Source organism: Lepisosteus platostomus, chromosome 14, assembly GCF_059453375.1.
Source record: "Lepisosteus platostomus isolate fLepPlt1 chromosome 14, fLepPlt1.hap1, whole genome shotgun sequence".
Lineage (NCBI taxonomy): Eukaryota > Metazoa > Chordata > Actinopteri > Semionotiformes > Lepisosteidae > Lepisosteus > Lepisosteus platostomus.
The window spans coordinates 16,773,329-17,234,389 of NC_142624.1; the positions used below are offsets into that span (position 1 = coordinate 16,773,329).

General features: G+C 38.0%; 9 protein-coding genes and 1 pseudogene across 20 annotated transcripts; 7 read left to right on the top strand and 3 right to left on the bottom strand.

Moving 5' to 3' along the window:
- The first annotated feature begins 281 nt into the window (after positions 1 to 281).
- Positions 282 to 156,385, top strand: LOC148648898 (hyccin 2-like). 2 transcript variants are annotated; one of them, XM_088607246.1, is made up of 12 exons: positions 282 to 577; positions 58,319 to 58,404; positions 69,590 to 69,821; positions 70,860 to 70,961; positions 79,234 to 79,413; positions 89,768 to 89,848; positions 104,996 to 105,111; positions 110,767 to 110,862; positions 115,303 to 115,419; positions 121,986 to 122,073; positions 124,729 to 124,885; positions 146,059 to 156,385. In XM_088607246.1, the coding sequence occupies exons 3-12, from the start codon at positions 69,771 to 69,773 to the stop codon at positions 146,691 to 146,693; spliced, it is 1,623 nt and encodes a 540-aa protein (XP_088463372.1). In that variant the 5' UTR covers positions 282 to 577; positions 58,319 to 58,404; positions 69,590 to 69,770; the 3' UTR covers positions 146,694 to 156,385. The 2 variants fall into 2 exon arrangements, with proteins under 2 accessions (XP_088463372.1, XP_088463371.1); XM_088607245.1 differs by lacking the exon at positions 58,319 to 58,404.
- Positions 156,386 to 160,807: 4,422 nt separating this feature from the next.
- On the top strand, positions 160,808 to 185,303 carry orc2 (origin recognition complex, subunit 2). Of its 3 annotated transcripts, none has more exons than XM_088607247.1 (17): positions 160,808 to 160,976; positions 161,262 to 161,364; positions 161,964 to 162,101; positions 163,570 to 163,659; positions 171,587 to 171,679; positions 172,124 to 172,155; positions 172,244 to 172,301; positions 172,382 to 172,560; positions 174,097 to 174,195; positions 174,893 to 175,002; positions 179,163 to 179,295; positions 179,610 to 179,727; positions 180,339 to 180,485; positions 181,403 to 181,574; positions 182,211 to 182,272; positions 183,002 to 183,120; positions 184,607 to 185,303. In XM_088607247.1, the coding sequence occupies exons 1-17, from the start codon at positions 160,971 to 160,973 to the stop codon at positions 184,688 to 184,690; spliced, it is 1,743 nt and encodes a 580-aa protein (XP_088463373.1). In that variant the 5' UTR covers positions 160,808 to 160,970; the 3' UTR covers positions 184,691 to 185,303. The 3 variants fall into 3 exon arrangements, with proteins under 3 accessions (XP_088463373.1, XP_088463375.1, XP_088463374.1); XM_088607249.1 differs by having other exon boundaries at positions 179,610 to 179,715; XM_088607248.1 differs by having other exon boundaries at positions 160,808 to 160,964.
- Positions 185,304 to 188,601: 3,298 nt separating this feature from the next.
- cfap410 (cilia and flagella associated protein 410) lies at positions 188,602 to 199,344 on the bottom strand. Of its 2 annotated transcripts, none has more exons than XM_088607252.1 (7): positions 199,158 to 199,344; positions 196,910 to 196,928; positions 196,746 to 196,792; positions 196,199 to 196,428; positions 193,747 to 193,918; positions 190,676 to 190,772; positions 188,602 to 190,082 (listed from the first exon to the last, which is right to left on the bottom strand). In XM_088607252.1, the coding sequence occupies exons 1-7, from the start codon at positions 199,232 to 199,234 to the stop codon at positions 189,936 to 189,938; spliced, it is 789 nt and encodes a 262-aa protein (XP_088463378.1). In that variant the 5' UTR covers positions 199,235 to 199,344; the 3' UTR covers positions 188,602 to 189,935. The 2 variants fall into 2 exon arrangements, with proteins under 2 accessions (XP_088463378.1, XP_088463377.1); XM_088607251.1 differs by having other exon boundaries at positions 193,747 to 193,921.
- Positions 199,345 to 202,251: 2,907 nt separating this feature from the next.
- Positions 202,252 to 287,975, top strand: trpm2 (transient receptor potential cation channel, subfamily M, member 2). 2 transcript variants are annotated; one of them, XM_088607254.1, is made up of 34 exons: positions 202,252 to 203,060; positions 207,315 to 207,470; positions 212,248 to 212,321; positions 213,509 to 213,677; positions 214,960 to 215,140; positions 216,042 to 216,208; positions 219,663 to 219,843; positions 220,005 to 220,066; positions 220,754 to 220,954; positions 221,929 to 222,031; positions 228,172 to 228,293; positions 229,208 to 229,558; positions 235,349 to 235,498; positions 248,200 to 248,326; positions 252,018 to 252,163; positions 253,031 to 253,143; positions 253,760 to 253,864; positions 254,453 to 254,678; positions 256,129 to 256,247; positions 256,665 to 256,797; positions 259,892 to 260,063; positions 261,127 to 261,307; positions 262,164 to 262,345; positions 263,327 to 263,459; positions 264,450 to 264,537; positions 266,058 to 266,145; positions 278,622 to 278,776; positions 279,452 to 279,537; positions 280,982 to 281,011; positions 281,104 to 281,190; positions 282,405 to 282,486; positions 283,892 to 283,993; positions 284,869 to 284,988; positions 285,796 to 287,975. In XM_088607254.1, exons 2-34 carry the CDS (start codon positions 207,396 to 207,398, stop codon positions 285,919 to 285,921), a joined length of 4,437 nt encoding a protein of 1,478 aa, XP_088463380.1. In that variant the 5' UTR covers positions 202,252 to 203,060; positions 207,315 to 207,395; the 3' UTR covers positions 285,922 to 287,975. The 2 variants fall into 2 exon arrangements, with proteins under 2 accessions (XP_088463380.1, XP_088463379.1); XM_088607253.1 differs by lacking the exons at positions 202,252 to 203,060; positions 207,315 to 207,470 and having other exon boundaries at positions 211,751 to 212,321.
- On the bottom strand, positions 204,583 to 206,756 carry LOC148648902 (uncharacterized; annotated as a pseudogene).
- A 2,887-nt stretch (positions 287,976 to 290,862) lies between the features above and the next one.
- On the top strand, positions 290,863 to 381,192 carry map3k13 (mitogen-activated protein kinase kinase kinase 13). 5 transcript variants are annotated; one of them, XM_088607257.1, is made up of 16 exons: positions 290,864 to 291,190; positions 293,161 to 293,274; positions 319,898 to 319,998; positions 343,368 to 344,001; positions 344,803 to 344,986; positions 346,094 to 346,285; positions 362,049 to 362,207; positions 362,885 to 363,043; positions 364,137 to 364,245; positions 365,853 to 365,962; positions 368,498 to 368,614; positions 369,635 to 369,778; positions 371,995 to 372,679; positions 373,371 to 373,441; positions 374,246 to 374,537; positions 376,835 to 381,192. In XM_088607257.1, exons 4-16 carry the CDS (start codon positions 343,443 to 343,445, stop codon positions 376,934 to 376,936), a joined length of 2,883 nt encoding a protein of 960 aa, XP_088463383.1. In that variant the 5' UTR covers positions 290,864 to 291,190; positions 293,161 to 293,274; positions 319,898 to 319,998; positions 343,368 to 343,442; the 3' UTR covers positions 376,937 to 381,192. The 5 variants fall into 5 exon arrangements, with proteins under 5 accessions (XP_088463385.1, XP_088463383.1, XP_088463382.1 ...); XM_088607256.1 differs by lacking the exon at positions 293,161 to 293,274 and adding an exon at positions 323,614 to 323,841; XM_088607255.1 differs by lacking the exon at positions 293,161 to 293,274.
- Positions 381,193 to 387,881: 6,689 nt separating this feature from the next.
- On the top strand, positions 387,882 to 418,944 carry pfklb (phosphofructokinase, liver b). The gene is made up of 22 exons (XM_088607261.1): positions 387,882 to 388,145; positions 390,936 to 391,009; positions 391,686 to 391,763; positions 396,894 to 397,083; positions 398,592 to 398,757; positions 400,091 to 400,135; positions 402,131 to 402,239; positions 404,256 to 404,351; positions 405,181 to 405,273; positions 408,148 to 408,273; positions 408,744 to 408,808; positions 410,142 to 410,205; positions 410,475 to 410,621; positions 411,095 to 411,165; positions 411,734 to 411,821; positions 412,485 to 412,637; positions 413,661 to 413,825; positions 414,406 to 414,467; positions 415,758 to 415,869; positions 416,818 to 416,917; positions 417,017 to 417,122; positions 417,832 to 418,944. Exons 1-22 carry the CDS (start codon positions 388,070 to 388,072, stop codon positions 417,977 to 417,979), a joined length of 2,334 nt encoding a protein of 777 aa, XP_088463387.1. The 5' UTR covers positions 387,882 to 388,069; the 3' UTR covers positions 417,980 to 418,944.
- A 723-nt stretch (positions 418,945 to 419,667) lies between these two features.
- On the bottom strand, positions 419,668 to 434,617 carry LOC148648905 (uncharacterized). 3 transcript variants are annotated; one of them, XM_088607262.1, is made up of 16 exons: positions 434,324 to 434,617; positions 433,219 to 433,281; positions 432,809 to 432,865; positions 432,333 to 432,459; positions 432,122 to 432,211; positions 431,289 to 431,476; positions 431,067 to 431,109; positions 429,516 to 429,624; positions 428,965 to 429,062; positions 428,507 to 428,580; positions 427,407 to 427,456; positions 427,027 to 427,208; positions 424,997 to 425,132; positions 424,759 to 424,800; positions 424,625 to 424,664; positions 419,668 to 420,458 (listed from the first exon to the last, which is right to left on the bottom strand). In XM_088607262.1, the coding sequence occupies exons 1-16, from the start codon at positions 434,328 to 434,330 to the stop codon at positions 420,331 to 420,333; spliced, it is 1,434 nt and encodes a 477-aa protein (XP_088463388.1). In that variant the 5' UTR covers positions 434,331 to 434,617; the 3' UTR covers positions 419,668 to 420,330. The 3 variants fall into 3 exon arrangements, with proteins under 3 accessions (XP_088463388.1, XP_088463389.1, XP_088463390.1); XM_088607263.1 differs by having other exon boundaries at positions 434,248 to 434,616; XM_088607264.1 differs by lacking the exons at positions 431,067 to 431,109; positions 431,289 to 431,476.
- A 5,047-nt stretch (positions 434,618 to 439,664) lies between these two features.
- rpl37a (ribosomal protein L37a) lies at positions 439,665 to 442,181 on the top strand. The gene is made up of 4 exons (XM_088607265.1): positions 439,665 to 439,735; positions 440,674 to 440,802; positions 441,225 to 441,307; positions 441,981 to 442,181. The coding sequence occupies exons 1-4, from the start codon at positions 439,733 to 439,735 to the stop codon at positions 442,042 to 442,044; spliced, it is 279 nt and encodes a 92-aa protein (XP_088463391.1). The 5' UTR covers positions 439,665 to 439,732; the 3' UTR covers positions 442,045 to 442,181.
- Positions 442,182 to 447,889: 5,708 nt separating this feature from the next.
- Positions 447,890 to 459,806, top strand: pecr (peroxisomal trans-2-enoyl-CoA reductase). Its single transcript, XM_088607266.1, has 8 exons — positions 447,890 to 448,110; positions 450,804 to 450,937; positions 452,828 to 452,993; positions 455,853 to 455,934; positions 456,667 to 456,763; positions 457,203 to 457,313; positions 457,931 to 458,042; positions 459,538 to 459,806. The coding sequence occupies exons 1-8, from the start codon at positions 447,999 to 448,001 to the stop codon at positions 459,618 to 459,620; spliced, it is 897 nt and encodes a 298-aa protein (XP_088463392.1). The 5' UTR covers positions 447,890 to 447,998; the 3' UTR covers positions 459,621 to 459,806.
- The last annotated feature ends 1,255 nt before the right edge of the window (positions 459,807 to 461,061 follow it).

The window sequence follows — 461,061 nt, forward strand, 5'->3', positions numbered from 1 at the left end:
TAAACAGCGCCTCGGTATAGATAAAATGTAAGAATGCAAAAGAATGACTAAAACTCTTTATTATCTCGTCTGTCATCCATCCCATTTCTCACTGAAAATAAATCAGTAATGTAGGGAATTCCAAATAGCATTTCGGCTAAATAAAGTACACGTAACAGATTACTTTACAGCAATTGCGTTATGCCCCTAGACAAACTGCAATACTTTTAGTCACGCTAAAATACTGTCCAATTGAGTAGCTTGTTAAAGCTCTAGTAGTGGTTGTCCAATGGCTGGACACGTTAGTGAGAAGCCGCAAGCTGGCAGGAAGGAGAAGATGTTATTGTAGAGTCAATGAGACAGAAAGCGCAGACTGAAGGGGGAGCAGATGTTACAGAGCTATCATGAAATAGTAACACATGCACAGGATTGTACTTTGGGGGGTTTGTTGATGTTTTTCTGTGGCATTTTATCTTTACGCACAGTTGGCATTTGTTTTGCTGTGATCACGTAGCGCTGATTGCTCAAGGACTTGTTTCCCATTACCAGGACAAACAGCACAGGCTGGACCGTGTTAAGACCAGTAATTCTGATACAGGTAGGTTTACCTTCATTACATATCACACTGGCTGCTGAAGAAATCCATCGTAGGTTCGTGATCTTTATTTACTGTAATGCCACCAATGCATATATTACGTGATGTTATACATGGGCTGCTTTGCTGTTGTGAGCAATTGCCTGATACGTGTAAGCCTCGTAGTGCATTAATGTATGGGCAGCTACCTTCGCTGCAATGGACAAACAGACCATGATGTGTGTGCTGTTCGTAATGCATTTCAAAGCCATGTATTTTAGTGAATTCTAGGGTGTTTAATTTAATCGCTTGGGTCAGTACAAGGATTATCGTTTGATTTCAAGACTGGAATTACAATTTTACATATGAAGAAAAACCTTCAAACCCAATAATGCTTTCTCAAGTAATTTTTTATTAAGTCGTATTATTTCCCCACAAAAGTAAAGGAAATAGTATTTTTTAGAACTCGGGGTTACTATTAACAACAAATGTACCCTAATTCTTTTTGAAGCACGAATATGTATGTACCTTTATATATATGCGTGTAATTGGGGGGGGGGATCATCCACTTCCTGCCAAGTTATTGGCCGAAGTGTGCAGTATATTACCATTTGACATGTCTGTGATGTGGGAGGGTAAAGGGATGAGTAGTTACGTTTCCTGGGATACTGCCACATATACAGTCAGAGAGATGCAGATCACTAGCTTTCACATGCTTAACATAGCAGCCAGAAAACACGGAAATGCACAAGATGAACTCCGTTGAACTTCCTAGAGATCATAGTTTTTTTTTAAATGTTGGTTTTTATCTAAGATACTTCTGTTTACCTCCTATGTGTGACTGAAATGCTAAATTCAATAATTCAGCATTCTCAGAATTTGAACTGATTCAATGCTCGAAAACCGATATCTTGGGAATCTTGAAAATATGAGAATGATTCTTAGCATTTTGCATCTTAATGCAAGTAGTTGAAACTTTATAGCTTACGTTGATTCAGATTGCGGTATCTCTTTTGTTGCATGCTAGATTTTGAAGTTCAATGTCATGTTATCTTTGGATTCCAACTGCGAGAGCTGTTTTACGAGTTAAATATTGGTATACTAATTATTACATTTGCTCAAGGCATCTTTGGCGAATTTGTAAAATGACTTTTTTTGTAAAAGTAAGCATGACTTATAAATAACACCTGGTAAGTTAGGAGGACCAAGAATTTGCTGAGTGCTATTAATGAAAATAGCAATACGCCTGTAGTCAATAAATACAACATTGATTAATTCCTTTTCATTGTTCTTGGTCCAATAAGCAACATTATTCATGGTTTTAATTTTAAACAGTGTACTTTGTATTTTAGAGAGAGGTGGATTTTATGTATAATTTTTGTTTCAGTTCAAGCCATGAATTCCTCACGTCTTGGCAAACAATGGGTTCTGTCATTTTTTAATATATTTGTCTCCTTTTTAATATTTGCTAAAGGTTGTCAATTTGAAAAAATGCACTTAAAGAGTATAAATCAGAAGTGAAAATTCCTGGCCTTGGAGAGCCACAGTCCAGTATGTTTTATGGGTCACTCTTAAACTGTCAATATTAATTGTCATTTCATCATTTCTTAAACCTGAGTAGGTGATTTGTGCAATTTAGAGAAGTTTATTTGTTAAATTGCAATTCTCAATTTTAGAGATTAAACCTGTAGCTTCCTAGTACCAGAGTCACATTCTGTGACTATATTGAATAAATTAATTTGCTGAATTGACCATAGCTTGCATGCGTTTCATGTTTTTGCAAATTGATTGCTTATGGATGACATATGTAAAAGGCTTTAAAATGAGAACTTTCAGCATATCTAGATTGTTTGGTTCTAGTTTATGTGGTTTCAAGAGCTCATCCAGTGGATGTTAGTTTTGAAAGAAGGCTTTGTATCTGCTTCAAGATTCCCAACACCCTTTATTTAAAATGGTACCTCCTGATCTGAATTCAGAAGTACACGTTTCTGAAGTATCTACTTGTGTTCTCTGACTCGTGGTTCATTGGTGGGTCTGAAGAAGTTCAGTGGTGTTCACGTAAGGCCTGCTGAATTGTGGCTTTCCAAGACCAGGGTCTTACACTTCTGATTTACAGGATTAGACACTTCTAGTTTAGGTATATTTAATATCCATGCAAATCTTTTTCTTCATTGTTATTCTAGCTGTTTAAGAAGGTTATCAATGAATAGTTACATTGACAAGAACAGCTTTTTGTTAGCTTTTTCTTGCTTGTATTTTATTATTTTTATAAATATAAAGCTATTATCAGAATTAAGTTTCCAGTTGCCAGTAATCCCAAAACATCAAGCATTATAAATATGAATGAGTGTAAAGTCTGCTAATTAACATTTCCAGTTTGACAGGGGGTATAGTGCTAGGGAGAAAGGAGGGTGGAAGAAAAAAGAACATACAGTTCAAAAAAATAAAATCAATATTATTACTAGGAAGTAAAAATAATACACCTTTACCAATATCTCTCAAAGACCCCCTTCTGGGGTATTAACTGATAGACAGATTTTTACCATCTCATAAATCTGTGAAACAATAACAATTCAGTTTTCTTTGTTTGAGGTATCACTTTGGAACCATTTACATGACATAGCTTTTTTGCTTGCTGCAAAACATGCTTTAAGCAGGCATTTATCTATACCTTCAACCTCATCAGGCAGATTACCCAGATACAGAGCTGAACAAAATTTTGGTATTTCTAAACATAATATATCTTGGATCAAAAACTACACTTCTTTGCACTAGGACTGAATTCTGAGACCCTGTCAATATATGTGAGGATGACCTGCTTCCCCATTACCACAATCTCTCCAACATGGTTGTGGCAAACTATTTTTGAGGTTATAAATAGCCGAATTTGTACTTCAAAAAAAGGTCTTATTGCCAGTAGGTTTACAAAAGAAACAAATGTAACACCACTCGTGCCACTGTTCCATATGGTAAGGTTTTTTTGTGCAACTCTGATACAGTAGATAGCAAGCTTTAATAGTGAGATTTCAAAAACAACAACAATTTCATTCATAAAGCACTTTTCATCCAAAGGAGCACATGCACTTTTTTTAATTTAATGCACTTAATTCATCCACCACTCAAGTGCTGTATTCACCTTGGTGACACGTGGTAGGATTGTGTACGTCCAGAGTGGAATTTACACAGGGCAGTAGGTTTAACACCCATGCTCTTATATGCTGTGCCATATTATCTTTAATGATGAAGTAGTGACGTTTTCAGATTGAAGGGACCTCTTCCATCACACTTTTTCCAGTAATCATTCTGGGAAATTTGTTTGAAAATTCTGGACTTCGGGGAATTGTGCCAGTCATTGGTCCACCAACAAAACTTAACAGACTGTTTTTGCTTTGAGAGATATTTTAAGTATATTCACTTAGTCTTGGGGTTCAAGGTTAATGACATTCCATTTTACTATTAATTGTTTATTACTTTCATATGTTGAATTATAATTCTTGTGGTTGGCCATGGATGAGTATAATACAGACTGTGAGAAATTAACCCCTTGTTTCCCTTATACTTACGTATTTACCAACCATGGTTTTGCTAACCAGTTTTCAGTGGTTAGTGACAGAAACCTGTATTTAATATAAGATATTTCTTATACAGTAATAGTCATGACTGTGAAACATGTATACTGCATCTGTATGTACAATGAAAAACATTTTTAATTAGTGCATATAGAAGGAAGTACTTCCCCACGCTCACCAACCTTGAAAAATATATATTCTCTTGCTGTTAATGGTCCCTGCGTTTTGAGCACTGCTGGTTTACATCCTGGCTCAGCTGTGCAGCATATCTTGGATCTAAAGTAGTGTTTACAGTTGTTGTGGACCATGTTCATATTTTATATGTCTCCATATAATTGTGAACAGTGCTGTACTGGTGTAACAATGGGAAATGAGACATTTATAGTACATGAGGTTTGGGAGAGAAAACTAGATGTGGCCATTTTACCTCTTCCGAGCAAGCAGTAGATACATTCATGTAGAGATTGGTTGGGAAGTGCAGATGTCCTGTCAAAATTTGTTTATTAGGGCTTTTTAGGCCACAAAAGTGGATTAGCTTTCATAGTGAACTTGATGAACTTGTTTTGAAATTTACAAATTGAAGTCCAAACCAGAAAACACAATGCATTGGTGATTACCAGATATAAAAGTTACCTCTGTACTTGCATTTCAGTTCGTCAGTCCTGGAAAATGAAGAATTCACCCGTTTTATATCAGATTGTGCTGTGATGATTTGGTGGATGTAGCAGATAGCTTAAAGCAATTTTCTCTTTTAAGGTTTTGCTGCACAATAACCAAAAGTAAATTGGAAGGTGAAGCCTTGTTTTGTAATTCCACCATATTTACATATACATTATAATTGCAGTCAGCTTTTCCTTGAATAGGCGTCCATAGAATTTGAGTTTTTACTGCTCAGCTGAATAAGGCAAAAATCTGAAACTATATGATGATCAAAGTGTCTTCTAACATTTTTTTCCCTTGTAATGAGATTAAACAGGCAATGGAGTTATGATATAGATTAAAGGGAGTAGTAATTATTAGTTGGAGTTAAGGTACTTTACGGTCAGCCACATATCAGTAGTAGACATGCTTGTGACCTATTTTACCATAACTCAACTATCACTGCGATGTTTCCTGAGCTCTTCTGTAATGCTACTTGACTTGACTGACAGTATAATTCTGAGACTAGAGGACATACTGTATTTTCTCCTAGTTATCACAAATGCTTAAAAGTGTGTTACATAATATGTTATTTTTACTGTTATATATTATTCACATTAGTTTTTTGTGAAACTGCCATAACTGTCCACTTTTTCAGTTTGAGCTCTGCAGAAATGATGCAACCCTACTAGACAAGTTGTAGGATTCAGTGTGAAGTATTATCTGAAGGATGACCCTATCCATTCTATACTACTGTTCCCTCAGTGGTGGAGCTATGGGAGGTGCAGTTGTACGGGAGTACAACTATACATAGGCCCACTTTTAATATATGATAGAACACCAGGAGTTAAACACTATTTTTTTTAAAGTATGACACTATTATGTTTGTTGTGATTCACTTGCAATTATTACACTAAGACTGAAGGCTACTGGTCCAGCTGAAAAAGATATTAGAATTTACAGGAGGGAGAATATTGTAGTAGAGGCATAAATAATGCGAAGCATTTTTTTCAGTGTGAAAACAGTAAAAGTGAGTTTGCCAAATTAATGGGGGATTAATAATGGAAGACAATGAAGATAAAGTTAACATACTTTTTCAGGCGGGCAGTGTGGTGGCTCTGTGGCTAAGGATCTGCGGCTGTGGCTGGAAGGTTGCTGGATCATATCCTGCGGCTGGCAGAGGAATCCTCCTCCGTTGGGCCCTTAACCCCAGCTGCTTAACGGGCGCTGTATAAATGGCTGACCCTGCGCTCTGACGCCAAGTTTCTCTCTCCCTGTCTGTGTGTCTCATGGAGAGCAAGTTGGGGTATGCGAAAAGATAAATTCCTAATACAAGAAAATGTATATGGCCAATAAAGTGATCTTCTTATCTTATAAATTAATTAGTAAATGATCTATTGCAAACAATAGAATATATCTTTAACATGCCCCCATATTATAGATCAGGCATCTATACCCGACATTACTGGGTAAATTTGACTAACTTGTGCTGAGTTTTTGGGGGGCTGAATGGTATGTTCTCAGACATAATTAAGTAAATTAGTTTTTTAACAGACCCCTAGCTAGAATATTTCAACTTAGAATGGAAACAGTACCCACAGTTTGGGGAATTACAAGTTAACATCAATCCACAAAAGGGGGAACAAAATTAAACCAGGAAACTACAGACCAATCAGTCTTACTTCTGTTGCCAGTAAAGTAATGGAATAGATAGAGGAGGAAGGAAGTAAGAAATTGATCGTTAGAGCTAAATTAAAGAATTCTTAGAACTCTTTATTGGTAGAGGTCTTTGAAGAAGTACATTAGATGACACTAAAACACAATATATATTTGGATTTCCTGAAAGCTTTTAATAAGATCTTTACCAAACATTGATTCTCTAATTAAAAGCTATAGGAATCCCAGGTAATGTAAAGTGCCAGTATAAGGTCTTTACACCCTTTCCAGAGTAACACATTTTGTGGCCTAACTCAAATCAAGACGCATTAAATAAGAATGTATTTTTCCTTTATTTACATATTACACATCTTAATTGTAGGCTGTTAGGCCACATAATGTGTTACTTTCTATGTGTTATTCTCCTATGTCTTCGTGATTGTACAAAGGCCTGTAGGAAATGCAGTATATTGATTGTAGCAATTAAATTTGCTAATTATGAAATGCATTTTGTGTATTTCATAAGTAAATGAAATTAAGCCATACCATATTACATACCTGCCAAAAACATAAAAGCTGGGTTCTCAAAACATTGGAAGAGAGCAGGGGCTACACTTCTGGGGAGGAGAAGTTGAACCACCTATTGATGACCAGGAATTCCAACAAGTGCCTGGGCAGTGAACTTGAGCCTGGTTCACTGAAGAGAAGCCAACTACTGTCTCAAATTGGCTTACAGCATTAGCGATGATTAAATTGCAGTAATGTCACCTTATGGTCAGTTGGAGAATACTAATCTAAGGAACAGCATACAATCTACTTAAAATATAACGTATACACAAATAAAGCTTTACATTGTATAAAAAAGCTCTTGTACGCCCGCTGTTCCTTTCCTGAGAGACATTACTCAAGATGTTGATTTTCAGCTCGGAAGATTCATTTAAAATAATTGAGTTGGCTCTTTTTTATTTTATTGTGGTGCTGCTAATGTCTGATGTCAGAAGACAGGGAGGGAGGTCCGTAACAATATGTGCACGTGATGGTGAAGGTCTGCCACTGCGATCCCTTTTCAATTCTATATCACCTTGTATTTTTAATACTTGCATATTACGCATAGTGCTGTGCTCCTGTTTGCCAAAGCTCTTTCTGCTCCAGTGTGGTATTTTATAATAATTTGCTAAATTTAATATTACTGGTATTGGAACAGGTAAAGGTCTATTCCATGCTGAATGTCTTGAATGTCTTTCAGATGCCCTGTGCAGATGAAGATGTAGAGATCAGAAAGATTGTGGCTGTTAGAAATGAAGAACTTTAATGAATTTATGGTTTATATTAAGTTTTTTGTTCAAGGCTACTAATACTGAGAAACTGAAAAAGGTGTGTAATTTTTGTTGTTTCCCTCCACTTGGAGCATGATCATGTGAAAATACCTTCATTTTAAATGAACCCCAAAAATGTTAGACGGAATGAGTGCTAAACTCAGAGTGGCTCGCTCTGTTCAGATTATAGTTGTGGATGCATGAGACATTGCAAAGAAAATGGAGAACCTAGACCTTATAGCTAGTGCTCAAAAATATCTTTCCTTCAGTTGGTTGCGCTTCTGAACGATGAAATAATGCGGATGTTAGTGAACACCATTTCATTGAAACTCTAGTTGTATTACAATACCAACATAAGATCCAGAACTTCCGAATGAGTATTGATCATTCCATCGTGATGGATATTAAATTAGACAACACAGTATCATGAAGTCTCAAGGGCTGTGAAATGTATTATTTTATGCTTCTTGCTATTTTCTAAGATCGTCATGTAACTTTTACTGCCATTTAGATGGCATTTTTATTGAGTAAAACATGTAGCAGTTTTTGGACAGCTAAACGTCTCCCTGTTTTGGCTAAACAGACGCCATGGCATTTGCCCAGTATGATGGCAGGAAAAATGTAGTACAGTGGAGGGAACCCTTTTAGTTGCGTTTAAAGATAGAAACAATGCATTTATTTAAATGGTTTAATAAACACACCAACCTCATTTTGACATGGTTTTCAGGTTGCCTCTTCTCACATAGTAGATGAACTGCATATTCATGGGGACAAAAACAGCCCAACCTCCCATTAGGGAGTAAATAGCAAGGATTGAATGACTATATTAGTTTTATATGCAGCCATAAATATTACAGCCCTTTATGTTATTTATTTCTCTATACTTTAACACCCAAGGCAGCACCTTATGAAAGTGAGCGAAATCCAACATTGGTAAAGGGTTAGGGGCCCTGTTTCCCTTCCCATGATTTTTTTGGTGGGGAGTGCGTTTCTCCTACACTGACTTTTTTCCGTAATTCATAATTATTCATGTTTCAAATTCAAAATAGCATGGGATAATGAGGCTAATGTCAGAATATGGGGTCATCCATTCATTTTAAGTTTCTCTTCCTATGTCACTTGAGGGGTGGTTCAAGGGTTAGGGGAAGAGAGTAGTTACTTATTGCCTCACTTCCACAAATTATTTTTTCGTCTAAGAAATAGTTAAGAGTTTTTGGATCTTTCTAAGATAAATTGTTTGTTAAGTAATCTCAATTGTAAAAGAAGAATCATTCACATTCATGCAAACCATATAAACATAACTTTGGAAACAATGTTACATTGAATAAGTGAGTAACTATCCTTGTTTCAGAATGCTTGCACTAATGTCTGCTACTGGATCTACTTAATTTGACAGTTGAGATTAAAATTGTGTTAAAAGAGAGATAAATTCAAGTATTCTAAATTCAATAAGTAAAGAAAAAAAGTAAATGCACAATATGTCTATACTGCCTCCTTAATGTCTATCATGACATAGTCTCCATAAGTAACTACTGTACTACTTTGTAGTTTACCAGTGTGATGAGAATGACGTATTCTGCCACTGAAAACAGAGACCGACTGGTGTTTTAAGATTTTGTTTCATAATCCATTTTATCCCTTAGAGAATTTAAGCATTGTTTCTGCAAAAACATGCAATTGGGAGACTTGTTCAGTAAAAACCAACATATGACAAAATTTCTGTTTGCCTTTAATTTGTAATTTAATTTAAAACATCCATAAAGAAGCTTCTTCGAAAAAGGCTGAGGCTCCTCAATGCATAGGATGAATTGTGTAGGTATTCACAATGACTGTCGCAGACACAAGAGCACACCCCTACGACTTGCGACTCACAACCAGTTTGATTTTGTCTTAGTGAGACGCAAGTCGTAGGGGTGGGCTCTTGTGTCTGTGACAGTAAACAGCCAATGAGCGAATGAGCGCTCAACAATGCCCACAAACAGTGAAGAACAATGGCAGCTGCAAATAAAGAAGGAAAACAAGTGTTTTGGACTGTGCAAATGGAGGAGAGGCTCATCAAATTTTGGAGCCAATACAGATGTCTCTTTGATGGTTCGTGTTTGTCGTTTGTTTACTTTCGTGCGGTGCTCCTCCTCTTATTCCGGTGTGCTCCATGTTGATTGGCGGCCAAAATGAGGCAACCTCACGGTACTTTTGCGGTGCAATACAAGATTTGGAACCGTGATGAAAAGATGTGAGAGAATCTTGTAATTTGTCACCCCCTGCGATTCATAGTTGTATAATTTGAAACCCTCTAGAACAGAAAAGGCAGCGAGATTCAGGAACTGCAGTTGTTAAAGTTGACATGCTCTCCGACTAGAAGTCATGTCGATGTCATGTAGTGTGACACCGTCTTAATTCATCAAGAACTGTGATTATGGGATATGGGCGAGTCTCCTATGAGAAATTAAGCCAGAACTTACCTTGTTACCTCCAGGTATGTAAGTCCTGCATTGACAATACCCTTTGCTCACTCATGGGTTTTTTTCCATCTTGAGTCCAGCATCCTTTGTTCTTTTTGAAAAATGCCCTGGTTTTGAATCTCGAATGTTTTTGACTATGGCTTTTGGATCTCCCCTGTGTTTTGTTTGCGCTCTCCTGTTGCATTGACCCTGCTTGTTTAAACATATATTGGACTGATTCTAGTGCCATGGAACTCTGCCTGTTTTTCGACTCTACTTCGGACACTCCGTTGTACTTAAATCAGTTCCTCTCAGCTCATCTGCTTGCCTGTTGGACCATGGCTTCGGATTCTGAAAGAAACCCTTAGTTCCCTTTTTGTCTGCCTGCTTGTTTTCTTCCAGCAGAGGCTGCGTGTGGACTCTTTCTCTTGTATTCTGGCCAGCACAGCCTTCACTTCAGTGAAGTGGATTTGTCAATCTCCTAATGGACTATAACATGTCGGGTTTTTGACCCATACCAGTATACTTGTATACTTAATATAGTAAATGATCCTGCTAAAAGAGTGCTTCACATGTGAGTTAGAATTTAGACAAAGACCTGAGACAAATTGAGTTCTGCTTGCACTGCAGTTTTCTGGTGGTGTATATGTAGAGAAAGAACATATGTATTTAGGCTTGTCCTTTTTTAGGTGGTTTTATTGGGAAGAGTTTAGCTTTGTTCACACTGTGATACATTTCACGTTTATTTTGAAACTCTTAGAATACCTTTCCGACAGTATTTGCAGTCATAATGAGGGGAGCCCCTCTATCGACACAGTATGAGAGCATTTTCTTAGTTCTCTTTTATTAAAAATGGCTATTTAAGAAACAGTTTCCTGTTGTGCATGCTGTAACAAAGTGAATTAAACTAAAGAGACTCGCTAAGTTTGTTAGAATAGGGTGGAGTATTGTACTTTAGGTCTAAAGATAAGTCATGACCTGCTAAAAGTTTCTCTGTTGTTGTACAATAATAGCTGGCACTAACTCCACAGCTCTGTATTCAGTGGCTTATCAAGCATAACTAATCCTTACAATATCCTGAGATTGTTCAGTTTTAGAACAGAATGCTCTTCTAGTGCATCTTTTTTCTTTTTTCAGTTTAGTAAGAGGTCAAATAAGGGGTGTGCAAACTTACACTGAACCTCAGTAATATATTTTTAAATAACTTAGCATTTAAATTCCATATTGAAATGTGTTATTTTCAGTATATATATTCATATAAATGATATGTAAAAGAAATGGTATTGGTGGGTTGAAACTTTTTATATAATGTTTCTAATTTTCAGTTTTGGAATGTAATGCAATCTCAGTTTAGTAGTGTTGCAGTGTCTAATATGTTTCATTCTTAGCTGAAGAAGATATATTTTTCTTTTCTGTTGGAGTTGAGCAATTTTGTTGCTTTTACATCTGCCTACTTTAGGTTATGGATGCCTGTGTGACATCACTAACAGAGAAGAAAAAAATCTTGAAAAGTAACCTTTATTTCCAGCCTTCTATAAATTCATACCATTGTCATAAACTAAATCTTAATAAAGATTAAATGAATGAATTAAGTGAATAAAAGGATATGTCCAAATATCCCTAAATTTGTGTGTGTAGGGGGCTTGTTGTGTTATTATTGGTGGGAGAATCTAAATATTGTATCCGTGCAGGATAGAAAATAAAGAAAATGGTAAAAAAATATCTTAAGTTGCTAAATCACATTCTGTCTCAACGTATCGGGAAAAGGTTTTGATTAATTTTCTTGCAAAACTGGCTGATGTCGAATGCCTTGCATGTGAAGGTTCACAGACCTCCAGGGGAATTCTCTTGCAAAGAGATTCTTCCAGGAGAAGGGATACTTGCATTTTTGGCTTGTGAAAGGGTCATTGGTCCTCAGTTGACTCTACATGCTTCAACAGAGATCATTCTGGCAGTGACATACTTAGCAGAGACTGCATTTAATGCACTTGTGTCCATCAAAACAAAGGCACGCAACAGACTTCATTTTCTCAGTGATTTCTGACTGGCAGTCACCAATCTGACACCAAATATTCCATTATTATTATTAAAGGAAGTCATTAAGAGCGATTCTTAACAGTGGGACTGAGGTAAGACTGCTTAAATGTTGCTTTTTATTTAATATAAGAAAAAGGCCTACTAAACATTATTGTTTGGGTTGGAAGGTACTGTGCATTTTTACAGGGGGAAGAGGTTGCATTTTTTGGCGTGCGTGTTCAAAGGGGCTGTTACTTTAAAAAGGTTGGGAACCCCTGATCTAATTCATTTTCGGAGGGGAGCTGGAACCTATTGGCAAGCAACGGATACAAAGCAGTGTACACCCTGGAAGAGACTCCGTTACGTTGCAGGGAACACACAGACATGCACACACTCGCACCAGGGCCAATTTTCCCAGAAGCCAATTACCATACCAGTGAGTATCTGGACTGTGGGAAGATACCAGAGCAGTCAGAGGAAACCCACACAATCATAGGGAGAATATACAATATACTTGTGTCCCAGCATTGTGAGGCAGTGATGCTAACCACTGTCCCTAGGATCATTGTCAGTCCTGTTACTGAAAAGAAATTCCCCAATAAGTAACAATGGTTTACACCAAAAAATGAATTCTCCTGGATATAGTATCATCTCATAGGAAGAAGAAAGAAAGCAGGCCCCTGGTTAAGACTAATTTTAATATGATTATTTCAAAACAAATATTTTAATGAGTAATATTAAAATAGGTGTCAGAATTATTGAATCTCCTGTTTCTAGTACTTAGTCCAGTCTCCTCTGGCATATTTAACAGAACAAAGCCTTTTACTGTAATATTTAATAGAACTAGGGAACACATTGTGAGGTATCTTGGACCATTGCTCTAATGCAGAAATTTTCCAGATCCTTGATGATCCTTAATGTGCTTATGGGCTGCCCTCTTCAATTCAGACCACGGTTTGTCTGGAGATTAAGATGGCTGTTTCAAAACAAAAATAAACAAACTGATTTTGTTTTAAGTCAAACATTCCTTTGTTAATATTGAGGTGTGTTTAGGGTCATTGTCATGCTGAAAGGTCCAAACAGGTTTTTGGCCAGAATATGCTGATAATTAGTAGAGTTTGTGATGCCATTGATCTTAACAAGGGCTTCAGGGCCAGTGGCAGCAAAACAGCCCCACAAAATCAATAATCCATTGCCATATTGCACAGTGGGTATGAGGTTCTTTTCTTTGTATGTACTCCTCTTCTAACACCAGACGTACTGATGGTGTGCATGACCAAAAGTTTAATTTTGGTTTCATCTTACCATTGCATGCAGTTCCAATCAAAGTCCAGTGGTATTGCGCAAACCAGCTTTTTTCTGGCAGCCCTTCCAAATAGCCTGTTAGCATGGATGTACCGTCTAGCTGTTGATTAGGAGACTTGATGAACCCAAGATGCAACCAGACATTGCAGTTCTCTAGCTGTGACCTTTGGATTCTTTTTTACCTCCCTCACCATTTTTCCCTACTGTGTGTGGGGCCAAGAAGCGCTTGTGTCCTCTTTCTGGTAAGTTAACTGTTTTAGTGGTTTTGAACTTCCTGAATATTGCCCTAATACTGTTAAGTGCTATATTTAACTCTATATTATATAGCTATATTTTTAAATATTCATTACCTGATTTGTAAAGACCAACAACTGTTTTTCTCTTGTAAATTTGTCACTTTGCTTTTCCCCATGGCAATGGATTACATAAGGTTTTTTAAATGTGTGTTACCTCTTTTCTCATACCATGGGAAAACATTTATACCAAGTCCAAAAAAAACGTTCCTTGGGACTTAATACCCATCGTGGGCATAAAATATAGCTCATTATCTGTGCTGTTTATTTTATAAAGCTTTTTTTGTTCTTTAACAAGGGTGCCAATAATTCTTGAGCCCACTGAAAATGACATCTGAATTTTTGGAACATGGGGGATTAGCTACAATACATCTAATTGTATAGATCAATGACTTAATATTACACGGTAACCCTTGGCAGCCCCAGAACTCAGAAATTCTTTTGTTTTTAATCATACTCCACTGAAAGCTGTCTTAGGTGCAGGAACTAAACTTTTGTGTGAGGCTGCAGTAAGGGATGTGTTTTTTACTGTCATGGAGGTGGGTGTTGTTTCTGGCATATTTGGAGCTGAATGATTCTCACTGATAATTCTGTTTCTCCCCTGGGTGAAAATATTTTTTCTGCTAAATACTCCCAACTCTACTGCTGTACCTGTGCCTCTCAATTCGAGGTTCTGTCAACCAATGATGAAGATATTCAGGCAAGTAAAGCAGAGGCAGTTATCTTTCTTCTATCAGAGAGACTGAGCATATGAATAGACCCATTAAGCTTAGATTCGGTTAATGTATTTAAAACCACAGGATGGTTGCAGTACTCTTTGCATATGGTGCATTTTAATTGTTCAGAGTTCCTGTAAACATGAATTTAGTTTCTTTGCTCGGGTTTATTTATTTTTTTGTATCTGAAGTTGAATCTGTACTGTTACTCTGCTGCAGATACAGTATGTAGTCACTACTGGGAGACTGATAGCTATTCTATCCATCCATTTTCTAACTGCTTTATCTAGTATATGGTCACTAGTCATACCTACCAGTATGTCTTGGTACTGTGGAAGGATACCAGTGCAGCCAGAAGAAAGCCAGACAATCTCGAGGAGAACATACAAACTCCAGGCAGCCCAGGCCCGGAGGTTAACAACACCCATTTTTTAATAACTTTTACAACATGTTTTTATTTTTCATTGTGGTTAGAATTCTGGGAAAGACATTGTAGCTGTGCTGTTCAGTTCTAAATGTTTGGGCATCTACTATCAATAGTTGACTACTATTTACTGTGTCAACAGATACAAATTTATTTAGTCATTTTTTTGTGTGTGTGAAACATTAAAAATATCCTTGACCTCAAATGACAGTTTTCTGATTTACATGGGAGTGTGGAGTGTAGTTATAATGATAAATGTAGTTTTTTGAGACTTGGATTTTGGGTGGGTGGGGGTGATTGAAAACTGACTTGGACTGAGAGTGAGAGCAATAATGATCAGATTAAAATGAGACACTTCATGTCACTAAATTAGGACTCAGTGAAGTGCAGTGAAGTTTGTTTTTTGTTAGCGACTAGCTGCCTCTGTATAAAATAAGCAAAGAAGAAGTGGCCACATAGGAAAACTCATTGGCTGCCCGTTTTTTAAAAGTTGGTTTTAGTAATAACACCATAAGATACTTGCTGTTTTATAATTAAAGCTTTTAAGAATTTTGGCAGCACAATTAATATGTCACCAAACTGAAACATGAACATCTTCTGAATGTGCCTGACTTTCAGACTACTGTTGTGCCTTCTTTATCCATCTGCCTTCAGTGGATGGTTTATTTATTTCTAGAATAAATACATTGTAGCCGTGTTCTGTACATTATGAGCGTCTTAAATGAAATTTTACAGAACGACTTTGAAGAGGGACCCAAAAGAGACAGTTCTACTTGAGTTATCTAGTGTACTGTTTCATTTGTTGTTGGTAAGATTTGTGTAGATAATAGAAATGCAAGTATAGACAAATATCAGACCTTTTAAAGGAATTGCACTGATTCTTTAAAACAATCTGTGTGATTCATGTTTCTGGTTTCCCTGTTATAGTGTAGCCTAATTTAATTTCCCTTGATCCTTGTCAAGAGAACCAAGCATGATGTGAAAGGATCAATTGCACAGAAAACAACAAATGAAAAGTCTGCATCAAGGCTTTATGGTTCAGCTTCAGTACTGCTTATATGCAGTCCCTTAGGGAAATGGTCATTCTTTAAGAGAATAGTGGCATCAAATATTAAAGAGCTGAAAACCCAGGTTTGCATAACTATAAAACATAATAGAGTCAGAGCTGTATAAATTCAAAAATTGTTCATCACTGACCTCTTGGAATTATGGGATTAAACTGTGTGTAAAATGCGTTCAAATAAAGAGCAAAATTAATTTAGTACTGTGTGTACTATTTTTCATTTGAAATGTTGGCATAGAATTCAAAAGCCTAAAACTATTCCAATTTTAGAAATGGCAGGAGACAACTAAAGGAAACTTCAGCATACTATTTAAAATGATTATCTTGGTATACAATATGAATGTCCCTCTACGTTTTAATGAAGGGATAACTGGCTATAATAACCGTGGCTCTTTTGTATCACAATGACTTAATCGAATGGAAATCTGGTGTGAAAAAATCTGAAACATGAACTTAACCAAACTGCCATTCAGGTTGTATTCGCTCATTTTATAATGTCCTCAAAGCCAATGAGAACTTAAACACAGCAGATTTCTTCCGAATGAACAATGAAGCATAAACAAGAGGACACACATTAGGAACTATGTGGAAGTGCATTTAAAAGAGGGACCAGGAGGCACTCCTTTACTCAAGGAGTTGTAAGAGTGTCGATATACTGGCTTTTTCAAGAACTGGCTTTAGGATCAATTAAACTTACTACCAGACATGATAGATGGACTGAATGGCCTCCTCTTGTCTGTAATCTTACTTTTGTTACAGTGTAAAAACTGCAAAACATCAGCAGAATTCAACACTGCCAGTCTCAAGAAATGTTTTTCACAGTGCAGCTTCCTGTGAGTCCTTCCGTAAATACGAGCTCCTGTACTGATGCTTGTCCGCTGTCATGCCAGTGGCATCACTTAATATCTCCATGGAAACATCCGATTTTTGCTATGAACAACACAGGGCAAAGGAGTCACAAGGCACATTTTTTATCCACTTTTGTACTTACATTTGTAGATAAAATGCTGCTGTGCAGCTGACTGGATATCCTTATTGGTGGAAGCTGTTTGGAAATGTGTATAAAGAATAGAAAGGAATACTGTATTTATAAAGAATATTCAACAAGCTGGCAGTGTTTCTTGACAAGATAACTGATTATTAATGTTTATATTATAAATATAATATTTATAAATGTTGGCTGCAGGCCAGCTGTTTTTAAAGGATACAAAGGAATACTGTATTTATAAAGGATATTCACTCAACTGCTGATCAGTATTATAAAATATTGATTTGTAGTTGAGTAAAATATTGACATACATTAAAAGCTATTCCAACAGTTAGGAACATCTGTCATATAAAATGTTTACAACCATTCCAGTTAAATGTTGTACAAAACATTGTATACATGTATAAAAAAAGTGGAATAGTTGCTTCAACTTCTGTACTTAATATAGTAATTGCAAGTCCGTCGTTTCAAGCTGTTGTATCCAATGTATCACAACTTTCAATCAAAAGCACAGAGGACTTGGAAAAGAAACGTAAATTTTTTAAGGAAATTTTACAAAGTTGCAAACTTTTTTTTTAGGAACTCCATAATGAATTAGCTACTACAAAAAATAACAGTTATATATTCAACCAAATCAGACTAAATTAGATACAGATAATCCCAAAAATCTAACATCAAGAATAATTATTAAATGACAGTCTAATCTATTTAAATGTAAAAATATATGAAAATAATATTTGTAAGACATGATCTGATAATGCTGGTAGCACAGTGGTGCAGTAGTGAGCATTCCTGTCTTGCAGTGCTGGGGTCATGGGTAGGGCACACATACTGTATGTGGATTCACTCACACTTCCAGGAGGCATTTCAGCCATGTTATCGAGAAAGCAGGTTTTTGGACTGTGGGAGGAAACTGTAGTGAAAACTCACAGGGCCTCTGAGAGCATGTGCAAATTCTACACATAAGGTGTGCCAGGGTGAAATTAAACTTAAGAGCTATGAGATGGCAACAATATCCACCATGTTGTCGTGTAATATTATTTTACAATTATAAAATATATTAAAAAAACATTTTTTAATGGTTAGTCTGAAGTTGAAACAAAGTCTGCTGACATCCTGTAATGCAGGACATGGCAAACTCAGCAATTAAATCTTGGCCAGTGTGTCTTTGGATTTTCAACTCCACTGGATAAATGGTACCAGTTTAACTGCTTCTCTGAGTTCTTCTTGTGCTGATTCTTTAAAAAGACCTTAAAAACCTACAGATCCAGTGGGCCTCCGGGAAAAGGCCCCTGCTGTAATGTATGCTTGGGCTGAAACTGATTTTTTGAGTGTGTGCACTTGTAGGTACACAGTACCTGTAGCGATGACTGAAAGAGCTTTCCGAAGTCTGCCCAACCAGCTTAACTAGAGCCTCATCTAAAATGACTAAGAAATCATAAGGAAGGTTTATTATATTTCTGAGATGAGCGAAAGAAATATAACTTTTTCTCTCCCTTCTACATATTTTCCTCCTTGATCCTACGGCATTCCCTTTGGATTCTTTAGTCTCTAAACTTTGTCAATTTGAACATGTAAAAGGTAATCATAGCAATTGTTTGGTTTCGAAGTCCCATCATAAAGACAACACTTTCTAGACCAGTAGTGTTAACTCATCTGCTATGGTGGGCCACGTTTGACTTAAAGTAAATGTACTTCTAGTGAGCTGTGCTTACCACTAATATTTGATCATACATAGTATTATAGGTAGTGTTTTATTTTTCTGGTGTTTATTAATAAGCACTCATTCTGTCTTCACCAGATGCCAGTTTAGCAAAACATTATTCATTACGCCATGGGATGGTGTTTAGATTTCTTAAACTAATTATTTAAAATCTTTTTGATTATTGTTCACTACATAAATGTTTTGAAATAAATTCTTCACAATTCAATTCAAGCTTTATTGTCCCATAGGGGAAATTTGTTTTACGGCACAGTCAAACACAGCACAGTGACTAACACACATCATCAAAAGGGAAGAGAATACAGCAGTGTTACAGGAGAAAAGAAACAAGAGACAAGGTAGTTACTTTGTATTGTTTAAGAGTGTGATTGCAGTGGGGATGAAAGATTTTCGGAGTCTGTTGGTTTTACACCTGGGGGCACCGAGGCGTCTCCCAGATGGGAAAGGTGTGAATTCACAATGGAGGGGGTGAGACACACACTCCCTGATGTTTTTGGCTTTCTTAGTCACCCTCTGTTTGTAAAGGATGCTTAAGTTGATTTGATTATTCGCAATTATTCTGACACTTATATTCACTAATTTACCCAGCCTATTACAGTTAATGGTACTTATGTTATCCTGGAGTCCTTGCACTGGCTTCCGGTCAAATTCCGCGTAGACTTTAAAATCCTCATGCTCACCTACAAGGCTTTACATGGCTTGGCACCTCAATACCTGTCTGAACTTTTATCGCCCTACTCCCCACCTCGCAACCTCCGCTCTTCAAATTCTGCCCTCCTTACTGTCCCCCAAGCCCGTCTACATTGTATGGGCGACAGGGCCTTCTCCTGCTATGCCCCCAAGCTCTGGAACTCCTTGCCCAAGGATATTAGAGAGTCACCTTCTCTAAACTCCTTCAAATCCAGACTCAAAACCCTCCTTTTCAGAAAAGCCTTTACTTAACTGGTTCCATTCTTCACCCCTCTGCTCTTCTTAATACCATCTTCCACGGTCTCCTCTATTGTTATTGTTGTATTGCTGTAATTATAATTGTGTCCTGTCTTGTGAAATTTTTCTTATTTATTGTTGTAGTCTTCTTATTTATTGTTATTGTCATCCTGTAAAGCGCTTTGAGAAGCCACCTTTAAAGGCGCTATATAAAATAAAGTTTATTATTATTATTATTATTATGTTGCCAAACCAACAAGTGAAGCAGTATGTTAAGACACTTTCAATTAATGATTTGTAGAAAAGTAATTTTTATCTACCTTAAAGAAGCTGAGTTTTCTAAGAAAGAAGAGTCTCTGTTGGCCTTTTTATAGATCGTGTCACAACATTTGTTCCATTTTGGGTTTTTGTCAATGACCAGTCCCAAGTACTTATAGTTATCGACAATTTCAACAGGCTGACCATCAATAGTAGTGGGTTGAGGGGGTATGGTATTTTTCTTAAAATCAATAACCAGTACCTTTGTTTTTGAAACATTTAACTTTAGGGAGAGCTCGTTGCACCAGTTAGTAAAATCATTTAGAATGGGCCCGTGACGGTATTCTGTGACCTTTAATAAACTGACCAGGGCTGTGTCATCAGCAAACTTAATGAGATGTCTATCTGTGTGTTTGCTTATGCAACCATTGGTGTACAAAATGTACAGCAGAGGGGACAAGACAGAGCCCTGTGGTGATTCAATTGATGTTTAGCGAATGTCAGATAAGCACTTCCCCAGTTTGACCTGTTGAGACCTATTAGTTAGGAAGTCTAGCGCCCACCTCATCAAGTTCTTATTCAGATTGAAGTACTTTGATTTCAGTTTTTAAGAACTTTATTTTCTTTTCACAAATAAATACAATGAATCACAAAATAGAAAGCTTTACATTAAAATACATACTTAAAACAGTACATATGATCACATCTCATTACGTTTTGACATAGTAACAGTTACATAGCAACAATTTATCTTGTTCCGGTGCAAATCCCATTCTTTACTTTAACATGATAATGTTTTTCACAGCTTCTTGAGATACTGTCCTATGCCCTCTATTTCCCGTAGATTTTCTGCTTCCTGCCACCCTTCTCTCCACAGATCTCTGAGGTAATAGTTCTCTCGGGTAATGGACAGGGCCAGGCTACCTGCTGCCTTGACTGGGACCTCGATGCCTTTGAACACCCCCATTTTCCTCACTCTCCACAGGGCGTCTTTCCCACTGTTCACCACGGCCCAGATCCTGTCAAACACGTCAGAAGGAAGTTTGACAGGAGAGATGCCGTATATAACGAAAGCAGCGGTCAGGGAAAAGGGGGGTGAAAGGGCTTGCAACCAGTCTTCAAACTGGGCCCAGGAAGCCTTAGCAAAAAAGCAGGACCACAGGAGATGGGTCGCAGTCTCCTCCTCACCGCAGCCAACCCTAACACAACGAGGGCTGGGGGTCCCAGCAGCACATGAAGGTTTGCACCGGTAAGCACTGGTGGACGACACTCCAGGCTAAGTCTCTGTGAACGTTGCACAGTTTCCACACCTTCCTTCTTTGAGCTGATGTCTGCTTATTGTTCTGAGGTGCAACAAAGTCTTCCAGTTTTGGGACGCTGACATCTCGGAAGGGAATGTGGCCAATTGGGTGAGATCTTAGAAAACTTTTAACTGTCCCATAAATTGCAGGGCATGTGTCAGAGAGTGGGACATCCAGCTTGGGTCTGATACTCCACACTCTGAACACCCCCCTACCCAAAGCGTGGCAAAATAAGTCAAGGTGCTGTTGCAAAGCCTCTCAGAACAGAGGCCAGGAAAATGCACAGCAGCTTTGTAGCAATATATGGGACAGACTCCCCCCCCCAAGGGGAGCGGCCTGTACATTATTTCCCTCCTGAATCTTTCCTACGGTGTGGGATTGGGAAGGTAGAAGCCAGAAAATTCAAGACGGGCAAGAGCTCGACAATGATGACCAGCACCTTCCCTGTCATGGTGAGGTCTCGGTCCTTCCATTGGATCAGTTTTTTTATTTAAGATTGGCAGTTTGTTCTACCAATTCACTGTTTCCATCTCTTCTCCAAAATACACCCCCAGGACCTTATTTCTCTTCTCTTGCAGCCTGAGATAATGTTCTTCTTTTGGCTCCCTCCAGTTCTGATAAAATATTTCACTCTTTGATTTATTAGTTTTTCCAGAGGAAGCCAAAGAGAACCGATCACAGCACTGCAAAGCTCTGCTAGAGGAAGGGAGGGGTCCTCTGAGTACAGACAGACATCCCTCAACAAGGCCAGGTTGTCACTCATCAGGCGTCCTGCTATCCCACAAGTCTGTTCTTTCCCTACTGGTGAGGCCACTACATTTTGTAGGCGCAGGAAAAGGGCTTTAGACAGGATCTTAGTGTCCACGCCTAACAGGCTGAGGTGTCTCCAATTCTTTATATAATTTTCCCCCCTTTCTTAAACAAGAAAGAAATAGTGCCTTCTCTTAAGGAGTCAGGAGCAATCCTGTCTTGAAGCTTTCCTCGTATAGGTGCAGTAGCGGATCCTTAAGCAGATCCCAAAAGGTGCAATAAAATTATTTTGGGAGCCTGCCAGCACCCTGAGTTTTTCCCCTTCTGTAAGCTTTCCATAGCCTGTCTCAGCTCTTCTACTGTCAAATCCCTTTCAAGTACTTCCCTATCTTCTTCGCTCAAAAACGTTTTCTACCTTTGAGGTAAAAAAATGAATTTCTTCATCCTTTACCTCTGTAGAGCTGTACAGTCTTGAGTAGAAGGCCTCGATGCAGGAGAGAATAGCACTAGGGTCTGTTCTCTCTCTTACCTCCTCATCAGCTACATTTTCCATGACAGACTTGGAGCCTATATGTATGTATACATATGTATGTAGAGTATGTTCATCACTCCGGTTCCGGTCGAGAGGGAACGCTGGCGCATTTGGCTGCCGCTCCTCTTACCAGTTTTTTTTCATTTTTATCTACTTATTTATTTATTTTTTCCCTTTTCTCCTCGATTACACTTATTTCTAATTTATCTATTTTCATCCGCTTCACGCTATCCGCTCCACGTTACAAATTCACAAATGCGACTTCCACTGCATTGTGAACTTACTCAACTGAAGACTTTCACCACTTGCTACCGCCTTCTCTGGATTTCCTTCCCGTCTCGATTCATCGATCATGTCTCTGAGGTACACTACACTGCAACTTCTTCAGCTAAAACAAAGCTACTTCCTGGTCAAAGACACATTCGATTACTGCTGTTTTACTGGGATTTTACGACCGACTCGCTAAATCCATCGCAGCACAGGACGCCGTTTTTTTTTCGTTCGTCTGCCTGCGGAGTCTCTATCCCTGCCTTTTAGATCACGTACCGCACCTGGACCGCACTCCGCTTCCCCCTGCATCCCCGAGACTGGCCAGATCAGCGCTTCTAAACACCCACTCCGTTAACAGCAAGGCTCTTCTTTTATGTGACATTATCAAAGAAAAACAACTGGACCTTCTGTGTTTAACCGAAACATGGCACAAACAAAACGATGGACTCCTGTTCAACCAACTAGTTCCTCCTGGATATGGTTTGTTTGACCTTCCGCGTCTTTCAGGCAGAGGCGGGGGCATCATTGTTATTTACAACCTTTTTTACAGTCTAAGTCCTATAACTATACCTCCTCCCTCTTCTTTTGAGTGTCTTGTTTTAAATGTTTCTATCCCCCAATCTACTTTTATTGCCACAGTTTACAGACCACCCAAACCCAGTGGAGTCTTCTTAGGTGAGTTTGCTGATTTTCTCTCATTCTTATCCCTTAAATTTAAAAGGATCCTTATTCTAGGGGACTTTAATATACACATTGATTCAACCTCTTCCAGTCTGGCTAAAGACTTCCTTTCTCTTTTGGGATGCTTTGACCTTACCCCTACACATAACAAAGGACACACCTTGGATCTAATTATTGCAAATGACTCCTTTGTCTCCCACTGCTCTCCCCTTGATCTAGGCCTCTCTGACCACTAAGCCATTCTCTTCAATCTGGAATTACCTGTTTCTAACACTTCCCCCTCACGCTCTGTAAATTTCCGCAACTGGCGATCAATTGATCACCCAAGGTTTGCAAATTCTGTTCTGTCCTCCTTATCCTGTTTCTCTTCCTCTGACCCTCTAGAGGACAAAATACAGTTACTTGACAATGCTCTTTTATCTACCCTCGACACCTTTGCTCCTTTAAAAACTCGAACCATCTCCTTCTCTTGCCCTGCCCCCTGGTACAATGACCATCTGGGATTCATGAAAGCAGCCTCTCGCAAACTTGAGCGTAGGTGGCGTCTTTCCGGCCTAAATGTACATTATCAGGCCTGGAGAGATTACTTATCTGATTATAAGGTTACTATAGAGTCTGCTAGATCCACCTACTTCTCTCACATCATTGAAAATCACTAAAACAACCCCAGACATCTTTTCTCCACCATCAACAGACTGCTCAAGCCAAACTGCCCTCCCACATTACCTGCCTCATCACAACTTTGCAACACATTCTTAGATTTCTTTAATTCTAAGATTGAAAACATCCGGCATCACATTCTCTCCACTACTGATATAATTTATACCTCCTCCCTCTTCATCCAACTTCTCTGGTTCCCGTCCCAGCTTCGCTCTTCTTGACTCAGCATCCCTAAACAAACTAGTTACGTGCATGAAACCCACCACATCTATTTTAGATCCCATTCCCACCACTTTATTCCAGTCCTGTTTCTCTTCTCTCTGTCCCATTGTCCTCAATATAATACATGAATCCTTGAGCACCGACCGGCATTGTACCAACGGTCCTCAAAACTGCTGCTATTACCCCCGTGCCAAAGAAGCCTAACATGGCTCTCAACAATCTTAACAACTTCCGCCCCATCTCCAACTTACCCTTTCTCTCTAAAATTCTAGAACGTGCTGTCACACTTCAGTTACATAACCACCTCATGACAAACAACCTTTTCGAACCCCTCCAATCTGGCTTCCGTCAACTTCACAGCACAGAAACCGCCCTAGTCAAAGTCACCAACAATCTCCTAATAGCTTCTGATTCTGGTTCTCTTTCCATACTCATCCTTCTTGATCTCAGTGCTGCCTTTGACACTGTTGACCATAACATCTTACTTTCTCGTCTCGAGACTGTGTTTGGAGTCTCTGACACTGCCCTCAAATGGTTTAAGTCTTACCTCACTGATCGCTGTCACTTTGTCTCTCTCAATGGGTACAGGTCTGAAATTGGTCTTGTCAAGTCTGGTGTCCCCCAGGGCTCAATACTGGGCCCCTTGCTCTTCAGCATTTACATGTTCCCACTTGGTCAGCTTTTAAGATCACATGGCCCCAGCTTTCATTTTTACGCTGATGATACTCAAATATACATCCATACCAAACCCGACACTGATGTGGCTGTCTCTATTCTATCTAATTGCATCTCTGACATAAAAATTTGGATGACTCAAAACTTCCTTCATCTTAACTGTGACAAGACTGATGTCATGCTTATTGGTACCCCCCATCAACTTCGTAAAGCCACTCCTGTAACCCTGTCTGTAGATGGCTCTGTACTTGAGCTTCAATCAAAATTGAAAAACCTTGGGGTTATATTCGATTCTGGCTTAACATTCAACCCACATGTACAGCATACTGTCAAAACATCTTTTTTTCACCTTAGAAATATCGCAAGACTACGCCCTATGCTATCATTAACTGTGGCTGAAAAGCTGATCAACATATTTGTATTCTCTTGAATTGACTACTGCAATGCTCTACTCCCTAGGGTATCTAAATCTACTCTGAACAAGCTGCAGTATGTCCAAAATTCAGCAGCCAGAATCCTGACCAGGTCTAGTGCAAGTGTTCACATTACTCCTATCCTGGAGTCCTTGCACTGGCTTCCGGTCACATTCCGCATAGACTTTAAAATCCTCATGCTCACCTATAAGGCTTTACATGGCTTGGCACCTCAATACCTTTCTGAACTTTTATCGCCCTACTCCCCACCTCACAACCTCCGCTCTTCAAATTCTGCCCTCCTTACTGTCCCCCAAGCCCGTCTCCATTGTATGGGCGACAGGGCCTTCTCCTGCTATGCCCCCAAGCTCTGGAACTCTTTGCCCAAGGATATTAGAGAGTCACCTTCTCTAAACTCCTTCAAATCCAGACTCAAAACCTTCTTCTTCAGAAAAGCCTTTACTTAACTGGTTCCATTCTTCACCCCTCTGCTCTTCTTAATACCACCTTCAACGGTCTCCTCTATTGTTATTGTTGTATTGTTGTAATTATAATTGTGTCCTATCTTGTGAAATCTTCTTATTGATTGTTGTAGTCTTCTTATTTATTATTGTCATCCTGTAAAGCGCTTTGAGAAGCCACCTTTAAAGGCGCTATATAAAATAAAGTTTATTATTATAATGTTGACTGTTTCAAGGGAGGGGTAGAGGGGTTCTAGCTGTCCCCATCACCCTGCTCTCCCTCCTTGCTCGGGGAGAAAAACAGTCATTTTTCCTTTTCCTCAAGTCCAAATCCTGAGAGCACTGAGGGGTAAGGGGTGCAGTCGACGCACCAGTCTCCCCTTCCTCCTCACACACCAGCTGCTGCAGATCCTCCGTGATGGGGTGGATAAAGGAGAGGAGGGCATCTGTAGCACTTGCAGAGTCTAAGAATAGCAGCTCTGCTGAATCCTGGGCCTCCTCGCTGGACCCGCTCCATCGGGGAACCCCACACTGGGCCTCGTTCTGAGGAACAGGAGTGGGGGAGGGGTCCTCACTTTTCTAACCGCTTTTTTAAACCCTCGTGCTTGTCTGATGCAGACTATGGTTGTGGGCTCGTGGTGGATTTCTCTTCCACTGGCCCCGGAGCCACAGCAGGACTGATCCTGGCTGGAGGCTGAGAGTCTTTGTCCAACAAGTGTTCTTTGTTTGATTTGTCTTTTGCTTTGGCTTTTTGGGCTGGTTTGGCAGAAATGAGCACTGCCTCATTCTTTTTCATTTTGAGTTTATTGGCGTAGGCGTGAGGGCAGTCCTTAAAAACGTGTCCTTCCGAGCCACATAAATTGGACTTTGGAGGCATTAAACAGTCAGAGGCTAAATGTCCCTGTTTGCCACAGGTCTTCCAGCATTTCACAGTGCAGGACGATGCCAGGTGTCCCACAGCACTACACCGCTGACACACGTTTGGCTGTCCCACATAAAAAACATAGCCATTGCAGTTGCCCAGCCGGATTGTAGAGGGCAGGTGCCTTAAGCCTCCATTTACATTGTCCAGTAGCAAGCGAACCTCGAATTTCCTTGCTCCTGTTTTTATACCGTCAACATCTCTAACCTCAATTCCATGATGGACTGTGCAGTTCTGGTTAAGCCAGGTGCGAATGTCCTCCATCTTTGCCAGTTCCCGAGAACATAACAACATCCACTGTTTTCCTCTCTCTCTGTGTCAGAGGCTGTAAGTCTGTCAAGGGCAGGAACTTTCCCTCTTTTTGCCTCAAACACCTCCACACATTGTTCAAATAGAGGGTAGGTAGCAAATACAGTCTCAAATATTTTCTGACCTGGGAGAGTGAAGATGAAATCAGAGTGCCGAGGTTTAAAGCCCAGTTCCTTCTGCAACACTTTTCTGCTGAACTGCATACAGTCCATGAAGAGGTCATCCAAAAGCTCAAAACATACAGCATTCTTGCGGGATCCAAAGGCAGCCATTTCCTGGCCCTAGATGGCCCTCTGATTGATGCAAGTGAATGCACAACACTGCCTATGCAAAGACATTTGCATTTCCATGTGGTATGAATGTGATTCACAGTGACCTGTATTTTAAGGGGAATTAAACTACATTGTTATTTGCATGTATGATAGAAACTCAGTATGTACTGTTTGCTAAAGCTCCTTTTAAGCAAATTATATTTTTGGGGATGTGCAAGTGGTATTACTTTTAACAGATCAGGTGGGTAGCTGTGTCAGCATGCGTAGGCTGCAAAGGAACAAGTAACAGGTTTATTCCATGCTGAAAAAAAGAAGAAAGAAAACACAACGTTTCAGCCATGGAGCTTTCTTCAGGTGTAACCTGACACCAGGTGACACCTGAAGAAGACTCCACGGCCGAAACGTGTTTTCTTTCTTCTTTTTTTCAGCATGGAATAAACCTATTACGTGATCCTTTACTTTTAACAGATAGCAACAGTCTACTTTTCATGCACTGATGAAGTACAATTTTATAAGCTCTCCTTGTGTAAAATAGAATCACAGACATTAGCATAGAAATATGGTTTTGAACTGATAAGTTTTTGCAGGATTAAAACAATATGAACATAGTCAATATGGGAGGACATTTAGTTCCCATTTTATGTATGTCATGCATTTATGTATTTCTCTTATTCTTGACACTGTAAGACAAAGCATTACTTCCCATTTTTATGGCTTAGAACAAAAAAAAAGTATTGGTGCAAACATTTGTAGGATGTAGGTTGTTAGCAACAAGGAACATATGAACAATATGTTAAAAATTGTATGGAGTTTTTAATCTGAGAGATTTAACTTTGCCACTGAAATACATAGTGGTAACACTTTAGTTTATGGGTTGCAAATTTCCTAAATGTATAACAAGCTATTAAAACTTAATTGGCAATTAATAAAACGCTTTTACAGGGAAATATCGACTTAAGGAGACTGGAAGGGTTTGTAAGTAGAATGAATTTTTCCTATTAAAAAAAGTTTAGTTCCTTACTACATTCCTAGATGAGCTCCTTAAAATTATTTTACCTCTGACAAAGCCAGTACACCAACACATTCAGTAACAATCAAAATGCACAGCATATTGCAAAATATTAGAAAAATTCCAATCATTACAGAGATTAAAATTACAGTCATCCACTGCAATTTTAAACTTAAGTTTCAGTAAAAATTTATATAAAAAATTGTACTTTGACATTCCAAGCACACAGGCTCACAAAGACAGAGATGTGTTTCGTTTGCACAGAGATCATTTACCATTTGGTTATAGAGACTGTTAATCTTTTACAATGGTTCAGGTTACAAAGTATTTCTCAGTGGAATTTGCAGTCCCTAATCTAAAGTAAAACCTGCATACTCTAGGTTTTACCTGCCATGCAGTTTATCCAGCAGCTATTGCTTTTATAATTGAGTATAGAAGGCCCAAACTGAAAAGTGAAAAGGATAGATCAGTGGTTCTCAAACTGTGGTACACTTACCGGTAGTGGTACGTGGCATGCCGCCAGGTGGTACGCCAAATGACCCTGGAACTGTGTTGTGTGCGCTGAAAAAATCGGGACGGGTTTTCATATTTTGTATTTTTATGCGTGTCGAATATGCAGCCTACGTACTACGATACAGTGCGCGCTAATACTTCAGTGGACACAAGAGATACTCTGTAATTCTATACCACTCTATAGGAATGCGTGCTACGGACGCAAGTGACCAATTGTATTTAAAAACAGCTACTGTATCTCCAGCAAACAGGGAGAAAGGAGAATGTGCGTGATTTTGGAACAATGCCAACGTTGTAAACACAGGAATGCATAATCTTGCAGGTAATCTTGTGAGCACACGAAAGCGTGAAAAATATTTAAGAACTGTTCTAAGTTAATTTGAGAAAAATACACCGAGCGTCTTTGTGTTTCTCTCCCATGCGCATGAAATAAATACTTAAAATAAACACTGAAATAAAAACGGGAAACGTGGAAAATGCAAGCTTGCGGATTGCTAAAGCAGGTAAGCCCCACACTATTATGTGTGGAGAAAAAGCTGCTGAACAGCCCGACCTGCTGCCCCCCCGAAAGACACAGTCATTCATAGAATTATTGAAATGAAGGATTATATAAAAAGTAAGCTGACAGAGCGCGTTAAGATGAGCAGATGTTTTTCACTGCAATTAGATGAGTCTGTAGTCGATTTGGCCAATTTGCTCGTTTACGTTAGATACGAGTTTGAGGGTACGTCCCGTGAGGACTTTCTGTTCTGTAAGCCGCTACCAACAGGAACTACAGGAGAGCACGTATTTCAGCTTCTGAATGAATTTATCGAAGAGAATGGCATCGACTGGATAAAATGTGTCGGAGTTTGTACAGACGGTGCTAGAGCAATGAAAAGCCGACACAGCGGTGTAGTTGCACGAATTAGAGAGGTTGCTCCAGAAATTAATGGTTTCATTGCAACATCCACCGCGAGACCTTTGCCGTCAAGAAAATGCCTGACGATTTAAAATCTGTTAGACTGTTGTGAATTGTATCAGGGCTCGAAAAATTAATTCACATCTGCTTTGCTCGACTAAACAGGCTCACCCCTCTCACTGAAATAGTGCTTTTTTATTTTTATATGTTATTTTTTTTCTGTAAAACACTTTGAGAAGCCACATTTTAATATATCAAACAAAGTTTATTATTATAATATTTATTATATGTATGTGTGAGTGTGTGTGCACATGCGCTCATGTTGGTCATTGATAATTTCTGGGGTTCCTATGAGATGATGACTTGTAGGTGGTACTTGGATACTTTGGTTGGATTAGGGGTGGTACTTGGTCCAAAAAGTTTGAGAACCACTGGGATAGATCATTTCCTTCTTTTATGAACTGCTTCCGCACTCTGCCTCTTCCAGTTGGTTCTAGACACCTGTTGTTTTAATGAGGTTTAGTACCTCTTTCCATTATTGACTTAATAATATTCCAAGATAAGGCACCTGTGGAACTAAGATATTTCTAAATGGTCAATTCTTGCAAATGACACAGCCAGTCATGCATATTCTCAGACTACAGGCTACAGGCACCTGCTAATATTTTAAAAGCATTTTAAAATGTTAACTCTCATTTGCAGAAAATGGACATTCATGCATGCTAGAAAATGAAGACTTTTCTTCTCCTAGACCACACATTGCTGTTGTTTTGGGACATCAATTGCAATCACTGCTTGTTTGAGCAGCATCTGTCAAGAATAAATCTTAGGAGAAATATCTTTCCTGGTTGTGTTAAACATATATGGTCTTACCCTAGTAACCCTGACTTAGCCATAGCTTAAGACAAGCCATTTTGAATAGTACAGGTGTTGTGAACAAAATTCCATATGTATGTAGAGCTTGTTGAATGTTGTATTTTAATACTTTATCACCATTTTGAAGGTGTATTTTGATATTTTAATATGCGTCAATTTTTTAACTGCTTTATACAGTAGAAGGTCACAGGGGAGCCAGAGCCTAACCTAGTAAGCAGTGAGTGCAAGGCAGGATACACCCTGTAAGGGACACCAGTCCATTGCAGGGCATTTTTATTAACTACTGAATTAAAACAAAAGTGTTCTCGCAAAAAGTGTTCTGGCTAATTAATTTTACACGGGATAAGAGAAGCTGAAGTAAGGAGGGAGTCTGGAAACATAGAGATAGTTCTCAGTTCTTAGAAAACTAATAAAATTAGTTTAAATTTTAAGTAGAAGAAAAAATGCACATTGTAATTAAGGACATAAAAAGTGCTACAGTGATCATAAACAACAAATATACTCAAAATAAATTTGAAAGAAAAGACAACATAGCATATGTTTTAGATGTTGTACTGATCAGAAAACAGGAGACACTCCAAACTGACTGCTTTAGAGCAACATGCAACTGCAGTTTCATGACTACTGAAACTAAATACTTGAAGCAGTCAAGTGCAGGTGTTGTAGATTGAAAGTCTTGTCTTAAACACCAGCAGCTGGCATTCGTGGGATCGGGATAGAATAATTCCAAACAAAAATTGTTATATGCTGGCACTTACAGATTAATAAAAACCTGGAACCTTGGAACAGTAGAGTACGTATGGATGTTGCAATTATCAAGTACAGTTTTCACAGACTTGTACCAAAATAGCTTTCGCGAAAATGAAGAATGTAAGTGCATTTTTTATGAATAATGAATCCATATTGAGGTAAGCTTCCCAATGTTTATATATTGTACTTCTGTTATTTGTCGGGTGTTTTCTCTAAACAAAGTTAAATTAGGTGTTAAACTAGTTGGAATAAGATGTGATATAATGGAATTGTCAGTTAAAAAGGACAGATAATTAGAATAGTGAAACAGGATAGTGACCTAGATGTGAACATAAGTAGTTCAATTCATTACTCACAACCTGGCAAACAAGAATTAAAAAGATTTGATAAGAATATTTGGAAACCACTCTTATTTACTATAATAAAACTAACTTATAGGACTGGATTAATGTAATGAAAGGCATTCTAAAGAAGGAAATGGTGAATCTGTGACTCTCTTCCCAAAGTGAATTAGTTAAAACTAACAAGAAAAGGGTGGGCTCACAATGTTAGCCATGTGGGTGTCAGGAATAAGATGAAAACAAATTGAGGGACATATTCCATCATGTATCCTGTTTTGGAAAACTACTCTAATTACTCAAGGGGGGATTCTAACCTGAAAGTGCTTCTTATGTGCACTTGCTGGAATGTGTGTGAGGGGATAGCAAGGTGGGTGGTTATTTAAAGTCTTAAAGGCTCTTCAGTAATCAATGGAAATGAAACATCTGTTCTTCCTCTGAGACCCATCAATAGATTGTATTTTGGAATTTTAATGTATGTAAGCTTAGAAGTTAATAACATGTATGCTGTAAACACATATGTCAATAATACAGTGATTTTCTTCAGTTAAAGTAGTAATTTGTTTACTTGTCAGTAGCACTTGGTCACACTTGGTCTGCAAAAGATGACTAAAGGTAGTCCTCTGTTCTTTTTTCTGCTGAAAAGAGAAGCACGTGTAGGTGCCAGGGGCAGAAAATAACATCAATCTGCTAAAGTTCAGTGCTCTGTGAAAGAAGGTAGGTTAATTTATTAGCTGTATTTCATGTACTACATCATGGTAAAGTTTAACCAAAATACAGAGATCGTTTCTGACTTTTAGAACATTGGAGCACAGACACAGATTTTACAAAAACAATAAACATTGACAATTGTCTTAAGCCTACCAGGGTTTTGATTAGGCACTTGTGTGATTATCATGTCTCAGCACATAGCTACAGTATGTTGTGAGGAAGTGTAGGCTGACTCCTCTGACCTGCCTACCTTCAAGCCACTTGACTTTTAACATAATTTCTTTTCAGAATGTCTGAGCATTTTTTACTTGGAGGCTGTGTGCTACGATGTGTAAATAAAGGTCAAATAAATCTTAGTTTAATGTGTCATGATTTTAGGCTACACAATTTATTACTTTGAAAAGGGTGTGTAGCCTTTCTATAGACAGAGTACATGTACAGTTTGTATAAATTATTTGAATAACACGATCTGTAATTGGTTCATAACACAGTCTAACTTGCTGTGTACAGTTTGTTCCCTGGCAAAGTAGTTAGAGGGATTTCTCAGCTCTCTTAGCACACCAGATGGTCTGTCACACCAGGCTTATAGAGCATAAGGGCTAAAGGGTTCTACTGATGGGAAGAAACAGTGTAAATGAACTTATGAAAGTGCTACAAGTTACTGAGATCTGATCTGTTTACATTTGTCTTGTGTGCACAAATTGATAGTTGCCCAAAATTTCAATCTCATTTGAGAAGCATTTTAAAAATCTTAAAACAACCTTATATCTAATAAAATCATATAATTTAGCAAGAGACATATGTAATGTGTGTAGACACTATTTACTTTGTGATGTGGCTCTGAAGGGTGTACAGAGAATGTTAATTTCAAAGTAGATGTGTAATGTAGTCACAGAACAAAATTAGTCATTTGTGAAACTAATTTCAAATAAGCAAGATTAAGAACGTGAAAGTTGGAGTCTGTTCAAGAGTCTGTTATTTAATACAATAATAGCTCTTAAGCTGACTTATTTTTAAAAAATCTTAATTGACATAACCTGGCACTTAGACAGGATACTTTTAAAAACAGGTTGCAAATTTAACAACTAGGCCCAAACCCATTTCAGCGGGGAGGATGGTGACAGAGAATAGACAGGAGGCAAGTTTGCAGCTTCATAAAGACATAGAGTTTATTGCCCTTGTAGTTACAGAGGTGTGTTAATCATCATGGAGAGATAAGGAGAGAGAGGGGGAGCGCAGTTTCTCATAGCTTGCCATAATGTGCTAAGGGGGCAGCCCTTTTACAGCTGTGAGCTGTGACTCAAGTGTTGCTTGATTAGGGCAACGGCACAGTCCATAACTTGAGGAAGAGCAGAACACTACAGTATATGTTTTAATTCTAGTATGTAAAGGTCAACAGTACTGACATCCTCAGTCTACTCAGGTATTATATGCCTTTTCAGTCTTACATAGTAATAGGGAGAATGCACAAAGGACTCATAAACCTGCATTATGCAAGCAGGTTTTTTGACGGTTCTGTGGCAGGCAGAGGTTATGTACTTGATCTTTGTGCTTTCTACAGACATGGTTTCCTTTTTCTCACTTATAGATCAAGGGCCCTCCTTACTCACTTCCAAAAGAGGTGTTGAAATCTTGAAAGATCTCAACACTATGCATGGTCACAAGTTTGATTTAAGGTGTTACAAGGATTTGAAGGTGATAAATTTGATTAAACAAGGCTGTTTTACATTACAAACTAAATAAAACATGTGGACAGTAGCTGTTAGAAGTGTGCCAGTCTTCCCTACAACCAAAAACTGAACAAATTAACAAAAACTTAATTTTGTCCTGCATCCTGTTTTCACAAACTTGCGTTCAACCAAAGCCTTCCAAAAGAGATCAAATATCAGGAGATAAAAACAAAATAAAAATAAATAATTTGGATTTTTAGAGTAAGGCTCCACAATTATCACAACGGTTTGCACACAGGAATAAAAAAACTACTTTACATGAACAATGAAAGGATTAACACCATCTGTAGACTCTCGCCTTTGAAAATTCAGTCTTCATCGTCTCCTTTTTTCACAATCACTTCTCAGGCATTGTGGTGCGGTTAGCAACAAACTAAAAACAGGTTCCTCATTAACTAGGACATTGAACAGGATAATTTCCATCTGAAACTCTTCTGTAAAGCGGTAAGACGTGATATTTCAAATTATTTGTGCATTATAGCGCTGAACCTCTATTCTTTTGAATGCTCATTTAGATGTATACATACCGATTTAACTTGTCATAAAAAACAGCTCCAAGATCATCCTTTTTTGCACCTTCTGGGAATAATCGTAAGATGGATTCTGAAGTATCTAAAGTAATACTTCTTGCATCCAGTTAAGAGTTCTTCATTTCAAGTTTGTGATTATTTTAATCATGCAAAAAGTAACACTTGGAAAGCTTTTGCATCCTTTCACGTTCATTAGCTGGGGGTCTCAGTCCAAACAAACCTTAGCTTATCCTCTGTACTGACCATTGATCCCCAGTATGCTGGCACAATATGTCTCCCTCACTGAAGCACAGAAAAAATGTGCATCCTCCCAGTTAAATGTAAAGTCCTCTAAATTGTCCTGCTTACGATTTAATACTGTTAATTCATTATACCACTGAAGTATGGGAATCTGAAACTAAGGAAAAAGAGAACTGTTTTTAATGCTAAAGACAGTAGCTGAGGTTGATTGACTTATAATCAGTCCAGTCAAGCATAGATCAGAACCAGGCCAAGGGCTTCACTCACTTGAACATGCCTAATGATGGGAAATTGTATGCTTTTCCCAGAGAAACTGTTTTCTAAATCTACAATGAACAAAGCAGAATCATGACCAGGTCACATTCAAGCACTTGGAGTCCTTGCACTGGATTCCTCTCAGGTTTCAAGTTGATTTCAAAATCCTCATGCTCACCTATAAGGATATGGCTTGGCACCTCAGTAACTGACTTAACTGTCTGTCTACTCCCCACCTCACAACTTTTGTTGGTCAAACTTTCCCCCCTGCCCAGCCCTAGACATACTGTAAAACCTTTCTTTTTAGTGTCTGTCTGCTCCAGTTTATTATGACTATGTATTTTCTGCTGCACCTCTAACTGCTCTTGTTCCTTATGTGCTTATTTTGTAATTTGCTATCCTTATAACTGTTTTTCACACCTACTGTAAAATGCTTTGAAATGTAAAATGCTTTAATGAGAGAAAATGTTGTATCTGCCCATTTCTTTGCCAAACAGAAATGAATCACAATCTTGTGATATTCAAGCAATTTCACAACTTGATTTTATTAAAACCCTATCAATAAATTAATATAGGTTTTATAACATTTTGTTGTAATATCATAATATCTGCCACTGGGATCTGGTTTTGTTCGACCTGTGGCAGTTAAGAATGAATGGACTACATCTTTACAGAAAACTTCATCATAACAGATAGCCTTATTGTTTATTTTGCTCTGAGAAACTCCATTAATTTTTTTCAGTTGGTTTAAACCTCTACATCCATTGTTTCATTAAGATATTATGTCAACAGCACCATTAACAATGTTTGGAGTATGCTACAGACGACCAAATTCAGATGTTAATTAGAATTAAGCATTGTATAGCAAAATCAGGAACATGTAAAAGTGTAAGGAAAAACACTTTATAAAATTATTCGTAAGAACAAGATCTAGTAAAAGAAAATAATAAATCAAAGTGCAAGTACATGTTAAAAATATCAGACCAAGAGATAAAAATTGTGAGTGTTTGCACTAATTCAACAGCAAAAGAACAGTAAAGAATGAATTATTAAATATTAGCATAAGCTGTAGTTTTACAGGTACTTCACACATTAAAAATAGTTAAATATCCCCTCTAAGACATGCTTGTCAGAATGAAGAGTATGTTCAGTAACAGGCTGATCCAACCACGGTGTGACGGGGAGCGCTACAGAAGGTAATTCTTGCCTTCTGCCATAAGACTTTAAAACCCATCCACTATGTGTCTGGACAGGGGCAACATTGACATGTAAATGCATCTCCAGGACCTGAGGAATCTCTACCTGTTGTACTTACTCTTTTACAAGGAGATGTTATTCATAGACTGTCAACAAAACATTTATAACAGTCAGTCAAGACAGGAGCCACACCCATTGAATGGAAATTTGCTAATGAAATACTATAAAAAGGGGAACAAACATGAGCTAAGTAATTATAGAGTATTCTGACGATAACCAGAACCATAAAACAATGCTGTTATCAGTATGCTTTAACAGTATATAGATTGAGTGGCCTGCTATGGCAGTGCAGTGTCTCTGTGGCTAAGGATCTGCGCCTGTGGATGGAAGGTTGCCGGTTTGTATCCCGTGGCCGGCAGAGGAATTCTCCTCCATTGAGCCCCCAAGGCCCTTAACCCCAGCTGCTCTAGGGGAGCTGTATAAATGGCTGACCCTGTGCTCTGACCCCAAGCTTCTCTCACTGTCTGTGTGTCTCATGGAGAGCAAGTCGGGGTATGCGAAAAGACAAATTCCTAATACAAGAAATTGTATATGGCCAATTAAGTGATCTTATCTTATCTTATGTTGGGTTTATGTGTGATGTAATGCTTTGAGATTAGATCAAACATTTCCAGTTTTGTCTCGTCTGACCATATATTTGCAGTATCGCTAAGGTGATAATTTTCCTTCTGTCTTTTGTTGCAAACCCCATCCCGGATATGAGATGATTTTTTTCAGTTCAAACTGCCTTTGTGGAGAGACTGTGATATTGTTAAACCATTAATATTTTCTCCTGTTCAGCCACAGATCTCACTCTTTTCAAAGTTGCCATTGGCTTCTTCATAGTGGCACCCCTAACAAGTTTCTCCTTTGCCTTGGTGCTCAGTTTGTAGGGACACCTTGATCTCTTGGCAGTGTTTGAGTGCCTTTAATCTCTAATGAATCACTTCACCACACTCAAAGAGATATTAAGGGTCTTTGAAATGCCTTTATACAGTATGTTTGCCCTGAGCACTTTCTCTCTACAACATCCATCCATGCATTTTTGTAAGTTTCCTTCAGCCTGGTAGTGAATTCCATGCAGAGATAGGTATATTTATTCTAAAGTAATATAAACTGTTATTTAACATCGATATAGGAACAAGTTCAAGGCACTTTAATTCCAGACTTGGCAAATACCTGACATTTAATCAAATTAAATAATGTAATACTTTACATTTAGACAAATGTAAAGCATTATGTGCATGTCGATTCAGGATGAATGCTTTTAGTGTTCCTACTAGATTTTATTTTGTATCTTATTTTTCAGTAAATCCTGCAGCTGAAGGGTTTTTGTTAAGTTTCATTTGTTAGTTTTTGTACTTTCATAACGCCTTCTTGTAGCTATGACCTTGTTTTAAGAAATAAAGTACATTCTTTCACAATGGGATCACATTTCTATGGGATAATCAGTAATACCAAATATTTAACAAAGCAGGGAAGAGTGACAGAGTAACAGTATTTGTATTTATTTTTTAATATTGGGAGTGTTTTTACTATTCTTCAGGTATACTGAGTATGCTGCAGTTCAGTGGAGGGTGTGATGTGTGTAGAAACTGAACACAGCTGAAACAGGATGTGACTGGTTTTCTAGGCTCACAAACAGTAGCCTTCACTTGTTGGTTTCAAGCCTCTCTCCAGAATGTCAGAAATAACTTCCACAGAGTGGGTACATTTGTAATTTCTTTGTTTTGGAAGTGCCCCTTTTCTCATTTCTGCAAACCCTTGACCTTTTCTCAGAAGTCATTGAAGTTTAAAATTGTGTCCCGCTGATCAAGCATATTATAGATAATGTACTGTACTAATAACTGGTAGGGCTTTCAACTTGAGGACAGAATGTCTTGATTTTTCTCTATAATTGAGCTCCAAATTAAGTATGTTTATACACACTTCGGAAATAAAATGAAGCCTACTGGCAGGATTCTCCCAACTGAATCAACAAGCATTCACAGGTGCTATTGCCTGAGCACAGATTGAACTGCACGCTCACAGGTTTGAGCCTGGGCCATTTTACTACCCCACTGTGACTTGGGATCCATAACATCTGATTGCTGTGTAGAGCAAGGGTGGGCAAACCTTTTTGTCCCAAGGGCCACATAAAATTTTGAAACTGTATAGCGGGCCACTTCAGGCTGCTGTTACAGAGAGCCTATGCTCTTTATAAGTTTAGAATCCAACATAGACTTATTAGTTCATGGTTAACGATAACCTGAGAAAATTTTTTTTTAATAAAACTTGATCTTCAACTCACAAGCCAAGTCTTCACCTCGACCCAACGAGATAAACTTATTTTCTCAGATTTGTTCTTGCTCTCTGGACAAAGAATATCTACGTTTTCTGTCATACACTCCTTCAAAAGCTCCCCTTGCCTTGTTTAGCAATTTTATATGCAGGCAGGTAGCTTGCCTTTGTGCTGGCCTCTTGGATGGTAGAAGGGTGGAAAAATACATTTTGCTGAGCCTGTAAACTAGCGGCTAGTTTGGAAGCTCTATTAGCCCACTCTTCGCCTGACCGATTGCTAGCATAGTTAGTATGTTTGATAGAAAAATGCCAACTGAGATTGTATTCTTTCAACACTGTGACACTTTCCTTACAAATTAAATTATAGCCTTTGTTCCAAACTCTGTGAAAAAGTATTTTGCAGTCCATTCTTTGTTGAACACTCTGCATTCACTGTCAACTTTCTGCTTCTTTAATCCACTCATTTAAGCACAGGTTCCCTCACAGTACGATGGACCCACTCTAACTGGTGAATCAAATTGGTAAAGCAGGGGTTCCCAAACCTTTTGGGTCCTGTCAAATTTTCCACATGGCTTCCCTGTGTCAAAAATAAGTTCTATGGCAGTTCTTTGATATTTTACAAAAGATTATAAATTTTAAAAGGAAATGATAGGTCAAAATAAAAACAAAGTTGATCCAATTTTCTAAACCAGTAGGCTTGATCAAAATAGTAAAAATACTTGACAACACATTTTATTGAAATGATTTGAATGTGCAAACAATATGAAAAAAAGTCAACATCTTGCATCAAAATGCAAATAAAATAACTAAATAAAAATGTAAAAATCAAACATCAATGATTTTTAGAAAAGGGGGAGAAATACAATGTCTTTTTGTTTTAACCTCTTAATGGGTAGGTGGGCTTATTTAATAAATTGTTAACATAATTCACAAACAATACTGGGTAGTATTTTTGAAATGGTAACGTGCATCTCCTTCTCAACATTTTCTTGATCTGAACTTGGATTTGATAACCGCAAGGGCTGAAAACCCAGCTTCACAAAGGCAGGATATTGCAAAGGGAAGCAGAATTCACAGAGCGCTGTTGCTTATTCCTTGGTACTCCAATAGTATGAGGTTTTTTGCATTGTGCTACTCGTTATGCTACTTTGTATGAGGAAAAAAACTTTGCTGGGGAATGAAGTTTGTTTAGAAAAGCAGCTTCCTGTTCATTTATTAAACTTGCACGTGAAATACTCACAAGGGTTACTTATCAAACTACTGTGAAGTTTCCAAATGACGTTTCAATTTATTGGGGACCATGCTCTCAGCAGCCAACACTTTTAAGGCAGACACCACACTGGGGACATTCTTCAGTGTCCACAAGTGTGCATGTGAAACCGAATTTCAAGAAACTGTCGTCATATTTTCTGTGTTTGCGTTTCCGTTTCTCTTTAGAACTATGCTCCATGTCCTTCACGTTTTTTACTCATATTTAAATTCAATTGCGATCGTGTGACAAAAAACGCACAAAATGACCACTTTTCATAGAAACATGAAACACCGAAGCCGCGGTCAACTGGTACACTGCTTACAGACTGCCGACTCTTGTGGCCAGTGTCGTGTGACACTAGCTAGATAGCGTACGGCTCGTACATTGTGAGTGCACGAACAGCGAGTTTTGCCCGTATTAACATTTCTGACTGGCGATAGGTGGCGCGATGCACAGTTTGGAATCACTGTGGTAAAACATTCGTGTGCTATCTAACGGCACGAATAATGAGATGTAAGAAAAAACGGCACCAAAGTGGAATATGGCGAATATTGACTTAATTTATGTTTTACCTCAAGGGCGTAGTTTGCGCACAGGTGCTGTAGAGAGTAATTTGTCCATTTAATTAGTCAGAAGCCTAGACTCTCAGTGAACCTTCCAGCCATCCATGTGCTTAAAGGGATGTTTGCTGTCAGTGAGAAACAAAGTTCTCTCCAATTGGCTATGTGAGGCTGAGCTCCCTGTGATGTGTTAAAAGCTAAGTAGATCAAAGAAGAAGTCTGCCTAAAACTCCTTATTCTCCCCTGTTAGCAGTTTCAGACTTCATAATGGGGGGCTGAGATGAGAAACACATATTTATTCCGAATCAGGTGGGTATAACAAAAATGACAGATCTATTTAAAATGGAGCTTATTTTCATGTTTTTTTAAAGTTTACATATATGTTTGGAGTAGCTCATATGTTTTAGAGATGGTTTATAGAATGTTAGCAGAGAGCATTCTTATTTTCCACTTATTCTTATTTAGTTTGGTATCACGGTATGGTATACCAGTGTGAGTATTAAGAGTAAAAGGAAATTGGCCAGAATTGTTAATATTGCTTGTAAAATAATTGGTCAACCACACAAACAGCTTAAAGATCTCTCTTTTACTAGTTGAAAAGAAAACTCAGCTCATTGTTAAAGACCCCTCCAACCTGCTTCATTACCATTTCCAACTGCTACCTTCAGGGAGGTGTTTTAGAATGCCTGTGGCCACGAAAAATGTCTCCAAGAAATCCTTTGTTCCCTGTGCCATCAGTATATTAAACACAGCTAAGTGACTTTCCAGTATGGCGCTATTGTAATGGTAATGAAACATGGGGGAGATGCACGTATACAGTATGTATTGTTGCATGTCTAGGATTGCTACTTGTTTTAAATTTGTACTTATCTTATGTTGAGTGTTGTTTTTTTGTAGTTTTGAATGCCAAAGACATGATACCAAAGACAAACTTCCACCCTTTAGATGGACAATAAAGCATATCTTATCTTATGTTAAAATAAGGAGGCAATAGGCCATTTTTCCTTCACTAATCCTTAGCAGGAGCATTTTGCTTTTTCTGTGGCTTATCAGTAAAAGATGCGAAGCACACTGTGTATAGCTTTGGTAATGAGTTAAGTTGAGCAGCACCAGTAGAGTTTGGTAAACCATATGTAGTTATGTTACTGGAGGCATTGTAAAAGATAGAATGGTGAATGTCGCAAATTATTTAACAGCGGATGAGTGTTTACAGTTTTTATTTTCCAAATATGTTCACAGTATACATGCAGTAGCCTTGTTCTTATACTTATGCTTGGTGTATGGGTAATTGTTTGATCTGACTGTTGGCATTAAGAGTGCAGTTTTATCAAAGTTGTTTTCTGCCAGTGCATTTTTGCACTATTGTAGGCTGTTGGTCAAGTCATTAATACTCCGCCTGCAGTGAAAGCCGGCTTTGCTCACTCTCCTAGGAGATAGGTTAATGTAGTGATTAAAATAATTGTTCTGTGGGTTGCAGAACACAGAGAGCAGTCACAGTATGTGTCTTAATGCATCAGCATGAACATGCTTACACAGCTAATACAAAGTGAAACTCTTATATCACTACGGCCAGCAGCCATATCACTCTGCAACTCACAACTGGCAAACCACTGACGCTAAGCAGGTGTGAGCCTGGTCAGTACCTGGATAGGAGACCTCCTGGGAAAAACTAAGGTTGCTGCTGGAAGAGGTGTTAGTGGGGCAAGCAGAGAGCGCTCACCCTGCGGTCCATGTGGGTCCTGATGTCCAAGTATAGTGACGGGGACACTATTATGTAAACAGGTCCCGTCCTTCGGATGAGACCTAAGACCGAGGTCCTGACTCTCTGTGGTCATTAAAAATCCCAGGGCATTTCTCGAAAAGAGTAGGGGTGTAACCCCAACGTCCTGGCCAAATTTCCCATTGGCCCTTAACAATCATGGCCTCCTAATAATCTCAAACTATGAATTGGCTTCATGACTCTGTTCTCCTCTTCTCCAATAGCTGATGTGTGGTGTAGCGTTCTGGCGCACTATGGCTGCCGTCGCATCATCCAGGTGGATGCTGCACATTGGTGGTGGTGGAGGAGAGTCCCAATTACCTGTAAAGTGCTTTTGGTGGAGTGTACAGAAAAGCACTATATAAGTGTAAGCAATTATTATTATTATTATTATTATTACATGCTTGAAGTCTGACCGTTCCTTGCAGTAATAATGTCTAAACTATGCTTCCAAGCTAGATTGTAATATATTATTATCTCTGCTAATAAAGTTAAATATGATAAAAATGACTCAATGTGATGTTAAAATTTTAAAATATTCATTTTTATATGACTTATAAGAATATGTGTTTTAAGAATATGTGCAACAGATGGGGTTCCTGGTTCTCTGTAGGTATGTAGTTGGCAGTTGAGTCAGTCGGTGATTGTGCAGGAACTAGGTTATTTTGACATGCTTTGCCCAAGGGAAAAAAGATGTTATTTAATGTACGTGACCCTGCTTTATGTTTTTTTTACTTTTCAGAGACCTACTTGACCATCTTTCATGCTATGTTTATGAGAGATTTTTTAAGGTGACTATATTAGGACATTCAGATCAAACTTTTGAGTTTGTTTTATGCCACTGTATTCCACACATGCAAAAAATTTAAATGTCTCTAGGTCTGCTGTTTTCAGCCATTTAAGGCAATTTTGCTATCCTCCCAGTTTAAATTGCTCATTGAATAATTCCCATTCACATGCTTTTATTCCAGTATTGTAGTTTTTCTATTCAGTAAGTCTGTATTATTATTTAGTTTGTATTACTTTAATTGTTTTTTGTGTTGAGCTATTTTGGATTTTGTACAGTTAATAGAGTTTTGTTGTTGAACATTAGTCATCTTCAATAATAGGATCAGCAAAATAAATTAATAAATAATTTAAATCACCCTCAAGTGAAAATGAACAGTTCTATGTCAAATATGCACTGTTTGAAAATATTTCTTTTTCTTTAGGTCTTTCTTTAGATGAAAGTTGAAACATGAAACTTGAAAGTGCATGAAAGTACAGTGGACATCACTATACGTACTATGACATGCTGGTTGGTTAATTGACTTCTGGGCAAACTGGCCCTGGTGTGAGTGTTTGTGTCTGTGCCTGCTCTGAGATAGACTTGTGTCCTGACCAGCGGATTGGCAGAAAATGGATGGATAGAAACAAAAAAACAAAGAAATTGTTAAGTGATCTTTTATTCTTAAAGAGTCAAGTAGTCTCTCCAAAAGATTCCAGTAGCCTGGGTTCAGGTAGTCTTTAAAAAAGGTGAATAAAAGGTGAATAAAACTGTGGGTTGAGTTAAGTTGTATCTGATAATGCAAAAAAAAACCTTTACATGTGTTTATCACACTGTATTATTTTAAGTAGAGCATAACAGAAATTCCTATGCTCGTTACAGTTGCTTAAATGCAGCCTGTTAGTGATCAGTGCTGTGAGGGGAGCATTCAATATTGTGAGCACTATACAGACAATATTCTGTCTTAGACATCTGGACTGGAGTCTTTTTCAAGCAGTGCTATATTTTATATTTTTTAGGTGTGGCACAATTATTTTAAAACAGATCAGATAAAATACAAAAAAGATATGGGTCGTTAACATATGTGTGATAGACCAATGGTCCAGAACTCCAGTTTATTGAACTTATTGGCTTAAGTGGACATATTTACCCCTTTTAGCAAACTTTATGTGCTAAAATGGTTATCTAAAGTGCTTGCGTGTCATTGACATGCATTTCTATTGCAAAACATTGTAAATGTGTATACATTAACTTTCCTATTGACTAGACATATGAAGGGGAAGTGCAATGCTATTTTTACATTTTTGGGTTATAATGAATTGACAATGATGAGTGCATTTCAAACCACAATGAAACTACTAAATACTTGGTAATGTGTATAACCTCCAATTTATATCCCAAAAGAGCAAAAAATGTCCAGGTATGCATAGTGCTATATTGCCGTCATTGTCTGCGATTCAGAACAATGTTTTTAGGTACTTTAAGTATTGCAAACAAGGAACAACCTGCTAATCAACTAAAGTACACTCATATTTATTTTCAGGTTTTGAAAAAGTGCTTTATAATTTACATTGGTAGTTATTTTATGTTAAATCACACATAAAAGACAAATTTTAGCAGGACTTATTTTTTTGGAGGACGTGCTGCTCCACAGCCTGTGCTGTCATCTGAACAGCTTATTTGAATGAGTGCAATTGAATTCAACATATCGACTCAGATAGTTTTGCCAACTAATACTACTTATTTTTTAACTTGGCATGGAGATCATGTTCAAACATTTCTGGGATGAACTGTCTGTGAACAGTTTGAATTTTTGCTGATCCAATCTTCTGTTTTGTGTGCAACCACTATGTTAGGAGACCATCTTTCAATGACTAGTGAGCAGGAGGGGATGCTTTCACATCACAATTTGCACAAACTCTCACAATTGCCCATGGCGACACAATCAGTGTCTTGTCTTCCTGTTACAACGTGGTGACAAAACTGTGCTTTCACGAAGTTCATGATTTTATACTAAATTTTAAATTTGTAAAATTTTGAAGTACCATCAATTAATTGATTTTTTTACCAAGATTTAATTATGGGTCTGAGAAATTGGGACTGCAGGTCTCTTTTAAGGAACCAGGAGTGCTACATTTCAAGCCTGGATTAAGCACCATACCTGAGGCCTTATTCAAAAGCTTCATTCAACATATGATTAAAAAAAGTTTCAATATCATCTTAATTATTCCCTTTTTGGTGGGATATCATTTAAATGCTCCAGATGTCTTTATAATTTTCTCCCTTTTGAATGAATGTGATGGAAAGTTTGTGCCCTGAGACAATTCCATCTGTTTTCTAGAACTGTAGAAGCTGTGGACCTGGTGAATGTTTTTAAAACAAAAAGGTTAAAAGACAAAGCAGGCATTTTACCTACTCTTTGCTATTTGAGTCTATGGTAGTTTATCATTAAAAGTGCCTCCAGATAGTGTCAATGATTTGAGATTTTGTTCCACACATCCGCCCCCATTGTCTTACCAGCTGCTGTTTGTTCTTGTGGAGGTTATTATTTGTTTGCATGTTGTCATAGTTTCATTAGATGCCTTCTTGGACTGTTGGGCTTTAAGAAGCTTTTGTTTTGGGCAAGGTGGAGGTTTTTGTTCCATTTGCCTTTAGAGGGTCCCAGAATCAATTATATAAATTGAATGTCATTATCAGGAGTGCAAACTGAGCTCTAGAATTTCGGGATAGCAGGTGAAGCACAAAGGTTTAGCACCACTGCACAACAAATATGACACTGAATTGCCACAGATAACACTAAGTTGTTTTGAGAATCAATTGCTGGGGTCTGTTTAGTCGCCAACAGAACTTTGTATTGTCACAAGATAGTGTTAGTCCTTTCCTTTTGAAATAGTCACATTCTTGTGTGCTTTGTAAAACTGTGTTGCTGTAAGGTCTTGAAATACACTTTGTACTGTAGTTTGAAAAGCTAAAATGACAAAGTCCAAAGAAAACACCTGAACTCCTGTTTATTGTACCGCTTTCCTAAGGGAGTATTAACTACAGTTGGTTAACAAGTGACCAACCAAATCAAACTGGATACTGGACTTTCAACCAAACAGGTTAGATGGGACAAATTGCACCAACTCATTTGTAACCTTTTTTGGTGTTCTTAAATATGAGCGCTGCTTAAACTGAACAGGATTCAGTTTCATGGAACACATCTTATCAAAGTTGGCATTCTCAGAAAAAGTAATGATTACCTGTCTTAGATCTAAGCATGACGTTAAACACTGAAATAAACTCAATGAGTGAGTTGTAAGTAGGTAAGCAATGTTTGCTCTTGACAATGCTGTTTCATTGGGAGATTAATTGTTTGAAGACAAAGAGATACTACTTTTTCTAAAATACGTACGTTCCCTCTTGTGAGAACAGGAAGCTTTTTAGGTAGTTCAACATGCAGTTCTACATGCATACATAATTCTGCATGCATACAGTTGTCCATTGGAATATTATTAACACTTCAGCACATGGTGTACTCAGCAGTTTGCAAGATTAAAAAATAGCAAGGAAATATTGTTTCTGTGGCAACATACCGATTTTGCAGTGGCAGTTTAATAGTCTAAATGCTCACAGGAGCTGTACTGCATTTTTATTGTGGGTGGAAATTTGAGAAGAGTAAATATTGAAGAGGAAAAAAACTATTTCCAACTGTGGTTAATTCTTTACCTTGCCAAGTTGAGTATTTAGTAAATTCTTTAGTTGAAAGGTGAGAAAAAGTCTGAATTGTTATTCTTGGAAAGTATTAAACAGTCAACGATTTGTGGTTTTCTACCTGTGACATTTGTCACAAAGTTTGTTTTTCCATTGTGATATCTGCATTTCCATCAACATTGTTTTAATTTATTTTGTTTTTTAAACAGTGTTTTTTAAAAAATAATTAATTTTTAAAATACAAGTAGTTGATAAAAAATGGAAACTAGATAAATGAGGGACACCAAATATATTGAAATCAAGAACTCATTTGGTACTCATTCAAATAACATCCCAGCATTCATTTATAAAAAATGCTGGGCAGGTCTTTCTGCCTACTGTATAATTATGGTAAGCATAGTTGCAATAGGAAACCTCAATGACTTGAAAAGAGGGGTGATTGTTGGGGTGTGTTTAGCAGGAGCTTCCGAGAAGAAAGCTCAACTTGCTAATATTTCATGGCAATTTGGTCTAAGGTGATATCAGTATGGAACTCTAAGAGAAAGACCTCATCAGCAAAGGGTAACAGAGGGCGAAAGTGCATTTCTTCAGGATCCTGATATGAAGTGCAAACAAGTAAGCACAAAGGTCAATAGACTGTGAATTTCAAAATGGGTCTTGAATAGCCAGTTTAATCAAAAATGGTTTACCAAGAACACCACTAAACGGGATACCATAACTAGAGTGAAGGGCCCAAACCACTTATTACACCACCTACACGTTTGCAAGTCCAATGGTGCAAAGAGCACAGGCAATGGACTACTAGGCAGTAGAAAATAGCGATGTGGTCAGGTGAAACATTCTCCACTATGTTCTTGACAAACGAAAAGTGCACGTGTGGTGCAAGCCTAAAGGACTCTGCAGTCATGATTGCTTGATTCTAGCAGTGAAACCAGTAAAGGCTTCTGATGATTCTATAATGTTGATAGGTGTAGTTTCCTCGCATGGTTTTTGTGCACTCAGGAAAGGTTGCACTATTTCTTTTATTCGAGGGGTGTCTTCCAGGATTACAGTGCCCCCATCTAAGAGCGTGTGTGGTCATACAATGGTTTAATGAGGATGATGCAGATATGTGGTCACCAGATCTAAACTTAATTAATGGAGTATTTATGGGATTTCCTTGAATGGTGATTTTCCTTTTTTATTTCCTGAATGACTTAATTGACTTTCACTTTCATGACAGAATGGTACTATGTGGCTCTTGCAGAATTCCAGGCGTTGATAGATTATTCCATGGCACATAAAGGCTGCACTGGCTGCCTTTGGTGGACCAATGCCCTATTAACTGACTTTACATTTCCATTTTTTGTCCATTACCGTTTATTGTCTGATTATAACTTATAGATGTTAATTCTGAAATCGAATGGATTGGATAGTAAATTAAATATTACTCATATTCACATAGTCATATTATTACTTACAGTGCCTATGGTCTACACCCCCCTTGGACATCTTCATATTTTATTGTGTTACAGCATGGCACCATGATGTATTTAACTGAGCATTTTTGTCACGCATTAGCACAAAGTACTCTATAATGTCAAAGTGAAAACAATTTTTATTTTCCAGACATTTTACTAAATTAATTAAAAATAAAAAACACAAAATAATTGAATGCATAAGTATTCACCCTGCCAGAGTTAATACTTCGTAAGACCACCTTTGGCAGCAATTACAGCTATGAGTCTCTTTGGGTAAGTCTATATCAGTGTTGACATCTTGACACTGGACTTTTTGCTCATTTGTTTTGGCAAAATTGCTCAAGCTCCATCAAGTTGGATGGTGACTGTTTGTGAACAGCGATTTTTAAGTCATTCCACAGATGCTCAATTGGATTGAGGTCTGGGCTTTGACTGGGCCACTCCAAGACGTTAACATGTTTTGTTTTAAGCCACACCAGTGTGGCTTTTTCTGTATGTTTCGGGTCATTGTCCTGTTGGAAGATGAATCATCTCCCATGTCCCAGTGCTCTTGAGGATTGCAACACGTTTTCCTCCAGGGTTTTTCTGTACTTCGCTCCATCCATTTTTCCTCCTATCTTTATGAGTTTTCCAGTCCCTGCCGCAGAGAAGCATCCCCAAAGCATGATGCTGCCACCACCACTGTAGGGATGGTGTTCTCAGTGTGATAAGCTGTGTTAGGTTTGCACCAAACATAAAGTTCAATTTTGGTCTCATCAGACAATAGAATCTTCCTCCAAATTGTTGAGTCTCTCACATGCCTTTGGGCAAACTCCAGCTGAGATGTGATATGAGTTTTTTTTAACACAATAAAATGTGAAAAAGTCCAAGGGGGGTGTAGACTTTCTATAGGCACTGTAGTAATTTGCAGACTTGAATCTCATTCAGCACCTTTGAACGGCTGTACATTATGATTCAGAGTTCAATTTCAACCATGTTAAATCTAAAAAAGTTCCACATAAGGTACAATCAGACAGAGATGACCTTTCTGAGGAAAATAGTGGATACATGTTAAAGAAAATGAAACATTTCACAAACAAGTCATTCCCCCTTCGTTACTCATTACATTGTGTTGTGTTTCATTTCATTATCCTGCTGAAAATCTGCAGACCTCTTATGCTTTTCAAGGACAATAAGAATAAATGGTTAGTAAAGAATTACGAAATTTCAGCTGTACTACTATTTATTCAATTAGCTATACCTTGTTTTTACTATAGTGCTGAACATGCAGTATAGATATCTTCAGGTCATCAAACCCGACAGCCATATTACCCTGCAACTCAAAACTTGCAGCCTGCTGAAGGTATGCAGGTGTGAGCCTGGTCAGTACCCAGATGGGAGACCTCCTGGGAAAAAACTAAGGTTGCTGCTAGAAGAGGTGTTAGTGGGGCCAGCAGGGGCACTCACCCTGCGGTAAGTATGGGTCCTAATGCCCCAGTATAATGACAGGGACCCTATGCTGTAAGAAAGGCACTGTCCTTTGGATGAGACGTAAAAACTGAGGACATGACTCACTGTGGTCATTAAAAATCCCAGGGTGTTTCTCTGAAAGATTAGGGGTGTTACCCCAGCGTCCTGTCCAAATTTCCCCATGGCCTTTACCAGTGTAGCGGCGAGGCTTATTAATAAGAAAGAATTAAGTGTTTCTGAGCTTTCCCAAATTAGGCCTCATCTCTCTGTTCATCTCTGTGCTGCAGCCACAGAGAAACTATTCATGCAGGCTGATTTAAGGTTTCCTTTGATAAGGTTTCCTAGGACAGCTCCCAAAGGGGGATGCACTTAGCTAAGCCTGGCTATCATGATCAATGGTCATCCATTGGCACCTATCTGTCTCGGGAGTGCCAGATGGACATCTGGACTGCATTCCTAAGTGTCAGGAGTAGGTGACTCATATCTCACCTTGATCAACCAATCAGGGACTGGTAGTGCCGAGTAACCCACGTGGGACTCTGATGCCCATGGAACTTTCAGCCAATCAACGAGCTGAATTTCCTCCAGGTAAAAACAGGCAACACAGAGAGCCTGAAAGATTCAGTAAGATTCAGGAGAGAATTCTGTGGACTTTTCTAAAGGGAATTCAAAGGAGAATTCCAGGGCAGGACGGCCCAGGAGCAGAAGGCTCCCAAGGGCAGGACATTCTCGCAGTGCGCCTCCTGACCATCCTGAGACTCAGGCCAGTGTGTCCGAGTGCCAGAACTTTCCTTTGTTCTAAGAGTCTAGAGCGGAGGTTGCCAGAGAGTAACCAGAAGATCCACCCGAGGTTAGCACCAGCAGCAGGCCTCGTGAACAGGTCGGAACTGTGGACAGCTGAATCACTATTCAGAACTAGCTCTTCATCAGGAACGAACCGGTCCTCTTCCTGACTTGCTGGGACCCACAGTCATCTTTTCTCCTGTGCACAAACTGTGCTAGTTAAAGCCAACACTAACTAGCCGGTCAGTGAGCATCTGCAGCGCAGTCGCAAGCCGCACAGCACAGCCTGGCACCGAGCCAGAGAGCGCGGATTGGACAGAAACAAGCCTGCAACTGTTTCTTTGTGCCCGCAGGAGATCTGAATCCCCAAAGATTGGATGAGTATTCAACTTCAATGCATTACAGCTCGAGAATTCAATTGTTATCCCAACTAGTTGATATCAATTTAATTCCTAAGAGTTATGTACTTGTTTTGAGTATCTAATGTAGAAGTTATAACCAAGTTCATTTATGAAACGGTCTTAATGAATGATATACTGAACGTATGTCCTCTTGATATGTGTAACACTTTGTAACTGATTGAATATATACCTTTTGTATTCTGATAACCCTCTCGATAAGATCTGTTAGGTTTATATGCATATTTTATGTATTAATAAATGTATCCTCGTGTATTAGTACCTGTGTGTGCGTTGTTTAAGTTATATCTCATGGTTGGATTCTAAAGCCATCCAAAGAATCAATTTTGTGATTTACTGCTACAATTAATTATTGTCCCAGTAAATGCCCAAACCCTATAGAACTGGTGCCTTCAGAGAGCACACTACATTACACCAGTCATGGCCTCCTTTTAATCCCCGTCTATGAATTTACTTCATTACTCTGCTCTCCTCCCCACTAATAGCTGATGTGTGGTGAGCGTTCTGGCGCACTATGGCTGCCGTTGTATCATCCAGGTGGATGCTGCACATTGGTGGTGGTGGGGGGGAGTCCCCATTACCTGTAAAGTGCTTTGAGTGGAGTGTCCAGAAAAAAGCTATATAAGTGTAAGTATTATTATTATAAAACCTCAAGTGCTGGCATGTTGGCTTATTTTTTTAGCAAAGATTGGGATTAGCAAGATATTTTCTATTGTACAACCTTCATTTTGAAATATGCAATTGTTAGTGAGCACAGCTCACTGTTGAAGCATCTGCATCAGTGCTGGGGTCAGAAAACTGATTTGCCTACATCTGAACCAGATGCAACGTGACACAGTTTCTCATTGACTGTATTTGAAGCTCTTAGGTCCCTGCAGTTTTTGTCTCAGTGAAACATGCAGATAGTGTCTGACTCAAGGTCACGCAACTATCACTCAGTGAATTGGCTTTCACAATGTACTGATGAACATAACGCAGCCTAAAATTAGCAACATTTAGAATGATGATTTATTTTGACCACTTGAAGATCAGAGTGCCAGTTATGCTCAAGTAAAACCAATTCTTTTTCAAGTTATTCTCCAATGATTTTCTCTTGGGTTAGTATTATTTTCATGCTCATCTGCCTCATGATTTAAAGAACTGTGTAAACACCTTTAGTTAATTAGTCATTGCCATTATAAGGACAAGAAGTATGTAGTTGTGGTTATTTGCAGTATGTTTGAAAGCGTGGCTTAAGTATCTGTGCAACATTAACAAAATGCTGTTGTACATTAGAGGGAAAAGATCTCTTGTATGTCACTAAATACATTGTTACTGTGCATTTACAGTAATAGAAAGTAAAATGAACTGTATACAAATGTATGTGTCATTACAAACAATGTGGCTCAATTTGCTATAGTTTGCTAGCTGGGCTAAAGCTGCTGTATGGGTTATCTATTTCTGTATGTTTAGATAAAGCGAATTCTATATTGTATTTGTATTACGTTGCTAATGTACTCAGTGACATACTGGTTAGCACTGGCAGTGTTGGGGCCCTGCTTTAATTCTGCACCCCAAGGCAGTATGCCAGACGACCCTGGAAATTTGTTGTGTGATCAACTAAAAGATCGGGACAGGTTTTCATATTTTCTATTTTAATAAAATTAGTTTGTGTCAAATACACAGCCTACGTACTTAGCTATGATGATACAGCGCGCACTAATACGTGATTGGACACAAGAGCTACTATGTAATTCTATACCATCATATAGGAATGCATGCTACGAACCTAAGAGAGGTAGGAGAATGTGCGTGATTTTGGAACACTGCCAATCTTGTAAACACAGGAAAGCGTGATAGATAACAGAAAAATATTTAATGACTGTTCTAGGTTAATTTTAGAAAAATACACTGGACATCTCTGTGTTTCGCTCCCATGTCCATTAAAAAAAAACTTATTTTAACTTCTGAGACCGACTCCTGACTGTCTTTTAAGGGGAAATGGGGGAAAATGTATCCAACGAAAATGAATACCTCACAAAAAAGTATTATGTCAGGCTGAAAGGAATACACATCAAGAGTACTGAACTTTGTTTTGTAAGCCACTACCAACAAGAACTACAGGAGAGCACATATTTCAGCTTCTAGATGAATTTATCGAAGAGAATGGCATCGACTGGATAAAATGCGTCGGAGTTTGTAGAGACGGTGCTAGAGCTGACAGGCCGTCACAGCGGTGTAGTTGCATGAATTAGAGAGGTTGCTCCAGATATGAAGTGGATGTACTGCAGCATCCACCGCGAGGCCTTGGCAGTCAAGAAAATGCCTGAGGATTTCAAATCTGTTAAACTCTGCTGTCAAAGTTATGAATTGTATCAAGGCTCAACCAATGAATTCATGTCTGTTCAGTGTGCTTTGTAATCAAATGGGCAGCGAACATGTGCAGTTTCTGCTACATACTGAAGTGAGATGGTTATCAAGGGGGAAAGTGCTTAAGAGGCTCTTTGAACTGCACTCCAAGGTACAGATGTTTTTGCATGACCAGCAATCTCCCTTGACAAGTCTATTTGATGATCCAGGGTACCTGGCTGATATAGTCTCACATTTGAATGAGCTGAATATGGGGCTGCAGGGGGACAATTTTTGACATGTCTTACAAGAGCACTATGAAGAAAAAGCTGCAGCTTTTTGTTAATAAAATCAACGCAGGTGATGTCCCTGCTCTTCCAACTTTGGAGAACTATCTGCACACATATGGTGTGGCACTTGATGCTGCTGTTTGTGATGTGATTGCAGTGCACCTCTTGTTTTTGGAAGAACAGTTCTCAGAGTATTTTCCAGTTGAGGCCACACCAGAGTGGATCAGGAACCCCTTTACTGTTGATCTCGTAGGAATGCTGAAGGATCTGACCTGTGCTGAAAAAGTTGCTCGAGTTATCATCTGATGCGACTTTGATGTCGGATTTGAAACACCAGTCACTGTTGGATTTCTGGATCCAAAGACTGAGTGAATACCCAGCCCTCTTATTAAAGGCTCTGCAGTTTTTGATGCCTTTTGCTACTACCTGCCTTTGTGAGAAAGGCTTCTCTGCTTTCACTGCAATCAAGACAAAGTACCTCAACAAAATGGATGCTGAGCCAGATCTGCGTTTGAAGCTCACTGCCCTCGTCCCTGACATTGCAAGGCTTTATTAGACTAAACAGGCTCACCCCTCTCACTGAAATGGTAATTGCTCAGTGCTATTTTAATTATTTGTGTGCGTGCAGGCGCTCATATTGGTCATTGAGGTTTTCTGTGGTTCCCATGGGAAGATTACTTGTAGGTGGTACTTGGATACTTTGGTTTGATCAGGGGTGGTATTTGGTCCAAAAGTTTGAGAACCACTGTACTAGATCAATATGTACACTTGCTGAGCTGGATGAGGTTGCTTCTACACTTGGTGAGTAGAATATAATTTTTATAGACAAAATAAATACTCTTTGTAATATCAATGCCACAGTGCAAGCATTAATACTAGGTAATGGAAGATACTCAGAATGAAATTGTTTTGAACTTGTTTATTGAAAAAGTATACATGTGTCGTTTAACCTTTTTTGATTTATTAATAGGTTTGACATTGTCATAATTGCCCCAGCATGTCTCTGAAGTTTCTTTTCTATCTGAAGTTTTATATAAAGTATCACTTCCAAATTACACTTGTGTCTATTAAGGTACATGGTTTGTTTCTCTGAAATGATTAATGGGTTTTAAAAACCTCTTTTTTTAAATTAAAATCTCTTTACTACTTTCTGAAGAATGCATTTCTTGTATTGAGCCTGGACATCAACTTAACACATCTCTATCTGTAGATTAGGTGTGATTTAGAGAATAGTGAGAGCTGTGAAGTGACATCTCATGAGCTGATCCGTCAAGAAACTGCAGTGCTAACAAAGTACCTTTCATGTTATAGTGTGTCAGAAAATGTGTTTGTTTGTATGTATGTGTATGTATGTGATGCCAAATCCCATTAAGAATAATAGTGGGCAATACCCCATGGACACTAAGATTACATCTTATTTAAAATGAGTAAAAAATTAGTTCAGTCAGATTCTTGAACAATTTTATATCTTTTCTGTTAAGGATTATCTTATCTGTTTAAGGTGTAGACGTCCAGGGCACCCAACAGCCCTATAGCTATGGACATGAACAAATGAGGAATTGCTTTCTGTGTATTTCAGTTGTTTTGTATCCCATCTCCTTCAAATTATAGATGTTTAAAACCATTGGTTTTTATAACCATGGGAATATAAAACTTTGGGTTTTATATTCAAGTTTATTTTTGTTTTTGTCACAGATGTTGTACCAACTGATGTTGGTTTTATGATTTCATGTTATTAATATGATTAATAAATATTAAACAGCTACTTCAATTAACAAAGTTTTTTGTACATTATTGAAATCAGCTACAGCTTGTTTGTTAATTTATTTATAAATGGCAGACGAAATCTTTGTTTCCATAATATTTTTAATGTAGTTAACAACTCGTAGCAGGCAGATTCTTTGCAAAATTGTTAGTGTTCTTTGCCTAAGGTGTGGCTGACATAATTGAATCCCTTTTCCCTATAATGGATACTTCTGCTTTAAGTCCTGTATGTGAGGATTCCACGTGGCATTCTGCCTGGCTGTTCCCTGAGGCTCAGCCTTCACACAGATACACTTCATTCATTGTTAATGGGTATTGCAGCCTTGGGGGTGAGTAAATGTTGCTTTTTTTATTTTTTCTGTTGGGTGGAAGAAACCATTTCTTGCTTTATTTGTTTTCCATGTCCAATGAGATTTTTCAGCATAATTGTACTGTTGCCCAAATGGAAAGTGGCGTTAATAATTTAATGAAAAGGTAGAAGAAGATAGGAATGTTTTATTTGCTACAAACATTTTAAACCACCAACTGCACATTATATAACAGTAATGTATGATTGGGGTAAATAAAATCAAACCCAGTTCAGTTTATTGTCATATGCACAAGTGCAATAAAATGCTTATTTGCATGTATGCTCCAATACAAAGACATTAAGGAAACACCAAAAACATAAACTCATAACAGTGGCAGCAACAGCAACAAGTTAAATAACATACATTTTAGAAAAACATCAGTGTGAGCTAGTGGTGGGGGTAGAGTCCAGTAATCTGACAGCTTGTGGGAAGAAACTGTCTCTGAACCTGGAAGTTTGTGCCTCTATGCTCCTATAAAGCTTACCAGAGGGGAGTGGGGAGAAAAATGAGAAACCAGGATGACTGGTATCCTTTGCAATACTTTTAGCCTTCCTGAGACAGTAAGTTGTAAAAATGTCTGAAATACAGGAGAGATGTACTCCAATGATAGACTGGACTGACCTGATCACCCCATGTAATGCCTTCCAGTTAGACACCGAGCTGCTGCCAAACCAGACTGTAATATCACACGTGAGCACACTCTGAATAGCGCACCTGTAAAATGTGGTAAGTACAGTTGAACATAGACCAAATTTGTTCAACTGTCTGAGGAAGTAAAGGTGCTGTTGTGCCTTCTTTGTAGCTCCAGTTACATGCTGGGACCATGTTAAATTATTTGTGATGAAGGTACCCAGGAAATTGAAGCTGCTAAGGATCTCAACAGCCACCCTAATGATGTGAATAGGGGTGTGGACCCCATCCTGCATTGACCAGCTCTTTAGTTTTGCTGACATTGAGGGAGAGATTATTGTCAGTGCACCACTCCACCAGGTTCCTGACCTCATCATTAGGCTGTCTCATCATTAGCAGTGATTCGGCTAATGATGGTAGTGTCATGAGCATATTTGTAGATGGAATTAAAGCTGTGTCTGGCCACCCGATCTTGGGTAAACAAGGAAAACAGCAGGGGCCTAAGCACACAGCCCCGAGGGGCACGTACTGTATATTGATGGTCAGCTTGGAAGAAAGCTTTCCATCGACCCCCGAGCCCAGGTCATTAAGCTTCCTGACTAGTCTGGAAGAAAATATTGTGTTAAATGCAAAGCTGTAATCAATGAATAGCATTCTGACGTATGTGTCTTTATCATACAAATGAGCCAGGGCAGTGTGAAGAGCCAGGGAGATAGTCATCAGTGGACCTGTTTTGCAGGTATGCAAACTGCAGGGGTCTTAGCACTCAGGTAACATTGTGTTAATGTGCCTCATGACAGGCCTTTCAAAGCATTTCATTATGGTGGATGTGAGCGCTACTGGTCTGTAATCATTAAAACAGATAGCAGTATTTTTCTTTGGCACTGGAATAAGGCTAGTTTTCTTAAAACACATGGGAACACAAAATTGTAAAAGTGAAAGATTAAAAATATCTGTAAAAACCATGGACAACTGGTCTGCACAGGACTTAAGGACCCGCCCAGGAACGCCGTGCGGGCCGGTCACCTTCCGTGTGTTCATCCATCTAAAGGTTGGCCTGACTTCAGCCTCTGTGACGGACACGGCTGTGTCAGCAGCAGCCGGGACGGTTCTGTGATTCCGTTCTCAAACTGAGCGTAATAGGCGTTCAGCTCATCCAGGAGAGAGCAATCGCTTTCAGTGGATGTAGCGCTGCTTATTTTGGCTTTATGGTTTGCTACTGTCTGAATATCTCACCACATTTGGCGCACATCGGCAGAGGCAGCTTGTATTTCTATCTTGTTACGGTACTGCCTTTTAGCATTCCTGATAGCTCTCAACAGGTCATACCTTGCCTTCTTATAAAGGTTCAGATTGCAAGAGTAAAAGGCCTTCGATTGTACCCACAGCTTATTTTGGATACTGTTCTTAAATCATGGTTTCTGGTTGGGGAAAAAGTGAACTGTCTTTGTGGGCACACAGTCATCCACGCATTTCTTAATAAAATCGGTGACAAACTCGTGCAGGTTCGCTGATGAACTTTAAAACACAGCCCAGTTCACAGATTCAAGGCAGTCCCGCAGCACTTCATCTGTCTCCTCTATCCAATGTTGTGCTGTTATTGTGGATACATTCTCCCGCATAAGCTTCTGCTTGTAAGCCGGCAGGAGAAGCACCGACAAATCAGATCAGACTGTCCGAAATGCCGGTGAGGGATGGAGCAATGGGCATCTTTGATAGCAGTGTAGCAGTGATCAAGAGTTTTCGCAACCCTTGTTGGGCAGGAGACATGCTGGTAATAATTTGGAAGAACTTTCTGTAGGTTGACCTGATGAAAATCCCCTGCAACAGCAGATACAGCATCAGGGTAAGCAGTTTCATAGCTGTTAATGGTGGCGTATAATTCAGTGAGTGCTGTTTTCATGTCCGACTGGGTTGGAATATACACCGCAGACATAATGACAGATGAAAGTTCTCTAGGTAGGTAGAAAGGACAACATTTTACAGTAAGATATTCCAGGTCTGAAGAGCAAAATCTCTTCAGAATTTTAATGGCTTAACACCAAGAGTTGTTTATTATTAGACATATACCACTGCCTTTTTTCTTAACAGCTGAACCAGACCAATCCGTGCGATAGGTGGAGAATCCGTCAAGCTGAACGGCTGAGTCAGATGTACTGGGGATCAGCCAGGTCCCGGTGAGACAGAATACAGCAATTTCTGATGTCCGCCTGATGGCTTAACTTTCCCCTTAGCTCATCCATCTTGTGAAGTCCGGTAGCCAAGGCACTTCACTTTCGCTTGAAGTCCTCCCTGTCTACAGCACTTCCATGTCCGTCACGTTCGCCGGCTCTGTTCAGAGTCAGGTGGGGGGTCTGTACGCAAAGGCACCCAAGATAGTTAATTTAGATTCAAATAGGATATATCTATGTTTAAATCAATGATTCTTGATCCAATGTCCACAAGCACTTAATAATAAATAATTGATGAAAAAACAGACTGGATACAAAAAAACAAAGCTCACAATACGAAAACGACAAAGATGTACAGACGAGGAGTAACACGCAGCATGTTGGCACTCTCCGGCCCATGCAGGGTAAATAATAAAACTGAACAGCGGAAGAGCAGTATAAATGTCAGTGTAAGTAAATAGTCACATTGGAGTTTTTGGGATGCTTAACCAGTAAAGACAATCACTCAAAGGGCACATTGAATAGCCTTTCATGTCACTAGCCATTTGTTATCAGGGCTTCTGTGGTGTGTATTGGCTTAGTGCCAGTGTGGTTAGGTCGGCTTTTGTTAGCCAAGGTTCACTTGGCACAACAACTCCTGGGAGCTGCTTGATACACTGCAAGATTATAGTGATGTCAGCTCAATACATGGCACTCAACACAAATTCTCCTGTAGTGCACTGCGGAGCCTGCAGCCTATCAGATGAAGAACAGCTCGCATTTCCACTGGTCCTATTTGTAAATTAGTAAATAAGTTGCAGTTTTTAAGCCTGTCCATGTATAATTACCCCAAACCTAGTAGGCATGAAATAGAATCAAATTGACAATTGTTTTTTTAAATATTCCTTAATTTAAGATGTAACAGCACAGCTGAAAAAATTGTAGTGGTGCAGCAGAAAATCTGACTATTATGAGAAGAGGAAAAAATAAAGGTGTCAGGGGTAAATAAAACTGTTTTTTTTTTACTTCAAATATGTATAGAATCAGGAGGACAGAGGCTTTTATTTAATCTACTGTGAAGGGTCAAATCCAGCTGGTCAGACCTAATTTCAGTCACTGTAATTTGAGTATGACTCAAATAATCAAGCAGCACCACACAGCTAAAACGGAATTATTACAGTTTATTTAAAGATAAAAGTACCTATGTGTTTTACTGCTTTCTTCATATGCCTTGTACATGTTTGTAAGGAAAAGGAACAGTCACTTACCTTTTATTACAGAAACTGTACTGTTCTGCTAGGTAACAAGTTGAAGATTCCAGTCTGAAGTGCTGGAGAAGTTTGTCTTGTGAAAGGCCTTCAAACCCTTCATCTACCTGTTAATGATTTTATCTCACTGGAAGTCATGCTGAAACCTTACTTACTGTCTGTTTGTCAATTACAACCTGGCTGTCAGTAAGATCAGTAGTTTCTCTGTGTGATATTCCTGAATAAAGTATGTTGGCTACAGGAACTAGTGTTATAAGAGAAAGCCAAGGTCTGTTCAGTCAATGCCTTTGTTATTGGGAAAATTACAGCAGAAGTAAATCATTCATCCTGAAATGAAACTGGTATGTGTTGGCACACAGATAATTCTGTCTAGGACAACTCAACATTCCTCCTTGAGAATTTGGAGTTTTTTATCATTACTAATCCTATTCCCATTACATAGACCACATACCAACAGCTGAAATCTTTGATTCGTTTGGGAAAACTGTGCCTTTCCATTATTTAATTCATTCACCGGTATACCTCTTTTACATGTAATTCTAATTACGTTAATGTGGAAGTCAACAACACTGGCTGCTATGGAGAAATTTAGTAATGAACTTTTAGTAAATCATGATTAATTTGTGCTCTTGCTAGAGACCCACAGTAATGGAGGTTTTATAGAATTTTATATTGTTTAATTCTTTTGATACAGCAGTAACAATGGCTTAATCTCAGTTAGTAATTTACTCTTTTCTTCAGACAATTCATTTATTAAGGGATACAACTAGACTAGGAGATCTTGCAGCTTTCTAGAACTTGGGTTGGAAGCCCTTGGATGTACTAAACAAGTCTTAAATAAATAGGAGAAGGGTGTGCATTTCTGTAAACAAGGATTTGTACTCCAGTGTACCCAGGTTACTCAACAGCCCAGTCTCATGTTGTTTAACACTATGTAAATTCAGACAGGCTGCTATTTACTCAACACACCTTTCTAACAGCAAAGCTTCCTATTTATTCATATTTCCTAACTTTGCTCCCTAATGATCCCCATCAGTAACAAGCTGGCTTGTCTTTAATTCAGTTTTGCAAAATGCTTTGGCCTTCACTGCCACAGCAAGCTGGCATTTGCATCTGATCTGCTGTGTTAACTAAGAAATAACCTTAAAAGTGGACATGGGTAGTGGAGAAAATATGGCCACTCAGAGGAGGTTTGTATTATTGAAAGCCCCCAGACACATTTTGTGTGTGTACTGCAAAAGCCAGTGACTGCTCTGTTAAACACTGTTTATATAAGAGGCTCTCTCTACTTCACTGTCTAGACAAAACATTACTAACATTACTGAAGCACACAGTGTTTGACTCCTGGTCTGGTGCTGTTGTTGTAACAAGTGTATGTTGCCTAGGTTTGTATTACTCTATCACATTTGATGTGTCTTATGGGAACTTACCTGTTTGCTTTTTTAGGAACCAGCACTTCTGTTCACTAGTTACAATCACTGCATGGCTCAAGCTCAAGTTGTCTGCGGAGATTGTAGGATCTACTTTAATTGTTCTAGTCTAGTAAAACTACAGCTCCTTTGCCAAATATGCTTAAATACATTAAGCATACTTTAAATGACCTTAAAACACCTTTAAAAATACAACTAAAAGTTCCTAATTTAGTTAATATTTTGCTATGAATATGTTTTTGAACAAGAACCAGAATACCTAGATGCCCTCCAGGTACTGAGTCTATTGTACAGACTTTTAATGATATCCTTGGCTTTGAAATGTTTCTTCTTTTCAATATGACTGGAAGGACACATAAGCATAGTTTTACAATTTACTCTCATACAATCTGTAGGTAAAGCTTTTTGCAGAAAAATGACTAATCTTTGATTTCCAAATAACAGTAATTCATTCTATGGTATAAGCAATTTTAAAACAAACTTTTATTTTACTGTACCCTTGCAAAATGTGCTAGGTTGCAGCTAGACTCGGGGTATATATAATACGAAATATTTTTAAATGCCTTCAAATGCAGATTGTGCGTAATCTGAATTACATGTGAAAACTTCAAAACCAATTTTAAATAAGTTTTAATGTTTAGAAAAGGTTGTATTCACCACTAAAGAAACCCTTGTTTGTCAAGATGAGATCTCATAACGTTTTATCAGTTGCTTGCATTTAACTTGATCAAACTTACCTGTTCATGATCTTCTTAACCAGTGAGATGAATAAATGAAAGTTTGGCAAATAAGGACAGATAATTTCATTGTAGTACCAGTTTCTAACTATTGTAGCTATTTCTATATTACATATTATTACATTATTATTAACTATATGACAAAATGTTTGTGTATAAACTGTACTCCTTGTATCTCACCTTGGATAAATGCCTCTGCTAATTTAATGATATATTAATTTGTACTAATGTTTGTATATATCAATTAATGCCTTTTCTGTGGAAGTGTATTTGAAGAACATTTGGGTTAGGAAACCATTTAGCATTTAGTTATTTAGCTTTCGGACTGAATTTGTCACATTTGAATTTGAAATTAATGCTTGGATTGTGCCACAAATTAAGAATTAGACCAGTATATGAAAATACAGGTTTTATATTTGATACAAGAAATATCTAATTATCAAGTATTTCAGAATAATGATGTTTAAATATCTTCAGCATTTATTTTATATTATGAATTTACCAGCCAGTAAACAAAAAAAAACATCCAAGAATAATCTGCCTTTCAGATTGTCCAAGCCGAGAACTGTTTCACTAAAGAACCTGGAATTGAACCTTGTTTTTGTTAATTTGATGAATTTCTACAGAAACGTTTTTTTAGTATTGCACAGAACATCTAGCCCATCTCCTCAACATCCTTCATCTCAAAGAATTGTGTGGACATGTTTACATACATTTCATGTATGTCAGAGAATATGGATTCATCTGGCTGTAGTACTTTAGCCTGCAATATTTCAACCTGCTGATAAACTGAAAGAGTATTTGTTGTGTTGTAAATTCTGTACTTAATAAAAAGTACTTAGTAAAGCAGTAAACAGCACTTGATGAAATCAATAGTTTGCTTTTATTAGGCTTTGTTTTCCCCACCTTCATACAGTCCTTGGGTTCACCCAAACGTGTGTGTTTGCTTAAAGAGTGTAAAAAAGGAATTTAATAACTTTTTTGTCTTCTTCATACTTAATTGTGGTAGATTGTATTTAGACAAATGTTTTTATTGTAAAATACTGTACCACAGACCTAGTACTTATAACATTTTATTTTGTTCTGATTAAACCCACAAATATATTAATGGTCAGTTCAATTCATTCAGTGACATTGGGAGGAAACAACTCTGGATTAATTTATCTTTTGTTTGTGCTGTTGTAGTTTCAAAAGTTATTTTTTTAGGTTTCAATCATAGTGTTAATAACATCTTCACATTAAGATCATGGATGTGTTGGTCTTTTTTGTGTTTTTAAGTTTTCAAATTGAAGCCATTCAGCGTAAAGTCACTTTTTCCCAGAATGAAATAATATTTATTTTAAAACAAAAATGGAAATTACAGTACATTAACTTTTGCTTTTCAGTTTAGTAGTTGGTAAGTATTTCTGCACACTTCAGGTTCTTAGCTGGTATTATAACTAATACTAATTTATCTGTCATGCTTAAGTTTACTGGGCAATGGCTAGCATTGCTGCCTCACAGTGCTGAAGCCCTGGGTTCAATTCCTGGGATGCTATCTGTGTGGAGTTTGTTTGTTCTCCCTGTGTTTGCACAGGCTTTCTCTGGGTACTCCGGTTTCTTACCACAGTCCAAAGACATACTGGTATGTTAATTGGCTTCTCGGAAAACTACCCTGGGAGTTGAGTGTCCTTTGATGGACTGGTGTCCTGTACAGGCTGTAGGATGCCTTGTGCCCACTGCTTGCTAGGTTAGGGGTCAGCTCGCCTGTGACCCTGTATTTGACTAAGCTGGTAAAAAATAGATGGATGGATGTTAAAGTTAATTACTTTAAGTTGCATATGTATTATATTTATGTGGACTTTATGTCCACATAAATTTGAGTTTGAATTCCCAGTGTTGACAGGATTTGTTTAATACATGGAATTTGGACCCCCATGACTTTGATACTAGGTGAAGGTTATGGTTGATCTTATGATGATGATGTGAGAGGTTTGCTGGAATAATCTGTGAAAAATTTGTCTGGATTCATAGGGAGATGCCCACAATTTTGTATCATGCTCATGGACAGCTTTCCCATGAGCAACAGTGTAAAACCATATTAAAGGTGCTTACTCTGTAGGTACTATTTGAAATGTTAATAATATTCATTTTATAGTACACATTTGTCTCTGTTTATTCACAAAAAAAAAGTGTTGCAAAATTTATAACCAGCTCATGGCTGGAATTCAGCTCTAACATCTGATGGGATAATGTAATTACTGGAGTACCGCATGGATCCATACTAGAACTACTGCTATTCCATATTTCTGTATTTTATTAATCTAGATTCCAGTAGAGTTTATAAACTAGTCATATTTACAGATGATACCAAATAAGGAGAATTGGTAAGCATTATAGAAGCTGCAAATGAAATTAAAACAGATTTAAATAATTCAAAACTGGGCACACACATGACAGATGTTTTTTAATCTATACAAATGTATGATTTTGCATGCAGGTAGCAAAAACATAAACTATAAATTCAATTTGTTATTATTAATTATTTTGCCGAGGAAAGGAAAGGCCCTGAGAGGCTGATGGGAAAGGAAATCTTGTCTTTGGGTCGTGGCTAGTCTGGGGGATCCGGGGTCAGAAACAGACTCCACCCAGTTTTTTGGGGATCATATGACTTTTGGGGAGTCTTCGAGATTTATCTTGAGATTCTTATGTTTGATAATGTGTCTGTATGAAAGGTGATCGTTGTTTTTATACATAGCAATTCAAAAAACTATAAATGCAAAATGGAAAGTGCTGAACTAGAAGAGGCTACTTAAAAAAAGGTTTTATTTTCATATATAATTGACATTTTCTAGATAATGTGGGAAAGCAATTAAAAAGACAAACAATATGTTAAGATCTCTAAGTAAAATTTGCTAATACTTAAATGAAGAAAAAATTGTATAATTGTATAATGTCCTAGTAAGGCCTTCTGAACATTGTGTACAATTTTAGCCACCAGGTTATAGATATTCCTGCACAGAAATGAGCTCAGAGAAGAGCAATTGGATATATTCCAGGGCATAATGGAATTTCCTAAACTTACAGACCGAAGGAACAGAACATTCCCTCAAACAAAGAAGATTGCAAGGGAACTTGATACAAGTATTCAAAATCCTCAAGGGCACTGACAAAGTCAAGTCGGTAGTACTCTTCAGATTAAACTATGAAGCATAAACCAGAGGAAAGAGGAAAGGAAGAGCTGCCTCTTTACTTAAAGAGCTGTGGGAGTATACTCAGCCCGTTTGTTGAAGCCTGGCTACCAAAACAGCTGGATGAGATGCTTGCATCAATTACTGCTACTAACAAATGGACTAGATGGGCAGCGTGATCTCCTCTCATTTGTAACTGTTATTAAAAGTTCTTATGAATCTGGATCTCACAGCTTCAAGGGACTCAAATAAGCACTGAACATGTATAGAAATCTAATATGACCTACATTTCAAGTCTTCAGACTTATTGGCATGGCCTAATTGGACAAAGAAAATAATAAACCATAGTTTATTCTATGCTGCATATAATTCCCGTTTTTATGGAACTACTGTATAAAGTAATGGAGCTTTGTAAATATTCCTCCATGCAACACTGAAAGGATGTGTTTTTTCACCTTTTTCTCTAATCAGCATCCATTCTGGGTAGATGGCGTGCATTCTCACCCAGAACTAATAAATGATCAAAATCAGACATTTTTCCTATTAAATAAAAAACCAAAAGGGGCTAATATTAGCACTTCATGTACTTAAAACATTTCCATAGAGCAAATGTTACTACACACATTGAGCCCTGCCCTGCATGTACTGATCACTTTATGATCACACTAGGAAAATGAGGTGACAAGATAAGACTTTATGCAAGTCCTAAAGAATAGCTCAAAGCCATGAAAAGGGAAATGTTTTTATTTCATGGCTCTAAGCGATGAAAAGAGAAATGTCTGAGTCTGATCATTTATTTTAATTCTAGGTGTCACTGAGGTTGTTAAAACTAGTAGATTGGTTATTGCTCTTCCAAGACAATTTTGACATTGTAGAAAATCTAACTGTCAGCACTCTAGGGCAGATAAGCCTCTTACTAAAATAATGAGAATTTGTGACTGCGTTTCCAAATCTTGGAGAACAAAGGCTGACTAGTTTATGGATTAAGCTCATTGTGAGGACAACAGGCTCAGGCAAGATGGCACCTCTGGCCTAAACTACATTACCCTAAAAAACTGTAGGGAATATCCTGCTGCCCTCAGTCACCTGTCCAGTTGGTCAGGTAATGATTGAAAGCCAGGAAGAAGGGGCTTCCAAGAGAGAAGAAAGCAAGGTGTGTGGGAAGGGAGCAGAAGAGAAAGAATCCTGTGTGGGAAGAAAGCGATTCTGAGGAAGATATTCCCGGAACTGAAGGATTCTGTGTGGAACTGAATATGTTTGATATGAGTTTGGGAAAGATAATAATAATAATAATAATAATTGCTTACATTTATATAGCGCTTTTCTGGACTCTCCACTCAAAGCGCTTTACAGGTAATGGGGACTCCCCTCCACCACCACCACCAATGTGCAGCATCCACCTGGATGATGCGATGGCAGCCATAGTGCGCCAGAACGCTCACCACACATCAGCTATCAGTGGGGAGGAGAGCAGAGTAATGAAACCTATTCATAGATGGGGATTATTAGGAGGCCATGATTGGTAAGGGCCAATGGGAAATTTGGCCAGGACGCCGGGGTTACACCCCTACTCTTTACGAGAAACGCCCTGGGATTTTTAATGACCACAGAGAGTCAGGACCTCGGTTTTACGTCTCATCCGAAGGACGGCGCCTGTTTACAGTATAGTGTCCCCGTCACTATACTGGGACATCAGGACCCACATGGACCGCAGGGTGAGCGCCGCCTGCTGGCCCCACTAATACCTCTTCCAGCAGCAACCTTAGTTTAAGATAGTGGTTTTAGGCCAGTATGTAGTTTAGGCTGATTGGTAATTATAGAGAGAGTTGTAGAAGTTTAGTTAAATGTCAAAAAGAAGATAGTGTTTTGTTTATATAATTTTCCTGCAATGCAAATAAAACACTTTTTTGTACCTTATGGTTACATTTGTGTATGTCCTGAAACCCACCTATTATAAAGATCCCCTTGGTTGTGTTGCAATATTTAAGAATTTTTAATAAGTGTCTACAGTCAGATATAATAGTTTCACAAGACTGCAATTCTATTTATAATCATTAAAATGAGCACGCACTTCATAGTCCTTTATCTCTTGAATGGGATATGGAATATATGCGGTTAATGACCAACCAATCTTAGAAGGGCATTTCAAAAGTACTACATTATCCCCATGAATCTTTGCACACTTTTTTTTAATTTGACTAAAATTGCTTCCACTTACACTGTATCCAATGAAGAATGCTGTCATTTCATTTAAAAATATTCTTTCCTTGTTTGACCAGTCAAGGGTTATTTAATGTTTCTTTTGTAAAGTTATGAAAATATCACTTCTTTTTTATCCATTTTAATCCCTCCCTAATCAATCCTTTAATCCCAATACAATGGGTCCTTGAGACTTGGTCCTTGAACTGGTTCCCATAAGAAATAATATGAATTCCATTTGTGGAAAGCGAAGTCCTCAGTACAGAAAAATAAACTGAGGCTCACTTGTTAGTATCGTGGGACATGTTGCTTAAGGCTACTAGATGCAGTGAGTGTGGTTTTGTTTATATTAACATCCAACTATTTCTCTGTAATTTTGTGGCTTTTTTGTTAGAGACCTTTAAATGGTTGAGAAAGGAATAGTGACAAAGACTTATAAATTCTTTAAAAAGAGGGCCGTAAACTTTGAAATGAAAGTGAATATCGCTTTCAGTGAAATGGTGTTGACTTAGAATGTTTTGAGTTGAGAAGTAGAACATAACATTTATAACACTCGAAGAAGGCTCCACAGCCATAAATGTTGTTTCTCTTCTTCTTTTTAGCATGGACGTGTTCCACAATAGCATTCGTAAGGACAGAGTGTATTTAGCTGTTTCCTTAAGTAAAATTAAAAAAATCCTGAAAGATATGTGAGATTCAGTAAAGCGATTTGCCATGAACTGTAAATCATTGCCAATAGCAGCTTTGTCAAAACCATGTTGTATTGCAACTTTTAATCAAATGAAAGCAAAGTCAAAAATAAGGTCAGTTATGTGATGTGTATAAAAACAGTGAACTCTTGGAAGACACATGTTTGTGTAACTACAGTATGATGATGCAAGCAACACTTCACAAAGAAAAGGGGATGTTAGTTATTCAAACAGTTTTAAGAGAATGTTGTCCTGTCTCCTTGTACTACAGCATACTTCAATGCCAAAACTTAATGGATTATAGATAGATAGATAATACTTTATTAATCCCGTAGGGAAATTGATGTATAGAACTTTTATATTCAAGCCCTCTGTTAGGCACATGACATTTTACTTAATCCATTTATCATTGGGTCTGAATCTGAAAACACTGCAAAAGACTGAAGATGAGAAAAACAGGTTTAGGAATTACAGAAAAGTTTGTCATTTGTAATTTTCAATAGCAAGTGTTCATATGATCATGTGAACTTTTGGTGTCACCACAAAAGATATTTGTCGTTAGTTTAAAACGAGGTAAAAATCTGTTTTCAAAATCAAAACCACAAGACTTCAGTAAAGGATCAAAATGAATGAGGATGGCTGTTTGTTGTCAAATCATACCCAGTATTTTTATCATGTTTTCAAGTTGAAAATTAAACTGTAGTCAGTGCATCAGGTTGCTTGTACCTGAGAGGGAAAATAAATTGAGTTGTGGTATAAACAGCTACCTAGAAATGGAAGCCTCAAGAACATGATACTTCACACCAACTCTTGAATGAGGTTGGTGTAAAATATTCTTTGCCAGATATAAAGATCATTTATATTGCCATTGTCTTTCAAGGACATTTCAGTACATATGAGTCACCAAGTAGTCATTCTTGTGCATTGCTTTTTGTGTTGTTAAATCATTTGAAGCTGAATTATAAAGAATGCTTGAAATGAAGAAAATTATTCTGATTTTACAGAAAATTTTCATCTTGCATTTGTGGTTGGCTGTAGTTCTTGTCAAACAAAACAAATTGTCATCAAAGGTTTGCCAGAGACTAAGATACGCTTAGACTGCATTTATTTGCAGAATTTCTTCTCTTGAACAAAGTAGCTTGCAATTTTGTGGAAGCTGTGACACCATGGTCTTTTGCCTTTTCCCCTCTTAAGAATTTAATGCCTCTTTTTTCTTTAATCCATGAGCCCCCATTCCTTGCATTCTTAAGTTACTTTTTTGGAAGGTAATTAAAATGCTCTTTACCGAGCTAGTTGTGCCACGATTCTGCAGTGGGATTAGAATGGAGAGTCTACCTGCAAAAGTTAAAGTTCCTTAGAATATTTCTAAGAAGTATTATGACTATGAGGGAGTCTTTTGTTAATTTAGCAGAAAAAAAACAAGGCACTTGTTCTTGTGCCTTGTTACTTAACAGCATTTCCGAGCAAAGTAAAGGAAACAGAATTTGATTATTAAAGTATTTCCAAAGTGACATAATATGATATTGCATGAATGTGTACCACTTTCGTTTTAAAGATGTTTTATGTATTTACAGATTCAATTTGCAGTCTTGCAAGTAGACATGGAAAGGGTGTGTTCACATTCCCTTACTGCTGCGAAACCAACCACTGTAGTGGCCTTTGTATGTAAGTTGCTTCATGCTTTTTTCTAGGGGGTTGAATGAGTTTCCTTTCTTGCAGGTTTCCCATTTGGTATAAATAGTGACCATCCTTCCTGGTTCCTGAAAGTTAGCCACATCATGTTAGAAAGTCGTCTTCAGCGAGTTCAGAACAGTAACAGCTCCAACAGCTGAAGTATAACGCCTCTTGTCATCGTCTCTGCCCATCCCACTCAACACAGGATAGTGGGTTCTGTGGCAAGATGCTGGGGTCTGAAAGAGGTGTGGTAGAGGAATGGCTTTCAGAATTCAAGGTAAGTCTCATTCATTTTTCATGACTATATGTTAAATAGCAATGATTTATAACCATAAAGATAGCTGATGCGGTAGTATCCATTCTTAATTAATTCATACTTCTTACTCATAAGTCAAGTTCTTTCATTCATCACTAAAAATAAAAGTATTAAAATGCAGTTTAGGTTGGAATGGGGAGCTGTGTCAGCATGTGATGGCTGCAAAGGAACAAGTAAAAATCATTTTCTTGTAGGAAACTAGAAGAAGAAATAACATTTTGGCTGTTGAGTCTTCAACCTAAACTTCAAAAAAGTTTGGGTTGATATTCATCATTTTAAAGACCGCAAAATATTTACTTATTAGGTTAATGACTCCACAGGATGTGTATTCCAACTTGCCTTACAGTTGGGTATATGGTCACTAACTTAGACGAGGACTTCATAAGTGCTGAAACCAAAATGTTCTAGAGCCAAGATTACAGAATCTAAGTTGTATTATTTGTATTATTTCTTCAAAAGCAATGCTGAGGTTAGGTTACGTTTGTAGATTGGATCCTCATCTAGATAAATAATGTATCATTTGGTTAACCAAGAAATTTGTCTAAGTGCATTTGTGAGTGATCTATTTTTTCCCAATGTGCATTTCTAACATACATTCCTTGACTCAAGAAACATTCAACCAGAGTAACTCAAGTAGGACTGCACTAGCAAGACACATTTTCTATCTCTTTAGTCTTTTGTAAACTTCAGAATACTGGTTTGCAAAACTAAATCTAAATTACTTAAAGTAATTAATATTCATATGAGTATCATATGAGTAATTTATATTAATATAAGATATGAGTGATTGATATGAATATAGATAGATACTTTATTGATCTTTAGTGAGGGAATTGCTGTGCAACAGCAGCTCAACACAGTTAACACAGCACAACATAATAATACAATACATACAATACAATATCATATATTCATATCAATTACTCATATAAAAGTTGCATGTTATCTTGAGATAATTTGTGTGCAGTACCAATCTGTTTTTCTCCTATTGTGTTATAGGCTTTACCTGAAAACCAGATACCTAGTTATGCAGCAACACTTCATCGAAAGAAAACGCTAGTCCCTGCTCTCTATAGAGTTATCCAGGATTCCCATAATGAGGTAAGTGGGGAGTACTTGAACTGATTTAATAAAAATAATGTAGATGACAGAATTCCACAGAACCTTTATAATGCTGCAAGCATATTGTTTGCATTTTTCAAAATGGTATCATACCCATATGCTTAAACTTGCCATTTGAAGTTTAAATTGTGGGTTACATGATTACAAAAGTACAGATAACACTTAAAAAAAGCTTATGATTTGTGATGTGAGGTGTCTAAATAGGGCACCAGCTTTTCTCTCAACAACAGTATAGGAAGATGCATCTACTGAGATGGGAATCTCTAGGCTAGATGATTTAGGATCAATTTTATAAATGCAGATTTTAAAACAAAATTAGAGGTTCTGGTTTCTTGGCTATATGGTTCACAAGTTGCAAAGTTGACCTTGGGTTACATCACTAACTTAGACGAGGACTTCTTAATTGCTGGAACCAAAATGTTGGGATGAAATAGCTAGGATTCTCACACCTTCCTGCAAAAAACTAATCCAACATTTTTTTGATCACCTGCAATTAGCTGAACTATTTGCCTCTCCACAAGTCTGCATTAAATCCTTCAGTACATTTCAGCAGATCTCCTTACATCTCAAGATGAATAACTTGATGGGTGAGAAGGTTGGAGAAGCATCTTTGAACTCCTGCATTCACCCTCTTTAGGTACAGGGGTACCTATAGGGTTCCCTGTGAGCCAACCATACATACATTGGGTGATGCTGAATTTATCATGTAAATTGTGATCGCTAATACTCTTTTGAAATATATAATGGTTATTATTGTGGCCTCTACCAATTATTTATTCAGTAGCACTGAGGATTGCAAAAGCTGTACTCTGAATCAGCCTTTTCCAATTGATGTGCCTTAAACTAGTTACTGCCATTTGGAGAACCAGCACATTTCTTACTGAGTGAGTACTTGGGCACCTGGTAAATCCCAGGGATTTCTGGTCTATTGACAGGGCAGCAATTCTAATGATTAGGCAGAAATTACTTGGCCAGCTGTGTACTACTGCAATGCAACTGTACTCACAGTTGTATATTTCCAGACCTGAACCAAGAAAAACTGGGCTGCAGGGTTGAAAACTGCTGAGTATTTTAACTGGTTGTGCGGATTCAAATAAATATTGAATGCAGATTGTAAGGAAATGTTAAAATATCTAAGAATTGTAAAAAGTATTATTTAATTAGTTCATGTATTCAATAAGACATCATATTATTTAATATAATAACAGTAATAATAATAGTATTAATAATAATATAAAAACAATGATAGTATCAGGTTATTATTAATAAATATTAAGAATTGCAAAGGATACAGCAGTTAGAAAATGGATGGATGTTTTCACTGGTGCTGCTCATTTCATATTTTAGTTGTAATGTTTAGTTTAAAATAAAGGGCAATTAAGACCTTTTCTTATCATCATTTAAACATCAAGACAGTTTTATATTATTATATTATATTTAAATTGTGAGAGGGAGCTAGCATTGTTTTGTTGGGCTTAAATGTATATAATTGATATGATTTCATTTAGCTTTTTAATTAGCTCCAGTTGTACTGAAGTTTAAAAATGAATCTCAAGTTAATAATCATAATCTGTCAGATACTTTTTTTTTAAAGGGCTAAAAGAGGCTAATGGGTGAACAGTGTACAAACAATTTTCCTCTAGAGTCACCATATTCCTTTTGGGTAAAAATATTGACTTTCACAGTCAATAATCATTTAACAGATACTTATATTCGGTTATTTGGAGAGACTAATTGTCATTTCAGCCAATGAAGGAAATAAATAGGGCATCACAATGTGTTAGACCAGTGGTTCTCAAACTTTTTGGACCAAGTACCACCCCTAATCCAACCAAAGCATCCAAGTACCACCTACAAGTCACCATCTCATAGGAACCCCAGAAATTATCAATGACCAACATGAGCGCATGTGCACACACACACACATATAATAAATATTTTAATAATAAACTTTTTGATATATTAAAATGTGGCTTCTCAAAGTGTTTAACAGAAAAAAAAACAACACATAAAAATAAAAAAGCACCATTTCAGTGAGAGGGGTGAGCCTCTTTAGTCGAGCAAAGCAGATGTGAATTAATTTTTCGAGCCTTGATACAATTCACAAGTCTAACAGATTTTAAATCGTCAGGCATTTTATTGACGGCAAAGGTTTCGCGGTGGATGTTGCAATGAAACCATTAATTTCTGGAGCAACCTCTCTAATTCGTGCAACTACACCCCTGTGGCGGCTTGTCATTGCTCTAGCACCGTCTGTACAAACTCCGACACATTTTATCCAGTCGATGCCATTCTCTCCGATAAATTAATTCAGAAGCTGAAATACGTGCTCTCCTGTAGTTCCTGTTGGTAGCGGCTTACAGAACAGAAAGTCCTCACGGGACGTACCCTCAAACTCGTATCTAACGTAAACGAGCAAATTGGCCAAATCGACTACAGACTCATCTAATTGCAGTTAAAAACATCTGCTTTAGCAATCCGCAAGCTTGCATTTTTCCACGTTTCCGTTTTTATTTCAGTCTTTATTTTAAGTATTTATTTCATGCGCATGGGAGAGAAACACAGAGACGCTCGGTGTATTTTTCTCAAATTAACTTAGAACAGTTCTTAAATATTTTTCTGTTATTTTTCACGCTTTCCTGTGCTCACAAGATCACCAGCGTTCATAGCACGCATTTCTATGCATTCCTGTGTTTGCAACGTTGGCATTGTTCCAAAATTACGCACATTCTCCTTTCTCCCTATTTGCTGGAGATACTGTAGCTTTTTTTAAATACAATTGGTCACTTGCGTCCGTAGCACGCATTCCTATAGAGTGGTATAGAATTACAGAGTATCTCTTGTGTCCACTGAAGTATTAGCGCGCACTGTATCGTAGTACGTAGGCTGCGTATTCGACACGTATAAAAATACAAAATATGAAAACCCGTCCCGATTTTTTCAGCGCACACAACACAGTTCCAGGGTCATTTGGAGTACCACCTGGCGGCATGCCACGTACCACTGCCGGTACGCGTACCACAGTTTGAGAACCACTGTGTTAGACTAAATCACAAAAAGGGGGCCTGTTTAGAAAAGTAAGCTCTGTATTCCAGTATATATCAAGTTCATAGACACTGATTAGTGCCAGTATTTTGACCTCAGAGATGATCTGTTAAGGACTCAGTTTTGAAATTCACATTAGGCAAGATTCAAACTGCAAAGATTATATATTATTGACTTGGTTGTACCCTCATACATATCAAAACCACAAGATTGTGGTTATATATCTCATTTGACTGATGTAATCATAAGTGCGTTTAAGCAACAAAAGCAATGCAAAGCCTTACCATTTAGATTTTCTTGTTTACACAACTGCTTCTTTACTTGAACACTAGTGTCGCTGCAGAAAAATAATTCCAAGACAAGCCATTAATGATCTTTACCTGTACACCTCTCGTGATGTGTGTATAGCACTGCCAGCTCTTAACTCATTGTCTGCCCCCCTAACAACAATCAAGTTTCTTCTTAAATTGTTGCTTTCATCCAAAGCTGTTCCAATCCAATCCACCCAATCCAAATCTCAAAAGTAGCAGTTTTTTCACACAGCTTTAATTTTAAAATTAAAAATTCTACAAAAGTTTTCCAAGTGATTATCCCTCAAGACAGGCTTGCAGATTAAAGTTTTTCAAGACCCATGCCTTTCATCATCACATTCACTCAGTTATGAATTCAGCATCAGAAAATACCTTGCAGTCAGTCCCCACAAACTGAGTAACACGACAGCTTGCCTTCACAGCCTGTGTATTTTCTTCCTGTCTTCTTTTACATATATGCTGTAAACTTCAGACTAATTTTCAAACATGATCTTGAAAGAGCTTCCCTGTATTGATTATATTTGTATCTGTGATTTACGATATTATATTCATTGTAAACAGCAGTTTTTTTGTAAATGAGACTTAATGATTTTTCCTTGACGAGGCATAAAAAAATTGCTTAGTCCATTTTTCTGGAAAAATGTGTAACTTTACAGCATTCAATGTGTAATTTTCATTTTTCTGCTGATGACTGATAATACAGTTTAATGACTTTGTCCATAACTGTCCAGTTCTTTTGATATTTTTCCTTGGGAACACTGATGTAGAAATTTAAATACTAAAAATACCAAGGAAGTTATGGGAACTTGACTGGAAATTTTAATATTGTTCTTGATTGAAAACAGTGACTCAGTACTATTAATAATACTGTATATCTAGTATTGATTTACTTTATGCATACCTTCTGTGCTGATTATGAGCCTTGACATATGAAGTTGTAATGTAATTATTTAATAAAAAATGAAAATTACCCTAGTCTGTCTGCCTACAGTACAAAGGAAAGAAAGCTTGTTGTAGCGCCCTCGTCGGGTGACGAGGAGGAGGTGTACCCGGGTCCTGCATGCACAGCAATGCAGGCTGGGCCTTATAGCTATGGGATGGGGTGTGAGAGTGCAGAGGGACCACTAGGTCACTCTGCTAACATAAATAATCTAATCCCATTTGTGTAAACAGCTGTTTAGTTTTTACCTGTGTATTTTTCTGTTATCCCTTAATGTGTAATCATCCTGAATCTGCGTACGTGTCCCGTTTACCTCCCTAGTGTATGTGCCAACCTTGAGTTTGACTTTGTCTCTGTTGCCCATAGCTGGGTGACTGAGGTGTAATAAAAGGTGTCTGCGGGCCAAACAAGAGCATTGCCTTGTTTCTTTTCCTGCCCGAACCCGAATTCACAGCATACGGTATATACTGATATACTGGTATGAAATAGCCAAGGTGGGTACTATGAAGGTATAATTAATGTTGTTTTGTAATGGGAATTAACAGCAGGAAAACTATCTACCATTTGAATGCACTCTTGCTATGACCAGCATGAAGCATTCAATGTCTTTCCTATTTTTTCCTATTTTTCTACTTAGAGTTAACATGGTTCTCTAAACTAAAGATTTTTATCATTCTGAGCAGTGAAATTAAATAAATATCAGACTTAAGCATGGAGTTGTAATCTTCAGGGACAAAAAAAAATGCTGTTATTATGTAAGGCAGTGTACAGCAGAGTACATTCTGTTGAATTGCAGGGAAGCAAATGAACAAACTGTTCTTGCATTTAATCTGGCTCTGGGTTGGTGGTGGGTGTTTGCATAGGATTGCCTTAGGAGCTGAGTTTTTTTAGCAACTGTGTGGCAAAGTTATTACAACACTTGATTTTAAAGCACTTGGGAAATGGATTGATTACTGTGAAGTGTTACTAACTTTGTTCTGGATACCATTACAATATCTAAGATTTATTAGGAACGTACTGCACTGTATAATTAATGGAGTTGATACAAAAGTTCAGGAGGGATGAAAACAACAAAGTTCAATCTGCCCCATCCATCAGTAATTGTAATCAATCCTGATGTCATGTACTTACATATTATAGGTACTATACATAATTTCTTCTCTCCCTCACATACATCTTTTGCATGGACTGTGCTTTGAATCTGCATCCTACCTATTTCACCACTGCTATTGTTTCACCTGCAATTGATTTTGAAATCTGAAACTCTGATGAAGAGCTTTTTGGTCTTGGCCAGGAATCCCTGGGTCCTCACACTGAGCTTATATCTGTACGTTTTCCATCTGCTGCTATTCCCTCTAGGTCTGTCAATTCTAAACCCCTAATGTTTTAGTACCTGGTTCTTTGTATCAAGCTTCCATGTCTCACTGTAGATCGATATGTGGAGTTGTCAAACCATTATTTGCAAAACATCAATCCTGTTGACTGTCTCCAGCTAATTCCTCTATAGATCCCAGCTGCTCTGGACAAACACAATCTCACAGTAAAATCTGCAAATTGTCTCCTCTCCATTCTGAAAGCTCTCCTGCCATCACCAATTGAACTGTAACAAAACTTCAACAAATTTTTCACAAATGTGGAATTGCATTTTAAAGAAATACTTCAAAGAAAGAACGGGTTCTTTATATTTTTCCAAGAATCAAGTCCCAGTCCTCCAACAAACCTCCATGCCTTCTCATGATGTTACTTGAGATGCTATAGTCCGGTCAGGTGCAAAGACCTCCGAGCTGCCATTGCTTCCACCTGCTTAGTCTCTCCTTGTGTCTCACACATCTACCTTTGTTACCTTTTCCATTTGTGTTTTCTTCTTCTTCTTAAAACTAGCCCCTGTATTTTCTTCTCATTTTTGCCCTGTTTGGACTTTTTCAAATTCTCAATCCTCTAAGTCTGAGGCCCCAGGTTTGCTTCCTTCCTCCATGTGACTAAACTCAATTTCCATTCTTTCTTCTAGCTCTGTCGACACTGTCCTATTCAGCCCGAAACCATCACTTTTAGTGTCTATGGTTTTGTGTCTTTTGGTCATACTCACCCCAGCCTTTTGTTGTTTCATAATACTCTGATCCAATGTCCTCGACACAGCAATTTTCCAAGACCATCTTCATAGGCTTTCTGTTGCAGCTAACCCCAGTAATGATTTCTCTAACTTTACAGCCATTTCCCTTCCTACTTCTCGATTCTTTGATGTTTACTCCTGTTGCCGTCTCCCTCAGGTAGCAAATCTGACAAGGTGCAGATGTTATTCTTGTCCATCTTCTATCTTACTCCACTGACTACTTCCAAGGCAGAACTGTTGCCTCTGGTGCTTTTTCTGTCACGCTTAAATCTGCCTACCAGCATTTCTTTACTAGTATCACATTTTCTGAGTTTGGTCTCACTTTTATTTTTTTCCAGAGATATGTGTTTTGTATTTCCTGACCATCTCCAAGAACTGTATGCATATTTTATTGGATCAATCTGTATGTTTTAGGGCTCACTTTTTTTTTAAAAGAAAACCACAAACAATTTTTGTGACAAAGTTGCTGCCCGTTAACTCCAGAGGAACCAAAGTTTTTACGCATGCAAAAACTGATTTGAGGCCTTTGCTCTACAATAAGAAAATTTAAGTGGGTTTCTATGATCAGTTATATCTGTCAGCCTCCTTTTTTATTCCTACCATTTTTACTGACCTTTAAATATTTCAGTATATTAATGACATCAGTTGAACAACAGCAAAATTGGTTTCTACAAACCTTGTCCTTGAGTGCTTAGCTGATTGATTTCAGTGCACCACCTGGATTCATTATTATTAACTAATCCAACTGTATGCTGTCTTTGCACCTGCAGCATAATTCAAGTGAAGAATAGTTGGCAACTACACATTAACATTTGAATAAAGGGGAAAAAATTCAAATTCAAAATGAAAAAGGTAGTCTTTCTCTGTACATCATTTTTATTAAATGAATTTATTGTAGTAGAGCACCTGATAACTCTTAACATACGTAACGTTTTGGGAAGTAGTTTGAAACTGGACAATGCTTTGCAGAAAGCCTTTTGAGATGAGAGGAATTTGATGATTGGATAATTTTCTTATTGTTATAGGTTTGCAGCACCCAACAGTGTACAGCTTTTATGACAGTGACCATTTTTTAATATTGTATTTCTTTACTAATTCCTTTGTTTTAATTGGGCATTTCTAGCTCTGAATTTGACAGAAAGCCAAAATGTATCATATTTCCATTAACAATGCTGTATACTTGTGTTTCTGAAATCACATTTTTATTTGTTGAATCTTAATCAGTCTTAGTGCTCTACATCTATAGTGCTCAAATCTTGTAAAAAATATTTTACAGTTCCCAGTACAAACTTTGCATTATAAGCATGAAAAGGCTTACTTGCTTTGATTTGTGTCTTTCAAGGGCTTATAAATGCAGTATGTCTCTTCCTTGGTCTGGAATCTAGCTCCCAAGTCGTACTTAACTCCTACTTACTGTCTTGATGTGAAGGTTCCTGAAGATGCTGTTTGACTGTTTAATTCAATAAATGGATTTCCTTCCACAGAAACATAACTATTTTGAAAATTAACCCCTCATTCTGCATTAACGTCCAGGTTTCTGTAGTTTTTTAAATCAAATCCATATGACAGAGTGACTTCAGTGGTTAATATGATGAACATCTTATTTTGCCAAGATAATACTGGTATGTAACCATAAAGTTAGAAAGCAGGCTATGAATCTGACTTGAACCATTAGTTTTGGGTTTCCCAACCACAGTATTAAGGTTTTGGTAGTTGAAACTGAAGTTTTCAGTTAAATACTGCTAAATAAAATGCTGTTATAGCTAATTATTGTTAAGTCTAAGTAAGCAAATTGGTTTCTGCCATTTTTATGCTTTTTGAAATTGTGTGCATTTTCTTCTCTAGCTGTTGGAGCCTGTGTGTCACCAACTGTTTGAGCTCTACCGCAGTTCTGAGGACAAGCTAAAGAGGTTCACGCTACAGTTCCTGCCTGAGTTGGTGTGGGTTTATCTCCGAGTCACTGCCAGCCGAGACAGACAGAGCAACGGCTGCATTGAGGCCCTGCTGCTCGGCATCTACAACCTGGTAGGCACCTTGCTCTTTTGGGGGATAAGAGAGAAGTGGCCTATTTATGTTGATGCATTAGGGCTTCATTGACACTGAGAAGCAAAGGAGGTGAATGAGACTGAAGTTGAATTCGCAAAGAAATAAAAGCACTATGACAGGGGGTTCTCCTAGCATGCTCTCTCCAATGAGAGTTAAAACGCCTTTCTCTGAGTAAACAGATTTAGTGCTTAACTTTAAATCTATAAAAATCCTGAAGCTACTTTTTAGTAACTCATTTGCCTTATTTCCTTAAATTAAATTTTATCATATAGTTAATCTTCTGTTTTCATTCTTTACAGAAATTTCCTGAAACTGTGAATAAAGAAGAGAAAACATCACTTTTCTCTCTAATTAAATCTTTAGGTCTTAGTGTTGTTGCATTTGTTTTCACAGGTGGAAATATCAGCAGGGTTTCTAACATGAGTAATAACATAACTCATGAACTAGTATGCTGTGGATCTTGTTGCTTTGTGTGGGATGTTCAAGGTTAAACAAGGACACTTAGAATATATAGCAGCATGCCTTGTTCTCTTTTAGCACAGATGAGGTCTTGAACTATGCGTCCATGCTGATATGTTTCCAAGGAAATAAATTTCCCACTAAGGAATATTCCCACATTGTAGAATTTTCTCTAATAGATCGAGTTGAACTGAGGTTTACTTCAGCCGACCAGGAAGCATTTTACTTGTGCAGTTCAATGTTTGCATTGTCAGGACTAGGTCAACTAATGGATTAAAGACTTAGTAAAACTCATTTTTTTGTAACTGGGGCTTGTACAACTTTTGTGTAGAATTCTTGTTTTTTTTTTAGTTTGTAGAATTTGAAAAGCAAAGGAAAATTCCAAAAGGTTGTGGTGTAGAACTAGATTTATCGAAAACATTTTCTCAAAATACGTTTGCTCTGCAACAAATCCAGATAAAATCCAGATAAATTTTGCAAGGGAAAACATGCCAACTCAGAAGTGTGAAAAGGCCATGTTGAGCTTAACTGTTGGGCTACTATTTCATTAACAATGTATCAAGTCTACTTTCAGCCTGCAGCTTACACAATGGGCTCTGCTTGGCTGCCTCTGGTGTGTGCTCAAAATTACTGCTAATGTGACCAGCCAGCTTGAAATGGATACATACACATGAACTTCATTGTAAAACATTTGTGTTTAATGGTATTCTTACATCTCATGGCATCTAAGTAATTGCTGTAGTAAATTTAGGCATTTCAAGATTTTATTCTACTCCTGGTGACTTCCAGCTCATTATTAGAATAGCCACCATTGGCGTACTGTTTATTTGATACTGAAAACGGTGGTTTAGGTGAAAAACGAAAAAACTAAATGTAGTAACTCATCATGGACTCGTCAGACTTTTTAGGGTCTTTTAATACTCTGTCTTCTTTTTATAGAGATGAATTGTTTTACGTAGCATCTCTTCATGAAGTAATTGTTGTATCTTGGAACAAGTAATAGGTTTATTCCATGCTGAAAAAAAGAAGAAAGAGAACACAACGTTTCGGCCGTGGAGCCTTCTTGAGCCTTCTATTGTTGTATCTTGTTAATCATATTAACATTGGCCTTGGAGTAAGCCTTTGTTGTTCTTAGGCATTTTGTAGACAGACATTTTGTGTTCGCTGCAAGGACACTGTAGAAACCACTCAGACAAAAATCAAACCACAAAATTAAAATATTGAAGGAATCATTTTCCATAAATTGTAAAAAGAGCTATTTGTTCCGCTTTTCATTTTTCATCAGGTTAGTTATAAGGAATGGAATACTACAGGATTCTCACGTTTCCATTGTAGCAAAATATATAATTGTCCTTAATTCAACAATCCCAAGGTCCTTTTAAAGAAAAGTACCCTTAAAAAAAGGCCATTCATTTTGAGAGCACAAAAAGAAAAAGTGTATTTTCCTATTTTGCTGTGCATTCAATCATTCTCAAAGGATTTTTAGAATCTGAGTACAGCCTCAGTCAGTCTCTTGTCTTACATGTCATGTTTAAGAGAGAGAGACCCTTTCATTTTGTATTTAGAACCCACATAAAGATTGCTATACTGTATATAGTAAAACAGTATTTTTTAAAAGGTTTATCCCTTTTTTTCCCTTAAAACAACTTTGCTGTCCACCAGCATAAGTCAATTCAAATGGCTAACTAGAGATGTTGAAGGTTTTTATTAAGGAAATGAGGTCAACAACCTGAGATGTGAGTGTACATTTATTACCTTCAATACATACAGAATACAGCAAGCTGCACTTGACCTTCAGCTTGGTTTTATCCTGCTCTGGATGGATATACCTACTAAAGTGTCATCTTATGAGGCATGTACACAGTTATTGTTCTGATCTTGAAACAAGAAGGATTTGTTTTGAATTAAGGGCATGAATCATTTTACAGAAAGGCTTCTTTCACACCCATGTTTCTTGACAAAGATACTGTATTTCCATGGATTTCTTTATTAAAGCATTTAGATTAAAATATCGCTATATGATACTACATATGCTGTGGTAGCTAGCTGTGTTTAATGATTTATTTAAGATCATGTTATAAGGTACAAAATTATACAGCAGGAGACCTCTCCTCTCAGCTCATCTTAGCTCCTCTCATACTATTACTGTACTGTCCAGTACTGTAGAATGCGACACTTGGATGCTCCCACCTTAAGGCCCAGCTGCTGAGGTTGATAAGAGAGAGCTGAGTTGGTCCTGTACAGCCTTCAGCAGCTGTTGTTTTCTCACTGAAAACACACAACACGCAGAAGCCAGCAGCAGGCCAACCTAGAGATCCCATCTGGCCTTGTAGTTCTAGGATGCTATGAGGTGCCTTTAAATTTATCAATGAAACATAAGAACAAAGTTATGTTTTCTAAACAGTTGGAAACAAGTATTTATATGATATCCAAAAAAGGCATTAAAATTATTTTCTTGTTGTTTCAAATTTGCTAAGCTTCTTGATTAAAAAATGCCACAATTTACAATTAACTTTTCTTGAGCATATTAAATGATATTGATCATCACCAAACAGTGCATGAAGGCTGGTAACTACCCACCACTTTTTCACTATTAGCTAATGTTTTTTGTGAATTTAGTCCTTTAAAATGTTTGGCCTAATTGACACCACTTTATAGGGCAAATTCGGTCTAAACAAAAATGGAATGTAAATCATAACAGTTCTGAACAGATCAGAATATTGTATAATATTATGCATATTCTTAATACATCTCTGTAATGCTGTAATGTACAGTATAACTGCCAATTTTAACAGTCTCCTAAGCTTGAAAGGAGGCCTTTCTCTGTTAAGGTGATGTATTTCTGCGAGTGATACACTACAAATTCTATGAGTAAACAAAGCTTTTGGCTTCAACCAATACACAGGGCAAAAATAAGTCACAAGCAATACAGTATTTAGCAAATTTCCACAATAATCAATATGATCTATAAATATGTCAAAATGTGTTCTTGTTATATGTCAGATTGTAGATCTGCTGGCTGAAAAAAAATGAATAACAAAATTTAACTGTCTGTAATTAAGTTCAGTAAACACGGGAAATATGTTATTTCAAAAGACAATTTAAGCTTTCTTTCTCTATGTTGAAGATAGTGTTCTGTTACCATAGACATGAGAACATCAGCATTTTTTCTTCATTAATTACAGTTTAATAGGATTTGTTGACGCTAGACTGACACTTTCCCTTATTTGTCAGAGTCAGAACTGTGTACTAAGAAAATTCCTGTGACATATAAATTAGATCTCAGTCTGCCCAAACACAAACTGTACACTGTAGAGCTGTAAATTATAGTCTGTGCAAACATGTAATAAATATGTACAGTTTTAAAGACTGATTTGAAAAGGACTCAGTGTGCTATGCTCAATAAACGTTTAAGTGCATTACATGTTGCTTGTGGCACAATTCTAAAAGGTTGAACATTTCAATATTCAAGGTGGCAGGGTGGTTAGGGTTGCTGCCTCACAGTGCTGGGGCCCTGGGCTCAATTCCTGGAGTGCTATTTGCGTGGACTTTGCATGTTTTCCCCATATTTATGTGGGCTTCCTCCGGGTGCTAGTTCTCTCCAACAGTCCAAAGACTGGTATGTAATATATACTGTATGCTGGTATGTAGATTGGCCCTGGTGTGAGTGCGTCTGTCTACGTATGTTTGTGATGGGCTGCCGTCCCATCCAGAGAGTATCCCACCTTGTGCCCAGTGCTTCCTCAGATAGGCTCCGGGCTATCTTGACCCTGACTTGGATAAGCAGTTTTCAGTGGGACATATCCAGCATTGCAATATTACCACTTAACCACATTGTTGAAGGTGTTGCTGGGGTCTGTTAATTTAGCTTCCAACAAAAGTTATGCTATATAAGCATTGGGAGCCCCTTGCAGTGTGTCTGTTCTGTGGGGCAGACACAGCGCGCTTTGCTGTCCTTATTGAGCTCATTAAAACTGCACGAGACTTTGTTCTGCTCCTCTGATGAAGAATTTCCCACAATAGCAGTTATTGAAAATGATCTAGTGCTGTTTCAGTATTCGGCAATTTTAATCAATATGAAAGGAATTAATATTGATTCATTTAGAGAAAGTTCAGTTGTTATTGTGTGGTGTCTCAGTACTAGGTATTGTCTTGTGAAATAAACTAAACTATCTGAATTGTCTACCGTAAATACATTTCTAAACAATAATCGAAGTAATTGGTTTTATATCCAACACATTGTGTTATTCTCTAAAAATTGGGTGCTGCGGAACTCCTAACATTAGTCCTCCTGTAAAACACAATTCTCTAAATTTCCTACAAATCTTTCATTCATCTGATCTGTTTATTCATCTGATTATTACATGAGCTGACATAATTAAACGCAGTGCAATGTAGTTTTATTTTCAAGGGAAAATCAACAAACCAGTCCAAACCCTGTCTGATCACAAAACTAGAAAAGCAAGCCCAGGCTCTATTTTTCTCAAGTTGCAGACCAACTTGTCATCCGGTTTCCCACTTTCACATCCATTTTCACTCTCTCTTACCTTTGCTTGTTAAGTCTTGCTCATTCTCTTGCTCGGCTCCTTCTGTCCCTGGAGCATGGCTTCGGGTGAATCTATCCTCTGTCACATATGGAACCCTTTCTCTGATCTCCAAACTCACCAAAATCCTCCAAATCCACCCTGCCTCCTATATGATTTGTTTTCGCTCACTGTTGCTCTGTCTCACTCATTCACTATTGGCTCACTATATTATTGGCTCTTTCTTCCACTGGTGCAAAGCATGCTAGAGGGTCTGCCCACCTTCTCCAGATGGCAAATGCCAGATGTGGAACCCTGGAAGTCTCCTTTCTTGACTTTAAATCAGTACCTGACAAGATGTCTTCCCCAGATAGTCAGGTGACAGGGGATGGCAAGACAATCACTACAGCTTCTCTGGGGAATTTAATTTATACTGTATTTTATGTACACAAATACATTTGGTAGGGAATTGGCAGTTCTGGACTTGGAAAGCCGGTATTTTTACAGGTATACTAGGGCTTTTTAAACACCAACACCCACAGAGCAGGGAGAGGTTGTTAAATTTGTCCCATTAAACCAATAATTAGTTATTTTATGTTGTTAGGAAACTGAGTTGGTATTTAATCCTGTAGACAAACTGGCCCTTTTTATTATAAAATGGAATTAGCAATGTTTTGCTCCTAACCAAGCTCAAGTAGCCTGCGTCTATTTCATATCTTGGATCAGAGCTATAATACCACAACCATAGGCAGGGAAGAATGAGGAACTATGATCCTCCCACCTTCAGGCCACTTGTCTTTTGACATCTCGCAGGCTATGTACTGTAGCCCTGTCCCAGTTGTTCAGAGCTGATTAGAGTAGAGGTATGTCCCTTGCTGACAACACCACATGACTGCAAGTACCCAGGAGGCTATAGGGGTTGCTATGTCACTCTGACAGACTAACCCCACCTCACTTTTGGCTGCTCTCAACCAGTTGTGCTCTGTGCCTCTTGAGGAATCCCACTCAGTTTGGTGATATGATCCAGGTTCAAACCTTGTATCAGTCTGCTCAGTCTGAGTGAATTCCTTTACCAGAAGAGCCACTTAGAAGGCACCATTGATTGATTAGAATGACGTCAATGCAGTGGTACCGGTCAATCCCTAGGAAACAGTGTACAGTAGTTTATTTTTTCTATTACCCATAGGCATTCTTATGGAAATGTAAAGAATGTTAATTTTTAAGTAGTGCTTGTACATTAATACTGTTTAACACTACTTTTACGTGTGCTGCCTACACGAGTGTCCCTCACCTTCACTGCATGTGACTGTATAATGCTGTGATAATTCCATAGCTTGCCTCAGTGAAGAACATTACTGTAAGAAGACGGGGGGTTGAGACAAGATGGACATCCTTGTTTGAACCTGTTTTTACGGAAAACTTTGGGAAATGAGTTGCTGTCTTCCAGTCTCCTGACCAATATAGGGAAGACAGGTGGTCTGCCTTAGATTACTGCAGTCTATCATATTGTACTTTATCACAATCAAAAGCTTTCTAAAAGATTAAATATATCACATTATAACGCCATAGAGTTATATATTGCTGTTGTTTCTTGCTCAATGGTTAGTAAGGAACAGTGTACCTGTTCTAAATCTATACTTTCTGTTTCTTAGAGTACATTTTTTAATTAGATGCTCTTCTGATTTTGCTCTTGTATTTAACGTTGGATGTAATTGAGGTATTCCTGAATGGCTTATGATTACCTGGTTCTGTTCCCTGTTTGTGAATGGGTCTTACACTTGGAACTTTTTAGTCAGTAGGCACATCTAAGTCAGATGAGGTCCTCATCTAAGTCACTTGAAATGACTAGTGAGTAGTTGTTTGAAGTTACCTTAGACCCTTCATTCACTTAATTCTCTAATAAAATAATTTAGAACTGACAGGATTGTCTTTTTACTAGTGGTATGTTACTTGTCGCATTTCCTCCTTTATGAGTAATATACACCATTTTTTACACATCTTCTGGAATTAGACCCATTTGTATCCCTTGGATACTTTATACAAAAATAGAATAATATTAAAATTCATCTTCCATCTTTTTATGAATGCCAAGTCTCTGTAACTTCTACGTTATAATAATGTAATAAAGTAATACAACCAAAAGTGTTAGGAACGACTACATCCATCCGTAATCAGAAAGTCTCTAATTCCTAATAGGCCTAGTGTTGCAGCTCCCCAGAGCCTGTCTGGAAAGCATGGGGCAGTCTGGACTGGACACCAGAACAGAAATTCTATTCCCTAACAAGTAATACATTTGGAGCTAAGATATGAAAAAGAACTGTAGCAGTATCCCATTGTACACACTGCAGTAGACAGACTATAATGAATGGCTTGGTAGTTGCAATATGGAGTGGGGTAATACATTCAACAAAGTAGTACATGAATGCTGAAGTGATAAAAGCACCACATTTAACTTTGCCAGTTGTTAAATAGTTATTTACAATGTTAACTTTTAATTACAATGCTTTGTACGTTATATCAATTGCACTTTGGTGTAATTATGTTTATGTTTGTGTTTATTGTTTTAGGTCATTTCAGCTTATTTATTTTTTATTTCTCTTTAGTATACTCACGATGTGTTTCATATGCTCTGAAGATGCAAAGTGTATGATTCTCTCATCATACACATTTGTGCAGAATCATATTTTGTGGTTGCTCTACGCATGTTCAAAAGAAGGGCTTGTCTCATTTTGGCATTGCCAATAGATATGTGAAATTTCAGAGTTTTGGAGCAAAATCTTGAAATACAATTTTTAAGTTTTGACCTTTTGTTCATATAAAGTGCAATTTGCAGGGAAACATTGTAATTGATAGTAATTGCTTACACATATATAGCACTTTTCTGGACACTCCTCCACCACCACCAATGTGCAGCCCCACCTGGATGATGCAACAGCAGTCATAGTGCACTAGTATGCTCCCCATACATTGGCTATCAGTGCGTAGGAGAACAGAGTGATGAAGCCAATTAATAGATGGAGGAGATAGGAGGCCATGATTGATAAAGGCCAATGGGAAATTTAGCCAGGATGCTCGGGTTACACCCTAACTCTTTTTGAGAAACACCCTGGGATTTTTAATGACCGCAGAGAGTCAGGATCTTGGTTTGACGTTGCATCCGAAGGACAGCGCCTTTTTACAATATAGTGTCCCTGTCACTATAGTGGGGCATTAGCTCCCGCACCAACCGCAGGGTGAGCACCCCCTGCTGGCCTCACTAACACCTCTTTCAGTAGCAACCTTAGTTTTTCCCAGGAGGTCTCCCATCAAGGTACTGACCAGGTTCATAGTGCTTAGCTTCAGTGGTTTGCCAGTTGTGATCTGCAGGTTGATACACCTGCTGGTACCCCTGTTTCAAACAGTTTGATGTGTGGGGTTTAACTAGCTCAGACTTAAGAACAAACTGTACTAAAGAGACAACTAACATTTATTATTATTTTAACATATTCTCTCGGAATGAAGTGACCACCTTAATATATCAACAATCAGGTGTTATAGTACACCCTACATCTTGTAAATTCTGAAGGCTAAGCAAATCCTGTCTCCTATTGTCAAATCCTGAATTACACAGTTTCAACTATAATGTGTAGTGGGATTCTTGCTTCTCTGGTTTTGAACTTTAGGATGTTCTGTGTGATATCTCTAGCATTAGCACAATCCCCTGCGAGACCCATACCTGTGATTAATAACAGCTCTCGTTAAGACAAAGAAAGCTTTGTTACCAATCATTTTAATGGTGTATATGGAACTTTACTGTAATCCCATTAAGGCCACTTCCACTTGCACAATGTTGAAAGGACACAGTTCACTAAATACAGGGTAGTGCAAAGGATTAGTGTATTGGGACAGAGTGTCTTAAAGAGAGATGTGTTTTCGGTATGTGTGTTAATGCTTTTTCAAACCATCTGAGAACACTGTCATTGGCAGAATGCCAACAAAGTGCCAATACAGCAAACTGCATTTTATGTTTTTAAATCTGAAATTACCAGTGGTTTTTAATTTATAGCCACCTAGCTTGGAATCGCCAGTTGTTAATCAATTGTGCATGTCTGCCTGTCCCAAATGTTTGTCACTTGCGTACTGCCTCTTGGGAGAAATTAGCACCGATTGAAGGAGTGGTAAGAAAAATTCAGTGTTCACATTATATGCAAGCCCATGAAGTTGCTGCTTTATCCCATTTTTGATGCTGTGAGAGGCAGAGCTCTTAAGGAGCGGTATGTCCTCAAAGCATCATACCATTTATGTAATGTTTCCCCCCTACCCTTATTAGCAAGATCGACTATTGGGGCTATTGGCTGCAGAGTGGCAGCTGCATCAATTACCAAAGCAAAAGGCAGCTGTGTGCTCGTCAGTAGAACATATAAGCCAGACAGAGTGGGAAAAATACAAAGTACTATGGAGAAGCCTGAAACCTGAACTCATGCCTATGCTGGTCAGCTGACAAGGAAGTCGGCAGGACAGAGATAGGTACTGTATATGAAGCACAGAGTGTTTGTGAGATTGGTCCAGTTCCGTGAGGTGCTGTGAAGACTTTGCCTGTGAGCCCTGTAAAAGCTGCATCCATGTGATATTGTGAAGACAGCATCTGTGAGCCCTGTGAAGATTGCACCTTTTAGCCCAGTAAAAGCTGCGTCCAAATGATATTGTGAAAACTGCACCTTTTAGCCCGGTAAAAGCTGTATCCTTGTGATACTGTGAAGACTACACCTGTGAGCCGGAAGGCTGCATCTGTGCAATGCGCCATTTTGCATCCGTAAAACTCTGTGAAGGCTGCACTTGTGAGCCCTGCTGTGAGTCACAGCAGACACCCCACATGGCATCACACAAACTAAAGTTATTTGAGTATCAAGACAAGATGTCATTGTAAAATAATCACTTTTTCAGACGGTGATAAATATAAATTTTCCTAGTGAGATTCTGTGTTAAGCCATGCAGGATGTACAAGGTCAAGCTACTAGGTATAATACTCTTGGTTTTGTCTGCATTTTGTGTTTGTGTAATGTGTACGACTCTGCTTCTGCCAGAATTTGCTAAACAGCTTCACTCTCTGAACAGCAACTAACTCCACTACACCAAAATGCCAGTTATCTGCAGTCCTGTTACACTTGGAGTTACTGTACACATTATGATGATGTCAAGGCTCTGAAGTTTAATATAACAAATATACAGAACATTAAGAAGAATCCAGGAAGGAAAAAAAAATACCTTTAAGTAGATTTTGGGATTTATGGAAATGGAGTTCTTTCACACAGTAATTTAGAAGAATATATATTTTATTTTGAGACTGACATCTCTCTTTTTCCCCTCTGCAGGAAATTGTGGACAAAGATGGAAATAGTAAACTGTTGTCATTCACCATACCTTCGCTATCAAAACCATCGATATATCATGAGGTGAGTCTATGCCTGTTTCTTATCATAGTTAAGGTTTTGGGGATTGGGGATTATACTGTATCATTTGTCTTTGGAAGTGGTGATAGGAACAACATATTGCCAGCTGAGCAATAACAGTACCACAGTACTTTAGCAAGTTTTGACATTTTGTGTCTCATATTGGCAGTCTCAGACTGCATTGCTCAGTTTATCCCTACAGTTTCCAATTTTCTGTATATGTTGACCACATACCCAACTTGTTTGCACACTGCAGTCAAGCTAACAAACACAGCGAGCAGCAGAGCGGATGACGAACCTGATCTTAGCCAAACATGCCTATTATCCAGTGTGTTGTCGGTACATGATGTTGCACTAAGCAGATGTGGAGAGGAACTGGAGAGAAAGATACGGAGAGCACCATTTTACATCTTACAGGGGATACACCACAGCAGCGTTACCTCTTTTTTACCATAATCTTGTTAAATTTCAGTTGTCAAGGAAGGCTGAATCTCGCAGTAGAGATCGTCAACAAAATCCAGGTTGCTGCTCCCTCTTGAGCAGAAATCCCAAAGCAATACCCCAATTTTGTGACTGGGGGACCATGTATTGTAAGATGTTTGTTATTTTGAATGAGATTTTAAACTGAGGTCCTAACTATTTTGATTACAGAGTAGGGAAGTTAACCATGGTGTCTTGAATTAGTTTCTCCCTGGGCTTGTGCTTTCTGCTCTATTTAAGCTTCCCTCTTTATTCAACTGAAGCAATTTCTCACTCTTCTGTCTGATGTGCTGTGTAGTTGTGCTGTTACCACAATGGCTACTATGCATCACCCACATGGGTGCTGCACACTGGTGTTGAAGGAAGTGGGTCTACTAAAATATGTGAAGAGCTCTGGGTCCTTTGGGATAAAAAGTGCTATATAAATACAGTAGACCATTGTCCAATGTGGAAGTTACATTCATCCAAAGCAATGTATTAGGCACATTCATGTTGAAGAAATGTAACATCTTATAGTATATAATAATAATGTGAATGCAGCCAGATAAAGTCACTTAATAATACCAATACATATGGACTTTACATTGTATGTTATAGCCAAATCACCCTATCTTTATATTATTGACAATCACCCTAACTTTACTGAACAATGAATGAAATGCAAATATAATTTCCCCTCCATTGTTAGGAGGCAGTGGGTAGAGCTGCACCATCTTCACCCCAGCGACACTCTCCCCTATCAGTGGATACTATAGGGAGGGCAGTTACTTCAGCCCTGTGTAGAGTAAAAATCCACTGGAGACCTTTTTGTCGAGCAGAAGAAGAGTTTATTGCATATTTGGCCTAAGAGAAGCACTTTCCTTGAAATTAGGAAGATGGTTCTGAAAAGAAAATTTACAACTGACCTTTTATACACTTAATTGATAAGGAAGTCAAACAACTTAAGTCTCAAAAAGGAAAACTTCAATTGTATTTGATTTCTATTGGTTAAGCAAACTTCTACGACAATTGCTCAAAAGATTTCCGCTTGCCTGCAATCATAAGATGTCTACATAACTGAGTTATGTCAGTGTTTTCTGATGGCAGGTACAGTTGTGATTGGTCTTCAACACAAAAACAATTCTTTGGAATTGTTAAAACAGTTATTCTTTGTGTCTGTAGGCTCCTAGTCTTATCAACAGCAGATACATTAATGTTGAAGCCTGTGTTTTGCTGAACGGGGTGTACAGATAAAGAATTTAACCCTTCACCTGTGACACACTCTCTCCCCCCACCCTGGTGAAACTCTCTCACTTGGACGGAGGCTTCCCTGCTGGCATCCCAGGTGCAAAACCCAAAACCTGTGCACCATCACCACCCTCCTTCTCTGGAGCTTCCAGTTAGAATGGAAATAGCATCCCTTTGTCATCTGCAGCTTGATCTGCCTTGCCTCCTGGGACTTGAGCACTGTTATTTCCTATTCCTTCTCCTTCAGAGACAGGGAAGTCCTTTATTGAGCTCCCTCAGTGGTTGCTGGCTTCTCAGGGAATATGTCAACTTTTCTCTCTGATCGAGATTGCAAATGGCAAACTCCCTCTGGACAATGCATGCCGATGACTGTTTGGGCCTCCTCAGACTCCCGTTGTTTTTTTATCATATAGGACCCATCATTACTGCTCACACTCTGCTCGCAAAGTTAGTTAAGCCTCCTCTGCCAGTTTTAATTACTCCTCCAGACTTAGAGTCTCCATGAGAATCTGACTGAAAAATTATTGTGAACTTGGTCTGAACTATTGTGACCAGTGTTCTACATCTGTGGGCAGGATAATATGAACAACAGTGACTCTCCGTGCAGTGACTAGCACACCCCTCACTAGAACAGTAAACAGGAAAGACACTTTCTCCAGCCTGTCTTTTCCTGTTGGCAGGATAATCTGATGGACAAGCAACCTCAGGGTTTCCCCCATACTCGTCAGCCACTAAGGCACTAGATTAACTGCTGCTTTGTTACTTAATATGCAGCCTTAACAGAGTTCAGCTTCTCCACATTCTTTGCAAAGACATAAAGGTTGTTGCTATTCTCTTGCTCTGTTACATCTCTTAGTTGGAGTATGTCTCTCCGTCTTCCCTGTTCTTCCCTGTGACTATTTTGCAGCAGGGTTTTGGTAGAGAGAACCCTCTTCTCCAACTGTTTTTTTCTCAGCAAGTAAATGCTTCATCTGGGCTTGCAAAGTGGTCATTTGGACCCCCAGTCCTTCACTTCTGCCTCTGCACTAACTATCCTGGAAAGGAGTCCAAGGAGGGTGGGTATCTCCTGGTTGGCTTTTTTTAGCTGTGTTTTAAGGCTGTGGACACAGCTGCTAGACTGTTCCAGCTCACTGCCCAACTCCTTCAGTTGGCTTTCCAGTGAACCTCAGGCTCATTGGTGAGAAGCTGGCTGGGCTGCATCTTGGAGACTGATGACCCTGGACTCCAGACAGCTGTTCATTGTCCAGAAAAGCTTAACTGTTTACTCAACTAACAATATATAAGTGTTTGATAATCGTAGTTTCATTGAGAATGAACGGTTGATTTCTATAAGTAAGTTCACTTACTGATGACACTGAAGCTCTGTCAAGGAAAATGACCTTCTTATGTAGGTATAACTCAGGAATAATTGTCTTATATGTGCAGACTGATATTGATACAAAACAACAAAGATAAAAGGTCCTATTCTTAACTAAATTGTGTAAACTAGCTATGATTGTTCATATTTACCTATTCTTTTTGTATGTTTTATTTTCCTGCACCAGCTGGTGAAGTGTTCCTGTTAAATTAACCTTGTAGAGTAATATTCCTATCTTTTTTTGTTTATTCTTGACTCATTTTAATTTTGATTTTTTTAACTACAAATCACTTTCAACCAATTTTAAATAAAAAAAGTTATTTATTGTTTAAAATAATACAAGTAATATGAAAAATAACAGAAAAGATACAATAAATACATTGCGTAGTTTAATATATACTATATGCTTAACTGAATTAATTACTCATTAGTGGTATTACAATTTTTGTCTCCAGCTGAATGTTTGATCTTGCTATGTTTATTTTTTTTCAATATGGGTAGGAAATCCGTTCGGGATCAAAAGCTTAGGAAATGAAAATTGTTTTTTCTACCTAGGTTCATAAAAATTCCTGTCACATTGCAAAGACGCACAGATAAGAAAAGGTGTCCCCTATGCCTTCTGTTTAGGTTTCAACATTAAGGGATCTGAGCATCAAATACTGTATCTCTTACTGTGACAATTAGTGATTGTACCTTTAACTGTTTAAACTTTTGGAGTCCTTGTCGCTACATTCAGTTCAAAGTTTTTCAAACATAGTCTCTAACAACTCCAGCATATAGAGGTTTATGCAGTCTTTCCTCTTATCACAGCTAGATCTAACCTTAAAGGCTGTTGATGGATGAGGAATAAACTCCAGTAGTGAAGGGGCATTCCCTCACTTGAAGCTGAAATATTACCTGACAAACTGAGAATCTGCTGCATTAGTACCTCAGCCTCACCTAAGATTGTCAGGTTCAACCAAGAGGTTTATTGCATTCTGATGACTTGAATATTGCATGCAGCCAACACAAAGATGAGTAATTAATTTGAACTTGAATTGTCTGAATATTGTGTCATTTCTCTTATTGCTTTCAGACAGGTGACCACATTATTGTAAGTGTACAAGCCTGCTCTCTAAAGTATGACACATGCTCATGTTTTTTTCCTAATTGCTTTTAAGACAGAATAAATAAGAAGCTACTGTAGTACTTGTATGGCATTTGTGATTCTGTACTTGGTGATACTAGTGGAAACTGCAGACACTTAATTCATGATTCTAGCTATCATTCGTCTAAATAATCGGCCTCTGTAGGAATTACTCCAATTTTTAACATTCTCTGAAGAGAGACAGAATGAAAAGAGTTTAGAACTATTACATCAGGTGAGGAATTAAATAAAAGCTCTTAAACAGTACTGAAACACTTTAAACATGCAACACATTGATTTTGATGTTCACAATGCAAAAGTGACTGATTTACTCATTATAGTATTTTTGCAGATTTAAAAGGTCCACAGATTCACCAGTTTAAATCAAATATTTTGAGGGAAACTTTGCTTAGGGAAAAAATGTGCTGGCAGGAACTTTGCAACATAAATTCTGACTAATTACTGGACTCCAGTACTGCTGCCAGCTGATAGAACTTATCCTTGTTTTAGAACCTGTCATCCACCACAAACTGGAGTACTGGCCAACCAAGAATGATAAGTTTACCAATAACCTGGATAATTTCCCCAAGACCAAAACTATTTACAATGTTTTCAGCAAGTTCTGGCTGCAGTGGGTCATAAACGACAAAGGCTGCAGCGAGGAGATTGACACGAACAACACATCCCTGCCTGATGAGCTGAACCATTTCTAGGCCGCTTTGATGCTCTGAACACAGACACTGCTGAGAAGACCCCAGGTGTACAGGGCGAGTTTGTTCTGAAACTCTCAGAGCAGGATGTGCAGAAAACTCTGAGCAGGGTGAAACTCCGTAAGGCTGCATGGCCTGATGGGATACCACCCCGCGTCCTTAGGACGTGTGCAGCCCAGCTGAACACAGTGTTTACGGACATCTTTAACTCCTCCCTGTCACAGTCCATTGTCCCCACCTGCTTAAAAAACACTTGTTGTTCCACTCCCCAAAAATAATAATAAGAATAATAATTGCTTACACTTATATAGCGCTTTTCTGGAAACTCCACTCAAAGCGCTTTACAGGTAATGGGGACCCTCCACCACCACCACCAATGTTCAGCATCCACCTGGATGAAAAAGGCAAAAGTGACATGCCTGAATGATTACCGCCCAGTAGCATTAACATCTGTGGTGAAGAAATGCCTGGAGAAGCTGGTGTTGTCACACATCAACTCCTCCATCACAGAGTCCTGGACCCCTTGCAGTTCACCTACCAGGACAACAGATCAGTGGATGATGCTGTCTCCCTAGCTCTACATAAGATAAGATTTTTAATTGTCCCCTGAGAGATTTTTTTTAAGGACACACAGCACTCCTGTACATTTAAATAGAATGCAAACAAAAAAAAGAAGAAAAGAAAAACATTGCACATTATTCTATTACTAAAAATAAGAAAAACATTGCACATCACTCAACATGTAACATTTATAACACATCACAAAACATATTGCACTCAAGTGGGTTGTAAAAGTCAAAATTGTGTTTATCCTTGACAGCTTTAATGGATAGTTGAACAAAGGAATGTTTGTATCTGTTTGACTTACATTTGGGAACCCTAAAACGTTTGCCAGAAGGAAGAAGTTGATATTCAGAATTGAGGATGTGAGAAGGATCTGATATAATTTTTCCTGCCTGTTTGATTATGAATTTTTCAAAGATTGTCTGCTGTCTGATTGAGGTGGGTAATTTGCAATTTTAAATGAACTGATAGATTACCAAACCACACTGTAATACCATATCTGATAATGCTCTCGATTACAGCATGGTAAAAGAGTAGCATTACTTCCTGTCGAACCCCAAACACTCTTAGTCTTTGCAGGAAATATAAGCGCTGCTGAACTTTGGAGTTCAACATGAGTAGTTCAGCACAGGTTATTGTCTATGTGTACACCTAAGTACTTACATGAATCAACCTGAGTGATAAGTTTGTTGTGGTGAGTCATCACCAACTGCTCTGGGATCAAAAGCTATTTCTTTTGTTTTTTTAGCATTCAGAATTAGGCTAATGTCATCACACCATTGCACAAACCCTTGGATTTCTGACATGCAAACAGATGAGCTGCTACCTCTATGCATTATGCCAAGCACAACTGTATCATTTGAGAATTTGAAACTGAAGTTCTTTTGGCTACTGCTTGTACAGTCATTTCTATAAAGTTTGCACAGAACTGAAGAGCTCACACTGCCCTGAGGGGCACCTGTGCTAATAGATTGTGACTCGGAAAGAGTTTTGTTGACCCTGTGTACGATTTGTTAAAAATGAATGGTACCATCTTATAACGTTATGGTTAACGGACATTTGCTTTAACTTGCTTATCAATAGATGGGGCTGCAGCATATTAAATGCAGAGCTGAAGTCCACAAACGGCATCCGAGCATAGGCATTGGGGTCCTCTAGGTGTTTTAGAACAAGATGCATAATGCTGTTAATCAGTGCCCTGTCGTGTTTATATGAAAATTGATATGGATCCAGTACAGTGTTCACTTCTGAGCACAGCATGGATACCATAGTCCTTTCAAAGCATTTCATAACAGACGTCAGTGCTACCAGCCTGTAGTCATTGTTATCTGAAGGACAGCGCTTTTTGGGTATTGGCACGATTATTGCGTTTTTCCACAGTGCTGGAAGACAGTGAGAGTCAACGGGCTTCTGAAAAATGGGGCACCATGCTGGTGTTAATTCCTCTGCGCAGTTTTTTAAAAGAAAGGCAGTGATGCCATAGGGGCCTGTTGCCTTTTTCGCACATATGCGTTTGAAAGATTGTGTGGTCATCTGTGGACTTATTACAAACCTACCAGAACCACTGTCAGCTGTAATAGTATCTAATATGCTATCACATGCACCAGAGAAGTCATGTTTTATCTGAGTCTCACACCTCAGATAGAAGTCGTTCAGCTCGTTTGCTTTAGCCAGCTCATCCATTGTATGGAATTCATGTTTGTAACTGTTTTCATTGTTTGCCACAACCTCCTGGAGTTCATTGTTTCAAATTCACTCTCTATTGTCTCCTTGTGTTGATTCCTTGCATTCCTGAGTTTTAGTTTAAGCTCTTTTTGCAGTAATTTCAGTTGCATTTGGTTTTTAAAAGCAAGTCTTTTACGGTTGATGCAGTCTATCACATCCTTAGTTATATATGGTTTATTATTCGGGGTCCACTGTTATGCTTTGCTTGGGTATGACACTGTCCACACAGAAGTTATTGTAGTCTGTAAAAGTCTCTGTTGCCTCATTAACCTCCAGACTATGAAATATCTCCCAGTCTGTGCAAAGAAAACACCCTTTCAGCATCTCTATACTATCATCAGTCCATACATTTACAGTCTTACTTACAGGTTTGCTGCTCTTGAGAGCTGTCCGGTAAGTGGGGATTAGGTGAACAGTATCAAATCAAATCAAATCAAAGTTTATTTATCAAATGCACAACAATACGACGTGCAGCAGTAGTTGCTGGCAATGAAATGTCTTTTTCTGTGAGCTCACAAAAATTACAAGAATAAAACAAATCACAAAAACACAAAAATCACAAAATTGAGGTTACATTTTTGAAATTGAATAAAACTCAATGTGAGTAGAGCTGTTATGTGTCCATGGTGTGTGCAATATATACATGTAGTGCAGTTATGCTGAATATAGTAAGAATTGTGTGTCCATGTAGCCATTCCAGGTGATTTGCTAAGGAGCTACAGGTTGGCTATTTAGCAGTCTTATTGCCTGGAGGTAGAAGCTGTTCCGTAGTCTGTTGGACTTGGACCGAATGCTTTGGTACCGTTTACCGGACGGTAGGAGGGAAAACAGTTTGTGACTGGGATGACTGGGGTCCTTGAGAATGGACCTGGCCTTCTTCAGACATCTAGCTGAGTAGATCTCCTGGATGCTTGGTAGCTCACAGCTGGTGATAAGCTGCGCTGACTTCACCACCCTCTGCAATACTTTGCGATCCCGTGCGGAGCAGCTCCCATACCAGGCAGTGATGCAACCAGTCAGGATGCTCTCAATAGTGCACCTGTAGAACTTGGCCTAGATATGTGATGGCATGCCGAACTTCTTTAGCCTGCGGAGAAAGAACAGGCACTGCCGTGCTGTCTTGACCACGGTGTTGGTGTGGTGGGTCCAGGTTAAATCCTCTAAGATGTTAACTCCCAGGAACTTAAAGATGCTGACCCTCTCCACTGCAGTCCCATTGATGTGAATAGGTGTGTGGTCTCCACCCTGATGTTTCCTATAGTCCACAATCATCTCCTTAGTCTTACTGATGTTCAGAGAGAGGTTGTTCTCCTGGCACCATACTGCCAGGGTTTCAACCTCCTCCCTGTATGCAGACTCCTCACCATCTGTGATCAGGCCAATGACTGTTGTATTGTCTGCAAACTTGATGATGGAGTTTGAGTTGACAAGTTGACAGAGAGTTAGATAGAGGTGGTTTGGCTTGGCGGTATAGGCTTGTTTAATATTACCGTAGCATTTGTCTAGAACTCTGTTCTCTCTCGTCCCACATTTGATATACTGTTCAAACCCAGGCAATGCCATCTCCAGTTTGCAGTGGTTAAAATCACCCAAAATAAATGCTTCCGAAGTCTGCTTGAGTTGCTCGTGTACACAATTGGCTACCTGAGAAGCGGCAGCTGCTGCATTTCAACTGGGAGGAACGTAAACAGTGCATATAATAATGTTACCGAATTCAGGTAAATCAACTGAGGTGTTGTCATAGCAATAACCTGGACTTGAATGTGACTAAAATAAGAGCTAATAGTGGACTTTCGGAGACACAGGCTGCACACTCATAGCTCACTCAGTATTGAACAGAAGTGGGAACAGTCACCAGCTTTAGGTTTTTGGGAATTCACATTTCTAATGACCTAACCTGGACTGTGAACACGGACTCTGCCTTGAAGAAGGCTCAGCAGAGCCTCCATTTCCTGAGGTGCCTCAAATGATGGGGGATGCAAGTACCTGTGTTGGTGAACTTCTTCCGCTGTATCATCCAGAGACCCTCACCAACAGGATCACTGTCTGGTACAGAAACACCTCTTTTTGAGAGAGAAAGGCACTGGAGAGAATGGTGAATGTGGCCCAGAAGATCATCGGCTGTGGCCTCACCAAGATTAAACAGCTCTATGAGAATTTTGGCCATCACAGAGGACAGTCACCACCTTGGGCATGAGCTCTTCACCCCACTGCCCTCAGGCAAGAGATACAAGAGCATACGGACACCTATGATAATATTATTAATACTATTAAAAACTTATATAGCTATTTTTAGACACTCCACTTTAAAGTGCTTTACAGGTAATGGGGACTCCCCACCATCACCACCAATGTGCAGCACTCCCCTACTGGCCACAGCAGCCATAGTGTACCAGTATGCTCACCACACATCAGCAACCACTGGGGAGGAGAACAGACTGATGAAGCCAATCCATAGATGGAGATTATTAGGAGGCCATGATTGGTAAAGGCTCATGGGAAATTTGGCCAGGACACATGGGTAACACCCCTACTCTTTTCAAGAAATGCCCTGGGATTTTTAATGACCACAGAGAGTCAGGACCTCGGTTTTTACATCTCATCTAAAGGACGTTGCCTTTTTATAGTATAGTGTCCCTGTCACTATACTGGGCATTAGGACTCACATGGACCATAGGATGAGCGCCCCCCTACTGACCCCACTAGCACCTCTTCCAGCAGCAACCTTACCTTTCCAAGGTCTCCCATCCAGCTACTGACCAGGCTCGCACCTGCTGAGCTTTAGTGGGTCGCCAGTTGTAAGTTGCAAGGTGATATGGTAGGTTGCATAGGTAGGTTGCTTTAAATAACTAGTGTATACCAGGCAAAGTGTTTAAGGGTCATCACACCCTGAACCCTCTCCTTGAAACATAGGGAACGACGGTGGGCTACACCACTCCATCTCAGGATACAAGCACGCCAACCCACCAATAAGCTGGCATGTGTTTGAAGATGGGAAGAAACTTGAGCAACCGGAAAAAAACAGGTTAAGACAGAGAGAAGATTGAAACTCCACATAAAAAGCATGCTAGTCAGTAATTCAACTTGGGACCCAAGGCCTGTGAGATCACAGATGCTACCATACTGCTGTTTAACTTTAATAAGGACTGGATTCATGTGTAAAATGGAACTAGTTTAAATTTTCAGCTTTCCATTGATGTGCAGACTCTATCAGCAGCTGTGTGTGAGTCTGTAATAGTTAAAACTACAATTTTGTTTTTTACTGTGTCATCAATCTTGCAAATGCAAGCTGATGTTGGAGCTATGGCAATTTATTGGCTTAATTGCAAGCTTGGGAGCATTCCCTGTGAAACATCGGGGGGGTGGAGGTGCATAGAATTTTTCTCAGACTTTGGCTCAGCTCCAGGTTGGAAGTTTTATCATAAGATTGCATTAGCACACACTTGAATTCTCCTTCCTAAATTAGTTCCACCTTTTTACAGCCTTTCAATATTGCTTGAAGACCTCTGATCTCTAAGTAAATTAACCAAGACCCCTAAAAAAACATGGCAACCAATTATGAAAACAACATAGCAGGTTCCTTTACCTGCTGTGGTGTGCTCCCAAGTTTTCTCGTGCACCAGTGCATGTGACTACTGCAAATTAATTTGCACTATAGTGGTGTGATGACAAAAGTGAAAGTGCCTGCCTTTTGTGCCTTACCTTAAACTTAAAAGCGCCTTACCAGCACTACAGAACCAATCGACTTGGCATCATGCCCAGACATTCCTCAGAATTGCTGCTTGATGTCACAGAGTGGAGATGCTGACCCATAATGGCTGATTATACATGCCATCCAATTTACTGATGAATGAAATAGATTCCCATCTACTGTATATGTAAAGTGCTTTGAGATTCTTTTGGATAAATGGGTTTTAGTAAATGCAAGAAATTAATTATTGAATGATATAGGGTCATTATCTGCTTGGCGAAATGTAATCCCTACCTGTGACTGCTCAATGTGATGAAATTTTAAATCCACAAAATAGGGTTTGTAACTCAGGATGGTCACTTGATCACTGTTTTTTTTCCTCGTCACCATGAATCCTGTACCAGAAAACCAAGTGAAAATATAATTACAGATAACAAATGGAGGAAACCTGCTTAAAGCAAGATGGGTTCCTGACTGTCATTTTGTTATCAGACTTATCATTATCTCTGTGTTAGGAAATGCTGTGGTGTTTACACAATTAATGTAAAATTTACCATGAAAACACCATGAAACCTTCTGCAGACTTGCACTTCAAATTGCAGCCTTTGTATTACATGCTTCACAAAATGCAGCAGCCAATAGTGCAAACTCTTCTCGATACTGTTTGTGCAGTGAACTCCACTCCTGGTGGAGATTCTACATTCCCCCATAGTTTATTTGTATTTCACTTACAAATGTGAGTATGTAGGGATTTGCTTGGAAGGCTTCAAAATTGATTGCAGTTTTTTTAATTAGTGTTTAGTTTTATTATCGTGAGGTAATGTTACCTATGTGGGTCCTCACATTCTCCCTCTCCAGAAGTAAAACAAAAATGGCTCAACCACAAAGCACTTTAGTGCAAGATGATTCTGGACACTACAAAACTAGTACTGTATATAGTTTTCTTTTTACTATTCACAACGACAACATAACTCTCTTTCTCTAATCTGTGCTGGTGGGACTCATTTTCTATTAGAAGCTCCCCCCCTTAACTATACCAAAAAGAGGTTACAACAATTAACACACCTGTACATAATAAACATACTGAGGCACACAGTTCAAAAACATGGATATTAACAATATGCCCTCCTTACATTTTACTAGTAAACTTCTAAACAGAGTTAATTTTTAAGTTTTTAAAACAATGTATGATTTAACCCTATTTCTTTTGTGGTTTCTACCATACGTGTGGATAATGCACATGTGCGCTCTGACATTATAAAGCCAAGCTGAATGCCTGCGGCTCAGCTTGGGTTCTTTACAAGAAAGACGGAAGCAGCTCTGCACTCCCAGACCCATCTGACAAACAAATACAAGATACAGCACCCCACATACAAACACATAAGTAAAATAAAAAAATGTTTAAGTTTTGTCTATGGGAGTGTTTTGTTTGCTAAGAAGTTTAAACAGGTAGGGAATGAATATGAAGGTGAATGCATGTAATGTATACAATCGTCCATGAATGCATACTAGCTTATGTGTGTTCACCCACAGTACGTTGGCTAATAATACTGGGGAATTTAATGGATATATGTAGTGAATTGTATGTGTTAGTCCTGCCTGGAATAAGTGACAGAGCACTATGTCACAATTACATACTTAAATTTTTTAAACCATTTTAAACTTATATGACTTCGGATCAAGGATGGTTTAGAGATTAGAGATGGTTTACTATTGCTCTTGGAAAAGTACCTTTTAATGTCCACAGACAGGAGCTAGATTCGGTAGATTATCTACAATATTTTACAATAATAATAATAATAATTGCTTACACTTATATAGTGCTTTTCTGGACACTCCACTCAAAGCGCTTTACAGGTAATGGGGACTCCCCTCCACCACCACCAATGTGCAGCATCCACCTGGATGATGCAACGACAGCCATAGTGCGCCAGAACGCTCACCACACATCAGCTATCAGTGGGGAGGAGAGCAGAGTAATGAAGCCAATTCATAGATGGGGATTATTAGGAAGCCATGATTGGTAAGGGCCAGTGGAAAATTTGGCCAGGACACCAGGGCTACACCCCTACTCTTTTCGAGAGACACCCTGGGATTTTTAATGACCACAGAGAGTCAGGACCTCGGTTTTACGTCTCATCCGAAGGACAGCACCTGTTTACAGTATAGTGTCCCCGTCACTATACTGGGGTATTAGGACCCACATGAGCTGCAGGATGAGCACCCCCTGCTGGCCCCACTAACACCTCTTCCAGCAGCAACCTTAGTTTTTCCCAGGAGGTCTCCCATCCAGGTACTGACCAGGCTCACACCTGCTTAGCTTCAGTGGGTTGCCAGTTGTGAGTTGCAGAGTGATATGGCTGCTGGCCATATCAATACAGCACCTCTACCTCTGAATGGGATCAAACAACCACCACTGATTTTATGTGATTTTTCATTAATTTCTACACCTCACGTTTACTAGAAAGTAATTTGTGGGACCTATACTACAGGTGTGGGATTGACATAGTGCCTAGTCCACTTTTTCTACACTTGTAAATGTTTGAGGAAGGGACATCTTTGCTGCCAACAGTGCTATAAAAGAATGCATGCATTTTTGAAGAAAATTTAATTTATTTGTTGCTTTATGTACCCAAGAAATATGTGCACTAGATAAATGTGTATTATTTCAGAGAATGAATCTTGAAGGTAAATTGTCATTTTGAGTGATTACATTGCTTTATCTCTCCTCTGCAGCTGGTGATGCAGATTTTATAATCATTTTTCTCTACAGATTTTCCATGGGGCAGGTAGTCACTTTGGAAGTTAGACTCCCCTTTTTAAGTACCCAACCAGCTTGTGCATTGAAATGTATTACTGTAAGCTGCAATAACAGTCTTTTCAGTCATCTGGCAGTAGTCATGAGTGATCTGTTCTGTAGTCAACCTGCAGCCGTTTGAAGTCATTTCATTTCTCAAGAACTGATGCTATTTGCATTTGGTATGTCTGTCAAAGAGATAAGTACTGAAAGAAACATGAAATTAGCCACTGTTTCTGGCACTTGCATACCTCTTTTCTTCTTCTTTGTGTTTCTGTAATCTCTCAGTTATATCTGTATTTATCTTGTTATATATATTCAGCTCAGCATAGCATTGCACTTAAATCCCATGTGTCTGTGATTTATGACAGTGAAATCGTGATGAAAATATAGTCAAAAATAGAGTGGTATGTACAGTATTGTATTTGATTCAAAAAGCCAACATTTCAAAGCACATTCATTTTAGCAGCTTTGATTTCTCTCGTCAGCTACACACAAAAAAGCTGCTTTGTTGTATGCACAGTTCCTTAATGTACCTTAAACATAACGTTTTAAAAAATGTTGTGATGTGTGGATGAAAATACTCATCCATGGTAAATGTATTCAGTATACATGGAATGAGAGATGAGAAAATATTAGGGTTGGGGGCTTGAAGGCCATCTTGGACTCTGCTTTATATAACAGAAATAGGAGTAAGCTCTGTCTGCTTGAGCGACAGGCTTGTGAAGGACTTCTGCAGAGAGGTATTGGCACACATGTGAAACAGTTTCAGTTTTTAAAAAGAGAAATCCAGTCAGATTTTTATTTACAAGCTACAGCATGTTTTAAAAGTTTTGCATTGATTATCATGTTTTGTGATTATTAAGCTTTTCTTGAGATAGTTTTACAGTAACAGTAACTCATAGCAGACGAGTGGGTATTTGTGGGTATTTTTGTGAATAAGCAACATTTGAAAGGCTGATTTATAGATTTCACCACTAGAGGCCATGCTTCCCTTAAAATGTTTTTGAAGATCCTTTACATACTGTATGTTACTGATATTGGTATAAGTTATACACCAATCTGTATCACTTAAAATCGCTCAATTACAGCACCACTTAAACGTCTAGTGTCCTACAGGCTGTGTCAGTGCATGCTGTGCTGGACATGTAGTGTTGTATTGAATGTAATGGGCTAAATTATTTGAATAACTTTAGGCACTTGCACATTCAGTACCTTAGACTTTTAACAATATAAATGCCTCTCAGTTTATCATATCTAAAATACATCCTTACCATTAATCTAAATTCTATATGTGATTTATCTCAAAGTGGAATGGAGTAGATAGGGATCTCTAGCTGTGTCAGATATTGGCAACTATGGCATCATATATGACAAAGCACTGTAATGTGCCATAAAAAAGAAATGTCAGTGTTGGGCCTGTGCTGACGCCTGCTCTGAGCTGTTGTGTTGTGTGTTTCTGTGTCTCACCAGCCCTCCAGTCTGGGATCGATGGCTTTAACAGAGGGGGCCCTGAGCCAGCATGACCTCATCAGGGTGGTTTACAGTGACCTCCACCCCCAGAGAGAGACCTTCACTGCACAGAACAGGTATGAGTGTGTCTCAAGCTTTCTTTAGCTGTCTTTTCACGTCTTGAAACTGTTTACACTCCATACTAAAGGATTTTAAAATTATCAACATGAATATTACAAGATATAACATTGATTTGTAACTGACTACAATTGTAATGAGAAATAACTGTGTTTAATTTTTAACCAAGATTTGAATGTGAAATATGAGTTTTTTTCTAATAAACATAACTGTTTCTGGTTTACAATTTTTAAATCTAATCTAGTTTGATTCTCTGGCACATACACTAAAAACTATTTTAATTTGATAATTTCTTGTTTTGCATTTATGTTTTGCTTAATCTGGTTTAAAATTGACATTTTATTTTAAACAATATTTTGAACTTGTTCCCCTTTCCCCCCTTTTTAGATGTTAATTGTGTATAGGAATAAATATTCTAATCTCTGACTTTCTAATAAATACTTTTAATCAGAAATTGTAATTCAAAATGTTACCTTAATGAAAAGGTTTAACATCATTTTCATGGTGGTTCTTCTATCTTAAACATCGTTAGTATGACAGTAGGTGCATTATTATACTGTAGATTTATAACTCTTGTGAAATTTTGTGATATTTAATGATTTAATTAATCAAGTCTAAATATTGATCTATAGTTTTCTTATTTAGGAAAGGATCTGACAGTTATCAAAATTGTGTGTATTCTTTTTTTCAATGTAAATCAATGAGAAGGAGGTTTGTACCAGAAATGATCAAGTATAAAGGAAGGCTGAAGTAATTTTTCTTTTAATTTTCTAGCAATATCTATTTTTTTCATTATGCTAAGGCTGTTTATGAAATTTAATTATACTGGTACTCTTCATAGCTTATTTACAAATACCATTTTGTAACAATCAGTCATTGGCTGAAAGGAACAATATAATTTTTTTGCTTACTATTTATGATACGGTCACTTCATTGTTCTATGGAGAATTGTATGTTCATGAACTTCAACACTTAACTGTAATTTAATAAACAGTTAGCAACAACTTCTCAACTGGCAGCACAGTCCTTGCTTGTACTCACTTCACTAGGAGATCTGGTTCCAGGGTCAAACAACCTTTGACATTTAGGTTCCGATAACCTACATCAACTATAACAATCATATTAAGTTAAATGTTTTTAACCACCTGTTTTGGCCTATCTGTTTTTATTTTCTAAATTGTCATGGTGACTTGCTGTTGTCAGTTTGTGAACCTTACAAGAATAGATGTTTAACGTCTACTGTTTTGTGGTATGATACATTTGAAATTTATATATTTAACTAGGAATATTAGCGAAAGAAAACTTCTTTTATGTAATTTATATAATTAGGGCATTTAGGTTTTTTCTACTGCCGGACCAGTGATGCACAATTCCAGTCCTAGAGGGCCAGAAAGTTTATTGTTTTATTTCCACTTGATATTTCAGTTACCGAATTGAACACTCTTTTTTAATTAGACCAGCTGAAGCCGTTGCTTATTTAGAAGCTTAATTTTTAAAAAGACTTATAAAACATCCTGGACAGCATCCTTTGAGGCCCCTGATGTTGGCACTTTAACTCTTATAATCATTAGGTTATCAGCATAATGTATGTGATAAATTTGATGATTTTATTGGTGCAGATCAAGAAAAGGATACAATTAAAGTGTAAAAATAAACAAATTAACTTAAGTGAAGCAATATCAACCTGATGTACTGGACACCGGAGACCGACTTTAAGTTATTTAACTTAATTTGCAAAACCTCCAGATTATCATTTGTCATAATACAGTTGTTTAAGAGTCATTAAGTTAAGAGTCCATGGAACACGCAAAAAGATTGAGGACTTTATAAATGAATTTCCATCACCGGTCCAGCGAATGCACAGCACAGTATGATTCAAACAGATCATAAATTTCTCAGGCAGTCTCAAGGGCTTTGAAGACGAACATAAATCCAAAGTGGATAAACACAAATGCTGTGCTAAACAAAACAGCAATAGTTTCCAATCCAATTTGATTGGATGGGTTTTGGAATTAAGCCGATAACTTACTTTTCAGTGTAACGTAAAGGCTTAGCAATGTGTATCTGTTGTTTCCAGTTCCATGGAAGCTGAATATTTAAGAATTTGTTCATATGGGCAGGTTTTAACACAGCAACATAAATCCATAAGATGTGTCTTAAATTCAAATGGCATTTATGTGTACCTTACAAACTGCTTTTTCTTATTTTCTTGCTTTATACTGTTCTTATTTAGATTACTGCAGCTTAATTAATACGTTAATTACTTGTTTCTGATTTTCAGTATTTGTCATTTCTTCTGAGACACTTCTTATGTTCCTCATGATAATTTTAATTTATTGCTGTTTGATGTATTTGATACTATTGAACAATATTTATATTTTTTGAACTATTTAATGATTCTATTTAATGATGGACATGAATTGAAATTGCTGACTCCGGGGAATAGAATGCAAGGAGCACAAAGTAAAAGAACCGTGTGATTGTTTCAATAGACATATACTGTTATTACTGTTAATTTACATACGTATCCACATGTAAGCTAATTGTATAATAATTAAATAGTAGTAATTAAATGACTAATTGAGATGATTAACATACTGTAATGGATTTATCGTTTAATAGGCAGCTTTAGAAATGATTAGAAATGTTCTTTGCTCTGGAGGACAGAAATACAGGTACAGTGTATCTGGATTTCAACATAAAGTGGGATATTGAGTTTTCATTGATCACCATCATTATTTTTTTAACAGCTAGACAAAACAGTAATGAAACCAATGATATTAACGAGGTTGACATGGGTATGAGCTGTAGTGGTTTATACTGTAAGTCCCTGAAACTGATTAGCAAAGAATTTCCTATGCTACCTCTTACAAGCAATAATATTGACGTACCATCAATAACTAAATATCCAAACTTCTCAAATGGTTAAAATTCACACCACTGTTTACTAACTTTGTAAAAGTTAAAACATTCATCTATGCATTATATTGCTACTAAAACACAGATTTTTGAGTGAATATTCTTGGGTTGTTTGAAGCCCTGACATTTTGTATGTAAAACCCATGTTTTTGGAAGACTTTAACCTGTCCATTTGAAACCATTCTTTATAAATCTGTGTACATATTCATATATTTATGCACTTAGAGAGACCTCCACATCACAGAATATTTCTTATACATTTTGCATTTGGTATAGTGAATGGGTAGCTATTACTTTTCAATGCATTCATTACAGGAAAGTAGAATTTAAGTGCTATACTTACAGTGAAAATAGTAAAGATTGAGACAGTGAAGTGAAATTTGTAAGTCTTGCTGTGTACTAATAACATTTGTATTAAAGATCCAAAAATTAATAAGCGCCAAAAGTATACAATTTCTTTTCTTTTAGAATTAAATGAGTAATTACTCACATAACACTTACTTGCTGTAACTTCTTCAAGGCTGCAACCCATCAACATCACCAGACTCTTAATATGTTAGCTTTAAATGCTTTGCCAAGCCTTAACTTCAGCCATTTTCAGCTGTTACTTGTTTGTGAGGTTTTCTGACTAAGTCTCCTCTTCAACAAATAAAAGGAAACATCAATAGGGTTCAGATCAGGAGATTGACTACTACCTCTTCTTCCCGATGAACTTGGTTAAGCGTTTAGCATGTTTTGGGTTGTTGCATTGCTGCAGGGTGAATTTCTGCCAATTGAGTTTGGAGGCATTTTTTGGACATTGGCAGATGAGGTATTTTTGTACACTTCAAAATTAAACATGTTTCTGCCATCATCAGTAAAGACCGCTGAGCTAGCTGCAGAGGCAGCCATGCATGTCCAAGTCATGACACTACCTCCACCATACTTGACAGATGAGGTGGTATGCTTAGTATCATTTGCAGTTCATCTCTTTCTCCACGCTTTTGCCTTTCCATTACCTTGATAAAGGTTTATCTTTGTCATGTCTGTCCATAAAGCTTTGTTCCAGAACTATTGCGGCTCATCTTTATACTGTACATTTTTGTAAATTCTAATGTGGCCTTTCTGTTTTATAGTGCTGATGAGAGGTTTGCATCTTGCAGTGTAGCCCTTGTAATTCTCGTGTCAAAGTCTTCTACGCACAGTAAATTGAGATACTGTCACCCTTGCACTCTGGAGATTGTCTGCCTGCAGTTAATTTTAGAAGTACTATACTTGATGTTAAAAAGGTACCACTGTATGAGAGGGAAATCTGTTTGAACAGATGTTTGAAGACATGAAAATAAATATATTTGTCTTTTATTTTTTAGTATTTTAACATACATATATACACATCTACAGACATATTCAGAAGTATGAATACATAATTTTTTTAAAATTTGATATAAATAGTTTTTCTTAAAGTATTGGATGTCGATGAAGGTTCTGATTTCCAAAAGTGACTTTGGTTTGGATTGAATTTTTTAACTTGTAAGATATTGTAAGAAACATTATCATGTTTCTGAATTTGTTTCTGAATGAGATCAGTTCATTGTTTTAAAAAATATGTCTAGGTGAGCAATTCTGTTCAATTTCCATTACTCAAGCAAGAAAGTCTTTTGTAAGATTTTTTGTTAACTTTATTTAATTTTAAAATCTGGGTTTCGCCAAATGTGTGCAACTCATATGGCTTTTATTAAAAAAATATTCAAAGCTCTAATGATTATTCTGTATTCAACTGCTGTCATCTTCCTTGGACGACCTGGTTTTAGTTCATTGCTTACTTTCTTTTTCAAGACATTCCATATTGTTGATTTTGTGATAGCCTATTTCTTTGCAATGGTTCTAGTATAATTTTCTTTGCTCTCATCTTCACACTTGCTTGCTTTTCCATCATAGACAACTCTCTAAACTTTATCTTGGTTTATACAGTACACAAGATATATTATACAGTACACGCAGTATATAGAGTCACAGCTCTTTTATGTTTTCACAGTTAATGCAAAATGGACCACCTGAGCAGTAAAAAACAACTATCACCCATTTGCCCCGACCAAAAAATCAGCTGAAGTGGGGGATTGAACATAAAAAATGACATTGTTCTAAACTGGGTAAACATACTGTATATGCAAAATAGTACCGAAATTCTAATATTTTGATCTTATATACAAATTTTATTTATGTAGAGCAAAATGACAAATTTTACTTCGCTGACCCAATTTGTGGTATGGATGTGTGCAATCCCACACATTGCAACTTGGCGCCATTGGCTCCTCCGTCAATCACATAGTCCAAATGTCTGAACCTGTGGTTCCTCTCTTCCTAAATGAAATCACTACTGAAGCAACACTTAATCACAATACTTCATTTCACAATAACAAGTAGAGCTTGCTTAGAGGGATCAAAAAAGAAACTTTGCCATAAACACTTGGCCACCACAGGCCAGTTATCTGACACCTTAAAACCCCCAAGGATTGAAACCAGTAGGTAATTTGTCTTTCCAATGCAGACAGCTACTGTTTTTACAGGTTTTTCCAACAGTTTATGAGCTGTTTAATTCTGTTATATCAAAACACTTAAAGGAATTCATGAAGTTCAGATTCAAAAGTAAGATCTGAATGCAAAAATGTTTAACAGTTGATCAAATGAAATGTGTAATATTTCAAAACATTAACTTGCAAACAGTGTTGAATTCTTGTTTTATTTGACTCTTGTAGATTTGAAGTGTTGTGTTTCCTGATGTTGTGCTACAACTCTGCAGCAGTTTATATGCCTTGCTCTTCCTACCAGTCTGCTTGCAGGATGTGTTCACGGTAAGACTCATGTCTCATTTAAGGCATCCTATATTATCTATCATCTAAGATAACCCCAGGAGAAATCCAAGCATGACATGAAGGTACACTATATGTAGATTTTCTAAATCATTTGATTCTGTTGTAAAATTAAGATGCACTCACTTTTGTGTTTTGTTTATAGCACTTTCAGTATGCTCTTTTACCAACAAATTTATTACAGATGTGGAAAACATTTGTTTTATTCCTAAGCTAACGAGAAACTTCACCAAAATAGTATTCTCTCAAAATGTATCATACAAATGTTATTTTTAAAAAATCTGTCACTATCAATGTCAAGTGGGTTGGAATACCTCATTCTTTTGATGGTCTAAGTAACAAATAATGTGTCAATATCTATTTGATGTGTATTACAAAACAATCAAGGTTAAGATTTAAATGTTTTTTAAATCTTGTGAATCTTGCTCCTCCTTCCCGTGTTGTTGTTCTCTGATTCTGACAAACAAGGCTTGAATTCCATGAAGCCTGCAGTTTTAATTATAATAATTTTACAGAATACAGTACATGAGCTCAATGAGGCCATGGTACCATTTAATATGATTTCCTAATGGGCATTTGTACCTTTTATTGATGGGCTTTGGATAAGGAGTTAAAACAGTGGAACATTTTCAAGAGCACAGAAACATACATTTGATGGTCGCCTCTCATATGTGTTTAAAAGTCAATTCTATTACAACAACTCATGTATATTTTAAACCACTGTGAATCTGACCTGGCACTGACTGCCGTGATCTCATGTTCTGAATCAGATTGTATCCTTCTTGGTGAAAAAGTATGATCTGAATGGAAAGTGTAACTGAAGATTAAACATCCAACAGTGGTGTATTAAAAATATTCGAGCAACATTTTCTAATACAGTTTTTTTGCAGGAAACAGTTTTATTTCTGTTTCAACCTGTTGCCTTGTGGCCAGTAGTATGTTCCTAGGGGACAATGGGAAAAAATAAAAAGTAGAATATTTATAAGTCATCATGTTGTTAGAGTTTAAATTACATTATATTAATAAATAATAAATAAATAATAAATTAAGTAATAATTCTCAAACTGGGTGCAAATACATGCATATCTCATAGCATTCACACTGATTTGTATTGCTTTTTTTAGTTATTTATCTTCTAGTGAGTCTCTCATTTGAAAAGTTTAGAGAAGAGTAATTCATTTTTTGTAAAAGAACACTGAATTAACCTTGAAATACTCACAGCCTGGAGAGGAAAAATCATCTGGAGATCAGCCTCGCCTCATTCTCACCTTAGGGAGACTTTGAACTGTAGTCATTTCCTAAAAACTCTGTTCTCTTCTAATGAACACTTCCACTATAACTGAAGGAAGTGCAGTGTGGAAACCAGACATCTTTGAAACTTCAACATTGAGTAAATTATAGGAAACTGGCCCTTCAGAATATTATTTTAGATATAATTTTTATAAAGAGGGAAATTCAGCCTACTGGATCTCTAGATTTATCTAATGGATCTGTACTATTAAGAGAAAATCAGGGGCATTCTATTTTTTGGAAAACCAAGCAGGTACATACTGTATATCTAGATTAAACTGTTATGTCGTACACAGCGTCCATTTGGGATTTCCGACACTGTTGCACTTTGGGTTTAATAAAGAGGGTTACCTCTTTATGTCACTTGGGTGCTTTTGCGGGTTTTTGCCATTCTATGTCAGTTATGAGTTATGTACAATAAAAAGCAGACGTCTGTGAAATCTGTCCATCTCCATCTGGTCCATCTGGTTTTCCGCGGTGTAACATAAACCATGATAAAATTGTACACTTCAAAATTAAAACCATGATAAAATTTTTCGAGGTCAAGAAATATGAAAGGAAACAATTAGCTTCGGTGGATTTCCAAACTTAATCTCTTATCTGACTTTGAATATTTATCCTATAGATAAGCATGTTCTCTTTTTTAAACTAATCCATCAGGAATTGCTTCTGTTTTAAGTTCTTAATTTCTGTTTTATTTTTTAAAATGAAAGTGCAGTGCTTTGGTATTGTAGCTGCTTTATCACACCAAGGTGGGCTTCAATTATACAGCTGCAGTTAATCCAATTACCTGCTTGCATCTAGCAGATATGGTGTTCAGCTCAAGTGATACAGATATAAAAAAAGAGGACCACATCTGGCAGAGTGTTTGGTTTTTCGGTTCTTCAAGTTCTTCAAGTTCTTAAATATTTTAATTAAGTTTGAGTTTTGAACTTGGGCAAGGTGAGCTTATGAACTGATTTCTTTTAAGTCCATTTTATTTAATATCTTTTTGGTACAAACCATATAAACTTTGTACCACACTTTGAGGTGTAAGCCCTATGGAGGCCTTCCATTTACATGATGTTACTTCCGTGTAAAACTATGGAATGTGCCTTGTATTATTAATTGAATGCAGGAGGGTGCAAAAAAGAAAGCAAAGATTCATAACAAGTGAGCTAACTTGTCTTGTTTGTTGTCATCTTTGGTTCACAACAGATTAAGATAAACACAATAATGTAACCTGTTGTTTTTTTTGCTTTATTGTGATAGCCAAAGACAGCCGTGTGCTGCCAGGTCAATTAAGTAATTAAGTACAGATGTAGACATCTAGAATGTGTAACATGTCTTCTGGTACTGTATACTTTTGAAAGCACTTCAGTATCACGGACAGCACCACGTCACAACATTTTTATTTTATCAGATAATCTGATGCAGAACTGCACTACTTTTTTAACACCTCTGGGTGCAATGTGTCTAATATACTGTACAGTAAATCTTATTTTAATAATAAATATTTTAGTATTTTACAGTAAATGGTTAGTGTTGCTGTACAGTATTTTCCTGAGCTAGTCATACTGTACGGAAACATTTACAATTTTTACTCACAATATGTTAAATACTGTATTAACTCATGCTTGTGATAAATTAACTCATTTTAGTAAGGGTCTCACAGAAGAAATGTTCAGCACAATATATTAAATAAGGAAAAACCTGTTGATAAATTTGGGAAATTAACTGTTAGTCTAGTAACAACAACTAACCTAATTCACATGACTAACCTAATCTTTTACTGGAAAAAGGTTGAGATTAATGCTTCATTACGTTCGTAAATCTGGAGTTGTGCAGCTGGAGTGCATTCATACAGTTACATTTGAAAAATATAAAAATAACGTATTACAGTTAATAACTGTAAATTCTAAGAGTGACCTTTAAAACCTCTGTATGACCATTCATATTCCTTTCGTATTTTTGTGGATACTGTTATCAATTAAATCTAATTAAAATATCTACAGGTTAATACAGGATGTCAGAAATATTATAAAAATATATTTAAATGAGAAACTTTGAAGTGGTGGTCAGTATGTCACAAAAAGATTTTGGGGACTGGTCACTTTTGTGTTGAAACAAAAAAAACTTTTACAGTACCATATAATTAATTCAAGAGCCTGTTTGTTAAACAACACTGAATTAGTACTTTGTGCATTAAGCCTAGAATGCTTTAGTCTAAACTCACTTGGAATGTTATGTTGGGATCTCTATACCACAAAGATATTGCTGCACTGGATGTTGTACAAAAGGCCAATTCCAGGTCTGAAGAGCGTGTCATACATGGATGAAGAGGACTGTACCTTTTTAGTAGCATTGAACAATGAAGATTGGAATTGGATTCAAGCTTCAGAATCCTGCAAGTCTTCGATCAAGTTAATTCAGTTTAGCATTAAAGAAAGAAGAGACTTCAGAAGAGAAGGACTTCTGAAGAATGGAACCACATTTTTGAAGCTGACTCCACAGGATCCTGTTTTAAACAGCTTGATAGAGACTTCGGTAACTTTGTAAGCTCTATTAATTCTACATATCTCTCTAATTCTCAATGGGAATTGTGATTTACTGACACAATATGTACATGATCATGTAAATTTGGATGCTTTGTATGTGGAAAAAATAAACATTGTTATTGCATTGTCTTTTTCCTTCATTGTTTTTTGTGAGAAAATCATTAATAAACATAATGTAAACAAACAGCTTGATGGGATTCTTGTATTATTAATCTGCTAGCAATAAAATGAACAAGATGGTCCAAATGGCTTCATTTTGCTTGTAATCTTTATGTCCTTCTAATGTTCTCAAACAGGCCTACTCAAATTGTGGCCTTTAGAGTTCAGTCAATTGTATGATGTTGTTTATCCATATTAGCAATTATTGAATTGATTGTCAGCAGAATCAATGTACCAGTTGCTGGATGGAACTGGTAACAAGTAACAGTGCTGTTGGAGCAAAGTGATACCTTGAAATGGCTACTAGGACACAGGCTATGTAACACTGTAAAAAATGTAACTGTGTTTCTGTAATCTTCTCTCCTGACACAAACACCAACCTTGCCTAGCTTTTACACTGCAATGTATTCCTGAATAGTTTTTTTTTTCCTACTAGGTTATGTGTATGTGGGTTTCCAAGACAACACCAAAAGCAGTGGAAGGAGCCCTGTGGTCGGGTTGTTCTGGACCCTGAATTTATGGTGCAAATGCTGACGTCAGTATATCATGCCATGTAAGTGCCTGCAGTCTATATTTAAGTTTCTGATGACTGTCCAATGTATAAATGTGCAAGTCGCTCCATGGTCGAGTTTTTACAAGGACAATAATAATGCTGTTATGGGACTTGGTGCACTGGCCTTCATGGTCCATAACAATATTGTTTTCCAATGCAAATTACAGATAACTGTGTTCTTTTCCTAGAGGGGGTTCACATGGCTCACATGTAAAGCAATTCTAGTTACTGTTTCCAGTTGGATAACTTGGAGTCATTAATTCAGACATAAACCAGATACTCTTGTGTAGTTTGCTTACCTCTGTTGTGAAAGTAAAGAGATAAAAGTGATTGAAAATCTTTTGTGCTGGATTTGTGAGGTAAGTTAGGAATGATTGTAAGTATTATGATGTCAAATTCTTAGTAGTATATCTCAGAATGAGGCAGATCTAGTATAAGGTTACAAAAATAGCTGTGTTGCTTTTTGGTTGCTCTCAGTCTATAATAGCACTAAAAGTAAATTTGGTTTGTGTGGTTAGCTATGCATTAGGTTTAAACCAGTGGTACCCCATCCTGGTCTTGGGTGACCAGAGAAATGTTTTCAATTTTCAATCTGGGACACACAGAGATACATTTTTAAATTCTCTTTCAACTCTTAAACCAACAAATGAGATTTGTAACTGATGTCAATCCTCCACCAACACATCCCTGCCTGATGAGCTGACCATTTCTATGCCCGCTTTGATGCTCTAAACACAGACACTGCTGAGAAGACCCCAAGTATACATGGCGAGTTTGTTCTGAAACTCTCAGAGCAGGACATGCAGAAAACTCTAAGTAGGGTAAAAATCCTGATTTGATACCACCCTGCGTCCTCAGGATATGTGCAGCCCAGCTGACCACAGTGTTTACGGACATCTTTAACTCCTTCCTGTCACAGTCCATTGTCCCCACCTGCTTAAAAAAAAAAAAACTATTGTTCAACTTCCCAAAAAGGCAGAAGTTACTTGCATTTGAGTAGCATTAACATATGTGGTAATGAAATACCTGGAGAAGCTGGTGTTGTCACACATCAACTCCTCCATCACAGAGTCCCTGGACCCCTTGCAGTTCGCCTACCAGGACAACAGATCAGTTGATGATGCTGTCTCCCTAGCTCTACATACAGCCTTCTACCACCTAGACACTAAGAACTCATATGTGAGAATGCTGTTTGTGGACTACAGTTCAGCATTCAATTCCATCATACCCAGCGAACTGGTGACAATGCTCAGGGGATTAGGTCTGTGCAACTCTGACTGGACTTTCTAATCGAGAGACCACAGGTGATGCGGATAGGTAATAAAACATCAACACCACTCACCCTAAGCACTAGAACCCCACAAGGCTGCTGTCTGAGTCCAAGGTTGTACTCCCTGTTCACTCACGACTGCACAGCAAGACTGAGCAACAACCGCATCATTAAATTTGCGGACAACACCACCATAATAGGCCTGATCAGCGATGATGACGGGTCTACTTACAGGGATTAAGTTGTACAGCTGCTGAGGAGGTGGTGCCATAGCAGTAACCTGGACTTGAACGTGAGTAAAGCAAAATAACTAATAGTGGACTTTTGGAGACATGGGCCGCACGGCCCACTCAGTATTGATGGAACGGAAGTGGAAACAGTCACCAGCTTAAGGTTTTTGGGAATTCACATTTCTAATGACCTAACCTGGACTGTGAACACGGACTCTATCTTGAAGAAGGCTCAGCAACATCTATTTCCTGAGGTGCCTCAAGCGATGGAGGATGCCAGTACCTGTGTTGGTGAACTTCTACCGCTGTACCATCAAGAGCGTCCTCACCAATGGGATCACTGTGTGGTATGGAAACACCTCTTCTTGAGAGAGAAAGGCACTGCAGAAAATGGTGAATGTGGCCCAGAAGATCATCAGCCGTGGTCTCACAGAGGTTAAACAGCTCTATGAGGACCTCTACCATGGTAGAATTCTGGCCATCACAGAGGCCATCACCACCCCGGGCATGAGCTCTTCACCCCACTGCCCTCAAGCAAGAGATACAAGAGCATACATACACTTGCCTTATTCTTCAATAGCTTCTACCCAGAAGCAAGTAAAACAGGGGTAAAGCATTTTTGAAGTATCTTTGTTAGCATGTGTTGGGTTTTGATCTTCAAATTCCCAGCTTTAGAAAGAACCTTATATATCTTGTCCACATCATGTAACATTCACACTTTAGAATAGCGGTTAGATACAGATTTCTGGGGAGAGTAAGCCTCTGGATCAGTCACACTTTGATTATTTAAGGATTAAGCTAGATCACTTAGATCTGAATGTTTTGATTTGATCATTCATTATTCAGTGAATGAATGGCATTATTAATTAATTCCAAATTCATAAAATTGACAGTCGTCTGTAACACGTCCAGTCATGTAGTAATGTAATTAGCTGCATTTTTGGTGTCATAAACTATTCATACAGTTCTGACTTTTATATAATAACCTCTCTTACCTTTAAAGGTTAAACCAATCTACTGTGTGTTTTCTTTCAGTCTGTATTTTTTTAAGCTTTTCTTTTGATTGTTGTTATTTTGTATTTTTGAAGGTATTGAAACAGATTACATTTTTGTTTTAATCCCAGTTTTCAGTCTGGAGCTTTATTAATGTTCAGAAGTAAAGTACAATACATTTTTATCTTGTAATCATTTATTGCCGTGAGAGGCTATTTTTGAGGGAAATCTAAAATGACCATCGTTACTATGTTTTTCTTTTGTGATTGATTTTTTAATTAAAATTCGTATCCCATTATTATGTAGCTGCGGAAGATCAGAGCAACAGTTATGCAAAATAATTTTGTGATTGTGATTGTGATTGCATCCTGAAATTCATTTTCACTTATACAGTAAGTAAGGAAAGTTATTCCAATTGTCCAGTGAAAATAGGTAACCCAGCATATTTGGCTGTAATGAAATGCTCATCAAAAGTCGAACTCATCAAAAGCCAAGAAGGTGGGAACCATTCATTATAATTATTTTGAATTGATTTAATTTTTCTTGGCAACAGGGGTGTGAATATAGTGGTACAACAGCTCAAGCAGTGCGAGGCAGCAATGGTAACCACTACAGCTGCCCTTTTAATTACATTATATTATTATATACATTATATTATTATTACATTTTATGTAACAGATTATAGGTATAAATAAATACTGTATAGTGGAAGAACATTTATAGTCTCCTCTTCATTCCTTTATTATGAGAAAATATTTGTTCATATATGCAAAATGTATATTCAATTTATTTTTATATAGCGCCTTTCACAACAAGGTTGCCCCAGGGCACTTAACAAAGCTGTGTGAAAATACATGACATTACAATACAGAAAGAGAAAAAGAAAAAGCCAGAAGACAATGGAGGAGAGGAACCAAAAACCCCTCTGTAAGAACTGCGAGAGGTCAACTGGCTTCCCGACCCCTCTGGGCATGCTAAGATTATACGATTCTTAAAAATCTGTTTTTTATTAATATGTGGAATAAGCAGAAGACCTGCATTCTGTGATCTAATTATGAAGTCTGTCCTGTACCTAACAGGAAGCCAATGGAGAGAGCTATTTATAGGCATTATGTGGTCATATTTTCTACTGCTGGTAACATTTCTAGCTGCCGCGTTTTGAATTAGCTGTAAGGTGTTGAAGGTGCTATAGGTGCTCCCTGATAGTAGGGCATTATAGAAATCTGTATGCAAAACCATTTATTCGTTTCTCTGTGTCTTGAGTGGAAAGAAAATACCTTAGTTTTGCAATGTTTCTTAACTGTAGGAAGCACAGTTTCGATACTGCATTAACATGAGAGTTAAATGAGAGCCTTGTGTCTAAGATAACACCTAAGTTATGTGCCGAATCTTTGAGGCAAAATTTTTAACCCTCAGAGTTGAGTGATGAGGTTATAGCAGTCCTATCCACACTGTTGCCTCCAAACAACAGAACTTCAGTTTTATCAGAGTTGAGTGACAAAAAGTTTTCACACATACAAGACTTTACTTCATTAATGCAATTAGCTAAAGTGACAATTGACGAGGTGTCAATAGGTGTAAATGAAATGTATAATTAAGTGTCATCCGCATAGGAATGAAAGTTAATATTATGCTTTCATATAATCATACCTACAGTAGCGGCAACATGTACAGAGAGAACAATACTGGTCCAAGCACTGATCCCTGTGATACCCCAAATTTGACTGGTGACAGTGACGAAGCAGTACAAATATTAGATGTTTGAACATAGTGAAAACGGTTAATTAAATAGGAGGTAAACCACAGGCCAACCTGAGACTCAAGCCTGTGTAGCAATATACAATGGTCAACTGTGTCAAAGGCAGCACTACGATCTAGGAGCACAAGACTAGCAAGACTGTTACATTCCCTGCATCAGTTGCTAACAGAATATAATTTACAATTCTTGTTAATGCAGTTTCAGTGCATTATATCAGTGCAAGTATATTATTTGAATCCAGATAAGACTGAAGTTGGGTCACAACTATTCTCTCAAATATTTTAGATAAAATGGAACATTTGAGATAGTTCTGTAGTTTTTAAGTACTTGTGGATCCAAGTTTGGTTTCTTAAGCAGTGGTCTAACAACTGCTACCTTAAATTGGTCAAGTACAAAGCCTGATGCGAGGGACGTGTTCATCATACTAATTATAGGTCTCGCCAATACTTCAAGGGAATCTTTAACTAGATGGGTGCGGATGGGATCTAGCAGACAGGTGGCTGATTTTGTCTTAATAATTAATATCTTTAGTTCATGTTCATAAACTAATTGAAAAACACTGAAAATGTGCGCACACTGTTTTTGTACTAGACTTCTTTGCGGCCTGTTTGATTGTGTTTGAAGTCTGATTTGTAAATTGTATTGGTAAAGAAGTCCATGAAAATATCACTACCAAAGTTAGGAATTCTATATATAGAATTACATAACAAGTGATATATTTCAGTGAAGCTATTACATTTTAGCAGGCATTTCCATTTTCAACCTTTTCAATAAAAACCAATAGAATTTTATTTGTACTTAATTTGATGACACATGAGTATTTAGTATTAATTTTCCTCGGCGACTAAAATTTGTAGTAGCAAATTTCTGAAACAGAAAATTCACATACAATTTAATGGTGCGAGTAAATGTCAGCTGAAAAATCTGGAGTGCTTAATGGTTGATGGCTTCCCCATTCACGCATCAGCCATAGTCAGGAATTTGGAATTTGTACCCTCTCCCTTCCTTTGAGAAAATTAAGACTTTTTTCATCTTACAAATGATGCCCATGTTAGGCAATTTCTATCAATCTCCGCTGGCGAGTGCATGATTCGTGTATTTATAACATTGAGGCTTGAGGTTTTGCAACTCTTTACTCTATGGACCACCTAACAGTCTTCTTTGTAAGGTGCAGTGTGTCCAATACTCTGCACCCAGATGTTTAACTCACACCAGACCCTGGCAGCATATCTCTCCTATGCCTTAGTCTCCACATTGGTCGCCTATAAAGTCACGTATTCAATATAATATCCCATTACTGACTTTTAAGACTGTTAATAATATGTATAAATAAATCATGATTCCACTCCCTCCTGTAGACTCCGTTCGGTTGTGCCTGGTCCTTTGCTCACTGTACCTAGGACTTAATCTCTGACTTTTGTTGACCATGCATCTTCTGTTGCTGCTCCTTTGTAATGAAATGCCCTTCTTCCAACTCTTCAAAAGACACATTCTTTAACTCCCTTCAGATGTTAATTGAAAACTCAATTTTTCTAACTCACTTCTTGTTTTTGTTAATTTTTTTTTAGTTATTATTGAAAATGTTTAGTCTTTTTCTTTTTCACTATGTACAATGTCCTCGGGATGGATGTACGAACCTCCTTTAGAAAGGAGCTTGATAAGGAAAGTAATTTATTGCTAATAATAATGTTGAATTTTAATTTTTGTGTAATCTTACTCTGTTAATGATCTTTCTTAGAAGAAGAAAAGTAAAAAAGAAGGAAGTGTAAAGTGTAGGCTCATCAATAACCTAGCTTCTAACATTATCTTTTTGTATTTTCATTTATTGTATTTTCTTTTATAGGTTCAAAAACATTGCTGTCTGACAACAGTTTTTAAATTCCAATAGATTGATCTTCAGGTTAAAATAATTTATCAAGGAAGAAGTAACTTAGCAGCAACCTTTAATGGTCAACACTCCATTTTAACTTTTGCTTTGCTCAACTTTGTTAAGCTAAAACATGTAATCTAATTTTGTTCTACTAAGAAGTAAATATGTCACATAGAATGTGAAGCACTACTTAGTGTTTTGCAGTGTTGTCTCTCCAATGTGGGATTTATTCTCCATTAGCTGTGATGTGAGTACTGTTCCCAAGTGCCTTCTGTTCCATCTCATTTCTCAGAGCCACAAAAAAGTAGATCTGATGCCATCAAACAGATATTACATTCTTCCTCCTGTGTTGGTAGCCTCTTACCTTTGGTTTTACTCACTATTCAGGCAGCCGGTTAGCACTGTAGATTACACTGACCGAGGTTACACCTTTTCTTATTTCAGTTACAATGGAGAATGGGATCTGGGGAGAGAGGCGTTGGATGACATCATCTACAGGGCACAACTGGAACTTTACTCTCAGCCTCTCTTGGTAAGAAGCCTCTGCTGTTGAGGCTTATGATACTGTCCCTACCTCACCTTTAACAAGGTTAAAGTATTTTACAAACCTAAGTGACCTAGAGGGCTGGGTCTTATTCTGGATTCCCCCAGGAAGGGCACTTGTTTGATGCAGATTAATCCCCCATTTGATCCCATTAACTCATTTAAATGATGATCTCAACATCATCATCATTCATCCAAAGAAATGAAGTCGCTGTCATCTACAATTACTTTACCATTTCAATCACTGTTTAAATGCAAATTGTCTGCCTAAAATACCAAGAACCAGAAGAATAAAGTGTGAGATTGGCAGTGACAAAAGGGCATGGTTAGCAAAATGCACATGCTGACAGTCCTTGTCTATAATCGAAGGAGAGAAGCAATCAAAGCAGGAGCAGCTGGCACCACTAGCAATTAAACTGCTTGGAAGTCTGTTGAAGTGCCTCAAAGCAAGAGAATCTGTTAAAGTTATATATGGGTGTGATGATGTGGGGTAATCTTATTGAGTGGGGAAGAAATGTCTGACACAGTGATAAACATACACACATACACAAGAGCTCCACGAGTTGAGTTTCTTTTAATTGTTGCAACTGATCAGAGAAACATTTCCTTCAAATAATAAGCCACATGAGCTAATAATAGACCATTTAAGTTTGGTTTAACCACAAGATCCTTTTCCTTTCCATTCCTTTATCAAGCAGAAATTGTGGTGGATGGCTGTGAAATGTCCCAGCCATTGGTTCCTCTTTAGTAATTGAAGCCTCCTGCTGTTTCCTATTAGGAAATTGTTGCCTTGTGGTTACCTTGCTATATACAGTAGGTGTCTTAGAGACATTCTGACCACTGCTATCACCGTATTAAATGGAAAACTGAACTTTCCATTTTTCCTCCTTCACTGTTAAGAAAAGTACAGTAAAGAGAAACCCATTTAATTTTCTGAACCGTAACTGATTTTTTTATAAGGGATATAGGGGTTGTGTTGTTGCCAGGCACCTTTGGGATTATAGTTTTGTCAATAATCTGTAATAGACTGTGGAACTTGTAATGTGCCTTCTGGTGAGCTCTTAAAACCATGGGTAGCGCCGGCCTTAGCTTTTTCGGGGCCCAAGGCAAGACCATGGAAAGGGGCCCCTCTAGATCACGATTTGCGTATACGCTACTATTATCAACTCCCAAGACAACCTTATTTTACTATTTGGAACAATAATTTAAATTAATTAAATAACTAGAAAACTGTTATTAACCAGCTTTGAATAACACATAATACATAACTTATAAACAAGAACATGAGGCACACATTTTACATTGATGACATATTTAAACGGGATCTCTGTTACTTTCAAAGTTTAGCAAATCATAACTTAGGAATTATTGCATTGAAACCTTTGTAGAAAGGAATTGCAGAAATAAATGTGAAATTAAGAAAAAAACAAGTGCTCTCAATAACAAAGGGAGGAGATATCACTTAAGTTGGGCTGATGGGAAAGTTTTATAAAAATCGTTCTATAAATCATTTGCCTGTAATTTTGACCTCAGGATTGTGTTAACTAACTTGAGCTCTGAAAATCTCCTCTCTGCTCCTGTTGCTGTCACTGGGAGAGAGATTTCAATCCGAAGGGCTAAAGGTTAAGTTCACAATACCTGTATTTAATGAAATGCAGGAAAAACCGATAGGAAAAAAAATGTTTTAATGCCGATTATGTACAGTATTATTGCTGAACAGTCTTTGGTTCTGTACATTTGCTTTCACGTTTTTGTTTGGCTAGGTGACCCACACGCCACGTGTACAGTTTTGGAAAACTTAAATCTGTTAGCTTCTAGTAAAAACAACTCAAAAGTAGTCTAAGTCTGTAGTTTGAAAATGCAACATCTACTGTTCGCTAGGTAGATGGATGTGACAGACTCAAAACCAAATTAAATACACTGTTACATTATTACGTACATAGTGCATTATTACAATGACTTGACTTGGCGTACCTCTCTTTTGAGGTAACTTATTTCGCTCTTCTTTTCTGGGCTTTATGTACTCGATTATGATTGGTCATTTTCCTTGACTGGGCTTTCATTGGGATAAGCAGGAACAGACAGAGCCGCTACAGGTTCACATTTCAATGTGCCGATTAAAAATGTTGTGTTGCACATTGAGAGGGCCCCCTGGTGGCCTTGGGCTCTAGGTGGTTGCTGCCTAGTTCACCCATGCCTAGTGGCAACCCTGACCATGAGTTTGTCATAGGAGTGTGTACACAGTCCTGCTTCCACCTGTGCTGGTGAATAATGTTAACCAGTAATTGTTGATTCCAGGCTGAGTGGGAGGATAGAATAGAAAAATAATTGCCAGTTGCATTTTTTTTAAAAAAGCATTATTTTCCAGTTTCTTCTGCTTTGTACTTAGAAGCTTTATTGTGGAATTACATTAGCGAGGAAAACATGCCAGCTTGCTAAAGGCCATGAGTTAACCTAAATAACCACACAACCACACAAGCAGTTTAGAGTGTGGCTCAGGATGTTTTTAATGAATGTGCCTGATGTTTCATGCTTGCTTATTGTTAGTGCCCCATATACTCAATCATCTTATCTCATGCAATTAGATGGAATGAACGGCCCAATATTTTGATGGCCTTTGCTCTGACCTATCTTCTGTCTTCAGGTGGCCAACGCAATGAAGAGTTCCTTGCCTGCCACTGCGCCTGATGTTTCCCAGGGCCGCAAGGTCCTGCAGGTGGAGGTGACACCCACCGTGACACGAATATCCCGCACCGCCATCACCACGGCCTCTATCCGCCGGCACCGCTGGAAGAGAGAGGGTAAGACCTTCCCATGGAGTTCCCGGGGTGCAACCCTATACCTCTCAGATTGGCTTTTCTGCTTGTTTTTAGTTTACTGGATGGGACAACCATAAAGGTGAACTAAACCAGTGATGTTGTCCTCAGTCCTATCTACAGTGTTGTAGGAAACTGTGAGAGTAAAGTATTCCATGATGTGCTTTCAGAAAATGCCTACAGAATATGACACAACCACAATATTCTTTCAATGAAGAAATACAAATAAAATATGAGTAAATTCATTTGCTCCACAGTTGTTTCTAGATGTTCACAATTTCAATATGGAAATAGGGTCTGCGTGGTTCAGAATTTTCCTTTTTGTTTCCAATAACTACTCAAACTACAGTATGAGATCTGTTCTAGAATACAATGATTTTGATCTAATTTCTAGAATTAGACTAAGGAAACCATATCTTTAACAATATATACTAGATATAAAATACAACAATTCTAGCATTTTCTCGTCTAGACAGCAAGTAGTGGATTCCCTATTCAAATAACGAGACCAATTAAGTTTAGGCCTATTTGTATTCAAAGCCGAGTCCAGCAGCCTTCCAGGAATTCAGTTTGACTCCCCTATACGAGATTTGCAATTTGTCAACAGGATCATGTAGTGTTTGTACAGCATAAACACCATTACTGGCTAAGCGCATGATGTTTTAGTTTTACATGTGTCTTCTGTACACTTCAGTGTCTTTGGGAATTCAGATGTCCTTTCTTCTGTAATCAGAAAAAAGAAACCTATAAAAGTGACCTTAAAACACGGTTTCAATAGTATTGTGTGATTTATGTTCATTTCTGCCAGTTGCCAGTTTTTATCATCAGATTTTTTGTTTCTGCCTTCAATCTTTGATCTTTATTCTACAGTTGCAAGAACCTGGATTACCTAGATTTATGCATGAATTACTCATAAAAATGTGGTCTGATCTTCAACTAAGGCACAGTAATAGACAAACAAGTCTGCTTAAACTAATAACACACAAACAATTGTACTTCTTCTTGTCAATATTAAACATTTTTTAAACATTCACGGTCCGGGCTGGAAAAAGTATGTGAACCTTTTCATTTAGTAACTGGTAGAACCTCCTTTAGCAGCAATAACTCCACCAAACGTTTCCTGTAGTTGCTGACGAGACTTGCACAATGGTTAAGAGGAATTTTAGACCATACCTCCTTACAAAACTGTTTCAGTTCATTGATATTTCTGGGATTCTTTGCTTGAACAGCTCTCTTCAGATCAGGCCAAACCATCTCAATTGGGTTGAGGTCTGGACTCTGACTTGGCCATTCCAGAACACAAATTTTCTTCTGTTTAAGCCATTCTGTTGTTGATTTACTCCTGTGTTTTGGGTCATTGTCTTGTTGCATCATCCAACTTCTGTTAAGCTTCAGTTGACAGACCGCTATCCTGACATTCTCCTGAGATTTCTTTATACAATTTTGAATTCATTGTTCCCTCTATGATAGCAAGCTGTCCAGGCCCTGAGGCAGCAAAGCAGCCCCAAACCATGATGCTCCCTCCACCATGCTTAACGGCTGGGATGAGGTTTTGGTGTTGGTGTGCAGTGCTTTTTTTCCTCTAAACATAGTATTGCACGTTTCTACCAAAGAATTCAACTTTTCTCTCACCCATCCACAGAACATTGTGCCAGAAGCATTGTAGAACATCCAGGTGGTCTTTTGCAAACCTGAGACCTACAGCAATGTTTTTTTGGAGAGCAGTTGTTTCCTCCATGGTGTCCTTCCATTTACACCATTCAACAGTACTGAATTTCCTCCATTTGTAGACAGTTTGTCTTACTGTGGATTGATGAACACACAGGCCTTTAGAAATGCTTTTGTAGCCTTTTCCAGCTTTATGTATCTCTACAATTCTTCTTCTAAGCTCCTCTGATATTTCTTTTGATCAGGGTACGGTTTACACAAACAGCTCTTTCTTGAGAAGACCAGTCTCTGTCAGTAACCAACCTTTATGTGCCTTTTTATAGAGCAGGGCACCTCTTACCCACACCTCCAATCTCATCTCATTGATTGGAACACCTGACTTCAATTAGCTTTTGGAGAAGTCATTAGCCTAGAGGTTCACATACTTTTTCCAACCTAGACTGTGAATGTTTAAACAATGTGTTCAGTACTGACAAGAAGAAGTACAATTGTTTGTGTGTTATTAGTTTAAGCAGATTGTATTTGTCTATTATTGTGACTTAGTTGAAGATTAGACCACATTTTTATGCATAATTAATGCAGAAATCCAAAGGATTCAGAAACTTTTTCTTGCAACTGATGTTCAAAGCTAAGGAAATAAAAAACTTCAATTTTCCAAGTTTGCTCTTAAACTAGAAGCTTTTCCTGATTTCTGTAATATTGTACCAGAAGACCTACATATCCATGAACACAACATATTTCAATCTCTTTCATCCACAAAGATTTACTTTTAAATTAAAAATCACTATATATGAATAGATTAATTAACAACTTAATAGGGCTGAAAAAATCAAATATACCAGTATACCCCATTGATCAATTATTTTAATTGGCATTAAATACTTGAATACTAAAAGTAGTAAATATTTTAACTTAATAAAGTTGTTGTCTGAAGGTAAGCGAGGCTAGACTTGGTCTGAGTGAGCTCTTAGGAAAGCTGATTTTCAATACTCCTGTCATTGGTTTTGGTGAGCCATTCCCTCTGGATCACAACTTCGAAACCAGTGCCCCAGTATGATGACAATAATGTTATGCTGTAGGAGGAACTACCCTTTGAATTAAATGTTAAACTGAGGATCAGAGTAAGTGACCGTTAAAAACCCATTGCACTGTTTGTAAGAATTTGTATACGGGTATTAACCCTGGTCTCCTTGCTTAATTACCCTGGGCTTGCACAATCTGGTTTACCTAAACATCCATCTTAATATGATTAATGAAGCAGTTTCTCACTTCCCACCTGATCTGCTGTGTAGTGGGGCTGCGTAATTGCAGCCATGCCACCCATCCAGATGCTATACTTAAGTATTAGACAAAGGAGTCTTCCCACCTGTATATGAAGTGCTTTAGGATTCTTTGGAATAAAAAGCTCTATAGAAATGCAAACAATTGCTTTTATTATAATTAAGTTGGAAAAAAAATAAAAAGACAAAGGCCTGTGACCACTGCCTCTTTGCCCACCTCCCTACAACCACCCAGAAACACAGGATCCCAGGAATTAGAAGTGTCAATCCTGTTTCAGTATGTTACTGTGTATTGTACAATTCATTTCAGCACTATAAAAAAATCAATTAAAATCTGAATTTACTACTTTCTACTGTAAAGACCATTGTGATGACATTTAAGGGTATTGGTGTAGTGACCAACCTTCCGTGAATAGGATGCAAGTATGGTACAGTATATCATCACCACGTGCTCTGAAACAAGTGTTTTGAGAAGTACTCTGTAAATCCAAAGGCAACAGTTAAGAGATCTCCAGTACACACTGATATCCTTAGTTGTCGAAAACTACCATTTGATGTCATCTTTTCTGAGGGCTTACCACAAAAAAGTGCCAAACATAATTTTGAATGTTTCTCGAAACAATCCCTTATGCTCAGATTAAATAAAATGTTTGGACATGCTTATCAACATGGTAAAAGATATCAGTATTGTGAAAATCCTAATGTTCATGTAATGTGATGTAAGGGGGGGGGGGGGGGTCTGTTATGTTTTGGTGTAGTTTTAAAGAAGCTCAAGCTTGGTTGAAAATGGGCATTACAGCCTAACAGTGATGCAAAGCATACATCCGAACTGACAAAGGAATGATTAAATGCACACCAAATTAATGATCTTTAATGGCCACCTCAGTCATTTGACCTCAATCCAGTTGAACATTTGTGATTATAACTTATGAAATACAGCTCACTAACAGAAACCGAAGTATCTAAAAGTCTGAAGGAAAGAGGAATTAGGAGTGTTCATAAATCTCCTCTCTGATGTTGCAGAACCATATAGAACACTACGGGAGCCACCTAGTCAATGTAATCGCTGCCAAATGGGAATTTACAAAATACGAACTAACTACTACATTAAAATTATTATATAACATTTCTTTAAAATTTAAGAAACATTATTAAATTACTAAAATTTATGTATATTGTTCTTGTTTCACTTCGGATATGAATACATTTGAAGCCCATTGTATAAAGATTTAGGGGATGTGTATGTGGTATGTGTGGTATAAACATCAGCCCCAGGAAGGTAGGATGAATTGTTCAGTTGTGGTGCCATGGGGGTAGTTGATACCACATTGGGCGTGGAAAGGCTCTCAATCTCCCCTGTCACGCCCCTTTATAAGCTCTTTTGTGTTCCTTTACTTTCTTACACACGCACTCTCCTCCGATAGTGGTGATCACACTGACCCCCTCATCGGGGTAACAGGACATGTGACTCCACATTCTGTTACTTCTGGGCCCTTTACCTTCGGAGTTCGGTGAACCTTCTCAAGTTCACCAAGTTAATCCTGTTTTCCTCACTGCTAGGAACCTCCTGCTCCCAGACCCCGACACAGAGCCTCCTGCTCCTACTCCATTAGGTCACTGTTTCACACACAACCAGTGCCTCAGACTCCCAGGTCCACCTCCAGCCCTGGCATCCTCTCCTGATGCCACCAGATTGGGTTACACAAACGCACGCTACCTACATCACCGAGTCTCTTCCGCACTACACACCGTGCCAAAACACACTGTCCCTCTCTTACACACACAACCTTTCTGGTGTCTCACTCTCATGCCCTTAGGCTGTGAACTCACAGCTGCCAAGTACACCTCACTCTGTGCCCAGCCACCACTGCAGAGGTGATAGATAGACCCCACTCGCTTCCCAGATACCAATGTATTGCCAGGGGGAGGGTCCCTCTACCACACAACCCGCTCTGGTCCACACACACTAACTCACTAATCAAATCACAACTCACTCATACAGCAGACATGACAGCCCTGCTCTCACACCCTAGCAGGATGTTGTCCCTTTAAATATTTCAATGATCTCATAAAGCTCCCTTTCTTCTGTCAGTCTCCTCGCAGACTGACGTTTTCACTCTTTTCCTCGCAGGCTATTCCTCTCACAATCCCCTCCGCAACTGTCGTTCTTCTCCACCCCCCTCCCCGGGGTTACTACAGCGGCTAATCAAGTCTTTGCTCACTCATTCTGTACATGGCGGCACAACCTTCTAACACCTCCCCGACTAGTAGCGCCTCACACCTGCTACTGTCATGCTTCAAGCAGGGTCTCTCACAGCAGAGCCTCTGCATTTGACTCTCAACACTGCAGCCACAGCAAGGCGGAGGTTCTACTGAATCTTGCCCCTTTTAAACCACTTCTACACCTGCTGTTCATTCACTTAATCACGTCAGGTGTGGTTTCCACGGCAACACGTTTTCCTTAAACTCTGCCTCCCACCAGACACTCCCTGCATTGTACCACACAGTCTAGAGAAGATCTTCAGATCCCAGTTGGAGTAAATTATCGAGTACTACAGTACTACAGTTACCTCCAACATTATTGGCACCCGTAATAAAGATAAGCAATAAGACTGTGTAAAATACACAATACAGGAAATGAGCTAATTTGTAATTTACCAACATGGAATATGCTTTACTAATGATTCAATGGAATCAACCAAAATTACACATTTCTCAGATTTATTATTTTATTTATTAATTTATTCAATTTATTTCCACAAAATTAAGTGGCACAGTTATTGGCAACCCTGTTTTTACTTTTGCACCCTCTCCTTTAAGGATAGCACTGAGCCTTTTTCTATAATGTTGTATGAGATCACATTGGGAGGAATATTATACAGTACTATTCCTCTGTAAAGAATCTTTCCAGATCCTTGAAATCCTTCAGTCTGCATTTATGGACTGCCATCTTCAATTTAACCCACAGCTTTTCAATGGAGTTCAAGTCTGGAGACTAAGAAGGCTATCGCAAAATATTGATTTTGTGGTCAGTTAACCATTTCTTTGTCCATTTTGATGTGTGCTTGGGGTCAGAGCCAACCAGGTTTTTGAAATGCCCTGGTGCTTGACAAAGTTCATGATGATGATCACCTTAGCAAGGGTCCCATAACCACTGGATTCAAAACAACCTCATAACATCAAAGATCCACCAACTTTTTACAGTAGATATGATGTTCTTTTCTGTATATGCCTTGTTCTTTCAACACCAAACCCACCAGTGGTATGTGTGGCCAAAGAGCTCTGTTTTCGTCCCATCAGACCATAGATGGTTCCAATCCAAGTGTCAATGCCATTTAGCAAACTCCAGGCACTGACAGTACATTTATTGGTTGCTCTCAACAAAACATTTTTTTTTCTGGCAGTCCTTCCAAATCACCTAATGACTTGGAGGTAGTAGCCTTTTATTGTAGATTTGAAGACTTGGTGACCAAAGATGAACCAAGTTCGGTAATTCTCTGATTGGAGCCATTGAATATTCTTTGCCTCCTGATCCATTCTCCTCATTGTGCATGAGGCAAGATACACTTGCGTCCTCTAACAGGGATGTTTACTACTGTTCCAGTTTTTAAACTTCTTAATTATTGCTCTAATAGTGCTAAGTGTTTTTTTTATTTTTGTACCCATTGCCTGATTTATGGAGGTCAACAACTTGGTGATTACCTTACTTTTATACCCCACTGAAACACGAAGCTGTGAAAGGCCACAATGTAGTTCCTTAGGGTTGAGATCAAAATAAAAAGCAGAATGTTTGCAGTATATCAAACAGATATCAATTTATATGTAAGAATCCATAGGGGTGGCAATAATTTGAAGACCTATCCTTTTGAGGAATAAACATTTTTCATAGCCAAAACCTTTTTCCCTTAGCAATTTCATTAGAATGCAAGAATATAGTTTTGCAATATTTGTTAGCATAAAACATAGCTCATTACATGAATTATTTTGCCAATGTTTATCAAGGCAAATAATTTTGGAGGTGACTATATTTATAGTAGAATGTTTGCTTCAAGCATCAAAACAGGGTTGGAAAAGCTCAGTGTCATGATGTTATTAGTGTTTTTAGAGAAACATTCCAATTTAAGCTACAGCAAAGAAGATTTTTTAACATAGTAAGCATTTTGGAGTTTAATGTATAAAGATTAGCTTTTTGTGTTTTTAATATTTTGCATGTACGGTGAAGATTGTTCAGCATCCAGGTTGTGTACAATTGAGTTAGTTGTTTATGAGTTGTTAAAGTGCATTTTATAGTTTGTATTTTGTAATTCGTAGTTATTATAGTTCACTGCAATGTCTGAGTTAAAAAATGTCCCTTCTTTTTATTGATAATTACTTCATTTTTCCACCTTTAGAGTGACAATTTATTACAGTTTATCTAAAACCTATACCTTTTGTTTGATAAAAAAAATATGTGCCTGATTCTAAGAACATTAATTGGAAAAGTGACTGTGCATAACTGGTGCAAGTGTGTATCCTCTCATATTTTCCAACTCAGACATATTGTAAGTGACAAGCTGCAATAAGTGTTATACATAGCAGGTCAGATTCACCATTTACCAGCATCTTTTCTTTTCACTCAGTCTCTTACTGTGTCCACATTGTTTTTGTCATTGTGCATTGTTGTGTTCTCTCTTTGTCTCTTTCTCTTTCACTGGTTTTACGTTGCCTAACCCTGTCTTTCCTTGGTCTAAGCTGCAGTGGACATGAGTGGCTGGAAAACTGATAAAAGCTAAATCGAAAAACACAAATAGCTCAAGCACTAAGAATGCCCTATTTTTTCCGGTTCTATGTGTTGACTCCCAGATTGTTTTGACTTCTCAAATGAAGCAGACATGAGCAACTCCACCAACCCCGTCCGCCACGCTTCCTTGGAACCAAGAGCCAATCAAGAGCAAGGGAGGGAGGGGCCAGCGGTGCAGTGCGGCACTCCCCCGGTCACGCCTGAGGGTAGGCCAGAACTGAGGAGGCAGAGATCAGAGAGGGAGTTGAAGGAGGACGGGCCTTCCCCTTCCAGGGACTCTCAAAGCCTCCCTAGGGTCTCCTTGCACTCTCCCAGAGTGTACTAACTCATCCAATAGCCAACCAAAATTAACAATGCAGCCCCCCCTCCCCCAGGTCCCCATGTCCCTAGCGCCAGGTCAGGTAGTATGAAATTGTTTATTTTGTGGGCAGGGGTGGGGCTGGCTGCACTTGGGAGGGGCCTGAAAATGCATGGCCCTGCATCCACTGATAAAGTACTCTCCCAGCTTAAATGGCATGCCCTTTTTTTTTTACAAAGAGCTCTGTGAATTGCTTGGCAGAGGTGTCTGCATTCACTGAGCATGACCTCCTTGAAAGATTGAACTCAACAGAACAGGTTTTCAAAGGGTTGCACAGCTTCCACAGCTAAATTTTGAACTCCCTTTTTACAAAACTGTCCTTGCTTCATTTTCTCAACACATTTTTAAGGAGTTGGAACTTTTAAGTAAGGAACTGCTATTTAGTATTCCTGCTTGCTTGTCAGTTTTAATAAATTTAGAAGCTAACATGTTAATAGTGACAGTCATATTTTTATCCTGAGAAGTTCAACCAGTATAGGTACCGTCTCTTATCACAGGTTGAGCTCTGTGATGTAGTTGTTGAGCCTGTGTCACATTACTAGCCAGCTATGACCAGGATTTCCTGCTGCTGTGTTAGGGCTGAGTTCAGTCAGCCAGGACTAGCCCAATGTCAATAAGTGATCAGGCTTGCAGTGATGTCAGAAAGGGATATGTTGTTCAGTCATTGCTGTCAAAAGATGAATGACAGGTGGGTAGGAAGAGCTTGACTGCCCCTCCTCATTCCTCCTGTGTGTGGGTTTGAGAGTTTTTGTTGTGAGCACTGAGACAGTTTAAGGACACATATGATTGCATATTAGATGGGTATATTATATAAAGCAATTGGCAATTATAAATTGAAACAAATGCCTAATCAAAGGTATTGAAACAAAGGTAGTTCAGGTGGGTAGCTGCGTCAGCATGCGTAGGCTGCAAAGGAACAAGTAATAGGTTTATTCCATGCTGAAAAAAAGAAGAAAGAGAACACAACGTTTCGGCCGTGGAGCCTTCTTCAGGTGTGAGAGAGACAGGGCAGTAGGCAAAGGTAAAGTAGCGGGAGAACAAAGGTTGAGAGGGAGGAGGAGTGAGAGGCGGGAGCAGGGGACCGAAAGAGAGGCCAATCAAGAGGTGTGAAGTCAGAATGGGTGCAGAGAGGTGTGAAATGAAACTTCCAATGAATGGAGAAAATTTAAAAGAACAGTAATCTGTCGTTAAGGGAAGGGAGAATGTGTGATCCTAGCTGCAGAATTAATTTTAGTTTCGGTGGTCTTTCTGATGTATGAGTTTGGAAAACCGTCTTTGAGAACACAGACGGAGAGATTAGAGTGGTCGTCGTGGCCGTCAGAGGTGAAATGAGAAACAATGGGCTTGGAGAGATCTTTAATCTTCACAGCCCTGACGTGTTCTCTGAAGCGGTCTCCGAGTCTCCTTCCTGTTTCCCCAATGTAGATGGCTGGGCATTTACTGCAAGAGATACAGTAAATAAGGTTGCTGGAGGTACAAGATGCTGTCTGGGTGATCCGGAATTGTCCTGAGGGGCCTTGAATGAGTGTGGTGGTGGCTGTGTACTTGCAGGTGATACAGCGAGCTCTGTTGCAAGGGAAAGTGCCTGGTGTGGATGGTTGCTGAGGGCGGTCAAGGGAGCTGTGAACAAGGAGGTTACGCAGATTAGGTGGTCGGCGATATGAGATGATAGGGCGATCAGAAAAGAGGGCCCCAATGGAGGGATCATCCTGTAGGATGGAAAAGTTCTGGTTAATGGTCCTGGGGATAGGAAGTGTGTTAGGGTGGTAAGGAAGCACCAAAGGAATGCGGTTGTTACGGCGGGAGTTCTTGATCAGGTTGATGGTCCGGGGGGTGTTTTTGGCTCGGGCAAGGGCCCTGTCAATCACACTGCTGGGGTATCCTCTGTTGATGAAAAATGAGTACATTTCGAGGGCTTGGTTTTCGAAGTCGATGTCGTCGCTGCATAATCGTCGTAACCTAAGGAACTGTGAAAAGGGAAGAGAGTTTTTAGTGTGGTTGGGGTGAAATGAGCTGTACAGGAGGTAGCTGTGTGAATCCGTGGGTTTGTAATAAACTGAAGTGGACAGTCGGGGGTAGTTGATAGAAAAGTGGATGTCTAGAAACGGAAGGGTGGTGGAAGATATGTTAACCGTATATTTGAGGGACGGGTGGAAGTTGGTGAAATGGTGCAGGAAGAATTCAAGCTGATCGTTGGAGCATGTGGCGGCACCGACGCAGTCATCAATATATCGTTTGTAGAGGTCAGGGACATAGCCAGTGTAGGAAGCGAAGAAGCGTTCTTCTACCCAGCCGACAAAAATGTTGGCATAGCTGGGTCCCATTCTGGTGCCCATGGCAACTCCACTGACCTGTTGGTAAAAAAGATTATTGAAAGAGAATGCGTTCAGTGTGAGGACCAATTCTGCAAGGCGTACCAGGGTGTGGGTGGGTGGATCAAGCACTGTGCGTTTGTCCAGCGTGTGCTTGAGGGCTGTAAGGCCGTCATTATGGGGAATGACGGTGTACAGAGATGTGATGTCCATGGTAAAAATGTGGCATTCGGTACCCTGAAATTGGAAATCATTGAAAAGTTGGAGCACGTGGTTGGTGTCTTTGATGTATGAGGGAAGATCTTCAACCAGCGGTCTCATGAGGCTGTCAAGAAAGGCTGAGATGTAAGTAGTTGGACAGTTACATGCTGATACGATGGGGCGTCCAGGGGTGTCCGGTTTGTGGATTTTTGGGAGGAGGTAAAATTGAGATACCTGTGGATGTTCCATGATGAGCCGGTTCGCTTCCTGGGGGAGCTCGTTACTGCAGATAAGAAGGGAAATGGTGGATACCACTCCCTTGACCGCCCTCAGCAACCATCCACACCAGGCACTTTCCCTTGCAACAGAGCTCGCTGTATCACCTGCAAGTACACAGCCACCACCACACTCATTCAAGGCCCCTCAGGACAATTCCGGATCACCCAGACAGCATCTTGTACCTCCAGCAACCTTATTTACTGTATCTCTTGCAGTAAATGCCCAGCCATCTACATTGGGGAAACAGGAAGGAGACTCGGAGACCGCTTCAGAGAACACGTCAGGGCTGTGAAGATTAAAGATCTCTCCAAGCCCATTGTTTCTCATTTCACCTCTGACGGCCACGACCACTCTAATCTCTCCGTCTGTGTTCTCAAAGACGGTTTTCCAAACTCATACATCAGAAAGACCACCGAAACTAAAATTATTCTGCAGCTAGGATCACACATTCTCCCTTCCCTTAACGACAGATTACTGTTCTTTTAAATTTTCTCCATTCATTGGAAGTTTCATTTCACACCTCTCTGCACCCATTCTGACTTCACAACTCTTGATTGGCCTCTCTTTCGGTCCCCTGCTCCCGCCTCTCACTCCTCCTCCCTCTCAACCTTTGTTCTCCCGCTACTTTACCTTTGCCTACTGCCCTGTCTCTCTCACACCTGAAGAAGGCTCCACGGCCGAAACGTTGTGTTCTCTTTCTTCTTTTTTTCAGCATGGAATAAACCTATTACTTGTTCCTTTGAAACAAAGGTGCTTAGCAGGCAAATAAACACTTACAAGATAAAATAACTGTTCAAGCCCAGATGTCTTCCAAGCTTATCATATAGTCCAAAACACCAAATTGTTGTTAATAAATATATAATTGCAGCTCTTGACCTCTCTCTAAGTAAAAGAACTGAACACATGACATATAGGCTTTTTATTTTCATAATTTCCCATAATTTCATGTTTAGCAAATGTGATATATCATTCAGAATAGTTTTTTGTCATATTAATTAGCTAATACATTTAATATATTAAGCATGTCTTTAAAGGGAGCACCATGTCTGATAATGTCACAAACTCAGGCAATGGCGGATTGCAATAACTGAAATTAATAAAATTAGTGTAGATTAATTAATTAGATTGCTTTGTGTCAGAGCCTTGATAGATAGAACTAATTTTCTCACACAGTGGACAGGATGTAAGATAGTGTGGTATTTCTGTGAAAGTACAGTATGTACAGAGGTACATGGTTTTAACTCACTGGTTTGATCTTAGTCAATCAGGCTTTATTTGATTTTCAAGGATTTTTGCCTCTCAGTTAAATTTCCCTCTACCATGTGAGCCCTGAGCAAAGATAAATATTTTCTATTTTCATTCACTTCAGATTTGATAACTTAATGGTGTTAAAAAAGTTACAGAAATAGATTCCTTATGAGATATTTAACAGTTTCCCAGGGTATAATGAAAGGGTTTCACCATCACAACTCATAAATGTGCATCAAATGACATCAGCTATTCAAAAGCAATTTTCAGTTGTCTGCAATATTAAGTCATTGTTTGAAGTAAAGGCTCTGAACACCTAATTTTTTGTAACATACATCTGTTTTTTCATGGACATATCCTCCTTTCTGGTCCTTAAATCTCCGTCCAGGAGGAATTTTCATATCTCTTAAAACATGTGGGATTTTTTCCTTATTCTGCTTCACCAAAGATTTTCAATTGTAAAATGGTTCTTGAGTGTAAGAGAGTGTATAAGCATTCAAGAGAGAGATTGTGTGTTGATTGTAGTCATAGACATGTCTAGTTAACTGCCCCATTTGAACTGGTTTTATTTTTCCAAAGCCAGTGTCTCAGTGTCTTAACAGATCCCTTATACTGTAAGTCCACAAAATAATTTCTTTAAGAGACCATTATTTGAATTTTTCATATCACAAAACAAAAGTGCAAATTTACAGCATAACTAAAAACAAACTTCCTGAGTTTTTCAAGTGGTAGAGAATGAGAAATATGAATAAAATAAACCATATAATTATATTATTTTGCAGATATCAATGTAGAAATATAAATGAAATGTAGTACACAGCATACAGTATATGCATAGCATAACATAGCATTAATACTCCATATTTTAATAGATACTAGTATAAATACCACTTTCCTCCATCTCGACAGATTGTTCATATAACCCTACCTTATTAATCGCTTATTAAAAACTGTGTGCAGATTAGAATTTGTCTTTACACACAACACACAACATATGCTAAATCTTTGTGTCCTAAATCAAGCAAATCAAGCAAAATGGATGTGAGTTACTGCATTTTTGGTGGTCAGATGGTAATGATGACGGCTCAGCTGATTGTATCAAAAGTTGAGATTTCTGTTCCCACACAGAGCTCACCATTGGGAAAATGTTTGGCTAATTACTGGAGTAGCATCTCATTCCACCTTGTTCTCACAATTTCTGCAACAGTTTTTCAACTGAGCATGAAATTGTTTTAGCTACTCATGGTGTTGTTTATCAGTCTTTTTGGAGAAGGGGGACATGCTCAGTGAGTAAAAATGACCCTTATTCCACTGCAGTGGAATAAGTGATTGCAAGAATGCATGTGCATGTGCATGTATAAGAGAAAAACCATAGAATTTCAGCATGAATTAACTAAAATGATTTAGCTGCTCCCAAACTTGTATGTGATTTTTGTCTACTAGCATTTTTATTTTAAAACACAAAAATCAACGTTTTTTTTGTTTGTTTGTTGCATTCCTCAATTTGCTCAGCAGTGAAGTAAAATTGTGTGTATAGCATTTCTCACATATTATTTTTTTAGCATGATATTTTAGATTAGTATAAAATTCTACCTGAAGTTACTTACCCCCCCCCCCCCCGTGATATTTCTGTAGCATTTAGTTAATTTAGTTACAGTATTTAAACATTAGATGCCAGAATAGAAATTCTACATGCTAAAGAATAAGTTGACCAAATATTTCAACATAGAATTTAAGTTGATAGTTGAAAATAATTTTTAATGCACTGCCATTGAAAACACTGTCTATAGGTATCCATAGCATTACTTTTTTTGGGGGGTGATGCTTTTATCCAAAGTGACTTACATTTCCACCCATTTATAGAGTGGAGTATTTTGCTGGTGCAATTCAGGTAAGGTATTTTGCTCAAGGTACAACAGTAGTGTCTTACTTGGGATTTAAACTCACAACCTTCCAGTTACAAGTAAAGAACTAGTACTACACACTGCTCCCTGAGCTACTATCTAATCTGTGGCAGGTAGTGTAACCATATGCCTGAACTGTAGCATCAGAAAGACAACAAAGTTTGTGCAAAACCACTCTTTTATTTTTTGTAAAAATTTTGAATGTCTACTGCTTGGACCTGTGCACCTTTCTATCTGAGGCAAATCTATTTGACTGAGGTCTCGGACTTCAGTGTTTTTACAGTTTGGTCATCGTAAGTCTCAAAGTGATTTGACTGTTCCTTAAAGTCCATAGGGTGATATGTTCCCCATGGTCCCATTTGTATTTGTGTCAAATTTCATTGATCCATGCTTCTTCATGTTTTGCCGATGAAGTTTTTGAATTGGCCACATAACTTTAAATAATTTTTCTAATGATCAACTGCATAGGAGCATTGAATACTGCTGCTCTTTAATCCAGTTCTTTCCACATGTTTGTTGCAACCATATATTTAAAATAAATCTCACACACTGACTTTGACACAAATCAGTTATATTTATGGTTCTTTCTGAGAAAGAAATATTAAAGTTTCTTTCTTTCTGCGTTTTTCTAATACTCCGCATCTAGGCCTGAATTATCACTAAGTATCAGTAATTCTTTGAAAACCTTAGGTCCTCTGCATAAACCCTGAAAAAAATTGCTATTGAATTGCTACTGCATTTATGGATAATATTTTTATTTTTTATAAAATAAAAACTAAATAGTGTTTTACATTTTTGTTATAAAGAATCGTGGTGGCTTTAATGAAAGAAATAAGGCCTGTATAATATATATATATATTCCACTGCACTTTACACAGTCCACGTAAAGGCTCACATTTTTGTGTAGGAGGAACATTCAGAGGAAATGATTTGGTATTCCCCCTTGGGGAGATGATTTTGGTACAAGGTTGACCCCTTGGAAGTCTTATTTGGTACTGGGTTTACAAGGATTTACAGGGCTCTCTGTGTGTCCATGTACACCAAACCTTATGCATCAGCAGAATATAAGGCCCTGGTGAAGACATGTCCGAATTTGGCAGATGTGGTCACAGAGCCTTGAGGTTGAACCTTCAAATCAATCAAATGCACAACAATACAGCGTGCAGCAGTAGTTGCTGGCAATGAAATGTATTTTCTGCGAGCTCACAAAAATCACAAAAACACAAAAATCACAAAATTAAGGTTACAAAAAATAAGGTTACATAATAATAGATCTAAAAGAAATTGAATAAAACTCAATATGAATAGAGCTGCTATGTGTCCATGGTGTATGCAATATATACAAGTAGTGCAGTATACTGAATACAGTGAAAACTGTGTGTCCATGTAGCCATTACAGGTGATTTGCTAAAGGAGCTGCAGGTTGGCTAATTAGCAGTCTTATTGCCTGGAGGTAGAAGCTGTTCCGTAGTCTGTTGGACTTGGACCGAATGCTTCAGTACCGTTTACCAGACGGTTGGAGGAAAAACAGTTTGTGATGACTGGGGTCCTTGAGAATAGACCTGGCCTTCTTCAGAGATCTAGATGAGTAGATCTCCTGAATATTTGGTATCTCACAGCTGGTAATGAGCTGCGCTGACTTCACCACCCTCTGCAGTACTTTGCGATCCCGGGCGGAGCAGTTCCCATACCAGGCAGTGATGCAACCAGTCAGGATGCTCTCAATAGTGCACCTGTAGAAGTTGGCCTGGATATGTGATGGCATGCCAAACGTCTTTAGCCTATGGAGAAAGAATAGTTGCTGCCATGCTGTTTTGACCACAGTGTTGGTGTGGTGGGTCCAGGTTAAGTCCTCTGAGATGTTAACTCCTAGGAACTTAAAACTGCTGCAGTTATGCCTGGCGACACAATCATGGGTAAATAAGGAGTAGAGGACACGGCTAAGCACACAGTCTTGGGAGGCTCCAGTGTTTAGAGTCAGGGTAGAGGATATGTTGGTGCCCACCCTCTCCACCTGCGGACATTCCGTCAAGAAGTCCAGGATCCAATTACAGAGGGAGGTGTTCAGTCCCAGGTCCTGGAGCTTGATGACAAGCTTTGAGGGCACTTTGGTATTGAATGCTGAGCTGTAATCTATAAACAGCATTCTCACATATTTGGTATAGAGTTCAACCCTCTGGGACATTTTTGTGTGACACTCATAACATGACCCTCCACCTCACAACAGTTTTGCAAAATGACACACTGGTCTAAAATACAGCTATTTCTATTGCCAAATGTAGTGTGTTTGTAGTGGGAAGTGCTGACTAAATAAGCTTTGCATCGTAAAAACAGCAGCAAATATTTACCTCACTGCAGTGTACCATTGTAACTACACTGTCACCTATGGAACCAAATGAGAAAAGCCAACAGTCTTCCAAGCTTCTTAGTTGAATTTGGGGTTGCACCTATTAATAAGAAATTTAATTTGGCTATTTGTAACATAAGGAAGAAAAAAAGAGGAGACAGGGTTATCTTTTCTGTGTAGGTTTTCCTAACTGTTTGACAGGAGAGTGTGGTGCTACAGGAGTTTCAGAGGTTTTGATTGTGCACAGGCCTAAACTATCTGACATATACAGTCACCTCCAAAATTACTAGCACCCTTTAAAAATGTCCTCATAGAATAAACATCACAGGTAATGAGCTATAATTCAGTTCTTCCACATTTGGAATATACAAAATAATGGAAATAAAAAGTACTCATATTTTGAAGTTACTAAAATATTTAAAAGAATTATACATGTTATTAATTTCAATACTAAATACCTATATGTTTCAAATATAAACAATGTTTCAAAATCAAAACTTTAATATTTAAGTTTCTAAAGCAACATCAGAGATCTAACATATTTAACATATTTTGAAAGATAGTTGGTGCCTGAATTGCAAGTGCAGAAGTGCATGCAGTGCAAGAAACTAAAAATTATTTAATGTGACAAGGAGAACTGTGTCCAAAATCATGACAGCATACATCAACCAAGGTAAAAACAGCAGAACATACACTTAATGTCACGAGCACGGACTGAAATCCCTGTCAGGTCTTGTAGTAGACCCTATGCGATGTGGTAAGAGCTGGAGAAAACAGGAGGCGTGGTAAAAGGAAACACACAGGGGTTTAATAGTGCACAAAATAATAGTGACAGTTCGTGAGACAGTGAACGGGGAAGACAAAGAACGGCATCCAAATCCAAATGGGTCCAAAGGCAGGTCAGGGCACAGTCTGAGAGTCCATCAGCAAGTAATCCATCCTGGGACGTGACAAGGTCCCTGGGAGGGGGGAACACACGGAGAGACAAAACATGGAGGTCGAAGGGTGATGGGGCGAGATCCTCCAGACCCCGGGCTCAGGAAGCGGGAGGTGTCAGGGATGAGGCCTATGCCCTCAGGAGACGGACGTAGGGTTTCCTGGTGCTAGGCGGGCCTCGCGGCATCTTACCCTAATGATGAGCCCCGAGGACTGGAGGAGCTGGTCTTTAAATAATAAACCTAAAAGGGTACACCTGGGGACCTTAACAATCACAAGGACAATAATGGGAGCAGTGGAGCGCCCTCTAGGGAGGGATGTCGGGCATGACACTTAACAGCTGTCTAATAGTTAATTGCTACAACCCACAAAACAGTGGCCTCAAAAAATACCACAGATCTGAATCTACATTTCAGTGACCTAGTCTCGACAAAAACTGTATGTCTTCTCTACATTGGCGTTGATAGTATTAGTGATACTATGATATGGGAACCCCTCTTATTTTTCAAATTATTTTTGTTTATTTCCAAAAAAACTGCCATGAATTTACACCATACCTGTAATGTACAATAGGTATTATGTTTTTTTCTGGATACACATTGTTCTTTCAATGCCAAACCCCAAGTGCCAATTATTAAACTGCATGTGCTTACTGTATGTTTGATGGCTGTTCTCAATAAAGGTTTTTTTTCTGGCAGCTCTTCCAAATACCTGCACCATGAGTCTCTAAGAGGAACCTCATTAAACTTCTTAATAGTTAATAAGTAAGAAATTAATCAATGTTAGTTGTTTTTAATGGAATGAGCTGAATCAACTGAACAAAAGCCATTCTACCCATCTAAGGCAACATGAACTAAAAAAGTTGAATATTTTTTTCATGCTGTTCTGCCCTCTAGGCTATACCATTTATAACATTGAACATTCTTATCATGCCTTTTACAACAACCTTTTGATAGCAATGAGTGTGAAAGACTCTTGTAGGATACAGCAAAAATTATTGTTTTTCTATAAATTACCAGCTTAAACCAAAATATAAACTGAAAGCCACACAAAAAAGGGGAAGGGGTTTTTCTCTGTCATTGTTTGTTTATCTCCCTCAAGATACAGTTAGGCTGCAATAACAATAAGTAACAAAAATCACATACAAAAGCTGTAACTGATTGAATTACATACTGAAGAACAGGGATACACCCTGGATGAGATGCCAGTCCATCGCAGGGCACACAGACACACTCACACCATCAATATGTCTTTGGACCTTGGGAGAAAATCAGAGCTCCTAGGAAACATGGGGAGAGTGTACAAACTCTACAGACATACAGTACTAGAGCACCCCAGGTCCAGAAATGAATCCCAATGTTAACCATCGCCCTGCTGAGTGAGAATCTAGGACAAATTAGTAGATCATTTTTAAAAAGAGCTATTTCTGACAAGGCAGTGCCAGTGATTAATTTACGCTCAGCAATTCACATACAGTACACTTAAGTTAATTTAATGCAACATTTACTAAGTAAATGCTAAGTAAATAGTCATTAGTGAATAAACAAACTGCAGTTCAACACAAAAAAGCTTTACCCATGTGTTATGAACTGCAATGACCTGTTCTTAATCACCTACAGTGCAGGTAATGGTGCAAACCGTTTCTTTTCCTTTTGTTTGCATTCCATGGATGCCTCCTAAAGATCTTTTTGGCTTAGCAAGGCAGAACTCTGCTTGGAGAGCTACTGCAAAGGAGTCCTCAGAGCACTACTGACTGGAATGATTCACCTATATCCAAAACCTCTGAGAGTAGAGTTAACAGTCTATTGTCACAACAATATTGTCTGTTTATCACAATGAAGTAGGAGAAGTCCTAACAGATACCATATAGTGTTCCATCAGAGGATATGCACATTATGGTGGTGATAGCATTATGTTATGGGGAACATTCCTCTTTTTAGGAGGACTATTCAAAGCAGAAAGCATCTGTAGAGGAATGCCATAACAAGAAGAAAATTAATATCCTTGAGAGACACAGCCAATGTCCTGACAGGAATCCAATAGAAAGTCTGTGTTAAGATTTTAAAAATTGCTGGCCATCAATGATCCCCAATCAACTTGACAGAATTTGAGCAAGTCTTCAAAGACAAATGAGTTAATATTACACAGTTCTGATGTACAAAGGTGGTAGAGACTTATTCAAAACTACTCTCAAATGTAATTATTGCCAAGTATTTAATAATGGAAGGTGAATACTTAATGCAACCCACATATTATACTTTTTTCTATTTAACTTTCACCCAGAAGAGTATTCAGTATTCAAGTATTCAAGAGCATTGACCTTTTGAATAAAGTTATTCACCATACTATATCTTGTGTACCTTATTTGTAATTTAACAAAACAGGATGTCATTGAAAGGGGGTGAATACTTTTGCAAGGCACAGTATATGTCATTATGGAGTCTGCTCAATGCAGGTGATTAACTGTATGATCTGTGTCAGTATATCCAGGGAGTTCCGCCTATGGATTATTTTACTTTTCTTCTATAATTGCACAGTGTTATTCCAGGATTAAACACACCCTTTTCCAAATGGATGTCAAATAGTTCAATTAACGTTGATTGTTGATACATTCATATATCAGGTGAACAGCATTCATTATGGATGATATGATATGATAATATGGTAAATGGACCACTTGAACGTACCAAAATCTAAAATCAACAACAATTAACTCACGTCACTGTAAAGTCTTTTCACATGTGCTTGAGAGTAAAATGAACCCAAGGACAGTGTCCTGAAATATATACTAAAGCACATAATATTCTATGTGATCTGAATTATAATTAATGCTTGTTTTTAAGCAAGCAAACCCAATTTTATTTTTGGTACCTGAAAGCTTTACTTCATTTCAAAAGCTACAAAACAAGATAATCCAAAGAAATGAAATAACACAATTATTGATCAGACTAATGTAATTAAGCCCCATTTCTAATAGAAAGAGGGTGATAAGCCATCATTCTGGGACAATTGCCTGTAATCTTTTATGGTTTTAGTGTAATAAAGAGCTAAGTTTACTGGGCCTGATTCACAGCTTCAGAATTCACAGTGAAGCCAGTAGGTGTGTTTTTTTTAAACTTCCCATACTAATCATTTGTATTGTATTATAATGTGTTAATTACAAATATATTAGTCATCCTGATTGTAAGTCTTCAACAGTCTTCGAAGTTTCTGGAAATAATTTGACTGAGTACTGAGTACTGAGACTGATTTGTGACCCTAAATGTTTTTCCATTGGTAGTTTCAAAAAAGTGCATATCTCCTTGGAGTTTGTATGTTCTCCTTTATTCATGTGAGTTTCTTCTGGGTGCTCCAGTTTCCTCCCACAGTCCAAAGACATACTGGTAGGTTAATAGGTCTCTGGGAAAAGTGGACCTGTTGTGAGTGTGTGTCTGTGTATGTGTGTGCCCTGTTGTGAACTGTCCTCCTTCCAACATGTACCCTGCCTTGCACTCTTTGCTTGCCTGGAATGGCTCTTGCTCCCCCATGACCCCGCATTGGAAAAATGCATCTATGGTCAGCATTGCTCAGAATGTTGGCTTGCCAGCAAATTGAAATTTATCGGTATGTGCTTTTTCCATCAGCTAGAAAACCTCTTCTGCCTGGCCTTGCTCTGATTGTATTCTGTCATGAAAGAGATTCCCAGTCAAGTCGGCTACCAGTAGACCTCAGTTCTGGATCTCAGGGAGATGAGTCTAGAACTAAGATCAGCTAAGCAAGCTGTCTCTTTGGCTGTGGTTTGCTAACTGAATGGATGATAATTTTTTTAACTGTTTGCCTCTCCTGTCTTTTCTTTTCTTCATTAGATGCAGAGGGCATGAGTGGGGGCGAGGATTCTATCAACCTAAATGACCCGGACGAAGGCTTCTCTTCAGGGGCTTCCAACAGCAGCCAGCCTAGTGGCACCAAGCAGGTGGCTGTGGGCTCCGGGGGCTGGCCACCAATCCAGAGGAACAGCACAAAAAAGGGGATGGTGGGGCGAATGACCAGGGAGAGAGAGATGGTAGGAGCAGCCTCCTCCATCAAGCATGGGGATCTCTCAGTTGAGCCTCAGGTGGTCCTTCGGAGACATCACCAGAGGCAACAGTCCCCTCCTCCAGCTTCCCCTCCTGCGGTTTCCATAGATGCCATTGAGCTGAGCCCCATGAAGAAGCATCTCAGTCTCCCAGCCAGCCAGAGTTTGGTCAGGACTGCCAGTGCCACCTCTAGCAAGTCCTTTGACTACATGAATGGAAGCCGGGTGACAAGAGGTGGCAATGTGCTAGAGGGCATGGGTAACCTCACAGCTGGCAGCACTCACCGCTACTCCACAATAAGCTTGCAGGAGGAGAGGCTGGTAGGCCGGGGAGAGGATACCAAGGAGCTACTATCCCCTGGCGCCCCCCTCACCAAGCAGTCACGCTCCCCTAGCTTCAATATGCAAATTATATCACAGGTTTAAGTGGGGTGGAGACCATCGAGTCATCAAACCTCCACTCCAGCTCACATTAACCATCCTACTTTTTACAGTTACCTAGCAACAACTCCTCAAGAGAAATCACCTGTCACCCAGCCACCCACACCAGTGGCTCTTCCATTGCTAATAACTAAAAAATATATTTCTCAAGATATACTGGGATGTCTGGAATATGTTTTAAATATTCATCGGGAATAAGAAAATATTAAGCAGTTATGTGCACAATCATAAGAAACGGGTTGGTGAAAGACTAATCATTGTGGTGGTTGTATATAGAACTTCATAGGCATGTCCCTTAGCCAATGAAATAAATGGAGATGGAAAAAGTCAGACCAGTCATGAGAATGCCCTCTCCACCTCATGTACCCTTTGACCAAATGGTGCATTCCATGTATATTTTGCAGACAAAAGCAAAGACAGATCTATTGTTAACCATGTGAAATATTTCATTGTTGTTGGTCTGACGTAATTTATTCCTGAGATTCATTATAGTATATATTTTGTATTGAATCAGCAATAAGACTTCCATTGTATGTTGACAATGAAGTGATTCACTGTAGTTGCCCGTGTGCAGACTTCCTCATGCCTTCCTTTTTATCCTTGGGGTGACGTGCAATTTTTACTTTGAAATGATTATTTATAGGGGTATTGTAGGCCAGTGTGTCTCGTAATCTCACTTCCCAAAGACAGTGCTGTGAATATGATCATTAAGAAATAGATTAAGATGATCAAAAATCAGACCAAGGAGAGACACTGGTTTTTCGTTACTCACTAAGAATGTGATTATTCTTTGTATATATAAATGTGTTTTACTAGTTTGTGATTTTTTAAGGGTTGTTACTATAATCAAAAACAGATTCAACAAAAGAACCTGGAAATGCAACTGGAGTTTTTGGCCTGCTATAATATCTGGAATCATTGAAATGTGTTAATACAATAAGTGCTTCAAAGAGAAGTCCAGTTCAGTATGCACCAAAATGATGTGTAGGTTTCCTGTAATTTAGCAAAACAGAGAGCTTTAGACAGTGCGGCCCCAAGGACACAAAATTAAATAAGGGATAAATAAATCAAATTCCTCAATTAGTATTCAGTTTTTGCTGCTAATAAAATACGAGTATAGTGCAGGTGTGGGATGAAGCAAAGTACTGTAAAGAGTAATTATGCAATGCAATCAAAGGGAAACACAAAAGCAGCCAAATGAAATGTGAAAAAGCTTACCAGCCTTGCCATTTGAGATGAGATATTAAGTGCGCAGATCCATGTATCTGATGGGGAACTGAAATACAGGGTATCAATTTATAATTATCTTCCCATTATCTATAAATTAAAAAGTAATGAATACCAGAATGGTGTCCATTCTGTTCTCTATATCTGCCTATTTGCCTCATTACTTTACTATTGTGTGACTGGCTGGTGTAAAATGTCAATGTGTTCCTTCAGAGAGGTGTATGTATCCCATAGTACAAACTTAGGTTCAAACTGCAGGTAACTGCTTGTATATTGTTATTGGAGACAATAAGCACAATCCTAAATTATCAGTGGTACTAAGCAAACATGTCCAATTACACAACTGGACCAAAGCTGAGTATAAACATTTCCTTTAGTCTATCGGTTCAGCTACTGTATATTATCCCTTTCACATCCTGTATTTTGAGGTCAGCACTAGTTAGTAACAGATATTAATTTCTTATTTCTTTACATGGCAAATTTCTATTGCTTTGAATTAAATCATAACCTGACTCATCTACCATTATTTATAGGTTCCTTTTCTCAGATAAATGAAACACATCCAATTTATCTGAGATAAATTTTACCATCCAATTGTTTTCATAACATTGCTGTCAAAATTCAATTCTTTGCTAAAGTTACTGCAGTAAGTCAAATAATTGCGACAATTGAGACAAATATCTTGTACTTTTAATGTTATAAATGATTGCAACAATCTCAGGAATTGATCAGAGATTCTGCATTTCTGCATCCAAAAAGTATTAATTAATAGATTAATAGCTAATTTGGCTAATGTTTGCGACTTTGATGAAATTTACAAATTTCTTTGGGAAAGGTTTTACAGGAAACCATGTTCTTGGAATATTAATTTTAAAGCTAAAAATAGTGCTTTGGCAGATAGCAAGGGTGAAACGTTAAAAAAAATGCCATGCATTTGCACTGTATGACTATATTTTCCCTTCTGTTTTATTTTAAATTTATTTCACTAAAGTTATCAATCCATAATTTTGTTATTGTTTCAATATTCTGTGATTTTTTAGTTACAGCAGTTTGATGTAAGTTTATATGGTGAACAAATCTAAATGGCAGAAGGAAATGGTATTTTTGTACATTTGCACATTACAGGTTAATTATTTTGCTATTTCAAGACGGTTATCATTTTTGTTTTAAGGTAATCAGACCAGCAGCTTCTCTTTTGCAATAGGTGATCAAGAGTTTTAGAAAGGCATTTTTGTAAATTCCACTGTGTAAAAGGCTGTAGTTGAGTGTCTACAGGCATTGTGCAATAACTGTGCAGTATTTGAAATGCAATTTGTCCATTCATCTACACATACCGTCTACCTCATTACACATATTCTAGAATTATATATGATTTTACCTCACAAGCTCCCAACATTTTCTGTATGATTTTAAACATTAAGAAAATATTTTTCCCCTTTTCTCATTTTTAAAATAATTAATATGGAAACTATAAGGTTTACCTATGGGAATGTGCTGACTGTCCTAAATTAAACAAATGAAATATCACTTTGGTGCATGTCTGCTTGGAAAATAAATTCTGAATACATATATTAATCTATAACGTGAACTGCCAGCTTAAAAAAAGTAAAAATTGTTAAAAAAGTAAAAAAAGTCTGGAATACTGGAAAAATTAAAATATGCAAAACATATGTTATCATAAGCTACTAGTCATGTGAGCAGTTATTTCTTTGAAATTCTATTCCGCTAATAGGTTGGTTCTGTGTTAATTGTATTACAGGGCATGTTCTTTATTTTCAGTTTCTACTGAAATGCCTGGGGGACCTCCAACTGGAAAACAGGTTGGGCTGTATACTAAATAAACTTCTGGTTCAAATTTGGGCTGTAACATTAGCTGAGGATTTCCCAGGTAGCAACATAAAATTTACTAAATACTGCCCATTGTGGGCAATCATGTAAAGCCTTTAAAGTTTCAAATCTTGGCTTGGTTGTGGCACGGTGACACTGTTATTAGCACATAAAATTGACTGAGTACTCCCCATTGTGGACCTGTGTGGGTTTCCATTGGTAACTCCACAACATTGCCTATTTTTGGAGGTGTTTGCATCTCTCCCATGCTAGTTTGCAGTATTCCATGCTGAATAAAAATGAATAAATGAAAACTAAGGGTATGAAAAAAGGCTGGCACGGTTGTGCTGTTGTTACAGTTGCTGCCTTGTGCTGAGGCCCTGGGTTCAATTCCTGCAGTGCTATCTGAGTGGAGTTTGTATGTTCCCCTCTTGTTTGTGTGGGCACCCTCCGGATGCTCAGGTTTCCTCACACAGTGCGGTGGCCCTGTGGCTAAGGATCTGTGCCTGCAGTTTGCAGAGGAATCTTACTCCATTGGGCCCCTGAACTAGGCCCTTAACCCCAGCTGCTCCAGGTGTGCTGTATAAATGGCTGACCCTGCGCTCTGACCCCAAGCTTCTCTCCCTGTCTGCGTGTTTCATGGAGAGCAAGTTGGGGTATGCGAAAAGACAAATTCCTATCACAAGAAAATGTATATGGCCAATAAAGTGATCTTATCTTCTCTACAATCCAAAGACATACTGGTAGGTTAATTGGCTTCTAGGAAAATTGCCCGTATTGTGTGAGTGTGTTGGTGTTTTTTTCTGTGTGTGTGCCCTGTGATGGATTGGTGTCCTGTCCAGGGTGTATCCCACCTTGCTCCATTGAATGCCAGGAAAGACTCCAACTCCACCATAACCCTGGATAAAGTGGTTGGAAAATGGATAGATGGATTTTGAAAAGAAAAATAATGCCCAAACTAAATTGAAACTGTCATATGGAATGTGTCACATAACATATATATTAATCCTTTAAGTGTCATTCACGAGAATAGGATTTAAACATAAAAATAACTGAATTGTTCAGCTGACACTTCAATGATCTAAATAAATATTTTCCCAAGAACATGGCTCACAAACCCATTTGAGTACACAGGCATAGGATTTAAGAGACGTTGTTCATTGTGAAAACCACAATGTACCATTGTCTTCCTAAGATCAACAAGTTCATGACTGTTATTGTACACCTGGTTGTTTGATAGAAAAGCAAGTCCATGCAGAAGTTTCTATTGTTTATATTGTTTATATAGTTTATATTGAAGCCCTGGCTTGTCAACAGAGTGACAAACATGAGTCAGGCTTTCTTTCAGAAAACACAGAAACACGGGAAATTCTAGTTATAATGGAAGTCATAAATGTTTAAACATTAAAGTCTTGGAGGTTTTTTAATGCAAGAGAAGATATGTAGACCAACATACGAAAAATTATATTTTAAAATTAAATTGTACTCATATAAAATTAGATAATTGTATTTGCAGATTTAAAGTGACCCTCATTGTAATTTAACCCTCTAATTGTAATAAAAATCCTCAGAATTTAATTTATATGTTCCCACATTCTAAATTGTGAATGATGGTATGGTAAAATGTTAAATTTAAGGTCTTGCCCAAAGCAATTCTTTGATGCATGCTCTTTCCTGTTCACTGGCTAGCTCTTTAATTTTCTACCAATGGATGTCAGCTAAAAGGACATAAATAAATCGAATTTACCCAGCTGGTGGTTTTAGTCTGAATGGCCTTTTCCTTTCTTTACCTCTGTTTTGAGTCATGTGAAAGAATTTATGATCATAGTACAAACAAGAGTGTGGAAAATTGAGTAGCAACAGCTAGAGGAAAGACAAGAAGGTCATAGTATGTATGTTCTCTTCAGTTTCTCCATCACAACTGATCCCAATGTCAGTCGTGAAAATCCTGTTTTTTATTTTTATTGATCAGTATGAAGAACACCTTGAAAAAGAACTACTTTGTGTGGTCTTTCTTGATTCAGAGGAAATAATTTTGAAGGTAACAGCGGTTTTTCATTCCTAGGTAAAACTAACTGGTTGCCCTCAACAATACACTGTCAACATAACCAGTTCAGTTAGTGTTCACCTACTTTTAGAAATAAAAATCCTTTGAATGCAAGAAAGCTATTTGATTTGGCAGTAATCTCTCTAAGCACCAGCATAGCTGCACAATCAGTAAACTTACAGTATAAAATATGAAAGGTTGTTGCAATACAGCTTGATTTATTACTTGATGTTTATCCAAGTCCTTCACATTTGCAGCTTATTTGTATTTGTATGTAGGCAGTTGACCCACCATACTGTTCAAAAGTCTTTGAAACATTGTAAATATTGTCAATATATAAACAAGTACTAGTCCCAATTTTAAAAAGGTTTTTGGTCTCTGAAGGGCAAGTTGTATCCAAAGACACAGTGGCAAACCTATGTTACTGCATGTAATAATTGGACAGAATTAGGATTCCTGACACAGCAAATATGTGCAGTGTTCAATTAAGAAATACAAAATAATACAAGCTTTATGCATGTACAATAACTGATTTTGTATGACTGCTAGTCTATTCAGATTATTTGTTTTCTGTGAGGTTTCATTGGTGGCAGGACATCAGTGTCAATAGCATAATATACTGTACCTGCTTTAAATTTCCTTAATGCATGATGTTAGGTTTGGCCACTCAGTGATGCAGTGGTGTGGTTCAATAAATGAATATCCAGGAACAGGTGTCACTATAGCTGTACTACACAGAAAAAAAAACTTGCTGTAGCATTTTTACAGGATCATCATTGTACATTAAAAGTCCAATGTCTACTCAAGTAAAAAGTTGAAGAGTTCATTATCAACATTTTACAAAGAGTTTTAAGTGTTTACATGCTGATATATTTTGTTTGCAAAATGTTGTGTCCTAGGTTATAGGTTTGAGGGGCTTATAAAGAAATGGAAATATATCAAGTAAGAAAGTAATATCTAGAATATTTCACTTGTAATTGACTTTCAATAAGCAACAAATTAAAAAAAATGATTAATGTCATGATTGATTAGTAGGTAAGTTGTTTTTTCTGCTAATTCTGGAATATTATGTTGTTTTTTTTCCCTTCATCTTACAAAAGGTATGTTTAATACTGTTTTTATCCTGAAAAGGTTTTAGGACTTTTAGATGGGCAATTATAATAGGAACTTTTTTCTCTTTTGAAGTAGACTGTATCACTTCCCTGTCAAACACTTTTTAATGTTTCAAAGCATACTCTCTTAAAGCTCTATAGTGTATGTTTTACTAACATTCTCTTCTACTGTTGTAACTGGCGTAAGAATAACCAATTTAATATGTGAATTGTGGACAATATTAGAGCAGCAGGAATTAATTTAAGTCTCCATCCTCATAAATTGTGGAAGGATCAGCAGTAAATGGTTTAAAGTCTCATAGTTAGCACACTATGACCCTTTGAAATACCTGTTGTCACAAACAAAAGGAAACAATTACACTGACCTGTCAGCTTCAGACACTTTTAATGTGTTGAAACTCTTGGTGCTGGAGTATTTTCCAATTACTATGATATTTTTGAAGTACTATTTTTTTGTGTTAAAATTTCTGTAATGTAGTCTGAAACAAACCATCTCCAGCCTCCATGGAAGACTGTAGTTTGTGTGGATAATCAAAAAGTGATGGACAGTATGGGGATTGTAAAATGCAAAGTAATTTCATTTTATAGCATTTAACAAGGCATCAGTAAGCTAGCTTAGGAAACCCTCTTGGAGGCATTCTATTCCTTGAGGTTTTATCACACACTATGATCACCAAAAAAGAGTTGCTTTTCTGCACTTTGTGGATGGATATAGTCACAGTGGGATTTGTGCTTATGGTTGTTCTGTCAAAATTGAAAAGTGAAACAGCAGTAAGGACATTGTTCTAAAGTAACATTAGCTGTTTTACTATTCGAAATATGGAAGACTGTTTCTAACTGGTAGCAAAACTTATTTGCCAGGCATCTGGTCCTAGGCTATAGGAAGGACATCAACCTCAACTGTACCTTCTTTATTTTTTCTGTTCTTTAAATCAAGCTTTCTGTGCAGTTTCCACAAACTGCCTGTTAATAGCATCAACTTCGGGTGGCAAAGTGGTAAGCATTGCTGCCTTGCAGCACTGGGGCCCTGGGTTCAATTCCTGGGGTTCTGTCTGTGTGGACTTTGCATGTTCTCTCCATGTTTGCATGGGGTTTTGCTGGGTGCTCCAGTTTCCTCCCATAGTCCCAAGACATATTGATAGATTAATTGGCTTTTGGGAAAGTGGGTTCTAGTGTACTTGTCTGTGTCTGTGCTCTGTGCCCTATGATGAACTGGCATCCCATCCAGGGTGTATCCTGCCTTGTGCCTGTTGCTTGCCGGGATAGGCTCCGGTTCCCCAACAGCCCTGTGTTGGATAAAGAGGTTAGAAAATGGCTGGATAGATAGCATCAACTTTGATTCAGGCAAAAGTCACTTCAAAGACTGTTGTAAAGCAGTCCCATGTTAGTTCTGCCACCAGAACACTCAAATCTTTACAAGCCAAAAGCTTTGATATTAAGTTCATTTATCAAAAAAGGTGGGGGGAATTCATTTATTGTAGTCATTGTCGAAGTATTACAAATCCAAGTTTAGAACTTTTGTATAATGTTTACAAAAGATTATAGTTGGAATTTATTTAGATATTCATCCAAATAGTACTCTTAGTTTCTATAATAGATAAAAATGTCTGTCCTTAGGTCTTCATTCAGACAGGTAAATTGTAGTCATGAAATCTAGTCATGTTAGCAGCTTGGCCAGCAATATGCAACTAGAAAAATACTACTGACCTGCTACAGCTTACGTTTTATCTAAAATATCTGTCATATCTAAAGTTGTGTTGCTCAATAGGCCTCACCAACATTTTCCAATAACAAGGTCATGTGTACTATATGTAAAAATAATACATATTGATATGTATAACTGTTAAGTTACTGTAACTAAAGTGAAGACATTAAAGCCAAATATTTTAAGCAGCATAAAGGAGGTGTTATTGTACAGTATTTGTACCAATATTAAGTTTGCAGTAAAAATATATATTTGGAAGTGCTGTTATTCAATGCAGAACTGCCATTCTATTTTACAAAATAGGAAAATGAGAATCACACTGTATAAAAACTCAATTAGTTATTCCCTAACTGAGAGGGGCTTAATTAAGTGAACAATAACATTTCTTAGAATATGAAGTCCAAAGCAGAGGAGAATAATTGTGAACAATTGAACAATTGTTTTATTGGGTAAATTGCTTATGGTCTACCTCTTCCTTCTCTACTGTACAATATAAAATCAATTAGTATAAGAACATTTAAAATAAATGTAAATGTGAATTCTTAAGTACCATTGTTTGTTTGGTTTTTTTGCTTTTATACAGGCAGAACAATCACCATGGGATGCCAGTTTTTCCTTGTTTTAGCAGCAACACTGTGGTATTCTTAGAATACCTAACTTAATTGCCAATCTCACAATTCTGTAGGCTTCTATAGTTATTTCAAGCATAATATAATATTCAGAATATTTGGTCAGTGCTTTAGTCAGTAAGTTTTTAAGCATTAGCTGTAAGCTGCAGCTTAGTGGGGATGTATGTTGACATTTTCCTTTTCTAAATGATTTAAGGTGAACTCAGCCAGGTTATGGCAATGTCCTTTGTGTACCAAAAACTAAAGATACAATTCAAAAAGATGCCCTGTTATTCTGCTAATAAGCACCAAACCTCATCACCAATCATGGCACACCACAATCAAGTCCTTCAACCTCATAAAAGATCTGATAAAAGAGTAGTTTATAGTTTTTCGAGTCTCAAATAGCTGATAGATGATACCAGCACATTTGAGAAGTTAAACTTGAGATGTATTTGCATGCAGCAGTTTAAATTCTGCAGGAATGCTTTATGTTTAATTCTTCCTTCTTCATCTGACAATCATACCTTTGGCCCATATTCATGTCCATTTTCTATTTTGTGCAAGGTTTCAAAATATCAACACACTTTACGAGCTCTATGCAAAACGTGTATTTTTCTGTTATCTATGTGTATATACGTATTCATATGTAGAAATCAGAATGTTCTGTCACAAAGCCAAGTGATGCAGAGTGTTCACAGCATTTTACTGCTGTTATAGTATTAAAGACTTCAGCATCAAATCATTAATGCCTTTACTTCCCCAATGGTAATTCAGAAAACATAGTTCTGCTTTCAATGTGTATTTCCTTTATTTGGGGCCAGTGTAAAGATGACCTTACAGTAATGTCCATTGTGAAAGACTCAATTGGCAGTAACTCTGGGTGTCTGTTTTTTGAGGTCACTGGACTTGTGCATGTGAGCCATTCTCTTTGTAGCTGTTTCTGAACAATGGTTTGACATGAAGAAACCGTGAACTGTTGTACCATTGATGTTGTAAATATCTGTCTTGAGAATTGAAAAGAAAAGAAATATTTTAAATCCTTGTAAATAAAAGATGTAAAAACAAAATCAAGAGCAGTTTGCAATGCAGAGAGAGAAATATCTATATATGTAATATGTTAAATAAATATTGTGCTGTTTCTGAACAAATCTGATTTTTGTTTGTCTTTAATTTGCTGTGGAGGTGATTGGACCTTAGTATGTTTCAATGCAGTCATTTAAGGCTCTAACAAGAACTTTATATATATATACTTCGAATCCTATAGAATATCTTTGGCACACTGTAAGAAACTCAAATAAATTGCAGAACTATTGTACTTCACTAATTAATAAATGAGAAATTGTTTCTGCGGTACTCAAAATAATCACTTTTTACTAGTGATACAGTGTGTGGCACTAAGTTTGCGAGAGTACCCTTTGATGGTTTCCTGCACATTAAATCCACTGAACATATCCCTTGCTATTATTATAAAGAGAATATCATCCGCAATCAAAAGTTTCTAATTTTGTGTTGGTGAGAAAATTCATTGTACTAGCCCCACTGAATGTAGCTCCTATCCAGTCAGTCAAACAGTCATCCAAATAACTCTTAGAGTTTGAATTGAAAGTGTGGAATTATATTGCTGTCCTAAAAGCTACAGAGCACACAGATTAGAATTGCCACACTTGGGCACAAAACTTCCTGTATCAATTCTATATTCGTTCTTGTTTTAAAACTTAACATAGGAAAGTATCTAAATAACAACATAGAGGGAGCCAATAGAAATTTAAGTCTAAACATGCATTATTACCATTAGAAGAAAACGTACTAAAACTTGGATGAATAAAATGAGCCGACAAATGAATTGAATTAAATTTTAGGATAGGTCAGCTTTACTGAGAATGTGCAAAAAAACCAAGCCTTTTTAAATGAACTTAATCTCATATGCATTTAATAAGTCAATTTATTTTCATTCAGATAAGAATAATAAGGTGGCAAATTTATTGAAGATAATAATCTAAGATTTAAAGACTTTTTCAAAGTGACGTATTTGAATATTTGAACTTTTTTTAATTCCATAATTTCTTTGTCAAGCCCAGGCTAGCGGGAGACCACAGCATTGCCACGAGCACTCACATTCCTCCCATGGAGTCCCATTAGGACAGTGCGCCCTTCTCCCTTTCAAGTGGTACTCAACCAACTAATTAAACATCCTGTTGAAAGCCTGAAACACCATTGAAACAGTGCTTTGACATTAAGCTACTTAGGTAGTGTTGCAATCAGCCCTGCTCTGAAAAGCCTGCTGTTCTTTCAACGTGAAGATCGTGAGTCTGGAACAGGGCCGGCTCTAGGCATAGGCAAACTAGGCAACCGCCTAGGGCCCCAAGGCCAGCAGCGGGCCCCCTCAGTGTGCAACAAAACATTTTTAACCAGGTTGAAGAAAAATGACCAATCATAATCAAGTACATAATCTTTGTGATGCGCAGAGAAGGATAAGCACTCTCAAAACAGAGGTATGCCTAATCAAGTTGTGAGTCTGTCAAATCCATGTAACTAGGGAATGGTAGACATCTCCAGGGGCGGATTAACGATTAACGATTAGCGGATCATAGGCTGTAGCCTAGGGGCCCCGGATTGATCAGGGGTCCCTGATTGGCCAGTTAGTTTTTAAACGGACCTGTGGGCCCGATCAGGGGCCTCTGATTGGCTGGGGTATTTTTTTTAAACCAACCTGTGGGCCCCCATTGGTCCATAAAAACGCTGAATAATTTGTGAACAAATGATTGGTTAGATGCAATGGGTTCGCTGTTCAAATTTATTTTGGTGGATTCATCGGGTGATCTCTGGTGCAAGTTTACGGTAGCAAGCCTCAAAACATGTGATAGAAAATATGATAGCGGGCCGCAAAAACGGAAAGCATGGAGGTTAATAGAGCAGTGTGAGCAGGATCTACTTAAAAAGATCCCCAGATTGACTGGTTATTTCAAGTTTGCTGAGCAGGACCCCGATCCTGAGTTTACGGCTAATGTTGCAGCCAGTGCAACAACAACTGCGGTTGAAATGTTAGGTGTATCTACTGTAGCTCAAGCCTGGGCGAAGTCCATATCAACGTCGCTCATGAGGAGGAGCCAGCTCCCGCAACAGAATCAAAGGAACATGAGTCGGTGGCATTTCAGATGACTCTGCCTCTGTCTCCACAAGACCAGCGACCCATGTCCGAGCCGCCGCCATGGCTGTTGCACCTGCTGCCCTGGAGCTAACAGAGGCCGTAACAGCAGCTCCCGCTTCCTATAGCTCGGACCCAGCAAGCTGGGGTAAAATAGATGAACAGATGTGGGCATACTGGGCTAAATTGGGTCCGAAATCGGAGCCAAGATGCGGATGTTACAGCATCAGAAAGACAACATAAAAACCAAAAGAAGTATTTCTCTAAAACCCTCTTTAAAAGAAAACTCGGAAATGGCGAGTGTGTGTCAAGAGAATGGCTGCTTTATTCCCCTTCGAAAGGTGCAGTGTTTAGTTTCGCATGTAAATTATTTGGGGACAGTGGTGATCAGTCCGGACTGACCATAGACTATATACCGCACACTTGGCTTAACACAAAGTGTTGGAGAGCAGTAGAAAGGCTATGGTTGCATAAGTTATGCGCTGTGCTGATAATGGTCTTTAAAAGGGTGGTTGCAGGGTTTGATCCCGTCTTGAAAGTCCATATAGAAAAATATCTAATCTTCGATGCAGTGTATTGACTGATTTGAATCTATTGACTGCAATGGACTTGCACGAGTGGGGAGTGTCCTGCTATTCTTGAAATAATGCGTTCAAACAGGGTGGTCATTGGCTGTGGCGAATTAAGGTGATCAGAGGTTTCTAGGCTACAGGTTGTGTAGCCCCCCCATCCCATTACTAGAAAAAAAAACGAGAGAAAATACTGTAATAATTCAATGACGCGTTTGGAGTAAGAGCCTGCTACCACCGATTCAAACGGAATGTAACACAGCACACGCAGGGAACACACACGTACACAGGGGGCCCAAATACACACATACTACAATAGCCTGTAACGCAAGTACAGCAATACCACCAATAAATCAGATTCACAGCCAACCTGCGAGCTGACAACAGAAATCATGTTCATGCTTACTTTAAAACCAACGATACACAACAACAAGATCAGAACAGCACAGACCAATGAACACTGTCAATAGAGGAAATACAATCCTCCTCCTGGACCGGCAGCACTGCTTTACACATGCAGGAACAACGCCTTCATTTTGTTGCTCTGGAACTCCATACAACTTTAAATTACATCTACGTCAGTGTCTTTCAACTTCATTGACTTTTTGTTCAAGAGCATTAATTTTCTTTTCTTGCTCTGCATTTATCTTAGAGCTTTTGTAGTCACAAAAGTGATGAAAAAGACATTCAAGGCGTGAAAACTCACATTGTTCTCCTCAGCCACTAAACTCTACCACCTGCTTGAGCGTCATCTTGAGCAAGCCCGGATGACACAAGCTAAGAAGTCCATCACAGGTTTGATGATGTCCTTCCTTGATTTTATAATGGATTAAGTTTGAGTGTGTCATTAGTGTTATTATTAGTTGTCCTGCCTCATAGAAAAATCTAGTTTTTCGTTTCATAAAACCAGCTAAATTAGTGTTTATGCCTCTCTCTATCACCCTGCATCTCAAAACTGGCAACCCACTGAAGCTAAGCAGGTGTGAGCCTGGTCAGTACCTGGATGGGAGACCTCCTGGGAAAAACTAAGGTTGCTGCCGGAAGAGGTGTTAGTGGGGACAGCAGGGGGTGCTCACCCTGTGGTCCATGTGGGTCCTAATGCCCCAGTATAGTGATGGGGACACTATACTGTAAACAGGCACTGTCCTTCGGATGAGACGTAAAACCGAGGTCCTGACTCTCTATGGTCATTAAAAATCCCAGGGTGTTTCTCAAAAAGAGTAGGGGTGTAACCCTGGCGTCCTGGCCAAATTTCCCATTGGCCCTTACTAATCACGGCCTCCTAATAATTCCCATCTATGAATTGGCTTCATTACTCTGCTCTCCTCCTCACTAATAGCTGATGTGTGGTGAGCGTTCTGGCGCACTATGGCTGCCGTCGCATCATCCAGGTGGATGCTGCACATTGGTGGTGGTGGAGGGGAGTCCCCATTACCTGTAAAGCGCTTTGAGTGGAGTGTCCAGAAAAGTGCTATATAAGTGTAAGCAATTATTATTATAACAGTTATATTATAGTTATTATTTTAACAAAAAGCCCCTTATTTTTGTCATTCTCAGCTGATGATCATTGAATGCACAGGAAAACAAACGGTAACAATAAGAATCCAGTTTTCGCAGAAAAATGGGTTTCACAAATTGATCTGTAAATGTTCCGCTGTTAGAAATTTACACACACAAAGCACGTCCAATGCTTAAAGTCGAAAAAACTACAAATCCCTTGATCCTGTGATGGTTTCTCGGGTTTTTTTTAATTTATAAATGAGCGCACGGTGTCATGGGAATTTGAGTTTCTAAAATTCTTACTGCAGATTGGACAGCTATAACCTTTACCCTCTACCTTCATTTAAATACTCATATGTGGCGGGTAATCTCGGTGTGCACGTAGGAAGTCGTGTCTTAAACTTTTCATGCTTTTTGCAACCTTTAGCGTCAGGTTTGGGTCTTCCATCTTGAAGTGAATGCATTTCTGAGGAGCTTGAACTACAAGTTTTTAGCGCTTTTACTTTGAGCGGGGTTAGTATGAAAGTTAGCATGTACTTGACGTGTGTCTTAAAGTTACAAACATTTCTTGCACTAAATGCCTTTATAAGGGGTACTTAAATATTCCTTTCAATGCTCTCTGCTTTCTGCTGGTAAACGTTTCACTTAGGGATATTTTAGATAGGCGATGCAGCGTGATTCTGACAATTGATGGCTTTGTTCTTAAATTTTAATGCATTATTTATTCTACTATTACTTTCAATATCATTGTCCTTATTGTATTAATTATTTGTTGTTTTTCAATTGGTGCTGTACCTTACGTCTGTGAAGCGAAACATGAGTCCAAACAAACGGTCGAAGGAGGCTAATTTACTGGAGGTGCGCTTTGTGGGAGACGAAGATGTTTTGGACCACATTGTTGATAAACAGGAAGGTAAGTGATGGAAGACGTGAGCAACGCCTCTAAAAAGTAATTTGGTATGGCCCTGTTGTTTACCAGCTTGATTTTAAAAACACTCAGCGTTTCCAGCCATTTGTTCAAAATGTAGTTTTCATGTGAAATAACACTGGCGATATGCTACGTCGTGCTTAGCTAGCTGTTGCGAAAGTCCCTTTATACAGATCAGTCTTGCTGGAAAGCATTTATATTTATATTTTAGATGTTTTTGTTCTATTTGCATTTCGTTCAGTGTTGTATATTTAACTTTCTTGCTTAAGCGTCTTCCAAACTTTGCATTTATTAGCATAGTTGTACGAATTGTTAGCTTTTTTTTTCAATGTATAAGTTGTTTAAGCAGGTTATCAGAAGATTAATTACTTAGTCTTTATTGCACAGCAGCTAAAATTGACCAATAGTAAAATGCGCAGTTATTGAAAGGTTATTTTTACTTGTGAAGGAACAAGTAAAGGTTTATTCCATGCTGAAAAGAGAAGAAAGGAAACAAAGTTTCAGCTGTGATACATTCTTCGGGTGTTCACGACGATGCAGTAGTTAAGAAGTAGTATATTGTGTTAACGCAACATTTTTTCTAGCCTTCAAAGCACCAAAGCATGCTGCCCAGAAGCTGGTGACCCTCAGGAGTGAGAAAGGAAAGCAGGTGGAGGAGGAAACGGAAGAGGACGTTTTCGATCAGCAGGATTATGTGGAAGTCTTGGGCACTGGTGCTGAAGGTAAACCTTGTTAATGACTGCAAGTTTATTCATTGTTTTTAGAGCGGCTTATATTTATGCATTTTTGCTTTGATATGAATTTAACTTCCAATGTTCCCCACCCGGGTCCTGGGGCATCACGGTCTCATATATGTGTTACTTGATCTGTTCTGTTTCCTCTTTGGGAAATATTTTAAAAATTGTGATGCCCGAGATATAACCAGCTGGACTTCTGAAAGTTAAATAGTAGTTTTATGTTTGAGACATTGTTATTCCCATCGGACTCTTTACTGTTTTGCTGATCTTATAGCAGTTCAGTCCGATATAAGGGTATGTACGTTGTGGGGAGACTGCTGCAAGTTCTGCATGCATGTTTTTGGTCTAATTTAGGGTATCCTTATCCTGGTCTTAAAGAATGACCTTACTTATCTGCTTGCTTTTTTATAATTTTATTTACATTTTTTCAGTCAGTCCTAAAATGTAAAAAATACCCTGTTCCAAGGTTGTTTGCAGCACCTGAAGCAAACAGAACTTTACACAGCTTCTACTCAACGTCCCTATCGTTATTTCTAACTAGTTAAGCAAAAACATTGTTTAGTTTGGGATTCAGGGGCTTAGTGTAGAAAGCAATAGTCTGGTAATAGTCAAAGAAGTGTTGAACTGGATCGAGTAATTGCATTTTGTACTGTGAGTGTTTTTAACTTTGGATTTAATCTACTGATGAGAGAGTCCTTGTATGAGCCTGAAAACTACCATGCCCAATACAGTGTTTTTTTTTAGCTGATTGCTTATCGTTCTTCTTTATTAGTTGAATGCTCATGTTATCAACCATGCTGCTTAAAATTGTAGTAGTTCAGGTGGGTAGCTGCGTCAGCATGCGTAGGCTGCAAAGGAACAAGGAACAAGTAATAGGTTTATTCCATGCTGAAAAGAAAAGAAAGAAAACGCAACTTTTCGTCCGTGGAGCGTTGAAGAAGGCTCCACGGCCAAAACGTGTTTTCTTCTTTTTTTCAGCATTGAATAAACCTATTACTTGTTCCTATGCTGCTTAAAATGTTAGCTAGCTCGGGGAATAATCCAGCATTGCTTGTGGTTCTGTTGGAGAAAAGTGAAGCTTTGATCAATATGGCCATTGATTCCTCTGAGTGTTGATAACTTGTTTGTATTGTATTAAATTACTTTCTTCCTACACATTATTTTGACAGGAAAAAGAACTGTATACATTAAAAGCTGGGTCTCTGGAAGAGATTATCAGAAGGATGATCTTGCATCATACAAAAGGAAATAAGTTAGCACTCTAGTTGGTTGCTTTCTTAAGTTTTCCATAGTGCATCTAAATTGAGGTTAATAAAAGGTAGCAGTCACTTCTAAAAACACTTTAGAAAGATTCTGTTAGCAGTGTTTCTAGAGTATAACATCTGACTCTTCTTTGAATAAAAATTGACTTATATATGCAGTATGTTTAACTGTGTTATGAATGCTTTTACAGATGAGGTAGGAAATGGATCTTCTGGCACTGGTGGTGCTGATGTGTTCACCTTCCAGGCTTGTAAGAGGTCCAACCAAATGGCTCAGATGGGTAAGTTCAAGTTCATTTCCAAACTTTATTGCCATTTGTAACCGGTACTGGTACAATGGAATTCTTACTTACAGAAAGTCTCTCGATTGTAAAACAAGTGTAAAAAACAAAACAAAGTGCAAACAGTGCATCAGGACAATATACAAACAAACAGTAGACAATGTACAAGTAAACGTGTAGACAGTTTGAATGTAAACAATACAGACGTGTAAACAATGACTGGAGATGTGCAATAGATAAGAAATCATAATGAGGTAGATGGTGTAGGTGTGGTCCGAGGGGATTGGTAAATGGCTTTATTCTGGATAAAGACTGTTTCTAAGTAGACCAAAAATGATAGATGTTAAAAAATACATTCTTAGCAGTTTCATACATTTCAGATTTGACAAGAGCCAAGCTCTTCTATGTGTCTGCTTCAGATGCTTCAAATGTTACTTTATTTTGATTATACAGATTAAGGATTTAAAGTAATTTTCTATTGTTATGTGAACTGTAACTGAAGGTCAAAAATTAGTCAAACAAGAAAACATCAGTAAAAGGGGAGACTGATGTCTTTTGCTCTTTGTGATAATTAGTCCATTCTAAAGGCTTATTTCTTCTACTTTTTCAGTTGTACAGTCTTTTATGAAACTTGCATGTTTGTGATCCTCGGATAAGTTTTCAGAAAGTAAAATGGAATTAAATGTGATAAAGCAAAGGCTTAACAAGCTGATTAACAGTGTGTAAGACAGTGCTATTAAAAAAAACAGGTAGAACTGTTATATTTAGCCTTTTGGGTAATACATTTTAATTAGCCATTTAATTACATACAGAAAATCTAATTGTACACTTTAAGGCTAGCTTTTCACTTTCAGAGGAACATATGACTTGCACTTTTAAAACAGTAAAACTTGAAGTCCTGTTACATTTAAATTACTTATTTATAATTTAATACTTTTTATTTGGTACAATATATTAAGGATATCATTTTGAAGTATTCATATTTCAATCAAGGCTGTATTAAGAACAGAAATAAAACATGCAATTTATATCGGCTTGTTCAATGTTTCTATTTAATGGAAATAATTAGAAACTCTTTTCTACTAGATCTCAAAATCACCCTCTTATTTCTAATACTGGCATTAAACTAAAGTGTCAATACTTCTCTACATGTATTCAGTAATGATGGTTTTTATTTTACTTAGAGACAACACCCATTCTCCCTGTGATCTCATTTCTCGGTAGAAAACAGAAGTATTGATCATATCATCAAATACACCATTCCTTGTTTTACATTTCTTTTCACTTGGATATGATTTTCCATTTAGGCACAGAAGTACATCGTAGCTGATCAATGTGGCAACTTGATCTTTGTCTGTTCTCAGAATTCCCAGTAAGATATTGTCTTGCTTGCCAGTCTGCCATTTTGGAGTCACATGTACACTGACAGCAGCATTGTTTTCCTCTTTGTTATGTGATGTCCAAATAATTTTGTCCTCTAACGTGTGTATGCCGACATTTTGCAATTTGGGTGGGTTATATAAGGTTCTGACAAAATGCACGTTGCACTCAGTGACAACTTTGTCTTGTTTTTTTGTTTTTAAGGACTTCTGAACTAAACTAGTATTTTGTTTTTCTTTTTTTATGTCATGTTAAGCGTCTCAAATCATTCATGTTAATATTTGTGGACTGTTGATATAATTCACATTATGTTTGTGGACATGTTGAAACCATGCTAAAATTCTGGTAAATGAGATTATTGATTAATAAAATAAATTATTAGGTGCTGGCCTTGAAAAGTGTTTTATGAAGCCAAGCCATAGAGCCCCCAATATGTGAAAATTGCAATTTGCTCTTATAGCTATTATATAGGACAAAAAGGACTTGTAATGATAGATTAAATGTATAGGTCATAATATCTTCTATTTTCCTGTGTTCTGCAGTTGTAGACTGCATGCATGAGTGTAGTGGTCTGGATAAATCTGTAGTTCTATACAGTCTTACTTTGTGCTTGAAAATGCAGCAAAAACAAGGAAACACTGGCATCTGGTGTCTTTTTCTATGTCTTGCCATACTTCAAAAGTAACTTGCATTTGTATAGGAGCAATCTGAGTGACCTTGCTTAAGAGTACAACGGCAGTGCCCCACGTGAAATCTGGACCCACAGCCTGCCAATTCTGTTATCGTGCAACAGCAGCATTTCACAGCACAAGCTATTTTCAGTTGACAGTAGAATGGGCAGTGCGGTGGCTTTGAGGCTTAGGAGCTGCGCCTGTGGCTGAAAGGTTGCTGGTTCGTATCGCATAGCTGGCAGAGGAATCCTCCTCCACTGGGCTCCTGAGCAAGGCCCTTAACCCCAACTGCTCCAGGGGTGCTGTATAAATGGCTGACCCTGCGCTCTGACCCCAAGCTTCTCTCCCTGTCTGTGTTAATCCTGGAGAGCTAGTTGGGGTATGTGAAAAGACTAAGAAATTGTATATGGCCAATAAAGTCATCTTGTCTTAGAATTACTGTGTTACGCCCATTTTGAAATAACTGAGTGGTATATTCGTGCTTAGTGCTTAAATTACCTATTGAGGCCAGACTCGGATAAATGTGTGAACTGCTGTATGGGTTTCAAAGGAGAAAGTCTCATAGCTGTCCAGGCAGCACTAAGGGTTACTTGTGTGATAGACTGAAATTTTCTAGCCTAGCTTCAACACACACGAGCGGACCATATGCAGAGCCAGAAACAACTTAAAAGACACTTCCTGTAGGGAATGTCAATATGGGAATTATGGATCCTTAGTATAATATTTTCGTCTATGATGAATCATTCTAAATCCTAAAATTAAGAAGTGAAAGAAAACCTGTGTAAATGTTTAGAAATTTGACAGTTTTGCACAAAAATGTCAATAATGAATTATTCACATCTGCTGCCTTTTCTTATTTGGTGCTTTAAGTATTCTTTATAGTAGTAAATGTATTGTCAGTGAAGTTAAATGCTTTATACAACATTTTAATTATTTTACAGCAGTATTCCTTCCTTTAAAAGGCTCTTATTAGGTATTACGCCATCTATAGATCCTGTTCCCTTTCAAGTTTTCAAAAATAAGGATGTTTTATTACTAACCAGAATTATTTTAAATACTGTGTTGTAATTTTTTATTATTATGCCCCACATGCTTCTCTATACTTTTGAAAAGAACAGTTTGGATGTGTCCTTCAACCACTAGCAATAATAGTTGTGTGACCGTTTATGCAATATATCACTTGGTAGATTGCAGGACTGCAAAAAGATTTAAGTAAGCTATGGGATTCATTTTTAACCAATTTTTTTTGGCCAGATAATGTACAGTGCTTTATTGAATTACAAATTATGTATACACATTTTTTAAGTTAATTTTAATCCATACCTAAATTCTCTGAATTGAACGTTTATAGGGAATACTTGGCTTAAGCACATTTGGTACTTACAGCTTCATGTTTGTTTGGACAAATCTATAACCACTTTGGATGCTTGAATAGTCATGGCTAGAGGGTCACAGTCTAACAAAACGTATAGGTCACTTTAAAGTCCTCCAATTTTAAGGACATAGAACAGTGTATCACTCAAGCAGGTAAATCCTGTAAAGAATGGATCAGATAGTCTTTAGAATGAGCATACAGATTTTCAAAGAGTGTTTTTCTTTTATTTTGCTAAAAAATACTGTATAAGCTGTAAAACTGAATGAATTGTGTTTTCACAGTTTTAAGACTGCACTACGCTGCAAAAAAGGAATATTTAATATGTAGGAAAATGCAGCTATATCCTTCACTTCAAATTAGCTTCTTAGCTATTTTTTACAAAGTATTGCTGGAGAGGATACCCAGTGTCAGCCTTGTTTTTGGATTAATAGAAACAATTTAGTATAAACCTAAAATAGCCTTATTTGTTTTACATTTTCATAGGATTACAGCATTACTTGAATATAATAAATTATTAAATAGAATATATCTTCAGGTGATTTTATATGTTCCTTTTCATGTGTTTTTTGCACCCAAGCTTGAGAGGTTATAACAGGGCACATTGAGAAAGAAGAGCTCCTAGGTTCCATATCAAGAGTGCTACACAGCATTCCAAACCAAGATGCAGATGAGCACTGTAGAGTACTGCATGGCAAAGATCCTCTACTGATACCCCATATCTAAGTACCTGGAGGTAGTTGGGTCCCTAACCAAGTGTGTCCACAGGCTGCTGGGAAGGTGAAGATTGCTTCTAGCTGGCTGGTCTCCAAACATAGCCACATATGTACAATTTCAAAAGTCAGCTTAAAAATGTTGACAGAACCATATCGGCATCATTTGAGGTATCACGTCTTTATTTGGTATGTGTGGATATTATCTTGCCCAATCAGGACACTTCCTTCAGTGGAGGTGAAGAATGCACTGCGTTTCTCCAGCACATTGAAAACTTACCTCGATCCTGTTTCCACCCATGTTCCTAACAGTTTCTGCTTTGCTACCACTCTCTTCCTCCTTATTAAGCCATCTCTGGTTTTCAGTGGCGGTCAGCAGATACGTATGCAGAATGTAGACACACAGAACAATAATTGTTCTCATGTTTAAGTCTTGGGTTTATTTTGTCATGGATTCTGTTCAATTTTGAGGCCATAACACCATTTTTGAAGGCTTTTTCAACATCTGTTCTTACCCTTGAAAGTCTGTAATTGACGATTCTGTTATTATGGGCTTGCAAGGTATGGTTTCATGCTGAAAGTTCTCTTGGATCCATTCCAGGTGCATTTTCAGAGTGTTTGGCCTCATCTGCCTCCCAAGAGTGGAGTCTGTAGCCATCCCTTGATTACTGATTCTTCCAGAGTCCCCAATATGAATAACGCGGAACCAGTGGTCAACATCAACAAACACCAAAAGCACAATTGTCATTAAAGTACTGACTGCCAGAGGAAGAAGAAGCTTGGATAGTGAGGTTTGCCATCTGTAGTCCTGAAGTGGTTTGAGAAATTGGATTTTTCCTGACATCTTTCAACTTCTCCTTTGTTGGCATGGGAACAACTGTTTGATGTCCTAGTCCATAGATGAAGGCTAGGCTGGTAATTTTAGAAAAAAAATCATCTTATTTTGTGTTCATGACTATTTTCATATTTTAATTTACAGCAGAAGAGTGCAAGCAAAACTGGAAATGTTTAAGTCATGATTTTGTATGTCAAAAGAAAAAGCATACACCTAGAGGATCTGCAGGGAACAGCCAGAAATATGCAAATGTTATGTCCTTCTTGATGCCTCAAATTCAATTCAGAAGGTTAGTATACAATATTTAAGATTCAATTTTAAATAGTTTAAGGATTTGTGCAAATGTCCATTCAGTATTATCTTCTGATTAACTTTATTTTGTAAAAACAATTGTATGTAGTTATGTGAGAAAATAATTAATAGAATTATGTTTTGGTAATATTCTAGCTCAAAGAGCACTTTGGATGTTGAGAACCCTCTGCCCAACCCGGTGAATCTTAGCCAAGCTGTGGATGATGAAAATGTGGAGGAGGACTTATGTTTTGCAATAAGAGGCAGGTCTCCATCCCCGCAGCCTAAGGGACCTGAACAAAAGTCCAGATCCACTTTAGGCACTTCACTTCCTGGGGTACCAGGACAGAGCATTAAGCCTGGAGCTCCTATCCCACGCCCCGAAGAACCTGGACAGGCTTTGAGGCCCAGAGCAACAACCCCACCACCTGAGCACTCTGGACAGGCTTTGAGGTCCAGAGCAACAACCTCACCACCTGAACACTCTGGACAGGCTTTGAGGTCCAGAGCAACAACCTCACCACCCGAACACTCTGGACAGGCTTTGAGGCCAAGAGCAGCATCCCCACCACCTGAACACACTGAACAGGCTTTGAGGTCCAGAGCAGCAACCCCACCACCTGAACACTCTGGACAGGCTTTGAGGTCCAGTGTTTCCATCTCCCTTTCCCCTGCAGGAGCAGAAGGGAGGAAAAAAAGAAGTAGTAGCGCAGGGTTGGAGAAGCTCCTCAGCATTATAAGTGATAATACACTATCTGCACAACCAGTTCCTGGGCCACAGGATGAAATGTATCACTTTGCCCTCAGTCTTGTGCCTGTCTTAGCAAGATTAAATCCCAGAAGCCTGACACAGGCCAAAATAAGAATCCTCAGTTTATTGGATGATTTGGAGCAGGAACAACATCAACCTCCCCCTACACAAGATCACAGTCAAACTGACAGGCACAGTCAGCAGTTACATCCTTCTTGCCAAAACTTTTGCCCTGTGCAACATCTCCCTTTGGCTATCCAGAAACCAAGTGCCCAGGGCACTTAAAGCGACTGAACACAAGCTGTGAGAAGCCAGATAATTTTGCACTCTACTCCTAACATTTTTATTTTTACTTTTCTGCTTTCTGTGCATTTTCTACTTTTGTAAATACTGTATTTTCTAGCAGTTTGGTTTTGTGGTTTGCTAATTTTCTTTTAATTAAAAGAAATCAAACTTCTTTTTGATCTCATTGTGGTTTTTATACAACAAAAACTAGCAGATTATTTTTTATTATAAATGTGGCAAATATAGGAAATTTAGGGACCTCACAAAAGCTTGCTATTCTATTATCAATGTGATGTCAAGCTTTTGTTTGGTCCCTATAGTTGATACTTAGTTGGCTCTGTGGCTAAGGATCTGCACCTGTTGCTGGAAGGTTCCTGGTTCAAATCCCGTAGCCGGCAGAGGCATCCTACTCCGTTGGGCCCCTGAGCAAGGCCCTTAACCCCAGCTGCTCCAGGAGCGCTGTACAATGGCTGACCCTGTACTCTGACCCCAAGCTTCTCTCCCTGTCTGTCTGTGCCTCATGGAGAGCAAGCTGGGTTATGTGAAAAGACAAATTCCTAATGCAAGAAATTGTATAGGGCTAATTAAAGTGATGTTACGCTCTGTATTGATCAAAAATAGGTGGTGATCTCTATGCCCTGCACTCATGCAGACGTAGCCAATTGATTTGTTATCTAGGTGCAGTTCAGTAACCAGATGCTAAAAAATGTCCTTTACTTAGTTGTTTGAAAAGGTGAAGCTAATACCTCTTTCTCCTGAGCAAGAGAGAGTGCAAGGGCTTTCCTTCTGTGTATAACTTGCACTGTCCAAGCATAAAACCAGGCTAAATATTAATTAACAAATGTAAGGCTAACAAGTGGCGTAACTTTTATATGGATGCACAGCACGCCTATTTTGAATTTTTAAAGAAGACAAAAATTAGTAAGGGAATAGGTATACAGTATTAACTATTAAAACAGTCTCAGAATTAGTGTTTCCAGCTATGTTCCCAGCTGTACAAAAACTGCATAAGCAAAACTTGACAGAACTCTGAATTGCTGGCCATAGGTAGATTTAAGATATCGTGTATGTTTAGATTGAGAACTAACAGGTTAAAATGGATAAAAACATTAAAGAAAAGATCACAATCAAATTGTAATGCAATTAGTTGAGTACCACATGAATCAGGTTTAGGACTATTACCTTTTCTAATTTATATCTATGACCATGATTCTTGTATAGTTTTTAGGGGGCAAATGCTAATTGCTAATGCTAATATGCAAAACACTTGTTAATTTAAGCATCTTTTTCACCTTTTCGACTATGGGGAAGTATTAAAAAAATCTTAAGACGCATAGTTAAAAGTGTACAAGTTAAATCAAGAGATGTTTTGTTACAATGGTACAAAGCAACATATGGCTGCATGTTACCTGAAATTTAAAGAGTAATTTCACTATCTATCAGAGCCCTCTGAATATTTCATGAACTTGTCGCTTGTCTTTACCGCCGCTTTTTCTTTTTCCCACGTTCTTGGTATATGAATACATATGTTCTGATTCATTATTTAATGTCAACACCGAAATGAAGATGGTGACTAATTGGGACTTAGTGAGGTTTGTTATGCTGTAATTGGTTTCACTGTATTCCCAGCCTCGGAATTGGCTCGAACACCTGGGAAGAGTGTTAAATTCATCACACCAGACTCCCCTGAAGAGGTCATCAGCCCTTCCAGGACAAACACAAGTGAGACTTTTTTACAATTATATATTCAATACAATTAAATTACAATTGCCCCTTTATTGCAATTTTTTCAATTAAGATGGGAACTATTTTGAGGTGTATCCCCTTTTCTGTTTCTGAACCATTTCTTCCTAATGAAGAAAAGAACAATTTATCTTAGTAGTTATATTTTATATTTTAAAAACCCACGTTCTGGAGTTTTGTTACTTTTTCAAAGTCTGAAATGCCAGTTCTATGGAGGATATTGTTCTTGAAAGGTTTAACAAGTAGAGAGTGAACAGTAAATGAAATCCAATAAATAAAAGATACCATTTTCAAGTTAGCTCGCCAGTTTGAGGAAAATTGGTTGAATGAGCATTCAAAATTTCAAAGTTATGACGCATTGAGTACCACACGTTAATGGAAACTCTTTTGGTAATTCTTCTAAAAGTCGTTTTATGTTTTCAGAACATGAAAATCAAAACAAGACCCCATCAAAGGTAAGTTGAATCGAGATTTTAAGAAACAAATGACACAGTAAGTGCATTGCAATTAAAAGAATGTTTTGACATGTACTCTTTTTTTTAGGGTAAAAATGTGCAGTTTATCTCAACCACTCCACACAGACTGCGAAAGCGCCTGTCAGGTATGTTAAATGTTTGTTTATTTTTCATAATAGTGAATTAAGAAATGAGAAAACCAGCGAGCACCATTCTGTCTCATCAGCACCCAATTTGAAGTCAGACAGTGACAGTGAGTACTCCCCCTCAAATTCTGAAGAAGATGATGAAGAAGAGAGGATAGAAAAGTTTGATAATGTGGATATGGAGCCAAAGACACCAAGGAAGGCATTGGCAGCAGCTCTCCACAAGACACCAGCCAAGAAAAATAAAAAAGGATCTGAAGTAAGTTATTTAGAGATAAAATATTTAGAGATTCCTATCTAATTGTGCAATTCAAATCACAGCATGTACAGCAACTAAAAATAATTGTCCTGTGCTGGACGTTGTTCAACATCACAAAATACTTTTTCATAGGTAGTGATGATGCTTATACTGCAAATGTCACTGATGATGTTTATAGGCCAGGGTTTCTCAATCTCTGGAATACCATTTGTCTTCTGTTTTTTTTTTCTACCCAAGCTCTTTGTTACATAGTTGGTTTAATTATTTAATTAACTTCCTAATTGTTATTGTGATACAGAGCAATGAACTATAAGAGACCTTAAGAAAAATCCTATATACTGTATGTCTAAGAAACTAGCTAATCTGTGGTTAGGCTAAGAACCAGAAGGCACTGGGTCCTTCAGGAGTTGAGCTGAGTAGGTTCTGGATACGAGATGAAGGCAGTGTACAAGTGTTTTAAAGCTCAAGTAAATATCTCTTCTTTAGAAACAGTGGAGGATGTTGTCACTTCAAACTCTTGATTAACCAAGATCTTGGCTTCCCTATACCATAGTATTAAAAGTGTTGAACACCTAGGTTGCGTAACCAAAGTTGTGTTACAACAAGATGTTAGCAACTTGGAGACTTAAAAATTACTTTTCAAAACTACATTTTCAAGTCATATTGAAGATATACATGTACAATAAAATGTATTTTTTTACATTTTTAATTATTGGTATTGGTGAGCAAATAATTAAAGAATCAAAACATATATCAATTGTATATTTGGAAATGTATTTCCAAATACTAATATAAATTACATCAGTGTACACACTGTACAGTGTATTCTAAGTAACCTCACAGTGCCTCCTTCCTTTCTTTCTTTCTTACCAAAAACCCAAACACACATTGAAAATCTACCTCTACCATACATGTCAAAAGCTCACTCCCCATAATTTCTATCCCTTTATTTTATTCTGTTGATGCATATTTTTGCACATAACCTGTTACTTTTTTTGTTGTTTTGCACATTGCCTGTTGTTGTTTTTTGCACATCGTCTGTTGTTGTTTTTTGCACACTGCCTGTTGTCTCTGTCTTTCTTTTGCTACACTATTGTTGTTGTTGTTTTTTCTCTTTGTACTACGTATGTCCGAGAGCTAGCTAAATAGCGTTTTGTTATACCATATACCATGTATATGAGTGTAATGACAATAAACTTGAACTTGAACAATTTTGACAGTGAGATCAGATGAAAATGAAGTAGGGTTTGAAATCTATCAGTTGGAAATACACAGGCGTTTTTCATTACCTGCATCTATTACAGTCTAGTTCTTAACAGTGTATCTAATTATAATGCTCACAGCTATGAGCCTATGTAATGTCTTCATGTAAATTGGGGTGTGAGAATAGCTAGTGCCTACCCACCCACTGACTTCACCACATGTTACTTCCTTGAAGTGAATCTACTTTTTTCTTCATCAGTTTTTGTATGACTGTTTGTTTTCTGTACTTGAAATTAAGGTGATGATGTTAATTAGGGTGTTTCATGTTTTCAGCCCAACCTGGTAGAAGAGTACTTTGAAGCACACAGCAGTTCAAAGGTGTTAACTTCTGATAGAACCCTCCAGAAACTGCAAACGCCCAAATTAGACCAGGTTTGTTTTATTACTTTTATTGTGTAATGTTTGATTCTGATTGCTTCATTCTTTAAAGAAAATAGGATTCTTTAAAGATCAGTTCTTTGGACAGTTGTTGTGTGGTGCTTGCTTCTTTTAGCAGTTGTCCACAAAAAATACTGAAGAGAAACTTTCAAAGTGCATTGTAGTGGAAACTTTTATCCACTTTTGCCTCTCCAAAATATTTTTTTTTTCAAATCCAAATAATTCCAGTAAAAAACTTAACTTTTTGTTTTCCTCATATTTACAGTACCTAGGAACAAGTAATAGGTTTATTCCATGCTGAAAAGAGAAGTAAACGCCACATTCAGCTGTGGAGCCTTCTTCAGGTGTGAGGCTGTTCCTTTGCAGCCTAGGCATGCTGATCCAGCTGCCCACCTGAGCTCCTTCACAATACCTAGCTTTATTATATTTGCATCATCATTCTTTTTTAATCAGTACATTATGAACTTTTGGAGCAAAAAACTTTGAACTTTGAATATATTTCAGAAACATTTAGGAGAGTTCTAAAACATTTCATCACTTGATCTTTAGCAGTGTAAATATCTGTGTCAGTATCTTTTGAATGTTGAAGTAACAAAATTTAAAATTATTTTATTAAATTACCTTTGCTTCAAATTCTTCCATATTTATATAAAGAAGTAGTTTTATAGTTTCACATTTTCCTTATTCTTAGGAAACATTATGCAGACTTTTGGAGGGGAAGACCTTTAACTTCTCTGCTGAGATCAACCAGTTGAACATGGAGCATGAAAAGCATTTCAGCAAATGGATACTTCAGTTGCAGTATGTCTTTTAAAATTTTAAGATGCAAGGCTTTTCTTTTTAGATAAAAAATGTACAGTAACTAAATTTCATACTCATGCATTTATAACCTTGCTAGAATCTTCTTTCAAATAAAGATTTCAAAGCAGTACCAATGAATAGATTGAGATATTGAGAGGCATTTAAAGACCTCAAAACATTATTAGAACTAATAGCATTTGTTGCATTTTTTACACATTTCAGTATGTTAACTAGATTACTATCCTATGGGCTCTTTAGATAAACTCATTCACTCCTAAGGCAGAATTAATTAATTCAAAGCTGAAAAATATTTGACATATCTGAGCTTAATACAATAAAAGTGAAAATAAACCAGGCAAGAATATTAATGTGGAAATATGCAACTAAAAGGAAATTTTGGTAACTGAAAATAAAACAACGGTTTTCCATGTTCTTGATCAACATTTTCTGTATCAAAGTCTTTAACTTGGGCACTTACTGTGGTTATTTTGGAAAAGTTTTGATATCCTTGTTCAAACTATATAAAGTGTAGATACTTTATAAAAAGCTATAATACTTAACCTTTTCTAAGAATACTGTTCTTGCTGTCATTGTTGTAAAATAGTTTTACTGTTTTAATACCACTTAATAGGAATTATTAATATAGAATCATGTAACTAATAAAATTTTGGAAGGTGAAAATATCTCTTGTGGTAGTTATAGTTGTAATGGACAATGAAACATCATAATCTGTTAATGTTGCATGTTGCAAGTCAATTGGTGCTTTGGTACAGTGGTGCTTGCTTGCTACTCAGAAGGTCCAAGTACACTCACATTTCTAATAATTTTATATATCACAGTATGTCAAATATTAAAATAAGATTAATAATGAATTAAGAATGTGTATGACCTTTAGACTACCATTTCTAGCATGCTCAGAAAGAGCAAGGGAAATTAATTAATTATGCTCCAGTGGCAAGAAAGTTTGCGAACCCTTTGGAATTACCTGGATTTCTGCATTAATTACTCATAAAAATGTGGTCTGACCTTCAACTAAGTCACAATAATAGACAAACACAATCAGGTTAAACTAATAACACACAAACAATTGAATATTGAACACATTGTTTAAACATTCACAGTCCAGGCTGGAAAACATATGTGAACCCTTGTATTTAGTAACTGGTAGAACCTCCTTTAGCAGCAATAACCTCCACCAAACATGTCCTGTAGATGTTGATGAGACTTGCACAATGTTTAGGAGGAATTTTAGACCATTCCTCCTTACAAAACCGTTTCAGTTTATTGATATTTCTGGGATTCCTTGTGTGAACAGCTCTCTTCAGGTTCTGGCCACAGCATCTCAATTGGGTTGAGGTCTGGACTCTGACTTGGCCATTCCAGAACACAAATTTTCTTCTGTTTAAGCCATTCTGTTGTTGATTTACTACTGTGTTTCGGGTCATTGTCTTGTTGTATCATCCAACTTCTATTGAGCTTCATGTGACGGACTGCTACCCTGACATTCTCCTGTAAGATTTCTTGATACAATTTTGAATTCATTGTTCCCTCTGTGATAGCAAGCTGTCCAGGCCCTGAGGCAGCAAAGCAGCCCCAAACCATGATGCTCCCTCCACCATGCTTAACAGTTGGGATGAGGTTTTGATGTTGGTGTGCAGTGTTTTTTTTTCCTCCAAACAGCATTGTGCTTTTCTGCCAAAGAGTTCAACTTTTGTCTCACCCGTACACAGAACCATATACTATAAGCATTGTGGAACATCCAGGTGGTATTTTGCAAACTTGAGACGAGCAGCAATGTTTTTTTGGAGAGCAGTGGTTTCCTCTGTGGTGTCCTTCCATTTACACCATTCTTGTTCAGTATTTTTCTTATAGTGGACACGTGAGCAGAGACTTTGGCAAGTTCAAGAGATTTCTGCAGGTCCTTTGCTGTTACCCTAGGGTTCTTTTTCACCTCCTTCAGCATTGCAGGCTGCGCTCTTGCCGTGATCTTTACAGGACGCCCACTCCTAGGGAGAGGAGCAACACAACTGAATTTCCTCCATTTGTAGACAATTTGTCTTACTGTGGATTGATGAACACCCAGGCCTTTAGAAATGCTTTAGTAGCCTTTTCCAGCTTTATACATCTCAACAATTCTTCTTCCAAGGTCCTCTGATATTTCTTTTGATCGGGGCGTGGTTCACATGAACAGATCTTTCTTGAGAAGACCAGACTCTGTCAGTAAGCAACCGTCAGGGCAGGGCACCTCCTACCCACACCTCCAATCTCATCTCATCTCATTGATTGGTGCATTGGAAGAAGTACAATTGTCTGTGTGTTATTAGTTTAAGAAGATTGTGTTTGTCTATTATTGTGACTTAGTTGAAGATCAGAGCACATTTTTATGAGTAATTAATGCAGAATTCCAGGTAATTCCAAAGGATTCACAAACGAGTTCTTGCAACTGTATATATATATATGATGTTTTTATTAATTCTATGTATCACAGTATGTTAAATATTCATTTTACATTCATGATCATAGCAGTACTGGGGACTTATCAGGTGTTAAATTGATGAAGGGTTATATTAACTTCAGACCCAACCTTCAGCCCCTGGACAGACTGAGAAAGATGTTATATCCTTTTAAAACGGTGCAGTGTCAGAGTGTCAATGGAGAGTTCAGCACATTTGCAAGTTAATGAGAGGCTGTGAACTGTAACAGCCACAAGTCCTGCTGCTGTGTTGATGTTGGTGGTATTAAAATAAATCGAATTCCAACAAGATTAACTACAGAAAGAACATCTTCTTTTTCTGTTCCAACTAAATGAGACAAATAGAAAGTTAACTAAGTCAGGATTTCGGAGTTTAAGTTTTAAGCTAACACATGGGTCTTAAAGATTTTGCTTTACAAAACATTCAAAGAAACGGACCTTAAGGTTAGATCGAATATCACAGAGGTATCAGAACTGTCGAGTTTCCCTGAGAAGGGGGTTGAACAGTTGTAAACGTGTTAACAGGAACTCATTTGCTAGCACAGCCGAGAGCACAGTAACTTTCTGCTCAATGACAAAAAAGCTACAATACCATCATCAATTAACCATCATGTGATGGTGTGGTCTGTTTAAAATGGAACATATTTCATTCATAGTGTGTACTGTACTTTTAAAATGTTGGCCATGTGACTCAAATATGTGAACAAAGACTACAATTCCCAATGTGCCATTCACGCAAATCACATGAATTCATATCCATAAATATGCCAAAATAATATTGTACAAGTTTATGATCATAGACTGTATAAATATACAGTATATTCAGTAAGTATAGTATGATACTGTATGGTTTTAAAGCCAGTATCGTATGTGTGCAATATATTTTTCATAATCAACATTTAAAGTAAAATTGTTTCATGATGATTTGTTGCTGAAATTTGTATTAAGACAGAATATACATTATCTTAATGTGGATGTAAACCTGAAAGAGGCACATTGAGTTCACAACAAACTATTTCACAGTTCACAAACTATTTTTACATATCAGACTGAGTAATTTTGTTCTTGTAAAATAGCCCTATTTTATCAGATAAGGGAGAGCATTTTATTGGCCATATACAATTTCTTGTATTAGGAATTTCTTTCACATACCCCGACTTGCTCTCCATGAGACACACAGAAAGGGAGAGAAGCTTGGGGTCAGAGCGCAGGGTCAGCCATTTATACAGTACCCCTGAAGGGGTTGCTCAGGGGCCCAACAGAGGAGGATTCCTTTGCTGGGTGCAGGATAGGAACCGGCAACCTTCCAGCCAAAAGTGCAGATCCTTAGCCACAGAGCCACCACACTGCAACTTTATAAATGAATATTTAACCAACTGTAATATACAGTATAAAATTAATAAAAGTCTAAACGGTATACAACTTAAATTCTATAATTTAAAAAAGTAGACTACGGAGCTCCATATTGACCGGAATTAGAAACCTGTTTTTTTAATTTGGTGCTTTCGGATCAGCCCAAATGCTTCCACACGCCACATTAAGCATTCACTTAATGGCAGTTTTACAAAGCAGATTTTTTTTAAAAGCGTGGTTCGGTATGGTATGTACACCGCATTCAGCTGCATTATTCATTGTGCATTCTCTATGGCTAGATCTGTATTCTTATCTTAATTCGTGCTCTTGGTAGGTTGGGCTTCAGCATTGTCCTGTATGGCCTGGGTTCCAAGAAGGCTTTGCTGGAGAAGTTTCGCACCTGCATGTTGATGAACTCTGTTCACCTTGTCATCAATGGTTTCTTTCCCAGCATCACCCTCAAATCGGTGAACTTCTTGACTTTCCTACTTGACAGTATTGCTAACAAATTGAAAGTACTGATAGCTCAAAATGTTTTTGACAATTGCAAAAGGACAAATTGAAAATTAATTTGACTTTTTTATGATTTTGTGTCTAGGACTGTTTTTCCGTTTGGTATGTAGTTCAAAGCATTTTTTTCTAAATTATGATGGTGTCTGTTTTTTTAGAACTGATCCACGTAAAAAGTACAGTGAAAACAAAACTAGTCCTTTGAGTCTAGTGCACTTATTGATCCCACACATTCCTTTTTTGTCATTTTTTTTCATGATCCTTCTGGCAGATTCTGAATTCTATCACTGAGGATGTTTTAGGTTATCAAGGCAGTTTCCGCACGCCACTGGCCCAGACAGACTTCATTGTTAAAGCCCTGAAGGAAGGGAAGGAAGGTATATGCAAAGGTATTTTGGGCCATCTATCATATGAGGAGGATATGATTGTAATAGTTGATCTGTTTTGTGTATTACCTTAATGTAAACTTAGAAGAACACTGATTTGTGAATCAGAACATCTGAACTCTCAAGGAAACTTTCTACCTTTATGGTCTAAAATGTACTCTGATGAGTGGATTTAATAACTTCAGACTTCAGAAACAAGTCCAGGCCAATCTTATCTGTGCAGAATCTGTTGAAAAGTATAAAGGAGGTGAAACCATGACAAACTGTGATAATGGTTATGAGGACAGTAAAACTTTAAAACAAGATTTTTAAACTAAATGTGCTTGCAGACATGCAAAAACTGTCGTTAAATTCACATTGGCTCAAAATGTTAATAGGAGGGGTAGCATAAGCATTTTTAAATATCAGTGTTACTAAGAGTGTTACAAGGCATACAAAAAATGTCAAATGTCATATATTGGTACAGCTTAAGATGTTGGATATTAACACTACAACTTCTAATACAGCTGTCTTGTTGACTACTGTACTCATTTTAAAAGTTTAAACACTTGTCACCTGATCAGCTTGTTGATGCAGCCATGAGGTTTAGCATTGATCAATGTTGTTTTCCCTAGAGGTTGATTTTCATCTCTACTTGATTATCCACAACATTGATGGCCTGATGCTGAGAGGAGAGAAGACGCAGCAAACTCTGGCACAGCTGGCAGGCATTCCCAACCTGCACCTCATTGCTTCCATCGACCACATTAATGCACCCCTCAGTAAGTCAGCATGTGTCAAATTCAGTCAGATTGACTATTGTTATTGCTCATTTTCATTCAGTTGCATAACCTTGTATATGATTTCATAGAAATGTTCTATTTGTGATTAATGTACTATGTTGATCGCTTAATAAAAGTAAAATTTAATTAAAACTTTTAAAGGATGCAGTTGCATCCTCATGTGTTTTTTGTACGACTTTACTGTTGTTCATTTCTTTGAATTCCTCAATGTGAAATGTGAGAGACATTCCAAAGTGTGTTTCAGCTAGTAAAAGTGCTTACCTGGAGCACAGGGGGGAGAATTAGCTGATTGAGTGTCAGTTTGCTAGGGCACTCAGCATGCTGAAAAGCAAGGACCCTCCTGCGAGGTTTGCTAGGTAAATTTGTGCTCAAAGTACCAGTTCTCCTGCCAGGCTCCTTGGGACTCCTAGTCTGTCAAATGTTGACTTTGATGAGTTAAGCTCCTGGGACTATATGGTCCTTGTTTTTGGATAAAAATGGATATTCCAGTTTTTTCTAAACTGGTGTTGCACAATAGACAGTTTCAAATGACCCATTAGTAAAAAGTAAATTGTGAGGAAATGGGACTGTGTTTAACAACTTCTCTATGGTATGTCAAAGCAACATTTCTCACACATGCGTTTGAGAATTCTGTACAGAGTTGTGTATGCAGGGAGCAGCAAGTTAGTGAGGCATTTAAAATGTGAAGAACTATCTCAAAAAGCAAAAGATCTGATGAGGACCAACATATACAACCTAAAAACAAGTACTGTATGTGTTATTAGTTTCCTATCTTGCTTGCAGATCAATTTTCTTTCACTTTCCTGTGTTAAGAGCTGTTAATCACTTCTTCAAGACCCCTCGCTAAATTATTTGTAGGTTTTGTCATGGTCATGGTGTCCTTTTTTTTCCCACAGTATGGGACCAGTCGAAAATGAGCCTTTTTAACTGGCTGTGGTATGAGACTACCACCTACCTGCCCTATGTGGAGGAGACCTCTTATGAGAACTCTCTGCTGGTGCAGCAGTCTGGAGCCATTGCTCTCAGCTCCTTGACTCATGTCATGCGCAGCCTGACACCCAATGCCAGGTAATGGTCCTCACTGGTGCATCAAGCCCCTAATGACAGGTCGTATCACTTTCACTGCAGCGTCCCCATCACACCCACAACAAGGAATTCCTTTACTATCACACCAACCATGCCAGGCGTCCCTTCTCATGCGTGGAACTGTCACCACTTTCATTGCGCACTGTGAACTTAACCACATGATAAACTGCTCAGTGTTTCAACCCCCAAAATCAAGTCTCGGCAAATTATCTTGGCGATTTGTTCAGTAATTCTTATTTTGTTCAATTACGACATTAAGGTGGATGTGACAAACATTCAGCAACAGATCTTTTTTACAAAACTAAAAATAAAACCTAAAACAGTTTGTTATATTGTTTTTAAGATAATTATTCAGTATTTTAAAGTTATTTTTTTGTTTTAGACCATATAATACAATGGCAAGTAACTACTTGATATTGGGTGAGCTAATCAGAATACAGATACAATATAGGTATATAATATAATTGGTCCTTTCATACCTGAAATGTTTTTTAACTTTCTTTTGCTTATGCAGCTTCCTGGTGTACTTTATATAACTTAAGTCCATGTAAATCTTTGCAGTCCCTTGCGGTTTATTTATGGCCTTCTAAATTCATTTGTCTTTCTAATTGCTTCTAGAGGGATCTTCAGACTGTTGGCTGAGTTTCAGCTAGAAAACAAAGACAACCCCTCATACACAGGTACGATTCTGTTAGAAAATATTATTAGCACTGCACAGTCCTCTAGGCCAGGTCTTTTGTGTCTGAAACATTTATTTAAATCTGTTACTGCTTCACACCTTAACATAGTGTGAAACCACTACGGATAGAAATTTAGTTGGCTCAGCTGAGCACTGAAAAGTGCTTGCAGTCCTCTAGGTCCAGACTTGTGCAGTTATGTTACTAATGAATTCAGATTGTGAGTCTGGTGAGTAAAATAATAACATTTTGTTTATGATCACTTTTGACATATAACCATTGACATATCTGCATATTTATCCACTGCTTATTTTGTACAAAATGTTGTGAAGCCAGATCTACTTTTCCTTTGATAAACTATTGAAACAGAACATCTACAGTTTGGCCTCATCAGTAAGCTTGAAGAAGAGCCAAGGAAATCAGACACCACCGTGACGTGATTTGTGTTCCAATTTTCATGAACAAACTGAGCTGTAATTAAATGGCATCGACATTCTGTCAGGGTCAAAACATGTTCTTGTTTTTGCTAATGAAAAAACTTTTTTTAAAATACTTTAAAAGAATTTTTAGAAAATTTTACTGGTGTTGCATGCGATAATGGATATCCATACTAAATTATAAAAATATATTTTACAAGAATACCATGGCCTGAGATATTCCAGAAATTAGATGTACCATGTTATAACTTTCCTTTAAAACTTTCCTTTTGTCCTGTGTATATGGGGGGTCTAGGCCTTTCCTTCCAAGATTTCTACCAGCGCTGTCGTGAGGCTTTCCTGGTGAATAGTGATATCACACTGAGAACGCAGTTGACAGAGTTCAAGGACCACAAGCTCATCAGGACCAAGAAGGTGAGAGAGATTCTACTGAGCTGTCTACTGCATTGACTGCTTTGCCTATTGTACTGACCTGCAACACTGATTACAATACATACTGTAATATGCACAAGTGCAATCCCTACCCCCACCATTCAAGTTTATTTTGAATTTTATTAAGTGAAACTTTAACTCAAACTAGGGATTGTTCAAAAGCTCTAAAAATGTATTTCTGGAAAATGTATGAGCATTATCAGTTATATTAACTGTACACTTATACCTAAGTATTAATTTGCTACTTTGTATTTCTGATGCTAAGCAGAACCATGGGGTAACAAGCAAAGGCAATTCAAAAGGAACACTGCACGTTGGACTCCTATGTTTGAATTGACTAACAGTCTCTATCTTGCTACTTGCCAAATGTGTGGGCCATCAATGAGAATTGTGCCAGTGTAAGGCTGCTGTGCCGTAATTCCATAGAGTCTTATAAAACACTTTGCACTACAGTTTTTAAAGCAAAACAACTTTAAGATCTGACATTGTTTTCACAAGAGCTTCCAGTAGGGTAAGGCTTCAAAGGAGCAGGTAAAGGTTCGTTCTATGCTAAAAGGAATGGTTAAGAAAATAAACACAATGTTTTGGCTGTGAAGCCTTCTTCAGGTGTGAAGGAGAAAGGGAAAGTTGCAAAGAATTAAGGAGTAGGAGAGGAGAGAACAGAGTAGGTAAGAAGGCCAGGGAGCAGTAATTTACTTTTGAGATGGTGGTTCGATCCTGTGGAAGACGGTTGGCCGGCAGAGGAATCCTCCTCCATTGGGTTCCTGAGCAAGGCCCTTAACCCCAGCTCCTCCAGGGGTGCTCTACAATGGCTGACCCTGCGCTCTGACCCCAAGCTTCTCTCCCTGTCTTTGTGTCTCATATAGAACAAGCTGGGGTATGTGAAAAGACAAATTCCTAATGCAAGAAATTGTATATGGCCAATAAAGTGATCTTGTCTTAGAATTACTGTGCCAGTTTTGAAATAATTGAGTGGTATATTCGTGCTTAGTGCTTAAATTACCTATTGAGGCCAGACTCGGATAAATGTGTGTACTGCTGTATGGGTTTCAAAGGAGAAAGTCTCATAGCTGTCCAGGCATCACTGAGCTGGGGTATGTGAAAAGACAAATTCCTAATGCAAGAAATTGTATATGGCCAATAAAGCTATCTTATCTTAATGGAATACAAATGGAATTCTTTTCTTTTAAAGGTAAATGAAATTGTGATTTTTGTTACAAATCACCTCCAAATTTATAAATTTATTGAATCACCTATTTAATTGATCAAACAAATTGTTCAAAATTTTCTGAAATTCATAATTTAATAGTTATGTGTAATTCTATCTGGACTGGGGCTCTGCAGGACCAGTGTTGGAGACCCCTATTTTAAACTGTCATCTAAACTTGATTAACTCAGATCTGCCTAGAAAAATATCTCCCAATGAAACTTGTATTGACAGACTGATGTAATGTATTATTTTCTTCAGGGTGTGGATGGCGTAGAATACCTGATCATTCCCATCGACACTGGAACCCTGACTGACTTTCTAGAGAAGGAGGATACAGACTGAGAAGACGAGACAGTTTCTCTCCCAGGAGTCCATACTGCTTTGCATTACCCATCCAAAGACATTTACTATCTTGCTGACCAGAATAGGATGTTTCTGCTTTATTCATCCTTAAGCCACGTGAATGTTAATTACACTGATGTGAAAACTTTTGCATATTTTGTTTATTAAAGCAAAATGGTTCATTCTGAATCAATGAAATGATAGCTCTCTCTTGAGACAGATGCCACAGCTGCTGAACATTGAGTTTGTTATGCTGCGCTTTTTGCACAGTAGTATGATCTCATTATTTTTTCCTCACCTGTATTTCAATGTAAGTGCTGTCCATGATGATGGAATGTTTAAATGTTTAAATTGCAATGCAATGTTTAAATTTGCAGGACTAACATCCCTAGTAGATTTTCAGATCACTTATGAAGTACCAGTCATTTTTCTGTGCTTATTGGCAGCTGAAAAATGACCGTTGAAACATGACCAGTCAGAATAGAAATGTTTTTTAACTGCATAGAGCAGTTATCATCAGCACTTTTGAAGGCATAGTCATTGCATGATGATGAGACTAAAGTTTCCTATTTTAACCATGACTGATATGTAAAAATAAATTGTATTAAAATTATTTTCATCTTGATGTGTGAAATTATGTTTAATGCAAATACAGTGTTTTGTGGTCGACTTTATAATTTATCTTTATAATTCCCTATCTTACAGGATGATCCCTTCACTGGTATCCTCTTTTCTGACTGCCCCATCATCTCATATCACCGACCACCTAAACTGCGTAGTCTTCTTGTTCACAGCTTCTTTGACCACCCACAGCAATTATCCATGCCAGGCACTTTCCCTTGCAACAGGACTCACCACATCACCTATAAATATATATCCAATACCACGGACATTCTGTATGTTTCCTTATCATTCAGATGACATCTAGTATTTCCAGCGTCTTTTTTTGCATCTCTTGCTGAACATGCCAAGCAATTTACATTGGTGAGATAGGAAGGAGACTGGGAGACAGTTTCAGGGGCTTTGAGAATCAAAGATCTCTCCAAACCCACAGTTTCACATTTCACCTCTAACAGCAATGATTATACTGATCTTCCCATCTGCATCCTCACAGAGGGGTTTCAGAATGCAGAAAGACATCCAGAACCAAAATTATCCTGAAACTAGGATCACACCTTTCCCTTTCTCTCAAAAACAGATTCATTTCCTTCTAATCCCCTGTATTCAATTGAAGGTTTTGACTTCACACCTCTCTTCACCTCTCTCGACTTCATACCACCTGAGTGTCAATACTCCTTTTGTTCTCCTGTGCTTTATCAACTGCTGGTTTTCCTCTCTCCCCCACACCTAAAGAAAGCTTCATCAGATGTTCCTCATCTTTATAATGTATAGGATTTATAAAATGGTCAGAGCTCCACTTCCATAGCAACATATCAGTCACTTTGATTAAATGTCTAGCACAGCACTTAGATTTAGAGTTGTTTAAATGAATAAGTTAATAAATATTGTTCTTCTATAATATTGGTTATAGGCAGGCCCTTTTGCAATGCCCAATAGAAGCAGATTCAACAATAGCATTTATATTTCACCTCTTACTCAAATCTAAATATGTACATTGGCAATGTGTAATTTCTGACTTGTTACAGCTTCTCACCCATACATCCCTAGGTCATATGAGCAGTACAGTATTTTGTATTTTATTTTAACCAAGTTCACTTTTTTATACAATTTATAACACAATTCTTGGCTTTTTTTCAAGATGTTCAGGGATTTTTCAATATGTAAAAATCACTAAAATCAAACGAATTCGGGCTTCAGAACTAGATACCAATGTTCTAATGATAGCATCTATTGTGGCTGAAGAGATATTGTGAAGCTCCTGAGTTAAGGAAACATTTCTTGTTCATTCAGTGGCAATTGTAGGAAAATAAATCCTTGTGTAACGTTCAATGTACCTTGAGCCCTTGATTCTTCATTTCTATGCCCAAATTAAGCAAATGAATGTCTAGTAAGCCAGAGGAGCAAAGGGGTAGTTTGTGTGTAACAATTCCTATTATTTTCATAATTTAAAGAATCTATTTTTGTTTTTAATGACATCTTATTACACAAATTCAACCTGTGTCCTCTAGTGTATATCTTATCTCCAGTTCATTGCTAATGGGTATAAAATTAGTTCTGATTCAATAACTTTCACATCACAAAAATTCCTTGACTAGGTGTGTGTGGTACAGGATGGTAGTGAATGAGTTTCAAATTAAACTTTCATTATTTATAGCATTTCACAAATATAGTTAAAAGACTGTGCTGTCTAATCTTTTTTTACACATTGTTGAGAGCATATAGCTTTAATTTTGGTGAGAATGTTTGCACTCTGTATCTGTAAGTGGTCCATTCTAGATTTTATCGGTTGCTGTTCACACTGATGCTTTGTTTTTTTTAATCACAGCTTCATCTCTTACTGTTGGGTCTAGCAGGCAGTCCAGTCAACTAGAGGGATGATCCACTGGCACCTCATCCCCACATAGCTCTGGGATACCTCTGCCCAAACAGTAAGTGGCACAATTTTTATGTGCCTCCATGGCCTTCAACATATAAAGTGACTGTGGAACATGGATGGAGTCCATTATAGCTGATAAGATTCAAGCAGAGGATCGACCCTTTTATTGTTTATTCCAGTTACACTATAGCTTCTTTGAGTGAAAGAAACATTAAATGTGATTTTACTGAATAAAACTGAGAACTGTTCTTTTTCTACATGAAACAACATCATAGGATTATGTGAACATTGTAGGGCCTGTCCTAAATTCATTCCTGACCTGAGTACATTCTAAATCAAGTCTTTGCAGAGATACAGACAGATGTTGAATGTGACATTTCAGGAATAATTGAAAGGCAGGGTTAACCTTTATCAGAAATAGCCACTGTGCCACGTGTAGAAGTATTTTGGTACAGGTTCTACTGCATATGCAAGGATCATTTCTAAACACCCATTCATGGTAAGGGAGCACTCTCACTGCTGGTCAGTTTGTTGAGGTGGTGAATTTTAAATTCCTGGGCACAACCATCTCCAACACTCTAAAATGGGAGAGCAACAGACACTGTGGTCAAGAAAGCTCACCAGAGGCTGTTCTTTCTGAGACAGTTAAAAATGTTTGGAGTGTCATAGTTAGCAATGACCCTCTTTTTTCAGATTTGTCATTAAGAGTGTTTTGACCTTCTCCATCACTGTGTGGTATGGCAACACTTCTGTCCAGGACAAGAAGCAGCTAAACAGAGTAGTGTATAGTCTCCTCCATAGCTGTAGGCTGCCACATTCCCTCTGATGGACTTGCTCTACCAGTCTAGATTGGAACATAACGCTCTGAAGATCCTTGCCAACCTTTACCACTTCTTTTTACGTTCCACCCCTCTGGAGACACCTTAGGGCTATGAAGACAAGGATTACTAGGTTCTGAGATACCTAAACGCTGCACTTCAGTTTTTTTTTTTGCACGTCTCAATGATATTCTGCCTTTCACTGTTATTTATTACTGGTGTGTGTCTAGTATGTAACCTGAAAATGTGGTGTGCTGCCTATTATTACCTTTATGTTGTATATTTGTAGTGTATGCCTTTTCATTATTGCATGATCTCACCAAACTAAATTTTATGTAACTAGTTGTTATGGCAATAAAGTATTTAGTAAAGTTTGGTATGGTAGCAATAGAAAGAAACCTAAACTATTAGTTATTTACCACAGATTTAAGATTCTATGTTATTGTCATTAAAATTTTAAATCTAAAAGGAGAGGTCATACAACATTTGTTCAGCTTTCAATGCATAAATGCAGATTTTGGATACAGCAACAATTTATGAAAATTAGATCATAATGAACCACTGCAGTACAGTAGTTAGGAACTCAAAGCAAAAAATGATATCAATCCTTTATTCATAAACAATGCAAATATGCATCAGTCTTTGACATATTACATTCTGATTACAAGAAGAACCAAAATTCTCATAAACCTTTGTGTAGGAAATACTCCAAAATGTACCTGCAATGGGTTCCTTTCATTTTAAAGACAGGGTTTAAAACCAAGTATGCTCAATTTTACAAGTGCCATTCCACACTCTTGTAGGGAGCCCAATGCAGTGGTATAGCATAGTGCTTTAAAATGTGAACAAGAACATTTTAATACAGATGATATTTAAGGTACACAAAATATTCTATTCATATACAATACCATTATTTTTATATACAATACTCTTTATTTGTGTACTCATGTATATATATATAATACTGGACTTGTAATTTATGGGAGAAGTGACTTATAAATCCAACATTGCTGGGAAGAAAATTAATTTTCATAAAAATATATACTATGGTAATAGTACCTTTTGTCTCTACAATTAGAGAACACACAGAACCCCCAGTATCTAATTCAAATATGAGAATGTTCCAGTGTGCCTTCCACAGGTATTAGTACAGTACAGCCTTATTTTCCCTATCTATATTTGCAACCTTAATATGCAGAAATAAAGTTGTCTTGAAATAAATCATGCTGTTACAAAATACTCATCACAAAACCATTTTTCATATTCAGACAACTAATTCAATTAACTTTGATTTGAAGGAAGGGAGCATTCAAAATAAAACTGAAATTGACTGAGTTACACATTAACATATTAATGTTGTGACAAGGTCAATGTAAACAAAATAAATCAAGAATTTAAAAAAGTCATTACTAAACCTTTACACCAAACTAGACCAGAATTGTTAAATCAGTTAATCTGATGAAAAAAAATGTATACTATTTCTAGCAATAATCCTGCACAAACTGTGGAGTTAAAAAAATACACTTTTTGTGGTGGGTTTCAGAAACCAACAGACAGTGCCTAGAAAAGACTACAGAGAAAACTAGTGATTGATTGTTGTAGCAGACTGAAAAACAAATCTGCTGCACTTCAGAGATGGAAAGAAAATGATTTCAGCTGTCTCTACTTGCTACATTTTTGTCTTTATTAGGCTAAGTGCTAATGTGCTTGTACAAAGTGCAAAAATACAGAGAAGTGGAACTGAAACCACAACAAAAAGTTATTTTTTCTCTACTACATTTTCTTAGTGTAACACAACATACAAACACAAGATGATGTGACAATAAGTGTATTGTCTTTTATATTTGACAAGTGCATTCATATTTAAGCAACATTAGATTTTCCAAACAGTCTTGCTTTGTCCCTCTGGCAGGCAGATCTCAGGTCTGCTTCAATGCTGGATGAAACTGGTCTTCTCTGACGAAGTGTCTTGTCTCTGCAGAAAGCGTAATCTACTCTCAGTTGTCTTTTGAACAATCTGCAGCTCTTCAGAATTCAGGTCCTTCAGGAGCAGCAGCACAGCGTCTAGTGCGTGACTCTACAAAGGACGATTTTATTGGTTAAAGGATGGGCTCTCAAATATTTTGGAAACAAGTTTAAAAATTAAGACCTTTGTTAAATACACCGTTAATTTTTATGCAGTTTTTTAACCTCTAAAGGTTTATAAATTAGGAATTGTTATACAAAAGGACTACCATTTCTTCTGATATGTTCTCCTACATTGAATATGTCCTAATTCACCCAATTTTAAACAGTGTAAGATTGGGAATCCATTTACCTACTGTTTTTTAAACCAAAAAGTTACTTAATGCAAATTCAAATATCAAAATATACAACTGAAAACTCTTAAGTGTACCCATGGAGTAATACAAGGAAAGCACCTTATATTACCTCCTTTTAGATATGAATTTGTAGATATGAATTTTGTTAAATGAAACCAATTAAACCAAGTTTCTGCTACATGGTTTCCCACAATTTCGCAAATGCCCCTGTTGAAATCTATTTGTTCTTCTTAGGTTAAGTAATATTTATTCCTGTTACTGTCCCTGCTGTCCAAGATACAAGCGTATCCTAAGTCAAGTTTTGCAAACAAGAACAGACCAAATTCAAGGATTAGCACAGTCAACATACCTTTTTGCCCAACGAAGATCCTGTTTCTCTTGGAGAGGAGAGAGATGGGAATTTATCTCTAGACAGAGGTTTCATTCCAAGCTGCTCTCGGATTTTACTAGAAAAAAATTAAAGTCCCCGGTGAGTATGTCAAGTTGGCTATGATCCTTATTTGTATTTTACATTTACAAGTAGATCATAATGACTGCTAAATAACGACCTTAGAAAATAGATATCAATTTTGTTATTAGGAGCATGTGACACTACAGAACACTAAAAAAGTACATTTCCAAATGCTTGTGAATATGTAGTGTCCAAAACTAAATGGTATTGCTGGATTCCACTTCAACACAATCCATATAAACCAGGAGAAACCAAGTTATACAGTATACTGTTCAGGGATGTAAAGATTTTAGTGAGACTAGTTTACAAATAAGAATAATAAACAGTACTATGCTTATTTCTCAGACTCTTTATTTAGTGTTTCCAAACCTCTGAACACCAAGATTGTGCATAGTGGTAGTATAGTGACACTATACAGAAAATAAATTAAGCATCAGTTAAAATAAAAAAAAGTTAAAATAAAATTTAGAGAGAAAGCAGTGATCCTCAATTATTTTAGTGTCCAAATACTGACATTAAGTGGCTAAAGTTAAGTCTCTGGTGCAGAACTTTCTATTATTTATACTATTTATGTATTCTAGATGCCCTAATCCAGGGTGCCTTAAAAATATCCAATAATACAAAAGCCAGATCCAAAAAAAAATGTTGAAATAGGCACGTTAGAAGAGCAATGCCTGAACTGTGCAGAGCAAAATGAAAACCATGTCTATTACAAATTACAGTACAGCCATTGGGCAGAGTGTAGTATCAGTTGGTGATAAAAGTTCCACCATCACAGGTGCTGTCTATACTGTGGAAACAGAGTCAAGAATGAATGGGCCCTGAATGTGGGGGAACAGAAGGAGGAACAGACAGACTGGTGGAGGAGGAGCAGAGTACAGTGAAGGGAGTATGGTGCAGGCAATGAGGGACTTGATATAGACTGGTGTACTGTGGTTGGCAAGAATGAGGAAATTAAATGTATGTGTGCATTTATTAGGAGGCTATGAAGAGACCAGACTAACAGTGTGGCATAAGAAGTCCTGAGAGAGGACTCTCAACAGCCCAACAGCTTACAGCATGCTACCTGTTTGTGGGTTTTAGAGAAAAGGGGAGAAAAATAATAGTTCTGAAGAAGGATCAAGGTGGTGGGTTTTTTAACAGAGGTACAATTCAGACCTCTTTGAAGGAATAACGAAAAGAGGATTTGAGGAGAGAAGTGACACAAAAATTAGGAAGTCAAGGACAGCTGCCAGGAAGAGACAGTGAGGAGTCTAGAATGTTGGAGGTAGGTTTATGACCAGGAGCAAGGAGGAGATGTCAGTATCAGAGTGATTTAAAAAAGGAGAAAGGGGAATGTCATTGGAAGACTGAGAGGGTAGACAGCAGCTGGTGAGTATCTTTTTTCAATTGATCTTGACGGTGAAGAGTAATTAGAACGTCAGAGGGGAAAGTGGAAAGAAGAAAGTGGTGTCCTGCTGACCAGAAGGATGGGGACAGTGGGATAATATGTAAGCAGTGGAGAGTGGTGCTGGGATAGTGGAGTTGTCAGGAGAGATCTTTGTTTCAATGAGAGCAAGACAATGCGGTGAAAGATAGGGGACAAAAGCAAATATGAAGTCTACTTTATTCAGTGCTGACATGCACTTCTAGAGAAAGCCTGAAATTATACAAGGCCTAGACATGGGAGACAGAGCTAAGGAGTTCATATTGGAAAAGACAGTAACAAGTTGGCTGGATGAAGTATGTAAAAAGATGTGAAGGAGCCAGTTTGAAGGCAAGTGAGAAGAAGGGAATAGAGCTTGTTAAGAAGCAGTAGAAGCTGTGAGTGTCTGGCCAGGCTAGGCTCCACCCACTTCTCTATGGACAGTGGCAGAGAGACTCTCTGGAATTTGAACCTTTAGGAGTTCATGGTTGGGGTTGTGCAATTGCTGACACTACAAGCCCCACCCATTGACCCACTGAATTTAAGCTACATGTGAGTGGTTCATTACCTGCACGGTATCCAATTTGTGATTTCTATGGCAATCTTGTCAGTCAGCAATTCCACAAGTAATAATAGTCAGTTCAGTTTAGTCAGTTGTCCAAAGGACAACACCACATACAGCACAATATCTCCCATGTCCCTAACTAAAGTGTTTGGTTTGAAAATTCTGTTGCAGAAAGAGGACTGCCTGCCATTGATACACTAAAGCCACACCACTTACAATAGCAACCTGGTTTTCATCTCAAAAGACCCAACAATGATTCTTAGATCTGTAAAGATTAGACAAGAAGTTGGTAATGCTGCTATTGATAAATGCAGCACGATATAACTGCTGCATATAGTGCAGTGTATCACTCTACAACTCACAACTGGAACCTACTGAACCTTAGCAGGTGTAAGCCTGGCCCAGTACCTGGAAAGGCCAGTACATTTCTCTTGGGAAAGCTAAGGGTGGTGCTGGAAGAGGTGTAACCAGTAGTGATGGGGACTACTGGTTACATCCTTCAGATGAGATATAAAACCGAGGTCTTGACTCTCTATGGTCTTTAAAAATCCAAGGGCATTTCTCGAAAAGAGTAGGGGTGTTACCTTGGTGTCTTTACCAAATTTCCCCCTGGCCTTCAGCAATTGCGGCCTCCCAATAATCTTCATCTATGAATTGGCACTACTCACTTCCCACCGATAGCTGATGTGTGGTAAACATACTGTGGCAGCCGTTGCATAATCCATGTGATACTGGATTATGCACTTTGTCAATTTTAGGATTATTATGATTTCTACCGTATGTAACTATGTAAACACAGTTGTGAACGGTCACAGGTTCTCTTTTGTTATTCCATGTGGATTCTCAATAAAAGAAATCAAATGCAGAATTGCTTTGTCTAAATGATAAACGTATGAATGTTTTGCCATTTCATGTTTTATATTATCTATAAAACCCGGAGGGCTAAGATCCTCAGGGATCAGACTCAACAGTGCTATCTTAAATAGCCCCTGTTCTTACTTGGTCTCTTCCATGCTGTAGTTAAGTGGGTCACTCTCTGTTTCTGCAACATGGTCTGCTGGAATAAGCTCCTGGTGAGCCTCAGCCACCCCATTGGTGTTGCTGTGGCTTGCAGGTGGGGCACTGATCTCCTCTCCTTCTTCCAGAGCTTGGGCCAGCTCCTCCTCCGTCACTACTAAGACCCAGAGAAACATGTCATGACACCACAATTTCCTCTGTACATCTCAACAAACAGAATCCCTAAGACAAGTTATTGAAAAAACAGAGGGCACTAAAAGTTAAAAATACACTTTCAACTAATATCATAAATAGTAACCATATGTATTGCATATACTCAAGCAACCTGTAGCACAGCTACTGTATTTATAGGTTTTGTTTTGTCTTGTGCTTGGATAAGGTGTCAGAAGAACAATATTATAATAGTTGTAAACGGATTTGCATTTGCCGTCTAATGATGAAGTTAGTCCACAAGAATTGTTGGAAAGTACTTTATGATAGCAGCATTGGTTTGAAATATAGTCACAAATTCCTCTTTACGGTAAAGTTCAATTTATTCCATTTCTCAGATACTCTGTTTGCCAAACTTCCTAGAGTTATTTTGAGTTCTATACAGAATATGGTTTATAATTACTGAAGTGAAAGCATTGTAAGTGGGTGGGCTGACACAGAAACTTCAGTAGAGGGAAATAAACCCCCCTTCCAACTATGATTCTAATGTTTGATCATTGAAATGCAACTTGAAATTAACTGCATTTCAAACAAGGAAGACAGGTCTGTCTAAGGGTTAACATCTGTTGGTACTTAAATATTATTGTCTGAGTGTGTGTATTCCTGACATTGAACTGTTTAGCATTTCCCTGCATCCCTTCAATCGCCCTTAAGGCTACCTCCTACTCTTTAAGGCAATTATTCACATCAACCCTAAAGCTAATGTGGAAAAACATCTTAATATTTTATGAAACTGGACACTGCATCCTCAGATGTTCCAAAAACAAATTTTGGGAGATTTTTTTTTGTTGGGAGAACAGTTGCTTTCTAAAAGTTAGACTTTGTTCTCATTATCAGTATGTGATCTATCCCACGTGGATGAAGAAAATTATCAATTAATGCTATCACAGTTGCAAGAAAAAGTTTGTGAACCCTTTGGAATTACCTGGATTTCTGCATTAATTACTCATAGAAATGTGGTCTGATCGTCAACTAAGTCAAAATAATAGACAAACACAATCAGCTTAAACTAATAACACACAAACAATTGTACTTCTTCTTGTCAATACTGAACATCATTCCAACATTCACGGTGCAGGCTGGTCCAGTAGTCGCAGAGAAGCCGGAGCCTCTACCAGCAAGCAACAGGTACAAGGTGGAATATACAGTGGACGGGATACCAGTCCATCACAGGGCAGACATGCCACACTTGCATCACGGCAAATTGTGACATTAGCCAATTAGCCTACCAGTAAGCTAAGTGTTTGGACTGAGGGAGGAAACCGGAGAACCCAGCAAAAACCCATGTGAACACAGGAAGTTTCATATCCAGGCAGGCAGCTCTCAAAGCCCTGAACTGGACCCAGAGTAACTTTATGTATAATTTCATGTAGTTAGCTGAATCAGCATGCGTAGGGTGCAAAGGAACAGCCAAAATGTTGTTTCTTTTCTTCTGTTTTCAGCATGGAATAAACCTTTACTTGTTCCTTAATGTATTATTGTATGTTTTGTAAGTCATGTTGGATTAGGGCATCTGCTAAACAAGTAAATAATTGGTAACTTTGAGAATTTAACTGCAAAACAAAGTATGATAGTCTTCTGTTTAGTACTTTCATGACAAAACAAAGTTCACTGCACTGTTTAAGTAGACTCTGGAGCTTGTTAATTATGTCATAAATTTGTACTCAATGCAAGATCTTTACATATATTATCCATTCATTTTATAATCTATGTTAAATCAGTACCTGATTCTAATATTGTGTATTCAAATCACTTAGTCACTAAGAAAGTCATTGAGAAAGACTTAGATCAAGCTTGTATGATACCGATTAAAACAATAATGCATAAACGGACAATGTAAACAACCCAAAAACTGGCAACTACAATAAATTAAAAAATTATCCATCATTTATTTTCAACTCATCTCTGTAAATGCAATGTAAATAATTCAAAAATCTGTTGTGCACCTCTGCAGTGACTTATTAGTGATAATCTAAAGAAAATTGACTATTTTAGGCATTCACTAAGAAGAGATCCTACTCTCTCAAACTGTGCTTTTTATGCATGTGATAAAAGACATCCCACTACACAGCAAGTCAGTTTGTGTTATAAAATATACTAAAATATGAAATCACTTTCTGCCTTTACATTGCATGTGAAATATTAACCATTTAACCACAAAACCTGTTTTTTAAATAAGGCACTTGTCCAAATGAGGTTTGTGTGGTACCACCGGCAGTCTCACCTTGGTTGTCTAGTTTGTGAAGACCGGGCAGGATGCGCAGCACCGTGAGGCGGTACTTCTGTGGGTCCTCCCCACAGCAGGGGTTTTCAGACAGCCAGAGCACCCGGAGACAAGGCAGGGAAGTCAGATAGTGCAGTTCTGCAAGGTTTTCTATGAGGTTTTTCCTTAGATATAGCTCGCTCAGTCTGCGGCACTGGCTAAAGTTCTTCAGTGTATCTATTTTATTTGCACTGTATTTAAAAAATAAATAAATTAATACACAGTGTTTAAACAACCACTTGTGGAGTTTTAATAAATTCGGCTTACAGCCAATCAGAAGCAATTTAAGGTGATTGTTTTTTTTGCTGTTCAACATCACTAAATAGTCATAAAACATGTTGTGACACAATAAATTGAACTAAAAGAATAAATAATGTGATACATTTTAAAATCATTCACCCTTTGAAGGTCAGATGGAAAAGGCAGATCAATCTAAAATAAAGGGTTTTTAAATTGCTTTGTACATTATTTTAAGAAGATTTAAAACAAGTTACATAAGAAGACCTACCTGAGAGTCAAGACTTCAATATTAGGAATTTCAGCAAAGATGGAGATCTGAAAAAAGGAAGGTATTCAAAACATCTGGATGTCTCTTTAAGTTGTACAAAAATCTGGAAAAATCTTCACTGTAATAGGATATGATGTAATAAAATATTACAAATATATACTTACATCTGTGAGATTACACCCCCTAAAAAAAAACAAAGTGGGTAGTAAATAAAAAAATTAGAACTAAAATAAATTACACAAGATCTACAAATACATTACTATGTACATAAACAGACTACATACAGTAGTTCCAGAACGCAATTTAATATCTTAGAAAGCAATTTATAGCTTAGAAAGTTATTACTGTAACTGTTAAGTCCAGGGATTGACTAACCATGTACAGACACAAATACGTAAGCTCTTTTGAAGTGTAATAATGGTATATATTATGTAATATTAATGGTATAAAATAATGTACATTTATTTAAAAACAAAAGAGTTAATATCTGCTTCAGTTGTCTGCATTAACTTCATTAAAATATTTTTCATTCCAGAGTAATTAAAAATGTTTTATTTGAGGTTTAAGACATTGATGGTCAAAATCACTATGTACAATAAGAATCTCTCTAGAAACTGAATATCCCCTTTTTTTCTGTGCTTCACTGTGAGAAAGCGTTGGCTAATAAGAATTTTAAAAACACACAGATACTCCTATATTTTATGTACAATAATTTGCAGCAGCAGACTACATTTCAGTTTAGTCAGAGGGATATCTGATGTCTGCATACAATGCCTCGCAAAAGTATTTAGACCCCGTGTCCCAAACTATACTTTTAGGTTTAACATACATGACAGTAATTTTCAGCAAAACTAAAGACAAAATACTAAAACATAATTATTGCTTTTAAATAACTATTTAGACCTCTGAACTTTTGGCAGCAATTGCATCTAAAAAAATGTATTATGGGTAAGTCTCTACCAACTTTTTACACAGACTTTTGTGCAATTTTTATACATTCTTTTTGGCAGATTTGTTCAGGCTCTGTCAAGTCACTTAGGGATCTCTTCCAGCTGACATTTTCAAGTCTTTCCACGGATTGTTAAATATGAACTTTGACAGGGCCACTCAAGGACATTTTCTTATTAAACTGCTCAGGTGTAGCTTGGACCTTGCACTTCAGGTTGGTTGTCCTGCTGGCAGGTGAATTTATGCCACAATTTTACATCTTCACCTGATTGAAACATGTTTTCCTCTAGTATTTGCCTATCCTTTTCTCCATCAATTCCCTTTAAATTCAACAAGCTTTTCAGCCCCTGCTGCAGAGAAGTATTTACATTCATGATGCTGTCTCCACCATGCTTGACAATAGAGATGGTGTTGACTGGTGAATCTGGTGAGTTAGGGGATATAGACCAAAAGTTCCAACTTTATCTCTCATCTGACCACATTTTTTTTTTCCCAAAAGTATTACTGAATGTTGTGTTACAAACTCATTGAGAGAAATAGTTTGCTATACGCTGTCATATACAGTAGGCCAGATCTATGGAGTGTCCCATGGACATTTTCTCTTACCCGAGCCACTAAATTCTGTTCAAAGTCAATGTTGGCTTCACTGTGTCATCCCTAACCACTTTCTTCCTTGGTAAGACCAGTTTGCAGAGACAGCTTGATTTAAGCAGTGTCAAGGTGGTGTGATACACCTACATGTAGTTGTTTTGAAAGTTTTTGCGTCTTTATGGTTGACTCCTTTGAAATTCACTACATGATTGAGGGACCTCACAAAAGTCTCTGATTCTGAAATCATGTGAACCACTATTAATGCACACCCAATTAATTATGTGGCTCATTAAGCCACACAATATGCACCTAAATTAATTCAGGTTTGCCACAACAAAGAGTTCAAATAGTTAATGCAATCATGACCTTTCAATTTTCTTGCATATTATATATTTACTAATTTCATTTTGTTTTTGTTACTTTTTATGTGTGGATTACGTTTTATATATAACATCTGTTACTTCAAGGTGTAATGACTTCATGTTTTAAGGCAATTAAATCTGTACAAACTGTGCAAGTGTCTGAATACATATGCAAGGCACTGTATTTATAATTCATTGTTTTTAATCAACGCATAAATAAAATAAGACGTACAATTTATACCTACCTACAATCCCACTCCCAGACACACACATATTACCCACATGGTCTCCAAATTAACATTACGTTTGACTCATATAATTTTTTTTGCGTATGAGTATCTACATAATAATCTTTATAACTTAAGCATGTATTATCTATACGAACTCACAATTTCTAAAATTCTTATATTGAATTCTGAACGTAACTTTAAACAGGATTTGTTGCACAGCTATGACATCCGCACTTAACACCAATTAGAAGAAAAACTATATAAAATAGTTTTATACTTACCAGCAATTTAGTTTCTTAACGCTATCGAGGTCCGAGGCCTTGGCTTTCGCAAGAACTAATTTGGGGGTTAGTTTCATGTTAGCAGTTAGTAAAAAGTGTGGCCTGATGAGTTTGCTGTCGGCTTTCAGATTCTATACACAACGCAAGCGTCCATTACTGAACAGTGCAGGATGGTATTAGGGCGCATGCGTCCTGCTCCGCGTCTATGGCAACTGCCTGGATACAGTTCAGTGTTGCAGGTTAAGGAAGGCAAGAGAGAATCTGAAGTAGAATGAGAAGACCATCTATTCGTTTTAAAGAGATCACTTTCAACAAACATCCCGATTCCACTGAGAATTTTGAGTACTTGAATTCGATCTTTGACTAAACTAAAGAGCCGTAACTTTAAGACAATAGCTTTAAGACCGGCCTCTTCTAAATCCATGTTGCCTGTCCCAAAGAATCATCATCATCATCATCATCATCATAATAATAATAGCTTATGTAATGGAGCGGAAAGAGCGGAAATGCAAAGAACTGTTACACTTACACTTACTGTATATAGCGGTTTTCTGGAAACTCCACTCAAAGCGCTTTGCAGGTAATGGGGACTCCCCTCCACCACCAACAATGTGCAGCATCCACCTGCATATATAAAAGATAATCCTTCTTTCCAGATAATCATTCCCATAGCTTTACATGAAATGGATATAACTAATGACTTATTGATCTATAAATACTTTGATAGTTTTTTCTCCTTTTATTGGAGGGGTGTAACATTAGCCATGTTCCACTGTTATGTTCCATGTGGATATCAACCCTGTCTTTAGTGTTTGAGGGCACAGGAAGGTCATCTAAGATGCCTAAGTGAGTAGTCAATATGGCGACGTGTTGCATGTTGTTTCTCGTCTGTACATCTTTTTCTGTTCCGTGTTGTGGGCTTTTTGTATCCAGTCTGTTTTTTCAGCAATTATTTTTGATCGACAAGTGCTTGTGGCCATTGGATCGAGAACCAAATAAGCATTTCATTGCACTTGTGCACATGGGTGATTTAATGCACGGGCTTACCTGGGCTTCAGCCCAGGGGCCCCAAATGATCCGGGAGCCTCTCTTTTGCTAGGGTTTTAAAGGTTTTTTAGGTTGTTTTTTTTTTGCATATGTCACATACTGTATCCATGGCTGTTGATTGACCAGATTTATTCAGGGATCCACCCTAACGCTGATCGGCCGCTGTATCAAATGCACTTTTGACTGTTTATGGAATGTTACATTAGAGGTATTTAGCAAAATGTTGGTGTTCAGGAAATTTGAAAGCGAGGCACAAAAACGGAAAGCGCTAAGAGAAAGAGAGACACATGTTGATAAAAAAAAGATCCCAAAATAACTGGATTTGTAACTCTACCGCCATCTAACCAAGAAAAGCGTTTCTTTGCAATATGTGGAATACCATACTTTTGCGATTTCAGAGGGTAAGCACTGTGCTTCAGGCAGTTGAACTTGACCTGTGCAACGCTGTGGACCTAGTGTGTTCACTGAGAGACTTTGTGGCAGGCCTCCGCAGTGGTGAGTTAGATAACTTTGAGATAGCTGCAAAAAATATATCTCCAACAGTATCTGAAGTTTATCAAGCAGACAAACAATGAGTGAGGAAACGAAAAAGGCAGCCTGACGAATCCTCAAAACCAGTAATTCAGCTGTCAGGTCGTACTAGGTTTTCCACAGCAGTGCTGGGCAAACGTACTACAAGTTGTAGGTACAATGTTGTATATTAAATGATACTATCACAGAAGGAGCAGAAGTTTTAATGGTATTAGAAGAGGAAGAAGCATTACTTAGAATGATCAAATCTCCGGGTATTTATGGTGTTCCACAGATTGTATTTAAGAAAATCGTATAGACTACTAGAAATTCTACTTCTAGCAATCAGTTCAGTTTATTTGTAATATGCACAAGCAGAGGCAATTTAACCTGGTCATGGGCCCTGTGGCTACAGGTCTACTTGTGGCCCTTTTCCAAATCAGTAAAAGCAGTATGAAGCAACAATTCAGCTCCCTCCTGACTGACGTGGCCAAATTACATAGGTTATAACAAGCATGAAAACCAAAGGGGTAGGCACTCCCAACATGGACTTGCGAGATAAACAATCAGAGGAACCAATGGCTAAAAGCATATTTAATGTATGGGCTATGTATAGGTATATTTAATATATAGGCTAAATGCCTATACATTTGTATAGGCAAATGTAAGGATATGTTAAAGAAAAAACACTTATTGCCATCTTCTTAAAAGTGCTTATTTATGCCAGTTCTTTGGAACAGTGTCCCTCCTCTGTCCTGTGGCTGTGGTCCAATAAAAATGGTGTTGAAACAACCATGAATTTCACCAAATCAGCATATCTGAGGTTAACTGTGATGTACCAACAGTATTGTTTTACATTGGGGAAACAAAGATGCAACCTAGTAAAATATTTTATAATACACCTTTGAGATCATACTCTGTTCAGAGGGGTTTCCGAACTATAGGGGAATGTTTAGTCTATTGACACACAGAGTCTTAAAAAGGGAAATAAATCCAAGAAATATATAAAATAAAGTTGTAATGGGGGCTAAAATAAATAGTAAATTTTAGTATTATAAAAGTAGAACAGTAAAGGATTAAATTATTTTTTTCTCAGTTATGTGATGTGTTTTTCTGAAAAGTGACAGAAAGATGGTCTTGGTGCGAAAGATAAAACTGTGTAGATTCCAGTTACGAACCTTTCTGATAATAAAAGGACACGTTTTAATTATTTTCCACACAAAAATAATTATTTTATGAGGAAGTCGTTTTAAAATTCGACAATGCCATTATGAGGAATTGAAAACTTGCAGAACTTGTGTAAATAACAATGTTTATGCAAAAACATAAATTCCCCGAATCTGATCATAAGAATACTTATTGTGGAAGTGTTACGAAATAATGTAACGCTGTAATAACACAGAATTTCGCTTATTTATAATATACGGAAATTTGATGACAGAAAAAATAACATCCTCCAGTAATTCTTGAATAAAACCACAACCGCTAAAAATTTTAAAACTAGCTGACCTGCAGTATTTTTTTAATACTTAACAAGGCATTTGTTTTGTTCGTAACTTTCTTCTATATTGCTGCAGTCTATAGATGTCCAGTCAAGAAGGTCTTCTTCCCGGTTTAGCTTAAAGCCTCAGGGTGAAACAGCTTCAACGCGAAAACGTGATTTTATTGTCAACAGTTCCATTGTTCGGTTTTGCAAGCCAATTTCTAATGTTTTTACATACGTTACTCTTCTATTGTCCGAAACTATTCAGAGAGGAAAGTACTAAAGTGGTAATTACAGTACTCTACAATTATTAAATTGGGGGGGGGGGGGGTAACTTTTGATTAACGTAATCTTAATATTGATTTATGAAAACTTAATAAATAGCAGACATCAGATATATTCTACAATGAAAATCTAAAAAAACATTGAATGTTAAGCAGGATATAGTACTGATTTGAGATTGTCATATCTGTTTAAGGCAGTGTGAAATAGATTGTCCACAGCTGTAATATGATCTTGTAAATACCTGTCTTGTTCTAAAATATCCAATTTGGGAGTCACCTGGCAACAGTTCCTGTGACAACTTCAGGTGTGTAGAATACAGATACATCTGCTGTACAAAATATTCTCTAGTAAAATTGAGCCGTAATATTTGTGCGTTGTCTTTCAATATTGTTTTCCCGATATAACAAAGCAAACAAAATGCCGAAAGAATTGAATATATTTTCCAAGTTACACACGAAATGATCTTACAGTATTTAAGATAAGAAAACAACAACAAGTATTTGCTGACCGAAAACAGACGGATAAAATAAACGAGGCACAAGCGGAAATAAGCGGGATCCTCATTGGGAAAACAAAAGGTAAATCAAAATGACCTGCCGTACTCGTTCCCTTCTTTTTCGGTTTCATACAGTATCTTTGTCAGCTTTGTCATAGGAAACATCCTGGAAAACAGTAATTTATTATGTCATTAATTATTAATTAAGGGAGTAATTAACAGCTTAAGAGATTTCTATGCATATCCCATGTTCTTATTTTGTTTTGCCGAGACAATTCTACACTTGTTTAGGACTGCCGTTCTGTCCGTTCCAAGGTATACTGCTGTACTGTATGTCTCCCGCATTTGAAGTGACGCAATCTCGTGGTTTATTACCTGTAGAGGAATTGAGACGCTAAATAGAGGAATTGACAAGCTGGGAGAGTCAGCTAAATGTTTTGGTGTATTTAACTTATCATTTTTAGAAAGAATCTAGAACAAGGGTAGCCACCCTTGACATTTTCTTTACATACTGTACATTTACGATTCTTTGAACTTTCCGATAAATTAATTGCTAAACTGAGCTTTAATTGCTTATTAATGCAAGTGCTTAAGATCACCTAGATAAGGATCAGGTGGAGCAAAGGTTTCTTGTGGAATGTAATAGAGGTGCTAATGTTGAACTACAATGTGTTTATCCGATGTTTAGTAGATCCTTGATCCCTGTGTGTTGAAATCCCAGTGAAACTGAGCACAATTTATCAAATACAAATAAAATGTTTAGTTTGGTAGCTAGATATGTATAGTATATAATAACTAACCAGTGATGTTTCATTAAGAAAAAAGTGCCAGAGGCCAGAGTTATCCTAGTTGCTATTCAACAGCACTTGGGATTTTAGATTTTGAATAAATACTGACATCCACTGTTTATTTTAAAGATATTATTTGAAACACAAGGCCTTTGTCTTATAAATGGTCAATAATTGTAATATTTGGAATTACTAACATACCTTAATTTCAAATAAAATCTATAAAAACAAAATTCACATGGACAAATAAGTCTGTCAACATTATCATGACTAATTGAACAATTATGTCATGTTTATGCTTAGATACTCTAATCCATTAATGGTGAAAATTTAATTTATATGTGTTTAGGTCTAATTTTAAAACAGCACTCCTCTGTAATCCTACATAAACACAAACATAAGACACAGACATATTTACATCAGAATACAAAAGCAAAGCAAACAGGATGAAGAATCAGTTTGTGCTTCAGGTAAACGTATCATAAGATTTAAAGATTTTCTCAATCAGACATTCTTGTTTTATTTTCTGTTAAACTTCACTTAATCTTATTCTTAATCTTAATCTTATTTAGAATATTATGTACGTTTTTTATCACATTATTCTAAAAAATATTTCTGCTCAGGAATCATTCCATAGAACAACAGCTTGATATATAATCTGTATTTAATCCTGAAAAGAAAAAAAAAACTTTGGGGGAGGTTATTGAAGTAATTAAAATCCTCAAGGGCATTGATAGAGTCAACTCAGTGAACTTCTTCAGTATTGGCAATGAAACATGAATGAGCGAACACAAGCAGAATTTAAAGGGAAGTGGTTCAGAGAAACAGAGCCTCTTCTTTCTGCAAAGGGTTGTGGAAGCATACTTCCACAACCTTACCTACAGTAGGTATAAGAAACAAGATACCTAGAGATGTTGCAGAATCCAAAAGCCTAGCTTCTATCAAAGATACTGATGGATAACATCCTTAGATCACCTACTGTACAGTAGTTTATTCCTACCATGTGGTCTTGAGTGGAATGGCCCCCTCTGCTTGTAACCTTTCTATTGGTCTTGGGTAATTTGGACATTAAGATCAATTCCAGCAGATGCTCTATGATTCATTTAGCAGCTGTTTTTTCTCATCTAAACTCTTAGAGATACTCTTGACAGGGCTATGTTTTGTTGTTTTGTATGTTCACCCTTCTAGAGGAAGGCATCCAGATTAAGTGATCCTTCTTCTTAATCTTAAATCTGATTGTTGGAGTTACTGTACATCTCATGCTTTGTCTTTAAATCCTCATGAAACCAAAAATAAAATTACATTAGTCAAGCATAATTAAATACTTAATAAGCAAAAAAACGTAGATGCTTTTCTGTTCTCCTTTCTCTGAGAACAAGTCTCTGGCTCCCCTTCCTCCTTTGTTCTGTCTGCCTAGTCTGTAATGCTTGCACTGACATTTTCTTCCATCCTGCTGTTTTAACAGTTTAAAACTTTGCAGCTGAAGAGAACTATGTGCAGCTTGGGTTTTAGTGTGATATTTTTTCTGCTTTGTAATTACATACCTTTGCCACCTTTATATTCTCCATGCTCTTCTTTTTCTTTGAACACGTGACAGCAGCAATAGATATAAACAGAGCACATGGAATGGTATGTTTTCTTGTTCAGAAGAATTGTGATAAAGTTCCTCATAAAAGATGCAGTAGATATTCAAGGTAATGGTACTTCAGAGTTCCTGTATCGCTTGTAGAGGTCAGGGACATAGCCAGTATAGGAAGCGAAGAAGCGTTCTTCTACCCAGCCTATTAAAAATATACCAGGGTGCGGGTGGGTGGATCAGGCACTGTGCATTTGTCCAGCGTGTGCTTGAGGGCTGTAAAGCTGTCATTATGGGGAATGACGGTGTAAAGAAATGTGATGTCCATGGTAAACATGCAGCATCCGGGGCCCTGGAATTTGGAAATCATTAAAAAGTTGGAGCGTGTGGTTGCTGTCCTTGATGTATGAGGGAAGACCTTCAACCAGTGGTCTCATAAGGCTGTCGAGAAAAGCCGAGATGTAAGTAGTCAGACAGTTGCATTCTGATACAATGGGGCGGCCAGGGGTGTCCAGTTTGTGGATTTTGGGGAGGAGGTAAATTTGAGATTCCTGCGGATGTTCAATGATGAGCCAGTTCACCTGGGGGAGCTCCTTACTGTTGATGTGAAGGGAGATGGTGGATACCACTTCCTTTTGATAGTCAGTGGTAGGGTCCCGTTGGAGAGGGAGGTAGGCAGAAGTGTCAGTTAGTTGTCTAGAGGCTTTAAAGATATACAGTATAGGTCTTTACATCACACCACAACAGCGCCTCCTTTGTCCACTGGTTTGATGACGATATCATCTCTGTTGCAGAGAGACTGGAGTGCCTGAATTTCTCCTTGGGTGAGGTTGGGCCTGTGTTTACTGGGTATAGAGAGTGTCTTGGGAGCTTGATTGGTGCATTGGTTAATGAAATAATCAACTGGTGGAAAACGTCCAGAGGGGGGAGTGAAACAGCTCTGTTTGAGATTAATGTTGTTAATGACATCAATAACCGGATTGTTGTCAGCTGCCTGTGAAGAGGAATTGTCAGCAAAATGTGCTCTGAGACAGATCCTGAGGTAAAAGCGGTTAAGGTCGACATTGGTCTGGGGGATGTCCAGCTTCCTGGGAACTGGTACAAAACTGAGGCCTTTGGTGAGGAGGGATCGCTCATCCTGTGAAAGGGAAAGGTCAGAATGTATAGTGACAACAAGGTTAGGATTGGTGAAGGTGTTTGGGGTGTTGATGGTTTTCTTCTGTAGAAGATGACTGAGTTTTTTGTCCTTCTCTATAGTGAGAAACTGGTAGAGTTTAAAGTTGAGAGATCTAATAAGGTTAATTAGGAAGGGAAGATGATGTGGAACTGTCTGCCGTAGAAATTCCTTAGCCTATTTGATATTGTTGTCAGAAAGGATAATCTGTTTTTTGAGGGAGAAAATGGTAGAAAGCATTAGTTTCGCCTTTCAGGCAAAATCCTTTAGGGATGATATTATGTCGATGACATCTGTAAAGGAATTGAAGGTGGTTAGAAAGCCTGGTCTTGGAACAGATAGCTGTGAAGAGACGGAATGCTGGTTTTGTGAGAGAAGCGGGCAAGTGGCCCAGGGAGGAAGAAAAGGTATGACGAAGACTAATTCACTATTAATGAATTAGTAGTAACTTGTTCATTCCAACTGTGCATTAAGAGAACAAATTAAGTTATTTAGTAAACAAACAATAGTTGTAGTGTGAAATAATACTATAGAATATAATACTATTAATTCTAGTATAATATTTTAGTAGAATATAATTGGTGTGGGACTCTCCAAACACAAATCTCTTCATACTGAAACCAGCACTCAAGAAGTTGGTCACAGATATTTTTTTTATATTTCATATTTTTTATATATATTTTATTACCCAAGGACCTTGTCATCAGAGTTAACTAGACTATTCACTTCACTCAGCCTCTTTTGTAACTTTTAACATTGATGCTTAACACTGTTTTCTAATAATCATTTGTACTGTAGGTTGATGAGAATGTTTTGAGAAGTTCAGAAGGAGACATTCTTCCATCAGAAACGAATATAATATTTCATACTTGGCCAGAGATGTTGCCTGGATCAGAAAACAAAATCCACCCAGACGAACCAGATGGTAAGGTGGTCCTAACTGCCTTTGAAAAGGTAGGAGTTGAGTGAATACCAGTCATTACAAACAGGTGCTTTGATACTTCTACAGTAGGCCTACAAATTCCCGTTTTGGTTGAAATCATAAAAAGTAATGAAAATATACATTTCAAAAATCAGGTTGAAAAATATGTGCCACTCACCATATTCTGATAAAACTAATTATGATTAATCATGTTCTGAATTAAATCAGAGCTTTGATCGCCAGCACTCACAAATTAACAGCAGGGTGACTTGACTTTTGTTTGCCAACCCAAAGGAATGACACCATTGTGTAGCATAAAATAATTAGAAAATGGAAAATGTCAGCCAGATCAGGCCAAGTCAAATGTACATTTTTCATGTTTGTCAGGCAAAGCAAATTGTATCTGAAGTTACACTCTCTGAATATCCCTCATTTCTTATGTTTGAATTGAGGGCATTTCAGTGTTTAGCATTGTTGCCTCGCAGTGCTGGAGCCCTGGGTTCAATTACAGGCCTGGGGTGAGATTTGAAATTATATTATTCAACTTACATTAAGGAACATTTATGTTTAACAGCTTCCTGCTCCTTAGATTCTTCCTCACAGTGGAAATATCCTTCTCTAAAGCCAGGGACAGCCATAGTTTTTCACAATTTGTGCATACACTGCTGTTATCAGCTCCCAACACAACCTTATCTTGCTATTTATAACAATTAAATAAATAAATGATATGATTAGAAAATGTATTAACAAGTTTTGAACACATAGTATATAACATATAAACAAGAACAAGGAGCACACATTTTACAAAGACAGTGTATTTTAGCATACAATGAAAATAATAAATGGGAACATCAATAACAATAAATAATAAACAGGATCCCTGTTTCATCAAAATTATAGCAAATCATAACTTACCAATTTGTGCATTGAAACCTTTATAGAAAGGAATGGTAGAAATAAATATGAAATAATAAAACAAGTGCATTCAATAACAACCCAACAGATCCATAGATGACGCCATTGCCATACACACTGCCCTATCCCATCTGGATAAAAAGAACACATACGCAAGACTACTATTCACTGACTTCAGCTCAGCTTTTAACACTATCATTCCAGAGAAACTAGTCAAGAAACTTGGTGCACTGGGTCTCAACACCACCCTCTGCAACTGAATTTGGGACTTTATGACAGGCAGACCTCAGGCTGTCAGGCTTGGAAACCATACCTCCGGCACACTAACTCTGAACACTGGGGTCCCCCAGGGGTGTGTGCTTAGTCCATTACTCTACTCCCTCTACACCCACGACTGTAAGGCCAAACACAACACCAACCCCATCATCAAGTTTGCCAATGACACCACAGTTGTAGGTCTGATCACAGACAATGATGAGAGGGCCTACAGGGAGGAGGTCAATCTCCTTACAACATGGTGTGAAGACAACAACCTCACCCTCAATGTCAGCAAAAGCAAGGAGCTGATCGTTGATTTCAGGAAACTGCAAAACCGACATGCCCCTATCCACATCAACAGGACTGAAGTGGAAAGGGTCAGAAACTTCAAATTCCTTGGCGTCCATATAACTGAGGACCTCACATGGTCTCTCAACGCCACCTGTCTGATCAAGAAAGCGCAACAGGGCCTGTACTTCCTAAGATGGTTGAAGAAGGCTTAGATATGTCCCCAGATCCTCACTACCTTTTACAGATGCACTACAGAAAGCACACTGACAGGTTCCATCACAGTGTGGTATGTCAACTTCAGTATTGCTGACCGCAAAGCCCTACAGCGCGTGATGAAAACTGCCCAGTCTATCACTGGGGTTGCCCTCCCATCTATACAGGACATTTATGACAGACAGTGCTTGAGGAAAGCTCTAAGCATCATCAAAGACCCCACACACCCCATACAAACAGTATGACCCTCTACCATCTGGAAAAACGGTACCGGAGCATTACCAGACTCAGAGACAGTTTTTACCCCCACACTATCAAACTATTAAACTCCCAGGCTCTATCACTCTCACCTCACCTCTCACCTATGATCTGAACCTCACAGTGCTTTCTTTCTTACCAAAAACTCAAACGCACATTGAAATCTACCTCTACCTTACATGTCAAAAAGCTCACTCCCTATAATTTCTATCCTTTTATTTAATTCTGTTGATGCATGTTTTTGCACATCTGATGTTGTTTTGTACATTGCCTTTTGTCTCTGTCTTTCTTTTATTATACAATTGTATTGTTGTTTCTTTGTAGTACTTATTGTCTGAGAGGTAGCTAAATAGCATTTCGTCATACCATATACCTGTATATGAGTATAATTGCAATAAACTTGAACTTGAATAAACTTGAACTTGAACAGGTGAGGTGAGATCAGTAAGGCCGAGCAGATGGAAAAGTTTTATAAAAATGTTCTATAACTCAATTCACCTATATTTCTTGGAGGAAAAATCATCAATTACATCTTCATACAACAGTAGTCGACCCACTGCATGACTGATGCTCATGATAGCCAGTCCACTGAGATGGTCTTGTGCCATCGTTGACCTCAGGTGTGTTTTAATCCACTTGAAATCTGAAAAGCTCCTCTCTGATCCTGCTACTGTCACTAGGAGAGAGAGACCGCAATCTGAAGAACTACCCATGCGTTAGGTTCACAATATCCCATTTAATGAAATTTTTAGCCAGGCGACCCACACGGCATGTGTACAATTGTGATAAATTTGAATTACTTAACTTCTAGTAAAATACCTCAGGCAGTCTACTTGTCTAGCTTGAAAATGTGTGCACGTCTACCTATCACTAGTTACATTGATCTGACAGACTCAAAACCTAATGACATACAAATTATTACATTGTTATGCATATTATGCATTATTACAATGACCTAATTTGGCATACCTCTGTTTTGAGATAACGTAGCCCGCTTTTCTTTTCTGTGCTTCAAAAACATTATGTAGTTGATTATCAAAATATCGATTATAAAATTGGTCATTTTTGACTAGGCTTCCATTAGGATCATCCACAGCAGCAACAGAACAATGCCCTATCGTAATTTTTTGGCATTTTTGCTGATTACAAATATGTTGAGTTGCACATTGAGAGGGCCCGTGGGAGCCTCGGGGCCCGTGGCAGCCTCGGGGCCCTTGACAGACAGACAGGTTTTCCTATGCCTAGGGCCGGCCCTGTCTAATGCCTGTAACAGCAGGTTTACATCCTCTGCATTGGAAACACTCTAGACTGGTATCACATAAGCCTCAGGCCATTTGGTGAAGTAGTTCATGGCCACCTGGACGTATCCATTACCAGACTCTTGAGTGTGAAAAAGGGCCCAAAACATCCATCCCTACCTGTTCCATGGGTGTCCCAACCTGAAAGAAGGGCATGAGATTGGTCCTGGGGGCCCTTCTGTGCAACACAAGTGTCACACATCTAGAAATACTGTTCCACATCTTGACAGCCCCAGAAAAACTGCTCCTGGAGGCAACACACCTCAGCACCTGGTTACGGAGGACACGCAGAACCACCAGCTGCTAGTAAGCTACTAACCCCTATACAGGAGCCCCTCGCAGAACGTCAATTTACCCCACTGGCTACAAAAGGCATTTGTGCCACGGGGGTGAGGAAACAGTTCTTCCTAATTCGGTTGGCATCCCCCAGTCTTCCAGCGAAGAACTGGCCACAACTCAGGATCTGCAGCCTGCTGCTTCTGCAATTCCTCTGGAACCAACCCCAATAATCCCGAAGGTATTCACCTACTCCCCCCAAGCCCCAGCACTGTACTGTTCCTCCAAAGGGGGCAATGTTGACATGGGTCATGTACACAAGGCTGACATGGGTAGCAATGAAATTGCTCCAGACTCTGGTGGCTCTCCCTGTCCTCCACCTGGTTTCTCTGCACTCCTTTCCTGAGTTCCAATACCTCAACCTGTCTTTGTGCATCCCAGACAATCCTGGTGGACATGCAGTCCCTGCCCCTGAAGCTGGGCCACTCCTCCTGGACTGTGATGACCTAGCTCTTGGATCCATTACATCATTCGACCTGTACAGTGTCTGGTTGTAACAGATATTTCTTAAACATGCTGCATCATAGTGCATGTCGTGGGAAAGAATAATTTAAAATAATTAATCCAGATGCTGAAGACACCCACAGCAACAGCAATTAAGTTAGGTAGCCTTATCTGGCAGTGGTAAAAGGACTGAGATGGAGCCCTAAGATGGAGCATACTGTATTCCAAGTAAAATAAAAAAAATTAAGAAAAATAATTAATTAAGAAAAAATATTTTTATTGCTAACAAAATCTATTCAAATCAAAACTGAATTGGCAAAGTACAGGTCAAGCTCAACAAACACATAGCCAGTATGGCAACCTGAAGTGGCCAATACACATCATAAGTGCTTCTATTTGTTGTGCTGAATTTTTCTTGAACTGTAAATCAGAGATTATTGTTAAATTACACTACTGTTTCTTACACAAGGAGTTTCGGTGGCTTGTTTTGATGTTCGGCAACTTGCTTGATGGAGAAAGAATTCACCCATATTCAGCAGTGTTTCTTATGCTACAGTGTAGCTCTCTGTCTGAAGTGACATCATCTCATGTAGCAGTGTAGGTTGAAGCAGGACGCTGCAGCTCAGCTGCCTCTGTAAGTCTCTGCAGGGATCTTTGTATAAACTGAAGGAGAGTCAGTTTCCCCCATCTTTTTAAAATGATAGAAGAGGATGTTATTGAGCCCAGGTCTGTGCAAAGTCTTGCAGTCAGCAGCACCAAAAGCTATAAGTTTCTTGCCCTTTCTCCTTCCTTTCAGCGGTGCTCCATCAAATCATGGATTAAACAAAACATCAAGAAGAAGGAATGCATATACTATGTTGAAGCTTCCAGGTAAATATTTCCCTTTTGAATTCCTTGTTATCTACTCTTTCTGCCTTCTGAGCGATATGCATAATAAGATAACTAGTGAGCATTTCCACTAACCTTGAGTAATAAAATTGGGGCGGGCAGTCAGGAACATCAACATTAGCAGACATGCTGTCTCTATACACTACAAAAGAAGATATTGTTTTGGACTCTTAAAGCACAAACATTGTTATTGTGATTGTCTGTGGTGGAGAAAAAAATGCATAGGTGGATACGTCCTCATAAAGAAACATAATTACTGTATTTTACTCCACATTAAGTCATGGTGGAGAATAGCCTCAATTCTTAGTAAAGCAGATATTGTAACATATCACACTTTTATCCTGTAAGGTAGATGTGCACTAATCCCATTCAGAGATGTGTAGAGAATTGTTATCTCATTTCCTCTTGTCATTTTAGAGACTGTATGGCATTTCAATCTCCAGTGAAACTGAAACAGAGGGAAGAAATTAAATGAGATAAAATACAGAACTGCTGTATTGATTTTGTTTTATGCTTACTACTAGCATGCAGTGTCCTTGCTTAAACCTCACATGAAAGATATTTGACATATTGGTTTCCACACATACTGTATGAATGCAGAAAACATGGAGTCAAAATATAATTTTACTTTTGGTTCTAATTTATCAACAAAATCTGAGAAACAAAGGTTGTGCACACAGTCAGGTAAATTCTTAGTCTTTATGTTTAATGTTTTAATTTTTATTTTAATGTCTAGACTTCAAATCAAGTCATGATTCAATCAAGAGAATTAAGTCATTTTACTACTTTGAGCACTTCACCCATTATTCAGAAGCACTACAGCTTATGAATTGGGAAAAACAGGTACAAAACACAAAAAAAATCATCAAGCAGGCCAAAATGTTTTTAAAAATTAATCTGCATTTTATCAGATATCTACTGACATGTAGTTGCTAGGATTAATGAAAAGAGATTAAGTTCCATATTTTGTTGTTTAGTAAAAAAATTAAAATATAATTAACTTTTTAAAATCTGTATCTGTGTCTGTGTTTCCCTCTTACATGTTTTTAATCTCTTAATGCATCTTTACCTTTCATCTTTTGGTGGTGCTCCTGTGCAAGGTCTGGAATGGCATGCTCACTGTTGGAGATTAACGAAAAGCAAGTGAATTGATAACATTTCTCTTTCAGTAAAGCAATCTGTAAGTGTGGCTATCAGAAAACTTCACATTCAGGGGAAGCTTTGAAGCCTGAAGAGTTTCTGGGCGAGTTGTGGGATCCAAGGAAACATGTTCGCGAGGTTCCAACCGATGCGTTTGGAGACATTACATTCCCTGGCCTCGGGCAGAAAGTCGGCAAGGTATAGCTGTTCTATAGGAAGCCAAGATTGGTAAAGACCGGGGGGAGGGGGAGAATTTGGCTAGAACACTGCTGTAACATCCCCACTCTTTTTGAGAAATGCCCTAAGATTTTTAATGACCAAAGAAAGTAAGGACTTCGGTTTTACATCTCATTCAAAGCATGGTGCATTTTTACAGTATAGTGTCACCATCTCTATACTGGGCATTAGGACTTACACAGACTACCGGTTGAGCACTGTCTACTGGTCCCGCTAACACCTCTTCCAGGAGCAACCTTAGTTTTCTCACGTCTAACATCCAGGTACTGACCAGTCTTGCACCTGCTTAACTTCAGAATGTTACCAGTTGTGAGTTGCAGGGTGATATGGCTGCTTGCATTCAGTCCACTGATATTGTTTTCAACAGGATTCATCCTTCAGCCAAATAAGACTGATGCCAGAAGTACCTTTAAAATGTATATCTTTCCATTTATTATTCATCCTTCTGTCTATCTTAATAGATCACAAGGACAAGGTTTTTGTACTCCAGGCATGGTCATTTTTTATGATTGTGTAATTCTTTAGATTAGTCTTAATCATCAAATTGTCTATTTGTGTCCTGCAATTATGCTAATCTTACACATTGTTTTGTGTTCTTAATATAAAATCAGATCACTTTAAAACAAAGTTGTTGAAAATTGTCAAAACATGCACATTTCTTATTATCAATTGATAACTATGCAACTATTAATCCATCATAAACATGCAAGACCACACATTGGATAGTTCACCAGTCCATCACAGAGTGCTTGCACACACACAAAGGTGTACTGTGCTACCCATGAAGTGTAATCAATTTAGACTGAAGTGTAATCAATTTAATCAAGAAACCTCATTTGTGTTGCTGGGTACATTTAAAAAACACATCCTTCATACATACAAACATACATAAAAAACCCATCAGGGATCAGTATTAGTCCTGTTAGGATTTTGATTGATCACTCTTTTAATATAGCAAGAGACTAACAGGATTTCATGTTGAAATAAAACTAATGCTTTCTGTAAAATAAATTACTTTTGGATTATATGAAAAACCCTACATCTAAGGTGAGAACATGCAAACGCAGGACCTAAGAGCTTGCAGCACTGCTGTGCAATGTTTAACCTAGAATAGGTACAGTAAATGTAAATCTGTTGTGTGGAAATAAAGTGTGACATGACCTAGATTTTTCAGATTTTTTCAAATTATATAGTTTTGAGTTAGCAATCTCACTAACTCCAACTCCCTGTTTTGTATGTCTAGTATGTGCGAGTCTCGTCAGACAGCTCAACAGAAACTCTCTACCAGTTGATGACGGAGTTCTGGGGCCTCAGCCCTCCTAATCTTCTCATCTCCGTTACTGGAGGAGCTAAGAACTTCTACATGAAATCTAGGTTGAAGGTGATGTTCCGCAGAGGGCTAATTAAAGTAGCCCACACCACAGGTGTGGACCTTTTTTATATTATTGACAATTATTTAATTTTGTTTTTGTCATCAAAGGCCAACTTTACATACATGAAGTAATTTTGATTTTTCAGAAAATAGTGAAGTTCAAATATTATGCAATAAGATAAAAATTATTTTCCTATAATATCATTATAATAACAATACCAGATTGTTCAGACTGTATTTTGTGTTTATCAGTGTGAATAAATGTCATTGAGTGGCTCTGATTTTTTAAAATTATGTAGTAAAGGAACAAGTAAAGTTTACTTTTACACTGAATTAACAGTGACAGAACGTAGAAAGAAGAAATAATGTTTTGACATGAATCTTCTGTAGGCATGGGAAAGGCTCAACAGCAGAAACATATTTCTGTAACATTTACTTGTTCCTTTCCCACTAACACAAACCAATGCAACTCACTACTCAAACTAGGTATACAGTTTATTATTATTTTTATCACTGCAAAACTAATTGAGAAATCTCTGTATATGTAAAGGAAAGTACATGTACTTTCCTTTTACAACCAGCTTGATTTTTATTGAAACCTGCAGTAATAGTTAAGCTATTTTCATTTGACGATTAGAATGTTAAATGGACCTAAATAATCAGATGGAAAATTGTAATAAAAAATCTAATAAAAACAGTTTTCTCAGCACATGGAATTTGTCATTTTAAATAAAGAAATGAGGAAGGGATTAAATATTTCACCAGTATCTACAAGCCATTAAGTGGTTAATTGACTTTTATCCTTCTTGCTAAAGGCCTCTGGGGATTAACTAATGCCCACTCTTTCATGCATTCTTGCTTAGTGCATGATATGTATTGGATTTCTCTAACTTTTAATTTATTATTTAAGAGCTCTTGAGCAGAATGATATCTCTGACAATGTTCTCCTGCAGGTGCCTGGATCGTGACAGGGGGCACTCACGCTGGGGTGATGAAGCATGTGGGGAAAGCAGTCAGAGACTACTCCATGAGCACCAGCTCCAAAGATGGCCAGATTGTTGCTATTGGCATAGCAACATGGGGCACAGTGCATAATCGCCAAAACCTGATCGACCCCGAGGTGAGTCTTGGGTGAAAGAAATTGAGGGTTCTTGCTGTTCTTATTGCTTACAGACCCTCAGTGTTATTCAGTATAGATGTGACAACTGTCAACGTGCAAACCCACATTAAGTCCATCACTGTCACTTTATTTTTTTTGCATTGTAAGCGAACAGTTTCTTCTTTCAAACCCCCTCTTCGGGATCCTAGTTTTTCATGGTGCCCCCTGCATGGATATCTTCATTCTCATTTGCTCTTCACTTAGCTCTGCTCACAAAATCACCTAATCTTCTCATGAGCCCTTCACTCTTTCTCTAAATCATTCCGTTAGACTCACTCAGTGTTGCCCAATCTCAATCTCCACTAAAATTACCTCAGTTCTTCACTCTTACTTTAGCAAGCACACCATCATGACTAACAGGGATTCATTTTTCTTCTCACAAATTATCTTGTACAGTAAAGGAAGCCTCTCTGTAATCAGTGTTTGCAATCCACATAGAGCCCATCCTGAGAGCTCCGTACCATATCATGTTTCACTGTCAGAATAGGACTGTGTAATTCTACAGGTTTTTCCAATTAACAAATGCAATTGTTTTTTCACAAAGCCACTGCTTAATCTCACTATTTCACAGGGGGTTTATAACATCTTGGCCTGAGGCTGCAAAAAATATTTTCAAGAATCTCCATTATTGAATAAAGAATGCCTTCAACAAAAGCAGTATGTTGTCCATGGATCTGTCCACAATAGCTAAAGGACAAGAAAACAGACTTGAGGTTTCAAGATGAAGGATTCTGTCTGATGAATAATAATAATAAGAGGAGAGCAGTCTGATTAATAATAATAATTATTAATTGGGGCACTCCACTCAAAGCGCTTTACAGGTAATGGGGACTCCCCTCCACCACCACCAATGTGCAGCATCCAACTGGAACGCTCACCACAAATCAGCTATCAGTGGGGAGGAGAGCAGAGTAATGAAGCCAATTTATAGAGGGGGATTGTTAGGAGGCCATGATTGATAAAGGCCGATGGGAAATTTGGCCAGGATGCCGGGGTTACACCCCTACTCTTTTCAAGAAACACCCTGGGATTTTTAATGACCACAGAGAGTCAGGACCTCGGTTTTACATCTCATCCGAAGGACAGCGCCTGTTTACAGTATAGTGTCCCCGTCACTATACTAGGGCATTAGGACCCACATGAGCTGCAGGATGAGCACCCCCTGCTGGCCCCACTAACACCTCTTCCAGCAGCAACCTTAGTTTTTCCTAGGAGGTCTCCCATCCAGGTACTGACCAGGCTCACACCTGCTTAGCTTCAGTGGGTTGCCAGTTGTGAGTTGCAGAGTGATATGGCTACTGGCTTGATTCCTAAAGTAAGCTTTGTGTATTGGATTTCCAACTACTGATTCACTCAGTTTCTTAATCTGTTCTCTCATCTTTTTTTCCACAAACCATCTAAATAGGAATTGCACACAATGTGCATGCAATCAAGCCAAAATGAACCAGCAATGCCCTAGCCTTCTTAATATCTTGTGCACAATAAACTAAGAATATGTTAGTCACAGAACATTCCGTACTAATGTATTACAAATAACATCCCACCATCAGTGGTACCCCCTCTCCAGATTTCTACCTTTTAAAATATACAGTTATGCTAGAAGCACTGTGCATCAACTATTTAACTGCATCAGCACCACTCCAAGCACCCACTATCACATCCTTGCCAGCATACAGTAGATCTATGCAGTAGAGATCTCTAGGCATTAGGCAGGACAAGGTCCAGTAAGGACACAGTGCCAGGGTAGAGAATGCATAGGCTTTCAACACAGTGCCAGGAACCTGGTTAGCAGCAGTGAGGCCAGTCAACCATATGTGCTACTATTGGAGCTATAATTTAGCAATAGCAATAAAATATCTGGGTAACACAGTGGCAATGGCACAGTGGTTAGCATTGCTGCCTTGCGGCGCTGGGGCCCTTGGGGTGATATCTTCTTGGAGTCCTCATGTTCACATGGGTTTTGTCTCAGCACTTTAGTTTTTTCCCATGCTCCAAAAAACATACTGATTATACTGGTTATTTCGATTCTGGGAAAATTGGCCCCGATGTGTGTGTTTCTATGTGTGCACTGCAATACACTGGCATCCTGTCCAGGGTGAATCCTGCCTTGCTCTCATTGCATGCCAGGATAGGCTCTGACACCCCCACAACACTATATTGGATTGAGCATGTTGTGTCAAACAAATTACAGCAATTCAGGTGTCCGTGTATCAGAAGTTGTCTTTATTACATATGCATATGGGAGCCTAGCTCTTGGAGAGAGTGGTCTTTTTATACAGTAAAGTCTGTAAAACTTGTCCATAAAAGGGATTAGACCTTGGCTGTGCACGTGAAGAAGCAGATAAGCAGGTTCCTCATTATTTTTGTAACACTGCCAAGAACATATTGTCATGCCCTGTACTCCTAGAGGGTGCTCTAGTTCCTAGTTCCCTGTGATTATTCATGTCTTCCAGTCTGTCTTGTTGTGTAGCCTATTTACTTCCTGTGTCTGCTCTGCTCCACGCTCAGCATTGAGGGTATGGATGTCCTGAGACCCACCTAGCACCAGGTCGCCCCACGTCCATTGCCTGATGTCACGGACGTCCAAAGGGACTAACCGAGGGGAGCAGGAGAGCGGAAAGAGACCCATATGCGTAGCGGCGAGACGGGAAAAAGGCCCGGGCTCATTAGTGCAAAGAGTTCAGGAATGCCGTATAGAAACCTATGCCCTCAGGGAGCGGACATGGGGCGCCCTGGTGCTAGGCGGGTCTCAGGACATCCGAACGTCAATGCTGAGCGAGGACAGACTGCAAGACCCGGAAATATAAAGCCAAAGGGAAAGAGAGGGACGGGAAGGACAGCAGACCGGAAACTAGGGACAGGACAGAGAAGGAGCGCCCTCTGGCAGCAGAGGGCGTGACACCCGAGGGCTTAGGTTTCTATACAGACATCATCCGACCCCCTGAGCCTGGGCTAACCTCCGTGTTGTCCCTTTTACTACTACAGAAAGGCTCTCTATTGCTCTCCTGGCCATTCCATGGCTTGCCCTTCCGACATCCGTGACACATATGGCAGTTATGCCTTGTAATTACAACAGACATGACAGTTCAGCATATACATACAAAAGTGGAACTACATACTTTCACAACTGCTGGAGTGGAAATTTACAAGACACAAGTGTTTAAAGTCTTATAAAAATACTTATCAGACAAGGAATTAAGAAAAATTCCCTTAGGCAGTTAGAAAATGGATGAATGGATTAATTTCTTTTATTTGCCCTGTGTCTCTGTCTCTTATGTGTTGACAAGCTGAATAACTTATACCATTTTATATACCCCGATGTAAAAGGTTAAAAATTGGTCAGGCATTTCACTTTCACATTCCAGTATAAACCATATTTTTCCACAGTGAATAACACCGTCCTTCTTGTTTACAGGGAAAATTCTCGGGCTATTACCCCTTGGATGAGACAAGCCAGGGCCGACTTTCCTGTCTGGATATCAACCACTCCCACTTCATCCTAGTGGATGATGGCACTCACGGGAAGTATGGAGTGGAGATTGCCTTGAGGAGCAAGCTGGAGAAATTAATCTCGGAGCAGCCACTTGGGAACCGAGGTGACTGAGCCTAGACACCTTGTACAGCCTGCTCAACTCGGATTATTTGTTTTTTATTATCTGTTATTGTCCTTACCTATTCAATCATTTCATATACAATTTTATATAATGAAAATTCACTCATTCCTTCTTTTTATCTTATTATTCTATTTCCATGGAAGATGGATCAGTTACAATCCCTGCTGTGTGTGTCGTACTGGAAGGAGGACCTGGGACACTTAATGTGAGTTTGCTGTTTATGAGATCATAGCTCAGACCAGTCGAACATTTAGTTTATACACCTTATGTACCAATGTGCAGTAAGTGCTACACCATGTGTAGAGTGTATCAGTAAGTGATGTGTATCACCCTGTCTATCACTTACTGCACATTGCAATTAATGTAAATGGCAAAAAAAGCAAAAGTAAGTACCAAGTGAAAGGAGGACAACCCATGAAGTATGTCCTCTTTTTTATTGCTCCCCAGACATATATATGCAGAGATATAAAAACACATATAAAGAAATAATGGAGAGAACTATCAAATGAGACATAAATGCCATAATGTACATTGGAAAGTGTTCAAATAATAAATTATTAGTGTTCAGGTTTTTTACAGATATAGTTATGTATACAGTATAGGATATATAAGATTGTTTTGCACTTATCATAAACTACAAGGTTCTGTTGTGGGTATATGATGAAATCATATAGAAAGTTGCATTTTTCCTAAAGTAGAGCACATGGATTGCGTGGCAATAGCAATTCAGACCCAAAGTGAAGTACTCAAATGTATTCAGTAAATAATGTGGACAAAGGAAACTCAATTTTTATTTTTTTAAAAATGTGCTGAAAAACATACAAAAGTTTTGTGCCAGTGAAGAATGTTTTTTTCTGACACGCTTCTTCCTTTTGTTATTTCCACCCTGCAGACAATCTACAATGCTGTGATTAATGGCACCCCTTGTGTCATCCTGGGGGGTTCTGGGAGGATTGCTGATGTCATTGCACAACTAGCCAACCTCCCTGTGTCTCAGGTCACCGTCTCTCTCATCAAGAAACAACTGAAGAGATTCTTTTCTAAAGAATATGACACCTTCTCTGAACTTAAAATCATAGAATGGACTAAGAAGGTAAAAAAAGGGTTCTTAAAGAGAGAGAAATGTCAGACCTGTGGTACTTCAAAAATAAGTAACACTGTGAAAAGACAGTGTACATAGACAATTTAGTTCTAGTTATAGTTCTAGGATATTATATCCACAACCAGACTGCAGCTTTGAGGCCCATTGGTTTGGGTTTTATTTCAGCCTTCAGCACTTAGCTGTGTGGAGTCTGCATATTTATCCAAACTTTGTTTATGTTTTTGTCAAACAATCCAGTTTTCTCCCACCTCTTAAAGACATGCACATTAGGTTTGACTTCCTATTCTAAGGTTTAACCTCAGGATATACAATATCTCTATGAGGAAGATGGTTCCCCGTTCATTGCCGAATCATGAGCAAAGAATTTGTTATATTTGAACCCTACAATTGAAAAAAAATATGTTGAGACAAAAGAGTAGGTGAGAGCTACACTAATGAACAGCCAGCCAGCAATTTCAATTGTAGAATAAGTAGATTTTATTATCTTTTGTAAAGACCTACGAAATCACGGTTTGATAAATACAGACCTGAAAAGTTTTCACCTCTGACAAGTCACAATTTAAGGATTTAAAAAAATATATAACTCTTATTGGGTTGGCACAAAAGTAACAGACTGTGATCCAATACAATGTGCTGTTCCGCTTTTCTTCTTGGATCATCCCCAAGATGCTACATCTAATTACAAGGAATAAGAGTCTGCTAATGGATAGGTGAATTACTACTTAGTTTCACATATAATTTTAAGGCTCCCAACATTATTGTCTAATGGTTTTCTCCAACAATATTTTTACCGTAGTTTGCAATTAATTGAATCTACGTAATCTATCAGTGCTTTATTTCTAAAAATTTTAATTAATGTTTATATTTAATTTTAAGTTCATCTGAATAATGTTGAGGTTTTGATTTAGGTGCATATATTTGTAAACCAAGTATCTGGTGATAATCAAACTGTACTGTGTTCTTAGATTCAAGACATTATCAGAATGCAGCAGCTTCTGACTGTTTTCCGCATAGATGAAGAAGGACGCAGTGATGTGGATGTTGCCATTCTTAAGGCACTTTTGAAAGGTACCAGTTCTGTTTCTCAGAATGCATGTTGACAGAGGGCATTCTGTGAAAAGTTTGTTTTTCAATTTATACATAACGTACCTGAAAAGCAATACTCTGCTCTGTCCCTGCCAGGATTCGATCACATGTATCTTGTAACCTCAGGGCACATGTAGTGCCATTCCCTAGACAGACTCTGCTATACCTAAAGATCAGGTCTTGTGCTGCATAGACATTTTTTACTGTCCAGATTTCAGGGGTGTGATATCATGCCTATTCTATGTTCAACACCACAGAGCCCTGTTATACATACAGAAAGGCATCTTAAACGCCAAAAAAACATAGTATTTTATAGAATATACAGTGTTTCATTTTTTTAGTATAAAAATACTATAAAATACTATTAGCTATACTTTAGAAACAGTCCAGACAATCCTCAAATTATGATCATGACAATATTGTTACAATTTATGGGTGTGTCCGAAAGAATAGAAAGTAAGAAATACAAAAAGTTAAACAAAGAACTAAAAGCAAAATGTCACATATAATCAATCCAATGGAGTGGGTATAATTTTAGACACATGAATTCTCTGGCACAGCTCTGGTGGAAAAGTAACAAATCAGAAGCAAATTAGGACAAATATTTATTAACAAGCCAAAACATGTCCAAAGTAAAAAATAATACAGCACTAAACCATCCTTCCTATAAGATGCATGTCCAAAAGTGAATGGGAATTATTTCCCTATTCTAAAATGCATCAGCAACTAGGAGAGAAAATTTTAGTTGTTTAGAGCTGGGGTCCTTAACCTGGGGGTAGTCCTGGGGGGGTCGTGCAATTGGCAACTGAGACAGAATCAACCAAAGGTTAACACACACACTACAGCGGTAAACAGGACATAAACACAGGTTCAGGGTGGTTACACATCAAAGGACAAAAACAGAGGTAAACGATTAACTATTATATACATCTGCACGGTTAAGACTATTTGCATTAGCCAGGTAACTTGGTAAAGACTATTTACATTAGCCAGGTAACTTGGTTAAGACTATTTATATTAGTAGGGTGATTTAGTGGTCACTCTGTGAGCCCACAGACCATCCCCCGGCTACAACTCCCAGCCTGCTCTGTGGTGCACCCGGCGAGGGTGCTACATTGATTTCTATTTGGTGGGCCATGATTGCATTTATATTTGTAGCGGTTTTTTCTTTTCTGCAAGGTAGTCATGATTAGCCTAGCAGTGGAGCATTTTTTAATAGGTGGCACTGTTAGAGTGAGAGCTAAAGATAAAGTGGAGAAACGCACAGCAGAAAACTCTGAACCGAAAAAAAAGGGAGAAAATGACTAAAAGTACCTAAAGTATGGATTTACACAGACAAGTGATGGAGAGGATGCATGACCGCTATTTGTGGTGTGTTGCGAAGTGTTGGCTAAGGAAAACCTCAAGCCCTCCAAACTGCTATGCCACTTGCAGACCAGACACTCAACCTTGCAGTTTAAACTACAGGAGCTAAGAGGCAAAAAATCTACCCTCCAAAAAAAACACCACTATGAACCAGAAGGCACTTCAGGCATCTTTCGTCGTAGCTAACTGGATTGCCATAATTGGGAAACCACACAAGTTAGGTGAAACTTTTTTCTTACCGAGCGCTAAGGAAACGGTTTCAATCATGTGTAGGAAAAGCGTTGCAGAGCAGCTAGCATTAATACCAGTGTAAATGATCCCGTGTCTAACCGCATTGGGCGTATGGCAAGAAACGTGGAAGAGCAGGCGATCGCTAAGATAAAATCTAGTGTGTATTTTTCTTTACAACTTGACGAGGCCACCGATATCTCCGGAGATGCACAAATTCTTGTTTACACCAGATTTAAGAGGGAGAAATTAATGAGGATTTTTTTTCTGTCGTCCTCTTCCCAAGCGTGCCACTGGCGATCAACTTTTCATTTTGCTGGGCACATACATATGTAGTTCAGGTGGGTAGCTGCGTCAGCATGCGTAGGCTGCAAAGGAACAAGTAACAGGTTTATTCCATGCTGAAAAAAAGAAGAAAGAGAACACAACATTTCGGCCATGGAGCCTTCTTACCGAGTGCTAAGGAAACAGTTTCAATTATGTGGGGGAAAAGCGCTGCAGAACAGCTAACATTAATACGTACAATGTACATGAGCATGAAATCAACTGGAACAAGTGTGTGGGAATCTGCTCAGACGGTACACGACTATGATTGACAAACACAGTAGGCTAGTTACGAAAGTTGCTACATTCGCTTTGTGGAATTATTGTATGATTCATAGACAAGCCTTCACGGCTAAGAAAATGTGGTAATAAAAAATCCCAGGGTGTTTCTTGAAAAGAGTAGGGGTGTTACTCTGGCATCGTAGCCAAATTTCCCATTGGCCTTTGCCATTATAGCTTCCTAATAATCCCCATCTATGAATTGGGTTCATCACTCTGTTGTCCTCCAGACTGATAGCTGGTGTGTGGTGGGCATACAGGAGCACTCTGGCTGCTATCATATCTTCTGCCCATCATTTTGAAATTTTATGACCTCTTAAGTCATAACAAATGAATCTCTAAGAAAATAATGTTGCATATGTCCAAAAAACAGAACAGCTAGAGTTCTTCACATGTGAATATCTGACAAAATTCTGACAAAATTAAAAAATACAGAATGTCTTGAAAAAGAAAGAAGCTACTGTTGGTATAAACAATCAGTGAAGACCAGTGAAAAGTGAACATCGACAATGTAAATTATAGTTAAACACTTCAACTGGGGAATTCAGAGTAGAACCCCCTAAGCTGAAGTCTTAGGCAATTAGAAAACAAATAGAGAAAAAATGACTCCTAATGAACAGGCCCCTGTACCATAAAGGCCTATACCTTTTCTTCGCTATCATTCTAATTTATACTACAATATTACACTAAAGTGTAATCTAAAGTGAAAGTATGAAAACTGAAATATATAACATAATATATAGCTTATTTCGAACTGACAAAGTAAACAGGAATCTTTAAGAAAATTAGAAAAAAAGAAAGCAGAGGAGTCTTATTGAGTCCTGATGTGGCTTTTGCCAAACATAAGGTATGAGTCATTTTAATCCAGACTTATTACTAAAAAAATATTTTGAGAAAGACTGACTGACCACCACTATTAAGCAGCCATTGTCGATGTTGCCAGAAGCCTGACATGTAGTTTTCGAAGCTTTTGTGCTGTACACTGGTCTTACTGTGTTGATCTGGCAACAGCAGCCTGCAGGTAGTTTGAGATGCAGGGCCATGCCAATTCTGGGGATATCTCAATCAGATTTACTAATCTTGTGCGGTGGTAGTGACTAGTTGTAGCACAGGACATTGTCAATTATGTCTAGAATTTATCTGAATATCACAACCACAGAAATCATATTGTCAACTGTTGTGCACCTAAGAACCTGGAATTACCTGGACACTGACATTCCTGCCCATTGCATCCCTCTGGCCGTTGCCCAAATTAATTTTTTTTTAATTTACTGTAACCATTATACTGTAAATTGGAACAGAAAATTGTGAGAGTGCTTTGATTACTTTTAGGAATCAAACATAATAATTTACACTCATACACATGGATTCCTCATATATAATATACACAATTTATTGATACTACACCAAAACATGCATAATAAATCTACAAATGTAATAGAATATATTTGTGAATTGATCTTCTGTGATAATACAGATTGATTGTTCACTGAGGGACTACCAAGAGTTAATAACATCAGTTAAAATACTATATACTTATTAAACGTTTGATATTGATCAGTTTAATATACTATTGGATTTAGTAAAATTATAGTCATCTGGTGAGGTACAACAATGGAATACCTGTGTTGTTGGGATTATTGGTTAGTACCTTTGACCCTATTGATGTTGCCTTCAACATGGTATTGGTTTAAGCACAGCATATTCATCACTATTATTTTAATCCAAAACATGGTGTCAGAAGCAGTCTAATCCTCACTGTACAGTCATTTTAAACCACAGTGGAATCAGCATAAGAATAAGATGTAGGCAATATTCCACCCTCAGAAGGATTAGTGATAATCTAACTGTAAATGTGGATAACTTCAGGCCAAATTTGAAGATTTCATGCTAGTGACAGGGCTGACAGACAGACCAGCAGAGATGACTCTAAGGAGACTGATGGACAATGAATGCCTCCACATTCATAAACATTAGCTGAATTTAACAGAAGACCTGAAAAATTTGAAAAATAATTGCAAAGTGTGGTCTGCAAACCACCAGTGGTCTGGGAGCTTGCGCCAGGTGGTCCAAGGGCTGACCTAATAATTTGTCTTAAAAAAGGTATACGCTGTTTAAGTCAGAGGAAAGAATATTGTAGTGTTTGCTAGGAAGGGGTCCCCCCTAGGTGCACTGTTAAGAACTGCAAACTGTAAAAAGTGGGAGGAAGGACTTGCGTATTGATTCTAGGTATCGGGGTTTCACCAGCCGTTAAGGGGACTGTGTGTGTCAGTAATGGGGCGAGCATCAGTCTAGTCGAAGCCTTGGCTGGCTTGAGGGTCTGCCGAAAGGGCAATGTTTCCATTCATTCTCCTTGGCTGTACCCTTCTGTTGCCTTTGTGTTTTAATGAAGCTTGAGTTATGGTGGACCACCATCCTCCCCATCAGTGCCTATCGTTTGTTTTAGTTTTACGCACCATGAATAAAACGATGTCAGACATGGAAAACGAGACAGTCAATTTGGCAGCAATTTTTTTAAGCAGAACAAGTAACATGGCTGACATTGTCTACAGATGGAACCAGGAACAATTTGATATTGCGTCCCTCAGCCAGGCTGAGTAACTGAAAGTAGTCACAGGCCACATCATTTGGCAAAGCATTCACTCAGTGGTGAGTGCCAGCAGATGCTGAAATCTGTTCCAGTTTTGTATGGGTGGCCAGAGGAAAAGAGTCTCCTAATCAGAGACTATTAGTCATTCAGAGATTAAATCAAAATAGCATCCTGTACAAAGGACCTTGGGTCATAATACTGAAAATGGTACAAATAAAGGTTTATTCCATGCTGAAAAGAAAAGAACAGAGACACAATGTTTTGGCTGGGGAGCCTTCTTCAGGTGTCCTTTGCAGCCTATGCATGCTGATTCAGCTACCTACTTGAACTTCGTGCTGAAAATGTTGGACATGAGATGCTTCCAAGAATCAAGCTGCATTGGTGGGGAAGCTAAAGACAAACCAGAGAGGCCAAACATGCAAGCAGAAATAAAAAGACTTTGTCAGACATCAAAGGTAGCGCAGCAGTTCATTGGCATTGACAACAATCTCCCGTCTGGTAGCCTCATTTTGCTGAAGATAACCAAGAGTTCAGCATGCAATGAATAATCGCACCGTCAACTGAAAGAAACCATGATGTCTCATTACATTTCAATGCGATTTGGAGATCGTCAGTATGCATCTGCTTAGTGATGCAGAGATTTCATACTCATAAACGATTGGTACACTTACTTTCACAAAGTTGTGCCTCCTCCAGCCCTCACAGCAGAAACCACTGCTGCATATTGTAAGGCTCAGTTTGTTACAGTTACGGTTCGGATGCTGTTGTTTGGGTATTTTTGAAAAACAAAGAGTGAATGCAGATAGTAATAGACATTTTAGACTTCAAAAGAGTCAGGTAAGATCCGAATGTGATTATATACTTACTAGTGAAAATTTCAGTCAATACATTCAATATTTTTTACTCTTCTTCATATTACATTTTACTTTCAGTAAGACGATTCCTAATGTATAGAACATCACAAAGAGATGTTCAGTAAATATTATTATTCTGAATTTGTGTTTACAGTATGTGCATTTAGACCCTTTTCTCTCCACAATAGTTGGTCAATATAACAAGTAAAAATGTATGCAGAAACACAATATAAACTGCTCACAGTTATAAAATGGATAGGCTTTCTTTACTTCCATTCAGATGATGTTATTGGCTTTATTGCAGAATAAAAACGAATTAACAGGAAAATAGAACTAGTGAGATTCTGTTAATCATATACTGTACTAATGATTGGCAGGTTGTAGAGAAATTTCTTATTTACTTTGACCTGCTGCCTGTATTCAAACATCTACAGTAGATACCTGTTTTGATCCATGTTGTTCCATTTCTTCCCAAACCCCAGCTTCCAAAGCCAGTGATTCTCTAGGTCACGGGAACTGGGAAAGGCAGCTTGAGTTGGCTGTGGCCTGGAACCGTGTGGACATCGCCGAGAGTGAAATCTTCACTGAGGATAGGCAGTGGAAGGTCAGTTCTCCTCTTCTCTTCTTACTCCAGGACTGGAAAAGAAAAACATTGCTTTCTGGTTATTTCAATTTGGCATTATTGCTGTGTTAAAGAGATCCTGATGAAGCACACGATCGGCAATTATTTTGGTTTTGCTGCAGCTCATTCCACCTTACACCATGTTTGAATCCACCTCAAAAATAAATGTCAGCCTTCATTTACTGATATCTTTTCACCAATCACTTAAGTATTTTTAAATAGCACCACTGTTCGTTAGTGTAGGAACAAAACAGCTTTGACAGAGAAACAATGTATACATTACTCCAACTCCTCTGGATTTTGGAGAGACACCGAATTTGATATTAGCATATTTTTGCCAATTGTAATTTTACTTTTGTTGTTTTTTTTTTGCTAATGTTGTTTTTATTTAGAGTATATTAAATGACTTTTCCAATACAAACCAAGGTGATGGAGAGTCTTCTTAAAGAGAAATACGAGGAAAGGCAACAAGGGAGAGAATTCACATTGAGAAAAAGTGGTGAACTGAACTGATGCAATACTGAAACACAGTCTTGTTTTGTCATATTAAGATGTTCGGAAGGAGTTGTTTGCGATAATTACATCAGAATTAAAAAGTATAGTAAAAAACAAAATCCTATGGTTGTAACCTTTCTTAATAAAACGGATCTTCACAAAACCTAAAGAGAAAATGGTGTATTTCCAAACCTGTTTGTTCATATACAGTACTGACACACCGAATAGCACTTTACAACAAATCACTATTTCATTAATAGACTTGTCTGCCAAAAATGTGGTTATGACACAGTCTATCTTTTTTGGGAGGGAGAGCTTAAGAACAAAAAAGAAACACAACTCTTTTAAGAAGAAAGACTTCAAAACTACTAATCTGTGCATCTTCTGTTTCTTTCCCACAGTCTAGTGATCTCCATCAGGCCACGCTGTCTGCTCTCATTGGGAACAGGACAGATTTTGTTAAGCTTCTTTTGGAGAACGGGGTCAGCCTGAAGGAGTTCCTTACTGAGGACATCCTGCTGGAGCTTTACAACAACCTCCTGCCTGGTAGCCTCATATTGCGCAAGATAGCCAAAAGGCTGAAGGAGGAAAAGGGGAAGAAGGGGCAGGACCTCAAGAGCAAGCAAAGGATCACACTGAGCCACGTGTCTGAAGAGCTGCGTCTGCTCCTAGGCAGCTACACACAGCCCCTCTACCCATTACCTGCTCCTCGGCGCCGGTTTGAAATACCCAACCATGACATCCGCATTATGGTAAGCATAGTCAACAACTTCAGATGAGGGGAGCACATAGAGATGCTTGACCTTCAGCTTTTTCCCATTATTGTGCCTTGGGGCAACCTTGTTGTGAAAGGCGCTTTATAAAAATAAATTGAATTGAATAAATGAAAATTGAATTATTAATTCCCTCCAGAAGTATTCTATGAAACACTATGAAACACACTCCTAAATCAATAGTATTGATTATTTCACTTCCCACTCACATTCAGGCAGAAAGCACTGCTCACTGCTGTTTTTATTGGCAGTTTTAACTTTTGTCATCACTGGTTTTACTTATGATTTACACACATTTTCTTTACTTTCACTTCTATTGTTTCTGATTTTGTCATGTTTTCACTATATTTTACTGTTGTATAATAATATATTCTGTTTATCAAAGTAAATAAATACAATGGTAGCATACATCATGGTAGGTTTTGTGATATTATCAAAGACTAGTATTTTTCCAACCAGTGTAAGAATTAGTAGTAATATCCAAAAACCTGCCCTGTTATTAATGGCTCAGAGAAACTTTAAACTGTTTGTAATATATGTTATAATGACATGTTGTACTGTACTTCTTCAGGTGTGAAGAAGGCTCCACAGCTAAAATGAAGCAATTCTATTATTTTCCTTTTAGCATTAAATTAACTTTTACCTGTTATGAAGAGACATTAATTGATATTTGTTTTTTATACTATAGTTGTCAGTAGCAGTATGTAGACTTTAAAGTACATTCCAGAATACAGCTTAATATTACTCAGAAAAATGGGCTGTATTCAAGCAGAAAGTACATTTGTGTAATTATAAAGTCACTAAACCCAACACCTCCAACAGTAAGCTGGGAGTCATACATAAATAACTTTTTAATTGTGAGATATGTATTACATGAGAAAAACTAGCCATGTAAATTTGCAGCAGATATTGAGCTTAGTGGATTTTCAAACAGCATTGGTTTTAATGTATTTAAATGTACAGTTTTTTTGTACATTTTAATGTACAGTTTTAATGTATTCTTTGATACATGTGTCATTTAAGATCATATGGGGCTGTTAGTAAGAGTAGGAGTGTTTCCAGGCTTGCTTAAATTTGACCCTGAATTTAAAAGTTAAAGTAATTTCTCACCTGTTCCGTTTTGTAGTGGGGATAATCACCGATTGCATTTTAGCCGGGTGGATGCTGAACTTAAGTGGTGAATGATGTGGATCCCCTTATTCTATAATTATGACAAATGAGTGATCTGACAAATGATAGTGACAAAGGAGCATGGGTGTGGTAACAAAGGCCTTCAAAATTGCTGTTGTTATCCCTGTGCCAAAAAAATATGGCTCTGGACAACCTAAATAATTTTAGTTCTATATCCAACTTACCCTTTCTTGCAAAAAATTTAGAATATGTTATAATTCAGTTAAATAATGGTCTCTTTGCAAATAACCTCTTCAAACCCTTCTAATTGTCATGACCATCAGCCAGTGGAGATCATCTCACAAAAGAACCAACCAGTACCAGCAGCGGGTTAATAATAACAAGTGCCAAGCCGCACTATTTAAACCATCCTAACCTGCTTTCCGTTGCTCGGTATTGAGTCTACTCGTTAAGAGCTCTACCTGGCGTTTTCCATACCTCGTATTATTCTGGATTCTGGACTTCCCTTTAGCCTTTCGACTTTGGATCTCGCCTCTCGTCTCGGATTGTTTGCCACCAGTGTACTTCCCGGATTTTGACCTACCTTACGCCTTTTGACCACGACCTCGCCTCTTGCTTCAGATTGTTTGCTTCAATTGTACTTCCTGGATTCTGAATCACCTTTTTCCACTGGACCACGAACTCGCATTACGTATTGGATTTTTCGCCTGCCTTGTCATCTACCTACTCCGGCGTCAGCACAGGATCCGTATACCTTTTCATTGAGGACTCCTGACACTAATCTGGTTTCTAATAACTTCACAGCACAGAAACTGCCCTGGTTAAAGTTTCTGATGATCTTCTTATGGCTTTTGACTCGAGTTCTGTTTCTATCCTTTATTCTTCTTGACCTTAGTGCTGCTTTTGACACTATAATCATGATATTTTACTTTCTCATCTTGAAACTTTTGGAGTTACTGACACTGCTCTTAAATGGTTCATGTCTTACCTCACTGATCGCTGTCAATTTGTCTGTCTCTTAGGGGCTTTAGCAGTGAAACTGGACTCATGAAGTCTATTTTCATGTTCAACCTTGGTCAACTATTTAGTTTACATGGTCTAATTTATTATTTCTACTCTGATGATATTCAGATCTACATTGATACCAAATCTGACATTGACGTTACACTGTCTAATTGCGTCTCTGACGTAAAAACATGGATGGCTCATAATTTCCTTAAACCGCGACAAGACTGAAGTCATGCTTCTTGGTACGCCAATACAGTAACCCTATCTGTAAATGGTTTCAATCAAAATTGAAGAACCAGGGAGTGATATGCCTCATGAGTATTTTTCGCGGAAGCTAAAAGAAATGAATGAACGGAAAGCTGCTTTTTCTAAACACTACGATCCCCAGCAAAGCTCTTCTTTCATCATACAAAGTTGCATACCTAGTAGCACAAGGCAAAAAGACTCATACTATTGCAGAAGAACTTGTTTTACCGGCTGCTATTGATATGGTCCATATTTTGGTGAGGGAGTCTGCTGCTAAACAACTCTTAAACATGCCTTTGGCAGATAATACAATTAGTCATTGAATACATGATATGGCTGAGGAAATAAATGAGCAGATGACTGAAAAACTAAAAGGTAAGGATTTCAGTATTCAATTGGATGAAGTAACTGACAACAACAATGACACCCATTTGATGCCCATTATGTGCGGTGTATAAACGAAGACAACATATTTTTTGAAGATCTTCTGTTCTGGAAAGATCTTAAATCTGGTACCAAACCTATGGATTTGTTTGAGATCATCGATACTGTCAAACAATATTGACTGGACCAACTTTGTTGGTGTGTACATGGATTGGTGGTCACTCGATGTCAGGTTGTTATGGACTACAAGCGCTCATATGTAACAAAGCTCCTGACGCTGTGTGGACGCACCGCATCATCCACAGGGCAGCACTCGCATCCCAGCACCTAAGTCCTGCTCTAAATGAAGTTCTATAAACATTAATCAAAGCGTTAGGATCGTCTTCATGATGACCGAACTCTTTGGTGTCTGAACCTTCAGTCCTTCCTCTCACAAATGAAACGTGAGGGAACTTTATTCATATCTAGTAGAAGAAAATCACCCCAGTGCTGAAAACTTACTTGACAGTGACTTTGTTTTAAAGTTGGCATACCTTTGTGACATTTTTGAAAAACTGAACTCGCTGAACATGTGCCCGCAGGGTAGTGAGACCCACATCTTACAACTGTCAGACAGAGTTTCGGCCTTCTAAAGGAAACTAAAAAAACTCTGCTGCAGCAGTTTGTGGAAGAAAACTAAGTTCAGTTGAATGAGGAATTAAAGTATGTGTTTGTGGAGCATTTATCACAACTCCACATTCACTTTGAGAAGTATTTTTCAGAAGATGTTGAACGGTACAACTGGGTCAGAGGTCCCTTCAATGCAGAGTGCCCATCAAACTTCACTACTACAGAGGAGGAGCAATTTATTGATCTTTCATCAGATGCCACATTGAAGGCCAAGTTTCTTTCTGTGTCGTTGCCTGAATTTTGGAGCTTAGTGAAGCAGGTGTACCCAGAAATAAGCAACTAAGCTCTGTGAATTCTGCCTTTGTGACGCTGGGTTTGCAGCACTTGCGGTTATCAAATCCAAGTTCAGATTAAGAGTCCATGTTGAGAAGGAGATGCACATTACCATTTAAAAAATACTACCCAGTATTTTTGGTGAATTATGTTAACATAATTTATTAAACAAGCCCACCTACCCATTAATAGGAATAAAAAATGTCTCCCCCTTTTTAAAAAAAACATTGATATTAAATGTTTACTTTTTCTAAGTCATTTTATTTGCATTTTACAAAGATGTTGACTTTTTTGTTATATTTTCAAATTGTTTTCACATTCAAATAATTTCAATAAATTGTGTTGTCAAGTATTTTTACTATTTTAATCACCCTCTTTGGTTTTGAAAATGATTCAAAATAATAAAAAATAAATCAACTTTGTTTTTATTTTGACCCATCATTGACCCATCATTTCCTTTTCAAATTTAGCTTCTGTAAAATATAATCTTTTGTAAAATATCGCACTGCCATATAAATTATTTTTGAGACAGGGGAGACATGTGGAAAATTTGACAGGTCAAGGGAGGCATGGACCCAAAAGGTTTGGGAACCCCTGCTTTACCAATTTGATTCCCCAGTTAGAGTGGGTCCATCGTACTGTGAGGAAACCTGTGCCAACATGAGCGAAGTGAAAAAGTAGAAAGTTGACAGTGAATGCCGAGTGTTCAACAAAGAATGGACTGCAAAATAGTTTTTCACAGAGGTTGGAACAAAGGCTACATGTTTAATTTGTAAGGAAAGTGTCACAGTGTTCAAAGAATACAATTCCAGTTGGCATTTTTCTACCAAACATGCTAACTATGCTAGCAATCTGTCAGGCGAAGAGTGGGCTAATAGAGCTTCCAAACTAGCCGCTAGTTTAAAGGCTCAGCAAAATGTATTTTTTCACCCTTCTACTATCCAAGAGGCCAGCACAAAGGCAAGCTACCTGCCTGCATATAAAATTGCTAAACAAAGCAAGCCGCTCTCTGAAGGGGAGCTTTTGAAGGAGCGTATGATAGAAACCGTAGATATTCTTTGTCCAGAGCATAAACAAATTTGAGAAAATAAGTTTATCACGCAGAATAGTTACTCATCGGGTCGAGGTAATCGGTGAAGACTTATGAGTTGAACGCCAAGTTTTTACTCAATTTTTATTTTTTTATATTTAAAATATTTATTTTTTTCTCTCAATAAGGTTATTGTTAATATTGAACTAATAAGCCTACAGTATGTTGGATTTTAAACTTATATGGGGCATAGGCTATCTGTAACAGCAGCCTAAAGTGACCCGCTTTACAGTTTCAAAATGTTATGTGGTCGGTGAGCTTTGATTTACAACCACTGTTCCTTTGTTTTTATGTCATCAATTATTTTAACGTTGTACCCCTTGATATATTAAATACTTTTACTGTTTCTGTCACTGATACACCTGCAATTCAAGCACCAACTATTTGAGCTCTTTCATAATCTGTTAGATCTCTCATGTTGCTTTAGGCACTTGCAAATTTATTTAGAAGACTTCCATATTAAGGTGTCATTTATAGCAGGAAAATATTGGTAATTAGTATTAAAATCAATATGAAACGTGAATCCTTTGAATTGCTAGTGTTACTTCAAAATACAAGTCCTTTTTGTTAGGTGTTTCCATTATTTTCTCCACTGCCTGTACAGTAGTCCATTGGTAACAAATTTCATTGACAAAGGGTGTTAGTGACCTGCAGCTTTTTTTCCTGTTCACCTTCATTCATTCTATAATAACCTCAGCAACTTATTTCTGAAGCAATATCAAACTAACTTTGTTTGAAAATTACTTGACATTAAAGGTGCCATAAGTGTAGGAAACGTTTACTTTCCGAACTGAATCCATTACAGCTACACAGTAGGTTCCCTGCATAAATAACTTGTACAGTTACTTATGTAGGTACTGTAATGTGAGATCGTGTCTCTGTTTTTAAAAACAGTGAATATATAGCAGTTTACATGCATTTAATTATTTGGACATGAATAGAATAACTCCTGTTATTTCTAATTACAGTTTGATTCCAAATCTCAAACTGAGCTGCAGGACATCGCCTCCACAGCAGAGGGGAAAACATTGAAAACACTAGAGGATCCAGCTAGAGACCTCTTCCTTTGGGCTATTTTGCAGAACAGGAAAGAGCTGGCTGAAATTGCATGGGAACAGGTAAAAAAGTCGGGAGGAAGATCGGAAAGGAATCATGTTTGGTTAAAATGAAATCCCCAAAGATTCATTGTCTTTTAAAAAAAGATGTCCTGGGGAATATCTGAACTCCCCTACCCTTTCCCCCCCAAAAAAAAAGCTTAATTGTGTATCTAACATAAATTACATAAAGTGGCTTTTGACCTCGAAAGCACTTTTGTTTTGTTACAGATATGGAGGTTTAGGAAATTAGAAAATATTTTGACGACCGCAGGTTTCGGTACGGAATGGAGCAGGCATGGGACTCAGGAAATGGGGCCGAACAAGGCATTTATTAACTCAAATCGGGGAAAGGTACACACACAGGGACAGGGGTTACAGTGCTGCACCTTCACTAACACACACACACGAAGGGAAGAGGCTGTCTCCCTGTCTCCCAATGACAAAATTAAATGATACATGTTACACATACAACATCTCAGAAGTCTACATTCTGACCAACCAGAAAAACACAGACTGCTAATCCAGTGCTCAAAAATCCTACATGATACATAACAGACTAACAAGAGAAAAACCTGCATCATATATAAAACAGAATACAACCCAAATCTAAAGCTTTCTTCCTGTAAATCAGGATGCTCCAAAGTGAATAGAACCCTATCTCCATATTCTAAAAAGCACCACTTACCGGGAGAGAAGTCTTTAACCTGGGAATTCCTTATAAAGGAAATCAGAGTTTCCTAAAATAACATATGGCAAACTCTCTTAAACAAGGTCCTCTCGCCTGGCACGCTTCTTCTTTCTGTCTCTTCTTTTTCTCTCCACCTGTCCTTCATGTGTCTCTACTTTCTTCTACTGTGACTGTCTTTTATCCTGGGTTTCTCACTCATGATGACTTTTAAGGAAGTCAAGTAGGGTAAACCAGAAGATTTCTTTTGATCTATTGTCTCTCTGGTCACTGACCACTCAGTTCAGACCTCAGTTCCCTATCCATTGTTTCTAGATCCTAAGACATTTCAATAGCCATAACGGTATAAGAATGATCTAAATGTATTAATGATCTAAGGTAACATACCTAAAATAAACTTAATTTAAAATACAGATGCAGCCATTCAAAATGGGTGAGGTATTTTGCGGCATACCCCGGTGGGCGTGTCGCGGTATCACGCAGTTCACGTGTGTCACGTGGCTAACTATCCGGCGTCGCCTTGTAAAACCGCCAGGGGGAGCTTAACCTCTCATGTACAGCATTTGAGCCTTTAATTTTGAACTGTGTATTACAGCATGTTAATCATCAGTCATTCAAATGTTGGTATATTTTATGAAAGCAAGATTGCTCAGTTGGACAAAAGTACACAACCTACCTTTATCAGAAATATTTATGCATCAAAGCCTTTACTGAAGATATTACTAATAGTATTAATAATGGATGACTTTGGACAAGCCGTATACTCAAAGTATAATTTCTTTAGCACATTTGTACAAGCACTTGGAATCTGTCCAAGCCATACTTTGTCAGGCATTTTGTTTTACTTCAACGGGCATAAAAACTTCCTTGCTTTTAACAGGGCGTTTCATAATTTCTAACTACGAAAATGATTTAAAATGCGACACCTATCATTCAACTAGAGCTTAAAATATCACAAGGATCCTCAAGAGCACAGCAAAGAGTGTATTAAAAGACACTTGTATTTATCAACGCTTTCTTTTCCGTATACCAGATTTTATGGAACCACTTCAGAGGGGTGTCAGCCAGTCAGATTCCAGGAATCGGCACTTTAAAGGAAAAATACACACCGGTATTCCATTTCTCCCTAACGATTTTAAGCATCGAAGTATTTAACTAGCATGTGAAATAGCGTGTGAAAAAGTGGTAGTTTTAAGCTTTTCTGCTAATATAATATGGAATCGCGTATCTAAAGTATTCGTGTGCTGCGACAGGGCTGTGTAGGGCTGTTTCGCCTGCCTGTTCATGCGAGCTGTCTTGTAGCCTACTGGTCTAGGTGCGTGACTACCAACTGGCAGGTTGTGTGTTCGAATCCAGCTGGTGCTGGACTTTTCATTTTTATTTATTTATTTTTTAATCGCGTAACATAAACATATTACCGTATGCAAACTGTACTGTATACAGTATGTATATGTATATTTAATGTCTTAACTGTGCCCGTTTAAGTATTGAATATTCATATCTAATTTTACCACTGAAGGGAAATCTTAGTAGCTGAGCATAAAAAGAATAGGAGCATACTGCAACGCGTGTGAAGGCCATAAACGATATTAATTTTGGAACATAAACATACAGTATATGGCTGGTCTCGGTACTTTAAAGAAAACATACACGAAACATGGTTTCATTATGACCAGAATCGGTCTTGATATTTTTAACTTGATTTACAGTATTTGAGAGGTATGTCTTAACACCGATACTACAGTGCTTAAGTACTGCTCACGTATATGTTTCTAGGTTTATATTATGCATTTCATACGGTCAAATTACTTTTGAGCAACTAATAAGAAGCGTGAAACGGTATGCGTTTTAGTTTCGTTTTGTGCTGGGACCCGTGGATTGATTAGAGATATCAAGTACATACAAGTCATTTTTTAAATGTTGTAGTTCGTCTTGAAAAAATGTTACGAGTACATCATCTATCAACAATTACACAGGTTCTGTTTCCATATTGCGGATTTTGGTTACGTAATATTATTTTCTAGATTTCACGTTGTGAATATATGATTTGGGCAAACAGAGCCGCAAAGAAGTACATTATAGGTTGTTGTTTTTTTTTTTTGCAGTTTTATCTAGAACAAGCGATGCTTAAACCTTTGTCTGATTCTTGTGAAACTATCCACACGACAGTTACAGTACCTGGGAGTTGACTTCAGTGATGTCACTGATGGGATGTTTCTAAAAATCCATCCTCTGTAAAAATGTCTTCTCTAGTTGTCCTGCATATGTATTCGCTAATGAAGCTGTGTGTTCTGAGCCTGGATCTCTACATTTCTGTATGAACCAGCTTAGAGGGCTAAAGACAGCTTGTGTTTAAATTGAGTGTAAGGCAATTTATGCTTCTAAAGTCATGGTCAGCATTTATTATTGTACTGTGCTGTAAACTTGTTCTGTGCCAAGTCACATTATTTTATAGCGTTTTTATAGCGTTATCAAATCCGGTGGCGCTGTGTGTTAGTTTCCTGACTCCCATGTCACATGGTCTGTGATTGAAACCTGTAAAACCGGTTTAATTCGTCACAGCCAGCACTCCGGTTGTAAAGTAGAAGCAGGCGAGATTTCCAGCGAAAAACACCCCCCCCCCTTCTTCAGGTGTGAGGGTCTTCTGCTCAGAATGAAACGCTAAAATGTAATGTAGGCTCTGAATGGGTTCAATTATGATTTGGGCTTGATTAAGGTCGCTGCCTTTCATCTAAAACCCTACTTGAATCCTTCTAAACTAAAAATCAGTGTTAGTGAGTTCTAAATAAAGAGGTATCCAGGTAACAGTGAAACGGGCGGACAGTCTGGGGAGATCGCCCGTTTTCCATGTAAATAGTTCCCTGGTTCCGCACCCCTTGGTGTTTCTCTCGCTCTCTCTCGGGTCACCTGATCATTAGCTCGAAAGATCTATGTTCTTCACACCTGAAACATTTTCTCTGAAAGCATTTTCTTCGCAGTTTAACCGATCTTGTTACAGCATGTTACAGTTTACTATTATTAACCATATTAATTTTAAGTGCTTAATGTAAAATCTTGTAAAAATATATTTTCATTGTTCAAATATACATTAAGTCTGACTATCATATAATAAGTTAAATACAAAACTAAAGAAAAAATAGGGTTAAATATAATTCAAAATATTTTGCTAACAATGTTAACTGTTTATGAATAATAAAATGTATTAACTAAGGAGTAGGATGGCACAGTTGTTAGTATGTTTTTTGTTTTGTTTCTTTTTCATAAATACAACAGTAGTACCTGATGTCTCAGTGGCTTTCAAAATTAAATTATGCATGCAAACCTGTGAACTAGAAAGATAACTAAGATATCCATCCATTTATAATGGTGGCAAAGTGGTTAGCATTGCTATCTTGCAGCACTGGGGTCCTAGGTTCAATTCCTGCCATCCTGTGTGTGTGGGGTTTACATGTTCTCTCTGGGTTACATGGTTTTTCTCCATATGTGTGATATGACTCCCTCTCGCACTCCAAAACATACTGGTAAGTTAATTGGTTTATGGGAAAACTGGCCCTGGTGTGTGTGTGTTTGTGTCTGTCTGTCCTGTGATGGACTGGCGCTATGTCCAGGGTGTATTCTGCCTTGTGTCCGTTGCTTACTGGGATAGGCTCCAAATCCTCTGTACTGGATAAAGAGATTAGAAATGGAAGTAAAGGCACTGTGTGGATGGAACTATACACAGTGTTAGAAACCCACTATGAAATGGCAGCATCTCACTGAGAATAAAATATTTTATAGTGCTGGCTTAAGGAAACAGCCTTTCCACCTCTCTTGCACATCAGTATCCATACCTAGTTATTTAAACAAATTGCCTCTAATTATAAACATCTTAATATGCTGGCTCTGTGGATCCGCATCAGCTATGTTTGCCCATTCCTTCAATTCATGTGCAGAAACTAAGAACTAGAGAAATCAAGAAAGGCTTTTTTTCTAGAATTAATAAATGCACATCCTGTTCACTGGGGAAATTAAATCCACACTGAGCAATCTTCAATATGTTCAGAATATGACAGCAAGAATCCTATCAGGGATGCATAACACCTGTTTTCAAGTCCTTGCACTGGTTACCTATCAGATTTCGAGTCAACTTCAAAATCCTTATCCTCCTTATATACTGTCCTACAACTGTTATTATTGATCACCGAATTATTGTACTTGACATGACTTCATTCAGCCTTTCCTGAACGTCTATGACAGGCAGAGAGAGTGCTGTTTCTGGTGCGATCTTTTGCAGCTGACATTTCACTGTTTTAAACGAACAAGAAATTAGATTGCTCATAAATCACTTATTCTATATAAACACAGCGTAATTGCCCTCCGAAAATCCTCTTTTTCTTGTTTGTTTTAGAGACCTTGATCGAAACTGATTTTAGATGTCAGAAAGGATTTATTTTCTCTGTATTTCCTACATTGCTTTGTCGAGATTTTAACTTTATATCTAACTTTATATCTAGGCTCAGATTTCAACTATAAATCGTACAGTAATTAATAGCAGTAAATACTGATGTTTTGCGCCCTCCTACCACAAAAATATATGTTTAAAAAAATGTCATTTTCCCATAAAAAAGTCATGCCTTGGAGTATAGACCCCCAAAGGAATGCCATAGACTCAAACTGCAAAATAAACACATACAGAAAGAAAGTATTTGTATTGTAATTGCAAATCCTGGTACTGTATGAGTGATTGGTATGACTTTCCTCATTACAAATCTCTTATTAGAATTTAAATTTCTCTGTAACTCCAGGTCAGAACAGAGAAAATGTAACTGCCTTAAGGAGTTTATGATTATGAAAAATAGAAGGATAAGCATGATACGTATGTCTTCTGTCATTTTCTAAGTCATGTTACTGAGCACCAAATCTTATTGAGAATATGAATCCATTTAAGGTTTATACCATTAAAGTAACGGTTTATTCCATGCTGAAAATGTTTGTACCAGACTTTTTTGAGGCCTGTTTAATTGTGTCTGAAGTCTGATGTTGTAAATTTTATTGTTAAAAAGATCCATGAAAATGTCACTACTAAAGTTAGCTGGTACTGTTGGTATTGTAAGTGGCAAGTAGAGCTCATATTTTAGATTTTGTGTAGTTGCTAGCGTTGAACTGTGTGTTGGATGCACATGAATTGAAGGAATGGGCAAACATAGCTGATGCGGATCCACAGAGCCAGCATATTAAGATGTTTATAATTAGAGGCAATTTGTTTAAATAACTAGGTATGGATACTGATGTGCAAGAGAGGTGGAAAGGCTGGGTCCTTAAGCCAGCACTATAAAATATTTTATTCTCAGTGAGATGCTGCCATTTCATAGTGGGTTTCTAACACTGTGTATAGTTCCATCCACACAGTGCCTTAACTTCCATTTCTAATCTCTTTATCCAGTACAGAGGATTTGGAGCCTATCCCAGTAAGCGACGGACACAAGGCAGAATACACCCTGGACATAGCGCCAGTCCATCACAGGACAGACAGACACAAACACACACACACCAGGGCCAGTTTAAATCTAACCTCAGAACCTTTCTTTTCAGAAGACTTAGTGTCTGTATCTGCTTCATTTTCTAATTTTGGTAGCACCTCTAACTGCTTGTCTTTCTTATATGCATTTACTTTGTAATCTGTGGTCCTTTTATCTGTTTTTACATCTACTGTATTGCTTTGAGATGCCACCTTTAATGGTGATATATCAAATAAAGTTTTTTATTATTGTTATAGGGAAACATGATCAGATTTTCCCTGGTTCAGAAAAAAAGATCTAAAGTATACTAGTTTGTCACTCTTCTCATTCCCTTTGCTAAATGACTTTTCATACTAATCTGATCAATCTAACTGCCAGTTTTCTGTGCTTTCTCTATCCTGCTAGATTTGCAATTATTCTGAACATTTTCATCTTGAAATAAGTCATTTCTAAATACCTTTTTCACTGTTAACATCTTGCAGCAACTCTGTGACAAAATATACACTCTGACAGTTCATCCTGCTACCAACATTAAATAAAACAAATCTTAAGATTTCTATATTTATGTCTTTATTTAGTGGTTTCATTAGTGACAAAGGCTAAACTTTCTTGGAAAAATGTATTTTATGTGTTGCGGAAAAAACTGACTTGCTTTAACAAAATATGTTTACAAATCCTTTCACCTGGCATTTTCGTAGTTAGAAATTATGGAACGCTCTGTTAAAAGCAAGGGAGTTTTTATGTCCGTTGCAGTTCTTTTGCAACATGAATATAGTTATATCGTTATTAATTTCTTGAGATACGCGATTCCATATTATATTCCCTTTTAATCAAATTCTAAAAGTATGCTTGTTGACTCCGGTATCGCGTTAGTTAAAGACTTCGATGCTTAAAATGTTTAGGGAGAAATGGAATACTGGTGTGTATGTTTTCTTTAAAGTACCGAGACCAGCCATATACTGTATGTTTAAGTTCCAAAATTAATATCGTTTATGGACTTCACACGCGTTGCAGTATGCTCCTATTCTTTTTATGCTCAGGCACTAAGTAAAAGGAGATGCTTCATATTGCTTGACTAATTTTAAAAACTAAGTTATAAATGCAGACGCTCCCTCGGTGCGCTGCTCTGGTGCGCCGGCTCTTACACAGTGCCTGTCTGCCGTAAGCGTTACAATATACATACCCAACACTGCTTGTACCCATCTGTCATGCAAATAAAACACCTTGAATTGAATTGAATTGAGGGGAGAGGGGGGGAATACTAAAGCCAATACTGGCTCAATGGGCTTTGACGTGCTAATGCGTTGGTTTAACAGTCCGGGTGTGGCAGGCTTCCAATGTCAACTCGACTCGATTGGAAGACAATGAACGTATTTTAGCCCTAAATGAATTAATAGCAAACATGGTTTACATAAAATACATTTTTCCAAGAAAGTTTGTAATAATACGATCTATAGTTGAAATCTGAGCCTACTTTAAAAATAAAGGAAAAGCATTTTCAGAGAGCAATCACGCTGTGTTTATGTAGAAAAAGCGATTAGGTTTATGAGCAATCTAATTACCTATTCCCTTAAAACGCTATATAAAATAAAGTTTATTTAGAGATGAATGATCAGTGTCGCAGTTTAAATAATGGGAGTCAGGAAACTAACACACAGCGCCACCGGATTTAATAATGCAATAAAAACGCTATAAAATAATGTGACTAGGCACAGAAAAAGTTTACAGCACAGTACAATAATAAATGCTGACCATGACTTTAGAAGCATAAATTACCTTACACTCAATTTATACACAAGCTGTCTTTCTGTATGAACCTCTAAGCTGGTTCATACAGAAAATGTAGAAATGCATTAGCCTGATTATGATTAAAAACACATAATTAAACACGCATTTGCGATTTAAATCAGAACACGATTTAAATCAATATAAATGTTTATATTGTAATGCATACTGTCCAGCCTCCATTTCTCTATAAAAATTTACTCTGTTGCACACACACACACACAATAGAAGCAGGAACCGCTGTCAGAAGGGAAGATATGTTCAAAATATCACAAATATCGATCATGTTGCGATATTTTGAAATATAAAAGTCAATTGATTGTCCATAATATCGCTTACCTATTTTTTCGAAGAAATGTTTGTTAAAAGAAAAGTCCAGCACCAGCTGGATTCGAACACACAACCTGCCAGTTGGTAGTCACGCACCTAGACCAGTAGGCTACAAGACAGCTCGCATGAACAGGCAGCCGAAACAGCCCTAGACAGCCCTGTCGCAGTACACGGATATAATCATACCGTTATTAAATTCTTGAGATACGCGATTCCATATTATATTCCCTTTTAATCAAATTCTAAAAGTATGCTTGTTGACTCCGGTATCACATTAGTTAAAGACTTCGAAGCTTACAATGTTTAGGGAGAAATGGAATACTGGTGTGTATTTTTTTCTTTAAAGTACCAAGACCAGCTATATACTGTATGTTTATGTTCCAAAATTAATATAGTTTATGGCCTTCACACGCGTTCATTCTTTTTATGCTCAGCTACTAAGATTTCCCTTCAGTGGTAAAATTCAATATCTACAACGGGCACAGTAAAGACGTTTACAGTAAGTCTTTCTACGACAGACCAACGGACCACGAGTGCCCGTCGGCCAACCAATCACGCACCGCGGTATTTTGCGACGCCGTAGCCGATTACCTCCGGTACGTGTCTGTACTGCGCACTTTGAATGGCTGCATCTGTATGTATAATAAGTATGACTGGATTTGAGAGACAGAGGAATTACTTAATACCTTACATTGCTCTTAATTTGTTTGAAAAACATTGCAGACATGTAAAAGAAAAGCACAAGCATCCCTTTGAAAAATCTAGATTTTAATTTGGAGAACTGTAGAAAAGTGTTTCCATTGCAGGCATTCTTGCATGACAAAAACCAAACAAAAAGATGTTCCTTCATGTGAAATTACTGTTCTTCTGAGCAGTTGCGAAAGGGGGTAAATTTTACTTTCACACAAAGGTGTTTTTCATCATGACATTTTCCCTAATCAGGTGGTTCTTTTTGCAGTGACTGCTGTATTAAATGTTTTCAAATTGAATCATCTTCAAAAAATGTTTATTTGGCACTATTATTAGACATTTATGTTGCTAATGTGGAAAATCAAAGCAGAAATGTAAGTGGGTATCCTGGTCTAGAACTGGGAAACACCACATAACACAATAACAGAACCACAGATCTGTGGAAGTGCATTTAAAAATGAGAACAGGAGGTACAGTACTCCTTTACACAGAAGGTTGTGGATATATTTAACAAGCTACACAGCACTGTGTTTTTCAAGCTGATGAATTCAAATGTAGATAAAATTCAAGATTGTAGACGTCCAGCAGGTGACATTTAACCTACACAAGTGAAAAGATTTACATGCAGGCTTTAAAAGCATAAATTAGATATACAAATTGGAAAACACCGAGCTAGACGAAGTTATCTACTATAGATATAATGACTTGGGTGTTTATGTTGACACATTGCTTAAGTCCAAACAGTGTGGAGAAGCAATAAAGAAGACAAAAAAAATGTTAAGCTCTATAGTTATTAGTGTAGAATTCAGATCAAGGGATTTCATGTTAAAATTGTATAATGCACTAGTCAGGGCTCATTTACAATGTGCACAGTTTTGTTTAAGATCTGTGACACAGTGCAGGTATGACTTCGTTATCACCTCTTTGACAGCTGTATGGAAAAATGGTAACAATATCATTGCCAATAGCTGCTCCCATTCAGAGGAGCAGCAATATAAGATGTTCATGCAGATGTCACGTCCCTATTTGTGCTAGAATCTCACCAACAGCATACAAATTAAGGTGCTTTACATCTCTCACAGTAATTCACCAAACAATCCTTCAAGGTCGTCCTTAAATAATGGGGTCATATTAAAAGCAATCCCACATCAATAATCTATCTCCTCCTCGAGATATTGAAAGATACATCCGTGATAGACACAGCAAAGAAAAAACCAACTCAATCACACATGTTATTAAGAAGATTGAAATCAGTCCAGAGACCAGCACCCAGATATATTATGTAACTGCAAGGAATGTCCTACACCAGTAGTCCTTAACTTTTTGGACCAAGTTTCACCCCTAATCAAGCCAAAGCATTCAAGTACCACCTACAAGTCATCTTCTCATAGGAACCACAGAAAGTCTCAATGACCAACATGAGCGCGCGACCACACACATACAGTATAATAAAAATAGCACTGAGCAATTACTATCTCAGTGAGAGGGGTGAGCCTGTTTAATCCAGCAAAGCCTTGCAATGTCAGGGATGAGGGCAGTGAGCTTCAAACACAGATCTGGCTCAGCATCCATTTTGTTGCGGTAAATTGTCTTGATTGCAGTGAGAGCAGAGAAGCCTTTCTCACAAAGGCCGGTAGTAGCAAAAGGCATAAAAAAATCGCAGAGCCTTTAATGAGAGGGCTGGGTATACACTCTGTCTTTGGATCCAGAAATCCAACAGTGATTGGCCATTTCAATTCTGACATCAAAGTCACATCAGATGAGAACTCGAGCAACTTCTCTTGTTTAGAACTGGTCAGAACCTTGGGTATTCCTACAACATCAACAGTAAAGGGGTTCCTGATCCATTCTCAACTGAAAAAATACTCTGAGAACTGTTCTTTCAATGACAAGAGGTGCACTGTAATCACATCACAAACAGCAGCTTCAAGTGCCACACCATATGTGTGCAGATAGTTCTCCAAAGTTGGGAAAGCAGAGAGATCACAAAGCTGCACCTTTTTCTTCATAGCGGTGATCTTGTTGGATGTCAACAATTGTTGAAGAGAGCCCCTGCAGTCCTATATTCAGCTCATTCAAATGTGAGAATATATCAGCCAGGTAGGCTAATTTTACCAGCCATATTACAAAGCACAGTGAACAGAAGTAAATTCATTGATACAATTCACAACTTTGACAGCAGAGTCTAACACAGATTTTAAATCCTCAGGCATTTTCTTGACTGCCAAGATCTCATGGTGGATGCTGCAGTGTGTCCACTTCATATTTGGAGCAACCTCTCTAATTCATGCAACTACACTGCTGTGTTGGATTGTCATAGTTTTAGCACCATCTTTACAAACTCAGACACATTTTTTGCAGTCGATGCCATTCTCTTCGATAAATTCATTCAGAAGCTGAAATATGTGCTCTCCTGTAGTTCCTATTGGTAGCGGCTTACAGAACAGAAAGTCCTCATGGGACATGCCCTCAATCTTATATCTAACATAAATGAGCAAATTGGCCAAATCAACAACATCTAGACTCATCTAATTGCAGTGAAAAGCATCTGCTAATCTTTACGCGCTCTATCAGTGTTCTTTTGACATCATCTGCCATATAAAAAATTCTACGAGTCACTGTGTCATTTGAAAGGGGCAGCTGGTCGAGCTGTTTAGCTGCTTTTACTCCACACATAATACGTCATTTCTTTTGCCAACAGTAAACAAAGTTCTTCACTAATAGTGTGGGGATTACCTGCTTTAGCAATCTGCAAGCTTGCATTTTTCTCCAATTCCCCTTAAAAGACAGTCAGGAGTCCATCTCAGAAGTTAAAATAAGTTTTTATTTCATGCGCATGGGAGAAAAACACAGAGATGCTAGGTGTATTTTTCTCAAATTAACCTAGAACAGCCCTTAAATACTTTTCTGTTATCTATCATGCTTTCCTGTGCTTACAAAATCATGCAAATTCTCCTACCTCCCTAGTTGCTAGAGATAACCTCTTTTAATACAATTGGTCACTTAGGTTCGTAGCAAGCATCCCTATTCAATGGTATATACAAAGTAGCTCTTGTGTCCACTCAAGTATTTTATTAAATTAAAAAATATGAAAACCCATCCCAATTTTTCAGCGCACACAACAAATTTCCAGGGTAATCTGGCATACCACCTGGGGGCACTCCGCGTACTAACAGTGGTATGCGTACCACAGTTTGAGAACAACTGAACTTCTTAAATCTTGAACAGTGAATACTAAGAGTGAACCTGATACAAACATTTAAAATTTTCAAAGGCATTGATAAAGTCAACCCAGAGGACTTTTTCAAAGAATTAGCAGTGAACAAAAAAATAAGTGTAAGTCTGTTAAAAGTGGAACAGGAACCAAAGGGCACAAGTGGAAACTGTGTGGATGTGCTTTTAAGATCAAGAATAGGAGGCACCTATTTACTAAAAGGGTTGTAGGAGTATGTAATAAGCTATGTAGCTATGTGGTTGAAGCCAATACTTTGCTTCATTCAAGAAGTGGCTAGTTGAGATCCTTGGGTGAAATGGCCACCTCTCATTTGTAACTTTTCTTATGATCTGATTTCGTTCAAGAATGAGATCCTTGAATTAATAGAAAAAATAGATGGGCTGAATGTCTTCCTTCCATTAGTAACTTTTCTTATGTTTTTACACGAATATGCCTCTTCAAGACAGTTTGTGTTGAAAATGTTTCCTTCCCACACTAACCATTGGCTGTATGCTTTCAGTGCAGAGACAACATAGCTGCAGCCCTCGCCGCTAGTAAGATCCTAAAGATACTAGCAGAAGAAGAGGAAGGAGACGAGTCAGATGAAATGAAGAAACTAGCGGATTATTATGAGCACCAAGCAATTGGTAGTATTTCATTTTGAACACTTCTTTATAGTAGACTACAAATGAATGAAAATGAATGGTAAAATAGGTGTCGTGGATGGTGACCTAAAATAATAATATAGCAAAGTGGCTTCTCAAAGTGTACAGTGTACGGTAAGAAAAAAGCACACAATGAGAGGAGATAGCAGAATTATGCAATTAAAATAAGGGTTTAGAATACAGTAGGAAAGCAAAGGGGCAGACACAGAACCAGTTAAATTAAATCCCATCTAAAAAAGAAGGTTTTGAGTAATGAAGGTGCTCAGGGAAGGTAACTCTCATAGCAAGAGAAGGCTCTGTAATCCAAAGTATGTAGATGGGTTTGGGAGTAGACAGGAGACCAGACTTAGATGAACAAAGGTTTAAAGATGGGAAGTACGACCAGAGTAATTCAGACAGGTACTGAGATACAATGTGTTACAATTCGTACCTAATGTGAACACAATCATTATAATCATGATGACAATCACACATCCTTAAACAAGAAGCTATAATACGTAATTGATTCCACTGCTTAAAACTTAAAGTAAGCTAATGATAGTTTAGGTATAGCATGACAATTGTGCGACTGCATGATTGTCACATAAAGTACATGATAATGTACTATCTCATAATTACGACATAACACATGATTTTTTTCCCTTGATGGCAGCCATGCACTGTAATTTTCTTATTCGTATAATAAAACAAAAAAGTTCATAACATATATAAACAGTTCTGATAATACATCAATTATGTATTTAAATCAATAGTTAGTATAGTAACATCAGGAACAGTGAATCTTTTCGAGTAATTCACTTTCCCCAAAGTTGCTAACTGAGGGAAGTGGATAACTGTTTATAGCTGTTCATAAAATGGCTGTCCACAGATGCAGATGTAATGATGCACTGTTCAATTGCAGACTGTCTTTCCTAGAGCCTCCCCCCTCGATTGCTGGTCCAGTCAAAGCATCTTTCTTGCCCTGATCAAGGGCCATCTAAATCAGGGGTGTCAAACTCATTTTTAAGGAGGGCCAAACTAAAAACATTTAATCATTTCGCGGGCCACTCATGCAGAGATAAATACTGATTAGAATTTTATTATATATTTTTCCACATATGCTAGTGAATGTAGCCTATACAAACAAAATATTGCTTCAGTATTCCTCTGTTTAATAATACAGTTGAGCATTTCATAAAAGAAAATGTATTCAAGATTAAACATTTAGGTAATTTTTGGCAATATAACTATATTGCACAAAATGATTTGAAATAAATACATGAATTGAAATAAATAAAAACAAACACAAATAAGGATAGGTCTACATCACAAACTGTTAGCCTACTGTTGCTTTGCCAAGCCAGAAACATGAGCTCTTTTCTTTGATGCAAGAGAGTCTAATCTGGGCATAAAATCCTGAATGGCAATAAATGGCAAGTTAATATGCAATAAATTCGATCGCTTTCTCTGAAAGCTGCTCTTGTAGATTGTCAGCATTCTCGTCCACTCGAGTAGCCATCACATTTCTCGTGAGACTGATGTTTGCAAAAGCAGACCCTGTCTCTGGACACACTACTTCACTGACTTTTAACAGGCACCGCTTTAGAAAACCACCCTTGCATAATGGTCTCCCTGATTTAGCTATTTCTTCAGCCGTGATAAAACTCGTCTTCACCACAGTTCCGTTTCTGAGGGGAGGGGAGGATGCTAATACTCAGTTGTTGTGTGATGCGATTGGAGCTAAGGGCTCATGGGAATTGGAGTTCCTGCTGTCGCGGGACTCATACAATAGACCGGGAAAAGTCTTGCAAGGGCCGGATTAAAGCGGCTTGCAGGCTGTGAGTTTGACACGTGCTCTAAACACAGACTCTGGGCAATTACTACACCATTCAGGGGTAACGTGGGATTGCATTGATTGGCCAATTACACCCAATTTTTAACAAAGATTCACCCCTGTCTTCTTGGGTGTTACTGGCCAATCGATGCAACTTAACATCCATACAGCCCTTGACTCCTTGTGCCCAAACATCCATCCTTCTCACTCTGTCATACTAGCACAAGAACTTCATTGACCCCAGTTACCAAAACCCTGTGTCCAGCCTCACTGTTCTCCAAAAACAACTCCATTTATGTACAGTACCTCCTTCTGCCACAGTAAAATACCGGTTTAGCCCTAAGCTTCCTCTTGAATCCTGAAAACTGACCTGAACAATGTAGTGCCTTATGCTGCCCCACTCTACCTAGTTTTCTCCAAGTCCAGCATCAGGTTGGGGGTATGTGACTGACTACCCAAAAACACTGTACTATCAGAACAGGAACAAAATAAGTGTAGGAAACCAAAAACAGTGCAAGCTTTCTGCTTTTCTTTTAAAACAGCAGGCCAGAACAAAACTCAATCAACAATAAGTACATCATCCAGGTTATACACTATAAGCCCCACCCCTGATGGACAGGTTTACCTCCATTTTAAGGGGTCGGTCAACAGACTAATGTTATAATGGACACAATGTGGTGGAACAGACAGACACAAGACAACATTGTGGATCTGCAACATGTAACCCACAACAAAATACGACAATTCGCATAATACAAAAATAACATAGCAATAGATTCTACAAAAATAACTATATACAAATGTCCTATGACAGGCCACAAGTCCATGCCCTTCGTCATGGGGGAGCAAGACATCAGAGCTTTCATCTACTGCTCTGTATTGTGTCTCTGGGGTCCATATTCTCTCCTGAGGTCCAATACTGCACTCTTTGTCCCCCTCAAATCCGTTCAAATTTTGAAGCCCCCTAGCCAAAGCTCAGGTCTTCTCCTTGTGGGGGTGGAAGTGTCCCTTTGCTGTCTTGGGTGTAGGTAGAGCTAATCCATTGGGGCTCATTGATCACCTGTCTGTATGAATATGGTCAGGTGTAATCATGTCTTCTTTGTCTGAGGCCCAGTTAGATGTGTCTCACAATCCTGAATATCATCTCTGAACTGTGTAGTGATTAACAAGTGTCTGCACAAAGAAGAGCTTTGATCAATGGGAGGAAACTAAAAGAACAAAGTGAGAAATGCAAAAGCCCTTAGGGAAGCAGTGGTCATTCAATGCAAACTTGAATTGCTTGACACCTTTTGTGTGATACCCAAATTTTGTTTCTCTGTGACATAAGCTTTGTCATAAACATAGCTTTAGCTTAAAGATCTGATTTGACTTAATCAGCTTTATGCACAACAGTTCTTTTTACAATGTGCACATAATGTACATTAGAACAAGTAAAGGTTTATTCCATGCTGAAAAGAGAAGAAACATTTCAGCTGTGGAGCCTTTGTCAGGTGTGTGTACTGTACACTGTACTGTAATGTAGAACTGTACATTAAGCTAGCAAGTGATTAAATAAGGAACATGGCCACTTTTGGTTTATTTTACCATTTAAAAAAAAACAATGTATGTTTAATACATTATTATTTCAGAGTGATTTCCATAAAACAATGCCAAAATCTGAGTTTTCAGGTTTTGATTTCAACACGTTTGATGTTATCAGGTGAAAATAACATTGTTGCAAATTGGTAAGCCTTTTGTTAATCTTTGGGAAATCATGCCTAACCTGTACAGACCTCCTTTGCCATATCCTCAGGACTCTACAAAGATTATGTAAACATCTTCTAAGACAGTCTGGTTAATGTTTGCGAACCCATACTGCAGGTGTGTTCACGGAGTGCTATGGCAGAGATGAGCTCCGAGCCCAGAAGCTACTCACCCGCTTGTCGAAGTCTTGGGGCCGGACCACTTGTCTGCGCCTGGCCCTGGAGGCAGACAACAAGAGCTTTGTGGCTCAAACAGGTGTCCAGGTAGGAGCTACAGTACCTGCGTTTTTAGCTGCTATAAAGAAAAGAGTAATGCATAGTAATGCAACAATCCTTAAATTTTGAGGTAATCTGTCCCAATCTGTGTGCTAGTTTCTTCATCATGTAGTTGATCATTCAGTTTTAATTCTACAGAGCTCTTTTATGGTGAGCTAAATCACAAGAAGCTTTACCATAAGCCACTTGGAGGAAAACGTGCTATATGTACAGTATATACTGTAATAATATACATTGTGAGTGATATCACATTACTTTATGCAGAACAGGGAACTTGGTGCCAACTTGAACCTAGATAAACATATTTTTATAAATTACTGGGAATATTAGCCCTGAAATCATCCTGATTTTATATCGTAATTATATTGTATGACATTACAACTGCAATTGATTAACCACCACATAAAAAAAACTGAAAAGTAAACAATCACCACATATACTTTGCGTGTCACTGTAGACCTGAAATACACTTAAATATAAATTAATATATTTGATTATGTTTTCAGAATTAATTTTAAAATATTACATTTAAAAAAATATTTTGGACAGTTTATTAACTGTAATTTATAAATTAAATACATTTCTCTTCTCTTTGTGGGCATAAAGTTATGTGCCTAAATTGAAATGTCAACCCACTCTGCTGTCACAAATCATAAAGTCAGCACTCAATGTCAGATATGTACTGGAATATACTGTAAGCATGAAGTCTCTCTAAAAACAAAAGATCTGGGCTTGTAATTTGCAGTTGGCAAATTAGTGGGCCAGATCAGCTGTGCTGTGTTAGATGCCTGTTTTAAAGAGCAGTGAAGAGAGAGTTGGTTCTTGGTAGCGTAATGTGAATCTCTTCTCATCCAGGCCTTCCTGACCACCATCTGGTGGGGGGAGCTTACAGTGGACACAAAGCTGTGGAGGGTGTTGCTGTGCATGCTGTTCTTCCCGCTCATCTACACTGGTCTCGTCACATTCAGGTTCCTGTGAATGCCGTCGATGTCATATTTACGGTTGTTCTTTAGTGTGTCTTCAGACAAATACTGTTATTTCTATCTATTTAAATAATAATATTGTAATGCCACTAAGGCTTTTTGAAGTCCTCAACTAGCCACTTAAATATTGAAGCAAAATTAAATTGATTTGCCTGAACTATGAACCCAGAAAAATATAGTACAGCAGACTTATAAGTAAATACTGCATTGTCATGTCATATTAAAACAAATGTAGAGTTTCAGAGTGGCAATATAGTGCATCAGGAAAACTATTGTCATAAGCCTAACTTTATTATGTAAAATCATTATAGTCATACTGTAATTTTCCTTGGTTTAGTCCTTGTGCTTGAGTTTAAGAGTGTTTATTACTTAAGGGTTTATACAACTTATAGTGTTTACTAAGGTGTTTTATACAGTCAGCCTGTGCCTACCACCAACACTAGAAAGACCTGCAACACCAATCTTATTGATTTACAAAAGTTAACCGAAGGGGAATTTAAACCTAAAAATGGGTACATAACAAAAGGTTTAATCTGGCAAATCAGTGACATGTGGAAAAGTTTTTTCTGATGCACCCTACAGCACGTTTTTTCACCAACAGACGTGATGAAGAAATCCAGAAGGAGATACAGAGAAACAAAGAGATTGACGGTCTAGAAACCATGGCTTTTGGACATCCTGAGACAAAGCTGTGGACAAACTTCCGGTAACCATTTTAACTTTCTTAGTGTTTGGTGAATAAATTAGTTCAGGAAGAAACTAGCCAAAAAAGAGGTATTACCTTTTGACACTACCGCAAACCAATAGTGCTGATAACCACATGTCCTGAATGCTGTATACTCATAGGGTGGTCTCTGGATTCTATTTTACATAATAATGATATCATATTTTTCTATAATGTATGTGTATAATTTTATTTCTTTTTTTCATGTGGTCATTTGCTAGGATTGTACAAAACATTTACAATGATTTTTAGAAAATGAAAAGCAAATTTAGATCTTTTCTTTTAAATTGACAAACATTTCTGTCACAATTCGTTACTGCTTTATAACAGTATATTCTAATAATGCATAATGTATTCATAAATCATTGTATTGTTGTTTCAGCTTTTTTTCTTCCTTAATGCTACTGTAACAACAGTTAGAAGATTACCCTACTGCCAAGTATTGTGTGTAAATTCTGATTGGAGGAATTTTTTAAGGTCTTCCTGCTAGAAATGGATACATCACGGGTAGAACAAATGGATTGTGTGAGCTTTCCCTTGTGACTGTGAACTCTGCTCTTTTCATCACAGCAGGCGCCAGGAACAGGTGATCCTGGTGCCTTTGAGCTTCATCAGACGCTTTAAGAACTTCTTCACCTCCCCAGTGGTCACTTTCTACTGGAATGTTGTGTCATACTTTGGTTTCCTTTGGCTCTTTGCCTATGTTCTGATGATGGACTTTCAGGTCAGCCCCTCATGGACAGAGATCCTACTGTATGTCTGGCTGGCCTCACTGTTGTTTGAGGAGATCCGACAGGTGAGCTGGATTCAGCACATGCTAAAACAACACATAAACAATGTTCACGTGGGCTCTTTCTAGCAAGCTTTTTTGGGAAGAAGTTCTACTTTCACTGGAATTAATACCAGGGAAAAAGATTCTACAAAAAAACAACAACAACAGAGAGTCTTGAAAATTTAACATGAATGCATAAGCTAACAGTGTAGTTCAGGTTATTTATAATACCCCAAGCAACTAACTGATGAAAATAAGTCAGTTTAACATGTTCAAAAACAAAACAATAATGAGGCAAAACAATGAAATTGTTAGAATAATATTCCTTGTTTTTTATGTATTCTACAATAATATATAGTTTGTAGACACTATTCTGTTATTTCCAATTTGTGTTATCTTATCATCTTAAGATATTATCATTAATATCATCTCATCATTATCTTATCTTATCATCCCAGGGCATTTCTCGAAAAGAGTAGGAGTGTAACCCCGGCATCCTGGCCAAATTTCCCATTGGCCCTTACCAATCATGGCCTCCTAATAATCCCCCTCTATGAATTGGCTACATTACTCTGCTCTCCTCCCCACTGATAACTGATGTGTGGTGAGCGTTCTGGCGCTCTATGGCTGCCGTCGCATCATCCAGGTGGATGCTGCACGTTGGTGGTGGTGGAGGGAAGTCCCCATTACCTGTAAAGCGCTTTGAGTGGAGTGTCCAGAAAAGAGCAAAATAAGTGTAAGCAATTATTATTATTATCTACAGGGGGAAATGAAGAGAGTAGTGCTGCCACTATTGCGACTAACAGTTCTAAATAAAGTTTATCTCCTTTAAAAGCCAGTTCTTTCAACTGGTAAAACTGTTGTGTGCCTTCACCTTCTCCCAAGAACCAATAATGATACTGTAGTACTTTACATATTATACTTTACATCGATGTTCAATGTGAAAAGAAACATGAGTTGAGATGAGTGGCATGTTCTGGAGGTTGGAAGCATATTGTCTGCATCTCTCCTGTGCCAATAGAATGGTTGTATCAGAGAGATAGTTAATTTTTGGCAATTCTAAATTGGGAGGACATAAAATAAAAATGCATATTGATTTTAGCTTTTAAAACATACAATTTCATATTGATATTATTATAGTGCAGAGTCTAACTATAAATAGTGGTTTATGAAACTGTATGAAATGTTGATGCTGAGCTACTGATCCTTTCCTAATTACGGAATAAAAGTCAAATTCGAATAACCGCTTTAGCAAAAATGCACCAAACGTGTCACTGATTTATTCAAATACCTCACGCTAGTTATAATTGTAAAGTTTAAACATTGAAGCTGGATAAGCTCTACAAAAAAGGCTAATACAATTTGAGTTCAAATAAAAAATAAGCCTGCAAATACATTCGGCCACTTACATGGTTTCTGTGGTACACTGGCTATGTATTTGTTAATTTGTCTTGTTTTGTATTTGTTTGGACAGCTGTTTCATGATCCAGATGGTTTTGGAGTACAAAAGAAGGCACAGATGTATTTCAATGACACGTGGAATAAGGTTGACATGCTGTCCATTTTCATTTTTATAGCAGGACTAGCATGCAGGTTTGTCTATATGGTTTTTTTCCATGAAATAAAACTGGAAGAATTACACTATGCATGGTGCCTTTTGTAATACATGTTTCAGAACAATGTTCCAGGTGAACCAATGACTGTAAAAATTATAAAAGAGTGGGGCAGAACTGGTTTATCTCTGAAAATATACAATTTTAGGTTATTCAGATTTTATGGCACTGAGATTAAAACTCTTTCTTTTAAGCAAGTATATTGATAAAGCTTAACATGAAACTGAAGTTTTATACAGTATCTTTTTGGTGAATCCATCACCCTATGTTGTTGGTGACATACAGTAATATCAGTCACCATGGCATTTCGTGTAACATCTCAATTTGAGAGATGAACGTGCACCTGAACTCAAACATGTGTGTCAAAGTAATTTAAATTCTGGTACATTTTTTTCAGGTTGACCACGACAGCCTTTTATGATGGAAGAATTATACTCTGCTTTGGTTTTATCATTTTTTGCCTGAGACTAATGGCCATCTTTGCAGTTAGCAAGACCCTGGGCCCGAAGATCATCATAGTCAAGCGAATGGTACAGACAACAAAAACACAGCCAAGCAACCTGCTGACTAGCATTTATTAAGTTTATTTTAATTTCTGTTTAAAACTTTAGTGTTGTTAATTTCAGATTTTGTATTCATCTCTGTTGATTTCCACTGCCATTACACTGTAAGAAAACCGGTTCAGGGACGCCAAATATGTAATCATAGTGGCTCTCTGAAGGCACCAGTTCTGTAGGGTTTGGGCATTTACTGAGACAATTATTAATTGTAGCAGTAAATCACAAAGTTGATTCTTTTGATGGCTTTAGAATCCAACCATGCGACATAACTCAAACAACGCACACGCACAGGTACTAATACACGAGGATACATTTATTAATACATAGAATATGCATGTAAACCTAACAGATCTTATCGAGAGGGTTATCAGAATACAAAAGATATATATTCAATCAGTTACAAAGAGTTACATATATCAAGAGGACATACGTTCAGTATATCATTCATTAAGACCGTTTCATAAATGAACTTGGTTATAACTTCTACATTAGATACTCGAAACAAGTACATAACTCTTAGGAATTAAATTGATATCAACTGGTTGGGATAACAATTGAATTCTCGAGCTGTAATGCATTGAAGTTGAATACTCATCCAATCTCTGGGGATTCAGATCTCCTGCGGGCACAAAGAAACAGTTGCAGGCTTGTTGCTGTCCAATCCGCGCTCTCTGGCTCCGTGCCAGGCTGTGCTGTGCGGCTTGCGACGGTGCGCTGCTGATGCTCACTGTTGGCTTTAACTAGCAAAGTTTGTGCACAGGAGAAAAGATGACTGTGGGTCCCAGCAAGTCAGGAAGAGGACCGGTTCGTTCCTGATGAAGAGCTAGTTCTGAATAGTGATTCAGCTGTCCACAGTTCCGACCTGTTCACGAGGCCTGCTGCTGGTTACTCTCTGGCAACCTCCACTCTAGACTCTTAGAACAAAGGAAGGTTCTGGCACTCGGACACACTGGCCGTTCCGTGGTTGTCCGGGCTGAGTCTCAGGATGGTCAGGAGGCGCTCTGCGAGAATGTCCTGCCCTTGGGAGCCTTCTGCTCCTGGGCCGTCCTGCCCTGGAATTCTCCTTTGAATTCCCTTTAGAACAGTCCACAGAATCCTCTCCAGAATCTTACTGAATCTCTCTGAATCTCCCTGAATCTCTCAGGCTCTCTGTGTTGCCTGTTTTTACCTGGAGGAACTTCAGCTCATTGATTGGCTGAAAGTTCCATGGGCATCAGAGTCCCACGTGGGTTACTAGGCCCTACCAGTCCCTGATTGGTTGATCAAGGTGAGATATGAGTCACTTAGTCCTGACACTTAGTAATGCAGTCCAGATGTCCAACTGGCACTCCCTAGACAGATAGGCGCCAATGGATGACCATTGATCATGATAGCCAGGCTTAGCTAAGTGCATCCCCCTTTGGGAGCTGTCCTTATCAAAAGAAAACATCTTGCATGAATAGTTTCTCTGTGGCTGCACCACAGAGATGAACAGAGAAATGGGGCCTCATTTGGGAAGGCTCAGAACACTTAATTCTTTCTTATTAATAAGCCTCGCCGCTACAACACTGTCCATATTAAAATGTGCAAGACTAAAATTTCAATCTTAATAATACACCTTTTCTGGTCCTAAATAGTAATTAAAACACATACATTACTCACTAAAGGTTTGGTATTATTTTATAGTTCAATTATTACACATATTTTTTACCTTCATAATACTGCTACAGCTCCAGCTATGAAAGTGTCTGTTGAGGTGTCTGGGGATCTAGAAGCAATGGCCATGTTCTAATTTCTAATTACTATAAAGAGTAATATACATAAAAGAATAACCTTTAGTCCAGTTTTATGAGGTTTGATGAATGTGAATGTGAATATTTGCAGTTTTTGAGGTTTCAAATTGAGTAAAAGCAATATACGGAGGACATGGTGTTTACTCAGCTGTCTTGTTAAAAAGATGGATATAGAAACAGACAAAGGAACTAAAGACACAGAAGGAGAAAGGAAATTCTAGTTGTTTTTGAAGTATTTGTTAAGTGGATACTAAGAGACTGTGAAAACGTCACACTTTCGATACCTTAGTCTGGAATCAAACAGAGTAAAGACCTGTGAGGCAGAAGTACAGTACTAACCACCACACCATGTCAATATCCATATTATTCCTTACCAGAATACTGGAGAATGATATATTCCATGGGAGATACCCAACCATTCTGAAGTATTAGTGTTGTGGTTGTGTCCCATAGCTTGTTCTTGATAGCTATTATGTAGTAGCAGGTTGGGCGTTTTGCTCACTGTCCTGTGCTGTTGCAAAGAAAACGAATTCAAATGACAACACAAGAGATAGTCTTAAGGGTTTTCAAACAAAGGTTGGCAACAAAACATCAACAAGAAGCATAATTCAGACTACAAAAGGTTACTGAACCACTGTCTCCATCTCAGACTCTGGCAACTGTTTTTGACTCTGTTGTTGAGAGCCCCTGTGCAGCAGGTTTAATATGATATGTCACCACTATCACCAATTTATAACCTGGAACAATTTGAATGTGATTTGGTATATAAAGCAGACAGTTTGTTAAATTAAGTAATTTAGAAATTCTCTAGATCCAAAATGAGAGGAAGCTTCAATGGCCAGAGTTCTCTTAATCGAAGGGATTTCTTCCTTCATATATCAGGAATTCCAGGTATTCCTAATCTCTAGAAACAGGTCGGGCCTATGATAATATTTGGATTATTATTTGGAAGGGTCTCTAGGTAAAGAGTTGTAGATTCTGCTATTCTGTAATATTTTGGTAGAGCTACTGTATACTGTATACAGTATTTTATTCTAGTACAAGATATAAACAATGTCCGAATGTATATTTGAATACATGTAGACAGAAAATGATGTTGTAAAGCTATTAAAACTGTGGAGTGGCAATAAAACCTTAAATATAAGAAAATGAATTAACTGAAAACCCAGGGGTCTAGGGGAGATTTTGATGCATGCAGAGCAACACCAAACCCTTATTGTCCCAGGCGTATCGGATGCTGGGTCACCTTAAGCCATTTATATCCTTTTGTCCTTCTTATGCTCTCCCCCCAGATGAAAGATATTTTTTTCTTCCTTTTCCTGCTGGGAGTCTGGGTAGTGGCTTATGGAGTGGCCATGCAATCCATCCTCATTCATAACGAGACTCAGTTGAACTGGATATTCCGGGGTGCTGTTTATGAGCCCTACTTGACCATATTTGGAAATATACCATCCAGGATTGACAGTAAGTTCATGGAACAGAGACCCCTGCTGGCAAGAAGCTACAGAGCTTACCCATCTGCAAGGCAGGGGTGTCAAGCTCTGTTCCCCTAGGGCTACAGTTATTCTGGTTTAATTCCAGACAAAGTCACAGCCAGCTAATCTACTTATCTAATTAACTGGGAGCATTTAATATTTAACATGCTCAAAAACTTCAGTCTGTAGAGAATCTTGACACCATTTTATAAAAAAGTGGTCCCGAATACAAAGGAATATAAAGGTGGTCATAAGCCATGACTGGGGCTTGCTTAATGGTGAATGGGGATTTCTTTCCTGAACAAAACAGACAGTGTCGAAATCATTCATGTGTGTTACTGTATATCATAATATATCAAGTCATAATAATACCTGACAAAGCATTGGAGGGTCACACAAACTTTCTGAACGGAGACACTGATGCATAAAATTGCATAGCTTATCAACTCAATCACTAATACAATAGCATTTCTTACAATCTCTAAGATGCTTAATGTGAAAACAGAATAATGCTATTACTCTGTAACAGTATTACTCAATACTCAAAGGTATTGCTAAGATAGAAACAAAAACAATCTAGTAATGGAGCAGCAAATACTGTATATTTTTTCATAGTTTCTTACCTGTATCAGAGAGAATAATATCAGTGAGAAATCTGAAGGAGTAATATAGAAAATCAAACTCATGCAGCCTACGCCTGTCACTTATAGTAAGTACAGTAACTGCTTCTAGATTACCATGTTCTTTGTGAGCCCTGTTTTGAGCAGTGTGAATAAAAAGTAAAAGTAAAAAAGTAAAGGATAATTGCAAAAAAACATTAAAAGAACATAGAGTATTCAGATTAAATATCCATGCTGGAAAAACAAACAGTAGGTAGCGCAGCCCACCAAGATGTTTTCCAACCCTGCTATAAAGGTACTGCAGGGACCTTTGTCCTTTGTAGGCCTAAGTGATCATTACTCTGTGTGGAAAACTGACTCCACAACATATGAGCACTGAAATTTGTTTTCCACTTGCTATGACAGAGTTGTTTTTTCTGTTGTTTTTTGCAGGTGTTAACTTTGACAACAGTACATGCAGTTTAAATGGTGATGACCCTCTGATGCCTAAGTGCCCAGTCCTGAACGCTGACGGCACTCCTGCCTTCCCAGATTGGCTGACTATCATTCTGCTGTGTGTCTACCTCCTCTTTGCCAACATCCTGCTCCTCAATCTGCTGATAGCCATGTTCAAGTAAGGCCTTTGATCTTGATGCTTCTGATTTTGAGATTCTTATTTTATCAGGAATATATTCCTTTTCATGTGTGTGCAGTTATTCTGTGCAAGAGATTATAAGGGCACTATATAAGGGCATTATAAATTAGTACATGCTAATTGTGTAATTAAAATTTCCTTAATTATTTTTACAGCCTAAATTCTATAATGATAATACCTATAACCTAAAAGTTATCAAATGGGATGGTTTAGATGGGTTTCTTTACATTTCATTATAAATTGAAATCCATATCAGGGTTTGATGCTGTCTATAAAATTAGAATTGGAGGACAAAATATGCTAAATAAATGGCACTAGTGTTTCTTTGAATAAATGCAAGAAGACCTATTTTTCTCTTTTAGTGTTGAAAGAAGAGGTTCTACAAATGGAAAATCTTTAAAGCAATATTTTAATTAAATGTAAAAGTTTGTTTTTGTTTTGTACAAGACAATGCACTCAGGCTGCAGCAGCTTGGTCTTATTATGAAGTTTATATTATTTTTCATCTAGTCCAAATTCCATAAATCTAATAAACAAATCTGATCTCTTTTACAAATCTGTCAAACGTTAAGAGGCGTTCTCTCCAGAATGAACTTTTCAGTTATAATCATTAAAAAAGAAAATAAGTGTTCACCATTCATTATGGAGTTATCTCCATCATATTCTGCAATGGATAATTTACAATTCTTACAATGGATAATTTAACTTGGAATAATATCATCCAAGAAGACTTAATCATGAGCATGCTCATATTGATAATAACAGATGCCCAGGCAACTGCGAATATGTAAGCAAATTTCCCTTGCTCACTCCCTGTTACCCTTGAACTTTCATAGCTACACATTTCAAGAGGTCCAGGATCACACAGACAACATTTGGAAGTTCCAGCGCTACCAGCTGATTGAGGAGTATCACAGTCGCCCCTCCGCTCCCCCACCCTTCATCATCTTTAGTCACATCTTCTTCTTCATCAGGCGTATCATCCTTCGAAGACCCTCACAGAGGCACAAAATGTTTCGTGAGTCTTGAGGTCACAGCCTGCAGGGCCTGGTTATTGTTCGAGCACTTGCCCTTGCTTTATTGCACAAACCAGCATGTACTGTTTTATCACAAGTATACAACTAACTGGTTCTAACCAGTTCCTAACTGGAATTCCTAACTGGAATTCTTGTTGCACTTGAGTTTCTTGTTATTTCCCTGAACTAAATATAAAATAATATTTTATTTGCTTTTTAATATTAAGTCTATATAAATAGGTAAAAACAGGTTGTGAGATATGTTAAGCTTCTATCCATCTCTTTTCTAACAACGTCTTTCAATTCAAGGTCATGGGGGGAACCAGAGCCTGTCCTGGCAAGGAACAGCTGTCCATCGCAGGGCAGACACACAGACACACACTCTCACCTAGGACCAGTTTTCCTAGTATGAGTTTGGACTGTGGGAGGAAACTGGAGCACCCTGAGAAAACCCAAACGAAAACATATAAACTCCAGGCAAATAGCTCCGGGGTCCCAGCAATGTGGGGCAACAATTTTAACCACTGCACCACTGTGCTGCCCTCGTTTACTTTCAGGCTTTGCAATTTTTCAGTTCTAAAAACCTGTGTTTTTATAAAAGGCTAGTTATGTATTCTTAGCTGAGATTGTCTCAAAACTACAGGCAGGCTGGCATGGATCTTAATATGTGCTAATAATTAGGAAGATTCTTCTATGTGTGCTAAACTAGTGGATCCATAAGTAATTAATAAAACTATCAATCAGAGAAGAAATTGTCTATTTAAAATGTGGAAAGAAGCTGTCTAATTGAGGTTGTTCAAAACTTTTGTGATATCGATTGATACTGTAAAAATATGGCTTGACTGTGAGAAATGAAGCAATCGGTGGATAACTTTTTGATCAGAATTCATTACATTTTAAGGGGTATTAAAACATACAGTAACAAGGGATTGACACCAATCTAATGCTGGGATTACCCCGCTCTCTGTGTTATGCTCTGTTAGACAATGAATTGTCAGCGATGGGGGAGGCAGAGTTGCTGTCCTGGGAGACTTTCATGAAGGAGAACTATCTGGCCAGCCAAAAGCAAGAGAGGAACCAAAGCACTGAGTACAAGATCCATGATACAGCAGAGAAGTATGACACCTGACCTAGCACACACATTGACATAGTAGTCAACTACACCACAACACTAAACTCCTAAGACACTGTTTCAGTTGTAGCCATCCCCCAGAATACTGCTAAATCCACTGATGCTCTTTAGTTCCAATATTGTTATACAGTATCTTCTCCAGGTTATGTGGGATATCACAATAGGCTGTATGTCTGAATGAGTAATCTTTAAATACAATTTAAAGCACGTTATCTGTCTTGTTTGAAAGCTAAGCATTCAGGTCATAGTAAAGATGCATTTTCACCTGGAGGAAGGTCTTAAGTTTTTAATAGAACAAGTTGTGCATGTTGCAGTAGAGCTTCAAAACATGCCCTTCCGTGTACTAATGTGTGTTGCTTAAATAAAACATCTCAAATCTGTGTAAACTGACTCAGTTCACAGTATAATATTCCAACAGATGGGCGACTTCCTGTCATTTTATAACCTTTCCTATATTTGAAGATTAACTTGTAAGAATGTGAAGAACGGGAAGAGAAATTATATAAATGTTGCTTAAACATTTGTAGAAAAATGCAATAGTGTATTGGCTGTATCATTTGCAATCATTCAGCTTGCTCTTTAAAAGAGATACACATGCTTGATATACTATAGCCAAAGCAAGTGACATGAAAAGAAAAAAATATTGCCTGGTCAACTCCAGGGAAGCAGTTTAGTTATAACGTGCTCTATGATTTGCTAGTTTTGCCCAGCTCATGTTATCTATTGAAACTTCATATTTAATATCACTCAGTTTTCCAGAAGTGTTTGTGGTTCATGTACAGTACCTTACTGAAACAGAAAACACAAGCCTGGATGTGCTAGTAAAAGAAATTCACCTGTAAACTGACATATTTACAGTACACATTTGATTATTTATAGCTATACCAAACTAGTAGAGAAAACTAGTGAACTAGGGATAAACAGGAGAACGCACACAGCAGGCCTGATGCATTATTTTTGGTGATTTCCCACAGGGTCGGTGTGGTGGTAGATCTGCTGGAAGGGGAACATAACAGGGAGTCAGCATCCTTGGTGAAGAGACTGGCTAAACTGGAAGAACAGGTTTTTATTTTGTCACTTCCATTTTGTTAATTATGGCATTATTTCCATTTTTATCATAACAGAAAATGTATATACAAGGGAAGGAATCTTAGTAAAACTTTAATTTAGTTGTCATTCATTAATTGGCTATACTTTGCGGTTGAAGAAAATTGTCTTCCATGAACCTGAAAGTGACAGATAAGACCAATATGGGACCCCCTCTGGCAGACTGAGCAGGAGATATTTGGTCTTGTACTGTACAATTCCAGTCCCAGTGAGCTCTAATCGATGCTCTCGCTTTGCAGAAGCCAGCTTTTTTAACATCCTGCCTAAGAGAAATGAGTAGTATAGATCTTGAAAAGTGCTGCTCAGTCAAAGTTACAATTGCCACAATGCAGTTCAGCTTGGTGACTCTCCAGTTATCATATCTCACATCAGTGCTCTTAGACATCTCTAACCTGCTCTCACTGCCATTAGATGGTCACTGAAGGAGACCAAGATGTTTGGAGATCTCATGCTACTATATGACTAAAATTTCACAATTAGAATAGGATTATGCATGTGTTACTCATATGCTAGTGCACTGAATAAGCTGAATTTCAGCAATGAAGTACTAATCAAGGACATGGTCACTCATGTATTAAAGTGTTGCTATAATCTTTAAAGTGCGTCTTTAAAAAGATAACTAAGGTTATTTCCATTGATCCTTTCCAGCAGGTCTCCTTGCCTTCAAAGATGTGCTTGGTGTTTTCTACTACTATTTTATTACTGCTTTGTATGTAAAATTAAAGCTTAAGGCTTTAGTTTCCATTGTCAACAATCCAGCAGTATTCATGTGCACTGACGTTCACACAAAATATGCAAGAGAGAAAACTACTTACTGTACATTAAAGAAATCGGGTCACTAGTACCTCTTGTCACTTGGTAAAGCTCCTCCTGTCAATGTTGAGGGAAATTAAGATGCATAAAAAGCTTTAGCGTCAGTTGTGGTATTTAAATAAATTAGAATACAGAATTAATTCAAACTAATCACCACTAATCACCACATAAATTAAGTAATTCAAGGTGGGCATTTATTTCATCATTATGGATAAGACCACATACTGTACAGTATCTAACCACATAGCTTGGTATTATTGTGAACATAGATTTATTTTCTCTATCTTCCAACAGAAAAAAAAAACATTCTGTTGTCCTTTTTATGTAATTAAACCTGAATTGCTATAAATCCAATTAAACAACATTCTCATTATAATGCTGTCTTGTAAACAGAAATAATATTTTTTTTAATCACTGCCATTAAATTCTAAATTATAAAACCTAAGTATGTCAACTTGTAAACAATTTTATAACTAACATCACAAAGATAATTGGTAATTTATCTGGGAGAATAAAAAGGACACTTTGATTAAATAGTCAATATTGTGTTGCTAAAAATAAATAACTATTTATTTAATAAAATTACAAATCAGTTTAAATCACAAGAGATGTTATAAATCTTGCAGTTTTATTATGTATTGCTTGTGTTTTTTGTTGTACAGGTATCACAGTCAACCAAAGCTTTACAATGGATAATGAACGCTTTAAAATCAAATAGTCTGGAGACCAAAGAAGATGCCACATTTCTTTGTAAGTCTTGCTTGTTCTAGTTGAAGCCATTTTTTAATTATTTCCTGAAAAACTTTGAAGGAAGTTAGTATGGGATTTAGGGGATACTCTATAACTGGGGTTCTTAACCTGTGGGTCACGCGATAAGCAACAGAAACAGGACTGACCAAAGGTTACTGCCCACACTAGGGCTGTAAATGGGACACGTACAGTACGCAGGTTCAGGGTGGTTACACATCAATGGACAATAAAAGAGGTAAACAATTAACTATTATATACATCTGCACGGTTAAGACTATTTACATTAACAGGGTGACTTAGTATTCACTGCGAGCCCACAGACCATCCCCTGGATACAACTCCCAGCCTGCTTTGCGGTGCGCCCGTCAAGGCCGCAATATTTCTATTGGGTTTTCCATGAGCTGTATGTAGTATTTGTAGCACTTTTTTGCGCAAGTTAGTCGTGATTAGGTGTACAGTAGGTGGCACTGGAAGAGTGAGAGCTAAAGTTAATGTGAAGAAATCGGAAAAAAAACAAGAAAATGAGAAAATACAACGAAAAGTACCTGAAGTACGGATTTACAGACAAGTGATGGCGAGGATGCATGACTGCTATGTGTAGTTTGTGGCGAAGTGTTGACTAAGGAAAGCCTCAAGCCCTCCAAAACTGCTACGCCACTTGGTATAAACCTGTTGAGTTTTTAAATGAAAGCTACAGGAGCTAAGAGGCCAACAATCTACCCTCCAAAGAGCCAGCACTTTGAACCAGAAGGCACTTCAGCCTGAAGTTCAGGCATCTTTCGTCATAGCTAACCGGATTGCCAAAACTGGGAAGCCACACACGTTAGGTGAGACTTTTTTCTTACCGAGCGCTAAGGAAACAGATTCAATCATGTGTGGGAAAAGCGCTGCAGAGCAGCTAGCATTAATACCAGTGTCAATGATACAGTGTCTAACCTCATTGGGCGTATGGCAAGAAATGCAAAAGAGCAGGTGATCACTAAGATAAAATCTAGTGTATTTTTCTTTACAACTTGACGAGACCACTGATGTCTTAGCAGATGCACAAATTCTTGTTTACAGCAGATTTGTTGAAGAGAAAGAAATTAATGAGGATTTTTTTTCTGTCGTCCTCTTCCCGAGCGTGCCACTGGTGATCGACTTTTCGTTTTGCTGGACACATACATATGTACATGAGCATGAAATTGACTGGAAAAAGTGTGTGGGAATCTGCTCAGACGGTGCCCGAGCTATGACTGGCAAACACAGTAGGCAAGTCAGGAAAGTACAGGCCGTTGCTCCGTTCACTTTGTAGAAGAAGTTGTATGATTCATAGACAAGCCCTAGCGGCTAAGGAAATGCCCCCCAAACTCAACAAGTAATGGATGAAGCTGTTCGCACTGTAAATTCCATCAAGGTCAGTGCAACAAGCTCACGACTTTTAAAGATTATTCCAAAAATGAAGTGTAGTATGACTGGAGAGGCAACCTTTTGCTACTACGCACCCAAACTCTGGAACAGTATTCCTAAAAATATTAGGGAGGCTGGCTCTGGATATTTTTAAAAAGCAGCTCAAAACTTATTTTTTTACTCTTGTCTTTACTTGATTTTTCTTATATAATTTCAGTGCTATTTGTATTGTGTGTGCACGGTTCTTTTAGTTTGTTATTGTTGCTTATTTTAAGTTGCTTGAAGTGTTAACTTACTTTCTTGTAACAATTACTTTGAGTTGCAAAAAATGTGAGAAAGGTGCTATATAAATAACAATTATTAGGATTATTGTTGTTGTTATTAAATGATTAGTCTCAATTTATTCAATGTGACAATTTTTAATCCCAAAAAAGGGTCGCACTCTCAAAAAGGTTAAGAACCCCTGCTCTAAGCAATTTCCAACCATTTTATTTGCAATCACATTTCGTCTGGGTAGTCTGCAGCACTTTTTCCAGGACTCTATTAACAAAACATTGAAAAAAAGTCACTGTAATGAATATATTAAATCAGAGGTTCCCAACCTATGACAGCTCGCAGCCCACATGACCAACCATCAAAACTTCTACAGCCCATAGAAGGATCAGGCCGTCATCACCGTTGGAAAAGGGCTAGTGGTATAGCTCAGCAGTAGCCTAATCGACACCGGTTATCAGAGAAAATACACATATACAAGCTATAAACATGGCTTAACAAAGACCATTTATTGATTACAGAAAGAGTCCAGTCAGCACCTCACAAAAATAAAATTATTAAAATTAAAATAAGAAAAATATTGTAAAAACTAAGGCACCAGTACAGCTCTTTCTTATTTATATATCTCGTACTAAACATTAGCCTTGTCAGAAACAAAACTGAATGGGCAGAATCAAAAGGAACTGAATATTTTTACACAAGTATGGGGTAGCCTTCTGTGCCAATGAACTTATGAAAACGTTGAGAAACAATAATGTGCACAATAACTATCAGACCAATTATAAAACAGAAGGACATGTTAACTCCCTATCTGTTACATTATATTCAACACATAGATTTTCCAATGGACGCAGGAATGCACAGTCACTCAGTAGCCTGCAACTAGCCCGGCAGTAAATGTTGTATCTTCTCATGAAGCAAAGAGTGACACGGAGGCGGGTGTGGAACAATGAACTATATATTAAAGTAAAGGTTGGTTGTACAGAACATTACAACGATCCAACATTGGTAGAGCCATCTGATGGACTATTACCTGTACTTCCAATATTACTTATACATTTATTTATATATATCACTTTACTACACTCCCCCTTCTCAAGCTTACAACTGTAGTTTCTCAATAAATGTTCACAGTATGGAATAACAAAACTTTTTTTTTACACACAGCAACAAAATCCCTAGTCTAGGAAGTTCAGGGTAGACTACTTGACTTCCGTGAGATCAGGGCACATTCTTGCCCTTTCTGCAACACGATCTCACTCCTATCTAACATAGTCTTTCAAGAAGGTGGGAGAATGTCTCTCTCATGTAGAGAGTCTCCACTCTCCGGGGACGCCTTCTCTGGCTCCTGAGGTGTCACAGCAGGACCACATTCTGCATCAGAACTCTCCTGAGGCCCAATAAGTCCTTCTGGAAGAGGCTCCAGCTCTTCTTGGCATTCTCTATCTCCCTCTAAGGATCTATCCGGTGATGGCCTTGGATCTGAATAACATTTTCCGATTTGATCAACATGTCTCTGCATTCTCTGTCCATTTCCTGAGATCACTGTATATGACACAGGGCCTGAGCATGTCTCTATGGAAGCAAGTATCCATTTCAGCCCCTAACTGACGTTTTGCACGAACACGGGATCTCCTGGTGAAAAACTTCTCATTTTAGCTGTTTTCTCATGATCCAATTTTTGCTTCATTTGCTTCCATTCTATTTTAGTCTTAAGGTCTGGCTTGAGTAAATCAAATGCGGATCTTAGTCTTCTGGACATCAGTATTTCTGCAGGTGATAATCCTGTTGTTACTTGAGGCGTGATACGGTAACTGAACAAGAACACTGAAGCTCTTGACTCCATAGTATCTCCTTGCAGTTTTCTCATCTCCTCCTTGAAGGTCTGGACAGCTTGTTCAGCCAACTCATTAGAAGACGGATGGAAGGGTGCAGATGTTACATGGTGGATTCCATTTTGCTTCATAAATGTAGTGAACTCTGAACTTGTGAAACATGCACCATTGTCTGACACCATCATCTGCGGTAATCCATGCGTACTGAACCTTCGTCTCAGCTTTTCGATCGTCGCCTGTGAGGTGGAAGTCTTCATGGGGTAGACGTCCATCCACTTTGAATGGGCATCGATGATCACTAGAAACATATGTCCAAGGAATGGTCCTGCGTAGTCCACATGAATCCGAGACCATGGCTGTTCAGGCCATTCCCAGGGGTGTAATGGTGCATTCGGTGGCACTTTTTTTGGCTGACATTCGCTGCATCTGTTAACTTCTCTCTCTTTATCTTGATCCATCTGTGGCCACCACAAGTAAGAACGGGCTAAGCCTTTAATCTTAAACATCCCTGGATGCGACTGATGCAACATTTTTAAAAGAATGGACTGTCCGTGCAGAGGGATGACTACTCTCGCTCCCCACAGGATACATCCATCACGCAGACTCAGAGCCAGTCATCGTGAATATTACGGTGTGAGTTGGGGATCTGTTACACGAGGCCATCCTCATAAGATGTATTCGTGCACTTGCGACAGTATGACGTCCTTCGCTGTCCACTTCTTGATTTGTGCCATTTTAACTGGTACATCATTCATCATGTCCAACATTGGATCTTGGCCTTGTAACTCTTCGTCCTCACCTTTTTCTGGAACTGGAAGTCTACTAAGTGAATCTGCATTGCTGTGGTCTTTGCCCGGTTTGTAGACAATTTTGTACTCATACGCACGTAGCAAAACTGCCCATCGTTGAATACTGGGTGAAACCATCTGAGGAACCGGTTTCATCTCGTTAAATAAAGAAATTAGAGGTTAGTGGTCTGTATAAATGGTGAATGTTCGACCATATAAGTACTTGTGGAATCTTTCAATTCCAAAAATAACTGCTTGTCCTTCTTTATCCAGCTGCGAGTATCTTTTCTCAGCAGGTGTTAGTGTTCTGGACAAAAATACAAGTGGTTTCTCAGTTCCATTTTCCATTTTGTGTGACAACACTGCGCCAATCCCTTATGGTGAGGTATCACATGATAGAATCAACTCTCTGTCTGCAGAATAATGAACAAACACTTTTGCTGATCTAGTTCTTTAGATTTCTTGAAAGCCCTTTCTTGTCTTGGGGTCAACTTTCACTCGGCATCCTTTCTAAGCAGCTTATGCAGTGGTGCCAGCAGTGTGGAGAGATTTGGAAGAAAGCGATTGTAATAATTGAGTAACCCTAGGTAAGCCTTGAGCTCTGTAACATTTGTGGGCGATGGGGCCTCCCCTATAGCTTTAACTTTCGTTTCTAGAGGATGCAGCCCCTTGGCGTCCACTTTGTGTCCTAAATAATGGACTTCCTTCTCCAACAGTGTGCATTTGCTTCTTTTTAGATGCAATCCGGCTTTCTTCAGCCTACTGAGCACTTCATCCAGGTTCTGTAGATGCTCTTCTTCATTTGCTCCTGTTTCAAGAATATTGTCCAAATATACTGCAACCTTCAGTATGCCCTGCAACAAGCCTTCCATCATACTTTGGAATATTGCAAATATTGCAGCGCAGAGGATACCCCAAAAGGCGTCAGTTATAAGTGAACATTCCCTTATGCGTTGGTATTGTCAGGTATTTCTTGGATTCTTCATCCATAACTATGTTTATACGCATGACTCATGTCCAACCTTGAAAATTGCTGACCCCCTGACAAAACTGCAAATAAGTCTCCACTCTTGGTATCAGGTACTGCTCTAGCGAAGAGACTCTATTGACAGTCAGTTTATAATCTCCACAAAGTCTAATTGAACGATCTGGCTTCAGAATGGGTACTATGGGTGCTGCCCACTCCGAATGTTTAACAGGAGTAGTAATTCCTTATTTCAATTACCTGCTGATTTCAGCTTCTACTCTGGGGCGCATTGCGAAAGGAACTGATCCGGGGCGGTAAAACCTTGGAGTTGTGTCAGGTGCGACATGAATTGTAGCCTTGATCACTTCCCTCTAAAAGGAAACTCATCTTTAAATACTTCCTCGTTCTTTGCTAGAACTAGTTGTAAAGTCAACCTCTCAGCTTTCCCATATTTAATTTCTCCCCAGTTCAGCTTTATTTCATCCAACCAGCTTCTTCCTAGCAGGTTTGGACCTGAACCTTCTACTGCAAAGAGTGGTAGTATTTTCAGTTGCGCGTCGTATTGCACTTGCACTTCAGCTGCACCCAGCACCTTAATGCTCTCCCCAGTGCATGTTTTCAATCTGAGAGATGTGATTTTTAATGTCGGCCTTTCAGCACCTTTCCAGTTTTCTTTGAAATTTGTCTGATTCATTAACGTGACCCTGCAACCCATGTCTAGTTCAAATGTCATCTATTTACCATTAATGTTCAGATCTACCATCAGTGGTTTCACGTTTGCATTTCTATCTTGCACATTGTACATGGAAAAGGCTTGCGCTGCACCCTCTCCCCTGTCTGTGTCTGCAGTTATGTGGTGCGAGTGGTTTCCCAAAGTTTCTTTTGCCTTTGCTCTTGGTTTGTCTTTGCGCGTTGTTTCTGCTTATTTCGGCATGCCTTTGCAATGTGAATATCTTCCCACACACATAACATTTTTCTTGCTTAAGTCTGCACTCATACGCTGCATGTTTTCCTGTACAGCAGTAGCATTCTTTATTCAGAGATGCTGTCCAGCTCTCGTGCTTCTTTTGGTATACTGCAGGCGGGCTGCTCCGCCCCCTTATACTGTTGCAGGCCGTTGTGGTAGTTTTAACTCGCAAATCCTGCATATTCTTGTTAGTTGCGTCCATGACCTGCGCTATCTTTAGTGCATTTTCAAACTTTAAATCAGTCTCTTACAATAGCTTCCTTTAAGTCCGGTTATCATTTATTCCGCACACCAGTCTATCCCTGAGCATTTGTGAGAGTGTATTGCCGTAGTTGCAATCCTGCGTTAATTTACGCAGCTATGTCACATACTCAGCTATGATTTCGTTTGGCCTCCTTGTGTGTGAATCTAATTGAAATCTTTGCATAATTTCACTTGGTTTGGGGTTAAAGAGATCTTTTAGTAGTATAACTAGATCTTCATACGATTTGCTTCCTGGCTTATTGGGACTTACCAAATTCCTCATTAAACTGTACAGTACGTCTGTGCACCAACCATGCTGATGAGAACTGCTCTTTTCTTATCGCCGTTTTCTATTCCGTCAGCAATAAAGAAATGCTCCAGTATCTCACAGTACTCCTCCCATGTTTGAACATTCTGATCAAACGCAGCGAGCGAGCCTATTGTCCCAGCCATTCTTCTTTCGTTTTCACCCCCCTTTTTCAACCACAAACTGTCCTACAGTACCAGATTCTGACTTCCGCCTTGTCCAGAGAATGTCGTCAGTAGAAACTGCTGTTTTTGTCTGAAATGCTTGGATTCACGCTTTAACTTTCATCCTTGTCGCCAAAATATGTTGTATCTTCTCATGAAGCAAAGAATGGCACTGAGGCAGGTGTGGAACAATGAACTATATATTAAAGTAAAGGTTGGTTGCACAGAACGTTACACTACCGATCCAACATCTTTCTCTCACGCTAGCTCTCTTCAACTGACCTCAAGCTCCCCAGTTCTTTCCGATTTTCTCCTTTGCTCTCTGGCGCCAAAACTATAACAGCTTCCTACAATTTAGGAAAATGGGGTAGAGCCATCTGATAGACTATTACTAGACTCGGAGACCGCTTCAGAGAACACGTCAGGGCTGTGAAGATTAAAGATCTCTCCAAGCCCATTGTTTCTCATTTCACCTCTGACGGCCACGACCACTCTAATCTCTCCGTCTATGTTCTCAAAAGACGGTTTTCCGAACTCATACATCAGAAAGACCACCGAAACTAAAATCATTCTCTAGCTAGGATCACACATTCTCCCTTCCCTTAACGACAGACTACTGTTCTTTTAAATTTTCTCCATTCATTGGAAGTTTCATTTCATACCTCTCTGCACCCATTCTGACTTCACACCTCTTGATTGGCCTCTCTTTCTGTCCCCTGCTCCCGCCTCTCACTCCTCCTCCCTCCCAACCTTTGTTCTCCCGCTACTTTACCTTTGCCTACTGCCCTGTCTCTCTCACACCTGAAGAAGGCTCCACGGCCGAAATGTTGTGTTCTCTTTCTTCTTTTTTTCAGCATGGAATAAACCTATTACTTGTTCCTATCACTTTACTACAGTAAACACGCGCACCTTCTTTCTGGCTCACTTAGTGAGAAGGCTGGTTCTCTTTGACACATTCCGAATGCTGGATGTTGGGCTGCAGAGATGTATTTTGTTTGGCTTTAAAGCCTTGTTTGATAACACTTCGGAACACACAGCACACAGCGGTAGCGGCTCGTTCTTAGTTCCCATTTTCTCTTTTTTAGTTTGGGTTTGGATTTTGGGTTATCGGTATAAGACACTGAAGCGGTTTCTTTGCTTGTGGATGGGCTTTCCTCTTTGTCCTCGTAGGAGAACCAATCGCAAGCCACTTATCCATGACATGAAGGGTAATTAGGCAGTTATACTACATTCTGCATTAGCTTTCTTGTCATGTCACATATAATAACTCTTAATGGTGGTCAGGTCATCCCAGCATGCTAAGCCATAATATATTAAAATGTTTATATTATGTTATTTATATTATATATAATGTTATATATTTATGACTGTTTTACAATTACAGCAAGGGCAGGCGCAACCCATACTTGGGCCCAGGTGCAAGTAAATACAAAATCCCCTCCGGCTTCCATCTGCCTCCGCCAGTGCACACAGAGCGAGAGAGCAGAATTCAAATGGGCTAACATATTGAACTGAATATGTAGTAACGAGCTATTTAAAAGTTTACAACTTGACTCGTTGGGCTTTCGTCGCAAGCAAGCTTAGCGATGATATCACTGAAATCCACCTGCCCTGTGGTGCTATTCTCTATAGACAGCAAAGCCAGAGCTGACAGTCTGTCCTGTGTCATGTGGACCTTAGACACGTTTTGATCAATTTAATTTTGCTAAACGAGCATTCGGTACTGGCGACAGCAACTGGAATTGTTAAAAACACTTGACATGCTATCATTGTGTCCGGAAACGCGGATTTCATATCTTTATTGATCAAATACTGCAGTACTTCAAATGGAGTGTTAACTTCATTGGGGCGCAGATGAGACAGAAACTTTAATTAGATTTGCCAAATCTCCGCCATGTCTCCTAAAAACAAGGCAAGTTCGTTGCAGCTTCAGTTGAATTATCTCGGGTATTTTTAATGTCAAACAAAATGGCAAAAAGACAGTTGAATTTGCTCATGAAAGAAAAACATCCTTCTGTCTCACTGATGACAGTGTCCAGTAAGCGATTGATAAAGTCCACTTTAACTTTTCCTCTCTAATGGTCTTTTCTGTTTTTTTGCGTTTCTCGCTGCCTGAGTTACATTTCTGGATCACTTTCAAGTTGCACACTAACGAACATGGCTTAGCTAAATGTAAGCTTGTCTGTTGCTGAGTCTTGCAAGGGAACAGGTCGCGTTATCCATTTCTACATATTTTGGAATGAACGCGCCAATGACCGATTACAAATCATCCGCACAGCCACGTTTTCCAATAGACCATTGTGTTTTAATTTTTAATATGCCAGTTTAATATTACTATTGGAAAATACACTGCGTTCCCCACCCCAGACATACGAACTCTCGTTCGTTTATTTTACAGATGGTCTTTTCTAAAAAAAACTGTCATTTTAATGATGTAAGCAACGCCCCCCCCCCTTAGATCTGGGCCTGGGTGCAGTTGCACCCATTGCACCTCCTGTAGCACCGGCACTGATTACAACAATCATTTCACGGCCCCCGCTGCACTACAGTACCTCTGGCAGGCCGCGGCCCACAGATTGAAAACCACTGTATTAAAGCGTATTTTAAATCTGCATGAAAGCATTATATGGTTATTCTGATTCATTCCAGGTGGGGGAGTACAAACTGATTTCAGGAGAGTTGTGCATTGATTTTCCATTATGTCTGTTGCCACATACCTGTACCAACTGACAATAACAACTTGAGTTACCAGTAATTTATATTAAACCTTCACATTGTTGAACACAAATTCTATTTTTATCACATAAGATTGCATCAGAATTGCTTTAGAATCTTTATCTGATTTCAGTTGTTAGAAACCATTATTGCTTATTATTTATTGCAGTAATTGAGACAGAGACAATACAATAACTGTCACAATTGGCCACATGATGCTCAGCCCTATTACTACTAACATGCCACTGACTCAATTTTGTTAAATTTACTTCAAAGTGAAAGGAAAGCAATGGATATATTTGTGAATTATATCTTCACTAAAGTGATTTTTTTAAGGAAGTACCCCAGTATAACAGTTACTATTTATGAATAAATCAACTACTTAATATCCCTTGTTTTTAGCAGCCATGTCACCCTGCAACTTACAATTAGCAACCCACTGAAGCTAAGTACCTGGATGGGAGACCTCCTGGGAAAAACTAAGGTTGCTGCTGGAAGAGGTGTTAGTGAGGCCAACAGGGGGCGCTCACCCTGCGGTCCATGTGGGTTCTAAAGCGTCAGTATAGTGACGGGGAAACTATACTGTAAATAAGTGCCGTCTTTCGGATGAGACGTAAAACCGAGGTCCTGACTCTCTGTGGTCCTTAAAAATCCCAGGGTGTTTCTCGAAAAGAGTAGGGGTGTAACCCCGGCATCCTGGCCAAATTTCCCATGCCTCCTAATAATCCCCCTCTATGAATGGCTCCATTACTTTGTTCCCCCCCCCCCACCTCCGACGGCAGGTGGAGTGACGCACCGGTTGGAGTATTCTCGGTCGCATTTAATGGCAACAGCAGCTCAAAGATTTGGTTCAAACCACCAAATGGACACAAGCGGACCCTGCTGATGCGGGATTAATGCTGGGATGAGAGAATGTCCCTTGTTTTTGGGAATTCTAGTTCAGAGACCAGACCAAGCACCATAGTCCAGCAACACCACTTGCAGACATTATGTGTTCTACTTATAATTCTCCTAACCCAGTACTGACTAGGCTCAGTCCTTTTTTATAAGGTATTTTGAGACCCTAAGAGAAAGAAAATTATCATTTCAAGGAATAATATTAATAAATATTATTGCCTTATTATCTTTTGAATAATATTACAATATTAGCAGAAAAGATGTTCAAAAACAATATGTAATTAAAAGGGGTCTCTGCACATAATTAGCAAAACTCAGAAGATAAGTACTCAATGTATACGAATGTAGGTAAAATTACTTTTCAGTAGAGAACTCAATCACAACTAAATTTAAACCAATAAGTTCTTCACAGCATCGCTCACTGTCCACTTTTGGCAATTGGTTTGAATCTGAAAAGAAAGTGATAACTCATTGGGACACCTGCACCTATTATTCCAGCATTTTTTGTTCTAATGTCAGCTCTAATACTCTGAAACATCTTGCATGCAATGTATTTCTGCATGCCAGAAATTGCATTCTGGCAAAGAATCAGAGTTAGAATTGTTTAATTAAAGATGAGCATTACTCTTTTTTAATTAGAGTTTGGCAACTAATCACATTTCCTAAATGAACAGCACTAATCTAGAACTCAAACTAAAATAATTTTACATAATTATAAACACTGCGTTAACTTCAGTTTCTCCATTTCTGGAAATGTGGTTATCCAACTACTAGGCCCTTCATCTCCAGTTCACTGTAGCTGCAAAGCCAGGAAAGTGTTAAGTGTTATCTTGCCTTTTTTATTCACAATATTAGTTTTATTTTCAAACTTTTAAATTTATTTTTTATCTTCATGCTTTTTTAATCTTCATTGCTTTAGGAAGATAAATAATACTGTTTGCCTTTGCTGCCACAGGTTACAGATCAATGAGCTAAAAAGTTGGTCACTGTTACATGGGGAGAGTTAGTGCTAATTAGAATTAGTATTTTAGCTAATTAGCCTCATAATGACAACATTATTAACATTAGCAGTTTTACTATCTTCAAGCCTGATAGCAATGTGGTCTGTTGAGTATCTCCCAGGAAGACCAGGTTGCAGCTGCATGAGTTAGCGGAACAGAAGGTGGCACTCTTACCTTTTAATCAGAATTTCTACAACTAAAGCCTTAGTATGGAGAACACACAGAGGTCCCAACAACTTGGTCATTCAAGATCTGGTTCTAATATCTGGGACTTCCCCTTAATTCAATTGATGAAGCAATTACTCATTTTTCTATTGATCTTCTGTGTAATGGGGCTGCTGGTGCAGGAAGTATGCCTTTATATACAGTATGTATACAGTATATAAAAACATATGGTGGTTAATGTGACAACTGGTAATAGTACAATTTGAATAGCTTTTTCTGTGTTTATATGCTAGAGAAAATTATTTACAATTTAATTCTACTGCTTTATTATTGGACTTCCAAGGGAATGTGTATATTAGGGGAGTTTATGGTTCAGAAATTTAAAGAGTATATAGAAACATATCTACCAAATTGCATTATGCTTCTGTTCTAATTGGTTAAGTATAGAGTACATCCTAACTGCAATTTTTTTCTGGATTTTTCATTATAATCTAGAAACACCTTATGTGTATTCACTTATTTTTATTATGAAGCTAGTAAGACAATTTTAAGAGTGATTTTTTTACCTATTCTCACTAAAACAGGATTAGTTTAAACTAATCTAAAAATTTTTACATAGGCAGAATTTTCATTGTTTATCTCTTTAGTTGATTTGGCCTGTATACAGAGACTTTCTGAATCAATAAAAATCAATACATGAAGGTTAAAAATAACCTTTGTTTTGGAAGTGCATGCCAGAAAATAAAAAATAAAAGGCCTTTTCAGCATCATTGAGCAGAGGCACTGAAGCTGAAAGACTGGACCTGGATGAGGAAACAGAAAAAGAGAAGCCTCAGTGCCATGTCAATGCCACACATCTTCCTTACCCTGGCACCAGCATCACCCGTTTCCCAGTGCCAGAGGAGTATGTGCCCTGGGAGGTGAGTATACAGATATTGTAATAAAGCTTTGAATGCATGGAAATATCAAAACTAATGGTGACGATATGATTAAAAAAAAAAACAAGTTTGTTGGATGTATGTATGTGCAGGAAATATTTTTATTTACAAAAAAGAAAGAGCTTGAAGAGAGACTTGCAGTCATGGCGGTGACTCATAATCACTGCAGTGTGCATTGTGTTCCATCAAGTGCTCTTAAAACGTTTTTTTAGGCCATGATGTTTTTATGAAGAAATAAAGTATTTTAAAATTGTAAACTGTATTTGCAGGTCATGTTGTCCTTACATTACATTGAATTTTAAAACTGTCAGCACTAGCACTAATACACATTCATATGAATTGGTTTCAAACAAATTATTGAGCTATGTATTCCCCTAGCCCTACAAAAACATTTCCTTAATGTACTTTTCTCTTTCGTCTCAATGAGGTACAGTATTATTACAATGTCATGAAAAAATCCTGGAAGTACGGGGTATTACATTGCAGAGTAAAATAACTCCCATCAATGGCTGCACTACTCAGTCAATGTGCCTGCTAAATGTGCCTTTCTGTTTTTTCTAATTGTGAATTAAATCTGTGGTTTTTGTTGTAGTTTTGATCTAAAAGTAAAAAAAAAGCAAAGATCAAAATAAAAAATACACACTGTTTGTTTTGCAGGTGGCATTTCCTGCTTACAACCCAGTTGTTTTCACTGCAAGGAAACACTCAATGCCATCAGAAAACAATACAGGGTCTTCCCAAGGGTGAGCTACGTGCTATGTATGTTAAGCCATACACAAAGCAAAAGCCACTTTAGAACCTATCCTGTGCATGTTAGTCCATGCCACCCACCTGGGTGGCACAGGTGGGCAGTGAGGCATTAGAGACACAAAAGCAAGGGTGTCACAGTCTAGGGGAAGTGGCTGGCGTGCTCCACAATGCACTCTGTTTCACAGGGACTGATACATAGAGGAGAATCGGGAACAGGGCAGGGCTGGTCAGTCTGCACCTGGAGCTGGACAGGACAGGGTGCATGTCATTGGGCAGTCTTCCAGGGGAAGTGACAGAAACAGGGCTGAACTGGGCATGAGCTCTCACAGTGGTGTCCTCCAAAAACTGGACTGAATTAGTGATGTCAGGGTGGTTTTCAGGAGGCACTTCAAGAACTGAGCCAAACTAAGTGTACTTTCAGGACTCTTTTTTGAAGACCATGCTGATGTGGACACACTCTGTTGAGGAGTTCTGTAATGGGGGCACCAGAGACTGGGCTGAGCAGAGTCAGGGCTGTGCTGTCAGGGTGGTCCTGCAGAGGACATGCTAGGGACTGGGCTGAACTGTGCACCCACTGAGGACCGGAACCAGAGTTCCAGGGGGGGTCAGGACATAGGGCAGGCAGAGAGGCTGGCAGCCTGAGTCCAAAAGGTAAAGAGGGGGCTGGAGTGCATGTGAGGATGGGAAGGACCACCAGGGCCAGTATCTGTGCTGAACTCCTGTGCGTGGGGCTGAGCTGCCAGGACCCTGGCTGGCAATACTACCACGCGAGGACTGCGTGTCTGACGTAGCAGCAGATCTTACTGCCAGCACACACACCAGGCTGGATCATAAGTGCCATACCCATTGTGGGGAACAATGCAGTGTGACATGAGCACCAGGGGCATGAACCCCTGAACAGAAGTGCCCATGCCAACAGTGGGCAGCCACCACACTGCCTGAGCAAGAGAACCACCGCACAGCAGGTTAGAGCAGTGGAGGCGAGGCAGGAACAGGATAAGGGTGGATTCCCCGAGCAGAGTCCAGGTTGGTAAGGATATAGGGGAAATGGGGAAAATTCAGAAAGGCAGGGATACAAGGTCTGATGGGCTATAGAAAGAATAAAGGTAGACAGGCAACAGGGATGGCTGGTAGTCCGTAAGTGATGCAATGTCAGATTGCCAAGGAGAAACTAAGCAGCAGATCTTAAATAATTTGGAGCACCTGCTGCAGGCTGACTTCTGATTACATAAAAGTTCTCTTTATCCCCATAACCAGTGCAGAAAAGGTAGAAGCCTTTTAAAAGATATTTGTTTTTCAATCAAAATAAAATTGCAATAATAATTATATGTCAAAGGGCATCATGTGTTACTTTATCCATTGCAGGCTCATAAATCAATAAATCAATGGAAAGTTTTGTTCATTTTACCCTAAATCATTTCCCTCTTGTTTTTACAGATTGATCACTTCTTCTCCTGTCAATTACAAGTAAGCTTTAAATATGAACTTGTGCATTTTTAAAATTCGTTTAATTTAATAGTAAAATATAATTTTATCTTTGTGTGAATGACTGTTTTCAGGAATCCAGTGGGAAGGACAGGTTTGGAGGGAAGTGGGTCATTGTATCAATTAGGCCCTAACAAAGCCTTGGACCCTGTCATTACAAGGTAAGATCTATGAGCACCAAGGCTTCACATACTGTAGATGGGCATTGGGGGAACACAGCATGTAAGAACATAAAAAGCTTGTGATGGAAATCTAGCTTTTTACTTTACCTAGTGATATCAAGCTGTCCTTGTCCGTTTAAGCCAGTGGCGACAGGCTTAAGGAAAATTTAGAAAGAAAATAAGTGCAATTTTTTTCAATGCAGGTATAACTGCAAGATCTGTTACAATTAGGTTCCTCTGCAAATAGGTACAGAACAGAGAAAAATGTGTTTCTTGATAATAGTCTCCTGGTTAGACAAGTCTTTCAATTAGACCAGCATGTAAGAGTTATTGCCGAGATGAGTACTAAAGGTTCAGTGCTGACCTGTTGACTTACAATACAATACCATACAATTATATTGTGATGGTATTTTGTAGCAATTAGGAAATAGTTTAATTCTGGACATGAGAGGGAAGAAGCACATTTCACTCTCCCAACAAATAAGTTTGGCTACCACTGTCGAGTTCAATTTCTGAGGAGCCAGTTTTTTTCCATTAGGAAAGGAGGTGGGAGCTCTCAGAGGGACAAAGTAACTTGGTTCAGCTACTGGTCCAGCTAAGGAAACCCAATTAGGGTTTTGAGAAAAGGGGAAACTGGGCAGGTAAAGTGCATTATGGATTAGGGTGGGAAGGTGTTTTATTAGGCCAGGGTTGGTATGGACTCTGCCCTAGCTATGTGATTCCCCCATATGGTTATAGTCTGCTTAGGGATATATAAATGGTGAAAGGCTCCAACTAAAGGGTGGTTAAAGTGTATAGCTCCGCCACCACTACGGTACAGTATAAGTAGAATAGTGGTGGAGCCACACATACATTAGATTTTAGTTTTAAGTTATGAGAAAATAAATATAGACATTTCCTTTGGCAACAATAGTGTTTCAAGATGATTGTGAACTATAAAATAAGTTAGTCTTTACAAAATTGATATTTGCTTGTTGTTTACTTTTTGATAAACACTAGCTGATAGTTGTGGTCTATAAAACATCTGTCCATACCAGGGTGACTGCTCAAGTGGATACACTTATCTGCCTTGCATAGTATGACCTGTTATTACCTGTTATCAATTTTTTTAGTACTCACCTTGTTCTTTGATATAATCAAGTTGTATGAAGTTTGCAGACAGATTGATGATGATAATAATGATGATGATGAAAAATTACTGCTTGTCATTTCAGGTGGAAAGTGGATAGTGAAGGGTCTATCCTGGAATTCATAGCTGTCAGGAATAAAAAAGATGAGATATGGGCCTTTCCAGGGGTAGGTTATATTGTACAGCTTTATCCTCACCTGTGTACTATACAACATGATGCATCTAGTTTCCATAGAAATAGTGCAAAACAAAGATACAGAGCTGGAGAAAGAAAACATTCCAGAAGCTGTAAAAGTTTTTTACCAGATGTATACACAGGGGACACTGTTTTTCTGAGAGCTGAGAGAGACCTTGCCAACTACCCCTGCCCTTCTTTCCATGGTGCCTGGCCAATTGTACACTGCCACCTGTGGAATCTCAGCCACAGTTGACGTGGCATGACCCAGGTTTAAGCCTGTAATTATGGAGCTTCACTTGTGCAAGCCATTTGAACCAATTGGGAGGTCTTTATGTAAACCTCTTTTCAGGGAGCAAGTTGGGTCCTGTAATCAAGATATCTGTATAATGCATTGTCCTTCTCATGAGATGTTAGGCAGAAATTCTGACTTCTTGGTCACTTATGATCCCATGTCACAAGAATTGGGATGCCAACCCTGGTGCCCTTGCTAATTTTCACTCTAGGCTTCTACAAGGTAGCTTTCCTAAAGTTCCCTCTTGAATCAATTCCTCACTTCCCCTCCTGATCTGTGTAGTGGGGTGAAAGTGCCACCCAATGGGGCAGATGTAGTGAGTTCCATTCTATGTGTTAATATTGATATATTGCTTTGGATGAAAAGCATTATATAAATGTAAAGAATTACTGTTGTTTTTAGTAGAAGTATTAGTATTATTTAAATCAGAGCTAAATATGGAATGGAAAGTAAAGGTTTATTCCATGCTGAAAACAGAAGAAAAGAAACACATTTCGGCTGTGGAGCCTTCTTCAGGTGTGGAGCTAAATATTCTGCCTACTGGAACTGTGATTCCACAAGGGGCTACACACTGCAACAGTGCTTAAGGTTTGGGTCAGTTTAAAGTCATGGATTTCCCAGCATGGTGTACAACAGCAATCACTTTTGAAGTCAGTTACTGGTTTATTAGTCAGAGCTGTATAATTGCTCCATCCTTAGATTTGAGGTCTAGGTTTAGGCTCGATCAACATGGTGCTGAGTAAATAAAACTTTGTTTTCTTGGAAGAGTTCTTTTGAAAGTGTTTTGAGGGTATATGCTGTTTTAATCTTTTTTTATGCAGGGATATTAAGTGTTTTCATTTCTTTAAAAAATGTTAATTCCAGAAAACGTAGACACATACATTTGTAAGAGAGCTATTACACTATGAAAGTGATATTCAATTTCAAATATTACATTTTTCACAGAAACTGTAACCCTTAATCTTATCCTAGCCCAGAGTGAGAAAGAGCACTATCAGCAGAAACAAGTTGATAAATGGGAGACTTGCAAATGACACCATCTGAACTGCAAGGAAACTCACCAAACTGCAATGCACTGAAATTAAATCTGGTTTTCTCACAGGGAATTCTGCAACCAGGTGAAACCTTACCAGAGAGGTTGAAAGAAGTAGTGGAAAAGAAATTGCAGGAGAAGATTGAGAGTATGCTGCATTGTGGTATCAAGGTAAATGGAAATCTACCTAAGAGAGGTTTTAGATGAGAACAACTTTGCATCTGCAGTCTGAAAGCAGTCACCGTTCAGAGTGCATTTAAACCTACAGTACAACTTTTTCTACCACTACTAAATCACTTTTGTGCATGTGAGCTTGTGGATTTCCATTATTGAATGGTTTTGCCTTGAGACATAACAAATTGATACTTTGTTCTGTTGTTACCATATAACGTCTCATCTAGTTTGAGTAATTATGTCTTCTTCACAAGTTGTACAGGCAAACTGACACATTTCTATCTCTATAAGGAGCAAGGCACAATTTTCATTGTCTTTGAATATAACCTTGAACTAAGTTCATTCAGGAAGTATCCTGAGTTTCAATATGACACAACCGCTCTCTGAAATTTTGTGTTTAAAAATGTCTTATCACTAAAGTCTTATAGTAATCTAACACAGTCAAACATTAAAAATAAAGTGCAAAAAGCATGATTTGAAAATTGTAAAAGTTTCAGTTGCATCTTAGTAGTCTTTAGTGCTCCATAATTAAATAATTCAGTGTAGTTTTTCTTTTCCATACAAGTTTATCTTTAGATAATTTCTACTGGTTTTTAAATCATATTCCTGTCCAGTTCTTGTTCATATTCTCAATAAATATTACAGCATAATATGATGATTGGATTAAGCTTTAATTTATATCCCATTTTAGCTAAATGAAAATGAGAAATAACTCAGAGCAACAACAGCAATAAACAGAATTATCTGTACTTTTGCAAGAAGATGCTTAAAAGATTATGTATTTTCTTCATGATGGAGTTAGAGTAGATTTACCTTAGTACTACATGGACATAAGCATGATGGTCAACATTCATGTATTTTGCCATTAACAGGTGTATCAAGGTTATGTGGATGACTGTAGAAACACAGACAATGCCTGGGTGGAAACGACTGCTATCAACATACATTTAAATAAAAGTGACTCAGCACTGGATGATTTCATTGGAATGACGGTAAGGGCTTATGTAAAAATGGCTGTTGGGGGGGGGGGGGGGAGTCATTGCAATAAACACACACGATAGTAAAATGATTTTCTAGGACTTCTCGTGAATTTTGTTGAATGGAAGGTCATGAAATCAGAGACTCAGTTAATTGCATCTTATTCCTGATTTCAGATGCTGTCCATGTAAGTACAATAATTCTATAAGTAAATTTCTTAGTAAGCTCTTCTAGTTTTAGGATAAACTTATGGTAACAGAAGTCTCTAGAAGACTTAATGGTTGAAGTGATGTTATGGAAGCTGCACACTTTATGTTATGGTTTTATTATATGATTAGTATCAGTATTCTGTGATTATGTGTAGAGGTAAAAAGTTTTGGTACTCTTGAATATACAGTTCTATACCATTAGGATGTATGTCTAACTGATCACAGAAGGAGGAAGTATACTTATAATTCTGTTTTTTTAACATAAGTGAACATTGCATGTTTCCACATAGAAAATGTACGCTTGTATTTGTAAGGATGGAAATAAACATGGATGTAACGTAAGTGATCTGTAATGATCACTGCCAAATTACTAGCAGACATTTCTCACTATAGAGGTTTTATGTGGTGTAATTCAACCTACTCTAAAAAGTAGCATATTCTGTTAATGTTCTGTTACCACAGACTTTTAAACAAGACCAAATTTTCAATTATTTGAAAATATTTCAGTATTTTTCTCATTTGATCAAAGTTCACATTTAAGTAAATGAGACCATTGTTTTCATTAGGTGTATTCTAAACATGAATAAAATTAACTGGGTACTTTCCCTTTAGAGTTTCAGAGACAGCTCTTCAGGTCTGCTTGTCGAGTGGGAGGATGTATCTGACAGAATTGCTCTGTGTGCATACCAGAAGGACATTCTACAGATGGTCGCTGAGCTTCACAATATCCAGCTCTGATAAAGAACATGCAGAGGGAATTTTAGACCAAAGACAATGGGAGCACATTACCATCTCTAAAGCAAGGCCTTTATTCTTGGAATAAGAGCCTGAAGAGTGACAAAGCCCAACATTCTCCAATGATCTCTGTTGATGAAACTAATTAATCTGCTACCAGGATGGAGGTTTTTGGCTTTAACGGTGCTAGATTATATCAGTCTAGTACCCTAAAGTAAAAAAACTCCATTAGAGTTAACCAGAGCATCTTTTACTGATTTTAAAACATACAGTATGTATATAGACTGAAAAACGCATACGTATACCGTAGCCTCTAAATTTTTTCATACCCTTGAGAAACATTGTCTATATTTTTTCTATATTATATGTTGCCCTGCATAAGCAGCCAGGAGCCTGCTCTCAGAAGCTGGTCGGCACAGAAATCAGAAACCTCCAAGGAGGTACTGGTTGCTGCTGTTCAGTGTTGGTGGCCAGCGAGTCTCACTCTTCCCCTTGGACAAGAATTTCCAAACCAATACTTCAATATGGTGACCAGGAACTGTGTTGTAGAATTATCTGTCCTTCAGATGTGATGTTAAACCAAACTCCTGGCTATGTGGTTATTTAAAATGCCATGACTCTGTTTGTAAGATTAGCAGTTTCAATGAGCCTATTCATTCAGATTTGGTTGGTTTGATCTGCAGCAAAGTAAGTGCAAGCATTCAAGAGTAAGATCTGCACTGGCTGTTTTCGATCACACCTCTCTCTAGAAATAGGGAATTAATATTGTTTAGGTCTAATCTGCAAGTCCTGGGGCCAGACTAGTTTAAGGGTTATTATAAAATATTATGATTATAAATGGTTAAAAAAGGAACAGTGGGTTTGTTTTCCTTATGGTTAATGGTTAAAAGTGATAAAAGGTTAGATTTCCTTGAAGGTAGGGTTTGAAGAAGGAAGGAGCACAGCTCAGCTCTACTGTCACTTAAGCTTAGTATTACGGAGGACTCGTGAGAAAATAACAGGTTACAGACCAAGTCAGGGCAGGTGATTTATACCAGGGTTGGTTCAGCCTCAGTCCTGGTTTCATAATTTTCCTCATAGATTTTTTATTAAAGGGTGCAAAGACCCTACCAACAGTAGGTTTATATGCAGAGGTCTTCCAACGCCATATTATCAGTTTAGAGGGACCTGCCAGATTGTGTTAACTGTGGTGTCCTGTTTTAATTCCTTTGTAGGCTTGCACTGTCTGACCCCATAACACCAGAAACATCTCCTAGACCTGTGACAATTAGTTTTCATCTGGAAATGTCTGCTAATGGCTGCCCAGAGGTGATGACTCTGCCATATGTGAAAACCACACACTGTTGCACACTGCACACTGTTGAACACTAAAAGTTTACAAGATGTTCTTGGTGCTATGACATGTAGAAACAAAGTTAAAAGGCTTTAGCAAAAACAAAATAAATCACACTTGGGCCATGTCTAGACATATCCAACAGTACTCTGCCTAAGCATATGCTGACTCCCAGCCACATTCACTTGGGCTACTCAAGACTGGTCCAACCAATTTTACTGATCCGTTAATTAAAACCATGTGTACCTTCAAATATATCATTTATATTATTATTATTCAGTTTTGTACAACAGAAGAACTACCTACCTATTGTAAGTTTGATTGGGGAGCTTTGTAAGTGTGCATTGGCTGTAAAGGGACAAGTAAAGTTAATTTGCACACTCCATCCCAAGTAGAAAGAAAACAACTGGTTAAGAAAGCTCAACAGCCAAATTGTTGTGTTTCTTCTTTCTCATTTTTAGTGTAGAATTGACCTTTACTTGAGCTGTTTACACATAAAGGGTCGTTGTAGCCGTCCACCTATCAGCCACTAGTGGCAACCCCATTTGTCACTGCATACCTCGACAGGGCAATCCATAACAAGGGTACAGCATAAACAAGTTTCACTGTTGTGTATTTAGAGAGTATTTTGTGTAATTATTTTTTACAGTTATTTATGTGCTCAGAACTTCTTTCACACACTTTTATCACATTTTAATTAATAAAATGTTTATATACGTCTTCATTTTCTTTGCCAAATCAATATTTTTTGCTATTCATTGGGAGTATGAATTCATTTGGAGGCTACTGTAGAATTAAGGCTAATACACAGATGCTCAGTCCCTGGTTGTGCCTGTGTGAATTTGTGCATTTGTTAAAAATGGCAAAACAAAGTACTTTATCAGAAAACAGAAATATAAGAGGGTTCTCTCCTGTGATAAGCTAAAGGATAAAGTATTTAAAATATTCTAATTTAGGCCTTATGTCTTGTTTCTGATTAATGTTTTTTTGGTGCAAATAAGGGCCTTTTGGAATGATATGAGAGTGAGAAGCACACATTTTGCAGGCTTATAACATATTTAAAAATATAGTTTATAAACTAAGGATTTTTTAATTGCAGTGATTTAAATAAGCACTATATTGCATTTTAATAATTAATTGTGCTGCTTTTGCATTGATACCACAGATCAAATGGTGATGTAAGACCTATGAATAACCTGTTAATTAAACATTACTTTCAAATTATGCAAGACTCAAAGTTTATTTTCTGTATTTTCTTTTAAAAATAAAGTTCCATTTTCCTGTGGTTATATCTTCACTGTGGATTGGGTTTTGTGCATGTCTCTTGCAGTGAATCAGCATATTACATGTGCACCTGCACATCACTTCAGTATTTGAAGCATTAGACTGTGATGGAGTGCCTAACAGTTTCTAGAACGAGATAGTTCCTTAGCTCTACATTTTTTAATATAGCCCCTCTGACGTCTACTGTATTTACATGATCAGCTTCTTCTCCAAAACGGCTAAATTTCTGAGGTTGCCATTAGTTAGCCTCTCTAAGGCCAGGCCTTAGTGGACACTTTATAGCTTTCATCATTTTCTTGGACCAGAAAGCTGAGACTCCACGTGTTAAACAAAAATGATTCAGGATTGTGGGGTAGGAGATCCAGCTGCTTGAAGTCACACAGTCAAAAAAGCAGCTACAGCAACACAGGACATTTGGATACACATGTATGTACTGTCAGGGTGCAGGTTTATACCTTTGGCCAGCATTTATCTGCTCTTCTCCTTGATTGCTGGCCTCAATTTTTTCCATCAATAGTTCCCTGCAACAGCGGCTTCACATGGCATGGCATGAGCCATTAGGTTTCCCATGGAATCCCAAAAAGCATTTGCCATGATCATTTTTGCTACAGTAACTGATAAGTGTGGAATCCATTGGGTAGTGGGGGCACCCCATGTTTCCATCACAGGGATATGTGTGTAAACTCAAGGTTACATGGGTGTTGCACTACTCACAACTACATTCTTTTTGTTGGTGCTGATTCTCATCACTCATTTTTAAGAGACACATGAGAACATGGACATTCCCAAAATCTGATTGATGACAATCAAACCAATTCCATCATAAACACGTTTTTCTTCTACCTGGGGACTCCACTTAACTTGATGGAAATCGGGACGTTTTCCCCTTTCTTGGGAACTTTGGACTTATTGTCAATTCTGTTTAAAATAAATGCAGTGAGATTCACTGGTCTCTGCTTACAATGGGGATTATATTGACCAAAAGGCTGCCTAACCTGTATCGTAAAGCAATTTATAAGTGACTTAAGGCCAATTGCACTGAAAAGACTTCAATGAAAGTGATACATGCATTTGGAATCCTATAAGCAACATTGTGCATCTAGCTTATTAGACAATTACACGTTTGTTTTACTGCAGTTAGTAAGAATTTTTCCCACTTACTTGGTTTTACTTTAGGTGCTTTAAAAGTCCGTTATTACTTTTTTTTACTACAGGTGATGTAGTGAACTTCAATAAAAAAGTTTCTTCCAGGGTCAGTGCGAAGTAAATTGCAATTGGTACTATTTAAAAAATAAGTATAGTCATCTGGCGTACTACTACAGGAACAATATTCAGGGGATATACTACATATTCGTTTTGATATATTTAGAGAAGCAATAAAATACCTTTTTTTTTCTTAAAGAACCGTTAAGAACGGGGCACATGACAGTTGCGAATTTAATATGCTTTCTTGCTTAGTGGCTCACAACGAGCTACAACCAGCAGTTGTCAGATTTAAGTCTCTACACAGAACCCGTACACACCAGTGTGCACGCGCACTAACTATGCGTAACAACAAACATGTACGAGTTCAAAGTATTGAGAAGTCGCAAAAGTAGTAGTGATTTGAAAACTTTAAATTATTTTTCATGGGATTTATACAACTCACATCGAATCTTTGTATGTCATAAGCTATTGTATTACAGAGGGCTTGTGTTTTCCATAGACATAACGCGAATAATAATAATAATAATGGTACAGTAGGTTTCGGGGTTATTCAGTTCGGCTATTCTTATTGGTCCTGGCTGCTGACCTGTATCGCTAACGTAGTATCGGTTCCACACCCTCCCTCTGTTTTCTTCCGGTTGCGCGTTCTGTTGTTTATTAATGTTTATATCCTACTTATTACTCAACAGACCTGCACTGGACTTTCTTTTGATTTGAAGAATGTTTTTCTAGTTAATAAAAGTCAAGAAAAGCGTATTGTTAATTTTCAATAATACGGGGTAAATTACTTTACGACAACTGTATATCCATAACAATATTCGTATGAATTAATGTTTTTTATTGTTATATTTAATTTATGTAACCGAAGTAATGAAAATGTACGCTTTTAACTGAATTAAGTCTATCAATAATATTTACAATAAAATATACTTCTATGCTATCGCACATGAATGTTCAATGTACATTTACTGTATAATGTGTTACCTTGAGGAAGTGGATAGTAGTACTATTTGGTGGATATCATACATGTACATTGCACTCCACATAGAAAATTCTGATAGGTGATGTTTTGGATTGATGAGATTAGTTGCAAAATTTATGTTACTAAATTAAGGTAATAGACTAGGAGTGCACAATACATTTTTTAACGTCCAAAGACACTTGTTACTACTGTTCCAATATCCATATATTAATCCAACATTCTATCGAATGTTTTCTGAAGGTGGTTTCATTTGAAGAATATCCCTTTCAAGCATGAATGTCAATTTTACTGGACGTCAGCTGCCAGGTTTCAGTGAGCAATGTGAAACTGGCAACATTCAGTGTCAGGTGCGCCGAGGTTACAGGTGTTCGATATGCCAACGAGGAAGTGACGTTTCCGCTCACGAGATCCAGATCAAACACAGAAGGAGCGAGAAAGGATCTGATCTTTCTCTAGAAATTGAGAAGGTACAAACTTTTGAATTAAACAACATTTCTTTTACTTGCTTTATGAGCAAAACAGAGATTCCATTGTTTATCTTTATGGATTGTAAGCATGCGTATTAGGCATGCGTGACTGGTTTGTTTATGCGTTACAGCCCATAGTGATACTGTACGTAGCTCTCGCAGGCACGATGTTATTTTAATTTGCAGTGGATATTTTGTAAAGACAACTCGGAGAAGTGCAATCAAATTTAGCGTTTTATTATTGGTTGTATGTGTGTCCGTACTTGTGTAATGTGTCGGGAAACATTATATATTGGTAGATCAAGAGTTCGATATATAAATGTTGTCTCTGAGGGTGAAACAGCATCGATTAGATCTGCTTTATGCGTACAGTATGGGGGTGACTGGGTAATGTTGGGCACACTCAGCCTTAACAGTGTGTTCTTCCGTTCGTAATTACAGTATATTATTCTGTCTCTTTTCTGCTGTTGATGCTTTTTAGTAAAATAAGGAACCAAAACCACCAATAAATACGTTTGCTAATCCGAGCCGACGTGTGGATATGTTGTCTTTGTATACATTTTGTAATGGGATAGCAGATTTTGTTTTATTTGTAATATATTTCGTGCCGTTGAATGTAGAGTGGCATTTGATTGCTCAGGGAAACGTACATGCTTAGTACAGGTTCTGTAATTTGCTTTGCAGTTAATAATTAACACATGTTTAATAACTGGCTGCTTACCAGAATTTAACAGAAGATTAGAGACTAAAATGCAACACAAACATAACCTGAGACGGACAAGGACAGGGTTGACTAACGCTGATAATGTGCAAATCATTAAAGTCTAGAGCAAACAAGTACTTTTACTTTAGTTGTAACATAACATGACATTGTTTATAACACATGTACAGGTATACGTGTTTTACGTTTTGCATGTCCATGAAGCTCCATTTATATTGCTTCAATATAATATCAACAGACTATCCCCATGTATTTTGAGAAGCATCTCTGGCTGTTCATTGATGAACACGATTTCAACAGCATATCAAGGCAGTGAAGTCTCAAAGTAGTGCAGGATTTTATATTCAGCACTGTGTGTTTTCTCCAGATTTTAAAATGAATGTCTTGCTGCAGCAGTAGGAGGTGGTGTAATGTCAGTCCTCATGGAATTTCTCTGCATGGAAAGGCTCAGCCTTTGTATGGAATCAGGTGCCTAGAGGCATTAACATTCTCCTTTTGTTGGAAATAAACTGTTCTAAATGCTGTTCCATATCTCATAGTATTTTATTGTGAGGTAATGCTTTGACACATTTTGATTCAATGAGGATAGTCAAATAATTTTATGAGTGGTCAGTCTAAAAGAATGATGTTTTTTGTGTCATGTACTTATTTTGTCAGCCCGGTGTAAGGTTTTTTGAGGACTTAATAGTGTCATAGTAAGCAACATAGACTTAGTCTGTTGGCCTGTAATATGCAATCTGTAACTTTTACATTTCCATATGGAGGGCATTAAGTTTCCACTGCATTAACAATTTTTGGCTACCTCCAAAAAGCCTTCTGATCCCAGTATTCTCTAGTTTTCATTTCAGCTGAGTTCTTATTTTCTTAAATGACACTTTATATTATCTATTCATTTGAAAACATTTGTATTTTTCTCTGCTTTCTAAAGTACTATAAACTTCACAAAACTTTGTTACCTACTAAATGGCCCCATATATCCAAAACAAGAAAGCAGTTACATTTCCATTTCCATTAGGACCACGTCCTGTTCTGATGGCTTTCAACATTACGCTATTGTATTTAAACTAAAATTTATTTAAGGTTCCCACCTGGGATTATACGGAGCGTACTGTGCTATACAAAGGAAACGCATGTCAATCAAAAGATATCTAAATATTATTTCCTTGCATTTAATGTTTTTTTTTATTCCAAATGATCCAAAGCAGCTTTACTGGAGAAGTAACCCCCTTTACCCCCTTTATTTTTTTAGGCAACTCAAGCAGCCCCACTCCTCAGCAGAGTAGAGTTGAATTTTGCCAGGACACCTGGGTTAAGACCCTTACAGATGTGGCATGGCAGAGCTTCTGCATTTTCATGTGGAATGGTATTTGATTACTGCACTACACATATGATTTGATTAAATGCAAAGGAACAAGTAAAGGTTTATTCCATTCTGAAAAGAGAAAAAAAGAAAAACAAGGTTTCGACTGTGGAGCCTTCATCGGCTGACACCAGAAGATGGCTCCACAGCCGAAACGTGTTTTTTTCAGCATGGAATAAACCTTTACTTGTTCCTTTGCAGCCTACTTGTTTTGAGATTTAGTGTGGAAGGTGAAAAAGTATGGAAGAGCAAAACTCAAGGCAGACGAGCAGGCAAAAACTATGAGTATGGAACAGTGAACATGTATTAAAGACATATTCATGTCCCAGCACCATTTAGAAGAGTGACTGCTTATGTGTCTGCACAAGTGTTAGGAAATGCATGTAGGGAATCAGACCCACAAGCCAAATAAGATGTGTCAATGCAAAAGAACAGCCATGGTGGTCTGAAACCATTGAAACCGAGGTGTAGCATAGTAGGAGCTATGGAGTGAGATACTGCTACTAATTCATTGTGTGTGATAAACATAATTGGAGTGTTGTGGGACATCAAGATCATCACAGTATGTTGGCATTGTGTACAATAATGTACTAATGTATTTTTAAAGTGAGTGTCTGTCTACAAAAACAATAGTTCACCCTTTGACAAAGATAATATAAATGTAAAATAGTAGTTAGAAAATGCTAAAGAATATATTTGAAGGTCTGACCTCAGTCACACAGAACAGACTAAGAAGAACTGGAACAGGAAAAGAAAATGACCAGAAATACTACCTTCTTTAACAGTACTGGACCTACTGTGTAGAATGCACTACACAGTTTTCCTCCTGCTACCCATTAAGAGTGATGGAAAGTCCCTTCTAGGTTTGCAGTAGTTATTAAGGGCATGTGTTAGGTCTACACCCTGTTAAATACATTGTGAACAGCTGGCTTTTGTTTGCTAACTCAATATTTTGTTAATAAAGTATAAACTAAAGTTCATCAGAGCTTTGTTAAGTCACCTTAACCTGCTGGGAAAAGTCTCTGGCCCATGTATGACCTATTCTTTCAGGGGAAGAGTAAAACATTAACTTACTAGTACTCTCTATCCCTTCTTATAAAAATGTGTTTGCCTGACTGTTAGTTCCTTTCTTCTTCAATTGTTTTATTTTTCTAAAAAAAAACCTTTAGGGGTACTTCAGGGAGTGAAAATTACTTGGTGAGACTACTCTCTCCTGAAAAATATCAGTGCTGTGTTCTAAGGTTAAGAGTTTCTAAGGTTTCTTTACTACCAGGTTATTCAATGGTGGTTCAAAACCTTTAGACGTTTATTAGATTGCTTTCACAGTAATCAATGATGTAATAGTAATCATACTCACTTGCATTTATAAGGCACTTTACATCCTAAAGGATCCAGAATTTGATCCATTTCATCCACCAGTGAAGTACAGCATCCATTATAGGGCAACAGCCCCACTACACAGAATATTAGGGGACGAAGTGAGAAATGAATTAGCTGAATTAAGTTGGAAATTTAGTTAAACTGAATTTTTCAAGCACATAGTGGAATGTAGCTATGACATCAGGGTTAACATTCCTACTGTTTTGAACACTGCAATGGAAACTTAAGTAACTAAGTAAACAGAACTTGGTTTTAATGTCTAATTTGAAGGACAGTTGTAGTCATTTCAATTACAGAGGTCATTTCAATACAAATACGTTTTAATTTTTCATTTCAAATACTTTATTTGTGATGGGTGCAGCTCTGCTCTACAGTATACCTGCTGTGATTAGATCATGGTTGTTTGTAGGCTACAAGCCACACAACACCACTCTAGATCGCAGCAAACTCTACTGTGTTAAAAGCCTGGATCTTCTGTACTGACAGAAGTATACACTGGCTAGTTGCTCTCCAGAGTAATTACAAGCTCTACTATACTTAATGATGTCACTTGATTTGAAGTCAGTAAATGCAGTACACGTATTTTAAAATATTCCCAGAGGGACCTAGATCACATTCTGCCCCTGCTCTGCCTCAGCAGCACCCACTTATCTGGTTTAGGATTAGCCTAGTGCAGTGGTTCTCAAACTCAAACGCGTACCACGAATGGTATGCGGAGCGCCACCAGCTGGTACGCCATATGACCCTGGAACTTTTCTTGTGTGCACTGAAAAATCGGGAGGGGTTTTCATATTTTCTGTTTTAATCTGTTTCGAATATGCAGCCCACGTACTACGATACAGCGCGCGCTAATACTTGAGTGGACACAAGAGCTACAATGTAATTCTATTCCATTCTATAGGAATGTGCGCTAAGAACTAAGTAACCAATTGTATTTAAAAAAGGTATCTTCAGCAAATAGGGAGGTAGGTGCGTGATTTTGGAACACCGCCAATCTTATAATCACAGGAAAGCATAGAAATGCGTGCTACGAACGAAAGTGGCCAATTGTATTTAAAAAAAGTTAACACCAGCAAATAGGGAGGTAGAGAATATGTGTGATTTTGGAACAATGCCAATGTTCTAAGCACAGGAACGCATAGAAATGCGTACTACGAAAGCTGGCAATCTTGTGAGCACAGGAAAGCGTGATAGAAAACAGAAAAATATTTAAGAACTGTTCTAGGTTAATTTGAGAAAAATACACCGAGCGTCTCTCTGTTTCGCTCCCATGCGCATGAAATAATTTCTTTTAACTTCTGAGAAGGACTCCTGAAACGGAAACGGGGAAAATTGCAAGCTTGCAGATTGCTAAAGCAGGTAAGCGCCACACTATTTTTGAAGAACCTTATTTACCATTGGCAAAAGAGCTGACACTTACTATGTGTGGAGAAAAAGCTGCTAAGCAGCTCAACCTGCTGCCCCCTCCGAAAGACACAGCCACTCATAGAATTATTGATATGGCAGATAATATCAAAATTACGCTGATAGAGCGCGTTGAGATGTGCAGATGCTTTTCACTGCAATTAGATGAGTCTGTACATGTCGTCGATTTGGCCAATTTGCTTGTTTACGTTAGATACGAGTTTGAGGGCATGTCCCATGAGGACTTTCCGTTATGTAAGCCACTACCAACAGGAACTACAGGAGAGCATATATTTCAGCTTCTGAATGAATTTATCGAAGAGAATGACATTGGCTGAATAAAATGCGTTGGAGTTTGTACAGATGGTGCTAGAGCGATGACAAGCCGCCACAGTAGTGAAGTTGCACGAATTAGAGAGGTTGCTCCAGAAATGAATGGACGCATTGCAACATCCACCGCGAGACCTTTGCTGTCAAGAAAATGCCTGACGATTTAAAATCTGTTAGACTCTGTTGTGAATTGTATCAAGCCTCGAAAAATGAATTCACATCTGCTTTGCTCGACTAAACAGGCTCACCCCTCTCACTGAATTGGTGCTTTTTTATTGTTTATTTTTAATGGTTGTTGTTCCTGTTGTCATTCTGTAAATCGCTTTGAGAAGCCACATTTAAAGGCGCTATATCAAATAAAGTTTTTATTTTTATTATATGTGTGTGAGAGTGTATGTGCACGTGTGCTCATGTTGGTCATTGAGATTTTCTGGGGTTCCTATGAGAAGATGACTTGTAGGTGGTACTTGGATGCTTTGGTTTGATCTGGGGTGGTACTTGGTGCAAAAAGTTTGAGAACCACTGGCCTAATGTATTTGACAAGCATTGTCAACATTGATTGCTAATTGCATGAACCCCCCTCTGTCCTATAAACCTATGCAGATTAATGGCTTTATTTGGTTAAAAAATTAATCATTTTTTTTGTGATTCATACAATATGGAGATGCACACAAGCCTGTCATACCTAACATGGGTAGCTGGGGAAGGTCTTTATTCGTTGTTTTTGTTCATTTAATTTAATTTTAGGCAGTTCATTAAAGTAACAAGTAAAGTTTTATTCCATGCTGAAAAGAGGAGAAAAGAAACAATGTTTCAGCTGTGGAGCCTTCTTTGGGTATGATTTAAGTAAATGGTTCGTTAAAGTAATCATATGAGTGGCTAACAATTCGAGGGCAAATCAGCTTATTTGTCCTGTTTAGTTGCTTATAGATTCTGGAATTGTCTGGCCTCCTCTACACATATCTCAGGCAGTTGATTCTAGCCCTGTAACTAAATTTGGTCGCCTAAATTTCAGATCCAAAAGTATTGTATCTTAATTTCCTCTTTTTCCCCTTGATTACCTTTTTGTTTCTTTTCATGATAATATTTCTTTGGTTGACTTTAAAGAGCCTTGGGATTGTTCATGTATAAAACCTCTTTTCCACTCATTTCAGATGTGGAAGTAATTTGTTAATTCTACATTGAGTTTTGTTTAAGGCCGCAGTATCCTCTTAGTAATGCTAATTTTATTTAAATTGTAAAATAAGCAAGTTTATTTTTCTTCATGAAGTATTTTGTAAAGAATGTGAATAATGTACAGTATATGAATGTTTTCATTATATGATTAAAAATTTTAAACAATTAGATGGACAGCATTAAATTATCTGAATTATCAAATGTTCAAACTAAATGTGTCCTAGATAATAATAATAATAAGTGCTTACACTCATATAGTGCTTTTCTGGACACTCCACTCAAAGGGCTTTACAGGTAGTGGGGACTCCCCTCCACCACCACCAATGTTCAGCATCCACCTGGATGATGCGACGGCAGCCATAGTGCGCCAGAACGCTCACCACACATCAGCTATCAGTGGGGAGGAGAGCAGAGTAATGAAGACAATTCATAGAGGGGGATTATTAGGAGGCCATGATTGGTAAGGGCCAATAGGAAGTTTTGGCCAGGACGCCGGGGTTACACCCCTACTCTTTTCGAGAAACGCCCTGGGATTTTTAATGACCATCTGAAGGACGGCGCCTTTTTACAGTATAGTGCCCCTGTCACTTTACTGGGGCATTAGGACCCACATGGACCACAAGGTGAGCACCCCCTGCTTGCCCCACTAACACCTCTTCCAGCAGGAACCTTAGTTTTTCCCAGGATGTCTCCCATCCAGGTACTGACCAGGTTCACACCTGCTTGGCTTCAGTGGGTTGCCGGTTGTGAGTTGCAGGGTGAAACGCCCTGGGATTTTTAATGACCACAGAGAGTCAGGACCTCGGTTTTATGTCTCATTCGAAGGACGGATCATTTACTTTTGCTTGCTAGTTTATTTGTACATTGAGCAATGGCTCTTTGCAACGGTAGTGTAATGATGGCATACACTATGCCATGACCTAGATCTTCAAAGGTCAAAATTTATCCTTTGTTCTAAGCATAAAAGGGCATGGTATGGAGCGTCTAGTGTGTGTTTATTGTTGACTATAATTTGAACTTTCTTAGGGGGCGGTTTGTATTGGCCCAAAGGATAGTAGGATTGGGTGTGGTGGTATTTACATAGCACATGCCAAAGACACTAGCCGGGCACCTTCCAAAAGGGACAGTATTAGTAGGTGTTGACTTTGTCCTCTCAGTGAAATGCAGACATGCAGCTGTCTTAGTTTAGGAATTATAGTGGAAACAAAAAGGTGATTGGCCTGTTCATGTGGAGCTTGTCCAGCTCTGGATCGTTCATGATCAATTAGCTGCTGCCAACCAAACAAGCATTTGATTTTTCTATGCCATCATTACACTACTGTTGCAAAGAGCCATTGGTCAATGTACAAATGAACCAGCAAGCAAAAGTAAATGATCTGTTCATTTGAATGAGTGACCAAAATTAACAGATTAAAATATATCCAAAAAATTAGCTCCCTTCAGAAAGATTTTAACAGTGCCAGAAAAGTTTCTCTTTTTGAAGGGGATTTATAAATTCAAAACTAGTGTAAAACTAGTATAGTAGGAAGCCTGTGTGGCATTGGTAGAGTCTGTTTGCACACATAAGAGTTTTTTGGCACTGTCCATGATGTGTGAATGAAGCAGTGGAATAAGAATGCTTTGAAGTTGCCTACATAGAAGACCTTGTTTTTTGTCATCTGCAGCTAGCACATTCAGAACCCGACTTGTTACATCTACTTTAACCCATTTGTACAGTAGGGGTGTTCCCCTCATTTCCTGGTCAAATTTCCCCCTGGCCTCCCCCCCCGATACCTGATGTGTGATGAGCATACTGATGCACTTTGGTTGCTGTTGCATCACCTATGTGGGGGCAACACATCGCTGGTGGTGGAGGGGAGTCCCCGTTACCTGTAAAGTGCTTTGAGTTGAGTGTTTAGATAAAATCACATTTAAGTGTAAATATAAGTTGTTAATAATTTCCCTTACCTTTGCAGTTCACATTCTTTTCCTTTGTTTTATTTTCATAAACACTTTTAAAAAACGTTTTCTCCTTCTGTATGATTATACTTGTTATAAAATATGTAAATTGGCCAGTATGTATTTAGTTACCAAACTTCACAAAGATCCAAACTTTGAGTCAAAAGAAAAAAATTGCCTCGTGTTTCAGAGTTGTTTTCATGTTGGATCTTTCCATACAGGGACAACTGTTTTCATTTGTGAAGTAATGATCAAGTATCTTTTTATATAATAGAAACTAAAGACTTGATAAAAAATGAGAAAACTGTTATATGCAAAAATTGAAAAAGACTGAGCATCTGAATAACAGGTATGACTTTAAGGCATAAACAGACAAAACTGCCAGGCTCTGTCTCAGAAATCCTGGCTGAGAAAAGCAATTCCTAACAAACACCTTTGGCTAATTATTGTTTTTATCTATGTGCATTTATAGTGTCTGTAATACAGCAATGCATTATTATAATAACCAAAATAACGTGTTATGCGGTGGAGCAAAAAGTATGATAAATGTTTTCTGTAATTCTGTAAATTACTTAGTGAAAGAGACTGCTTTGTTCTGTTCTGACTGGACCCATGTGCAGCCCTTAGGTATCTCTAGCCATGCAGGTTTACTCATGTGATAAGAGCGCTACAGAATTTACTTCCTGGAGTGTCGAAACAAGGTTTTGCTGTAACCCTGGGGCACTGCTGAGACTGCTCTTTGTGTACCTTTGGAATGTGGTTGAGACAGTTGTGCTTATAGAACTATGCATTAAGATACACATATTCGAACTGTCAGTGTAAGAAAAGAAGAATGTAGTCTGGATTGTCCTGAACAATAAAGTTTATATACTGAATCAACAAAATGAAATGGCTATTTGCTACATCATTCATTTATCAGGCACTTAAGAAGACTGCTTTTCTCCATGGATTGATTTTCAATGATGATCTGAATTGGTCTTTCAGTCTTGAGCCCCTCAAGCATTTGCTTTTAGCCAAGAATCCTTGTATTTCAGATTGATTTAGATTTCTCACTGCTGCTACTTCGCAAAATGTGCTGAAGGCAAAGCATGTATTTTAAAGAGTAGTATCTTGTTGAAATGGCAAAGTTAATTTTAATGAAAGAAAATGACAAAGGACAAAACAGCCAGAGCAGGATTTAGTTTCTTGTTGTTTTGTAAAATTCCCACACTGTATTGAAGTTCTTTTAAATCTTTTCAGCCCAAAGCAAAGATTACAAAAAATAGGAGGTGACAGGCCAATTCTCCTTATAGTAGAGTTTGTAGTATAAGTATAGAGATGATAGTTTTCTTAAATAACTAAAGTGAACTGGTTTCACATAATAGCTCAGTGGTTTGTGCTGTATGACTGTATGGTATTGCAGAGAATTACCTCCATTCTTAACCCTTAACCTGTTGGCTTGCTGAGTCTAAAGTGATAGTTATGACTCTTTGGTTCTCTGTGTACAGCGAACCTTTCAGTTCTGGTGTTAGCCATTCGTTCCTTTCACTCTTTGTATACAACTGTCTATTTCAGTTGTTCCAAAGACATTGTGCTTTCTGCAATGCCAAATAAATCTTATTTAACATTTGTAGTATTCTTCTTTTATGTGGCTATTTAGATTTTATATACATCTTTTATTATAATTAATATTAATCATTGTTCACAAACATTTACAAGGCTTTACATGGATTGTGAATATTGTCCCCTTCTTCTTTATAGTAGGTACAGTCAGGTCTAAGTGATTTGTATTAGTAATCCTAATCTCTGCAATTCATCTACTTAACCCATGCGAATAGCAATCTAGATGTGTCCTCCTTTGTAAACATGCAACTTAGTATTACAAAATTAAACAGATGTTGTTAATATGTTAGTGTTAAGCTGCTCATAGTTTGCTGTAAAGAGGCCCTTATATCATTTTAATATATAACTTTATGGCTTTATGGTGCCCTTGCATTTAGTCATTTAGTATCTTGGTGTGGTAATTTAGAATGTCTTGGATAAGTCTTACATTAAAGCAAGCTAACTAGTGCATTTGTGAAAATGCAGTTTCCATTGTATAATATATAACAGCATGCGCACAGTGGCATAAGAGATAACGACTGAATTATTTTGTTTGAAAAGCTAGTGTGGCAAGATTTATAGCCTTCAGGAAAGTTATCTTTGATTGTAGAAGCAGTTTGTCTCTCTCTGACGCTCGGAACGTTGCAGGAGGCACTTTTTCACAGAGAGGATACTGGCCAACTAGTCCTTTTCCTACTGCCAGTGTTTCTCAGAAAATGTTGTGCCTCCGCGTGTAAAATCGCAGTCACAGCTGGCTAGTGACATGATCCAGGTTTAATCTTGCTAGGTCTGGGCTTTGGAGCTCAAACTGCACGTGAGATGAACACCTTTACTGGTGAAGCCACTCAGGACTCCTTGACTTTGTAATCTGAACTAATCACATCACCCTGCAACTCACAACTGGCAACCCACTGAAGCCAAGCAGGTGTGAGCCCAGTCAGTACCTGGATGGGAGACGTCCTGGGAAAAACTAAGGTTCCTGCTGGAAGAGGTGTTAGTGGGGCAAGCAGGGGGTGCTCACCTTGTGGTCCATGTGGGTCCTAATGCCCCAGTAAAGTGACAGTGGCACTATACTGTAAAAAGGCGCCGTCCTTCGGATGGTCATTAAAAATCCCAGGGCGTTTCTCGAAAAGAGTAGGGGTGTAACCCCGGCATCCTGGCCAAAACTTCCCATTGGCCCTTACCAATCATGGCCTCCTAATAATCCCCCTCTATGAACTGGCTTCATCACTCTGTTCTCCTCCCCACTGATTGCTGATGTGTGGTGAGCGTTCTGGCACACTATGGCTGCCGTCGCATCATCCAGGTGGATGCTGCACATTGGTGGTGGTGGAGGGGAGACCCCACTACCTGTAAAGCGCTTTGAGTGGAGTGTCCAGAAAAGCCCTATATAAGTGTAAGCAATTATTAATTATTATTAATTATTTTCAGTTGTTCTTTATTTCAGAATTGCAGAAATTGAATTAAACTACCTCATAATTTTTTTTAATTACCTTTCATAGTCATAATTGGATTTAATTAGTTTTTATGGGGGAATCTGATTTATCAGTGTTCACTCATAATCCTGTAGATTATAGCTTCCAAACATTGGCTCCTCAGCCAAGCACAGACCCCAAATGTCTAAATCTGTGGTTCTTCTTGCTCTGAGCAGGATTACTAAAGCAACAACATAATCAGTAGGGTAAACCTAACCTGTCTCCCAATTGTCTAACCCCAGCTCATATACCTTATAAGTGGATGCATGTACTGCATCAGGTTACTGCCTAGGTGTTGTCTTTGTGAGGAATTTAGGCTCCATTTCTTAATTCTTCTCAACAGGAACAGCAGCCTAGTTTTCAACTGTTGTGGCTAGGGGCCATTCCACATCTGAATCTCTGGCAGCCACACAATATGTGCTCCGCAATCACTTTAACTTGGTGACTTACAGTTGGTTATGGTTCCAATGTGCTTGATCAGGCATTATATACAGTTTATATACTGTACATAAAAAGTTTTTATCCTTTTCTAAGAATAAGTAGTAAGAACACCACTTGCTGTTATTGTAAAAAAATTGTACTGATTTAATACCACTTGATAGTAATATTAATATATAATCATGTAACTAGGTAGCTAAAATATCAAAAGTGGATGTTCTGGAAACACTTTGACATTTTTTTTTAAATGTTATTGTCCTTATAGTGGCAATGGACAATGGAACACTCATGGACTGTAATGTAGAGCGCTGAACCCAGGTGGCTCAAAGCCCGATGTGTCTTTTGGTTTGTTTCAAGTTCACTATTATTGCTTGTTCACTATTTCAAGTTCACTATTATTGCTTGTTGTAAACGTGATGTGCCTCTTTCAGGTTTACATCCAAATGGAGAAAATCTGTATTGTGTCTTAATCCAAATTTCAGCATCCAGTAATCAGCCAACAATTTAGAGCTTTAAAACATATATTGTATTATACAGTACTGCGCAGTCCAAAGACTTACTGGGAGGTTGTTTCTGGCAAAATTGGCTCCGGCGTGAGAGTGTGTATCTGGATGAATTATTATAAGTGACAGTTTCGTGATTAAGGATTTCTTCACGGAATTCTTTAAGTTGAGTAGGGTTATCTTTTCAATTGCCAGTAACCGGCTTATCAATATGTTGAAACCGTACAGTACCATGACAGTGAAGACAGACGTGTTACACCTTTAAGTGAGCCAGTGATTGCTGTTTACCACGCTGTGACAATGTTGTGTGGCTCTGCGGGAATTATTCTGTAAACTGAAGAGTTATACAGGAGACGTGTTGTATATTCCAATTATAAAGTTCCAATTTAAATGCAATATGGAATATATTATTAATAATATTAATAATAAATGACCATGGACGACCTGTAAACTGAAGAGTTGAGCGATCCTTGATCCTTGATCGTTGAGCGATCCTTTTGGCTATATTTTTTACATAGCCGGATGAAATAGTTTTTTATTATTATAGCTTGTTGCAAACGCATTGCGCCTCTTTCAGGTTACATCTTAAATTTTGATTAAGAAAAATATTGAAACGCTGTAGTGGTTTTGAAACCATACGCATCATACTGTATATACTGTATATTAATACAGTAAATTAACACACTGCCGTTTATTTATGTGCGCGCCACTGTTTCGGCATATCTGTGAATCTGACTTCTTGGGATTTGAGTGTGTGGAACAGCAGGAGCTGAGACCAAGCAGGGTGGGGGTATTTTGATTTACTATGAATGAGTCCCTGAGGCATATACTGTAGTCCAAGTTTCAGAATTATACAAAATAAACCTTTTCAGAAGGTAACTTTTCAGAAGTTGTGTACTGCTCAAAGTAGGTGAATTTGACAAACCGCTAAACAGATTAGTTTGACAAACTTGACAATTTGACAAACAGCTAAAGTTGCTTGAAGAATTTAAAATCTGTCTGATCGTACAGTAGCTTTCATGTAATTGAGCCGAAAGTCACCTTGCTCTTACAAGCATCTCTACTAGCAGAGTTTGTGTTAACACACTGCACCCTTTTGAATGGATTTGTATCACCTTGGTCTGTTTGGGGGTGGGGGTTGTCATCTTCCTCAATTTAACATCTGATACGTTCCCAATAAGCCGAGAGACTAAAACCTGCTATGTATTAAACATCTGCCTTGCGACATTTCTCAGACTGCTCCAAAGTCAGGCGCAGAGTAAAATCCTCTAAACTGAAAGCCACGATAGACACCACAATTACCCATAATACAAACTGTAGTACCGTAATACCTGTAATACAAAGGACCACTACAAACTGAAGCAACCCCCAAGTGCAGCACGCGTGAACCAAGGAAAAAATATCCGCTCCACAAAACAAATCAAAGATCCTGAACAAGCCCCCAGATATACATCCCCACTATAGTTATGGCAAGGTGAAAATGGGAAGCTAATTTTTAAAATTTTTTTTAAAGAAAATAAAAAATAAGAAACAGTGACATGTCCCTGCCTAATTTAGACATTGCATGACTTTAAAAGCTTAAACTTTAAGCAGTACAACCTCAGTTATATTCTCCATTGTATTAACAGTTACAACAGATACAGATCTTAACACAAATCAAGAGGTGGCCTCTCTTTCTGTCCCCTGCTCCCGCCTCTCACTCCTCCTCCCTCCCAACCTTTGTTCTCCCGCTACTTTACCTTTGCCTACTGCCCTGTCTCTCTCACACCTGAAGAAGGCTCCACGGCCGAAACGTTGTGTTCTCTTTCTTCTTTTTTTCAGCATGGAATAAACCTATTACTTGTTCCTTTGCAGCCTACACAGGCTGACGCAGCTACCCACCTGAACTACTTAAGGACCTTATTTTGCTTGAAGAATTTAAAATCTGTCTGCCTGACTGTATTACAGCTGTATTTCATTGAACTGTTCGGACACTTACAGAGATATACAATCTAAATTTAAGGTCTGTTTCTTTCACTTTTATGTCTGTTTTGTTATGTGAAATGTTTTTGACACTTGTTAAACTCTTGAGATCCTGACTGATTTGACTTTATATTTGCCCATTAAGCTGAAACAGAAAAAGAAGACATTCTGTAGTTTATCTTTTTGGAATGTGATTTATTATGTTATTTGTTCATTATTATTGTTAATAATAATAATAATTATTATTATTATATTTATCATAAAACCACTAACATCGACACAGGGGCTGCTGCTGTTCATAGCCTCTCGTTAATTTAAAATGTGCTGAATTCTGCCACACGGCACCCCTTTGAATTTTTAATACCTTTATCACCTTTGTTTGTCCGGATGGCTGGGGTCCCGCTATGAGAACATGAATGTTAATTGAACATTTAAATACTGTAATATATAAAATTAATAGCCGGATACAACCAGCTAAATACATACTGTATATCTATATCAATAAACTTGTGTTGTTTATGGCACTCACTTCTTGGCAGCAAATTCTTCAAAAATTAAGAAGCTTCATATTTCGGAAACATCATGATTGTTACACAAGGAAGTGAAACATGACAATTTGTTACAGTTATGATCAGGAGAAAAAAAGTCACAAAGAAAATAAAAACAGTTGTAGAGTTCTCCAAATTCTTCACAGTCAAGAACCGAGAGTTCAAGTAGAGAGCTGCATCAGCATGCATAGGCTGCAAAGGAACAAGTAAAGTTTTATTCCATGCTGAAAAGGGAAGAAAAGAAATGCAATGTTTCAGGTGTGAAGAATAGAGAGTCCCAATTCAATTGCAGCCTAAACCTTCCCCTACACACCCTCCCCCCGCTGTGATTAGGTATTACACATAGAAAGCACTGAAAGCACTCCAAGGAACAACTTGTTAAAAGTATAACTTGCTTTTTGGCCGCAATTAAACGTAGACCTTTTCCACACACTTCAATGCATGCTTCAGTGGCCTTTTTAATGCCACTTTAATATTCTAGATTATAATTATAAAATATATATATATACGATTTTGTTTAAGGCTTGTTTTTAACCCTTGCCATTGACAGTATCCATGTTTTGCAAACTTTTTCATGTTCATTATTAATATTAATATTAATAATATCTTCCGTATTTCATTTTAAATTGGAATGTTTTTACAAGTATAAATTCACCAGTCCATCCATGCTTTATATAGTCAGGTGTTTCGCGTACATAGGAATAGTAATTCTCGCATTATGAACTCACTTACACCTGCCATCTGCTTTATTAAAAATAAAGTTTCTGAAAATGGACCAGGTACTAGATGTCTATATAAAAGTTAGATAAAAGAAAATTTTCACAAATTGCAATCTTTAAAATATGTTTCGAAGGCTCTGTGTAATTTTTTTGTGAAGTTATCGACAACTGAAGCATCCTGTCTCAAAAATAGGCGTTTTAATAAGAAAGCAAAGGTTATGAAAACAGTATTCATAGAAAAGGTTAAAACATTATAGCTTTTTATAAAGTATATAAACTCAATATAGTCAGAACACGTCAAAACTTTTCCAAGATAACCACAGTAAGTGACCGAGTGAAAGATTTTGATGCTTAAAATGTTTATGAAGAAAGTGGAATACTGTTGTGTATAATTTATTTAAACTACCAATTCTAGCCATATACAGTTTGTATAGTATATTTATATTCCTAAATTAATATCGTTTATGACGTTTAGAGACGTTATGCTCCTGTTATTATTGTGCTCAACTACCAAAAAGTTCCTTTAGTTGTAAAATTCTATATTAAGCAAATTTAAGTATGCACAATAGAGAGATTAAATAAAGCAATCGTTTCACTAACAACTAATGCACCACAAGTGCCACCCCAACCTGCAGTATGGGGTTTACCACGCATTTTGACATTTGAATGTCGCATCATCCAAGATGCACACTGATTGAGTGTCCCCATTGCCTGTGAAGCGCTTTAAGTGGTGTGTCCAGAAAAGCACTATGTAAGTGTTGTTGTTGTTGTTATTATTATAATTATTATTATTGGAGAAATGGTGACATTAATAGGAAAAAATGAAGAAGATGATCCTCCAAAAACCACACTAGTCAGAGCCATTTTACACTCTGAGTGCATTGCTGGAGAGCTTTTGTTTTTCCATCTTTTATTTAACCAGATGGTTTAAAATAGAGAAAACATTCTCACTTACAGTTAACACCTTAAGAAGACCCATATATATATATCTCAACCCATGTGTTTAGAAGTTTTTCTTTTACTGATAAAACTTAAATGCTCTGGAACTTGTTTCATACCTAAAACTGTAGAAAGTTATTTAAATCTTTGTTCTGTACTCATTTACGTCCCATTATATCTTCTGGGTTCATCTATTCATGAACTTCATGCCTTCATAAAAACAAACCATGATGGCCTTTTTGAAAGATATTCATATTTTTGGAATATGAAAGATGAATAGTGATTGATTCCTAACAGACCTCAGAGACAATTTACTGGGCAATGCAGAGAATTATGCACCAGAATTATGTTTGTAACATATCAGATCTTATAGTGTTACAGGAATCCTTAGTAGGTAAAAACAAATGCCCACTTCATTCATATAGTGTATAGAAAATGTTTTTTTAAAGGCTTTTCCAATATTTCATATATTTGAAACCAAAAATGTGTTAGATCCTAATATAAGTCCTAATAATAGTTAACCCGGTGAAACAAATGACACAAAACACTGGACCTTTATTTATCCTCAAATGATGCAACATTCAATATCCATGTGAGACAAAGTATGTGAACTTTTAGATTCAGTAACTGGTGGCTCCTCCTTGAGCAGCAGTGATTGAAACTAAGTATTTCCTATAATTGTTGATCAGTTTCTCACCACCAGTTTTGGCCCATTCCTTCTTACAGAACTCTTTCAGCTGTGACATTTCAGGGCTACCTTGCATGGACAATTTACTTCAGGTTCTGCCTCAACATTTTGATGATTTTAGATGTTCTGCAGTCATTCTTTTGTAGATCTGATTATATATTTAGAATGGTTGTGTTTCTGCAAGACCTACTTTCTATTAAGCTTTGGGTCACTTCGGGTCACAGAAGGTTTGACATTCTCTTTTAGAATCTTCTGATACAATGCAGAAGTCATGCTTGTGTCAATGATGGCAAGCTGTTGAGGTACTAGGGCAGTAAAGCTGCCAAAACTAACACACTACCACCACCATGCTTGATGATTGGACAGAGGACCTTCTGTTTGAACCCAATGTTTGATTTTCACCAAAAATAACATTTCTCCTTAAGGCCAAAGAGTTCTCTTTGATTTGTCTGTCCAGAGAATATTGTTTCAGAACACCTGTGGATCATCTATTGTATATCTATGTATCTATTGTATATATTGTTTATAGCTATTGTTATCTGTATATTTACATCTGCTGTGCTCTCATTGGGCGAACAGGTAGCAGTGTTCTTTTTTGAAGAGCAGTTTTCTCATAATAAGGGAACAAGTAAAGTTTATTTCATGCTGAAAAGAGAAGAAAAGAAACACAACATTTTGGCTGTGGAGCCTTCTTCAGGTGTGATACCTCCAAAGCCAAATTGTTGTGTTTCTTCTCTTTTCAGCATGGAATAAACCTTTACTTGTTCCCTTGTAGCCTGTGCATGCTGATACAGCTACCTACTTGAATTCCTTCTCATAATAAGGTTCATAAACAGTCAAATCAGCTAAGGTGAGAGTGGCCTACAGTTCCTTGGATCTTACTCTTGGGTCCTTTATAACTTCCTTGATGATCTTACCATTTGTTCTTGGAGAAATATACAGTAGGTAGGATGACCACTTCTGGATACAGTGCCTGTAATCTTGAAAACAGTAGCACAGATACAACAAGTAGGGAATACCCCCTGTTGTACAATAACAATTTACAAGAAACTGGATAAGAAATCGAACAAGCTTCTTAAGTAAAGAAAAATTAGAAGGCATTATGGTATAGTCCCTTGTTTTTCTGTGTGTCTTGTGAACCGAAACTAGTCATCTGAACCACTGAGTCTGGTGACATTAAACAGCCGTGAAAGGCCAGAGTTCTAATAGTAGCACCGAGATTGTTGTATGCAGCTCTCATAAAATGGAGATAAAGGACATGTCAGATTAATCTTATACTGCATATGCACAAGACATATTTTTGGATTTTAAATGGTAAAGGTTATAGGGAGTTGTAGGTGTATTACATATAAAATTCCATCCTACGTTTATGTGACTGGAGTCAGTTGTGCAGTAGTTGACCACAAAAAGGATAGTGTGCTGTTATCAGGTTTTAGAATCTATTGCACTTAGGGACAGACTAATTTCTGTAGTTTTGAAGATCAAGATTGTCAACTACATAGCCAGTCAGGATTTGCCCAATTATAACCATTTCCAGTGTTAATTGTGACATGTTTTTGTGATTTTTAACAGTCATTTTAATCTTAGAACCATTATCAGAATTCCACGTACTTCTAGAAAATAAGTTACTGCAATCATGCTCCTTTACTAGAAGAACAGGGGACAAGCCAGGATACTACTCTGTTACAAAGCACACAGACATGGAAGAACAATGTAGAGATGCTGATAGCTCTCATCAGAATGGCTTTGAAAAATTCATGTGGACATGGGGAGAATGTGCAAACCCTACGTGGAAGACACCTGTTTGGAATTGAACACGAGACTCAAGAGACAGCTGTGCTAACAGCCACGCCACTGTACCATCCTCAGTTCGACTTTCCCATTTCTTATTTCCCAAGTGTGATGTGTTCATGTTATCTGTAAAGAGATGGCGATCTGTTATTGATTCTGTTGTTTGTGGAGATAAATATTATAAATGTGAGATGTTCATGTCCATGAAATGTTCATGACCTGTATAAATTATTACAGTTCTCTCATATAGGAAGAGGAAGAACTGCAACTTTGTGGATTGTGACATTTGTAGATTGAAACATCTCCAAAGCACTTGGATAAATTCTAAATTGTCTATTTCTTGTTACTGTTTTAATTTAAGACTACAAAATATTTGGCCAAATAGCCACTTCCACTTCTGGAACAACACAATGTTCTTTTGAGTGCTTCTTCAGATTATTTTTCAAAGCTAGCGGAGGTTTCTGCTCGGCACAAATTAGAACAGACAGCTTTGACTCTGAGGAGGAGTAATTAAATCTTTAGTACAGAGACCACAAAATGTATTTTTGTTACTCTCAGCACTGTAGTCTCTTTGTAGTTACCACACTTTTAACACTTATTCTGTTTTAGCTCTGCTTTTCCTCTGCATGCCTATTCAAAGACGTCTATATTCTGTATGGATGGTGGTTGTTAAGAATGTCTAAAGTAATCATTTACAAACTTGGATAAAAAAGAAGCCAGTATGTGAAAAGGGTGGGGTATCTGTCTCAAGTATTATTCATATTCAGTTATGGATCAAAGATTCATAACTAAATATATGTTTATCAAAAGTAAAAATGAAACTTGTTGCTTTCCAATCTGTTTTAAGGACAAGGTGACAACAGTTGAATTTGATACCCTCTAAGTGGCAGATTACTTTTCTGCCCTCTTAAAATAGAGTACCAGTCAAAAGTTTGTGTACACCTGCTTGAAACTAGGTTTTACATGATTATCTGTGCTTTAAACTGTATAAACGTGTCTATAAACACTTAATATTTAATTACATGATATCTGTACTTATAATCTTAAGTGAACTGCATTGAAAATGTTAATTTTGAAGCCCAGGTTAGTTAAAAGTCAGAAATGTGTATAACATGGTGTTAGAACACTAAAAGAAGTTTAAAAAGAAGTTTATTTATTCTCATAGTTAACTAGCATTTTACCTCATTTACCTTATGTCACCTATTATTGGTAAACAGCTGAGGGTCCACGATTACTATAAATATAGGGAGCATGGGCAGAAGTTTGTAATTCCTGAATGAACATGGCACAGTTTGCTCAGTTAAGCAAGGAAAAAAGACAGTCTATAATTACTTTAGGAAATGAAGGTCAATCATTAAGGCAATTTGCAAGGACATTGCAAGTGTCAGTAACTCCTGTGGCCAAGACTATCACACCATATGAAGAAACTGGCACTCATGAGGACCGTATAAGGTCAGGCAGGCCAAAGGTGGCCTCAAAATCAAAGAATACCTTCATTAGAGTCACAAGTCTGTGAACCCGGTGACTAACTGCCCCCGAAATACAAGCTGAGCTCAATGCAACTAGAAATACAGATGTTTCAACATCAACTGTTCAGAGGAGGTTGCGTGAAGCTGGCCTCAAAGTCTCTTCCTCTTATTCTGCACTCTCTACAATGGTTTCTTTGCAGCAATTCTTCCTTGTAGGCCATATGTAATATATAATAATGTATTATATTATACATTATTACATTATTATATGGCAGATTGCTTTATCATGAGTAAGCTACTTTTAATATTCCAACTTACAACATTTGTTTACTTAAACTTTCATTTCACTTGACCTGATTGGTGATGCTCATAGTAAGTTTGTTGGATTTTTTACAGCAGTTTTTCAGTCAGTATTAGGAAACCCAGATTCATAGTCATAAAGCCGCAAGACATTTAATTAGCACTCTGCCCCTTTTAAACGGGGAAACTCATTCACTGAAAACTTGCTCAGACCAATTTTTTAGCAGAAAGTCAATCAGTATTCAAATGGTATTGCACCAGTAGTGCTCCGTTATTGTCTCGTGACAAGGTGTCATTTTCAGACTGCAGTTCTATAATTTAGATGGCACTGCAATGTCTATAATTAACAGAGCCGGCAGCAACTCATGTAGATCAGATTAATGCACACGAGTGGATGATGAGAAGTGTTTAGTGGATTCTGAGGTCAGATTGTTTAGAACCTGGATGTAGAGAGGACTGATTCGCCTGGCTTTGTCAGTTCACCCTACCCTTCCCCTAGCCCAAAACATTCTGTAATAAAATAGAGCAGTACCACTAATGAGCTTCTATATAAGGACATCTCCCATGGTTTTCCTGATGAGATGGTTGGGGAATCTGATGTTGTGGCTCCAGTAATTCCTTAGGTTTGATCTTTTACTTGTAATTGGATACATAAAGCCTTTTAGAGCTGTTGGCATTTCTGTGCCTCAGAAAGCCATATTATAGATGTAGACCCATAAATTGTTTACTGTTGTTCGGAATTCTGACCATTGACTTTTTTATTCTTTTAATGGTTCTTTATAGTTGTTTTCAAATTGATAGATAATGCCTCAAAACGATAACAATACCATTGTTACATACTGTAACTCCCTTAATCCTGCACATTAGGGATTCCCAAAGCAGTTTGTAATCTAAGAATCTCTTCATGTGCCATCGTCTAGTCTCATCTGTCATCTGAAGGCTCCTATTTCCAGCTGTCAAATTCATCGCATTGGGATTTTCACATTCCACTGCTTCTGGGCCAGATATGAAGCAGAGTAAAATATGCACACTTGTTCTGCTCTTATAAGCAGAATGTTAGGATCTCCCAAGTCGATCCTCTTGGTAAAAAATAAAGTTAGCCCATAATGCAGGGTGATCTTTACAGCTTAAAGGAGCAACTTAATCAAACCCCGTAGGACCAAGAGTGGCCCTAATATCAAATCAAATCAAAGTTTATTTATCAAGTGCACAACAATACAGCGTGCAGCAGTAGTTGCTGGCAATGGAATGTCTTTTCCGTGAGCTCACAAGAATCACAAGAATCACAAAAACACAAAATCACAAAATTGAGGTTGTGAAAATAAGGTTACATAATTATAGATGTAATAGAAATTAAATAAAAAATATGAGTAGAGCTGCTATGTGTCCATGGTGTATGCAATATATACAAGTAGTGCAGTTATGCTGAAAACAGTGAAAACTGTGTGTCCATGTAGCCATTACAGGTGATTTGCTAAAGGAGCTGCAGGTTGGCTATTTAGCAGTCTTATTGCGTGGAGGTAGAAGCTGTTCCGTAGTCTGTTGGACTTGGACCAAATAGTTTGGTACCGTTTACCGGACGGTAGGAAGGAAAACAGTTTGTGACTGGGATGACTGGAGTCCTTGAGAATGGACCTGGCCTTCTTCAGACATCTAGCTGAGTAGATATCCTGGTATTTGGTAGCTCACAGCTGGTAATGAGCTGCGCTGACTTCACCACTCTCTGCAGTACTTTGCGATCCCGGGTGGAGCAGTTCCCATACCAGGCAGTGATGCCACCAGTCAGGATGCTCTCAATAGTAAACCTGTAGAAGTTGGCCTGGATATGTGATGGCATGCCAAACCTTTTTAGCCTACGGAGAAAGAATAGGCACTGCCGTGCTGTTTTGACCACGGTGTTGGTGTGGTGGGTCCAGGTTAAGTCCTCTGAGATGTTAACTCCCAGGAACTTAAAACTGCTGATCCTCTCCACTGCAGTCCCATTGATGTAGATAGGTGTGTGATCTCCTCCCTGGTGTTTTCTATAGTCCACAATTATCTCCTTAGTCTTTCTGATGTTCAGAGAGAGGTTGTAATACAGCCTACAACAGATACTGGGAGTTTTTACAATTATTTATTTATTTGTCAGTTTGCCTGGGTCCCTGTGTTTGCAGGATTTTCACAGCTGACCTTGAGATTGATGGTTTGGATTGAGACTGTGTAGCTGTTCATCCAAGGTTGGTAGAGCAAAGGAATATAGCTAAACTGAGTGAGAGCCAGTGGGGCAGATTTTACTACGATCAAATGAATTGTTAGAAAGTTTTTTTCTTTTATTTGCAGTGTGCGGTGGAGCAACTTGATTGTTTACAAAGTGTGCAGAAGTTAGAAGCATGATTTTAAGATTTGTGTTATCTGCTCTGAATGTTCCGATGACTGTGATATCAAGCTACAAGACTGCAGAAAAATAAAACATTTCCATTCATTCATTAAACCTAAATCAGAAGGTAATTGTTATTAAGAGATAATGTAATTATGGCTTTGGGCTGAGTTAAAAAATCTAAAATGCAAAATATTTTTGAACCCATAATATGTAAGCATTTTTCTGTAATTTTTTTGTAATTGTATGTAATGTAGCATTTTGTATTTTTTTCTAATCCTGCAGGTGTACTTAAGCATTTATGTAAAGGTTGTTTACTTTCAAGTTTTACATTGAATAGCCCATAAACTAATGCTGCCTACCCAATAACACTAACTTTGCGTCTCCATGTGGTTTTGTTTGGCACAATCAGTGAATGGCAGTACCTTGAGTTAGATAGCATAAACATTTTATTTTAAAACAAATGTATCTTTTTAATTAACTGCTATATTTGAGAAACAACATGTTCAAAGGTGCAAATTCTTCCACACAAAATTTGATTTTTGTTGCAAAGTAATGCAGAACGAAAAGCAGTGGAAAATGCAAGACTTGGTAAACTTCTGGATGTGATTTTTTAGTGTGCAAGATTCACTCATACTAAGACCTGTGGTCCTTTGAGCTCATCTGTGCTTTTTTTAAGTCAAATTAACAATAGCTCTTGTAACTAGAGTCACAAATCTAAAATGGCCATTGGTCTTTCCTGAGAAGTTGTTGATGTGTGGAAGCTGCTGACAGTAAACACTGTTAAGCATTGGCTGCAATTCAGAATTGTATCTTATTAATTTAAGGACATACGAGCTGTCGGTGTTGTTGTTCCAATGCTTGTAAAATAATAATGAAGTCTTGAAACAGACCTCTGTTGGTGTGCTTTACACAACGGCCTCAGTCGGGGTTTCAGCTGGGGAATGTTGTCTGCAGTCAGATTGTTACAGATTTCAGCTTTGTGTGAGCTCTGACAGCCTCCAGCAAACTCCACTGAAGGACAAAGCTTGCCACAAGAACGTGCCAGGTCAGGAAGATAGTACCATGGAGACATGGCTTAATGATACATTAACTCAGGTTGGGGAGCTAAGGTACGCTATTCTCTGTGTTGGATGTGAGTTTGAGTGAGTAATGAATGGACAAGTTTGTCTTTCCTGTCGAGTTCTCATTCTCTAGTTTTCTTGCTTGTTTATTGAAAAGTGTTGATGTTTTTCTACTTTCTTACCATATAACACTTCACTTAAGGTATGTTTACAATTTCAGAAGGTTCTCCTTCTAAAATAAACATCCTCATAAAAGATTCATTCTTAAATTGTGGGTAGTAAGTAATGTAGGTAATACATGTATGTAGAGAAGTGATTAATGGATAGAAAACAGATGATAGATAAGGGGTCGGTGCTTGAATCGAGGTGATTAATTATTGGAGTACTGCTGGGATCTTTATTAGGACCATTGTTCTTCTTAATTTATGTCAGTGACTTAGATTCTGATATAGCTTGTTAATTAATCGTGTTCTTAGGCAATAGCAAAGGGCAAGAATTAGCAAATATTGAAGGATCTGCAAAGGAAGACAAAAAAGCCATCAATAAATTAATGATTGGGAAAAACCTGGTAGATGATATGTAAAGTAGACAAGTGCAGTGTTACATGCAGGTAGCAAAAACTCTATGGCAATCTGAAAGTCACCTGGTTGCTTCAGTTTAACATTGATTTAATCTATTTATTCTTTGTTTCATATCATGTTTTGTTTATTATTACTTTACTTTTATTTCTGCTTATAGTTAAAAACAAACCATGAAGGGTTCTGAAGGGACCCAGTGGGACTTCCACAATAGACCTGCACTTAATGTAGATCTTGAATGTTCATTACTAAAAATTGTTAGTAGATTGCTTTGATAGTCTATATACAGAAGTTGGAAACTGTCTATAGAGTTAGAAATTGTCCTATATGTTTCTGAGGTTTAGAAGTAGAAAGTAGAAAAATATTAAAGCAGTCATCTGACCTTTGGTATTGGATTGATAAGAATGAGCCCAGCAAAGGCTTGAAGAGCCAGCAGAAGAACTGAGACTCCTAGGTGGATAGTGGGATGTAACATGCTTCCAGGCTAGGGCAGTCTGCCTTTTAGTTCAAGCAGAAAACATTTCTTGTGTTACATAATCTAAATGCTGTATGATTCTTTTTTAATGTTTTTGAATTAAATTATGTAATACATTTCATAAGAAGCTGTGTTTCTGTGATTCTTATCTTTAGAATATTTTCTTGATCCATATTCCCCATAGTGCTTTGAGAGGGAGAATGAATATTACAGTGAAAATTCAAATGAACAAAAGAGCAGATTCATGTTAAATTGTGATAAAAAGAAAAGCAGAACCATTTAATGTTTTTAAGTTATAGTGTTTGATCTTGAGCCCTGGCAACTGTTTGGTTTATCTGTAGTTCTATTTAGTGAGAAATTACTGATTTCTGTCTCTAGCCCAAAATAAATCTTTACATCCAGACCTGTGCAGCCCACATCATAGGCCAATCAGATGGATACTGCTCTTTAATCCCTTAAGTTTAGCTAAGAAAATAACTTGACAGTACAAAAATGTGATGTCTTGCTAGGTCATTCCTATTTCATTAAGCATTTGTTACAAAATTAGTCAAAAATCAGTTATTTTCTCAGAAATCAGTTATTTATCTTTACTTCCTATTTTTGAAGGTTTATTTAGAATTAAGAGGGTCTTTAGAATTAAGAGGGATATTTTATTTACAGTATGCACTTCAGCATTTAACTAAAAAATTAAATATATGAAACTATTACTGTCATCTCCAATAGTAGATTGTGTACAATTTGTGTTCAGTCTTCGTTAGTACAGATGAAGCTGAGATATATTCCTTAGACATTAATATTTGTTTAGATTTTTCCTCAAATTTTCCTTTTTCCAGTTTGGATTTCAAAATTGCTTTGATATATAATGCTTAGATACAGATATCTTTTCTTTCATGGAGTTTTCTTTTGTGTTTTACTGTACATCTGTGGGTATTTACAAAGAACTAGGGAATAAGTAAAGGTTTATTCCATGTTGAAAAGAGAAGAAAAGAAGCACAACCTTTTGCCTGTGGAGCCTTCTTCATGGTGGAGGGTCCACAACCAAAATGTTGTTTCTTTTCTTCTCTTTTCAGCATAGAATAAACATTTACAGTACTTGTTCTTTGCAGCCTATGCCTGCTGATAAAGCTACCTACTTGAAGTACTTTACAAAGAACAAACCACCTTGGGTTTTTTGGTTTAACATACCCCATATCACAAGTCCTCTTCTTTAACCCTTAGGTTTAATTGTCTAATGCTGTCTTCTTGAAAATTATTTCATGACCTCTTTGGCTGTCTGAATGTTAAGTGTTGAATTTCTTAACTGTCTTTCTGCTGATCTTATCATGTTTTTTAGCTACTGTGTCACTGTTTAGTGGGAACCCAGCTGCAAAGCTTAGAAATGAATCTTAAACGTTCCATTCTTTAGGGGTTTGGCTTTTTATTGTTACTGTACTTATGTCTATAGTCTTGATAAAATGAAGTTAGAAGTACTTGTCCTAACAGAGGTATATGGAATTAGTAAGACTAGATACTGTATTTTATGATTATTGGTATAAATGTGAAAGTTAAATATAATTAAAAGATATAATGCAGACTTAATTTTAAATTTCTATTGAAGAATAGATTTCTGTTGGATCCTGATTCACTCAGTAGTTTTCTTCTCATATATATTTTCACAAACAATATTGATTTACAATAAAAACTGATTTGGGTAGTAATTGGCTATTCCAAAATGAAGAGGGACAAATATTACTTTCTAAATAACAGTAAAATCCCATCAAAAATGTTCTAATAATTCCTATGAGTATAAAAGAAATGCATTTATTTTAAGCATTGAAATATTGTGATGTATTTAATTGACATACAACATGATGCATCTTCTCATTTGGTGCTATGCATGAATGCTACAAAAACATTTTTATACCCTGTTTTTAAAAACTAAGCACAAAACTTAAATGAAATGCCTGTTAACATGTTCTACTTGTTCTACTCGACTTTTGTTAACCAAACCACTTTTCTGTCTCAGTAGGGTCATTTACCCTGTGGGCTTAGATTTAATATTTCCTTTGCTAAAGCAGCCAGATGCTCATCAAATCTTCTTCAGAACAGAGGGGAGCATCTGTTCCAGGCCATGTTTCTCATATTGATCTGGTTCAGCATTGACTGGCTAATGGACCTCGGCTTTCTTGGTTGAGTCTTGGCCATCTGCTCAGGGTCTAATAGCAGTGGGGTAGCCTGCTCATGTCGACAAAATCATCTAATCTGAATCCTTCAGTAAAATCATGTCTGAGCCTTTGCTGTTTTAGTCTGTGTTCTCGATAAGGTTGTGAAATTCAGTGGCATGACCAGCCCTGATTACTATAAATATATTGTATTTGGTTTTATTCCATCACACACTGCTACAGAGTAGCTTGTGAAACTGCTTTTCCTAATAGATTGAGGTTTTTGTTGCTGAAGCCGTCTTTTTGAGTATAGCTTTACTCAAAAGGTTTATAATACTTTGAGTATTGCAGTTTCACTTGGAGCAGAAAAAACATTTCACTCAATTTTTTTTTCAGGTGCCATAGTATATAGGGATACTTTAAAACATCCGATTTGGAGTAAGCCAAATTAAACAAGCACTGTTAGTGTAGCTTAGGGCTGTAATTAACTTTATAGTTACTTGCTTTGTCTTTATTCTTTACCCTTGTGTCTTCAGTTGCTTATTTCTAAATAGGGTTTTACTTTTTATAAGTGTCTTGGTCAGTGTATATTAACCCAGAATCAAGATTTTGGTAACTTGGGACAGAAACTTTTTTCCTATTTCATTGACTCAAATACAGGGTAGACAAATATTTTACAATGATATGAAAGGAAATCCATTTCCAGATATGGTGTACATTTGCTGCCTTCTTTTATAAACACATTGCTCCTATCTATTTTAACTTACTGAGTACTTTTTAATCTTTAGTGTTGGTCTAAAGTTTGACTCCAGCCTATTGGCATACCTATGCTGTACCATATCATCTTTAAAAAATCAAGAGTAATGATCAGGAATACTTCTAGTTATTTTTGTAGGAGGCATAAATTCATTATTTCTAGGACAAGTAGTATCACTTAAATACATTTCTTTTACCTTTAAAACTTGAAATTGTCGTTATCAACTACAGGTTAGTTTTTCAATATAGTGTCAATGGGACGGAATTGAGGTATTCTCCTTAAGCTTTACTGTTTTCAATCACTAAAGTGTTCTAATAGTAAGATTCTAAAAAGAATAATTAAGTATTAAACTTATGCAAATGTATTCAAGATTTTATGTAAAAAATGAAAAAACAGTTTAAAAAGAAAGTACTAAATAATTGAAGTAATGAACTACTAACACCGCAGTTCAGACTGTTCACACAGGACATTAAGTAGTAAGCAGGATTTCTTATCTCCACTTAGTGATATGGCCAATCCGATTAGATGGCAATCATAGGACACTGATTAGGGTTTCTGCTATTTTGTATCCTCATGATCATTCAAACCCTCAGACTCTGACCCTCTCTCTTCAGCAGGTGAAGAGAGGTTCAGACAGACCATTCCCTTGATCTATCCTTCATCTCTTCCTGTCTCACACAGGAGATAAATGCCATGACCATCACCTTCAGGAAAGGTAAATTCATTAAATTGTTTGATTGAATATATGGATCTGGTATAAGCTTTAGTTTGACATTGTGTTTAGATTTCAGTAGGTATAATATTGTGGCTACCATTATATGAAGTGCTGGTGAAACCAGTGGACTTATGCTAAACATGATAGAAAGGCAGAGCTAGCGATACAAATAAAGAAGAAAGAAAAGGTAACCATATTAAACAATTCATAATGTCAAATGCTGGCATTTTTAAGTACTCCATGACTATTTTTGAATTGCTTGACATTTTATTCAGTTCAGCTATGCCAAACTGGGGGCTTAAACTAACAAAAGGGCTTTAAAAAAGAAACCACACACTATACAAAACAAATGTAGTATAGTATAAAGTTCACAAAGGGGTTAGTCTACATATAAGTTGCATCATCTCAAAAAGTGAATAAAGGAGACCTCTTATGGTCTCTTTCCTTTTATCACTTTTGTTGAAGCTATTAATAAGGTTGTGTTTGTTTCAGATATAGAAGAATGTTGGAAATGAGAAAGAAAGACCAAAGTTTGTGCTGTAATTGTATCAATAAATCTGAATGAATTATGCAGACTGTAGCCTTTAAGAAAACACAGTTGGAATGCATATTTAATTAACCCTCTCCCTTTGCTACATACATTTAATTCCTGTTTCTGTGACTACATGGGAATGTCTTCAAAGGGTAGTAGGAACACATTCAAGCAGAACATAACTCAGCTGAATTTCTTAAATTGTAATTACTGAATTACTGACTAATATTGTAATAGGTAAATTTTGCTCAAGAGAATTCATAACTCATTTTTATCTGACATGCTGTATTTGGTTGTAAGATTTTTAATGTCTGTTAGTTTCTCTTGTTCTGTATCCCGTTCAATCTGAATTACATCTTTTGATAGAATTTCCTCTGCTTTGTAAAATAGCAGATCTATTTTACAAAGGAGAGGACTTACATGGCCACTGTACCTTTATTTCAGAACTATTTTTAAGTTGAAGATAGAAACCTCTGAAATGGCAAAAAAAATAATAAATATTAATAATTACTCTATTCTATATTGTCAGAATGGCTGTAATTTAAATACTTTTATGGATTTATGTCAGTTTTCATGTCTAGACTTTCTGGGATATAAATAACTGTCACAAGTGAATGTTAATTGTTAAATTAGTGTGAGTTCTCTGAACTGCAGGATTCTGTTGTGTACAGACTGCTTTTTTATTTCCTAGAGATTTTGAGATTTCAATAAAATGGAAAACTTTGAATCGGGGTTTAGATGCTTATCCCTAATGATCAGCATGTTCCTTTTCTTTTTCCATCATCTTGTTATTGACCAACCACTATTTTTTGAGATTCTGTGCTGCACTTAAAGCATGTTTTGTAATAAATCCAAAACTAGGTTGATCATTAGTGCTGAATGTTATGTCATGTTAAGTTGGTTATGCAAAGATGTTTTTCTGTCTAAATAGTTCTGAAGTGTTTGCAGTGTCAAGACCTGTGAAGCATTTCCTGTACACCATTAACATACAGCAAATCACTGCCTGTGGCCAAATTAAAGTGCTTTCATTAAGCATTAGGATTGAGGGTTCAGAAAACCCTCAGGCTGACTCAGCCTTATGTAACCACATAAAGGCTGAAAGAGGGCTTTTTTAGTGTCTAGGTTCCAACATTGACACGGCGCTCAGCATACCTGCAACATTGCACAGAACAATAAATATCATTCTAAGTCATGTACGCATGATGTTCAACAAAACCACCATACTAATGATATTATATACTATCTTTGACATGAACACTAACGAGATCTGAGTTGATTTAATTAAATTCTAGTTTCTTCATTAGCTGCTGATCATCATTGCAACTTGCCAAGAACACAGACAGTGGCCACAGTTTCTTAGAGAAACTTTAAGACTGTCCCTAATCAAATTTTTTGTCACTGGATATTTTTACATATCTTTTGGAACAAATCCATGGCTCCAAGACTGTTGATTTTGTCTCTGTCTTTTGTACGATTGTAGACCATTAGAGGTCCAGTGAAAGATGAAGTTTAATGGAAATATTTTGATTTCACTGTTATGAATGTTGGGTTTTTTTAGGAATCAGTGGTAGTTAGTTGCTTCTGTATTTGGCCAGCAGCATTATGATTTGCTGAAAGAAATTTTTTCTTTTTATGTCAGTGGATAGGCTTTCCACCTTGAATCCTTAAAGTACAGTGTACAGTGGATTGTTATTCACACCTTTTATTTATTTTGCTACTACAGTATTTAATGTGTTAGAACTTCAGTTTAAAGGCTCTAACCTCTTTAGGATTCCCTTAGGTTGTCTGTTTATTTAATGAATTATACAGTATTTTTTGTATTTTATTTATCAGTGCTCATAAATTATTTTTTTTAAAGTTTATAGAGGTAGCTGTTGCAGGTAAAGCTTATGGACAAGGAAAACTCTGCAGTCTTAGAATGTCAGCATTGCAAAAACTTACCAATAAATCTGGTGCTGTGGTGGCAGGTTTGGTTGAAAATATTAACATTTAATTCTGACTGAAATCAAGTAGTTGGATTTACTGAAAAGCTGTACTGAAAAGGTGTGTGTGATAGAAGAGATAAAATAATTAAGGCAGAAGATCCCACATTAAACGATTAGAAGTAGCACCTAAACTTTCACTTGGCAATCAGAAAAGCCATTTTGCAAGTTGATTAAATATAACTCTACAAGTTTGAATTTAAATCTAGTTCTGGCATTACTACTACTGAATTCAATACAGTATTCAAAAGATGTGACACCTTCTTGTAATTTAGTTCTGTAATGTCTTGTTTTCATCTGCAATTCAAATTGAGTTGAATAGTTCACTTTGAGCTTGGCATATGGCCATAGTCAATCTACCATTGCCATTCTCAGGGTGTAAGTGCAGTACATTGTATTGCAGGTGTTTACAGCCTAACACATTGGGTGTCTGGCTTCAGTACTAAATAAATTAGAAAGACATACTGTCATTGTTCTAAGGCTGGTGTGTAGTTTGTACATGACTGTGCAGCCATAACAATTCACATGCTCCTTGAAAATTTGATGTGCTTGAGTTAGTGATGAAATAGGGTGAGTTAGGAAAAGTCCTGTACAAATATGCGAAACAATTGATGATGCAATTTAAAAAATAGATTTGGCACCAGAATCAAATTAATCTGATCTAACTTTAAGTAATTTATCAAATTTGGACTCCGTAATAATCATTGTTGTTTACTTTCACCGAATATTAAAACTAATAATTTCATTCAAACCCAGTAGTGAAATCGTTTCAAAGAAGTCATGTAAGTTCGAAAAAGAGGTTTTTTTTAGCTTGTGTAAATTGAATTCTAGCACTTTGACCCCTTAATCCCAGGTCTGTTTTTCCAATAATGATAAAATACACTTAAAAAGACCAAAAAATGACACTTTCACAAACAAATCAAAATACGCAGAGGCAGAGGCTCCACGCACGAACACACAGAGACAACAAACAAGCACCAGTGGTCTCCTCTGAACTCTATGACCACTCATTTAGTGGGAAGCCAGTCTGCTGATACAGTAAGGCCATTGGTTGTCTCTCTCCCCTCCTCCTTCCCCCTCCTCTCTCACTGCACATGCCAGTGTCCCTGGAGCTGAATCCTCAAACAGTCTGCTTCATTCATGAAACTGTGACGTCAGCACAGCAAGCCCTTTCTGCTGCGCCTTTTGCAGTGGGTCTGCAGGATCGAGTGGGTGGAATTTCCTCTGCATCGTCCTTTCATCTCCTCCTTCTCCATCCTCCTGTGTTATTTTTTTTTTCTTCTATACTGTGCTGAAGAAGGAGGACCATGCAAAGGAGCTCTGTCTGCTGTAAGTAGCCAGCAGTCCCGTTGCTCAAACCTGCTTTGATTTATCAGCAGACTACATTGTTTGTGTGGCATTGTGTTTTTGCTGATTGCGTTTTACCATATTAACCCGAACGATATGCATGATTTGATCGAGTTGATTTTTGATGCCCTTAGATGAAGGACAGGCTGTGACAGAAAGAGCATTATTCAAGCGCTCCTGCAAAGCAGATGTTTTTCGGGAGACAGGCTCTTGAAAAGATGCAGAGATGTTTAAACCTTTTGTTGGAGAAACAAATAGCAGCATGGGGGACATTATGAACTGCTTTCTCCTCTGTCTCCAGATTTGACTGAGATCTTTATCCATTTGTAATAAGCCTGCATTGTTGCCAGGTTCTAAGCTGGATTTACATAATGGGGGCAGGACTTTGTGCAGCATCTGTGGTCTTTTTGGTGTACAGACGAATGCAGACAGAGGATCAGCTGAAATTAATGGCTCAGGTGACAGACAGGCTGCAATTATTCTTTGATATTGCTACAGCAGGGGGAGAACACTTAGTCGTGGATTTGCTTTGTTTTGTCTGTTTTCTTCCCTTGCTGGGCTCTTCAGTAAAACCAATGAATAATAACTATTTCTAATATATCGACATTCATCAGCATTCATGTAAGTTTTATATATCATGTCTATATATTCTCTGGTACCATATACTTTTTTTGTTGCATGTTTTGGTTTGGGTGAGCTAGGACATTCTGTGTTGAACGGCAAGTTTATTTATTGATTTTGTTTTGTGGAACTTGGTCTGTAATGCTAAGCCAAATAAAGAAGTCTACAGTAGTCTTTGCAGTCGATTTGTTTTTGGCCTAGCCCTACAGAAATGCCAATTTTAGACTTGAGTTCCTTATTATACAGTATGTCATGTGCTCCTCTGATCCTTTGTGTGGATGGTAATTATAATCATCTTGTGGAAGACTTCTTGCAATATGGTATTTTATGTTTTTCTGTATGACATCTGATGTTCCTGTAGTGGCAATATTTGTGTTTACAAGCAGGACAGTCTTGCCTTCAGCAGTTTAAGATTTTCCAATGTCCTTTGCTACAGGTCTGAAATCTTAACATTTAAAAGGCTTAGCCAGTTTGGCAAACACATAGATGTGGCCCTGTCATTTGTACTGGTGAGTCATATTATTGAAAATAAAATGGTTCAGTAGAGTTATCCTGAAACTTACCAGAAAAAATTGCATATTTTGATGGCTGTTGGTAGTTTGGGATTTTGCGTGTTCCAAAACAGGCAATTTTTTCAAAACTGGAAGAAGGAGGCTGTCAGTTTTTGCAATACTGGAAGAAGGTTAAATAAATTGTAAGATCCAAACACACATACCGGGTTTAACAGGAGCACACACTGCAGGGAATTTAAGTAGTGTTTGAGTGTGTGGTGTTTCTGAGGCATACCTTTTTGAATTTTCTGTGCCGTGGCGACAGCTGATCATTGTTGAGTGCTTGCTTTGCTATATAGGCTTCAGCAGGTGACGCATAACGCCAGCAAATGACAAGGCATTGAGGTCCCCGCATTCTCATTCGTGATTCTCTCGATGCTCCCCCTTTCTGTTCCAGTAGAGCAGAGGGCCGAGTGGGTTTTATGAATGAAGTTGATTTTGTTTCATGATTCCAAGGTCTTGTGTACAGATGGAGGTTGTTAGTGTGTGCATATAAATATGAAATGTCAAGGTGTCTTGTCTGAAATTTAGTTATATTCTGACTTCTACAGCTTAAGGTTTTTTTCCATTCCAGCCTTACAGAATCTCTCACTCAGTTTTGGGTAATTAAGAATTTTAATTATGACAGTCAGCACATCAACCATTTTTGCTTCTTTGTATGTCTGTGACACACTCCTCACTCACCTTTTCCACAAGAGTTTACTGACAGTCAGAGCTCCAACTTCTTATTTCAGGCAAACATTTATCTTACTCTATGCTATGTACTATGGGACTAAAGGTAAAACAAATAATTTTTTCAATGTATCACTTTGTATTAGCAAAAATAAAAGCTCCTGTGGTTTCAAATGTTCTGTACAGACCCCTGATGTATACCATAAACACTGGGTATTCTTCCACTCTATACCATTGTAAAAAACATGAGGATACTACTAAAAGGCAGACATTTACATTACTCTCTGCCTTTCATACTGATACTGTGTTTACCATGGGTTTTCTCTGGGTACTCCAGATCTCTCCCAGGTTAATTGGTTGTGCCAAAAGGCTGACACAAATATTGCTTGTATGATGTTCAGGTGAAGAAGTAACTTACTGTACCAAACTTATTTTGTTTCTTTTAATTACATTGTTTGCACCCCAAAATAATATTAATATAGACATCTCTTGATTTATGAATGTGATTTGTTCTATGAAAACTTTTTATATATATGATGAAACATGTAAATCTAAAATTAAATCACAATTACATGTAAAAGCCTCTGACTTGTTCCCAGGTCTCACAAAAATATATCCCAATCTCCCACATTTATTGTATAGTCATTGAAATAAGAACAGTAATGCTCATTGATGATGATTATTTTTGAAACCTAGTTAACATAATAATGAACTCTTGTATTATCAAATACTGTTAATATTGTACAGGATATTAGTTACTATAATGTACTGTGTAAATATCTTATACAATAAAAAACTTTGCAATAACAGACTTCAGATTTAACAGACAGGATCTGCTAAAGAGGAATTTTATCTGTAAAATCAGAAATACTGGACCTTCCTATCAATAATGGAAAAAGTACAATAGCTTGTGGTAGCTAGTACAACGACATACTTGGTTTATTCTTAGAAATAGGACGAAATAGAACCAATAAAAGTATAAATGAGTTGTAAAATATTGTATATGTACTACACAGTGATTACATCACAGTTTGACATTTTTGGGATAAAAGAGTGTATGTAACATGATGCAATTGTCTAATGCTGCAAGACAGCATGTTTGAAATTCAGGAATATCAATGGTCAGTTGCTTATATGGGTTTTGTGTTTCATAATGTCTAGCAAATTTTATGCAGTATAATTACAACACAAAATGAAATCTAGAGATTTTATATTAATGAAAGAAAGGCATAGGAGCAATTTTCATTGACTGTGTTGACTGCAATTGTTAAAAACTAAATCAAAATATATTTTAATGACAAATTTATAGGGCTAGCAAACATGATTTCGCAATTGTAGTTGTGTGCATTTGCAATGCATAATTTTACAGACATTTGGCAATAAGTGACACACTATTTCCTACTATCAATGTTTTAAACCAACAGTTTACTGTCATTTTATAAATTATGTTAATGTTAAACCTGGCACTGTTAGGCACATCATGACACAGACATACTGTACTTGTTTCACCGGGACCTTTCTTTTTTCTCTCTAAATTTAGAATTGCCCGTTGTTTTTGTTTTAACCAGTAATTTGGATTTGCAGCTTACGAACCCATGGACTACACAGGTAGGAATAAGGAAGTGTAGGCAGAGTCCTCTGGCCCGCCAGCCATCGAGGCACTCACTTTTAACATTTTACATGCAACACAGCCCCGTACCAAAGGTTCAGCACTGACTGGACGAGAAACACATCCCTCACTGATAGTGCATCATGCAAGCATCCAGGAGGTCACAGGTGTTGCTGAAAGCCAAGGGAGCCTTGAATGACTAATCCTATCCTACTCTCACAAGTGCTTGTGTTTCACAATTGGCTGAGCATTGCCACTTGGGGGTTGGGGACTGAGTCCCAGTTAGTCAGTGGTGTAATTCAGGCTCAGGACTGTGATAATAGATCTCGGTTTTACATCCTTTGAGCCATTCAGGAAGCCCCAGCATCTTTCTCTCAACTGTATTGCTTTTAACCTTTCTCCTGCAGAAAAGGAAGAATCACTTCCATCACTGTCATCAGAGTCATCTTTTCACTTCCATGTCCTTTACTGTCTACAAGTTGTTGTCATGTAGAACAACAAGAATTTGTTTAAAATTTAGCTTTCAGATTGTCATTCAAGTTTTTAAATTTGAAAAAAAAATTGTAATGAAGTAAAACTAAAAGACACTAGTGTTTTAGAGGCCTGGAATTTATCACTGCAGGAAGATAGGTCTTTAATCTGTCCTTTGTCCAACAAGTACTGAAAGGTCATGTGTCTGCTTTGCTGTCAGCTCTGGACTTTTTTCCTTGTGTCTTCGTTATGAGCCAATGAAAGACTTAATTGGTGCCAAGACTGAAAACTAGACCTAAACAACTAGGTGATTTTTTTCCCAACTGAAAGAAAACGTAAGCCTTTTTTAACTTGAAAAAACAAAATATGTTATGTTATAATATATGTTCTATGTTAATCAAAGAAAGATCATTTAAAAATTAAAAGATTAAAGAAACCATGCGCTTATAGACTTATTTTGACCCTAAAATCATAGATCTTTCTTACATTGCAATGTGGAATTTATATCCTGTTAATTGTTTCAGAATAGTGGTTAAGAAAGGCTGTAAAAACTAAACTTCCATGGAACTACACCCAGAACTTTAAAGTTAACTTTTTCTCAGTCTTTCTGTAGTAATATATACAGTAGTTAGGCTGAAACAATGACAAAAGCGTAAAGCATTATTACGTGGACTTATTTGGATTTTTATTGTAAATCATACTTAATATACTGCTTATGAAATAGACCCTAAAGAGTATCACTAATTATATCAGTAGATATCATCTTTAGTAAGCTTAGAGCTGGGGATTAAGACAAATTTATGAAAAAATAAATTGCATTACATTCTGCTTTTTTTAAGGGCACAATAACCCTTGGGAAATACAAAAATTATCCATTTAGTTATTTTGATGAAGAAACTAAAATTGTTTTGTAGAAATTTGTAGAATCCTTGTAATATAACAATTTAAATCAACTGGCTTCTGTCTACTGCTGCGCCAGTTTGACACAGCAAATAACTAATTGCTATTGTTGTATACAGTCCCCTTTTCTTTTCCTCCTTTGACCTTTTCTGCACATGACAGTAGCTAAATGTGAATACAGGAAATGTGAAGAAAGAGCCGCTTGATATTGCATCCCTGTTTGTCTCTCTCATGCAGAGGAGCCGTTGATTTATACTGAGGGTGTTAATGAGAAGAGCAAACCTTCTGGAAGATGAAGAGGAAATGAAACTGCACTATTCAGTGAACTGTAGGGATACAAGTATCTTGGTTCCCGTCTTTTTCACACTCAATATAGTAGGCTGTGGCCTACAGAAGGGCTTGAAAATGTCAAATGCCCTGAAGCATATGCCTGCCGAAAGCAGAGACTGGGGGCAGACATACAACAGAAGGCACTGGATAATTCTGTGCCAGAGAGGCATAGAGAGAATGCTTTCTGTGATAAAATGGAAGCTAAATTGCCTCATTGTTCAGGCAGCAGATGTTTTCTCAAAGTCAGCACCCTGCTGCTCATGACAGGTTTCTGCTAATGAGGCCATGAGTGACATTGCCACTTATTCTACAGTTGCTCTCTACATTTTCGTTCTAGACAAGAAAAAAAATCAGTCCTAGAGAAAGCCTTATCTTTGTAGGAAATTATGATGACCTTTGTGCAACATCATACATTATTGTTGCAATTTGAAGGGATGAAATGCTTTATTTATGTGCCTTGGAAAATGAGTACTTATTGTACACACTATAGCTGTGTGAAAAGAAAAATATCATTGAGCTAGAACTGAAAATAAAGTTTATTATTTTATTCATGCAGTTTGTTTACTGAGCATATTTTTGTGGTTAAGACATTGCTCCAATTTTGTTTTAGGCCTCTTTCAATACATTTCTTCATCCAGGGCATTGTTCTTAGTACAAATGGCATACTCTAACTGCTGAAACATTCCCGTTTGAACTTTTAGTTTAATATATTTAACCTCTTTTGCTGAAGGCTGTTAAACTGATCTGTAAAGAAATGTTTTAAGAAATAGGCTGTGTGAGGGGAACATTTTTGTAAGCCTGTGTGAAATAATTTGTTAGGTTAACCCTCAGTGAAGCAGAACACCAGATTCACAAGCATTCCTCTGACTAATAACAATTAGTCACTTAGCAGTTGCTTTTTGAACAGTGACTTACTGTACAGAGTTTATGAAAAAGAGTCAAATATGAGCAACTGCTCTTAGAGAATTACTTACCCAGCTTAATGTCTCATCCAAAAGGCATTACACAAGGAGGTTCTGTGCCCTGTTCACGATAAAACTAAGATCTAGGTATGAATTGGGAACCGTGTGGTGACAAGCTTAACCATGGGATCTTCTTGTGTCTAAAATTACATACAATTTAGAACTCAGTTTCCATTCTTTCACAGTATGTCTGATCTTAAACATTAGACATTAAACTGTTAAGAGAGTTTTGTACTTATGCAGATAAGCAACTGCGACTCTATGGTTCTGCAGTGTTGGTACTCTTCCAGTGCAAGACGGCCTGATTTTAACCATATTCCTGTAACATACAAGTACTTCTGTTTGAAACACTTCAGTTTGATGATTACAAAAAAGGGATCACAAATAGTTCCCAGAGAGCTACAAAATGTCATAAAAGGAAGAATAAGAAAGATAATGTGAAAATGTTCTCTGATCTTTTGTAAGTAGAGAATAATTTGTTGACTGAGTAACTGTTCTTGGTCAGGTAGTGAATTTCAAGCAAAGATTCAACCATGAAAACCTAAGAGCTGAATAAGCACTGAATAAGAGAAAGGCATAAAAGCATTTAAAAAATGCTCATCTTTCTTTGAGCATGGTGAAGTGGAAAGCACCCAGTCACTGTCTGGATCAAATTGTCTCTTCAGACTGAACAGTTGGGCAAGGAAGAAATTGTTAAGGGATGATGCAGCAAGGCTAATGATGGCTTTGAAAGAGTTACAGAGTTCAGGGGCCAAGATGGGATATAATGTCAACAATATCCTTGTCACTCCACCAAGGTCTTGTCTCAAACCCCTTACGGGATTTACAACATAGTACCTAAGTTATGCAGACATATGGCAAAGGGGTTTGTGGAGTGATGACACAAATTTGAAACTTTGTGGTCTAAATGCAAAGCACTACATCTGAACCCAACACAGTGCATTGCACAGACATCATCATCCCTACTGTCAGGCATGGTGGTGGCAGCATTTTGTTATAGCTTTTTTCTTATTAGCAGAGACTGGAAAGCTTAACAAGATGTAGATGGAGCAAAGTACTGGTAGGTCTGAGAGGAACACCTGCTTCAGACCCTAAAACTGGGTAAAAAATTCACCTTTCAGCAGGATAGTGATCCAAATCACAAAGCCAGAATTATACTTCAGGGCCTTTAGAATAAGAAAGTGAATGTCCTTGAGTGCCCTAGTCAAAGTCCTAACTTTAATGCTATTGACAATCTATGGAAAGACTTGAAAAGTACTCTCCCTAAGCTGTTATTATGCAACTTAACAAAGCCTAAGCAAATCTACAGAAAATGCACTAACCCTTTGGGCAAAGTTGGTGCTTTCCCATAAAGACTTGTGCTTTAACCAAAGCTAAAACTGTAATTTATCCTCAGTATCCTCTTCAGTTTGAACATTCGGGTTTTGAATAAAATATTACGTTTTAAAAATGCATCATTAACAGCATGCTTGAGTATGCAAAGTTTTATAACTTCTCTAATGGAACAGCGTTGGAAAGGTCTGAAACCTTTTGCAAAGCACTGTATCAGTTGTGTTATCAAACTGTGACTACGATTCTTTATGTATGCCACCATATTTAGTAGGTTATAAATGGCAGATTTTCCTGTGTTTGGCTAAGACTCCTATGAGTTTACAGTTTTAACATCAGGAGCTGTGTAAGGCTTCCATTAGGTGGAAAATGCTATTGTTTATGCTCTGGCTATGTAGTGTGGTGAAAAACAAAGTGATGCTAGAACATGTTTAATAGGTCTTGTGAAATTATTTTGCATACTTCTTTGGCTGCAATGAGGCCTGTAATAGAGAAATTAACGGATTCACCATCGGCAGTTAAATAAATAGGGTGTTAAAAAATTGTAACCAGTTATTAATTTAAGAAGTGTTGGTTTCTTGTGCTTAGGGGTTTATTGGGGGTTTACTTTTTTTTTATAGCCTTTCTGTCCCTCAGTCTGTATATTATCGGATCAAGCCTCGTTTACTCTGTCTCCCTCTCCTTCTCTTTGTACTGTCCTGGATCTTCGTTCTCCCACAGGAGTTATCAGATTTAGAGCACGGCTCAAGTGGATATTGATTGTTTTCAAATCAGGCCTTGTAGGCATGTGAAATTTTAGCCAACTTGGAGTGCCTGGTTTACTTATTGAACACACCTCCTCACACACCTGCCTCAGTGGCTCTACTCATACACACCTTTAGTTTTTAATAAAATGTATTTACAGCTGTGATGCCTACTTACTATTGGGAATTCCAAGTTACAGGATGTGGCCCCTTTTTATTACGATGAAATTGTGATTAGTTGGTTTATTATATCTGAATTTTCTCCCTATTTTATTACATTTCATAAATTACATTACAAAAATAGTGTTTACATGACTATTTTAACATATTTGGGGTTAAATTGACATTTACTTTGCTAAGACACTGCAAAATAAAAATAAAAAACTCAGTGTTAATCGTAGAGTTTTGTGTTAGGAAAGCTCCTTAATCTTACCCAGTACTCTAACTTGTATTAACCTTTGTAGCACTAAAACACTTCAGCAATTGCATTTTATAAATGTAGGAATGACTAGTCCAACATTTTCCATTATTGTTACTTTCACAAGTAGAAACCCAGAAACACAACTACTCACATGTGCACAGGAATAAAAAATACAGCCTACAAAAGCAATCTTTCGTAAAGAATTAAAAACATGCAATTCCAGGGCTGTTCTAAGCCTTATTCCAGGAAGTGAATAATCCTCTTGTAGTATAATTCATTGCACTACTTTTGGTACATCATCAGCAGCACCCATAAAAGCTTCATGTGCTGCTTCATTGGAAAAGAGAACCATCAGAAAATGAATGTACTAGTTTTTTTTTATATCGGCCTCCCTACACAATGCCATTAGTTCCACTTCACGACATCTTATATTTGAATGTCTATTAGGCATCTGTGCTTTACAGTAAACCTACAGGCGTTTCTTCTAGGATAAGGAAAAGCCATTTAATTTTTCCTTTGTCGTGTGATGCACAGTAATCTGCTGCTTCTAAACCACCATATGGTTTTCCACATAATATATAACCAACATACTGGTAGTTCAAACAATGTACCTACAAGAACCAGTATTCTGATAATATCCAAAAATGGAAAGAAGATTGTTTTCTTTTTATGTTACTAATAACTAAATGAGCATACTGTAAGCTTTGCTTGTAGTCTGCCTAGTCATGAAAACAACAATAAAGGCTGCACTTCTTTTAGACAAGATACTGTGTATATATCTAATGAGGGTCTAATATTACTTGACACCTTAAAATATTTTGCTCTATATCAGAAATATCAAAATGTAAGACTTTGAAGGTTCAAGGATTTTTAAATATCATCTGTGTTTGTAATTACGGTGATATAAGCCTTAATTTTTTGTTAGTCTGAATGATTTATGCTGAAAATTACATCATATAGTTTAGTAGCAGCATCCATTGTTTGCAGGCCAAAAGAGAGAAGAGATAAAATCACTTTATTGGCCATATACAATTTCTTGTATTACGAATTTATCTTTTCACATACCCCAACTTGCTCTCCATGAGACTAACAGACAGGGAGAGAAGCTTGGGGACAGAGCGCAGGGTCAGCCATTTATACAGCACCCCTGGAGCAGTTGGGGTTAAGGGCCTTGCCCAGGGGCCCAACGAAGTAGGATTCCTCTGCCGGCCATGGGATATGAACTGGCAACCTTCGAGCCACAGGCGCAGATCCTTAGCCACAGAGCCACTGCACCGCCCGAAAGTTCTTGTCTATCTTGTCCTACATAGTTTGCTAAAATACAGTACTTGTAAGTGCAGCAGTAATAATTGGATAGTTTAGTTTGAATACAATCATCATTGCCATGTTAGTGTTAATAAAAGATATCAGTGTGGCTTACAGTATAACAGGGACAGAAAATACTTAAAGTACAGGATACATGTGAAGTGTCTAGGTACCTAGAAATATTATCGTTTTGTAGTATTCATGTGTCTTTCAAAGTTGCACCCTTCTTTTTCCATTCTCATTTTTGCTTTCCATCATATGTACTTTAATTCAGTAAGGAGGCCAACAAATGTTGAAGGGGAGAATGATGTCCTTCAGCACTTCTGATGTCTGTCTTCAGACACCAGCTGAGACCTATAGAACTGTAAATGATACCAGTGGACCCAGGTTTGCTGATAAGGTCCAGCCATTATTAATGGACTAAAAGCCACTGAGAGCATCAATAATTCACTATGGACTCTGATTAATGTTAGCCCTGCTGCCCTCTCATTACCAGACCTCGGAATGCTACTGTCCCGATCACTTACATTTCTGTCTGACTGAAGGGACTTAATTAGGAGTGCAGCTGATAAAATCCAGGCAGGGGAATATGGAAGGAAGGGGAGTTGATGGGCATCCATTACCAGTGTTTACTGTCTAAAATGCTTAACTAATTGGTTTCATTCCACAAATTGTTCAAGGATGGGCCTGACATCTACCTTCCATGTGGGACTGTACTTTTCTCAACTGTCCACTCTTAAGAATTTAACTTTTTCACATAAGACTTCAGGTGAGACCTTATCATTTTTAAGTGATTGACATTTCTTCATAAAGAAATACATCAATACCCAGTAAATGTGAAATATTAATCTTCTTCTTATTAAAAACATTATATAATTGTTATTTTCATATTAGGTCCATTGTATATTTTAATAAAATTAGTTATTTGAAGTCCTACAGTGGCTGCACTACATGCATTGTGCTTAGTTTGTATAATAGCTCAAGTCTGTTGCTTGTACCCACAGACTTGATCAGGGTTGCATTTTCATACATACCTTGTGTTCGAAAATTAAAGAACCTTCATATGTGAAGCTTTCTGTTAAGAAAATCAATATTGTGAAATGAATTTACTAAAATGGAGTTTTTTGTTGTACTTCTTTAGGCCTTAGGCTGGTGAAAGATTACAGCAAGTAACCACTACACCCTGGTGTGTCTTTGAGCAGCTTTCCATCACAGACTCTAGGACCGAGGGGAGAGGAAGCACCTTGCCTGCAAAGTTGTCTGGTCTCTTCAGTCTCCTTCCCTCAACACTGACCAGCCACATTCCCCCACCCAGCTGTCTGACTGAAACCTATCTTCATCAAGAACTTCCAGGGTGGAATTACAGAGTAACATAAACACAAATAAGTTCTCCTGTCTCGCACATAGAGAGAAATGATTTATAGTGTTACCTGAGAGAGCTGTCTCTCCTTCCTCCTTATCTTTCAACGTCAAATCATTGCAGCCCCATAGAGAAACAGTCCTGCATAATTCATGGGATCCTGGCAGCTTTGTGGCTCTCACCAGTCTTATGTTACCCAGTCCAGAGGAGTAGCAAAGTTGGTTCAATGTATTGTACACAAGGCTAAAGGTCAGAAAACAACCATTGTTCTCTTTTGCAAGTGGACTTTGTATCCCTTGATTACTGGAAGTAGAAGGCTTGTCAAGGCTAAAGATTTGAACAAGGACATTTTCCATTTGTCTTAGAAAGTCTCCTTAAGGTATTATGACAAAAAAGGTAGAAGGTAAAGAACATTTTTTAAAAATACACTTCAGAGCTTTAGCTTAATAGCTTTAGTAAAGAACAGTTGTTGTTTTTCATTTTTATGTGCAGTGCAAGTTCACTTTGTTAAGGAAAAGAAAAATCAGTTGTGAGAACAAGTTCAGTTTTCAGTTCAGTTCACAGGTCAGTTGTGAGAAAAGGTTTGTGAACCCTAAGGAATTATATGGATTTCTGCATGAATGGCTCCTAAAATGTGATCTGATCTGATCTCCATCTAAGTCATCATAATAAATAAAGACACTCTTATTTAACAAACAACACACACAAACATGTATATTTTTGGGATGTCTTGCTTCAACGGCCTACTTCAGATCACGCCACAGCATTTCAATGGGACTGAGGTCAGGACGCTGACTTGGCCATTCTAAAATATGGAATTTCTTCTGTTTGAGTCACTCTGTTGGTGATTTACTCCTGTGTTTTGGATCATTGTCATGTTGCATGACCCAACTTCTTTTGAGTTTTAGATGATGGACATATGCCCTGAAAAATTATAAAGTTTTGGTAATTGAATACTTATGCAAACAGCATATTTCAATTTATTTTTCTGAAGAATATTTTCTAACATCAAACAATGTCACATTAAAATAATTCATTTTGAGTTTCAGTGCTTAGAAATAAAAATATCAAAGAGAACTAAATTTTAATGTATGGTTTGTAATTCAGTCAAATGAGAGAATTGGTCAAGGGTCTGAATACTTTTGCAAGGCACTGTACGTTGAAACTTATGATAATTGTAGCTTCTTTTAATTGTGCTATATAAGAGTCCCTTTTACTTTTCATTCTTTCTGAACAATTAATAATGTTTTGCCCTACTGAATTCTTGAAATATACTGCATTTATACCTTGTGAAATAATAATGATAATGCAATTTTAAATCTCAAGTGGCATGATGGCACAGTGGTTGGTATTGTTGCTTTGCAGTGCTAGGACCCTGGGTTCAATTCCTGGGGTGCCTTCTGCTTGGACTTTGTATGTTTTTCCTATGTTACTTGGGTTTCCTCTGGGTACTCTGGTTTCTTCCCATAGTCCAAAGACATACTAGTAGAATAATTAGCATCTGGAAAAACTGGCTGTGGTGCACATGTTTGTATCTCTGTGTACTTTGTGATTGACTGGTTGCTATGATTGGCACTGGCTCCCCCTGTGTTGGATAAACCAGTTAAAAAATGGATGGATGTAGTTTTAAAACGTGTAATGGTAAGTGAGATTTCTCCTTATCAAAACTTGACTTTCCTAAATCAATGTATTTCTTAGATTTGTATACACAAAAATCCTTTTTTTAAATGCTGAAAAAAGTTTGTAAACCATAACGATAAATACTAATCTCATATTTTTACCAATATTTATGCAAATATCCATAATATTGGTATATAGTTACTAATTTCAGATCTCCTAAAACTGAATGATCTCTGAAGAGTTATTGATGCTCATCAATCCAAAAGGGGTTACAAAACCATTTCTAAGGATTTGGGACCCCACCAACCCAGTGTGAGACAGATAGTGTACAAATGGAGAGGTTTCAAGTGTTTCTCCAGTCTTTCACAATCACTGCCCAGGAGGTTAATGGAAAACCTTGGTGAAAACCGAACACTGCTTTTAAACAGTTAAACAGCATGTTTGTTGCTGGTTTGCTCCACCAGGACCTTGACAGCTTACCATTTTTGACACACCCATGAATTCTGCTTTGTATCATAAGATTTTAGAGGAGAATGTCATCCATGTCCTGAAGCTAAACCAAAAGTGGGTCTTGCAAAACAATGATCCTAAGCAATCAAACCTATAAAAGAATGACTGCAAAAGAAGAAATTCTGCTTTTTACAATGGCCTAGAAATGTTGAAATGTTGAGGCAGGACCTAAGATGTAGCTGTCCTATTGGTTCATATACCTGTAAAATCCCATTCTTCTTTGATAAAGTACTTTGCTGTAGAAGGAACTGCAGGAACTGAGAGCACCAGGAGAAGGAGGAACTGGCAAATACCACATTCATTGAGATATGTGTTCCTTAATCATCTGAGCACAAACAACAAGGGCTTGGAAACAGCTATAGTAATAATTCCCCCAAACATCACACAGCCAAACACGTTTGCTCTACTCAACAACCTGGAAAGTCAGGACAGCAGCTCCAAAGATCTCATCATCACAGATATTTAAGTTCAGCCGTCACAACAATGTTGTTAAGTGCCAAGTAAACCAAGGACACATGAAAAAGGGCAATAGTGGAGAAGTGGTTGGAAACTACTTTTATTACTGTCAAGAACACTGATATCCACATTATAAACCCAGTCAACAACCATATTTTGTCTCTTCTGATCTGAGGTGGTTGATATTGTACATAGAGTAGACAGGCTCCTGTCAAAAACAGGTGAAGACACTGTTTTTGTTCATGTTGAGACAAATGACATTGGCTTAAACAGTATACTTTCCATAAGAAAATCGAATCATGGAAACCATGTGCAGTGTTATATCAAATCTGTATGTACCTAAATGCCAGGAGATCTAGGAGCGAAATACAAGAAATATAAGATACTGAGCTACTGGGTGATTGTGATAGAATTAAAATCACAGATGCAGTAGATATAAAAAGTCTAGACACCCTTATTGAAATTGCTGGTTTTTGTGAAGTAAAGCCTTTGATATGCAACCAGTTTGTTGTAGGTTTTTTAATTTCAATTATTTTTCCTAATAAATATGTATTTGTTTTTCTCTTGAATTTTGTTGGTTGCAAGGTCACATTAAAGATGGAAAAATGTCTGACATGATCTTGATTTCTGGCTTTGCATCACAAAAACCTGCAATTTCAATAAGGGTGTGTAGACTTTTTATATCCACGGTACATGGCATGGCAAGAGTGAGTGATGATTGATTGTAAGGTATTAATGGATGCACGCTGTTCTGGAGAGACACAAAAGGGCATTCAAACATTACTGTATAACCTAAGCTACAGTAGATCAATTAAAGATCTCAGAAACTATATGAGTTAGACTTGCAAAAAATGAACAGGCGTAGTGTAAGGAGTAGGTATGCTCCATTTACGCATCAATTACAAAAGTTTAATTTAATGAACTCAGCAATGTATGAGCAATGACAGAAGTGGTTATGATGTGAGATTTTTTATTTTCCTCTGAAAACCATTAGGGATATCAGCAGTTAAAAACTGTAATGGTAGACATGGGTAACAATTGTTTTCTTTGAAAGACAACTCAGTTGTCTCACCACGTACTAGAGGGAATGACTGTATTAATCTAGTGTTTGAATATAAAATATAGTAAGGAAAATAAATATGAGAAACCCATTAGTTATAGGTCAATTCCATATGCTAATTCTGTGAACCATGATGTCCCAGGTTGGGACCAGGGCCTACCAGCCTGTTCAGGGCCACCTTAATAATGTGTAGAGATGGAAATTAATATCAGAAGTAGCAGCAACCTGTTATGTTCTGTGTATATAATTATATGCTTCCTATTATGTATACTATAAGATGGAACACATCTAGCTATGTAATCATACAGCTACAACCAACTCAACCAAAAATGGTGTCAATCTGTCTGCATTATAAAGTCTACCTACCCGGTCTTCCTTGCAGCAGATCCTGTTATCGAATCCTTTTTTCTATACTATCTTGATGAACAGAGTAGCCAGTCCATATGGCCTCTCTTGAAACACTGATGTCCTTAAGTTGTAATTGATCAATTTTAACTTTGTTCCCTGAAGCCACTGTGACTTGGATTGTGTATGGGTACTGTGTTTGGGAAGAAATCATTGACATATATTAGAAATCAAAAGACCTGAAGTACAGGTTTGATTTTTGCAGTCGTCTTCAATTGTTATATCGCCAGAATTATATAGTGGCAGAATTGTCGACATGCTGTGCAAAAATCTGTTATATACACAAGAAATTGAAATTAACATAAAACAAATTATTCTGAGTCAGAGATCAAAAGGTCAGCATTTACTTTTAGGATATATTTTTCAACCAAAGCATACTGTATGTTGTGTTCAGTCCCCCAACATCTAGGTGAGGTGACCATAAGTAATGGGACACTTAACTTGAAGCAAATTAAAGAAGTGAAAAAGTCAGTATTTTGTTGCAAATCCCTTGCATGCAATAACTGCATCCAGCTTCCATCCCATTAACATCACCAGACTCTTTGTATCTTTACTTGAGATGGTTTGCTTTAACTGCAGCCTCTTTAGGTTGTTGCTTGTTGGTTGGGCGTTCTACCTTAAGTCTTCTTTTGAACAAATGAAATGCATACTCAATTGGATTCAGATCTGTTGCTTGACATAGCCAGTTTAAAATGTTCTACGTTTTCCATCTAATGAACTCCTGTGTGTTAAGAATGCAATATGTTTCTGGTCATTGTACTGCTGCATAATGAACTGCAGCCCAATAAATGTAGTGCCATTTTTTCTTACTTTTGCAGACAAGATCTGTTTATCTCTGAACTCATCCTACTGCTGCCATCTTCAGTTAAGTCATCAACAAAATCCATTGAGCCTGTTCCGGAAGCAGCTATACATGCCCAAGACCAGTATAGATTAAGACATACTCCCTCCACCGTGCTTTACTGAAGACGTGGTATACGTATGGTCATTGGCTGTTCCTCTTTTTTGCCACACTTCAGAATTTCCATCACTTTGATAGATGTTGGTTTTTTTTGGTCTCTCCATAAACCAAAACCGTGTTCCAGAACTCATCACAATATGTTTTTGCAAATTCCAATTGAGCTGTTCTATTCTTGAGCTGCTGATGAGTGGCTGACATCTTGCAGTACAGCCACTGCATTTTTCTGGTGAACTCTCCTGTGGATTGTGGTACTCGAGATTTGCACACTCTGGAGGATATTTTTGATTTCACTAACAGTAATTTTTTTTTTTTCTTTACTCTTAGAAATATTTTTCTGTCTTCCACTACATTTGTCTTTTTGGGCTCCCTTCATTTCTTTCCCTCTTCCAGACTGTTGATTTTGCAATGTCAAGAGTCTTAACAAATTTTCTTTCCTCTCATTATCAGAATGGCCTTTTCTGTCATAATGAGTTCTCCGATTTGTATGGTGAAAGACTTCAGAAGCAGTTTCAAAAGATCTCACCATGCCTAGATCTTTTTGTATTTGTGTGAAATGTATGCAACATGCAACACCCGGGCAATTAGAAACAGCTGTAAACCCATTTGTCCCCGTTTGTGCTCATCTGAAATGTGGGGGGGTTGAACAAAAAAAGTGCTCTTGTTGTATAAGTGTTAAACATTTATGCATAAAAATACCCATAGTTAAAAGGGGATATTCTCTGCTTTTTTATCATATTCATCTTGTGATTTGAAATCCAAATTTCATGAGCAGACAGCTATAATGGGCTAATTTGAACTCTTGTCCCAATAATTTCCGAGAGCACTGTACATATTTTTATACTTGACACTATTCCTGTTTGTTCTTGCCATACTGATGGTTTGTTTAAGTTTTAAGGATAAGCTAGCAAAGAACACGAGAAAAGAACAGCATCTAATCTAATCAGCGTGCTCATTATGTCCCCACTGCGTTACAGTTCTACAGAAGCACAATATCACTGTGAAATACTAAAGACTTAACTTCCCTTCAGTTTTCTACTTCTTAGTGTTTTATTCAAGTTAATTTAAATAATATAATTTGTACCCCTGGTAAACGATTAATTTTCAAGATACAGGCAGTAAGCATTCAATGAAATACAGGCAGTTGGTTTATGAACGTGTAAATGAGTACAGGTAAGGTGTGAATCCTCAAACTGGAGTAATGTACAATAATTAGCAATAATTAATTAGAAGAGTCAAACAGGGATACTATGAGACCTACTACTCTTCTAAATTCAGATTCACTTATATTCCTATAAAATTAGTAAATTAGTGAACTTCACAGATGACACTAAATTGTCACTAAATTGGACTTGCAAAGCTACAAAACAAATTCCATCCATAGCAGTGGTAACAGGCTGCGCAGGGCAGACTAATCTGCCCTTTTCCCAGCAATAGTCTCCAGCTCCTCTTAAGAGACTCCAGGCACTCCCATGCCAGCTGAGAAATATAATCCCTCTAACATGTCCTGGGTCTGCCAGGGGGTAGTAGCTCTACAGAGAAACCATTTTTTTAAAAATGTCTCAGCCCAAAATTGCTATGTGGAATTATGTGGGCACACCACCCACAAGACAAAGGATAGGAGCCGAGTGCAATGCCAGTTAGGTAACGGGCATGAGCTGGATGGATCTTGATGCACTAAAAGGAAGAAATTCAAAGAGAGAATTCAAGACTGGACAACACCTGTCATTACTAAGATCTCATTTAGAATATTGTGTACAATTTGGGTCAAAAAAATATATCGCTGCTCTTACAAGCACCCAGATATATCCTGATCTCAAGGAATGCCCTATGCTGATACACTAAAACAACTTAGTCTTGAGCAGAACATTAAAATGGAAGCCAATTCAAATATTTAAAATCGCTATAGAGACTATAGACGTCTTCAGAATCAATTGTTTAACCCACACCAGAGGACACAGATGGAAACACAAGGGAAGTACATTTAAAACTCAAAACATTTGGGCATTTCTTGACACAAATGCTTGTGGGAGTCTGGAATAAACTATCCTATTGTAAAAACTGATAGCCTGACTTCTTTCAAGAAATGAATGGACAAGATTTTCACATCAATTAGTTACTACTTACTAAACAATTTAGATAGAGTTACTTTCATAAGCCATCCATCCTCCTTATAATGCAGGCCTAACTTTATTAAAACCCATAAAAAACAATTCTTATATTTAAATGCTGTTCAACAAACAATATAAGTTATATAATGAAAATAGTATTAACCTATATTTATATTTGCACTTCTGCATATATTTGTTTCTGTTTTGTGCTGTGCTCCAGACTGTTTCAAATGCTTAGCTTTCATATCTCCTAATACATACCAGATATTGTCATATACATTGTGTCTATTTTAAAAGTCTTTTAAAGTCCAGGAATCTGTTGACATAATAGAAGATATCCAGTAATACTAAAGCTCTCTGTCATGGCATATAAGTATGATCTGTCCTATTATAGTAAACAGGACTTTTAAATCTGAATATAGCTACAGGCAGTGATCATACTTTTTACCAAACAAAGAGTGCAGCGATAAATTATTTTTATGTATTGTTTCTAAACAATGGAATACATTTCATGAGTGGTAGTATTCTGAATTGGTAAATGTTACATTTTTACTTGTAGTGAAAGCTACCTACATGTTTGTGAATGTTAACATTTTCTGTGATAGACTCACATTGTGCTAACTGTTGCATGGTTCATTTTTGTTGGTGGGTGTTGTTTTTGCTGTTGATGTTTTTATTGTAAGCTGCTCTGTCATGGCGATTGTATTATCAGCTTGTTTTCTGATGTCAATTTTAAACTTGAAATATGTTTATGTGGGTGTGGCAAAATAGTGTGTATAGTAATTACTGTAAAGGGATGCTTTCTGCGTTATATGCTGTAATAGTTACTCCTTTGTATAAATCGTGTCTTATTTCAAGTTATTTTTTAATATCAAATTACAATCCATCATACTTGATGTATAGTGATCTGTAAGAGATTGTGAGTTGCATGTTATGGCATTCTGACTTTAAAAACTTAACAGTTCCATCCAAGTGCAGGCCTTTTGCCATCTTTTTCAACTTTAAAACTGAATGTTGTGAGATCTAGCTAATTGCTGCAGTGCTTTGTTCATTTTGAACCCTTTCACTGTACTCTAGGATGTTGATCAGTTTGCTATCTGTTTTAACTCTGCAGGGTACTTGAAGCTGTCCAAAGCCACAAGTGCGCATTAGGAATCCACTTCCCTCTCCTTCTCGCCCTTGGCATCCCATGCACACCCACAGCACCATGGGAAGCCCCCCTGAGGTGCTGGCTTGGACCTCCTCTCCTAGCCTTCTAGTGGGCAAGCTGAAGGATGAGTTGTTGAGTACAGGGAATCCCCCAAACAAGATGACTGCCGCCCCCCCTTCCCCCCCTCCTCCACAGATCATTGAGGACCTGCCCCCCCTGCAGCAGCCATTGGAGGAGGAACTGGTGCTCGGCAGCAGCCCCCCAAACACAGTCCTTACCAGTGTGAGTGAGGACTCATCCCGCGAACAGCGGCATTTTGACAACAGTGTGTTGCAGCTGCAGGAGAATGAGGAAGTGGACACAACAGCCCCGCAGGGGCAGGGCTGTGGCAGCGGTGGAGGGGATGGCGGTGGGTGTCCTGCCGATCATAGTGGCAGTAGTGGTGTCCAGACTCACGCTCATGACGATATCAAGATGCATTTTCAACGAACGGGGAGTGGCAGTGGGGGCTTCTTGGAGGGCCTCTTTGGATGCCTTCGGCCAGTTTGGAACATTATTGGGAAAGCCTACTCTACTGATTACAAACTGCAGCAGCAAGGTGAGTTTTTGCCAATACAACATTCATAGTAGGTCATTAAGGTGGATTTAATCCTTGAAATCCCTTAGAGTGCCTCTGCAAGATTTGAATCTCCTGTCTTTTAACTCCGTGTTGTTGCAGCAATAGACGTTCTGTCAATAAAAGAGATCCAGAAATGACTAATGTTGCACACAAATGAAAAACACCTTAGTAAAGTTCTGTAATGCTTCATTTTAACTGGCTTGTCCAAAGTATAAATCCCTTGAGGCATCGAATGCTATAAAATGTTTGGTAAGTTGTTGGATGTTCTTGTTGAAAACTGTCCTTTGATTTTAAAGTCACCAAATAAGACCGATTGAAAACATTGTATCCACCATAGGCATCCAATGATTTTTGGTTATCTAGTTACCAGATTTTGATAATACAGCACGTTAAACTTTTTTTAAGTCAGATTGATGAATTTAATTAAGTGTATACTACACGTATAATTGAGCTTTCATGCTTTCAGATTTACATAAAAACTCACATCATTCCAGGGCCAAAATTCTACTTGGACCAACATTTTATGTCTTTTAAAACAATATGTCTTTGTAAAAGATTCTATTTTGAATCTAAATTCTTTTTTTCCAGTCAGCATACAGCCTTCATAATTTTATCACAGACACACATCACCTATAAAACTGCTCTGTTCATGTTTGTTGATATGTACCTTTGTAGATATTAGAAAGCCCAGATCTTGATGGGAAATGCACTAAAACAGAGCTGTCGAAACAGCTCCCTCTGTGGTCAGTAGGGAGTCTGATGTGTGTGTTGTCCCCACAGACACATGGGAAGTGCCCTTTGAAGAGATCTCCGAGCTGCAGTGGCTGGGGAGTGGCGCGCAAGGGGCTGTGTTCCTGGGTAAGTTCCACTCCGAAGAGGTGGCCATCAAGAAGGTGCGCGAGCAAAAGGAGACTGACATTAAACACTTGCGGAAGCTGAAACACCCCAACATCATTGCCTTCAAGTACGTAACACCTACCATTCTTCTTCTTTGCACTCTGGGTGATTCGGACATAAATGTACCCCCAAACTGATTCTGATAATCACTTTTTTCCTCCTTTATTATGCTGAAATTGTTCTATGTATCATTTTTATTTCCATACAGAAGTGATGCGTTATAAACAGAAAAGGTCCATCAGCACAATTTAAAGTTAACACAAAAAACATACTCCATTTAAGTTTCATATATGTGCCATACTTTTAGTTTCTGTGTATCCACTGTATTAAAAATAAATCCATTTACAGTTGATTTGAAAGTGTAGCTGCAGTAACTGTACTTGCTTTCCCTCCTGCTCAAACAGAAAGTCTCAAGAAGGTCAAAGAAAAAAGATTTACAGTCTTTGAGTAAAATGCCAAACTAATCAATTGAAACTAAACAATAAAGCAGTTGCCCATGCTTTCAGGCTGTTTTTAAATGTGTAATTCTTGCACTGTATAAAGACTCTAATAGTAAATTATTATATCTACATGAAGATATTTTGTAGCACAAGACTAGATAACGTTTTGGAATGGTGTGGTGAGCAGTCTTGGCCGTGTAGTGTTTTAAGATATAATACATTTAACAGTTCCATAATGTCTTTCTAATCCATTAATGGCTTATGAGGTTCATGTCACCGTACGTTTTGTTGCCTCATTTTGAATTGTGATGACAATATGGAGCTGCACATATCTGGAATTTTGTGATGTAAACTGAAGATTTTACACATTAACGTGTACATTTTACTTTCATTATAGTGTAAACAGCACTCATCGATGCAGATTCTTTCAACCCTGAAATTAGCATTGCTGTACCCCTTTAATCATGTCCTTTTTAAGAGCAACCTTCACTCCAGTTTTTTAAAAAAGCTGAACGATCATGATGTTTTTTTAGCATTTGGTATTTGCTGCACCTACAGCCTTCTCCTTTGTAGCTTACAGGCCTTACAGACCACAGAGTTGTGTGTAAATGTCTCGGAGAAGTCTTAATTATAGTTTATTCATTCCAGCAAGTGTATTGGATGTTGAAATGTTCTATTTAGTTTACACAATGTGTGATCTGTGTTGCCTGTGAACTTGGTGTATATATTTGCAGGGGCGTATGCACACAGGCTCCGTGCTACTGCATTATCATGGAGTACTGTGCTCATGGGCAGCTGTATGAGGTGCTGCGAGCAGGACGCAAAATCTCCCCAAGGCTGCTAGTGGACTGGGCCTCAGGGATAGCCAGCGGCATGAACTACCTACATCTTCACAAAATCATACACAGAGACCTCAAATCCCCAAAGTAAGTCCAACGTACCCTAGCAGACAGTCACGCACATACACACAACAAGGGCCAATTTTCTCTGAACATAGAGAGAACATACAAACTCCACACAGGTCTGCAATTGAACCCATTGCCTAAGTGCTGTGTGGCAGCAATGCTAAACACTGTGCCACTGTGCCGCCTGCCTGGTCACATTCTGTTTATAAATGATGGGTAGGTGTCCTTTCCTGTTCAGCGGGAAATCTTTCCAGATTAGTCAGTGTTTACTAATAATGGCTTTGGATTTTTCTCAAGATGGTCATCTAAAATAGAATTTTGGTTTCAGCACATTTTCTGCCAAGTAATGTCTACAAATCCATAGGAGTGGCATATATCTGGAAAAACTAACCAAGGCACATTGAAGGATATGTATTTTCACAGCTCTGTGGCAACCCCCACAATACTGAGCTTTGTAAGAAGAAGCAGTAACATGCCTCTGTTGTTCCATTATTTTGCACGTTTTACAGCTAATCTTTCATAATATAAGTAATTATGAGTTAAGTGTACGGTATGTAGTACTAGTTATATTTAGGTCTCACAATAGATTAGAATGGAATGTACTCCTGCTTTAGCAGGTTTGTAAAAACCACTTGTTCTGTTCTTAGTATCAATTCTGGTTGTTACAAGAGGCTTGATAATACAGTTTTTATTAAACTGCATTTGTCTTCACTTCTTGCGTGTTGAATGAATAGTTATCCCAATTAGGTTGAAATTAAAGAGAATGCAATGGTAAATGGTAAAGTTTCAGATTTTTGCAAATAAAACTACGAAAGATCTGTTCTCTGTTGTCAGGAGAGATGTTATTTGTTTTGTAGCTAGTATACTGAGATTTTATCAAACAGACATGACATGAGTAAATTTATGATGCCATCAACAGTGTTGATCAACAGAGGTTCTACCTTGAAAGTCACATTCATGTAAGTAGCATGTGTGGCCACTGTTGCAAATAATGGAGGGTGGTCAGCTGCAGTTCTGTATGTGCTTTGCACCACGTTGCCATATTGTGGGATTCTTTCCCATTCCTCTCATAGGGCCTGGACAAACATATGCTCATTCCCTGATCTCTAAACCTGTATCTCACACTTAGTCCCCCCTAATCTCATTAATGTTCAGTAGTGAGCCCATGGAAAGGGCAGCAAGTGAGGAACTTGATCAATGTGCCATACAGTCAAGTTGCCCTGAATCACTGCAAGTGGAATTTTGTATCAACTAGATTGGTGGTTCCCACACACCTGCTGTTTTTCATTCCATCCCACCTTAATTAGATAATTGAAGCCTTACTTGATCTAAGAAGTTGCTTCAATTGTATATTTGGATTTTATTTTACTTACAATATGCAATGCTTAAATCTCCCAACATGTTTAAAAGCTGGGAATGAAACAATTCCAATTAATACTATTATTAAATGAGTGACAGGTTTAAGGGTTCGGCTGGAACAAAAACCAATATGTGTGTGGGTCACTAGGACCAAGATTGGGAATCACTGAACTAGATATTCCTGCCTAGACCAAACACACTTGGACCTCCCCATCAATTGATCTTTTGTATAATGATTAGTGTACTGTCCTACACATCTTCATCATAATCACTTCTATTAGGGATGTGTCTTCACAAAACCTTGATTCATCATTAATGAGGACTTGACTCCACTATGAGTCCACCTAAGGTGTCGACCACTTATTCTGCTGTGTTGATGAATCTTGACAAGCTCTTGAAATTTATGTGGTCACCTGGCCTGCATGTTTAATACTCAGAATTGAACTGCTGATGTGTGGGTTGGTGCAACCTGGTGTTTCCGGTGCAGAGGAGTTAACTGCATAAAAATTTTAATGTCACAGTAAGATATTTACATATTTACATAAGTCATTTTTGGTCTGTGTTCGGCTGTTACATCGCATAGTCCAGCCTCCAAAATCCCTATGACATGAAGTTTGTTTTTCTTGATAAGTAGGGTTTTGTGCTTTTTCTTGATTTTTACCAGGTTAAAAATTCAACAGATTAAATCGCTTTAAATCACTTTGTCTGTGCCCAATTATCTCTACTCACTATTGAGGTAATTAAGATACGTTTGGTTTTTAATTGTTTTAGAAGTAGTGCTTTTGACAATACAAAGTTATTTAAGTTTATCATAGTCAGTCATGACTGATTAGTTAATCATAATTACTCCAAGATCAATAGCTTTAATATATACCATTTCCACCCACAATGACTGTTCACAAGTGTCAGTAAAACCTGCAGTATTCTAGCCCAACCTGGTTTATTCTTTCTAATTACCATTCTTATTTTAATTAATTTGAATTTGATTTACCAGACTGGCCAGGTTATGCCTTTTGTGCTTCTACAGCATTCTGAAGAGAGTAGCACGTCTAAGTCTTAGCAGACATTGCTTATTCTGCATTCCCTGAGCCGCAAACACCTGTTGCTTAATCAATGCCTCTTAAACATGTGCTTGCTCAGTAAGAAAGACCTTCTTTGTCAGTTAAATAATTACAACATACTGAGTTTTTTTCAGGCCAGAATGTTTTTGTTTAACAAGAAAAAAGAGATGCTGTGATTTATAGTCTCCATTATAAAGTTGATTTTTCCCCAGTTATGTAATCTATTGAAAACATCAATGCATACAATTTAAAATATAACATGTAATTTCTATTCTATTTTCTATATTAAATTTCTATTTTAAATACCATTTTGAATATTGTTAGTCCTACTTGCAGTAGGGTTACATAAATATTCTCAGTATTTTTCAAAATTCTAGTTTTTTGTTTGGCATATTCAAGTGAGTATTACATTTTAATTTTGTCCATATAAATTAACGTTTTGAAAATTGTATCCTGTTACATTGAAAAATGTGGACAAACATAGATATTGACAGATATGGTGGCGCACTGGTCCACATTGCTGCCTAGCAGTGCTGGAGTCCTGGGTTCCATTACTGGGCGGTTCTCTGCAGGGAATTTCTATGTTCTCCCTGTGTTCATATGGGTCTTCACCACATGCTCCCGTTTCCTCCCACAAAGACATACTGGTAGGTTCATTAGCTTCTAGGAGAACTGGCCCTTGTGTGAGTGTAAGTGAGTGTGTGAGTGTAAGTGAGTGTGTGTGTGAATGTAAGTGTGTTAGTGTGTGTTAGTGTGTGTTAGTGTGTGTTAGTGTGTGTTAGTGTGTGTTAGTGTGTGTTAGTGTGTGTTAGTGTGTGTTAGTGTGTGTTAGTGTGTGTGTGTGTAAGTGTTTGAGTGTGTGTAAGTGTTTGAGTGTGAGTGTAAGAGTAAGTGTGTGTGTGTGAGTGTATGAGTGTGTGTGAGTGTATATGTGTGTATGCTATGTAACAAACTGGCATTCTGTTCAGGGTGTATACACCCCTTGAGTCCATTGTTTCCGGAATAGGCTCAGGTTCCCTTGCAACCCTGTATTGGATGAAGCAGTTAGAAAATGGATGTCCTTGGATATATAATGTGATTGTGAACTTTAAATAAAGGTACAGTATGAGGTGCTACAGTATAACAGAGGAAAGAACATGATGGTCTTATGGGATTGCCATAGGAGTGATAAGGCTGCCATTTTGTCTGAATCTATTATAGTACTTGCTAACTGATCCATAGATCTTGGTCATTCTTTGAAATAAGTCATGGTATCATATTCACCAACATGTTTATAGCACAAAATTCACAAAGAAAGTACAAAGAAGTACAGTATGCTTTATATTGGTTAGGCACATTTTCAATTGTAATAATTGATTCTTCCTATTGAGATTTTGTTTCCTGTTACGAAGCAAAGACAAATTTGTGAAGGCGAAATGTTATTATTTCTATCTGTAAAGCAGCAGTTGTCTAGCAGTCATCCTGGGCATCTTGGCTCAAGTTTCGTCCCCTGCAGCAGCTGTCTGAAACCACTACAGCAGAAGTGGCACTTGTGTCAGGAATGGATGATGATGTATTTTGGAACACATACTGTAGATTTGAGCATCTGAATTACTGGAAATCCCTTTCAGAAGACATTTATGAAAATCTCCTGTAAAATTAGTTTGTGTGTTTGAGTTTTCTTTGGGACCACAAAACCATATACACTTTCAAGATGTGTGCTCTGTTGTCTCAAAGATGTACAGTAACACTCCCTGAGGTTAGGTGTCAACTGCAGGACAAAGACATCTACCAGACTACCATGCAGCCATTTAGAAGGGGGCTGGATAATGCAGTACATTGTGGTGCCTGCACTGCAGGTTACCGCACATTTTTAAAAATCCTCAGTTGTCGGACTGCGCTACTTTGTAAAACCACCTGGTGAAGCCCTAAAAGCTAAATTTGGCCTGTGGAAGCATTTGAGCTGTTGCCAGAAAATGCCCGGTTTTGAATCCCAGTTAATGAGGGACAATTTTTTTTCCAGTTATAGAATTTAAGTTGTATACTGTTTAGACTTTTTATATTTTAAACTGTATATTACAGTATTTTAAATATTAAATTCATTAAAAAAGAGAGTTACAAAAACAAGATTACTTTAAATTTCAATTGTGAAAAATATATTTAATAATAATTAATAATAATTGCTTACACTTATATAGCGCTTTTCTGGACACTCGACTCAAAGCACTTTACAGGTAATGGGGACTCCCGTCCACCACCACCAATGTACAGCATCCACCTGGATGATCCGACGGCACCCATAGTGCGCCAGAACACTCACCACACATCAGCTATCAGTGGTGAGGAGAGCAGAATAATGAAGCCAATTCATAGAGGGGGATTATTAGGAGGACATGATTCGTAAGGGCCAATGGGAAATTTGGCCAGGACGCCGGTGTAAGATAGGGCTGCTAGGGCAATAGGATCCTATGCAGGACTCAAGACAACAGAAAGACACAAAGCAGAAACGCTAGGCTAAAACGAAAACCAGGAGGCAGGCGAGTAGGTCGGAACACAGAGAGACAAGGAGGAAGCAACAATCCAAAAACACTAGGCGAAATCGAATCCAGGAAGCAGGCGAGTAGTTCTGAACACGGAAGCACAAACGAGGAAGCAGCAATCCAAATCACAAGGCGAAAACGAGAAGCAGACTAGTAGATCAAAAACCGGAGAGAAGCAAGAGGTAAACGCGCACTAGGTAGCTCGAGGAGAATCCGCAATAGTGAGCGGGGAAGTGAGGAAAAAGGAGAACTAAAATAGAGACGGGAGAGAAAGGTGATTGGCGTTTACTTGCGGCGTGAGCTTGTTTTACACGGTGTGCGCGTGGGAATGCAAGAAGGAAGAGCAGCGCGAGTGGAATGCGTAACAGTACCCCCCCCCCCACAGGGTCGGCTCCTGACGACCTGATAGCTGGCGTGGGATGGGTGTGAAGGAAGTCACGAATAAGGTTTTGGTCCAGTATATCCACTTCAGAAACCCAGGAACGTTCTTCGGGACCATAACCCTCCCAGTCAATCAAAAACTGGCGGATACCTCTACGCCATCGGGTGTCCAAGATCTTATTCACAGTATAGGTGGGAAATCCATCCATCAGTCGGGGAGGAGGTGGGCGAGGTTGGCGAGCAGAAAGTGGGGATCTGTGGTAAGGCTTCAAGAGGGAAACATGGAAGGTGGGGTGAATCCTGAGGGTGGGGGGGAGGGCGAGGCGGTAAGAAACGGGGGTAACACGGGATAGAATTCTGAAAGGGCCAATGAAGTGAGGACCCAGCTTGCGGGGAAGGTTGCTGGAGTGGAATATTCTTGGATGACAACCAGACGAATTGGCCTCAACGTAAACGGGGAAAGGGGCGTCGGAGTCTATCGGCAGAAGTCTTCTGTCTCTGATAGGTCTTAAGCGGAGCAGTCCTGGCCTTCTTCCAGAGCTCCGGGAGGGAAGAAAAATATGCCCGAACAGCAGGGACATCAGAGTCGGGAATAGTGTCGGGGAAGAGCGAGGGTTGATAGCCCAGTGAACAGAGGAACGGCGACATATTAGTGGAGGAGGTATATAGAGAATTGTGGGCATATTCAGCCCAGGGGAGAAGGGAAGCCCAGTTATCATGGGCAGCGGAGACATAGGACCTGAGGTAAGTCAGCAGGTCCTGGTTAATCCTCTCCGCCTGAACATTGGCTTCGGGGTGGTAACCAGAAGTGAGGGAGGAGGATGTCCCTAAGGTCTGGCAGAAAGCCTTCCAAAATTTCGATATAAACTGCGGACCCCTGTCAGAAACAATATCCTTTGGAATGCCATGGAGGCGGAAAACATGTTGGACAAAAAGGTCTGCCATCTCCCGGGCTGATGGGAGGGCTGGAAGAGGAACAAAATGTGCAGCTTTAGAGAAACGGTCGATGACCACCATGATTGTTGTTTTACCGTGGCTTTTCGGGAGATCTGTCAGGAAGTCGACCGAGAGATGAGACCAAGGCCGTGAAGGAATGGGAAGAGGTTGTAAGAGACCAGCCCTCTTCTGCCGAGGGGTCTTGCTCCTAGCACAGGTGGGCCGGGCTCGTACGTATTCCGTTACATCAGGCTTTAGGGAAGGCCACCAGAAGTCCCTGGAAATGAATTCGATGGAACGACTGGTGCCAGTGTGAGCAGCGAAGCGGGAGTCATGTCCCCATTGAAGAACCGCGGAGTGCACTGAATCAGGAACAAAGAGTCGGTCCGGGGGGCACTGGGGAGGAACCGTGAGGTTCCGGAGAGCCCGTCTCACCTTGTCTTCGATGTCCCAATGTACAGCTGCGAGGAACCTGTCAGGCGGCACGATGGGCATTGGAGGGTCTTCGGAGTCCGTGGGGTCGTGAATGCGGGAAAGGGCATCAGCTTTGAGATTCTTGGAGCCTGGAGTATAGGTAATGAAAAAACGGAACCTTGAGAAGAACAGGGACCATCTAGCCTGGCGGGGCTTGAGGCGTTTAGCAGATTGCAGGTAGGCCAAGTTCTTGTGGTCAGTGAGGATAGTAAAGGGATGGATGGCCCCTTCCAGCCAGTGTCTCCACTCCTCCAAGGCAAGCTTGATGGTCAAAAGTTCCCTGTTCCCAACATCATAATTCATCTCGGCGGGGGATAGGCGTCTTGAAAAAAAGGCGCACAGATGGAGCGTGCCCTTCGAACCATGGCGTTGAGATAAAATGGCACCAACCCCAAGAGCTGAGGCATCGACCTCGAGCACAAAAGGAAGAGAGGGATTGGGATGACGGAGAACTGGGGCTGAGGAGAAGTTCTGCTTGAGACGAAGAAAGGCCCTATCAGCCTCTGGGGTCCACCTTCCCTGTCCAGGACCTTTACGAGTAAGGCAGGTGATGGGTGCTACAACAGAACTGAAGTTTTGGATGAAACGGCGGTAAAAGTTGGCAAAGCCTAGGAAACGCTGTACTTGTTTCAGGTTCTTGTGTGTGGGCCAGTCCAGGACAGCAGAGACCTTAGCAGGGTCCATTTCGACACCAAGAGAGGAGATTATATATCCTAGAAAGTGGATCCTGGACGTATGGAAAGTACACTTCTCCAGCTTGGCATAAAGATGGTTATTGATGAGTCGGGTGAGAACTTCGCGGACGTGAAGGACATGATCATCCATGTTGCAAGAAAAAATTAAAATATCATCAAGGTAAACCAAAACATACTTCTGAACGATGTCCCTAAAAATGTCATTCATAAAGCCCTGGAATACAGCAGGAGCATTAGCCAGGCCAAAGGGCATGACCTTATATTCATAATGACCAAGAGTAGTAATGAAGGCTGTCTTCCACTCGTCACCTTCACGGATGCAAATGAGGTTGTAGGCACCCAGTAGGTCAGGTTTGGTGAAGACAGAGGCCCCCTGAAATGATTCCAATGCAGAGTTAATGAGTGGAAGGGGATACCGGTTCTTGATAGTAATCTCATTAAGACCTCTATAATCGATGCAGGGCCGCAGGGATCCGTCCTTCTTATCCACGAAAAAGAAAACTGCACAGGCCGGAGAAGTAGACGGGCGAATGAAGCCAGATTCCAAGGAATCACGGATGTAGGACTCCAGGGCGTCAGATTCATTAAGAGAAAGTGGGTAGATTCTTCCTCTCGGAGGGAGGGTTCCAGGCAGTAGGTCAATGGTACAATCGGAGGGACGGTGTGGCGGCAAGGAGAGTGCTTTTTGCTTGCTGAAGGCGAGGTGCGGGTCAGAATATACAGAAAGGATTCCGCTGGTGTCCTCCTGGGAGATGTGAGCCGAGGAAAGTCTGAGAGGCAACTGCAGACAACGATGATGACAATTGGGTCCCCAGGCGAGTAGTTAACTGTTGGACCAGTGAAAGTGGGGGTTGTGCATCTTCAACCAAGGGTATCCAAGAACCAGAGGGTGGGAAGGAGAGTGGAGGAGTAGGAATTGGATGCTCTCAGTGTGGAGGGCGCCAATGCGGAGAGTAAGGGGAATTGTTTGCCATTCAACAAGAGTGAGAGGGGATCCGTCCAGGGTGAGGAGGCGAATAGGGGGAGAAACAGGGATGCGATGAATATTCCAAGTGGTGGCGAGTCCGGAGTCTAGGAAGTTTTCCTCTGTGCCTGAATCAACAAAAGCCAGAAGAGATTCTTTGAATCCATCCCCTGAAACCAGTGCGGGCAAAAAGAGGCCAGAAGAGGCAGAAGGGGCAAGAATACCGACCTTGACAGAGGGGAGGGAAGTACGGGGGGGCAGAGAGGGCATGAAGCTCGGAGATTGCCAGCAGCCCCGCAATAAAGGCAACAACCCTGGGAGAGTCGGCGGCATCGCTCCTCAGAAGACAGCCTGGAGAAGGAGGTCAGGCGGGAGGTGGCAGGAGGGGGTAGAAGCTGGGAGCGTTGTTCTTGGAGCCTGATATCAATTTCAGCCAGATGGGAGATGAGGTGCTCTAAGTAGGGAAAGTCCAATGGGAGATATGTGAGGTGGTCCTGGAAAGCAGAAGACAAGCCCTGGCAGAACTGGTGGATAAGAGCCTCTTCATTCCAGGGGACTTGGGAGGCCAGGAGGCGGAATTCCATGGCATAGTCTTGAAAAGAACAGGAACCGTGGGTGAGAGAGGTGAGTCGGGAGATGGCAATATGGTGGGAGTGGAGCTGACCAAAAATGGACTGCATGGCATCAGAGAACTGGTTGACATCAGCAGTCACAGGGAGATTCCGAGGGAGGAGGGAGGTAGCCCAGTCCAGGGCTCGACCGGAGAGGTGGGAGACCATGAAGACAATCTTCTCTCTGTCAGAGGGAAAACAGTCTGGTCGAAGGTGGAAGGCCATCCAGCACTGGATTTAAAAATTCTGAAGCTTTGCTGGGTCACCCTCAAATTTCTCCGGGGTGGGAGGGGGCAAGCGGCAAGCAGCAGCAGCCAGGGGAGAGACAGGCACAGGAGCCACTGGAGGGGGTGGTGGCCGGGTGATGTGGTCCACTAGGCGTTGAACTGCAGTGGTCAGTTGTAGAAGAGCCTGGGACTGCTGTTGCAAAAAGGTGGTGGTGGAGTTCTGGTCCGCTAGATCCATGTTGGCTCACTATTCTGTAAGATAGGGCTGCTAGGGCAATAGGATCCTATGCAGGACTCAAGACAACAGAAAGACACAAAGCAGAAACGCTAGGCTAAAACGAAAACCAGGAGGCAGGCGAGTAGGTCGGAACACAGAGAAACAAGGAGGAAGCAACAATCCAAAAACACTAGGCGAAATCGAATCCAGGAAGCAGGCGAGTAGTTCTGAACATGGAAGCACAAACGAGGAAGCAGCAATCCAAATCACAAGGCGAAAACGAAAACGAGAAGCAGACTAGGAGATCGAAAACCGGAGAGAAGCAAGAGGTAAACGCGCACTAGGGAGCTCGAGGAGAATCCGCAATAGTGAGCGGGGAAGTGAGGAAAAAGGAGAACTAAAATAGAGACGGGAGAGAAAGGTGATTGGCGTTTACTTGCGGCGTGAGCTTGTTTTACAGGGTGCGCGCGTGGGAATGCAAGAAGGAAGAGCAGCGCGAGTGGAATGCGTAACAGCCGGGGTTACACCCCTACTCTTTTCGAGAAATGCCCTGGGATTTTTAATGACTACAGAGAGTCAGGACCTCGGTTTTATGTCTCATGGGAGACCCCCTGCTGGCCCCACTAACACCTCTTCCAGCAGCAACCTTGGTTTTTCCCAGGAGGTCTCCCATCCAGGTACTGACCAGGCTCACACCTGCTTAGCTTCAGTGGGTTGCCAGTTGTGAGTTGCAGGGTGATATGGCTGCTGGCTGCCATATATTTCACATATACTGTTCTGTAATGGCTTTAAAGCCATACAGTCTCATATGATATATATACAAAACATACATACAGTAGATGGTAGTGGTAGCTAAATATAAAAAATACAAAGTACACACAGTATTCTACCGTCTTCATAAGCATTTTATGCATTATAGTCTTTAACTCTGTAACTTGCGGTGGTTATTTTGGAAAAGTTTTGATGTGCTTGTTCTAACTATATAAAGTTTATATACTTCATAAAAAACTATAATGTTTTTACCTTTTCAAAGAATATGTAATAAGAACACTTACTGTTATTGTAAAAAAAGGTGTAATGCTGATTAAATGCCACGTGATGGGGAATATTAATGTAATCTTAGGTCCTATTGTTGTTTTGTTCAGTTCAGCAGTTTGAAATGTTTTTGAGTTGTGTGGAGTTCTCTGGTTCAGTTGCTGAATAGATTTATGAGGATAATGTGATTAGGACAGGGAGATCAGGAAGAGAGTGGAGTAGTAAAGTTTGCTGTTCAGAAATAAACTGCAATAAATATATCTGTCTCCATGCAGTTTCAATCTGTCCTGGCAGAGTGTTACACCACATTCTGTAAAAATATTTCATACATACTGTACTGTAGTAGCTTTAACATGGTATCATACTGTATGTACCATATATTTGTACAGTATACAATCACACTGCAGTTCATTGATGTGTAAGCTACAGTTTCGGTATGTCTGTGGATCTGACTTCATGGGATTCGCGTGTGTGGAACATCGGGAGAGGAGACCAAGCAGGCTCTTTGTTTTGATTATACTGTGAATGAATCCCCGAAGCATATCGTCCAAGTTTCAAAATTACTTAAAAAAATAAACCTTTGTTGAGTTTGCACAAGAGACAAAAGATTCCTTTTGAGAAGTCATGTACTACTTGCAAAGTAGCTGATTTTGACAAACAGCCAATTTTGCTTGAAGAATTTAAAACCTGTCTGTACTGTAGCTTTCATTAATTGAGCAGAAAGTCACCTTGTTCTTACAATCCGCTCTGTTAGCGGAGTTTGTGTTAACACACCCTTTTGAATTAATTTTCATCACCTTCATCACCTTTCTGTCCAGGGGGTGGGGGTTGGGGAGAGTGATAGAGAGTGTAATAAAACCCCACACCCAGTTTCTCTTCCCCCTACTAGGTGATAATGCACTATCTGGCTGGCACAAAACAATCCCTCCCGGGCTCTTTTTGAGCATCTAGGAGATGGTCTAGAGTTTCATTCGTGTTATTATATTATTATTTATATTAACATTATTATTAATATTTCATATGTACAGTTAGAAAGTCAGAAATGTGAATATAGTTTGCATATTATTTTATTTGTGAGAGAATTGCAATTATATATGTTATTGTATTAACAGTTACAACAGATATTTCGCACCTGAAAACTTGGGTTTTTGTATTATAGTGGGAGTGTGAAGATTGAGTGAGCACTGGGGCACACAGTGAGATTAACATGATTACTGAGACGGATAATTTTAGTGAATATATTGACAAATGTCTGGATTTTGGATTTCACAAAGCAAGATAAATTTGTATCTAGTGGTGAATTAGCTATGTGACATTGTCCCCGTGAAGTTTTCAGGAAAGGGGGTTAGTGGTCAACGTCCCCACCCTGTAGTGCCCATAGAGTGCTAGTTTTAATATAACAGTGTATTACTCTGATCTCTATCTTCCAAGTACGTTTTTTAGGCGTTTGTAATTGATAATATTACTATATTTTGTATCGTTATTCAGTTTGTACCTACGTGTTAGTTGGTGGGCAAAAGTTCGAGGTGAAAATGCTTCCACAAGGAGGGTACCTTTAAAGCGGAGAAGACAGCACTTTTGGCACTCCATCTGTTTAAAGCCCTGGCCAAATACTCAGACAGTACTGTACATACAGTTAAAATTCAAACTGAAGTAAAAACTACACATCCCAGTTAACATGGCGGTGCTTGTGATCATTGAGTTTAACCAACAAAACAGGGCAAAAAATCAGTCACATGACTTTGAAGCTACATTTCACAAGCTTAACCTCTCAGCATCAATGCGAAATTTAAACGATAGGCTACCTCAAACTGTGAGCTACTTGGCTCTGTTTGTCACTTAAGCCATTCCTAATTGCCATTTAAGTCATAGAAGTGGGAAGACCGTCTTCCCTCTGGCTGCCTGAATTGTCCTCTTCTGTGTCCAAATCGCAGCAAGTGAGAAAAGGTAGAGAGAGAGACAGACAGAAAAAAGTGAATCCTAGCTACAATATATTTATATATTTTGTGGTAAGGGAAGCAAAACAACTGCTCGTAATTAGTGTAAGATTTATAGCTGAAATCTGAGCCTAAATATAGAGTTATAGAGACAAACAGAGGAATGTTGGAAATGTGTAATTTTTCTGGAGCAGAAATACAAATAGAAAATAAAAGCCTTTTGACATCTCTAATTTTGCTCATGGTCTCCAAAATGAACAAGAAAAACATTTTCAGAGAGAAACTACTTAGAATAAGTAATTAGAAAGTTGAGCAGTCTACTTTCTTATTCATTTGATCAGTGAAATTTCACCTGCAGAAGATCGCACCAGAGACAACACTAGCTCTGCTTGCTGTAGAAGTTCAGGAAAGGGTGAATTAAGCCATGTCAAGTGATTGGTAATCAGTAATAACAGTTTAAAATGTGGATAGATTAATGTGATGTGTATTTAGAAATGGAGCAGGTGTTACTTTGAAATGAGCAAACAGAAAAAAAGTAAATCATGACCAGACATGGTTCAGAAGAGGAATGCAGGAACAGCTGCAAAAGCTTAGATATCCAAAAAATATAACAGAAAGCTGTGTTACAAAAGAACATGTGAAAACTGTTGAATGTTTACATAGATACTGAAATTAGGTTAAACAGTTTAATCTAAATGTATTAAATGTAAACATATTTTAGATTTTGTGTAGTTCCTTGCATTGAACTGTTTGTTGGATGCACATAAATAGAAGAAATAGGCAAACATACAGTAGCTGTAAGATATTTATATTTAGAGGCAATTTGTTTAAATAACAAACTAGTTATGGATACTGATGTGCCAGAAGGGTGGAAAGGCTGTTTCCTTAAGCCAGCACTTTAAAATGTATCCTTAGTAACTGCATCTCATAGCGGGTATCTTTTTTTAAAATCTTTCCACATGTAATGTAATTAGGAAGTACAATAAACTGTCGCTTGTCGATTTACGTTGCTTGATTAATTTAAAAAAATAAGTTTAAAGGCAGACACACTCGGTGCTGAAAGCACTCCAGGCTGCAGAAAGGTCTTTCAGTGCCGCCTCTTCTCTGATGGAGATCAGTGGGTGGTTTGCTATTTTCTCAGCAACCTGCTGATCTGCTTCACACCACAGGAAGACTCGAGAATGTGATTTTTTCTGTATGAAACGTGTATTGTGTTAACAAAATTTAAGTGTTTAAAACAGAGGTACAGCTTACACTAAGCTGTATATTACTCTTTGAATAGTAATTCTCGCGTTATGAACTCCCTTACACCTGGGATCCATTTTATTTAAACTAAGGTTTCTAAAAATGCTGCCAAATACTAGATGTTGTTAAAATAAAAGTTGTGAAAATGTTCATAAATCACGATTTTTAAAATGCCTGTGGTTTGAAGGCTTTGTGTCATTTGTTTGCAGTTATTGACATCTGAAACGTTGTGTCTCATAAGTAGGCGTTTTAATAAGAAAGCAAAGGTTATGAAAACTGGAGAAAACGAATTATTCTGAACAAAATACAAGTTTGGAATTATGATTTATTATTAATAAATTAATATTGTTAATAATAATCATACGTTATTGTAGTTCAGTTTCAGTGGTCTTTTTAATACCATTTTGTTATTCTCGATTATAATTTTAATATATGCGCTTTCATTGTAAGGCTTGTTGTAAAGGTTTGTGTTAAATTGCCCTACTGGGATGAATAAAGTATTCTGAATTTAATTCAATTACACTGGTTGAACTGGTTTTTACTTCCACTGTTGATAGTATTCATGTTTGCTCTTTCATGTTTTTAATAATATCATTTAACATTGGACACATTGTGATAGTCAATATCAGTCAATAAACAGTCAATATAGTGTACAGAATATTTACTATTTTTATTTAAAAGGAGTCTTTGTTAGAAGAAAAACTTGTGCCCTAAGCGCAAAAAAAAAACCCTGGACCTCCCTGCTTGGAAACATAGCTGAAACAGACAGGTCAGAATGTTTCCAAAGCAATCACAAGTGAATGAGTCAAAGAAATTGATGCATATGTTTTTAAAGAAAGTGGAATAGAGTAATACTACCAGCTATATAAATATATTATATTTAGATCCTTATATTAATATTGAGATTAATTTCTTTAGTTATGCAATTCCATATTATATTCCCTATTAAGAGGATTCTAAAAAGTACACATTTCTTTACTGCAATAAGGACAGCAAATATTCATAGAAAAAGTTAAAACATTATAGCTTTTTATAAAGTATATAAACTTCATATAGTCAGACCGAGCATGTCAAACCTTATCAAAAACCACAGTAAGTGACTGAGTTAAAAGACTTTGATATAAAATGTTTATGAAGAAAGTGGAATACTATTGTGTATTTGTTTTTATTTTAGCTACCACTACCAGCCATATACAGTATGTTAAATATATTTATATTCCTAAATTAATATTGTTTATGTCGTTCAGAGACATTATGCTCCTGTTATTTTTATGCTCAGCTACCTAAATTTCCCTTTAGTTGTAAAATCCCATATAAATATCTATATTAAGTTTATTAAAACATCCACAGTAGAGAGATTAAATTAAGTAATTCTTTCACTTACATGTAATACACCACAAGTGCCACCTGTTGATCATCTTTGGCCAGTGAACCACATGCTGCAGTAGAGTTCAGCCCCTGTAGTGCATTACAGGGTTTTGACGTACATTCTGAATGGCTACATCTGTATTCTTACTAGGTTACTTGTTGGAGAATGTGAATGGCTGCTACCCAATCCAGTTTGAGGATACCCCAGCCCAGCTAACTCTGCCCATCTGTTCCTAAGTGTGACTGGCTAATTCTTTACCACTGCTACAAAACACATTACTTGACTACCCGGCTTACCTGACTTCCTCTTTATGATCTCTTATGATATTTGATCTCAAAAACATGTTATACTGACTTAAGAAGGTATTTGGAAGCTTTGTCTTCTAAAAACAATTAACCGTTTTCTTTCCAAATATTTGTGTTGAATTTCATCTGAAAAAGAGCTTACCTTGTTGATTATTAAACAAATGATTATCATCAAAACAAGAAGCAAACACAGTTCTCTGGATATAATCACTAATGGCCATTTGGCTATAATCATGCAATGGAGTCTTTCACTACTAAGTAGTCAGCAAGCCTTTTTGAACTGAACATCTCTGAAATATACAGTACCTGCAGGACAACCAGAATTGAAGAAAGTAATGCTACGGCAGTGATTCTGCTGCATCAAAAGGTCATTCTATCTGGGCACTGCTAACAGTGATTTTAATTGTTTTGATCTAAGTGATGACCTCCTGTGTTCTTTTTGATGTCAGTGTATTGGTCACCCACAATGATGCTGTGAAGATCTCAGACTTTGGGACTTCTAAGGAGCTCAGTGACAAGAGTACCAAGATGTCCTTCGCTGGAACAGTTGCCTGGATGGCTCCTGAGGTGATCCGCAATGAACCTGTGTCTGAGAAGGTGGACATTTGGTAAGTATGAATGACTCAGGACTGATAAATTGACAATCCTACAACGCAACCATTAGCACCAAATAAAGTTTTAGTTAAGGTGAAAGTCATTCATTATTAGTAAAGTAGTATTGAATGCTTGAATGCATGAGTGCATTGTTGAGTCTCCATTGTGAATGAGATGTCTCCTTAAATATACCTTCCCAAAAAACCTCTTATCACTGCTGGAGAATCCAATCCATGTAAGTTGACTGTCATACCAAATTCTAAAAAATGTAAGATTTAGTCTGATGAAAACAGACATTTTTTTTTGCTGTATTTTACGTCCTTTCATTCAGACCATTTTTTCTTTTATGACATTTTTCTAAGTCCCTACTGACATAATGACAGAGTGCTATGAGTAATCAATTTAAAAATAACAATCTGTGTGCAATCTGTGTCACATTAAGTTTTCAGTGGTTTAGTCTCATTTTTTGTTAATGATTGATTTAAGTGTCGTAGCTCTACTGATCATGTTTAAGACATTTACTGTATATATGGAGCCTTGAAGCGTAATTGTGATTTATTTAAAATTTCCCACGCAACCTTAATATGACCCCTGTAAAACCCTGTTTAAAAATGTCACACTAATGTTAAATACAAAATTGATTGGCATCTTCAAAACCTGTTATGTTAATATCATTTTCTACTATGTGCAGGTCATTTGGAGTAGTGCTATGGGAACTGCTGACAGGAGAAATCCCCTACAAAGACGTAGATTCCTCTGCTATCATCTGGGGAGTGGGCAGCAACAGCCTTCACCTCCCTGTCCCTTCAACCTGTCCTGATGGCTTCAAGATCTTAATGAAACAGACATGGTAAGAGGCAGGGATCACCACAATGCGTCTCGGATCCTCTTGAAAATTAGATGATGTATCTCAGGGTGTTTTATCCTATTAATAAACTTAGTAAAATTGTCAATTATACTGGAGAAACTCAATGTCTGTCCAGTAGCCAAATAGAAATCTAAATATTTTATCTCAACCAGTAAATAAAGGCACACACTTGGAACAGAGGTTGAACTTGAAAACCTTGATGATGCTGGTTTGAATTTTAGTCATGTCAATAGCTGATTGTAACCAGGATTTCCCAAGAGGCAGAGTTTCATTGTCTGAGCATTGAGAGTGCAGAGTTGGGATTAGTCGGGCAGTGTTTTTTAGCTTTCCAGGAAATAGCAGTGACTTGGGAGAACAGCTGCAGGCTTGACGTGATGTTACCTTCAATCATAAGGTAAGCCTGAAGATAAGGTGGCGTGAAGAAGACTCCGCGGCTGAAACATTGTGTTTTCTTTCTTCTTTTTTCAGCATGGAATAAACCTATTACTTGTTCCTTTGTAGTATATAACTCATTTCTCTTACAAGCTTGAAACCCTGTCTTTATAGTGCCTACACAAACTTTCATTTATTATGGATTATGGTTTCAGTTACCCTTAGCCCTTTGTTTCAGGTTTTACAGAATAGCTTTAATTTTTAATCTAATCACTTAATTCCTATTCACTCCATCAGTCTCCAGAATTTTGCAGACGATAATACCATCTCCTTACTATTCCCTTATTTTTGTGGACAGTAGCCATTAGAACAAAATACAGAATTTTGTAAAAAATCTATAAAAGGGTCTAGTGCGACTTTCCTGACTTCATAAGTATTGGAATAAATATTTAATTTAATAATTGAGCCATTTTCAAAAGATTGTGTTCTAAATTAATATAGGAATATACCATTTAGAATAGTTTTAAAGGAATCGGGAAGCTTGGGTATTTAGTTCGATCCAGGAGTGGCATGTATTAGTGTACATGCTGCCACAACGTAGCACAAGAGTACTGTGATGTTTATGTAGTGCACTGAGGGAGTGCAAAGATGGTAAAAGTGCTGCTCTCTTTCTCACTCTCTAACCCTCTTTGTTCTACTGCAGGCAGGGAAAGCCTAGAAACAGACCCTCCTTCAGGCAGATCCTCCTGCACCTGGACATTGCCTCAGCTGACGTGCTGGGTACACCTCAGGAGACCTACTTCAAATCCCAGGTCAGCCCACAGACCCACTTAGAGCTAAAAGCCTGTCTTTGTCCATAGGATGTCAATTCCTGAGTGGCGCTTTTCATTTCTATATTTAACTACCATCATAAATAAGTCCATGGATGTGAAAAACACTTGAGACTTAGTACTTGTCAGTGTCTGATGAACCAAAATGGTTAAAGTATTCTTATTTCTGCATTAAGGCTCAGAGCGCCTTGCCTGTTTTAGGTACATACTGTAGTCAGCTTCTCTACCTGGTATAAAACAATCCAAGCTTAGTAGTCAACTTGTGCTACTTTTTAGTTCTAAGTTAAAAATACTGATTCCATTCTCAACAGCCCATTAACCTTCTTATATTTCATTACTACTTAATACTAAATGCATATTGTAGTGCAAGCCTTCACAAGATGATGTAGTAATGTAAAAAAAAGCCTCAACCAGTGTTCAGGTACCTGTCTTGTTTACTGACAAGCTGACACGGAAATGACTGAGGCTGCTACTCTTGTGAGAGCTTCCCCTCTCTCATTAACCTTAAACTCCCTCTAAACCATTCAATACTCCTAGGCCGTTCACTTCTTAACATGGGAGTTTAACCATTTTCCACTACTATGGTCACACCATAAGACTCATCTTCTCTGAATTTCCTGACACATTCCGCTCAAGCAGAGCAGACATGGACAGATGACTCAGCGCATGCCTTCTGTTGCCCAGACAGACCTGTACTCTGTAGCATTGCTCAGTCCTCTCCGGGATTGTTGCTGGAATCCTCATCTTACCAGCATTAGATTTTTCTTCTGCTGTATCACTGCGAGAGCCAACTTCTCACTGTCCTCCTGACAAAGATAATCTACCCCGCTTGCCCCTCACTGACATATCAGCCAGGCAGCTAAAATCTCAAAGGCTCACATCTCACCACACCATACAGTAAAATTTATATTTTACTGTATCACCCAAAACAGTTACTTAGATCAGCCTGTTATTTATTATAATTATTTGAAGTTTCCGTGACACAAGCTTACATGAACACAACAGTCAGAATTATGCCAGTGTCACACTACATGACTTTTCCTAGGATTTTCAGTCGTAGCCTTCATTTACAGAATCGTAAGAAAAATCACAGTGAATTGTAGATAGTCGCAGCCCGTGCCCGTTACTGTCATATGTGCAGTGTGACACCCCCAGCGACCCAGCGCTCTTAACAGCCCCTACGACTCTCTGCGGCTCACTACGATCAAACAGGTTTGATTTTCTCATAGCGAGTCGCAAGTTGTATGGGTGGGCTCTTTTGTCTGCAACAGTCAACAGCCAATGAGCGCTCAACCGGAGGTACAATGCGGCTGCAATGAAAGAAGGAAAGCGAGTATTTTGGACGGTAAATGGAGGAGAGGCTTGTCGACCTTTGGAGTCAGCACAGTCTGTTTGATGTTTCGTGTTTGTTTACTTTCGTGAGGTGTTCTTCCTCTTATTCCGATCAACTGAGAAATTCCTAAAATAGTAGGATGCAATGCAGTGGCTGTATTTCCCCTCATATTGCTTATCAAGTATGTGCTTCTATTTGGCATTGTTTGTAGGATTTGTACAAATCTTGGCATTGTTTGTGTGATGTGATGTTGCAGGCGGAGTGGAGAGAGGAGGTGAAGAAACACTTTGAGAAGATCAAAAGTGAGGGAACATGCATCCACCGACTAGATGAGGAGCTGATCCGCCGCAGGAGAGATGAACTGAGGTGTGGGACATGTTTTTGCACTGTTCCATAGTCCTGGAAATCCCTTCAATAACTGACCTCTTACTTAAAACACCTGGAAAATGTATTAAGAAAAAATAAATTACCTCAAAGTAAGATGGCAAAATTAGTGTTAACTCTAGTATGTACAGAGTTAAATGTACAGTGGTGTAAAAAAAAGGAAGTACACCCCATGAAAGGTATGTCTTTTTTTACTTTTTTGGACAAAAGGATATTTGATTGCCATTTCAACAGTACTGATAGATAAAGGTGATCCAATTTTTAAAAATAACATTGAAAAATCACATATTGCACACATTTGTACTATTTAAATCAACAGAAATGCAAATGCCTTGTGCGTAAAAGTTTGTACACCCCTACCTTTATCATTGCATCAAATGCCTAAAATTAGAATCACGTGCACTAAAACAGCTGCAAATAATTAGAACATCACTCAAGAGTAACTTGGAGGGCACTGCCTTATACAGTATAAACATCAAAAACCTGTGGTCTGGTTTGGTCTTAGTAATTGAGGTATGTGGCTACATCATGCCAAGATCAAAAGTGCTCTCTGAGGCCCTCCGAAGAAAGACTGTTGATGCCTATGAGTCTGGGAAGGGTTTTAAAGCCATTTCCAAGCAATTTGTAGTCAATCACTCCACTGTCCCAGAGATCATCTACAAATGGAGAAAATGTCAAACCACTGGCAATCTATCTAGGCCAGGTCATCCCACCAAATTCAGCCCAAGAGCTGACCGAAAGATGCTGCAGGAGGTCCCCAAGAACCCCAGGATAACATCAAGGGATTTAAAGGCAAAGTCTTGCCTCAGTCAATGGCAAAGTACATGAGTCAATCATCCGAAAGAGACTACACAACTTTGCCCTATATGCGAGGTCAGTAAGGAAGAAGCCTCTGCTCTCAAACATGAATATAGATGCATGAGTGAAGTTTGCTAGACAACACCTAGGTGAAGATCAGGATCATTGAAACAATGTGCTCTGGAAGGATTAGAAAAAAGGTAGAGCTGTTTGGCCACAATGCCAGACGTCATGTGACCAAACTGCCTTTGACCAAAGGAACCTCATACCAACAGTAAAGCATGGTGGTGGAAGCATTATGGTTTGGGGCTGCTCTTCTGCCTTTGGGCCTGGCCAGTTTGCAATCATAGAGTCAACCATTAATTCCACATTGTACCAGAGACTACTTGAGGAGAATGTGAGGCTGTCTTTCAAAAGCTGAAGCTGCACCATAAGTGGACCTTGCAACAAGACAATGACCCAAAACACTCAAGCAAATCCACAAAAGAATGTCTCAAAAAGAAGAAATGGAGGGTTATGGAATGGCCAGGTCAAAGCCCAGATCTTAACCCCATAGAAATGCTATGGGGGGACTTGAAGAGGGCAGTACATGCAAGAAAGCCCTCAAACACCACACAGTTGAAGGAGTTCTGTAAGGAGTGGGCAAGAATTTCTCCAAGTCGATGTAGGAGACTGATAGATAATTACAAGAAACGCCTTCAAGAAGTGATTTCTGCCAAAGGGGACATCACCAGCTATTGAAGCTATGGGGTGTACTTATTTTTTTCCACAGCAGACAATTGCTTTTCTGACTTTTTATTGTTGAATAAATTATTGCAAATAATAATTTACATTGTTATTTGTTACGTCTTATTGTTATTTGTTATTGTTGATCATATTTATCTATCAATATTGTTGAAATGAAGATCAAATATCCATACATGCAAATATGTTGGAAAACACACACCTTTTCATGGGATGTACTTACTTTTTCACAGCACTGTACATTCAGTTCAGCTTTAATGTCAAATACAAATTCTAAGTCGTTACTTTATATCACATCGGTTTATGGATTTTCACTGCCTTTGGCAAACAAAATGCAACTATTCTTGGGTGATTTGATCCAGTTCAAGCTAAATTAACAATTTCCCTAATGTTGAGGTATTCTTCATTCCTAAGATTGTTCTTCATTAATTTAATTTAATTTAATTGTTCTTCTTCTATATTTAAAGCACGATATGATCTTTGGTTTCATTTTTCAGTTTTGTTAATTAAAAATGTGTTTTTCATCAGGTGCCTAATCTTGCTGTACCTCTGGGAGTAATAAATGCCAGAGAAATGCTTAACAAGTATTCAGAGAAACCATGTGAAAAGCAAAGCTAGGTATAGTTTCTCCAAAAGTGTGTGGTCAATTTTAGTAGCATAATGTTGAAAAGCCCTGGTGCTGGAGAGCCACAATTCAAAATGTTTTATAGGTCACCCTCAAATCATCACTTTCTAAACGCTTATTACTTGTGAGTTAGATTAGAGATAAGTAAAAATAAATAAACTAACTGTAGCTCTCAGGGATTACAATGAGACATTACCAACTTTGTTGAAATGTATGAATTTATCAAAACTTCCTTTTAAGTCTTTACAGGGTACAAGGACAGAGAAAATATGCTTTGTAGCATCAATGTTCGTCAAATACTGTTACCTGTATTAATTCCCTTGGCTCCTCTTGCTCTCCGTCTTTCTCAGGCATGCGTTGGATATCCGAGAACACTATGAAAAGAAACTGGAGAGGGCCAACAACCTGTACATGGAGCTCAGTGCCATCATGCTGCAGTTGGAGGTCCGGGAGAAGGAACTTATCAAGTAGGTGCCTCCTCTCCTACTTGGCACTAAAGCTGTGAAATGTCCTGCCTGAGAATCTAATATAAGCCCCTGTAGCATCTCTCCAACATGTCAGACTTCAGCCCTTTTTAAGATTGTAGAACCTTATTTATGCAGGGTTTTGACCACATTTGTACAAATAAAAATACTTTTAGAAAATATAACATTCTGAAATATTATTCTAATGTTTTTTTTTTTTCTGAGAAAGAAGGCATGTATAAAATAGAAGAAGTAGTAATGATTTATTAATTAGAACCTTAGTGTCTCCTGGTTTCCCTGTGCCTTTGAGCTGTCAGGTATTAGATGTTAATATAGATATTTTATATTTTTATATTAAATATTAAATATTTCATTATTTTTCCAAACTAAAGTTAATGAGATGCTTTCATAGATAACTCATGATCATTAATGGAAAAAGTTCTGAAAAAAGGGCGAGTGACTAAGTTTTTAAACAACTAAAGAATTTTCTTCAGGTAGAACTAATGTTAGTGACTCTGTCCTCATATAATAGAGTTCTGTATACCTATGGTAGGGCTTTGTTCATGTTCAGTTACTTTTTCCAATAAACCTTTTTTAATTACAGTATGCTCCAAGCCAGAGGTGTTAATTTGTCTTAATATAGTTCATGCAAACCAGGGAAAACTGCACTAAGTCAGATGTTCTGTAAATTAGTCCTGTTTCCCAAAAAATCAATTCATTTCTGTGCTTTCTGATAGCACATGGCTGTTAGTACAGTTGCAAGCGGTACTGATAACTGATAAATAGGCTAAACAACCAAACAACCACACACACAAGTGTTGCTGAGGCCTTTTTAAAATGATACCACCTATTACTATTAATTTCAAGAAAGACATGTTAGCATTAAAATTCAGACAGATTTTTAAAAAAAAGGTTTGGCCTGTAGGTCTAAACCTGTTTAAAATCTCCAGTGAATGGTAGTTAGATTGGATGTACAGTTCGTGATCCTACAGTTATATTAAATCCACTGCCATGCCCTGCCAGGAGGGAGCAGGCTGTGGAGAAGAAGTATCCCGGGACGTACAAGCGCCACCCGGTGAGGCCCATGGTCCGGCCCAACGCTGTGGAGAAGCTCATCAAGAAGAAAGGCAGCATGGCACACAAGCCAGGGGTGCAGGCAGCCAAGCGGTGAGTGCTTCCACTGCCCCAGCTGAACCAGAAAAAGAAAAGAGACAGAAAAACTTAATATTATCAAGGTTTTGAACTCACTCCAATACATTTTCTTTCTGTAGTTAACATATTTACTCTACTTAGTCTACTTACTCTACGAGTTTTCTCTACTCTTTATATCCATCTCATCCTGTTTACAAGATGTCTTTTTTGGACTACCGTATTTTAGGTTGGTGATGTTTTGCTCTTGTGTGCTCTTTAATCCCTTTCAAAAAAACTCTTATAATAACATAAGAAGCGCTTTTGTTTCTCAGTTCATTGTGATATCATAGGTCTTTTTTTTTTACTCGTTCTTCAAGTTGGATCAAAGTGTACACCAAAGAAACATCCTGTGGCCACAAAGCAGAAACCAAAGACCAGTCAGTTAATCATTCAGGCTTTATTTTAGGTAGTTCCTTTTCTTGATGAGCACATTCCCAAAGTGCATTGCAAAGTCATTCGCTTCTAATAGAGGATAAGGATGTAGTGGCACATGTAGTGAAAATTCATATTCAATCAAAAATAACATAGGCATAGACTAACTAGTCAACCACCTAGGGTCCCGAGGCCACCTGGGAGCCCCCTCAATGGCATAAACACAGCATACTTTTTATTGGCACGCTCAAACGTGAACCTATAGCAACTCTTTCTGCTATATTCTGTAGGTTATCCTAATGGAAGCCCAGTCAAAAAATAATGACCAATCATAATCAAGTACGTAATGTTTCGGAAGCTCAGAAAAGAAGAGAGAGATAAGCAATCTCAAAACAGAGGTACACCGAATCAAGTCATTGTAGTAACGTACAATGTGCGTAATAATGTAATAATTTGTTTTTCATTTGGTTTTGAGTCAGATCCACGTAGCTAGTGAATGCTAGACATTTTACATTTTCAAACTAGAGACGTAGACTACTTTTAGGTGTTTTTATTAGAAGTTAACAGATTCAAGTTTTCCACAAATGTACACCTGCTGTGTGGGTCACCTGGCTAAATATCAGTGCCATCCAGTCAACCAAAAATGTGAAAGCAAATGTACAGAACCAAAGATTGTTAATCAATTATACGTAATCTGCATTAAAACACATAGTTTTTTTCCTTGCGGTTTCACAACCCGAGTCTCTTCAGATTGCAATCTCTCTCCCAGTGACAGTGGCAGGAGCAGAGAGGAGCTTTTCAGAGCTCAAGATGATTAAAACATACCTGAGGTTGAAAATGTAGTTAAATTGATTTATAGAACATTTTTTATAAAACTTTCATCTGCCCAGCCTTACTGTGGTCATCTCCTTTGTTTTTTCTTACTTAATTTCACATTTATTTCTACAAAGGTTTCATTGTAGTAATTTAAGTTATTGGATAAAATTTAGAAGTAACAGAGATCTTGTTTATCATTGTTTATTGTTATTAATGCACCTTTTTATTACTTTCAATATTAAAATACTTCATCTTTGTAAAATGTGTGCCTTGTTTATAAATTGTTTATTAATGTGTTCTCCAAAGCTGGTTAATACAAGTTTTCTAGTTCTATAATTATTTTTATTGATATAAATATTAAAATAGGGTTATGTTGGGAGCTTATTATAATAGTGTCTGTGCAAATCGTGATCTGGAGGGGCCCCCTTCCATTGTCTTGCTTAGGGCCCCCAAAACACTGAGGCCAGCCCTGATTACTTGTCCTTACGTTTGCAAGATTGTTTGATGACCAGAAGGAAATGTTAGATTTAGCTATTTTAAACTACCTCTACTTACTCCAGGTCTTCTACAGGTTTTTGCGCTGGGACCCTTTACTGGAAACAACATTTTTCATGTTGCCTAAACATTTGTCTTAACGTTAACATGTTGCCTCATGGTCAGATCATTCACTATTATTGATTTGGGTTTCTCTGCCATGGTCTTAACATTCATATTAGTAAGAAAAACAAATTAAATACTACCCCTGTAGTATGTGTTTGATAAACTTTGATTAAGATGTTATGAACTAAAAGCTTTTAATATATAATTTAGTTTAACTATAGATTTCACTCATTATTTTTAAATAATAATTGTTTTTCCTTTTTTTTGCTTTTGTGTTCGTACTGAAAGGCATTAAATGTTTTTAGTGTTTTTTAAAGTTCTATTATTATTATTATTATTATTATTATGTGTTTGGCTATCCCAGTCACACAAATTGAGATTTCCTCCTCAATTTATTCCCACAGACCGGACCTTCTGCGCTCAGATGGTATCCCCAGTGTGGAGGTTCTGCCTTCCCCCTCACCGCTCTCGGGGAGCCCCAAAGTATCCACCCCTCCTGGGAAGGCCAGGTACCGCACCAAGCCCCGGCACCGGCGGGGAAACAGCAAAGGCAGCCACAGCGAATTCTCAGGTATCCTGAAGAGTGTAGCAGCTGCACCGGAGGAACAGCAACCCTTGCAACACTACCACCAACACCATCACCACCACGCCCGAGAAGACGCTGTGGCCAATTGTGCCAACAACCTGCGTTACTTTGGCCCTGCTGCAGCCTTGCGCAGCCCACAAACTGACCACCTGCAACGGCGTGTCTCAGGCTCCAGTCCTGACCTCATCTCCACCGCTATGGAGGCTGACTCCCGTGAGCGTGCGACACCTGACAGATCTGGCCCAGGCTCCCTGTGCCCATGCTGCCAAGCCCACCCTTTCCCAGGTTGCCCCCACTGCCAGGAGACTGCTGGAGAAAGATTTCCTGCCCCCAGCCATCCCAAACGTCCCTCATACTCCCTGCTTAGCACCTACGAATCACACCCCCAACAGGCTGAGCATGGTCTTCCAACCTCCAAGGACAAAGATGGGGTACCCCATGACAACTCTCCCCACGACATCACCCCACCTGGTTTACCACGATCTCTACGGCCTCTCAGGAAGGTAAGAAACAGGTTCAGTGTTAAGGGTGGACAGCTGTGACTGGACATGAAATGATAATCAATATAATCAAAGACAGATTTGGTTAGGGAATGGGTTTAGGTATTTCCTAGAGCTTATTTTTTGTATGTGTTAATATAAAAAAGGAGATTATGGTCTTTTGATCTTTAGAAGGCATGTTGTAACAGTGTTTCACACTAGACTTGTCCTGATTAAGGGTTTAATGCCAGTTATGAAGTGTAGATACATAGCAAAACTTGGCATCCATCATTACTATCAGAAAGTCACTCATTCCTGGTTAGAGCAACAAACTGGATGGGATACTGGATGGGATACCAGTCCATCACAAGGCAAGCCCACTGACACACAACTGTGCGTGCTGTTTTAGAGAGCACAGTTAACTTAGGCACCATGTCTTTGGAAAGTGGGAGGAAACCAGAGCACCCAGAGACACTAGAAGGCTAACTAATAATCAGGGCACCATGCCACTCACATCTTGGTATTAAAGTATAAATTATTTGGTAACACGTCATTTAAGTACAGAGGGGATTATTATTTCTATTTTAAGAACAAGTGCTCTATTGAGGTTCGGAGTGTTTTTAATGACTTTTTTAGGGTGTTTAATTAACCACTACTACAAGCTATGAGAGGACTGAGAGTCTGCAGTTGAATAACTGTTTCTGCTGTTATTTAGGATGGTGATGATTCGTCTGAAGAGGAGGAAGGGGAGGTGGACAGTGAAGTGGAATTTCCAAGGAGACAGAGGTAAAAGATGGCTTATACATTGTTAAATAGTGAACACGGTGTATGCATTGTAATGCAGATTGCACCCATGTTAATTACTGAATTTATTTGTTTATACAAAGTAAAGCATTGAGAAGTGAATTTCAGCTCAAACCTTTTAACTTCAAGGCATTCGTCACCCATTAGCTCTTAGAACCCCAAATGTTTTGTCTCCTCTTGTTTAGTTCTAGTTTTGCTATGTTGGATCCACACATTTTGAACTTATAGCTTTGGCTTAAGGTTAGTGTTCCAGTAGGTAAGGGTAGAAGGAGAGTGGAAGTCACTCTTCTTCATATCACACTTAACACTTTTGTTTTGGAGGAGATCTATGTATTGCATTTGTATATATATTGGATACACTTTGGTTAAAAATAAGGAAAATCAATGAGCTTTAAAAAAACATCATTGTTCAGACATGAATAAAGACAACCTCTAAGTCATGGGTTCCCAATCCTGGTCCTGGACCCAAACAGCTGAATTTTTTTTGTTCCAGCTGTGCCCTCAGTTACACAATCAAACCCTTCATTGACTTAATGAAATACAGTAAAGTACAAAGAAGAAACAAACTCATGACTAAACAAATTCTAAACCTGAAAAAAGTATAATGCATAATGCCGTGTATCGCTTGCTAAGTAATAACAATACCAGCTTATGTGCTGGACCACCAAGCCTCCAAAATCAACTAATTAATAGATCTGTAGTACAGCTGCAAAGCTCCCTGCAGGCATATCTTGCCTTTCAATTAGCAGTTGTTTCAAAGGAAGCCCCCTCCACCCTCTCTCACAGGCCACATCGCTGCATGAGCAGCTTTCAGTCATACTCCACCTTCAGCTCGGAGAACCTGTCAGTGTCAGATGGTGAAGAGGGCAACACCAGCGATCACTCTCACAGTGGGCCTCTGGAGCAGCTCAGCAACAGCCAGGAAGAACAACTGGACGAACTGCTTTCACAAACTCCGGAACTCCCCATTGACATCTCCACCCAGTCCGATGGCCTCTCGGACAAGGAGTGTGCAGTTCGCCGCGTGAAGACCCAGATCTCCCTGGGCAAGCTCTGTACCGACGAGCACAGCTATGAGGTCTGCTTCTCTTTTATTTTTTATGGAACTGCTGTGAACCATTCTCACATTAGTGTGGATTGTTCAGTCAGGCCATTTTGATTGTTTTTCTCAGCATTCTATTTTGCTCTGTTCTTTCACAGATCAGACAATCCTTCTCCCAAGTATTTTTGACAGTAGGCACAGGCTTTGTTTTCTTGATTGCAAAATTGTACGTGAATGCAAATATGAACAGATATTGTCTCGCAATATTACATGATGTTATACACATAATGTAAAATCATTATGTGTAAACACAAACATTTGGTCTTATGAAGTTGTATTTTGCAATAATTTAAGAGATTGTATTTTCTCAATCTCAGAAATGTGGTAGGGGCTCGACTCCTTCAGCCTTAAGGTGAAGTCAACAGCTAAACTTCACTAGCATACCATTTTATCACACTATTTTATTGGAATACTCGCTCCATATTGTAGGTAAAAAACGTTGTTCTAACATTTTAGTTTCATTTCCTGATGTTCTTAGTGTTTTTTTCCTGATTTTTTTCCAGTGGATTGGAGGAAAATCCCCCCTAATAACTACTTCTTCCTTTATGCCTACATTCTTGATAGTATTATATTAGACTAAATTATGTGTATTTGGTGGTTATTTTTGTATTCATCACCATCACTCTTAAGTAGCATGCAGTGATGATGCGATTGGTAACCTCTATGTCTTGCTTTACATTCCTTCTGCTGTTGGTATTTCAGTATTAGTACTTAAATATCTGGTCTTTTGATTGTTTGATGTTCTCTTTTGGGTTCCTCTGTTGGCTCCAGTCCTTTTGGTTCCTTTTCAGATTTTCCGTGTATACTCAAATTTTATAATCATGTTTTGATGCTTTTGTAGATTGGTCTACCTGTGACCATTTGTAATCCATATCCATATTGGTAATCTATGTCTCTATAGACGTCCATTACCATAGAAACATTTTCAGTAGCTGGGAGCCTCCCCAACAAGCCACTGATTCCTCATTATCTGTTTGTTTCACATTAAAAGTGCATTGTTAATTTCAATCGTTTACCCAATCCTGAACAACTAGATCTTCACTTGTCTTTTTGGGGAGCTTGTCTACTCCTTGAATGTTTTGTGTCACCTCGTGTACAGAAAGAATTACTGCTATTGACTAAGTCCTTGATGCAAATCATTTTATCTAAGAACAGATACATTTATATACAACAATGAGCATTACCACAATTTTCGTATCATTTTTAATGATTTTCAGGACAGGGCTGGATTTTGGTGTTCATAGGCCCTAGGCACTTTCACTCCGAAATGTCCAAAAAGAAGGGTTAACACCAATTGTATTGCATCGATTGACATGATGCACTTTAACCTATTCTAATGCTAAACCACAGGATTGATGGAGCGAGTCGAGCGACCATTACTTCGATACTTCTAGTTTCTAGAACAGCTGCTAGATAGCGTATGATTATTGATTTGAAGAACCTACAGTAGAGTCGATTGCAAGCATGTTGTTTCAGCTCGTTTTTCGTTAGTCACTAGTGCTTCCCTTCTTCGTAGGCCCTAAAGATTTTGTAGGCTCTAGGCACTGTGCCTACAGTGCCTAATGGGAAGTCCGGTACTGTTTCAGGGTATAACATGTTATTTAATGTTATTCTTTGTATAGACTCAATACATAGTCACTAATCACTACATACTATATACAGGCCTTTTGTACCTAGATATTGATGAAGTGCCATAAGAAGTGGCCAATTTTATTTTTAATGTGTTCTACAGATCAAAATAACTCTTTCTCCAAACTAACTCTTTCTGTTTGACCTTTGTGTCTATATAGGCAGTGTATTATTTGTAATTTTATGGTTCATGTTTCTCATTGAAAGTGTTCTTTTCAAAGTGTGACTTCAGTAAGCATATTACATAAAAATGCTTCTTGGAGCTGCTTGTGACTTATATAGTTTCTGGGTAACCAAACAGTGATAAATATTTTGGCTTGTTTGCATTGTTTCCGTTTATCTGAGCCAAGTGGAGAGTTAGTTATTTTGCCATATTTATTACCACATTTCTATTTTATCATGTCTGTGAGGAATTTGTGCATGTTTTCTGCATAGAACCATTAAAAAGGGTACAGAGTGGAGATGCTTTTTTGCCTATCGTGTGCATGTGGTTGTTGTTAGGGCAGTTATTTCTGAATCACTGATATTTAGTATCCGGTGTTTCTGTTGTTTTGTTTTCCTCTGTATAGTTAACTTGCACATCCTGCGTTGCATTCCAGCATGGGATACATAATTAACCATTCATCTGATGTGTGTGTTTGCAGAATCCCCTGCACTACGGAGAGTCAGACTGTGATTCCTCAGAGGCAGAGTGCTCCGATGCCACAGTGCGGAACAACAAGCCCTGTGGCACCTCCACCTGGTGAACCCTGACAAACACTGGCAGATGATGCTCTGCTTTCAGGAGACCTTTGAACAAAACCGCAATAACAGAATCACACAGCAGAAACACTAAAACAACCTTTGAACCCCAGCTCCCTCATTGTACCCCATCCCCAAAAACCAGCCTTTCCAGATCACCAATCCTGGGAAGCTTCCATTTCCAGTTACCTATGGCAGGGATTATATTTGTTCAATAATGTAGCTAGTGTAACATTGATAATTTATTTTTGTTTGAGGTTTCAAAAAAACAACTTTGTATTGTAAAGCTTGGAGTATATTTGCTGAGAGTGAGAAACTGGAAGACTCAATGTGGATCATAGATCTGACTGTCAGTGCCTGTGCTGGGGCCATCAGGGGTTGTTACTGAACTGGTTCTGCTGAGAAGAACCCACGCAGAATTTTGCTACAACACTGTTTGTGTCCGTAGAGGGAGAAACTGAGGAGATATTTGCAAAACTCCTAAACTTTACTCAACCAAACAGCATAACATGGTGCAGGCCATTCCAGTATCAATTGAAGGTTCATGTCTTTTTAAAGGGGTTCTCTTTCAGCCAGTTTTTGTTCTCTGACTAGAAATCATCTGGCTGTGTTTTTCTTTTTTACGTTTACAGAAACAAGCCCCTTTCCTACACTCTTCCAGAAATAAGGAGTAAAAAAAGCTCAAACACCAGCATGAATATTTGCTCTTCCCCCAAAGCCATCCAATTTATCCATCAAGCATGTCTGCTCAGCCTGCAGTATGAGACTACCTAATGAGCATGACCTATATTTCCAGTGGTTGTGACTATTCAATACCAGATACAGCATAAACCAGCATATGAACTCAGCCCAATCCAAATGTTTGTTTTTTTCATTGTTCGTTTCTTTTTAAAAATTTAAGTTTGAAGTTCCTGAACAAGAACCAAACCAGTGTTGTTTCCCTAGTCTATTTTGTTCAGTCTGCTAACAGAATTTTACAATGTCTTCAAAGCAACTCTATATTTCCTATTTTCTTTGACCAGCCCTTTGTCTCAATGCTTTCCAATGTGAGTGAAAGTGTGACTTATGTACACTGGAGAATGAAGCCACCAGCTCCAGGCTTACTGCAGCATTTTTACAGTAGCATAAAAGGACATTTCTGTGCAGCAGGCAACTAGTTGTTTTCAAGATGCAGTATCCCTTTTATGTTGCTTCAGGTCAAGGTGCTCCTTTCTATTTTTGATTCTCAAACTGTGATTTTGTCCGATGTGCTGAACAATTGAAGAGTTTATATTGTGATCTTTTCTGGTGTTTCCATAACAGACAATTAATAGATTGCATTATTTTCTTATCTGTGAGGAGTGGAGTAATTATGGGAGTTGCTGAAGGATAAAAATGTATGTAAACCTTGAAGGTATTTTCTTGTAGTTTTCCAGTGTTAGACATGGGATTTAAAATATATGGGATAAATGTGCTTTATTTTTGCAGCAGTTTAAAAATATCAAAAATAGTAAGGAGAAAATATTGGGAAATATATCTGGAGGAAAAAAAATCAAGGCAGGTGAACTGCCCTTTGTTGGTGAGTGATAGAGAGCAATACGGGCCGATGGCTGTCATAGGAAGGTCACTTCCATGTGCTCAGGATTGTCTAGCAGGCTAGACAGTATCTTTCATTATAAAACTTGGCAGGTTTGAAGATTTATGTATATCGTCTTAATATAAAACAAGTTTAAATTTTCATATAAAAATGTGATTTACACTGCCTGCTTTGCTAAATGCAGTAGAGTACAGGATTTACTGTTTTATAGTTAGGTGCTGTCAAATGTTGTGTACTCTCTGAAGTACGAACTGTTCTTATCCACTAGGTGGAGATAACAAACCAAGGTATAGTTATTAACAACAGCAACAGCAGCACATGACTTGTTTTATTTTTATAGCTCCAAATATGTAGTTTATCGAGCCTTGAAGAACATTCTTAACCAAGGACTTAGTTTTATGTGCTCTGTTTAATAAAGTAGCTGTTTTATAATTTATTTTTCCTCTGTGTAAAAAGGGATACTGCATCTTATAATGTTATATTTGTGCTTAGCTGCTACTCTTTTTAGGTAAATACAGTCTAGTGGGAATCAACCACTCAGTGTTGAAATGAATTTTGATTGCAATTCTTCAAAACATATTTACAGGTGAAATTATGAAAGGGCTAATCTGGATTGAATTGGACTGTGTGCGTCTTTCAATAAAAATCACAAAACTGAAAGGATGATGGTGCACTTTTGGGAGACTGATGACATTATCCTGCATTATCTAAAGACAACTGTATTGAACAGGAGGAGATCCTATCACACCATTTACCTATAGGTTTTATCTGCTGCGTTGTGTGTGAACAAAACACTTGTTTGGCATTATAAATGGTGCCATAAATGTTTTAACACATTGCATACAATTTAATTGAGGTAGCTTTCCATAGCTTGCAGCATTCATTACCTCTCTAAGGACAGTATTTAACATAGAGTAGAAAAGTTACTACTTCCATGTTTATTATGAAAGTAAAGTGATCATTGCAGTTATCTTCTGGTGTGGTTGGACCATCAAAGGCTGCTCAGGTTCTTCTAACAAAAATGATTGGAAAAGAAAGTGATAAATTAATTAAACTGAGCACTTTAATTAATATTATCCCACAGCAGTTCTGTTGCATCCACTAGGCTTCTCTCTTGGTCCAATTCAGCTTGTTGTATTAAAGAACCTGAAGTGAATTGCGGCCTCTCTGTATCTCTCCCTATGTTTACAATGTCTTTAAAGAATTTACTGAAACGGTTATTACTGTAAATCAGCACAGTGGTGAAGAGTGAAGGACAGTGTGTTATGCCATGTCAAATCTTGTAAATTATTCCATTTTAAAATCTTAATTTAATTTTATTTAATTTTTTGTAGCTGGCCTACATGAAGATCACTTAATTTATGATGTAAACCTGTTGTGTCTGTAGATCAGAAGTTCTGTTTGCTTTTGGCAATTTTAAACAGAAGCTGCTTTAGTTGCATCCTGCTAATGTTTTTAAGTCCAAATACTGTGTCAGTGAATGATTAAATAATGGATCTTAATTGGGTGTGGAAAGGGCTGTTGGCATAGTTTTTTTTTTTTTACTAATCAATCTCGATTTTATAAATGAAAGTCAGTAAGTGCTAATCCTACATTTTATTTAATCTTTTTCTTAGACTGGGCAGGGACTGAAAAGCTATGGACAGGTAGTCCAGACAATATGTACATGTTTGTAAATCTTGGTCATAACAGTCTCTTCAGACTGCAATATGTAATGGCACAAATTGTACCCAATACAACTTGAAGTGGTGGAATTTCCCTACGATAATTTTCTTCCAAAACACAAAAAAAGATTCTCAAAGTTGATTACTTTCCTGCAGTCTCTCTTGTGTTTTATTACTGTCTTGTGTGGTGGCTACTGTCCCAATAAGGATGCCAGCTTAATTTGTTTTTACTGAACATAGAGTATACACATCTTAAAATTGAAGTATGGGAGGGGTTCCAAATTGTGTGAAAATAAATTTGTTTATTTATTGCGGAGTGGTAATTGTTCACTTAAAACAAACCCCAAAAGACATTGGAATAAAATTAAGTTCAGGAATAGAGCTTAAATCATTATACTCTACTGTTTAAGAAAAATAATTTCAGGTTTTTCATCAACATTTATGTTATTTATGGACTGATGAGCAAAGATACGATTAGGCCTTTTTTACAGATTGTTCATAAAGAGGTAGGTTGTTGTCAGCTTTGTAGTCCACCTGGAATATATATTTGAGATACTAACTTCAGATGGATGGTGGTAAACCTGGTTTTTCGCTTGTAATTTTGTCATCCAGACCTTATCAGTTGAGTCTCTCAGGACCTTAATTGGGCTACATCTGTCTGCCATTGGACTTGACCTTTCCAGATAATAGAAGTCTGGTTGGATCTTGATCAGATTGCAGTGGGATGATGAAACTAATCTAAGATGCCCTTAGTAGTTCACCAGCCACTGTGTGTTCCTTTGGAGCCTTCTATAAATGCCAACAGCTCTTTTTACCCTGTGGAAGCTCATGAAAATTGTATTTCCCCATGGGAGTGTCTCGGGTCTCTCTTTCCTCTGTATCCATTCATCAACTGTTTTAATGGCTTCCTGATCAACCAAACTTGACCATGTCCTGTATTAACCATTGTACAGTATTGGGAATAAGAAGGAATATCAAAGCAAACAACTGCATGGAATAAAAGCCGATGTACTGTACCAACTACATGTCTTGAGCTTCTCATTTGTCTAAAAGCCAGTCATCAAATATAATAATACTTACATTAAAAAATGCTGTTTTAATAAATCAAGATGCAAATTGTACAATTAACTTGGTTTATAATAGTAGTAGTATTAAGTCATTCAATACGTTGGCATTCATGGTTTTCATCCATCACATTCATTCTATGCTGTTTTTGCCACTATATGTGAAGAAGAGAAAGAGAAATAAATCTATTTCCAAATTAAAATGGAAAAATCAGTTGGCTTTCTCAATTTTTATTAAGGTATGGACTAATGAGGTCCATTTATAATTTCAGAATGACTAAACGTAGTTTGATCGGCACCACTGTGCCTATTCTCAGACATAGCGGAGAATGACCTACTTGTGTGGATCTGGTACTGGAGCAGCTGAAGGTCACCAGTTTGCATTCAGAATTTATATGAGTTATAAATGATATCTAAATTGTTGTATATCATTTAATATAATTATTCAATACTTAGTATAAAATTAACTTACCTAATAGTAAATAATTTCTGCAGTAATCAACAATTAAAAATCTTGAGTGTTATCTTTTTTTCCCCTGTTTTGGATTGATAGGTTCACAACATCATGTTTTATATGTTGTATATCATGATTTTGCTTTATGTTCTTGTTACAGCTTACTGGTGTTTTGGCAATATATGCAGTGCAGTGCATTTAAACTCTGAAATGGCATTTTACACCCATTATTAACATATATGTACTGTGCTACTGAGATTGATTTAATAATATGCTTCAGTTTCTTCATACTGTATCACTGTTCCTGAGTTTGACAAATAGCAGTGCATATAACTCCAGCTAGTAAGATCCTCCTAGAAATGTGGGGGTAATATTGTTATAATTGATTTGTATCAGGAATCCTCATCAGTATTAATATAATGTAAATTTGAGAGAAGCGACAGAACTGTCAGTTCTTGGTGTTTTGTAAAAAGAAGCACAAAAACATATTATACTTTTTTACCCTTCTGTTACATAGATCTAACATCTTTGATGGTTCAAGAAAGTCAAGCAATCCAGGTCATTCTGTGCATGGTAAGATGAAAATAAGCAAAGTGAGTTCCAGGAAGCATGGTCGAGGGAACCAGAAGGGAGTCAAGCCTGAAGCAAATGCTAAGATCGAGCACTGTAATGCAGCCATAGTTGGAAAAAATACCCTGCTCTGAGCAAGGTAGGTGCTATTAACTATGTGCTAGTGGTATTGACAACTTGCCCAACCACATTGCCACGGGAAAGGGCAGATTGGAAGATTGATTATGTGATTGATCACCAGACATTGTGGTACGGGGGCTGGAAACAGTACTTTAGCATGAGCATTACACTTAGCAGTAAAAGTAATATGTTTTGGGATGCCTGTTAGAATACATACCCATGGACCAATCAAAACATCGGAAATTACAGGGTGCCTGTACAAGTGCCTTTTAAAATAGTATGCACTTTGCAGAAGATACAGTGCCAAAAAGGATGGAGAACCCCAGGTTAGTCCATATTCTTGTATATTTTATCTAAAATGTAATTTGATTTTCATGAAAGTCTTAATTGGATTTTTTAATTAAAACTATCCTACAGTAAATATCCTTGTGTGAATAAATATGCTGGCACCTCCTTGAGTAGCAACTTATATGTTTCTTGTAACTGTTTTTCAATTTCTTGCATGAGAATTTAGGACCATTCTTCCTAAAATAAGTGCTTCAAGTTGGTGACATTTGAAGGTTTCCTTGCAAGAACACTTTGTTACAGGTCCTGTTGTACAGTTTCAATGGGTTAGGATTACTTGTCCAAGCCAAAATGCAAAATTGCTTCTTCAGCCATTCTGTGATGTATTTGCTTGTGTGTTGAGGATCATTTTCTTGACTCACTTTTGTAGCTTAGCTGATTGAATCAATGGCCTTACATTGCCTCCAGAATTTTCTGATGCAGCAAAGGATTCATGGGTTTGTCGAGGATGAGGAAGACAGCAAAGCACCCCACAACCATGATATCCCCACCACCATGCTTGATGGATGAGTGTTTGGTTTTCGCCACACAAAACATTTCTAACTGGTAAAAAAAAACAAAACACTTTGATCTGTGAGTCTACTGAACATTCTTCAAGTTGTCTTGTGGATCATCGAGGTATACTTTGGCAAACTTGAGATGGGCAGAAGTGTTCTTTATAGAGAGTCATTTCCTGATGGTTGAGGCATTAACACTGAAAAGAGCAATATTAAATATTTTTTTGTTTATAGACTGATCGTGGATGGAAGGAGACCCAGATCTTTAAATACTGGCTTGGAAACCTTGATGAGCATCAACTATTCTGGTTCTGAGGTCTTATGAAATCTCATTTGATCAAGACATTACATTTTTCCACTAACATGTATGGTAAAGGAAAAATTCACAAATTTTTTGACCATTCTATGGGACATGGCAATACAAACTCCTTTATTTTTCACTTATTTCGCATACACTTATTTTATTTGCTCAATTTTTACCATTGCATCTCAATAAAACATTGACAACACTAATAACGGTTACTTGTTGTGTTGGAAAACATCAACATTCATGTATCAGAATTAATCAGTATTGAATGAAATTTGATATGTTCAAAACACTTTCAAAGATGAATTATTGGGAATAAAAATCACTTGTTTAAGTGCTCCTATTGCTTAAACCAGTGGAAAGTGCAATTTCTGTGCATTTCTGGCTCTAATGATTGTACTTAGTCATGACCAGGACGACCCTGTCAGACAGTGTCAGCAGCAGATTAATACATCCTGGATGAACATAATATCTTGCTGAGGTTTTCTGTCATACATGTCTGTCACCTTATTCTTTCAATTTGATTTGTCAAGAAAAAGTCTTGAAAACAATATCAGGTTTTTGTTGTGGATTTCCTAACCCAGTCAGACCACACCTGAACTCCAGAGTGGTGGTAAATGTAGTTTAACTCCATTCAATATCTAGAATGTATTCTCGTTCATTCCAGTTCCATTCAATCCAATTCCAATTCAGTTCCCATTCCAATTAGTGACATACAGTAAACCTGAAGTGTAATGGATTAATGAGGGGAGGGGTTTCGCTAATTGCTGGATGTCTGTTAAAACATGTACAACATTTTATTTCAGCCCCAAAACACTCTTACAGTATATGAGAAAAAAATATACCTGGATCTTTTCACTTACTGTATTTTTTTAACAATTTTGATCAAAACAGTGAATGAAAATTGTTCTTCTGTACTTTTATAATAAATATACAAGCTCTTTATTTCATGTGTTGCTTAAGCATCTGAAACATAACCAACACCCAAAGTATGCAAATGACCTAGTAGTATTAATCTTTACACTAGTTTATAACTTGTACATTTTACAGAGATCTTGATATATTATTAGCATTTTAGTGTTTTTTTTAGTTATTTAAAAAAATTAACTGAAGCATACAAAACAATTTACCTTCTCCTATAGAGTACAATTGATAGCCATGGAATCACTTTATTATTATTATTATTATTATTATTATTATTATTATTATTATTATAATTGCTTACACTTATATATCACTTTTCTGGACACTCCACTCAAAGCGTTTTACAGGTAATGGGGACTCCCCTCCACCACCACCTGGATGATGCGACGGCAGCCATAGTGCGCCAGAACACTCACCACACACCAGCTATCAGTGGGGAGGAGAACAGAGTAATAAAGCCAATTCTTTAGAATATTTTACATTAAATGTATTTTACAACTCATTTATATTTTTGTTTCCACTAGTTTGCTCTATTTTTAAGAATAAAACTTTGCCCATTATTGTCGGGAAAGTCCAGTATTTCTGATTTTATAGACAAAATTCCCCTTTAGCAAATTTTTCCATTAAATCTAAAGTCCTTTAAAGCAAATTCTGTTAAACTCACTCAAAATGTCTAGTGTGCATACCATAAAAAATCACCCTACAGTTGCCAACAACACAGGATAAGGTATTTGCAGGCAAGTTGGACTCTGAAACCAAAATTGTACATATCTATCTATACTAGTTGAAAAAGACATCATGTACAAGTTCAGTACACTTACCCACTTTTGGAATGCGAAGGTCGGTACTAAATCTTGCATCACTGGTAAGAATTTTGGTAAGAAAGTGAACACCATGCCAAAAGATGGTGTAACAGATGGTGGCTCCTAAATGCATGGAAATTTTAGCTTTTTTACCCAACTACACCATCTAGTAATTTTAAGGATTTTAAGCCTTATTGAAGCCTTTTCTGCCTGCAACAGGTTTCTTTTTATCTCCCAGAACCATAAGTGCACCCACAACCCAGACAAGATACTCATCCTTTAGAATAGTCAATTTATTAAAGTCTATTAATCTTCCCATCACACAAACGTATCTCCAAAACACAACAATTTCTCAAGTGTCTGAGCAAGAACCTTTGATCAATGAGAAGCCCCAGAACAAGGAAAGACAAAAGCACCAACCTTATAGAGACACTGGACATTCTATGCAAACTTCAGGCCAAAAAAATCCTTAACACCTGTTACACTCATTTTTTCACTTTGTTACAATAGATGTTTATACTTATTGGATGATGAATTGAATGCCAGGGTACAAGTGGGAGCCATGTCAGCATGCAACTGCAGGGGAACAAGTAGAAGTTAATTCCACACTAAAAAGCAGAAAGAAATAAAAACCATATTCCAGCCATGGAGGCATGAAGAAAATAACTCATATCACTCTAAAGCTTACTTTTATGACCCATTGAATGTTGACTTTTTAATCTCTGACATTAAAAACTGATAGGAAAAAACAATATGAGAAGTATGTAGTCACTATGGTTGAGTATTTAAACTGAAAGGTGTTTCTCCTTCAAGAATATGTTTTACAGGTTATGAAATATAGACAGAAGAATAAGTAAAGCAGACTAACAAATTATAGAATATGCATTACAAACCAGGCAAGCTTCCATCAAGAATGCTCCACAGTCAGAACAAACAAAAAGCTTCCAACCAATATACAGGAGTGTGGAGTGCTCCTGTTGAAGACTTAAATAGACTAATATGTAAATAACTGAGACTCCTCCTCCATACTTTTTCTGATAAGTACTGTATGTTAGGATATCTAAGCATTTATGCAGATGATGTTTAATAATAATAATAATAATAATAATTGCTTACACTTATATAGCGCCTTTCTGGACACTCCACTAAAAGCGATTTACAGGTAATGGGGACTCCCTTCCACCACCACCAATGTGCAGCATCCACCTGGATGATGCGACGGCAGCCATAGTGCGCCAGAATGCTCACCACACATCAGCTATCAGTGGGGAGGAGAGCAGAGTAATGTAGCCAATTCATAGAGGGGGATTATTAGGAGGCCATGATTGGTAAGGGCCAATGGGGAATTTTGGCCAGGACGCCGGGGTTACACCCCTACTCTTTTCGAGAGACACCCTGGGATTTTTAATGACCACAGAGAGTCAGGACCTCAGTTTTACGTCTCATCCAAAGGACGGTGCCTGTTTACAGTACAGTGTCCCCGTCACTATACTGGGGCATTAGGATCCACATGGACTGCAGGGTGAGCACCCCCTGCTGGCCCCACTAACACCTCTTCCAGCAGCAACCTTAGTTTTTCCAAGGAGGTCTCCCATGCAGGTACTGACCAGGCTCACACCTGCTTACGTAGCTTTAGTGGGTTGCCAGTTGTGAGTTGCAGGGTGATATGGCTACTGAATAATTATAAATACTTATTTTGCCTTTACTGTGCTTTATTTTTACAAGCATTGGCAAAGTTGCAAATAGTTTAAATTTCAATTGTCTTTTGTTCTTCATGTTGCCTTGTTTTTGTTGTATCAGGTCACTAAATTAAGATGGCCCGGTACTAAAAAAAACTCAATCTTAATGTTGAGCAATGTAGACTTAGAAAAAATATTTTTTAAGATTTACAGTACACCAATAATGGCACAAATTCCAAAAACTCTGCTAGCTCTGTTTAGACACATTTCAAAGTATTAGTAACAGTAAGTGAAGCATTAACATGACTTGGCAAGAATCAAAAGCCTTAACCACTATTTTAAAAATATTTTTTGATAAAAATGTATGAAGAAACCTGATTTGTAATTCAATTTCACATTCCATGGAAAATAACTGTTTCTTGATCTGAGGGATTTTAGGATTGTAAAATGGCATTTTTATATGAAAGTAAATATTCTAATACAAAACATATTTATGTACTGTATATTAGTGCAATACATAAATTTCCTAAAATGTAGTTTTAATTATTTGAGTTTGGAATATCAAGATAACGTTTTTACCCTATTTTCGGTATGCTTGCTCTGTCATAGAAAAGAACTATCATCCCAGATTTATTGTGTCAATTCGGATATGTATTAGCAAAGGTGTTTATGATAGTAAAATTTAATTTTGGGATTATACTCTATAGCTATTTTCTTTCTGTCTCATTATAGTCCTTTGGGCATTCCGTCATCTGGTGTAGCCTATTTCCACGAATGTTTTAGTAAAGCACAGTAATGCACATCTGTTTCATTATTTTATATTTTGGTCGTTCTATTTTTGATGTTGTTTTAAAAAAAAACATTCGGTCTCCCCAATCCCCCCCCTCCTCCCAGGGAAGGGGAGAAAAGCTTTTAGGAGAAAAAGGAACCAATCTTTTCCACTGCTCCGGAACATACAATCCTGATAGAGGGCGGAGTTGTTTAGCTTCAGAGGGGGAGACTTTAGCAATTACAGCAAAGGTCACTTGGTTGTGCGTCCTGCTGAGAATAGCAAGAAGCTGCTGTATTTCAGCAGAAAATTGGTTGCATTTTTTTTATTTCGCTGTTTTAGGATTCCAGTCGTTCCTTTATCATCATGGACCTGGAGAAGCTGCGAATGACCGGGGCTGGAAAAGCCATTGCCGTCCTAACTAGTGGGGGAGATGCTCAAGGTAGACAAATCTGCGTTGTTTAGCAAGCTATTTGAAAAATAAATAATAGATTCCAGCGCCTCTGATGAGTCGGTACAAATTCATCAGCTAAGGACATATATATTCCTTTTGCTAATGATAAAATAATGAATCACACTTAATAGGTAAAAAAATATGCTTTTTATTCATTACCATAACATTTAAAACATCTGTACGCAATCATTTTATGAATCAGTTTATAACATCACTTTATTAGCCCAAAACAATATCTTGCATTAGGAATTCGTCTTTTCGCATGCCCCAGCTTGCTCTCCATGAGACACACAATCGATACAATTGATCGTACGCGTAGTTGTATTTTGCATAACTTAAGGCTGCATTTTAATTTATGTTTTATAATTTGGGAATTTTATGTGTGCATACATTATTTAGCAAGTATTCTATTAGCTTTTTGTTAGTTTATTTAGTGTGCACATGCGTTTGTGACATTAAATATTTTTGGGAAGTGCAAATTTATATTGGGGTTGGCTACGTCGGCCTGCACTTTACAGTACATACACTTTTTACTGTCCTTTAAAACTTATTTAAAAAAAAAATTATGAGATATCGTACACCCCTCGGCTCCATTTAATCCCTTTAACTCTCACATGGTGTACTACATCCCCTGCGCTATCGTGTCACGTACAGCACGGGGGGAGTTCCCCTGTACGTGCCCACAGTCAGGACTTTTGCAGAATGTAAAATGGAGAGTGGGGGGGACATACGATTCTCAGACTGGCAAACACTGGATTTTAGATTTAAAATTCTAAATTATGAAAGACGGAGAGAAGGAGTGATAAACAGATACAGAAATTAGTAATATATACTTTATATTGTACAATTTTACTAGGTTACTGTTTGGATTGCCACATGCCATCTTTGGGTTGTCTCTTTATGATTATTTTATCTGTGCAAGTCACACCGTCTGTTCATTTGAATTATCTCAGTAAAGAATACATCAATGCATAGACCTAATTAACTTTAAAGTGTCTTTTATTGGCATTAAACCACTTCAATTAGCTATTTCTTGGTACAGTGGATACAAGACTTTGTATGTGATCCAGAGTATGGAGCTTCTCCTATCCAGTTCACAGGTATTTAATAGTTAATGAAAGCTTTGCTCTTTTTATCTGTGGGCAAGTAAAGAACAAGTTATTGCTTGTTTGTGCTAAAGGCTCTGATCTGATCAAATTCATGCTGTAAGAGGTCTGTTAGAGCTGTCATTTACACTAAAAAGAACTGAGTTTCACATTCTGATTTTCTCTAGACAGTTTGGTACATCAGCTGTTTTGTTCATGCGTCCTTCACTTCCTTTAGACGTTGTCCATTTTGTCTTGCATTTACCAATCTGACCTCAACTGGTTGCTAGGAAACAGTTGCCCTGAAACGTGCCTTACAGAGGCACAGATGCAGGCATTCAGCTCCTTTCTTTTTTTCATTGGTAGATTTAATATTTGGATGTTGAAATGCTGTGTGGAATCAAAAGAAGAGTCTGTGAAGTGTTGAATGTTACCATAGTTTTTCTGCATGCTGGTATGAATATATTTAAAACTAAATATGCACTGTGTGATGCCGTTTGGAGTGGTAAACAGCAATGTGCTTGTGTAGGTGTCTTCCTGGGCAACAGACAAACCCCAACACAAGCCATAAAGTTCAGAGTTTATTTTGAAGTTTTTTTTTTTTACATCATTGAGGAAAACACTAGCCACCATCAAAACAAAATAAGCAAAATTAAAATTTAGCTCTTTGTTGAACTCCTTGCTAACTCATATTCATATTGCTCTTTACTACCAAGCCGGGCAGTAATGGTTACTCAGTCTACACAGTCTACATGGCAGTCCCACACAGGGTGTGGTGCCTCCTGGCCGTAGTCCCACACAGAGTACATCATTTGGTTGGCTGCAATTCACTCCCTTCCACTCACCACACTGTACTGCCAATAGTCTAATAAAGACTGTGTGAGGGCACACACCATCTCCCTGCTCTGGATTGCCAGCAGCGCCCATAACATGGCTGACAGCTCCAGCTGGCCATCTTGGCAAGGGCGAAAAAAAAGAACTGAGTGCGATACTTTCTGTGGGACACATATCTCACAAATCTATTAAACTATAGGGTTTTATCCTGCACGTCTGATATCAGAATGGCTTAACTACAGCATTCTTCAAAATAATTTTTGTGATAGTCTGAGGATGTCTGGGCTCCCCAGCCTAAGCTGTTGGATATGGCACTTGTCAGTTTTGAAATGATTTATCTTATTAACGTGATTGTTAAAGCTTCTAGTCATCTCATGTTCACACTTGGTGTACAGAATGCTCTCTCTCGAGTAGGAGTATCTTTACTGTTTCTTAATACTATTACATTTAAATGACATCACTGCCCTCCCTCCACACTTTGTTCCCCTCTTTTAAATGTTTTATGCAACATACTTAGAACCTTATTTTTCAGTAATTGATTCTTTGGATGTACAGTATTTAGTGCCTTTCATCCCAATCGATCCCAGTGGCCTTTATATATAGGAGTCAACTGACTTTATTCACCGACCGGGTGACATAAGATAGCCATTATGTACCAGCATCCCCACTATACAGCAGAGGAGACAGAGAAATGAATTAAGGGGGGAGGGCTTAAGGAACTCAGACTTTTGCTGGTTCTTGTAACACTAGTAGTTATTGTTAACAATTTTTGGAAAAAAAGGTAAATGTGTCTCATGCAGTCATTCTTGTGACCAAACATCTTCAGGTACAGACATAACGTATCTTTTTGTCATTGCAGGGATGAATGCAGCTGTCCGAGCTGTAACACGGATGGGAATATTTGTAGGAGCCAAGGTCTATCTCATTTATGAGGTATGTTTTTTTTGTTAAGTGATGTAAAGGTCTTTTCATGGTTTATAACTTCTATAGGGGCTACATCATTGGTGCAAGTTTGGATGCAGATTAATTTGAGTTTTCTTGAATCTGATATTACTGCACTGTTTCATTCGAACCCATTGGGGTTATGCTAATATTTGGATTGTTAAAGTTTAAAGCTTAATATGTTATTCTTAATGTTATTGTTAAGATGATATTATACAAAAATGTATCACTTTGTATTATTTTTTTTTAATTAATATGAATAAAGTTTTGCAAAAATATAATTTATATTTATTTCCATGATTAATATGGACTATATGCTTTTAAAAGACATCACAGGCCTAAAGGTATTTCTTAGTATGTCGTAATAAGTCTTATAGCTCTGAAAAATAAAATTCCTCCTTTGCCCATTTAACAGTAGTTTAAATCTTGATTTTTCTTCCTTTTTATTTTATGAACTTGAGTTTCAAAGACTTTGGTTTATTTCCATGTCGTTTTTTCCCCTCTGGTTCTTTAATGGCAGTCTTCAATATACCACTTTGTCTGATTTGTATACATTTGTACTTAACTGGAGTCACATGCTGTACTTATTGTTTTATATGCAACTCATGCCTTGACTTCACAGATCTATTAACTGGCATTCAAACAAATTGTCTCTGTTGCACTGCAGGGTTACCAGGGGCTGGTGGATGGGGGTGACAACATTAAGTTGGCGAACTGGCAGAGTGTTTCCAACATCATACAGCTGGTAAGCCAGACATTCTCATGTGAGAACTGTAGTTGAATCTGAGTAAGACAGAAGCCCGTCAGTTTGAATTTTGAACTTACTGTGGTGAGCACCGTGATGAGGGGTTTTGGAGTCTCACAGTGTCGAATCTGTAGTTAAAATTAGCATAGGCTCTTTCCTGCCACCTCGCAATTAAATAGCTGTCTAAAGATGGCCCAAACAGCCCATAGTCCTTGTTCTCAAGAAATCTCTAGAATATTGCCAACTTTATTGAATTTTTTTAAAAGAGTTGTCTATTATGTAAATGCAGAGTTATATACAGTAAATCCTTCCACTTTTCTAGTACCTGCTGAGTGGACTGTCAAACCAGACCATTTAAATGAGCAGAAAAACATTGGCACGTTGTGAAGAAAGGATTAAAGCACCATGGGAATACAATCATACCACATTGACCATCAGATAGATATCAATGTGGTATGACCTCTGCAAGATATCAGTGATATCCAGGCTTGTTATATCCCTTTATCTGTTTTTTTTTATAAAGGATTATAAACTAACACAATGACAATGAGACTTCTAATAAAGCTTAATCTTAGGCATTTCAGCTAAAAAACACAGTGTCTGGCAGATACCATGCAGAACTAATTGGTCAGTTTAACAACAGCTTGTCTGAGATTTCTGCACAGCTCTTGAAATTCTGATGGCCATTCTTTATAGACTCTTAATATCCAGACATCCATCCATTTTCTAACTGCAGAGGAGTCAGAGCCTATCCCGGCAATCAACAAGCGCAAGGCGGATACACCCTGGTCTGGATGCCATGCCATCACAGGTCACACACATACACAGACTAGCACACTCTCACACCAGGGCCAGTGTTACCAGAACCCAGTTAACCTACCAGTATGTCTTTAGACTGTGAGAGAAATGGGCACCCAGAGGAAAACCATGCGAATATGGGGAGAAAATACCAAATCCACACAGATAGCATCCCAGGTCTGGAAGTGAACCCAGGGCCCCAGTGTTACTTGATCACCGCTGTTTTCCTGATGTGGCAACCTCAATCATTCCATTGACTTGCAGAATGGGTTGGAAAATCAGGGAAGCAGGAAAAAATTACTCCTACAATAAATCTTATACCAATTTCCATTTATACAACCATGAGACTGACTAATAAGCCAGAATGATATCCAGGTTAGTTGCCATCCCTGTATTAGTTTCTTTACTGTGGAAAGACAGATTTATATTTGTGATGCCCTGGGATAAGATTAGATTTATTATAGCCATGAATGTCGGGATGAAGTGAGTCAGGAAGGGTGATTAAAGAGCAACTGTAGTGGATTAGAAGCTCTGGACGTTTTTTGCTGGAGTTTCATCACCATGATGTTGTGCAAAGACTTCATGTGACAGAATGCACAATTTGGGAGCATTTGAAAATGATGCCTTTCTAATGTTTATGTAATTGGTAACAAGATAACCAGGGTTTAAAATCTAACTTGAGCTCAGCCAATTCTGACTGTTACTGCTTTCAGTCAGACTTCATAATGAAATGAGCACACATCAGGAATCCTTTGTCCTGTAGAAAAGGGTTATAAACAATTATGTCTTTTTAAGCTTGATGTCTTTGACTTGAATGATTACAAGGCAGCAAAACAGATGTTGTTTTGTTCTTTTCTGTTAAGGTCAGGTCCTTACAAATTTTGCTGTACTGAAAAAGTTGTTTTGATCTATTTGAAGCCTTGCTTTCGTTGTCAAGATAATGTCCGTGCAAAACATAGTCTCTGCATCTCTGTGTTTCCAGCTGTCATGCATTTATTTCTGTATGACTAGTGTTTTTTAGCTCTTCCTCATTCTGTCTCTCCTTTTCTCTTTTTCTCCCCTGCCTTGTCTAGTACTGTTAAGGTTGATTATGAGCTGGTAAGGATCCTTTTGCTGCATGTGATTCTGGCTGTTTGACAGACAGTTGAGCTTTATATAATAATTGCTAAGGTTTATTCTCAGAATACAAATGGACTGCTTACTAAGGTAGTGTTAAACCTTTCACTACCTGGAGTTTTGTATCAATTGCAGCTAGAGGAATTTGAATTCTTTCAGTCTCAGATGTAGTTCTGTTCCTCATAACGTTTCATTCTTCTCATAAGATTTGTGTGAGGAACACTCCAGTTCCCTGGCTGCAGTCTGTCAGTATTTCACTTTTGGACAATGTATATTTGGACATTGGACAATTTGGGACCCCAAATAACACTCTTATCATAAATATACTGGGCATAAAAACATATCTGTGCATTTATGTTTTAGAAAAGTATATGCATTTTGATATTTTGATTTTGGATTAAATCATCTTGTTAATGAGAAAGTTGATTGTGCACAGTTGATGATGAAATTTAACCTGTTGAATCTCAAGCCTTCTTTGAATCAATAAAGAAAAACAAAGGAAGGTGATAATATGTGATAATCTTGCTTATCAAGAAAAAATCTTAGTGCCTTAGATATTTTGGGGCACCACCTCTGGTGGATTTACTAGTAGTTTCACTGCTCTAGCAGTAAAACCAGGAGTTGTGTGGACTGCCTTGATTGGCACTGGCAACATTCAAGCAGGACATTGCCTCTCCTCATGCTGCTGGTGTAACAGTGGCTTTCTTTTGAGATGAGAATGTAACAGTTATGTTGCTGATGCCCTACTCACCAGACTTGAGTCCATCAAACATTTGAGGGATAAGATGGGATGATTTGAGGCAAAAGACAGCATCTTTAACCTTGTGCAAAGCATGTATCGCAGATATACTTCTCAGATTGCTTCTACTAGTGGCCACGCTTATGACTAACCTATGACTCCAGAGCCCCTGTTGATCAGTACTATTGATGACAAATGCTAATCGGCATAATGAATTTACCTACGCTGTGACTTTTTTAATGAAGAGACAGCATGCCTGCCACAAAACATTTCCTAATGATAGATAGCATTTTGAATGTTTTGCAGTTATGATTGACAAGCATTTTTGATACTCAGTGCAGTTTTGTTTTAACTGAATAACAGTTTGGAAGAGACTACTAGTCAGAAAATACAGGAAATCTTTAAACATCCCATCTTTTGCTTCAGATACTGACATTTCCTCCTGGTGCAGGGAGTCAATCTCATTCTAGCTCGCTTTTCTTTTCCTTTTTAGAGTAGTCCTTCATATGGTTAGATAACCAGCCTAGATTCTCTGGCACTAACTCATTGTTGCTTTTCAAGGGGGTGTACGTCTTTAGAATAAAATTGCCCATTGGCTCGGTTCTTTCTAAAGGCGGAGAAAAGCTTGTTTTATGATCAGATGTTTTTGCTCAAGATCCTCAGCCGGCTCTCGTAGGTTTGACAAAGTTATGCATTTACAGTGCCCTTTGCAATTTAATTACATGTACAACTAAAGTGAATTTGGTTTCCCACATTTTGTTATGTGTTTCCTGATTGTATGGTTTAAAATGATTCCATTGGTTCTTTCATAGAACACACCAAAGTAAAACTCATTTAAAAGTTATGTATTGCAGAACTACCTTGAAATGTTGTATGTAAGGGCATATTTTCAATGATAAGTCAGTATGTGATCTCATAAAGCTGATTTTCTTTACAGTGGTTGTGTCATTGAAAGTACAAAATCATTGAACAGGGATAAAGTTCCTGTTGCAACAGTGAGAACACGTCTGTGGGGTAAAGTTACTATAGGCTTGTAAGGCATAACAATTGCTTCTTTAATGGGATTTCTGATTATAAGCAACCTTAAATGCAAAGTGGCTTTTCAAGTGGTCTCCTTCATTTTCAGTTTGCTTATTCTTTCAGTATCAATGCTGACAATGTTAATTCTATACAAACTCGAGTGCATTTTGTATCAGATTGTCTTTTTGCTGATTGTTTGCGAGTGGTAGCTCATCTTGTATGGTAGCCCTGCTCCTGGGGATCCCAAATCCATTTTGCCTTTACAGGTCATCTTGAATGTTTTGTTTTTAACGATGAGAAACACTTTTATGTTATTTAGCAATTAAGGAAGCATTTTGCTCATTTCAAATGAACTCTGCATTACGTAATTTAAACATGCAACTTCTTATATTATCACTGATTAAATTGTTCCATTTAATTAAATCAGATCTTAAGAAACTGGTGATTTAGTGGCAACCATTAAAACCTGCTGGGGTTGTTAGCGGCTCTCTAGGACCGGATTTGAAAATCCCTGTTATACTATGTCTATGTGCTACAATACTGAAAACTATTATATCTAGACATTATTATATCTAGAAAATGGCACCACTTGGGCATTATATACTTATTAATGAGCACAGTTACCAATGTTTCATACTCTATAGAGAAAACAAACATCATTTAATTTACAGGTCTTTATCAAGATTGTCCTAGTTTAAGTGATATTTATTATCTAATATTGAATGGAAGGACTGTTTTGAATCAGCCGTTGCTGACACTACATCCCTTCTTTACATTCATGTTACATGTACATAGACATAGATTCTAACACGTAATGATCTATCAAAATTTGGACCTGAGAAGTCACAGTAGAAACAGTGCCATTATCCACCACAACTTAACATAACCAACTATGAGCCAAGGATGACCTGATCTGTGGAACGTTCGCTTTCACTGGCAAACTGTACTTAACTACAAATCTTAAGGGTTGTTTGCAGAACCTGCTGTTTTTGTACACTGTAGATTTTTTTCCTAGAAATTCTAGTGGTAAATAAAGAAGTAGAATACAATTTATATGTTTGTAAATATTTGTCAGTATCTGCAAGGTGGAGATATTAACTTTCCATTCCCTTATCATTGAGGAATGGAATGTTAACAGTCTCATGGCTGCTGTTTAATTGATGTAGGGGTTTGTTACTTGGAAGTATTTTAGATTTTAGTGTTATTCAGTTGTAATGTAACACTAAATGTTACAATGTTAAATGAAAATGTTTTTAATGTCGCATAGAAATAGCATTACCCTTAACAAGATTCTTTTCTATATGTTTTTAATACAAACCATCAGATTTTACTAATATAGCAACTTTTAATTAACTTGAAATAAAACCTTCTTGAAGAACAACTGCTGTCCTAAGCGCTCACCTTGTTCTTGAGTTCTATTTCCCTTTCCCTGACTGTTTTTTTGCCTATCTTCCCAGGGAGGCACTGTCATTGGCAGTGCCCGCTGCAAAGCATTCACCACCCGGGAAGGGAGGCTGGCAGCTGCCTTCAACCTGGTGCAGCGTGGTATCACCAACCTGTGTGTGTGTGGGGGAGACGGCAGCCTCACAGGAGCCAACATCTTCAGGACCGAGTGGAGCGGGCTGCTGGCAGATCTGGTGAAATCTGGTGAGGTGGATCGGACATTCATCAATGGGCCTAATGCACTGATTGAGGAGGGTACAACAGATGTGTCTACAAAGAACAGTGACTCCTAATCACACTGGCACACAGGTGCTACTGGGGCTCTGCCTACGACTCATTTGGATATTTTTAATTCCGGCACAAGATTACAACTAGAAACTCCGGTGTGTCTGACTGCCATTTTGTTCTTGAACATCAAACTACAAATGTCATAGGAACAACTACACAGATTGACTTGAGAATGATAGGGTTTCTTTACACAAAAGACAGGTTTAGATGTGAAGTACATATGATGCAGTAATACTTTTATATCCCAAGTGTGTCATATACTATAGTTTCTGAAGTAATCTAAACGAGTTAGCAAAGCATTGCAAGTAGTCTAGTCTTGAAGAGATGTCTTGAAGCAGGAACTACTTTGTTTGGACAAAGTGGGTTAAATTATTAGGATATGCTGTGGTTATCAAAATTATTCACCACCCTTGGATTTTTATTTACATTTTATTGTGTCATTATACATTATATATATATGGAATCATAATGTATTTAATGGGGAGTTTTTACTCTTTAATGTTAAAGTGAAACCAAAATTCAACAGATCTTCCTAAATTAAATATAAATAGAAAATTACTTTTGTATAAGTATTCTCCCTCTTTGAGACAGTATTTGGTTGTGGCATGCAGAAATTACAACCATAAGTCTTCTTGAATAAATTTCTACCAAATCTGCACATTTGAACACTGCAGTTTTCGCCTATTTTTGTTTGCAAAATTGCTAAAGTTCTCATAGGTTAAATGGAAACTGTTGCAGCAATTTTCATCTCCTGCCACAGATTCTTGATTGGATTGAGGTCTGGGCTTTGACGGGGCCACTCCAGAACACTGACTTTTTTCTTTTTGCACCATTCCAGTGTGGCTTTGAGAGTATGTTTTGGGCCATTATCCTACTGGAAGATGAATCTTTTCAGATCTGGCTTTTCTTTTGATCTCACTTCTTAATTGAACCAATTAATTGGATAAGGAGTTAAATCATCTGTATTTTCCAGGTCTTAAATAGTTGCTAATTTAAAGTTAATGTCAACCTACAGGACCTCAAGCTATTATTATACTCAGATACTATTTGCAATAGTTCAGGTGGGTAGCTGCGTCAGCATGCGTAGCCTGCAAAGGAACAAGTAATAGGTTTATTCCATGCTGAAAAGAGAAGAGAAAAAATGCAACATTTCAGCTTTGAAGCCTTCTTCAGGTGTCACACGGGTCTTCACACCTGAAACGTTGTTTTCTCTCTTCTCTTTTCAGCATGGAATAAACCTATTACTATTTGCAATGTTCTAAACACCTGCATTTTTTTGCAATTACTTTTCTACAACCTAAATATTTGTAGGTTTCAGAGGCCCCATCAAAACTCTAGACACAACTCTTGGCACATTTGCATGCTGCTTCTCATTAGTAGATATGACTGGGCATATTTCATCATGTTTATGTCTGTGTTGGCAGGTAGGATCACAGAAGCCATGGCACAACAGTACAAACACCTGAACATTGTGGGGTTGGTGGGCTCCATTGACAATGACTTCTGCGGAACTGACATGACCATTGGGGCCGACTCTGCCCTACACAGGATCATGGAGGTCATTGATGCCATCACTACTACAGCGCAGAGGTCAGACGGTCATTTGAAAAAATCCAAGCCTAGCTTTTAATGTTATGCAGATGTAGTCCATTTTTAAGTGTAATATATTTATTGTATTCATCTGAAATTTTAATAACGATGGTTTCATATAATAATTGGAGTGTTCCTTCAGACACATTTGAATGTAAGTTCATCTTTGTGACCCACACCTGCAAGTCTGAACTCCAAGAAATATATTTTTTTGGTTTCTTTATGATGAACTTATCATGTTTTGTTCTGTAATGGTGGTACATGGTATTTCTTGATGATGTGTTTTAAGATCGATTCTACTTCTTTTATTATGGAGTGTAACTACTGATATTTTAATCAAATCCAAATGTTCATTAGCTTTCTTTTCTTTAATTTCCTTATTTCAGACTTCATCATTAAATCCAATTTAAATGAATGTAGTATAAATGCAGCCAATACTAAATGAAACACTTCAAAAACCGACAGTATAAATTACTTTGAATATACATTTGTTTTAAAATTACACAGTTTAATTAGAATTTAGAATAATCTATAGACAAAATTATTATAAATGTATTCCAATTAAACTTTTAGTTAGACCTGTGCAGGTTCCACTGATTTTCATTTTTTGTCAGTTTTTCTCAACATTGTTTAGCAAATAATCTCAGTCCCCCTCTATTGTACTCTTTGACAAAAGCAGGCTGTTTCTCAATTTCCACAGTAATGGAACTGCTCCTCAGCTTGGTTTGTAGCTCAGTGTGTAATGTAATTGCTAGATGGTGAGTTGTTGGTTACTGCCATTTTGTGACAGAATGAAGAGAGATGCTTTACCGTTGTGCTTTCAGAATTATTTCCTGGTTGTTTTGTTCTCTGATTACCTTTAAAAATGTCCAGACTTGCTCTCCAGTTAGCACAGCAGTTAGATGTCATTCTGAAATTTTCCTCCTAGCTATTCATTGGTTGAGTTTCTCCCATGCACTCATTTAAGATAAGCACTTAGGAAAAAATAGCTGAATTGACTCATGGAATTCAGTTTTCCATACAAAAACATTGGCTGGATGACGAGCTTGTCATAAGATGTTTAATGTAGTAAAAATAGGAGGTACATTACTTGTGCTTGAGAAATAAAGCTTGTATTTCACTCTTTACAAGCTGTCATCTGTCATCCATCTTTTCCACTCTCCCTCCTACACAACGAAATATTTTGTGTAGGACACATGATAAATAAACTAATTGTTTTCTCGCACTATCTTTGAAAAATTCAATTTTAACTTTAGATCTATATTTAAACAATTAAGTTACAGTAACCAGACATTTCCTGTTCATTTCCTGATATTGTTGATTTGTCTTGTAGTCACCAGCGCACCTTTGTCCTGGAAGTCATGGGGCGGCACTGCGGGTGAGTCTTTATCGGGCCTCCATGTCTGTTCTTATCCTGTGAACATTGAACAGGTCTATAAAGCTGTGGACATAGAAAAAAAAGTAACTACCCTTTGTCAGTAAAACCAAGTGTTTAAGTCTTTTAGAAACAACTAGTCTTTAAGATATACCGTAAAGAGAATTGAGGATACCTCTGGCTCTAGATGGCTAATTTCAGTAAAGCTTGGTAACTTAACTAAGCCCAAGCATGAAGAAATCCCAAATATTTTTTTATGAATTTTGGAAGGAAATCTCATCGGTAGCTCTGTTGCGCGTGTGTGTTTGTGTCTGTGTGTGCCCTGCGATGGACTGGCGTCCCAGACATTTATCCTGTCTGTTGTTTGGCAGGATAGGCTCCGGCTCCCCCACGACACAGTATTGAATAAAATGCTTAGAAAATTAAGGGATGGATGGATTTCTTAGGTAAATCATGGGTTTTAAAAGCTATTCATCTGAACTCTTACATGAGCCCTTGTTGTCCATAGTGCCTTTCAGGACACATCATCTTAAAATGAAGTACAATAAAGCAAAAGAGACGAGTATACACAAATTAAAAAGGTAAACAAATTATAAAAGTGAATTTTTGAAAATTTAGTACTGACTTGCGTGACCTGATAAGGGCTAGAAGATCACAGTTTAGGAGCTACAGAAAAGACAGCACTATCTCCCAATGTTCACACAGTTGTCTTAGAAACTGAAAGAAGACCAGGGCCTAAAGAGCGTAAACATTCAAGTTTATAGAGATTTAACCATGCCAAGCCATGTAAACCATTATAGGGGAGCTGCAATATTGTGAATCTTATACTGACATCCACACTGAACTACATTTTAGTTTTGAATAAAATATTCCCGTAATCTGTCCATCAAATTACGAGCCCTCCATTTATTACAATTTGCTTATACGAGTAGAAATCTACTATTCCCATTCCAAAAACCACCAGGGCAACAATCACCATTGGTTGCACAGAAACTCTCAAAGAACTTCAATTTAAACAATAGCTTGATAAGATGGGTCCTAGACTTCTTAAAAAAACAGATCTCAACAGGTCAAATTAGAGAAATGGTTATCTGACAATCTTTTCACATCTACTTGATCACCACAGGACACTCTTGTCTCCCCTACTGTTCATTTTGTACACTAATGATTGTAAGAGCAAACACAGATCACAGAATAATATCTCATTACATTTGCTGATGACACAGGTCAGCTTATTAAAGAACCCAGAAAATCATCATGGTCCCATTGTATTACTAGGTGGTATGATGAGTTCTATTGGAACTTTGAAAACAAAGGAACTAGTCACTGAATAAATGCAATACCCCTCCAACTTACTGTATTTAACAGTCAGACTGAGGCCATTGTCAAATACTACACGTACTTTGGACTGGACTCGTAGACAAAAACCTAAGATGTGACACCATTTGTGAAAAAAACAACAGATACTTTTTTTTCTTAAGAACCTCGGCTATTTCAAGGTACACGGAACTGTTTTCACATTTTTCTATAAATCAGTTTTTGAAAGCGTCTTGCCTGGTTTGGCAACATCAGTACCATTAGTTGTAATAGATTGGTAAAATTTGTGAAAATAATAAAGTCATTGTAACGAAGAAAGGACAGTTACACTTTACTTTCTAATACTGGAGATGATACTTTTGTACTTTTACTTGAGTAGTTTTCTGGAAGGGATCTTTTTGTGAGTTACTTATTTTTAGAATTAACAATACTTTTACTTGAGTAACATTTGGTTACTTTTTATATCCATGGTTTTAACTAAAATAAAAGATACCATCACAACACTGCAAACTAGAGCTTAAAATGCAATGCGCAGGTAAAAAATGACCAAGTTGTCAGTGTTCAAATGCAAAAGGATTTGTTGCAGCAATTTTCTAACCTTTGATAATGATAAGAACTGCTCTGGCTTCATTGATGGTTGTTGATGCACTGTTGACATTCATACTTGTGTCCTGCTTTCAGGTACCTGGCTCTGGTGTCTGCTTTGGCATCTGGAGCTGACTGGCTCTTCATCCCTGAGGCACCTCCAGAAGAAGGCTGGGAGGATCATATGTGTGCCCGACTGGGAGAGGTAGGAGAGCCTGCGATTGCCACCCGCTGTGGGCAGTTCTGATCATTGGGCCTAAAACCCTGTGTCATAGATGTCTAATCTATTTATGTAATTTGGAAAACAAATGAATAATTCCTTATACTTATATAGTGCTTTTCCAGACTCTTTGCTCAAAGCTCTGTACAGTTAATGGGGACTCCCCTCCACCACCACCAATGTGCAGCATCCACCTGGATGATGCGACAGCAGCCATATTGCTCCAAAATGCTCACCACACATCAGCTATTAGTCGGGAGGAGAGCACAGTAATGAAGCCAATTCAGAGATGGGGATTATTAGGAGGCCATGATTGGTAAAGGCCAGGGGGAAGTTTGGCCAGGATACTGGGGTAACACCCTTACTCTTTTTGAGAAAGAGGATTTTTAATAATTACGAACAGGGGCATTAGGACACACACGGACCACAGGGAGAGCGCTTGCAACTGGTCTCACTAACGCCTCTTCCACCAGCAACCGTAGCTTTCCCAGGTCTCCCAGCCAGGTACTGACCAGGCTCAGACCTGCTTAGCTTCAGTGGGTGGCCAGTAGTGAGTTGCAGGGTGGTGTAGCTGCCAACAAATTGTAGGTACTGCAGCCCACAGGGATGGTGTTGTGTGACACTGGGTTAGTGTTAATGCTGCATTTTTTTGGGAGCATGGGGTCATAATAGGATCTTTGAATGTGCGGGTCTTGGCAAACAGACACCAAAACAGAGCCACAAGGTATAAATAGTGCTCCTTATTTGCAGGATATACGATATCCAAAACCACAAAAACAAAAGCTCCTCTTTGCGATTCTAATTAAACTCCAAAATTTCTTTGCCAAAATAGAAAAACATTTCATTGAATTGCATCATATGAAAAGTTGTTCAGATCTGGGTTTAGTTCCAGATAAAACATTTTCTGTTTCTGCCAAATTTGATTTTTGTTTCCTTTATAATCTCAGCAACAGCTTCACAGCAGTTTTATAATATCTATAGAAGATTTAGATGAAGTGTTAACTTGAAATCAAAGAATAGATTGGCTTAAATTCATTAGTGTGTAAATAACTATATTATCATTTGACTGTATAGTGCTTAGGACACTGTTTAACAAATCATTAACACAGTGTCTTTCAGTAAAGTGTTTTTGAAAGCTGCAGTAACTTATGGGTACTAGGTCAATTAACAAGGACACCTACAGTGAGAACAGAATTGTCTATTGTCTTTCATTTTTACTTTTTTTAATTGTGCACACATATTTGACATCATGTACTATGACCTTTGCTTATTAAAAATGTCTTCCATGTTTATATTGTAAGGAGTGGTATCGTTGCATGCTATGTAGGCTTAAAGGATAAATTCTCCGACCAGTAGTTAATGATTAATTGTAGTACAAGGAAATAAGCACTGTGACTCATGAATGAAATGCCTGGAAAATTTATGCTTAGAGTTCACAGTGTCACACAACATCAAACTGGTTTGTACTACTATGAGTCTAATGACCTGTGAGATAACACCCATTTGAGGCCATGACTTGTTGACTGTAACAAACAGTTTGTGAGAAGCACAAAAGATGCATCTTCATTCAGTGTTGAAGGAGGAATACTTAAATAGGTTCAGTTTCTCTGTATTCCTGATTGCCTTCCACAGAACTATTCACCTCTGAAACAGGAGGCATTGCTGCTTGTTGGTACTCCAGCTGCTTTCCACGGAGTGGAAGCAGGATTGAGCAGAGCAGGAAGATCACTGTATTCCCACATGCACTCAGTGTAACACTGTATACTTTAAGGGGAAGTTAGAACTGGACTTCAAGAAAGTCAGATTGGTGGAACAATAAAAGCTTGGTGAGACGACTGTGAACCACAGATATCAAAGTACAGAAATGTAAGTGGTATTACAAAGGTATCTGGAGCATTCAATACTCATCTTATTCTAAATAGAGGGGGACCACTGTCCTGGAGAAATTACATGTTATCCGTGCACACTGGTTTTACTCGGTCATTTCATTTCTGTTTCCAGAGCCGGAGTAAAGGCTCCAGACTGAACGTTGTGATCATCGCTGAGGGAGCCATTACCAAGACTGGGGAGCCTATCTCCTCCAACTATGTTAAGGATGTGAGTGTAAGAGGCTTTGAACGTCCTGTACCAGGAGGCTCTTGATACTGTTACAATACATTTCTTAATGTGGATACATTTGTTGAATGAACATCGTTTCAGCTCTGCAGGGTGCAGATCAAGGGTGTTAACATTACAGTAAACGCTGTCAAAGCAGTTTCTGTTTTAGTTTGTTGGAGAAGAAATTATAAAATTAGGATGGTATCGTCATGTGACACTATATTTGATAGGGAGAGATGTAGAGATCAGCAACGTTATGCTTTTTAAGTAAATTATTGCCTCCTCTTATGGAGCTGAAGTGTTGCAGTAGTTTTAAGGTAAAATAGCACAGTGACAGATTATTGCTATTGTATCCTAATGGATAATGTATAATAACATGTAGTTCCACACTTTTTTGTAGACATTCAGTTTATTGGTGATTTAAATTGCCTTTCTGCAATACAAACTTGTTAAGCCAATGATTCCAAAACTTCTTGACATAACCCACCTTTTTGGTATTTAACAAATTTGTCTCCATGAAAGCTCATGTGGCGTCATAGTGGGTAATGGATGTTTGCATTATCAATCTTAATGGAAATCAAGATATCTAGGGAAAAAAACCCTTAATAAACAAACCTTTCTACCATGTATGTAATGACGACAACTAGAATATTCACATTGTTCCAGCACCCATACAAAGTCAGGTTGAATAAATTTGAAGAGAAGTGAGGGAAGGAGGGGAAATGTCACCATTGTACTGTGATACTAAGAAGTTATCGTAACGCTTGTGTCGCCTCCTTGGTGGGTCTTGAGGGGCCAGTAACTGATGCGAAAACGTTTCTCTGTGCAGCTGGTGGTACAGAGACTGGGCTATGACACACGAGTGACAGTCCTGGGACATGTGCAGCGAGGAGGCACACCCTCAGCCTTTGACAGAGTACTGGTGAGTGCTGGATGCCACTGTAAAACCCTTATTTCCTTCACACCTCACAACTGATCCAATTTATGTTGTCTTGTACAGAAATGTCCTTTGAGATTATTGCTTTATTCAGGTGGTTGTTTAAAGCGAAGATTTCTACAGTGAAAATCCCTAAGCTTAGATTAAGTCAGAAACCTGATCTTTTCATATCCTTTTTCACTACATTTATTGTCCCTAGTTAGGTTTGCATCTTTGAAATTCAAAAAGTGATCTGTCGTATGCAGTAGTAACCCTGTGCTCAGTGCTCTGCTGCATGGAGCAGTAAGCTGTACGGGAGTCCTGTGCTCAGTGCTGTATCATATGGAGCTGTAAGCTGTACAGGAGTCTTGTGTTCAGTGCTCTGCTGTGTGGAGCAGTAAGCTGTGCATGAGTCCTGTGCTCAGTGCTCTGCTGTGTGGAGCAGTAAGCTGTGTGTGAGTCCTGTGCTCAGTGCTCTGCTGTATGGAGCAGTAAGCTGTGCGTGAGTCCTGTGCTCAGTGCTGTATTATATGGAGCAGTAAGCTCTACGTGAGTCCTGTGTTCAGTGCTCTGCTGTATGGAGCAGTAAGCTGTGCATGAGTCCTGTGCTCAGTGCTCTGCTGCATGGAGCAGTAAGCTGTACGGGAGTCCTGTGCTCAGTGCTGTATCATATGGAGCAGTAAGTTGTACGGGAGTCTTGTGTTCAGTGCTCTGCTGTGTGGAGCAGTAAGCTGTGCGTGAGTCCTGTGCTCAGTGCTCTGCTGTGTGGAGCAGTAAGCTGTACGTGAGTCCTGTGCTCAGTGCTCTATCATATGGAGCAGTAAGCTGTGCGTGAGTCCTGTGCTCAGTGCTGTATCATATGGAGCAGTAAGCTGTACGTGAGTCCTATGCTCAGTGCTCTGCTGTGTGGAGCAGTTAGCTGTGCGTGAGTCCTGTGCTCAGTGCTCTGCTGTGTGGAGCAGTAAGCTGTGCGTGAGTCCTGTGCTCAGTGCTCTGCTGTGTGGAGCAGTAAGCTGTACGTGAGTCCTGTGCTCAGTGCTCTATCATATGGAGCAGTAAGCTGTACGTGAGTCCTATGCTCAGTGCTCTGCTGTGTGGAGCAGTTAGCTGTGCGTGAGTCCTGTGCTCAGTGCTCTGCTGTGTGGAGCAGTAAGCTGTGCGTGAGTCCTGTGCTCAGTGCTGTATCATATGGAGCAGTACGCTGTACGGAAGTCTTGTGTTCAGTGCTCTGCTGTGTGGAGCAGTAAGCTGTACGGGAGTCTTGTGTTCAGTGCTCTGCTGTGTGGAGCAGTAAGCTGGGCGTGAGTCCTGTGCTCAGTGCTCTGCTGTGTGGAGCAGTAAGCTGTGCGTGAGTCCTGTGCTCAGTGCTGTATCATATGGAGCAGTAAGCTGTACGTGAGTCCTATGCTCAGTGCTCTGCTGTGTGGAGCAGTAAGCTGTGCATGAGTCCTGTGCTCAGTGCTCTGCTGTGTGGAGCAGTAAGCTGTGCGTGAGTCCTGTGCTCACTGCTGTATCATATGGAGCAGTAAGCTGTACAGGAGTCTTGTGTTCAGTGCTCTGCTGTGTGGAGCAGTAAGCTGTACGGGAGTCTTGTGTTCAGTGCTCTGCTGTGTGGAGCAGTAAGCTGTGCGTGAGTCCTGTGCTCAGTGCTCTGCTGTGTGGAGCAGTAAGCTGTGCGTGAGTCCTGTGCTCAGTGCTGTATCATATGGAGCAGTAAGCTGTGCGTGAGTCCTGTGCTCAGTGCTGTATCATATGGAGCAGTAAGCTGTACGTGAGTCCTGTGCTCAGTGCTCTATCATATGGAGCAGTAAGCTGTGCGTGAGTCCTGTGCTCAGTGCTGTATCATATGGAGCAGTAAGCTGTACGTGAGTCCTATGCTCAGTGCTCTGCTGTGTGGAGCAGTTAGCTGTGCGTGAGTCCTGTGCTCAGTGCTCTGCTGTGTGGAGCAGTAAGCTGTGCGTGAGTCCTGTGCTCAGTGCTCTGCTGTGTGGAGCAGTAAGCTGTGCGTGAGTCCTGTGCTCAGTGCTGTATCATATGGAGCAGTAAGCTCTACGTGAGTCCTGTGTTCAGTGCTCTGCTGTATGGAGCAGTAAGCTGTGCGTGAGTCCTGTGCTCAGTGCTGTATCATATGGAGCAGTAAGCTGTACGGGAGTCTTGTGTTCAGTGCTCTGCTGTGTGGAGCAGTAAGCTGTGCGTGAGTCCTGTGCTCAGTGCTCTGCTGTGTGGAGCAGTAAGCTGTGCGTGAGTCCTGTGCTCAGTGCTGTATCATATGGAGCAGTAAGCTGTACGGGAGTCTTGTGTTCAGTGCTCTGCTGTGTGGAGCAGTAAGCTGTGCGTGAGTCCTGTGCTCAGTGCTCTGCTGTGTGGAGCAGTAAGCTGTGCGTGAGTCCTGTGCTCAGTGCTCTGCTGTGTGGAGCAGTAAGCTGTGCGTGAGTCCTGTGCTCAGTGCTCTGCTGTGTGGAGCAGTAAGCTGTGCGTGAGTCCTGTGCTCAGTGCTGTATCATATGGAGCAGTAAGCTGTACGGGAGTCTTGTGTTCAGTGCTCTGCTGTGTGGAGCAGTAAGCTGTGCGTGAGTCCTGTGCTCAGTGCTCTGCTGTGTGGAGCAGTAAGCTGTGCGTGAGTCCTGTGCTCAGTGCTCTGCTGTGTGGAGCAGTAAGCTGTGCGTGAGTCCTGTGCTCAGTGCTCTGCTGTGTGGAGCAGTAAGCTGTGCGTGAGTCCTGTGTTCAGTGCTCTGCTGTGTGGAGCAGTAAGCTGTGCGTGAGTCCTGTGCTCAGTGCTCTGCTGTGTGGAGCAGTAAGCTGTGCGTGAGTCCTGTGCTCAGTGCTCTTCTGTGTGGAGCAGTAAGCTGTGCGTGAGGCCTGTGCTCATTTTCTCCACAGAGCAGTAAGATGGGAGTGGAGGCTGTTGTGGCCCTGCTGGAAGCCACCCCAGAGACCCCTGCATGTGTCATCGGTCTTTCCGGCAACATGGCTATGCGACTACCGCTCATGGAATGTGTGCAGATGGTACGTCTTACCCCTGGACAACTTACCCTGCAGTCATCAAGGCACACAAGCCTCAACAGTGTTTCTCAAAGTAATGCATTAAAGCATAATTACCATTTTTTTAGACAACATACAAGACTTCAGCCATCTCTTAAACATGAATGGAGCTTAAGAAACAAAACACCCCCTAAATATATTTATACTGTACTGCAATCTTTATTTTTCCCATTTTTTTTGCTTTCTGTGATGTTCCCAAAACTCTGAATGGCCATCCTGTCCTGTATTTTTTTATAAACTCAATCATCCTTTTACAGTGTATATATTGATGCCAGTGATTGGGCCAGCCACTTTAAATATTAGATGAGACAAATAACTCATAGTAATTTGAGCCGTTTACATAGTTAATCAAAATGTAAATTATTACAGGGAAATGAAGATGGACAGATTGAATATTGTTGATTATGTATTCACTAAATTTATTTTATTTCAAGACCAAGGAGGTGCAAAAAGCAATGAATGAACAGAGGTTTGAGGAGACCATCCAGCTGCGTGGGAAGTGAGTAATAGTTCTGAAATTCCTGATTGTCTTAATTGACTAAGAAGAGCAGTTTGAGCTGCCCTATCCATTACCTGCATTTCTGTTCTTTATTAGTTGCTACAAGTAATTTACAGGTTATTTCTTCTTTTATTAGTATTTGTTAATACAGTGGGGTCTCGACATTTGCGAGCATTCAATGCAGAGAACTGTTGCAAAGTCAAATTTGCACATAATCAAGTCCACCCGTATACAGTTGCATAATGTTCTACGGTATATAGTATGTATGATTAAAATACATAAGTAATCCTTCTTTATATAATTAATTAAGTACTAATGCATTGGCTTTAAGTTAAAAATGCATTAATCAGCTAAAACAAATGCTCTTCTTTTCTTCTATCCAAAACTCCATTCTCTGGATTGAATCCTAAATAAGCAAATTTGCGAATGTTAAATTCACAGATGTTGAGTCCCTGCTGTATAAAATTCCAGTAAAAGTCTGGAAATCCTGGACCAAGAAAGACAACTGAGCTATGGGTGTGGGTGTGAAGTGAACTGCACTGTGAGAAGTAAGATGCAGAGCACATGCAATAAACTGCTTTTCCAAAGTAAACCTGTTGAAACAGAAACCCGTGCCTGTTGAGGATGTGGAGTTAGTAAAACTGCCATGCTCAAGCGCAGTGAAATTTGTTCATTTTCTACATTGTCAGCATTATAGATTCCTCTTCCTTTTAGCTTTAATCTTTTTTTCTACCTAAAGTGGACAAGGATGGACATGCGACTCTTGGCTGTCATGTGTAAGCCAGCACTAAGTTACTGGATATCAAGTTTGCTGCTGTGCAGCAGTTGGTCCTGTGACTTGCTGGAGTTGCAGAAGTGTCTCTGAAAGATATGCCACTCCTCTGGCTGGTGCGGCCACAGTGAAGCTGCCAGTGCGTCAGGGGGCAAGGGGCTCAACAGTGAGGCTGCTGGAAGAGTGTACTCGGGACATCATTCTCCCTGTGCTGGTTTGCAGGTTGAAGCAATGATCTGAGCCCTTTAACAAGTGGTGATTTTAAATAGGTTTCCAAATTGAAAAGAAAACCTACAGCATTTTTAAAGTAACGATGTTATTAAGATGATTTTTAGATTTCAATAAAGTACTTCTATAAGGTACCTAGAAATGTAACGTTTTAAGTCTTTTCTTTTAATATAATACTAAAGCATCATTACTGGTATTACTACACTGTACCTCTGATTGTACTGAAGTATTCCAACCCTAATCCTAAATATAAGAAAATACAGAACTAGGACTGAGTACTTAGCTTTTGCTAAGCCTTATTATATGAATTAATAACTCTTGTTAATGTCATAGGAGTTTTGAGAATAACTGGAACACCTACAAGCTACTGGCACATCAAAAACCTGCACAGTCCAAGGTATGAAAAACATTTTGTTTAAAAGCTTCAGCATTGCCGAATGTTTTGTATTATCTTGTACACTTCCCAATTAAGGCAGTTATTTTTCATTCTCGTGTTTTGTATTATGTTTATTCTATGAACACATTTGGTGTAATAATTGTCAGTGAACTTCAGCTTTTAAGATCTGATTTCAGTTTTTAATCAGAAAGTTGTCTGTGATGATGTGGTGCGATATGCTTTTCTGACGTTTTTAAAGTGAGACCCTGTGGCTTTTTTGGCCTCCTCAGAGTAACTTCACCATGGCCATCCTGAACGTGGGAGCCCCAGCTGCTGGGATGAATGCAGCAGTGAGGTCAGCAGTCCGAGTGGGGCTGGCTCAAGGACACAAGATCTACACGGTCAATGACGGCTTCGAAGGGCTGGCCAATGGAGCAGTAAGGCCTCCTCCTGTCTGTCTCCTGTCTATAACCCTTTAAATAGCCCTCCACAGCTGATCTGACTGTAATCCACTCTTCCCCACCATTTCCTGAACTGGTACTGATATCCAGGAGCTTGGTTAATATATTGTAAAATAAACTTAATTTGTCTCCTAGCAGATCACTTTTTGTGATGTGGCTGAATATAGAGAAAATGTGTTGGTCTCCGTCAATTCTTTCTCTTAGCTGCTTAAAATGCACGGTTCCCCATGCATCACGGTTTCTTTGAAATTCCAGATCTGAATTAAGTTCTTCAAACTTCAAGTAATCAGACTTTCTTATGTTACAGTCTTTACAGAGTTACAGAGTGTTTGCCTTTGTAGTGTGCCCAAAAATATGCCTCTTGACCTGTTGTCAATGTAGGTATCACACTTTGACCAGAGAATATGTTGGCTGTCTTAAGTTTAAACATTTTTGTTGTTTGTGGTCAGGTGACAGAAGTCAACTGGCACGATGTAGCCGGCTGGACTGGTCAGGGAGGCTCTTTGCTGGGAACGAAACGGTAAGATTTTGCAGTGTGCTCTTGGTGGGTGAATTTCCTTTAGGGAGAGTAACAGATTTAGCACCGTCTGTTCTGTAGCATCAACGACACAAAGCACCACTACTTTTAAGAAGCCAGGTTCACAGGGAGTGACAGCAGCCCAAAGGTTGGGAGAAATTAGAATCGTTTATTGGGATGTGAAGACTTGGCTTAACCTGCTTGGCTGAGGGCCAACCTCCCGGCCATTGGACCCCCATGCAACCAATTGGGCAGCTGCAAAGGTGGAGAGGGGGTGGAGGAGGAATGCAGAAAAAGGAACGAGGAAGAAGAGAGGGTGACGTTTGGTATATATGGAGACCGGTTGCTTACGTCAGAATTAGTGGGAATTGCAGCAGCTTTGTCGAATGAGCTCGGCTGCCTTCATTCCTCCCGAACTTTCATTAAAAACTCCATTTCTTTAGTTGAGAAAAGTGAACTGAGATCTAAAGTGATGTGGTAGGAAAAAAATCCCTCCTCATTCAATGCAGTCTGTGCAATTAAAGCAGAAAGTAAAGAAGGATAATCTGAAATATTTTTCTGATTTTTGCAGAACTCTTCCTTCTTCCTGCATGGAAAAGATAGTGGAAAGTATTAGTAAATACAACATCCAGGCATTGCTGGTGGTAGGAGGATTTGAGGTAAATAAAATACAATTACAGGGTTGTATTTGGATGGATTTAATATACACGGATCAAAAATGGAAAGTGGTTAGCTTATGTATGTGGAGCTGTTATCTTGGGAATTCTGAGAAAAAAGCAAAAATTCTTGAAGAGCACTTGAAGAGTGCTCATTTTGATTGCCTTCAAAGTCTATATAATTTGTGAATGGAGTGTCTCAGGTCTCTTGATGAAATCTTTTATTGTGCCAGCTGATATCTAATTAGATTAATTCAAATTAGTGTTCTAACTGCATTTACAATGCCTATTGACTATTGTATTTTATTTTAGTCCTAACTAATTCAGATCCACACAAGGATGTAATTTTGTTTTGGGACTTATGAAACCCAACAACTAACAATCAACATAAAAGAGAACCAGACAATTTACTGGCTCTGCAAAAGATGCTTGGTTTTGTATGTGTGGTTATACTTTGTGCAAATACAGTGTAAACCTGCTGTGATGAAGGTCATATTTAAGAGCAAGTGGTGAACAGGATTTAGTTTAAGGAGAGATCAAATAAGAACTCAGAACCCACTTTATTTGTATAAATAATCCTATAAGGCAATATTAGAATTGTGATACAATGCCACAAAAAGTGCTTCTGTTTCTGGAAGTGTTGTGTATTTATTTTAAATCCTGCAGGCCTACGAAGGGGTTTTGCAGTTGGCTGAGGCACGAGGGCGTTACGATGAGCTCTGTATTGTGATGTGCGTCATTCCGGCCACCATCAGCAACAATGTGCCTGGTACAGACTTCAGCCTGGGCGCCGACACTGCTGTCAATGCAGCAATGGAGGTGAGAGGGGCACCACCTTTATTCAGCACCAGACTCTTGACTGGGCAGTTTCTGAACTGATTAAGATGGCTAAGCTATTCACTTTCTCATCTGTAAGAAAACCAAGACAGCCCCATTATATACTGAGAGACATTATATAGACAAGTAATGAGTATTGGAAGCAGTAGCATTTGGTACATTTTTAATAGTTCATAGTAAATCAGTTCAACTGAACATAGGAATATGGAATTAATTTTCATTTGAAATACTCTTTGTCTAGATCATAATGTAAATGGCAAAGTTGAACCAATGGCTATACTGGGGCATTTGTCACACATTAATGAGATGGTTAAACTACCTTCCCTGATATCTGTTGGTCTTCACACTGTGAACCTTCCACTTCCACAAGTTCAGGTGTCTGTGAAGCAGAAGTCTCTTTATTCATATGCATATGGAACTCCCGCTTGCAACCACCAGACTTAAAAAATAAGTAGCTGAAGATGGTCTTTTATACCTTAAAACAAAAAGAGTTACTATGACACATTCTAAACAAATGATAAGACAACAAACATGCCAATTTATATCTAAGTTGCAGACTAGACAACAGTTAGTTCTTTTCATGTTCTGGGCGTACAGCCAACTTACCAAATACATGCCCCTTATCTTACCGACCAAGGACAGGCAGCATCTTTATATACATTTGAGCACAAAGCCTACGTCAAGCCACTAGACTGCATAGTTTGCAAAAAACTACAAAAACAAGAAAAACAAGAAATTATATTATTATCTCACTTCCCAGGCGGCTCTCTTATCTTCTTCACACTTAATTAATTCAGCATCTTAAGTTTGATGTCTCATTTATTTATGGTTGATGTTTTTCACTGCTTGAGCATATTACTTAAGCTTTGCCATTATGAGCTAGTTTGTGAACGGCTGTTGTATTTTCTGTATTGGTGTTGCTTGAAAGGTTGAAAGGTTGTGAGCTACTTGCTTATCAGTTCCTTACATCACTTTTTCCTGACACCGTGCCCCTCTCTCCTCCAGAGCTGTGACAAGATCAAGCAGTCAGCCTCCGGTACCAAGAGGCGTGTGTTCATTGTAGAGACCATGGGTGGCTTCTGTGGCTACTTGGCTACCACCACGGGCATTGCTGTGGGAGCAGATGCATCTTATATTTTTGAAGAGCCTTTCAACATTCATGACCTTGAGGTGAGTTCTGCTTCTACTCAAACAGCTATACACGTTTTCCCTGTAGGTTAAAGGAAAAATCCCAATTACTGTGGTTCCAAACCCTAGTTCTGTTGGATTGTCCATCATCTCTTTTGGTTTTTGCAAGAGAGATTGCATAACTTTCAGTATGCTGTTGAAACAGTATTTTTAAGGTATTTTTGATGGATATAGAGTAACAAGAAAGTAAATAAGAGGAAACAAGAGGTCTAAATGAGCAAGCGGATCAATTTCAGTGCTTTAGTTAGCACCTGTAATTAATCCAGGACCAAGGTTGGGAACCAGTGACTTAATCTTTTGATAAGATATGTTACTGTTCTTCATTTTCTTTCTTAGTTATCATCATTGAATGTGATGATTACACATGGCAATTTCTTTTTAATGTAATGTTTTGTGAATTTCAGTGAATCTATTAGCCACAGGAGAATATTTTGAACGTTTGTATTGTAGTGACTCTTAATGTATATAACACCTTTTATTTTATTGAACTTGAAACCTGGCAATGATGTGTGCTATTCAGAAACTGCTTTACAATCCTTTAGAAAATCCTGTATCTTTACAGATAAATGTGGAGCATCTCACAGAGAAGATGAAAAATGATATTCAGAGAGGTCTTGTTTTGAGGTAAGTAAATCAATGTGTAATTGGTTTTAAAATGTTTAGATTTAATATTATCTGTACCACATCTTATGTTTTTGCAGTCTGTGTAACCTGTTCAGGTTATAGAAAAGAGAGGTGCCAAAGTCACTCATCATTGGAACCCTTGTGGTGCCAGTGCGGTATTTAAACTCTTATAAGCATATAAATAATTTTGAATTTTAAAATTTCACTTCAGAGAAGCAAATGGAGGAAACATGAAAATCAAGCGGTATAAGTCAATATTTTGCAGAATTGTTCTGTTTACTTTACCCTGTGCTTCCCCTTTCCAGCAGCCACTGTTAAGGCCTGGACATTTTTGGCAAAGCATTTTCAAAGGGTATTATTAGCAATAAATACAATAGCAAGCAATAATATGGTAGATACTATGGATTTAACGTCCACTGACATATTTATAAGATTTTCCATTTTTATTTGTACTGGTATGTTGGCATAAGGCTGGAGTATGGGTTAATTTGTACAGTCATTTTGCAGTGTGGACCTACTGTACTCAGCCATGCTTTATTCTCGAGAAGGGGTAATGTCCCATAGGTGATGGTCCTTCTGGGAACAGGTATAGTTAAGGGTATATAGTCTTATATATCCACTCTACACTAATGAGTCACCTAACAGATCAGAATTTGAGGAATTGAGGAAAATTGATTTAGTGCATGAGTACTTTAACATGCTTGACTGATGGAAAGATAGCCTGGCTATAAGGATGAGGACATGGAAACTCCTCTACCACTACTCTTTTCAAGAAACGCCCTGGGATTTTTAATGACCACAGAGAGTCAGGACCTCGGTTTTACGTCTCATCCGAAGGACAGCACCTGTTTATAGTATAGTGTCCCCGTCACTATACTGGGGCATTAGGACCCACATAGACCGCAGGGTGAGTGTCCCCTGCTGGCCCCACTAACACCTCTTCCAGCAGCAACCTTAGTTTTTCCCAGGAGGTCTCCCATCCAGGTACTGACCAGGCTCACACCTGCTTAGCTTCAGTGGGCTGCCAGTTGTGAGTTGCAGGGTGATATGGCTGCTGGCTATTTTTTGCTGTACTATATTTAGTACAGTTTGTAGTTTTTCTAACTAATTTGTTCATCATTTTATGAACAACCTAGCTTAGATTCTATGTTTTGTGCTGATGCAGTCCATACTATATTGTTAGTAGAACTTCTAGATATTTTTAAGAACCTTCTGTATTAAAATTGGACAAAAGTGTCTCTGTGTACTGATTTCTGCTAATATGCTGGACCTCCTTTACTCCTCTATTAGGAATGAGAAATGCCATAAATTCTACACCACTGAGTTCATACACAACCTGTATTCTGCTGAGGGAAAGGGCATTTTCGACTGCAGGATGAATGTTCTGGGCCACCTGCAGCAGGTAGGAATGCTGCATAGGATGACATTGTGATTTTTGTTATAGTATGATCACGTATCACGTATGACAGGAAATGTACAGCTGTGGATACATTTTACACTATATTTGCAGCCATAGTGGAACAAATGTCTTTCCTGGTCAAACAGCAAATACTTTCACAAATCTGACATCGTAACTAGCTCATTATGGGGATTTGTCTATGGTAATGTTTTCCAAGTAATCCCTTTTAATGTGCTTTAAACTGATAGTGTTTACAGTAGAACAACACACATTAATAACATGTTTATTGTAGGAAGAAATGCATTTATTGCAACTATGCATTGATTAATAATAATAATAATAATTGCTTACACTTATATAGCGCTTTTCTGGACACTCCACTCAAAGCGCTTTACAGGTAATGGGGACTCCCCTCCACCACCACCAATGTGCAGCATCCACCTGGATGATGCGACGGCAGCCATAGTGCGCCAGAACGCTCACCACACATCAGCTATCAGTGGGGAGGAGAGCAGAGTAATGTAGCCAATTCATAGAAGGGGATTATTAGGAGGCCATGATTGGTAAGGGCCAATTGGAAATTTGGCCAGGACACCGGGGTTACACCCCTACTCTTTTCGAGAAGCGCCCTGGGATTTTTTTTAATGACCACAGAGAGTCAGGACCTCGGTTTTACGTCTCATCCGAAGGACGGCGCCTGTTTACAGTATAGTGTCCCCATCACTATACTGGGGCATTAGGACCCACATGGACCACAGGGTGAGCACCCCCTGCTGGCCCCACTAACACCTCTTCCAGCAGCAACCTTAGTTTTTCCCAGGAGGTCTCCCATCCAGGTACTGACCAGGCTCACACCTGCTTATTGAGTATATATGCATTGTCACATATCCACCTGGTAATGGCTAAGCTGCATACTTTTAAAGTCATTAATCTGTTTATTTCACTTTTCAGGGAGGATCCCCCACACCCTTTGACAGGAATTATGGCACCAAACTGGGAGTGAAGGCAGTACTTTGGATTACTGATAAACTTAAGGAAACCTACAGACAAGGTATGAAGCACCTCCCCTACTGTTTGCAGGTCTGGCACTAACAATTACAACTTACATATATTATCAGAATAGCTTATTATTATTTGCATATATTCCCAGGCCGTGTATTTGCCAATGCTCCAGACACAGCCTGTGTGATTGGAATGATGAGAAAAGTCCTGTCTTTCCGTCCCGTCACAGAGCTGAAGGCTCACACTGACTTTGAGTAAGTACAGTCTGCCTGTTAGTTCACATACTTTCAGAGTGTTTTTTCTTACAGCAAGTTGGTTTCTACTTTTTTCTCTCAATCTTATAGTCAAAATAGCTTTAATATTAGCCATATTGCTAAACTGGTAATGGCACACAACCAAGAGCAGGTTCAAATCTGTGATTCAGACATCACCTTTTCGTGCTTGGATCATGTTACTAGCTAAGTGTAACCAGAATTCCTCAAGACACAGTACATAATTGACTGCATGGCTAAGGACAGGGTTTGGAGCTCTGTTGACTCCTAGAGGCACAGCGATCCCTGCGGTGTCTCACACACTTTTGGTGAACAACATGCCTGTCTAATGGGTGCTGAACGTGTTTTACAAAGCTGCACAGCCTTTTCAATGTTCAAAAAGTTGCTCTAAGTTGCAGTTGGGCATTTGAGGTTGCCTGCATTTCCCTCATTGTCTTCTGTGTGTGGCTGCGGTGTTTGTAACCATGAACCAAGACATGGAAAACCGAGTCGGCAATTTCAAATTAGGTGAATATGTAACCTTAATAAAAAAACTAAAATTATAAATAATATACAACTTGAACAACTGTATAGGACTTTATCCTAAAGAACACCAGCTTTTTTTGACAAGTTGCCATTTTAATACAAAACTAATTTCTTGTCTGTGTTGAAACTTATTTCAGAAGAACTTTGACTTTTTTGTTCCTTTTAGACACCGCATGCCCAAGGAGCAGTGGTGGTTGAACTTGCGTTTGATGCTGAAGATGTTGGCTAAGTACCAGACAAGTTTCGATGAGTATGTTACTGGGGAGATCGAGCACGTGACTCGCAGAACCCTCAGTATAGAGACAGGCTTCTGAGAATACTGCCAGACCCCTCCACGTATGGCCCAAGCCCACTTTTCTTCACTGGACGGCTTGGCTGTACCTTTTTTCCCTTCAGTCCAACAGTGTTGTACATGTTAGTCTCTAAATCATATAAACCTCAAGATAACTTATCTGCCATCTATATCCTGTACTTTGTGAAGAGTACTGTTTAAATTGTTGTGAATTAGAATTTAAAGATTGAGTTTTGATCAACCTGCTGATTACATGTAATGTGGTAATAATGGATTAAATATATAATATGAACAGGATATTTTTGCATATTGGCATTACTAGTTGTATAGTTTACTTTGAAATACTGCTACAGGTTTTAAGCTAATTCCAGGAACATGTGAAAGGTAAAGATTGTCAATATATTTGCACCTCTTTTTTTTAGGGAAACTATAACAATGGAGTAGTTATAACCATTAAAACATGGGAATATTATTGTGAAGAGTCTGTAGTGTTATAAATTGCCCTTTTTGTGTTTTGAAAATCATTAAATGCCAGTACAGTATCTAAGGGTTAAAGGGACAGTGCTTACACTCCACTTCTGAGACAACTAGTCAAATGTATATGATCAGTGATAATTGCCTTTTTTAGTAACTGGATAGTAACACAGACATTTAGAACATTCTTAGAGTATAATTACAAACTTGAACTGGAATGTTCTTTTATTAAGACAGATTTCTGCAAAACCAACTTTAACCGATTTAATAACTATAAATCTGTTTTAGGGTACCTGTTAATTATGTTAACTGATGGCTTGCTTAAATATTGCAATAAACAAAATTTAAATACTTATTATGATCATAGTCATTAGTACTTTTAATACTTTCTTTCTATACATATTATGAAAGAACGTGTTTTAAAAGGTAATTTAAATGTGATGCAGCTGATGGAAATGGATGAATTCCACCTGTGATCTCTGTCTTTGGGTCCAATAAAGAGTCAGGTTATCAGATGTGAGTTAATTATTATATCTGTTGATATTATCTACAGAAGTTGAACTATATTTACATTTCATAACTCCATTGCATAAATATCCACGTTAATATCTATCCATCCATTTTCTAACCACTTCTTCAAATTAACGGTTGCTGGAGAGAGATAGATGAGCGCATAGAAAGGTACATCCTGGATGGGACGCCAGTCATTAGCAGGACAGACACTTAGGGTCTATTTCACCAGAATTCAATTAATCTACCAGTATGTTCTCGGACTGTGGGAGGAAACCGGAGAACCGGAGAAAATTCATGACAGCTATCAGATATTGCAACACTACTGTTCATTCCCCTTGTGTCAAGGGATTGTGACTTCTTTTTAGCCTATTTAAACCACAATTCGAGTATTTAATTTGTGAATAATTAAACATTACAGGATTCTAAACATTAATTGCATGTCTCAGAAAGGTTAATATAACTTTAACAGTATTGGCTACTTAAAATTAAAAAGACACTCCAAATTATTTTATTATTCATTATTGTTGACTTTATATTTGTAGTGTTTGTTATTCCTACTATATCTGAAAGCTGTTCAAGAGTTAAAATGACCTAGAGTAAAGAGTAAAATTAACATATAAGTCACACAACATCTTCAAGGACAACAGTGAATCACTGTGGGAAAAACCCAGTGGAAACTGAAAAAAATATTGAACAAAGCCACCTTCTACATTAAAATATTTCCTCTCAAAAGGCAAATGAAACTGATTTATTAGAATAACTTTTTATAATGAAGTACTTGAACACTAAAATCAGAATAATTAAAATAACTTAATATTCCTAATAATTAAAAACTAACTGCAATACACAAACAGTTAAGCAGTTTCACATTTACTGTACTCAAATATTTGTAATAGTTAAAATAATAATATTGTAAACTAAAATGGATACACAACAAGATTCAAAATCAGGTATGTTTTATAGTATCATTTTTGTACTTGTATTTAAATTTATAGAGCTGATGTATTTAAGCAAATAAATGCTATATTAATCTGAACAATTGCAGTAAATTAACAACTAACATTGCATGACTTCTGTTTAATTGCATTTGTGCTTTTCATACTTTTCATACATATTCCCACATGTTTTTGTCGCATATGACTGGCTTTACCACTACAAGACCAATTTACAGAAGGATACAAAAAATATTATCTTCTAAAATTCTTATCTTTACTTTAACCTTCCCTATGCATAACACTACAAGAAGCCCCATTTGTTCCATTTCATTTTCGGTAAGTCTAATGCATTTTCTACTTTGAGATGTTTTACTTTTTCTGTCTTTTACCAGTATAGGCTTCAACTGTAGATTTTGAGTTGAAGTCTTGTCGCCTCAGTCAACCAACATTTTCATTGAAATTTCCCAGAGTTAAACAAAAAAGGAAAGGCATCTCCACATCCAACAGGGCTCTTGGAAGAAAAGGAGAATTCAAACTTTTCTTCCTCTTCCCCTCTCTCCATCGGGTCAAACAGGAATCCTATAGATAAAAGATCATTTTTAATTGAGATCTTGAATTAATTAATATCAGTTCAAGAAGAAATTATCTGCATAAGTTAGTGATGTGCTAGCTAATGCCAGTGTAGTTCTTGTCCTCTGTGAAATCTCCTATGTAATTGAGAAATAATAAGCATGTTCTTCTAATTAGTTTTATTTTAACTAATCTGTTTTCAATAAGAAATCAGATCAGGAAAATGATGAATAAAACTAAATGTAAACCCATGAAAATGAATACAATTCAGTCTCCTGACTGTGATGTGTCCAAATACATAAAGAAAGCCTAAATAAAAATAGGACCACTCTCCTTCCTTATTAAAATTGAATTCAGAAAGAAAACCTCACCGCACATGAAGACAATTAGGAAATAGAGAATTTGAGGTACAATATGAGGTACAAAAAAAGTTTTGGAGGCAGATGAGAGAACTCAAGTACATAAAAAATTGGCCATCTTTTTCAGAAGAGCAAAGTTATATAATAAGTGTAAAGTCCTGGAAAACAGGACTTTAAAAATAAACTATAGATTGTTGGGATATTGCAAAAATATAGGGGAATTTAAGAGATTGACATTTTTTCAGAATTTGTTAGCTTCTTAAAACATAAAAACTTACTTTAGCATTGTTCCAGCACAACAAGCTCTCTCCTCAACACCATTCAACTCCCAAACCTGACCAAGGTCACTAATGATACAGTTCCTGAACATTTGCAACACTATAGAAATGGTTGTGCAAGCAGTTTGGGTAAAGAATACCCCCCCCCCCCTTGGACCTTCACCACATTTTGCTGTTTTACAACATCAAATTGCAGCAAATTTGAACAGTTTGTTTTGTACAATTAACTAATCATACTTAGCATTTTGATGGGGCATAATCATTTATTAGAAAATGTTATGAAAAATTCAGTTCAGATAAGTATTTATCCCCTGAGCCTTTAATATTTAGTTGCACCCCCCCCCCCCCACACACACACACACACACACACACACACACTTTTCTGCAGCGACCAGAGCCCCAAGTCTTTTGCTGTATGTTGTGACCAGCTTTCAAATCTTGTGGTTTCATTTTTGTCTATTCTAGCTTGCAAAATTGCTGACAGAGTAGTGGTGTACAGCAATCTTCAGTTCCTGCCAATGATTTTCTGTGGGATTTAGGTCTGGACTTAGTGACTGAGCCACTGAAGAACTTCTTTTTAAGCTACTCCACGTTTGCTTTAGCTTTCTGTTTTGGGTCATTATCCTGTTATAATATGAATCTTCGTCCCAGTTTCAGATCTTTTGCAGACCGTTCCAGGTTTTACTACAGGATCTGCCTATATTTTGCTCCATCCATTCTGCCCTCTATTTTGACAAGCCTGCCAGTCCCTGCCAATGAATAATAACAACTCTACAATATTATGCTGCCACTGCAATTCTTCAATGTGGGGATGGTGTTTTGCGAGTGATGAGCTGTGCTCTACTCTTGATAGACATAATACTTGGCATGAAGGCCAAATAACTCAATTTATGTTCCATCAGGCCATAATTCTTTTCCACATCATTTCAGAGGTTCCTACATGTCTTTTTTTGTATATTCAAGACGAGACTCCTATTTGTTTCAAATATGGCTTCCTCCTCGCCCCTCTACTATTACAGCCCAGATTTGTGGAGTGCCTGAGCTATTACTCAATTGTTTCTCCCATCTCAATTACGAGACACTGTAAGTCTTTGAGGGTTGTTTTTGGCATCCTGACTGCTTCTCTGACCAATGTTTTTCTTTTCTGGCTACTGAGTTTTGAAAGACAACCTGGTCATTTAAGAGTGCTCTGTGAGATACGTAGTGTCTTTAGAATCTTCTTCTATCCCTTTGACTTGTCTGTCCACAGCTCTGTTCCTTAGTTGTTGCAGAAGCTAATTTGTCTTCATATTGCTTTATATGCAATGTCCAACAGTTGGAAATCACACAGACAGGTGAGTTCAATCTGAATGGTTAACCACTTTAATTGCACACAAGTAGATACCAATCAATGTACAAATTCTGGTAACTGGTTGAGGCTGAGCATATTAAGCACCTACAAGGCCAGTCTTAACCCTGTGGTAGGAACACCATGTTAGAAAAATATATTGCTATTCTGGAATCAGTCCAGAGAATACAGTACCAACCATATACATTCCTGGGCTTAAGAGCAATATAGTTGCAATATGAGCTCTATCTTTTTTTTTTCTAACCTGGTGACCAAACTGTCCATAATGCTCTAAATGAGGCCTTACACAAGTTTACATGCTACACAAGTTTAACATGACATCAACTGATTTAAATTAGATGATTTAACTATGTATTTCCGGTTCTGGATATAACAAAGCACCAGGACTGTGGAGGAAAAATTCAGCCAAAGGTCAACTAAACCAATTCAAGCTGGAGGATCATGGGATGACTTCCAAAACGTCTAACAGAAAAGCCTTTGGCATCAACTACAGGCACAAACCTTTTAGGTAAAGTTTCCAACAACTCTCTATAACATAACTGTGCTTAACAGTAGGGATGGTGATGCACTTTGTTGGGTTTGTGTTATAATCACACTCCTCTCATTTGACTGAGAGAAGAAGACTGAGATTTTGAGGTAAAACCAGGTGCAAGGTTGAACAAGCATGAAGGAGGAATGTCAGTCATTGGATCATACTTGGATCATACATAGTTCTTTTTAAAGTTGTCATTGGCTCTCCCAGTGTCTTAACCCTCCCTCACCAGTTTCCTCCTTGCTCAGTTGTTGAGTTTAAAGGGATGGCCTGATCTAGGAAATGTCTCTGGGGTACAATGCCGCATTCATTTCTTGATGACTGAGTAGAATATACTCACAGGGCTATTCAGAGATATCAATATTTTCTGCACCATTCTCCTGATCTGTGCTTTTAAAGTTCCTTAGTCTTCATGGTTGAAATTCAATACTTGACTAAGGAAACAGATAGGTGTTTTTTTCTGAAAACATGTTAAGCACTGTTATTGCATACAGAGCCCTCTCAACTAATTGTTTATTGAATATAATTTAATATTTATACAATCATGACTTTTCCATTTTTTATATTAATTATATATTTACCCTTTGTGTATCTAGACTGTAAGCTTTTATTATTATAAACAATGTATATAGTATCATTAAAAATAGCATCTTAAAGCACTTTGCAGATGGTTTATAAAACAAATATAAGAAGAACAAATTTTAGAATAAACATACTGTATAAGAAACAAGCAGAAAGATGTGCAGAAGATACATGGTTAATAAAGAATACAGCAGACACATTAAAATGGAAGGTTTTGAGTCTAGATTTAAACACACTTGGGGTAGGTGATTCTCTAACTAGAGCTTTAAGGTGAGAGAAAGCCCTGTAACCCATGGAATGTAAATGAACTTGGGGGGCATTAAAAAAAGACTAGAGTCAGATGAATGAAGGTTGCAAAGTAGGGAGCAGAGGATATTAAGTCAGACAGGGACTGAGGTGCCAAGGCATGTAGATAGAGCCTAATAGTGATTATTATCTATCAGACATATGCCTTGCAGAAGTATTCAGTTTTGCACAGTTTTCACATTTGTTTGTCGCTTATAATCCATTTTAAACGATTGAAGGTCTGAAATGCAGACTCCTTTTCTCAGTAACCTTGAAGTGACATAAAGCCTTTAGATTTGTACAATAAGTATCTGTAATTTTCTATTTTTTACCGCTTTGGTGTGTATTTTTTCTGTTGTTACGATTATATGGGAAAGGAAAGTTATTTTTATCTGTCTCAAATTTATTATAATAAAAAGGTATATTAAAATATTAGACCAAGAACACTATATTTAAGTTCACTGTAAACATAAATGGATCATATTACTTTTTTGTGAACTTTTATGTTAATGACAAAACAGAAATCTGCTTTTAAGTAACATCTTTTTACAACTTCTTTGTACGACTAAAGCACTGAAATTACAGACTGAAATTAAATCCATGTATTTCAGTAAATTAATCTAATGTAAAATCTAATAGCAATTCCTTTAATAACAGATGAATTGACACATTTCAAATCCTCCCACATGAAAGTTATTGTTAAATTAATATTAAACAGATATACTAAAATTGCACATTTACTTGTGTTAAGGAAATAAAAAGAATGACAGAAAATGTTTATCTTAACATACCAGGCTCTTTGTTGTCATAAGGCAAAGCTGTTTTGGTTTCCTGGAAAGTAAAATAAAATATTATTTTATGGTTTTAGTACTACTTAAATCTTGTTCTGGTTTAAATTAGTATTCTTAGAATGTGAGTAAAATACCTTTTCATTGAAGTAGGAGCTGGTGAATGAAAATGGATTACCCTGAAAAAATCAAATAATAGTTGCATTTTTAATATGATTTACCAGAGATATTTACTCTTGAATAAAAAGACAAATATTAATTTCAATTTTAACTAACTATTCACCATGAGAATATATCTTGTCATTTGTTCTAGTGTAATCTCTTGTCCTTTGACTAACTCACTTTTGGGTTGTGAATGAGATAATGGTTTCATACCTCTTCATGGGAAGATCTGGTCCCAAATACATCACAGTTAAATTCAGGGAATGTCGCAGCTTCTTGTGCATTTGAATTTAGTGAGAATAAAAAGCCAGGAGACTTGGACTCCGGATCTCCAGAACAAATGGGGCTCCTGTGAAAGTTACAGGCACACCTGAAGGCTTTTCTTTTATCAAGATGTGTTCTGATATAAAATAATATTTCTTTTTGTGAACAAACTTTGATTTTTGCAAACACAATAAAACAACGTTGTAACCCCACTTCATGTGAGATTTCTACCTTAAATACAAACAGCAACAACAGAATCTCTGTGCTACAAGGTTCTGACTAAACCTCCACCATCCTCCATCAACAGCATCATGGATCCTAGCAATCAAAGTAATATAAAGATAGGCTACGATCCCCTACTGTCAGTGATGACAACAGAGGGAATGCAGAGGCTTACAATGTATCACCTGCAACTTTTTAGATGCATTCAGACCAGGCAGTAAGATCGGCTTCTGCTGGTTAGAGGTTCAAGTTACAGTTATCGTGGAATAACACTACTAAATGTGAACAGGGAATATTACTATTAAGGACACTAGAAAAACTGGAAGAGACCTGTTTTCAGAGCTCAACAAACAAAAAGTTTAAAAATGTATCCAGAGTGCCCCCAGGGCAGAGCACAGGGTTTAAACTTTATTTTACCTTCATACGCTACCAACCGTGGGTTGTCAAATATTCTCTGTGCTATTTAAATCTTTTTAGAAAGATGAAGATGAAGAGGAATTTCACCTTCCAACATGATAACAAACCAAAGCACACATCCAAGTCAACCAAAGAATAGCTTAAGAAAAGGAAGATCAAAGTCTTGGAATGGCCCAGTCAGAGCCCAGACCTCAATCCCATAGAAAACCTGTGGAATTACCTAAAGAGGGCTGTGCACAGGTGATCCTCTGGCAATTTGAAGGAGCTTGAACTTTTTTGCAAGGAAGAGTGGGATAAAATTGCAAAGTCCAGGTGTGCAAAGTTAATAGAGACTTCTTCACAGAGACTAACTGCTGTAATAAATACAAAAGGTGCTTCCACAAAGTATTAGTTGGGGGGACGGGTGCACACTTATGCAACCAGGGTGTTGAAGGTTTTTTAATTTCAATGATTTTTCCTAATAATTATCTATTAGTTTTTCTCTTGAATTTTGTTGGCTGCAAGGTCACATTAAAGATGGAAAAATGTCTGACATGATTTATCTTGATCTTTGGCTTTACATCACAAAAACCTGCAATTTCAATAAGAGTGTGTAGACTTTTTATATCCATTGTATGAAATGGAAAAAAAAGTACTTTACATAATATAACGCTGCAGAAATTGAAAAGGGTTCTACAGCAGGAGATATAGCCAAGTGCAGGACTTTTAGATGTTGTCTGAATGATCAGAGAGTTAGTAACAGATCGAATGCAGATCGAAAAGGGGAGCATGACCCCCAGCAGAAATAAAGAAAAAAGAGGCTGGCAATTTGGCACAGAAATGGGAAGAAATTAAAACGGAGAAAATATTCCAGGATCGAAGAATAATCAGATAAAAAAATAAGTTATAATCTTGACTAGAAGAGGAATGCGATCACTAGGTTTGTAAGGTTAAGCTCTCATAACGGAGCGAATATTCAGCATTCTGAACAGAGTTAAATAGAGAGGTGATCAGTGTGACTGGGAACTAGATTGGGGGCCTGATTAAAAGATTGAAGGTTTAATTGAAAGACGGTTGTAGTTCAGGTGTGTAGCTGCGTCAGCATGCGTAGGCTGCAAAGGAACAAGTAATAGGTTTATTCCATGCTGAAAAAAAGAAGAAAGAGAACACAACGTTTCGGCCGTGGAGCCTTCTTCAGGTGTGAAAGACGTCCTTAATTGAAAGACGTCCTAACCTAGTTTGAATGACAAGTTGAGGGCACAAGGGAATGTTGCTGTTGTCAGGGGCAACAGCAGGATGCAAGTCAGTCAAAGTCCAGTCATTATATAAAACTGTCAGACTGAAAAGTAACGATGGCTTACTGCAGTGTGAACGTTGGTGTACTTGATGAAGCTTTCATTCTGGCTGGGGGAGTTTGTGGATAGATTGTCTCATCCTCCTTTTCATTCTGATTTGTGCAGAAGTGTATGAGCTCCTCCTCTGCTTGCTCTCTCTCATTAGTTTCATTCCACTTGTTACCACTCAACAGTTGAAGCTGGTCCTCCTGCAGGAGACATTTTTTAATTTTTTTTAAATGTTTTACTGGTAAATTATTATGTACAAAATGTCTTTAGTTTGCAGTTTTAAACAACCCCTTCTTGACTATACAACAATTCATTATTCAATTTCAAACTTAAAAATCACATAAAATATAGTAGTTTTAATATTTAATTCTAAATGAGTAAATATGTTTATCAGTTACCTGTGTTTTGGTCTCAACTTGAAGTTCTTCACTTCCACTTATGAACTGGCCTGTTAAAAAATAGAAGTATGATTTAAGAAAAACACTGAACATCTAAAGCAACTTATCACTAAGAACAATAAATTTGCAAAGTTCTCAAAGTAGGAAAAGGACAAGCATTTTATAGCAAATATACTGACATTTTAATGAAAGGATATAACATTTGTAAAATACTTATGCTGATTAACATTTGCCATCAACATACAGTAATTGTTCTACAGGGGAGCTACTCTAAAAGTGACAGATTAGCAGCATAGGAGTATCGAACCAGCTACCCACTCATGATGTTAAAAGCAATAATTTGACTTATTCAAAAAAAATGTCTGGATCAGATACTTGGATCATTAATAGCTAACTGGCAAAAGGGCTAGAAGGTCCAAATGGCCTCCTCTTGTTTGTCACCTTTCTTTTGTATGTATTGTAACCAATGTTGGATGAAATACAAGTTGTGCATCTACAAAGCATGTGTGACACATAAGATCAGCTATTGCTCGTTTTAGCCTTGGCTACTGCTCGTTACGGTGAAAACACAGTGCTCTCTGTAGGTGTTTAGAGGTTGAGCTGAAGCAGCTGCACATCAAGGCTCTGTGGACAGCTAAGACAACAGCCTTATTTCAGGAGCAGGGATACTGACTGCTACAAGTGCACAATAAGACAAACGACCCCAAGAAAACAGTCTTACATAGCAGCATGGATGCTGATGGCTGCAAGTGTAGAGGGAAAGGCTGGTGAGACACAGAAAAGCAGCTTGTGTAGAGAAAGCTGGCAAATATGAAAGAGTTTTTTGTTGTTCTTTATATTTTATTTTCTTTAAAACAAAGGCATACCTTTATGTGTGCTGTTGACAATATATTCTAGCATTATTATTGTATATTATAATGTTGCTCATTATTATATTATATATGATATATACTGTCAGATTTTTAAAAACAATTTACAACATCCAAAGGTCAGACGTAAGAAAATTTTAAAAAGCACAAACCTGATGACTATTCACTATTTAGAGAGAGTACTTCAGAATTGTGAGATTATTGAACTCTAAATCTTTACTATTTACTTACCTTTTATTTCTGAATATTGCCTCATTGAGTTGTTATTTGTATCCACAAGTGCCAATGGGGAGCCAGGTGGCATGCTAAGAAAAAAAATATTTGTTACAGACTGACATGACCAAAACATGGCAAATCATGATCACTTCTGATTAGCAAAACTCAAAATCATCAAGTCCTTATACATTATTGTAAAAAGGTTTGTTCAGACTGATACATTTAAAACCAGATTTGATTCAAAAGACATTTACCTCTAATTTATTTTGTGATTTAACTTGGTTTTAACTTGATTATAAAATATATAATCTAGAGAGTACTTTACATTCCCAGCGCCCACTATTATAGTTCTAAAGATAACAACAGAACCATTAGAGTATGATAATCCCTTATGATATTTCAATCAGCCTTTAAAGGAAGATCTTTCCATAATTTCAACACAGAAATCCTGACTCTACCTCAACAGAACCTACCTCTTCTCTTTGGACTTTTCATCAGTTACATCCTCTTCAGTTTCTTTTGCTTCATCTTTTTCTCTGTTCTCATCCTTCTTTTCATCAGTCATCATATTCTGATTCAAGTAAAATATCATTATTACACAAAACCTGAACACTTAATAACATTACATTGACTACAATACTCACTTCACTATATTTACATAAGATTAATGTGTAGATTTAGACATTCTTAGTGTTGACATTAGTTATCTATACCATACACATTATTTATGTACAGCAAACATCTAAAATCTCTTTTCATTACATGTCTATCAACTCATTTTGAAGTCCAGTAAAGGGAATTTTATAAAAAAATAGATCTTCTTATCAAAATCCACAGGGGAAAAATACAGAAAATTACAAATATATAGAATAGGCAAACAAAATAAAATGACTAACAGTGTTTACAAAGGGGGATTTTTAGATAAATGTTAATAAATTGGAGGGAGATTTTAATTCTTAATCAATGAAGGTAGAGATATCTGAATTCTGCAGCACCCCTTGTCATTTAGTTCCTTGTACTCCACCTGGAGTTTCTTTTGCTGAGAAAATAGGGATGCCTCCACATGTCTGTTCTCTTCACCATACGATTCCATCTGTCCCTGAGCCTCAGCTGAACTCTGCTTCATAGAAGCACTGAGAAAAGATTATGAGTTAAGAGTAACACAAGTTGAGAAATGTGTACAATCCTTGACTCCAAACCAAACGACTAAGCATGCATAAATACAAATAAATGCATAAAAATTATTTAAATGATCTGATTTTCTTTAAATAACTTAGGATTCATTCTTATCTGTAACATAAAGCTATCGTTATATTGAAAATCACATTTAAGAGTTATCACTTGAGATTTTGGTAGAACATTTGTTAACTGGTTTAAAATCTTATATAACACTCCTTCAACCGCTATTATCACAAACAGTTTAATTTCAAAACCCACCAGATTGTACAAGGGCACCAGACAAGGTTGCACTTTATACTCTCCAATGATCTGTGTTTTTATAGATCTCTTAGCTGATGGAATTCACCAGGCTCCCAACATAATAGTTATTTATTAAGATAGATACTAAATACCATATAATTAGTTTACATGCAAAACTTATTTTACTGTATTTACCGGAACCACAAGAATAACTACTAAAGGAACTTCAACTTAACATCCACATCTGGGCAAGTGTTCTCAGAAGCCAAACCTGAGCACCCAGAGAAAAACCAAACAACTTCTACGCCAACTATTATCTCTCATGATTCCTATATTTCCAGAAAATAAATGATTGATAACTCTTGACGAAACAACAACTTACAACTTACTTAACAACATTTAACAACAACTTTTGTTCTTGGAAGAACAAAAAAACTTGAATAAAATTAATAACACTCCAAAAGAGAAAATCTAAGGCGTACTTTAAGCACCAAATTTTCTCAATTCGTTTTTATATTATCAAATGAGCTATCTTTTGAGATGGATCTGCCTAGAGTTAACCATCTTGGTTAGACATAAAGACCACAGTTTATACCCCCATTTCACTCAACTATCTTCACCTCTCCATCTTTCATCTCTCATCCCACCTATTAAAAAACAGAAATGTTTACTGGCTCAGTTTATCGACACAGCACACTTCCATTGAAAAACGTACCTACTCTATACTGAATCAAAGTGATTGGAAGCCATTTTTGCTTGCCTTCACTTGTAGGGTGTTCATCCTCTACTTTCTTCATTCTTAATATGTAATTTATGTCAGAAGTAGTGGTTTGTGATTTATATTTAGTTATTCATCTTTCCAAAATGTTCCTATGTACATATTTTCCTCTGTAAAATTTCATGTTAAATTATAGGTCTACCCCTTTGATGTTAAATGTTTTGTGTGAAGTAGAAAAAATATAATAGTTATAGTTATGGTATTCTACAAAAAATCTTAAGGTATTTTCAGTTTTAAATCTAATGTACAATTAATTTTCATAATGCAAGAAAGAATTAAGTACAACAAAATTTTAAAAATGTATCTAATTTAACTATCTACAGTAATTTTAACTTTAAGAATAGATTGTATCTACAGTATGGTACTATCAAAGGATACAGATGTGATGCATTCTCAGAAATGGGAGGTATAGGTATGCTTCCTGAAATAAAAAATAGTAACACAAAGTTTCAAATAGGTACAATGGAATCAGAACAAAAAATAAATGCTTCAATTATTTGTATTTTAACAAAATATTGCATATATCTGTTTTAGCTAGATTTAATTAAACCTTATTTTCTTAGATGACTGAAATAGAAAAAAAATAATAGTAACAGTAACCTTGCAGAGCCTGCAGTTCTTTTTGTTTGTCTGCTATATATTTTTCACAGACTCTCATCCTGTGCTCAATCTCCTCTCGTTCAGACTGTTTCTGTAGAAGGTTTTGCGCTAGAGGATTCCTGCAGTAGTAGGCTTTGTGCTGCTGGAACACCTCTTTGTAACTTTCGATTCTCTCACGAAACATTTTCCTTGAGAAGACAGTTATTTGTAATTATTTCAGTTGCCATTTTATTTCACAGTTAAGAAAGTTAAATGTTAAAATGTTAAGTCTTATTAGAACTTCTCTAGATTAATAGGACAATAAATACATTTAACTGACATTTTTTGATTTACCATCTCTCCTATTTTCTAACCGCTTACTGCTGGTGAGGGTAGTGGGGGTAATAGTCCAAGCAGAGTAGACCAGATTTCCTTTTCCCCAGCAACAGTCTCCTGTTCCTCCTGAGGGACTCCCAGGTATTACCATGACAGCTGAGCGATATAATCCCTCCAGCGTGTCCCGAGTCTCTCCCAGGGTCTCTTCCCAGTGGGATGTGCCGGGTACACCTTTAGCGGGTGCACCTGGGGGCATCCTCACCACATGCCTAAGCCACTTTAACTGGCTCCTCTCAATCCCGAGGAGCAGCAACTCTACTCTATTTCAAGATCCTCCTGGACTGCCAGGCTCCTTAACCTGTCACAGAGAGTAAGTCCAGCAACCCTACAGAGACATCTCATTTCGGCTGCTCATACCCACAATCTCATTCTTTCACAAAGCTGCAGCTGCATCAATTATGATACATTACACGAATCATGTGCCCTGCAATTTAAGTGTCTCTCAGAGCTATACTTACATATCTTGTTCAATGCCTGCCTGACGCCTTTCTAATTCTGCCTGCAATGATTTCATGTAACGAAGCAGAACAGAGTTTGATGCTTTGAAACTAAAGAGTAGAAAAGTGAGACCAGGTTATTTCAAAGAACAGTATGGTAAAGACTAACTACACACCAAGGATCAAACAATTCTTAAGTCAGAGACTTCTCTAAACTTTATACGTTTCTTACCTTTTAGAATTGTGTTTATACTGCTTAACAAGCTTCTGTCTGTGTATTAGCTCTTCTTCAAGTTTCTCTATTTTTTTCTTTATTTCTTGTATATGCAACTTTTCCTCTGCTATTTCTCTTGAGTAGACTGTAAAAAGGATAATGCACACACTAAATTTATACTAAATAATATCTAATGTTAATATTTAATACACAACAAAGTACGTTATCAATATAATTCCAACAATTACTAGATAACATTGACTATATCAGATATTTTAGTGCTTCACTGTAGTATACTTTAAATACATGATTTTGTCACCATAAGAACAACTTTTGAACAGTTCAACAGTACAACAAATTGTGACTTATCAATAGTTGTGAATGTTATTCACAAAAATACAATATATAACACATTTCTCAAAATAAAAAATATGAAAATATGCCATGTGTCATTTCTTATTACATTTCAAGATGTTCTAGTAGGTAAAACTCACTTTGAATCATTTGTTGTGTCTCATCCTTTCTCTGAGCTAATCCCTGTGTCTGAAAGGCTATAAATAAAGATATGCATGATTACATTTAAGATCTGACATTTTTAAAAGTACCTATTTGACACTTTGTGTAGTGTTATACAGTCAAATACAGAATTCACAGATATCAATTTTTTACATATTTCCATGACATGACAGAATGTAGTGACCTAACATTAACTACAACAGTAACGATTAATATTTAATCACTAAGACAGTTTAACAAGTTCTGTTTAAATACAGTTTACCATTCATACATTTGAATTGGTAAACAATACATCTGCTTCTAATGCATAATTGTACAACTAGTATAAAAAATATTGATCTATTGTAACTGGAAGACCATATTAAAATAAGGCTCTTCCATGACTCACCTAGTTGCAGTAAGAGTTTGCTCAAATTTGTTAAAGGATTTTGTTCTTCTTCCATATTTAAGCCTGAATACCAACAGAAAGAATAAACATTACAACTGTTTCCTTGTCGTACTTGTAATGATGCAGTCTTGAAATTACCTGGTAGCAGGGGGAGGAAGCTGAGTGAACAGTGCTGCGACACAAATATTTGGTTGAATTAATTGATTTCCTAAGATTATATTAGCTTCTATTGGCTGTACCATATTGTAATGTTTTCCGCACCTGTGCAATTCAACATGCCTTATGTACAAAAATATAACTGCTAATTCAAATTTGTGACACAACTGGTTTCGCGAGTCGTTCTAAAAACAGGTTGCAAGCAAATTGCAAATTTTCAATAGCAAACACATTTTTCCCAAAAGGTGCATTCAACACAATAAAAAGAAACAATATTTCAAAACTCTCACATCCTACAAAAACCTAATCTGCACAGGGAATGAAACTAGTATCTTTCTTATAAGTTTTACAAGAACCTTACTTTTTGAAAGCAAATACAATTTGAGATGGCAACTGCTGATGAAGTAAATGCTTTGTAGATTTCTGATATTATTTTAATGTCAAATTGTGAGGTCAACTGATGCTCACATAACATCCATAAAATAAACAACTTAGTCTTCACTACTCAAAACAATTATAACAGAATATATTAATTAATTTCACCACTTTTAAGCCTGTTCGTTCATTTTATTAAGAAGGTTGGCTGCTGTTATCGGAAAAAAAATGGTTCAGATTTCATGTTGTGTCCATGTTTTACAAAGGAATACGAATCACTTGAGTTTAAGAGAAAACAGAAGAAAATTAAAACATGAAGGAAACCTTTTTTTACAGTTTTTTTGTAAACTGACTTCTGTAAGTTTACCTTTGTAAAGGTTTGTAATCGACATACCACGGCTTTCCTGAGTTGCTACCTGATAAAGCTACAGTTACCAGCTCACATCATCAACCCAGATTAATTCGTAGCTACCAAACACACTTACAAATAATACCTACCGATATACAATCGTAAAGTTCTAAATATGATTTCGAGCAGTGGATGGCTTTTAAATATTTAATGCGTATGATACACCCGACATTGTGGATCACAGAGCACTCACGAGCCACCAACGGGCATCCAGCAATCGTGCTGCATAAATCGCTCTCGCGCTTACTGCTCGCGAATGTTCGCATTTTACATCGCCAGTTTGTTTAGGTAGTGCAGCCTTTGACACCGTGAAAATGTGAATGTATCTGTAACTCAGTTATTCCGCGTTTGCAATAACAATAATATGGTTGTAACTGTTTTAAACACAAAAGATTCTACTCCATACGAGGCTGAAGTTTGCTTCTTATTCGCCAGCTTCTTATTCCCGTTTTTCGTTTCACCTTAAATGCTGCTGCTGTAATGTTACGTCTCCTTTCGCCTGTAGATGGCTCTCTACAGTCATCCTTAAATATACTGTTATATTTTCGGGTTCGGCAAGGACGGACACAGTGACTCAGACACTCATTGAGTGAAAAACATCGCTTTATTCTTCGGCACAGCCAGCACAGCACTCCCACGCCCGCGCGCCAGCAGAGAGAGAGAGACAGAGTGAGAGAGAGAACGAGCGAGCGCCAGAGAGAACGAGAGGGGGCAACACACAGGGGTCTATTCGGGTAGCTACACAGGGATAGGGTGGCAATTGGGTACAAGTATAACAGGGGTGCAAAACCAGGGAACTATTTCAGCAGGACGTCTGCTACGGTGGACGCGCTCGGGCCACTTCGTAAAGTAGTCCACCGCCACCCGGACGTAGTGGCTGCCCGCCTCAGTGTGCGGAAATGGGCTCAGCACGTACACCCCCACCTGCTACAGGGGCGCCCCAACCTGATGTTGTTGGAGGGGCGCCCGGGAGGACCCTTCTGGGCCATGCAAACCCCGCACGTCCGGCAGAACTGCTCCACGTCCCGGTGACAGAGATCCCAGTAGAAGTGGCCCTGGAGTCGCTGCAGGATTTTTGCAGAGCCAAAGTGCCCCACGCCCGGCTGGGCATGCACCGCTTGGAGAATTGCGCTGCTGAGCGACTGCGGCACCACAAGCTGCCACCTGACCTCACCACTGGAGGATACCTGCTACCCCTGGCAAGCAAGGGGTAAGGGGTGAGCTCCTCCCGTGCGGGCCGGGTCCCCGCCGCCTTCCAGCGGACCACCGGCCCAATGTCGGGGTCTGCCTCCTGCTGCTGTGCCAGGTCCACACCGGCATCCTCCTCACCCTGCTCCTGCCATGCGCAATAGCGGCAGTCCGCTGCCTCGCAGGTTCTCTGCGAAAGAACGTCTGAGTTCACTACCGTGAAGTCGTACTCCTGCAGGATCTCAATCCACCTCGCCATTTGACCCTCCGGCTCCTTGAAATTGAGCAGCCAGGTTTAAACCGCAGTTTAAACCGGGTGCCGAACAGACAGGGGTTGAAGTGGCGGACTGCCGAGACTACAGCCAGCAACTCCCTCCAGGTGACACAATAATTTCTCTCAGCCTTATTGAGCGCCCGGCTAAAGTACACGACGACCCTCTCTCCTCCTGGCCCCTCCTGTGCTAGCACTGCACCCACTCCCGTATCACTGGCGTCCATATCCAGCACACAGGGCAGCGTCAGATGCGGAAAGACCAGGACAGGGGCCCCCACCAGTGCCTCCTGCAGCCCCTGGAAGGCCGCCTCACAGTCCGCGTCCCATACAAAACGCTGCCCTTTATCCGTTAGGTGGTGCAGCGGGACAGCGAGGCTGGCGAAGTCCCAGACAAACCTCTGGTAATAAGACGCCAACCCCAGGAAAGTGCGGCGCTCCATCACGGTGCGGGGTACCGGCCAGTTGCGCACCGTGGTGACCTTCCCCGGGTCTGTGGCCACCCCTCGCGGCCCGACCATGTGCCCCAAGAAAGTGACCTCCCGCAGCAGGAGCTCGCATTTTCCGGGGTTGAGCCTCAATCCGGCCCGCCGAATGCAAGTCAACACTAACCGGAGGTTCGACAGGGGCTGCTCGAAATCCCGGGCATGCACGATTAAATCGTTCAAGTACACCATGCACTTGCTCCCGGGAACTGATGCCAGCACTCGCTCCATCAACCACTCAAATGTTGCCGGGGCATTACACAGTCCAAAAGGCATGACTGTGAACTACCAGAGCCCTTGGCCAATGGAAAGGGCATCTTCGGGCGAGCCTTGGGGCGAGCGGAACCTGCCAGTAACCACAGCAGAGATCAGGCAGAACTGGGTCAACCCGGAAATGTAGTCCAGCGCATCATCCATCCGGGGCAGCAGATAAGAGTCCTTCCGGGTGACCTTGTTCAGCTTCTTGTAGTCTACACAAAACCTGCACGAGCCGTCCTTCTTCCGGACTAAAACGACCAGGGAAGACCACGGACTCGCGGAAGGCTCGATCACTTCCGCCACGGCCATCTCCTGAACCTTCTACTCCACGGCTGCCCTCATGACATGGGCCATCTGCCGGGGCGGAACGCGAATTGGCCGCCCATCCCCGGTGTCGATCTCATGCTGTGTGAGAGCCATGCCTCAAAAAGTTGCCATGGAACCTCCCCATTATATCGGCTCGGTCGCACCAGTGCCGGCTGGTGAAGGGGTGGCAGGCTGGACCCTGCTGGACTGGGGTCTCCTTCCCGTCTGGTGCATTGGCCGGGTCTGGTGTCTTCCTGGTGGCTGCTGCTCGCCCCCAAAAGGCGCTTTAGGGAGTTGCTCTGCTGCTGGGGGAACTGATGAGTCAATGGTTGCTCACTGTCCATCCTCCTGCTTCTGACACCAATGTAGTATTTTAGGGTTTGGCGAGGATGGACACAGTGACTCAGACACTCGTTGAGTGAAAAATTGTGCTTTATGTTTTGGCACAGCCAGCACAGCACTCCCGCGCCCGCGTGCCAGCAGAGAGAGAGACAGAGTGAGAGTGAGAGACAGAACGAGCGAGCGCCAGAGAGAACAAGAGAGAGAGCAGCACACACGGGTCTATTTGGATAGCTACACAGGGATATGGTGGCAATTTGGTGCAAGTATAACAGGGGTGCAAAACCAGGGAACTATTTCAGCAGGTCGTCTGCTACGGTGGACGCGCTCTGATCTGGGAGGGCATAAGCCTCGGGCCACTTCGTAAAGTAGTCCACCACCACCAGGACGTAGAATCTGGACGATCTCACCAAACTGTACACCCATTTTGCAATGGGTCAGCATCACTGGTCAGCGGCCTTCCTAGTCCCCGCCCTGACCACTACTACTCCCATCCTGCCCCTCGGCCTGTACCCCAGCTGGGCGCTTTTCAGCCGCAGCACCAGGTGAATGCGCTACAATACTAATCCAGATGGATTACTGCACATATCCTCAGTAAAGGGGAATATGTACGTAAATTTTGACTTTCCAAATTGCGTTTTTGTATGAAACACATTTCAGAAAATCGAAAGCCAATTTTCAAAACTCACAATAACAAAAACTGGCATGTTAGAGAACAGGCAAATAAGGCAAAGGCAAAATGTGAATTCACTGGCACTTTCTGCATATTTACCACGACCTTGCCTTCTGGTCATTAAAGTCTCAAAATCTTGAATTTTACAAGAAAATTTAATACAGCAGATTTAAATGGGACATTTAGAACATGGCATATGAGAATATACGGTTAACCGAGGATGAGCAAAGGATGATCGCACTTTCTGCTAATTGTTATGAACCTATCTCCTGGTTATAAAATTGTCTTACAATTCTGACACCAAGGTGAGAGAGACAATGTAACAGACTTTCAAAATCCTGAACTACAGGGAATATAACTGCACCATTTTTAATATGATCCTCTGAACATGGCATGAGAGGATTTATAGTCAACAAAATAGCGCACATTCTGCTGATTTGCTTTGTCCCTCCTTCCTCATTACCAAAAGATCTTAATATTCCGACACTAAGGTAAGAGAGACAAAATCACTCATCATGTACATTTGTAATTACAACACGGTTGCATTTCTGAGCCTCTCACACCTTGGTGTCAGAATTGTGAGACGATTTTATAATCAGGAGGGAGGGCCACAGCATAACAGCAAAAAGTGCAATCACCATTTGCCAATGTCTTCTCATATCCCATGTTAATAGGGTCATATTTAAAAAATAGTACAGCAAACTTTCTTGTACTTCATGATTTTCATAGACTGTTACATTGTGTCTCACACCTCAGTGTCAGAATTTTGAGACATTTTTATCATCGGGAAGGAGGGGCGTAGCAATACAGCAGAAAGTGCATTCACTTTTTCCCAATATACTGTATTCTCTCATGCCATGTTCAGAGGGTCATATTTAAAAAATGGTACAGAAAAATTTCCTGTAGTTCAGGATTTTGAAAGGCTGTTACATTTTCTCTCACACCTTGGTGTCAGAATTGATACAATTTTATAACCAGGAGGTAGGTTCATTGCAATAAGCAGAAAGTGCGATCACCCTTTGCTCATCCCCGGTTAACTGTATATTCTCATATGCCATGTTCTAAATGTCCCACTTAAAACTGATTAATTTAACTTTCTTGTAAAATGCAAGATTTTGAGACTTTTAATGATCAGAAGGCAAGGTCGTGGTAAATATGCAGAAAGTGCCAGTGAATTCACATTTTGTCTCTTAGTCCTCAATTGTAAACAAAACAAAATAGTCACATTAACAAATTGGCAAATGAGAAAAAATAACAACTAAGAGTGACAAAATAATTTTAAAAATATAAATATATATTCTAAGTAATTCTAAGTAAACCGTAATTATGTAACTTTAAATTGCAATAATTCGATTCGTGGCATTTAAATTTTTCGTGCCACTTTAGAGAAAGGGCATCCGGATGTATCATGGGAATTGTATGCGACAGTACTGAAGGGAAACGTAGTTTTGTAAAAGGTAATTGTGGAGCACAGAGAATTATATAATTATCGATGCTTGTTGCCGAGAAATTTTACAGAAAATAAAATAACATGGGTTAAAATAGATTCGACACAGTCGATTAGTTAGTAATTAAATTAAACTTAGCATGCAGTCTCAGGTCCTAATAATTAGGCAAAGATAGTTTGGGAGGATAATTAATGTGGTATTATTGTATATGAAGATGGTAATTATTCTTAAGCCATTAAAAGAATTGTAGCAATCCTAAAATTTGTTTAGTGATACCTCACAAATGACGATGCGGAATGAATAAATATATTATATACACATAGTTTCGTACAGTTAACGAAATGCAGACGTTTTATGCATTCACTTTTCAATCAGTGCTTATATTGGCATGATTGAAAAACCAAGCTAGCAGCTATAATTCTATATTAAGTATCGGGAGGGAAATATATTAATAACTAATCACATATTTATTTGGTTGAGAATATGTTTATAGAGAAACATTCGAATGAGATAAACCTCCAACATCCCACAATGCCATTCTTTGTCTACTATAGCGCGACTGCGCAGTAAGAACTTCCTTCTTTTGGACCTAAACCCCTTCCTACGATGGTGAGTGAGAGATGAGCTGAAGAAAATATTATGTTTAATCCCAAACCATCCTCTTTGATTATACTCTAATACTATTTTTTAAATTAAGAGTTTATCGTACAGACATTGAATTACGTGCTTTTATGGCCATTAGTCTAAATCTTTGAGTAGTTGCAAGAAAATATATATTGTGGTGTTTGTACTTCGTAGCAATGGCTGCCTGCATCTTGCCGGGAGAAAATAGTAGTGGTGACTTGAAAGCATACTGTCGCTTACGTTATTTTAAATAAAACTGTGAAAACCCAAATCCCAAACGGAAAACACTTTCTATTGCGCAATTTTTTCTAGTTTTGCAAATAAAGGATGTTACCCTGAATATTCTGAACTTGTATTTACAGTTCTCCGTGTAGAAATTAGTTTGTAGATGAAGGGTGGTGGAATGTGTAACATCACGATCTCTTTATAGAGTGACTTGAATTATATAAAAATATACGAACAGCTCATGAACAGCTCAACAGTACTCATATACAGCAAGATTGTTGGCAGTGTGGTTGATAAGAGGGATCTTGATCGGGAAATGCATTCCTAGTCTTAACACTGTTGGCTTCTGAGATACTTTGTGAATTGAGTAATGTGCTGTGCTTCATCATGGGTATACCTTAAGATGAAGTATCTCATCTGTGGATTTTCATTCTCAGTTCTTAACTAGCATAACCAGCTGGTTAGTGGCTTAACTGGACCAGTTTAATATTCTTTCCCAGCTCTTCAGGGGCTGCTGATTTAGGTAACTAGAAAACCAGTAGAGACGCCATCCGACTGGGACCTAAAGCACAGTCTAGTGCCATACCAGAAAAGTTGAACAATTTTACAAGAACATAACCATTCACAGGTTCCAGTTGTTCCTTACAGACTTTAACTGGACATAGGTGCAACTAAAATGCTTTAAAATGTTTACACAGGCCAAACGCACCAAGAAGGTTGGGATTGTTGGCAAGTACGGCACCCGTTATGGTGCCTCCCTCAGGAAGATGGTGAAGAAGATAGAAATCACCCAGCATGCCAAGTACACATGCTCCTTCTGTGGCAAGGTAAGCCCAACAAGTTGAGGGCATGATCCCGTTTCAAAGAGGGACCATTTACAGGATTTGCTTGTCCTCTTACTTTCAGGTTATACTGTAATGGAGAAATACTGCAGTGCATTCCCTGAGGTGTCAGAGTGTATATATGAATGCTCTTGGATTTAAAGTTTTCAAATACAAGTAACTAGGGGAAATCATGATTAACTTTATAATATAATAAAATATGATGTGATGATCATAAAGAGTTAAAAAAACAAAGCTTTACTTCTTTTTGTTAACCTTTTTGAAGGAAATAGGTTTGATAGCATCTTCAATAATAGGTGTTTATTAGGGGGCACGAATATTATTGAAAATAACAATACATTTGAAAATCTGCATGGTTTGACTATTGCTCCCTTCACTAAAAATACCTGGTTTGCTAAAATTTACAGACCAAGATGAAGAGAAGGGCTGTTGGCATCTGGAACTGTGGGTCCTGCATGAAAACTGTTGCTGGAGGTGCTTGGACATACAAGTAAGTCGCACACAGCAGTATTTGAGAAAATGATGTGCCACAGCCATGTGGTTTTCATATCTCTTTTTGTTTTGTAACTCAACTTTTTTGTAAACGTAGAAGAATATTTGGAATCTTAAAAAACATGCAGACTGCTAGTGTCTGATTTAAGATGGAGAGGTAATGACAAAGTTCAGGTGTCTGTGAAGCAGAAGTCTCTTTATTCATATGCATATGGAAGTCCGGCTTGCGACCACCAGACTTAAAAAATAAGTAGCTGAAGATGGTCCTTTATACCTTAAAACACAAAGAGTTACTATGACATATTCTAAACAAATGATAAAACGGCAACACCTGCCAATTAATTATATCTAAGTTGCAGACTAGACAACAGTTAGTTCTTTTCATATTCTGGGCGTACAGCCAGCTTACCAAATACATGGCCCTTATCTTACTGACCAAGGACAGGCAGCATCTTTATATACATTTGAGCACAAAGCCTACGTCAAGCCACTAGACTGCATAGTTTGCAAAAACAAGAAAATTATATCTCAGTTCCAGGGCATCTCTCTTATCTCTTCATTCTTCAGTAGTGACACGGTATGTTCTTACTCACAACTGACAATTTTGTGTGTGTAAAAATCACTAGGGTCTGTGATATTGTGTATCTGATGGTATATCTTTACTTTTCCAGCACAACATCAGCAGTCACAGTGAAGTCTGCTATCAGAAGACTGAAGGAGCTCAAGGATCAGTAAACTTCAGTGAGCCGCTGATCTAACATCTGATCTAACATAGATCTAACACAAATCTGATATGGACTCTTAATCAGTCTTGTACATTTTGGTAAACATCACACAATAAAGGAGACCACATATGTGGGATTTGCCTTTAAGTTTTTGTCCTTTTTTCCTAGTCTTAAAACTCGGCCTTCTTGTCCAGTGTGAAGTCTGGAAGAAATATACGGATTTGTCCACTTGCTGCTGTTAGGAATATGTATAATGACAGATGGTTTTGGTGGAGGGTGTCTGTCACTCTCGTTCTCAACCAAATGGTACAGGACTAGTTGCTTTTGAGCCAAGTCCTAACATTTGAAACTAAACCGCTTTCTACATCAAGGACTTCATGGTAGGATTTTTATCACAGTGCAGTTCCTGTTCTGTTCTGACTTTTTCTCAAGTTATGTTATCTAGTGATATGGTAAAAAGCTTATGAATGGGCTGGTTAATTAGGTTTGAAATGGGTGCTTTAATCCCAAGATCTTTAATTACTACTGAACAGCTTTAATAACTTTTTTGTGTTATTTTTAAATGTTAAGGGGGGACACAGTGGTTAGCATTGATTCTGTGGCCTAGGGTTCATTTCTGGAGTTTCATGTGTGGAGTTTGTATGTTCTCTCTTAGTGTGGGTTTTCTCCATGCACTGCGGTTTCATCCCAAAGTAAAAAAAAACATACTGGTAGGTTAATTGGCTTATGAGAAAAAGTAGCCCTGGTTCCGAGTGTCTGCGTCTGCCCTGCAGTGGATAGGCAACCCGTCCAGGGCATATCCAGCCTTGCGCCTGTTGTTTTCAAGGATAGGCTTCAGCAACCCTGTATTGTTTAGAATGGTTAGAAGATGGATAGATGCTGAGTATTTTTAAATATAGAATATTTGAAATACTAAGGCTTAATTGTTGAGACTTGATTTTGTTTACTGAAAAAGAAAGGAAAATCTTTATAGTAGTATGAACATTTTCACAGGTGCTTGTGCTTTCTTAATCACACTGTTCAGGAAAATCTGTTTTGCATTTCTTTACATCGTTTGATTTCAACAGCTGAGCAATTGTGTTCAGTTTAACTGACTCTTTAACTATTTTTTAGTTTTAGTAGTTTTTCTAATATACCAAACTATCTGTAGAGTGCACTGCACAGTGCATGCAACTTGTTGCAGATGTCATTTCCTCTATCCTGTAATGAACAGGATAGTACCAAAAGCACTTATTCCTTGAGTTAGAACCCTTGGTTCTTGCAGTGAAAGCTAAATTGTGCTGTACGTGAATTGATTTTTTCTAAGCCTTTTTCTGCTACAGCTTGTGTAGTTACTGTTAATTGTTCCTTATAATCCAAATTATTAATTTTCTGCTCTTTTCTAGTTATGGTGGACTCAAAGATAATAAACAGGACTTAATAATCTATACCTTTTGTCTAAATATGGTAGTTTTGGAATAGGTCACTTGGTCAAAGCACACACTTTAGTTACTGTTGGTCTGCACCTTTCCTGCTTTTTTCCAGGTTGTGAAATAAATGAATATCAATATGCAGTGTTTTAGATGTTATTCTGTTTATAGGGTGTTTTGGGTTTTACCCTATAATACAATGTAACATCTAGAATTTGAGTTAATTACATAAAACATTAAATGTTTGCATTTGACATAAGGGAAGATTACCATTAATGTTTCATAAAGACATTAAATCTTGTTGGGAGCAGTTCTTTATGCTGCCAACATGTACTAAGTGTTTTTAATAATGACGCTAAAGTAGTCGACTAATTTGATAGGAGGTTTAAAAAGCATCACAGGTTATATTTGGTAGATGGCATAAGTATGAGGTTATCAAGGTAGTAAACCGAGGGGAAACCAGTACAGTGAAATATTGAAAACATGACATGGTGTGCCAAATAAGAACATTGGATTTGGAAATAATTGGTAAGCTTTGATCTATTGAACTGTCAAGGAAGTAGTAAATTGACAACTTGAGCTGTGCACATGGAAAATACCCATAGAACCAAAACTGAGCTCATGTTTTCCTAAACTGAAACCAGGGGGGAATTTCATGAAGTTCAGATTTGCTCTAGTTGTTTGGTTACAGCAATTTAGGTTCAATCAATCTGACTGCGTGTTCTTGCCAATCTTCAGAAGGCAGGAGGGTAGAGCATCAAGTCCTTCGTTTGCACACGAAAAACCACAGTGAAAGAACATGCATCTTATTCAATTAAATTCCAGTGACCATGAGTTATGGCTCTTCTCCTGAGGAGATCAAATCTGTTCTAATGGCAAGGTGTAATACGGTAGCTACTGGAAAAGCCACAGAAGATGCCTGGCAAGAATCGTGGATAAAGGGAATGCATGTTAATTATGTAATGAAGTATCTCAAGATATGACAAAACATGGCATTGAAGTGGAGCTCCTGTTTAAACTGTTGGCTAGTTTTACAATATTGTGTTTATGCAGCAGTAATTTATGCAAGCAGCTGAACCAAAATGGACGGACCTGGCAGCAGATCAAGATCATCCAAAGTGGTGTGTGGTTCTTCATATACAATATACAGCGGAGCACAACCCTTTGAATGAAAATGTTTCCCAAATTTAGCCAACAACATGAAGCATAGGTAAAAAGACTGGAGGGAGGGGAAATCATGATCAACATAAGTTATTCCTTTATTGGGTTGTTTTTTTTCTAAATTTGTTGTACATCAACTTGTTGCTTTTTTGACCCATGTTCCAAAAATTTCAATCCAGGTGTAAACGTGACCTAAATATAGTTGGATGATAACTTTAATCTAAATATGGTTACAGGCTGGAAGTACATAACACCAGAGATCTCTAGAGAATCTAGACAGTGGTAATACTTGACTAGTAGTTCAGGTGGGTAGCTGCGGCACCATGCATAGGCTGCAAAGGAACAAGTAACAGGTTTATTCCATGCTGAAAAGAGAAGAAAGAAAACAACAGTTCTGCGACACCAGAAGAAGGCTCCATGACCAAAACATTGTGTTTTCTTTCTTCTTTTTTTCAACATGGAATAAACCTTATACTTAACTCGTGTCAATATTTCCACTTGCTAGAACTTCAACCAAGCAATGTTTAGTTGTGCTGGGTGTGGAAACTTCTGGTCAAAAGAGTCTTCTGGCTTACCTTGGATAATTAAATTCTGGGTAAATGATTTAGTGTCAATCAATAGCTCAGAAAGACACAATATAAGATCGGATAAGAAGAAGAGAAAAGCAAAGGGAGACCACAAGAGGGAGAGGCATCAGGAGGAACTGGAACTTGAAGTTTACACCAGGTGAAAAGCCCTACTTATGATCATGCTGATAAAACCCGATTGGAACTAAGTGAACCTTGCTTGGGAGAGCAGCTATTCTGTGTTTTTAGGGAACTTTGATTTCCTTAGTCAATAATACCTATGTTAAAGACGGCCTTAACTACTTAGGGGTGCATTTTTAGAATAGGTAGAAAGGCTCCCATTTATTTAGTAGCAACCAGGTTTGCATAGAGATTTAACTGAATTCTGTTTTATTCAGAGGGCAGTTTATTGCTTCTTTGGCCTCTATGGGGATTGCGTAAGAGTCTAATACTTGCTAACAGTCTGGAGTTTTCTGGGTGATAAGAACATTAGGCCTCTGGGATGCCTTGTGTGCTGTATGTTTTTGTTCTGTGTAGTGTAATGTTATTGTCATTGTTAATAAACACTTGTTTAACCAAGTATGTCTGGATTATAACTTTTCATCAAAGCTGTGCCAGAGAAATTCACGTGCCTCTATACCACCTGTTCAGGATTATTCTGGAGAAATCACTTACAAATTGGGGGTTATGAATAATTATTTTACTTATTGACTTAACTGCTCAGTCAGTCCCTGATATTCAATTTTCGTAGCCCCCTTTGTATTATTATAATTTGTAACAATACAATTAGAAAAAAGTATATCCAAAAAAAATTATCACCATTTGAATGATGTTCTGGTACGATGTCTCTTGTAACTGCCATTCTGTTGTCAGGATGACTTGGATGGAAGGTGAGTTGCATAAGGTGTGTGGGCGGGTGGGCACAGGATTATTTCCTTGAGGGCGGCTATGTTATGCAGCAGAGCACATGCAACAATGACGTCGCATGCCCTGCCTGCGGCTACCCTCAGACCGTTAAGACACTGAAATTTTGACTTCAAGATTACAGATGTTATCCTAGTGTGGACTCTTGGCTGTTTGATCTTGTGAGGGTAGGGGGTCATTAATTACGTGTTGCATGTTTAGGTTCTGTCCCAAATAAGAAGCACAGAAAAATTGACCTGAAACTAAATTAACGAAGATTAACAAAATTCCTTAACAACACATTGTAATAAAGATAAACGATTTTTTTTGTTCAGTCCAAACATATACCATAGAATAACGTGGACTCTAAAAATCTGAGTCATATACACGTTGCTGATGTGACATCATGCATCACAGATCATCTTATAACAAATGAAACACTGAAGATGAAAACTACATTATGACCTGCTAAGATTAGGTAACACTCATTGTAAACACACACATTTAAAAACTTATTTTCATGGAAATGGTTGATAGTTACTATAGTGTCTTTTTTGTAATCCATGTTCATATTTTTATGCTAGATTTTTTTTTCACCTTTATACATTGATACTGTGAATTAATTTCCTGTTTGGTCCTGTAAAGGTTTTAATGACTGTAGTCCAGAGCACCTATTACATTAGGAAATCCTAAAAGAAAATGTTTTAAACCCGGTACATACCTATAGGGAACAGATAATATTGTATAAGAGCATATTACCTATTTCATGAAAGCCCTGTTTGATATTCACTATTGCATGACCCAGAAATGTAGTGAATGCATACAAAAACCGTATGAGTACTAATCTCAACTTTCTTTAGTGCACGACACAATGTCGCTTTCCTGAAGCATCCCGATTCGTCAATACAGTAAAAAACGGTACAAGTGGCAGGGAATCTCATCCCAGTGTAAATTTGTTTCTGTTAACGCGGAGTTACAACGAGTAGTATTAACAATGTTTGAGCTTAAAAGATAATGGATGTTAAGTATACCCTGTCTACTGAAACAGTATCTTTCAAATACATTTTATCAGCTAACGGTAAAGGATTATGATGATATCTAAACTTAAATTTTCTCCGCAAAAGCTTATAAAATTAAGTGGCTCTATTAACAAACGTGACGCTATTTTTATAGGGTACACAGGAGTCTGAGGTTTTAACTACAAAGGCAGGCTGAACTGCACGGAGCAGTTTAGGAATAGGTGTGTTGCTATAGTTATTTAAACGTATACAATTCGATCTTGCTTTGTGAAACAGAATCGACTGAGTAATACAAGTTTATTATTAACCAAAATAAAGGCATCAGTAATGACGTTCGCGTGGTCAATTCATTAAATTGTTTTGGTATTTTGTTACCAATAAGTTATTCCTAAAACAGTCTTTGGTAAAGAGGGTATATAGGGTATCCGACTACTTTTTCAGAAGGTCCTCTCATTATTAATTCTCTGTTCATCTAGGGATCTATTTATTTGCAGAATACAGATTAAATTATGTTAAAGGTGAAATTTACAGCCCCAAAACAGCTGCACGATTGTATTCTTGTACAAGGTGGGCTGAACTATTTGCACAGCCTATGAATTATTGTTTTTTAATTAGTTGGGGGTAATTTCTGTAATTGCTTTAGTCACAAGTTTCCCGTTTTTGGCTTAATACGACTTGAAAAGTCTACAACCTATCATACCTTTTTTGACTATACTGACGGAAAAGAGTGTATGTCAATTATACTGAAGTTCCACCAGTGCACAGTGTAATCCACAGGGGAAAGTAAGGTTGAAACATTTTCTCAATTTCAAAATCCTTTTAAATGTTTTAAGTTGTAGTACCGATCTCCTAAAAAAAAAGACTCAAAGGAAAATAGTCACGTGATTGAATGAACTTGGTACAGACATGGCTGCCTCCAGTGTGTTCAAGTTCGGACTCTTCAATCATAAAGTGGCTATTGTAACCGGCGGTGGGACGGGCATTGGAAAGGCGATCACTTCGGAGCTAGTCCATTTGGGTATGTGTCACAGCGCAAAAAAAATGTAAAACTTCTATAATTAATCGCGGATATGCAGAATCATCTTTTAAACACATCAGGCAGAAGCAGTTGAACTTTCACCGAGAAACGTTTTGCACAGATCTGCTGCATATTCTTTAACAGAAGTTCCCTGACTTGAAATGGTGTACTTTCTCTTTTAATTTACCAGTTTTAACAAATGTCTGAATGAATTAATTGTGAGCTTCGTGCGCTGTTCTATTTCATTTCATTCGAAATTTAATTTCATTTCTCCCGAATGTTTTAAGCTTTATTACATAAAAATGAAATTGGAAGTAAATAGTTTCTAGAGCTAGAAGATAAAAAAGCTGCATTGATATTATTCCATAGTTGACAAACTACGCTATTATGCTCTTTGGCATATTGATGAAAAATTAAGTACACCTCCTTAATATTGTAGCGCTCTCGGGTTACGTGGGTATGCGCCCTCGCCTCGGGTCGGTCCCCCCATTGCTGGGGACTCAAACCCGGCCCTCCGGCGTCACTCAACAGGGACCCAGCCAGTTGAGCTAAAGGGAAATCTCCCTGTTATTCACAGGAAAGCGCGGTGACCTTACCGCGCTGGTAAGCCGGCTCGAACAACATGCAATTGTGGCCGTATGTGTTACAATATTTACTGTATGGTTTGGCATATTAACAGAATACATACACTATTTGACCTTTACCTTGTCCCCACCAAGTCCAAAAAGTAGATACAATAAACTTCATTTGACAAATAACACAATATTTTTTTTATCATTATTTAATTATATTAGCATTAAATTTATTTGTTATTTTAAAACAGCATTTTTGTGTAACTTAAAGTAGTAACTAAATAACATTATTAAAGAAATATCTGATAAAAACACAGCTTAAAAATGTAGATAGAACCCTCTTTATACAGAAGAGCCCCCCTCACACTAGCAATAGCCAAACTGAATCTATACAGTCATTATGTATATGTGAGTGGCTAGTCCTGGCTCCAGAAAGTCTTAGTCTAGCAGATTGACAGTTCACCCTTAAATCAGCATTTTCTGTTGTTTTTAGTTTTGTTCACTGATGAAGGTGGGATGCTCAATTAAGCAGTCTAAAAATCAATTGACATAGAATTACCAACAATGTGTAGCTCACAAAGACCACAACTGGTCATCCCTAACTTAATTGAAAAAAATAACTGATCAAAACGAATCAAAGCTCACACGCATTCCAAATCTGTACAAATTGATGATTCAAGGATGACCTACAAGATCTTTGATTTTCCAAGATCAGGGATGGCCATCCCTACATTACATCATCAACATTTAATGAGGGTTAAAATTGGGGTGCACAGCATCTATCTTGGAGGATAATTTAGTCTAAATAAGTCAGATAATCTAGTTTTTTTGGTCTTCTTAAAGCACCAGCCCCTGAAGAGCTGGGGGAAGCTGTTAAAATGGTCTGATTAAGGCAATAATGAGCTGCTTCAGGTCCTATGAGTGTTGTTGGACCACAAACGTGTGGACACCCTAGGATTGGGGACCCTGATTTAAAAAAAAAGGTATAAAACCTACTGGACTGTGGCCCCCCAGGACTGGAAGTGGGAATCCATGGGTTAAAAAGTGTTTGGTGGATAGAATTCCTAAACATGCCTTCTGAGTTAGTTCTTCATGACTTTCAATTTACACAACCCAAGACTTTATAGTTACAAGAAGAGTAATAAACACTCAAGCTAGTTTGATGTTGGATTAAGCAGGAACAAATGTTTAAAACTACCAAGAATTTGGTAAGAAACATGCTGGTTTGTATGCTATTTGGAAACTAAAATTAAGAAGATAATGTAAAATACTGTAACGCTTACGGCCGACAGGCACTGTGTAAGAGCCGGCGTACCAGAGCAGGTGACGTCACCGCCCTTCCCTGTGATAGCAGGACCACAGCTACTGGGCTGTGGAGAGATCTCTCTTTAGCTCACGGGGCTAGGTCGCTGCAGAGAGACGCGGAAGTCCCGGGTTCGAGCCTCCAGTCGGGATGGGGCCGACCAGATGCGGCAAGGGCGCCCGCCTGAGCCCCCGTTGCGTTACAATACTAACAAATAAAACATTCACAGTACAATATTTGCCGTAGTACCACACAAACTAGATGCATATTTACACATGCATGTTTTGATGCACTATAACAGCAGTATGATTATCAATTAAACTTTTAAATTACAGATGAGACACATGTTCTTGACTTTACTCCAGTCAATAAAGACCTGTCACAAGATGCAGTTCAGAATGATGCTTTTAAGGGGGAGCTTGTGTAAGAAAGTGTAAATATTAATCAATTTCTTATGGTGTACCTGTTTGGTTTATCTGCATTACAGAGATGTTAATATATGTTGTGAAATGTTTATTTCCTTTTCACACTTACTCATGGTTATGCTAGTCCTGCAGGATGAAGGGAGTGAATTTTGATGCATTCCCTTTCTGAGTTGTGGGCCTCATGCACTCTACAGACCACGTCTGAGCAAATCTGTGGTGCCAGAGAGTCTTTTAATGGTATCTGTGGAGACGCTGATAGCTGTGAAGGCCTTAAAAATAATTGGGTGGCAATGCATTTCAGTTATACTTCCACCTCACATGGTTTTGTGCCCTAGGCTGATTTCACTCTGGGCCTGCTCTAGTTATGGCCCTATCCTTTGCTCTTCCTTTCAGGATGCAGTGTGGTCATTTCATCCAGGAAATTAGAGCACTTAGAATCCACAGCGAAAGAACTAACAGAGAGAATTCCTGTCTCCAGTCCTGCTAGTGTGACGCCCATTCAGTGCAACATCCGCAGTGAGGCAGAGGTAAGAAGGGATGACTATACAGTGTACAAAGCTGGAGACGGAGAAAAGTTATACATCCTATACCTGACATGAGAGATTTCCAAGCGCACAGCAGTTACAATACGTGGCCAGTGTGCATATGCTTTTATCAATGCTAAATGTAGAAAAAAGGTCACTTTAAAAACAGAAAGCCATGTTACCTATGTTCAGATAGAAGCTTTATTAATCCTGTGAGGGAAATTGCAGAATTCAGTGGGTGTAGAAGGTATTGATGCCCATTGTATTCCACCATGATACAACCTAAAACCACAATAGACTTGCATATTGTTTTCCCTTTTTGCCCATACAACATCCTCTACAATATCAAAGTGTTTAAAAGTTTGAAGCTAGAAATATTTAAAAAGAAAAACTGTAAAAATCTTCAGAATTTGCACCTTATGTTGATTGGAATCCACCTGTGTCAATTAAAGTAGTTAACCATTCAGATTGAACACAACTGTCTTTGTGTTAAATACAGTTGTCTGTGTGAGTTCCCACTGTTGGATATTGTATACAAAACAATATGAAGACAAAGGAGCTTTCGTCATGGACGATACAAACCAGGCAAGAGACATAATTGAGTATGAGTATCTCACAGGGCACTGTTAAATCTTCAATGACCAGGTCATTTTTCAAAACTCAATAGCTGGGCAAGAAGGATATTGGTCAGAGAAGCAAGGAAGAAGCTGAAAACAGCCTCAAAACCTACAATGTCCCATAATTGAGGTGGGAGAAACTGAGTGAGTCAACAATAGGTCAGGTACTCTAGAAATCTAGGCTCTATGATGGGCAAGAGGAAGCCATATTTGAAAAAAGCTCACAGGAAGTTTAATCTTGAATATGCAAAACGACATGTAGGAACCTCTGGAATTATGTGAAAAAATGTATTGGTCTGATGAGACAAATAATGAATTGTTTGGCCTTCATTCCAAGCGTTATATCTGGTGAAAAAAGAGCTCATCACTCATGAGACACCATCCCCATATTGAAACTTGGCGGTGGCACCATTAAGTTGTGGGGTGGCTTTCATTGACAGGGACTGGTAGGCTCTTCAAAAGAAAGGGTAGAATGGAGAATGGATGTAGCAAAATATAGGCTGAATATGGTGCAAAACCTGGAACAGTCTGCAAAAGGTCTGAAACTGGGAACGAGGTTCATATTTCAACAGGACAATGAAGCCAAACACAAAGACAAAGCATCCTCCGAGTGACTTAAAAAGTAGGTAGAAGTCCTCAAGTGGCTCAGTCAAAGTCTAGATTTAATTCTCATAAAAAATAACCTGCAACGGCGGGAGCAATTTTGCAAGGTAGCGTGGGTGAAAATTAAACCCACAAGATGTGAGAAGCTGGTTACAAAATACAGCAAAAGATTTGAGGCTGTAATTGCTTGCAAAAGGGGGAGCAACTAATAATGCTTAAGGCCTCAGGGGAATGAATACTTGTCCAAGCAGGATTTTTCAGTTTTGTATTTTTCATAAAAATTTTCTTTTAGAAAAAATGATTATGCCCCATTTGTTGTTCATCGTACAAAAACAGTCCTGTTCAATTGTATTGCAATTATACAACAATGAAATGTGGTGGAGGTCCAAGGGGGGTCAATACTTTCTACACCCACAGCATATTTGAAACTTGTTTATTTTAGCAGATGTAGGTGTTCTACTAAATCAGTTTGAAGAAATATAGACATAAATAGCAAGTATGATAAAGTGTATCTAGATTTTACTTTAGCTATTTAGATATAGATCACCAGGTTAGCATTTTTTGATAAATTGTTGTGCTTTTATTTTGGAAAATAGATTGGATCATCAAATAATGAAAAATAAAAAAACCCTAAGAAACATTGCTGCAACCGTGGCTGTTGTCTGATATGCAGGTAAAGAATTTAGTGGCCTCGACACTGAGTCTGCATGGCCGGATAGACTTCCTGGTCAACAATGGGGGAGGGCAGTTCTCAAGTCCAGTGGAACTCATTAACGCCAAAGGCTGGAATGCAGTCATTGACACTAACCTCACTGGGACATTCTACTGCTGTCGGGAAGGTATGGATTGAGCTGCAGTGTTTCCAGCTGCTGTTTCTTTTAGTACTACATGGAACATTAAAGTCACACTCCAACACAAGTGAATCTGAAATGTATTTGTTTTATAACAATGAGAAGGCAAATTGAAAATTTTGGCAGATGATTATAATAAGTAGGATAAGGTACATTTTGGACAGGATAGTCCATTTTGTGATCTTGAAATTATACTGTAGAATGCTAGTGCCTTTTCAACACTGCGAGAGGGATGATGTGGAAGGGACCAGATGTTTTGTTCCCTTTTCTGCCAGTATGCCCTTTATTCTATGCGGTGAATTGTCTTATCCTTTAGGCCCTGGTCTCTGTTTTGTTTATGTATCTCACAAGGAAGGCAGCTGCTGTGTGTCTCTTCATAATCATGGCTATCTTTTGATTCTGTGTTTGTGACTTACTGTCTCCTGATAAATATATATATGTGGTAATGTTACAGCTATAGGGGACTAGGAAGTGTCTCTATGAGTTTAAAGTTAGTAACATCTAGCAATGTAACCATTACCAGCTTCATAGCAGTGGGAATGTTTGTTGAGAGTAAAGGGTACCCTGATAAAAAAAAATTGGAAAGTTTACCTTGGTGTACCTTGTGGGTAAATGATTGACAATGAGCAGTCCAGAAACCACCATATAAGATCACATTTAGACAACAGAAAGCAGAGAAGAGGAGAAGAAAGGAGTTCAGATCACAAGAGAGATCACAGGACAAGTTGGAACTTGAAACTTGTGCCAGGCAAGAGCCCCTACTTCATGATCATCCAAACAAAACCTGATTGGAGCTAAATGTTTGAGCTTTGCTTGGGAGAGCTGCTATTCTGTGTTTTTAGGGAATAAAACACAGGGAATTTTAGAGTAGAAGGCAGTTTATCTCTTATTGTGACCTCTGTGGGCAGTCTGAGGTTTTCTGGGTGTTTTGGACATTAGGCCTCTGAAACACCTTGTTTGTACATTCTGTAAATATAGTAGGTTGTGTGTATGTAGCATAGTACTGGCATATTGTCCAGAGTGTGTGGCTGCCCAAATGACCCTTAATTGGATAATGAAGTTAGAAAATTATTAATTTAATTTACTGCATATACAATTCAATTCAATTTATTTTTATAAAGCGCCTTTCACATCAAGGTTGCCCTTAGGCACTTAACAAAGCAAGTGACCATAGATGTTTTGAATACAGAACAGAAAAGACCAAAAGACAACAGAGGAGAGAAACCAAAAACTCCCTTTGGGCATACTAACATGATTCAATTTTTAAAAAATGGAAAAAATTAAGAAAGGAATTCATCCATCCATCATATCTTCTGTATCTCAGTACTCCATGCAGATCTCTGTAGACCAGTAAATTCCTCCTAAACGATAGCTATATCCACAATGTCCCTCTTGGATCCATTGCAGTGATGCAGCATCCAACTCAGATGGTGCCCAGCCCGGGCACCATCCAGACATTTTGGGAAGAGAATAGGATAGTTTGGTCAGAACAGATGTATCTACCTGGTGGGCAAACACAGAGACACACTATGGCATGTACAGCAGCACCATTAGCCATGGTTGCAGTAGGCTATTATGTAAGGTGTGAGTAGGCTAGGCCGAAGTAATAGGTTTTCAGTCTGGATTTGAATACTGAGATTGCCTCAGCATCCCGAACATTGGGTGGGAGACTGTTCCATAAGCTAGGGGCCTTGTAACTAAAGGCTTTACCGCCTACTGTTTTTTTATTAATGCGTGGAATATGAAGAAGACCTACATACTGTGATCTAAGTGGGCGACCTGGATTGTATACATTGAAAAATTCCATTAGATAGACAGGTGCCTGATCTCTGACAGCCTTATACTGTAAGTAAATAGAAGGATTTTGAAGTCTGCCCTGTACCTGACAGGAAGCCAAAGAGGAGAGCTAAGTATAGGTGCAGTAGTCTAATCTGCTGTATATAAGAGCATCTGTTAATTTCTCTGTCTTGAGTGGAGAGAAACTGCCTTAGTTTTGCAATATTTCTTAACTGTAGGAAGCATGTTTTAGATACTGTTTTAACATGAGAGTTAAACGAGAGCCTTGTGTCTAATATGACGCCTAGGTTACATGCTGATTCTTTAAGGCAAATTTTTAAATCCTATGAGTTAATGCTGAAGTTATAGTACTCTTATCAGTATTGTTGCCTCCAAACAACAGAACCAGAGTTGAGTAACAAAACGTTTTCACACATCCAAGTCTTTACTTCATTAATGCAATTAACTAAAGTGATAATAGACAAGTTGTCGTTTATAGTATTTATTGTGTAAACAAAATGTATATTTGAGTGTCATCAGCATATGAATGAAAGTTAATATTATGTTTTCATATTATCCTACCTAGCTGCAGCATGTACAGCAAGAACAATATTGGTCCCAGCACTGATCCCTGTGGTACCCCAAATTGAACTGGTGACATTGACGAAGCAGTACAATTATTAGATTTTTGAACATAATGAAAACAATAACTTAAATATGAAGTAAACTACTTAAATCTATAAAACAGAAAGATTGCATGAAAGTATTAATTGTTGAAGTCCTGCATCTGGTCTCTAAGGTATGTGCTCTCTGGAATCAAATTTTGTTTTTTGCTTTCAGTTTTGATAGTTGTCTTTCATCATTCACCTGTTGGTTATACTCCAGACACAAGCTGCAAGCTCATGGAAATATAATTTTTGCTTTAAAGAAAAAAAACATGGAAAAAGTCTAAAACATGATCTCACTTGATCATAAAGTAACAGATAATGCTAATTCTGCCACTTGCCTCCACAGACAGCTGTCGAACCTGAAGGAGCTCCTTCATGCATTGTCATTTGTATATTTGTGTAGTGTACAATGCCTGGATGAAGGAGCATGGAGGCGCCATTGTAAACATCATCGCTGACATGTGGAAGGGCTTTCCTGGAATGGCGTAAGTTCAGGAGTGTTTAGCTTTAGCTAAATAATGAATGGGTATTAGACAAATAAATCAGAGCACCTCTGCCTTTACTCAGTAAGGTTATATTTTTCATACCTGGATTGTTTGAGTATTTGGCTTAAACTACATTTGTCCAGCTCTGATTTTGAACACTGCCTGGCAAACTGTCAAACAAAGCCAAAAACAGTCCTCATTTATGAGTTTTTCTACACTTTCACAGATTTTAATTGATTCATTTTTTCATTTTACTTCTCATTATCATGGGAATTTGAGACATTTTAAAATAAGCTCACTAATTTGCAAGTGCATTCATTATTTTTTTCCATGTTGCCTTGTCAACAGCTTTCCTCAATTCATGCTTTTGTGGGTGTGTTATTTTTAGGGGTAATCATGTTAATACAAATTAAAATGTTTTAAAGCATTTTAGCAAAACTACTAATATTTCCTGGAACAAATCCAGGATTTTGGGCTTTGTGTTGAAGCGTAACATTTTCAAATAATCTTTCCAGAGAAGTATCATTCTTTGTGGCAAAGAATGTTACCCAGTATTTTTTCTTACATGTTGGTACAATAAGAGGGGAAAAGTACTCTCAGCAAGAGAATTTACTCTAACATTTTTTTGGCAGACTGTCAATGACTGTCAATGTCCACATCCTCTTCACTGTACTTGATAATGGACTCCGTAGCACTTTAAGCTGTGCTGTTTTTATGTCTCTACCTCTATAGTCATACTGGAGCAGCCAGGGCTGCAGTAGACAACCTAACCAAGAGCTTGGCTATTGAATGGGCATCCTCTGGAGTGCGAGTCAATTCTGTGGCACCGGTTAGTGAGTTAGCAAGAATGGCTGACTCTGTGGTTACCATGGAGAAAATGTACTGCATTTACATGATTGATTTAGTTCTGTATATTTAGTTAATGTACATATTTGCTTATTTTCAGTAAAATAAAGATGTAGTGTTCAAAATAGTAATAAATGTTTTTAACAATGGTATTGAACAGAGTTGCATGATCTGTAAGTAATTTGTGACATTTATCAATCTGCAATTCTGAATAGATGTATTTGAATTCTCATCTTTTCACAAGAATTAAAAGTGCATTTAAAGTCTATTCTTTTCTGTTTTTCATTTGCTTGCATCAGTGTGAGAAAAAAAACTATAGTGCAAACCATTTAGGTTAAAGTATTTTGTAAAAATGTTACTGTCATAGAGTGAAAGAATTCAAAGATGTTGGCTGATTAATATTTTGGATTTTCTACTTGCAGGGGACCATTATTTCTAAAACAGCCATGGCTAACTACAAAGAGATAGGGCCACAGCTTTTTAAGATGTCTGTTGACTTCTGTCCTGCGAAAAGGTTGGGAGTCCCAGAAGAGGTGTGTAACGTGATCCTTGTATAAAAATACAGCACAACTCATAAAAATGAATCAATCTTACACTACTTTAAAAAGGTCTTTCTTTTGATATCGTTTCCCCTACCTCTTAGGCTTTATGAATGAAGATTGATCTTGCATATTCAATCATGAGCCAATGTTTTTCTCTGTCTTGTATTTAGGCCCATGCAGAATTTGGAAATGAAGCAGAATATTATGCTTTTGATTCCAAAATACGACGAGCCTCTAGAATAATTCAGTAATCAACACATCAGCTATTGACTTTTTATAACGTAATTAATGGCATTGGTTTGAAAAAGCTTAAATGCAATATTTGGTCGTAATTAATTTGGAAAATTGTATCTGTTATAGCAGTAACATGAGACTGATTCACACAAGTGGCTGCACTGTTGGTGTTTCCCCCAATGAAGCTAATCTGCTTTAAAGTTACATTTCCAAAGAAAGTGACTACAGATGTTATTGAGATTGATTACTGTATATGTTTTGAGATATTCATAGTTAATGTGAGAATGCAGCAAGATCTGAATATCAATCAGCAATTAGGGTACAGCAGGAAAAGTTGCTGCTTCTCAGTGGCATGTTTTATTTTCTGTGTATAGATCTCCCCTGCAGTCTGCTTCCTGCTGTCCCCAGCAGCCTCTTTCATTTCTGGAGAGACCATCAAAGTAGATGCTGGTCAGAGTTTGTACAGCTCAATGTGGAAAGTCCCAGGTACTTCTCTTAATGAGCGATTTATTTTCCCCTTTTCTGTCTGCAGTTTGTGATTTGCTTTCTAGAGAGAAAGAATTACTTTTGTTTGTGTGCATGTGCATCACCTGTTTGCAAAGTGAATGCTTTTACAGTTTTGTTTACAGTTCTATATGAACAACAACAGTAAATAAAAAATGCAGAAAGTGTTACACTCAACAGAGAGTAAGATATAGTGCCTTGCAAAAATGAGCCATATCTTTGAGTGATGTCCTATTTTTTAAATTACAAATGAGGTATACACATTTTTAAGGTGAATATTTTTAAATAAGATGTGGAATTGAAATTGGAACTGAAACTGAACACTTATGAGTGATAGGAGTTAAATGTCATCGGTCACTGAATTTTTGATTGCATATTAGGTATTTTCTCACTTTGCTGTACAGTTCATTGTCTAATGTGATTGTAATACTTATCTTACTAAATTTGCAAATTTAACCAGGATTTCTTAAGAGCAAGAGAAGGCTTATTATTATCTATGTATCATAACCCTCAAAGAGTCAGGTAATATAGTGCAGATTTTTCTCAAAACCCTATTTTTTTATTTTCTCACATTGTATAATCCGAGGAGAATAATCAATCACAAGGATGCTGATTTATGAATTATGGATTAATAGCAAACCAAAAAACATACGACTTCCTTTAGCCAGATGACAAAATTAATATGGTCTCACCAACAATATAACTTTAGGCTAAAAACTGTAAAAGCTGTGAATTCCACAAAATCACAAGTATGAAGGTGAATCACATAAGCACAAGTAATCACTGTAGCAAATCAATGGCTTGTTTTGCTTTGACTGTCCTGGTAAAATGGACACGTTACCAGGACAGTCAGTTTCTGACTCATGCCAGAATTAAATTTGTGCAGGAACTGGGAATGTGGCAGTACTGGCAAAAGATGGTAAAAACTGTGGCCCAGGTAAATTTATGTACTCCCTCCATAACAAAAACATTTGACCCTTTACAATTCTGGTTTCTTCTAGAATTGTAAAGGGTACAACTCTGTAAGTAGTAAAATGTCTTACATTATTACATCTAACAGAGATGTTAGATTTTAACATTACATATTAAAAGTTTAATATGCACACCAAGATTCTGTAGGAATGGACTGAAGATTTGTACATTTTGCAGTTCCAACACAAAAAAAGTTGTTCTAAAGGGCTTTTGGGTTATGATGGCAAGCAAAATTGTGGCGGAGAAATCAGCACCACATATTCTTAACTTTCTGAGGCTACATCAGGCAGCTGCTTCATTAGCAACAGTTGTTTAGCAAGTATCTTGCTTCAATAAGAAGATGAACTTGTGACTTTCAGCTGCTTTGCTGAAGTATTGCATGGTGTACAGTATACTTCGGTTATATACTGATAACAATAAAAATCTTTAAACTATGAGTGAGAAAGCCAGAGTGTGATTGGGGTCCTGTAAGTGCCTGATTTTCTCCTGTGTTTACAATGAGCAGATCACAGCGCCTGGCCCCCAGCTCCAGAGGGAGAGAACACGGACACACTGAGAGAGATTATGAAAAGCAAGTCCAAGTTGTAACAGTCTACTTAAAACATCTCTGCCTAGTGTTTCCTCCTGAAAGCCATTTCAAGAAGATTATAATGAAAGTTCAGGAGGGATGACAACAGCCAAGTTCAATCAGCCTCAGCTGTCCGTAATTTGTAATCATTTCTGACATCATTTCCTAACCTAAAAATTATAAATACTATACAGTGGTGTGAAAAAGTGTTTGCCCCCTTCCTGATTTCTTTTTTGTTTTGCATGTTTGTCACACTGAAATGTTTCAGATCATCAAATAAATTGAAATATTAGACAAAGATAACACAAGTAAACACAAAATGCAGTTTTTAAATGAAGGTTTTTATTATTAAGGGAAAAAAAAATCCAAACCTACATAGCCCTGTGTGAAAAAGTGATTGCCCCATAAATCAACTGTGGTTTATCACATCTTTGGAAAGCTGAGTTCAATTTCTCTAGGCACACCCAGGCTTGATTACTGCCACACCTGTTCTCAATCAAGAAATCACTTAAATAGGACCTGCCTGACAAAGTGAAGTAGACCTAAAGATCCTCAAAAGCTAGACATCATGCTGCGATCCAAACAAATTCAGGAACAAATGAGAAACAGAGTAATTGAGATTTATCAGTCTGGAAAAGGTTATAAAGGCATTTCTAAAGCTTTGGGACTCCAGCGAACCACAGTGAGAGCCATTATCCACAAATGGCGAAAACATGGAACAGTGGTGAACCTTCCCAGGAGTGGCCGGCCGAACAAAATTACCCCAAGAGCGCAGCGACGACTCATCCGAGAGGTCAGAAAAAAACCCACAACAACATCCAAAGAACTGCAGGCTTCACTTGCCTCAGTTAAGGTCAGTGTTCATGACTCCACCATAAGAAAGAGACTGGGCAAAAATGGCCTGCACGGCAGAGTTCCAAGATGAAAACCAATGCTGAGCAAAAAGAACATAAAGGCTCGTCTCAATTTTGCCAGAAAACATCTTGATGATCCCCAAGACTTTTGGGGAAAATACTCTGTGGACTGACGAGACAAAAGTTGAACTTTTTGGAAGGTGTGTGTCCCATTACATCTGGCATAAAAGTAACACAGCATTTCAGAAAAGAAACATACCAACAGTAAAATATGGTGGTGGTAGTGTGATGGGCTGGGGCTGTTTTGCTGCTTCAGGACCTGGAAGACTTGCTGTGGTAAATGGAACCATGAATTCTGCTGTCTACCAAAAAATCCTGAAGAAGAATGTCCGGCCATCTGTTCGTGACCTCAAGCTGAAGCGCACTTGGGTTCTGCAGTAAGACAATGATCCAAAACACACCAGCAAGTCCACCTCTGAATGGCTTAAGAAAAACAAAATGAAGACTTTGGAGTGGCCTAGTCAAAGTCCTGACCTGAATCCGATTGAGATGTTGTGGCATGATCTTAAAAAAGCGGTTAAGGCTCGAAAACCCTCCAATGTGGCTG

Bases quoted from the DNA above. Each gene is read 5' to 3' on its own strand.
- cfap410 (XM_088607251.1), bottom strand. From the start codon at position 199,234: ATGAAACTAACCCCCAAATTAGTTCTTGCGAAAGCCAAGGCCTCGGAC. The intron at 190,773-193,746 runs GTAAGAACAGGG...ATTTTTTTCTAG, and splicing joins TACAGCATGGAAGAGACCAA to TAAAATCCGAGAGCAGCTTG. The intron at 190,083-190,675 runs GTATGTTGACTG...CGTCCTTTGTAG, and splicing joins GATCTTCGTTGGGCAAAAAG to AGTCACGCACTAGACGCTGT.
- LOC148648898 (XM_088607246.1), top strand. From the start codon at position 69,771: ATGCTGGGGTCTGAAAGAGGTGTGGTAGAGGAATGGCTTTCAGAATTC. The intron at 69,822-70,859 runs GTAAGTCTCATT...ATTGTGTTATAG, and splicing joins AATGGCTTTCAGAATTCAAG to GCTTTACCTGAAAACCAGAT. The intron at 122,074-124,728 runs GTAAGAAGCCTC...TTCTGTCTTCAG, and splicing joins TTTACTCTCAGCCTCTCTTG to GTGGCCAACGCAATGAAGAG.
- pecr (XM_088607266.1), top strand. From the start codon at position 447,999: ATGGCTGCCTCCAGTGTGTTCAAGTTCGGACTCTTCAATCATAAAGTG. The intron at 452,994-455,852 runs GTATGGATTGAG...ATATTTGTGTAG, and splicing joins ATTCTACTGCTGTCGGGAAG to TGTACAATGCCTGGATGAAG. The intron at 458,043-459,537 runs GTACTTCTCTTA...TACAATGAGCAG, and splicing joins CTCAATGTGGAAAGTCCCAG to ATCACAGCGCCTGGCCCCCA.
- LOC148648905 (XM_088607262.1), bottom strand. The intron at 424,801-424,996 runs GTATGAAACCAT...TGATTTTTTCAG, and splicing joins CCAGATCTTCCCATGAAGAG to GGTAATCCATTTTCATTCAC. The intron at 424,665-424,758 runs GTATTTTACTCA...TTTACTTTCCAG, and splicing joins GCTCCTACTTCAATGAAAAG to GAAACCAAAACAGCTTTGCC.
- pfklb (XM_088607261.1), top strand. From the start codon at position 388,070: ATGGACCTGGAGAAGCTGCGAATGACCGGGGCTGGAAAAGCCATTGCC. The intron at 402,240-404,255 runs GTAGGAGAGCCT...TTCTGTTTCCAG, and splicing joins TGTGTGCCCGACTGGGAGAG to AGCCGGAGTAAAGGCTCCAG. The intron at 405,274-408,147 runs GTGAGTGCTGGA...TTTTCTCCACAG, and splicing joins CAGCCTTTGACAGAGTACTG to AGCAGTAAGATGGGAGTGGA.
- rpl37a (XM_088607265.1), top strand. The intron at 440,803-441,224 runs GTAAGCCCAACA...TAAAATTTACAG, and splicing joins CATGCTCCTTCTGTGGCAAG to ACCAAGATGAAGAGAAGGGC. The intron at 441,308-441,980 runs GTAAGTCGCACA...TTACTTTTCCAG, and splicing joins GGAGGTGCTTGGACATACAA to CACAACATCAGCAGTCACAG.
- trpm2 (XM_088607253.1), top strand. From the start codon at position 212,149: ATGATAGAAGAGGATGTTATTGAGCCCAGGTCTGTGCAAAGTCTTGCA. The intron at 212,322-213,508 runs GTAAATATTTCC...TTTCTCTTTCAG, and splicing joins TACTATGTTGAAGCTTCCAG to TAAAGCAATCTGTAAGTGTG. The intron at 262,346-263,326 runs GTGAGTCTTGAG...ATGCTCTGTTAG, and splicing joins ACAGAGGCACAAAATGTTTC to ACAATGAATTGTCAGCGATG.
- orc2 (XM_088607247.1), top strand. The intron at 172,302-172,381 runs GTATGTTAAATG...CTGTCTCATCAG, and splicing joins ACTGCGAAAGCGCCTGTCAG to CACCCAATTTGAAGTCAGAC. The intron at 180,486-181,402 runs GTAAGTCAGCAT...TTTTTCCCACAG, and splicing joins CCACATTAATGCACCCCTCA to TATGGGACCAGTCGAAAATG.
- map3k13 (XM_088607259.1), top strand. From the start codon at position 343,443: ATGCACACCCACAGCACCATGGGAAGCCCCCCTGAGGTGCTGGCTTGG. The intron at 369,779-371,994 runs GTGAGTGCTTCC...TTATTCCCACAG, and splicing joins GGGGTGCAGGCAGCCAAGCG to ACCGGACCTTCTGCGCTCAG. The intron at 372,680-373,370 runs GTAAGAAACAGG...GCTGTTATTTAG, and splicing joins CTCTACGGCCTCTCAGGAAG to GATGGTGATGATTCGTCTGA.